This window comes from Anomalospiza imberbis, chromosome 5, assembly GCF_031753505.1.
Source record: "Anomalospiza imberbis isolate Cuckoo-Finch-1a 21T00152 chromosome 5, ASM3175350v1, whole genome shotgun sequence".
NCBI classification, from domain to species: Eukaryota; Metazoa; Chordata; class Aves; order Passeriformes; family Viduidae; genus Anomalospiza; species Anomalospiza imberbis.
This window is the reverse complement of record NC_089685.1, coordinates 9,554,143-10,130,858: the sequence shown is the minus strand read 5'-3', so window position 1 is coordinate 10,130,858 and position 576,716 is coordinate 9,554,143. Positions and strand designations below refer to the sequence as shown.

General features: G+C 36.1%; 2 protein-coding genes across 9 annotated transcripts; both read right to left on the bottom strand.

Moving 5' to 3' along the window:
- Positions 1–63,348: 63,348 nt before the first annotated feature.
- On the bottom strand, positions 63,349–117,546 carry HGF (hepatocyte growth factor). 3 transcript variants are annotated; one of them, XM_068189577.1, is made up of 18 exons: positions 117,219–117,546; positions 105,433–105,598; positions 100,611–100,723; positions 99,911–100,025; positions 96,428–96,570; positions 94,547–94,667; positions 89,645–89,763; positions 80,845–81,019; positions 79,272–79,399; positions 77,789–77,891; positions 75,865–76,004; positions 73,812–73,850; positions 73,244–73,340; positions 70,429–70,503; positions 69,688–69,834; positions 68,908–69,014; positions 66,899–67,044; positions 63,349–64,801 (listed from the first exon to the last, which is right to left on the bottom strand). In XM_068189577.1, the coding sequence occupies exons 1-18, from the start codon at positions 117,292–117,294 to the stop codon at positions 64,631–64,633; spliced, it is 2,181 nt and encodes a 726-aa protein (XP_068045678.1). In that variant the 5' UTR covers positions 117,295–117,546; the 3' UTR covers positions 63,349–64,630. The 3 variants fall into 3 exon arrangements, with proteins under 3 accessions (XP_068045678.1, XP_068045679.1, XP_068045680.1); XM_068189578.1 differs by having other exon boundaries at positions 96,428–96,555; XM_068189579.1 differs by lacking the exon at positions 63,349–64,801 and having other exon boundaries at positions 66,909–67,044; positions 68,844–69,014.
- Positions 117,547–168,321: 50,775 nt separating this feature from the next.
- Positions 168,322–530,853, bottom strand: CACNA2D1 (calcium voltage-gated channel auxiliary subunit alpha2delta 1). Of its 6 annotated transcripts, XM_068189573.1 has the most exons (39): positions 529,920–530,844; positions 479,791–479,872; positions 462,625–462,741; positions 358,918–358,977; positions 337,492–337,536; positions 318,603–318,732; positions 279,458–279,589; positions 266,755–266,824; positions 265,850–265,900; positions 264,687–264,786; positions 248,844–249,002; positions 243,981–244,085; positions 224,364–224,442; positions 222,250–222,299; positions 220,516–220,605; positions 217,171–217,239; positions 215,522–215,596; positions 214,151–214,225; positions 210,959–211,015; positions 207,141–207,212; positions 206,003–206,074; positions 202,217–202,278; positions 200,499–200,575; positions 198,548–198,608; positions 196,766–196,863; positions 194,733–194,817; positions 194,460–194,522; positions 193,391–193,494; positions 192,028–192,114; positions 191,607–191,674; positions 190,301–190,339; positions 189,066–189,137; positions 188,474–188,626; positions 188,328–188,380; positions 185,389–185,444; positions 185,110–185,239; positions 183,686–183,798; positions 180,643–180,725; positions 168,322–172,870 (listed from the first exon to the last, which is right to left on the bottom strand). In XM_068189573.1, exons 1-39 carry the CDS (start codon positions 530,012–530,014, stop codon positions 172,754–172,756), a joined length of 3,306 nt encoding a protein of 1,101 aa, XP_068045674.1. In that variant the 5' UTR covers positions 530,015–530,844; the 3' UTR covers positions 168,322–172,753. The 6 variants fall into 6 exon arrangements, 3 of the variants coding, with proteins under 3 accessions (XP_068045674.1, XP_068045676.1, XP_068045675.1); XM_068189575.1 differs by lacking the exon at positions 210,959–211,015 and having other exon boundaries at positions 207,141–207,197; positions 529,920–530,843; XM_068189574.1 differs by lacking the exon at positions 210,959–211,015 and having other exon boundaries at positions 529,920–530,840.
- Positions 530,854–576,716: the final 45,863 nt, after the last annotated feature.

Here is a 576,716-nt window from a genome sequence, read left to right as displayed (position 1 = left end):
CCTATGGGCCCTCATGGTCTACTCTTTGCAGCTGATAAACCATTGTCTTGTCTTTAGCATCCTTCACAGTTGCAAATCAAACCAAATCAAGGTTTGGACTTCCCAATTCCATCCCTATGTGATCCTTCTACATTCCTTATGGGCAGACTCTCCCTGATTCTACCCTCTCCACATTTTCTTTTTGCCTTTCCTCTGTCATTCTCCATTCAGCTAAGCTGGCATCCTGCTGTTCTTCACAGGGAGCTTCTCGTAAATAAACAGTTCTATATTACAATAGACTGTTTTTCACAGCTTTCAGTCACAGGGGCAGATACTGACATCAGTTAAGCTGCTTAAATCCACTGAGTTCAGCGAAGGTACTCAGTTTGTGCCAGCTCCAAATCTGGGTCATTCACAGAGTTTTAATCTATTATTATTTACAATGTGAAATTATGTTGTTCATGAAGTACTTTGCAAAATGTATGTAAAATGTTTTTTATGTAGCACTATGGTATAAGAGTTCATACACTTAAGCACTTAAGTAAGAATACCTAATTCTGTGAAATACATGACTGCATTTTGCAATATATTCCCTAGGCTGGATTTTTGTATGTGTGTGTGTTAGAACAATTTTAGAATTATTTATTAGCATAAAAATTATAATTAATTATTAGAATCCTTATTTCTATTTTAGTTTGAAAATGAATTTTTAATTCATTTTATAGTCATGGTATACAAGTAAATCTATCCTTAACATGTATAGATGTGCTGCATCCTTCTTAGTAGTATGGGTCTGCATATATCTGCAGGCACAGATATGAAATTTTCTACTCTGAATCCTCAGAAAATGGAAGATACTTACATATCCTCCAAAATTTTTTTTCAGTCTATGGCATAATATCATATTACTGCAATTGTGGTTTTCACACGCATAATTCTCCATTTGAGCAAAACAATAATGGTCTGCAGAATTTTGCAATTGTAAAATTAAGTATTCAATGTCATATAATGGGTCTTTATATGTGAGAAAAAAGTCAGTGTCTCACCCTATTATGTTGTTCTATAGCTAAAAATTTGTTTCTGTTCCTTACAAAACTGTGGAAATACAGAACTTGAGGAGATCATATTCATACTCACCATGTCTAATTGCAATGTTGCATCATACTAATTTTACTTCTGTAAAAGGTTTAGAATTATTATTATTATTATTTGTTATTATTATCCACCTCTTAGTTGACATCAGGAGGTTGATTGTGTTGGCAGCAAAGATAGCCTTGTGTCTGATGGAATCAAATTTACTAAAAATACTCCAACCTACACCTTTAGCTGTGAGAGACGATTGAGAATCATTTTTGCTTTTCAGTGTAATTATTATTATTTTTATATAACTGGCAGCATAAACAACCAGTATATTTTTTACTGATTTTAATTATAGAGTAGGATTTTTTAAAAAGGCTAATTTAACTTTAAAAATAACTATAATGTGCAACTTTGAATAAGCTTATTTTAACAGAATTATAAGCCACCATTTATTGTTATAATTAGATAATACATTTACACTATCAAATGAAGCTGTACAGATTTTTAAAAATGGATATTGTCTGTATATCTGGTTCTATAAAATTTACAGTTTTCTCAATTTCTACCAGTAGCAGTTCAGCTTACAAAATCTGGTCACTTCTAATATCCAAATATGAGTCTCCCAAACAGGGAGTCTGTGCAGCTATTGTCAAAACCACGTAAACACTGGCAGACTCTTCATTAACACAAATCTCTTACAAATAACTATGTCAGTACCTGTGGAAAACCAAGTTAATTTATGACATTAGGATTATACATATTGGGAGACAGGTCAATGCAAAACATGGAAAAAATCTGACAAAAAATTGATAGATCGGCAATTAAAGGAGTAGTAACAAGAAAAAGAATAATGATAATAATCATTTTTAAAATTGCCTTTGCACCTTCTCAGCAGCCCTGAAAGGAGAGCAGTTGTTTATCTCCTGCCTGGTTTGCTCCCAGGTGTACTTTTATGCATTTCTCTGAACACATCACATCTCCTGCCCTGACAGTGGTGAGCAGCACCTCCGCAGGCAGCCGGAGCCTGTGGGGCTCCCCAGGGAGGGATTCTGCAGGACAGCTGTGGAGCCTGCTCAGCCTCAGCCCGGGGCTGAACAGAGCTCTCCCTGACACACTATTCCAAGGAGACTAATGCTGCCAGAGTTTTGGCAGCTCGACCTTAACACTGCAACCTCTCAGCCTGCACTCCTCATCAAAAAAAGACCCCAAAGTGCCCTAAATTCTTTAACAATTGCCCTGTGTCCAGATCCATTTAGCTTGTTTAAATCAAAGCAATCCCCACATAGAAATATGCCACATTAAACTAACTAATGGATGCTTTGCTCCTTATTAAAATTAAAACTACGTTCCCAGTATTAATAATCTGCAAAAAATATATCAGCAATTTCCATGTTCCCTAGCAAGCAGTACTATAAAAATACATTAATAATTGTATTATTATGAACCTCTCATATTTGTCTTTTGCTGTTTGCAGTATTTACCTCAAGTGTCACAAATTGTCTTCTATGGCTTGGGGAAGTGTGGGCAGTGGTGGAGAATAACGCCCTTACACATAAGGCACTGTTGTGAAGAAGATGGGAGCACAGTGTATTATTCTTGGACAAATACCTGTAGGAAGAATGCAAAACAATTCAGGTAATGACTTGACTCTAAGACAATTAATTTAAAGGACGTAATAGGACAAATTTAATGTTTTTTTTAGATGCACATGAGAATATTGCGCTTCATTTATAAGTTATCTTTTCTTCTTGCTTCCCCACAAGCACAAAAAGTATTTGGGGTTTCTGAAGTTGTCAATGGCTGCCACTGTTTAGTTTTACATAAAGGTGTAATGACTGAACCTATTTTCACCTACATTTTTGGAATCAACCTGCTTGGCTTCAGTGATGTTTGAAATTCCAGCCAAGATGCAAACTTTGTTTTCCTCTTGGAAGTAAGTGGAGTTAAATACAATTTTACTATTTAAAAGCCTTGTTTTGTAATCACCTGGTACAGCTCATCTGTGAGTAGATGGCACATGGAATGTGTCTGTATCAGGGAAATTGAACTTTCTACTTTAGTGACAGGCTTTAAAGAAAAGTACATTTTGTCAAGGCAAACAAGAGGCTCTGGTATGAACTATCGAAGGCTTTTTTGGTGGGGAGGATAAGTTGGTTTTCTTGATTTTTTTTTTAGTAATTTTTTTTTTCCATAATTAATTCATAATTTTCACAGTGGGAAAACTTTGCATGACCATTTCCACTTTGCACATACATGTATTTCAGCTGCAAGGTGGGAGAATTTGTATCCTCTAATAATTTCCAAGGGTTGATAATAACTTATTTGTTTGTAATAGGATCCTTCCATCAGATACATAAATCATCAGTATATGCTTAAACTGCATCCTAGCAAAAGTGTCTGAATTGCAATTTAAATCTTTAGACTATATTTACAAGTCTTTAGACTATGTCAATAATTTAATCATATTAAATTATTTTTCAGGCATTTAGATCTAGCAGATTATTGATAGGATTTGTACTGGACATTGAGTTGGGCTAAATATTGATATTTGAAAAACATATGGAATACTCTGCTCCTTGCATCTAAGTTTTATCAGCCATGATTATAGCATGATCCTGCTCCTATTTGAACTTCTTTTCTATGAAACTGAAATGTTTTCAACACTAATACACACAGTAAGGTCCTTTCTTCTACAAAGACAGATATAGATATGCTTTATTTTGCACAAATGTGCTTAAATGTGCATCATTAGAATCATCTGGACTATTTAGACACCATAACTTTACAAAAACACATAATTCTTTGCTGGGCTGTGGCTTAACCATATACACAAGTCTGTGATTCATCACAGCTTTATAAAGTTCCACTTTAACTGAGATGCTTGCAATACTTAAAATATAAAAAGAGACAGAAAGCAAAGAAAGGAAAATCCTTCAGACTTAAGCAGATGCTTGGCAGGGGCAAGTTGCAGCAAACTCTTGAAGTCTGGCAAAATTATGATAGGATGACAAAAGTTCCCAAACTTTCAAGTATTAGCCAATGTTAAATGGATTTTCCTGATGCCATAATGCTAATTAGTAGGTAGAATAGGTTATCAAAATTAGTAAGATTTATATTATATTATTATTCCCCCGCTTCCACAGTTACTGAAATACATTTTTTATTAATGATAATACTTTAAATTTATTTGACTACTTTAGAGTCAGTGCAAAAGTTATGGACACTTAGGAAATAATCAGTTTGTAATTCCATATGTTTAATATTAAAATAAAGTGCCTCCACTGGTACTCTGGTAGATGTCACTTCACAGTGAATTAAAATTGCTTCAGACCTCAAGAATCAAAGAAGAATTGAAAATTATTCAGCTATATAGTCACACTCACGGATATAATTAAAGGTCTGTCAGCACTTTCATTACATAAAGCCATTTTTAAGAAGTTGGCCATGACATTTTGCTTAAAGTTGGAAATGGGCTGTGAATTTCCTGGCTGGAAGTGAAGTTTTGTTTCTTATGAATGTAATTGGAATCAGATTATTTTCCTGTGTTTCCTACCCATGGTGAAGGGGTTAAAGAAGATTGTTTTTTACGTTCCTCACACACATTCAAAATAGCTCTGCACTTCAATTAAGCACCTTGCAGATAATTAGACTACATCAATACACAGGCAAATAAAACTCATCTAGGGCACAGGCTAGATCACTGACCCACTGACACGTACTGTTTAATGTACAGCCCTGAAACAGGCTTTTCCCACCTCAGCTTGGGCTTTCCCAATGTTCAGAAGCCCTTTGGGGAATCCCACAGTTAAGGCAGTTTTGATGTAGCCGTGCAGTTTTGGAGGTTCGGGGGAAAGAGTTTAGTCATGCCTCTGATGTAAACTATGACAAGACGTTTGGCCTTAGGACCAGAGAAGAACCATTTTGTTTGCATTTTTGTAGATGGCAAGAAAATAAGCCTGTTTTATTCACCAGTATGGACATATCCTTAAAATACTTTGCAGAGACACACTGGGCCAAGGTGTTTCCAGTTTGGCATGTTTGGCATCACCATGCTGGCTGGTACCGGCAAGTCTGGGACCAATTTAAGATATCCGTTTGGTCTGATCTTAATAAAGAATCAATTTTTGTGGAAGGTTTAAAACACAGAATAAAATTGCTCAGCTATTAATACCAGGATATATCCAAAATGCATGACTATTCAGGCAGAGTTTTAAGAAAATCAAAGTCTGACATTATGACAGGATTATTTAAAGTAGGACAGTTCACAGATATGCTGCTTAATTGACTGCTGTGAGCTTTGGAGGTCAAAGTCAAGATGGATATATGCACAGTCACTGCCAAGGAATCCATTGAAAGGAAAGTGCTTGCTCATTCCCAAGAGAACTCACAAGATTATTGAAGAGGTTAAAAGAGCTCAGCATGCCCATCCTCCATCCAGACAAATCTTTCTCAGTGTGTGGAGTATTTCCATCATTTCTCTCATCACCTTGAATTGCATCCCAAGTGGATCACAAGCTGTTCTCATGACTGAAAGATAAGCAGTACAGACTTTATTTATTTATGTGAAAGTGTCATCACAAATCAGGAAGTATGACTGAAACATTTTAATTTCATTAGAAGTCAGAGCAATTTTTTAATCATAAAACTCACAAAGAATTAAATCTTTGGTGAGAAGGTTACCATAGCCTGTTTCATCTCTGAAGCTAGATGAGAAGGCAACCAGGAGTTCTCGGAGAGAAACTGTGTTGAGAAAATCAACAAAAAAATCTTAAATAAGACATTCCAAAATCTATCAACAGCATAAGATTTGTCAGTCTTGTAAACATATGCACAGTAATCCAACTTTTAGAATTTCTACCAAGAAAATAATATCAATATGGCGTTACCAGTTCTTCTAAGATGGAAGGAAATCTGCTTGCATTGAGAATGAATTTCTGTAAATAAATTCAGTTTCTCAAGAAGGTAGAGCCCAGATATAAAAGTATCACTGTTACTAACAAAAAAAAAAAAAAAGAAAAAAACAAAATCAAAAACCAAAAGACCCCAAACAAACCAAAAACCCCCAAAACAAACAACACCAATGACAACGACAACAACAACAACAACAACAACAACAACAAAGCGCAAACAAACAAAAACAAATCAAAGAAAAATGATAGAACATTCTCTTTCAGAAGAAAATAGTGATGGACATTTGCTTATAATATTGGGACCATCATAACAAAAAAACCGCTAACATCAAAATGCCAAACAAACTAAAATTAAGGACAAAAAAAGAAAGAAAAAAACACATGATCAAAGATCCCAGGAAATGTAGTCCTTTCCAGAGATGCTTTACACCCAAGGCTTATAATAGGTATTAGGACTGAGGAGGACTGAGTAAGAACTAGCTGGATAACAACATGTTTTGCCTTCAAAAAGACCACATCAAGCTGTACCTACCCTTTCTGAGCAGTGGTGATGGCCTGGAGGAGAAAGCAGCAGGGCTCAGAAGTAAAATTCTCCATTGCGGGTTGCTTTGCCAGTGACACTAACAAGCCAATTAAAGAAATATGAAGATTTGGCTTAAGACTGTCACTTCAAGTTACTGGAAACCCCAGATCAAGTGAATTATGAGTTCCATCTGCTGTGATTGATTTGCAGTGAGTTGCAAGGAAATAAAATCTCTCAGTTTTATGCAGATAAACCCTGTGGTTTTCTTGCTGTTTTCTCAACGTTCACAAAAATACTTAATGCAAAATGTGGTGATCATGTTTGACTGACATTTCAACTGGTTGTGCAGTGACACAACAGAGGAGATTTCTGAAATGGAAAGGGAAGATTATTGTCTACATCTTTTGAAATAACAGGAACTTCTGCAGTGAGAAGATATATTCTGTGACTCTCACTGCCTCAGATGGCTGAAGCCCTCTGGTAAGGAGCAGCAAGGTCATCATAGTTCAAGGAGATTGTGGCCTAATGGTACCTCAGTGAAAGGTATTTTTAAAATATAAATAAATAATTAGATAAACCAGAAGGGACATTATGAAAAGTTTATGTAAGGTATCTTGTACAGAGACAAAAAAGAAAGTAGACCACTAGACTCAAGGAAAAATTGAAATGGGAAAAGAGGTATCTTGCCATTATTGAATTCCTTGAAATGCATTTCTGGAAATAGAAAAATAGAATAATTAGGTGTGAAGGATCTATGCAAACTGGCCTTTAGACTATGGAAGAAAACTGACATTGGAGGAAGCTTAGGCATAGCATGGCTTTACCCTCACATGGCCCAACACTCCCAGAAAACTTACCAACTGAGAGAGACCAAGTGAGGAACAAGCTCATGGCTGATGCTGCTGGAAACAATTTCATTTCTTCCTTTTTTCAAATAAGGAGTTAGTAAAGAGCTGTTCTGCACATGGGCAGCTATTTTGAGTTCACATCCTTGTGCTCATTGAAAACGAGAAGAGAAAAGAAAAAAAGAACACGAAAATCATCATAATGTTAGTTGAATTTTATATTTAATCTTTCTGTCTAAATACATGTATTTTGAAGAAAAATAATATTATTGACTCCAGGAATTGCTTTAGATTTTTGCAAATCTGTCCTTTGGGGATTGTAAAGCACAGTCTCAGCCAGCATGTACTAAAGTCAATAGAGGTAACTAATGGACTAAGGAATCATTTATTTCTCCATTTAGTTTATTATTAGGCTAACACTTTCATGAATTTATGATGGGATTTTAGGCACCATCCAAGATGACTTGGAGGGTCATATGTGCACTGTCACTGTACTGTGAAAGAAGATATTTCAAAATGTGCAGATTTTGATTCTGAAACAAATGGATTTGAATCCTTCCGTTGGGGATATATATTTTTATTACTTCATCAGTTTTAATATTCTAAGAATATTAAACAGTACTTAAATAATTTATTTTAAAACAGTTTATAGATAATAAACTTTCAGGCTCTTGGAAATATCTATCACATGAAATAGCTTAGCAAAATGAAAAGGCATGTTTTGACTCTGTCACATATCCCCCCTGTGACTCAGAGATTGCACAATGTTTTACTTTTAAGTCTCTGTAAAATTATCCCAGGTATGGTATAATGAATACTACCATCTTAAAGAAAATGAAACCTCACCTTAAGCTTCATGATGGTGTATTCCAAAATAAATGTTGTATTGTATATTCTTTCTTCAAATAAAGTAGGTCAAGTTACTATAAAAGTAATACCCCTTTATTACTGGTGATAACCAGTGATTGTCTTCCCCAGTCCTTAGCCAGTTTAAAGCTATTTTCTTATTTTTAGGCCAACTGGCTGATTGGCAAGAAAACCACACAGCTGCAAGGCCTGCTGTCTTCAGCTTAAACTCTGAGATTTCAGCTCTTCTAAAAATCAGGTCAGATAGCTGAGGTAAGATTCTGGGCTGCTCTTAGCTCCCTATCTTCCTGGTTTGCACTGTGGTAAAGAAAAACTCAGACTGGCTGACTGAAGAAGTCTCCTCTGGTTTTAAAACTTGTACAATTATTGCTAGCAGGTAGTTTTGTTTTGGTTTAGATTTTTTTTTTTCAAAACACAAAGACTCAATTGACTTTTTTCAAGGTGGAAGTAAGTGTAAATAAAACCAGCATTTTGACCTAATATTCTGATTTATATTTTCCAGGTTCACGTAAATTATATTGATGTAAGACATCATCCTGAGGTCATTATTATTGTAAACGACTGGTCAGAATTACTTTGCCAGAACACCTCTGAGTAAGTTCTGTTTGAACTGAAAATTCTTCATTTTCGTTAAATTTTTTTTGCAAAAAAGATATTTCTGAAATAAAGTGTTTTCACTTGGAAAATGGGAAATTTGAATTTCTTTTGTTTCTTGGATTGCTTCACTTGATTAGACAGACACAAGTACAGGAGAAAAAATATTTAGAAGTATAAACATGAAAAGTTTCTCACAGTCTGCAAATTTATCCAAAAGCAAAAAGCTGTGATTCTTTGCTGAACAAACCATGAAGAATTTTCAGTCAGAAAACCTAATATTTTTCAGGAAACACAAAATTTTTGCAAAGCAGAAAGTATAAATTCAAGCTGTTCTGCTCAAGTTCCAAACTTTTCTCAGCTCATGAGCTAAGTGTTTTATTGAGTTACTATCCAGTTTTCTGCCCCTCTAGTTCTTATTTCAAAATCTTGCTTTCATTTAAAACACAACATTATTGTGCAGATGCACAGCATTACAGGAGACACCTTGATGTGTTTATCGTCAAAGTATGCTAAGAGGGTGGATTTATATTAGAAAAGCTCTGCATAATTTCTTTTTGAAACCTGTCTACTTTTTGAAAACTGGATACTTGTCTAGCTAAGTTGGAAAAGTTGCTCAAAAACTTGAAGGCATAACAGACTGGTTAACTCCAAGTATGGGGCTATTCTATTTAGTTTGAAGAAATATAATAAGTAAGGTCTTTATAGTGAACTATCTACCAAAAAAAAGCTACAGTCATTATGATTAAATTGAGGGTCACATTACATATTCAGTTTTGGGTTTGCAATGAATGAGTTAATTCTTTTAGTCCAGGTTTTCCTTATCCTAAAAATAAATTGGTATAAGTAGAACATTATGTACTTGAGAGCCACTCTTCTGTTTTTGTGTTGTAAACAACAGTATTTAACCAAAATGCAGCACAATATATTAGTTCTGATTAGGTAATTCATTTTTTCTTCTGAAATTGCTCTCCATCTTAAAGGTATACACATACAATCTTTACAACATTTTCACAAAACCATTTTTTATATGGGATTTTAATCTCTGTTACGTAAGTGAAATTACAGATTTAGATCTACATCTGCATGTTTGCCTGAGCTAATCAGAAGAGAAAATAATTCTATTTTTTTTAGTCTTAACAGCCTAAAAACCACCCCTTTAAAACCAGATAGCATCTTACAACATGAAACAAAAGAAGTGGCTGTTGAAGGCAAAATAATATGTTAAAAAGAGTGGTTTTGAAGCAGTCACTGAAAATAACATTGAGATTATATTTCATCTGTCTATTAGAAAGAACTCCTCAGGCACTAGGAAAACCAGACTTGATTATTTGATTTTCACTCCTGAACTCCAGAATCATGATCATCACCTAAAATGTCACCTTTAATAATCTTTTACTTTCATATTAGTGTTTAATTGTAAATAAATCTTCATATTTTTAAATATTCTTGGCCTATGTAGTGATAGGTTGAACTTGACTGACCTGTTTCTTATTGATTAATTTTTGTTGCCTGTCCCAGTCCTGACCATCTGATCTGCTTTATTCACTCCTGAGATTGGCCTTATTAGCACTGCTTGCAGCTCTGCTATGCATATCACTGGCCAGCATATTTGAATTAATTATGTTTTTCTGAAGAAGAAATGGGACAAGAAACTAGGCCAATTATTCACTGTTAACCAACAGAAAACATTCACACTAGTGGTCCCAAATGTTCCCAGCGCCTCTGTTTAAAATTAATCCATCAGAAAATCACAGGGAGGATGCTCAAGACCCCCCTCCAATTATTTAAAATCATGTCATTAAATCAGACAAATGCTGGCACTGCAACTCAGCAGGCGTTAATTTAACCCATATGCTTTGGGTCTGTTCCTACATCCTTTTGTCTTAGCCAGAATTTATGCAAGAGTTTGTTTTTTTTCCTATAAAATAAAATTGTATTATAAGATCACCAAATAATTTTAAGCCCAATGGGTTCTAAATAGAAGCTGGATAAATATGAAAAAAACTTTAGCTCAGCAAAACATATAATGACTTCTTGGAGACTAATATTGTAGAAAGGAAGATCCAAAAAGTGCCAAAAATCTGAAGACTGTAACCCAAGCATGGAAATCCAGCCACCATGGAATTGTGTTCCATAATGAAAATAATCAAGATATATTCCTACACATATATGACAATATTCTGAAATATCCTAGTAAAAATTTTAAATTTGTGCTTCCATCTCAAGCTCATAATCACCTTACTTGTTTCCCTGCACTTCTTTCTTTCCTTTTTTCATTCTATTTTTTCTTTGTTTTTTCATGCTTTGCCACTTTTCTAATATCTTCACATATTTCTCTTCTGTTTTATCTCTCAGATTATTTCTCATTCTATCCTATATTTAGTACACCTTCCTTTAAAATCTGTGTGTGGAAAAAAAAGGACAAAACAAAGCTTAACATCATTTGGGTTTGTCTAAAATGATATTGTCATTACACACTATAGATAGCCTATACATCAGCTTTTCATACTGTGCTCATTACAAAAGAAATGGTGATTAAATTATCATATTTATTTGTACGTGATTTATAAGGCAAACTGTGATTTTTTTGGTATTTGAAAAGTCATAATAATGGTTAAAAAGCACTGTATTTACTACAATAATTAGGAGAAGAAGAAGAAATTAGTTTTCCAGTGTAGTCATGGCAGTGACACCACTCCGTTGGCCGTTTATGATGTGGTTAAATTTGCTTCAATGCAGTCATTCCAAAAGATTATGAGGGAAGCACTTACCTGAATTAAAAAAAAATCCTCGTTATTTATTTCTTTCATTCATGTTGTGATTGTGCCAATGTATGATATAAGAATTTTATATGTGTATTTTTTTGTTTATTTTTTTTTGTGTCTGTCGCAGCAGCTTACCATCTGAAAATGCTAAAAGTGCATAAAAGAAATAGGATTTATATGCAGAAACAATAACTCCTTCAAATTTTCTTCAATCTGGGCTATGCTTTTGAATACAAGTTGCCCTTTTCAACTGTCATTTGATTTTTGTTTTTGTAACTGGTCATCACCATGAAACTAGTCTATAAATCCCTGAACACTTCAGTGTAGAAAAGAGTGCTTCAATTGATTAAAGAATGGGCCTCTTTACAGAAAACTCAAGGGATGCATGCAGTTCAGACTGAAATACTTTCTTTCATTTTTGTAAGCAAATTGGGATTTGCTAAGAACTTTTATTCAAGAAAAATCAAAATGCAATGTTACCAAAGAAACCTCATGCCTTGGACTATGCAATTTTCTATGAATTTGACATTCTTATCAGCATCGTACCACTGAAAATGACCGTGAACTTGATAAAACTTGGTTACAAAATATCATGCTTTTGTCCATTTTTCCTGCCTCAAGGGAGAAGTTCCTTCAGGCACAGACTTTGGAATCTCATCTTAGGATAGCCTATCCTTTGGCTAAAAGAGTTTTGAAGCTCTTGCAGCCTATTTGCCACCAGAGTTCTTGAAGTTCTTGAACTGTCAAAATCTTCCCCTGCTGCCTTTTCAAAGTATGAGGTGACCATTAATCTTCTCTTACGCTGATCAGTCATGTCCTTACTGGTTGACATAAAGGCACAAAAAGCAATGACAGAGGAAACTGCACTTAAATGAAGTAATTGATCTGAATTTAAAGCCATTTACATAGGAAATTCCCAAAGGTGAATTGGCTGAACCAACGGCATAAAAAGCTGAGGGATGGAGACTTTGCAGAAGTGGCAGGGGGAGCAGGGGAAACAGTTCATAGGAGTGGAACCTTGGAGGCTAAAAGGGCACAGACTCTAAGTGACACATTGTTGATGGATAGATGGATGGATTTTCAGAGTTCCCAAGAAACATCAGATGGAACAGAGAACACCTTTAACTGAAGATCTGCTGGAATGTTTGTTTAATGATTCTTTTTTCCTCCACTTTGACTCACAGATGAACAGGATGTTTGGTGTGGTCTTTCCAGGGTATTGGCTCTACAAGGAGTGCTCCTGCTCAGTTTTTCTCCTCGATTATCAAAGCGTGGTATGACTAAGAGAACCGTGCAATCAGGAGTCTGTGCATACAGACCAGCACTGAAATTGTCCATAAACCAGCCCTGCTGTGATACCTTGAAAGTTACAGATTGCTTTCAAGAGAGGAAACTAGAAAAGCAAATAATCCAGGTCTCAGTCAGGACAACTCTAAACTTCTATCAGATGCCCATTTTCCTTCACAAACTCAGGGAACATGTATGTCTAAAGAATTCCCCTGCATAACTGATTTCCCAGGGTAGAAATGAAAAATAAAAAAGGCACTGAACATTTTATTTTTGTTAGTCAAATCATGACTGAATTGTGCCTATCCACCAGAGTAATTAATGTTGAACTCAGAAGAACCCATACAAGCCAGAATAGCAAAGCCATATGATAATTTATACAGTTTTTCTGAAAATATTTACATTTTCCCCCTCACTTTTCCCCCCTCTCCTCAGAGCAGCTGTAAACCATTCTTTCATTCCCTTCCTGTGCCTAGTAAGATCCACGAGGTAAAGCATCCTCGGCTTTGCCTCAGGGGACACATGGCAAGACACACTTGTATGACATGCATATGCTGGCATGCATGCCTCCATGAAGATTTGTATATATTATCTAGTCACAAAAAGCTCCCTTTAGAGCTAGTAAAAAGAATTAAGCACTAAAAATGAGATTCATGTAATAAATAGATTATACACCTCACAGTTGTCTATTTTACTCCATTGAATATAAATAAGGATTACTAAGCTTAAAACTAAATACCTTTTTATCATAAATTCAGTTACATGTTTCCAAGCATGTGGTTTTTTTCTCCATGTCTGTGTTACATTCCCCATGATACTTTGGGTTATTTTGTACTTACCACAGTGAGGAGCTTCTGGTAGACAATAAATAATCATTCTAGTGCTTCAGGTTCTTGACAGAATCTGATTAGAGGCGGTGTTAAATGTCTTGTGACTCAGTTTGAATCCCAATGAAATCAACCGAAATTCTCCCAAGTATACGTACTGGAACTGTATTTTAAATTTGTTATTCTAAGCCGTGATTTTTCCAAAAAATCTCTTCTCAATTTCAGTTTTAAGGAGCTGGTAGTGAAAATGCATTTTGCTGTATAATTTTGGACTGAGAACATGCTTCTATAAATATCAAATTATCTTACTTGTTAACAGCTTAGCTGCAAAGTAAATTTCATATATAAGAAGAAGCTGTGGTAATTGTAGAAGTAAATTCTTTCTGAAGACTTGCCACTCCTATTGTCTAATCCTCTTCCCCTCTCCACAGGACTTTTATTGCTCAAAATACCTTAAAGCAAAATCAATCTTTAAAATCAATAGAAAGTAGTAGGAAGAGTTTAACAAAGAGACCATCTTTTTGGAATAAACATTGTTTACAGATCATTTTTTAGTCTTACTTTATGGTCGGTTTCATAACTCAAAGCTGGTTCAGAGGTTTTATAAATCATTCACTATCTGGATTCACTAAAAAGAATGTAGTTGTTTTAGCTAAAGAATGCATCAGAGAAAAATTAAAAACAAAATAGTTAATAGTTAAGTGAGCTAATATTAATCATATGAGGAGGGATCACGTAAATAAAGCCTATCTAATCATCTAGTTCCAAACTTCAGAAGGACTGTGAATCCTGTTAAATTTTCATTTTTATACATCCAAACCATTCTTATAATGTAACATTTATTTTTGATAATTCTTAGAACTATAAATCAGTTCACTTTACAGCCCTCTAGTCTTAGGATTTACGAATACAGCACAAAATCTGTTTCCTATTTGTATGCTCCACTGTTTGGAATTACATGTTAGCTGAAGAAAATCTACTCTTATACAAATGTGATAACACAAAAATCTATGAAAGTGTCCTTGCTTAGGTATGACTAGTCAGGCTCACTTGGGCAGATCTGGTGTGTTATGTTACTTGAACTATATAATGATAAATAAAGTTCTTGGCTTACAAGAAGAGGAGTGTTATAACAAAATACATGAGCCATATACTTTATTCTGTTTTGGTTTTGTGCCTGTAATTCATTGTAAGACACAAAGGTTGAGGATCAAGTGTTCCAAATTTAACATAAATTTATATCACCTTAATTCCCAGCGAGTTCCCAGTCTGGGCACAATTTGTCTTAGAGTGTAAATTCCTTTCTTTGGTTCAAATCAAAATTCTACTGTGCACCTAAACTACTGTTTTCCAAAGGGAGCTCCTATGCATTAATCAAGGATTTCTCATATCAAAAAATAAAAGCATTAATCAAAAAATTCTCAGCAACCTGTAGTTGAATGTAAAGAAGGTTTCTGCTTTTTAAATACAGCACAGAAACTGTGTACTTTTTGCATCAGTACAAAAATGCCTCCAAATAGCAATGGGCCTATATTATTAAAGAGGTTTATTTTTATCCTAATAATCTTTAAAAATATATAATTTGGAAGAAAATGTGTGTAATCTATGTAGACTTTGACAGAACTAGATATTTAGAGCTTTATACACAATCAACATGCTTCTGTAACCATTGAGCTCCTTTACAAATACATGAGATCTTTTACACGCTGAAAATTTAAGTCCATGGACAAGGAAGCTGCCAAATAACATCAACAGTCTCTTAGGTATCTGGCCAAGCTAATGTAGGGAAGACAAATTAATCTCTGAAGAAAGTGACATACAAGAGAATGCAAGTCTCTTCATTTTACAGTCTCTTTTCCTATGGGAGTTCGTAGGAAAAAATCCAACGTGGTTACTTGATATTTCTTTCAATAACATTTCAAGAACATACCTTTAGACTTAGACATATCAACCATCCTCCTGCTGTGAGCCAAAGCAATTTCACAAGAGCACTGTGAGCTTTGCAGCTCAGCCCTGATCAACTAGGCCAAGGAAAGAAAGATGGGAACACATAACATCAAAAAGAAAACCCTCCTGGGTCAGGATTGTTTTCCTGTTTTGATGTCATGAGAACACTAATACCAGCTAGGAATGCTAGCAGAATTTCCCAGGTGTTGACTGTACAGTGACTTCTGTTGGACAGTTTCATGTACCTACAGAAGTCCTACTGAAGTCCAAGAATTGCAACGAAACACAAATTGTTCCAATTGAAACATCTTAATAGCAAAGAAAATATAAACAAAAACATGCTTATTTTTCAGAAGAATAGTTAAAATAATTGACATTTTAATTAATCTAATTACATGTACAATAACTTAAAAATTCATTCTCAAAGCACTCTTTATCTCTTGAAATATATGTGTATTATTGTGTTCTGTGCTAAATGAATGCCCTAATACTTACATTTAAATGCCATTCCTCTTCAATAATCCATCTGCTCAAATAAGGCTTTGATCAGTGGATCTCAAGTTCAGTCTGACAGATCAAAACAGCTCTATCATCTTTCCAGGGATACTCCCCTTGCTGTTTTCCTCAAGGATTTAGATGGACTTCTGTTTATCTTTGGCTTTCCTCAGGAAAAATGGTGAGAAAAGGTCATTCCTAGGCCATTCCTAGGCTATATAATGTGCCACATGTCCAGAAGTCCCTTCTAGAGAAGGTTCATCTCACATCAGTTTAATAATTTTTCCAGGAATTTTCAATGAGAAATCATAAAAAGGTGCATCTCTGTTGATTATGTAGGACATTGTATTCAGCAGGCTTTGTAATTTATTTCAAGAGTTTCTTCAGGATATGGATCTCTTGTAAGAACTGTATAGACAGCTACTGAAATAGTACACATTTCAGGAATTAACACTGATGTGTTCAGGCCATAAAATAAAAATAAAACAAATCACTTGGACAGAATAAAGTTTTCCCAATTTTTCAAATTGTCAGATTTTATTTAAATGAGTATGCATTACATTGAAGTTCTCAGCACTGACTAATTATAGTTCTTAGACAAAAAATAACATTAGTTGATTTCAACGAAATTAACTTTTTTTTATTAAAAGACATTGAATTTAATTAACTTCAAACATAAAAATTAATAATCATCCATGCATAGTTACATATCATTGTCTGACAAAGGCTATATGTTTTTTAAGATGCATCAAGAGCCACTTAAGAGTCTCAGGTCAAAAGCTGGTGTTGTACTGATTTGTATTCATTCCTGAAGTGCAGCATTTGACTGGAATTATTTCAACTTAATGTCTCTCAGAACACAAAGTCAAGAACAATAAAGAACTGAGGAGCTAGAATGGATCTTTCAGTTGCCTACTGTACATGAGGAAATTGTTATTTGCATGCCCTCTGGCTAGATAAAAGTGTATTCACTCTGAAAGCTCATCCTATTCCCATTTTTCCCAATTATCCTTTAGATATTAATTTCTGTAGAAATTTTCCTGCTGAATATCATGATAAACTTCTCTGTTATGGTTTTTTTTCTTGTGATTAACCATGTCCTTTTTTCTTGTCCTAGCCTGTACTCTATAGTTGAGACTTTTTTTTTTTGCCCTGGGACACCTTGCACACTATTATTCTGGCTCAAGTGCTGTTTAATATAAGGAGTCCATTCATTTCACATTATTAAATAAACCCTCTGCCTGCCTGGCTAGATACCCTGCATTCACAGCACTGAAAGAGTTAGCTGAAAGTGTGCATGAAAAATATCACATTTACCAAATGCCAAAGACAATGTGAATTGTGTAAATAAACCAGAAAGTGCCTATAGGAAGGGTTTGCACAGCATGCTTGTTTTTTGCACCCTAGAAATATTCTCCAAGCCAAATCTACATTGGCTGCTACAAAAGGTTGGCTTAATACCTAAAAAGAGTGTCCAGGGCACTTGTTCAAACATATCCAGTACCCCTGGCTCTCAGCACAGCCTGCAGGAGAGGGAGCCAGGCTGTGTTTTGAAAAGCAGCTGTGAACTGAGGGGTTATGCAAAAGGCATGTGCTCTGACTCTCCTCTTGGCAGGGGTGATTTCCAGATCCTCAGTTCCTTTGCACTCCACCTAAACAGATTCAAGCTACTGCAAATTTATGTGACTAGACCTAATTTTTCTCAAGGCACTGGCTGAGCAGTCATGATGAAAGAGAGTAGGCATAGTAGCATTAGCTTTCATTGTTTCTTTGCCATATAGCATGCTATAGGATCTGCTCTTGGCTTGCCATATCCACCATTGCTTGTGTCACTGCAACTTTACTGTCTATAACATAGGCAGCACAAGGTTTATTAAACGGCTATATTTTATAAATTTTATCATCCTTATACAGACACTTCTAATTTTGTCACATATTTTTTCTACCAAATATACTTTGAAGTTCAATGCTAACTCGCTTGCTTGCATAGAGAAGCTTGGTTTACATTCACATTATTCAGAAATATCATTAATTTGCAGAAGACATATTTCAATTCTTTCTCAGTTGTAGAGGTATGGGGTTGACTTTGGGCTTCTCAACACTGTTGAACAGGCTAAAGAATCATGGCTGGATATTTTGAGTGTCTTTGTTTGCCTGTTTGTTTCATGTTTTGCTCATTTTTTAAGAAAGGAAAATGAGCAAGATCTCATTGAAGCCCACCACTGATTGCAACAATCATGGCAACAATTTTAACTGTTTCAGATATTTGTAAAAGACAACCTAATGTTATTTATTCATTACCTATTTTTAAAATAAAATACTAATATTGGTTTAGAATACCTTATGGAAAATTACATCTCACAATATAACTCGTAAAGAGAAGATGCAAATACAGAAATCAAAGAATAGGTTTTTAGCAGTAGTCTAGATAAAATCTAACAAAACTGCTGAGACTAAAACTAAAATTTATCTATAATATTTTTATGGAAAGAGAAATTTCAAGGATTGATAATGAATATAGCAGATCCTTGTGTTGCACAACCCAGCTTGACAAATAAGGCTATTTCATGGTGGAGAAATTTGCAGGTAGTCTGTAGTCAGTGTTGCTGTTTTATATCATTTCCAGGCTCTATGCTGGAAACTTAGCTATTCTTCAAAGGTTCTAGTAAGGAAGTGTTTTTTGGTGGGAATAGCCAGGGGCTATCATCCATTAATGTGTTTTTTGAAATATTTGTGAGCATAAACCCCAAACATATTCACATTATTATTGCCAATATTCTCTTTGGTGAAATCTGTGTGAGCCTTGGTAGCAGTCAAGTACAAAAACAGGTGAGCAGATGAAAACAGTAGTATGAATTCTCCTTTCAGTATCAAATTTATTTTGGTACTGAAGAACTTAACTGAAATCTATTTTATTAAAGCATTAAATAATCCTCAGAACTGAAGAAATCCACATTTAAAACTGAGATTATGCTGAAAAATAATAATTTTATCCTTGATCCAAAAATCAAGACAATAATGAGCCAAAGTTTTAGGATCACAGATCTAAAAACTAAAACGCTACAGAATCTGGGATAAAAATCTCGTTTATTTTGAAGATACAAAAACACTGTAGTAAAATAAGATCTGAGCTGGCAGAAAATTTCCAGACTAAAAGGAACATGCGAGAAGTGACGTAAGAAGCGTGAATAGCTGGATTGAAAACATACAAGATGAACAGCAGCTTATAACACTGTTTCAGAAACAGTGGAACACATCTGGGTTTCAAAAAATCATGATGAAGAAGGGAGATAAATTTAAAATTTGATCAGAGGAGATGATATTTCAGCAACTTTCTAGGGTGGTTCCACAGCCAGAGCTCCTCCTCATATTGTTCTAATTCTGCTGATTTTCAGCAACAATAAACACCTGCCAAAATCAACCTGAAATCTATTTTGGATACAAAATATAAGATTCCCAACAGAGTTAAAAGAACAATCCCAAAAATATGCTTTTAAAATTTCAAGAACCATGATATTTTGGATTCTATCCATATGAAATGCTGGTCTTTTTCAAATATGTGAAAGCATTTACTGGTATTAAAAAGCTCTGGGAATTGTCACTGTCACGAAGGAGATTAGTGTCTTGTGCTCTCCTTATGGTATTTTCAACTTCTGAACCAGCCTGTGACTAAATTTCTATAATGAAAAACGTTTGCAGTACTAATGCTGACCTCATTTGTCTCTTAAATGCTAAATGAACTTTACCCTTATGAATCTAAAAATTTTTCTGTAGAAACAAAAATCTGATCATGAATATGTAGGAATGGAAAATATTGGACTTACCAGCATCCAAGTAAAACACTGTGGAAAAGAAAATGAACAGGTGATAATATTATTTGCATCTCTCTCTCCTTTCCTTTTAATCTTATTAGATTCCTTACAGCTGATTTGTTTTCAGTTACATTCATAGGACACAAAGGAACAGTCTTCCCCAAGTTTTATTTACTTAAGTTTTGTAAATAGATAACAGTGAATTTTATCAGGTAGGATGAGGTGGCTTTGAACTTTAAATAATCTCTAGTCTATGTAGTCTGCACTTCTTAGTCATCATTATCAAAAACTACAGTTCAAAATACAAGATAATGAGGAAGGAGCAATAAATTCCCTAGAAGAATAAATTTATTCTGAGTAACATGAGTGGGCACAGTGGGCACAAAAAAAAATGTTGCCTGAATTTCAGCAATCGCTTTTTTACTAGGTGGATATCTGAGCCCTGGCAGAGGCTCCCCAGGGCAGTTGTGGAGTCTTCCTTCTTAGAGATATTCAAAAGCCTCCTGGACTTGGCCCTGGGCAGCCACTGTTAGGAGGTCCTACTTAAACAGGGAGGTTGGACAAACTGACCTTCAACCATTCTGAGATTCAGTGTCATTCTGAGGATATTGTGTTTGTGGGTAGTCTTACTTCAAATTTCTACTTGATCCGTGTTTCCACAGTACTTCCAAAAGAGTGGATAACTAATTGCATACAACAATTCTCTTTCAGACATAATGCAAACTGAAGAGTTAAATTACTCCCTTCATCATTTATCTGTCACCGTTTTCAATATCATCAGCTGTACTCGAAAGCCTTTAAATTGAGTAAAAACTGGATAATTCTCATTAATATCTCTTTTGGCTAGAAACCAAAACTAAAACCTGGTTTAGTTTGGCTCGTTTTTCAAATTGTTCATAGGTAGTACAGTAAAATATGAGCTGTGCAGAAACATTTGTATCTGTCTCTTGTTTCAAATTCCTCTAAAGCTATGTTTTGAAAAATGTTTCAGAAGTTCATTCCAAGAGGAAAGTATTTTTCAATATTCTGGTACTTATTTTGGAAATCCTTTCAAAGTTGACCTGGACAGACTTTCCAAGTGACCAAGACCTAATTTTCAGGTTTTCCTACCTGTTTTTAGCATGACAACTTTGATTATTACCTTAGTCACTGGTGAATTTTGATTAATGCTAGCCAATCTCACTGTATTTTTAATTCTCAAAAAAAAAAAGGTTTTCATTTTATGCCAATCCAAATTTACCCATATCTAAACCTTAAAAAGTATGAACAAAAGGCTTCTTTTCCATTCAATTTAGTTTTAACTGGTTTTTGTTTATCAAATTCTTTCCTGAACTGTATCAATTATAATATAGTAGGGAGTTATTGACATGGTTTGCCACTGACTCATGGGCTATTTTAAAAATAAACTTAATCTATACAATAACATAAACTATCTGAAACTACTTTAACATAAATAAGTAATCCAGAAAAATAATTAATTTATCTTGGTTTCTAAGTGGTTTCTTCCAATTCTGATGTCAGTGGATGAGGATGTGCTTCATTACAACGAGCACTAATTGACAATATTTTCTGACCCTTCTCGAAGACAAGTCAAAATCTGGCTGCTCATGGAGTCTGAAGTTTTACCTGAGCAGGGAAAACGTTCCCCTGACTTAGGTTTGAGATGTGGTAGCAGAAAGTGGGTGGGATAGTTTAACACTAACTGTGTGTTAATACTTCATTAGAGTTACAGAAACTGCAGAATTGGCCTGAGTCAAGGCTGATGAACAGAATTTCACTTCTGTTCCTTACTCATCTCCAGTAGCACACTCCTGGCCAGTGTTTGTATGCCAAGGGAAACCCAGCTGTACTTGCTCCTAAATTTTAATACAATATTGTCCTGTGACTGACTTAAAGCATGACAAGATGCTTGCCTAGGAACATTCTCAGGGCCCTGTCCTAGGAGAGTCCCTTGAAAGGATGTGATATATGTCTCTGACAAAAGGCAGGCACAGTGACAAAAAGCAGGCAGGGTTTTTTCTTCTCTCAGAAAACCCTTGTCATTCATATTTCACCAGCTACAGAGAAAAGGGTTTGGGAGAAAAAGCATCACCAGTCACATGCTCCTTCAATAAATTTAGAATCAGTTATATCTGGGGTTTTCAGAAAACTAGAAAATATTTATTGTGAATTGTTCTCTTTGCCCATGAAGGAATAAATCTTTCAAGTCATTAGTTCATATCTTTTTAAGCCAGTTTCAGAAGTGAATGTGTTGTCATTTGCAATGACACTAGCACCTGAAAAAAAACATAGATAAACATGCTTACATCATTTGTATTCTTTCCTCAAGATATGAAACATGATTTTCCTTTAAAATAGTATTCTCAAGTATTATCCCATGCATGCCTGATATTTTGACAGTTCATATTTACAAATGCAACTTCTGTGGAATGTAATTAAACAAAAAAAGGCATAAGATCACTATATTAATGAAAGGAAGAATTTTGGGGCACAAATGGGAGGTAAGCTATCCCTTTTCTCTCAGTGAAAGAGTTACATGCTGTTATTTTTAATTAAGTGTTAATGACATAGTCTACCACGTCTTATGCTGGATCAGTTTTTAATTATGAATTGTCATTTTAACCTATCTCACATCCCCATGTTTTAAGAAAGTGAAAATTTATGAAGTCAACGGTTTATAGAACTATGGCTCATTAAAGGGACTTTTGTCTACTTCTGCTGTCAGTTCTGTTTCAATGCATATAAAAAGTTTCCTTTATTGAAGTACATTGTGGTGGAATAGGAACATGTTTTATTTGATCATGCTTGTGGAATGTCTTTTGTAAAAGAAATTATTTTGGACGCCACATCCATGGAATGAACACTGATTTCAAATCTATCTCTGTCCAGTGAAATGCTAATCAGAAATGTGCTTAAGTGATTGAGCAGAAAGAAAATTGGGAACTCACTCAAGTCAGTGATAAATTCTTGCAGGTTTCCAACAGCTTGGTAAGATTTTTTTACTGCCAGCAACAATAGGATCATAGGTTTGGCTTACTTCTGTGGCAACAGGTTTGATCTTACCAAGAGTCACTGAGTTAGTGATAAATACAAGTTCAGTTGTAACCTTAGAAGACAAGATAAACAAAGAGACTGGAGCAAGTAGGCACCTTTCTGAAAGCAGAGAAAATTAAGGATATCTTTGCAACCTGACAAGTGAACTAACACTGTTAGAAGTTCTTCCCTATAACATTACTTGAGTCTCTTTGCTGAACGTCTTATTTAGGCACAGACTCCCAAAGCAGACCAAACAGGTTCATCAGTTTAAGATATAAACCCCTCAACTTTCTGCTTGTTTTTTTTTTTTTTTTTCTGGCAGAAGTTATGCTGTGGACTAGGGTTATAGAAGTGAATATTCTTAAGCCTCAGTAGAGAGTGACTGGTGCAATTCTGCCCATTCTAGCCTCAAAGGTGCAAATACGCTTTGTCTCCCTTTTACACATTATCCAGCATGGTAGTAAGGGGAAAAACTGCCTCCAGCCACCAGAGCTAGACTTATCAAAGGTTTTGGTCTTGCTCTTCTTAGTGACTCTTCTAAATCCCCTTACTGTTAATCCCTTTTTAATGTTCTACTTTTTCTGTAGTTTCTCTTGGTACATAAGACATCAGTCCCTATTGCAATTTTCACCAAAAAGTTTCAGTTTTGACAGGACAGCACATGAGAAAGTATATTTCCAATTTGATTTATGCAGAGCTGTTCTGTCTGCTATTGCAATCAGAAAATTAATAAAGATGCAGTTTTTTAGCAAACTCATTAGGCATTTTTTGAGAACAAAGGAAAATGTTCTGATGTTCATGTCCTCTATTTTTTCCTCTTGTTCGGCTAAAAGAAATTAAATTCCAAAAGCGAATGACTACGTAGTCCCTGTCAGTAAAAGTGAAAACATACACCAGGAATTTGCAGCAGAAAGCGAACAAACTGAAGCTGGTGTGCTGATGTCTCCAAGACAAGTTTTTTTTATTCATTCTCAGAATATCTACACTTTCATAAACAAGATCAGTGATATATTCCGGGCCTTGTTGCCACAGATCTAAAGCACTTGGACAAAATGAAAAACATTGGGCCAGGTCCTTAGCAGAGTTTCAAGGAAACAAAACAACTTGGGCCAGCTCAACATGTACTATTTCTTTTGGATGTTTTAAAGCATAATTTACTTTTTTTTTTTTTTTGGACAGATAGAAACTCTCTGCCTTCAAAGTGCTGCTAAATGATCCTATTATTATCAGGAGCAGAGGAAAAAAAGTGTTTCAAAACTGCATTCAAACTTTTTCCTGCATGAGGAAAAACTCAATGAGAACTTATATTTTCTCCTGCTTCCTTTATGTGAAATTGCTTAGAAACAGAACATACTTGAAACAAACACTTCAGTAAGCTCCTTGAAATTACCCAAAGCCAGACTTTTTTTTTTTTTTTTTTGCTAAGGAGCTGCAAACACTTAGGTCATATTACAGTTGATAGCAGTTTGTTTTGTTTGTCTGCCATAGCTGCAGATGACAGAGATCCAAGAGCCATTGACTTGAATAGGCTTTGGATTGACTGTGGGGAAAGGATTTCCACTATAGATAGGAATGCTTTAAACATAATCATTTAAGGCTCCAGTTTCAGAAAAAATATTCCAGCCTCTGTCTTTCTTTCTCTCTTGCACATGTACGCATTTGCTTAGGATCAAATTCTCTCTCTTTTGTTCATATTAGATAACCATAAAACCACCAAGGCCATTCAAAGAGCAAGGTGTAATACAGTGTGAATAAAGCTTTAAATACTTGCCTAGAGGTGGGAATTTTCCCTTCAGGCCTTGTTGAAAAGCTATCAGGCATGCTCTCAAACGAGGTCAGTAGATTACTACTCGTTTTTACGTACAACATTGTCATCAAAAAACCCACTTGTATTAATATCATATTAATGATTGCAGTCAGTTATTCCATGGCTAGGGAGTGCCAGGGCTGGTGTTGCACTTTGTTCGCCAGAGAGAAACAGCTTAGCCTCAGGCTGGCTGTGCTTTTCCAGACTATAACTCACAGGTGCAGAGTGACTGGTCCAGACAGCACTCACCAACACATGCATGTCTCAGACTTCCTCGGAACAGCTGAAAACAGGATTAATTCAGTTACCAAGAAAAGAGGACCAAGGCATAGCAGCCAAGTCGCTTGCTTCTATCATTTATTTTAAACTTTCAAAAGAAAAGAAATAATTTAGGAGGGCCAGGGGTGCATGAGAGAAGGAGAGTGATGGGGAGGGAGAGAGGAAAAAATAGAAAGAAAAGGGAGCTCTGACTCAGTCAGTGAATCACATTTTTTCCCCCTCTGAACAAAAGTTCAGACTTATCATGAACAACTCAAGATCTTCTGAACTGATAACCAAAGTATACCAATGGGACAAACAGTATTTTTTAGTTTAATCTTTTTTTTTTTTTTCCTGTGATAATGCAAACAAGTAATAGTCATGGGTTTCATTAAATCCACAAATTTTTGTATTAACTAGAAAGTAATGTACCAAGATAGTACATAGATTAACTTGGAATGGGAAAAAAAAAAGGAAGACATTACATATTTTTTGCAAACAAAAATATGAAATTTCATGCTGAACATAAATTCTGTAATTTCTGAATTACCTTATGTAGCACAGAAATTGAAGACACATGAAGTAAATGAAATCCTTGCAAGGTGACCTGGTGCAGCCAACAGGACTTTCTGGGGATTCTGGACGCTTAGATGCTCTTCCAGGCTCTGTCACTTGCTTGTTGGATTAATATGGACTACCCACTTCTGTTTCTGTCAGATTCCTAATTCCCTTTACAACTGGTGGCATTACACAAGATAGGTTTCCTCCAATACTTTAAAATATCCATACCCTTAGAATCAATAGATTAAATGGATGTAGTTGTTGGTCTTTCCAAAACCCAGTGGAATTTAAACATAGGGCAGGTTTCCCTGAAGGGGCACGGAAACAGGCCTGTGAAACACAGCAGGGAAACATGTGGCACCTGCAGCTTTTGAAGACTGAAAATCAAAATATTGTGGAAATCACCAGTTTAAAAGTAATAGAATTTTAGTTTATAGAATTAAAATCATGCCTGGAAATTTTAGCTAGGACCTTAGCTCAGTATCAAACTAATTTTTAAAGTCTCATCTTAATTCACTCATCAACTAATGATAATTACTCTCTCATTAGGTCATGCTACCAATTTAAATAAAGTTTAGAGCAACTAAGGTGGGAACAGATCAACATTTCACAGCTTACATACTGCAGATCATAGACAATTTCCATCATTTTAGACATCTAATATTTATTTTTATTCAGAAATCTTTATGAAAACTTCTTCTGAAATATAAGTTCCCGCAGCCCTTCTTCTTAATTTTTAAATTTTTATAAAAATGTATGTCACAAGTATACTCCCATTCTTATCACTTCACTCAGTAAAATAAAGATAATTGATTGAGATAACTTTAAATAACTTTTGTTCTTATTCTAGACATTATTTTATGACATAGCACACAGTTTGAACTCAATGCTTCCTAATTAAAAAACAGTGTTCTATTGTATCCTGGTGATACTTATATTACAATGACACATAGTTTCAGTACTATGGACTACATATGAATTAAACATCTGTCTAGTATTTACTATAACATCAATGTAAAGAGACTATTAGAGCATCAAATTATCATGTTACAAAGCTGTGAGATTCATCCTGTCTCTGGGGATTTTCAGATATTAGACTGATGCAATACTTGCTCTTGGCCAAGTAAACTCTGTGCTCTTTCCTTTGTTTCATTATGTATAAATATGTACATGCATTGTTTATAGATCATGTATACTAAGCAAGACCAGGTCTGATGCACAGCTGTGAAATTAATCATGTTCTATGTACGGGGGATTTCAGGGAAAATTATTTTATATCACTACTCTGACTCTTAACAGTGTTTCTTTTTTATGTGGTAAATATTTAAGGCCAGGGAGAACAACTGGTAAATTAAATCTATGATTATATAATAGGCTCAAAGAACAGAAGATTAAAAAGCAAAAGAAAAAAAAAAAAAAAAACAAAGAGCACAGTAACTTAAAACATATTGAAACATAAACATAGAGCATTCACAGCATAAATCAACAGCTTAATGTATTAACTACTTGGCATAAGAAAGGCATTTACCCTTTTAACCATTTCCTCAGCAATTTCCTTCTATGATGCATGTAGCAGTGTATAACAATGTAAAGTTGGCAGTCTTGCCAGACATATGACATGAAACACATGACAGGAGTTCAAATGGAAAAAGATCAGTGAGTACCTCTCAAAGTGAGAAAGCAAATTTGTTTGTAAACAGTTTCCATGCATCATAACAGCAGAAAATGCTTTTTGCCTGAACTGAGATTTTTAAAGTCATGCTATTGCTGGATTTACTTTGACCATGAGCGAGCATGGTCACACAAAAAAATCAGTAAAGTAATATCTGTATCTTTAAAATGTAGAACAGGTTCTACTTCCAGATATGTCACGTGGCATTACTGAGAAGGAAACCAACAATCAGCATGAAGAGCTGTTCCAGGGGATTTATTGCCAGCATCTCATAACACCATAGAAAATGCAATGCCACCAGACCTGTGGGAGTGACATTCCCCTGGAAAAGAATTTATGGACTGAGCAGGTCCCCATCACACTGGAAATGACACAAGGCAATGAAGAAAACTGAGTCCTGCACATCAGCTCTTGATTTTTGCCAAAGAGGCATTGGGAGACTTTTCCAGAGACTTCTCCAGATGTAGAAGCAGTGGATTGCAGATCTTCTGTCATTTTGTACAAAACGTGTTCTTTCTTCACTCTGATTTTTTGCCTTTCTACTCAAGAAAGACTTCTTCAGATGTCCTCTGGGTCAGAGAGTGCTATGTGAAATGGAGCAAATTTCTCCACTGACAGCTAGGTTTAAAGAAAAAAAAAACAAAAACAAACTGACAAAAAACCACTTTGCATCTAAGCCTAGAAAAGAGTTTCAAGAACTAAACTGCAGTTTCATTGACTTTCTTGATTACCGTCTTGAGGTGTATACCTAAACATTCTTGTGAAAGAATTTCAAAGACAACTGCTGCTTTGACATCTCCTTTCAACTGCTGTAGTGCTGCTGAGGCAGTTTTCAGAGCCTATCTGGGAACACAGGACACAGAGCAGAGATCTCCCTATCCCCCACACTCATGGCACCCAAGTTTTAGGCTCTGCAGGGCTAAGTTGAACCAGCTCTAAGTCCTACCTAAAATCCTAGTACATCAAAGAGAAAAAAACCGACTCATTGAATATTGGTTTCAGAAACCCTAAACATTTTATTAGATACATTTTTTGTATTAGTCGTCTTCTTAACACTTTTTTTACAGGAAGATCTAGGTTCCTAGTTGCAAAGTAGAGTGGAAAGTATTTTAAGAAGAAGAGTAAATCATAAACTTTACTGAAATTTTTATAATACATTGTTCTTTCTGAAGGCATAGGCCCACATAGGCTCACGTAGGGTACAAGATATCATTAAAATTAATATATTTCCATTCCATTATCCATACTAGTTTCAGGATTTTACTGTTTCAGACTTTTGAATCCAATTTGTACTGAAATGATGATGTGCCATACAACATTTTAATTGAGACATGCTTATGTTTTTGGATCATGACAGTTAAGTAGGTGAAATCATCCTGTTTTAATTACAAAGCAACTCCCCCTCAACTGTGTTTCTTATGGTAAATGTTTTTCCCCTAATAAAATGTGAAGGATTATTATGAGAAAAACTTATGTCATTTCTTGACAAAGAAGAAATATATTTCCTGTCTACCATGTGTCTAAATACTGTTCACTTTTCTATTTCAACAATACCACTGAGTCAAAAGCAGCTTTTCATAAACTAGGATTTGACCTTTTTAGGTTTCTCCTGAAGAAGATATTTAGGGAAAATGAGTAATATACTAAGAACAGTTAGTCTGAAGCCACAGTAGAACAAAAGTGGCTTGTAGCAGTCACTTTATGATAAAACTATATTTTATTTTATTTAACAAAAAGTAAAATGAGCTACTTAGAATCAGGTTATGTTCCTCATTACACTGGAAATATCCTAATAAAAAGAACTGTCCCTCTTCCTACAAGTCAAGCATTCATTACATGTTCTTGATTCACACCGTTGAGTGCCAACTGATATAAAAGACATAATGTCAAGCATTTCTCATAAAAGTTGTAAATGCTTGTATCCTGAAAGTGCCATTTCTTGGGCTCAGAAAATACGAAATTCTGCTTAGAAGTGCTGATTTCTCAAGTGCCTGACTTCACAAATGCCATGGGCATTCATTCAGAAGGACATCTGTCAGAGAAGAAAGAGTTATGTTCTTTTCTTTATGTCTGTCTTTGTGCCAGAGCATATATTCAGAGGGAGGAAACTTGCTTTCAAAGCTTCTTAAAAGGGACCTCTACTAGATATTTCCTCTTTCAAGAAGACAGCCTCATCTACCAGCCTCTTGCCAGCTCCTCCTTATGGAGCTTTTGAATAGCCTCTGCCTAGTGTTTGAGCAAAGAAACTTCCTTCTACCCATTTGCTCTTCTTCCATGCTGTTCACCTCAGACTCTATTCCCAGTATTATTTCTGTGTTTTACATGGTTCTTCCTTGTAGAGTGAGCACAAACAACCCTGGATAAGAAAGTAAAATCTGTAAACCTTTGCTGATGTTCAGGATGGAAAATTATATTCCTTTGTTGACATTCAATAAATTATTAAAGATTTCCCTGAAAAATAGAATGATAACCCTTGTAGTAGTGAAAAAACACCAAAGTAACTTTTCGTATTATCTGAAACAACACATCGGATATTGTTTTATTAATGATTATTTAATCACAGAATCATGGAATCATTTAGATTGGAAAAGAATCTGAAGATCATAGAGTCCAACAATGAGTGTTTGTCTTAATTAATTTTGAAAGGCATATCGTAAAGAGTTTTTCAAGATGTGAATCCTAATCTCAAACACTGTCAGACTCATGAGCATCTATAACACAGAATCTTTTTCCCTCAAATAAGTTATTAACAGATGTCTGCCTCCTTGCACATCCCTCAAACTGCTCACAGGTGGCAAGGAAATTGTTTTAAAACACTGTAACAAAGGCTTTCAGTAAACTTGTGCCGCCTACCCAAAGAGACCCTAACAGATCCACAGAAAATCATCATGGAAGAATAACACAGGGTATTAGAACCGGGAGGGCTTTCTTCAAGAAATAGGAAATGCTTTCAAGCAGGAGAGGTGAAATTAAGCATAAAGTCTGGCAAGCATAGAATAATTTAGGCCAAAAATAACTTTCTTAAATAATTGCAGGAGGGATAAAAACTGTGACTAAACCGTTTTTGAACATACCAAAAACAGGAAGCATGCCAGTTTGTCTTCAGGGTTGATAGTTGATATAAAAGATGAAAAAAAGATAATTTTTCCAACAAGATGCAGTCTTAGCAGAAATAGTAAGTGAATTATTGGCATTGGTGCTCACTATAGAGTAGAACAGGTAAACTCTGATATTTTCCTTATGGCAGACAAATCCAAGGAAATAACTCAAACTGAAGTTTGCTTAGAATAGTTTTAGAGTTCTGGTGATATTTTTATAATTGAAAATTCTAAGAAAGCAAAAGAATTTTCTATTGAAAACTCAAAATCAGATTATATTTGAGATGGTCAGAATTTCTTGAGTTATCTTGGATGCTGGAAGTCTGAAGATGCTGAATGAAATGGTAGCGTTTCAAAGCATCTCACAGGAGATATCCAGGTAAGTACACATAAGAAAATATATTTTTTTTCTTGGACCGTGTAACTTAATTGTATAATGAACCATATGAATAAATATGATTTAATGGAGAATATTCAGTATGAATTTAGCTGGGGGAAATTGTGCTTCACTGTGGACTGGGAGAAAAAAAAAAAGAATTTTCAAAGAACTTTCGAAGTTCCTAATCAAAGTTCTTACTCTAAGAGGGAAGTTTTTCTCACAGACTAATGGTCAGTTAAAAACCAGGAAACAAATAATGAGAACAAAAAATCAGAAATGTCACTATTTTTAATCCATGAATATCTGCACTCCAATGCATATGGCTAAATATAAATGGCTTGGGATGAAAAGAAAAACAAAAACTGTTGATATTGATCTTTTCAAAACAGTAATATCAGAAACTGACTTTGGAGAGTTTAATATGCTAGATTATATTGGATGGTTAAAAGGTCAAATGAAAATTAAGTGTTGATAAATATAAAATAGCCAAAACCTAGTTACTCCTATGTCATTATGGACTTTAAATAAACTGCTCTCAGTGAGGAAAGGGATATCTGTAACTTTGTTACTTCTCTAGAATCATCAGTTTAGTGATCATCAACAATCAGAGAATAATAGAATGCTGTTAAAGACACAATAGGAAAACTACAAAACTCAAACACACCTGCTGTGCTGCTGAAAGTGCTCCTCAACACTCTCCTCTCCAAACAAGTATCGTAAAACTTGTAAAGATATAGAGAGCTGTGACAAGGATGATGAGCGGAGAGGAATATTTTCCACCTGAGAAGTTTTAAATAGTCTAGAACTCTTCTCAGGAAAGGAAGGGACCAAGAGTGATTTGACAGGCTGTAAAGTCATTAATAGGCTGAGAAGGTCACTGGAGTATAATAATTTCTGTATTATATAACACAAGGATGAGGAAGAACTAGGTAGAATTATCAGGCAGTAGGTTTGAAGGAAGCAACTGGAGTACTTTTTCACACAACACCTCATTATATTGTGGAACTCACTGCCACAGATAATTTCCCATGCCAAAAGTGTAAATGGATTCAAAAACACATTTAAAAAATTAAGCACTGGAAGATCCATCAAAAACTAATAAACCAGATGATGTGGTGTAATCTTCAGTTTGAGAAAGCCCCTCGAAGAGATGGCTGGAAGTTGCACAGCTGTGCAGTTACCAAAGCATTTGCTGACCACTATCAACAACATGATATTGGCACATAGGAGTTTTAAATCTGACTAAAACCAGATGGTTTTTTATTCTTAACTCTTGTCACAGTTTCTAGTGAGTTTCCCTCACCCTGAGCAAAATTCCTGAGGTATATTGTCCCTGTCTTCTGCCTTTAGTGACTGTTTCCATCTGGCAGTTTATTTGGGCCCATGTTTTGCACATGCATGCCTTCATTCATCTTTAATGCTTGGACTATACCCATGAAGAGAAACCAACATTCATTTTATGCCAAATCAGCCCAACCAAGACCACATTTCTCCCTCTGGAAAGACATGTCCCTTTCCATTGATCTTCTAAGTTTTTTAGTTAGGCATCTTAGTTCCATCATAACAGATAGACAGATGTGCATGGCAGAGTAGTTTAAAATTCCCTTGGGTATATTAACTAAAAAAAAGGAAAGGAAAGAAAAAGGAAAAAAAAAAAAGAAAGAGGGGAAAAAAGGACAAAAAAAAGAAGAAATAAGTAAGAGGAAAGATGAGAAGGTACCTAGAAACAGAGAAGAAATTATGGACACTTAGTTATAAAAGAAGCCAAAAAAATTTTTTTTATTGTTGAAACTTCAACTAGTCAACCATATCAAGATGTAGCACTTTTTAATTATGTAACATATTTCCATACATGAAAATTGCAGTCCTTAATGTTATATTTAACTAATTTTTTTCCTGCATCCTCTGTTTCAATATTACTAATTAAACACTGAAAATTATTTATTTATTAAACCTTTTCCTTGTCACTGGACTTCAGGGCAATGCCATAATAAGCTTTTTACCCCTTTTTTGGTATTTTTTAGAGAAGAGCAAACAATCTAATCAGTTTTGTATGTGATCAGCCCCAATTTTCCTTTTTGGTCCAGGCACACCACTGACCTCCTCGTGTACAAGAGCTCAGAAAAAATTATGATTTTCTCCATGTATGGATTTTTCAGTGAAAAAGAGATTGCCACTGCATGGAAAGTTAGTATTTTCAGGGGGACTCCTCTAATTTCAATTCCAATTCATAAGGGAACTGATGATTAGTGCTTTAGAAAATGTTAATTTTCTTCCTTAAGAGACCTATACTTATATCATGGTATTGCTGTCAAAGAATGCAAGAGAGGCATTATCTTTTCTAGAATGTACTTTTGTACTCACTTCGTAGCATCATCCAAAACAACTCACCAAGTTATTCAGTCACTCTTACAGGCTCCGAGTATTCCCAATTTACACATGGAGCCTACAGAAATCTCTTTTAGGTGCTTGAAGCCAGATTCCAAAATCTGTCACCCATAAACTAGGTAATACCTTCAATTACTTAACTGCTCTGATTTTAAACTGTGGTGAAAAACATTTATCTGCATAAAAATTATCATAGTCCTTGTATAATAAACTTAGATAAAAAATGAACCCAAAGAGGGGAAGATTCCTTAGGTGCTTCTAAACACATTCAAATCACTTATGTTTTAAAATATTAAAATGTTAACATACTTTTTTTGGAGGAGAGATTCTTTGAGAGATATTCTGTCTCCACTATGACAAAGTGAAAAAAAAAGATATGCTTTGATAATAGCCTGCCTGTCTTGTTCCTGAGATGCTATTACTTTGTGTTTCAAACAGCTGGAGTTTGAGAAAAGGTGTTCTCTTTCAGGACTCAAATTTCATGACACGCTGCTATTTTTTTCCCATCATATGGGAAATCCCACTCAAGGGAGAAGATATATATGACTACAACTTGCAGTTACTTCGAGATGACAAATACCATGATGAAACAGAAGAAATTTCCCATTAAAATAAACCACATGTCAGCTTTCAGCTCAGGTTCAGCCAGCTCCCAACTAAGGAAATATGCCTTAGCTGTAGATCATGGAGTAAATACATATCTGCTGTGCTCAGAGTGGCCCATAGAGAAACAAACAGAAATATGAGCTAACACTGACTATGAGAATAAGAAGAAAAGCTCTCCAAGAGCAGGCAATCCCATGCTTTTATCAGGGCAGCCCTGAAAGAATGAGATGCACACAACTCCCTGCCTTCGGCAATGCTTAATTATTTTATATCAAAATAAGTTTTGGAATTCAAGGCCAAAAATTCCCAGTGAATGCTGGACCTCATGCTGCTTAAGGTATTCCTTGTCCCTGGATACAAAGAGCCTGAAGAACTGAAATCTTACTACAAGATCCAGGAAAATATAATGTATTTCCTCTGCCATAGATAACAGCTTTCCGAAGGCATCTATTTATCCAATAAAAAAGTAGTAAAAAGTAAGACTGGGGAGTAAAGGAAAAACTGGAAATAAGGAAGAAAAAGTACTAGAAAAAATTCCAGTTACAAGTGATTAACTTTCTCTATTTTTTTATTAGGCAGAATGTGGAAAGAAATTTCATGCTTAGTTTTTAGTATAGCTCCCTCAAATTCCCACAAGAATACCCACAAAAAGCAATACTAAAGTGCTTCTGAATTTTTTGATAGATTTTTTCTCCTAGTTCTTAATTGCTTCAACAAAAGGCAAAGTTTTTCCAAAATGTATGTATTAACAAATTTTCTTTGGGCAGAATTTCATGTCTACGAGAAAGAAAGCTAAGAGCCTGAATGCTATAACTGCTCCTACCTCTCCTCTCTTTCTTTCACTCCCCCTTAATCATACTGCATCCTCAATTTCATAAAACTTGATTTTGTCTTGTCTCAGACAAAATGATTGCTCTCAGGTCATCCTGCTTTGGTGTAATTCCTTAGACACACACTGGGGAATAAAGTATTCCAGAAAAAACAGGTGAACTAACTTTCCTCATGTGAGGAAAAAAAAAGTCTTAAATGGCTGACAGTGCTTCAGCTCCAGTATTTGAAATGTCCTGGCTCTATGGTGCACCTTGTCCCTCTTGGATGAAAAGTCTAGATTAATATTTTTCTAAAATATTCATTTCATTGAGTTCAAGCCCTAGTCATGAGTAAATTATGCAAGACTTACTAGGTCATCAAATGTTCTTTCTCAGCTGAAGTGTTCAAACAGATTAAAGGGAGTTCTTCCATGAATGGGACCATCATTACACAAACACTTCATTGTAGAGAAATAGGAATGGGATGCTGAAGGGACTGTATTCCATATGTAGTGCTTCCATTCAGTTAAAACAAGCACAATATAGTAATAGAAGTAGCAGCAATTCTATTTGTGGTCTCCAGAAAAAGGACAAAAACAAGGAAAACAAAGATATGATTCCATACATAGTTGTATTTCACAGTAAAATTAAAAGCTAAAATAATTTTGGGTGAGGCTGAGTTTGAACAAATGTCAAAATGACTATTGCATATTTAATGGATATACAGTGGTTATTCAATACTCACTGTCCTAAGTGCAAGGCTATAGCTGTGAATAGTTTGATAATGGTGACAAGTGACTATTTTTATTATAATATCAATTTCACATTTCTTTCAGAGATTCACTTAATAACAATTTTACTATTTTGTCATTTTTTTACCACAAACATACACTTGCTAGCACTTGCATCTAGTTATCTTTGGTTTGAACATAAATGTATTCTTAATTTTTGAAACATTGTGTTTGTTGTGTTTTAAAAGCACACACATGCAATCACTGATCTTTTTCGGATCATGACCTGAGGAATAGAAGAGCCAGAGTAGATTTAAATACAAAATTGAAAATCAAGATGTTAAAGTCATGAGCAATAATGAAACACAGATTATTATTATGCATTTATTCCCTTGTAGAGATCAGCTTCAAAATAAATAGACCTTCTGAACCCTGAACAGAGCATGTGATGGCTCCTCTGCCCAGAGTGATTTTTCTTCTTGCACATTACTACTCTCTTGAAAAAAAAAAAAAACATTTAAGCTGACTCACAAACAAAAAAATACATATTTTTTATTCTTATAATCTTTGGGTATAGCCCATATTAGAAAGTGAAAATTTAAAAATTTCTTGCAGTTTAAGGGCAATAATTTTCCAGAACACTTTAACTGATATGCTGATTAAAACCTGCTGAACAATGAACATAAAAACGTCTTTTCTTCCACTTCTTTTGGCTTTTATTGCATCCCATGATTTCCTGTATTTGTCAAATTTTATGTTATGTTTGGGTTTACCTCTTCTAACTTTTTGAAAAATGAATATTTCACATGAATATCATACCATAATATTTATTTCTTTTCCATATCTCATAGACAGCAAGTCACCTGCCTCTCCTTATTTTCTCCCATATAATTTAGCTAGCTTGGTAGTTATGTAAATACCTCCTCCCTCCTCTTTGTTTCACAGTTCCAAACTACATTGTCTCCCCACAGGTCTAATTCATAACAAGTTTACTAAACCTTGGAGGGATCTCTCTCTGACTTTGAGAATTGCACCATTTCATACCTGAAGAAAGTCTCCTGTGCTGAATATCCTGTTTATTCAAACTATCTCAGCTGCTCTAGCAAAGACGTTCCCTGACAGGAAGCTGTCTGTCTCAGTGAGGACATGAATTCACTAATTAAAAGAATCTGAATTTGTTATTCATTAGTCTATCATTTATTTTAGCTCATTAATCAAAAGGAGATGTAATGAGTCTAGCAGCTAATATAGTGCTAATACAATGTGGTTAGCACAGTATGGCTGGCAACCAATCACATAGCACTAAGAGTAAATAATTAATGGTTTTGAGAATAACCACTGAACTTTAATATATTCACAGATATGATGATTACTGGTAATTATAAGTAAAACCAGAAGTATACAGAAGTTAGCAAAAATTATTTAGAAAAGACTAACTTTTCAATGAGACACGTAGCTGAGCTTGGGCTATATGGGAAAGTTGGAAGCACAATCATTAAAATTGGAGCTGTATGGTTTCACCTTTTTTGGTATTATATTTCAAAAACCCTTTGTTGAAAGAAATGGCGTGATGGAGACAGAAGTGATGAATACACTGAAAAATTGCTTCCTGTCATAAATGACTTTATAAACCTACTGGGAAATTTTTCATGTCTACATCTGCTAGATGGTGACTAATGCAGGATAATCAAATTAGAAATCATTCAGCCAGTAGAGACTAGTGACCACACGAAGGTCCAGTGACTAAAGCAAGATTAGAAGTTGATATGTGTAAATCACAACTGATTCTAATCAAAAGCAGATGCCTGATTTCAGACAGGTCTTCATGGACAAGATGTCAGAAAAGATTAGAAAAAATTGAGTAGATGGAGACAATGAAATGCAGACTCCAATATTGTACAAACAATTGGTAAAACTCTATGCAAGTAGGTAGGTATGCATAGCTTAAATTCAGTGTCCACAGAGAATATATATTAAAAGAATAATTACTTTCTACCTTATTTAAATTAATAATAACTAGTGTGTACATCTATGTAAACATGTAGTGAAAATGTGAAGTAGTTGATTAAATTTGACATATGAGATAATATTCTCCACCCTTAGATTTAACATATTGATATATAAACATAACATTTGTTATTAATATATAGGCTTTATGTATGCTTTTGAAAATAGCATGTTTATAGTTATCTTAAAACAAATCTAAACTGTGAGCTGCATTTTAAAATGTTCCTACAAATTAATCTCAATTAAAATCATGAAATAAGTGAAAAATAAATTTGCTATTATATTTACTAGCTCATTATTTTGTTTTGTACTGTAAATTTAACTGCAACTTAATGAAACCTTTAACTCATTACTGACATACATCTTTGTTTTTATTTCATATGTCCTGTGCAGAAAGTGTTTTAATGCCTGATAAAGAAAATAGGAGCTTCATAAAGAGAAAGTATGATTTTTTTCTACTTTAATAATTTTAACAATTTATTGCCTTTGTTTAGGAGTACTGGATATGAATGCGTGTCTCCACCAGTACTCTGAAGAATAAATGCTAAACATATATCACCTCCTCTTGCCATTACCTAATTCACATAGGCACAGAGAACTGAGTAGAGTGAGTTATATGTTGTATTATACTGGTTTGAATTCATGCAGTATATCTTGTATAAACATTGTTCTCAACTGTACCTGGAAGGAGATGTTTTGCAATAGAAGGAATTCTAGTGCTGGCAGAAGATAAAAATATACTCTCTATAAAACCATGACAATATTTTACCCATAATTAGCAGATCAGTGAACACTGGGAAAAGAAGTTTTACTTTCAAATAACTAATAGATTTTAGAAAAGCAATTGTGAAAAGCCAGGGCATAGGTTAATTTTACAAAATGAATTATTTTTATGATTCTTCAATTTTTAGTTCTTTGCTTGTTTTGCTTAGGTGACTTCTCAGACTCTGATCATTTACCAGCTTCTCAGTATGAATATTCATGTGACTCGTTACACATCATGCTTTTTTGATTGGCCAGCTAAGTCTCACATGACTCCATCTCCCATCTAGATGACTGTTTTACAACTTATATTTGCTGGTATTTAATCTTAATTTCTTACATAAATCCTCCTGTGACTGAGATTTAGACGAGCACATACACAAACACTTCACTGACATAAATGGTCTTCAAAGCCAAAGAACAATTTATGCAAAGTAAGAGCCAGAGGATGTTAACAAGATGTGTCAGAGGCTTTCCTGAAAACTGGGTGTGTGGGTAAGGTTACTGGGAAGGATTTACACTCTGAAGTGACAATAAAGTTACACCTTTACTATCACTGACTGAAAAGGGCCACCAAATCCACCAGTGTCTTTCAGCTGAATGTTCTTTATTGATTTTCATAGTAAGATTTTTAATATGGGTTTGGGAATAACACAGAAGTTTGTTTCCACTATCACATTTATAACATGCCTGGAGTCCTTGCAGGTAAAAGTGATAACACTTGAGTAACAGTTCTGCACAACTGAAAACAATGTCAGTAAGAGCAGACATTAGATGCTGGCTGCTGTTAGTGCACATATAGACATGTACATTAAACACAGTGTCACTAATCCAGAGATGAAATCATACTCCACTGCAGAAAAATAGGAACTTCAACTTACCAAGCCATGCACAATAGTTTCCTAAAGATCAAGACAAATGTTTGTATTCATTTGTACAATGACGGATAGAAAAAGAAAAAAGAAAGGAATTTGTCTAAGTGTATATAAGAAATATTTAGAAGGATAAATTCATGACTCAAAGTACATGTGCAATTAACATCTAAGTCCTTTTCAGCTTCTGAATGCAAACATCTAGAAGCAGGAGAAATTAGCAAAAGCAGCGAGTATATTGCACTCAACAGGCAGGATTTTCAAGCAGGAAAAAACCACTCTTTTGTTAATTCTTTGAATCAACAACATATGTTGTTTACTTATTGTTGCATCTTGCAGAAAAAATAAAGTTGGCTTCAGCAAATAATGAGCAGATGAATTTTGAAGAAAGGGGACTGTGTGGCTAGAATTACGAATACCAGACAGTAATGCCATTATACTGTGGGCTTAAGGTTTTTCCACAGCAAAATAAAAGCCTGCCAGGCAGACAAACAAATTAGCTGATGATGGACCTCCCTTCCACAACTAAGCTTTAATCCAAGACAGTCAGTTTAACTAATGAGGAATCCTCCTCTTGTCCTACAATCATAATTTGAAAGTGGTGTGGAACTGATAAACTGAAAAGTCAGTTAAGTTTTTGGCCTTTCTCAGGAGTGTCTTTGACATCAGCTAGATGAGAATGTGAGGACTCAGCCATTTGAGGAAATCTCCAGTGATCTAGCCTCTAGAAAGTCTCAAATAACTTCCTTAGTCATAACAGGCACTTTGGCCTGACTCACAGAACAGACTAACATATAAGTTCAACTCCCACTTCAAATTGTTAGTGGTTTGAGTTCATCTCACTTAGTTTTAACCAGCTTAAACGTAGGGGTCTAGTCTAAACTAGACACTTTCCAAGATCCCTTAAAACTCTTCCAGTATATGAATTTTCCATTTGAACTCTAGAATTCTGCTTTAAGACATGTGCCCAGTTTGAGAGAAAAATCATATATTAACTTGGTGGTTATCTCATATTTTGCTCCTTTTGGACTCACAAAACAGGAGTTTTCCAGCCTCTGACATCTGTTGACCATCAGTTTCAGAGTATACACAAATTCTCATGTAAGTACAGGGACAAAGTGCTGCCCTTTTTCAACACAAATATTTTGCTATTTGATCATTTGGATGATGGAACATTCAGCAATTTATTTCACTGTCACATGTTACAGCCTGAACTGACTTCCTTCACAATTACTATGACTAAGAACTAGTAATGTGCTGAATAGTAACCTCTTTGAAGAGAGAGCAAAAAAAGAGACAGATTTTCTCCTGTCTTCCAATTTTTACTCGAGCTAGCTTAATTTTCACAAAATGAAATGAGTAAGCCAAGAAGTAGGTGAGGGTGTTTTGCCCTGATTTCTGTAGAAACATGTGTGAAAATATGTTTTAAATGTAATGAAAGTCTAATCATAATTTGTATAGCAAAAACACACTACTATAATGGAACAGACTGTGTCACATTAGTTCTGACTGAAAAAAATGGACAGATTTGTGGATAGAAAGTACATGTTTTGGGGCAGATGTGCTTTTTACTTCAGTTGCCACTGAGTGACATGTTACTTCCCTTTGTAGAAGCTCTGTGACAAGCCTTATCGTGTCAAAAAAAAAAGAAATTAAAATATAAAGAAGTTTCTTTGCCTGCAATTTTTTATATCCACATTAGAAGACATTTGACAAATAACAAAAATAAAACCAAAAACACCCCAAAAAACAAACAAATAACAACCACAAAACACAAAACCCACCCAAAAAACCCCAACAGAGTGTTTTTTAAAATAAAGTCGGTGGAATCAGAATTTTCCTTCCAAATTAGCTTTTGTGTCTTTGGCATCTAGAATTAGTGACAAATGGCTCAGGGTCATTCATTTTTCTCCTGAAGACACGGTGGATCCTCCCCAAAGAAAGTTCATATCATGTTCTGATACTTAGGGATGAGCACTGGGATAGAGCAGTAATCGTTTGTTTGTACAGGAGATAAACTGCTGGGATGACTTTCCAATTCTGGTTTACATGACTTTGTTTCTAATTTCTGAAGATATGTTAGTCACCCAATCCAATACAGTTGTCCTTCTAACTATACTAAATCAAAGACTAAAGGGCTAGACAAGTGTATCATGAACAGGACAATGCTTTTGGTGTTTTTTTTCATATAATCAACAGAGCTGTAATGAAAAACTACTGCCATTATTGTCCTTGAGTCTTGTTTTGGACTGAAAACATCATGAATCATCAGAACAAAATTTATATGCTTCCCTCCTTTTAACAGTGTACCATCGGAAGTGATGTATTCTCCCTTGAATATGGAATTTCCATAATTCCTCTTATCCTGATGTTTCACACTCCTTCAGATATTAATTTGTGATTAATTGTGACCTGAATTGTTGTTTTCTAATCTATTATGCAAATTTCTTTTCTCTGCCTCAAGGTGATGTTTGGGTATCAAGACTGGTGAAGGCTTTGAGATGTACTGGCAATAAACTGTCCATGAGCAAGAGGTGATCTGGAGATTGTGCCTTATTATCAAAATGCAAGAAGAGAAAGTTAAGAAAATGGCAGGACACAGTAATAAGGGAGGAATGAGTTTTCGTTTGTTGTGTTGGTGGGCAGTCAGCACAACAGAGAAAACAATATTCCAGAGAGCCCATGTGGCCCCAGTGTGCCATCAGGATGTTAACAGATGTTCTTCTCTACTGGAAAGAGGGAGGATATTTTGGCTGATCACTGTAGTCTGCATCACAATCCAAAAGCCTTGTGATAGAACTAGGTGATATGTGCATTTCTCTTTCTACTTGTAGCACACTCACTTTTGATCCAGCCTTTCTTTTACACATTTTCCTATGAAAATATCAAGCATCAAACAATGTTTAACTGCAGTTGCAGCCACTGTTACTTCTGTACCACAAAAGCCTTCCCTTGAACCACTGAAGTTGGTTCATGGTGTCTAAATTTCTACAGAGCTGTGTTCTCTGAATCAGACCAGTGCAGAAATAGTTCTTTTCAATCCACTGCTCTGATTGCAGAAGGGTATTAATTCAGAGAACATGTCTCCCAAGCAAAGCAACCAATTAGAGTATTTTGATAGGATGCTTCAACAGAACAATTGTATTAACAATAAACCACGAAGCCAAACCTGACTTTGCTTATAAGTTTAAAAGCTCTTTAAGAGCTAAAAGGTGATCTCAGCATCTCATTGCACAGGTTAATCATAGAAACTGGACTTCCTGGTATGCAGCTTGTAAAACCCCAAAACTGCTCATCAGTTTCTCTGATGACAATTAGTAACACATTATTATAGTGAATGGCTACAATCTGTATCACGTTATCAGAGCAAATGGCCATAAGCAGTAACCACATAAATCTAGCCAAGCATTGCTACCTTTACACTTGGGTTTTTCGCCTCTAACCACTCCTATACTGAAATTCTACAGGATTTTATGAATAATCTTAATATACTATTAGGAGAAGACCAGGACCGTCTCCCCAAATAGAAAAATAGGTATCAACAAGGCATACTGAATATTTATTGTACAATCAGTTTTGTTACTAAATTAAGTAAAAATTAGTAAATAGTACAGGTTCAAAGAGAATTACATGGTGGGCTCATTATAAATTGAGAGAAGGTTATCATGTAAGATGCTATTTCGTAATTTTCAGGAAAGTTGCGTTCCCTTCCAGTAAGCTCCAGAGGCACTTCTTGCCCTTTACTACTCAATGAATTTCCAGGCAATATAAAGTGGATCAACTGTGACAATAAAACAAAATTGTAGTGCAGATCTATAATATTTTTTTAAGAAAGCACCTACCCCAATCAAAAATGATTTCAAATGTCAGAACAACATAGTTGTTGAAAAAAATTTCTTCAAGATATTTCAGACAAAGGCAATAGGATATAAAATATCTGATGATCCCAAAAGATAAAATTTTTCTCCAACAACTGCAGGGCTAAGTGTTTTGAATGACTGAAGGAGGAGAGGGTCTTAGGAGACTAAGCATAAAAGGTTGGTGCAGAGAGATCACAATAGTCAAAACCTGGGAAGAAGATTATTTTAGTCTAGAATTCTCTAAAGAGCACAAGATGAACTGCAAACAAAAGGTCTTGTACTAAAAAGCAGCAAAAATAATAAAAAATCCTCTTTTTCATATGCTTTTTCATAGCATATATGCTTTCTTTCAGCTTATCTGGTTTTATTCAGTAAAAAAAATATTTTTTTTTTTACTTTTTGATCCACTGGCCTCAGAGTTCTGAAGCTGCCTGTAGATGCTGTACCCTGCTGTGTACAAATTAAGTAAATACATAAACCCAGTCAGCTTAAATCTGTCAAAAATGCTTCTAGAAACAGGCTGTGCATGCAAGGACAGCAGATGGAAAAAGCTTTCAACTGTGATGAAATAATCTACTCCCAAATCATTCAATCCAGTCAGTTCTGCAGAATCATTTTTCATAAGACACTTCAAGATGGACTCGTTCTGCAAAGTAATTTAGAAATGAATTAATTATTGTGGGTTTAAATGACCCTTTATAAAATGCAGATTCTTCCTTTTGCATACACACACGACATCTACAGGCATTCTCTGTTCTGCTGAAATTCTGCCATTCTTATAGGCATCAGGAGGTGGCTGTTAATGGAGGACAGATATGAATGTTTTTGTCCTTGAGATGGATAGGACACGACAAATTTTGTTTTGATCTGCCTTTGGGCATAGAAAATTTCAGTTCTTATCTTAAAAGGGTGCAATGCAAAAGACTTGATGTGAAAAAAATTGGAATTATTACAATAACTGTCTAATTATACATGGCCTGAAATAAACCTCAATTTCAGTACAGTTCAGGAAAATCTAATGAGGTCTGATGTTTGCACCTATTTCCTGGCTCCAAGCCAAGTTAATGTTCTCATCAAATCTGATTGGCTCTGGCAGGATCAAAATATCTGGCATTATAATAATACAAACATTGAAAATAAAGTTTTGTAACTCAGTATTGTAACCCATAATTATGTTAAAAGTCTATCTTACTTTACTATCCTTTTTTACCCCTTATATTTTTTACCCATATTTTAGAAATTTGGTTTCAGTCCCTTGGCAATCTTGATATGCAAGTATGTCTTACTTCATTGGCAAATGGAGAACTGAGGAACAGGGTCAAATAAGCAATTTCATTGTGTTAGGGAAAGTATAAAATCCAGACAGCTCAGTTTTGCTCAATAAGATGGTTTGATTCCCTTCTACTCATCATTTGCACCTAACTAACAATAATTGCTCTATCAGCCAAAATTCTGATGAGAAAGGACAGATGAGGCAGTTCTCCCATTGATCACCAGTACTACTTCTGGTGAGATGACAGCCTTTTAAATACCACCTAAAGCTTAGTTTTAGCATTCAGTTTATGACCAACCGCACCACAGCTCCGTCAAAAGTGTTCTGGAGAAACCCAGATAGTTTTATGTTGTCATAATTGAAGCCAATTTTGACAGAGAACAGATACCTGCATGTAGATTAGGTACATTTCCTAAGCTCATTGACTGGTCCAGGCAGTGCCTGCACAGTGCCTCAGGTCAGCAGACCATGGTCTCAGGGAGGAAAACAATGTTGGGCTATTGGGTTATATCCTGAGCAGATCCTCGAGTCCTGCTCATATGAAGTCTTACTCATTTTGCAGATTGGGAGATTTCAATTTCTGCTGAGGAAAGCAGTAGAATGCATCCCAAGTGAATGGAGAAGATGAACATTTTGTGTTATTTTACTGTATTCTCAATAGAAAAAAGATAAGCATGTACCCTAGACTGGATTATTCTTGGGCGATACCTAGGTTACAGGTCACACAGCAGACAGTTGATTTCAGTAGCCTGAAATTCCATCTGCAGATCTTAGAAGTGTTTTTTTTCTTTTCAAAACTGATCAAGGAATGAAAGCAGTTACCTTAGTGAAACTCAAATAATCTTTCTTCCCTTTTCGGAGACCAGATATTTCAAACTAGAAAGGTACCAGGGCCTGAATAGATTAGACCCCTGCTATTTTATAGTATTACACATGAAATCCTGACAAAGGGAACTTGGGTCTTTAGTTCACAGGGGAGACTCAAGGTCCTTGTCTGGGAGGGAAGTTCACAATTGGGGATCAACCTGCCAAGTACTGGCATAAGCCACGTCATGTCAAAAATAAGCATATGCATATGAAAATGGGAAAATCTGTCTGGAAATCAACTAAATCTGAATTAATGCAAAAATCTGAAGGAAGGGGTAAAGCTAATTCTCAGCTTTTCATGGGCTGCCAATTCTCCTCTCTCTGTTAGAAACAAATATTTATTTAGGCTTCAATTTCAGAGTGTAATGCAGGGATTCAAACTTCATCTATGTATTGGTGCCTCCACAGAAATGAACCAGAAGGAAAATTGAGCTTCTACGTAGTTATGATGACCCACTGGCAGATGTGTAGGGATAAACTATGTGAAGATTACCTGCTATAACCCAAACCTTCTCCTTTGCCAGCCTAATCTTTCCCACTAGATGCTCACCCCTGTCTCATAGCCAATAGTGAATTAATACATAAATTCCAGAAAGGAGTCCTGACATTACCCTGTCATTGCAAAATCAAGTATCGATGTAGGCTGTTGACACTAGAGCCTGAACAAGGGATGAGTTTCATGACTATCTAAACTGATTTTAAAGGGGAAATATGCTGTAATTCCAGCAGAGTTGATTGAGAGTTGAGTATAGAAATTAGTTAATTAGAAGAGAATGGAAACCACAGAAAAATCAAACAGAACTGAAACTTTTGCAGACAGAAGGGAGGTTTTTAACTGGTGTAAGTATTTACCTCTTGGAAATCATATGTACTGTTGCCACTCTCAGTTGTAGTTGTTTGTCAGTTATAGCTTTGGTCTTGGAGATTTTGTTTTTCATACTATTAGGAGATTGGTTTGGGAAAAGAGATGCATAGTGTAGACATTTTAAGAGAACTGGGAGACATAATTAATGACTACAAGAGACATCAGTCTTGACTGAATAGGTCCACACAGAATTCTAAGACTGCAAGAGTGTTTTATAAAAGAAATGAGCACACTGAAGATATGCTACAAGTTTAATTAGTATTGTTTCCTGATGGCAGTATTAACTAAAACACAAGCTTAAATTTGCACCAGAAAACTTCATAGAAGCTTGGAAGAAACACAGTACAAAACCCAGAAGGAGGCAGAATCATTGTCTTATATAAAACAATGCAATACATTGGTAGTGATTCAAGAGACATGACAGAAGACTGCACTGTCCATTTAATTCCTATATACTTAAGAACAAATAAGAAGCAGACAGAAAAGGATTTCTCAGTGAGGATAATTTTACTGTTCCAGACATTAAATGGGAATAATAGATCTGTAGCGGCAACAATAACATTTTCATAACTGTGAGTGAAATCTCAGTGTTATACTGTTGGAACAAAACCATAATTTTCTGAACACAGTGATCTCCAGGGATTATTTCTTCCAAGCGACTACTGTGTGTTAGCCAAACAAGATTTCTTCAAACTCTACGTGTGTTATATCACTGCATGTGCGTGTTTGTGCATATAAGTGTCTGCATGTGTAACTTAGACTTTTTACAATAGTCTTGTCTGAAGAAAAATCTCATTAATAGTATCCCAACCACAGAACATATTATAAATGAATGGGTATTGTTCCTTTTTGACTAACAGCTGCTTTCAGTTTAAGCACTTTACTGTAGCTAAAAGCTCTGACAATCCAGATACTTTTTGCTATCGAGGTTTATCTCAACCTGCTAAAGTCTAGATAAGGGATTGCCAGTTTTCCTGCTTCAAAGGAGACAAGAATAATTGGAACTATAAACTGTCCCATTTATCATTAAAATGCACATTTTTATAGGACCACAGAAAGCATCTGTATCTTTACCCAGACAGGACATGCATTAGACAGGTTTAAAGTGAGACTGCTCAATACAGCAGATCACTTGTCTGACATTTACAGATGTTAATGTGCACACACTTATTTCAGGAGAGGAGAAAATAGCACATGCTTAATCAGAAGATTATTTCACCAAGTGAAGTACTCATTCTGAGTGGGTCTTTGCTTTAGCTGAAACCGAGGGCTCTTAGTCCTTCACCAGAGCAACTCAGTACCTTCCAGGCCCTTTAACATTTTTCCGTACTGTTTCTTTCACTTGTGCTTTGGCATGAAGACAGTTTTGTACAGTTTTGTACAGCTAGATCCAAGACCAGTGCAATCCTGAAAATTATTATAAACAGTATTCCTTGGCCAAGTGTACCAATTTTTCATTTCCACAGTTCATTAACAAAAAGTGGAAACTACCAAGCCACTAATAGCCCTGATTTGTATCAGATGTACATACTTCTTAATGGTCAATTTGGTGGAATCTCCATATCTTTTTTAATAGCTTGCAAATTCATCAGAGTGCCAAGTTAAAGTCAAGCTGCAATTGCCATTCAAATTTATAAATTCTACAGTTTTTGCAGAAGAAAAAGTTAAAAAAATGTTTGATTTTATACTTTTTTCTTGCATCCAGTTACTCTAAAATGGCTCCTTGCTGGTTTCCACTGGAGCACTGTTAAGAAGGTTTTCTGATTAGATGCCCATTAGTTTCTCAGTAAAAGATATTTTAGTGTCATCATAAAAAAGGAGTTTGGCTAACAAATCACTGTGAGAGAAACGTATGGAGCTTCTAACAAATTCAGAGATCTCTGTCAAGTTTTTTCCATTTAAATGCTCTCTCTTTCTACAAGAGATGGGGTTTGCACGATGTATGAGTTGCCTCCAGCAAGCAAAATTACTTGTTCAATGAGAATGAATAAACAAGAACCAACTGCACAGCTATTTTGATGATTTCATATATATGTGTTTAGATGAGTTTCCTAAGGAAACAGGAGTACAGAATCACATATGCACAGTCCCAGCTCCCGCAGCTTGTCTTCCTAGGTCAGATGCTCCAAGACCTGAAATGTGTTTATCTCTCCAGCATGGGAGGCTGCTGGCCTGCTTTACTGTCATGGTGCATTGCTGGCTCCTGGGCAACCCCTACCCTTCAGGTGGTCCCCAGGTGGACCCCAGGCCCATCTGCTGGTCTGTGTTTACCTAAAAACTTCTGAATCCTCTGATCAAACTCACTTTAATAAAGGGTAGGAGTCTCCAAAAAATTATTTTTCAGCACAAACAGAGCTCTGAACCACTCTCATAACTGCCCCATATTGTTCAGTGAGGCACATTTGGCGTTGCTACAGCACAAGATATTTAAGGGTGACACATCCATAGGAAACCATACTTCTTTATTTCTTCTATTAACAAAACATCTTCTTGTTTATTGTTATTGCATGGGCTACAGACATACTGTAGCTACCCTTGAAAAGAGGCTCAAGTCCACAATGCAATGACATATGAAAATAGACCTTAAAAATCAGTAGAGTCCTGAAGGACTTAAATAAGACCAGGAAAATGCTCCTAAGTTATTCTACAATTAATATTACAGTAAATAATCTTAATTAGCCCAAAACCCAAAAGAAAATTATTATTTTTTTTACCATAGGGTTCTGACAACCCGTTATGAAAATCTGCCTGCCTCTCTTTATGTTAGATGTCCTAGATAGCTTTCTGATTATTTTAAAAATATATCTTTTGTCAGCCTCTTAGCTTCTTTATTAGAGGAGTCTATTTGGTTTTCTTCCTATCATCTTGTATTTGCCTGTGTGAATGTGGTTTGACTGATTTCTATTCTAGACCCCAAATGTTTTAATTATTGATATAGTTTCAGACCAAGATTTGCAACAGTTTTTGATACTCTAACCTGAGCACTAAACTAGATTAATTTTTTGAAAAATAATGTAAAAAATGAGGCCCTTTCACAATTACTTGATACTTGTACAAGGCCCTGTGTTTGCCTGGCACTTCATACATCCAAGAGCTTGGGAGTGGTTTGTTCAAGGATACTAAAAAACTCAGTGCTGAATTTCCTTTTTTCAAAGAGCTGTTTCATGGTAGAGCTGAATGAATTTAAAAACTCATTTAAAGGCCTGGCAATATGAACAACATTGGCATATAGTTTTTCAGCAAGATGAAATATGCATGTGGAAGAATAAGGAAAAAAACCAAGATACTTGCAGTCTAATCCATTTAGCAATCTGTCTCTAATTTTAATGATGTATTTGTCATTTTATTACTCACGAAATGTCATTTATATGAAACTGTCACTATGATATTAGAGAGGAACAGCTTGTGTTAAACTGTGTAACATCTTTGCCAACTTTCAATGTTGGTTGCATTCTACCTCTTTAAAGTTTCCCTTACGCTTTCAATTCAGCTTGGATATATTACTTCACGCACCAAAGTTTTGTACACAATGGCTGTAAAAATTTGTGCATTTTGTCTTGGGGTGGATACAGCTACTATCATGTTTAGTTACTTCAATAATAAGGAATATACTATGAAAATGTAATGTGTAAAAATAGCCTGATGTGAAATTAAAATCTTACAGTGCATGGAAATATCTATCATGAACTTTAACATCAACATCAAACTAACATCAAATAGATGAGGTTATAGCCACTTTCAAAGTGAAAGAATAAAATAAGAATAAAATAAAACAGTGATAGTATATTTTCTTTTCTCTTAAAGAAGCTTAAAATTTTTTTCTTCATGTCTGATAATCTCCAATGTGGAAGAAAGGTAGGTTTATTTTTTTATATGTGTATGTATGTTTATATCAGCAACTGTGATATACAGTTTATTACATTCAAAAGTAAGAAATTCGAACCTAGTCAATAAATTCCAAATTTTTAAATTTTTCTTCAGAAAATACAAAGAAACACAAAGGTAGAGCTTATGTTTTTACACATGTAAGGGATTTAGGGGTCCTTATATTCAGATCTGATGCCTTTGAAAACTGCACTAGTTTTCTCTTGCTTCTCATATTCTATTCAAAATGTTTTGATGTAAGTATCTAGGAATAACAAAAAAATTATGAATCTTAGAATCACCTGTGTTTTCTATAGTGAAATGAAGGCAAACATCTGCCAATTACCTTTCTAACTCGTAAGGACTCAGGAGAAAGCAACAGCCTTTTGTAGAGTATTTTGAAGCATTAATTATAATAGAGCTGCAACAAAGTTGTGTCCTTGAACTCAACACTGTTGTTCAACTGTAAAGGATCAGACCTAAGCATGGTTTATCTAAAACTGAGTATTGCTACAGGAAATGTGCGATCAGAGGAGAGGGTCCCACAGAGGTGGAGCAGTGCTGTTCTGATCCAAATTCCTGCTCCTCCTGGAGACTGGTGGTCAGTCCACTTCCACCCACCTCACTCCTTGGAGAAGGGCTGGCTGTGAATGGAGGAAGAAAATGCGTGAGAAGTCTGATTTACATAAGAGGTGAGCATGAGGTTAACTATAAAAGGGAGTAGATCAGGCCCCTTCACTTTTTTCTCTCTCTCTTCCCTGGGTCTCTTTCTCTCTGTCTTTTTCTCTCTCTCTTTCTCTTTCTTTGCCCTTGCAATCCCTGCTACAGACCATCCACATGGTGCTGCCGGTGTAGGAGCTTAAGTACTGGTCATATTGTTTTCTTCCCTTGCTTTGCCTGGGCAAAGTGCAGCTACCCTACTCCCTAGTGGACTTTATTGTGGGAGTGGGGACATTGTGGCAGGGTGTTGTGGCTTGTGAGCCAGCAGCTTTTGAGGAGTTTATTGTGGGAGTTGAGAACTTACTGAAGTGTACTTAATTAAGGGCTTGTTTGCCTCCACTCTTGTGGAAGTGTATTGTAAGAATTTAAGGGCTTGTTAACCAATATCTTTTCAGTCTAAATAGTGGGCTGGTTGCTGAGGTTATGGCAACTATATAGTAAAACATAAGTGTTCCCTGACACATATCCAGTGTCTTTGTTCAGCCTGCTGAGAGTTCGTATGGAACATCTCAACCCCAACCTATGGGTCACACAACCAACAAAGGAAGTGTTTTTATTAGAATTAGTTAAAATTGTTCTGAATTAAGATTAAAGGTAATTGTGAAAGAAGAACATTTCTAAAATGAAACTTTCTATCTATAAGCAACATTTTTTTCCCATCACTTTCTAACGAGCAACCTTTAATTTCCATTTTGAAACAAAGTCTGTCCTTTAGAAGTTAAAAAATTTCAGTTTAGAAAGAGGAAAGTTTTGAAAAATGTACTGAGTGGGGGAAAGATGCGGAGGATCTGTCATATCAAACAAATTAGTTCAGGTTGGCTGATTCCTCTTCACAGACACAAAACTTTGACCACAGCAGAAAGGAGCTTCAGAAGTTTGGTTCTGGAAATCCTCTTAGTTTGGTAATAAGAAAAGGGTAAAAAAGGCATTGTAATTATTTAAAAATAAAGAATAAATGTTACTGTGGTGCTGGGAGGGCTGGTGGTTCCATGTGCCAGGGGCCAGGTGTGTCAGAGCAGCCAGGGCAAGGCAGGGCAGGCAATGGGACAGACAGGGCAGACCCAGCCCTGGACACCAGGAACCTCTATGGGAATGAGGGTCGGCTGAGACTGGGATGAGCCAGGACAGGTGAAGACAGAATCCTATAACCTCCCTGGGACAATCCCTGCCTCCCTGGCAGTTCCTGGACTGGAATGGGGTCCTGAGCTATGAGCAGGATGAGGGGAGTGGAGGAACAAGCAGGGATAGTAGAGCTCCAGAGTGCATTTAGACATTCAAAGATAAAATAAATCTTGAAAAGTCAGAGGCAAAGACAAAAAACTGAATACAACTCAAATAAATTCCATTTTAATCACTAAAATGAATAAAATTTTATTAGTAATAAAATCCATACATATATTGATTGCAAAGAACTATTTCAGAATTTATTCTTCCTCTAGAGAGCAACATGTCCTCAAGTTCTTCTATGTGAATCCTCAATTGTTATTAGCATTTGGTTTTAATCCTCAAATCTTCCATGTTAATCTCAAAGCAATTGCCTTGTTTGTAGAAATGTGGAATTGAGCTTTACTAAATGACGTAGAATAACTTTTTGAACATAATTCAGTTGGCTTTATCAAAAAATTCATGTGGCTTAGCTATTTTTAGTATTTAAAAATAATTTCTGAGTCTTTTTTAATCATCTTTCATGCCTTCTGAGGATAGACCTGAGTTTAATTTATGGAAAAACATTTGGAAAGTCAAGATGTGTGATTTACACATATACAGATATATTGTACTCTCTGATGTAATCATAAAGGGGTGTTGACCCTGCCATTATGAATGTTTTGGGCTTCATTCTGATCTTAGATGAAGCACATATCAGATAGAATTATCATCATATTATAAATATATCTCAATATTCAATCACATAAATGTCAGGCCTGGTATACAATCTGTCATTCGTAATTCAGAATCCTAAGAGATGTGTCTAGACAAGTAATATAGATGCTGAAGAGATATAAAATCTAAATTCAGCTCCGGAGCACAGGCCGGTTATAGGTGCTCCCCACAGATTCTGAAGTAATTGGATGGAATGTCATTAAAATGCAACCATATTAGTGTTCCCTGCATTGCCTTTCAACTGCACAAAGACATGAAATAAGGCATCTAATAAGAAGACTAAAGCATGGCATCACATGTATTTTCACAAGAGACACACCAACTGCGGTTAAATCAGAAGTAAATTTCTCTCTCCCATATAGTTGCTACTGTTGAGCCTTTGAATGTCATTTTAAGTTTTATTTTGAAAAGAGAAGAGGAATTAAAGGGAACCATTAACATTTTTAATGTCAGTTTTGGAAGTCTTTTTTTATATTGATGGTGTTCCTGTCTTAGGCACTGTATAAACAAGCCTCATCCCTAACTGGAGTCCTTGCCCACATTCAGCCAAAGTCACAATGCTTTATAAATTCACTGGATTATTTGCATCTTCAAAGGCAGGCATTTGTCACTGGGTCTTAAGTTTATACTTGAAGTTAAACATATGTTTAATTATGGTCCCAAATACGGACCTAAGTGCTTTGTTACAGCATAATCTGTTCATGTTCCTATTATGGTGGTAAATAAATCATAAGTTACAGTCTACCTGTTCTCACTGATTTTCCATAGCTATATTCAGTGTTTAGGAATAATGTCTATGCAAGAAATCCTTTCTCAGCACCTTGAACATTTTGACAGAATTTGAAAAGCGTACAGAACCACAGCAAAACTTGTTTATGTGATATGTGGTGGCAACATGCAGATTCATCTCTTGCTACAAATATGATGGTTCCTATTGTGGGTTTTTTAACTTGGGCAAAACCTAAAGTGTTATTTATCTGGTGGAACTATCTTGCATGCTATAAACTGATTGATTTCCCTCATGCAACTACCCTAAAAACAGTTATGCTAAGATTCGGTATTTACCGTATGGATATTTATCCATGGTTAGAAAAAAAAATCATTTGATTCTTGCCATCTTCCAGCTATTAAAGCTTTACCCAACTAGCGGTCTCTAGGAAAAATATCTTAATTTTTTATTTATCTTCATCGTTTGACAGACTGCACTGAATCTGCCCAGACAGAAGAATTAATCAAATGAAATATCTGTGACAAGATTTGCCATCTGGTTTTGACTGCTACGTGGCAGGAAAAGTTCTGCAAATACATTAATTGAAGACATTTATGGCAGCTCTGCATCATAAGAGCCATGAAACAATGATAAAATCCACTGCTGAGTCTGACCTTGGAATATTTAATGCTATTTTTATTCTTCACATAATCATGAAACTGTTTCTTACAGAGATTTAACTGTAGATATCACATTATTATCAGATTGGTAGTAGCCTCCATCCTATGATTCAATTGATTTATCATCCATTACAAGTCCAGAATTGTTTTGAGAGAAGACTTTTAAGATTATCAAGTCTTAACAAGGTGACAGAATCAGATCCATTATATTTCATGTTATTTACTTCAATGCAATAAAAATAAATTTTGGAGGGAAAACCAAATGTAGTGAGTCATATTCTAAATGTCTTGTCCTACTTTGCAGATGCAATTTTGTACCACATGGCAGGCATGAAATCCGTTTCCAAAAAAATTCTACAAAATTATGGTTCTCAATAATGTGTAGTGTTATACAAAGGCGATACCCTTTAGGCTATGAGGTGAAATGTTAGGTACCTAAAGATCCTTTTAGTTCCTATAACATGTGAAATGTTTTCTTTTCCTCAGAGCTCATATTTTATTTGTTTTGAATGTGAGACAAAACATTAGGAAAGGCCTGGAGGGAAGTCTAGCACACAAGTGACTAGTAACAGTCTAATCTCCTTTTACTATTGGAGGAAAATATGTTTTGGTTTCTTTCTTCTTAGTCAAGTAAACAGATAAATATATTTCCCCTGGCTTCCATTACAGCAAGTTGGCAGTCACAGAAGAATCCTTTCAGTTTTGATTTCCTGTCAGCTTTACTAACAAATGACCACAGAGTACAGTATTCTCTTGGTGTGGTTTTTATAGACTCTGTGCCTTAAAAGAAGCATTTTTGAATGAAATTGCTATATGTTCTCACTTGGAGGGCTTGTTTTGTTTTCTGCATGAGTACATTTCTTCTTTTAATGATTGTGTGAAATTAGGAAAATGATAGGAAGGATGTGGCCTGAAAAAGAACATTAAAAAAAGAAAACTTTTCTTCCCTTGATCTTCATCTTCTGAGCTGGATTCAAAAGACTGGCTAAATTCAGATACAGAAATAAACTGGTTCAGGCCACTTTTTCAGTTTGCCCATAGCAAACAGAAAAACCAAACCAAACCAGCTCCATGTGCAAAGAGCTGATCTCAGGGAAGTCTGGTGTGCTGCTGAGTTTTTTTCAGCAGAACTTGCTGACTTTTTTTTCCCTCAAAATTGAATTTCTTCTCTCAGATTTATCTTTCAAAGAAAGAGACCTGAAAACAATAGAGATCACCAGTTGTGGTCAGAAGTTATGTGGCTCCCAAGCTCCTCAGTGGCCACTCCTAAGGGCTGGGACCTAAAATTATTGAGTTACTTTCTCTCACCTCAAGTTCCCGGAGGGTAGCCCCTAACCTTTGCATTTGTCTCTGCAGAATGTCTCTGTTTCACACCAGGCATCTATTCACTATTCATGTGCAGGCAGACGTGCATCTTGAAGAGCAATCAAAAGCCTTCTTTATGAGCAACAGTCTTTTCTAACAATTCTTCTCTTTTCAAGAGTGAGTTTTCTTTGTCTACTCTCACACACCACGGTTGTCTTTACAGGCATGATCTCTGGAGAGAGTGAGGCAAATGTAGAAATGCCACTCTGCTCCATGACTTTGCTGTATTTTGCTCTCCAATACAAGTTTGCTCAAGTATCCCTGGGTCAGGATTTTGCAGAGGGAAAATGTCCTGCAGTGAGTGCTCTGTGCTGTCGCTGAATTGGCACCTAGGGACACAGATAGCAGCATGGGGCGGGGGAAAGAGGGGAGAGACACAAAGTGACTTCATCACTTCCACCCTTACAGAGAAGATAATGAGCAAAGCACTTTCCAAACAGAGAAAGTGAAGTGTATTCAGACAGCAAAGGAGGCCGAAAAAAACTGCCAAGAGAGGATTGAGGAGAACTTTCCAAAAAGCTGTCCTTAGCAGACCATAAATCTCACCCAGAAGACAGTTCAAACACAACACTTCCACCAGCCCTACTCTTCCCTGTTTATTTTCTTCCTGTCAGCGTTAGAATAGAATAATAAAGTACCAGACAAACAAACAAGACAAACAAGAAAATAAGCAAGGAAACCCAGTAGAGAAGAAAAAGAATCAGCGACCTTGTCTGTCAGCAGTGCTGAGAAGTCTCTTGGATCACTCTTTGCAGCAGCCTGTGCAAACATTCCTGCCTCACCATTTCCGATCTTAGAAAGGAATTCACAAACTCTTCTTAAGTATCTGAAATAACCATTCAGAGGAATATGGGAATCCCAAGACTATATTTAAATATTTAACAGGGAAGCGCATCCAGAGGTTTTGCTTTCTGCTCAAGTGAGGTGTTGGCCTGTAAGCTTTGGCTGTCCAAGATCACATCAGCTTCACCGATTCCTTCCTGTGTTCAGTTGAAAATTGCTTTAAAGGTAAGAAGTATTTTACTATCCTGAAGAATTTGACAGGGAAATGGGAAGAAAAGTCCACCCTCCACAGGGTAATTTGGGAAAGATAAGAAACTCTGCTGCCAATTTTGCAAGGCAATGTGCAATACATACCCAAACAGGCGGGGAAATACCTCTTTGGAGGAAGCCACACAGAGAGTGAGCCTGGGAAGGTGTAGCAAGCATGCTGGAGGGAAAACAAATGGATTTCATTGGAAACCAGCCTGGTCTCTGTCAAACGTACCAATAAAACTGACATGTTCCTGCAGACTGAGTTGGTAAGATCTGTATGTCGTGATGGGAAAAAGCACTGATAAGAAAATTTAGCAGCATTCACGCAAAGGCCAGTTACAAAAAACTGAAAAGCCTTTTCTTTTTCTCCTTTTTATGTCCAAGCATATGTATAAACCAGGCAGGAAGGTAGGACTTAAACAAACTTACAAAGAAAGCTAAAGGAATTAATGTTCAGGGATTAGTGTTAGGGAGTTATATGAATTAAAAAGTTGTTAACACTAAGTAACAACAAAGGGGATTAAAAAACAAAATTCTTGCAAATTCAGCCTGGTGTCTCTGTTAAAATAAAAAATAAAATAAAGTGAGAAGTCAGCCTGAGAAAACAGGACTTTAGAAGAGACTCCTAACCAAATTAATTAAGATAACAGCCCAGAAAGAGCTCTGGTAAGGAAGCAGGGTTCTACAGGAAGAATATTCGCTTTTAAGGCAGCTTTAAAATTAAGGCCAGCCTCTGGTAATACCTACCAAAAATTAAAGTGGAATAAAAGGAAAAAGAAACCATCTAGAAGGATCTCCAAAGGCCCATGCACTCTTTCAATTAGCAGTGTAGATAGAAGTGATTGATTAGCACTGATTCCCTAAAATGTTTGAGCATCTTAACGCCTAAGGCTGAACTTTTTTAAACTTCTAAATGTTGGGGCTTTCACATGCAGGTTATAGTTACACCAATGTGTAAAAACTAGAACACAGATGGCTGAAAATTAGCCAGGTCTACTTTGTCTGTTTCCAGAACAATAAAAAGCAATCCTAGAGCTTGTACATTGTGCCAGGAAGAATAGATACATGTGTCCCTGCACACGTGGGCACGCACACACACCCACAAAGACATATGCAAACATGCAATCACTACAGACCTAAGTGGATTGGTTTGGATCCAGCTAACCCAGAGCATGGCCAAAGGATAAGAGGTACATAAGATTTTATTCCAGCTCAGGCTTACACTGCAAATGTTGTCATCACAAATGTGTCAAATCAGGATATCAAAAATTCATATCTCTGGCTGGCACTATAAAACTTCCCCTTGTTATTCTTGGTGAGTTTGAAAGTGAGATAAGTTGTCCTGGTAGGACAACTTCTCTTTGACTGCTATCGATGTCCTGTACCAAGGCACTTGAGTTATCACAGCACTGGGACAAGGAAAATCCCAGGTTATAATCTTTTTCCTGAAGTATGGGTGTAGACTGAGAATTTGTTCATTAGTTGGCTAGATACTATTGTGAAGATATTTTTGTGCATTTGGGTGGGTGTGATGTGCACTTGTTTCTGCATCCATGTTTAATTTGTGTGCTTCTGGTGCTCAGACCTCTGGCAATGTATGGCTGGTTTGGTATGGATGGCTGTGGAGCACCTGCCCAGGCTTTGCTGATATGGGATGTGTAGAAGCCATCTAGCCCACTAGAATATTCCTTTCCATGAGTTAATGCACTTGATGGCAATCTGGGAACATCAGCGCAGATAGCTGAAGGTTGGGCAGCAATGAGTTTCCACCCCCTAAAGGTATTTTGAGGACTTTTTCTGAATATATGCAGCAGAAAAAAAAATATACAGGCTGTGTGGGGACTTTGCCAACAGAAACATAGGTTTCAAAGAATTGAAGGATCAGGCAATAATTTGGACTTATCTGCCTTGTGAGGATGCACAGAAATGGAGAGCAGAGGCTTTCAAGAATGCTTAATGTAAATCTTCCACAACTTACACTGCTGTGAACAGAAAATTTTCAGTGATTTCATTTAATTTTTTTTTAATTAATAAAGGAAATTAAAAAAATGGAGAAGGAGTTCTGTGATGGCAGTTTTGTAACTGCTCTGTGAAGTGAGAGCCCTGTTAAACACAAGGCTGAACAGCAGATGGCATATTTACGCCCAAGACATGAGACTGTTGTTGACACGGTTTGTAATAGCAATGTTGATGTAAATGCATATTTGCTCTTTGTGTGTATAATGCTGACATTAATCCTCAAGAAAAGAAAACCATCTGGATTTTTTTAGTCAGTATTATATGAACTGAACTAAATACCACAAACTCATATATTACTGAAGGCAAAACTTCTCTCAGTGGAAGAGAAGGACTAAATCCTTATTTGTGTTTTACACTAGCCTCATCTAATCCAGTGTATACCTCTAATATTGTGTTTCTTGCCTTATTTTTGATAAATTGCTATGAATTGCACTGTCCTCCATATAATTTTTCTTCCAGTAGAAGGCATTAAATAACATAATTGAGGTCAACAATTCAACAGATAAAACTTGAGATATCTCAAGAAAATGACATCTCTTAGACTCTGAAGTAGTACATTTATTTGCTCTGGTGGGGAGTTTTTCCCTAAAGAATTTATTATTTTGTGTATAAAAGATGCATTAATAGCAACTGCATTCATCGTGGGTTTTAAAACTGCTGTTCTTCTTCTTCTTCTTAATAATTTATAATGATAAAATTATTGTTATTTTTATTTAATGAACAATATCTGAATAGTAAGCAAATTAACCAATTCTCATCCTCAGTCAGACTCTGAGCAAATTTGATAGTCTGTAGTTGAACTTTGATGCCCATCTTTGAAATAAAATGTATACTTTCTCCCTCTGACACTCACTAACAGTCTGGAACATGTCCTGAGCACTTCTTCAATTCAGGATCTGAAACAATGTTAAGACAAGGTCTGAGGGGTTCAGAAAGAAGATTTGGGACATATCTATTAGCCCTAGATTGGGCTAAATAGTGTTTTAAAATAGTGTGTTGACAGTGATTTCAACGCAAGTAGGATCAGGACCTCAGACACAGAAGCATAACTTGTCCTATATCTTCTGTGACCACATGGAGAAGTCATTGCATCTTCCCAAGTGTTCTCAACAAAGTGAAGTAGATTGAGCTATTAAGCTATTCTATTGCAGCTTTTCACACCATATAGATTATGCTATAAATACTGAGACAACATGAAAAAAATCTTTTTATTTTAGGGCTTATTTTGTTATTAATCTTTTTATGGTCTGCCTTTTCCCTCCCAGATGTCTTCTTTCCTATTTATTGCACGTGGGTTTTATTGGAACATCGCTGTCCAGAAATCGGTGCTTTTGAAGGCAGAGTAGATACACAACTGAGCCCTACTAAATGGCCTGCTCTGTTTACATGAGGCTTGTTAAATAACACAGAGCAGAACACAAGCAGCGAGCATCAATGTGGGTTTCCATCATTTATCATCTGCAGATTACAGTGTTTCTGCAGCTACAAAAGATAAAGCTATGACAGAATGTAATATGAAGGCAATATCCCTTTAGAGATTTTTGCGGTGCAAATTGCCATACAAGCAGTTAATTCTCATGGCTCCCAGAAGACACACAGGTCACCTGAACATACTGAAAGCTGAATGTCAAACTATAGCAAAGTATTGTTTTGACATATGGACTATTTATGGATTTTTTTATAATTTTGAAAGCATTCCTGCATGGTTGAAGTTATTGCAAACTTCCCAGTGATTTCAGGAGTTCCTGATAAAATCCATTGATTTTATGGATTGATTAGAAAACCCCCTTTTTGAAAAAAAAAAAAAAAGTGATATTTGCCGTGGAAAACTCAGAATCAGACTTCAAACACTCTGCATATGAGTCCATTTGAAAAATTATTCACTGTGGATATAGCTGGAGCAAATATATATTTAAATCATCGAAAGCACAGTGTAACCAGAAATGCTTACAGCTTTGAAATTTCACCTGGATGATGACAAAGAAGTAGTGAGCTTACTGTCCCTTATTTGAACTCACCAGAATGCTCTGATGTTATAGGAGTTTGACAATACTTGGCACTGTTTTGGTGGGGTTAGTAAGGGTGTTACTTATTTCCTTTTCTGGTAGCTGCTGGCTGGTTCTGGTATTAAATGCAGCAGCAGCACCAAGGTTTGCTGCAAGTTATTGGTCTCCTCTGCATCATCTTTTGTACCACCAGTAGTATTAAGTGATACTGAGAGAGGATCCCTTTCCAGAAGTTTAAAGTGTATTTATACAAATAAGTAAAATTCCAAGCCTCTCATACTGAAATTGCAAGGAACTAAAAACTCTAGAAAAATATTTATGTTTAGCTTGAGAACATCCTTTCCACTGCAAATATACTCTCAATGTAATATGCTTAGACCATTATTAGTGCAGAAATAATTCAGAAAGGTCTTGGTAACTCTCAACAAGATCGCCATGTATTTGACTCTTTCTTTAATTTTATTTTGAATTCTGCAATTGGACACAAGAGGATCTTTACAGCACCAGTCCTCCTTACTTTGCACATTAAAATCCCTCACTGGAATTGGAACTGGGAAACTTGCAGTGCGGTTGTGGCCTTGTTCTTTCAATAAGAAATGTAATGCTAATTAAGTTGTTGTTTTTTATAAAATACTTTATTAAGAATAATAAGAGTAAACAAGGTTACAAAAATACCAACTTTATTAACTAATGAACATGTTAATTACAGAAGATTTGTATTACAAGTTATAACCAGAGTGTTCCCTTTTCATTAGGCATTCATCAAGTTGTACTTAATGGGAGCATTATTTTTCCCACTTAAATAAGAAAAAATACTTTTATCATACACTAAACTCCACAGGCAGCTCCCTGAAGTTAGATCCCATTCAAGAAAACGCCATACATAAATGCCTAAGGGTATGTTTAAAAAGGAACACTGGAAAATTTTAGGGTGAAAAGCCATGTCAGTTCCTGCCAGCAGCCCCAACATTCAAAAACAGTAATATACCAGTGCACGTGAGGGAGGAAGAAAATAATTGGTAAGGAGACAAGGCTAAATAACCAACCCAATAGGCTTCCTACAGTCTCCATGGGGGTCAACTGGTTTACAACCAGCTTTCCAGAAGGATGATAACAAAGCCTCAACTCCTGCTGAGGTTGCCTTGGAGCTCAGAATGTGTACAAGGATCCACGTGGAAAAGCAATGAACAACTCTTAGGCCCTGCTCTTTTGACAATCTCATTCACTGAATTCAAGGGGCATTTTGCCTGAGTAGATTTTGACCCCCAGAAATATATTTGGACCCTCATCTGAAAAGCTCTAACTCAAGTGAGTAGCTCTGTCAAGTACATTGGCATTACCTGCAGGAAGGGATTGCAGAATGCCTCAGAGATTTTTAATCTTAAACTAGAGAAGAAGATTTCAGCAGTAGCAGCAAAAATCTAGACCAGTACATTCTCAATGAGAGCTACATTTTTCTGAGGGTCATGAGGCTTATGAGAGAAAAAGAGATAGGGGAAAAATTTTTTAAGGGAAAAATGTTTTATTTAATAAAAGGAAGAAGCTTTAGCCATTTCCAATGCCCAAAGAAAATAGTAATTAAGTTAAACTAACTTCAGTTGCACAAAATCACCTCTTAGGTTTTCATTCCATAATTTTATATTCAAAAATTACACCTTTCAGAGATCAAGGATTAGTTACAGCAAGGAGAATGAGAATGAAATTCAATGGAGTTTAAGAATGTCCTTAGATAAGAATTTAAGTTCTGTAGCCTTTATTTTAATCTGATTAAAATCACAACTATGAAGTAAAATTCAGATCCCACTGAAGTTAGTAAGAGGCTTTTCAGCATTTAGATGGGCACTAGATCAGGTTCCCTTGTTATAACAGGGAGAAAAATATTAGAACAGTGAAAAAATATCTATAGAGTGTCCTTTCTTAAGAGAGTCCTGTAGTTATAACAGTTGCCTGGTACGGTACCATTGGTACCAACGAGAAATATTCACAGGAATAAATGCAGTACAGATTCATTACCACATATCATTATTCTTCTCTTCCCTTGCTCTTCAGGATCTCAGGTGCCCTCCATTCTGAGATAGGGAGAGCAAAAGTACCTGATAAGCAAGTGCATACAAACTTCTTAAGTTCTGGAGCATTAACTCTGAACAATTTATTTTACTGAGGCACTGCCCAGAACAAACAGGTAAAAATCCTTACACATTGTCTAAGAAAAAAACAGTATTTTTATCATATATATGTGTGTGTGTGTGTGTGTGTGTGTGTGTGTGTGTGAGTGTGTGTGTGTGTGTGTGTGTGTGTGTGTGATATATATATATAAATCACAGTCTTCTGCACAGCAGAAGCTTATAACTAAAATATTTTAGGATTCAATTTTTTTTAGATAGACATAACAAAATGCCTGCAAATATAATACAGTGAGCACATGACAATTCTTAGAATACAAAGAGTGAACATGGAATTGTATATTTTATCCACATTCTCCTTGTGACTGAGAACAAAACTCACTTGGAGTTTTTTAAAAGTCTTTCTTAAAAATGTAATCCTTTCAATAAGATATGGTCAGTTTACACTTAGTATGAATACACTCTTCACCTACATGGCAATAATTAAGTGTAAATACAACAGGCTAAATCCTGCCCTCTTTAGGTCTGGTAAGTAAGAGAGGCTAAAGGGAGCATGAAGCCTTCAGAGGTGGCCAGAATAGATCGAGACAGACTGTCTGCATAGCATCCACAACCTTGAATCTGCTGTACAGAGAAGTCACATCTTGTCCAAAGAGACTATTTACATCAGGAGGAATTTCAGAAGCTCTGCTTGCTGAAACACTTCTTCCTATGTGTCAGTAGAATCCGCTGGATATGTGACACAAATCTCAGCAAGCCAAGCCTCTTAAGCATGGCCTAAAACTCATCCCAGCTCACCAGATGTAAGCATACTGAGTCCTACTGAAGTCAAAGTGCACTACTGAAGAAAATTCGGTGAGTCAAGATGAGGCCTGTCTCCCAAGACATCTCCCCTGAAGTGGTTGCTTTCTGACAGGGAAATTCAACCCTGCATTTCTGCATGAAATGTCCTTTTGTATATCTACACCACGGTGTCAGCCTTGTGGCTGTGCAGTTACATATGATACACAGACCAAACACTACTGGAAACATTTACAATTTACACAGTCACAAGTGAAGCAACAGTGCCGTTATTTATGCAGTTACATGTACAGTAGTAAAACTAACAATTGGATATATGTCGTATCAATTATTCCAGAAATACCCATTACTGAATAAAGGGTAATCAGTGCCACCTATAACAACATATCTGTACAAAATTTCCAGACATAAAACTAGATGCCTACAGAAGAACAAGCACTTTTCATGGATGACGATTTTGTGTTCCCTGTCCCTATCAGCATAAAGGAAAATGATTGTCCCACATATAGGCAGGAAACAAGCAACTAAACTATTGGTCATGTTGTCCATATTAAATACAAAATCATATCAATCTCTGCAATCGTTTTATTATCTTGAAAGGAATTATACAAAAGATATAAATTTGTCAAAATCTAGTTAAGGTTTTATTAAACTTCTCAAGTCTCTGAAAAATGATTAATGTATAACTTACTTTTCCCAGTCTTATGTTTCTCAGCCAGGTTCTAGGTTCAACTGTTCTTTTTCTTGCTGTAAATGCAGAGTTTCATGAAATAACTAGAACCAGCTGAACTTTTAGTACTTGTTTATTTAGAAAGATTTGAGCATATTTGATTTAAATTTCTTTTAACGCCCAAAGTCTTCCAATAGCTAATCAGGATTACTTTTTCAAACTGTACGAGATGCTGTCTTTAGCATTGCAAATCCACAGTTATTTCTGGGTCAGATATTAAAGAAATGATCAATAGTTTGCTAACCAAAATGGGGTTTGAGATATCTGTTAGAGGACCATATATGCAGTGAAGGAACCAAGTGCAGAACTAGTCTGTAAGCATTTTGAAAAAGAAAGTGGTAGTGACTTCTATGAGAACTCTGCTGATGGCAGGCTTGTCAAAGTCCATCAATAATGAAAAGATTACTTACTAAAGATATGATTTTTTAAAAAGTACTGAAATCTTTGACCTCTTATAAGGGGGAAAGAGAAATATGATCATAAATGCTGACCTGGACAGATGCATACATTTCTCAGTAGGGCTTTTGTTATATATGGAGAGAAATATATGGCTCATAGAAAGAATAAGATGTGTTAAGTACAACTGCAATTTGTTTCTCCTAAGATAATCTGAAGAGCAGCATTAAGGAGGTCATATGATCTATTTCTACAAAACCATTTATCATCCAGTAATATCTTTGCAAAATTGTTTATCCATTCAAGTATCTTCAGGAGATATGTCACCATACTTGCATATACTGTAAGTCACTCCAACATTTATAAAACACTGATAGACAAAATCACCAAAAACACCCATAAATATTAAAAGAAGCTCAACAAACTTGACTATCAAGTACTTAAAAATTGTTGATCTTTACATTACACATTAATTACATGCTGTCCAGAATCTTTCAATGGGAATTGTTGACTTTTTCAGGGTTTTCTGTAGGTCATCATAATCTTGTGAATCCACCGGGAATAATATGAGACCCGAACAAAAATCCCAGGACGATTTCGAATGGCACATCCACGCCCAGGAACAATAACACCAATTACTATCTTCAGCCTGTTTTGTTCACAAACCAAAGGACCACCATAATCTCTCTAGGAAAAAAATAAATATGTGTCACTTCTCAGAATGCTTCAGGACATAGCTCCCACCAGTCTACTACTGAATGGTTTCTTTTGAAGATGACAGGATGCATCAGACAATAGTGTACTTGACATAGGACATAAACCAACTTGCAATATCTTTTTTTTCATAATCAACACTTTTGACAAACAGTGTCAGAGTTGCCCTCTGACCTTTTCTTCCTTTCTGTGCAAATTAAGCCCTGTGATCTGTCTTTACATGTCATTCTAATGACTTCAAACTACCAGATTTCATTCACCTCTTTCAGCTACCTGCAAGCCTATTATTTTTTATGTGAATAAAAACCAGATGAGCAGAATGTGAGTTGACAGATAAACATCTTTGTTATGATGGCAGGCTTTGCATCAAACACTACTGACAAAGTCAGGTTAGTATCTTTCTTTCAGTCAAGCATTTTGCAAGGCCCTAGGATGAGAATCTGTATGTACTAATAGGCAGGGGGAATAGCAAACATAATAAAAATGTAATACCTTTTTTAAAGCATTGTTTTGAGACATAACTTGTTTGAATGATATTTTTTGTTATTCTGAATGAATGAGACACCTATACACTAGTTTATGCATTCTATGAAAATTTGGAGTATGACCCACTGAAATAGATAGATACAATCACACAGATCTGGGACTTGAAGATAGATGCTGCAGTTTCTACCCAGGTTAAAGGTAGACTGGGCACTGCAAACTCACTGCAAAACTAGACAGTAAATTCTCATATCAGACCGTGAGTTACTGTCTCAAAAAATGAAAGCTGACAATTAGCATTGCATTCTCTCTGGATCACCAGAGTAACAACAATGCTTGACCTTTATTTGGTTTGGGATTTTTTTTGACTGACGGCAGACTAGTTCCCAAATGAACAATGAAGTATGTCAGAGCCATCAGAGCTGCCCATAAAACACTTTCAGGAGTGAAGTTTCACCTGCCAATCTGATTTTGTTCCTCTGCCTGTTCTCTGCTGAGGAAAGTAGCTTCAAAGGAAAACTTAGGGAACAGGAAACTGCTCAGTGATTAAGACTGATTGCTAATATTAATTCATTCCATTTCTTCTTGCAGGGGAAAACAAAGTGCAGGATCCCCAGCAGACTCCCATGCAGATGTTTCATTTATAAGCCTTGACAAGTCTAAGACCTCGATTACAATTAAACATTTTATTTTGAAGAAAATACTTTGCAACAAAAAGTGATCCCATAGATTATTAATAACAAATGGAAGAGGCCTCAGCTTTATGAAGATGACCTCTGTTCCCCATGGTTTCCCTGCCCTTGAGTAAGGAAAATTTTACTACACGGTTAATGTCAGTATTAGGAAATCAACAATCCTTTTCAGATAATAAATATTTAAAAATGTTCATGACTTCCCTCCTTCTAGATATCCTCAGTCAGATTTTCCATTAAAAAAAAAAATTGTATCTTCCTGTAATAAATTATTTACAGCTTTTCTCCTCAGATGTCTTTTCTCCATCATCAAAACTAGTGCTAAGCAAAACAACTGTACCAAACTATATGATCACTGAAGTAGTGCTTCTGTCCTCATCAATATGTTGCTCAGGCTCAGGAGACCAAAATACTCCAGCCTTCTGACTCATAAAAAAACCTCAGCACATTTTTGGATCTTTCTCCTTCCTTCATAACTTTATCACCTCTGTTGAGTACTGACTGCTATGTATTTTGCATGCAACACCTCATCTAAATATATGGAGGTGAATTTGCTCCAGCCTTTGATTTCTACTCAGTCAAAACACACAGCTATTGCCACCAGAGAGCTCACCTTTGCCCTTAGTATACAGAACACAATTTTGTCTAGTCTAGTGAAGTGTTTTAGTATATGAGTATATATAAGATTCCTGTAAGTCTTCCAATGGTGTGGTAGCACAGTGAAATCAAAGTAATTTTTGCACTCTGACATAAAACAGAAGACTTGTAACACAAATCATTTTCCAATGAAAAAGTTCAGTACAATGAGAATAATTATAAGAAACCCATAGTAACTTATTTTTTGGGAAAGAAATAGCCAGGGTCCTAAAAATGTATGAGGAAATGCAATATTTACCTCACAAGGCCCAGCACCTATGGTTTCAGCCACAGCACAGATTTCAGACTCATTCACAGTAATCTTCCCTTTGAGATACTGGTTGCATTTTTCATTTCCCAAAATAAACAGGTTTGCTACTTGGAGAAGGCCATCATAGTTGACTACTACAATTGAAAAGAAAATAAAAATTTTATTGTATTTTAGGGGGGAAAAAAGTGTTTCAAGATACAGTCTACATAAACTTATTCATGTAATTTCAGTTACTGTACTTTCTCTCTAAAACTCACGTTTTTTTTTCTATCCCCACTGTTATCATGCTTTTGTATTTTGGATTTCTCATATTTTCTGAAAATGGGATTTGCCAGACATTTGATTGGTTTTCATGTCTGTTAGTTATCTGGGAATATCTGGATAAGTTTTTTAGTACTAGAACAAAGGGCTGTGTAACTGAACTCACTCTACAGCTCACCACTAGATTGCCCAGTCATCAAAGAAATCAGAAGAGCCTGAAAACGTTATCACTCCCATCAGTGGAGAGAGGATTCTACTCCCTGCCTTAAACATGAGTTAATGTGTAACAGTGCCTGCCATGGCCTAGGGAAGGACGTGTGACTTGAAAAATACAGAGTGGAGTTTTTCTCAATCTGTGCTGGCTCAGCTACCCTGAATGACTTTGTGCCTGCAAGGGCAGAGCCACAGCCTTGTGCAATCTCCATTCATCAGTGTGAAGGTCAGGAAGCAGGAGCCCTGTGGAGCTTACTCTTGTTCTACATGTCGAAAGACAAGTCTGTACAAGCTGCAAAGATAAATAATAGGTCTGGACCTGCCCATTCTCTGCACAGCCATCAAAAGAAAATGCCAAGCTTGCCCTCCACTGACTTATTGTCCTGTTTTCTTTAAAAAAAATGGATGTAACACTTCTTTCTTCCCTGACCGGGATTCTGTGAGAATTATATAAAGTAGTGCAAAAAATATAGTACAAAGTCCTTGGATGACAGATGTTATGTATTTACTGTATTACATAACTCCACAACATTGCAAATTCCTTATCAGTTCTCTTAAGCTAAGCTTTCCTGTGATGCTGTGCTGTGCTCCAGCCTGATGTCCCTGTCCCCTAGACAGCAGATGCCCCCAGAGGATGGCTAATATGGACATGCTGGGAACATCAAAGGCAGTCATTTGGGAGAGAGCTGGTACAGATTAATTGCCACCCACAAAGAAATGGCAGAGTAGTGGCTATGAGGAAGACAGCCTCAGAATTCAAGCCTAGCTTCTGCTTTGCTTCCAGGACAGTGTGAGTATATTGCTGCTGCTTACTCAGGGTCTGTGGCAAAACAACATTTGAACACAGTAAATATTGGAGTAATTATTGTCAACTGGCAGCTATTAACTTTTTATCAACACATAATTAGCCAGATATAACATTTACTAGACTAAATAAATGTCTGTTCTCCCACATATTTGTATTTTCTTCACACAAAACTGTGTTTAATAAACATTAGAAAGGTTGCAAAGTGAAGTACTCAAAAGTTAGGAAATGCCAGACTTAGGGTTGCCTGTGCATCCCTAGTTCACTGTTATTGTCTATGCTAATAAAGTCTTTGATTACATGTTTCTGTATTAGTTTTCCCACAGGGTTCTGCTTTGGATAACAGAAAGAGACTGCTCAAGTAGATGAACAAAGATTTGTCAAAAAGCGCTGTTAACATTCTGCAGAGCAATTTTGCTTTTTTTTTTTTTTAACATGCAAAGTGGTATTTTTCTCTAATTCACTCCTTGAAATATTTGAATCATTTTGTCTGTCCCTGAAACAACAAAAAAAAAAGGAGAGTGGAAAATATTTCATATTAAATTAAGTTGGATAAAAGGCTCCGAGATTTACAGAATTAGAAAAAAAAAAACAACTCTATTTTTTAATAAGAAATGTTGGAACCGTGGCATCAGGCCATACCCGCAGCCTCACCTATAATGACAAGAGGAAGTAAGTTGTCAACGTATTCATTTAGTTTTTAAAAATAGTTTCTTACATCCAGTGTATCCCCATCCATAAACACTGCAGCTGGTCTTCTCTGGAATGGTACATCCAGAAATGGGCAATCGGATTATTTCTACAAAATTTGTCAATATAGCAGGTCTGAAAAGAAGAAAAAAAATATATAATGGATTTTACTTAAGCTTCTCAACTGTGTTTTTAAACTTACATTAAGTCTATTATAGACCACAGCAATTTAAAACTGTGCCAATTCTTTTCCTTTCATTTTCTGTTTCTGAAAAATATGATGGATTCTTCTACCTATTTTTTGTACTACAGCTGCCAACTGTCAAAAAATTCTTGAAATGCTGTCACCACTTTTATGCTATTTAACTTGGGTTTTAATCTTAAAAGTAAGTAGCGATGGTATTCCATTTGGATATATACATTTGTTCGTACAGAGAAATTTTGAAAGCTTGTATATACACAAGGATCTCAGCTACAATCTGGTGCTTATTCTACAAATTAAAACCATATACTAGTCCATGTGGGTACTTAGTGGGTTTTCGTTAAATCTCCTGACAAACCTAAACATGGTTAACAGGAAGAATAATGTAGGTATGATTTCACAGCAGTAACATCTGTTTTCTGAGTAACATCGATGGACCTGCATTTCTGCATATATCAAGTAAAATTTCTTTCAGTTGGAAGTTTACTCCACGGAGACAGCATCTGTAGTATTGGAAATAGTAGAGCAATGAACTTGCAAATCTCATTTAGGAAGAATCTCATCCAGCATATGAAAGTGCTGAAATTCACAACAACACCTACTAACCTGCTAAGTTTCAGTAAGACCAAATCTGACCCTGTGGGGCCATATACCAACTGGGAGATGTTCCGGACTTGTTTGCGCTTCTCCTCTCCCTTTCCTTTGATATTATGGACTCCAAGCCAGGCTTTGTAGTCTTTCAAATCTTTGTACCTAAATGAGGCAAAGTTGGTTATTTTTGCTGGCTGTGTAATAAAATAACTAAAAAAACTCTGCTTAATATGATTATGCTGGAAGATCTTAACTAATGCTCCTTAGCAGAAATGGCTTCATGCTGCCAACTGCTATTCCAAAATCAACATGCTTGGATGTAAGGTTTTGGCCCGAAGCCATTACTTAATTTTATCTTTAACCGATACTAAAATCTATTTGATTCTTCATAACAGTATCCAAACATTTAAATCCTTGGACAGTATGAACCTTTGAACTTTTTTACATTTACCCAAATTTTCTATTTTATTTTGTCCAGTTAAGCAGAAGCATGAGATTATTCTCATAAAGAGGCAATTGTCTTACTATGACACTTGGAAAACCTATTTATGCTTCTATGTAAAATAGCCAGGGCTATTTAGATTTACAGCAATAATAACAGAAAATAGCAAGGTCCCACAGGCCTTTTATATCAGAAAAGCAGTGTTAAAGCCAAACAGGAGGAAAATCTGCTGCATTCAAGTTGAAAAAGCATCGTGCTGATAAGTTCCCGAAAATAGATGGATTTTAATATTGCGAAGTTCCAGACTACTGTACCGAGAAGGGAAACACTGCCTTGCTGTGAGAACCCACTCTTCTTTTATCAAAGTACCACCACAGATATGCTTATTCCTGGAGGAAAAAAAGAAAAGGAAAAAAGATTAAAAAAAACTCCAAAACCACTAATATTAGTTTTTACATAGTCAAAAAGTTAAAGAGTGTTTTGCTCCCCACACGTTTTCTGGTGAAAAGTAGCAGACTGACAATATTCAAAAACTTGTGTCTGTCCCTTTGCTCTACAGTTTCAACACTTACAGTAACATAACTTTGCAGAGCTTTACTCCAATGTGCAAAAAAACCAGAAAGAAAGACAAATTCATCTACTCTGTTCATTTAGTGGTTTCAAAGCTGAATTTTTAATAAGACACCTAATTTAAAATTAAAAAAAAAAAAAAAACACAAAAACAAAAAAAGGGCCAATTCTTTGTAACAGGAACTTGATTGAAACTTTCAAGCAAGTCCCCAGACTGCCACCAGATGTAAACAACATTTGGTCATTATTCATGTAAGTATTATTCAAAGCATTGACCTCAAGGTGGAGAGTTCCTATTTGATTACAAGTCCTAGGAGATTTGTGTCCCCACATACTTCAGTTGGAAACAATCTGCAGTGTATGACATCCTACATGTGATTATAGAAAACCTGAAGCATAATATATCAAGTAAAATTAAAGCAATTAAGCATGACAGTTCTTTAAAAAAAATTACTGTGGAATGTAGATTAATTAGTTTCCTTCTTTGTGCCTCCAAAATCACATTTATTTTCTGCAGCTCTTTGGAAAGTGAATCAGAATTGTCAGCAATTTGGGAAAAGCTTAAAATCTCTAAATTTATAAATTCAAATCACACAAATGTTCAGAGCTTTGCAAAGAGCTACTGGATATATACCAGACAATATATGGAGTTCACAGACAGCAGGATAACACAGAGATTTGACTTTTTTTTTTTTTTAATCATATTTTGATTGAGGAGAAAAATACCTGGTCCAAAAGGCTGGAGTCTTCTAAAATGTAGCTTCTAGGTTTTCTTATTATAAAAATATCACAGTTAGGAGTATAGCTATGTTCCTCCATGTTAAGTTTGCATCACTTATTGTTTTATACAGAATTTCATCATCTATGTTAGAAAATTCATTAATATACATAGAAACGTCAATTCTTCAATTATATATGGGGCAAATTTAGAGCTGGTTCCATGAAGCAGATGAAATCCATTTAAATACACTTAAATACATTAGATTACAGAATCTGAATTGGATATACAAGAAAATTTCATTGATCAATTTAAGATTTAAAGGTGGGCTTTGGTTACCAAATATGAATAGTTTCTACGTTTTACTGGGCCTTCACCATTCAGACACAGCAATTCTATTTTTGAGAGTACAGTTAGGCTTTCTAGCAGAAAGATCAGCTGTTATTAAGATTTTTCTTCAGACAATATTCTATTTGCTTCCTTGGTAACAATACAAAATAAAACTGCATTTTTATGCCCACATGTAATATTTCAAAAAATATTTTGCTGCTGGAGTATTCCAGGGATCACTTATTCATAAAAGGATCTGCTATCATTTAAGCACTCATGTTTCATGGAATATTATTGCATAGCAGAAACTCCAGGTTCAACTACCCTAACAATAGCTATTTTAATTTTAGACACCCAGATGTAATTCACCTTACCTGCCTAAAAGTTCATCAAATATCAAGGCTACTTTTAAAACAGTGCAGAGATTAACCTTTCCAGGGAGTGGTTTAGCCCACCTATTTGGTTACTTAGTCTAGGAATATAGTGATCTTCCTCTAGGGATGTCTTTCTGAACCATCCGATGCACTTCCAAAAAGGTTGAGATCTGATGGACCTCATACGATGCAAAGGTTACAGGGATGGGAAGAACCCGCCCCCCTACATGAACTTCTGTAGCAATGAAAAGATGTAGAGAATGTATTTTTTTATCTTTTCCTTTATTTCCATTTTTCATTTAATACCTCTTTTACAACATAGTTTTAAATTAGATGATGAATCATAAGCAAATAGAATTGATCTTCCCTTTAGTCTGGCCCAGAAGACAAAAGATGTTTTTTTTAACGATTTTTTTTTCTCATGAGAGAAGAACCAGGGCTGATGCATGAGATATATCCTGTCATAAATTAATGATTCACACTTCCAGCTGATGAGTTATGAACCAGAGTAAAAGGCATAGGAAACAGCCATTCTGTGTTCTGGCTTTTACACAGAAGCAAAGATCTGCCATAACATAATACATGTGTTATACACAAGTTGTACATGTCAGGGTCTTGTTTTACAGAATGAAAAGGATTTCCTTATAGCTCATAATTTATTTTTTTTTAATACCAAATAAATTTTAATTGTATGTAATGACATAGGGGAAATCTTAATTTGACACAGGTATAAATCCTGAATCCTACACTTCAGAATTAAATGCTCTGCCATAAAAGTGAAAATATTGATCTGAAATTCAATTTTTTTCCAACAGTCTCTAAAAAAAACAGTTTAATGCTGAATGTGAAGCCAATGTTATGAAAAGGTCTGCAGTAGCTAACTGGAAGAGCAGAACACTCCGAATGCTTTGGAGGTTCATGTGTATAAGTTAGCTATAATGAACATATAAAGTATTTCACTAGCAGAGTGAATACTATGGCATCACCTGACATTAGAGGAATGCTGATTCTCTGCTTTTACAGAACTTAACTGCAATGTAGAAATATTCTTTTATTGTTATTAGGTCAACATTTTCTACAATTCTTAAACGAATATCCTAGTAGCTGTATTGCCCTTCTAATCAAAGTGATAGTTACCTGTACGTCAAACTAACCACCCATCCTTCGTTAGTTTGTGTTGGGATTCCATTTACAACTCTCAAATGTTTTGTTGAGGCACAAGGAATGGCAGTATCTGAAAGCAGGTCCAGAGATCACATTTTACTAAAAGCAGTGGTAGGAAACCTGCACAGTTGCACATAAGGACCACAAGAAGGTCAATATTTATTATGTATTAACTTTCCTGTGCTAATGAAATATATTTCTAGGCCATCAAAACTACTTCAGTGAAGCTGAGTAGGTCTATTTAAATATCCATAGGGAATATAAAATACATGAATTTAAATAGGTTTTTGAGATTTACATAGTTAAAAAGCAAACATTGAAGCTCATTACCAAATCTCACCACTGGCAAGACATGACAGTGAGAATAGATAAAGGAGCATAACAAAGATATTCCCCATTCTTCTCTTGTAAAATTAATTTTGCTCAGTCTGTATGGTGAGTTTTTTATAAATTTACTAATATTTATTTTGTTTCCCGATTGGGAAGAAATGTCTAGATTTAGAGGATAGTCATGCATTGCAGAGTTCATACACAAACTTACCATCCAAGCTGGTTGTAGTAGGAGTTGTATCACCTTCACCTAGACAGACACACAAGATAGCCATAATACAAAATTAAAATACATTTAAAAATGGAATACATTTCAACAGCAAATGACATGTTGTTAACTTTAATGGTTCACAAAGTTTTAAACTTCAAAGATTTCTTCAGTACATTGCAAAAGCAGTATTAAGTAAGGCTTAACAAGGGGGCAGAATTTTATTCCGATATAATAAAATAAGAAAGAAACATTTTGGAAAAGGGATGGCAAGCATTTTTCTTCTTGGCTGAATCCTGAAGACATCAGGCTGCCTATCATGTTAAATTTACATGTTTCATTCAAACAAGCAAATACTGAAAAATTAAGTTATGGCTTTTATATAAGCTTTCAGGAACTATAGAAGTCATGTGATTAAATCCAAAGAAGACTGAAAGAAGTTCTCAATTCCTCATAAAACTTTGAAAGACATTTTAGGTTCCCGTGAGCAAAAACTTATTCTTATCAAAACATGATTACCAAAATATAGTTCAGTACTTCCATATAGACCAATTAAAAAATAGTTACAACAAGTTTGCTTAAACTTGTTTCTAAATGTTTACCTTCAGTGACACGTACAGAGTGACCCAGCATTATGAGCTAGAAGTACAGGGGTAGCTGTTGAAAACTTTCACAAGGAAAATTTAAACAGTCTCATCCAACTAGATTTCCATCTTTAAGAAAATATGTGTGTATATATAGATACAGACACACACACACAGAGGTATAATCATATATATAGATACAGTTATATCCATAGTGAAAATTCAATGTGCATGTATACACACACATGCGTATTTGTATGTATATGTGTGCATACATACGTGTGTTTCTATGTATAACTGTATGAATGTGCATATATATTTATACAGTATTGTAATACTAGTCCATATGAGTTACAATTGTAAAACTGGTATATTCCCACTCTGGTGTTTGCTTGCAGAAATGTTCTACTCACTAGTTCTGGATACCCTACAAATGTTTGCTGAGAATACATCCATAGGAATTCACAGATCCAAATAATGAACTCAGAATAAGAGAACAAAAAGCATATTTCTTCAGCTATTCTTCATTTATATTGACACAAATAACCTTTTGCACAGTTTTGTTTACTCTTCACATAGATGCCAAAATATCACCTGAGACTTCAAATACCACTCTTCAGAGATGCTGGAGTTCAGGCTATGAGGAAATGCAGTAGATTGCCGCTAGGAATGAGTGTAACATTATCCTTAACCTCTAGAGATCACAGACATGCATTCAAAAGCCTGATTTACCATTTAAGTGTTCTCCCAGGACATACAGCAGAGTAACTTAGAAATAAGAATTGAAGAGAAAGATTTTGAACATAAATGTGGATTGCACATTTTTCAGCATAAAACTATCTTGTTCTACTTGTCATCAGTTTATTGCTGAATTCCCTAAGATTCTTAATTCTGTTTATTTAAGCTATTTAGATTTAAACAGTCAACTTTGGAGGCATGATTTTCTTAATTCTTGCCAGGAGTTAAATCATCCCATAAACATCCAAAAGCAGAATCTAATCTCTATAGCACATATATGCTTCAGCATATATATAGTGAGTTATCCTAACATTACAAAGACAGATCACACAAAGAGTCTCTGAAGCCTGTAGCCCAGAAGATAACTCTGCCTGGGTTTCTTGAGGCCACAGCCAGCATTCTGACCACTAGACAATTCTTTGTCTCCATCCAGCCCTCATTCAATAGCTAGATCTGCTGGAAAATGTTTGACCATCTGTAATAGCCCCTTTGTGCTCCTGCTGCATAAATAAGTCTTGAAATCTCCAAGCTGGTCAAGGAAAAGAACCCCTTGTTCAAATATTGCACAAGCAGCTTCTGTCTGCTCCTTCTCAGTCACGCACAATTGATTCTTGATAGAATCACACATTTTCTGCAGCCACAAGTGACAATAGGAAGGTGTGCACAGGCGTGTGACACCGTGACTTCACTGGGACTGCACAGCTGACAATGCCAGCAGCGTGCCAAGTACTCACATCGAGAAATAGGGCAGTAATCCCAGGGCACAAGAGGATCATCTGTGTAACACCAGGGACCATGAAAATCATCATCTGGATTGCGGCAATAGTTTTTCTTCAGTTTACTAACATCTGGTTCTCTGAATATTTGTATATGCCTACAGGGAAAAAAAAATCAGTGTTGAAAAGCTTTATACTATAGCCCAAATTTTCAAAGGTTAGATGTTGCTTTGCTCCACATTGCATTATTAGCTGATTGAGAAGCCTACAGGTCAGGGTTTAGGGCTGGTTAAAATCAAAGGAAAGATGAGACCCAAATATTTTCTGGATCTGGGTCCAACTTTCCGCTGGTTGGTATTTTAAGCACTGTGTCCACTGGACAGCTGGGAGGCTTCTAGATCTCCCACTCAAGCTAAAATCTCTAGATATCCTCAGGAGGGATCATTATACTGATTAGAAGAGTGCCTATGATGCTCACAGAAAACCCGCAGGCCCCTTTGGGGAGCACAGGTTCCTTCTCCTGCAGGTTAACAGCACAAGGGAACATTGAATCCACAAAGCTGAATCAAAGGCAAAAAGAAAGGCAAACTAAGAAAGTTAGCAAGGATGAGCAGCAGGCAAGGAGAAAGATGAATGGCTCAGCAAACTGCAATGATACCTAATGTCACCTAAGTTGGAAGCCTACATGAAGTAGGTGAAATTTTGAGGCCAAAATCGGAAGCTGAGGAAGAAGTTTATTTTTGGCTTGTCAGAGACAAGGATACAGGCTTCTTTAGTTACAGCTGTAGTGCTCCTTCAGTCCATAACCAATCACTCGTGCTGCCTGTAGAACACCCAAAACCAGAGAAACTATTGGAGTGAGACAGCTAATTCCCCAAAGAAGTTCCCAGATGGAAAATGTGTGGGCTGATCTGTGCTCTATTAGATGAATGCTATTGCATCAAGCATCCAGTAGGTTTATACTGCCTCGGCCACAGCAAACTAAGACTTATCATGCTTCTCAGACAGCATGAGCTTAAACCTCTGCTTCCCTTCTATGGGCAGCACACTGGAATATGTATCCTCTCTTCCACCATCTGTGGGAAGAAACACATGTAGTCCAGCTGATGATACCAGACAGGGCCACTGAAGTCTACCTTTTGCAACACAGCTTCCCCAAAGGCTGACTTCCTGACCTACACAGTCCTTTCAAAGGACAATGGCTTATATATTCAGCACTGTCACTCTACAACAAGTACCAAAGCTAATATTGACACATTTGCATCAGCTTCAGAAACAAAAGGAAAATGAAGGAGAAACTATTTTCATCATGGCTACTAGTGTGTGTGATATCTCATATACAGCAAAACATTTTATGAATCCCTTATGTGATATATAGTCCTGATAATTCCTTTTACTTCAACAAATAAATTACTTTGCCATTTCTACTACTTGAATATGAAGCCAAAGTAATGATAAACAACAAAAATTGCAGGTCTTTTTATTGGCATTTGTCGTCAGTGTCACTAGATTGTAGACTGAAGAGTCAGTTTCAAGCTGCAAGGGACATTAGGTGGTTTCAAGTCCAATCTCCTCCTTGAAGCAGTATGAACTATGAAATGAGGCTGAGGAGAAAACCATTTCCTCTCATTTCTGATATACTCTCATTTTACCAATCTTTCAAGGACAAGGATGGGGGTAAAATAGGTCAGTAAACTAAACACTAAGAAACATCCTAAAGCTTGCAATTACTGGTTAGCCTGGAAAAAGTCATGTTGTGGAATATATTTAAATTTAAAAAAAAAATCTAAGAAATAAAAAGGTTAGGAAAACAAAGATATTAAAAGCTCCAGACCATAAGGGGCTACTTTAGAATCAATGCAGATGAAAAAGAGTTGCCATCTGGAGGCAGTATTTATTCAGGACCCACTGAACCATCTCTTTCTGTTTAATATGTACACACCTACGTAAGTCTTCAATATTTTTGTCCCACGTGGAGCAAGTTAGCCCAAATCTTGTCTTGGATAGATTCCCCATGTAACTCTTGCCATTGCCTCGATAACAGTCTGAAGAAAGAATTATGAGACAAAAAAATGGAGAGTGATTGTGCAACATTAAGAAGAAAACTCTTCCTTTCCATCAGAAATCCAAAATATTAAAGATAAGTGTTCTTTTAAGCAAATTCTATACACTATTAATCAGACAATTGCATAAATCAGATCAGAAGAAAAACGGAAAATAGTTTTCAAATTTACATATATAAGATCCTGTTTGAGACCTTCATTCCCAACACAGCAGTATTTTAAATTTTTTCTTACTTGCATGGACTTGGAAAATTTCTTTCATAAATAGTTGGTTTATGATTAATTTAGAAGTGTCACACAGAATATCCTAAAAGTTGTCAGAATCTAGTTTATACAAAAACAAGAAAAAATGGTCCCCTATTCCTCCCTCCACAAAAAACAGGCATTTGGTTTAGCTTTGTGTCATTTTCAGATATTGGCACCAGTATATAGTCCTAGACTTAAGTACTTCAGCAAAATCAAAAAATTATCATGACTTTAATTTTAATATAATTCAAAGACTTGCCTGTTCGCTCCAGCAGAAGTTATGTTTAATTCATAAGCTTTTATCACAAGCCTTTTTGAGACTTTTCAAGAGAATTGTTTAAAATTATCAGTACTATAAAGACATTTTGCATAAAGCTCTTAATTTCATATTCATCAGTATTTTTACTTTTTGATAATTGATACTTTACAAGAAACACAGAATGAATGTAAAAGTTTAATGCTTTCTCTGACATAAGTCTTGCAACTGCAGCTTTTTAAAATTTACAATAACATTGGCTAAAAATTAAAGATGGAGACATTAATGCAGCCTTATGTAGGGTTATAGGTCTGAGGTCTTAGCCTCAGTTTATGCTGTGATTGACATCCATTCAGGATAGGATGCAACATTACTCCTTACAGTAATACCAAAACCTCACGGGAAAAACATTTGCATGGCGACTCAGAATGAACCTCACAGGCAGAGGTAGGTAAGATCAATCCTTTCTGGACGAGAAAATAAAAAGGGGGAAAAAATTACTTTTGGTAGCCTGATATGCAATTATTAAAAGATTGTGAACCAAGGAAATCATCTTAGGTGTGGAAAAAGGCCTTTCAAACTACGAAAGGTGACAATAGAGCAGATACATAGACAGGCCTTGTCTAAAAATCAGGTCCAATTAAATCTTTGCTGCAGCTTTCCCTGCTGGAATTACAAATTAAAGTGAGAAAGGAATCTCATTTACACCACAATGAACCCCAAGCATGCCAATAAAGCAAAAGCAGAATTACATAGGTGTAATACAGACAAAACTTCTCCAGTTTTCAAGGCTGTCTACTTGATATTTGGAACAGTATGGCATTCACTTAAAAGCATATTATCACCCTTTCCCCTGTTACCTTGTTCATTTGATACATCACACTTAGGAATCTGGGAGCAATAACCAATACGGATGTTTGGGTCAGTGGTAAAGCACCAGGGTGATTCAGATCCATCTGGGTTTCGGCAGTAGTTCTCCCTCAAATCCCTGTAAAAATAAATATGTTAGCTTGCAGCAGGGATAACCTAAACCCACCAATGTGGTCCATTGTTTTGTGTCATGGATTAACAAAAATACAGGCTCATTCATGTCTCTGTGTTACTGATCAGTGTCAAGTACAAGGAGATGAGGAGTAAAAACACAGTGTGCAGAAAAAAAAAATGTAATAGGAATATGTTTGTGGAAATTCATTTTCAGCAAACATAGGTTTTGTTGGGATATAAGATTTCATTTGAAGATTAACAATATTTTCATTCAGGATCCCCCTTCAAAATTTGCATGCAACTGACATTGGATACACCTGCAATATATTAGAAGTGCTTTTAAATACAAACATTACCAAAGTGCTTAAAACTCTCTGTACTTTGCATGGTTCTGCTGAGTTTGGAGAAACATAGTGCTTTAGACTACCAGTAAGTCATTTAAGAAGCTGAATTGTGGAAAATAAAAAAAAAAAAAAGTGTATGTCAAAATTCTATACAGCTGTTACCTTTAAAGTAAAAGTTAGTCACAAGGGAGCATCTTTAAATGTCTTTTACAGCTTGCATGAAATATTCAAACCTCTTAAATGTAAGTTTTAGTTCCCTGTCTCCTGACAGTTGTTGCCATGTTCTGTGCATCTCCATATTTCACTGTATTTTTTACATCTGCAGCACTTATTGATAACAGACTATGGAATGAATGGGCCTAATACTGTAGTTCTTACTGATATTTACCCATCAATAAAGATGTTTAGTGCAAACTGGGCTGTGACTCCAATCTGGTCAGCAAGGTTTCCTCTAGGCTTAGTTAAAAAAGGACTGAATGAACATTACAAAGGTAACTGCCTAAAATTAGTAGATTATTCACATGTTGGAAGTTTATGAACTGTACAGAAAGGTTTGATGACCAGTGGTCACTCAAGTAAAATCACTCCTATTGATGCATCTATATTTAGTAATGAAACAGAAAAAGGATTTTAAATATGAAAAAATTAAAGAAATGTTTTCAAATATGATAAGTGTTAATTATTACAAAGAAGATTATATTCTGGTAATAGTTAGGACATATTAAATTAAAGTCAGCAATCAAGTTCCAAAGAAGTTTTTAGGTCTATTAAAAAAACCCAGTGGCAATGTATCAGCACTGTTTGGATTCAGGTCCCAGCCTTGAACACATCCAGACTCTACAATCATATTGGTGAATACATGCTTAAAGGAAATGTTCACGAAAATCCTTAGGGTTTCACACAAGTTCATCTAGAACTATTGCTGTGAGATCTGAAAGACTGATTTTCCCAGGCTCAAATGATTTTGAGCCTCAGCAGGTGGATGCATCAGAACATGGGGCAGGGACAGAGCCCTGTGTTCTGCTCCAGTGGCATCAATTCTTAAACATTTTAAAACTCAGCTCTTTTCCCACTGCAGAAATAATACCCACATGTCTCGACTCACTTGCATTTGAAGTTCTCAGGAGTGATGTTGTGCTGGTGAGGAAACTGGGAGTCCCACCTCTGGCACTGGATTCCACTCCATATGGTGCTGACGGTGCCACGGTAACCCTCACCCTGTCCCCGAATGCACGTCGTGGTCTCGGCTGTCGCCTCTGTGCTGTTCACGACGCTTTCCTCTGCAGACCCAGACAAGAAGGGCTCTTTCATTCTCTTAAGAATGGCTCAGGATGCCTGGTTTGAACTCCACATTACTGACGGAGTCATGGATTACATGATGTTCAAATCATGGTAATTGCAGTTTTATTGGTGAAATTGCCAATGTGATTATAGAATATTTTTCTCCTCTTCACATTTACAACATCCACCAAAAATAAAAAAAACCAAAATAAGTGCCAGACTTTATGCTAGTTTATCTGCTTTCATGCAAAGAGTCTGCAATATTTTCTTGCATGAGACACCTGGCCTATGCTGTACCATTGGAGATTAGAAGATATTCCTGGTTACTTTTTCAAGTTCAGCAAATATCATTCCTTCAGTTTTAAAAAACTAAGTGGCCACCCACATGCACACTGTTAAACATGGTAACACATATTTGTAGGCTTAAAATACAATTGGGTTTCTCTAAAGAATTCCCAGAATATCAGGTCACAGGAAAAAAATATGCAGATAATAATAATAAAATCAATCCTATTATGAGTTAATATGCTAAATTCTCCTAGAAGGTTTTTTTTAATGCCTCATATGGTTAAAAGAGTGAAAAAAAAAAAAGCCCAGCTTTTGAAATCAAAGATCAGTATTCTCTACAGAGTGAAAAATGTTTTAAAGACTAACAAATTCATCAGACTCAAGATCTCTTACAGATGTTGATATACTCTGCACTCACCCTGGTGTGGGCTGTCTTGAACTAAATTCAGAAAAACAGTGGTTTTGAAATGACTCATTCACATAACTTAAAAGTCTCTTTTTATTTCTTATGCAATTTTCATAATTGCAAATTAATGGCACAGATATTGCATCAGATATATACAAAGTAGTACAAAACTACATGCACTACAGTTAGAGAAATTCTTCTTCAATATTCTCAAAAGTTTCCAATACAGTATTTTAAAAGAAACTGTATATCTGTTGGTATTTTAAAAGAAACTGTATATCTGTTGGTAATTGTTATGGTTCACAAGACTAATTTTATTAATTATCTTAAAATTATTGGTTGCCAGCAAAAAGAATGTCAACAAACTTCTTTATTTAGTTTTCTTCAAATGGTCCAGTGAATAGAACAGTATTTGTGTGTTACTCATATTCTAGTTCACTCCTGGTAACTTGAGCCAGTTCCATGAACTCAGAGAAAATATGGATCTTAAGGAAACCAAATGTCATAACAGATGGTTTTGGCTGATTTGACTGATCTTTGACGTTAAAGATCATTTCCCTGTCAGATGATAACATCAAGTTGTGCAGTTGAATTATACATGTATCCATGCATCCCTTTTGCTCTTCATCTGGTTGATGTTTTTAAATCAGTGTTTCATGGTCAAATTCATTTCCTGTCCCTCCTTCCCAAGGCAAATGTTGTCCTCTTTCAACAGGATTTTGAGTTCCAAGCTCATTCCAAAGTCAAAAGGATATGGCATTGCAAGTATCACAAGGAGGTTTCTGCAGGCTGACAAATGTACTCTTTCTAGGGGACTCATCAAAGTCTTGCAGATAGTAACTTTATATTTAGTCTTTACACATCACTTTTTAAATAATAAGACTAGAAAAAGATTAATTCATACAACTTATAGCAATAAATAGCTGCAATATTTCTGTTTTCCATTATAAATAATATGCAAAAACAAATGGAGTTATAGTCTAAAATAGCTTCTAAGCTGATTAGAGTGAACATTACTATGCAACATTCAAATGTATATTAGTCTTTTTCAAAAATACACACATTTCTTTTATATAAATGAAAGAGATCTGAGGAGAGACCTGAGGGGGCAGGAAAGAAGTGTTCCCTAAGATGATAAATTGCAGCATATGCCCTGGCTTCATAATATTTCCTAAACAAATTAATAAATTGAAACTACGTAAATCTAGCAAAAAGTCTTCTTAAATAATACTAATAATGTACAAAAAAATCAATCAAATATAAGCTGTTGCAAAGACCTTATCTATACACAAAAAGTTACTATTTCTACTGTAATGAACTGTATAGGGAACCTCCTCTCTACTCAGTCATGCTAAAGAAAAAGTAATTAGGTTGGTGTTTATATATCATTATGTGGGTTTGTTTTCTTTTTTTTTTAATCAGATGCCTGAAATGAAGTAAGTGATGCATCAATTGATTTAATCAAGGCCATAGTAATTTTGTAAAGCATTCCTTCTTTTACATCTGCAGATACACAGTTAATTGTTGAACCTTACATTATGTGTCTGGATAGTGACCTCTACCTGTGGATCAGATTTTACAACTTTGCCATGTCAAAATATACAATGTAAAGGCATCAGAAGAACTTAACTTTCACATTATCATTAATATTTGCACAGCCAAGCCACTTCTAGAAAGACTTGCACTATAATGACTAAGAGAGAAATTATTTCAAAATCTGTAACGTGATTATCTGCTATTACTTTGTGGCAGCTCTCAATAAGAATTCTAGTAATGAGAGGGATCATTAAAATATTCTTATTTTAAGTAATAAAGCAGTTTCATTGTTCCAAAAGGTTCACAGAACCCTCCCCAAATTCTTCTTGCTCTACCACCTGCATATACTACAAATGTCTCATTTTGAAACATGAAAAATGAGACTCCAAAATATTTCCAAAATTTAACTCTGAAATTCTGAGGACTTGTGCCCTCAGAACCAATTCCCATTCTAGCCATTGAGTCTCGCAGAAAGCTGAAAACTTACCAATAAATGCTTGAGAAATCCTTCATTCATCTGTCGATTCCACAAACAGGCATGATGGGAACAGTCTCCCTATTCCTGTTAATGAAAGTTGGGCTGGATGTGCACAGGAACAGGCAAGAGCTTGAGGAGCAGTGCCTGTCTCACCAGACACTGCAGATTATACAGCACTTGCCAAACTAAAAAAGTGCCCAGGCTGTCCAAGCCTACAACTTACATAGTCATCTCCATTCAGTACTGGTCTTGTTGTTTGGTCTAATTACTCATCACCCAATACCAAATTAACTAAATTTAATAACTCTAAGCATTAACATCAGATGTGCAGAGCATTGGTGAAAGAGCCCATAGACCACACTCACCAGTTCTCCTAAGGCAAAATCAAGATCAAGATCAAGATCAAAATCTATAAAATCAAATTCCCATCCCTATCCCAGTAAATCCTCTAAAATATAAATTAAGATCTAAAGAACCAAGGGATTGGGCCAATGTGGAAGACAATATGAATTTAGTTAAATTAATTTATAATCAATGAGCAATCCTTACTTTGCAGTACTTACAAATATTTCATAATGGAAGTTCCCAGGATTTTTTTGCTTCAGTTCAAATTTTTTAGTTCTGAACTGAGATTAAAAGTACTGTTAAAGAAAGATCACACAAAATTCCACCCTATAAAAGACTACTATTTATAATTTATGGATTAAGTGTCACTTCGTGCTCCTGCAGGAAAGTTCATTATGAACAGAAGAATTTGGTAGTTGTTAGCAGCATTTTGCTTTTGAACTTTGTGGGTTTTTGTTTTCTTTTTTTTTTTTTTAATTCTGGATGACTAAGATTAAGCATGTAACTCAGACAGCCACATGAGGGGATTTCCCATTAGTAATATTTCTACCTTCACATGTTCACTCTGAAGTCCCCAATCAAAGGTCAATAATGCAAAGATATCCTTTTTTTTCCATAAAATCCTCCTTTTTTTGATACTTCAGAATACATAACTTTATTAATATGGGCCAGCTCATGCATTCATAGAATCTTAAAAAGATGAAACATTATCCAGAGCCTTATGTGTAAAGCCACAGATAGTCTTCTTAGTTGTGGTTCTCACAGCAACTCCAGCATGCGGGAATCAGCAGGGGCCTTGAGTCATTCGACAGCTGAAGTAACCAGCTAGATACTATTTCACACTTTAATCCCAATGACCCTGAAGAAAATCCTGCACAAATTTTAGGTCAATGGTGAGAATCATACTGACTTAAAAGAAGGTAGAGATTTTGCTGGAGAATGCATGTTCTTTCATGGCAACAGTATTTGTGGAAAAAGACATTGTTGGAAAAGAAGCAGAGTCCTAAATTATATCATGAGGAAAATACCTGTTCTTGCTTATATTCATGCATTGCCTCTTCTACAATGTCAGTCAACAGAAGGAAAATGTGCCCTGATTTGTAACAAAACAATTTAAAAAGTTGATTCTAAACGTGATCCATGCAATTCTGCAAATGTTAGTAAGAAAGCTGAGTGGTGTTTTGAAGCTGCTCATGCGTGGTTGCACTGCTTTCAGGCATCCCTTCCCTTAGCAAAGGCATTTCCAGTTCTGGACACTAGTTTAGTGGCAGCTCCTTCCTTTCCACATTTTCTTCAATGTACCATGACACAGTACAAGAATGGAAGAAAAACCCAACTTACTTTCAGTGTTTTGCTTTTTATTCAGTAAAGATGTATGAGAAAGTGAAGAATCAATTATAGCCAAGCTCAAGAATCACAGAACTGACGAACTCTTTGTCACCTAAAACCTTCACACATACAATTCATTTGTCCGTGAGAACAGAGAGATCTTTACAGGCTGTTCCAGTGTCTACAACAAAGTTTTCATGCAAACCATTTCTATTTAAAATCTATTAGAAAAAATCTCCTCACATTCAGAGTTCCTAAATTTCACTTTCAAATTATCATAGAAATGATGAAAAGGATTTGAGAAGGATCCTTTTTGAGGCAATACGGATTAAGCTGTTGCATAAACAGTGGACACTGGACCTATTCTTTGTCTCTTTTTAAAGCAAGATAGAAGGTAAGATTTTATCAACTTCTAAATATCAGTCTCTTTCCCCTGCCTCCTTTCTATAAACATCTTTATCTTGCACAAATATTAACCTTAAATGAGTCTAACTTTTATTTGTTCACATACAATGATTCAACAAATAACACTTTAATCAGAACTGTGCATTCAAATGGACAGTTGAAATCTCTGTTTCTAAAGAATGAGTAATTTAGTGTTGGTGGGTTTTTGCCTTCCCAAAAGCTGTGGGCACATTACAACAGTTCATTTTAGATCTAGAGTCTCAATTTTGGTGTTTCATTACTTGTTCTTTCCCATCCAACCGAGGCCTTTATTGAATTTTCTCAAGGCTTTTTCAGGCTCTGGTCACCCCTGACTACTGTCAGTGACTACTGGTGGCAAATGCTATATCCATAGTACAGGCATCTGTGTTGGCTAGACATAGGTAGGCATCAATGAAACACTGTACTTAACACAGTATTTCCAAAAAAGCTCTGCAGTTCTCAAATGACTGATATCTGTAGCTTCCTTTATGGATCTCAGTACCTCTCTAAAGCTCAACCATAGAGGAACTGCTACCCGTTTGGGCTTTTAAAAAAGCAATATTAGTTCTCTACTCTTGCCTTCCCTGTAGTCAATGTTCTCATTTATGCCAAAATAACAGTCATCTTCTTTTTTCATGTTTGCTGGCACTGCTTCCATTTCTTCATTTCATCCTACACTTCTTCATTGCTGTTAGTTGTCCTTTAATCCTCTCTTCTAACTAAAAATTGTCTCAAGCCAAAACCACAGACACATATGTGAGCAACTTCAAACCAGTCCTGGGGTCCCCAAAGTCTTAATCCAAATCCAGTTTTTGCAGCTTGAGCCATCTCTAATTCCTAATTGCTCCTGTCATCTCTTTCTCACAGCCCTGGCTGTAAGCCACAATGTTTTATGCTGCATTCTGTGCTTGGAAGTAAAATTACAATGCCCTCTCTCTCTTCAGTCTTAAAACCATATTTTCTAAATGCTTCCTTCCACCGACTTCTTTGCAGAAATTTTTGTATATGAGCTGTTGTCAGCATTTTGGCTATAAAGCACACTAGCACTCATGACATGTAGCAAAAAGCCACAAGCAGCATGTTGCCTTGTGGTCACTCCCCAAAGAGAGGACACCTACATTTTTGTATATGGTCCAAGGACTTGGATTTGCAAAGCATTTTTCCTAATTAGTATTTCTTGTAAATTAAATAAACAGTCCTCAGCATAGGAATTAAAACCTGTGTGAGAATCCAAACCACAAAGCTATAAAGACCTCTAACTCATGATCTCTTTTTAGTGTTCTGAGATTGCAAACAGCCCCAGCATCAGAAACACAGAGCAGCCACCGAAACCCAGAATAGCCAAGTGTTTTGGGCTCCCTGCTAGGAAGTGGGAAAACAGTTTTTTTTATGAGCCTCCAGAAAGACAGAAATTTGAAATAATTTCTGTTAGTATTCTGGCCATCAAGATGGTGATTTAACAGTAGCATCAGCAATAAATTCCCTCAGTGGGTTATAAAGGAGAGCATTGAGCACCACTGCATCTTACATAGAGGGCGATGTCATATGCCTGTGAGAAAAACTCTTTGAAAATATCTGCTGGATTAAGCTTTCGTGACCCTTACTTTTAAATTTTTTTTCTCATAGAGGTTGCCTTATTAATTTCAAAAGAGATACAGTATTCTGCAGGGAAAATACAGTTTTACATGTGAAAATTCCACTGATTTTAATATAGTTTCTAACTGAAGGAATGACTTTCTAGTTCCTTCAGTGAACTTTTGCCTAGAAATGAGACAAAAGGCTTTCATCACAATATGAAAATCATTACACTGTGTTTTGAAGTTGGTTTTAATTTCATTTTGATCTTTACCTTTTCTTCAGGGCTCTGCTATGACTTGATAGACAAAGGTGATAATCCAGTAGTTTTCAGGAGATCTCCCACCCAAGCATTTTATAAGGCTGAGGCCAGACTGTAGATACTGGAAGTTGCATGAGGCGTAAGCTTATGTGACCAACAAAGCCAGATGTGAATCCTCAGAACACTGACACATCAGCTCAGGAAATGCCAAAGGATAAAGGTTTATAAAAGTTGCATTTGTGAAACAGTCAGCTGTAACTTAGGAATACTTTTTTCATAATAGTAACAGGGGAAAAGAACAGTTCTAGTATCTACACATGATTCATATGTTATCTAATAATCGGAGAAGTGTAGGAAGCACAGTTTAGTTATAAAAAACACAAACCACAAACCAAAACAAAACCCAAACCAACACAGGCCAAAATCCAAAGCAACAGCTCCTTACTTAATAGAGTAACTAAAAAATTGAAATATGATTCAGTTGCACAACTAAGTAATCTGTGTTCACAAAGGAGGTAATCTGAGATTTCCCCTTTATCAAAGATTAGCAGTAAGTCTAGATTCAAAAACATTAATTAGTCCTGTAGTTCACAGGTAAGACTTTCAACATGGGTGTGACTTAATGGGTGCCTGACCCAAAACAAGCAGTGATCCTGCCAAGTTTCTTCTGTCTTGGGACAGCCTGATTAGACATTGCCCAAAGTATCAAAATAACTTTGTCTTTTTTACAGTGGAATATTTTTGATAATTTAACTACCTTATACTGGAATTACAATGACATAAAATAGAGTAAGTTAAATTAATCTACATCCGGCGGTACAGAATATTCTTACTCAACCCTTGGATTTCAAAAATTGACACATTGATTAGAGCAGACTGAATCTCCAAGACACTAGAACTGGCCTAAGCTATGAAGAGCCAAGGAGAGAAAATTCTGAATTATTGGTGATTCAGGCAGAAAACATGGCATAATTTGTTTGAAAAGAATTCTAAGTGAAGGTGGAGAATCCCTCTTTAGGCAGCAATGGCTCACAAATAAAGTTTCACATCAGAGCTATTACCTCTTCCTTGCCACCCATCCCAATATTTAAAGCAAGTCTCAGTAAAACTGACTCTACCATCCACCTTAGCCCCAGTATTACCATGGAAGTATAGAAAAATTGCTTTGCTCAAGTTTTCAAGGAATAACCAAGAGTTCTACCTTCCTCGTTGTCCCTTTACTTCTCATTTAAGACACCTAATTATCAGTAAAATAGAGCTTTCAGAGCTGTCACCAAAGTTAAGATGATCTGAGCTTTGTAGACATAACATATTGCAGTAAGCTCTAAAATGATGAACAAGAGCATCTCATAGTGAGCATCCAACCGCTGTACACCTCAATGTCACTTTGATTCAATTCCTTGTCTCTAAAGTGTGGTTAACAAATGCCACCATCTTGTAACTGATGAATGAAAAGAAGTTCATTGCCTGTGGACTGCTTTGATATGGAGTGCTCAATATCACAGAGACCCATGTGGAAATTAATAATTCTATCTTCAGCACAAGAGTGAAGTATGTGGACCTAGAACTGCAAAGCAGTAAAGAGTTAGCAGAAGATACTGAGGAGGGATTGTGTATGTGCACCAAATGATATTTCATATTCTCAAATGATAATGCAAATGTCCAGCATGGCCAAACTAATACAGTACATGAGATCTTCATGATTTTGTTGCCTCACTATTTTAGTTCTTGATTTTCATATGTTTTAATGCAATTTACAGTACATAAGACATACACATATTCCTGTGGTAAGTAACGCACAACTCTTCTTTCCTGTCCAGATTAAATATAAGGTGTTTATAGGAGACTCTCTTTGAAAGCTATGTTTTAAAAGCCAGTGAAGGGCAATGAATGAACTAGCGGTGGTCCTACACTGCTCGAAATATCTATGTCCAGATTTTGGAAAGGAAAAGGAAGTAATAAATTTTGCTTGAACTCACCACACGTTTTAATTGCACAGAACTCCCAGGGGGTGTTAGGGTCAAGAGTGTAGCACCATGGTCTCAGCTTGCCATCAGGATTGCGGCAGTAATTATCATCAAAGCCCTTGTCAGGATATCTGCAAACCACAATGAGAAACGCGTCAGGGAAGTCTTCCTGGCAACACTGCACTGCCTTCTACAAGGTACTTAAAGGACAGATTTCAGCAGAGGCAAACAAGAACTGGTTCCAATTAACCTTGGGTCTGATCCTGTAGGATGGATGCAAATATGCTTTTAACGCTGTTAAAAAGTTAATAACATATAAACACTTTCCAAATCTGCAGCAGAATCAGACCTCCACTGAAGGGACTCCCTGCTGTGCTAATGCACAGGGTACCGGATAGGCTAACTCCACTAATTGCTAAACTCTTGCTCTTGTGTCTGTCAACTGATGACCAGACACTTAAGCCACTCATTTTTTTTTTTTAACAGACCAATTAAATGTGGATTATCTAAATACTGCCTGCCATGCCGGACTCATTAAGAAAACAGGTTCTTCAGTGCAACAGCCCTGGGTTCAAATTGGAAGCTTTTTTTGGGTAGCCTTGCTACTAATGATAGCTCCATTTTTGTAACAGAGCTCATTTTTGGTCATGCCCTCATTTCAAGCACTGGGAGAAAGAAGGAGAAAAATAAGTAAATAACTTTCATCTCACTTTATCTAATATTGTGCTATATTTAAATGTTTCCACAGTCCTACAGCCATCACTGACTATCAGACAGATATCCAAGATTTGTAGTTTTTTTTAATATAAGTACATGATACTAACATCTGTAAACTTGAAGGAGATAAATGCATCAGGTTGGGTTTTTTTTCTCTAGCGAATACAAATTGTCTTGGCCTTCCAGTTTTATTGAAATGTGTTTGCAAAAGAAACAAAAAGTAGATTTGCCTCTGAGGGAAACCTGAAAAGTATGTAAGAGAACAATAAAGTTAACTACTTGGGAACCTGAATCCATTTACAACTGCAAGCAGATGTGCTTCACAAAAGCAGATGAAAATATGATTTACAAGTGTATATTTTGGCTAGGATGCTTTGTCTGTCAAATGATCATGCTAATTTTGACTCATTTGCAACTTGATCTCCCATTCCTTAGGAAAAGTCAGGTTCCTTCAACTGTACAAGGGACAAGGATAAGATTTAAGTAGAATTCAAAGAAAACATAAAGAAAACCAAAATGACAACAAAACTACCAAGGAGAAACCTCACCAAACTGGGAATTCAATGGAAGTCAAGAACATGGTAATTTCAGATCTAGCAACAGTACCCTGTTTTCTGCTAGGTGTAAAACAAACTGTAAAGAACAAGTTGTGTCCAAGGATTTCCCAAAAAATAGTTAATGGGCTAATAATACAGCAGAAAATTATTTGGGTTTGGCCTATCAGTGGATCAGTGATGAGCCTTGATGCTGGTGGAGCATGTTTCATGTCAAATAGTGTGGAAGGTGCATGTTACCACCCAAGAGCCAAGGTGAGTCCAGGAATGGCAAAGTATATGCAGTCACAGCTTACAAAAAGCATTCAAAACAGCTCTTGATGTAAAGAATTCGTGTTCTAGAATAGAAATGTCTGTCTTTGCACTGATTGCTCCATTCTTCCTAATATTATATGGCATATTCCCACAGTATATTAAATATGGGTTATTTTAAACTTATTGGGTTATTTTATGTGTTATTAAAACTTAGGAAGAGATGTTCTTCCAGGATCAAGCTTTGTGTCATAATGGGATGGTGTAGTGGCTGTGAGCTGTGTCTTTTCACCAATGAGATCTACTTCTCCTTTTCTACAGCAAAACCACACTTCCCAGTCAATGATTCTTCCCCCAAGATTAAGGGAGGTTTCTGTCTTGCTTCATACCCAGCAAGCAACAATTGCTATAAAAAAGGCCAACTAATACCTTTAAGAAGCAAATATTAACAATAAATAACAGGGCTTCAAACTGTTCCACACAATTCAGCAGTGAGGCTATGCAGGATTCTCTGAGAGCTGTCTCTTTGTTGTACACACTCCTCCTTCCCCAGTACGTCTGGGCACAGACCCCTTTCTTAGACCTAAGAAAGAGCCTGAGGTGTCAAAGATGATCTAGAACTCTACATAGTTCTGTTTTTTCCCCCTTGAAACATCAGTAGCTGTACTTCACTGCCAGAACTGAAATGAAGCATGAAGATACATATCTGTTGTCAAAATCAAGACTTTATCTAAGTTTCTAGAGAAAATGGAGGAGAGTATTAGCCAAAGAGATAAAATTTAGTCTTTTTAAAGACACAGATGCTGATCTCCAGCTCTCCTGGAAATAAAATGAAACTTAGTATCTAAAGCTTTTCACCAATATTTCATTTCCCTTTTTTTTTTTTTTTTTAATGACATGTAGGACTGGAAATTTGATTTTTTTTATAAAATAAATTTTCATACAAGAGATATGAATTAGTATACATCATTAGTACCAGGGTACTAATAAAGCGATATCTGCAGTTATTCACTTCCTATGATACACTTCAGCACTACTTTCCCCCATGTAATAAATATTTTCATGGGATGTTTGAGTTTGAGCAGAAAAGGGCAAAAAACTTTTACCCCTTATGCTGCTCTATGCCCAAGACATTATCCTCAGTGGTCTTCCTTCCATCCTGAGGCATAATTGTGCCAGTGAGGAGAACATGGGAGAACATAAGAGAACTGGAGTTTCAGAATATATTTCTGCATCCACTAATAGCTGAAAGTGGGCCATGCAGGAGCTGTTTGGGGGAATTCCTTCTGCCTGCTTCAATCACATCTAAGCAGGCAGCAAGCATCTTCAGTAACTGACCTCTGAGGGGAGTAAATGTAGAATAATTCATTGAGGTGACAGAAAAGTGAGTTGTATTTACCCTGAGCCAAAAGCACTGTCCAACAGCACATAGACTGGTGCATTTGGAAAGATTACCGTCTTTATTCCTTTTCTTCATGAAGCCATAAATGAAAGTAGGTTTAAATCTGTCCAGATAATCCTTCCTGGTTTACAGGTTATTTATATTACACCTGGATGATATACTATAAGTGTCTCTAGAGACTGCTATATTTTAATGGGTCATTTGTACCAGACATTTTCTCTTATTTTCAACTTATATGACTATGGAAAAAAAAAAAAAAAACAGTTCAGCAAACCAAAACTTTCAACATTTTAAAAATGTGGTATAATTAAAGTATAATTGCTGCTACTTTTAGTGACTGTTCACAGAGCTAATTAGCATCAGTATATCAGAAATATGCTGGACTACATTATTCTTCTGAAAACCCACTCAAGTGAGTTCAATCTGGATGGGTTGCTTTTTGATTAAAAAAAAAAAGCATTTTATTACTGTCTGAAAACTCTCAAGAAGATGCTCTCAGAAGGAATTATTTCAAAGAAGAAGATGATTGTTCGTAAGACTGTGGTTAGTCTGAAAAGTTATTTTGCAAAACAATTAGAAATTAATGGAAAAAAAGAAATTTCCTCCTGACAGTAAAATTATTATTGTTTGTACCCATGAGTTCTATAAATGTTTCACTCCAAAGGAACAAAACTGTTTCTGTGACTTATTCTAGAATACACAGTAAGTGCACGGCAGAACTCAGAAACAGATTATCTTCAGTCCCACTCTGCTAATACAAAATATTTATTGTGGCAGAACAATGGGATAGACTGCTATTATTCATGAAACAGATTATCCAAGCCAAGGGAAAAAACAGATTATACCACATAAGCTCCAAAACTACAGATTCTCCATATTTTGCTGAATAATCAGGCTTTCTAAAATCTACCAGTAGCCATACCTCTATGAATAAAAATAATGCTTTATTTGGTGAAACACTTTAACATACAAAAAGATACTTTCAGTGGAAGGTCTTAATCATTCTGGTTTTGTTGATTCTTGCAGTCTTTTCCTGGAAGTTAGAATTTATTCAAAACAATATATAAATGGATTTAATCCAAAATAAAACTAAAATGAAACTGTAGTCCAGTTTAAGATGAACAGAAATCCCCTCCTGTGTGGCCTAACCCCTTCCTACCCCATCCCTCCCACAATACTTTCAGAAGTGTGTATTATAGATGACCCTTTGTAGCTGGATGAATTTGGCCCTGTAGGACAAACCCTAACAGGGATGAAATTTGTCTTACTATTTCTGACTCAGCTTTTGGCACTGTGAAACAGTGCCTAAATTAAAAAAGAAAAAAAAAAAAAAAGAAAACAAGTCTAATAAAGAAATCCATGTTCATAAAATGCTAAACAGAATGATTAAATCCTTTCCCAGGGTGAATAAACAGATGTAGTGGTCAAACAGTTCAGTCAAACAAATTGGATATTTAAATGTGATTATATGGAAGGTCACCTATGGCTTTAAAACTGTTCAATATTGCAAAAAAGGAGGATACTGTTATTTGACAATATCGGAAGTTTATATTCATCAATTCTGTTAAGAGATCTAACAAAAATTTATGACTTTAATTCATTATTTACTATGTGATTACTTTAAGGTATTTAAGCTGACTGCAGCTGCATACTAATATATAGAGAAATATTCAGAGGTTATTTATTTATTGTCAATGACCTAGTGTAGATAGGAAGGAATTTTTGATCAATTAAAGCAGTAGCAGCATTAGTACACCAGTCAGGCATGGGATGTAACCAGAACTACACAAAACAGCCTCCTTTGTCCATCCTGAATCTCCATTGTGTCAGTAGCCAGCCTACACCAGGGGCCAGGAGCCCAAGCATCTAAAACTGGTGAACTCCATAAATTTCAGTTGAGTTAATGCTAGATTTGCTCAGCTGGTTCTAGAATGTGTGTGATTTTCAAATTATGACCACATGGTCTTGCTTGGGGGTAGGAGCGGTTACCTCTCTGGACGAAATTTGTGCTTGTGTGGTCTCTGAAGATCCCAGCGCTGACACTCCTTGCCTGTCTCGGTATGATCCATTGGCCCTCTATAACTCTCTCCATTGCAGGTCATGCATTCAACTAGGAAAAAAAATAGACACTAGTAATTTATTACACTGATGACTTATACCACAAAAAAAAAACCCCAAACAAACACAAACCAAAATAAAACAAAACCAAACCCCAAAAAACCCCAAAACCAAAACCAAAACCAAAGAAATAAAAAAACCCAACGTGTCCCTGCTCTAATATAATGATGCCGACCTAAAGAGGTGTTAAACAATTATATATTTCTGTTGGATTGGTATGTGTCATGCCCATTGGAATATAATTGTATCTGTTAGTGCTAATCCAGATGCTTAAATTTTATATCATTTTATAGGACGCTTACAGTTTCGAAGCAGGTAGAGGGGAGCTACCAGAGGCATTCATGTTCCTATCAGTCTTTTACTAGTCTTACTTATGATTAGTACAAGAGAGAGAGCTAAGGAAGAAGTATTTTTTAAAGGTGATATTATCTAATCAGCACCATTTATTTTTCTAAATCACTCTAAGTCACAGTATAATTACAGGACAAGTTTAAGTGCAGAATATTGGCAAAATCCCAATTTCAGTGCAGTACGGTATGTTTCTTTATATACCCAGCACTTCCAGCTGTGTATGATACTGTATCTTTTTGATGATAATGGTTTTTGGCAGCTTAAACTAAAATACATTTTCAGTCCTGGTTTGGGAAAGTGGGTAGGGGGCATGGAGGAAGAATGGTCAAAAGTTATCAAAGGAATTTGAAAGCACTGTTAAACAGAATTTAGAATGAAAGGTCTGAAAATATAAAACAAATTCACCAGAATTAACTGTAGAAAAACTTCTTAAGTAATCCCTAATTACAGTAATTGTAAGGAAGGATCATTTAGAAAATACTATTTTAAGGAATTACAGCTATCACAAAGCATCAGCTACCGAAGTCTTCATCTTAAAGTGAGCTCCAGGTGAAATATCCCATTTGCAGTTCACATAAGTTTATCTTTAAATGATAGATTTTAACAAATTCTCAAGCTCCGTGCAAATTATTCTATTCCTACTTCTCTTCCTCTCTCCCTTCCAGTCTCCCTCCCTCCCTCCTTCCCTTTCCTTTTCCTTTCCTAAGGGCAGCATAGTTATTGCATGTAACACATTAGCAGGAAAATTAAAGGAATCCTATCTTGAAGATTTAAATAGGTTGATTGACTGGAACTGAATTGACTGATTAGCAAGATATAAGAGCTTAATTTGGAGGTTAACAGAACTTAAAAGTCAACAAATGCAATGGTGCATATAAAGTGTCTTTCAAATTCTGTGACTTGAAAGTCAAATGGGGTTGGATTTGCAAAGAGTTATGCTTATTTACAGTATTAATTCAAAAAGCAAAATGCCTGCTTATCTTAAGCTTTCATCTTGTAATCCAGTATCTATATTTTCATCGAAAAGAAGACGAAAAGCTGATTTTACTATGGAATGGCACTGGATGATTTTATCATCCAGTAATACTGAAATTGTAATGGATTCACTATGGACTAGACAAGCAAAGAAAAAGGATCACATTTGTGTGATCAGCACAACTTCATTGCTCAAGCTCCTCCATAACCTGAAAAAAGCTGCTGAGCCTGAAAGCTTCCAGCATACTGGAAGGTTACAAGATCTCCTCTTCCTCTAACAACTTCTTTTCTTGCTATATGAGTTACTCTCGTTGAGAAATCACCTATTCTTTCTCTAAAGGCCATGAGCAGGTGATTACTGGGAGCTCTGTGCAGCTGCTGTCAGCAGAGCAGAGGCAGCTTTCTGCAGGAGCTGTGCTGGGTTACCTTCTGAGCAGAGGGGGATGTCACAGACTTCGTGGCGCGTCTCTGGACTGGTGGTGAAGCACCACGGGCCTCCCTCTTCCCCTCGGGGATTTCGGCAGTAGTTTTCCCTCAGGTCTTTTCCCCGATAGCTCGAAGGCAAAAAGCTAGTTTTAAAATGACAATCATTACAGTATAAGAGCATGCAAAGTTTGGGGTTAATCATACTATTTTTACAAACAGTTAGAAACAATCACATTTCTGCTTCCTTCTCCCTCCACCCTGTCTAAGCAAATGCACACACCCAAATATCTGTCCGTACACAAATACACATCTTCAGTTGGGATTACTCAACCTAAATGGCCTAAATCTGGGACAATTTGTCTAGCCCATAGCGTGCTTGAGAGCATCTTACTCCCATCCCTCAGCTGTCCAGAGACAACTATCTAAGGCAGAGCCAGAGGCAGTCACACACTCCCTGTCAGCCTGCACTGTATTCTCCTTCAGGAGCTCTGGGTGCATAGGGGCTGATTGGGTCAGTAGCCAGGTGAGGCCTGTCTTTCCTGTGCATGTTGGTACATACAACAGGTCCAGCTGGGCTCAGAGCTCACCTACTATGTGAAACCCACAAGCAGAGAAACTTCTTTGCATCCCTGGTCAGGCAGCAGCAAGAACTGATCATCAGCAGCATGCGAGTGTGACCAACTCTTTGCTACAACTTGCTGAGTGGTTTTCACTGCCTGAAATCAGGTACTGCTTTGTATTTCAGCACGAGAGAATTCCCCAGATGCCATTTTAGCTGTTCTTAGCTAAAGAATGTCCATGTTCACTTAGCATGTTCCTTCATGTTCTGCCACAAGCCCCGCTGTTGTCGCCTTAGGGTCTGCTGCTTACAAACCCACTCATAATGGCATTGTATGTGTTCAGACATTTTACAGCACCCCAGCTCACTTATCATGTCCAGGGTCAAGGTGTTTTCTTCTCAAGCATCTGTAAAAGTATGTGTTTAGCCATGTCATGCACGGTGACACACACACACTTTATTTACTAGAGATATATAAATATTTACACATAAAAGCAATGCTAGCTGATTTACCCCACAAAATAAGGATCAACTAACCCAATAGTAAGGAACACAACCCCAGAGCTGGTCTGTTCAATGCCACCTCAACACCTCATGACTACATTCAGGCTACACATTGCAGACAAATCCAGGGCATTTCTCTAGCAGTTATATTGCAGTGATACTAAACAGTAGCTAAATCTCTGGAGGCTTCAACAGGTACTGAAGCAACATTCTTGAGAGAGGAAAAGATGAGTTGCAGTAAAGATCTTCCAGAAATGGAAGAAAGGGCCACTCCTAAAACTGATGATTTAGTTAATCTCCATTAGGTAAGGAAAGAAAGAAAAAAAAAGCCAAAAACTGATGCCAGTAAGAGTAATGATAAAAACAGATTCAACCACACAAAAGGTGTGGAAACTAGCCAAAAGTCTATGAAGCACTGGTCTGCTCTTTGACCATTTCTCTTTGAGACCTTTTTACTTTAGACTTTTTAATTTGAAACTCCATAAGAATCTTAAAATCTGTACTAGGATGGAGATGACAATAATAGAAAGCAGGGTTTTGCTGGGAATCTCTGTGTTCTGATGGAATGCAAATAAATAAAATTATGACTTGCTAGATTGAAGCAAAAATTTAAAGTTTCAAGATATTTCAATTCTTCCTAGAAGTATAATTAAAATCATTAAAATACATTTCTCCCTTAAATATGAAAAAGGCATTTATTTTCCAATGGCACATTGTGATAATCAGCTGTTGAGAAAAAGTGACTTACAAAGCTAAGCCTTTTGCACTAATAAGTTCCAAACACACCACTACTGTCTGTTTCTTCCCACCTCCCTCATGTCTCTGATGATGAAATCATATTTTCTGATGTTGAAAAACAAAATTAGCATGCAGCCACCTCATTTATCCGGTGACCTTTTAAAAATTAAACTTATTGCACAAGGCAGGAGAAGAGTCACTCTCATAAAATTCATCATAGAAGAGTGGCTGTCCAAGTGCATTGGATAAAACTGTGTATGCTTTGTATTAAAATGCAATTTAGTGATAATGTGTGCTATCCAGACACTTTCCTTTCTCTAATTATAAAAGTCACATGTATATTATGTAGAATAAATGTTCATTTTTGCTTAGGTTATAATGATTTAGAATTCTTTCACTTCTGAAAGATGAAGATATCTAATTCAAGGTGTTGAGTCTCAAGACGTCATTGCTTTGGGATCTGGTGGTATTTATGGTATGCTCCCAGTTAAGAACAGGTCTGGTCCCAAACTGAAGAGCAGACACTGCTGTCTATATTGTAAGAGCCAAGTCCAGTAAGTCCAAGCCTGAGGCTCAGCTTTGTAACACATCATAAGAGGACAGAACTCAACTATCCTTTGCCTTTTAATGTTGTTCCAAGATATCCTCTTGCACACTGGATTGATTTGGTCAGGACAGGACTGAGCAGTGCACAGCCCAGCTCCTCACCAGTGATCTCCAGTTTGGCTCCTCCCAAACAAATTGCTGACCCTGGGAGTCTGGAGCAAAAGGCAGCAATGTGGATAGCAAGCTGATGGGTGAAAGGACATTTTGGTTTTGTCTCTTAAAGTTTTATTATCTACATGGTTAATGCCAGTACAAAAAAGTTTAAAGAGAAGTGTTTAAAGAGTAGACCAGTACATTGTAGTGCTTTTTACTGGTTTCCGGGAACATTTGTTTGGGATGAATCTGTTTTTACCATTACTCTTACTGGCTTCAGGTTTTGGCTTTCTTCTCTTTTTCCTTAGCCAAAAGAGTTCAACTAGATTTCCTCTCAAGGTGCAGGTTTGGCCTCAGTTTCTCACAGTACCAGATCCTACTTTGAAAAGATAAGTCCTGTGCATGCTCCCTCAGTCTTTAGCTTGTATAATCTGAAGGGAAGGATTTCAAAAGCCCTTTCCATGGATTTGTTACCTGGCCAAAGTGCTCCATAGAGTTTAACATATTTCATAAATAACAGAGAATTGACAGTAACTATGCAAAATATGCTAACAATATTATACACTAAGCAAATAGGTGGTCTACTATCCCCTGCTTCCTAAAAATGTGGTTTTCAAAATTGCTCATTCCTTGGGAGCCAGCTAGAAAACAGTGATGAACTTTCAGACCCTGGGCTGAAATAATGCAGATGTTTTGTTTCTGCCAGTAGTTAAGAGATCAAAAGGATAGGTTCTTTTCAGCTGAAAAGAACCCCCAACACAGGAAAGAAAGAGATACAGACACACAGGCTGGCATTAGGAGAGAACTTTTTGCAGAAAGTCCAAGATAAGAATTTCTGGGATCTGGAGAATGGCATCTCTTGGAAAAAGGCAAGAATATACCTAAGAGATTTTGTTGTCTAAGGTTAGTTTTCCCATAAATTCTTATGCTTTATGGAAGTTGTCTGGGCACCATTCCCATTGTCTCTGCTCCTGAACTCTTACCTGTGCTCATGGGGGATCATTGAATTCCAGGCCTGACACTGGATACCACTTTTTGTAACAGATATTGTTCCTTTATAGTCTGCTCCTTTTCCAATGATACAATTTCTGACATAATCTATTGAAATAAAAGAGAAGAAAATGAGGTATTTGGTTAATGTATGAAAAATTAAAGCTCATCTTCTGCTTTCACATAAAATATTTATTACCATTTGCCTACTTAATTCTTCAAAATACTGTTTATTTGTTGACATATATGTCTGTATTTTTTTTTTCCAAATATTGAATACCATCTGACCCCAAAAGGATCCATTTCAATGTATCTGATTGAAAAAACTCCATGTCTGAGGACTTATGTATCTTACTCATTAACAAGGTAAATAAGAGCAATATTAAGTAATAAATGGTAACTCATACAACTGAGCTGCTCCGTAGTAAACTGAAGTACAAAACTGAAACTAGTATCTATGACAGTAGGCAAGTATGTAGATTGGAAAACTGACCAACAGCAAGTAAGTAGACAAATTTGCATGACAGCAAACTCAGGATATGTGTAAATAAAACTGTAGGATACAGCTTTTGAAATGCATAAAAGCATCCATGCCCAGGATGTTTCTACAGCCAAAAAAATCACTGACTGACCTCAGGGTTTTTTTTTCCCCTCCCTAGCTGGGAAAACAAAATCAGTAAATAAATCAGTTACCCTTCTTTTCATACAGATCAAACGCATGGTCTTGCTTCTTTCTCACACCATTTGTCAAGCTGTTGAAGGATAACCAATGGCACCGTTTTGTAACTCTGTCATAAGCAAAGGCCCTGCAAAGAAAATCTGGATGAGAAAAAAATCTCTGTGTGGTTTATAATAATGACACATGGCCTGCCAAGGAGCATGCAATGACATCAGATTTATTTTTACTGGGAAAGTCAGAGAAACAGTCCAAATTACTATTTAAACCCACAACTTTGCTGACAAGAGCAAAGAAACAAAGAAATTAAATTGATGTGGTCATTACATTAAATACCAGCTTGGTTGTTCACACTAATCTAAGAGTTCCCTTGTCATTAAAGATCTTTATTTTAAAACTTAGATAAATGTGACTGAGACAGCATTTGTGTCCTCAGTTATGCTTCTCTCTGGGAAAAAAAACCCATGAAGACTAAAACATCATCTTTGCTATCCGTACAATATGCCTCTGAAATAGTTAAGTATCTCACACTGATGGATCAATGAAAATTCAAGTACAAGGAATCTGTTTCTTGACTAGAACAACAGAAATGTTTAAAAACAAGATTAGTTTTAGTTTTAGTTTTATCAATAACATAAACTGTGATCGTGTACCTAGAATTTTTCCATGCTCACTTTTCTTTTCTTTTTTTTTTCTCCTATTTTTAACTGCTTTCTAGGAGTGAATACAATGACTGCTGAATTGACTAGATATGGAGGAGGGCAAGAAAGAAAAACAAAACCACAGAGTAAAAACACCTTCTTTCAATACTTGAAATGAAAAGCACAGACCTTTTCCTCCTATAACAGTTCTGAAAGGATAGCATTTAAATATAGTAAAATCACAATTGACCACCTTGGAGGGGGCAACAGTTATTCCAATAAGAAAATAACAAAAAAAAAAAAAAAAAAAAAAAAAAAAAAAAAAGAAAAGAAAAAGAAAAAGACTCCACAGGGTTTTTTTTTCTTATTTTTTTATTTTGAACTAAATAACAAATAACTATTATTTCCTCTAGCCTACCACAAAATCTTCATTTTTTCACTCATCCCATACCTTCTGAGATATTGTATTCTGATCTGAGAAGGCATTTTAACACTAGGTAATAATCAAGAATCACACAGACCTCTTACACTTCTTCCATACTTTAGCTATGCCATATTCTTCAGCACTGCATCCTTCAACAAAAAGTTCCTTGATCTTATTAATTCACCATACAAGCTTTCTGTGTGAGATCTTGCTGGCTTCAGTTAAAAATGCTACAAGATCCTATCCAATCTCCCCTGTCTTCTCTCTTTCAAACATCTTCTTCATTATCGTTTCCATCACCAAACAGATTTTTCATCCAACTGCTCTCTACTCTGTTGACTCCAAGTGTTTCCAACCTGCTAACCTTCATCCCTCTGCCCTTGTGCAGCCTTCTGTTCTCTTCTGGCTGATTCTCAAATTTGAGCATATCCAAGTGCCGCTAACTCCATCACTCGCAAAAATATCTTTGACCTTTCCTGCCTTTCCAATTACATTCTGGTTTCTGCTCCCCCCTCCTAAAGTGGGAATGCAGAATGCACTGTTTACAAACTATTTGTTCAGTTTTTGCCTTTCAGTTGCCTTTGGGTTTCTTTCCAGTTTGGCTTAAACTAGTTGTGCACATAAAAGTTTGTAACAATCTTTTCTTGGACCCAAATCTGGAGGGTTTTTATACCTCCAAAATCAACACACTTGAGCAAATTCTTGGACTTTCTTCTACTAATACTGCCGATCACAACAATTTTTTTGATTTCTCTTTGTACTGAGATAGTCTGTAGATTTTCTTACAGGTACTGAAATTCTGTTGTCTGTACCAAAATTCCTTCCTGGGTAAATACAGACACTCCAAGCAGATAGCAAAGGATAAGACAGTGACAACTTTGCAGCTAAGGAAGGACACACCTACAAAAGTCACCTGTATAGTAAATAAAAGAGTAACTGAATTGTTTTTTTTTTCATCCATAGGAATTGTTTTGGGAAAAACTCCAAGGATGACTGTAGGAAAAAGAGGGAGTAATGGACTGCTGAGGAGGGTGAAACAAAGGAATAGAACAGTTCAGCAGGAGCAGCAGCTTGATAAAACTGATAGGGGAGGAAGAAAAAGAGGCACAGAGATTTATGAAGTCAAAAACACAGTGTAAGTGAATCTCAGGAGTTCTTTGATGGACAGCATTTGTGGAATAATGTTATGAAAAAGAAACAAGTCTAGATAAAGATCTTGTAACTCAGCTGGAAATGAACAAGATCTGTGCAAGCATGACAGCAAAGGGAATAGAGGAAATATCAGTCCTGAAAAGTTACATATATTAGCTTCAACAAAAAAGTGTTAGAGTTAAAACCATCAAGGATTAATGATTAAACAAAAAAAGCCTCAAAATTTACTTTTATGTGACACAGAAACTTTTAATGAAGAAATAGAAAGTTGTCTTAATTTACCCCTCCCTCCAGAAAATAAGGAGTACCTGAACCTTTACAACTTCGTAGTGCCTGAAATCTGCTACTTTTACCACTTTCTGGCAAAAAAAGAAACCTAAAACTGTTCCTGCTTGTGTATCTCAGTGCACAGGCACAGATGTTGTTGCTCCCAGTACTATTTTCACAATTATGTTACAAAGCAATTCCATTTTTAATTCTTACATGAAGCTTACATACAGAAAATAAAATATCAGTGCTGTGACCCAAGTGATGGAGAACTCCTGCATGGATATGTAGTATAAGAATAAAGCCATGAAAATGTCAATAAACATAGGAAATTTCAAGTCTCATATTTCAAGCATTTAAAATGTCATTTTGTGTTACTTCTTATTTTAGAATGCTCCCACAGCAGGCAGGAAGCTAATTGGCTTTCATTTAAGTTGGCAACAAATTTCACCTTGTAGTAACCATGTGTTGGTATGAAGTTAAAGACTGGGATCCCAGGAATAAAAGGGAAACATTAGTAAACACTGGATCCTTTAAAAGGGAACACATGAAAAATGTGTGTTTACAGTAGCATCAAAGAACAGTTCACACTACAAAAGGATCCATATGGGGCCAAAAGGGAAACCACAAGAATGTTCCGAGACCCCCGTAAAGAGAATCCCACGTACTCTGTGCATAGTGGTAACACAGGCAAGATCTCTTCACCTATACCTCTACTGCTAAAGCAGGTTTTTAGCACCTTCCCTGCTGAAAGCCCACCAGGGAAAACAGAAATTCAGAGAGTAAGTCATCAGGATCTGTAATTCTGCTCCAGATCCAGTGCAACGTAATTGCATGACAGATTGCCATTCTGTTATCTGTGAGCAGGGCTTTTCCAAGCTGTACTCTCAACAGTCTCTCATGTCTCCTTTATATTGTTGTATTGATTCATTAAAGGAAAAATTGCCCCATAAGATATCCATCAGACACTGCCTCAAAAAAAAAAAATCTACAAAACATGAAAACATTTTAAAAATTCGGAGAGATTCTAGATTCATTTTATTATAAAACAGAATAGACACATATATTAACTTGCTTTTTATTTTCAGAACACAAAAGATAGCATCCAGAGCAACTACAAGTGGCTTGAGAAAGTTTTCCTAAATGATGCTAGAATATAGAATTTTTGTTTGCTTTGAGTTATCCAGAATTTGTTTTATACTGTGATACTTAGTTTTGCAATGCTCCTTGCTGCTGCTCATCAGAACTCAAGTATATCTTCTGTATTGAATACAACCTGATCCTTTTGGCAATGACATCAATGGAAGCCCTGCCAATAGGGAAAGGCGTGGCTTGTACCAGGTGAAAAATATTAGTGCCTGGAAAACATTTTCTATCTGAAAAAGTTAACTCTGCTCATTATTTACACATATAAATAGTCAGGGTACAGAACAATACAAATGAGAACTTGCAACAATGGAATTAAAGGCTTAAAGAAGAATTTAATCACAGTTGAGAATCTTCTCTGTCAAGGGAGAATTTTTGTTGTCACATTTCATCCAGCTTCCATTTGTACCAATTGTCAAAACTGTTTTATATTTCAAGTTCAGGCTCACATTTAGCCCCGTACTCACCAGTACAGAAGTCATGCACCTTCTCCAAGATCTTCTGCAATGCCTTTCATTGATTGCTAATGGTCTAGACTAAGAGAGGCCAGGGGAATCATGTAAGTCTAATACGTCAGAGCAATGATAGTGATTTGTTCCAAAAAATAGTAGAGAGTATGTACAAGGCAGACAAGTGATCAGCTGCATGATGTGTTTCTAAGAGACAGCAGATGCTGAAGGATAGCTATCCACAGCCCAGGTTTGATTCCATTGTATCAGATTCGCAGTACTTGCCAGTGAACTTCGGCAGGGCATGTATCTGTGCTCCATGTGTGAGGGTCTCATTGATTTCAGCAGGAGTCATGTGCAAAGAATGAAGACAGAATATGGTCTGAAGTGGTGCTGAAACACTGCAGCTGTGATGTGTGACAATAACAATTTTATAAGAGACATAAAATCTCAGAAATGTTCACCTAATGCTGTATTGCAGCCCAAGTCATCAGCATATTGACTACATTTCTTCCGCTATATTGTGGAAAAGATTACAGATTGGACAAGCTACCAAGACAGAAAACTCAGATAAAGCCTCAGAAAAGACTGACACTCTCTGGACAGGCAGAGCAAGGTCACTGAAATCAAAAATCAAAATCTTAAAGTTGTTTTTGGTACAAGCTACCATTGATGACAATTACAGAGAAACCTTTGATCAAAGGCTGTTATTGTGTTTCCTTAGGGAAAAAAAAACAAACAAAAGAGATACATAACTTACTTGCAAGTGAAGGAAAGGCCCTTGTTCCTGCTGCATCTCTTTGCACATTGCTCTGTGGTATTTAACAGCTTCGTTTTTACTTCCAGTGTTTTGTTTACTTTAATGAGCATCAACTCTCCTGTTTTTTTGAAGTCATGAAGAGGACTTCTCTTTTTGCCTTTACCCTCTAAAAAAGAAGTGAAGAAGAAGAAGAAAAAAACCACAACAAAATAAAATATTGTTAAGAAGAATGGTGAGATTAAGGATGGCATTAGATACAGATAACATTTTCTAGGAACTATAACATCTTCAGAACCTAAAGCATAGAGAATCTTACAAAAAAAGGGTATTAGCATATACTGCAGATTAATTGATTATTTTAGACAATGACTTCCTTTTTTAAGGCCAAAATAGTAAGAAGTATAGCAAAATCAGTTTCAAATAAAGACTTGGATAATGCTGTAAAAGGGTAAATGGAAAATTTCTCACCCTTTGTAAATTTTTTCAGAACCTGCAAAATATGCCCAATAATTATCTGAGATCTTGTAAATATTTCCATTAAAAGCTCAAGCAAAAAAGAGCATCACTTCATGAATGCAAAAAGCAGTTCTTAAAACAATATATTTATCACAAATTGTGAAAATAAATGGATTCTGGAAGTGACAAAAAATAATCATTTGTCCTCTCACTGCTCCAGAGAAGTCTCAGTGTGAGTGTTGTGTCCAGTTTAAGTGTGACTGAACTAGAGTTGTTAGCTCACAGAAAAGATTATAAGGTCAAACAGAGGCCATAGCATGGAAACAGTCTGCAGTGTTGCAAAGATTCCTGCAAAAATGAACACAGTGATTTTGTTTCCATGTTTCTATTGAAAAGCCCAGAGGAAGAGGTATTAAATGGAGGGAGGAAGATTGGCTATAGATGTTTGGCTAAAGTGCAAGTGGAAAGGTCTTTGATATCTACAAGAAAATTCCAGAATTTTCCCAATATTTATTTATATTTTTACTTTGCATTCCATGAAAACCAGTCTACCAGTGAAGGCTATTCCATTGTCTCTGAATGCAGATGAGCACATCTGGAGAGTAACATTCCCTATTCTGTCAGTTGAGTAACATAGGGAGAATAAATTGCCCTGTGGATCTATTTCTCCTATTTCACTCAGTGAACCCAGATGATCTTTCTGGATTAGATGGCTTATCCATGTAAGGTTAGGTGAATAAATTCCTCCTTAGTTTACAGAGTAGATAATAGTATTTTCCGTAACTTCTTTCCATGTAACTGTATTCACAGCTGTCCTTTAATTTTTCTCTACAGACTCTGCAACAATAATAGAGCACAAATGCTCAGGTTCAATTTATTAAATTTATTAAATTTTCCAATAGATAAAACCTCAGCCTGAACATATCCTCATGCATGTGCAGGGTGCACTTAGGCCAGTAAAGTTTTGCTTGGTGCACTCTGCAGCAGTTCAGAATAACTGTAAATTGCAATAGCTGAGGCTCTGGAGGAGTTACTGACAGCTCCACGCACTGGGAACCCAAAGAGGGCTCAGGGGTGTTCCCTTTGAAGAACCTCCATCCTGCTCACTGGGTTCACATTTTCACTGGATTCAGCTAAATCACACCTCTCAGTGGTGAGTTATCCCTAAAACACCTAGAAATAGCACAAAGACATCTACATTAGATCTCATCAATCTTCGGATTTTAAAAAAGAAGAAAAACAAAGGAGTAGAATATCTCTGCTATAAGATCCCTATAAAATAATCTTCACCCCATCCTCCTTTCTTTCTTTTTGAACTGATGAAACTAAACTATGCTACTCCCCAGCATCTAACAACTCACAACTTTAATCCCAATCACAAAAACATTAAGAAAATAAATTATTTACCTTTAAATATGCCTATTATTATTATTATTATTATTATTATTATTATTATTATTATATGAAGAAGCTTTGGATTAAAAAATCAAATGCTAATAATTTTGGTGTTGTGTTAGTGACCCATATCATCTTTCTTAAGCATTTTCAGCCCTCTATTTGTGAAGTGCACATGCACCCAAAATGAATCACTGCTTAAAGGAATGTTATGGTAATGTTCTCATCTTAAGGATCCATATCCTGTTACTGGAAACAGTTGTGTCTACATTGAAGCTGCTTTATTTTTTGTTATACCTGTGATAGAACCAAAGTGCTTCAAAAAGGATTGCATATGCCCCTTAAGTCAACCACAGAAAAACAAATCTTCCATAAAGCTTTTGTGGTGTATTTCTCAATCTATTAACTTCCAAGACATACTTGTTAGTTTTATGTTGTCTTAGCCAAGACTTTTATGTCAAGTGGTGGTAAGAATCTGTAGATAAATATCAAAGTGTTTTCTTTCAGTTCCTGATACTAACATTTCCCATCTACTGATAAGTGTCATTATCTTAATTCCCAAGATAACAGCTTCTTAAACTCACCAGCCAGCATGCAAGAATATGATTTAAAAAATCAAGAAATTCTGTTCTGACTAAAAAATATGGTACAGAGTTCTGCTTTTTCTTTTTGTCCTTCTTTTCCTAGCAGTTGTCCAAAGAGGATTATGGGTTTGATCTTGCATTTAGCAATTCATAACAGCCTGATTTAGTTTAGCTTTCGAACAACATTCTATGTCTTGCCTATAATCCAAGAGGCAAAGGGCCAAGTGCATCTGTGGTGTGACTGTTAGAAACATCAGAATAATGCAAAGCACTACTTGAACAATTCTCCCAACAAAATATATAATAATAATATTCTTTTTTGTCAAATTAGGTGCCTTTATTAATAAAATGTTAACTCAAACATTATCTTCTTAGCCATTCTCCACATTAAAGGTTAGTATGCAGTATGCTATAATAATGCAACTAATTTGTGATTGCCATTCATTTCAATTTTTTAAACTTTGAGTAATCAGGATTTCTGCTCATTTTGTGGGCCATGTCTTCTGATGTTTCCTGTAGTTTCATATCACATTACCAAGGAAGTCTGACATTCCACTTAAATTTGAAAATATTAGCAGCTGATTCAAACACAAAGGAATCCAGTCAAATATGAACCAACATTTTTTTCTTCAACAGAAACAACCACTAACTAAAAATATTTCTTCAATCAACTTTAAAAAAATCTTCAAAAAGTGAGTGTGGTGCCTTTTGCTGTTCCTTAACACGAAGCTGAATAGAAAAGAGAAGAGCTCAGTCAGTACCCAAGGAAATGGGAACTGACACATCTGCTCTAGTAGGGTGCAGCACTGGACAAGTGCTCCATATCTCATATGGGATTTCCATTGTCTCCCTGCTGGTGTTCCCATTTTCATGAAAGACTTTAAATATTTACTTAAGAAAAGAGGTACCTCACAGGGAAAGACATTTACCTTACAGCTACAAGGACTCACCTTTCAGTTCCCTAACTACCTTTTCAAATGAGGTTTCTGTACAATCTTATCAGAAAAGAATCATTGACTGAGAGTGATATAGGGCACCTGGAGGAAAATATTTCCAATAATACCTTTTTTTGGAGCAGTTCCAATCCATGAAAAATAATCTCAATAATCAGAGATAAAGAATACTGACATTCTACAGCATTTTTGTAAAAAACCTCACCAACGAGTTCCAGTGTCTGTATTGTAGAACCTGCTTAACTTTAATTTATTTATCTTTATACAAACCAGAACCAGTAATACAGAGAACTATGAGCAATGAAGGCCACAGTAAGCAATAACATAGAAAGACACTTTCTTGATTAACAAGAGAAACTGGTTTGAACTGGCAAAGGTGTTTGTATTTTGATCTCTCTTTCTCTCCAGGTATTCTGTAATCATTGGACTGATAGAAAAATTACAGCAGTATAGCTTCTTTTCTCCCTTCTGGCTTCGTGTCCCACACCAAAAAAAGGCTTTGGGCTCCCAAACCACTACATCTCTCAATTCTGTAACTTGATTATGCTACATATCTCAAATTAAAACTTTTACCTCACAGAATGCAATTGGTCTGATACTGAGCTATATAAGAATACAGAAATTCAGTAGTTTCAGGTTTTTTTGAGTTCAAACACCTAAGCAACTCACATTTTACACCCTAAGGTCTTAGTCTGATCACAAAAAGTATTTGGTTTTGCGTTATCAATTTAGTAGTAAAAAACCTAATACAGCAAATACAATACCATTTTTGTGGCAATCAAAGTAACATACAGGGTGTCATAGGGCCCGAAGATCACCTTTGCTCATTATAATGAGATCAAAACATTCCTTGTATTATCTACAGCAAAATTTTACAAGAAGATTACCTGAAATGATCTGATTCATTAGTAATCCCTTTCTCCTTCTTCCACCACTCCAGCTTTTTCTAATAAAGATGTACATTTTAGGCTGCAAAGCTATGGTCTTACAGAGCACAACTAGAGCTTACTTGCTGCCTCCCCTGGAAAAATTTCTACTTCTATGGACTTGTCACAGACTCTACAAATCTTTTATTAAATACCAGTAATGATGCACTCAGCATGTCAGCTTCCAGGGTTTCCAAATTTCACTCTAGTCTATGCAAAAGTTGGTACTTTCTTAAAGAAACACATCTTTCAGCTATGTGGGGACCTTTTATAACTTCCAGTTTTTAAAGAATATAAACACTCATCTAAAAGCATCACTGTTCTTTGTTTGTCAGATGTCAGAAGTAAACTAAATCTATGGGAAAATAAATGAAGAAAATGAAGATACCTGAATTCCTTAGACTAGCAGATGCCGTCAGAGAACTGCAGGAATCAACTACAGTCCTTCCAAATGGAGAATGAAATACAAAATAGCATGACATGAGGAGAAATAGTTAAAATAGGGAAATTGTCCACATGCTGTGCAGGAAGCACAGAGAAGCTGATGATTCAAAATATATTCCAGTGAAGAAAAATGGTCATATAAAGTGACACAAATATTTCAGAAATATAAAACAGACACAGGTGCTGTCATTTGTATCAACTGGCATATTAGATCTCTGTTTAATATTTTGCATCATATTTGTAATGAAATTAAGCCATTTGACCTTGAGCAGTTAACAGATGGACTAATTAGAGATTGACTTATTTGTGTTATAATTGATAACCAGGTCAGAATGCAAAAATGAGATTAGCTATTAATTTAATTTTGCAAACAATCACCACTGCAAGATAAAAAAACCTGGATTTTCCCACTAAGCTAAAAAAATTATGAGAGAGGAATATCATGTGATTTAATACTTGGGCACAGGGGGTGGGAAATCAGAAATCTACCATCATATGTAAGATCTTTAATTTAAAAAAATCCCCAACTTTAAACACACCTGAAATAAATGTAGGAAAGCACAGTTCAATTCAGTAAAAATATAAAACATTTTATCAGGGGACACCATACTTGACAAAAAATGCACAGTAACTTATATTCATAAGTTTCTGAATGGGAAAAAAAAGTACAAAGCAAAAATCTGCAAAACAGTGTATTATCATAGTGTCAGATATATCAAAGCAGAATGCTTATCTCAGTATAAACATTGACAATTTAATGAGAAAATAAAAACAAAGCATGTTTATGTGCATAAAATGGCATTTAGCAAAATGTGTAAAAAGGAAAAATTAGTGAGTGGGCTTTGAAAAAAAGCAACATTTATCATACATGGGTTGAAAACACAGTGAGGTGTTTAACTTGTCTATAAAATATGATAGAAGGGATAGTTTAATTATATTCAATAAAGTATTTCCAAGACAATACTTTTTAAAGGATGTAAAACATCCTTTAAATAGGGTAAACTCTATTCTGGTGTGTGCCTCAGTATAATAGCATAAATATACTGGCTTCATCAAGAAAAATAGAAAAAACAAACAAACCCAATCTTCACCAGATGGTGAAAGTAGATGTACTAAATGCTTTTGGATACAACATGCTTAAGTTAACAGTGTGGTCACAGAAAAAAAAGAAAGAATCTTAAAGGTGAATGTTGATACTAACATCATTAATAGGATCATCACAATATTGTTATCTGTGTGAACCATTGGAAAGCACTTTTTCAATAAATACATTAAACAATTTTGTCTCTTAAATCCTGTCATAACAGAGTCACTCTGACAAAAAGAATTAGTGCTCAACATTTCTAACTTACTTTCATTTACTTTGACTTTTCCTTCTGCCTATTTCAGTATCAGAAATATCCAGATTCCTGGCTAGAATGCAAAATGTGAACACCTTTTCCAAATGACTTCTCATTTGGAGGGGGAAAAGAAAAAAAAAATGAAGAAATGCAGATCAACAAAATGAGAAACTGGAACAATCTGAGTTGTGCCCAAGAAAACAACTTTGTAGATTGGATAGGCTTAAAATGCCAGATTAAGTTTAATGTGGTTATTTATGTAAAACAATAATTTGGCGTAAAAGAAGTTTACCAGCCATACCCATAAAATCTGCAGTCAGCTGTATAGATGGAAAGTCACCAAAAGAAAAGCAGCTGTCCAAGGAGGCATCTCTAGCTTGTCAAAACTAAACAGTTTCTCAAATGTACCTGGAGGATGATGTGAATATATTAACTTCTGACATTTATTTTCTTGGCACAAGAGCCTTATGGGGGAAAAAAACAGACAATTTTTAGAAAGTAGTTTGAAATACATATAATTATCCATACGATATCTATATATAATAGGTAATTATTTCCGTATTTCTACATTGGCTCTCAGTCTAGTTGTTGAGCAGATTCAGGAAATGCAAAAAGATTTTTTTTTTGGCTTTGCATTACCACTCACACCCCACACCCACATCCCCTTATTAGCAACTGCAAAGACTGCCATGTAACTGGGAACCCAACTTCATGTTTATGCTAAGTCCTGCCTTTGGAAACCACTCCTATGGTCAGCATGAAAACTCAAGGAGCTAAGGATAATGCTAACAACTGATAGTATATTCTAAAATTGGATGGTAGCTGCAAATGGACAGATCTTTTCCTTCCAAGAAAAGGTTATCTGCTCAGCAGGATGCTGGGACCCATTGGCAGAAACAAATGTGCTGCAGTTTGTACTCTGACTGTATCTAACCTCTGGCTAAATTACTGAGAGGATTTTCCCTTGTAAGATTTGTCCTCTTACACACTGTGCACAAGTACTAAATCCCTACCATTTTCCATGGCATTCCACAATCTTTACAAGGAGTTGGTGTCTCCTTCAAGGCACCCACCACGTTGTGCCCTTTCCTTTGTGATGGCATCCCAGTCAACTGGAATTACAGGCATGCAGCAAGGGGTAAAGAGAAAAGCACAAGTAGACAGGGCAAGGATTGGGCAAAACAAAGAATGACAGATGGCTGAGGGCAGCAAAACAGCCCCTGTGAGGAGCGATGAGAGCCTTGCTTCATGTTGTATACATAAAAATAGTGCTGCTGGCCAAGGCAGCGAGTCATTAGGAAAAGCTGGAGCTGAGGGGGAACAGAGGGAGCAGCCAGTCCCCAGCTGGGCCAGCAGCACTGAGGACTGCCAGGCATGGCTGGGCTCATCAGACAGCACATGGGTGGAGGCCCACAAGCCACTGAAAACTACAGCTAGATTTTGCCAACACGTTTGACTAATCTGGAGCATGTTCCCAGCTCTGCTTCACCACAGTGCTGCTTTGCATGTAGGTATTAACTACATGCAGGAACAGCTGTACAACCCTCTGGGCACTGCCACAAAAACTGACAGGAGAAGATGGGGTAACAGTGGGGATGTCCTCACCCCTCCTTCCCAGTTTTTTTAGCTGCCATACTTTCTCCACGGCAAGGTTCAAATTTTGCTTACATTTTGGCAGTTGTCGTACTATCCTTGCTTCCCAAGTAAGCATGGAGAACAATCCTTTCTCACTTCCATGATCAATCCATTCTCACCTCTGTGCTGCCTTCCAGTCCCTGCCATTCCACTCCCATCTTAATGCTGATGGGGAGAAAGTGAAATTCCAACACTCATCCAGTACAAGTAATTGTAAAACATTCAGGGCAATGCTTCTTTCCTCCACATCATGCTTTTACTCAAAAAGAGGCCCAGTTATCCTGGTTTTAAACCTCCTTGGAAAAGTTTGAAATACTTAAGTGGCAAACTAATGTTCAGCATAAAGATCCAAAAGGGAGATATTCTGCTCTCTGAGGGAGACTGCACATTTCCCTTCCAACCCTGGCCTCCGTTGAAGTATTACAATAATGACAGATGAGCTCCTCCAATAAGAGGCTTTCCTTTCCTTTACTTCAGTGGTCAATTTTCCAGAGTTTTATGCAACATTTTAATCTCATGTCTTTCAACTCTATATTCTCCTGCTATGTTGCTTATGAAAATGGCATTAATAGAAACAGAAAATCTGTTAAGCAGGGTAAGTGCTGTATTACATGTGAGAGCAAAACAAGCAGCCCCTGGCACTGAGCACCAAAAGGATTCCATTAAACAGAAGGAATACACTCTTCCAACTGGCACAGTATCATTTCACTTTGTTGACAGTATATAGTATAATGATTATCTACAGCTGGGATGGGAAAGTATAAATCACATTAATTTTTAAAAATATACTTAGCTATGCAGACCACAGGAATACACAACATTCAAAAATTGATTATGGCTATGGGATTTGATTTTTTTTCTTTAAGTGATAATTAGATATAGGAACTAAGAGCAACTCCCACATCTTCATTAGCAACTTCTTCAGATCATCCAAACTACAGAATGTGCTTTAAATAAATTTGAATAAACACACTTGTCTGACAGTCATCTCACAGAAAAATGTATCTTTAATTTAAATAAATCTTTAACATTCACTCTTTTGTGACATGTCAATCTACTTGTTGCTTTGATTAAAGAGTCATTTTTAGTTTCATTAGATGAACATTATTAAAGAGATTCTTCCCAAGAATACTGAATAATAAGAACATTTGATCAAGAAAGAAAACTCCTTGATAAAGTTATTAGCCCCAGATTAATTTCTTTGTGCAAGTGACAGAGACTTACAGGATATTGGTAATGACTAGGCAAGCAGTCTATAGGAACCATGCACATTTACCTTTCATCAACCACGGTCTTATCTTTTATATATTAAAAATAAACTCAGAAAGTGATAGCGTAGACAGCTTGCTGACATTTAAATTTCTTGTGTTTTCTTCACCCTCTTTTTTCTTTACCCCTTAATATACCCCAATTGTATTAGTCAGCAACTTCTGTTACACAGCACATTGTCTTTGCACAGAACTTAGGGCATGGGATTACAAACCCAGAATATTCATTCACAGGAGAAAGTAAATTCATCATTATGTACATTTGAAATCAGATTTGACAGAACGTACTAGAAGTATGGATGTGCAGTAGCAACAGACTTCTCATGTTTTAATTCTGTTTTCATCCTTTAGTTTTTTTTCATATCTGAAAATAATCATATGTAGGCAAATCCTAATCTTTCTTAAAAACATCCCAGTAAAAGGAATCCAACATCCCAAACAAAGACAACATATATATTTACCAAGCAATAATTTTCAGAAATGATCCAGAAATTTGGATTTTCATAAAGAAGCAGCACAACTTTCCCTTGCCTACAGTGTAAGTATGCAGACACTTTTTTTGAAGATCATGTATGTTCAAAAACAAGGTAAGCAAAATGGCAGCACGTGGTAAGAGTGATCTTTCTTGCCAAGAAGGCAAACAGGATTAATTAATATTAAGGAAGGTGTGGGAGGAAAATTAAGAAAGGCAGGGCTGTCAAGAAACTGTCACCATGAGACCTGGTCAGAAAACAAGTCCTACTCTGAAAAACTCAGAAGTTTTGGAAATCTAATTTTTTTCCTCATCAAGGTGAACCATCCACCCCTAAACTGGAGAGCCCATTGGTTAAGGCACAGCCCTATTCATCAGCCCAGTACTGATACAGGCAGTACAGAGGGTGTCTCTCAGTCTCCCTCTCAAAATGTTAGATAGATCCAATATTCATTGAAGTTGGTAACTAGAGACCAGCACTAAGAGCCAACAGCCAGGGACAACAAGGACTTTCTCTCACTCAGGAAAAGCACCCTGTCCTACCAGGAGACCAAAGCATGACCTGGCTTTTTATGAGCTTGGCTATAGACTTGTTGTGTACCTTTGGCCCATAGAATAAAGTGTGTGTGTGTGTGAGTGTGTCTGCAGTGTTTATTTTTGATTTTTTTTTTTCTAACTAGCCCATCATTTGATGAGCTTCTGTCACAGGTGAAGGTTTCTCAACAGCAGGTTACCACAAGCTATTAGCAGTGTCTCCTGCTGCATATTTCTCTGTCATTTGATTTGAGGGAAACAAACCAAGGAAAGTTTCTCTTTAACAGGAATTATTTTTGTGAAAAGTTTTGAAGTATCAGCATTTTCCAGTAAAAGAAACCCAAAACATTTTCTCAGAAAATTCCTAACCAGCTCTAGTCATCACTTTTCAGAGAAACTGCACGTCCAAAAAATGGAAATTCCAAAGTACGTGGAAAAGGAGTTCAGGAAAGTTTAGTTTCATGGTGTCTGTATCTCTGTGTCACCTGCTAAAGAATGCATGTGAAAACAGTATCTGCAGTGAGCAGACTGAGCACAGAAGCTGTAATGAGATTGTTGAGCATCCTACAGAACCACACTCTTCCTTGCAGGGGGAGGAAAACAACAGGTTTTACTGCATGTGATGCTGCCAGTCTGTTTTTGACTTGCCCACTCAGGTCACAAATATTCCACTTTGAAATTCCATTTCAAAATATTCATTTTTTTAACTAGAAAGCAGTTATATCTTGGAAGCCATCAGCATTCCTTGCCATACTGTGCCTGATGCCCTCAGATATTGCCCCAGAAGCCAGCTGCCACGGTTCCTTGCCCTTGCTTTGCCCACTCCTGGCAGATTCTTTCCCTGAATTGTGCCTGTCCTTTGTTTCTGTCTGTGCAAAGGTCTGACCCTAACAATGTTGCCGGAAGGAAGGAAAGGTTTGTAGAAACCTTTACAAACTTTTTTCCTTAAACGTCTTCCCAGAGGGCCAATAGAAAGCACAGAGTTGGCTCTTCAGATAACCAGTCCAGGGGGGACACTTCAGGAAAGAAATTCAGCTAAAGAGCATCCAGCACTTGATTACTTATTGTTTGTTCCTTGCCCCCCCTCCAACTCCCGGATTTCAGCGGGAACATCTAATGAAATTACAAGTATTTCAGTCTGGAAATAGCACGTTCATGCTGTTGAACTTCAGCAAGGACATTCCCGTTCAGCAATGCACTATCCCGTGCTTTGGGTATTCCTTGTCAACTTCTGTTATTTAACATTTATTCTACCACTGGAAATTAAGGACACACGGTCGCGTCCTGATAACGGCCGGGAGCACCTCTGGGCAATGATGAGCTTTTCTTTCCCCTCTCTCCCGGTTTCCAGCTCTGCCAGTCCTGAGCGAGCCCCGCGCCCGACTCACGCACGGAGCAGGCGGTGGGAGCGGCGGCCCCTCCGCAGCGCCCGGGACGGGACCCGCCTCCCGCGGGGCTGCGCGGCCGGAGCGCGGCTCGTCCCGACCGCCGCACGCTGCGCTGCGCTGCGCTGCGCTGCGCTGCGCTCGGCTCCGCGGGCGCTGCCCGCCCGCCCGGCCCCGCAGGGTGAGGCGCTGCCAGCCCCACCTGCGGGCAGAGACCTGCGGGCAGAGACCTGCGGGCAGAGTCCTGCGGGCAGAGACCTGCGGGCAGAGACCTGCGGGCTGCGCCCGGCGCGCCGCCCCAGCGCCCTCCCTGCCGCGGCGGAGCCGGGGAGAGGGGACGTGCTGCGGCTGCGAGGCGGACGGGGGTCGCTAGCGAAGTGATAGAAGAACTGACCTGCCGCGGGGATGGCGGTGGGCAGCAGCAGCAGCTGGTGGAGCAGCAAGGCTGGCAGGAGGTGGGTGGCCCGCATGGTGCTGGCGGCCCCCCCGGCGGCTGGCGGGGAGGAGAAGGGGAGATGGCTCCTCCGAGGGACCCCGTGCACCGCCGGTCACTCGAGGAGGCAGAGTGAGCCGAGCTTTTTATTGCGATGATCTAAGTTTGTTGTGTGATTAACTGGAAAGATCTGGGTCTCAACTCCCTCTTACGGTAAGAAACTGTTTAACAACATCCCCCCTCTGCCTCTTCTTCTCCTCCCCTCCTCAGGAGCTGCCTCCCTTCCCTCCCACCTCTCAACCAGCCCAGGAGAGGCTTTCTACCGCCTCATCCCTCCCTCCTTCCCTCCCTCCCTCTCTCCTTTCCCCCCGCCTCTCTCTCCATCCCTCAGAAGCTCGGGAGGAGCAGCCGGGCCGGGCCAGGTCCCTCAACTCTTGCCGCGGGGCTGGTGGCTCCTGCGGCACGATTCACTCACTGCCCCCATTGCCATCTCACCTGCAGCCAGGACAGACCTCTCCTTCCCTGTGAAGGGACATGTCCCTTCACAACGTCCCGCTTTCTGCACCTGCCCCTTGGCCTCATCGCCAGGCAGCACCTCCATCCATAGCCATTTCACTGGGATTCTCCCACCACACGGACAATTCCTTACAGTGAGTAAGGCATCACCTTTCCTCTGACCTGCCCATGGCTGCCCCCAGCCACCAGCCTGGCCTTTCCATCACCCTCTTTGGCCATCTGACAAATGTCACTTCCTCAAAATTGTGGCAGCTCTGGGGAATTTAAAGGTCAAGTATCAGCTGCTGGCGTTGCTTCCACGGAGACAATCTTCAGTCCAAAGCAATGCCTGACCTTCCTTCTGTTGCAGGCAAAGTCACGGTAATTTTTCTCTTGCACTTCATTTTAACCTCATGGAAGCAATGACATTGGGTTTTGTTTAAAGTCATGAGACCGGCCTTCGTGACACGCAAGTGTTCAAAAATAAACACTCGAGGAAAAGTTTTGCTGTAATTTAAACTGTTCCTTTCTCCCATGCATCCACCTACCATCTACGGCAGGAGTGTGTGACAACAGCGGAAACTGTTTCCATCCATTTTCCACGAAAAACCAGAGACCCACATGTGGCCCCATGCCATGTGAGTCAGAAAAATGTGTCTCCTTCCCAGCCTTGACTCCTTCGCCCATATTGATGATTAACACCTATGAGTGAAACAGGTATTCTTAAAAAAATATGTTGTTTCCCAGTCCACAAATAACTTTTAATCAAGTATTTCCAACACATATGAGTAGGACTTTTTATCCCGTTACTTTTGCCCAGTGACAAAAGTTAAAATTTCCATTTGGGAATTACTGCCTTACTAAATGAAAGTAAGGTGACAAAAGCAAAATGTTGAGAGACAGTCTGTTAAGAAAATATTTTGAACATTTGGTATTACAGGAAAAACACATTTGTGTGAAAATATACTTTCTGTTGCAGAATGAGCATTATTTCTACAGGTTTTAGTTGATTTTTTTTGCTGTACTCATTTTCTTCCAAGAGCAAAAGTTAATTTTCAGGAATTTCTTGGAGATGTATTACCTGAGAAACAGGGAACATATATTCCACTGGCCAACAACCTTGTGTGGAATCCTTGTCCACTGTAACTGATAAAACATGGATTTCTCAGGTTTTGTTTTCTGTTTTTCTCCCTGCCAAAGATAGACATAAGTATAAACAAAAAGCAACAAAAACAACCATATCACCCTTCTGAGCCCAAAATAGCCACATTCTGTTGACCAGATGTATTTGACTTGTTGTCCATGCATGTGCTGAGTGACTTTTTTGCAGAGGGCAGAATCATGCACCTATAAATTCAAGTAGAATTTTTTACCACTGACTTCTCTGAGGGGAATATTTGGCCTGTATTCAGATTCCTCCCAAATTTTAGGAAGATTGCTGTTGTGTCTCTTGAGGTCTGGAGTGCTCCTTAATGGAGGAAATATTCTGCTATATGGATTCCTATCATTAATACATAATCTTGTGGATTATTCATGATGTGTCTCAGTTCTGTAAGAGAGCTCAAGTCCTGGTCTTAAGCTACTTTAGCTTCATATAATGTGCTGGGCAGGTAGAACTCCATAGTCCTGCTTCTCCATTTGTCCAGTTTTGAGGAGCTTCTTGAGTATGCCTCTGTCTTTTACATAGCTCATTATATATTTCCCCTCAGAGGAAGTCAGGGTACATGGACTAGAGGGCCAGGGGCAGAAGGCACATTAGAAAGGGAACGATCCTACAGATTCTATATTCAGGTGTTCTATTTGCAGTCAAAACTAAGATTTGCATCTGGATCTGTGAAAGGAAAATGCTTTTTGGTGCCGCATCATATACTGCAAAATGTAGCATGAGTCATTTTCTGTGTCTTCTTGCCCTGTATATTTTGCAGTGGAGCCATAATATTTTATCAATTCAATCAAATTTTATCTTGAAACGGATTTTCAATATAAAGGAAAGCAGCAAACATTTCATTTTCATGAAATAAATTTTCAGAATGAATTCTGTGTTCAGTTTCAGCCTGCACATAGAGTAACTAAAAATTAAAATTCAAAAATTAAAAACTAAAAATTAAAATTCAAAAGTAGTAGGTTTTATGGAAGAATATTATGTTTTCTGACCCTTTGAGGGCATGTTTTTGGACCTATAAACCTCTTTTTCTATTTCTGTTTTTGGGGCTTATCTGAGAGTAGGGATTTTTGGGTTGTTGGGCTTTTTGATTGTATTTTTTTTTCTAATTTTTTTTGGCAGTTCTGCAATCTTGCTCTGATAACCTGGCTTTCAAATCAGTGTAGCTATGTATTAGGAAAGTAGCAAAACATCTCTGTAAAAGTTATCTACAAAGAAAAAAGTTACTTGCACACTTTACCAAAGATGTATTTGCTCTGGACTGCCTACATGAGGGAAAAATTCAAAAAAAATTATTTTGGTTGGAAAAGTAAGCAGACATGACAAAACACATGGAAACTGCTATTTTTATACTCTCTTTTCTGACCATAACCACAGCTGAATCTGTTTTTCAGATGTAACCTGCTGTTCAGAAATGCTAGATATTCACAGTTTGGGCAGGAATCCTTACATGCATATGAAATAATATTAAGTCACCATTAGCTTCAAAGAAAACTTTTCTAAATGCACCAGCATCTTTCACATGAAGTAACACTATTGCTCAAAATATTTGCTTTTTACTTCTTGATTTATCTGGTATAGATAGGTATCACTGTGATAAAGTCCTGCCAGAGAATAAGCCAAATAAAATAAAATAAGTAAGTGCTTGCAGTAATTGCTGTTAAACACAGAGCTAATCAATGAAGAAGTCCAAGGCTGCAAGAGTAGTTTATACTTTTAAACTGAGCAATTGTGCTTCACATTTCAAGTGCTAAATTTTATTGTTTTGTTTTTTTTTTATAACCTGACCTTGAGATTAGGAGCAGAAGAGGTTGTGGTATGGACCACAAGACTTGACACTGCTGGGAAAGGCAGAGTTTACGTAGAGTTACAGCACGTGACAGGTGTCAGTACTTGCTGAGGCACCTCAGCCAGAGCCCAAGCTGTGGGAACACGTGGTACTTTCCAAGATAATACCCATGCTTTCTTCCTGCAGAAAGAGAAAGGGAAATAAGGCGTGAAAACTGGGAGGAGGAGCAGGAAGAGGTGGATAACAGGATCCACACATGGGAATTAATGTCCCGTTGAAAGCAAAGGCTCAGAAACTTCACAGTCTACTATTCTGGATTCAGTCCAAAGGACTTTGCATGTTGCCAAATGTTACCAAATGTTACCAAAGGTTGCAGATCTGACCTACTAGTCCCAGAGGGCAGATTCACCACACCAGCCAAGTGCGCAGAGCCCCGGAGTGGGACAGCGTGGCACCTCGCATGAGGCTTGGTGATGATTCCCCACCAGGGAAACTCAAGAATGAAGACGAGCTCCAGAGTGACTTGGCTGGGCTTGGTTCCACCCATTTTAATTCACATATGTTCGTAATATTCAATAATACATAATTTACAATTTTTCCTGCACCCAGAGTCCCAGGTGTTCAGGCCTGGCTGCTAAACCTGAGCCAGGTAATCCAGCATTCGTCCCTGCAGTCAGTTAATAGCATAAATCCTTTATGGTTTTCCTGTGTGGGATGTAAGGTAATTGCTTTTCTCTTATTTGCTATATGCTAGCTAAGAGGAGTTCAGGTGGATAACAGAAAAAATTTTAAGATCTAGTGAGAAAGTCATTGAAGTCATTTATGGAATGGTACCCAGGGGCAGCAGATGATAATGCAGCCCATCAGAAAATACTATTTCTAATAATTGGGAAGAGGAAAAAAAAAAAGGAAGAAAAATGCAATAATATATACAGCACATTGTTATTAGTAGGAAATATCTGTTAAAATTTTATCTGATTAAAATTTAGATATTCCCACACCTAAATGTTTTATCTACATGGAGATGTACGTGCAAAATTATTATTTTCATTAAAATTTCCAGTAATATTCATTTGAAGTTTTGTGGGATGTGCGGCACTGTGATTATGTGAATTTTGAAACACCAAAAATCTCTCACTCAACTCAAAAGAATTTGTTCCTTTTATATAATCAAAGTTTAGGTATATTGATGAAGAATGTTGAACTTTTGGTTTATATTTGTATTTGTCCTCTGCTATTAATGTCTGCACTGCCAAGAAAGTCTGCAAAGAATAAACATCACTGGTAGTACTGGTAAATAAATTCTCTTACTCAAGGCCTAATTTGAACTGCAAACCCCTCACAATAGCTTTTTTTTTTTTTTTTTAATGCGAGAATGTAAGAAAAAATGAACCTCTCTGTGACCTCGGTCTGCTAGAATTAAGTTGTGGTACTGGCCTTTGGAAAAAAATCCAGAAGCTGAATATGTTTGATATGAAGCAACAGCCCTAGAAGGCCTTAATTTACATGCCATAGTTAAAGTTATTTCTCTGAGGATGTGATTTTTGGTTCAGAAAATCTTCATTATTTTGCATATTTAGGTAAAGTAAAAAGCTTGACCACAATCAAAGAAATCTAGAATTGTTTTTGTACTTTTTTTCTTTATGGTAGAAAAGCTTGAAAATACCCACCTAAAATAATTAACCACTAAGAAAATCTCCAAGTCACATTGTCTTTAGAATTATCTGTCTTTTAAATAAATTTAATGATTTTAGTGTCTGAGGTAAGGTGTGTATATATGTCATTTGGGCAGTATATTAAAGCTTTCTTTTATATGTACAAACAATTCACCCCTCCTCCTGCATTTTTTGAAGTCAGTGAAAACCAAGAGTGAGCCTAAGTAAAACCACTGAAAATCCCTGGCTGATTTTTTTTTTTTCATTTACCTGGCTTAACCATAAAACCTAGGATAGTTTTTCCAAGATCTTTTTATGTTAGATCCCAAACTGGAGAAAAACTTTTGCATTTCCTAGAGCATTTCCTATTATCAGTAATTGCTTTTATTTCAAAAAAGTAATAAAATTTTGATGGATTTCAAATCAGGTCATATTTTTTACTTTGAAGTTTAAAAAAATATATATAATGTACAATAAAAAAGTCCAAACAAACCACAATTATTCCAGGAAAATTAATTTTAACAAAAGTAATGCAGATATGTTAATGCAGACCCATGTATTGGTTTTTTCAACTTAAATGTGTTGTTTTAAATTAGGAAAAGTTTCCAACAGGTTCTCTATATCATACATTTTATCTCTAGAGGAGGTAAAATGGTGGCAACAAGCTAAGGCTCTTTATCTTCCAATATGATACTTCTGTAAAAAAAAGTTATTGTCAGATAACCTGACAAAACACTACCAAAACCAATGCTGAGAGTTCAGATACAATAAAAAAGGTAACATATAGTGGTTTAATAAAAATGAGATGTTGCTATAAAAATACTATTAATATATTTCAGACTGGTATAAATTTTAAGAAGTGTTTTCAATAAATCTAGAGTACCAAAGAATAAAATTAAACTGGTCTTTGACTGTAGATTGTACACTATGGAATAACTTCAGCAATTCAAAAATGCAGAGACAAAAGCCTTAGCTCTTTGAATTCCAGAGACTGAAGACTTCCAGAACTTGCTGTCAAAAGTAAATTCTCTAGGATTTCATATCAAAGAGGAGAATTTCTACCTAGGGTGCTGTTAAAGATTTTAGAAAGAAACCTTCATGGAGATTCATCAGTTTCCTAGCAGTCTCTCAGACATGAGGCCATATTAATAACAGCTCAGAAAAAAACCACAAACAAAAAAGAACTCATGGTTCATGGCCATAAAATGCTGATCTATCCTGGTTTAAGGTTTGTAAGCCCAGAGACAGAAAGATTGCCAAGATATCAGAAAAGATGTTATCAAAGGAGAAATCTTAGCATGACTTCTTTTAAATAACAAGCTTTGAGTACTTTATTGGAATCAAAGTCTCCTTGTTTGGGATACGAGCTTTGTAATGCAGCTACTGGAAAATAGGTAGGGAAAAGGGACATGTGGCTGCAAAATCAGGACAGGAACTCTCAAAGAAAGACTACGGCAAACTGTTAAATTTTTCTGCTGTGTAATTTCTTTACATATTAAAGAAAAACCTTTTGTCTGCCCAGTTTTGTCCTCTAGACTCTTACCCGAGGTATTGCAATTCTGGTAGTGAAATGATGCTGATAACATTGTGATTGCTCCACATCTGCTACGCCAATAAAACAAATTATTCACTTCTCCAGGCTACTTTTAGTATTCTATACCTCAACACTATGCACAGTGTTTTCTACAAAGTTTCCAATCCCCACATTTCATAAACTGTTGGCCAAGCTTTTTTGTTATAGGTGAAATTTGAACATGGATGATTAGGCTTCACTGCACATTAAACAATGACAGAGTATATTCTTGTCTTAGCATATTCTTCTGCTGAGGTTTTTGCTACCGATTTATGCAACAAAAATAAGACTGAAGCAGAATTTGGACATCTATGGGCTGAAGCTACATTTCTAAAGCTGCCTGAAGCTTTGCTGAACTTTGCTGTAGTTTTGATCTCATTCTTTACATGAAAAATTAAACTTACCAAATAAAAAGGTTTTGAATTTAGAACACTACTGCTAAGCAAGCTGGTATGATGGTCTATTTCAATGATTTTTGTCATATTATTAAAAAGGATTTTCTTATTCATAACATGAGATTTAAAGCAAAAATATACATTTGTGACAGTGGCATAGAAAAAAACTTTGAAAAAGTTGTTAGTTTTTTTCCTCTGCTGAATACAGTTGTGCTCTGCCCTAAACTGAAACCTATTATTTCTGACATTATGTTATTACTGGAAGTTTTTGGAAGTCTTTCTTACAGCAGTCATATACAGATTAATACTCACTGTATCTCTTAACTCCCCAGATCAGTAACACTGGGTTTAAATTTAAGAATCTGCAGATTGGGTTGAAGGGCAAGTTCAAATAGACAAGAAATTTTATCTGACAGTAATCAGTGAAGGTTGTCTAGGGAAAAGTATAAAACCAGAACAAGTTTTTAGAATGTTTTCCAACTTGCCAACATTTGATGGTCATCCAACTTTCAGTGCTATGAAATTAATTATCTTCCCAGTGATTTATGACTTTTTTCTCTCTCTGTGCAGAGATGTTTCCCATGTAAACAGCTAAGCAAAATATTAGCTAAATCAGATAAGCAAGGGATTTTCAAATTTAAAGTTTTGTTTCTTTTTTCTTATGGTAAAAAATAGCTTTTTTCATATACTATAGAAAAATGAATATTCAGAGGTGCAATATTATTACTTTTTCTTAAGAAGAAGTCAAACCAAACCAAACTCTAATAACCCTGTTGTACTTAACTTGCTTTTCATGTGAACCCTTGAATGAACAATTCATGTAAACCCTTGAATAAGCAATTTTTAAGAAGGAAGTAAAGCCATCAATACAGAAAATATGTAGATTTACATACCACATATCTGATTTTCAATTTTTTGCCATTCCTATGTATTTTTCATTTATTCCCAGGAGATAAACAAATGTGGTTTTAATTCATATATTCAAGAGCAATGGCAAAACTCTTTATTTTTGCCTGAGATTATTTTCTACACATGTCCTTCAATTATGGAAATACTTCAGATAAACCACTGATAATGTGCATTGAGCACCCACAGCAAATACAGGGATACTCAGCCTGAGATGAACAACTTTTAAACTATTTTTCTTATAACTGCTCCAAGGAAAAAAAATTCTGGTATATGTTTCCTACGATTAAAATAGCCAACACACTATTGACATTTAATCTGTATTTTATGACAAGAATCTTTGATAAAGTCCTATTAAAAAGATTGAATCGGTATAGAAACCTGTCTCTGTATCTGGAAATAATTTTCCAATTTTTAACAGGAAACATAGTTAACCAAAATATTGAACGCTGTGAATCATATTTTTAAATAATTTTGAATGCTAATTACTGTGGTAAACCACTTATATGCCTCATTGACAGTAGATACTAACAGTGGATATGGAATTTTTTATTTTCTCTCTCTTTTTATCTTTTCCTTTCTTTCTTTCTTTCTTTCTTTCTTTCTTTCTTTCTTTCTTTCTTTCTTTCTTTGTTTCTTTCTTTGTTTCTTTGTTTCTTTCTTTCCTTCTTTCTTTCTTTCTTTCCTTCTTTCTTTCTTTCCTTTCTTTTCTTTCTTTTCTTTCCTTTCTTTTCTTTCTTTCCTTTCTTTCCTTTCTTTCTTTTTCATTCTCCTTTTGTCTCACTTCTTAATCTTCCTCTTCCTCTCTTTCTTTCTTTTTTTCCTTTTCTCTTTCTCCATCACAATCTCCCTTTAACTTTCTCCCTACCTTTTTGTTTTTCTTTCTTTCTCTCTTTTTCACTTTCTCTCTTTTAAAACTTTTATTAAACCCCCACAGTCTTCCTGTGTATTGTCAATTTAAAAATACAGTTATGTGGGCTAGGATTTTTTGAATTTAATTTTGGCCTATGAAACAAACACTAGAAGAGAATTTTACAAGAAGAAAATCTAACAAGCAATCATGACTCTGAGGGCAAAATAATTATGAGACTTCTAATGTTTTCAGACACTTTCCCAAAAGAACTTTCTTTGGTCTAGGTATATTGGGAGTATTTTGATAAAAATAGAGAAGGTATTTCAAAAGGTGTCGACTCCAAAATAACTTACAAACTGTTGATAAAAAAACATATAGAGTTTTATCCTGAGTCACAACACTCACAAAAAAAAAAGATAAAATATAAATATCTGCCTTGTAAAATCAAGTCTGAATGAATGGCTAGGTTTTGTAATGGAATTCAAAGAAGAGAATGTCAAAATGGAAAAAATGAACATTCCAACTGAAAATCATAGGTTGTCTGGCCAGCAAAAATTCCAGTGAAGCATCATTCATGGTGAAACAAGTGTTCAGTCAAATATGACATGGCTGCAACAGGAAGGAAAATAATTTTTCAGCGTTGCATCACACTGTTGAAGCCAAGACTGATCATTTACTTTATGAGTAACAAGACAATGACACAACCTTCTAAGCAGGTTAAAATCTCTGCAGTCAAGCAGGAACAGCAACTGCAGCAAAGGGATAAATCTTTTTGCTTATTCATTTTATTAAATAGGTAATAGAGCACAAATATTCTGTTTTAAATAAAAGAGTCACTGTGTCATATGCAAATGGATTAAGTCAGTGAGAAAAAGGTATAATTGCAATAGTCTGTAAAAAAGTGTTCCACTTAGCATGTCTAAGTAATAAATGCAGATGTACCATCTGTGTTTGGAATGGAAGGTTGCCTACCCACAAATCCATTTTAAAAGACATTTTTATATATACACCAGGGAACCAAAAGTGAAAATAAGAAACATGAGAAATCTTTCAGATATATTCTAGAATCCAGGAAGCCTAAAAAATACTATTAGAAGAGAGGCAAATCATTACACTTATGATTGCCTCTTACATAGATGGGAAAATATGCATTTCTGCTTGTCACACTGTATTTATGCCATATTATGCCCCACAATTCCTACATATTTCTGCCTTTTAGTCCTCCAGCCTTACCAAAGGAAGCCCATTTTCCTGGGTGCACATCTCCTCCTGAGAACACTCCTGTTTGTCCCTGAGCTGTCTTCAGGTGTCTGTCACATCCTGCAGCAGCACACACATCATTTTGCCATGTACCATGGCATGCACACATTTACTGGTCACAAACAAGCAAAAAAATACATAATGACTCCCTACTAAAGGATATTTTTTCCAGTGGCAATGTTTATGTGGGCCTCTCACTTGTACCTAGTTATTAATTGTGGGTTGTATTTGTTTCATCTAATGCTACATGTCCAGGGTTTGGGCATTTAAATCTGAGGTAATCTCTTAGGTTTCTTTGTAGCATTGCTAGAAGTGAAGAAGCATTTGGTGTCACAATCAGTCAGCCTTCATAGAATAAATTTCAAGGCCACTTTCAGATTGCCCTCAAAGTATTCTGGAAGTATTTGCTTCCTCTTAGTCAAATGCCCACCTTTCTGAGTGTCTTCAACTTTAATATTTTTAGCTGAAGTTTGCCCATTGATTACAAGAAGATAAATAAGTTCACAGGAAAAATTTGTAAGAATTAAGGAAATATATCCCATGAAACAAAAAGAAAGTAAAAGACAGAAATTTTGTTGCTTTAATGCACCTGAAGTGAATTAGAAAGCCATTCTGAAGCCAGTGGAAACACAGGAAAACTCCATGTTCATATGTTTGTGAGGCAATACAGAATCAATAGGAATTTGTAAGAAATTAAGTAGAATTAATAAAAATCAATAGGAATTTGTAAAAAAAATCTACAAAATTAAAAAATAATAAAAATAATTCTTATGATGGTAAAAAGTCATGCCTTGTGTAGCTAAGGTTCTGATTAGATAAGTCATGAGTCAAGAACTCAAGAGGCCAATGAACCAGTGTTCTGTTCATGAGGACAGCATCCCAAATTTATACATAAATCCACAACTACACATTACCTAATTTTTAAGTATGTATTATCTCTGATGTTCTGTGAGTTGTGTTGTTAGTGCAGGAATTCATATGGGAACATGTGAACATAATATGTAAATCTGGATATGCATTATGTCCACGAATAAATTTCTTAATCCCATTCATTTTAGTTACTGGTTCCAACAATTCTAACCCATAATAACCAGAATGTGTTGTGAGGCACTGTTCATTCATTAAAAGCATGAAATCTGCTGTGACATATTTGCATGAGCAGTGCTAGAAGTCTATAACTAAAATTATTATAGGATTATAACCTGTACAAGGGGGTTTATTATTTCTATTTGCATAATACTGTTGCATAGATTAAACCAGAATTTGTTAATCTGGGAAATTCCTTGTCAACATTTTAAAGTATTAAAACTAATAATGCTTCCTGCACTATTATAACTGACCCTCATCATCTTCATATTCTGTGATTAAATTATCATATCTGTTGATAGTAATCCAATATTTAGAACACATAAAAAATACAGTGTTCCTTGCTTCCTTAGAGACAGAATTTAACTCAAAGAATTCGTCTTATTTTACTATGATTAAAACATATTTCTTGTCTCCTTTTGTACTACCTTTTGTTTTCCTCATATTACTTTGTAAGTTTTGTTTTTAAGACTTTGTGTTTTTCTGGGTTTGTAATCTCAGGTAGGAGAAGAACTTTCTAGGAAAAAGAAAAAAAAAGAAAACTGGGATATGAAATAAACACTTCTCAGCTGAACACCCTCAGCAGACCAGCAAACTCCTCCCATAAACAATGTATGACTGTACATGAAAATCAGATGGGCATGAGGAAGTGATTCCATTTGCCAAATGCAGTTTTGATCCATATGGCAAACAGCTGCTGCTCAGATGAACAAACTTCTGAGAAGCTAATTTGTTAAATCCAAACAGAGGATCTTGCAGTCAGAGGTAAATACATCATAGCACCTTGCAGCTTTTATTTGCTCCCATCACCACTGATAATGCATAGTCTCCTGTGACGTGCTCTTTCTTTTTTGAGAGTAACGTGCAAGGAAGGCAACAAATACTCAACACACAGGATCTGAGTGCGTGTCATGGCTGAAACATGCAGTAAATAGGGAAACAGTTCCTTGTAGTCAGCAAATTACCACAGACATTTTCGGGAATTGTGAGAATCCTGATCTTAGACAGAAGACCACTCAAGAAAGATATGTTTTGGGTTTGTGGTATTACAACTGCTACTCAGTGCTAACCTGTTTCTGCCTCAGTGTATCTAGGGGAAAACCTCCCAGTTGATTTTATTATGAATAGTTGCAAGGGCTATTAAAAATCCCACCTTCAACAACTGAGAGTACTTATGTGAGCTGAGGTCCATGCTGTTTCGCTGCCTGCAGCTTTTGTAGCAAACCCTAAATTGCTTTCTGAGTCTATAGCAAAGTTTGCAAACCTCTTAAGCAGTGCTTCCTTTCCTTGGAACAGCCATGTCATATTTCTTACCATTCACAGCTCTGCCTCATGGAGGGCCTGGCTGGACATGGCCAGAATCATATTAATTTGTGGGGAGTGCTGAGGCAGGAGGCTTTGAGTTCTGCACTGAGACACCTTCCAGACATCTGAAACAATGAATTCAAGCCAAAGAGTTTCGTATCTTGTCTCAAGACTTAAGCCTTGAGTGTCCTCAACAACACAGATTTATGCTATACCTTCCTTATGTAACTTATATAAGCATATGTAGAGAGATAGCTTTTGCAGAGATTGGATTTACATAGCAACAGGTTGTCAGGAATATGATTTGAAAACAACTACCCTGATTAGTATGTGTTTCTCTCACTTTTTTCTTGTGACAATATTTGATGTGCAATTTTTCTCATCAATTTAAGATCACTTAGAGGGTTCATCTCTTTCATTATAAAATTCAATAATGGCATATGCTTTTTTTTTTTTTTTCCACAGATGTGATGCAGATATCTGAATTTTAAGAAGTCATAGACTGGATAAAAAAGAAATAAGATATTTCCTGCCAAATTGTCTTTGGAATACATCCATAAAAACTAAAGGAGGGAGAAAATAGGAAGACTGAAGCCAAAAGGTTAGCTGTAAGGTTTTCCAGTTCTAGTTTGAGCCAGGCAATATCTGAGGAAATGGCTGTGGATACTTATATAGTTAAGTCAGTAATCACTGCTGTTCATTTTCCTTTTGGTAATTTTTATAAAAAAAGATAAGGTAAGAGGGTAAAATAAATTATGATTAATTTTCATGTATATATTTGTCAAGAATATTTAAAAGTCAAGTTAGATGCCTATTTAGTTTTGCATACACTTCTACTTCACAAACTTTTTTAGTATATTCCTTTATCTTTCATTCTTCAACCAGATATAAATCTGAAGATTTTTAACCTTACAATGCAATATCATTTTTAAGAGGCTTAATTTCAAGTGTTTGTAATTTTTGTCTTGTGTGAGAGAATATTGTTCCATGTCTTTTCCTATTATGACTTTCTTAATTATATTTTTGTTTCTTTCAGCCTTTTTATTTTTGCTTTGCAGATAATGAAACCCTTCTTCAGTTCAAATAAGATCCATTCCATGATAGGTACAGATCATATTCCCTTCTTTGCTTCACTCCTTTCCAGAAAATAACATCCAGGAAATTGGATCAGATCAGAGGCATTGTTCAGCCTTGCTTCCTTATCCGAATTACCAGGAATTGAAATTTTTATTCACATTACATTCACACCTACAATTCAGTTTAGACACAACCTGTAAGACTGCTGTATCTATTGTAAAGTCTTTGCATTCTTCCAAATATTAGTGCTCCCTTAGAGTTTCTAAGTTGGGGTCAATGACTCTAAATCAGTTTTTATTTTGCCAGCTTCCTGTTGCTAATAGAGATAGGCTACCAGAGAACAGCAATAGCTCTCTGTCCTTCACCAAAACAAAAGAATTGTGTTTTTTCAAGCAATGTTCCTAAAGTCTAAATTTAAGTACCTGATCTTTCATTGCTTCTGTATTTATGACTGTTGAACTATATGATATTTTTCTGAGATCCACATGTAAGTCTGGGCATGTTGTACTGTTGGATTTTGTTATATTCCTAACACTTCAGTGCTCTAAGCCATCATTCTTACATTGAAAATGTTTATATTTAACCTGCTTCATGTTAAGAGTTCTCCTGAGACTATCTCAGAGCAATATCCAGACACACAGCAGCCTTGTTTCTGCCAGACACTCAAATATCTGGGCTAGAAGGAACTGTGATATGCTCCAGGTAGGTCATCAATGCATGCAATTAAGGAATGAGGACTTGTGGTAGTTACAAAATATAAATTGAATCCCAGCCTAGCTACACACAACATATTCTAATTATCGAAAAGCTCTATGGAAACATATAACTTTGTATTCTGTAACCACTAATTAGAAATACTGAACAACATTAGTTCCAAGGGTTACAGTGTCCCTAGCTTTACAGTTGCCTTCATCACAAACTATTGTTATCTTACTTTCACAAATCCATAATTTTATTGCAGTAAAATAAAAGGCTTCCTATCTGACATGATATCACAATGCTCTTTGGATATGTGCACTGTCTGGAAAATTGAAAGTTTTCAGTTGGCATGCCATGATTAACTTTGATAAACTCATTGTGTATTATGTCATTTTCTGTTTATTATGAAATCTTCAATTACACTTTCTCCAGGTGTTCCATATTACAAAGATTAAACAATTGCTCCTCAGCCACCCAAGATCTCATTTTTCTTCCTTTAAATACAAATTTTGTGTTGTACAGCTTCTAGCTATAATGTAAAATCTTCAACCTGACAGAATCTTTATTATTTCTTGCTACATTCTGAGTCTATTTTCTTGAAGGTCTGAAGTGATGCTTTCCAGCCCTCTCAAATTCAGCATATCACTTCACAACACATGAACACAGAAACTGCCCAAAGACCTGTCGATGGAGAGACAAGAATTTTCAGAGGTGAATTAGAGAATTTGAGCTTTTGTTTATAGAGGATTTTTCCCCATTGATTTTAAAGGTGTGGGAAAACCAGGCTTCTGATTACTCTGATTAAATCTTAACACTCGGTAACAACTATTTGGAAACAAAAGACCTTCCCTGCCCCTGGCACTCCCCCTGCCATGATGCAGGATGACAGTCCAGCCCCTGGAGCTGTCAGTCCCTGCCCCAGAGAGGCCAGAGGACACATCCCCAGCACTGCTACAATCCTGTACATGGCCCCTGCCAAGCTGATGTCCCAGCCTGGCCTCACCACAGCCCTGTCCACAGCCCTGCTCAGCCATCCTGGTTACCTTGCTGGCCTGGATCTAAACCACTCCTGTTGGCCAAAGACCCAACATGGCCATGGCTTCTTCTTGTCTCCAAGGAGCTGCTGAAGCCTGAGGCTGGGAGTGCCTCAGCTGATCCCTGGCCCATCCATCTCCTTGTTCCAGCAGTTGCTCAGTTGAATGCTGGGGTATGGTGCCACATTAGGTTGTCTCTTATCTTGATCCCTCATTGAACAGGAGTCAGACTTCCACATTTTAGACATTTTTAGAAGAACTTCTGCTCACCTGTTTTATTTTCCTTTTTAAAGCCAAACCCAGCTTAGTTTTTCAAAATTTTCACTTTGTTCTTGCACTTTTTGACCTTTAAAGCAAAACTTCCCTAAATTATCTCTCGTTTTCCCATTCCAGATAAACTCATTGTTTACTGCTAATATCCTTTTTATGAGATGGCTGTTCATCCACTTAGGCCTTTAAAAAGCTTTCTTAAAAGTTATTTTCTCTCTGTACGAGATATGAATCCCAGATAATTTTTGTATGTTTGACTTAGATAAATTCCAGTTGTGTTCCTTGATGAAGTTTTTGAGCTGTTTGGTCCAGCTAACTTCATTAATTTTCTTAATTGTCAAAGTTTGTACTTTGGGAACAAAAACAAAAACAAATCCTTAGCTCCTGACCCATCCTGCTGAAGTCATTTAGAGGGGAATGAGCCTGGGATGGTAATACTTCCCTGTTTGCACAATGTATTTGCAAAGTGATTTATACTAGTCCAGTCAAAATGCAAGCACTTCTGTTGATATTGAGTTTAATTGGGCACAGTAATGACTAAAGGCTTTTAAAGGTCACCGCATCCAGATGTTCAGCTATTAGTCACCATCACCCAACAAACTTTCTAAATAAAGATAAATAAAGATAAAATAACGAAACACTGCAATCTTCAACAAAATTAGTGTCTGGGAATGGCAGGATTATATACTTCTGCTTTCTGGTCAGCTCTGTTCAGTTCCCTCAGAACACAAAACCTTACCAAAAATATTTTTTCCCTACAAGGAACAATCTTTGCTTTATTTAGGCAAGTAGGCGTTACTTTTGTGAGTAATGCAATTATAGTTTGAAACTTGCAGAGCTTACAATTCTGACAATTTAACCCTTTGAATAGTCAAAGTGTTCTGAACACTACAATGTGTGAAACCCCTTGACTTTTAGCAACTCCTTGCTGCTTCCACACTGCAATTTAGGTATTAATATTGAAAGCGGGGATTTTTAGGTTTCAAAAATTCATAATTCATCCTAATGGAATGAAGGTTCATGTTCTTTGCCTCTGGTTTATTAATAGCTAAAGTATTAATCTTTTAGAATAAATTTTTACAGAAGTTGACTAAATAATTTCTAACAAGAAATTTTTATAAACTGATAGTGCCTGATAAAATTCCATACTCTTACATCATATGTTCATATTTTAATCTAAAATAATTTTCTCAAATTTTCTACCCTCTCCCTAAAGATGCCCATGAACCTATTAGATTTCCATAACCTCTCTATATTTCAGCTTCTTGTATTAGTCAGTTTTTGAATGAACACAAAAATTTTAATCACTTAGAAAGTATTGCAGGGTTTCGTCTTTGGTGAACACAAAAAATCCATTGAAATTGTTTTAAGAGAGCTTAAAATTAAATTATTTAAAATGTTTGTTCTCAGCCTACTCTTATAGAGATAAGCTGATGAAAATTATTCATTTAGACTGAATGGAAACCTAAGTAGGAGCTGAACCTGCTGCTGAACAACCATTCATCATTGAATTCTGTACCAATGTTTTGCATATGTAATTAGAATTCACATAATCAAATATTATGAGAAGGCAATATTTAATAGATTTTTTTTTGCTTATCATCGCAGAACTTACAGAAACGCTATGAGAAGCCTGTAATTTAATCAGACATATAACATGGAACATTCCTCTGCTGAAGCAGGAAAGCAATGCTATTGAATCTTCCTTTCAATCCGTCTTTACTATGTTTCATCCAAAAGGCTGTGCTCCTTATTTATCAGCACTCTGCTTCCCCAGTGAGATAAACAGCATTCTTTAAAAGATATATTGCCAGAATTTACAGTAGAATTCATTTGCTGAAGTGATAAATTTAGAGCTAAGACAGAATACAGTCTCATTTAATCTGAGAACATTGTCACAATTTATGTAATGGGCTGCTCTAAAGGTTAACAAGAAAATATCCTATCTCTTTTTTCAAATGTCAGCCAAATATTTTATAGATTTCTTTCCATCCTCTCTTGTAGCCCCTTTTGTTAAATTAGCACAGCTGTCTGAGAGATCAGATTTAAGGCCTTTCAATATTCCCTTGATCTGAGAACAGACGCCTCAGGAGTATTGCCAGGCAAAAGGTAAAGTAGTCTAGTGAAGCACATTATTTCCTGAACATGTTTTCTAGGAATATTGTAAGAACAGGAACAGAATTGATAGGTGAGTAGGTAAGGATACACTCCCTATTAAGAGACTTTTAAAATCCTGGAAACAAGTTTATAGTGTCCAAAAGCAGATCCAGGTAAAATACACTGGGTGAATGCTCTCCTTTATTTATAGAAGTAGCCACTAGTATTTTGGTTGGTTAAAAATCCAGCAAAAAAAATTTAACAGGATGACTAAAATTTAGTATAGATATTGAATGGCAATGAGTATAATTTACAAAAGAAATGTTTGTGACTTTGGGGAGCTTAGATGAAAATATGACCTCTAGGCACACAGCAAGGAACCATTCTCTTGTTATTTTACCTTTGCTGGCTGTCGAGGGAAAACTTTCTAAAATTACTCTTGTGCTCTAAAATGGAATCCAGTGTTGTGCTTTGGGCATGATGATCAAAGGTTGTCTGTCTTCTGGTGGCTCCGCAAATGAGACCCTCCAGCCATAGACAGCTTCCCCAATTCATTGAAAACAACCAACCACTGAAATAAGGGAGGACAAATTTTCTTTCCTGGAGCTTGTTTCCCATAATGTCTAGCTGTACTCTAAATAGGCTGCGTGGCTCTGAGTGGGAAATAAGGCCTCTTGACTGTCTGCCCACTAGTGCTGATGCACCAAGTGAACTTAAATAAAGGTAATATAAGCACTGCTGACACCACCTTCTGCAAGTGGAAAGGAAATCTGTCCTCAAATCTCTGACCTTTAAATAGAAGAGGAGCAGCATAACTTTCAAATATTATCCTCATCCTACCCCACAAAGAAGAGATGTAGCATTTCTCAAAACTTTTTCCATGCAAAGACCTTCCATATGTGGACCAACAATGCTCTTGGTTCTGCTCTAGTCCTGAAAGGGAGTGGTCAGGAAGTCATCAGATAAAAACCTTTCTGTACCTAGTCTTCCTAGGAAAACAAGTCAACATAGATGGGACATGTACATATTCAAAATAAAGAGCTGTATTTTCTATGTTATCATGGCTAATCCTTGTTTTGTGAACACATGGAGAAACTGGCACATGGAAGGACTGGAATAGATAAATAAGTCATTCAGTCTTTGAACTGACAGACCATAACATTTTTTAATATGTCACAGATACAGAGATGAAGAATCTTTAAGATTTACAAAGGGTTTTGTAGGATCTAAGGCTAACTTGTCCATTTTCACTTGATCAGAGTAATTCAAGGACCAAGAGACTGTCAATATGTTAAACAATATACACTCTTTGTGTTTCAGTTTTTATTTTGTAATACTGGCCCTGTTGAATCATCTGTAAGGATTTCATCTTGAAGGATGACAACCAGTAAAAGTATTTTATAAATTATTGATATAGGCACAGAAATGTTTTATGTTTTATGTTTATACAACCATAAGAACTTTATGAATATGAGATTATCATACTTAAGTCAATGGGAAGAAATCAAAATCATAGAGTTGGAGGAGAAACACAGTGAATCTTAGCTGTACATTCTGAAGCATCTACTACAGATAAAGCAGTTAAAAATGTTATTCTACAGTATTCTACTGCTGTTGGCATGAGTCAAAATAAATGGAACCTATTTTACTAGGAATTGTCATCAGTTTCCCATTTGTGCTGTAAAATTAGCAACTCCAGCATTGTTGGGAATAGGGAGGAGAAGACACACTACAGTTTAAAGCTTTCTGAGTTTTAAAAATGTTTTTTCAAACACTTGGTGTTTTACTACATTAGTTCAAGCATTGTGAAACATCCCATCCACCCTTGTAATTAAGCTACTGTTTATTTGTTTTTATGGATTTTAAATTAAAACCATGATTTTTCCTACCTAAAGGGAAGCCAGGGTTGAGCAAACATCAAGAAAATCATAAAAGAGAAACTTCTGTATGATGTTGCTTGTTTTTTCCTATAAAATATAAAGGGTGAAATCCAAGCCTATTGAAGTCATTGGGAGATTTGTAATTGGCTTTGAAAGGCCAAGATTTCACCCCTAAGAAACAAGACTAAATTTTCCAAAAGCAGTCTCTGATTTGGAGTGCTTGTATGTGCCTGCTTGATCCTTTGGCTGTGCTGAGTTTTAATGCTCTAGAACTCAGACTTGCTGATGCTCAGCATTTCTAAAATAGGCTCTCACTTGTCTTAATTTAGATGCTTAAATCATCACTACACCAGGAATTAAAAGCTTTGGAAATCTTTAGCCTACTTTTTTAAAATGAGGTTCAAAAAAACATACTGTGCATATCAGAAACTTTTTCATTGCTATTAAAATCAGCTGTGTGGATAAATTGAGAGCAGAAGTGAAAATTGGCAAGAGATATGATCATGCAAATAGGAGTTTTTTAGTGTTGCCCTGCTTTTTGTAACCTTGTTTCATTGGACATGTTGAAAAAGGGGGAAGAGCTAGTGGGATATTTCCATCAAACTCTATTAAGAGATAAGAAGATTCTGAAACTAAAGAAAACAGAAGTGACATATTTACAGCAATTGCAAAAGAGAGGTAGAGAGGATGTATTTCTTTAAAGGGCACATTTAAATTTGGAAGTCTCATATTGTTTAAACAGTTTTCTCATCACAACTTGGTAGATTTTCTCCTTCCTGAACACGTGTGCTTACCACATTGCCATCAATCATTATCACCTATAAGAAGAATCATATGCAATTGGAAATTAAAAATGCTTAGACACTATGGGTTTAATTTTTTAAGGTGTTCCACAAGTGGTATATAATTATCTTTGCTTTGCTGTCTCCAGCAGGTATTATGAGTTTTTCTTATGCTTCCTCCTTTGCTATAAACACAGGGCATTGCAGATGGGAAAAATGGAGAATTTTTAAAGAAGGAGTAAAAGAGAAAGAAAAGTCACAGTGCAGCCGACTTCTTACTGGGATGGATTTAAATTAAAAAAATTTGGCAAATCTCCATATCACTGGAAGCAGAAAAGGTCCAGGGCTATTCAAGTGTGTTTTTCTTCTGCTGGAAATATGGAAGTATGGAAGTATGAAGTATCTTGGTTTGGGAAACCAAGAAATAGCCAATGTTGCTCTTTGTTATTTTGCACTGTATGAAACATCTACCCATGAGGATGAAACGTACCTGACTTAAAATCCAACTCCTTCCTTTTTGCTACATGAAAGAAGGCACAAGCCATATCCTGGGGTAGGTATATAATGACCAGGATAGATATAGGGCACCAGATCCGTGGGAAAACAAGAATTTATGTGGTTAGCATCACTTTTGATTCCTTCCCTCATACAACTAAGATGTAAGTGCAAGTCTAGAGAAAAGCTTACTGCAAACCCTGGATGAAAATAAAAATGAGAGTAAGAATAGAAAAATACATAAATAACAAAGTACTATGCAAAAATATCAGCAGCATTAGAGGCAAAATTATTTTGTTATAGAAGAGGAATTTTTAAAAGTAATTAAAATATGAGCCTGCAAGACAACTATTAAAGAAAATCTTTAATTTAATTGCATAGGATATTATCTATATACTGATTGCTGTGTATGTCTGTCTGTACCCTTATGTTTTATTATGGAATTTTCAAATAAGCAAAAAGAAAACAGGTAGCAATGTTCAAATAATGCTGACTTCTCTTTCAACTCCTTTGAAAACCCAAAGGAGTTGTGCAATCTGCTACCCTCATTAGCCTGCTAATTAGTTTTGTTGAAGACAGACAGGAATGTTGTACTGCTTTCCCATAAAGGTATGAGAAGATAACACATTTGTGACTATGTTCATGTCACCAGAAAGGGTTTTCCAACTCAGTTATCACACTGATTGGCCAAACAAAAAATGTGTCAGCAGTTCATGTCCCAAAAGAGACATATTTTTATGGTTGAATTTTTTTAACACCTTCATCCCAAAATTTGAGCAACTGGACCAAATTCCAGCCTTCATTATACTGTGGCATATTTAATAAAGGTAAGCTCTTTTTTCAATAAGACATTATCAAGCAGATCCTGGGCCATTCAAACATCTCTGCTTCAGAAATATATATATATATATAGTCACATGTTGGATCTTAAGGACAACTCTGATGATTTTGAGGAATAATAACTTTAGAAAATGGATAAACAAAATGGCATTAATATTTATACCAACATTGTGTAAGAGTGGAAGAAGTCAAAATTTATTTTTAATCTATATTTGGAGGTGGTTGGAGTTGGAAAGTGGTTATTATGAAGATAGACTGTGGACAGCATTTCACTGACATCTTATTCTCATATTTGTAAAAACATAGATAGGCAGATATTCTCTTGAGGCCACTACATATGTCATTAATCATATTTGTAACTACAATATTAAAAATAAAATGAAATAATTCACCATGTCAAGAATTATTGAATATGAAGATTTTTTTTTCCCTTTGATATCTGATTTCAATATTGGAATTGTAATTTATGTTCTTGCAGCATCACATAAACAGCACTAACAAAACCAACTGATTAGTATAGTAAAAGTACTTGAATTAAGCTTAAAATGGCACTAAAATACACATTCTTGCTTTGGGCTATGCAAATTGATTTTCTTATATCTGTTTAAAAAAATCAATTCTAGGACTACATTTGGAGTTAGAAATATAGACAAATAATGATGCCTCACTTTTAATAGCACAGTTTCACCATGTGTAAGGAAATAGGCTTTTTTTGTGCAGTAGGGTCAAAAAGATATCTACAGTTGAATAATATTAATTAATAGAGCTATTGGATGCATATTCTTAACAGCATAAAAGTTTAGACTTGCTTTGAAGGTCAGCTATTCTAATTAAATATTGTATTCTAGCCTCTCAGTAAATTTCCACTCTAAACTTTGTTTCTCAACCAAAAAATTCTTCTTAGGCAAGATATTTATTTGATAGATACTTATCTGTGTACTCTGAAATTAACCTCAGTTACAATAGCTGTGAAAAAGTATCAGCTGGTTGGTTGTACGTTGTTTATAGGCAATGTTGCTTGACTTTGGCATTTGTCTTCATTTTTCCAGGTAAGTCATGGTTGTGCTATATCTGAGTGAAACTGAAGTGGTATTTTGCTTTCTGATTATTTTTCCTTTTTCAGTGATTGTGCCACTATTTTATTGTAAGATCATAAAGACAAGCAGAAATCATAAAGGCAGATAGAGAGCCAGTAATGGCCACCCATTTAAAAGAAAAAAAACAAACCCAAATCAGCAGAGAAATAAAAGTAATGGGATTCGGGATGCCTTTTCATTTTCCCCATGAGTTGGTATGTCATAAATCATCTCTGTAAGGCACACAGCTGATGTCAGATGAGAATGTTCATTCACTTTTTTTTTTCATAGGGGACAACAAAAGAAGATGGTCACACATTTCATATTTAAATTTGGAAAGTACTGCAGAGCTGATCTAAATGAAACAATAAAGTGGTACAACAAAACATCAATTTTCTTCACAGGAAAAAGTACCACAGGAAAAGAAGTGAACTCATGTTCTAATTTCCCTTGGTGGCATTTTCCTCTCCTTTTTAAAGGAGAGGAAACTATGAGATTAATGTAATTGAATTTGGTTTAAAAAAGTTTTACACACAATTGGTGAATAGAAAAGTAATTAACCAGAGGCCTAACTTTGGCCTAATATTTAAGCATTTCAGCAGTTCCATAAAAATTCACTTTGAACCATGTGAATAAGTGGGATAGACAAGTCAGGTACTGAAGTCTTGGGGACAGAAGGGTTGAACTTCCTTTCCTGCAAATGTATCTGCTGCAAACATTATACAGTCCTACACAGATCTCTGACCTCATTTCCTGGCTTTGCTCCTGTTGAGTCCTGCTCTCCAAATGCTGCATGCATATTTTCACATAGTAGCATCATTGAACTTAATATATAAGAGTCTGGACATTAACTAAAAGTGTCTGCTAATACTATTTAGCCCTTCTGTCATGTTCCATGTTTTCCTATAAACTTTAGCTCTATAAAAAAAAACAATAACCTTTGTATTAACTGTAACAAGAACTCCATGAACTCCTTCACTAATCATGTACCTCTTCAGGACAATTAACAGTTGGTACTAATGCTTGTTGAAGATGAAAATAGAACCACTAAATTTATGTTGCTTTCCCCTGTTCTTTCTTTGTGTGCATTTTAAAATTCAATATTTTTGTTCCTGTTCCTTGCCATGAACTACATAGGGCATTTATATTTTTAGACTGAGTTGCCATTACAATAAATCATTTCAAGGATTTTCTAATCCAAAAGGAAGAGATATTTGAAATCTTTTAGGCCAAGGAGACACCTTCTACATAATTCATTATTAAATGTAGACCAAGTCAAGAGATGCAAAGACAAAAAGTCAAACAGCAAAGATACAGTTTTGTTTGTGAAAATATTGTCCTCCAAGACCTTCCGGTACATTTTCTTTCTGCCCAGAGTTCTTTGAGGTTCTAATATTACAGATGCAGTTACTTTCCTGGTAGTGAATGAATGCCAGAAACACCTAAATCTACATGTGCTAAAAATTAGCTCAGATGAAAACTTCTAAAGTTAGGTGAGGCCAAGCCCATCAATCAGTCTTTGAGATGAAAGGACCAGCAGATGAAACAGCAGTGGAAAAAAAAAAGAGGGGTCACTTTTAACTCTGTTCCTTTCAATCATGCAAGTATGATTGGTATAAGAGTTTTCTCTTTCCAGAAAAGTTGTTAATTTCTCCTTTAGCAGAAATCTCTTTGGCCTTTCTTATATATTTCTGGCTTTCTGTCAAAGGCAGCAAGGAAAATAAGATTTCTATACATCAAGTTCACATCTCCTTAATTCTCTCATTTTCACCTTCCCAGAGTGTTCTCTTAATGCTATTGTGTCTTTAAGAGATTCACAGAATCACCAGGAGTATGGTGCTCTCTCTTTTCCATCTGCTGAACCAGTGGCATTATACTTCCTTCTTCCTTATTCTGTTGTTTCTTCTTTCTCACCATCCTTGAGCAACTATTATTGTTTTGCCTCCTTAATATATTAATTCTTCACTTTTCACTTACCTCCCAGAACAAATAAATTTAGGTGATTTTGCAGAAGAATAGAGATAATGTGGAAAGGAACATATAGATTTCTGATTACGATCCAGCAGATCAGCTAAAAACTTAAAGCTCTTCCTTAAAATGCTGTGGTAAATTGGCCTGAGATTTCGATCATCTGTTTTCAAAAAAGAGGGAGAACAACTTGAAAGGACAGAGAAATGCTTGTAGCTTCCAACCACTGACCTATTGTCTTGTTGGTGGCATTATCCTGTAAAAAGATCCTGGTTCAAGGTCTGGTTTAGAATTTGAAAATTGCTGTTCTCTAACTAATTTAGGAGTCTCAAGCTTATCATTATTTGTAAATTTACAGCTGTTCCATCCATCATCAACTTGCTAATAGGCAGTTGTGCAAGTCTCAGGAGCCTACCATAAGAAATAGGAGCAGTAGGTACAGCTGGAATCCCTTTCCACTTCAGGAGCTTCTTAACAACATTCTCAGATGTGTAAATGATCCATTAGCAACCAGAGGGAATTGCTACAAGCATAAAAAGCTACCATTGCGGAATGAGATGAACCTTTCACATTGTGATGAGAAACTGCTGGAACAGAGAAACCCTGTTCACCAAATCAGTACTGCATAGGTCTGCAGAAGCATATTTGCAAACAATTATCAAAGACAATTATCAAAAACCACTGAACTTTGATGAAGGTCTGTTCTCTTGTATGAGAAGTTTCATGGGTTTTGTCTTATCTCTGTTTTTTCTTCTAAATCTTGGAGTCCTTATGACATCTCAGTTGTTGCTTTCACTGCAGAATAAACATTCAATCCAGCACATGAGCCGTGGTAGCTTCCCTCTGAATTTCTTTTTCTGGCCTGGCTCAAAGCCTATTTGATCTTCCTGTTGTCCTTAATGTATTCAGTCATTTCCCTTCTTCTTGGCAGCCAGCTTCTCCCTGGTCCCCACAATTGTTCTTCACTGCTCATTTCTCTAACTGCTCTCTCAGCAGCCCCACTGGCAGCTCTATTTCCTCATTATCAACCATTACATCAGGACTCTCCTTTTTCAATATTTAATTCTTTATTTATTTATATGGATTTTTGTCTGCCATGCCTAGACTAACTACTAAGAATTTACACGGCTGTGCTCCACATAGTTTAGAATTATGATCTCATTCATACTCTTCTCCTGTAGAAGATCTCATCTAGAATAATTTGTCCATGAAGCCCAGTATAATAAAAGTAAGTCATGTACACTTCTTCCTTTAATAATCACATCCCTCTAAACATTCTGCAATGACCATTTCCTTGAATGCATCAATAATATAATTCCAACATTTCTTCTTGCTTTCCAGTCATACATCACACAGCCATTGCCATCTTCTTTTTCAAAGTGTACATTCCTTGATAATTTCCTATAAGTTCTTACACTTTTTCCCCCGTGCTTTCTCCTTGAGTTCATAGATACATTTTTAGAAAATCAGACTTACCAAAGAAAAGAAGAGGAAAAAACAGGACTATTTAATAAGCTCTTCTCCTGAGTAATTGTATGACCTCATTGTCATGCTTTCCTCTCCCCTTGTGACTTTGTGGCTTGTGACACATCAAGCATGAATGACATTATCTTTAGTTTTTGGGGGTTTTTTTGGTTTTTTTTCGGGGAGAAATGCATAAAATCCCTGGCCACATAATCGATAAAAATGATAAAAACAATTTTTCTGGTTTTAGCATTAAAAGACAAAACTATTTTTAGAGACTCATATGAAAGCTGAGAATTAACTAGTGAAATTGTTGGCTGAGATTGCACCTGTGCTATGGAATTGGGATTCCTTTGCAGTGTCATCTTAAACAGTTATAAATTCTTAAGAACAGTTACAATAAAGAGAAAAAAAAATACCAAAAACTCACTATTTTTTTTAGAAGACACAGACATAGTCAGATCATATCACTTGATCTTGTGTGGTTGTTATTCTGACTAGTTGCAATATCCAAGACTGCACTTTCACTTCCTAAACATTCTTCCAGGGGCAGAATTCTGTTGATGACTCAACATCATCTCCAGAAACTACAACCATTGTTCTCTGAGGGGTTTAGTTCCTATTCTTTTTCTTTTGGTAAGAAAATAGTAATGAGTTTTTAATCTCTATGTCTAACTGATCCAAAAAGAATGCTAACAAATATTACTTTTCAAGCATGAAGTGCAAACATCTCTGATAATAGAATTTTTTTGGTGTCTAGACTGTTTCAAGTGCCATTGTCTTATAACTCTCCACATTTTTGGTTGCTCTTTTATTTATGGAGTAAATAAATTACAGAGCCAGCTTTAGCAGCAAGTAAATATACACAATGAGAAATTTAGGTGTGATTGACTTGACTAAATATTAGTGACTGCTTCCAAACTATGTAGCAAGGCCCCTGCCACAGTCAGTGCAAAGCATTCATGTCCCTATTAAGTTCATCATAAGTTAGGTGTCTAAAACAGATGAAATAAATGTGCCCCTTTCCCTCTGTTATAAAAGAGGTGTGGGGACATTATTTCTGATGTAGATAGCTGTGATATACACGCGCAACATTTACTGAGAAAAATCTTATCTTTGTAGTTTAACCCTTTATTGGCATTGTGGGCCTAAGTTTTGGCGAGCAATAATTCCACAGACACAGATAACTGTCACTTTCTCTGAGACCATATTTTCTGAATAAAGGCCTTTCAAGATGACTGATCAAATGAAAGAAGAGTAGTAACGGTTTAACTTCAGTTTATTTCAAATTCACTGTGTCATTATGACATAAAATGTAACCAAACCATGAAGGAGTGTCCAAAAGCCACTGTCAAGCAGCCATAGGACAGTTGTTTCCTGACTCAGAGGACAGAGGGAGAGCTATATGAACCTGTTTTCCTTTTCTGTTGCAAAACCTGTCTTTCTGCTGCAGAAACCAGTATCACTATTGACTCAGATTGCAGAAATATATGCTCTTCAGGCAGGAGGACTTATTTTAATCTCTCATCTGTAAGTAATTCCCAAAGATGAATTCACAATAGCCATGTAAGCATGAATCATAAGTGATTGTGTCATTCAGTGATGAGTTACATTCTATATGTTCAACCAAAACCCAAGTAAACCCTGAAATTGAATAGAATAATTGCTTTTAGAAGAATACAGACATATTTTTGTGGTAGGTCTTCCTAGAATGATGTCCAGGTTGCCTAGAAAAGCAGTATTGGCTGAAAGATAAGGCAAACTTTCTTCATCAATTATCATGGAAAGCCTACCTATTGTAGACTCTAAAAGCTGGAAACTACCAACAAAATTTCTAGAGGTGATTTGCCTTAGCACATGCTTAAATCCCTTATCTGTAAATCCCTAAAATATTTATATGTTCTGCTTTTCTTTCCATCTCTACATTCACCTTGACATCACATATAGTGATGATTTAATGTAGATGTAGTTTGAGTTGAAAATATAGTAAATCATGTTACTGTTCTGAAACTTGTTCAAAAAAGCATGTCTGTTCCACAGACTTAGGGGATTTTTAAAAGAATTTGAAAGGACCTTCTTCTTTGCCATGGTTTATTTCATTCATTTTACCACAATAGTAGGGTTAATGATGTCTTCTCGAAATGGGGAACAGATGGAGATAGGCTGTCCATGCCATGCGAGTTAAAAAAAAAAAAAAAAAAAAAAAAAAAAAAAAAAAAAAGAGAGAGAGAGAGAAATAAAGTAGGTGGTTCAGTTGTAAAAGTAAGCAGCCTAATTTGCCTCTTCTAGTTGCATGAGAACCATCCATACTCACAAATGATTCTTTCACTTAATGAAATTAAGTGTAAGAAAGCTAATCAATTCCATTGATGCAGTGGAAAAGAGAAGAGGATTTTGAGTGAAAATCCATGAAAAATATCATATAACAAAAACTGGAGGAATTCTGCCTATGTAGGAATTACTAGTAGCTTGCTCTTCAGAGTTCAGACACATAGGTAGTTCTGAATTCTCTCGTTTTCAAAGTCTGAATATCAGCTTTTTTTGTTGTTACTGAAGACTCAATTTTTAAAACATGCAGTTCTGAAAACTCAATGAAGTCCTAAATATGAATCTCAGAATCTAGTTCTAGACATCTGGTTTTGAAAATGTTGGTTCAAAACGTCATGTTTTTGATTGATATCTAGCTCACAGGGAGATTCATTTGACAACACAACACACATTCTCTGAAGGTCCTGTACAATTTTCAAACAGCAAAACATGTTTTCAAAATTAGCTTAGTAATTGGGCACATAATTTCCATTAAAATGAATATGAGTGGGATGTCCAAATGATGTGGCATAGAGTTGCAAGGCATTTATTTTCTTGGTCTCTTTTATTACAGGCAAGAATATCATACAGTTCTATCCATCAACATAATAAAAATAGGCACATTTCATGTCACCACCATCTCATTAAAGTTATCATAAAATCTCACTGTACTAGCAGATGAAAACTTATTTTTCATGCCTGACCTGGCCATTTCATATTCACCTATTCTGTGTTCTGTCCACCTTTCTTTATAGCATGATCCTGCTTTCATGGTATGCTTAAATAAGAACATCTATTTGGATATAATAAGAGAAATTATAAGCAAATTTAAAAAAAAATATTGCATCCAAACCACTGATTTTAGGAGCCTCCTTTGCTGGAAACACAGTGAAAGTGGCAGCTAAAAGATTAGGTTGCTTTCCAGAAAAAAGGAGAATATGAGTAGAGTTTTTAAAAAAAACTATTTCCATTGTTTTAATCAAAATCCAATTTATTCTTCCATCTAAAACACAGTGTCCTCGTGGAACAAAAAGCAAAGCCCTTCTTCAGGCATCACCTACACTACTAGCAATTTTTCAGATTAAGCAAGCTCTGTGTCATTGTTTGGGGCCATTTCGACATCCAGTTTTGTATTCCTAAAGGGAACAAGCAAACTTGATTCTTGAAAACACTCATTTCACTTGAGTTATAATCACTCAAGTCACACTTACGACCCTCCACAGTGAAATACTTTATACTCTATGTGGGTATTCAAGAGGGAGAGGGAGAGATGAAGAAATTCAGTATTGTATGGCACATTTTGTATTAAATTTGGGAAATGCTTGAACTACTTTTTTTTATACTTAGCATTATGACTCCTCTAAGGTGATTTTTTTAGTAATTCTGATTACTTTAAGCACGGATACTTTTGAAATCAGGTAAGCTATTAAAAGTTCTGTCTGGTAAGTACTAAACACCATCCTAATTTCAGTCTTTAAAAAGGGTAGAAAATTCAAAAGTAGTTACATTTCTGTAAGTTTTGTGAAAATGTGTGTGCATTTGGATGGAGGAAAAGGAGAGAAGTCTTGCGAAAGAAAGGCAGACAGAATTTAGCTGTTCCCCAATCTTTTTGGAAGCAGCTGTAGGTCTGGGTATGCAGAGTATCATCAAGCAGGGCTGGCCAGATGTGCATGTCTGTGGGTCAGAACTTACCCCTTTGTGGATGTAAGTCTAGAACAGGCTGTGCTGGGGGTGGAATAAACCCCTACATGTGCCTCTTGGCTGATTGGGACATTCATATTCCATATAAATACCATCATTCCTGTCCTGGGGACAATGTAAATCCTTCTACTGCTTATGAGCAACAAAAGAACACTGCTATGAGGTCTGAAATATACTAATCACTCCTCCTAATGATCAAGAGCAGGTCCCTAGATAGAAGAGATGACCTGATGGTATTTCCCATACTAAAATAATAAAATTAACATGAAGCAAATGTATGGGCCTGGGTTAGCCACCGGAGCTATCATTAACTAGACAGACAAAATAAAAGTCTCAAAGATTCAGGAGATACCTAATTTCCAAATTACTTAGTATCAGAGAGGGACTAGTCTGGTTCAAAATACATTCAAGAACCCAAAATACCTCAAGAATTTGCCACACATAGGTATTTTAAAATTCCACTTGAGTTTTCCACTTTCAATAGTTTTGCTCATTATTGTATAGTTAGGTGAAAGACCCCTTATATGTAGATACTGAACTGTCACTGCTAGTCCCAGAAAATTTGCTTCCCTATGGTCTTATAGGCTGACACCCTGTAAACACACTGTAAAAAAATCACCCTATTTCCTAATGAATCCTTTTCAAACAAGAAATCCTGGAGGGATGTCTCACAAATATGGAATCCAGGGAAATAATCTACATGTTAATGATAATATCAGTAGCTGCAATAAGTTATTCTCTCAGTGTGTGTTTCATACTATGATAAAGACTGAAAACTGCATATTTAAGTCATTACAAGAAATCTTTTCAGAAAATATTGCCTTAAAGAAATTCAATAGCTACTGTCACCAGTTTACCTTTTGAAAAATAAAGGAAAATTTGAAAGCATAGCTCTACTTGTTCACTCTCCAGTTCACAAGTGATCCCAGCCTTCAAGGTTTCATCTTCTACAGCAAAAATAAATTTCTCAGAAGTGTCTATCACATCTGTATCTGTCCAAAAAAAGAAGACCCTCATGATATAAAGATAGTTATGCTGACCAACTTTGAATTTGGTTCACATAAATAGGGCATTTTTAAAATTCACTCTTTCACACCATTGTGTAGCATGAAAAAAAGAAAGCAGATTTCACTATATTGAGCTGAGTTATCATTCAGATAAAAACGCTAAGGAAACTCACCGGAAACATTCTTCTGTGTGGTTACATCACTGACGTCAGTCCAGAAGTTCTGGGTATTTCAAGAACAGATGTCAGTTTTCAAATGTTTTGTATTATAAATAAATTGGCTTTTGACCTGAGTAATGTGATAGCTGTACTTTGGTGGTAAATACAATTACTTATGACTAAACAACTGCAAATTTCCAGCTCTGAGATGTGCTGACTTATGGAAATGCATGACAAAAAAAAGGCATACACCAAAATTGTTTTTTTAATAATTCTTTTTAATCAACATGGTGAGAAGTATGACTGGATATGCTGGGATACAATGAATGAAATCTTCGGGATTTCTTATTTTACCTTATATATTTTAGTTCTCAGAAATGTGATCAATATGCCAAACAAAAAAATCAAACCAAAAAACTCAGCAAAACTCCAAAACTTCAAACTTTAAATGAAGTGGTCCAGTCTAAAAAAGTCATTCTCTAACCAAACACTGTGTCTTGGAGAGCTGAAGCAATTCTGCTTTCCTATCATTTTCCGGTAAATTGTCCTTTTCCAAAGATGTTAATGGAGTATTTAGTTGGAATAGAAAGTTGCCACAGCAGAAGGATCTGTGATCAGTCAAGGTCTCTGGATCAGATTCACAAAGACATACTGATATATATCAGTCCATTTTGTAGACTTACAAGACAAAATACGGATTAAAGTGAGGGACAAAGTTCAAAACTGATGTAAAGGTATTCAACTCTCATCAGTGCCAAACTGAATGGATGAAAATTGGCCTAACTGCATGCCTGCCATTTCAAAATCAAGTGGTTCTGAAAATTTACTGGCATCATTTTAGGTTAAGGTCTAAGTGATGCTGACACCACTCTACCAGCTGTCAGTCTATCAAAATGGAATTGGTCAGTGCTTTCTTCTATTTTGTGCCTTGGACCCTTATTGGGGTAGATTATCTGTTCTTAGATTTGATGCTGCAGATGAGAAAACTGCCTCCTGAGTTCATTTGCCTTACAGTCATTATACCAGTTCTGAAGATTTGTATGGATGGGAACAAAACAGTGAGTGAATTTGCACCCTCCTGCTGAGATATTGCTTTTCCACAGTAGACTTGGCTCTTACAAAAATTTTATCCTGGAAGATGATGAATCTGTTGGTTTTGGAAGTCCTTTGATGTCCTCCGTTTTTGTTTCTTCAGTGACTTCACAAGGGACTATCAGAGAAATGAACCAAATTTTTGTTGAGAAAATACATGATTCTTAAAGCAATTACATATCTAGATTAAATAAAATTAGTAGATCTACTACAAATATTTCACTAAAAATGTTTTCCTTTGAAAATATCTGCTTCAAGAAGATATGCCCACAGACCTATGTTTTACAATTATTTTTTTATTTTTCTTTTTCTTTTTTAGTGGGTGGGTATTTTGTTTCCTATTGAAAGAAAAAAAAGCAGAAAGGCACAAAATCTGAAACCAGATAAATCAATAGGAAATTAATAGGAAAATCTTTGTACATCTGGCTTAAATGTGTTAGCCCATAGTTTGAGAGATTTTCTTTCTTTTTCTTGTCCCAGAGACAATTCTCTTTGTGTCAGTTCCGCTTTTGGAAGAAAAGTGAAAGAGTAGATATTCCTAAACTCAAGTAGTTATTGATAGGACTGACAGCTTGAGGATTGCACCAGGCTAAGGAATAATATAATCTGCTAAGAACATCAGCTCACTGGTAGTGGATATCTCAGTTCAAACCTTAAATGCAAACCCACCATCCACTGAAGATTATTTACTCTGACTAATTCTGCAGGACCTGAAACTTTTAAGAAGGCTGAGGACCCAGGTTAATTCCAAAGTATCCTGAACACCTTGCACTCTCTCCTTATTGTGTTAAATGCCTGAACCACTGCATGACAGACTAACATTTGATGGAGGCACAGAGACTACACATACACCAGCCCATGCATAGGCAGAGGGCAGTTTAAAATATGTTGCAAATTCAGGCTTTATACTAAAAATAAGCTATTTCACAATAAAACTGATTGTGAAAGGTATTATAGAAGTGGAATGTAGGAGTTGTTTGCTGGAATTTTGTCCTTGGTCCACAACAGGTTGTGAACTTTCCTTAACTGTGGATCCACAAGGTCTGCCTCTCATAGAAAAGAGGCATCTATAAATTATGAGGTATATATCAGCAGCTCCATTAGTGAAACTCTTTATAACAGAATTCATAGAAAACAATAAGGGGAAAGTTCAGTGTTGTTTTGTTTTGTTTGGAAGTTTTTGGTTGCTTTTGGAAGATCCAGCTGGTCTTCAGTAAAGGTCCTAGGAAGTCTTAAAGGTAAAAAAGAATTAGAGATCTATAAGCTTGGAGTGGCATTTGGACCTTACTTCAGTAGAAATGTTATTTTATTTATATGGAGAAGAAATCAAGAATGACAATACATAATATATATTAACTCTTGGAAAATCCCTTTACAGGGTATATGGAACTGACATTGATTAAAGGAGAAATCCCACATGTGTTTTTGTCCTGTTCTAAATTATTCAGGTCCTGGCAAGACAGTGTTTCATGCACATCCAAAAATAAATAAATCTTTGAAAAACCAACCAATTTTTGAATGCTGGATTTTGAAAGAGGAAAAGAGAAATTGTATGTCCATCCACAAAAATTAGGAAAATTAATTTATTGTTGGTTTGGAGAAGATTTGTTCCTTTCTGGAAAACAGAAGGATTTGCCTTGTTATCTTAATAAATTCCAAACCTTTAGAAATGTCAGAATCACAGAGGGCTGCACTCTTCTGTTTAAATCAGTTTTAGCTTTCCTGCCTGTACTACCTTTACAGAATTCAATAATTCATATTTTTAAGAATCCAGTCATTTCCACTGAGGAAGTATAAAGACTCTTAGGAGTCAGACACTAGGTAGACCTAAAGCTATTTACCATAAAGCTGGAATAAAAGTTACACTTTTTTGTTTACAGAACTGCACAAGTCCTGACCTACACTTCCCCAAGAGAGTTCTCTCACTGTCTTCTGGTTAACTCATAGCTATGCTTTTTTTCTCATTATTTTAACTTTAAATCATTCTCAGTACTCTACCTCTTAAAGGTGGTTTAAAGAATATTAATGAGAAAGTATCATGGCATTAAAAATGACTTAAATCAGTGTAACACTTCATAGCTCCAAGTAGGATTGTGATTCTTCTTAATAGAAGATGATCACCTGCCCTGGCCAACCCAGTCTAACAGTCTAACAGGGCATCAGACAGAGGTCAGATAACCTTTCACTATTGTGTGATCCGTGAAAGGTTTATATATGGGTAATGGGCATGAAATTATGAGATGTTTTGTCAAAGATCCTACAGGATATCTGTGGCTGTACCGGGCATACTGCACAGGATAATTCTGAGCATGGAGTGTAGCCTGTGCTACTGTGAGAGTGTACAGCTGTCTCTTATACAGAAGACAGAAGCAGGCATTTTTGGGGAGAATGTCCTCTCATCCTAAAATGAGACATTAAATGTTGCAACCCGGGTTTGGGTTCAGATTAGGGGTTCTGATATATGTTAGTTAGGTGGTTCTGTGTACCCCTGCGTACCCCCATGTTCCCCTCGTGGTGGCCCGCTCTGGGTCACTTACCATTGGAGCACCACCAGGCCAGTCCTGTAACCACCCCGCCCCATCCACTCCTGAGAGTTCTATGTCTGTTACCCCGTCCCTGCATTCCCATTTGTCCCGGAACCCAGCACACACCCCTGTCGTGTTCCCATCGGTTACCATAGTCCATGTCACTCCCCCGCTGTCTGTCCCCTCTGGGAGAGGGGGGCTCCCTATAAAACCCCACGTGCTCCTTTGTTCAGGACCATTTTGTCCATGCGGTGCTAGGGAGCGGCCGCGGCTCTCCATCACAGCTCCACGTGACAATAAACCCTCTCCAGCCAACCGCAAGGACAAGGTGTGCCTCCTTCGCCTCTTTGCCTTGCCCGAGCGATGGCCATGAAGCGCAGCCAGCCCCCACTGGTGCGCTGAACGCCACAGCGCCTGGGCCACGTGGCACCCCGGTGCCACCGAGAAACAGCGCCTTTAGCCAGGCTCTCTGGAGCTGCCTGGGACCAGGGAAAAGAATGCAAAGGCGCAAATAAAGATACGGTGGAAAATGTCTAAACCCATTGCTTTGAACCAGGCAGAAAGCCAAGTATTAACTCAACAGCAAACATCTAGAATAGAGACAAAAAATTAGGGAAAACTAATCCCACGTCCTGCTTTTATATTACAAAACTGCTCGGCTTTTCATTGGCCGATCTTTAAAATTCCCATTTTAAAGATTAGAAATGGGAAAGGCAAAGATAAGGAAAGCAAAAAAAAAAGGACTACAAAAGAAATAATATGAATGCTGTTGCAATTTCTTTGTAGACAAGAAATTATTTGAATGAGATCCAGAACCCTGATGGAGCAGTGAAAAGGCACAATTAGATTTCTCAGAAATTATTTAAATCAGCTATATGGCATTGGGGTCTTTTGCATGGCATGTCTTTTCTTTTTCTAGAAGGAGACCCCTATATTCTGAGTGCCTCAGTCCTCTACACAAGGCTTTGGCTTTCTCAGCTGCCATCTCCTTCCACTTTCCTTGGACAGTAAGTCTTATATTTGTAATGGCATCAGTGGTCAACCATGGTCCAAATATTTTTCAGAATTCAGAGATCTCTGCAGTGGTAAAATGTGGGCCTTTAAATAACAAGTCCCTTCAGGGAAAAAAGCACTCAGTTTCTACAAGATATCTGTCACCTCCATCACCCTTAACCCTTCCTGGCTCCACAGTTCCCTGCTAAAACCACAATCTCATTCTGCCTCATAAAGCTGCTATTTATCTTGCTATTTGCCATCTCTTTCTTTCTCTGTCTTTCAAAAGCTTTAGGTAAAGTTGGCATCTTTGGACTGCAGGCTGCTGAGAACATGGCATCCAATTAAAGAATTATATTACACAAACTATGACATTCCAGAATGCCCCTTTATGACTGATTTCACAGAGCAGAAAATTACCTGGAACATCTTCATTTTCTTTTTTCAGTCATGAAGGAATAGATTGAGATTGCAGCTGATAGCACAAAAACAAAGGAGGAATTTACCTACCTACTTCACACAAACTGTGCCTCTTGCTGTGTAGAATTGTTCTGACACAAGTGTTGTCAGGCTGCTGGCAGGAAGGTTCTGCAAAACATCTCCCAGGACTTCTTCTCTGACAACCTGACACTGTGTAGTGCTTTACTCTACTCAGATAAGCTTTGGACTGTGTATATGGCTATGGAATATGGGCCTTTGAGTAAAAAAGGAGCTGTAAGCAAGTTCCAGACATTTGGGCACTGCAGCTACATGTCCTAATGTCTAAATATTCAGGATTCTCAATATTTCCTTCACTTAGTTTTGAATTAAGTAATTAATTTGAAGAATAAACATGAGAAAGTATTAATTGCAATGGATGCTAAATTTTAGAAGACTCTTGAACAAATGCTTTTCTTAAAGAAAAAAAAATCACTAAGGAATTCAGTAGAAACCTGCATGGTTTCTGGCACAGAAATAAACTCCAGAGCTAAGCTTTACTCACAACTCAAATAAAACCAAATGCTCAGCCTTTCTAACTTTGAGAAACTTTGGCTAAGTTTCTGTTATGTACCTCAGTTTTGCCAAAGATATAGAATACCTGTTTTTTTTAAAGTAAAGATGTTTTTTCCAAGACAACAGAAGCTAAACTTCTGTCCATATGTCATGGCTGAACATCACGCAATTTTCCTTTCTCATATTCATGCTATTTACAGCATAAATGGTTAACATTAGAATGGTTAACAGCTGCAAACAAAAGTGTGTGTATCTAAGCACTAGTTTATTGAATTTGCATTTTAAAAGCCCACAGTCAATTTGAATTCAAAATATGCAGCAAAGCAATCAAATTATCCTTTTAGCTTTCTTCTCCTCAGTCAAAAAACTGCACACATAGAAAACCAATGGCCTAGTGTTAAACATTGACCTTTTTTTTTGGTTTTGTTTTTGTTTTTTTTTCCCAGAGCTTATGGGAAGTTTCAATGCCTTTGCAGCCTGGTAATCTGAAATGAGAAAGCCAAAGGACTGCTGAGCTGTTATTTCAAAATCAAAATCATGAGTAAGAGTCATGAGTGCTGGTGCAGCCAAGCGTAGACTTCAACAAAGTTGTAAAGATTTTTACTGAGAGAGGCTGTCTTCATGTTAAACTGGATCATTGTCAGATAAACTGTCAAGCCGTTTTTTTCTTTCCCTATCCATCTTTCCTTTTATACCCTCTGGCATAAACACTGAATTCTCAGAGTCACCAGGGCACTGTTTTGGATGAGGGATGTTTCCACTTTTAATGACTGACTCGTCTTCTCTTGATACCGGTACCATGCTGACATGTTGGAGGATTAGTGTGGATTTCACTTATTAATGGCTTTTTGGCTTTTTGGCTTTCATATCAAGACTAAAGTACTTGGAGCAAATGACATGCCAGTCAAAATTTTGTGACTTGCATTTTCTTCAAGGAGTGCTGCCTCCAGAAGCTAAATTGCTGAGATGCTGCTTTCCAAATCCTGCCTTGTGGCAACCCAAGTCAGTGATTTGCAACAAGAAAAACTTGCCTGTGAGCCTGCACACACTCTGGGATGTGGCTGGTCTGCTCATGTGGAGTACCAGCCTGTACCAGGCTCAGAGCAGCTCACAGCTCTCATAAACTTGCACTGCAGTTTGCTTGAAGCCAGCAACTCTTCAGTGTGGGTGTCACACTGCAAATATTTATTCCTGCCATACACATCTGAAGTGACTTAGCTGAGCTGCCTGCTTAACCTTTTCTATTCACAATACCTGGGGGAGGTGAATGGACTTAGTCTGTGCCACAATGGTTTAACATCAACTCTCAGCTCTTGCTGTCCTTTTAGGCAGACTCTAACTTCAGCCTCAGGCCCAAACAGAGCTGTTAGGGAGATTCCTGCAAGTGTAGTTCACAATTGCTGTACATATTTTCAGCACAAAGATAAAGCAGCCCTGAGCATCCCACTTGTGGATGAAAGTAGGCAAGCCCTGTGGGCAGGGAGTGCATTGTGTCAGCACTGAGTGTGAAATCGAAGAGAAACTACAGTCCTATGCAAAACACAAAAAAAATACAAAAAAAACCCAGTAATTGGCTGTGTAGAAATGCCAACAAATTCTCAGAGAGATGCATTTTATCCCAGATGAGTTATGAATATGAACTGGGAGTGTGACCCATACATTTAAGGCCAGAGAGCATATTATAAACTTTTGAGTCAGTCACCTGCATTACCTAGGTTGCACTTGTGCAACATGGTCACACATATTCACATAGTTGGGTTTGGGCCCACTTTTGTTAAGGCTTCTCTTGTTTCTTCCCTTAGGCTGATTGTAATTAGAAATGGGATCAAGGCTCTGAAGTACAGAGTTGAAGTGCATCTAATGTATCTCACATCCACAGAGATTTGAAATTAGCATTTACAGCTGGATCCATCCACCAGCCTCATATTTAAATTCATTCCAGCTTCACAGAATAACTAGAGAATTGTCCCACATTAGGAATTTGGCTGGTGCTACATGCCTGGTGAAACAGCTTTATCTATGCAGTCTCACTGTGAAGGTGTACATTCAGCCAAGACTGTAGCCTGTGGTGAGTCTTAGATAATGGCTTAGAGAAATTTGCCTCTAATCTAAGAATTTTAAATTATTTGTTTTAGTGTGGAAGCTTTTGCCTGAACTAGTCTCACCAATTCTACTTCCAATTCACTGCAATTAAAAGAGCAAAATGTCTGTGGTTGTGAGGCCTAGACAAACTGCTTCTGACCTACAGAAACCCTGCAGTGCCTTGGGTTGTTAGGAGGATGCTGAATGGAGTGGGACTTCCTCTGCTGCTCTACACAGATGGCATTTTGGTTACAGACAGGATGTGACCATGTTGGAAAATTTTCCTCCTTTCTAATCTGCATGAAGCATTTGTATTCTGATACATCCAGTAGCAACCACTCCAGCCCAAACTGCAATGATAAAAGTTCGTTTTATGAAACTGCAGAAGTTACTGACATTATGGACAAAGCAACATCCAATAAACACTGGCTTTTTTTTTTGGTAATGGCTCTTGATAGCTTAGCCATTCACAAATCTCACACTTGTCATTTCTAAGTCCTACACAGGTACTTTTTCACTGCTAGGAAAAGTTGTCTATACTGTTATGGTTGGGAAAAGAGAGCAGCGATATCATAAATCTGTCAGCATAGATGTAAACCAGAAAGGAGATAAAGGTCTCATCCAAAAGAGAAGAGAAAAATAAAATTTCAAATCTGCACAGTATAGATTAATCAATATTATTTTTTAAAAGCAGTCAAAATCACTAAACTTGTGCAAGGAAAATAAATATGTTTTTATTACATACATACATGTGACTTTTTTTTCTTTCTCCCTGTCAACAGGAGAAATTACCAGGACAGGACTGGAAATGAGAATGAAAGTTGACCCTACACAACAGTTCCCTAAGTAATCTAATGGGAGTAAGGTCTTAACAAGACAGGCAGTATAGACAGCGTGGGTCTCCAGGACGGTTTGGATGGATGAGAGATCTCTGAAGTCAGGTCTTAGAAGAGGTGGTTTATTAAAAGGGGGGAAAGGCCCTGCTTGGAGTTGCCAGGCACAACTCGTGGCAGGCCCAGGGAGAGAGGGAGAGGGAGAGAGAGAGAGAGCGAGGGTTCCAGGTGAGGGTCCCAGGGGAAGGTCCAGGAGACCGTCCGGTCCCTCGGGCACACCTTATCAGGGGGCTTCAAGGTGGGCTGGAACAGGACTTGGGCCAATGGGGTCACAGATACCTGATACTTCAGGGGAGGGTCACAGGTGTGGGATGAACCATACACTGGGGGGTGAGACAGAGCATTCCATTTGTCCCTTGGACCTATCTGCAGGTAAAGGGCATTGTTTAATCAGAAAGGGGGATTGCTTTCAGCCTGGCTATACTATTGTTTTCTAGTTATTCAGTAGTCAAGGTTTGTTATTTCAAATCTAGTTCTCATCTCAATGTATTTTCCAAATCTTTTGCCAGGCAATCATATTTATAAGGTTTTCCTATTTCATCTTCCCCAACAAGGCAGAATTTACAGCCAGGCCTGGGAAGACAACAAGGGAGGAGAAGGTATCAACACAACCCCCAAAAGGTAGGTTCCTACTATTATGTACTACCATTATGTAACAAATTAGCAGTGACTATCCTTCTGAAGAGGCATCCAGGGAAGTTGGAGAACTCTTGACTGTTACCACAGTCCTTTTTGGCTTTAATACAATATAATGTTGGAGTTTTGGGTTTGTTTTTTTTTTAGTCTTTGATGTTTTTTTTTTTTTTTTTTTTAGTTCTTAAGAATGGTCCTTTTCTAAGGTGTGTGTTGGAAACAGGGAGCAGCAGAGTATTTGGTAAGTTCTGCCAGAAGAGAAGAAACTCACTGAGGTTCCCATGTTGACTATTAACTCTTTTCTTTGTTATTTTACCATAAGCAGAATATTAGCAAACTGATATTTTAAACACTGCATGTCCAAATTGATGAGATACTTGATGCCACATTTGACAAAGCTCTGGCATTTTCAAGGGAATGCAAAGCAATAACTACAAAAGGAATGATAAAATGCTGAACTTAAAGCAATGATCTCAAAAGTGTATAAAAGAAATAAGAGTTTAATTTATTTAAATTATTATTATAATTATTATTATTATCTCCATGAATGAACCTTTAAGAAGCGGGAGTGCTCTGACCTCAATGTCACTTATGCAAGAACATGCAGTCCTCAAAGAGAAAGAAGAAAATTATGTACTTTAAAGCCATTCCTGTGTCTAATGCAAACATTTTTGTTTGGATAGTTCAACAAATCACGTGAGTTTTCCACTGAAGTCAGCAGGACAGCTCACATGAGGTGCTCACATGCCCTAAGTTTGCAAGATACTGATCTCATATATTCATTATTTATTTATGTATTGTTATGATGCTCTTGCTTCCGTCTCATATTTGTGTCTTCCTTGCACTTTAAACAAAGCCTCTCTCCACTTTACATGATTTTGCATGGATAGCCAGAAGAGTATTTGGGCACAGGTATGAGCAAGAAAAATGCATCATTAATCCATTTTCACAGATCTCGGTAAAAAAAAAAAAGAGATACCAATAGAAAAGAAAATCACATATGTCTCACATTACTCCACATTCGTCTTCCTCAAACAGATTGGAAATGCTGCCCTGTGGTTATGAATTATATTAATTTATTTGCTGAAAAAGTGTTCTGAGAAGCTTCCTGAGTCACCAAACAACATACAGTTTCTGGTGATCACTGGGGCATTTGTTTTTGTGACAAGAAACACTTAAACTATCAAACACAGCTATTTAAAAAAAAGTGTAAATTGTGCAGGTGCATGGAGGGAAAAAAGAAAAAAAGAAAAAAGAAGCCCCCTCTCCACCCCAAAAACTTTTATTTTCATAGAAAAATAAGAAGAAAATGGATTTTCAAAGCTAAGAAACCATGTTAATGAACAAAAGAGAATCTCAAATTTAGCTAATAATTTTATTATAAATAAAACCCACTTTGTTTTTCTTGGACTAAAGTACTGAACCAGCACTCAATGTGAGAATGAATTTAGTCTAGATAACCGCACCTATCAATCTGCATAGAAAATAGACTACAAATGTTCAAATAAAATCTATGTTTTCAATTTTTTATATGGGGGTTATTTTCAGCTGATTAACTTTCGTTACAAGAGTTGTTCCTGGTATTTATCTTTAGTGATTCTGTTCAACAGAGGTTTAACACTACAAATCTCCTATTTATGAAAGTGATAACTTACATTTCCAAACTGGAACTGTCTTCTCTGTTAAGGTGATGGGGATCAGGCAGACACTTTAGGTTATGACATGGAATAATTTTCTGATACCTGGACAAGTTAGCAACTGCAAGAAGGTGCTGATGCTCTTAAAAAGCATAACCATATCCATCCTTTCACCTTCCACTGGATCAGGGGCTCAGAGCCCCACCCAACCTGCCTTTGAACACTTCCAGGAATGGGGCACCTACAACCTCTCTGGAAAACTTGTTCTAGTATCTCCTCACCCTCACAGCAAGGAATTTTACTGTACAGTTTTATTAAGTCCCTTTTCTAAAAACAAACAAGTAAGAAAACTGGAAGAGTTATTTCATAGCCTTTACCTCGCAAGTCACCAACGTGACAGCAGAGTTGCTTGATATGTCATCAGCTTTTCTTACACTGCCCTCTAATTCCACTTATTGTTTATCATCTTGCATTTGTGGATTACATCAGACCTCTGCACCTCATGCAAAGGAAAATACATTTACTTCTTCAGCTATTATAGAGAAAAGTGATGGAAGTGCTTTGGAAAGTGATAGGAAGATGACTGGAGTATTTTCTTTACAATCTTTGCAATTGGAATATGGAATTTTTACAAAGAACAGAGCTCACAGTTTTTCATCACAATTTGAGCCATTATTTCATTTCCCTATGAAGGTTTGATGTGTTACCAAGTGTCACATAATTCTTGAGATGTGGTGTGATGATGATTCAAATAGGTTATTATTGATAATGTTGCCATTTGTTAAAATAACTTCAAAATTCTTGTAGAGAACACACTTTGTCCTTTTTATTTTTTTTTTTTGGCATTAGGAAAATTGCACATGAGACATTAAGGTGCCATTCTTAAAACCAGTATTTTTAAACTTTGTTTTTTAAAGAATAAATATATGTAGCACTAAAAAAAGTTGTAAAGACAAAATTAGCAGACATCTCAAACAATAAGTAACTTAAAAAAAGGAGAATAACAGAATTCATACTGTAGACAGAAATTTATAATTTTATCAAAAAACTTTATTTAGTGAAAGTATTCAAACACATACTTGGCTTCATGCTAGTGCAGTGTTGCCCCCAGCAATATAGTGAAACAAGTGCTAAATGGTTTTCAGATAATTGCCTGCAACTTTTGTTTGCTGGAGCAACCAGACAGCCTTACTAGAAACCTCAGAAAGCTTTTCTATAAATACTATTTTCTTTCAGGATCAATATTTCTTGAATTTCTGACACCAAAAAGAAGATCAGAACTTTGTCCTTTAATTGTTATAACCTACTATTAGTAATACAAAATGGGGAAAGAGACAACCTACTACATATATTCTACCTCTACCTATCACAGCTGTTGGGTCAAAAGTTGTTAATCTATTTGGTATAGTTTTACCATCCACAGCAGGATATTAAAAGGACAAAAATTCCCCTGCTTTACCCTGCTTGTGAGAAAAAAAAAAAAAAAACAAAACAGATTTTCTTTTAATGTCTATAATTTATAACTCTACAGACTTTAATTCATGTTTTACTAATTGAAATATATTTTAAAAATACATTCAGCAAGGGATCTTCCTTCTCAAGCTCTATCAAGCCTTCTTAAGGTTAAGTCAACAATAGTGGAACCCAAGATGAAAGATAAATAACCTTTAAAAATATTAATCATAAATTGTAAGAAAATATGAGACAAAATATCAGTAAAGTCATTTAAAAAATATTCAGATCATTTTATAGTCTGCATCTGGTCCTATTTCATATAAATGCAAGTTGGACATCTAGTGATCTTTGGGTTAGTAACAGATGCTGTCATGAAGTTGATCATTTTTACATAAGCAAAAACAAAATAGAATAATTTCAGGCCACCCAATGTTTCCAAAAGGCAGTTGCCTAGCAAAGCCAAAGATTGCACTGGTCCATGCAAAACTGTATCCAGACACTCTAAACATACTTTTCAAGTTTTATCATCTGTGGCTTTAATTATGAACTTCATATGCCAGATTTTCTTCTGACCAATGGTGAGAAATGCCCTCAGAGGCAGAGGTTGAGGGTAACGCTCTGTGTGCAGAAATGGTTGAAAGGGGCCTGTAGGTGCTGCAAGCAGCACTGAGGGGCACAGGGCATGAGGTCTGGGAGCAGTCTGCATGAGCCAGAGAGGAGGAGAAACAAGGCAGGCATGCAGGTGACAGAACAATTGTCACAATCCTAAATGATGCAGTGAAGCTTATAGATACCAACTTCACTGATATCAGCATGAACCTCAAAGAGTTCCTGCTTGTGCAGGAACAGTTCCACACTGTGCATCACCCACTCAGAGTCTGGCATTTGTATTCTTAAGTGACTCTTGCTGACATTAGCCCAGAGAAAGAGCAGCTACCTTCTCTAGTCCAGTTAAGATTCTCCCCAAGAATGGTTAACTATCCTTAATTATGTCTGCTTTTTAGAAATGGTTAATCCTTCAATCTGCTCTTTAAGTTTCTGGTCTTGAGAGGGAAATGCTGGGCAGTCTTGAAAATAAAAACCCTTCCTTAAGTGCATCATGATGCACAACAGTGTCAGAAAAAAAATCCAAAACCCAAACCCAAATCAAAACAAACAAACCAACAAAAAAGCCCCAAACATGAAAACTAACAAACAAGCAAGTCAAAAAGTATTTAAGTTTGGACAAGTTGACCTTTAAGTTTTAAATAGACAGTTCATCTATCACAAGCAGCATTAGAAGTAGAAATTGAGTCTCTACCTACAATGTAAATACAACCTCCCTGGTACAGAATCATAGAATTTTTCAGGTTGGAAAAGACCTCTAAGATCATCAAGTCCAACTGTTAACCCAGCATCTTCATGTTCACCACTAAGCCATGGCCTCAAGTGCCACTCCCACACATCTTACCTCCAGGGAACGTGACCTAACCACTTTTCTCAGCAGCCTGTTCCTATGGCTGACAACCCTTTTGGTGTAGAAAATTTTTCCATTATCCATCTAAACCTCTTCTGGTGAAACTTGAGGCCATTTCCCTTCCTTTTGTCACTTGCTACTAGATAGAAAAGACTGAACCCCTCCTTACTTCAACCTCCTTTCAGGTAGTTGTAGAATCTGAAATATATATAGAGAGCAATATACTGCTGATTGAACCACTTTGTTTTTCTGATTCGATCAGATTTTAAAGTAGCTATTTGGTTCAGCAAATCTGACTTTAATTCTACCAAGAATTAAAACTGTGTCTGATAGCCTATAAAGCTATAGCTCTTAAATTCCCTATAACAGGAATTTCAGTAAAAGATTCTGTAACTATTAGAGAAAGCTTATATCCTGTATAGTACTCATTTCATGTTGCACTTCAAAATGGAAGAGCTGGGCTTTGTTTTAATACAGGTTCATTACACACATGTTATAAATTTTGGGAAAAAAACACCAAAACAGTGCAGAAAGGTACTAATATAAAACAATGACAAACTTTGTGTTTCCTAATAGTAATCAGTTCAATCATACATATTTTTTGCTACCTTTTGAAGGATTTATAATCTGGGTGCTCAGGGTGAGTGGATAGGTTTAAGTGGGGAAAAAAAACAACCTACCAAACACAACGATTACTCTGTTACTGCGGTCATCCTCATCTACATTGTTTTGGAACTTGATTTTGAGATCCATTGGATTGTGTAAATCAACTGAATTGCAGGCAAAAGCCTCAGATATGGTAAAGGCAGTCCAGGGTTACTTACAGCTGGGTGCATACACCTAAGCTATAAAATAGAGCATTCCACACTATTCTCTTTTTTTAAAATGTCTACTCAAGCTATTAAAAAAAAAAAAAAAAAAAAAAAAAGCTCTCTAGTAACAGAATATCCATTTACATGAGATGAGTTCTTCTGGAAGCAATAAAGGTGCCTATCTGCTCAGTGCCCAGGACAGGTTTTCATTCAGAACAGGCCTATTTTCTGTTTAAGGCATTTCACTCAACTAGAGAGTTTAAAAGATCAAATATCACACTGTATGTTCTCCTTCATGCTTTGCAAAGGAGGCCTTACATGCAAGCTGCTTTAAAGCACAGTTTTTACTTATGTCATCTGATAGAATAAAGCACAATGGGTTCTTTGACCATGGAAAGGAAAGCACACTGGCAGGTTGCTAGAAGCCCATGGGTAGCATCTAAAAGGCATGAAAATATTTATGTCTGCATTCATACTTCCCCCCCAAATCTTAATACCTCAAAATCTTAGTTTAACACCTATATTCCCCATATTCCCCAAGAGGTGTGGAAGCATTTGAAAGCTATTGTATCTGACTTACAATTTTTCTCACTGAAATTTTAGGCAGCTGACAGGTCAAATATTATGTAGTTTGTTGAATTTGTTGCTGCTAATAAATGGAGACAAGGAAACAGATACACAAGTTTGCTCCTCTTAGGTGCAAAGCTTTTCCCAACACTCCCAGAGCAGTCATCAGGCAGTCCTGGCATGGCTCAGCAATCTCCTCAGCCTGGTGGGAGGGAGCACCTTGGGGAGAGCAGGAAGCACTACTGTGGTGCCATACATGGATGGCAGGATGTCCTAGTAACAATTTACTTTCCTCTTGGCCATATTACTCTCACAGTTCTGGTCACACAGCAAGACAGGTTTGAGAAAAGGAAACTTAATGAACTGTACCAGAATCCAAGAGTTAAAGCAATGTACAACTGAAATACATGCAATCTGTCACCACTGTCCTTCCATGCTACTGCCTTGGCTACAGGGCTATGCAAAGTTGGATACCGTCACAAGTGGTAAGAAAAATTTTAGATGAATCAATGAGGAACATATTTTCCAAGCCATAAAATAGTCTACTAAAACCAAATCTGGGGTCAATAATACTTCCTATTCGTAATCCTAAATGCTTAGATTTCAGAACAGCTGCTTTCCTTGTGGATTGTGAGACCTTCCACTCACTAAAAATTAAGGATTGATTTTAAAGCTTGACACTGTATGACTTGATAGATTAGAACTGGACATAAATATTAAAAATCAGAAAGTTCAAGTGATTCATGACATAAACACCCTTCTCAGAAATGTCCTAAAAACACTGCCAAGTTTCAGAATCCCAAATCACAGCATTTATGAACCAAAATGTGACTTAGTCAATCTTTGGGGCTCCAAACACACAAAACTGTGATATCTTGCATATAGTTACAGGTATTTAACCTCTCCAGAACTCTCTATATCTTCAAGTTCTACCTATCTCTAAATTTCTTCTCATTACATTATGAAATAATAATTTCTATAAACTATAATAAAATTCCATTAAAATACCAGAAAACAGATGCTTAGAGGTGATTAGTCATTTTCTTATTGCGGACATGTCTTCAACAGCCTGATGGCAAGACCATTCAAGGTAGCCATCCAACCTATAGGCTAGAGGTCATTGCTGCCTCTAAATAAGAGTGCTCAGATACTCTCTCCTCTCTGAGAACAGATATTATAAGACTAAAGAAAGACCAGAACCAGATTTTACACTTTTGAGACAAGTATTATACGTGGCAGCACATGATGCAAAAGATGAGTAAAAGATGAGAAGGGATTCAGTGTTGGCTCAGACTGCTCCAACCACAGGCACCAAAGCTCCTCTCAGAGCCTGGAGTTTGGCATCTCCTCCACTATGTCTGCATAGCAATGGCCTTTAAAGCAGATGTAGGTCTGAATCATTCCTAGCCTAGATTCACATCTTCTTCTTCTTCCTAAATTCCTTCCTGAGCCTAGATTTCACATCTGCCTTGCCTTAGGGGGAATTTACTGAGCCCAGACATTGATCCTTGGAACTAGGTTGATCCAGCAAAACAGAAGAGTCAAGTTTTGAATGCATATATCTCCACTGTTTGGTTATTCTCTGCATCTAGCACCCTCATGCCTCAATTTCAACAGATAAGTGTGCATGTAAAATGCAATAAGACTCCCAGTGGCTGGTCATTGGGTTAGTTCTCCCTATTCAATGTCTAGATATCATGGATCTCCACTCTCCAGCCCAGGAACACAGGCATCTAGTGCTCACTTAGTGAATCCCACTGCATAAAACTTAGCCCCATGTTCTCAAAGTTTCCCTGTCTCTCATTTCCCAGCCTGGTATTCCCAAAAGATGTCAAAAGCAAGTCCTACCATTATATGGAGTCTTTTATCTTTTGTGCGGACTACAGATAAACAGGACAGGAGAATGCTCCTAATTTCCAACCCACTTGCAATTAGGTATTACAGTATCTTTTTAGGCAGAGGGGACCCTAAGTGTCTGCAATTTTCTCTTAGAGCTAATTAATTCCTGTAGATTGATTAATTCCTGAAGATCCCAGAACTTGGATGGCAAACTAACTCATATAATAATGTGCACTACTTGGATTCTCAAAATAGCTAACAAGAATAATACATGCTAACCACACATACCAAAACATTGTGCTGTTAGTCAGTGTTCCAGGCATGCTAATTAACATTTCCATAGTGTGTGTATTACAATACTCAAAAAATTTATTTTTTAATAATCAAGCCACAGAACGGAGGCTGAGATCACAAGAGTCTGGGTCACAAGAAGAGTCTGGGTTAAAGCCACAAAAGTTAAAATGGAAATTCTGAGCGAAATTTCATTTCCAACTCCACATGTTTTATTTTGTTTATGAAATAACTAACTCAGTGGCTGAAAAAAATAATTGAAAGATACTCTTGAAAAGGAAAAGTGAATAGCGCTGAACTCCTATATTTCATATTTCCTTCTTAAAACAGATGTCAGAAACTAGCAGTGCTAAGAGCCCATTAAAAAAAAAACAAAGCAAAGAAAGCAATAAATGAAGTAGAAGATGCAGATTTTGCTTAATATGTTAACTCCTCTCTTTGAAAAAGCATGCAATTAAATAGCAGTAGAAAAGTCTTCTTAAAGAATTCACCTTCCAGTCATTAAGGCAGATGGTTAAATCCTGGCTAGGCCTTGCACCATTTGTAACCAGCTTCTAAACTCTGTTCACTGTACATTAACTCACAGGCAATTAATGACTACAGCTAGGTGAGACAAATCACAAACATGTTTATCATTTCCCCAAAGAAAACACTTACTACCAAGTTCAAACACTTGTTCTACACAATATGGGATGTACACTCAGAGATCTAGTCAAGGAAAGATTTGTAACACCCAGAGGAGAAACAAGGTTAAAATCCCCAAAAGGAAGAGAGAGGCAGATGCTCTATTAAAAAGGAAGACTCCACAAAAAGGTGTCTGGGTTTCTGAACAAGGTTTGAAAAGGAAAGGTCAGCTCCTGAGAATGTGATATTCTCAATCTGACAAAGAGAGAAATTATTAAATATTTAAAACAAGTAGAAGAAATGCAGTTAGAATTTAGATTAAACCATTCTCCTGAAAGTCTTATTTTTCTTTCCTCTTCTCCCATATACATTTTGTGAACAAAAGCTCCTAAGAGATTTTTGGAAAGAGAGACATTGTTCTCGATGTATTTTGCAATAGACAGAGAAAATGTTGTACCATTTAGGGTGGGCATATTTTTCAGTCAATCATTACAAGGAGCACTGGACTAATAGATGTGACAACGAAGGCGTTTTGTAATATTTGTGTTATATAATGCCTTGATTTCTGTAGATAGTTTGCAGCAATAGAGCTGCATTGGACAATGTGAAGTCATCTCTGAAAATAATACAATATGACAGGCAAAGTGCATTCTGGGTTGATTTGCACAAGGGATGAATATAGAGTATCTCACTGCAGTGCAGCCATTCCCATATCAAACTGATGAGGTCAAAGATGTTTATAAGTTCCAGAAGTGTGGGGGAAAAACCCTGTGTAGTCCAAGACTATCTTCTCCTTTACTTAATGACTAGTGCATTGTAATACAGCAACTAAACATGTATAAGAAAGGGATTTTGGGGATTTATTTATTTCTACATCTCAATGGCAGTCAGTTTACAGAAAATGTGGTAGAGCAAGTTCAGCATGTGAGGATAATCATGTAGTTAGGAAGCAATGTTTAATCTAGTTGAGGCTGGTAATCTCTGGATGTTGATGCACAGTGTCATGCACTGCCTTGTAGCATTTCCACATGGGTGATCTATTACTTTGCAGCACTAGAATCTGCATTTGATTTCTTATTCTCTTATCTACTCCTCAGGGATCCAGTAAATCCATCAGAATTTTACAACTGCCATTCTCTCTGGGCTGTGTCACATTTGCAGTCAAGGATTAAATTCAGGCTTCTAAAGCAGTTGCTACTTGCAGCCTTCTGCCCTGCACTTCAAACAGAGATTGCCAGCGCCCCTGCAGAAAATCTGAAACCCAGAAAAGCACCTTCTGAGCACCCCAAGCCTGTTTATTGAGATACATATATCCATTTTAATTATAGTCCTTAGCTAAGAACCGCAGCAGTACAGAAGCTGACTGAATCATGGCTCAGTTTTGGTCAGACATGGGGACAACAAGTTGGGCAGGGCCCATCTGAGCCATCTGATTTTACTCTGCTTCTCCATGTGAATGAACCCTTGGACTTCATCAGTGTTTACAAGTTCACAAATGGCAACCCTTCCAAAAGCAATTGTTTATGGGCAACAGGAAACTTCAGCTGTCTCAGACTCTTATTTTGCCAAGAGCTTTACAGACCCCCACTTGTCATTGGTTATATTTTTTTCACTTTTTTTTTTTTTTTTTTTAATTTTCACAGTCACAAATGAAACAGAAATGAAGGTTGCTGTGCATCCTTCTCTGACCTCCATCAATACCTGCGTTAAGTCACTGTCTTCACTCTCTACAAACACTTGGGTAAAATTATATGAAACTCAGAAGTATTATATATCAAATAATATAGTCATATTTACATGTTTTTATTATACAGAATAAACAATAAAATAGTTGTTGATTTTAAATGATAAACTTTTATTCTGAATATACTGTTTTTGCACAATAATTAACACAACAGTTCTAGGATTATAAACTTTTTATAACATTATTGTACAAATTTTTACAAAAAAATTTTTTTTCCAGGCTTGTCAAGTTCCACAAAAGTGTCAAGAGAACACAAGAAAAGGGAGAAAGACCTGCTTGCCTTGTAAAAGCAACCAAGTCTTTTTTTGCAGAAACGCACACTGAGCATTTCAATAAAAATATCCCAGAAAGCATGATCCAGACATTTCATACAACACAAGAAGAGAAGACAGCTTTGTCAGATCACAATCGCAATTTCATGGCATCTGAACAAGACAGTATCCCTTTAGCCTCAGTGAAATATTTCTTCAAGATGATGTTTTTCTTTTAAACCATAAACAGGACAGATACAAGTAGCTGGGAACAGGGTGAGGCTAACTTTTCAAAAGTCTTGAATTGTATTCAGATGCTTTGTTTTAATCTTTTTACAATAGTGTACAATGAGTATTAACAATATTAACATTGTGGTATGAACAAAATAATAATAAATGTGGCCTTTGTTAAAGGCTTGGATGTCTGATGAAGTTAGGGTAAAATTTATCCTAAGAAAGGAGTTATTAAGATTTCACCTTATGTTGACATTCCAAAAACACTTAAATGCATTGCAATGCCTTGTAGGCATGATATATTTCTTAATAACCAGTGTACTAACATCTGAATTTTTGGATCAGTGGTACTGGGGTTGTGTTTTGGAATTAAGTCATACTAAGCATGTTTGTTATGTGTTAATGGGAAAAAAGGTCTTAATGTCTCTTCAGTGACAGCGAAAAGCTCTCAACCACAGCAAGTAACACTTGGGTTGCAAAGGTCACTTAAAAGGGATACTGCCTATTTGAAACCAGTAAGGCCAGGTTTTAAGTTAATAAAAGGAATATTGTAGGAAAACTTACAAATGGCAGCAACACTGTTGTTTCTGTCAAGTTAAGCAGTAAAGCCTCAAGCATTAGAAACATGAAAAAGATTATACTAAAGTCTTAAAGGTACAGGACCTAAAAATCTTGTCAATCAGACCTGCTATGTCATGTTAAAAACCTGTTACAAATATGGACCACGGTCAGTGTTTCGGCAGTAATGCTGGTTGTTTAAAAGAAAAAACTAGAAAGAAACCTTTCATGTTAAGCTCTCAGATCATGTTTTGCACAGTACCATGCTTTACCAACTTTTTGTCAGATGTAAAATACATTGCATGATTTCTGTGTGAACTGAACCAATCACAACAGTTCCCTTTGCGCTATTTAAAGGAGTTGAGCAACCATCAACAGAGCCTTTTATCTGACTTTTAAAACCACAACTTTTTACAGTATATTGTATTCTAAAATACCTTAATTTTAGGACCAAGCTTCTTCTTTCAAAGACAAGAGAAGATGACTATGATACACTGCGAGATACTCTTCTGCATGAGAATTTGTATTTATTCATGTGAGTTGTTTCTATCAGACTGGTATTCACATTTTGAGATAGCTAAAGTTCAGATTGCACTTTCAGTCTGTTTTTTCATTTTGCAGATATTGGGGTATTTTAAAAAAAGTCTTGACAATCACTTGAATATATTCTAATATATAATTTCAAATTAATTAAAATACTCAGTAGTTTCTAAAGTATTAATAAGATGGATATCATGTTTGCTAAATGTTTATATAGAATGTTATAATGTCAGCTGGAAGGCTAAATGTTTATATAGAAACACATTTCTTCATGTCATATAGAGGGGTGAAGGAGAGGAACAACGGACATTTCTCTCTTTGGAACACACAGGAGGGCTGTGTGTCTGCATGGCATGAGCTTCTCCCTCCTTTTGCATTTGAGCACTCTAAGGGAAGTGGGATGAGAGCAGAAGCCACAGATGTTTCCTGTGGCAGCATGAATTTGTGCCATCTTTCTTTCTTCCAACAAACTCTAATCAAATGCTTATTGAGTACCTCTGAATATGGCCTACCAGCACAAGCAAAGTGTTTTAAACAATGCAACTTGTCCATGAAGGGTTTCTTTTGGGAAGCTAAGTGAAAACTATAGAGAACTTATTATACTAACATGAAAATAAAAGAGCACAACAAAAAAAAATGGATATTTAAAGTAACCTCAGAGTAAAAGCAGTGAGTGCAGTAATTATTGGCCTAATCCTAGAAAACTTGCTCCTCCCATAAAATGTCAATTGACCACATTAAGGAAAATTACTGGATTCAGTCTTGGCATTAGAAACACTCAAACCAATTTTTTTATCAGGTGGTAATTGGTGCTAGAATGAACACTGCAATACTATGACTGGAAGGAAGAGCTCCAAGTTTATCTTCACCCTTCTCATAAGCATTAGCTCACCTTCCCTGAGGAGGACCTGAAGTCATCCAAAACAGTTAATTGTACTTTCAACTCCATGACATTGCTAGGTGTATTTTCTTTTTAAATCTAGATTTTATCACTGAACAAAAGGTCAGAATTTCTGTTTTTCACTCACTGTATTCTCAAACATAAGAAAATACATAGCTGGAGCCAAGGTACATGAAAAACAATGAACCAGCCATGAGAATACAACTACAGTAGATCGTTCAAGCCATGCCATGGCTTTGAGTAGCTTCTTCAGTTTTCATAGGATATTAATGCATGACCAATCATTTTTTAAGCTTTTGTCATGATCAAAATTATTTCAATCAATTGCCAGCATATACATACTGATGATTTGCATTTATTTTATTTTTTAAAGAGCTAGTGTATTGTGCCATATTAATATTTGCATATTGCAGTAGTTAGCAGAACTGTACAATACCAGCAGAGTTGCACATTCATTGGTTTAGCTGTCTTGCAATACTGTTTAGTTCTGAAAACTAGAAAAAAAAGCGCAAATCATATTTTGCATCAACACTATGCTACACTGTAATATTGTAATTTACTGCACCAACCTGTATCACCAATGAGGTTGTATAAAAACAACTTCTATAGTTATTATTCACAATCAAGTATCAATGTGCATACATATAGATTCAAGGCTCCCCATTTGTTTATATTTTTTCTAATCGCAGCAACCAGGTCATTTTGCTGTTAGATATGCTATTTTCAATAATAAATAGCAACAGCATAAGTTTTAATATTATGGGTGGGTTTATATGAAGGAAACAAAGGGGGAACCTGATATGAACCTTAGAGAACATATACTTCCAAAAATAAATGTGTTAAATCTGATTTTTATATTCTTAAAATATCTGTACACAGGTTTTCATGTGAGATCGCTATTCTGTAAAAAATCCACCTCAACCCTTTTGTTACAATAGCTATATTTACCCTATTTTCTCAGCTTTTTCATTGCACAGTATATTCAGAGCTCTGTTTCATAATATAATGTAATATGATTTGATTGCAACACATTGCAATGTTCAATTTCTCACACAATACAAGAATCACTCTGTTATCTTTTCAATGAACTATACTCTACCATCAAAGAAAACAAACTGAAAAACAATAACTTAGCATCATCATCATGCAAAATACCCCTGGAAACCAACATTCAAATATCACAAAGACATTTTTTATTCACAAGCATTTTTGTTTCAGCCTTTGAAGAATTTCTACTAGCTTTATATGTAACTGCATTGTGAAAAGGAGGTGAATATTACATTGAAATTAACAATTTTTTCTGACAGAAGATTACACCAAGTTTAAGATGAAAAGCACTTTTTTAGTTACACTCTCTTGTACCTTTGTATTTTGAAAGATAATACTTTTCCTTCCTTCCCTCCTTTCTACATACAACATCAACCTACCAAAGCTTAGCTGGCTGTAGGATTCGTTTTGGAAAATTAACCACTCCTCATAAAGCATTCCAATCATGATGCACTTCTGGTGAAGACTGGCCAATATTTTCATTTTACTCAACAAGTTTGGACAAAAGTGATGTTAAAAGCAGCCATTGCGGTGCTAGTAATGTATATTGGGGAGAATGTTTTCCTTGTCATTTTTCTTTTTGGTTTTTAAACAACTTTTCATGTAAAAGAATATAAATCTTCAAGATATCCAAAGCTTAAAAGAAATGAAAATCATCTACATAAGCTATTGTTAGGGGAGCCCTTTTACATGAAGTCATCAAGATTACAACAACAAACAAATGAATAAACAAAAGGTTTTAGATTTCCCCAATGGGGCAGGTACAGAAATCTGTTTGGATGGCATAGATGATGCAGCATTCACACACAATTAAGGATCTGACACTCCAACATGCAGGCATCGTGGTGCCCCGATGAGTCTCACAACGCGTGATAACCAGACAGGAGCACTGCTGTTCTGCTGCTGTCTCAGTAGCTGACCCTTTCGAAAATGAAACTGAGGCTATTGTTTTGGCCAGGTCTTGATTAAGTTATGCAGGTTTTGGTTTAGCAAGGTCATAACTGGCAGTGTCTGATGCCAGATAACAGCCAAAGCAGGACCAACTGAATTGCTACCATAGACCACAGTGATGGACTCAGACCAGAGGCCCCACCGCAGTCAGCCGAATCTTCCTGTCGACAAGAAGAGAAGAAATCTTTTAATATTAATTAAAGCTGCTTGAGAAGCAAACTAAAAAAGCTTAGTTTTCAACATTTTGAACTATCATTGAGGCATCCTTTTTGGTCTTATATATGTTATTTTGCTAAAATAACAGTAAAATTATTCCTGGAAATCCCTCTGATTTTTGATACAAAGAGTGAGGTTATTGCTTTGACTATAAACATGGGAAGATTAAATACTTTCAAAGTTTACAGCACAAACTTATGAATTAGATGCGATACTTACACAATCAATCAAGAAATACCATGGAATATACCTGGGGGCCTAAGTAAACACCATCTATATTCCTTAAAATTACATTCATTTTAAGATTCTGAGTACGAATTTATTGTGAGAAAAGACAGAAGAACAGATAACTTTTCAAGTTTAGAAAACAAATACCAAAATATGTTTATGTCCATTTCATCAAATGATTGCACAATAAAATGAATATGGTCTGCAGGTGAAGATATGACCAAAGAGAATGAAAATCCTTTCTCTGCCTCTGGTGCTCTACTTAAGTATGAGAAGGAAATTTTCTATTGCACTAATTGTACATGCTTGATGCAGTTTTAAGCTCTTGCTGAGCTGCACTGCTGTCATGCATCAGATACTATTCCTTATGCCACACAGTAATCACATCACTCTTTCTCATTCCTCTCCACCATTAATTGCTGTGATTTGGTCTCACTTTGCTTATAATGTTTAATACATTTCACATGATGCACCTATTCATTAGTCTGGCTGAAATATATTTAATACCTGTTCTGGAGCCTGTAACACCTTAGATCTTGTTTCTCAAGACTGATAAAAACTCTGATTAGTACCTAAAATACCAGGAAATTTTTCCCCTTACCACTTTGTCTGAGAAGTCTGAGATTCATGGGTAGCTCTGAAGGCTGAAAATATCTGGTCTTTTGTTTTCACAGTATTCTGTACCCATGGTATAAAAAGACACTTTCCATTTTCCAAAATATTCCAAGCCTCCAAGGGCAAGAAAACAGTGTAGGTGGAAAGGAATTTAGGTATATTAGAAACTGGGGAAACTTCTTGAACAGGAGCAATATGTGACGGGAAGGACAGACAACTGAATCTGAACAGTAACAGAGACTGGCTGCTGGCACAGAACTTAAAAAAAAATATGTATAACAGAAAGTAGAGGAAAGCCAACAGACAGGGAAAAGCTCCTGGTTCAGACTTAAACGCCACTGAAGCATATGCAATTAATATACCCTGGAAAAGGCTGGGGTGTGGGGGTTCATGTGTGAGTGTCTATAAAATGTACAATCAGGATAAATAAGAAAGAGACATTTAACAGCCTTTAATTTATTAGCAAATTTCCTTAAGCAAATTTTGCTTTCCTTAAGCAAAACTTCCCAGCTTTGTAAGAATAGCAGTGCAGGACATCAAGTTTACTCAAATGGGCAAGAAAAAGAAAGTACATAAAAATGGCAGATCAGATATAAACAGGAAATGAGCGATTTGGAGTGGGATAAAATGTTTTTTGTAACCTCCCTGCAGAATACACTGAAATGATAATAGGAATTTTTCATTAAATTAAAATCACAAAGTCAAATATGATGTTAGGGCAACTCCTTCATAACAGAGGCGTAAAGACAGAATTTGGAAATTACAGGGCAGAGCAAAGGTCTTCAATGAGTTCTTTATGCCAGCTTTAGTTGATGAGAATTTTAATGTTGTTTATTCTGCACACAATGCATTCTTTAAAGCTGGTAGGTTTCCAAAACAGTTTGGGAAAAAATATGGAAAATCAGATAAAGCAGACAAAATAGACTCAGTACATTAGCAGGAATTATAGCATTCACCAAGAGTCTCCTTTAGAAACTTGGATGTGAAAAAAAACCCAACAATCCGAAGCCCCAAAAAACCCCAAAAAAATCAGCATTCAATTTCCTTAAAAAGAAACAAAAATTAATTTTGGCCTAAAGCAAATACCTCATGTTGGCTGCCATACTGTATTAACCATAGCTTTTTCCAGACAAATCTATGTCATGTGTCAGCTTTATAATTTAATTGTATAGTTTTGGCTTAGACTTTTTGCTTTGTTTAGGTTTTTTATTTTGTTTGGGTTTTTTGTTGTTGTTATTGGTTTGGTCTGGTTTGGTTTGGTTTTTTGGCCTTGTTTTTTTTTGGTTGATTGAACTCTACAAGTTCAAAATTCCTAATGTTTCTGTTCAACAAGAAGTCCTCAGTGAACTTTGCTGCACCAGATTTGTACTAGGATGCTAAGATTTAAAGATGCACTGAACATTCTGGTTTATTTAGTTTGGCTCTGTCACTATTTGCATCTGCATTGTGTCTTGTCATGCAGCTTTATTTCTATTTAATGCACTTAAAAATAACCCTGTTGCTTCTTCCTCACAGTGACTACGATTAAAACCAGAATTACCAGTAAAGGTTTCCTCTCACATGAATTCAGTGAATGGTACTCAGTGTTACCTCTTGGTATTTATTATTCTTATCACTGAAATTACTTAGAAGAGTCATCTTTGAAGAAAGAGTTGAAAGCAAAGCAGGAGACTTAAAATTTCCAACAGACAGGAGATGTCTGGAGACTATAAGTAGTAAACTGAAGGCCTTAAACAAAATTGTGCATAACATGAAGGGAAAATATGTTTGTAGTCAAAATGGCATCCAGTATAGATAGAAAGCAAGAAGGCCTCCACATATAGAGTTATACAGGACTCAACATATGTCATCTTGCATTAGACTAAATATTGCAAATTATGTTGATAAATTAATCCTACCACGATATCTTTTTGAAAACACCCTCCATTCTGTTGTCCATTTCTATTTACTCTATGAGATTTTTTTTTTTAACCGCACCACAATTTCTCAACCGCTCTTACATGCATCAGTCATACAATGTAATATTCCTGTTGGGTTGAAATGAAGTATCTTAGTACCTTTTTCCCTCTCCCTAAGACTACACAGAGAAGTTTTTAAAGGATTCACAATTCACAACAGTAGCGAATATCTTGGAAGCCTCATGCAGGACAGGCATTGTCTTATCGTGAATGGCAGCATTAAACTGCACTGCACATAAGCATACAAGGTTTATACACATATTTCAAGTTTAGTAAGATTTTAACCTCATATTGATCAAAGCCACATTAAATTTCTGAGGTTTGTAGACCAATTTGCAGTGGTTAACCAGCAGTTCTGCCAAGAACAATTTCTAAATATTGTCTCTGGAATCAGTTAATTCTTTTGTGTCCTAAGCTAAAACAAAAATAGTAGTGGCAAACAAGGTACAGTAAATCCCATCTAAATTAATTTTTTTCCCCACAGAATTTCACACTGTAATTTTCTTCTGTGCTCTCACTGTTATCAAAACTACAGGAAATGTGAAAATATAAAATAAAAGAGTAGAAAATCTTATTATGTGTTTATTTACGTGAATTAAAACAATCAACAATCCTCTTGAAATAAGTTGGATTCCATCCCCAATTTAAAACCAGATTGAGAAAAATGTGAGTTTTGAATGGTCTTCAAAATGTCCTTTTTAAAAACACTTCCCCTCTTCTTGAGCTTCAAGAAAACTTTTCAGCTGTTTCATGTTAATGTTATTTTTGAGATTTCTTCTAAAGCATCTTGTAACAAAGATATACAGCATTGTTTTATCTTCTCTTTACATTATCTTATCTTTACCTCTTCCAGTGCAATTAGACACTGAACTATTTTTAAGCAGTTTCACTGAAATTTTCCAGCCCATGACATTAATCACACAAATCCTGAATAACAGATCAACTGGGGATGTCCTCTCTCTGTTGTCTTCAAAATTATGTCTGTGTATAAATTCTCTTTGAAGAGAGACAGAATTGTAAAAGAAATTGGAAAGAATTGTTGTAAGTCACTTTCATTTCACCAGAAGTGTTTGAGAAATTCCTTGCATTAATTACATTAAATTTCCTTGCATGCTTGAGGTAGAGAAGTGTCAAATCCAAATGTCATCTTCTTCATTTCATGCCTTACTATAACAACTTTAGATAAGGCTGTTTTACAACATCATATGCTATGAAAATTATTCAGCACTTTCAGCATGGAAATGATTGCTTTTATAAAACCATGCCTTTATTTTTATGTATCAAAACAACATACTCATTGCTATATATCAGCATTTCCTTGAAGACACTGCCAGTCCAAATTTTTAAAAATACACTTGGAGCTATAAATATAAATATACACATATATACTAAGGCTATAAACATACTTGTTACTCCTTTAGAAGTGCACTATATCTATTTAATGTATTAAAATTTGTTTTTAAATGATAATAAATTCATCAGAACCCACAGTGCTACTCTGACTTATAAAAAGGTAAAACAACATCTGCCCAAAGAGCTTCTGATGTGGCCTTTGACACCAATGGATTACCACAGTTATACCTTTTATAAGCATGTATTTAAATGTTTCATATTACATGGTGAACACCTTTGCTTTTACTCAAGAGTAATTTCCAGTTTCAGTCATGGTCATTCACAAATTTTGGGTCATCCTCCTTAGTCTGGACTACCAGACAAAGCTGTCAAAGGTATCCCCATGCACAGACTGGGGACACAGGCAATTCCATCAAGATGTCTCCAGTTGCCTGGACTGCTAATCACCCTCAAAGCTCCCACTGACATACTTGGAAACTGATGGAAGTAAGACATTCCCAGTGGGGGCTAAAAACTTGCACAGTTCTTTTCTTTATTTTCAGGTATGGAAGAAAAAAACAGTGTGCATGTACAAAGTAAGAGCAAGGCATTTGAGGCAGTGATAATGACTATTTTGTTATCCTTGATGAAAAGTAAAAAAATTCTGTCAGGTTAGTGAACCTGATCAGGTGGATTGTATCTGTGTTGGCTTCAGTGATTTTAATATAACTACACAGATTAATGTCCAGAGAGAACCCATTTCCAAAATCACAAAGTTATTAAAAACAAGATGGATGAACAAAATTACCTTTATAACTTTCTGCTGCCAAAAGCTTATCAGCTAAAATTATATTCTGGGTGTTTCCCACCTTAAGTAGAAAGCACATTTTGGGCATAAAGAATTCAGCTCAAGGTGAATCTCTGCTGCTTTATGTACTTTGGACAATAGCTTTTTAATTAAAAAAGCTATGTGCAGAGCAAATTTAATGAGCAAGAACATGAGATGTTAATCTAGATTTTAATGTGAAATACTATTGGCTTAAAGAAAGGCCTTTCACCTTTTCCTACAACCTTTTACCATGGCTGTGCAAGTTCCTAGGTGTGCAAGAAACTACATCATTTAAATACACAATAAGAAACTTCAAAATTACTCAAAAAATAAACTGTTAAACAGAATATAAAGATTTATTTCATTTATGTTCAAGATATATTAATTGAAACTTCCCTTAAGTATAGAGAGAATATAAATTATAGTGAAAATGACTGTTCTAAGTTTCAGTTCATTTCATTATTTCATGAATTTTCAATATTTCATTACACTAACTCTGAAAAATGCCCTGTAAGCTTTCGGTTCTGCCTCAGTTTGCTTTACTTTGAAAGACAAGTGAGTATCTCCCTCTAGTGGTTTTCAGAGCAATGTTGATTAGAACCCCCTTCAGACACACATTTTTTGCTCTTTAGCTCAGCAGTTGTCTTGCAGACATGTCACTCGCACAGTAACTCATGATGCAGTCCCCCACCATCAAATGCAACAGCCTAACTGCCGAGGCTTTAGTTGGAAACCCCAGAGTCTACACTTGATTAATACACAGGAACTTACTTATGTAGTTAATTAGAAGCAAAACCTCACCTTCTGCTGTAATCAGGCAATTAATATGTTTAGGTCACCAAAAAATTAAGAAGTAAAAAATATTTTTTTACTGAATTCCTGGTTTAACCAAATTGATGCACACCGTTATCTTCCATCATTACCTGCTGTGCTCATTTGAATGCAGTGAAAACTCCTTACTCTTCTCAACAGCAACACTCACATATAACACTCATCCCTGCCACCCCTAAGTAAAGCTTTACTTTCACAGGTATGCTGTATCTTCTATATGCTTTGTATCTTCTTTTTATCCGTGAAAAAACTTTCTTCTTCTGTTCATTTTAACAAGGACAAGGGAAAAATGCTTAGAAGTGAAGGATGCGGACTCAGCTGGTATATGTGCAATCTCAAAGAGCCAACTGTATAAATCCAACAGGTTGCCTTGTCTTTGTATGCTCTATGGGAGAGGCCCTTATGTTTAGTAATTGTGATTTATAAGGCTCCAGACAGGTTTTTTTTCATATTTAATTTCCCTTAATATTGCAACAGTAATTTAGTCCAGATTGTTGCTTTTGGGACTCTCTTCATTCTGTTTTCTTTTGTATGTTCAGTAACTAAAAAGTCTGCTAATTTTTTATGCCAAGAACAAAACAAAAAATTAGAGAAAGTAACTGACCATCCACACCACATGAAAACTTGCAGAAAAATGAAGATAGGAGCGGACATCATGGCAGAGGCACGACTCGTTGTGCATATAGGCTGATCCTATTAATAACGGGCAAAGTAGCAAGTAGAGGAAAGGAAAGAAAACACAGAAAAAAAGACATACAAGATGAGATATCATGCAGATTGCTGGCAGTTAGCAGAGGTAATGTGAAAGCATCCACCCAAGAGCAAGAGATTTACAGCAAATTTTGCAAATAAACTTAATCAAAACAATCCACTGTTACAAAACACATGACTTACACACTGATCAGCACATCAAGCTAGTGAGCAAGAGTTGTACTTTCACACACAATCATATCAGGATGGTTTGGATTATTTACAATGGCTGGATGGCTTTTGGATGAGTTTTCAACTTTGTTTAATCTTTGTTGGCCAGTAAGAAGACTTCCTTTTTAAAATAAAATTTGGTTACTAGAAAAATGCATTGAATACTAATTCTCTAAACTTTTTAAATACTACTGACATCTCAGTAATTGTGCCTCATTACAAGAAAAGCAGAGAACTTACTGGAACCAATTTTGGTATACAGCTACAGACAGCTAAGTGCACTGGTTTAGGACAATCTTTCCACTGCAGAAATTGCAGAATTGCGTGAGGCATTGGAAATGAATTTTTAAATTATTTATTGTATTTAATGCCAGGCATTTCTTTGTTCAGTACTATTTGTCTTGAGATTTATTCTTAACAACTTGAATTCAGCATAATCACTTTTGTATCTTTGAAAGGAAACATAGAAATAATATTTTATATATATATTTTAACAGAGTCGTTTTAGTGATTTCAGTAAAGCAATGCAATTTTAAACCTGCTGAGAACATGACTTAAAGGCAGTACAATTTGCCGAATTAGAAACAACATCCTAAAACATATATAAAATTTTAATAATTTGACAATACTTTAAATAATATTTAGAAACATTATTATAAAAATACTACTTCTAAGCCAAGATTATCATATAGTTGTGCAAGCCACTGAAGAACTGAATTTCACAGCACCATACAGAGACCAACAGTTTTACAATCACTGATGATACTTTAGTGGGAATCATGTGTGAAAGTGCAATGGTTGTAGGACAGGCAGATAAGAAAGCAGCTGTTAAGTCTATGTTAATTGAAACAAAGTGGCTATGGTCTAGAGTGAACAGTATGTTTAGTGATAAAAAGGTTACCAGGCACCAACGAACATTTAAACACAGTTTTCACTGATCATCTAAAGCTGCTCTACAATTGTTTTTAAAGATAGTCCTAAAGTCTTACAACTTCAATTTTACCTGTTTGGCTTCATCAAAACAGATTTCGGGACCCTTTCTGTATCTAGGTTGTTTGACCATTTCACATGGATTTGGCCCTTCATCTGTTTCTCTGGTTAAGGAGTGTCACTGTTTTTCAAGCTTTTTACATAAGCAGGATCAACATTCTGTTTTTATTCTTATGGCAGGAGAGAAGATTTACACTAATTCAGATAGTGCTGGAATAAACATCAGTATTCACTGCTTCTTGTTTAAATTCATGAAACCCAACCCAACCATTTGGATAAATCAAAACTAAATACGTTTTTTTTATACTGCTATAATCAAGAAAATAAACCTCATGCAGAAGTTTTTGGAATATTTTCAGAACCATAAACAGAAATAAAATCAGAGTTTTTTTAACATTTTCTGTGTTGCTTTTTTTATCATTGCATAATTAGTTCAGAAAATATTTCATAAAACAGCAAACTTTTAATGGTGTTGATTAGTTATAGTTTATGTTACCACCGAGTTACTCAGCTATAATAAAGATACACAGTAAAAGCAATGAAACTTTTTTGGAAAAGTAATGTCATATACAGGTTGAACATAGCAGTGAAAGCCTATAAAAACTACTGGTTCTATAATGGGTACACTTATATTACCCCAAATATCATAGAAAAGATCGTGCCACAGTAGGCTTTGTAGTAAATGACAGGAGAACTACTGAGATCCCATTAGCATGTCAGGGATGAAGGCAGACAGAGACAATGCTATCCATACTACCAGCAGAACAGCCGGAGAAAAAGAGGAGCAGTGACATGCTATTATTTAGCTAACTGAATATATGAGGTACTGCTTAGCTCACATATCTGAAATCTGTAATTGCTGGTGTTAAAGTGCACTTCACTCTGTACTTCACACGTGCCACTGGCTAATGAGGCATTGCAACAGACTTGAAAGGCATGGATATGGGCAACTGCAAAACAGCCTTCTTGTGAAACCTGCTTATATTACCATTCAGTATGTTAAGCATTTTTTAATTCCACTCTAGGTAGTACACATATTAAATCTATTAAAAGAATAGAGAGCCAGAATTTATCTTAGTAGCTCTAATTTACAATTGAAGCAATCCTGTTCATGCACTACCATGGAGCAGTACAGCAGCTTCAGTGCAACAAGCTGAGAGGCCAAAGGGAAGAGAAGGCAAGATGATGGGGAATTTATTTCTGCAGATCTGCATCTGCCTTCATTCAGATGTTATCAGAGTCATCTCCCCTTTTCTCAGCTGTGGCTCAGCTGAAAGGGAAGTTGAAACACAAAAATGTTCCAAGAAACTGTGCATGAGCAAAGTTGTACCAGCCAAAAGAAAGCAAAGTGTAATAATAATCATCTAAATAGCACCCAAAGGTCATTTTGTCTGCTTGGGTGATGTTATGCTACATCTGTATTTCACTATGTACCTTAGTTACAGAAAAGAATTGAATAGCTTAGTACTGCACAGTTGGACAAAAATAAAGTAGTTTCCTTAGTCTATATAAGCCTCCCCAGCTGTTCTGACTGCCATTTTAGGTAATTTACTCCTTTCTAGTAGTTTTGGGCTCCACAGGGAAATGCAAGTCATGTGCCCTTTCCCATCAATCATGCTTCATTTTCTATAGTGAGTGCTGTCCACAAATTCAGGCAGTGGAAACAGTTGATCAAACTGTCATGGACTGAAGCCAATTAGAATATTAGGCTACGTTTACATAGTTCTGTGATGACACCCAAATGTAACTTCCTTTTCAGCCCAAGCGTAGATGGAATTCCAGTTTTATTAATGTGGCAATGAATGCATTGCTTGTGCCAAAGAAACACAGTCATCTGCACCACCATCTGCTTTTCTTTCAGGAGTGGGAGAGGCTGTCTCAACTAACTTCCTGACGTGGATGGAGGTATTACTAATTGTTTTCCTTGTTCTGTCACAGTAATCCAAATTATGGTTTGATTTACCACTTCTGGCACACTGTCCTCAAGCCTAAGTAAAAGAGAATGGCTGAGGTGCATTTCTCCTGATCTAGAATATGTATATTGGTTTTATGTATTTCCATCACCATCACCTACAGCTGTCTACTGCAGTGAACAGGCTAAAGCAGAGAGATTGGCATGAAGGTGGTTGTAAATTAAAACAGTCTTTCACAAGCTTTTATCTTCAATGCTTGTGTTGCAAGAACTCTGCCTAGCATGTAAGCCACCTATGTCTCCAGCCAGCTCTGAAGAAATTCTATGCAGCTGGATGAACTCTAGCCTTTGATGGCTTAATGCAATTACCACAAGAAATAAGCTTGTCTTTGACACTGGCATACACTAAAGTGCCTTCACCAACATGCAGCATCGCAACTTTTCATGACCAAACACTCTTATCCTGGCCTTTTTTTTTTTGTTATTTCTCTAGACAGACATACCCATGCATTTTCGAAAGGTTGAACAAACCCAGGGCACTCAGACTTTCCTTGCTTGTGCTCTCAGATGCCAACCTTGTTGGTGGCCCTACACTAGACTCCCTCCTGTATGCCAGTGTGGTCCTGGGAAGCAAACAGAACTCCAGATGTGGTCTCCCCAGTGCTGAAGAGTTGGGATGGATCAGTTCTCCCAGTCTGCTGATTACACTCTTGCTGTCATAGCCTGGGATGTGACCAGCCCACTTCTCTGCAAGGCACAGTGCCAACTCACAGTCAACTTCTTGCCCACCATGAACCTCCAGCTTTTTTCTGCAAATCTTTCTGTCACTCTGTCCCTAGCCTGTCCAGCAGGGCAATTATTCTGTTCTGGGCCCAAGATTTTGTATCTGCTTTATTTGAAACTTAAGTTCCTGTGAGCCCATTTCTGTCTAAATTCTCACAAATAATAACTTGGCTCTCTACCTCAATGACTGCTGCTTCACATGATTTGTGATATCACCCACAAATACCTGCTACTTCAAGTATTCCAGTGGCAACCATGGTAATAACGTAGATAAGTGGGTTGTTTCTCCCCAAATAGATTCCAGTATCCCATAGCCAAAAATCAATCCACACTATTAAATAACATGATTTTTAAAGGATACCCGGCTTCTCTGCTTGCATCAGTGGCTTTGGGTCACAGGAACGACACAGCAGTTGGCTGTCACTAATAATAAACACTAGATTGGTGTTTGAAATCTTCTCTGCATGATAAAGTCTGGAAAAAAAGCCAACAAATACCTATGTTTCAATGAAGTAAGGAAAATCGTATTTGAGAAGGACATACAGTATTGGAATAAAACAATCCAGCTTCACAGATTTAGTCTGCGTGCTACTGTTTACTTTTTTTTAACAAACAGCAAGAAAGATTTATAATACATTTTGTAATCTTTTTGACATTTCCATCGTACCCTTTTTCAACTAGACTTGTTAGTGGAAAAAATGGAAAAGAGCATAAAATTACTTTAATTGAGTTAATAGCTAGCTCTGTACTGCTTCTGCAGTAGCTGTACTGAGAAATAACATCAGTTCTACATCAATTAACAGAAAAAAAAAAAAACCCAACCACAAAAACAAACAAACAAAGCCCCAAAACATAAACCTGTCTGTAAGAAGGGCAAGAGACAAGCATGGGGTATGCATGTCATGTATTGGATGTGTATTTGTTGTATTTTTATATTCACATAATTCTGCAAAAGGTATTTAAGACAGTAGGGTCATTTTCAGTTTATAAATAAAAACATATACTAGCAACATGGAGGAGGAAGTATGGAAGTTGAAAAAATGTATTTTGGCTGTCTTCACATTCTCCAAAGCTCTCTCTCTTACTTTCCTGGCTTGAAATATTGACTTTCTTTTTTTGAAATCTGGCTATTAATTCTAATTTCTAAGATTTTTTCAGAAGCTCAAAATGTGTGCAAAAACCCAGCAGGCTCTTGTATGAAACAGAAATCTAGGTCCAAGGTGCTATGTTTCTGAAGTATACAATTTTTTCACTTATTATTAAATATCATCTTCAATAGGCCTCCTTATGGTGACTGGAGGGTAATTCTTTTAATAAAAAGTATAATACCTTGCTTTATTACACTCAGGGCTCTTAAAACATGAACACTATCAACTAGAAGATAAATTAGAAGATAAATTGCATAATCTTCTTGACTGCCAAAACTTCTGATACATAACCAGATTAGAGAAGATCATATCCCTTGGGATATTGCAGAATGCTTTTAAGTTGACATAATAAATTAAAAGAAAACAAATTGGGACAGAGATAAAAATATAAGTTTCATGGAGCACAGATTATAAAACAAAACACTGACTAAAGCATTTCTACAATTCTTTAACAATTAAAAAATTCTAAACAAACAAAAAGAGAATGCAATTTGCCTGCCTCTATTCTTCTCTTTCCTGCTTATGTATATTTGGTGAAATTAATCCAAAATATATTTTTGCCTCTTATAATAGTGTCCCTATCTTTTGTAAAATAAACACAATCCCAAAGTTACTACTTATATTGAAGAAATTTTACCTGGAGCAGTTTATACAGTCTACAATCCCACCAAAGGATTTATCATTGTTTTCAAAGAAATATTGAGTTTGCTCAGTGATACAGCTTGTTTTAGGCAGGGCAGCTCCAAAATCATCATCTTCCATATCAGCTGATATAAAATAAATAAATAAATGAATAAACAAACAAATGACATTTTTAACGCACAGGCATAATGGGGAGACCCAAATATGTCCTCTGGCCCAGATTCTTACCTTCTACTTCACTCAAAGTTGACTCTTTTACATTCTTTTGACTTACCTGCTTCAAGGAACCGTGGAAAAGTCAAGCTCAAAAACAGCTGCTGTAAGATAGACCTGAACACAGAAAGACAATATATTTATTTTCAAAGACTCTTTTTCTTTGTATTTTAATGGATACTTAAAAACCACTCAAATATAAGTTATTAACAATATTTTTTTATGTTTTTGCCAGTTATCAAAGCTGTGTTTCTTTAAACCTTCTGGTGTGACTCTGGTTTTCTTTTTCCACATTTTCACAGGTCTTTCACACTAATCTTTTATTCTACTGGTCAGATTTGCTGTAATGTGTGCCCACAAGTCACATAATGGAATGTTAACACACCATCCCTGCCCCCCTTTTATACTTCTGTTGGAGGTGAAAGAGACATGTTGGCGTTTCTCTACAACTTAAACCAAATGGAACTCCTTTCTAACACACTCAGGGAACATACTCCTGAATTAGATACTTTACACTGATTAAGGTTCATTAAATCTCTGAGAAGGAGATCAACACTGCTATAATATATTTTAAAAAGCATTACTGTAACAGCTGAGTTTTAAAATCATCTCTATTCTCACTCTTGAGGTATGCACTACATTTTCTTCCTATATATGCTGCCAAAATGCTTAAGCTTAAAGAACTCTATTTAATATTCTTTTTTCTTCACTGATGATGGCATTTTTTACAATCTTATTTACTTAAAGAAGGTACAAGCTTGCCACACATACAGACCCTTTCTCCTCTACCAGCCTGCCAAAACAGGCAGTGCAACAGGTATATTCTTCTCCTTAACCTTCCTAAGTTGTATTTTCCATTTGTCAAGATTTAGGCTTGCTTCTACCCACAAATATGACCCAATCTCATCTCATGCTGCTCTAATACGTGTTCTACAGAGAGAAGAGACTGTATAACTTCATTCAGCCTGAAAATTTTTCTCTTTTTCTAGTGTGATTCCTGTGTAAAGAAGCTGAATACACCTGCCACCTTGCCCATGGAGGCATTCCCTGAAGGAGTTCTGGATTCACATCCACGGCTCTGTGCTTTGAATCATCAGAGGGACAGCACAGAGTAGTTATGGATCAGAAGAGACCTGATTCTATTCAACAGTGATGCAATTTGCTGACAGAAAATAGTATTCCTTTGTAACGTCTTACCTCAGAATTTACAGGGAACAGAACAAAAAAGGCAGCCTGGGAAAAATCCTAAATCTCCTGACTTAAAGGAGCATGAAGGAGAAATGACACGTACTCTCTTAACCAAACGCTCATGTATCCCATATAAATTTTGAAAATGATAGCTCACACCTTTATCCCACATTTTTTGCCTGAAACACTATAGCTTTCTTTAATAACCTGGTTTCTCTTATTTCCCTGTACTTGCTTTTGCCAGGTGCCTCACTGAATCCATTTCTTGGTCATCTCTTTTCACTTTGCTTGCTTAATGGCCTTCTCTGCCTGCTTCTGACCTAGATTCCATTAAAAACATGGCCATAGTAAAGTACTTTAATGTTGTGCTTTCAAGTTAAACATCACACAAAATAAACCTCAGGTCTAAATTGAGACCAGACCGCTGAGTCTGATTTGAACACTGATAAAGTGAAGTTTCTCTGTTTGAAAAGAACTCAAGTTTCTCTTCTGGATTATTGCCCATCTCCAATCTTTGAGGCTTGCTGTTGTCCAAGAAAACCAAGATTATTTATCTTCCTGGTCACTAAATGTAACCAACAATAAAAAATGACATAGAGTCATCATAGTGCTTCTGTGAGAAAATTACTATACAGCTTTTCAGCTGCTACATATTTTTACTCTTAGCTTCATAAAGGAAGTAATTTATTCCAGTTTGGTAATTAATATTAAAAAAAAAGAAAAAAGTATCATGAAGCTTCAGAAAAAGGACCAGTCTCCAAGGGTGCAATTCACACCACAGCAAAAGCACCACATCAATGCCAAATGCTTATTCCCATGTGGTGCTGAGGGAAGTAGCTGATATGAGTGTCAATCACCATGGCTCTGAAAAAGGTAAAACACCCCACCTGAGCACTGTGTCAGCTCTGCAGTCCTCAGCACAGAAAAAACATGGGCCTGTAAGTGGTTGCAGATGAAGGCCACAAAAATGATCAGAGCAATGGAATACTTTTGCCACAAGGAAAGGCTGAGAGCTGGGGTTCACTGAATAAAAGGAGACTCCCAGGAAAGCCTTCTTTGTGGCCTTTCAGTATTTAAAGGGGGCTTAAGTACTAAAAGATGAGGACAAACTATAGCAGGAGCTGTTTCAGTAGGATGAGGGGTGATGGTTTTAAACTAAAAGAGGAAAGATGCAGACTAGGTGCAAGGAAGATATTTTTTACAATGAGGATGTTGAAACACTGGCACGGGTTGCACATAGAGATGGAGATGTCTCTTCCCTGGGAACATTCAAGGTCAGATGCGATGGGGCTCTGAGCAACCTTATCTAGTTGAAGATGTGCCTACGCATTGTAGAGGAAGTGGGACTGGATGACCTTTAAAGATCCCTTCCAACCCAAATGATTCTATGATTCATGTATTTTGTAAAATGATTCACTGAAAAGCAAACATTGATGTTTTTAGAATTTCTTGCTAGAAAAAGGCAAGGATGATATTCTGAAATAGGCAACAAAGTGATCAATAATTCAAAATGTGATAATTCAGTCTTCACAATTGCCCATTATACTAAGACCATTAATCCAAATTTTGCTTCCTGAAGCTGATTTTGTAGTCACAACACACAATCACAAAACCTGTCAAGAGCAGTTTTTAATTGAACTGTTGACAAAACAGTCATGTTTGAGACATAGCTAAGAATTTTTATGATGAGAAACTGCAGAAACAAAGGGTCTAGAAATCTTTTATGGAGGAAAAAATCCAAGTCAAATAAAGTTTCAACCCACTGAATAATTAGAGTTTGGATATAGAGATTTCCTACACACTCATACTTACCAGGCTGCTGCAGAAGCCCACCATCCAAGCTGCAAAATATCTGTTATCGTAGGCTGGGAGAAATAAAAAACAAGAGGTTATTTTATTTGTATAAACATGTGCAGACTTTCAATGGATATTCAGCCACTGCACATGGGACTACTGACCACATAAGCAGAACGAAGTCCAGCTCCTTGCTTTGGTTCTTCTTCGGGATCACAGACGGACTGATAGTCATAAGACTTGTTAAAGGCATACAGGGACATGTTAATCAGGTTTCGCATCAGGCCAGGATCAATTTCACCAAAGAATCTTCCAATCTGATGGGGGGCAATACAGAGAGATAAGGTAAAACATTTCCAATTGTTTTTATCATAACAAAGTGCACAGTTGTAAATTCCCCAGTTAGACAGCAACTGTTGTATGTAGTATCAATGAGACCCTGCCTGGGGAAGAGCAAGAAGAATATGAGAAAGAAGGTGTGCGGATAACATATTACTTGTCCTCACCATCTTAAGTCCATTGGCAGCTGACCAGCCTAATGGCAAAGCACAAAGAATGCAACTTGGTAGCAAGTTTGGCGTCTTCATCTATAAAGAAAACTGTAAAAAACACTAACAAACCCCCTAGTATTTCTGATCCAGCAATATTTTTGCGATTAAGAAATCTTTAGAGTAAGTTGAAAGTTAAATGTTTTATTTTTCTCTTTAAACTTCTTCCTGTCAGTTTTCATGTTCTGTTCTTAAAGAATATACATACCTGTTGTGTATATTCATCTCGATTGGACATCAAAAGAAATCCACCATCATCAAGGATAACACAGTCCACATGCTATTGTAAGAAAGTGAAATATGTTTACAGGAAAGATTTGTCAATAGAGCACTGTAAGAAGCTACTTTTTTTTTTTCCCAAGACATCAGAGTATCTTCAAATCACAAACCAATAGCCAAGGGCCAATTTTAAGTTATAATAATTAGCATTATCAGTATAATAAAAGTTTGAACAGATCAAAGGCTTATTTGTGGCTTAATTTCATAAAAGTTGTTTTGCAAATTCTTATTTGCTCAATACTTTGTTAGTTCCAAGAGTGCTATATCCTTATTAAATCTGATTATAATTGGAACTCAGTTCATAATAAGGGGCTACAACTTCTCATGTACTTCAGCCATGTTTAAAGTACTTTTCCATTTGCAGCTTTCAATGGTAAAAATCTTAAGGGCAGGCTCCCAGCTTGCTCGGTGTGATTATTTTCACTTGCCAGGGACTGTAGTGGGATTATTCCAGGTGTCAGGTGCAGGAATGGGAAACCCACTGATTCCACATGCTTTGCACTTTGTAAAAGATCCTTGCAGCCAGAGACTGGAGAGATAGCAGTGAGGTCAAATAGATAACACCCCACAGTACCCTTTCTGCTGTAATTCTTGCATTTAATGATCTTCACATTCCTCAAAAGAACTCAGAAGCCCTGAGCACAGAAAAGCTTATAAGCACATGGCAGAACCTGATATGGTGACAGTCCCTGGATCTGGGCTCTCCTGAGTGCCAGTAGAGCTAAGGGGTCCCCTGATCCTGAATGTGCTAGGACTGTGGAAAGGCACATTATGGACTTTGGTGCTTCTAAGTTTGCACTTAACCTTCTCTGAGTTACTTTTTTTTTAGAATTTTAATTTTTTTTCCTCAGGTTTTGTCTCTTGTTCTGCAAATTACTGCTATATTTTTATCACATTTTTCTTAACATCATTCTCTATTGTTTTTCCTGAATATTTTTCTTTACACTTGTTCTCATAACTTCATCACCATAACCACTTCACCTGATATTATGCCCTCTTTCCCCCCTTCCCCTCCTAACCTTCATCTTTCTCAAGACACAAACAACTAAGCCCTGTTTTCTGTGAAATTAACACTTAAATAATAGTGATAGAATCTGTCATAGATCTAGAGAAGAGTGAATTTCAATACTCTGTCAGATATTAATAAACTGAACATTTTCTTACCATGCTATTTCTTTCACAGCCACAGATTTCACTGTTGCACTAAAAAACAGAAGTATGGTAATCTTCACAAAAATGTTACAAAATAAACTGCATTTTGAAGCTATATTAATCATTCAAGAAAAGAAAAAATCATTCTATTTTCAATATCTGTATATAAACCTAAATTAATTTTGAGTTTGTGCCATTTATGAGAAATATCTCTCTCTATTCAGTAATTATCAATATCACAATCTTGACTGCCTTTCCCCAAGGACTCTGATACAGCTCCCTTTTCAAGTATCTCAATATACATAAATAGTTTGGAGGACTTCTCACAATGTCAGTGATGTGAGCAAAAAGTAAACCAGAAGGAATAGGAGCATTCCCACGTGTTTGGAGTTTGGAAGGAAAGGCTTCAAAAGTATCTTTTTTGACCAAGAAAAACTTCAAAGCATGGGAATCCTATGTGGTAAAGGAAGCCCAATTAACCCATCTGGCTTTTTCATGTTCTTGCAGTACGTGTACACATACACACACAAGTGTGTCCTTGCATTATGTCCTCAGCAAAACAACTACCAAGTGATGCTGGAGTCATCAGCATTCTTTCTCAAATATCCATCCTACTTTCCATTTTTTACTTATGTATTGTTGTCCTTAACTGCTCTGACACTTAGGCAATGCATTTGCCTCCCCACTGAACTACAGCTCCAGTACCTAAACCAGCCAGACTCTCTTATTGATTCCCTAAATATACAACCAACCAAGCAGCATTGCCTCACCCAGTAAGAAGCTTATGATAAGTTTCTTCATTTTGTGCCTTTACTTCCACAATTCACTATCAATTCCATATTTTCTTTTCATTTAACCTTTCCTCCTTCCCATATACCTCAGATGTATTACACATTAGATGTGTGGAATGAAATGGTTAAGCCCCTATTTCATTAAATTCTGTTAAAATGCTGTGATGTTGGTAGTAATATAAATCCTTACTGTTCACTGCTTACCCATCCGGGATATTAAATTAAAAAAGATTCACCTACTGTTTTGCAGATCTTATTCACTGCTGCAGCATAGTCTTACTACTAGCTAGAATATGTCATTTTTCTTTGTCTCTATCCATGTTTTATAATTATGAAAGCAAGACACGTACAAAATATGGCCTATTTCAACATAGATTTATTTTGTGCATTTGGATGATTTAAATACCACAACTACTTGGCAGCTATGCATCAGTGTGACTCTGGCACAAAGAGACAGTAAACCTATTTGCATCGGAATCTTTGAGAAATGCAAATAAAGTTCAAAAAAGACTTGGTCAATTGCTTACCAGGCTCTTGATTGTGGTTTTTGTGAAATTTTCCATCCAGCTGGTTGCATCAATTTTTATTCCAACAACTAACAAGAAATACATGAAAGTTCTCTTTAGTTAAATGAAGGATAAAAAAGGTAACTGTATAATCCTAAAAAAGGGGGGGGGAAATTATAAAGACATCTAAATCACTGAACTGGAGAAGGATAAAATATGATTTTTGTTCAGTTGTCCAATCACCAACATAATTCATGAGACTAAAAATAAACACTCTTACTCAAATCAAACAGATTTCCACTAGAAAGATTAAATCTGTCTCAGAGAAAATAATGTTATTATAAAGTGAAGGTCCTTTGAAATCTCAATTAAATTTCCAATTTGCTGTTGAGCAACAACTGAAAACAAAAGTATTTCAAGTTTCAGTAGCATGCTATCCTACCTGCTGGCTTCAGAAGCTTCCCATCAACTTGTATTTCCACAGCCTTGCTTACCATAATACCTGATTCATAGCTATTGGCACCACTTTCTGACAGTATAGAAGAGAAAAAAAAAAAAAAAAACAAACAGAAAAAGAAGTTAGGGTGACATGAAGGCTTCTTCCTCTGAAACTTAAATCTATTGTTATTGAAATACCAGAACGATTTAAAAAAAAATCTTTGTTCAAAAGCACTGACCCAGCTGCAGTACACATTTATCACCTGTGATAGCTTATATCACTAACACTGGCATGACTAAGAAATATATGTTTGCTTTTTCTTCTTTTTGTTTACTTTTCTTCTTTTTGTTCTTTTTGACTACTTCATAAAGTTACTATAGTCTTTTCTTCTGCAAACAGAGCCATGAATACTCGTACATACGTGAGCAGCTCTGTTAAAACCAGGATCAGAACCAAAGATTTTATCCTGATGTTATCTGCCTATTTTTCAATGCAGGGTATACTGACACCACTCAGTAAAGCACAATTTCTGCTCTGATAGACTTGACACTGTTTTCAACACTGCTTAATATGAACAGGTAAGTTAAAAGTAGATTCCCTGGAACTGTTTGAGGAGCAAAAAAGGTTTCAGGGAATTTTATTAATTAACATTTTTATATTTTACTGAGAAAAGAATGCAATAAATAATTATGAAATAAGAGCAGTGAAGGCTCCCATATGTTTAAGAGAGGAGTATGTGATCTGTCGTAGCATCTGTTTTTTGACAAACTTGAGAAGGTTAATGCTGCTTAAATCAATAAGGAGCACTTGCTATTGTGTTTATATAGGTTTTAAATGTCACAACATCTCCGACCAACCGGTCTTGGTGAATAAGTGCAATTGTAAATAGAATTAAAAAGTGAAGTTTTTACTAAGTAGTGGTGCAGTGGATGGAGCCTCTGGACCCTTATGCCTGGTCCCCCAAGTCAGTGCTGAGGGTGCTGAGACAGTATACAGAACCCCGCTCTATTAAGATTTTAGGTAATGTTATTGTCTGTGAGTGCAATTTTATTTCACTTTCTGTTAAAATAATTCTGCCAATGTATCTCTGTAAAGCAGTGTTTGGATACACTGAATGAACACCAGTCCTCTGTATGTTTGCACTTAGGTTAATACTGAGCACACAGGGCCACCAGAGTAGTTGACAAATTATGATGACCTTGTTTAGTGCCTCCTAGCTTTTCCTTAATAATGGATATTATCCCAAGATTTATTTCCTTATGAAGTGTCACACTTGAATCTTTTGCCAGTGACCTCATCTGGTATGGGAAACTTCCACTGACATTGAACTAGCTAGCTCTGATATTTCTAAACTGTGATGACTTACTGTTGTAGTATGGAGCTGTGAAAATATAGTTGTCATTATCTAAACTCCTCTTATAGAAGCTGACTTCATAAGTTTCAGCATTTTCCAACCAATCTTCTCCTGCCCTAAATTAAAAAAAAAAAAAAAGGATCAAAAAAAGACAGTTTAGTGTCTCATTAAATCTGTGCTGTAGCTTGTTTTCTTTCAGTGTTTCGCAGCTGGAAAATGTGAGATTCATTCTTATAGTCCTCAGGATCTGTCAGTTTTCACTGGTTAAAAGACAGGTGTAATCATTAGAAAAACCCCAAACAAACACACTTTGAGAAAAAAAGAATTATTGGTATTCTTGGAAAACCACTAACTTAGTCTCATCACTTTTAGATTTGTTGTTACAAACACAACTGCAATGCTACTTACAACAAAATCTAAAGAAGCCTTTACAGCACGTGCCATACTTTGAGCTTCATCCAAAAAGATTTAATATCATGAATAATCCCAAAACAGGAAATAAATTCACTTGGGAAGTAAAATTCATTGCCTTTTTCACATTTTGGGGAAACACAGATTAACCTAAGAAAGTAGATAAATTTGCCATTTACCAGTAGATCTGTACTGGTGCCCTCACTATTCCCAGTCGCTCGTGGGGGTGTGTCTAGTTTATTGTATGTCAAATTTCACATTCCCTTTTTGTCCTCTGATAATGATACATTTTTCTCTCTTGAAGTCCCTGGACCTTTAGGTCTGATCTTAGTCTAAAAAAAAAAAAAAAATCACCCACTACTTTCCAGTATTTGCATCCTGTCAAACAACTGAGTGCTTGGGAGTAATTAGGAATTAGCATGATCCCACTGCTACTACAAAGGCATTACATTTGCTGCTACTCTACACTGATTAGAAACTTGGATTACAAGGGCCTGTCATGAAAATATTGGGACAGATTAGTTTCAAGCAGTGACACAGGTAAAATCAAAAAAAACAAGACATTAGACCCTAGGAGACCGTAGCTTTTCATTCAATAAAGCCACTCTTCAACATTCCACCCTTTCAGGCTTCAAAATATCACATTATACTATTTTGTAATAATTCTTACCTTTTGGGGAACACTCTAGTAATTCCACCATCTGTAACCACAAATTGTGCAACAACTCCATCGCTGTAAATAAAAATAAGATTAAAATGAAAACTGACTGAAATTCTCACAAATTTATATGTCAAAGGTTGCCATTAAAGTGCATAACTGTGAATAAATACCTATTCTCTGTAACATTAACTGCATATCTGTATATACACACAGATGTATAAGATTCTCTTTTCAAACTCTGAAATGCATTAAAAAAACACAGCCAGTAAAAATAATACTTACAATGACAATTTACTCCAATAATTTTGGACAAGTTCATTTGTTAATCCTGCATCCAGCAAAACTCGAATTATCATGTCAGTATTACCTGTCAAAAGAGTTAAAAAGTAAGTCATCTGTAACAATATGAGATGGAGTTCCAAAAAAAGCCTAAACTGAAATTCTGAATTGTCAAGATTCTCCAGCCACAAAAATTGTGGCTGTTGTATTAGATAATCTGCCTAACTTCAAATTATGTCAGGCAATTACAGTTAGATAGATGCTCTCACACTGTTGAGTTCACTTAAACATTTTCTTTGTGTCCTAAAAATGTGTCTTTGTGTAACAGGAATAAGGAAGGTGATAAGGGTATAGGGCGCAGCTTTGCAAAGCCCCTAAAACTGCAAATTAACCCATTTTTAAGCACGTGTTCATTAAAACACTTTTTATCTCAGTTGATACAAGGAAACAACAAGTTCTAATGAAATTCAACTACATTATAAATATATTTAGATCAATTAAGTCCCAGGCTCTCAAATAAAACACATTTGTCATCTGAAAATGGATACAGGGAAATAAACTCATTTTGAATCAATAGCTTATATTGAGATACCATGGTTAAATTTCCTTTAAAAGTCAGTGCTTTCTTTTTGAAGTCAGTGCTTCTCGACCATCTTTTTCAGTAATACTTTAGCAGAAGATTATTTCAATGTGGGGATTTTATTTGTTATTTCTTATGAAAAGCATTTTTAGCTGACACAATTTCTATGGCCACTCAGTCCTCTAATACTGTTAACACTTTAGTTATTAAGGAGATTATTTTTAAAGTAACTAAATTATTAGGGGAAAAAAGAAGAAAAAAAAATTGCTACACATTCCAAACTGAAATACAGCAATAAATGGATAACATTGTGGAACAAATACTTACTAAGCACTACTATATACGACAACATCACTAAATATGTCCTCAATATTTGCTTATAGTAAATACACAGGAATTTTCACTTTTTATTCAATTTTATTAAATTATCAGTAATTTCTTTAATCTTTGGAGGTGAATGTTTTCATTTCCAAGACTGAGTCAAGGTATTCAAATAAAATTTCAGTGAGTCAGCAATGTGTCAGTGAATAAGATTATTCTATTACAGATCACCAAACACCCATAAATGCACACAGAAATATCCATTGGTGAGAAGGTATCGTATCTAAGTGGACATTCCTTCAGTTACATGGTGTAGCACAGAGATTCTTTCTGAATTGATCAGTTATCCCTGACAGCAACATGTCAAAAAGACTTCAGGAAAGCAAGGAAAAAAACCCCAAAAAGTTATTCCAAGTATTTATAAATTACTAATAATTATAAACAGATATGTATGTACCAAACCAAATCCAAACACTGATATTTTCTTGAGAATGAGGCATTAGCATCTTGCTGATGGTAATAACTCTTCATTTATTCTAAACAGAGGTTAAGGCTCAACCTCAAAATATTAATTAATCCCTTCCCAAAGCCCAGTGCTCACCACTGCAGCAATTACATGGATCTGTGGTCTTAAGCTATTCAAGCCCAAGTCAGATCTCCTTAACCAATTTGTGAACCAGCAAAATAACTTCCTTATATTTTATTCTGGTTATTGGGTATTTCAGTCCTGGACTTCTTTATTTATTTTGGAATAAAATGACAACAAAGCAGGTTGAAGATTTCATTACAAGATTTTGAGTCTGAGCCTTTGGCTGCTACACTCAAGCAAGAAATTATAAACTCAAAAATATTTGGAGTGTATTAGAATGAACCTGTATTATTTGATGCTTGAGTAAAATTCTGAGAGGAAATATGGAAAACACAGGATGCATAATGCCCTAGAAACTTTCTTAAATAAAGCCAAAACTTGAAAACTTGAAAACTAATTTTACACTCTCTACCTTGGATAGAAAATCCCAACACTAGATACATTTCTACTTAAAAAAACAAACCCACAAAATTTGAGCACGAACTCTCATCAATGAGAAAGTATTTTCCTAAGGAAATATTTCAGTGAGGTGAGAAGTGTACTTACATGATGAACTGGTGGGAGTATTTCTGTCAATAAATTCATTGAAATTTAATAGAAATTCAGTGTTGTTTTCTGACTTTTTTACATCGTTACAGTATTCCCTGAAAAACAACAAAACATCAGATTTCCTATATTTTTTTCTTGTGCTACTAAAGCAGACAATTTAAAAGTCCAAGCAGGTTTGTACAACTACTATGAAGTAGCTGGTACTGTTGTGTCAATTGGCTACCATGAGCAGCACTTAACAGTTACCACATCCATTATTCAGACATCTACAGGAAATAAGGTGTTCAAATGCCTGCCTAAGCTTTTGTTAAGATTTGGATTGTAAGAAAATTGCTTGCATGAAATAGTGAATAAATTTCCAGAAAAAAACTGAGAAGTAGTGTAGGAGATATTAGGACCTCATTGTCTGTCCACTAAAAATATGGTCAATGAATTTAAATTGCTCCTGGGTTAAACTGTGCTGGAAAGTACCTGGACTGCTGGTGAAACACAGACACCCCATGCTCAGCTAAGGTCAGATTTATAGGTTAAGGTCCTATCCTCTGAGAAGTTTAAATGCAATTTTATTAGGGTGCAAATCACATGAACGTATCAACACTCTTTGTTTTGACATATGCAAAACAGATAAACAGTAAACTCCTGTCCCTAATGAAATGAAATAAAGCAATATATCATTGGGCAATTCACTGAATGCAAGCAAGCAAAATAGAAGTCACTGGGCATTTTGGAGGCAAATATTATATGATGAGGGGCATTAAACAACTTTAATTAAAATGTAAAGAGTGTTTAGCAAGAAAGCAGGGGGCTCTCTTCTTAAAATGAGCTTTTATATTAAGTTAATTTTGCACACAAAAGAAGTGTGGTCAAGTATTTTATGTGACGAAAATATCTTGTTACCCTTTATTTACTTTATCATAATCCAGAGATACCACAGGTAAAATTTACCTTACTATACCAGTATTCATATTTAAGCAGAGCTACATATCAAACAGACTTTGTTCTGTAGGACAGTAGGGACTTACTGGAAGCTGTAATTGGTACAATTAATTCTCAATAAAATCAATCTTTCAGAAAAATTAAGTTAAAGAGATAAGTTGGGATACATTTTAAGATAGAAGACTTCATATAAATCAATCAATTGAAATTTAAAAATATATAGAAATTTATCAGATAAAAAAAGAATGCAACAATTCTCAATTATCTTAACTGTACAGCATTTCCTTTATTTATCATAACTATATTTCAGAGGAACTCAATTTTTAGGAAGTCTTTATCATACCAGGTTTCCCTTGCAAACATAATTTTAAAAGGGAAATAAGAACTGCAGAATTTCAAATGAAAAAAATACAAAACCTCAGGGAACTAATGAAGTTAATAAATTTTCAATAACTTAATAGTTTTTATGTTCAATTAATTGAAAATTAACTAACACTTTAGTAATAGAGAGCTTTGAAACCCTTTGTCTTAAAGTTGGGAAACACGTTGTGGTAAGTATTATGAAACCTATTTTAAAAATAGTTGTAAAATCTTAGAAGTCAGAACCACAAGAGATGCCCAGATGTGAATAAGTTTTCCATTAAAATATCAATACCAGTTTTTACAGCTCTCTGACTAATATGAGCCAAAATCAGAGCTGAAGATGCTATTTACATTCCAGCATGATAAATGATTGATAATTTGTTACCAAATGAAGATTTTATTGGTTAAATCTGTATTCTCCGTGTGCCAATAATCAGATCAGATGCAGAAATAACACTTATTATTGGGAAATCAACCAACCTTGGTGCTAAAAATGTATAGCCAGCTTCATCAAAATTATCATGCTTCAGTGATTCTGTAACTAAAAAGATGAAGAGTAAATACCAAGTAAGTAAACTGCAATTTTTGCTATTGTTTTTCTTATCAAAATATTTAGCTAACTTTTTTTTGCATGCATCCATGAATTTAGAAAGAAATGTTTGAGACACTTTCCCCCTAATGAATTCTATGCTTCTCAGTATTTTGCAACATAGAAGAAATTATTTGATTATTATATACAGCATACAACTGGAAACAGTAAGAAACTATCTAACAATTTATTTAAGGAAGACATTTAATTAGCACAGCAACACAAAAATAACTGAGAACTTTTCACTAGATGTAAACTCTGATACAAATAAATATTTGTGATGCTGAGTTGTTAGAACATGAAGAAAAATACTCCTAATATTTTCTGCAATGAAGTGTAAAAATCTCAATCGTAGTAGCAACACTATAAATCCTACTGAAAAAAAATGGCTTTAATTGATGATATCACTGAACACTGATAGGACCAGACAAAGAAACATTAGAGATTAGCAACATATTAAAATGTGCATGAAAACAGAAAAATACTTCACTTTTGTTTTTCCCTTTTTATTGCTATGGTACCCAGTGATCATGAAGAAAATCCTGAGATGAGGAATACAGAGGAGAATATCCAGTAGGAATAGAAATATAAGTGAAAAATATCAACTGCAGTAAACAGAAGGAAATTGAGCAACAAGAATATACTTGCCCTTTTTGGATGTCACTATCCATCAGAAAGAGAAAGCAGGGAAACAGAAAAAAACAGGGTAAAGCACAAGGGGTCACAAACCAATATTTTATTCAAACAGCCCCTTGAATAAAAATATTGCACATAGATTCAAAGGTTCAATTTACATACAACTGTAGTCTGGAAAAAAAAAGACAAACATCTCTGGAGGCTGAAGAATAGCTTAGTTATTTCTCAGTACCTTCTATACACTGTGGCTATTTCAAGGGTCTGTTTTGCAGGCAAAACCAGATGATGCAATTCATCAAGAGAATGATACTCTCTGCTTAAAAATTTAATTTAAAGTACTCAGTACTGGAAAATTTACAAAATAAATTACTGATTATTAAAAGTTGCTCTATTCTTTATATGTGAGAGCAATGGTAGAGGAGAGTGATGTAGTGCTAACCAAGTTTTCCCTAAACTAACAGTATCTATGCCTCTCTGAGCTTTTTTGTGTTTTTCAAACTTTCTATTTAACTACAAACTTGTTCTAAATTTATCATAACACCTGGATAAAGTTAAAAGGTCTTGATGGTTTCTATACTGTGTACTACCTAGACTATAATTAAGCTACATCTAACAAAAAAAAAAACCTTTGAATACTGACATGTATAATTTTCAGCTATCACTTCAGAATCTGTAAATGATTTGAAATCAGTCTAATATAAAACTACAATGCAAACATCCACTAAAACTATTTGTAAAAAGCAAAATAAGACCTAATTGCAACCCAAACCAAACAGGGCTTTCACATCATTCTAGCAAAGAAAATTTGCTAAATATTATACTGTAACTAAAATACAAAAAAAAAAAAAAAGTTATACTCTTATAGTCTATATCACTATATTTTGCTAATAAAATGAAAAAAAATAATAGTATCCAGACCCTTAAAATGACAGCAATAGAGGATACACAAAGCAATGATTCTATAGGCACAGAGCAAGGGGTAGGGATTGTCAGTGGAACTGACATGTTCTGCACATATTCTATTTTTATAGAATATTTCTTGCATCTCAGATGTTACAACATGTTAGAATCATTGCTGAAGATTTTGGGTACATCATGGTAACATCACTGAATTTCACAAAATTTATGAATTTCAAACACTGCTTTTTAAGAGAATCTGAGACTTCGCAATACCAGACAAAACCAGGGAATCTTTACAGTACTTACATCTGGCTAGAATTATAGGTTCATCTATTTTGGCTTTAATATAATAAAAGCTGTATGATGGTAACACCAGGGCCAAACTGCAACAGAAATGAGATGAGTAAAGCAATTAGGTTATTTGCAGCAGTTTCCCAGTTTCAACTTCTTTGTGCTTTGAAAGTAATTCACAATTTTGGAATTTGGACTGTCACGAGATGAGGCAGACACACAGCCATACCAGCCTCACACTTAGTAATAGACACAAGTATGTTTATGCCAAACCTGTGTTTATTTTGATTCTTATTTACACTTTTAAACACAAATGCACATTTTAGCAGATAAGCAAGGAATTTCCAAATAATTGCAAATAAAAGAATACATGATTTTTGTATCTTCCTCCAACACACTTAACATCCCAATGTAATATGTCATGCTAATCACTGACTGCAAAAATATCACTTAGTACTGTGCTGATTTGCACACATTATATAACCAGAGACTCTCACTAATAACACAACAATCAATATTCTCCAGGAAATGCATCTGGCAATACTTTCATTTACATCCATTGCATTCAGGATCCAAAAAAATACTTTATTTAATCATGCATTCACCACCACCAAGTATTGAACATAATTACACAATAATATTTTAAGATTTGCAGAGCATTTGCAAAGTTTTTTTTTTATATTAAACTTATTTTTGTTCAAAATGTGTAGGAATTATTTTTGCATCTAAATTCTACACACATGTATAAGAGTTCAGTTCTAAAAATATGTGTAAAGGACAGGAGATATGAGTAATCAATAAATAGGTATCATCAACTCCCAAGTAGCATCCTTAATTTTTACACTTGGATTTCATCTATGCAGAACTGCAACAGTTCTTAATGAAGAGCTGCAGAAATTAACATTAAAAATCTTGCACTACTGACCCATAAATGAGCTGACCTTTAGTGACACATTTGCAATTTATACAGAATATAAGCAAGATTACTGAGTATTTAGTGATAGCCTTCCACCAATTCTCCTCTAGGGAAATCAGTGGCAGTGTACCTGTCATTAACAGTTACTGCTAGCAGAAATTGCTAATTAAAGCTATAATTTTATGTTTAATAAGTTTTCTGCAAGGATACTCTGAGGATTTATTGCTATATTTCATGCCAGGAAGCTCAGGCAGAATTAAGAAGTCATGTAAATCAAATGTATTTCTCTAGTGATTGCTAGATGGCAGTCTGATAAAAACTTCCTTTTCTTACAGAGTACAAAGATAGAGGCAGTTCAACAGAAAAACCTAGAAGATCCTAGGTTTATGTTCTGTTTTAAAAACTGATTTGTTTGGTTTTATACTCAAATTAATGTTTGCATTCTCAGTGGTTGTACACCTGTGCAGAAGACAACAGAAATTGTGATCTAACTTGTCCAAGGATTACTGTAATTCACCATAACAGAAATAGCATTTTGGTCAAAATTTGACTCAAGATTTATACCATGTAGTTTTGAACTAGATTGATCTAACTTTCCTGAGACTTGGAAAACCTTTACTTGTTTTGGGTAATGTTGAGGAATGTTTCAACATTCCTTCTAATGTTGCAATGTTATGTGCAGGAATGAATTTGAAATAATATACACACCAGTGTCACCTTAGCTAGTATAGAAATTATAATGCCAAAAATATTAACCAAAATTAACCAAAAGGACACTTAAATAAACAAAGGAAGTCAGTGAACAGAAATGAGTTACCTGTAATCAGTGCCATTCACAGCAGTCCATGTATACGTTCTGTTTCCTTTATCAATATACCTCTACAAAGAGATACAGTTGAAAAATGAAATTATTAAACTAAGGAGCTTCAATAATTGTGACCTTTCTTTGAGAAATACTGTGTAAAATCAAGTACAAATCTGATGTATTTCTATTTATTATTTTGCTAAAATAATGGGTTGAGCTGCAACTCCTTTCCTTAAATATATTCCAAACTTACGTTTTGCAAAAGAATCAACCATATAATTTTAATTGAACATTAGCAAAATTTAAATTTAAATAAAATCCAACAAACCTGACCTGTAATGTTCACATTAGTCAGACCTATGCAAACCATTATCTGTGTGATTTAAATTTGATAAAAAATGCTTTCTTTTTTATGGATAATTTTGCAGTTAAACTAAAAAAAGGTAAAATAAAAAAGCCCTCAGTTACAAAAAGACTTTGTAGGTAAGTCTTTAAAAACAAAAACACCCAGAGCCTGTCCTTTCAGGTCACAGCACCACTGGCCAAATGCATTTAAATTTGAATCATAACTACAGGCACAGTCTGGTAATTCTGAGTGTATAGACACCCCCTGCTAAACTTAACATGTATTTCTAATATAATTAGGAAGGTCTTGAATTTGGGGAAAAAATTTAACATTGCAATAAATGTTTATTTTTAAATAAATTAATACATTAGGATAATTTTTACCATTTGCTTTCTTGTGGTATGAAAAATAGCATGATAAGCACAGTCCTACAGTTCCCCATAGATTTAATCATGAATCCACATGGCTGACATTGTTTTACTCAGTTTTCCACTTTGAAAGCTGTAAGATTATGCCAGCTGCAACATATTATTACTTTAACAATCAAATTTTTGTAAGTATGTCAGCATTGAAGACTGTACAGCTGTTTCACTGCAACATTGCAAACACTGGGGAAAGGTACCACAGGTATAACTCTAGGTTCTTTCTTTCCCAGTGGTAAAAGGATAGTGGGAAAATGACCATGGCTTTGGAAAAGAGGTGACTTATATGACATTAATAAACTGAAACCATCTCATTACCTGGCTGCTGTTTTTCAGTAAAGCATGACAGGATAAATAATGTAATAGTCATTTTTGAATGAAAATTTAAAAAAAGATAAAAGAAAATCAGAAAGATGCATATAATGCGTCTTGCACCCTGATACATTTTATATTTAAGGTAAAAAGATAGCTGAAGAGATTCCTATCGAAGCTTATTTGTACTTAATGTGTACTTCAGGCTAAAATCAGACACTTGAACCTAGTGCTGGCAGTCCCTCTAAATCAGGCGTAGTGACATGGGTACCCCCAGAAGAAAAACAGTGCCCGAGGTGGGAGAGGAGGGAAGAGAAGAACTGGGCTGTAAATAAATCCTGTTGCCACCAGCAATGCTATAGTGCTTGAAAGCAAATTGGCTGAAAGCTCCCTTCAAAGAAAACCCAGCAGCTAACACATCCTCAGCTCCCATTTACCTTTGCCTACTTCCTTAGTGGGCAGTCTGAGCCCATCCCCAGCTGATCACTGCCAAGGAACTCACACATGTTATTGCAGCTTTTGTGACCCTTCAGTTTTCACTACTGCCCATCCCTGCTGCCAAATGTGGCAATGCTTTTGTTCCTATGGCATCTTCTCTGTTACTTGGAAAGCCCCTGAGGCCTTGGGAGACTCCAGAGCACCCCACCCACATTTGCTACAAGTCCAGTCTCTATGCTGTAGTATGAAGTCATCTCCCAAGACACGGCTGGGGCCAGCTGCAACACAAAAGGAAAGCGATGCAAACTTAAACCAAAAAGCAAAACAAAAAGAACATAAATTTTAAGCCCGAAGACTGCAACTGTCAGTTCAGAGCAACCGACCACATCAGCCCTTTTTATAAGAAAATATATGAAGCTATCAAGTGCTTAGTGATGCATGGCTCATGCGTGGCCCGTGGTTTAAAGCAGCTTTTTTCTGGTTCTAGCAGCCTGGAGCTGGGAGGGTGCAATGGCTGGAAGCAGTCATCATAGCCAGCCAGCTCTGGCTGCTCCTTTCTTCTCTCAGAGAGGTCTGGGTAGAGGAAGAAATCTTGGGTCATGGTGAAAGGGAAGGTGAGGATAATTAATTTCATTGGCATTGAGACATCTGGGATCAAAGGCTTGGGATATTTTATTCCAACACAGATTGTGGTCTGGGCAGTGTGTAACTGGCACATTCTCATGCACCCAGGGGTGTTACATCCTCCCTCCTGCCCAGATACTGTAACTGACTTCAGCATTCGCAATACTTCCCTCCCTCTTTCTTTGAGCAAATAGTTGCAGGACCAACTGTTTCAGGTCTTTTGTAGAACAGAGCCTGAGAAATGTACAAACAGCCTGAAATCTCTTCAAAATGTTTGTCATTAATGCAATTTCTTGTACAACCCTAATCGTGTTATTGTATTTTTGTGACCTTCTAACCCTTCCTCTTCTAACCACCTACACAGAGCCTTTTTCACCCATAGATCTGGAAAGGTACTCCTTAAACCAAACAACATAAATCTGAAAATATCCCAGCATGGAGTCTCTTCCTTCAATAGCAGTTTATCCTCATCTCAGATGCCAGCAGGACTCTGAGAGTGGGTCAGGAACAACCCAGTTTCCCTTAAGGGAACACACTGGTGGCATCCTAAACAGCATGGGCTCTTGACACAGGTGAGGGGGCAGAGCTGGCATCCACTGGGGCTTAGCCTCTCTGCCCCAGAAAACACTTATCCGTGCACCTTTCTCCAACACTGGAACCATTCAGGAAAAAACACAATTTTTTACACAGCAGGATTTACCAGAGATTGTAAAGCGGTATTGTAAAGCTTGGTTTTAGCATTTTACTGTGAGAAAGCACGAAACAGTAAAGGAGGCAAGGGCACTACTGATACAGATGTCTAGAAGAATATGGGAAGAGGGGAAAGCCCGTATGAATTAACTGCAAGCAATTCTTCTAGGTATTGTTAGAGTGAGCTTATATCCATGGGTTGTGCAGTGTCTGCTAAGTCATCAAATTAGATATCTTCAAACTGACCTATGGTCAGAGCAAAAGAGTTCCAAAAAGCTGTTGTGGAACTGTATACTGTGGGGCACACTCTGGCCAGAACTGCTCCTTCAGCACACCAGTCATGATTTCTTCTCACTGAGGTCCCCAGGAAGTAGAGCACCCATGTAATGACCCACATCAAATTTGAGTATTTCCTATTTCTAGGAAACATGTCTGCTAATTAGAGAAAACAGTAGCAAAGTTTTTCTGGAATAAGTATTTTGGACAGGAAAATAAAGAACTCAACAAGCTGTTCAGAAAGTACACGATATAACTGTAAGATGAATTTGCTTATCCCAAAGAGTCTTCATTTATGGCATAAAAACATTACTTTATTATTTTTTCTCACAACTTTCTTCCCATTAAACCACAATATAAACTACACATCTCTGCAAGCAAATTAAGCACTTTGTTTTGGAATTCATGCACAGATGTAGGCTGGGTCCATTTCCTGTTGAACAGAGTGTAAGACCTCATCAACAGCTGCCTGATTAATGATGCTCCAAAGAAACCAAGAAACAAAACAATTCTTCTTTTCCTAAGTACATTTTTTTTTTTTTTTACTATAAGCCAGTAAAACTAGCAAAACTGGAGGGAAATGGTACAAATTGTCATTACAAAATGAATATCCCAGCATTTCACCATTTCACATTATTTTTCTGGTTTGGTTTATTCCTGTAAATGTAACTCTTTGGGCTCCTATCTTACCTCATCTTGGGACTTGACCAGTGTTTCAAATGTTTTTTCTCCACTTTCTCCATCTATCATCTTTTTCCGAATCTATTGGCAAGGAAGAAAAGGAAAAAGTGAAATAAAAAAGAGAAAAAGTGTAGGTGTTGCATGTAACATGAATAATCATTCAAGTGATTAAAATATTTCTTAAAAACACAGTAAATGCTAATGCAAATGGAAGTCACAACTCTTAAAAAAAGTTTTGTTTACAATTTTCAGATTTTTCCAATTAGAAGTGGTTTTATTCAAATATATACTCAATCATAGAGTTATGAAGCAACAACTCTGGTATACTTTGCATTGCTGGACCATGCCAGCTCCTTGATGTTGGGCACTGACAGAGAGAGAATGAATTCTGTGTGCATGACAAGGAGTTCTGGCTAGCATTTCTTGTGCCTCCCAGCACAGCTGTGTAATTCAGGTAGTAGCACTGATTCACAGAAACACTTTAGCACCAGCTCAAGAGTAACTCCTCTCTGTAGCAGCCATTTCAAAGAAACTTAAGGCAGAATTAAACAGATACCAAGGCAGGCTGATTACTGTCAGTATAAAAGAACAACTTCAGTGAAAAATATGTTAAAAATGTAAAATGTTTAAAAGTTTTTCATTTGATTTCAAAAAACTAATTATTTTTAAAAGTTATCATTTCTGAATATATTACAAAATCAATAACTTAAAAATATACAGAGGAATTAATTTGTTGTCTACATTTGTTTCTCAGTTCTCTTTCTTGCCACAGGAACAAATTTGCATTAATAGGGGAATACTTTTAAAATATTTCAGTTATTTTTTTAATATTCTATCAAAAAGTGTTATGTTTTTAAAATTTTTTTCTAGCTTTCTTCCCAGGAATTGGTACTTCATGAAGAAAAATTAAGTAGCAATCATGGTATCTTTCAAAATGAGAGGAATATAATGCATTGCCCTTGCCTATAAATAATGCTGGGATTTAATTTGTCTAAATATAACTTCATGTCAATAAAGTTATCATCTTAACAAATTTAAAATTCAGATTTATATTGAAATAGATATTCAAAATCTAGAACATTCATTGTTTGCAGTTATGACGTGAAATATGAGCAGAAACAAGTGCTAAGAAACCAGATAATCTCACCTCAACTTTAATATCATTTTCCAATTCAGCATCTAGAAAATCCAGTGTAACAGGTTCCTGGGATTTAGGATTCTGAAGCAGAAGACATTAAATGATCAAATAATAAAGACAGAATATTTTAATAATACAAACCACTCTAATCCCTTCATTTCAAATTAGCCTGCTTTACTGGGTTTACTTACCCATCTATTATAATCTCTTGTAGCATTACTAGTGGCCCTTTCTCATTTATTTTATTTTGTTGAATAGAGAGGTTAATTGGATAAGTGAAAATCAAATTAATACTAATTGCCAGTGTCTGTCCACAGCCTGTCATGTATGGGGCTCATGCTGAGGTGCTGCTTCCCCTTCTCCTGGTATGTCACAGACTGTACTGGTTTGGGAGGAATCAGAGGAAGCAGAGGGTATGAATCTCTCACTTGATGTCCTGCCTCCTAGAAAGGAGAGAGAAATTTGGGAGAGTTTTCCACCCAATCAGTAAGCCAGGCAACTGCACTCTTGGTAATTTTGCCAAGAGCAGACAACACAGACTTGCTTATGTGAGGAGGGAACAGACTACAATTCAAGATTCAAAAAGGCAGCAATTAAAGACAATTATTTGGGATTTATAAAGAATAAACCCCACTTTTATTGTCAGCATTACAGGACTTCTCTGAATACTTTGGAGTTTCAAAAGAATTTCTCTTGACATCAGTACTGTTATCTCAGTTCAGAAGACACAAAGCTGTAGCACAGAAATACTGAAAGCAAAGCTTCCAGACCTAAGGAACATTGATGATGTCAACCCTCAACCATGGAGCACAGAGAACTTTGGTGACCTACATCTGTAAACATCCTGGCCCCACAGGAGTGCTGGAAGACCACTGCACCTCTGCTGAACTAGATCAGACTACCCTCCAGCCTCTGCTCCTTTCTCCGTTGCAGTCTGCATTTACTTGGCCAGAGCCATCTTCCATATGAGTTGGGAATCCAACTTTTTTTTCTGGCAATTTTGCCTAAGCTCCATTGACTTTATATTGTGTGTGGTGTAAAAATCATCCATCCTCATTACCCAGTAGTTATTTAATGCACCCCCTAAAAGCAAATGCATTTCTCTAGAAATAGGAGTATGGGGATATATTACTTAGCCATTAAATCTGACAGTTCAGAGTAGAAAATGAAAAAAAAAAGGGATTTCAGCAATTCTCCTATACTGACATATACAGGGTAGACTAAACTCCCTTCCTTCAAAATTATGATTATATTCCTCCTATCTTAGCATTCTCTGGCAAAGTTACATGACAAATGTACATGTTCTACCAAGGAATGCAAGCATGTTTCATCACAATACACTGGAAGAAAGTAATATCCTGAACAAAGGGTAAAAGATGCCTTCATGTAACAGTCTGGAGTATTAAGAGCTTAACAGTAGCCCTTATTTTCAAGATTGTAATACAGAATAGTTCCAGAAGACATAAGATTATTTCTTCCTTTTCTTGAGAACACAATGTATGTGTTTCTGGTTATATGGAATCATTCTTAACAAGACTTACTGTCTGCTAAGAGAAAAAACAATACATTTATTCTCAGGAAGAGAATATGTACTGAAAAGATTGCAGACAAATATTCTGGGTATATCTTTAAAATATTTACTGAAAATTTCAAGAATTTTTTTTTCATTTCTATTTATATATGATTGATACAACTAGCAACTTCAATATAACAGCATTAAGGTATGCTCCCTATTAATTCAAAAATTTTCAATTATTTCTATGCAGTTGCTTTTCCCTCCCAACAAATCCACACTCTCAAAATGAATAACAAAAGGCTAAAATGTAAAAATAAATAAAAAATTTATATATCTTACATGCAATGGATAATGAATAGCATGGTCAAACCCAAACAGCATGCATGAAGGCATTGGCATGGCAGAGGAGGCATTTATGAAGTTCACATTCCATTCCAACACAAAGGAACAGAGAAGAAAATAAATGGTAAAAAAAAAAAAGCAAAGAAAAAGCCATCACATCATATTAAGGTCAATACTTATTTCAAATGATAACCTGGGCTAGTCATAGTCAAGGAGTCCCAAAGACAAGATAGCGAACTTTAATTCTGTGAAAATTCAAGTATGCATTAACTCTTCTTCTTTTTAAGACTTATATTATATCACTTCACATTTCTTATATGATACTTATTAATCACTTCTAATAGGCAAAAAACCTAACCATGTATAAATACATTCTTAGATGTGCCTGAGGCACAAAGACAACCACTAAAGGCTAGAACAGAAAATTCCTACACTGCTACTTTAAAAGGGAAGACTAATGTCTTTAGACTTATGAGACTTTGTCTCTTTCCCGCAGTAATGTTTTCGCCAGTATTTGGGCTCCATAATTTTTATTTCCAAGGTTGCCATTTACTGGGTTGCCATTTCCAAGCCACGAAGAAACAAACTTACTGTTCAGTTTGTTCTTCTCTTTATCCAGTCATGCATGTAACATGACTGGAATAAGCACACCACCACCACATTCAGCAGCCAACTTAACAAAACAGAACAGAAGTAAATCACTAGGAATGAAGCATGCAAACAAAAGGATTGCAATTCATTTTCAGCAGGACAAATAAAGGCAAGGATCTATAATTTCAATGACAACTCATGAAGGAAACAAAGAAAGAAAGAACTGGTGCAGCAACATAAAAGAAAGTTAACTAAAATGTTGTTGTGTGTTTTGGGAGGTCAGTTCTCACAAATTCTAAGGATGACCTTCTTTGCTGTGTTGCAGGAGCCTAATTCTTACTCACACCTGCAGTGCTAATGAAGACAAAGGCTATTAGGCTTTTAAAAGAAGTAAAGAAGTCAGCAAAATTCTGGGCCACAGAGGCAAACCCAGGAGCAGCCAGACCACACCATGGCAAGGTGAGGAGCCAGGTGTGCTGAGAAAACCAAGATTTTCTTATGATTCAGTGCTGATTTCTCCAGTGCAGAAACAAAAATCCCAGCCTGGAGGTGGCCTTCTATATGTGTTATAAACACAGCCACCCAACACTTGGTGAAATCGCTGACTTGGATCAGGATTTTATACCATGTTTCACTGGTGTTGCTATGCAGGCCACGAGTTTTGCATTATAGATTTCCATATGTGTAAGAAATTAAACTTGATATACTCTGTTTGAGTTTACTATTTTTCTAGGGTCATAGTTAACCTATTCCTTTAATGGCTTTTCAGTTATCAATGTGTTTACTGCTTAGGAATAGCATTACATAAACATGACTAGTCACCCTGTTCAGGTGAATGACAGTTAATTCTGTACAGTTGGGTCTGCTAAACTGAGAAAACCCCACATAAATAGCAGATAAAATATATTCCCTACTCTGAATTCACCAGGAGAAAAAAAAAAAATAACCTGAACAACTCATATTCTGTAATTTTATGCAGCATACACTGCACAATAAAACTTGGCAATAAAGTCACGAGAATTATCTTCTGATCTTCTCTTGACTTTGGGTTTATGCAAGCAAAGCCAGCACAAGTAGTCTCTTTTTATTTCCAGTCTTCAAATTAATTTCAACATCTGAAGAAGAATTTTTACAACATGACTCTAATTAGCACCTATTAGTAAAGCATCATAATTTAATGGAATGTCCTTCACTACAGCCAATAGCATGTTTTCTATTATTTAAACAGGAAAGGATGCAAGCTTCATGCTTTGGAAGCTGTTTGTCACAATGAACAGTTCTCTAGTTAGATTTTTCCTAGTAAGCAGGGCAGAAGCTTTCTAATTATATTTCCAGGTCTATGCATTCTAATGCACTAATCACCTCCATTCAAAGTTACCTGTACATGGGGTCTCCTTTTTCTCAATTTAACTTTTGGTATGCCCACACCAATTTGCTGAAGTAACAAAAAAGCAGTAATTTATATTTTTGCACTGTTAGTAAACAGTCTACTTATAGAATGGAAGTGTTTTCTCAACATCTGTGCTGTCCAGTGTATGTTTACTACTGCAAGCAGAGACTACCCCTCACCCTGATCATGTGTTCTGAGCTCTCTTCCAGAATTACATACAGTTTTAGGGTAGGGTAACAAAAATTAGACATCTGTTAATGTGAATAAAATTAACAGAGAGCTCTGCCTTTTGCATACTCTGATGGAATAACATATAGAATGAGAATAGCTCACTTTTGGTTTACTTTTATATTTGATCCTAAAACCCAGCTCCTCTTAAATTTCTTAAATAATCCTAAACAGTAAGAAAGAATATTGGACCTCACTGAAGGTGTATGGAGTTTTAGGATTGTCATTAAATGGGTTTTGATCAGAACCACAGTAAAAATGAAGAGAAGGATTCTAATCTTTAGAATAGATTGAGAAATATAATAATTTACTGTTTTCAAAACGTAATTAAGATTAAGTTTGTAAATACATGCTTAATGGACTCACTTCAGTGACTATGTTTGTTTTGTGGTGCATCCACCTGTTCTGTATCATAACAGTGGGAAAAATATATCCATATATGCAGACACACACAAAGAAAATTTACAATAAAACATATTAAGTACTATTAAAAAAGTAGCTAATTTCACAAACATAAAAATGGTTTGAGCTGTTTAAAACTATATTAAGCTGCATATTAAAACATTCTTGTTATGCTTTGGCATAATTTTCATATATTTCAGCAAATAAGAACACGATGGGAAAGTTTTATATTATTTTAATATGCTTTTGTATTTGTTGTTTGTTGACTTTTATCAGTTGTGCAAACAACTTTGCAAACTTCAAGACAATTTCTCAAAATATTGTGTTGAACCAGTTGTGATTTGAGGAAGCAGATTTTCAGAAGGAAAGGAGAAGACATTCAAAAGAAGGAAGTATTGGAAGTGTAAGAAACCCTCGCCTTTTCAAAGGTAAAGATGTAGTTGTGTTTTATTTTACAATTATTGAAAAATTGCTGCCAAAGAGTGTTAAGATGTTGTTTGTTAATAAGTTAACAGCTACTGGGAGGTTCAACTAAAATTAATATGACATGTTAAAGAAAGTCCATGAATTCTAAATATATCTATCTTTATCAAGTACCTTAGTTTTAAACTGTAGTTCTGGTATCAGTCTGAATAGCATGCACCACCCCACACAAACTGGGAGTGGAAAAGTCTAGTCTGTAACTGTTAACAATAACAATAATAATGCAAATGCTTAATGTTACATTTAGACATTATTCTACAGCATAACAATTATTACTTATAAAACATCCTGTTTTAAACATACTCTAAATCAAAGTTTTGAGCATTAAGGGAAAGCATCTCTGGACTTCCATATTCTTTTAAGAGGAAAACTACACAGAGAAACCATGGCAATTAGTATCCTAATAATCCACCTCAGTTTGCCTAGATTTAGCTGGGACGAGCTGAGTTTTAAATAGAGGTTTTTATTCTTTAATGTTGTGAGGCAACAGTGCAGGATAACAGCACATCTGAGATGAACAGAGTCCATATCCATCAGTTTCTCACAAGATTAGGTCTAAAATAAGACTATTGCATTGCTTCTTTTTACATTACTCCTGTGAATGAAAAGAGTTTAATTTGCTTATAAGGGAAATAAATAGGCTGATCACCACCATCTAATTACTAAAAACCTCTAATTAAGAAAAGATTGGGTCAATAATGATGCAGATATTTGCTTATGAAGAATTCACCAAGAAAGGTCATCAAATCAAAATTTCCATTTTTCAAGACATGAAAATCGAATGCAAATATCCAGAAACTCAAGTCTTGCTCAGTTATGGGGACTATATAAAAACTTTATTTTCCACAGTTTTCCTTTATATTTTTGAAGTGTCTTTTAAAATAAATTAAAAGGGATATCTCATTAATAGTTACAGTCAAGTTATTCTTTCTCTTCTTCAGAAGCACTTTTTTCTTTCTTGTGTTACACACTTGGCAAAAGATTTCAAATGTATTAATTACTTCACCAGGAAATTAATTCAAATATTCACAAAGCTGACTTCTCCCAGATTAAGAAATAAATTAATCACTAAAATATGTAGATGCATTCTCAAATTCTTCTTCTGTCTTTGACAATTAAAAAAGTTATTTTAACTTTGTCATTTATATAATATAATCTTAAGAATTCAAGAGAAAAAATTCACTAAAAATATGCAATTAAAATATAATTTTCAAGAAGTCCACTAAACAGAAGATTGTTTCACATGGATAAACTTTTCATTAAAACCAAGATCAAAGTTCTGATTTCAGAAAAATAAACCTATCCATTCACGTTGAAATTTTTCATCAACGTCAGGGAGGCAAGTTATTTACGAAGATAGACACAATTAAGGATTCTCCACAAGGTAAGGACTACATTTAATGGATAAAGAGCCAAACTGAAATATTTGGTTTCTATTTTCCTGAAATTTGATGAAAATTGTGTCCTAATCATATTTAGAAAAAAGTTTTGTGTTTAAACATGAAAGATCTTTCTCAAGTTAAACTACTAAAAAATCTAGTGTTCTGGGAAGGAGTGCTCAGCTTAATCCATCCCGACTCTGAGATCAGGTTTCAGCTCTGGTAAACAAAAAATAAGCAAATAAATAAATACAACAATTCAAGCAAAATACATTGTGTTTTCCTCTGATTTCTTTCATTTTGCAAGTATGAAAATTTAAATCTTTTAAATGGAAAGTATCACCAAAAAAAATGCACAAAAACTCCTCAGTTTGCTTCAAGATTCTTCACGATTATACTGTTTTCACAATGATATTACAACTGCCACTAATTGTTTTTATACTAATATGTATATTAAAACATTTCACATGTATAAATATGCATTCAAAATATACAAAGTTTTTATTTTATTAATAAACAAATTCAGTACAAGCCAAAGCTGGTGGATTTGGATGAAGCCATATATGCACCACAGATTTTCCTAACACCCACAAAACTGAGAATTTTCACTATTGCTGTCTTGTTCCTTCTGATTTTTTCTGACAATATCCCCTTATTACAGAGAAGTAAATGAGAAGGTGTTTCATACCTTTGGTTGGAGATTTGGATGTAGTAGCACATACCCATTAGGATCTATTGCAAAATAGTATCCATTTGGACAAAGCTGAAAGAAAGAAATTAAGTCTAGCACTGTATGGTTTTTAGTAATGAAGAAAGAGTAATTAATGGTTTTCAAGAAATGCTCACATTGTGGAAAACACACGCCTCAGGCATCATGAAGTATAAGATTACTAACACAGACAAGATAATTTCTTAATATTTACTCTTTTAGGATCATAAACTTGGAGAATGATTTAGTCTGATGAAACCCCTGAAGGTTAGCTGGTATAACCTCTCACTGAAAGCAAAGCTAACTTAAAAAACAAAGTCCAACTTCGAAGTTGGACTGGGTTTCAATTATTTTAATACCTCCAGTGGAAATTCCACAACCTCTCTGGGCGGCCTGCTCTCCTTCTTCCTTAATTTCAGTTGGAATTTCCATTGCAACACCTATGCTGGTAGCCTCTTTTTGAGGCAATGTTAAGGTCCATTTTCTCCAGAATTCTCATTAGCTAACCCTTAGGTTCCTTCTTCAGCCCAAGTGCATCTCTCTCATCTTCTTCCTGTGTACCACGTACTGCAGACCCTTAGCCAACTTTGTGGCTCTGCACTGGGCCTCAGAGTACTTATTATACTGAGGAGATCAAATCTGGTCAGTGTACTGATGCAGATGTTTACTGCACAGCTGGTTTGTACTGCCAGGGCACACTGCTAACTTATGTGCTGTGTGTCCTCCACCATGACTCACAAGTCCTTTCCTGCTCTTAGAGGCAGCCTGTCCCAGCCTGAGCTGTGGTGTGGGATCATTCCGTTCTAAATGTCGGACTTTGCATCTGCCTTCAGTCAAACTTGTGATGTTCTTTTTCTTCCTCAGCTTTTGTTTTCCACAGCACCAGTTATTTTCATAGAAATTCCACAGTAGATGTGTAAATAAATAAATCACTCATACTGAGTAGGGTACAGACAGACACCTATATTAAAGAAATTTTCAATAAAGAGCTGTCCTACATAAACGGCAAATATTATCACCTGAAAGGATTGTGTACTCTAAGAACCAAACACTTCACTATAGAGCAGTGCCTTAAGATACAGGAAGATAATTACTTGTAATATATCCCCCAATGTAAAAGCTGAATTTTACACAGTGCACCCTGACGGACAAATCACACAGAAACACATATATGGCTGGAGAGAAAACCACCAGAAAATGAACAATAGAAAAGAATATAAGAAAAGAAGCCTGCTGGTATTTGGACTCAAATCCAGTCATTGCAGCATGACTAATGAGAGAGCATGCACAGAAATCACACATTACATATTAAACATACATTATGAGAAACCATCAATGCAAGTGGCTTACCGTAAATCGGGGCGTCAGTTTTTTTATGTCCTCCAAAGAGACATCGACCCCCATTACTCCAAGAATCAGCTGATTCTGGTAAAATTCCATAATATTAGTATGTATTAGACATATTTACAATGCAGAATAACTGGAACAGTCAGTAAATTTGTATTTTTGCCTTCATGTCTTTTTTACAGGTACATTTGAGAAGTTGCCTAATTAGTTTTGTGTCTATTCTAAATATAATAATGACAGAGTAATCCAAAAGAAAATTTAATAAATTTAGAATGGTGAAAATTATTTTTTATGACGGATATTTTCCTGGATGAATAAACAATATATGTAAGAACAAAAGAGCTGAAAGCAAAAATGATGCAATATTGCCACTTATGCAGATAATAAACTACTACCACTGACACCTAGCTACTTTTCATGCTTAGGTTGGGCAGTTGGTAAGTGAGACCTCAAGGCAATTAACTCTTTGGGCCATAGTCTAATGATGAATGAAAAATATTCCAACACAACAAAAAAACCCAGTGAGTAAAAAGAATCATCAGCATTTGAAATCAGGGACTCAGGCACTACAACTATTTCACTTATAATTTATTTTCCTACTACAGAAAAGGAAGGCAGTCATTTACATTGTGCGACCTGAATCCTTTCTCCATATTAAATAAATTTGTAAAATTTGTTGGAGGAGGTATCTTGCAGCCTATAAATATATTCAGGTAGAGATACAAATTGAGCAGATTCAAGTTCTCATCTTGCTCCTGCGTATTGGATCATGTCTGTTTTGCTTCTCAGAAAGACATCCTTTGATAATCAGTAGTCTGTCACTTTGAACAAGGCTTGGACAATTCCAGGCATTGTCTTGTAGATAAGATTAAGCAACTTTTTTTGATTTGTTGTGCTATTTTTAAAAGGAAATAAAGAGAACGCTTCTGAAAATAAACTAAAGAAATGGCAGTGATCAAACCCTCATTGATTCATTCTATGTAATAGCTGAGAAACTGAATCAAATAATATCTTGTCTAAATTTCTGTATATTTTGACTTCAATGGAGTACACCAAAAGAAAATTTTGTACCACACATTGTTCAAGCATATTCCAGGTCTTTTTTTTTTTTTTTTGTTTTGTGGAAGAGGACACATCTTCCATGTCAGACAGTAATAGGGATGGCCAATTTTATTTATTCAACAGTTAGAATTTAATCTAAATATACAGTGCTCTTTTCCATTATCGTTACTAATTATATACTGATTTATAGTCTCTACATCACTGCCTTTGACCCTGAAATGTCATAGCCTCAGAGATTTGCTAGAAATTTATCTGAACATTATTTCTTAGAAAGGTCTAAATAATATTGTTATCTACTTCCCATTTATTAAGCACTTAAATGCATTCCCACTGCCACTCAGGCACAGGGAGAGATAGTGGAATGTCACACCCTGAAACTCAGAATAACAAAAAGGGTAAAAGAATGCACTACATTTTCTTGTTCCCCAGAGGTTTTCAGGTACATAGATATGACCCCTTTGTTTCTGATATACAAAACAATTACACTGCAAAATACTCTATGGAAATACATACACTTCAAGGCATTTAACATTAAATTTAATTTATATAACTGTTGCTTTTTTTTTTTTATCTTTGAAGGAAAAGCTTACAATTTTCCCATTTTGTTCCCTTGTTAGATTGAAGACAGGCAGAGTTCCTGTAATCACAAGGCCCAGCTCCTAAAAAATAACAAGTAAAGAAGGGAGAAAAAGACTTTTTAGTTAAAAAGCAAATGTTAAGCCATAATAAATTAGAACAATAGAAGAATGTGTGTAGCTAAGTAATTACTTTCAGTTTTTGTAAAAAACAATTACTTTCAATTTTGTAAAAAAAAAAAAAGAATAATACTTTACTGACTTGATGAATAGAAAGTTAAAATTATGGTTTTTTTCTGTCCACATATTAGTGGGAACAATATATTATATTTTTTAAAAATAGATGACAGTCAACAACTCAGGATATATAAGTTTCAAAAAACCTAAATGCTATGAAAATATATTTGCAGCTACAGTACCCACTATGCATTAAACCATGAATAATAGAGGCAAATGAAAGACAAAGATAAGAGAAAGGGAAGAAAAGATTGAAAGGGGCAGGGGTGAAAAGGAAAAGGAAAAGGAAAAGGAAAAGGAAAAGGAAAAGGAAAAGGAAAAGGAAAAGGAAAAGGAAAAGGAAAAGGAAAGGAAAGGAAAGGAAAGGAAAGGACTAAAGTCACCCTTAGTGCGATGGAGCCCTGGTCTCCTAGAGATGGCTGACTTGTTTTGCTTTGTGTGCACAGCTTTTGTTTTCCTATTAAACTCTTTGTCTCAACCCACAAATTTTCCCTTCAATTGTCTCCCCAGTCCCACTAGTGGGGGTGTGAGTGAGGGGCTGCTTTGGGTTTTGTTGATGGCTGGGGTTAGACCACAACAGGTGGGTAACACATACAGGAAAAAACAGCCAAAAATACAACAGGAAATTCCTCTACTTTTTCTTTCATCACTACTTTTGAGTGGTGTGCAATAATGTCCATCATGGGCTTGGCAAAATCAAAGTCTCCTCTGGTACTGAGGCAGCTGAGGCAAGGAATTTGCATTTATTTGGGAGGATATACAAAATCTGGTTTTCCTTTAGTAACCTTCACAAATCATACTGAAAATAGGATCCAGAACACCATATGTTCGGATAGCCAGGAAAGTTTTGTTTTCTATTCCAAACTGTCCATAGGGAGATTTCTACCTTTTTTTATGTGATTGTTTGGGTTTAATTTCAAACTTTTCCCCTTCTATCTAGTTTATTGAGGAGACATCCTTTTTCTCCCTTTGTTTCATTAAAAGAAAAAAAGGCTAGAACACTATATGAATCCACTCTGGTGTAATCTGGTCTCTATTTTCCCAGTCTAGTAGCACCTTTTTCAGTTTTAAAATATCCTTCATGAACTTACATTTGTGTATCAAATGAAAGGTTATGACGTCAGAGTTAGTGAAGTTACAAGCAAAGTGAAGTGGATTTTGTAGGAAAGCAAGAGAAATAGGGATGAATCAGTAGAGAAGACATTATTTTGAAGAAATATTGAAAAGATACATAATGAAACAGGAGGGGGATGTATGGGGGATAACACAATCTCCCAACTACACACACTCAAAAAAAAAAAAAAAGTAAAGTTAAAAAGGCTAACAGTTATAAATAAATTTTGCCTAACTGGTAAACCTAAAAGTATCTGAAAATTCTGGGATTATCTTGAAAATGAAGACAGAGAAACACAGAAATAGAATCTGAAGGAACAGGGCTAGAAAAGAGGTGTGAATTGCTACAAATACATCAAATTATTAAAGGCTGTCTTTAAAGCCAGACTGAAAATTCTGAAATGAAAGTTCCTCTTCAGAATTTTATAACCTGAATTTATGCACTAATGTGGTCTCATTACTTTGCATTACTTAGGTCTTTGCCACAAAACAGCCACGGAACATTAAGAAACAAATTATAGGAAAAAGTCTTGTAAGCCACAAGCAGGAGAACTGTAAGCCCTACATGAGGGAATTCTTTTAGGGAATTTCAGATAACAAACAACTGTGACAACTTAGACACAATCCTTTATACAACCAAGAATCAGGAAAAGGCTTCATAGGGGGTTAGATACACCTGTGCCTTTATGGTCTCAACTGTGATGAGAAAGTCCACAAATTTGAGCCTTTACCTCAGTACTTTACCTTCTTTTGTTCTACTTTATTTACACATAATTATGTATATATATATATGTCGGGGGGTGTATATACATACACAAATATATGTATATATAATTATATACTCACAAACACACATATGTAACACATGAAGCCAGAAAACCTTGAAGGAATGACTGAATGAACCCACTGAGTATATAAAGTAACTCAAGAGATGCTTGCAGGTGTCACTTATTTTACTTGACTAAACAGATCTCTATTCCTACTTACAAATTTATCTCTGACTTTAGAACAGGATATGTACAGCAGATGTATTGTACAGAAGATAGTATGTACATAAGAACTTTTGCCATCACATCCTTTATGTTTCCAGTAAGTACTTCAACAATAACAAACAAAACATAGTTAATAAACTTCTGGGCATTGAAATTTCAACGAAAAACTAGTTCCTTTGTGTCATTCTCAGTTATATTGATAGCAAAAATTATATGTTGATAAAAAATGTACAGAAATGCTGACTGACGGGAAGATGTGCATTTTGACATGACTTTGACGTGAGCTTGGATGAATACGTGAGGCCAAATGACAATTTTGCAGTAATTTTTGCCCAGTTGCTCAGAAGTGGGTTATTCAGAGCAAGAGATTAGATTTCTGCTAACAATACTTTTCCTCCTGTAGTTTCCTGAGTATGTTTGTTTCACAAGGCCAAAGTGATAAATTCAGCAGTAAGAAAGTTTTTCATATATCTTTTTGTTTATATCCCCATTATTTACACCATCCAGTTAAAGGCTAAAGAAATCATTACCTTGAGCAAGCAAGCAATTACAACAACCCCCATTCAAAATTTGTGCAAATACTTAGTAATATTGATAGATTTCATTCTTCCTGGAATGTTCTTTGAAAGGAAAAAAAAAGACGAAAAACTAAGAATTCTAAGAATTCTTCACCAGAAACGTAACAAATGACCTTTACTGCAGTAGGTACAACAATGGAAAGCTATTTGCTTCTTTCTTTTTTTTTTTTTTTTTTCCTTAAACTGAGAAGAGCAGTGGCCTGCACTGCAGAGAATGAACTGGTTTTCTCTGTTAAATTTCAGGACACTTAGAAGGATACTAGTTGCAAGTAAGACCAGCACATTATAAATAGATCTCTTCCTAGAGGCTGTTGTATAGATGTTAGAAACACAAGAATATCATGTTTGGAACTGTAAGAAACTGGATTCTTGGGAAAGCAGAACCATAGTAACTGATTTTCTAAAATTCTTACTTTAGTAGAGATAAATACAGATCATACCAGAGCATCCAGATAGACATTTGTCCATTGGACTTGTTTGGCTTGCTCTCCAGCTAAAACCATTGGTCTTCCCAAAACATCCAGATATTCCTGTTAAGAAGTGTAATGAACTCATCAAAAGGCAATTATTAGATCAAAGAGCACAAACAATACTAAAATAAACAATAATTAAATTATAAAAATTTAAATATCAGCAGAAAAAAGGAAATCAAAATCATCATTGCTACAGGAGGAGCATTTATTTACTTCTTAAAAATTGTACCACAAAATAACTGAGTCTTCAGTTTGCAGTATTCAAAGAAAAGGTAATTCCTGTATTTCACTCCTAGTCACACAGACCTTACACACTCATATCCACCACTCTTTTTTCCAAAATACGAGAATTATAACTATTTTTATTCCAAAAATATTTTTTCCAAAAATATTAAAAATATTTTTTTATCCCAAATATAATTGCTAAAGACATAAAGAAATTACAAGCAGATTACAGAACTGTCAACCCAGAAGAAAGAGTGGACAATGGAGGGTGAGTGGTGTAACATCTGGGTATATTAAGCTTCGACAGCAACAATTTGCATAACTTCTATTGGAATAACAAAAAACAGAATTATAAAACCTCTTTTTCCTGCCTTCCTTCATTTTGTGAGTATGGCTAAAGCTGGTGATCTTATGAGACGTCAGATTTCTGGACTTATTTGGGAGTGGATGCCATCAAACCTTTTTCAGTCATCAACTTTTTCTACTTGTCTGATCTTATTAGAGATATGTCTTGCCAGACACTGTCTGGAAGAGTTTAACAGAATCAAAGGGTTCTTATTCAAGCCAAAAAAAGGATTCTTATTTTCTGCCAAAAAATGTCATGCCTGACCTTGGAAGGACAAAGAACTGCTATGATATTTCTCTGCTGTTCTGAACATGTGACTACCTGGACTTTCAGACAACTGAAAAGTGTAATTGTTCTTCTACACTGTCCATCTTCAGTTTGGATCTCATCACATTATCTCAGATGCAAGTCTGAGATTTATTTATCTACATGCAAGTCTGTTAACATGTTCCTGCATCCTTTTTGAAGGAATGAAGTGCAGTCTCTTCCAAAAGGGTTGGATCCATCCAGATACCTCTCGTATAAAGCAGGATTACAGTGTAGCACCCACAGGAGTTCAGATGCTCCAGCAGGGCTATCCCCTCACATACATCCACAGCCTCCTCCACTTAGTACAAACCCTTTGCATCATGCAGAAAGTATGGCAGAAGGTGAACTTTGAATGCCTAGACACATTATAAAAAATTATTGGTTTTATAGAACTTCATCACAAAATTGCTGTCATGTCTCAGCATCAAAGTCTGAGGGACCACGTAAGGCCTGGAGGAAAGCTGAGCCAAAAGCACAGTCTTTGTTCAGAGGCCTGCAGGATACAGAGCACTTCAGACACTCCACGGTGTGCCCGTGGTCAGCCTGGTCTGGAGGAGCTGAACGTGACCAGTGTTGGTTGAACGTGATAGGGTGACATTTTAAACTGTTTCACTGCAACAGCTTAAAAGAAAAATTAGAACATTTTAAGAGAATAATCCCTTAAATGTAGAAGAAAGCCTTAAATTTTTTCTTTTCTTAATGTACGGTATCTTAAAACTTAATTGATTTTTGCAGAGGTGAAGAACAAACATATCCAAGAACATATATTACTCCACTTTCTGTGTGTTAAAACTGCATCTGGATTTGGCCAACTCACTTACCTGGGTGTTTATTCTTATGGCTCCAATTGATGGGATTTCATAATAATAACCTAAAATTTGAAACAGAAATAATGTCATTTTACTATAATAGATTTCTGGCCTCTTACTCTTGAGGAGTTTCATTTAGCTTACAGTTTCTAGTCTAAATTTTATTAGAATTATTGTTTATGAATGAAATACTTTTCAGTAGATGTCACCACAATGCATGGCCATATGATGGGTCACCATGTCATTCAGACCAGGGTAGTTACTCTTAAGTAATGACAGTTATAATTTGTTTCCTTCGGCTGTTTTTGTTTTAAGGCTGTATCATATACTGAGTTTGTACTCATGAAATCCCAGTTACTATGATGTGCAAGTATATTTAATGTGTATTTTAATATGCTGTGACAGCAAGATAATTATATGCTGAATGCATATTGGAATGTAAAAATAGCTATGGTCTGCCACAAGAGTGAATTCATAGTATAAAAATATAAGGCACTCTGTGGAATGAAAAAAAGCTAATGGGTATTTCTCCTACACAGAGAACTTCCATCAGAAATGTCTTTATTTAGCACTGATTTTATTGCTCATTTGTTTGAATTAAAAATATTTAAAATATTGCCCATGTAATAAGACTGAAGCCAGGCAGTAAGATCCATCTTCAGTCCAAGAAAATTTTAAGTCAGATTGGAAGAGGCAGAGAATTAGAGAGGTAAAAGTATTGATATAAGTAATTTCCTTTGCTGTATGAAAAATCTTTTAATTTAGGAAAAATTAAATAAAACTGCTTCTTTAGATGTGCAAACAAATAATCACAGGAATTTTGGACAGAAAATTATGATTATTTTACTTCAATAATAACATGACATAGGTGGCTATGCTTTAAACCAGCTGGTCCTCATTTGTTTTAAAACAATGGAGGTCACACACACACAGTATTTTGAGATACAAAGATGTTAGTAAAAAAAAAAACGCTGTTCAAAACACAAATGTCAATTTTCTGTTATTATCTGACAATACAATCTGCTCTTCATGGAGTTGTAGTATCTTCTGCATGACTTGCCAGCATGCTGAGGCTTTCCTGAGGTTATGACACATATGTATGCTATTCACCCAGGCTATGGATTCTTCTAGTTTGTTTTACATTTTTTTTCTGTATCTATCCCTTTCTCTTATCTTTGATTTATGTTACTCTTCTTACTCTTCTGCCTGAGCATATCTTTATCTCCTTCCTAATTTTCGAGAGCCGTTGTAATCCAGGTCACCTCTCACCTCTCGCTTCTCACCAATTTGTAAAATGGTTTAAAATTTTCAGTCAGGCCTGGAAACTGGTCTATTTAAAACATAAGCAAATGTTTGATAAATTATATATTTTCTACTTATCTCTATTTTTTTCAATTATTTATTTTCTATTTTCTGCTATATCTCTATATCTTATGCCTTGTTGTACAGTTATATTCTAAGATATTTGAGACTCATTTTTCTCTCTTAAAATGTTTCTGAGTACATTTTTCATGTAAAAATTTCATCTAGAAAACATTTTATTTCCTTGCTTTCACCTTTTTTACTTATTCTTTTTGTCTTACATAAAGAAAACAGAATAAAAATAGAAAATATAAGAAGCTTTCAGAATCTAAGAAATTATAGCAAGAATAATATTGATATTTTTATTTAAAAAGGGAAAAAATTCTAAGTATCTTATCCCTTGTAAGTTTTGGAGAAAAACAGAAAGAAATGTAATCAGCCAACTAACCAAACAAAAATCCCTTTGTCCAGACCACTTAATTTAAACCAGCTTTGCCTAATTTCTTATCTGTCATCAGTTCCAACTTTACATAGACGGCTATTACAACAAATATTCTCAAAACTGAATCATAATGGCTTATTATTATAAAAACTACTGTGGTAGTTTTCATACAATATGAAGTTTTAAATAAAGTAATAAAGAAATAAATATACCAATTTCTCATTTACATGTGATTTTTTGACTTATATATTATGGAATAAATTAACTTTTGGAACTTTTAATACCAGATACAATAAAGCTGAAAAATCTGCCATTTTTAGAGAAAGACAAAGACATCACCAATCCAAAACTCTAGTGAAGATCAATTTAAAAGACACAGTACCTTTATTTTCACAGGCCATCCACTGTATGGGTCCTTTGTCATAATTATGTTGGCCCACAGAAAATGTGAACACACGTACCTGTGCAAGTTAAAAACCATGCATATAACAACTATATATCATTTATTAATTGTGACCCTCAAGTCAATGATACCTAGATTTTTCATAAATTTGAATAGAAAAATGAAACTATGAATTCTTCAGGTTTTGTAACCATAATATATATGAGAGATGTAAAAAATAATAGATTATGGCATTTTGTGTATTCTTATTATATCTTCCATGAAGTAGAATCAAGAAGAATGCTCTTTTACACAGCCTTCATACTTTAAATGTCTTACATTGGTGATTATACATGAAGTAGTTTAATTTTTAGGTTCCTTATTCTAGGGTGGTAATTATTATTCTTCAGGTTTTGTTAAATTAGTTGAAAAAACATATCAATATTAGATGCTTACCAATGACTGAAAAAGAATATATGTGTGGCAGTAGAATTCAAAGCAATGCAAAACAAGATTTTTAGGATTTAAAATATGAAATTTTCAGATACTACACAGAACAATTTCTAATTTTGCTCAGATTCAGTCTTCTTTCTGTAAAACCACTAAATTAGTTCAACAGACTTCAACTTTCATACAATGGTTAAGCTTCTGACTTTTCACCTTAAGCTCTTGATATTCATTTAAGTTGTGGAGTTTTTCATCATAATTCTATTATTTTTATACAATGCTACTCTAATCTATCTCAGCAACTGCAAGGAGTTATGGCTTCCGAAGAATTCACCAAAATCTCTCCAAGTTTTGAACTGAAAACAGAATTTTCAGCTGAAATGGTTTTCCATGCAAATTTTCTGGTTTGAATGAGAAAAATTTAAACCCAAAACTTAATATTGCTTTAAAAATATTAAAAATCCTACCAGACAGACAGAAACATTACAAATACTATTTTTCAGCTTCTAGATGAATATTTTGCTCTAAATTTGAGTGTATCTGTTAAAAACTGGGAAAATTGTTTTCCCAACAGTTTTAATGAGCTGCTCACTATATTCATGTCCCTCTGTTCAAGGGCCAAACACCTTTTCCTTTTTAGGCATCTCTTTCTTATGGATCTTTAACTTTAGCACTTAAATGTATAAATCATAGATCACAATATGAAATCAGAATGACAATCCCTTTCTATGGATTTGATGCTTCAAATTAAAATATACTACAATGAATTTGCATACAGACTGTGAGTAAGTAATAAGGTAACGTTTTCGTTAAATAATACACTCCAAAATTGCAGAGACCCCTTGTAAATTACTGATAAATGCTAAGTTTGTTAATGACTATTTAAAAAATTTTTCACCACATTATTTAGCATGTGCAATTAGTACCCAAATCTTCACTTCCCAAATAGGCAAAAAAAAAAAATAAAATTGTGTGACATAATCAGAGCTCAAGTATTAACCTAGAGCTGTAGGAATGGCTTCACATCATCCATCAGCAGGTAGTAAATGGTGAAACTTTATTAGTGCTGACCCCTATATGCAAGAAGGGCAAACAAAGCTTTGTGCTGGATGCCATTTTTAATTAGCAATATGTTTTGATTTCTTTATCCATACAACCCCTTTGTTTCTGCAGTTAAAAGGAGAATTAAAGCAACTATTCTGCTGCACTGAACACTGATTGAAGTGCTTGTTTTGTAGTTTAAGACTACTCCATATAGGGTCATTCCCCACTAATAAGTCAGGCCAATTACATTTCTGGTTACACAGACAGTATAGGAATGACTATGCCTGCATGATGGTAATTTTTTTCCTCATAATTCATCTAGATAAAGATAGATGAAAAATACTTTCTATCACCCTGAAAACATCAGTATTGACAATGCAAAAATGACTTCACCTGGCATGTTAACATCTCATTTATTAATACTGTACCACATTTGCCATCCCTCTTTTATTCTTGACATCTTTTAAAAAATTACAGCTATACTTCTTCTAATAGATCTTTCTTCTTCTACTTAATTAACATCTATTTTTTTTCTTATCTGATTATCACCATTTTATTTTATATTGGCACCTCTCAGCTCACAAGGTCCCTTCCTACTATATTCCTGTTCTTTTTGAATTCACACTGCTCCCAGTTCATTGTCCACTAAACACTTGATTCAGAATAGATTCTTCTCAAAAACTATGGAAAAACCCCACTGATGGTTACTAATTAGATACTTGAGAGACCTGATGTTCCTTTTGGATTAAGAGCTACCAAGTCATGTGGGCTCTCTTGTGTGTGTAGAAAACATATGAGTCAATTAGACTGGACGGTCTAGCATTTGATCTCAAACGTAAAAATGAAACACTGAATTGGATTCAAGTTGCGAAATGCTGTGTAATTTAGGGAAAAACAGCAGTGTGTTAAATCTGCAACAAATCTATAAAGAATTTAGAATTTAAATTATTGACAACAAGCAGGAGACAATATATCTGATTTACTGTTCCTTGGATAATTAACAGAGATAAAGAACTGCAATGAAAATTGGAGATTTTAATTGTTACTTGGTTTGGCAAGAGGGTGGGATATTCAAAAGAGTATTCTTTTTCCTATTGCCTCATCTGGAATTGAGTAGGATGACAGACCAGCTGGAAAAATGAGTCAGCAAGTCAAATTAAACAAGCCAATTTTAGAAGAAAAAAAAAAAAAAAATCTGTGCTAAATTTTTTGTGACAGGACCCAGAGTCAGTCAAAGTAAGTAATGAGATGTATTTGTCTATATGTTTTCCTTATAGACATCTCTCCAAAAAAGAAAATAGGTATTGAATTAAAAAAAAAAAAAAAGAAAAAAGCCCACTAAACATTTAATTACTTTTAATAGGGAATTTACGACTAAGAATACTTTAAGTAACTAGATCAGACACAATGGGTATGAGCACCTCTCCCTTTGCCTGTCCTTTAAGCTTGGTTTCAACCAGCTAAGTGGGTTTCTGAGTTGAAGCAAACTGCCAAGAAGTCTTTGATCTCCAGAAATTGCTTTCCATCACCACTGAGGCCTGGTTATTGCTTCTCTCTGCCTCTCTGCAGCCTCTTGGATTCTGTGTAAACTGCAGCTCCTGGGTGGCTTTGCCATGACAGTTCCTCTCCACCACCCTCACTAGGGGATGGACATATGTGCTTCCCAACCCATTTCCTAGGGAAAGGGCAACCTTGCCCCAAGGCAGATCTATTTATTCTCTTCATAAAGGAACATAACTTCCAAAGCAGTAAAAACTAATGGAAAAATAAGATAAACAAATAGGAGCTGTCATGCTTTCTGATTTGCAATGGAACTATTCAAATTAAAGCTCTTCTAGAAAACTTCAACCCTTAGAATTGAGAACTACAGATGGGCACCAGCCTGCCCTGACAGCCTATCCAGGCACTGTCTTGAAATTGTTTTGAAATATAAAAGTCCCAACTTTTAGCAAGGGAATTAAAAATGAATTCTCTGCATTTTCCTCAGTGAGATTAACCTTAGGGAGAAAAAAAAATTCTTTGCTATAATAATTTACAGTATATAGTAGAGGAATATACTAATTAGCAACAAAATTGAATGGCACAGGCTGCCCAGTGAGGTTGTAAATCTGCCTCCTTGGAGGTTTTAAACACCAGACTGGATATGGCCCTGAGCAACCTGGTCTGATCTTAGACCTGATATTGAGCTAGAGAACTCTGCAAGTCACTTGCAACCTGGCTTATCCTAGGAACCTATGAACAATATCAAAGGAATACATGCAAAAATCCAAATCCTAAACAGAGCAAGTGATATATAGAAAAAATTTACAAAAAATAGAGGAAGAAGTACTTTATTGAAGAAAATATAATTGTATGATTATAAAATTAATTTGCTATTTATTTGTATTTCTTTCTGGTGAAATAAGATCATAAGCCCCAAGGTGAGTAAAAAAGATTTTGACTGTTACAGAATTTTTGGGACAATGGCACTCAAGAGAGTTGTGGTGAAGACAGAAATGAAGAGGTACCTATGAAAAGGCTGCTTTCCCTACAGATCCCATTTGCTTTTTATGTATTTTATTTCTTCATTTTGCTATTGGAATGAAATTAAGAAAGATTAAATTAGATGTTTCCTTTGGGTATATCATGTCATAAGTATTACAAAAAAAAAAGACTTGACTGAAGTTAATACAAAGGGGTAATTAATCACAAAGCACTTGTTGTTTAGGCTACTGTCTATATGTGTAGACAGTGTAGAATCCTTGACTCACTGAATGTTTTGGTTGGAAGAGAAATTAAGGATCATGTCATTCTAACTCCCCTGTTAGGCCTGAAAGCAATGCAATCATTCTGCATGCCCCTCAGAAGAAATGGAAGAAATGCACATTTTTGGCAGATAAATTATTTGTCTTGAATTCTGTGCTACTGGAATGAGAGAGATCTCAATAACAATTTTGGTGCATCTCTTCATTTCTCTGGTTAAGAAAAGATTAACTGACTTTTGGAGATATATATGTCTATTTTACCAGATACCAAGAGAGCTATACAATTAATCCACTCAACTGGATGCAGGCAAGATGAATCCTGTCATTTTATGTCTAGCATATAAATAGTGCATCTTTCTGTACCACTAAATAAACAAACTGACTATGACCAAAAACTGAGCTCATCAAATCATTCAACTTTGGTTTTCATGATGACAGTAAGATTTCAGAACATTTTACTCTGGCCTTTATAGCTGCAGGTAAAGATTCACAGATAATCCTTTTTACAATACAACAAGAAAAGCTGTAAGAAAGGGCAATAAATAATTCAGTAATTCCAGCATGACCCAGGAAATTATCTTTCCCAGTAATGGGTTTACAGATTATCAGATATGAGAAAAAATCATTAGCAGTTTATATGTAATAGGTACACTTCTGAAATAAAAGGACAACATAAGAAGCCCATCGTTCAGAATAAAATCATAAAACTGCTCTTCTATTTTCCATTATGCATTCTGTCTTCTAAATCCCTTGTAAGTATAGCTTGTAAATCACTTAGTCATTTTTGTGTTTTGTGCCGTAGGCCAAGGAGATGTTATGTGGTTTTCAAGCTGCCCCAGCTAAAACTGTGAATGCATTTTTTCCTTACATTTTTTCATCTGTGGACAAAAATATAAAGATGATTTTGGATTCTGATGTGAGTTAACTGAGAACAGAAGTCATTTATGACTGATTTGAACTAAGAACAGAACTTCAGAGGACAATCTGAAAACACAATCTACTAATTAAGAAATGACCTAGGATTAGCCAATAGGATACACCAAATAGAGAGAGTCCCCTAAATTCTGGCTAATAATCTGTCATACTGAACTTCTCAGTTCAGGATGCCCAGGGACACAGTCCTGAACTGTTGCCATTTAGGTCAGAGCTGTAAATGTAAAGTAATTTTTCTTTATTTTTTTCCATTTTTTATCGTACAAGATAAATAGAAGTTTCTGAGTTTAACAGCAGGGGCAAGACTCACAACTGTGCTAGAGCACAGTTTTGGGATCTCTTAAGCCATCTTTTATGCATTACATAAAATGAGACATAACCCATTTTCCTTCTCAGGCCATGAGGGAAGTGGCACAGTATGGCTCACATCTCAAGGGCTACACCATGGTGCCGTGCTCCCTCCCTGCCTGCCCCCCATCTCAGGTCATCTCACTAGAGAATTTTTTGGGAATAAGCCCTAGCTCATGCTATCACTGAACTGAACACCGATATTGCCAGAAGAATTGACTGCCACAGGCCAGGAACCATTCTGTTGGGTCTGTTAACAACTGCAATTATGGATAAGTGGACATTTCTGCAGCCTGCACCTTGGCCCTGCATTGTTTATTAGCACGGACAGAGCTGTCTGGTTCACTCCTGCAGGTAAGGCTGGTTTTCTCGTGACCAGAGCCCTAAGGTCCAGCTTTTCAAAATTACTGGGACAGTGGTGCCACTAAACTTATACATATGAGTTCAGTACTCGCACAAAAGAGGGATGAGTTCATGATTCTCAGTTTGAGCACATTCATAACTTCCCTGGCTTTGAATGCCAGGCTCAAGAAAGTTCAGAAGTTGAAGAGTCAGGATTCTGTATGTAACTGTCAGGCTGCTGATGCATTTTGCCATTAATAGCAGTCAGGAAAAAGAAACACAGATGACCTAAGCAGCAGGATGACACCTAGTCAGTCAGGTGCCAAAGTTCTGAAGTTTGAAAGGTCTAGAACTCCAAAAGTGGGATTCAAAATTTAATGTCAAATGAGGAAATAAAAATAATGGCACCATACACCAGCAGATATATATCAAGGTATATTTTTGACATTTATGACTAAATTAAGATCTTTCCCTTGCTGTGGGTACTCTCCAAAAATATGTGTAGACTTGGGGTAACTGGGAAGAAAAACCCTCATGATAAACAATGAGAAGAATAATTTAGCTCTCAAATATTTAAATGCAAAGATATTTAAATGCAGGCTGGACATCTTTAAATTTATAGACATGAAGAAAGTATAAGTCCATAGAATTTGAAAATCCATTTGACACTACTCGAGTGTTTCCATTAGTGACCCTCTATACTCTGATTCAGCAAGGCATATAACTATGCAAGTGTCCCCTTGAAACCAAAGGAAAAATCTTTTAACTGAGGCATGCATTTAAAGAAAAATAGAGCAGGTCCTTGGAAATACTATTTTAGACATTCATCCACAACAAATTATTTCTTCCAAACTTTCCATGCATATTTGCAGTCTTCCCTATCATTAATATCTTTCATTCACTACAATTAAACCTCAAACTTTAAACTGCAATGCTAGCTTATTAATTCATAGTCTAATTATAGTCTGTGTAATTATAGCCTAATAACAAAAAGAAATAATGACACTCTAAAAATCAGCTCACATTACAATCTAATGCTAACCCTCCTATCTTAAAATAAAAATTACACTTATATTGTATATCAGGAGATTATTGGAGAATCTCACTTTCTCTGGATATATTTGCATATATATCTATCTAAATATATCTACATCTATATATAGCATATATATATAGCATATACATATATATATCAGCATATATCTATACTGATAATATTGTCTCTGAACCATTTAATGTGTTAATATATTGAGAAAATAGGATTAAGAACATTGAGGCATGGTTTAGTTGTAAGCAATTATTCTAGGAAAGGAATTAAAAACTGAGCATTGTACCTGAACATGTAACACATGCATAAAATGAAAGGTGAATGTTCATGGAAGTTGTGACTGCCATGAATCCATTAAATATGTTTTGCTAGCTGCAAAGTGTTTCAAAAATGACAGAAGGGGTTTTTTTCGTTTTGGTTGGGTTGTTTGTTTTTTTTTTTTTTTTCCAGCTTGTTCCATTCCCTCACAAAGAAAATATATCTACATGAAAACGGGGATATTTTCTACTGCAGACTAACAGTCAAAACACCACTGTAGTTATATTGAAAAAATTCAGAACTAACGTTCTCACAGAACTAAAACCAATATACTAATTCAGTCCAACTCTTCTACAACTTCTTAGTGCCACCTTGTGGAACCATAGCACCTCATTCCTTACTCACAGAAAGGCTACCATGTGGTGCCCCTTCCTCTGCTGCCACACAGCTGCAAGAATGAAACTGTAAATTCCCTACTGACACCTGCTATACTGCCCCTGCTAAACTGATCCTAATTAGATAGAATGGACCACTGATAACGTCATTCTTTAATTCTTTACCTAGTTTAGACATTATCTTTGATGGGCCTTAAGTATCACAGGAGTACAAGCACAGTTTCATATTCTCACAGCAACTCAATGTTGGACTATTACATAATGACAAGGAGACAGTGTCCTCTGTACTGCACAGTCTCCTCAAGTAAAATGAGGGTTTTGATCTCAACATTTTCTGCATGTGTATAAATCGGCTCTGTTTTATTAGCTTCGTGTAACATACTACTTGAGAACAGCAATAAGAAAGAGAAAGGCTGTACTCCCAAAACCACCAGCAGGACTTCATGCCGATGTGCTTGAATTTCATATTTGAGAGGCTATTGCCTATGTCAGCCTTACCAAAAAGTGGGCTTTGGTCCACTCTCCAGAGCAGCTCTGTCAGCAGAGCCCACATGCAAGTACAGAAGTTCAAGCATTGCTCCTTCCCTCTTCCTGTTTCTTTGCTCCCACAGGTGCAGTCCCAGCACTGGATCTGGGAGTGTGCCAGCTGGCACAGGCCAAAAACCTCTCAGCTTTAACTCAGTTAAACCTATGAATTATTGAATAATTGTGGCTTTAGATCTAGCTCAGAGTCTGTGGACACACTGGTTGCTTCTCCCAGGATTTCCACCAGAAGGGCTGTCTTCATCACCCCACGCCACCCCAACTCAGAAATGCATGAAAAACACTCAGGTGCATCAGGTGATTTTCTAGCTCTTCATCTTGCCTCCCAAATTTCAGATAAAGAACATATTGGCATTTTTTAAACAATTCATCTGTTTAATGTTTTACTTGGACTACCCTTGTTCTATTTACTCAGTTGATCTATTTGCTTCTTTGGGGAAATTTTCCCTGTTGAAATGAAAAACAATTAAATTCCTCCTTTCCCTAAGCAGCTTCTCCCTGACACTCATCATTTAGCTTTCTCTGAAGAAAACAGTTTTTTTTTCTGAGAATTCCTTGTAAATTTGGTGGTCCATATCAGGAATCAGACAAGGGAGTTGACAAAGTAATTCCCACTGTACTCTGGATTAAAAGAATTTTAGGCATTTCTTTGATAGTCAAAACAACATTTGGAGGCAGCTGAGCAGCTGGAAAGGACTGGATTAATTAGAGAGATATTTACAGTTCATATTGTGACACTAAGCCCTCTTTTCTTTTTTTTTCATTGTCCTTGTAAATCCCAGGGAAGAAGTATTACAAATATCATCCAAGTATTTAAAGGAATATTTCAATATGCCATTTCAAGTACTAATTTTAATCATGTACTCTGCCTTTTTCTTTCCCACGCAAACAGTCTTGTGTATTTTCTTCCTCAATTTTTTGCTTTCATTTACTGCATTTCTTGTAAGCATGGAAAAGTGACTGAATCTTCACAGTTGCAAATGCCACACAGTTGTACTAGAGGAGGGAAAAGAGTAGGTGGGAAAAGGAAGGACCCTCAGAAACCCTTATTTTCAGCAGAATCCATTTACAGGAAGTCTCCCTCTCTGGAATTATCAATTACACAAATTTCATGTCTAATTTTATAATTGGCTGATGCTCACAGGAACAGTAACTTAATGTTGGACTATTACATAATGATGAGGAGACAGTGTCCTCTGTACTACACAGTCTCCTCAAGTAAAATGATGTTTTTGATCTCAACATTTTCATTTTTAGAATGAAAATTCTAAACAAAAATTATTCAGTGAGCTTTAGAAAGGGTGTGCCACCCAAAGAGGTGAGGGCACTTTGTCCGTGCTCACATAGTGCTTCTTGAAGACTCACCTGGGAACAGAATGGTATCTTAGAAGAGGCAGATTAAGGGATGAAAATGCTGCAAGTTTTCCTTTCCTAGGTGGAAAAAAACTAACAGCTACTGTATACTGATGGGAACTGAGCAGTGCCACACAGGGCTGTGCTGAGGACAGCCTGACCTTGCCTCTGCTTGCAGGTCGGTGCCATTACTGACACAAGCAGGCGGTGACGACGACGCCTGTCAGCAGCTGGCAAGTGCCCGAGCAGGGCTGAGAGAGAGAGGCTTCTGTGCACCCATGGAATAGAGAATGTCCTTCACAGCTAATGATTAATTCAAGCAGTTCATGCCATCCACTCGTTGTACTTCTTGCCAAACTGCACCTGAAATCTCGGGACTGTCTATGCGGAGCATTGAATATGTACAGACAGCTGCCACCTATCCCGTGGGCTCTTAATGATACAGATAAATTTAATCATGACACAGTTCACTCATCTGCTGAATGATATGCATTTTTGTTTCTTTTCTAATCAGCTAAATAAATTAAATTTTCAGAAATAAAATACAAGTGATTTTCTCCTGCAATCCACAGGTAAAACAACCTTGAGGGGTGGGATGTCTATAGCCTTGATATATTGAACAGCTTGTACCAGAATGTTCTTAGTAAATTTAGATCTAAATTTTGCATTCCTAATGGCTGAAAGAGAAGAGCAGAGAAAATGTACTCTAATAAATCATACTTTATGTGACAAGGTGTAAGCCATTTCTCTATAATGTGATATAAATGGATTTTGATGATTTTTGAGTCTTTTTATTTTTTTTAAAAAGAAACAAGGAAAAAAGAGGTCTTCAGACCTAATTATAAATATGCTTCTTACAGAGAAATTTATTATAGGCAAAATTTGCCTTAGAGAGTTTGTTTTTTCTTTTCAGATGAAATAGCATCCACAGATTAATTTTGCAACAAAAAAGCATTGAGGTTATTTTTTTTTCCTGTCTACACATAGGATTGAGAGTACAGTATTGTCAAAATGCATTATACAATTCAGAGTGATGGCTTAAAAAGGATTTACAAATAAAATAAATACTTCCTTGTAAAAAAATCCATATAAATAAATTCAGAATTATTAAAAAAATAAATTTGCAACTGGCACTCCAGGTTCTGTGGTCACTGTGGTTTAGATGTTTTTGTTTGCACGTGATTTAGGATGAGATTATGAAGGACAGAATTCTCATCTAAGCCTCAGTAAACACTGAAAATATTACTTTGAATTTGATACAAGGCTAACATGCATTTGAGTTCAACTGAAATTACTGGCTTCAAACAGAAGTTGAATATAGAAACAGCAAAAAGGAGATACATAATAGGATAAGAATTCAAAGACTGCATATAGGAACTGATTCTCTTCTGAAAAAAAAGATAATTTTTTAGTTTTTTTCCTCTATTTTTCAGGACTACGACCTACAAAAATGTTTGTGAAAACCTCAAAATAATTAGAAGCTCATACTTCCCTCACCATGCAAATACAAGATCACAAAGTCAGTTTCTCATTCTTCTATTAAAGACAATCAGTTCTTATAGCACATTCAATTCTCCATATTAAATTCTGTCCTGTACCATGAAAAAGTTTTGATAATGTTACTGTGACTTCCTGGAGGTATGACAGAGCAGATTTTAACCTTTTCTTTGAGACTAATCAAGATTCTGAATCCAAGTGAGTTTCTAAGCAGAGATCAGGGTATTTTCTATTTACCAGCATATTCACTCCCTACTTTTAAGATGACCTTTTACCTGGCTTTTTTTTCATAATAAAGGGTGCTTTAGAAAAAGACCTTCTCAGTGACATTTAGTAGTTCTTACTCTAGATAAGTCTTCTCAAACAGAGCTCCTCCATCCCATGAGCTGATGTTCTCTCCTAAAAAGCAACCCCTCCTTACAACATCTGCATCAATCTTTAATACTCTACACTGAAGTTGCACAAGGTTTCTACTTGCCTGGGTGGAATGTACAGTTCACCTACACTTGCACTCTAACGTCTCATTTCACATCCCTTTCCTCTGTTATGCTTCATGCATATATAAGCAAATATTTCTTGGTACCCAAATGGATTGTAAATATTTTTTTTTTTTTGAATCTTCATTTCCTTCTTAACCTGTCATCTATTTAGGCTGCTGCATGCATTCAGCTTGTGCTTGTTACAGCTGTTCCCTTATTCTCTTGCCCCCTAAAGAAATTCCTGTTCTGTACTTTCCCTCTTGGAGCCCAGCTATAAACTCTTCTTTCTGTTCATTTTTTCCACCCGTGCATTGGCAAACCTTTCCATCTACTAACAGACAAATCCTCAACATCCACCTACGACGTGGCCTAAGAAGCATTTAGAAACTAAGATTTCTATCAAGTTTTAGAGTCACTAAATAACAGTTAATTGTTTTTAAAATGCTATTCAGTTGTGCCACCTCAGTTATACTGCGTATTCTATTAAGTGGACAACTTCTGCAGTTTCTTCCCAGGAAGTTGCATTTTCAAACCAATGTTGTAAAGTTAACCTTTGGAAAACTCTAGACTCAGTGATAATACAAATGTCAGAATCGTATCAGAATGGGCAATTTTACATAAAAGCATCTCTAAATCTTCATAATCATATTTATGGATTTTTTTTCTTCCATCATTTTTGGCTTCTCTATCTGCAGAAAACAATTCTTAATTTTTAAATTTTCTTCACTCTTTGTATTTTTAAATTAAGGGGAAACGTGAGCCTCTCTAATGTGGCCTCTACAGTAACACAACTTAGAACTTCTCTGTCTCTGTTCTCTGTAACTGGCTCATCACAGTCAGTTTTTATTTATTGAACTTCCCCTAATAAACACCAGAAGCATAGAAAAATTATTTATAACTTTAAATATATAAGGTCATGCAGACAAAACTTATAATGTGAGACATAATTACTGAATATTTTCTAGCAGGTTAGGAAAATTTCTTATTCTAGAAGATGCCAAGAACAGTTAATTTATATATTAATTTTAAGGCAGAATTATCTGTAAATCTAGGAGAAAGAAAATACTTTGAGTGAAAGATCAAGAAGTTATTTTTATTGCAAGGAAAGGAAGGTTTCATAGCAGTAAAAAAAGGATAAGAGACCAACTCCAACAAACACAGAGAATTAGCTAGCTGAATGAGTAATGTAGGAAGATAATCTAAAGAATGAAGGATTAAAGAAAAATGGCAATTGACGAAGAAGAAAACATTAAGTATACAAGAAAAAACAGCTGAATATAATGTAGGATTAAAAAGATTTGGAAAATTGAGCACAGATACTGAGAACGAAGATGAACAGTTAAAAAAAAAAAAAAAGAAAAACAGCAACAAAACATACAACCAAAAAACCCGAAACATCTAGGGAAAAAAGATTCAGAATAAAGCAAAAAACAAAATATGGTTCAATAATATAACACAGTTCCAAAATGGTAAGTTATGATCTCTGCATACTTATGGTATGCTCTATGCATACAAATGGTAAATTATGCTGACATGCATTAAAAAAATAAATATATATATATATACATATACATATACATATATATATATATATATACACATACACACATATATATATATATATATAAAATGCTCTGTTGTCTTGATACCATCAAAGTTTCTCTCACTGTTCAAGAGTAACATTGTGCCTTTATACACAAAAAGGGTGTAAAGAATAAAGAATGAATATAATCTAAGATACACGTTTGGTGAATCTGAAAGAAATGAGTTTGTTTACTTGAAAAGACAAAAGCTGGATAACAAACTTGGATGAAAGTTTCAACATAGAAATTTTTTCCTAAAATGGAAGGGATATTATTATAAGAATTAGTTGTTCTTATTAAAGAATGTAAAATGAAAGGAAAAAAGAAACCCTAAATCCTCTAATCCTACTTTGTCTTAAGGAAATCTAAGAAAGCTTTCTAAACAGGTAGCTGTTGAAAGAGAAGAATGTAAATACCCAAGGAAGCTGTGGAACAGGATACTTTAAAGAAGAGGTTATATAAACATCATTAGGAGAGTTATTAAAAGGCTCATTGCAGAAAGTCCCAGCTCTCCAATTCTTGAATTACAGAAGAACAGAATCAAATCACAAGGCATTTCACAGCAATTGCAAATTCACAATTTTGAATGCACAGTTAATATATGGGGAGGCTGAGACAGGACAGACCCTCTGACGTCTAGCCTCAACCAGCTATGCCATATGTAGCATTTTGTTTGCATAAATAAGCAAAATGCAGTCTGACTCTCTTGCATTTGTCCCAAAACAAACATAATGTGCTTTCTATATTAACTGATATTCTATCCTTGTTCCCTTGATTAATCATTTTATGCCATCTGCAGCATCCTCAATGTGATGCACTGAATCAATTGCTACTACTACAGTGTTTGGAATTGAAGATCAACAAAAATAGAAGTATCAAATAGCCTCCTCCATGCCAAATTTGAAGGAAACAAGCTGCCAGTTGGGTTTTATGTAACAGATACATATGACTTTAATAAAACTGATAAGGTTACTTTTCAACAAAGCGATATTAAAACTTTCATTAGTCTTCTGCAGTTCTCAACACCTCCACATGGATTTTTATCTTCCAAGGGAGACAAAAATGCCACGTGGCAACCTAGAATCATGCTCATAATGAAACAGCAGCATAAAGAAGCTTACACCAACAAGGAGATGTGTGTGCAGACACATGCATGAAAAGGTTCTGCAAGCAGATCTTCCTAAGAGAGCCCCCCTCAGCCCCACTGCACTTTCTGCTGCACCTCTTAAAGTCTGCAGCGACCTCACCCAGGTGTCCTCACACAGAACAGCACAGGGGATGCAATGGCTGAATGGAAAAGTGAAAAAAGTAGAAATAATATAATGGATATTACTTCATTATTGAAGTCTCCAGGAAAGGCTTGGTGATGTTTGGTGATGTCTAAGCATAAAGGGGTTAGTGAAAGATAGTGTAGGATAGATGGGCAGACTGTTGTAATCCAAGAGCATTGCCAGGGCATGGACACATGGCAGCCTAGCAGGTTAGCTGAGAAGATGACTGCTGAAAGAACAATGTATAGGTATTTTTGAAAAAGAGTATCTTAAAAATCACTGAATTCAGACTCCTAGTAGGGAAACAAAGCTTCACAACCGTCAGGTAATTGTGGTTCAAAATCTAAGTTTATGGGGAAAAAAATGTGTGCCTAATATCATACTGAAAAAGACAAAAACCCCTACTAACCTCCCCCTCCCCCTCAAACTGCTATTGCATGGGTTTATAAACTGAAGACTTACAAAGCTTAGTATTGTGCAGCTTGACTATTACCAAAGCTTATTTGGGTAATGACAGTCAAAGGAGGGAGACTAAGATATGGTACATTTAAATTCATTGTTTTAGTGGAATTAATTTATGTTAGGAATCCAAAAACTGGGACAGTAGGTATATTGCAAGCCCTTAATTAATAAGTGGAGCTAAGAGGTAAAAAAAAAGGCAATTTGCCTTTAGAATAAGATGCTTATTCTGTGAATATTCTAATAACAGTTTCCACTTTTTACTTTGACAGAAAAAGTAATGGATTATGGAATTTTTGAGTACTGACCCAAGTTTCACCCAGAATATTTTAGGTTTACCATTTGTGCACATCATGGAACATACAATAAAGTAAAATTAACAGCTGGAAGGTGATACATTCTTAAGGCAGAAGTGATTATTAAAAGGACTGGGGAGCAAGTTTAACCAGCTAGCTCAAGCTTTGTTCAACCATTAATTTAATTACTTTGCATTATATCCAGTGTCACAAGCCTACCACACACATAGAAATGCCAAACCTGTTGGGGTGCATTCTGACAGCTGTTCAGTTCTATTCAAAGCTGACACTAGTGTTGTGAAAGATGCCATTTCAATGTTAAGCTCTGTAAGTGACCATATAAAGTTACATTTGGTCAGTCTGATCCCTGATGAGAATTCCATGGCTACCCAAAGTGGAAATGTCATGGGCTTGTTTGAATGTCCTTTGTAGTCATCTAGAACAATACATACACCACTGCCTAAATTAACATAGTTTTGATTTTAGTTTTATTGACTTGCAGCTATGCACTAATGGATTGAAGCCAAAAAAGAAAATGGTTCACTCCACCGGTAATGAGAGTAGAAGGCTTGTTTTGGCTTTTTTTTTTTTTTAATGAAAGTTTTACAAGTTCTCTCTCATAAATATTTCATTTTATCACTCTATTGACATGCTGAATGTGTCCCATTTGGAAGAAGTCAGTGGCAGCTCTAAGCTTCCCAGGGGAGTTCCAGCAAGCTGGAGCCTTCTCCTGTGGGAAGTCTACCACAGTAGCAATTCTGTGCCTATCACATACAGATATTCTTAATGGAACTGAGTTATTGGAAAACTTCTCTTCACATAATTTCCTCTCAAATGATACTGTCAGAAAAATCTACAAAAAAATGAAGTTGCATTAATTATGGAAGATAATTCTGTGAGAATGGGACATAAGACCCAATTTATAGTTCTGCTCCTACCTGAGGGGTCAGACTAATCCTGCCTCTGTGTGTCAGGTCAGTTCATCCAACCCACACAAACCTCTGCCATTCTACGAAACTTCAAAGAATTAAAAGTGCACAAGGCATGTTTAAGGTCTTTTTCTGCTCACATAAGTTGAGCAATCTTTCTAAACACAGTTTCCAAGGGGAAATTTGCCCCAAAGATCTCTGGTTTTCTATTTTCAACCTGAATTCAAAATTCTCATGATAAACGCCTACAGGGCATACATTTCAATTAAATTTATATTGCCATCTTCAGTGAAGCCATCTGTAGGAGGAGTGCAAATAAAATGAAATTTAGCACCCTCATTCCTGAAATTTAGAGCATGTGTGGTATTTTACACATTTAATGTGAGTGCTCCAAATGTCACCATAAAGGTAAACATGCCAGTTTTTAAATATCAGGCTCAGCATGTAGCTGCGATGTGTGACAATAGAATCTGACTTTATAAAGGGAAAAAGGCATGCAAAGGTGAAACACAACTGTGATTTTCCTCTTTACACAGATAAGTGTTTCTCCCCAAATCTGTGTTACATAACTTTTATAATAACCCTCCTATTCACACTGTAAATTATTTATACAGACAGAAAACTGTTTTAAATATATCTGTATGCTATTTCAAACAGATTAAAAGTTCGAATTTAAAAGGACTATTTTTCAGCTTCTAGATTCTAGACTCTCTTTTAGTAGTTTTAAAGTGTTTATTGCATTATTTAACCTAACTTGAAGGTTGCATAAAGGATACTGTAAACAAGTGTACTAAATCATGTTACTTGATGGGTTGAAACTCAAGCTTCTTTCATGGCATGGATTTAAAAATTAACTGACATGAAAAAGAAAATACTTATAGAGCTGAAGCAATTTTACATCAGGGTGATGGGAACAAGGATTAATAGATTTGAATAAATGGTCTTTTGCTAGGATAAGAAAAAGAAAGCAAGTTTACAACTCAGTGGTGCCTTAGTGATTGACTGTGACATAAGACAATAAAGATTCATCTTTTAAATGCTTTATGCAACAACACAAAGACAAGTGGTCAAATAAGTGCAGAGCAGGCAAGAAGATGCATATGCTGATACATATTTATACCATGAACTGCTGCTACTGTAAAACACAGAAAAACTTTTAACACCTTTTATTAAATTGTCCCTCTACAAATTATAAATATCAGCATAGTCTGAAATTCACTGGATATTTATGAACTAAATTATAAATTAACTGCAATAAAGACAACAGAAACAACACCCACATCTCCTTCCAATCTCAGCATTTAATATATAAAGCAGCCTAATCTTCAATCTAAGAAGGTAACACAATACTTGTGATTATGACTTAGCAAGATTAAAAGTGTATGTGCATTTTTCATGCTGGAATGTGTCTACCAATTATGCTATTCTCTAATGATAATGAACTAACATTAAGTTACATACAGAGGCAACAACAAAAGAGCACACATCTCATCATTCTGGAATCAAGTGTAGCCTTCCTAAGGAGATCATTATCACAAGCATCGTTTGTATAAGGCTTATTTTTAAAAATATTAGAATGTTATGAAAGATGTTGGGAGATTTCATTGTGACTTCTCAAAAAGAATTTACTGGCGCAGTCTCATTAGATGTTCTCCAACCATAAATTTCCCTTCAACACTACAAGGATTATTACTGATTGAAAGAGAAAAGGGGAAAGCAAATAGCTCTTTAAATTACACCTACATAAACTTGCTACTGCAATTCCAATGTCACCTTGGAAAAAACCAGTAAGGACTGATATCTAGCAACCCAGTGCTTCATTAGACAAGTGACAAAATGGAAGTGTTTACTAAGATTTGAACTTTTAGATGCATAGATCATAAAAAAGTGTAGAAAACATGCCTTGCATTGCATTGATAATGCATTCAATGATGTATGATAATATACTGGCACACAGTGACCATTATTACCATTATACATTTGCTGTATGCAGTAAAACTCCCAAACTTCCTTCACAAGAGGTAACAAGAAAGTGACTGTGTATACTGTTTTATATAAAGCCACCCCAACCCTTGGCAGTGAAAATTTACAGTATTAAATGATGCAATGAAATAATGATTTAAAATTAGTAAATCCTACGTTTCATTTATTATACTTCACAGAATAATCACCTATCAGGACTGACATAATTAAGATCACAAATCTCAGCACTTACAATCTGTTTTGTTGTTTGGACTGAATATTTTACTATACCTTCCTCCTAATACAGCAAATTAAATGCAAAAAAAAAGAAATTAATCGTACATCTTCCCCCTTATGGGGGCATTTCCAAACGCTGATGGCTGCTGTTGTAACGTGATAAAAGCTACCACTATCTATCTACTACTATCCAAATTTGAAGAGGAGTCTCTGCATTTATTTTCAGAGTACAGCCATGTGAATCACACATGGCTGCAACTTTCATTCTCTCTTCTAATTGCCAGTTTAAAAAGTACTTTCAACTCAGACACAAAGATTAACTAAACCCCACCATATCATTCAGTGTGAAGCACTACTGTAAAACAGCCAAAAAATGATTATTCAAGGTCAGTGATTCAATCTCTGGTCAAGATACAAATTGAGCACTGCATTTCCAGCTCTACTTTTGAAAGGATTAATTCAAACATATGAGGATTGCCAATTAAATGCTTCCACTGCTTCATGCATATACATCCATGGCAATTGTTGAAGTGCCTTCATGAATCATATTCTAACTTTTAGCTGCTTTTCTCAAAAGAAAACAAAAAACAACTCTCAAAACTCCACATATGTAGGCACAAGCCCAGGCTCTAGAAAAAGTAAATGCTTAGTTGCAGTGTGAATCCAGCTCATATTCCATTCTATTTAGAATGTGATTAATCTTATAATAATTATAAATAATATTTTGCACTGAAATTTAATAGGAAACAACTTTAAAAGCTGCTATATTTCATGTACAAACTCCTGCATTTTAAAATCTTTAAGTATGCAAAAGCCAGACCAGAAATTTGATTTGATTCAAAAATTAAACCCAAAACCAGCACAGCTAATAATCCAATTTTATCTAAGCAAGATAACTCATCCAGGGATTCTCATGTCAAACCCATAATTCTGCTTTAACCACAGATCAAATTTCATCAGCAGAAAGCCATCCCACTCCTTGCTAAGACATTCAAAGGTATAATTAGCCTCACTGGGAAAAATGTGGGTTTGTTCCAGCCCAAATCTATTCAAATTCAGATTCTAACCTTGAATTCTCCTTTTGCCTTTGCCTGGCAAACAATAAAAGCACATAGAAGATATTTGCAGTGAGGAGACAGAGATACACATATATATCCTATCATTTAACTACCTATGTTTTTGCTGGATAATTCAGGGATTACACTAATGCAAGAAAAGTGTCAACAGAAAGTTGGGTTCTTTATGGTTTACAGTATACTTCTGCATCACTTGAGATCAATGAGTCACAAAGTGTAAAACCTTAAATATATTTTATGATTTTTCAAATAAATATTATAGATTGAAAAAAGATTTTTGTATCCTAAGGAGCAATACTTATAAGTTTTTTTAAGTACTTTATACATTTATGCTGTTGTATTTCATACAGTAATATTTTTATATATCACCTACTTTTTTGTCTTCATTATATTTGTGGAAAATTTCTTGTGCTCTTTCTTCACCACCATCTGTAAACAGCATAATAATCTTATTGCAGTTAGCTCTGGAGACACTGTGCTGTAGGAGATAGAAACAGAAGAGTTTTTATATTTCAGGCCATAAGGAATAACAACTATTCTATCTGATGGCTTTTATAGCTACACACTTACTCCTTTAACATGTTAATGTCAAAACATAAATATTTTAGAATTTCATTCAATACCCCCCTCTAAACAAAAAATAAAATAAAATAAACCAAGCCACTTCGCTGTTCCATGATACTTAAATATGAGTCACTTCAGATCTGGCCCAACAGAATGGAACAGGGATTTGGTAGTTCCTTTCACCTCCACAAACACAAGGAGAGCTCTTTAGCTCATACTCATCACATCAACCCCACAGTGCTCCTCAACAGATGTTCTTCATGAGACTCGCACTGTGGGGATTTCAAAATAATTTTACTCTTTTCTCATCCTTACTTTTTTTCCCTTATCATTACTTTCCTTGTGGAAATTGGGGAACAATGGACATGTAATGAATTACTGAATATGTTAGTTTTTTTTTCTGTTGGACTCCTACTCACATAAACTTTCCAGCTCACTGACTGTTTGAATAAAAACTCTGTTAATTTAAGTATCCTATAGGATATTCACCTTATAAGCTTCAAAATATTTTTGTCATATTTCCTTTAATTGAGCTCCATGCTTTAAATCTTTAATTCTTTCATGTTGTTCTTAAAATTATTAATACTCTCAAGTTAATTACTAATCTTTAGAAAAATATTTTAGAATAAGGTTTACATAATATATTGCAGCCAAGATATGACCACCTAGATTATTAAAATCTCTCCGTCACCCACTTTTCCAATTATGTTGCATCTCAGAGCTGAAAAATGTAGCATGTTCCATTACTTGTGGAGAGCAAGCCTGAAACAGAATTAAGAAACCCCTCTGACTCCTAATTCATCAAAGTAACTAGTAAAGCCCCTGAGAAAAAGGCAGCGTGTTTTGCAAAGAAATAATAACATTGTTCCAAAGCCAGATCAATAGAGGTGAGCATGAATTTTGGCTCCTTTTTATTCTCTAAAAGTTAAGACTCTAGTCTAAGCAAATTGCTTATTACTTCTGCAGCCATTCCTTGTCTTCCTTGTCCTTTGTGTTGCATACAAATGGTCCCAGTAAGACCCACCTTGGTACTTCTGAGTAGCTGGTGTTGACCAAGTAAAACCCTTAGAGATCCAGTGAAACAAATTCAACTTCTCCTTCCTTGAGCCTGAATTTTGCTATATGAATTTACTTTAGAGTCAGGAAGATAAATAGGAGAGTTGTCCTTGCAAAGTTCCCAGTTCCCTCCTGCTTTACTCTTTGTGACTGTCACCAGGCTAGTCAGGTGTGATGATCCCACTCTCCTCTGCCACTTTTCATTCTACTCACTGCTCTAACTCCTGTCCAATATTCAGTGAAGTATTACTTCTTTTCTTACTATTTTTACTTTCAAATTTAATAATTTGGGGAAAAAAAAAGAAATCAAGCCCAAAGATTCCCTCACATGTAACAACATATAAAACCTGGCTGAAATCAATACCTTCTCTCCAACCTCATCAGCACACGGTGTTTCAGTTGTGATTAAATAATTTATGACCATTTTTCACTTGTGAAATGTAACTTGCAAGATACTGCTTTGGGCTGCAATTCTCTCGATATTAAAAAAGTAATAAAAGTAGGGTTGGGTACCTCATAAATAAAGAAATTCACCTACATCTACAGTGATTTGATATATAGACCAAAATAAGAGCAGAGGGACAAGGAAGGGGATCAAAATTTGCTCATATTATGGAACTTTTCTATGGATTTTAAAAGAAGCACTACTATGGGCAATGGGAAATTGAGCTAGGCTTTGCTTTCACTGCCTAAAGCAGGACTTTTCTGTGACTTACTTAGCATATGCTTAGCATATCAGAAAAAATCAGTTTTCTCTCATCTCCTTATACTTACAGAAGTGCATTTACTTACACTATATTGTTTAGACACTAAAGACACTAATGCCACAGAATAAAATATCCAAGATTTTGGCCCCCAAACATTATTGGAAACCTGAACATTAATAAATTCAAACCATATCATATTACCCCATCCCTGGAAATGTTTAAGGCTAGGCTGAATAGAGCTCTGAGCAGCCTGGTCTAGTGAAAGATGCCCCTGTCCATGGCAGGAGTGTTGGAACCAGATGATATCTAAGGAATTTAAAAAACACATCTTCCTCCCCACACCCCAACCCCCCAACAGCCTGTTTTGGTCTAAATTGGAGAGATACTGGCTTAGGGAGTGAATCCATAACAAATTGTGAAAATCTGATGTAATTTCATCATTTTTCCGAACAGTTGGCCTTAGCATTCCAATGGGCCACAGCTGAATGGGAATGGGTTGTCTGTACAGGAGCTTTCCCAGGGCAAGAAGCAGCTTAGCTTAAATTAAAAAAAGATTACAAGAGGAATTGAGCTGTGTATTAGTTTTTAGCTCTCTCTTCTATTTGATACAGGCATTATTGTTTTATTTCAAACAGGCAAGCGAGACATGATGCATTTTGTACTGCATTTAACATTGCTTTTGTTTTATACAAGTTTCACATCTTTAAAATTAACTCTATTAGTGGCAGGTTACAATTATATCTTGTGACATGACACTTTAGGAATGCATTTTTCACTGATTTTTCTTTAAGAAACCATAAATATGAGGGAAAAAACGCTCCTCAACTGCTGAAGCTGAAGTATTATGATTTTCAAAGAAGCAAGTTAAGGTAGCAATAAATAATAGGAAAATGCTGTATAAAACTTATGGAATCCAGATTATTGTTAATCACATGAATTATTCTGCTGAAAAACTTAAGTGTCTGTTTTTATTTAGGAACACATAATACAGCCTTTTTTCATGGTACCAAACATTAATTTGGTATACTGGAAAATTCTTTGAAATAATTGTTATCCAGAAACAGTATCCAGAAAATTATTTTGAAAATTTGAGCAATACTGCATTTATCTGGACCTTAAAGCAAATGTACTATTTGAATGAATAAATATACAACTGGCAACTATCTCAAAGCATATTCTTTTATTATTTATTTTAGCCTGCATTATACCACCATATTATATAGTCTTGTCACCAGAGCCTTGGCCTAAACCCATCACCAGCCCTTTACTCTTCCTGCTAGATTTGGCAATATTTGGAGAGGATGAGTATATATCCAGAACCTTTTGCAATCCACAGCATCTAGCCATAATTTCTAGGCTTGCAGACATCATGTGAGGCTAATCACACTTCTGCCTCCAGCTACAAAAGAGATGGTCCCACTTTAACACTTATCTCCAATTATTTTTGGAGTAATACTTTAGTCCTACAAAAAGTCCAGTTTGAGGCTTCCTCTGTGTTCAGCTGTTGTTAATGTTGCCTGTACGCAAAGTATGTATCTGGTGCTGCACCAAATGTAATCCATAACTTTAAGCAAATATCAATATTATGTGGAACATATTTGGCAAAATTTCTTTTCTTACTGGTTCCCTCTACATAAGATGTCAACAGGTGTAGAACGGGGGAAATGCCATCCAGCCTGAGCCAAAATTTCCAACAGACTTCAAAATATTGTTTGTGATTTTATATAGCCATCAGCAGAGGACACCGTCTCATTTCCCCCCCCAACTCCTGAACAGTAGTATACTGAGAAAATTCCCATAAAAACATTGCATTTTCTTTTTCTCCATCAACATTTTACAAGGTTATATTTTTTTTTTTTTACAGCAGATCTAGCCTTAAACTGCAAAAACAGTATCAGGGAAGTTTCCTGAATTTCGAATGTGGCAGAATGGGGAAAAAGAATATAAAAAAATCAAAACCACAACCACCAAAAAAAAAACCACAACAAACCAAGAAAACCACAAAAAACAAACAAAAAAAATCCCCAACACAAAAAAACCACACACAAAAACCAAACCAAAACAAAACCAAAAGAAAACCAAAACCAGTAAGGATAAAAATACTTAACCTATACCTTACCTGCTGTCAAGTGATACAGCTTTATTTAAGCTAAGATTTAAGATACAATATGCCTACTTCAGGAAGGTAAGAAGTAGACCTATTTTTTAAGCAACTACATGAACCATTCAAATTTTTCTAATAAACCTCAAACATTTGCTATAAACAGGAAACATTGCTATTCAAAAAGCTAGTGCCTGGTTAGAAAGTGCAATGTATTTAAAAAATGGACACAATGCATTTAATTTTTGAGGAAATTATTTTTTTTATACATGAGAAAAAGAAAGGAATTAGAATAGTCTCAGTGAGTGAATACTACACTTTAGGCATCATCAGGTGCATAACATTCCTCTATTAACCAACTAATTTCCCATCTTCTATCTTGTTCAAACCATAGTAAAGCATTTATGACTTTTAATAAATGTGAAATTGTAGGTTAATTAAGCATTGCTAGGAGATGATGTGGTAAAAGTGAAACAACAACACAGTAAAACAGATCTTTCCATTCTAAAATTAACTGAACAACTACCACAAGTATGTGTCAACTGTGAATCACATGTTAAATGAATAAACAGCTGAATGAATGAATTAAAACAGTACAAAAGATTGAAAATCAAATTAATTGCAAAGTCTTAGCAACCTGCTGGGAAACCTGCAATGAAAAAAACATTGTTGGGATACATTTACTTGCTAAATATAGGTTTGCACTTCTACCACTTAGTTACACAATGAAGGAGCATGCAGTGGCCTGGTGAATATTCCAGTTCTCCTTCTTCACTTGACAGAAGAGAGATCTTACTTAAATACTTACATTTAGCAGCTGTTCAAAAGCATAGCTAAAGCCTTTTTTGTAATCCGTAATTCCTTTAGCAGAGATTTTATAGACAGCTTCTTTCAGTTTCTTCTTGTTCCTCACATTAGCTTGGACAAGATGATTAAAGCAGCTGACATTCTGAGCATTATTATTAAACTGCAAAATAAATAGAAATAGTATTAAAGACAGTTAATTTTCTTTTCTGTGTACTGTAGCAGTAAAGATTTATGTTTTCTCGATCTTTGTGAGATGAAGAATGTCAAACCTAGATTTTCATTTCCACCATGTTGAGAGCAACCAGTAGTGACAGGGGATTCCAAAATGAGTCTAAATATTTTAAAAAACAAGTATTTGATGCTTCACTCTGTGTCAACCCAGAAAATCTACTATAGTGGAAAAATTCACACGAATTTTGTTTCAAGTTTACATAAAGAAATAAAACTTAGAAATGCAGAGTGGAGGAAATTAAAAAAAAAAACATAGCTAAAGCTATATTTTACCTTTTTTAACCCCCTGAAAAATATTGGTTGAATTATCAGGTGATTTCCATATTGCATGAATTAGTTTGGTGTTTTACAGTGTAACTTACAGATCAGACTCAATTGGTATATATAAATTATGGAATAAAAAATACACTCCTGGAAGCATAGGAGAGTACAGCTGCAAATATGACAATACTGATGATAGGAATAGAAATTTGTGTCTTGAGAAAACACATACTTCTACTGTCTTACTCACATATCCATAAAGACTACCCCATGAAAAGTAATTTATATGATATTCTGACATTATGTAAAAACATACAGAGAAATTTTTTAAAGTGCAAAATATTGTCTGCACAAGTGGAAATTGGTTTAGGATTGCTTTTAAATTTGTCTCTGTAAAAATATACATATATATACATGTATACTAAAATACAGACCTCACAATTTATATTTCAACTGAAAGCAGATTATAATGCTTCTTCCTGATTATGAATGTTCAGTGAAAGCAAACATAAATATAATTTTATGCTGTCAACCTGGTGCAAAGCCTTAAAATAGCTTAAAAATCAAGCCTCATTGGCTTAAGTCTCACTACTGCTAACTAGTCCAATAGTGCTCTGTAGATAAAAGGTAAATAAGATCACAGATTTCAATAAATGCTCAACTACTTACATGTCTAAAAAAAATCACCACGTACCAGGCACAAAGCACAGAGAGAGAGCTGCTTTCAGCAGCAAATACCAACCTGTAACTGTACGACACTTATAACAAACAAAACTTTAAAGCATAAAAGGATTGATAGTATTAAACCATTTTTAATAATGCCTAGTATTTCAAATCATGTTATTAGGGGATTACACTGTATGTTCTTAATGTATTCCATAATGCCCAAAAAAGAATATTTTTGGGACCAAAAACCCAGTATGTTTTGCTGCTTAAGCAAAACCATGAGATAATCACACAACTGTAACCAGTTCACTTTGATGCAAAACTCTTACATACTCAATGGTGCTTCCAATAAAAATTTCTTATAGAAGTAACCAGTAAATCACCTAATGATTATTGGATACATAAACCATGTGGGAATGAAAATAGTTAGTATGCTGTGGAATAATTTCAGTTTGCCTCAACCTAAATTTATAGCCATGATAGGAAAATTACAGACATAAAGTAATTTTATAAAGACAAGGTCTGAAAACCAATTCAAATTGTGAGTTGGGGTAAAAGTACAGAAATTTTATATGGAAAGTAAAAAAAAAAAAACAAAAACAAAAACAAAAAAACATTACCTAGTAGGCAGCTCTGCCCTACAAAAGTCAATTTCATCTGAATAAATAAAGTGAAAACACTCCACTGCTTCACCAGTGATATAATATAGAAATTATTTAAGGACCTAATGTAAAAGAAATCCTAAATTCCATCCTATAGCACATGCATGCCTTGTTTTGGCCATAGCAAACAGCAATTTAGACATTCAAATGAAAATATAGTGATAAGAGAAAATTTCTCCGTGCAATGTCACTAACATTAAACTGCCAATCTAAGTAACTTGCTAGCAGTCCTGCAAATATGTCAGGATAATTATTTCTAAGAAGGTCAGGTATCCAGCACATGGATTGGTAATTCATGCTCTAGAAATGATTTTTAAAATATTTTAAGGAATACTGGTTCAAACTGTGCAGGCAGCTGACAAGGAAACTGCTATACTATACTTACACGTTAAACTGCATTGCACTGTACTCACACACTCTGTACAGTGAACAAAGGGTCAAACCAAAGCCTCTGCATCTATAGATGCACAAATGCTGATGCAAAATGAAGGAAAGAAATGACACATTTGTAGCATGGAGAGTTACATCAACCAAAGTCTGCAAATGCTCTAATTTAATTAAGCAAATGTATGAGCCAGCTGTTTGCAGAGACATCAGTCAACATTAATGTTAATGCCAGTCAGAAAGGCAGATGAGCAGAGTTTTTGATTCGATGAAGGAATCAGTAGATGGAACAGCAATCCTCCAGAATGAACATTTCAGTTTGCTAGGAGATGAAGGCAAAGTTCAAACCTGACTGATGAAATGCTGATGAAAAGGGAAAGAAAACTCAGGGGTGAATTTAATTAATGTGAACTCCAGTAAAGTACTGAAGTAATGGAAGGATTTCAACTGTAAAAGCCATCAGAAAATCCTTAAAACTGACTTTCCATATATGACAAACACCAGGACCATTCAAAACTTACAGTTAGCCAAACTGAGCCAGCTTTTACTTATGCTCATCTGAAATATAATAGCAATAGTGGCACTATAACTTTTTACACATTAAGATGTGTAAAAATTTACACATCTTAATTTACAAGCCAAAAAAACTGCTCTAAGCCTTTTTTGATTACTGGTCACATTGTCTGACCCCTAAGTACCATAATAATGCTTATTTCAGACCATAAGATTTCTTGAAAACACAATCACTTCGTATTTAACTGAACAAAGAACGCGTAAGCTTTCAAAAACCAGTTGCCATTTCAGAAATTCCATGTTCTTACAAAATCAAATCCTATCAAAGGTGTAAAATTAAGGTAATTACAACCCATACTTTATTGAACAAAGTACTCTCAGTGAAACGTGTCAGTTGGGTCTTTATCAGCCAAGCATTCCCCCTAATTATTGCAGTAAATGTAAACATATGCAACAAAAGTGCTATTGGAAAAAATGAAATAAAAGGAATTTTTTTATGATGCCATGGGCTCAGTGAAAACAATGTATGACATTTAGGGGCAAACCTTTCAATTTTTAAAATGTAAAGCCACCCTATATAGTCTGTTACCACCAATGACAGCTTCTATTTTTTCAAATATATGAAAAGCTTATTCCTTATCTAAGCTAAAATAAGAGAAGCTTGCAGCAAAACAGCTGTAAATCATGGAAAACAGGATAACCTTGAGCTTTTTATTTTAAATCATCATGAAGTATTAATATAATTAAACCTGTCTTGTAATTATACCTGCAAGGTATAGGATCTAGATGCAGTTTCCACTGGATTATTTCGCACTACCCCATTTATTTATATCCTTTTTGCAGTCTTCACCTCTGGGATGTCCCAGAACAATCCTCTGCTCTGAGGAAATAAAGACCTTCTCCTCACAGGTTTGGGCAGGAATAACTAAGCCTGCTACTGGGGCACAAAAAGTCTCAATAGAACTCATCCTCATCGACCTCAGACCACCAGTACAATCTTTGGCCTTATATGGGGCAACTCAGTAACCTGAAAGATAAGAAAACCAATTCAACTTAAGACAAAAATCCAAATGAAGGGCTTTGAGCCTAATGCTGCTTGAGCTTTGTCATTCTGGAGAAGGTCTGAAACAGAAATACTAATCTGACAGTCTTACAAGAACCTTATCTTCTTATTCAGAAAATGATCAACTTATGAAAACCAAGTGAAAAAAAAAAAAAAAACAGTGAAAAATTATACAGAACTGCAGCAAAAGATTTAAATGCTTGAGACCTCTCCCCTCCCTTGGGGAGTTCCATTGAGCTGTGGGCTCCTCCAGCCACATGGACCTCTGCAATCCAAGTGCCCCTAGAGCTGGACTTACAGAAAATAGGAGGCTGTCATTCTGAAAACCTCTTCTAATTCCAGAATAGTTACTTATGCATTGCTAAAAGCCTCCTCTTTTCCACAATCTCAACCTGGAAATCCTTCTAATAAAATTACTAATATTGCTACCACAACATGAGGTTATTAGGGAATTCAAGGGAAGTAAAACAGAAATATTATTTCCTATATCTGTTCCACTTTGTGGATATGCAGATCAAAGAATGAATATCAAGACCCTACAGATACGTGTTTTCATTAAGAGGGGAGTATAAGGCAAAAAAAGGGGAGGTTAAAAAAAAAAAAAAAAACGGAGAAAATGTCTGAAACTAAGAAAGAAAGTATCAAAATTCAGGATAAACTCTGTGATTCAGTTTGAAAAGGACAAAATCTTCTGTAATCATCTCAGTACTGCAAAATGCAAAACCAAACGCCAATAAAATGAAAACTTCAAAAAAGTTTTTTAAGTTTTAGTCACTAGGTGGCACTAAAACAAAAAGAGTTGAACTGGTCTTAGCAGTACCATGAAACGTGGAATTTTACATTTCTGGAGGAGGACATTAGTGCTTTCTGTAGCTAGCAAAAAATTTTCATTTCAACTAAACCAATAAAAAATATTCGTGTTCTAAATTATTGAAAAACTACAAATATTAAAATCTAAACTTCCTCCTTAAAGAAAAATTTCCACATATTGAACACAAGAGGTCCCGACTCCAGAAGGATGAAAATTATGGAAAAGCTGTATGTAAACCAGCCTACTTTCTAAATGTCCTTCTGAGCCTCCAAAATCTGTAGAAGTGATAACATAAAGTATGCAGGACCAGGTCGTTGTAAAAATTCAGATTTTCCCAATCATCCTTATCTACTGCCACCCTTTTCTGTTAGTTTGTTTATTGACATCTATTGATTCAACATATCATGTTTAATTAGAATCTTCTGGAATTGCATTTGAAAGTTAGTAATAAAAAAAACCCCAAACCAAATCAAACCCCAGAACAAGCAAATAAACAAACAAACAACCCAAAACAAAACCCAAACCAAATAAAAATAACATAAACCAAACAATCAAATAAACAAAATAAACAAAAACAAAACCCAAAAAACAACAAAACCCTAGGAAAATCTCCCTTTCCAAAAATTTCTGACATGAAATGAGAACCTGACTTAAACTGCATGAAAGTGGTGCATTTTTAAACATGCATAAATGTTTATCTTTTATAGAAAATAATATAAACTTGAACCAGAGAGTAATTTCTACATTTAAACTTGCTATAGAAACAAAACACATTTAAAATACCAAAATCCCAATAGATTAATAAATCAATACCATCATTCTAGGAAAACTGGAAGTAGAGGAAAATATAGTGACTTTGCTAAAGGCTTACTCAGATAGTACTGCTGTTGACTTTCAGCCTGCTGAGGTTTGTTGTTATGCTACTTCTACCTCGTGGCTAAATCAGCTTGGTGACCCAGTTGTATCTATATGTATTAAATGAGCAATAGTGAAATAGATCTCATTTCACCCGGCTTTCATTTTGTAGCTAAATCCGGCTTTGTCATTTTCTTTTTTTTTTTTCCTTCCCTGCTGCTTTAGGCTTGGTAATAGGATTTCAGGGTTAATCCCAGGAATAACTGAATCTTGAATAAGGCCAGTTAGAACCTGTATTTGAGTAGTGAGAAGACATTATAAATATTTATCAGAACTCATTTAGAGAATAATATGAAGGCAATTTTCCAAGTTTTATTCCCATGTAAATTCTCAGTACACAGAAAATCTGAGGTAGTTCAAGCAATAAAGGCTTGTAATTTGACATGAGAGAAAATAATATTTGATATCAAAGTTTACCATTCATTTCTTACTATAAAATAACTTATTTCTCTTATTCTATGACTTATGTACAGACAGTCTTCAGTACAATCCTACAGATACACAGTAGAGAAGATATAAGAAACTTATTCCAGGACTGAGAAGAAGAACACCTGCATTTCTTAAATTGTATTTCAAGTATCAAGGAAACAAAATTAGGATTATATGCCAATTTGCACTATTGGCATTTCCTGAGATTTAAAATGTAACACATTTCTTTTCACTGTTAAACGTATATATGTCTGCCATACACCAGAATTAGCAGAATTCAAAAACAATAAAACTGTTTAGATCAATAAAAAGCTGTGGAAAAATATTGCAGAATAATATAAGATAAATATTAGGGAAAAGACCAAATATAAGACCAAAGTCTGCTCTCAGTCAGCTCTTTTAACCTTTATAACCAATATTATTATCTGCACATAAATCAATGCAAAGCTCCCACTAAGTACCCCAGGATTAATGTTAAGACCATAAAGTATGATGCTGCACTGCCAATCTCAGTTACAACACAGAATGTCAGTATAGGCTCAAAGATGAATTTGCTTAGCAAGATGAAATTTATGGTCTTTTGTGCTGCTGTGGCTACGTTAGCATGTATTATTTACTTAAAATCATGTGTTTCTGACTTCCACTGAAAAATTCAGTACTGTAAACTTCAGCATCTCCCAGGGAAAGCTGGGTGATCTGAACTACAGCACTGCTGCACTGCTGCAGCCCTGCAGCCTGCCCTCCATGGCACTGCTCCCCAGATCCACTGGAGAAGAGAGCTATAACAAGAAGAAACTTCCTAGAAAATTATTTTGTAGACAATTTCTTGTTATCACTTGACAGGGAGAATCTTCATTCAGTCAAGTTCAAGTTGTTTAAAACATGAAGCATTCTTGCCAAAAAGATGAATCATGAGAATATATCAAGTTGGAAGGGATTAATGAGGATCATCAAGACTAAATCCCTGTTCCATGCAGGACTACAAAAAACTAAACCACAAAGAGCATTGTCCAGAAACTCCTTGAACTCTGACAGGCTTGGAGTAATGACCAGTTCCCAGGGGAGCCTGTTCCAGTGCCAGACCATCCTCTCAGTGAAGAACCTTTTCCCAATGTCCACACTGAACTTCCCTGACATTCCTCATGTGCCCTCACTGGCCATCAGAGAGAAAGTTTTAAGTATTAAATTGTAACCTATAGATTCTCCTGATATGTGAGGTTGCTCCTCAGGGTATGAAGATGAATGTTTAATGGGTGTAAGAAGTTACAAGACAGACACACATTTTAGCATCAGCTCACATGGCAGAGGAACAGCAGGGGGCCACAGCATCACCTCTGCATTCTCACATCTTGACTCCCATGTGCCTGTTCCCCTTTTGTGGCAGAGCACTGTGCCTGGCTGGGCAGGTGCCTGGAGTTCCAGAGCAGTGAGGAGGCTGCAGCAGCACAGTGCTGACATAGGAGATGCTGCTGCTAAGGCAGGAAGTGAGAGACAGGAGGGAAAAGTGTGAGCCTTGACAGTGTGAGTCTTGAGAACTCTATCAGTATTTCATTCATGCTTTGCCTAAGTTAGGAGATCCTTTAGATTCACTCCAAACTAAGATACTGCCACACATAATTATTACCTAACAAATAGATGACTGTTATAGAAAGTATATTTTTAAAAGATGGATCACAGAACAAATAGCCTCCACCTTTGTCTCAAAACTTCAGGACAGCCTGCATTTTCTTATTTTTTTCACTAACATGTGAGTTATCTTTCTCCAGAAGAATCATTAAAGCCAGCCCAGCCCAGCCTCTTCTGAACTGGTAAGAAATTAGTTTATATTTAAAGAAATCATTCTTCCATACAAATTTTTAATGATATTGTCACAATGCTTCCTGATAAGTCTCCTATTTGGAAAGCTGACTCAGCAATGCATTTTTGATCCAGCATCTGACATGTCATAAAACATTCCAAGATCAATGATATGTCTAACAAAGCAGGGGCCTCTTTAGTAAGATTTGTCGTTAGCTAAAAATTAAGAAACTGGAAGGATGCAACAGATTTATTAGCCAGGGGAACCATGAGGTAGAGCTATAAAATCATTTTATATACCACTAAACTACACATTTTAAATACTACTTTTTATATACTACTTTTTATACACTACTCATTTTAAATACTACTAATATACTAGAGAGCTCAGATTTAGTCTGGAAATCACAGACCCCCTTGCCATGTGTTGTTAGAAGTCTGACTCCCTGACATTTGACAGCTATAAGAGGAGACAATAAAAACGTGTATTGATGCCCAAAGCAATCCCTCAAAATAGGGATGGAGGTGACTTTTCTAGTCATCTGGAGCTGTCATCTATATTGTACAGTAATAAATGTACAGTTTCCAGCAACATTCCTGCTTCTGACATCCTAATGTACAATTTGAGCTTCTAATTTCTACTCCCTTTGGATCTTCATTCACTCAAGCATAGTATTCCCTAGAATTAATGCTTCGTGACAGATACAAAATGAAACAGATCTTGTTTTTAAATTTGTACTATTCCTTTTCCAAATCTTTCCATGTCTCTTTTCCTATCTTACACATATTTTAAACATTTTCCTTCCACAGCAAGCTTAAGTTACAATTAATACTATAAAGTGCATTTCAGGTTTGCTCAGGACTTAGTATGGAATATGTAAGAGATGAACCCTTAAATAAGAGTAAGGAGATTCATTTAGTTGGTTTGGAGATGAAAAAGTTGTGTAAAAAAAGTTGTGTGAAACAGAGGTGCTGGTCCTAGAGGTCTCTAATAGTGAAACTCATATGTGGGCTAACATGAATGTTCTGCCTTTGTTCGTGTTATCTGTGTGGATGGCCTGATTTAAATATACATGTGTGCGTGTGTGAGTGTGCCTATGTAGACATATATCTATATATATGTTATGTATGTATGTGTATATATGTGCTCCATGTATGTTGTGCCAGTTGGGAAGACATTTGGTAGGATACATGTCACAGAGCTGCAGCAGCCTCACCTCTCTTGGGGCGTTGAATTTGGCATGATATGCTTTCCCCTAGCAGGTAAAATAATAGATGTATAAACAAATAAATTCCAGAGTTCAGATGGCTTGGTTACTAATTTGTAATTCTAAAAGAAAAATAAAGCTTCAAAAAGTTTGTCATGTTTATTTGTAGCTATCTAAGGCTCAGTTTAAATGAGAAATTGAGAAAAAAAACTGTTGAAACACATTATTTCTTTCTAAATCCTGTAGCAATATATCAGGTATGTCCAGATGGCCTCTGAATAAAAACATGAGTGGCTTCTGTGTGGGATCTGCCTGCCAGTAGTGTTACAAAGGCTTAGTAGCTTATGCACAGTTCAGAGGTGAACATGGCAACTTGGCTTCTGGAGATGGTCCTGGCCCAAACTGTAATTTTCAGAGAGAGAAAAGAATTGACATGATTTTTATGCTATATTGGTTTTTAAACACTGACATTATTAATTTAAGCCAGATATTCCAGAAGAAATGTAAGCAAGTACCACAAGGAATATTATCACTGGGATGGAAAAGTAACACTTCATTTTCACCTCTCTATCACGGACGATTCTGTATTTGTTTGTTTCATATAAGTATTTGACATTTGGTCTTATTGCAGAGACAGTATTGTAGGGCTTGTTAAAATGAAGTTAAAAAGAAATTTTTACTTACACTAAGGATAAGAGAAAGCTTAACTATTGAATGTGTCTTTTGCTAGACAAACATGGAAAACTGTTAAGTAGACGGAGAAAAGAAAAAAGGAATTGGTATGTATTTCCTCTTTGCAATAATGAAAGCTTTGCAATATTTACTATTTTGAATATTTTTATCACACAAGGATAATGAAGTACTTTCCAGTCCATTAATAAATAAGGTGGATGATGAACAACTAATTGGGACAAACATTTAAGTTGGCAGGACAAAACAAAGAGAAAAAAAAAAAAACAATCAACCAAAATCTTTACATATTCTTGATTTCAGGCTAAAAGGGTCAATGAGACACTCTAATCTGACCTCTTGTATGCTGTCTCACCACCCACCTATCACTGGTCATTAAAATTCCCTTTTAAAATTGCTACTTTTGCAATAAACCGTAACAAGTACATTTAGTGGTAGATGTTTGCTTAAAGTGCATCTTCCAGAAAGGCATTAAATATTGATATGAAGACAGCAACAACCTTTTCTTGGAATTTTTAAAGGCATTTTAACTAGTTATATGCCATTCAAATTTGTCTTCAACTAGTGCTTCTTGCAGTGCTTTTACCTGACAGGTTTGAGAACCTATGGATACAAGAGTTTCCCAACAACAGCATTTCTCATCTGTGATGACATCAGTCATTAGATTCTGTACCCCAGAACAACCAAAAAAAAAGCTCAAATTCTGTGAGTTTGAGAGCATGCCTCTAACTCACCTTCTCAGATGATGCACTCAGGCGTGTGAGAAGATGCTTTCTAGAGCCAAGCAATCACCAGCAATCACATTTTCAGTCCTCAGAGAAGACACAATATTTTTCGTAATATCTGAGCCAATCATTTTTGTGTTAAATTACTGATATGTCCACATATATGTAACAGTATTCAGCCACAACAAAGGAGTCATACAGTCAAAATCTGAGTTCAAACACTTATAATTTGCCTTCCAGGAGCAAGTGAACCATCAATCCATACCCTATTTAGACAAAACGTTGTCTCTAACCATGTCACTGAAACTGTACAGGCATTTCTAGTTCATCATCTCGGATGAAGATTGCAAGAAGCTTGAGTCCTTGTGGTCCCTCACTTTTTCTTTTTCTTGACAACAAACTGTGTAATTTGCTTTCCTGAGGATCAGGGTCCCACTGAAGTCAATCTCATTTCAAAAAAGTCAGCTAATATAACATTCTCTCTACCCTAATCTTCCTCTCAACTCTATTCCCACATGAATGACTTTTAAGAGATCTTCACTGATTCCTTTTTTGACTTTCCTTTCAGAGAGAAGGTAAAAAGAAACATAATTCTACAAGCGGATAAACATCCCATAACACTGTTCATACTACTGTAATTCCTGCTGCGAAAATAAGTTTCTTTCCAACTTCTTAATAATCCCTTGGTTTCCATAATTTCCAAATTTTCTCCATTGTTGTTTGCAGAATATTAATCTTCATTACATTTGCTAAACGTGTCCTCCAGATATATTTCCCCTGCATTTATTTCCATAGATGCATGGCCTTGCTCTACCTGAAATTATTAGTAATGTAGAAATTGAATACTAGATTTTGATCATAACTTCTCTAAGCTTTTTTAACCCTGCACCTACAATGCTTATTAAATATACCTGTCTGAAAAAAAACTACATTTAATTCACTTGCTCCTTGAATATGGAAGATGCAAGATAATGACTTACCATTAAGGAATGCTAATGATTTTCCACTAAGGAACATTGCTACCAAGATGTGTTTATCTGCATCTCTCATTGCTCTCCTTTTCTTGAAAATGAACCATTCAATTTAAGACAAACTGAAAGGTCAGTTAGATGGATTGCTGTTAAGAGAATCAGGAAGCTCAACAGTCAGACCTAAACTTGCCTTTCCATCACTTTTCAGTGACTAGGACAAAACACCAAACCATGTCCCCTGCCAAAAAAAGAAATTACATGTATTTGTTTACTGTCTCACACAGCTATGATGCTGATGAACCTGCACACTTAATTGCAGCTACTGTCATTCATTACCTGAAATGCTTCAGGATTAAATCACTTCAGGATTAACTCACAGACATACTTATTGTAGAGGGAACCTGATTCTCTATCTAGTTTTTTATTTGACAAATAATGAAAAATATGGCAGGCACCTTCATATTTTCTCCTTAGTATTGTCCATTAAGGAAAATGAGAAAGTAAGAAACAAAGTACATTGGCAAACCCCTTTATACATCTCATTTCCTCTAGATCCACCAACAGAAATACTTCAGTTCCACTGATACCATGATCATGTTTGATTTCTCCCTCAAGTAATGATGTTGTTTGGAAAAACTAAGCACCACTGAACTTTTCTGTTTCAAAATTCAAAAACAGTAAAAAATCCTGTCATACCATTTGAGTATGCAATTTAATTTCAGGTCCACTAAAAACATTACATTGAAATAATAAAGGAAAAAATTATTTTTAAATAAAATTCTTCACGTTTTTGCCAACTGAAGTACATTCCTACAAAGCTAAAATTTCCAGCAAAGGTAGTATAAGCATGACATACAACCTGGTTCTAGAATCTAGCATTCTCCTACCTCCACTAGGACTTCAGGCTAAGGTTTCCACCTGTGGCATGTTATTTAACTTTTAAAATAAACTTAAGAACGTAGTTCCCAGAAGGAAGGAACATGTCCCTGAATTTAAGATCAAATAGGTGCAATATGAACTGCAGAATACAGGATGGATCACGTAGCAGAAGGGGAAAGGAGCCCTTTGATATATTGAAAAGACTTTTAAAAAACTTTCTTTTCCCTCTGTTAGCATATTTAAATATTTTAATTAAGAAGGAGTAAAGATTTTACGATCTCGGGAGTAACAGAGACAAAGTAAACAGGTTTGCAAACACTGAGCTGTGGAATTATCTGAAAAACTGCTATTAAAAATCAGTGGGAAAAGAGGTTAATCATCCACAGATTTTTTTTTATCTCTAACAATAATTTCATAGGCTGGATGCACAGTTTTTTCTTTGAAATCAACTCATGTAGAAATCACCTTCCCTCTGAGTTTACTCAATGTGCAGAACTCAGAACTGCACAAGAGCAGGAGATGAGCTTTCAATTTTCCCAGAATATGATTCTGTTCTATCTCGTATGCTCTTGACATTTAATTTCCAGTTCCTAAGCAGTAAATACTAGTTTGGATTTTTACAAAAGCTAAGTGAATTTTAAAAGTACAGCAGCTCCTGACCTTTAACACATCTGTTGCTGTAAGGGAGGCTCCTCCTTTGTGTGGTTTTCTGCACCTCTGCAGATTTGAAATACATTTCTCCTGCACACTACCCACAATCACAAACAAATTACACTCTCTGTGTCAACATCTGAAGCCAAGCCACTAAATCACGACATGCTGGGATGGAATTGCTGCCCCTATCATCTACTGCTCACTGCTATCAAAGCCTCTAACCGGATTAGTGGGAAAACAGCTGTATTACTCATACATTTAAGCCCTTGCAAACAGCAGGTTTTCTCCCTGCAACAAAGCACAGCACTTCAGATAAGGAACATGCAAATCCCAAAGGAAACCATGATATATTAACCCCTGGCTATCTTTTTACAACGTAACAGTGCATTCAACCTTTCTTTCCCTGGACATAAATGCAGGAACTATGTTTATTCAGTAGAACTAATGTTTTTAGCACATCTACTTTTAAGGTTTCTTTTCCCTAGGATTTTCTCATATACAAGGCACAGTTCATTAAATCCTCCTGTCACTTTTAAGAAGTGATTGACATGAGTTTAAATCCATGTCTTTCAGCTGTGGGCATGAATCATCGTGCATATGGGCTTTGTGGGACAACTTCTTGGCAGAGGTTAGCAGTGAAACAGCTCTCTAGTTAACTCAAAACCCCAGACCAAAAACTCTGTGGTTATTAAAGCTAACAAGCCATAAAACAACTGTCACATTTTAGGCCAAAAGATCCATGAGGGAAAGAAAAATTGTGGATAACTTCTAGTTAGTGTTAGTGTTCATGGATCCATATGCTAATGCTGTATTAACTTAACATTTTCACCTAGCTTTTTGGACTTTTTGATTAGCCTATCATGTCTAATACTGGGATGCTTCAGAGAAAATGTTCTTAAGCAAAAGCATGCAATATGTTGATTAAAAAAAAAAGAATAAATCTGCATTTATTTAATCTAGAACAAAATGTTTAAGTTGTTATTTTTGCCTGTTGAGTTTATTAAGGAAGCACTGGAGTTGGACTTTAGATAGACCTACTCCATTATGGAATATTTTGTGAATCAAGATGATAGAATCGTAGAATCGTTTATGTTGAAAAAGACTTGAAATATTATCTAGTCCAACTGTTAAACTGATTCTGCAAAATCTTTAAAAACCAAAAAAAAATCTTAAAATCTTCGAAGAGCAAACTTCTGTGTTCACTTCTCTCACGTACAGAATGCCTTATTGTAGTACAACCATTTGTTTCCTATCTGTAGCATACAATTTCCTGTCTATTGGAGAAATAAAATATATGTTGTAACTCCTCCACCTCAATTCCATTCATAAATCACCTGAATACATGAAAACATAGGTTATACCAAAGTAATTTTAATTATAATTATAATACTGGAAAGTTTTAATGAAGACAAATTTAAATTATAAGGGAACAACACCAAATAGCACTTTATGAAAGATTTAGAGATGCCATGCTCTATTATGCACATTTCTGTGATTGCTGCCCTTCAATGATGATGAGAACAACACGACCAAAACTTTCTCTTCAGTTCTGCAATCAAATTTCTGATGTGAATCTCTAAAGTTCATCCAAAGGGAAAAAATGGCTGTTTTATATTGTAAGCAACAAACCCCTGGGGAAATACACTGTAGAAAATATTTAAGGGTTTCTGGTCCTTTTTTGACACGAATCCTGACCTTGAGGCCTCATTAAGATAATAATGACCCATAGCTTATAGAACACAGCCTAAGGAAGGCTTAGCATTGATACACTACTTCTGGTCATCATGGACCAAATGTAAAAAAAGAGTTTGGAAATATGTGTAAATCAAGAGGTAGTAGGGGTCTAGATTTTCCAGCAGGGAAAGCTGGCACAGCTCCACTGAACATACAAATCAATTTCCATCAGTTTAGATTACAAGTTTTTTTTGTTTTGTTTTGTTTTTTTTTGTTTTTTTTTTGTAACTTGGTGAAACTACGAAGACTTTAACTGCCCAGTACCTTTACAGAGAAGCTTGTTTCCTTTAATAACAATAATAAAAAACATCAGTTTTTTTCTTCCCCACTGCAATTTAAATGAAGGAAAATGGTCTTTTCCACTACTAAAAACTTTAACAAGCAAAAAAGCATTGTGAGTAAGCACTTGTCTGCTCCTTGCAGAAAGTTCTAGCTAGACTGTCAGCAAACCATGAAGCAATAAGTGGTTTTAAAAAATAAATTTCAGTTATATTTCAGGTCTTTTTCCCTCAGGCTGGCTACAACATGACGCTAAAAATTGAAAATTATCTCCAAAATCATTCCAGTTACACATCATTGAGGCTTTGTTTTTAAGAATATGCCAGTTTTCTCATCCGAAATACATAGAATCAAAACTCTACAGTTGAACAGCTTAATAAAAAAAATCAAACAAAAATTAAAAAGCTATTCCTAAGGCTAGAACATGACATCCAGGGTATTCTCCTGAAAATGGAAAATTTCCCATATCTTCTTCATACATTCTTCCCTCTATGTTATTATTTATTATGAGAAAAATTCTTTTGCCACCCATCAAGTGGTGAAGAACTGTAGAACTTCTCAGAAACATTTCTTGGTCAGGTCAGCTATATGGCTCCACATCTATTGTCATTATGCATCAAACAACATGAGCAATCCAAACATCTTCTGTGTAGAAATTCTGTGAACTAGTAATTATTTCAAGAGAATTTGCATATACCAATTTAATGGGAGAGGATTTATACAGACAATAGAATTATATTGGAAAGGAGAATTTGGCTCTGCAAGAGTTTATTTAAATTACTTTTGCCCTTCACTCAAATGTATATGTAATATCAAATCTAGGACATTCATTTTATTTTATAAGAAAACAAATACAATATATTTTAAGTCTCTTTGCAGCTTAACATCCAAGTATCTCACATCTAGTATTAAAAATAGTTTGCTTTTGGCTTTGTTGACAATGCAAATTCTGTGGAAAGAACAGATACTCACTGAAACTACATTCACAAAGTCATCGTCAGACAAGGTCTCCAACATCTCAATGACTGACGTGCGGATCAGCTTCAATGTCAACCCACTGACACTCCCACTCCTAAAAAAATTTACAATAGAAAAGTTCATTTCAGCAAATATTATGTAAAAAATAAAAAAAAAAAAAAAACATGCAGAGCACCCACATTAATGTTAAAATTTTCAATTTAATTCCTGAATTTTCCAACTCATAATTATTAAGCTATTTATCATTATTAAAGTAAGTCCAAAACTGGCATACAAAGTCCCAGTCCTGTACCTCAGATGGTGTCATAATGCTGCATTCTTTACTCATTTCCTTTTCAAGAAATCTGAGTTTAACACCTTCAACCAATGCATTATCTAAACATTTTATACTCCTACACTCAGATTTACAGCTCTGGATTTCCAGAGATGCAAATGACAGCTTCTTTGATTCAAGGCAAAACCTAAGCTGAAGTGAAGAAATAACAAATGTTGGTAAAACTCACTGCTGATATGAAAGCACTTTGCCACATGTAAAAGCATTAAATGCAAATTCTATGCCTGAGAAGCTTTTTAGCATAAAACAATCTGAAACATCAGATTCAATGCTCCCTTCAGTCCCTCAACATTGCCTACACCACAGAAGCCTTGCTGAAGCAGCGAGCAAGCTTTTATTCATTTCTTTGCTTGCTTTCTAGCAATTTTTTATAGTAACCGAACTTGGCAATTTTTAAATCTGTACTGTAAACCACACAAAGTCCACATACGTTCTTATCTTTCATGTGCATTAAATCATTGTCAAATCTATTGTAATGTTTTTAGTAATTTGTTTTTAGACTTGTGCTTTACAACAAATCTTGGCACGCACATGAGAAACATGTACTTGATTTCTGCAGTAATTAATAAGTTGAAAACAGAAAAATATTGAAGTGATTTAAATAAACATCTCCTTGCCTCCAGTTTAAATAACTTTCATGTTTGGTTTGGGCTTTTTGGAACTCTTTTCTATTATGTATTTATTTTGCTCATACCAAGATTTTTGAACCTTGCATACAGGGACCCCTTAAATGCCTCTCTATTTTTCAGCATACAGAGATTTGTTCAATGTACCAAAATACTTTTACCCCACTAATGTCAATATTCAGACATTAAACACTTACGCATCCACTAAAATAAGCATGTCTTTGGGAGATGCTGCTCCTTGGATATACCTGAAATAAATAAATGGTATGAATTACACAAATTTGCATACACATTTTTTGTGTGTGATGGAAGACACTCTGTGATCTCTAAACTCAAAGTAGGTGAACCAACGAAATCTTCCTGTTGTAGCTAGTACAAAACCCATGTGCTGTTATTTCCTCTCTTGCTGTGTCTCCTAGGTATATCTCAGTCTAAACCACATTAGGGTAGTCTGGACATAGGAGATACTAATCAAAATTCACTGTTTTCACACAACTGAAAAACAGGAATGCTATATCATAGCTACAGATCTTGATGACAGATGAATTATTACTCAGCCCAGCTTAGGCAGAAATACTTAGTCCTTTGGAAAAAATATGTCCAACTATATCCAAGTATCAATATGCTTTATGTCTTGAGAGGGTTACATTAAAAAAATCATGAGAAGTAATACCACTGCTCTCCCATCTTTTATATATCTAGTGATTTTATTGCTGGTCTAAATCACTGAGGCATGTTTTTAAATATTTGCAAAAATCTGGAAGAATGGTTCAGTCTAATACTCAGGATTATAATTGATTTTGGCACAAAATCATTTTTTAACTATTTTACACCAATTTGATAGTTATCCTCCTATGAAAAGTCTATGTAATCCAATAATATAACAACTATAGTGGATATTGAATAACAAGGAGTATAACTTGAAATTTTTTTATTTAGAAAAACTAACAAGTTTTTAAAAGAAAATTACAATATCTTAAATAAGTACCATTACAATAATGCAGAAAAAAAGATTTTTACAGTAATATCTAGAAATTATATTATATATATATAGAGAGAGATCTTTACATATATATTTTAAACCTTTAAAAAGAAAGCTTACCACGGTCTTCTGCGTACATCATACAGATCTATTTTGTTAGGAGTTCGACTTTTATCTACCCATGGGGAAGCTAAAAAAATAAACAAGTATGGAATAAAATAAAACTTTATCTCAAGTATTTTAATTACAACAATGTAATGAATCAACATCACAGACTTTGCACTATATAAATATCAAAATTTCATATGGATAAAAAAAGAGTCTGTATTTGTGTAATATGTTGTTGAAATACCTAGATACCCTTATACATATTACCACATAATACAATGCAAAAAAACTATATATATGTATGTGTGTATGTATATGCATATGTGTACATGTGTTGAAGAAACAGGTACTGACTATAGCTGACCACTGATTTCAATGGAACCAAAAATTCAACCAAAACACTTCAGATAATGAAACAACTTTTTTAACAACAACTTAATTTTATAAAAAGTTAATTATTGATGCATATAATAATGGCACCTCAGTTATGAGCCTAAATAATTGTTCACTGACTCAAAAGCTTAATCTAAAAATGCATATTAGAAAAGTAACATGAAAGTAGCATAGTCTCTGAAAAAAAAGATATGTAAATATCTATGTCTCTGTAAAGAAAATGCTAAGAATGATGACCTTTTTCAAGTGTTTAATCTAGGCTTTACCATAATTTTCATCAAGGGTGGGAATTATTTCTGTACTGGAAAATAAAATGACCCTTTCAAAACCATGTGACAGCTTAAGGAACACAAATAAAAATGTGAAAAGCTACAGGGAATGAGGTAATGTCCCACAATTTCTTCTCCCACTGTATGCCAAAAGCCTTGGGGTTGCTATTTCCTGACATCAATCATTTTTCTGTCTAGGAAATAAAGAAAGATATAGGCAGCTACAGGATTTTTCCTGAAAAATCATATACCTAAGATAAAATGGAAGATTTATATCTTCACCCATGAATATAAAAGAAGCCATCAGCTTTGAGCAGCTGCCTATTTTTGATTTTACAAAATGAACCCTTTCCTAAGAGACCAAACCATGATCTGGCCTATCACTTACTGGAACCTTTAAGCTGAGTGTAACCCACATTTAGCAGTACACATTCAGCAGCCAGAGGGAACACTGTGTATTGTTGCACACCAAGAAAACCTCAAAATCTCTACCAGTATTGTCCATGATTTTAGACTGGACCACCTAAGAGGTCCTTTGGGACCTGACAGGATAAAAGTATTTGAAATTTTCAGAAAGGAAAGAATCTAATTATTTGAGATGGATATATGTTAAAATTCTATCTTATGTATCATTACTTAGACATGCACAGGTTAAATTCACCAGTACTTTATGAGTCTACAAGGTTAGCATATGTTCAATGATGGATATTTTTGTTTCTGTCCAGGCTATCCTTTCCAGAGAAATTCCACCTGAAAATCCATCTTTCAGATACATTCCCTGAAACTTGCAAAACCTTCATGGAATGTGTTCATTTCGGTTTGTATTATGAGTTCTTTAGGTAAAATAGCAAATATAAATCAAGATACTGACCAAGGCTGCCATATCTTTGCCAAAACTTCCAGTCATTTCAGTGACATCCAGTAAAAAGCCTATGCCCTACAAAATGCGTCCCTCTTAATTGACACATACCTTGGACAGCCTTCATAAACTGAGAATTATCTCAAGTTACGATCCAGATTTATTTCAAAACAACAGAGAAAATTCAATTTACACTGGTAATTTTACTTTATTTCGCGTGAAAGATAAGTTCAACTCCTTAAGTTCATTCTGTAAAGCAAAAGGATAGTGGTTCAAAGATAATTTGAAGCCAGGAGCTGAAGGAGGGCCCTTCTAACATCATCTTCATATAATACTGTGACAGTGAATGCTGACAGAGGTAATACTTTAAAACTGAACAAATGTTCTACAGGCAGAATGACAGAATGGCCCTTTAGCTAACATAAATTATCTACTGAAAACCATCATAGGAACATTTAGCTAGATATCACAATCTTCACATCCTACTTTAAACTACAGGATAATTTTTCTAGATTCTAAACTAAGATTTACAGAAATATGGGTTAAGATTTTACTTTAGCTGTGCCACAGAAGACCATGAGAAATAATTCAGCTACGTTTTTCTGCAAAATTTGAGAGCTACAAATACATGTTAATGCAACACCACCTGACAGGTAAGCACATCACATCCTTAAGGCCAACATCAGTTCTCCCAACAGAAACTTCTTCAGAACCAGGGTCTTTAGACCAAAGAGCATGTGGCAAACCTTTCAGAAATATGAAGAGGCAAAATTATATTGACTTAAACACCTAATAGCAAAATTTGAAATGCCTGAAACTTTCCCTAGTATTTCTAAAAGCACCAAACGATTGTATAACAACGCTTGAGGGGTTTTTAGCTGGAATAAAAATCTCAACACAATTAGAAATTCCTTTTCTTTGGTTGTGTTTTTAAATATGGAGAGGATGCTCGAAAATTCTGGTTGAGACAGTAAAATCAAGGATGTAAAGACAATTTTTTCCAAAGTGATCTAGAGCAGAATTCCTTTGGTTTAACCTTGAGCTGCTAATCCTGGAGTCAGTTCTACCATAACTTTTAAGTAGTAGCCTGGATTGCAGTGAGGCCCAAACTGTCTCTTTTTGTCTACATCTATATTAGCAGGTTAAAAAGAACAATGGAAGGGAAGCCATTCATGAGAACTAGGCAAAAAACTATAACAGTGCAATTACACACAAAATAAACTGAGTAGAAGCCACTCAGCAAGCTATTTAAAGCCTATCTGGACCTTCTGAAGATTATAAATGAGATTGTGAATGGTGATTTTGTTTTGGGTAGATAGACACAGTGGTGAACAACTAAATTCTACTTTTTGCTCATTAGCATGGTTCTTTCAGTACACACAGTCCTGGAATGACTGTCAGCAGCTTCAGGGTTATCTGGAGAAGGTCTTTAAAAACATTATTTATTACCATGCAGTGAAACCACTATTTCCTGTCCTACATGTCAATAAGTTTTGTTTTCCTAATAGATATATTATTTTCTTTCCAGAAAAATATAACAAGCTTCTACATGCTTAAGTTTCCATGACTGCATGATTTATCACAGGATATTAATGGCTGCTGAATCATACACTAATTAAGATATATAATGAGAAAACTTGTTCTATTGATCTTTCTGATGGTTTCTACAACAGTTTACATAGTTTAGTAGAAAGTCTCTGTGAGGCTCTGCATAACATAAATAAGGACTCAGACCTTAGTATCTGAAATTTCATTCACACCAAAGTGCTTCAACCTCAAGAATTAACATGCCTAATATTAATTACCTATTCATTCTAGTCTCTATCTGGAATAACACTTTTAATTTTTGAAGGTTTTGAATGGCCTGAAATGTATTCATTGCTTTTACTAACATTCTGAGCATTTATGGATTTATAGATACTATTGAAACTGTTTTTAACAGGAAACTGAAATTCCCTTATGATATTTGATCTCCAGTGATCAATTTTAACTTATCCTGATTTAATATTTTTAAAACAACCTTTTAAAAAATGATAAATACTTTTTATGCAAAAAAAAAAAAAAGTAAGTATGCATTCATAATTATGCAGGAAATAATAAGGGATGGAGACCAATGAAAGAGATGTGTTGCTTTTTTGGTCCATATACAGAAAACACTATAAAGCCATTTGGGGAAACTGGCTTATATCTTACTGACAAAAGCTATAAAGTGGTCTAAAATAAAAGCAAAATGAAAACCACAAAATATTAATACACTTTTCCCTCAAAAACTTAAATTGATCAAGGATTTTGAGATTTACAGTTTTGTCTATATAATCTATTGTTGAATACATTTTTATAAGGTGGCTTTGAACCTGCTTCACCAGTATCTTCAAGAAATCAGCCCCACCAGAGTTCATTGTTGCACATGAGTATCTTTGAACTATGTCAAAACTACGCAGTTCTCTGGTGCATTCATTAGGCTTTACTCATGTTCCCTTTTGATGATTTTCCAGTTTGGCATGTGGATAGATTTGATAATTTATAAATTATTCATTGAGTTTGATATCTCTCCCACTTCTGTTTGCATTATTGAGATACAAGGACTGGATATAATTCAAGCAAGAGTAAGCCATGTTTTTCTGTTATTTCTGTTATTTAGAGTAGAAATCCTCAGGTTTTTTGATAACAAGCAGAACCAATTAATGCACTATAGAGGCTCACAGGGTAGAGCCTAAATGAAAATATTTGTTAGGAAAGGCAGACCTTGGCTACAACTAACCATACTGAATTCATGAGATGATTCCAGAGGCATAGGTGAGTGTCATGAGGGAAACTCCTGAGCGTTCTGCCCTGTTCTACTGGTTAGGTATGCATGTGCAAAGAACAGAGAGGCAGAGATGAACTATTAACAGCTTTACATCCCTTTACATTATTAACACATTTGAAAAAAGAGGCTAAAAGCTGATATTAAAATAGGTAACAAATCCTAATTATCAAATCCCAGACTACATCATTTAATTTTGACACAAATGCCAAATTTTATCTTGTGATCTCTCAAATCACCATTCATGTGGATATTCAAAACAATCAATACCACAGACTATTCAATTCCTTGAGCCAGATTCAGCAAAGTCTTTCTCAGATGTAAGGTATAAGAGCAAAGGTATAAGTTGCAGGATATACTTTGCTGATATTTCATAATTCTTTTAGTGAATTTATGTGAAAAAACCTGATTTCAGATATGTGATAATCCAGACTATTTGAGAAATGTGATACTCCTCAATTTTCTACTCAGAAAGAAGTCAGCTGAATTTCATTGTAGCAGCAGCACTTTTGTAGAATTCCCTAGCTGTTTTTTTCAGTAAAAGGTGAGACATGGTAACTAAAAATAAGAAACAGCCATAACTTTAAAAGTCCCTGACTTTAATAATCATAAAGTGTTTCCAACTGCTATAATTAGTATTCAGGATATCTGTACCATAATGATGCCTTGGATTAATTCTGGTTAGTACCATCCTTCCAAGACAGAGATTGTTACAGACCAGCTCCACACAAGATGTTCAGTCAGAACTGAATGCAGCCATTCCCTTGTGATTTTCTTATCCTAGTGACTGAAATTGCCAAGATTTTAAAATGTGTTCGGGTAAAATCTATCTAAGTTAGACAGGTCTGTGCAATATCTTCTGTAACTTTCACGGCACCATCACAATACAGAAAAGAGAGGATAATAATAGTGAGGTTTTTAGAATGCATTACCCATGTGGCAATGGGTAATTATGTTATGGGCAATACTGCACTCAGTTTTATCACAAATCAGTTAAGCAAAGATTTGATATGGGAATAGTCCATACACAAACAAATGTATTGATTTTTGGTCCCTATGTACCAAAACACCCAAAAGCGATTAGAATGTGCAATACATACTTCAGTCTGCCACTTCAAATGAACCTCTTTCTGTTATCTTATTTCAGAGGCAAACATTTCTCTTTCTGCATGTATAAACTGAATTTCATCCTAAATGTGTTGCTTGCATTAGTTTCACCTGGACTAGGGACCATGTCCCAAAGAGGGCTGGAGTATCAGAGCTTGAGAAGAAGAAGCAACAAGCTGTTTTGTTGGGTCTGTTGTGGTTTTCCTTTTTCTCCTATAAAAGCAAATTCTGGAGATTTAAATCTGTATCATAAAGACACAAAGATGGAATGAATTTCAGCACAAAGGCATGGTGAGCTGCAGTATGTAATTTCATTAACTCACTAGAAATAACAGGTTATCCTGTAACTCGATGGATCTGCCTATGTAACTGCAAAATTCAGCACATCATTTTGAAAAATGAGCCATAACTGAAGTTACTGTAAGATTTTTCATATCATGAAATGAGGTTGTAGTGGGATGGGTGTCAATCTCTTCTCTCAAGTAACAAGGGACCAGGATGAGAGGAAACAGCCTCAAAGTTGTGTCAGGGGAGATTTAGATGGGATATTAGTAAAAAATTCTTGCCAGAAAGGGCTGTGAAGCACTGATACACACAGTGCAGTGAAGTGGCAGTCCCCATCCCTGGAAGTTAAAAAAATGTCTGGATGTGGCATTTGAGGACATGGTGCGGTGGTAAACGTGGTGGTGGTGCTGGGTTGATGGCTACACTGGATGATCTTAAAGGTATTTTCCACCAAGAATTCTATGATGAGTATGGTTAGATCCAAATCACGTCAGTTCCTGTTCCTCCCTCCCAGATTTCAAAGGAAAAAAGAAAAAAAAAAAGTGAACAACACTCAAAGAGGCTTATTTCTATGAAAAAGTAGAAGTATCTGCCTCACACACACTAATTGCACTAATTGATAATTTATAAGCTGCATTAGTAGGAAAGAGTTTGTGGTTTTACTTTGTTTGTCTACTTTAAAGGCGCCTTTAAATGTTGAGCTGTTAACAGGAACTAACAGCTATAAAATATAAAACCTTTTGCAAAAAAAAAAAAAAAAAGTGACATTCTCAGTTTTTCAAGGCTTTTGATTCATTTTGTATGGATTTTTTTAGGCTTCCCAGTCTCTTAGTATCTGCTTCAGTAATTACTTTCTCTGGAGAGTTCAATATCATGGCCACAACACTATTGCTTGCCATTTATTGCTAACACAAGAGCAGCTGTGCACAGCAAGTTCTTCAATTTGAGAGATACTCTTTTATTTTATTAGAAATTGATTTTTAAAGCTCTTCTATTATTAATTTGTCTAAGCAGGGAATGCTCTAGTAGCTAAGTGAAACTTAATTCACTAATATCTGGAAATAGGTTAAGGGTTGTTTTTTTGGGTTATGTTTTTTGGTTGGTTGGTTGGTTGGTTGTTTTTTTTTATGAAAAATAAGAGATAATCCTTATTCAGAAAGCCCCGTTCTATCTATATTTTTAATCCAAAATTTTGAAGACTTTAGGGACAAGATGATTTTTCTGGAAAATCATCACTGAAATGCTGCTTTCTTTATGTGTGAATTTTTCTATTTAATACCTCGTAAGCTTAAATTCCATAGGAATACCCTAGTAAAATACTGGCATGAGATTTTTTTTCTAATTAATTAAAAATTCCATCATATCATACCTACTTATTATATAGTTAAACAAAGGAAGTTTAAGTAGAAGGCAAGTCTACAGTAAAGAAAGGGAAGAATGCAACAGTTCTTTTCACTGTCCTCTTCAGTACTGATATTACAAACATCCAGAGGAGATTACCAGATCTGCTGATATTTCAACTGAATTTAAGTATGAGTTAACATAAATGCACACTCAATACCAAAAGAATTGTTGCTATTCATACCCCTGGCTTGAATACCTAACCTTCAGAGGATCACTGAAGAAGTCATTTTATCTCTCTATAGCTGTTTCTTTTATCTGCAAAATGAGGACAAAATGATGTTTTTATTAGTTTTTTAACCAGAAGTGTTTTGCAGATGAAAACTTGTGTTTTATATGCCATGCAGCATATATATGATATGCAGTATAGCACAAAATAATCCAGATGTCTCAGAGAACATAAAGTCTCCTGGAACTGGAGAACTTAGCAGTATTTAAGAAAGAAAACAGCATTCAGTGCTGTCCATTGGGAAAAGCTCCTGGCACATGTTGTCCCTTCAGTCACACCATGGGGCTGTCTAAAGGATTTCAACAAAACTCTGACTTATCCTGTTTACCAACACAGATACATCTTCAAGCTCAGGGAGCAGATGAATTTATGAAACATGTGTATACACGATTAGGGCATGATCAGATACATTTAAAGTAAGAATTCTCTAATACAGGTAATACAGGTAAGGTCAAATGAAGAGGACAAGTATGTGTGTCTAGGTGATGTGATGAGAGAAGGGTGTGGAGATGCAGGTCGGACTCTGCTTTCTCCTCTATAAAAGACCCCCAACAAAAAGACTCCACAAAGACAACACAGAGAAGTCACAGATCTGTGCAGAAGCTTGGTAGACTGGAAGACATATCTTTTGCCAGAAATACCATATTGTGAACACAAGCTTTCAGCTGAACTTCCCATAGGCCCTTGTTAAATTTCCAGGTAGAATTGGGAAGATTTGGAACTGCTGGGGACAGGATAGTATTTCTTTCTCAGTTGTATTGTAGTTTTGAATTGACTCAACTTTTCGGATCTTGACCAAGTGTGGCACATTCCCACCTTCAGACCTCTGGTCACTGCAGACCAAATACTGCCCCACTGAGCCTCGGTTCAGCATTTCCTCATAAAAGATGCTGAATCTACTCATGCATCATCATGCCACAATTATGAATATTTGTAACTCACTTACTGAAATCTGAAACTATCAGTACTATCAGTCTCCCTATCAGTAATACCCTTTCTAGTACAAATTGTTATTTAGTGTACTTTCCGAGAGACCTGAGTCAGTGTCGCTGATCAAACAGTTTTTTTACTAAACATTCATCTAAATCAGGACTGTATTTTCATTTCAGTAATCCTATGAAACCCATTTTTCTTAAGTAGATTTATTACTGTAACTAGAAGGCCTCCTGTACAATATTTAACTACAAATAAATGTCTGTTGTCTGCAGTCCAAAAAAACAAAACAAAACAAAGAAACCCAAACAAACAAACAAACAAAACCAAACAAAAAGACCCAAACAATGAACAAAGAGAGAGATGGTATCTGGTAAAAGGGACCTAAATACAAAGTTGTTTTAAAGTTTGTTTCATTAGTAGTTGCTACACTGAAAATAATATGCCTCCCATTGCAGTATTTTAATGAAACATTGAGTAACAATTACAATCCTAATTATGTCTATAATTAAAAAGAATTTCATGATTAAAAGAGGAACTGGTTATTTTATAGCTACACTTCCAAGTAGTCCACCAAAAAAAATTATATTAAATTGTTCTTTTAGATAGCTTCTTTCTAAAACCTAGCATTCAAATTACCTGGATAGATGCCTCACAAAATTTAAGTAACTTAATATCTGTCAAATCATATTAAATTAATTTAATTAAATTAATTTATTTTTGAGCAACAGATTTGTTCAGTGCTCTGTGGTTAATTATAAATTAAATCTGAAACCTGATCTATATTAAAATACCTTTCTGTCTACACAACACTAACAAAACCCTACGTGTGCAAGCCCACAGGCAACAGATTCAATATTTGTAAAAAAAACAGAAAAAAGATTCAATTGGTTTGGAATGAATTGCTAATTTCAAAGATCTTGATAAATCACTGCCAGATTACTGCTTTTATTTTGAATCAAAAACTACCAAAACCCTCTGTCTGGACTAGAATTAGTCAAGTATCATCCTAAAATGACATCTTAAAAGCCAATACAGGGTTCAGGAATTAGACTTATGAAGTCAAATAATTAGGCAGGTATATGTACATATACTACTACTAAGGAGAAAGCGATTCAAAATTTATAATAGTTTGTGCTCTCTTGCCCTATCACAGAGAATCCAAGTTTTGAACTTAGTGACTCACAGTTTTACCTAAGAAACTCCTCTGGTTTTGTTTACTGTTTTCATAACACTGAATTTCAGTAGTGTTTTCATGAAAGAGTCCCGCAAATACATTTCAGCTTCCTTTCACAGCACTTTTGAAAACTGGCTCTTACTCTTGAGTTATACATTGGAAAACTGTATGCCTGAAGTAATAAGGCTGGAAATTTCTAGTATTTTAAAATAATACTAAATTAATTTAAATATAAAGTGATCTAAATATATTAAACTTATTATATCTTTATTTTTTTATTTCAATGACATGACAATTCATAACTATAGTTAAGAATCATTAAATGTAAAAAAAAAACAAAACCCATAAAATATCCAAATTTTGTGCAACTGTTTAACCTATATTAAAATGGCCTCTCTGCCTTTGAGGGAGTCGACAGCTCCTCCCAGTTTAGTGTTTCTGGAAAACTTGACATTCCTTTGAGTCCAGTTGTTTAAACATTCCCTAACGCAACCCTCCCCCACTGGTAAAAAGGTGTCCTTATTCCAGAATTTCCTTTTGATTGTAGAGGCCTGTGATTACTGAGAGCTAGTCTTACAATGGATGAAAATCTAATTTGTGATTTGTGCCTTTAAACATATGAATGAGCATATATTACATCCTCTTAAAAGCTTCATGCACTTCATATCCTTTTTCTTTTTGAGCTCTTTTATTAAATTGCTGTTTATTTTTGAGTTCTTCAGAACTCATAGAGTAGCTAATAGAAATCTCAAAATTGCTCTTGGCATCTTCATATCAAAATGGATGATTGCCAGTAGAGTAACAGACCTTGGCATTTCTCTTTGAAAATATGCTGCCATTGAAACTAATGAGAATATTGATAGCAACGTGAGAGAATGAAATGGTTAATGGCTTAAAAATTGCTAAAATCATCCAAGAACCTTTGCGCAGCTGCAAAGGTTCTCCATCCACACCCACCAAAGCCCATCCCTCCCCAAATATGGCTGCTCACTGGAACTGGGATTGCAGCGGGATTTTGGGATAAGATAAAGGTGATACTATGGTCTCATCACTCCAGGTCTAGGGAGAAGAATGTATCCACAAGTGATAGGGGAAGACTGGGGTGCTGGTGGCTCAAACATTCATATTTTACACATACTTCCTTCTCACAGGGCTGCTCATAGAAAGATCCCTTCATGCTGTTGGTTACGATGGTGAAAAGGACAGCCCAAGAGCCTCCTTAGAACAGAAGTGATGTACCCTTTGCCCATGACTCAAAGCAGTAGGACAATATCAGATAAAAAAACATCAATACACAAAAATTCTGTTTGAAAACACCCTTTGTAGCTTAGAGGTACTGAACTTCTTTTTTTTTTTAATATGGGAAGAAAGACTGGGTGAATATCTTCAAGATAATAATAAGCTGACTTCTCCATGCATTTTAATTTTGGGTTTTGATATTTCCAAATTCTTTCACAAATATCATCACTATGGAAAAATTCATCACTTTGAAACAGGCTTACCAAAGGCCAATATAATGGAGCAATGTTTTACAATTTATAATATAATTTTTAAAATGCAAATGTGATAAGCATCTACTTCAGCATATGAAACCTGAATTAATTTTCAAATCACCTGCTGTGTCAGAAAACGGAGTTTACAACAAGGGAGAGATGCAGAACCTTGCACAAAGACCTGTTATACAAACCTAAAAGGTAAAAGGCTTTCCAGTTTGAGTCACAATGGGAAGGAGATGCACAAAACAACAGATATAATTTACAGAGTATCAGACTGCTCCACACTGTGGATGCATGTCCAGCATTTAAGAATTGGGTAATCAGGAATTTATGAAGTTATGCTCTGACAGAATTGGACAGCTGTTAAATACTTAGCTATGGAATAAATAGCAGGTGTGAGTATCTGGGCTTTACACTAAATTTAAAATTGTGTTTGATGCAGTATATACAAGTAACATTTGCACCTGCAAAACAGAGAAAAGCTTCTCCCATTTTATACAGGTGTTCTAAGCAAGAATGCATGAGATTTTGACGCTCCTATGTTGTGCTGGTGAACAACTGGAGTAGACAGGTTAGTTAGATATAAGAATCTATTTTTAAATATATGGGATTAATTTTCAAGTGAAATATTTCCTAGAGATTGTCAGACTGATATATTTAAGAAACATTTTTTTTCAGTACTAGAAAAACATCAGATAGTAAGCCATGAAAAATGCTGACCCCACACATGATGACAGATCCCAAAAGCATTGGAAGAGTTGGAAAAAATAATGTTAAATTAGCATTTTTGATATTGTTTTCTTTTTGCAACATCTTCCCGTATTTATTTCATGATCATCCAGCATGACAAAACAAACAAGGATTCAAGTGCTATGAAATATTCTTCCTGTAAACTAGCCGGAGGCAGTTTTTCTGCCTGTGCTAGCACTCGTGCTAATGATACAATAACAGCTTTAGAATAATCCCCTTCGCCCTCAGAAACACAAACAATCTTGTATAAACAGAAGAGAAAGGTTCTCAGAATTCTTCCTCAGGCAGTTGTAGACATGAGTAAAAAAGCTTCACACAGCTCTCATGTGTGTAGTGGACACATTATTCAGGCATTGATAGGAGCCTCATTTAACAACAGCAGCAGCAGCAGTACAGGTCTTGCCGTAAAACAAGGCTTTCCCTTACATAGCAAACAACAAAAATCAAATTCAGGCTACTCATTATCTAAATTCAGTAAAATATACATCTATTTAAATTAGTGTGATCAACTGATGAGATTCTTTGGTGAAACAGATGCTGGTTGAAGTAACCTGTCAGAGGTTGTGGATTCTGAGAGACATGAACATAGCATGGTGCACTAAAATTTTCACTGACATTAAACATGATTATATGTCTACTTTCCAGGTCACTATCTTTAAAACTAGACAAGTGCAAAAATCTCACTTTCAACTATTCAAGTGATTATTTACACAAGATAGAGAAAATATTATAAAAAATAAAATTAAACTCTTCTGCTTTTTAAAGGACAGAATCTTCTTTTCTTCTTTCTTAAAAAATACTAATTACATATTTCACTCCCAGTTCCTTCCCTCTCATGTTAGCTTTATATCAGAATAATTTCACAATCCTTGAGTGTGTAATTCTGATATAATGAAATAGTGCCTATGTAAAAAAGCAAGTTTTAGTTATATTTCATTGCTCGTAGATAATTCAGATTATTTTTAATGCAATACATGGCATAGGACAATTGTCTAGGACAGGTCAGTTACCTGGGTAATACCTTGCGAGGCCAGTGGCACTGCCAAAAATCTGCCATAATAAAGTGGGGTCCTCTTCCCTGTTGCGCTTGAACACATCATCCAGCGCTGCAGTCCAGTTGAGTTCATTTAACACGATCGTAGCTGTCCAAGACAAAACAAATCTGTTTTTAGAAAATCACATCCTAACATGGGAAGCAACAGTACAGAAAGCAAGCTGGAATATTGAGAAAGCGATAAGTTTTAATTTAACTAATCCAGAAATTAAATTTTAAGAAACACACTTTTTTTCCTTTGGGCATTTTCTTTAAATTCCTGACACTCTCTTCTTCTCGTTGCATTATTTGCATGCCATGACCCTTGGTTTATTTGCACAGACAATATCTTCTAAAAAGACTTTCTTCCTGAGATGTCACTCTAATTGCACTTCCCAACCACATAGAAGACTGTTTACAGAAAAATAAATGCTGGCTAACTACAGTGTACTGCAATAAGAATGAGTACAATGACATCAACAAAAGGAGGTATAATATAAACTTAACAGAGATGTCCCTTTCAAAATGGATTATATGGGAAAAAGCATTGATGAGGTATTGCTACAATAAAGCTGGGGCTTCATGAACAGCAGTCCTCATTAGCACACACTAAAAAGATCTTAATGTTCAGAGATCTGGCCTCTGACAGTAAGGACAGCAATGTGAATGTTAACATTTATGAGTTGAGTCAATCAAATTAAAACACAAGAAAATTCACATTTCAGCTAAACACTATGTTGCCAGTTACACAGAAACTTACATTCATAAAATTGTCCTGTACCAATACTTGTTTTAATCAATCAAATAATTTATATGATGAAAACAATATGGAATGTTTCAACATGTTCTATACCTTCTTGAGAAAGACCTATACTGAGAAACTTTAAAATTGAACATTAAATGATCAACACCGCTACACTAAAGAGTCAATGGAGTAGACTCAGTAATCAATGAAATCGTATTGTGAAACAAAACACCTTATAATAAATCATGCTTTTCACTTCAATCAGTTGTAAGTATTTCATTAATTCTCCCCCTTCCCCCCCTCCAATTTTAGGCAATTTAAAATGCATAGTTATTTTTGAAAAGCAAGGGGGTTTTGATGGCTTTGTCACTAATTCTTTCTTTTGTGGGATTGTAAGCAATATTTCTTAAATTGAAGCACCTAGATCTGCAAGCCAATAATGGAAAGGAACCTAGAGGAAAAAAAACCTTTGAAAACAGCTAATGATGTAGGTATAAATCCAACAAAAAGTGCCACTTGTCATAGAGATCCTGCTCACGTTATGTTATTGCATACACAGGAAAGAAAATTAATCTTCTATTGCAAATGGGCAAGTCAAGCTGAAATAAAAACAATTCACATTGAAGGGACCTGAGTGGCATTACAGAGCAAAATTTGTTACGTAGGTCCACATTCTAGCCCCCTGCTACAATGAAAAAAAAAAAACAAAACTATAAAAATGAGGATGGATTGAAAGTTAACAGTTTACAATCCATTTCCAAAGTAAGGCTCTTAAAAGGTACTACAGAAATGAGATCATAACATTAAATTTTATAAGTTTGTTTTTAAAGGTTAAGGATAAAATTGCTACACCATGTATTTTACAGAAAGGTTTATCTGGTTTATTTAGAGAAGTTTTAAGATATTACTCTCTCAAGAGATATCTTTCTGAAGAAATATCAAATTAAATTTCCAACTCTTGAGATTTTCTGTAAGCAATAAGCTTGTACTATATACATCTCTTTTTGTCAAGTAGATAATTATAAATAAATACATGTTTATGTAAAGAAGAAAAATTCCCTGAGGCACCATGAGATGTTAATTATAATTTTTAAATGGTTACTGTTCAATTATGTCTTCGATCCTGTTTGACCCGCTGTGCAAATAAAGATTATGTATGGACTCTCTAAACTTGACTTTGTGTCATATCATTCTTCCAGAAGTGGCTCCATTAAGTCATTAAGAAGCTCTGTCACTTAGGTAGACAAGATATTTTCAGCTTGATTTTATTTCTTTTCATGTTATTGTTTCCTGTTTGGAGGGACAGGTACCAGTCTCTTCACTCTTGTGACCAGTAAGGGGACTCAAGAAGAAAACAGGGAACTGTGTCAGGGAAGGTTTAGGTTGGGTATCAGGGAAAGGTTCTTCATCCAGAGGGTGGCTGAGCACTGGAACAGGCTCCCCAGGGATGTGATTACAGCACCAAGCCTGACAGTGTTCAAGAAGCATCTGGACAATGCTCTAGAGGCACACAGGTCCTGGAGCCAGGAGCTGGACTTAGTGATCCTGATGGGTCCCTTCCCACTTACCATATTTTATGATTCTATGATTGTAATAGCACCCAAATATGTATTGCAAAGAGTTACATCTGTATGCTCACAGCTCCGCACATACACAGTCATATATATGCAAATATGCATCTCAAATAAACATATACCAAAAGAAAAGAGACAATCTACAGATAGTAAAATAACTAAACACTGAAGTGCCGAATCCAAAAACTAGAACTCGTAATTTTAGCACTCTATTAGACTTGTTGAGATTAGACTATAAAGTAAGAGATAAGGATTACTAGATCTTGTGTGTAATATTTGTGGGGAAGGGATGTTTTACAGCAAGATTTAAGAGTTTCATGGTATTATTTATGTCCCACTTTTCCCTTCCTCCTCCTCCTCTGTAACTTTCTCCAGGAGACAAATACAACAGCCTAAAAAAAATCCAAGAATCTGCAGCAAGGGGAAAAAACAAAACCCTCAAATGGCCCAAGATATGAAGCTGGAATTAAAAAAAAAAAAAAAAATAATGTGGAATTCAAGAAAAGCAACAAGAACAGAGCATCTTAACAGAAGGAAATTGTAATAAATCTGGGAAAAGGCTACTAACAGTTTGCAATATATTCCTATTCTACAATATTGCAGATATTCCTGCACCCCAGAAATTCACAGTTAAATGCCCAAGTCTCATTTCTGTAATAACCCATAACACATGACAGGCTTAACACATATCACTTTCTTTTTAATTCACTTTCTCATTATGACAAAAAAAATTGTGTTTTGAATAGAAACGCATTTTATTTGGTGGGACTGATACTCAAATAAATGATTTTATGATCATTAAAATAATAATTCCTGGAGTGGTTTGCTAATTTTTTTTTGTTTTGTTTTGTTTTTGGTTTTTTTTTTTTTTTTTTTTTCATTCTATCTAAAAGTATACTTGATATAGAATGCATCCATATCTGTGTTAACTTGTTAACTAATCCAGTAGTCAGTAAATGAGGAAAATGATGCTGGGAATTTTAGTTTGAATAGTTTATTTTTCTAAGTGTTTTTCCACAGCTTCTATTAACATTTTCCTTCTGCTAAAGCATACACCCTGGACTTAAAAAAAAAAGCTGCAAATCAAGCCCTCTTTGGTTTTTTGGGATGCAATATCACTGGTAATAGGCAACTTCAAAGCAATACCTCTGAGTTCTGGTTTAAAGCCTATAGCAATGGATTTGAAACTTTCCAAAGAAAAGCAAGCAAACCTAGTCCTAATCAGTAAAAAACTATTCTCTGAATGGTTCCTTATAAAATATCCCGATTCTGAACTGGCACAAAAAAATCAAAGCTGTGATACTTTCACTAGCTCATAGTAGAGAACATAGCATCTGTCAGAATACTCTAATATGAGAGATAGTTTATATTAACCTCATTTATGTCATGAAAATTCATTTTTTGTTTGATAAAAAAAAAGCATTTTACTAAAATAAAATGTTTAGAGGTGTTACAGTCACACTTCTCTATATCTATTTGTCTTTCTTTGTGTTAACATACATACAGGGAAGAGCTTTTGACTGATAATTGGCAGAAAATTTGGTTGGAGAAAACTGTTCAATAAGGTTATTTTCAATTATTCTAAAAAAAATATTTGAAGATTACTACTTCAGAGTACATCAGCTGTTACCTTTCACACGATACAAGCAAGATGAAAAAATAAAATTCATCATCACACAATATAAAAGATCATTTTTTGTGGCTAATTTCACTGAACTCCATCCATCTTTTCATTTTTTCCTTCTTCTTTTTGAAATGAGGTTTAGGGGCCTTGACAAGGAATGGATTCAATTTTCCCCTGCAAATGCAATCAATAAAAAATAGGGAGCACTGCTGTACATTCTTTAAAAGAACTGGAATATGCGTCTGATGATTTATTCAGTGTAGAGGCTCTGGCCTGCATTCAAGACAGGGAACAACTTTATTTGAAAAGTCTGAGAGCTATTTCCTATATCTGAAAATATGTGAGCTGCTGTTCCCTGATGTAGCAGCTACACAGACACTGGGGAGAAGAGAAGGGAGCTCCTCAGCAGTACATTAATCTTGTTTTAATATCTGGAATGTATTACCTTTCCATACCACGCTTAATTAAGTTGACCCATTGATTTCTTTAAAGATAACAGTAGTAATTGTTATAATTTAAATATATATTTTCAATCAAATATTATGGTATTCAAAAGTGGGCAAAGAAAGACAACACTTTTGCAAGTGCATATTTTTGCATATATGTGTGCAGACCCAGATGCTTCCATCAGTACCCATGCTCATCAGATAATAGAGAAACTCTACTGAAGGTATAAACTAGCTTTCCTTATGACTTGTGTGTTTCACTTATTTTTTTAAAGATTACATTCCTTCATGTTTATGTTAAATTACACAGAATTTTATTCACTCTCCACTGCACCTGGAAAGTTGCACTTCTGTCTTCTTCTTCCATAGGAATGGACATTTCGTTTGAAGGCACTTTTAAATTGGATTTTTGCACTGGCTTATCCATATGTGTGTCTTAATTAGTATATGCATATACATGAATATACACACAAACACATGCATTTTCTACATAACTCCCAAATATAATTTGAAGAACTGTTCTAGTAGTAACTTGAACTTCAACCCTTTGAATTTAGATGTGTGTTATAAGGCACCTTCTTCTCTCTTGCAATATCAAAAAGGCCAAAGCAAGGAAAAGATTTATAGTGGCTTCAAAATGAACATTTTCTTCAAGGTAAATCGTCCTTTGAGTGGCATTAGAAACCTGAATTTAGATATTTATGCTTTTTATACAAAACCATAGGAAAGTGTCCAACTCAAAACAATAATCCAAAAAAACTTTACAGCTGATTAGAAAATAGGTAAAGGAGAGCAATAGTAAAATTTTTAGACAAAGGGGAACTGGGTAGTATCAACCCTCTCTTTTAGACTCTCCAATTTTATCAGAATAAGTATATATAATTGCCAAGGCAATGTATCCTTTTCAATCAAAGCAAGGGAGGAAAAGCAAAAATAGGTCTTTGAATTTAACAAACAACAGTTATTACATAGTGGAATTTCCAACTGGAGAGGTCATTATGCGATGCTCTTCTAGATCTTGTACATATTACATTTCTTCAAATTTGTTACAAAATCTTGCTTTGAAAGATGCATTTCCATATCCCAACATATCATCATTTAACATTACTGGATAATCAGAACTGTTTGGGTAATATGCATTTAATGGTGAATAAAACCAAAGTATTAAAATAAAATTTTTAATATATGGAGCAGTTACTGAATCAAATCTTTTCAAGTTCTACAGAGTAGATATTTTATGCTCGCAATTAAAAGCATAAATGATAAAATGTCATGTACTTTTTTTTAAATAAACTTCTCCATGTCTCATTAGATATTTGACATTATGTCCCAGAAATTCTATAAATAATTCCATGAAGTCACTGAAGTCTAGAATACTGTTGTGTCTGTGCCAAATCAAGTAAGTTAATTGGCAATGCTATATGTTCTCTGCTGCCTGGCTTTGCTGCCATATACTGATAGCCAGAGAAGAACAGTAAATTCTTATTAAAATAAGTAATGCCCAGAAGAGGAAATGAGAATAAAAATGTCAAGAACAAAAGATAGGATTAAGCTTCTATTAAAATTCAACAAAAAAGAGTTAATGCAATGCAGAGACAGAGACCCTTTAGTACACACTAATAATTTTTAACAAGTTGTTTATCTCTACATAGCACAAAAGACACCCATATTCTAAACTGGAACCCATTGCTGAAAACAGCATTTGTGCATCTTACATGTTGGTGCCCTGCTTCCTCTTATCTCAAAATATGCTAGGATACATTTCAGAATGGAATAATACCCAATGTCAACCACATATTGCTGTAAGGTTATTTTCTGAAAAGATGGCAAGAAGACAAAATGAGTGAAAGATACTGTTCATTACAGTGGTTCTGGAGGACTTTTCAGGTTTTCTAGAGATATGCACAGTTTAAGAACCTGATAAACCCTTATATTATTTCATCATTATCAAAATAATAATGATAATATTCACTATTAGTTTTACAGATTACTTGAAAGAGTCACTATTTGGAAATAATTCCTTCTTAAAAAAAAAAATCCCTCAAAAAAACCCAACAGAAAAAATACAAACAGATGAATATGTTGTATTTTTATGGGACTATAAGGGATTAATTATCAAAAAATACACACATATTTCATGTATTAACTCTCTCTTCCTTCATTTGCTCTAATTTTTTGTTAGCATTTCAAAGGATATGCGAGTGACATTCAAATTAAAGTAACTACAGAGATATGCTTGATCTTTAATGAAGACTTCTCTCTCTAAAAAAAATTAATTAGGTGTTAACAAAACCAAATAAAACCAATCAAAAGACTGTCTGAAAATGCTGTTCTAGAATAATTTATTAAATTCTGTCATCATTCTGCCACAGTACCACCACTTCAATAACTTTCTAATCACTAGAGCACCTTAAAAGATCAGTAAATCCCAAGCAATAGATGGCTTAAGTGAGAAGGAAAAGGACTAGGAATAGACAAATTCATGCAAAAATGCTCTCTTACTTCATGCTTTCTGCTTTGTTTAAACTATTTTGCTGTTTTCCATCATATTTTGTTTTAATTGTAGTCTGGAAACAGTTAATTCAGAGCTGGATGCTATCCTGTTTGGTTTTATGTAGAACACCTCTTTAAAAGTTCTTACAGTTTTTCTTACTGCATGCATAACATCCAGCAACATTTCTTTCTATGCTCTTCCCAGCCATGGCAAACTGGAAATCACACACATCCCCAGCAAAGGCAGAGATGTGATAGTACAATAAAGACCACTCATCATATTGCTTCAGATTCTGTAAGTTTGTTTTGTCCATCACGACAAGGAGATGAACTGCATCTGGACAAAATGCCGAAAATGGCCACTGAGATGGGCTGTGAAGAACAGAAAATCTGTCCTGTGAAAGGAGGCAGAGGTTCAGTGACGCAACCAAAACTGAGTCAGAAAGCAAGCCCACCCTCAAAAACGGTATGTAAGAGTAAGGATGGCACTGGCACAACAAATGGGTAGAAAGTACTTGAGAATAAATTAGAAAAGACAGTTAGAAGGTTTCTTTTAGAGCAGAATGTCCTAAAATGGTCTTTTGCTATGAGATACCAGCAAGCAGCCCAGATCTTTTAAGATTGAGCTTGATTATTTTATTAAAGCAATGACATGGGCTAGCTAAATTAAGAATTGGATTTGTCAAGCAAAAAGCTGCCCTAATCTGATATGTCACTCTTTGTTACAAATAAAGAAAATGTCTGTTTAAAAGCTTAAATTTAGTAACCACAAAAATGCACTTTTATACAGCGTTACTGGCAGGGCAAGAATTGGAATTAAAACCACTTATTCATCTGCAATTAATGAATATTAAATGCTTGCAAATAAACTGGGGATATCTATAATGACTTCATATATATTTCTAAATAGAGTACATACATGTGTATGTTGTCTATATTATAAAATATTAAAATAATTTTTAATAATTTTTGTACTGTAAACATTCTTTTCTTATATAGGAAATACATGGAGAACACATATTTTAAGAAATATTGAAGTAATACAGAGGATTTGGTTAATGGATTCTAATCTAATCCCCACATATATGAAATATTAAGGAATAGCAGGCTGCTTTCTTTTATTTAAATATACCTCTGGCAACAGAAATCTAAGACACACCAAGTGTGAGGGGAATATAGTGCACAAGCAGGAATGTGAGAAAAATGATGATGAGACAAAGTCTGTTTCATCACCTGAGCTGGTAAAGATGTGACAGCTCCTGTTCCTCATCAATATTCCAATCAGTTCATGGATAAGTCTTGTGAATTAAAAATAATGAAATTTCCACAAACATTCTTTTTTGCTGTTTTTCTTCTTGTTATTGATCACAGGCTGGTCCGAAAACAAAGTGGACTGATATTTTCTGAAATTCAACTACCCCTCTCTCCAACAGATGAAAATCTTTTCCATATGCAATTGCATTATGAGTTCTCATAATATAAAAACAGAACAGAAATTGTTATCCTTGGCCCTAGCATCATCAAAGGTATTCTACCTTGCCTGCTAAGTAAGTGTGGCTTGGTGTTTTCTCCCGATGATATAGAGGGAGCATGAATAAAACTCCTCTCTTTTAATGATCATGGGGCTATGGAGAGCCAGAAAGTTGAAAGCTTACTGCCTGTATAAACAGAGGTGCTTCTTGCTCTGAAGACACTTCTATTTCTTGCTGTAAAGGCTTTCCCTGTCCCTTTACAAAAGGAAAAACAGATTTTTTTTCTTCTATAGTGTTTACACTATGCAGAAGGATACACAGACTCCCAGTCCTCTTCTGAGATGCCAAGATGTGTTCCAGTGAATCCTGGCCTCCCTGAAGTTAATGACAAAATTTATACTGCCCAGGGAACTGATTTCATCCCTCATCTTCAGAACACTGTAACCCTGCAGTGTTCAGCCACTCTCTCTGTACATAGTATTTTGTCAGTCTGATCCAATAAGCAGATGACAATATTAGGAGTTGGGGCTTGTTGCTTTAGATGCTTTAAGAAAATTTAAAAAAAAATCCTTATAAATGACTTCATAAGAATCTGAATGCCTTTGAAATAATAAAAAACTAAAAAAGGATCTTTGAAAACACAGTAAAATTAAGCTTCTTTGTAGTTGTTTTTGTCTGGTCCATGTCATGGGTACTCTCATGAGTATATATTCATATGAATTTTCTCTATTCACTGCTTTTATCACTCAGTATAGAAATTCTTTGTTCGACAATGTCCAGATAAAAATAAATTTTAAAAATGTGCTTGCTGAAGGTCTCCTTGTTTTTAATTTACATTGTGAATACAAAACCACAGGACGAGGCAGTAATATTGCAGAAAACTGGAATGGGATGAAGAAAGACATCTTATCTTACATCTACTTTACTGTTTAAGAAGAATTTTTATCTTGTTATAAATACCTACCTTAATGGCCTAGAGTGTACTAAATTTTAATCACTTTAGCCTCCCATACTTAACTAAGGCACATAATCCTTCCTGAATGAGTAAATACTTCATAAACAGAGCTTTTAAAATGAGAGAAGCTGCTGAGTTAGAGGTTTCTAAAGGCTTCTGTATGGATTGTTTCCAATACTAGGGAGCGAACAATGTGTTAAGGAAATACAAACACAGCTGGAGCAATGGTTATGGAGTGAAAAAATGCATATGTAAACAAATTAGTTACGAATATATTATACAAAACCCTGAAGTCATACAGTATTTTAAGCAGCTATTTTCAACTGAAGTCAGGGAATAAGGATACAGAATGCCATATCTCCCAGGATAAAGGAGGAGGATATAAAAGTATGAATCTGGATTTAAAATAAAGTGTAGGATTCATATGACATAGTGAAATAAACCAAACTTCAGACTTATTCTTACAGGCATTTCTTCACATGTTTAACTTTCATATTTGATGAATGAAAGAAGCAAAACTGAATGCCAGCAGCTCAGCACCTGCTAAATCCCACTGCTCTGACATTCTGCATCAATTCAGGATGTACTCTAGGGAAATAATGGCCCAATCTGCTAACAACCCATTGCAGCAATTGTTTCAAAAATGAAGAAGAAATATCTATTATCTTTTTCATATAACTTTCAGGAAAACAAACAAACAAACAAACAAAAAAAAAAAAAAAAAAAAAAAAAGAAAAGAACCAATGAAGCAACAGAAAGCTTCTTGTAAGAAACTCATTCTTTTGCTTTTCTAGCAGCACCCTGGTTTCAGAGGCTTCACCTGTATCAGCCCTAAGTGCAGGGCAATGGAATCAGCTATGTACATTGAAAAAGTTGCTGCTGGGATTACAATATTCATATACAGCATTTGGCGATTTTCTTTTCCGCTACATCTGCCCTGTGCTGTAACTAATGTTACAGAATGTCCACTAACAGCAGATGTGGGCCAGGGGAACTGCGAGAGTGCATCTTCTGCTCAGGCTGCATCTCTGAAATCCAGCTGCCACTCTCTGCGTAGCTCAGCAGTGTCAGCTGCAGTAACTCGGGCCAAACTGCTTTCTTCCAAAGGGCATTTCTGATCTGAACTACAATCCCACCATAGACAGATCCAGCTCTCATAAAGCAATAGTGGTCAAATAAATTAAGTAGCTGAGAGTAAAAACAACTTGCTTTCCAATGGCAAAGAAGTTCACAGTCAACCAGCAACACTTTATACTCTAGAGTGTTATTCTGTCTCATGCACGCCGTCATATCACAATTCTCATTTTTTTGTAGCACCAGATGTATTTGGAACACAGCAATATCTTCTATTATAACTGCAAGGAGAGGACACTCAACTTACTTAACAAGAGGGGCCTGAGCATGATAAAAACCAAACAAAATACGTATTTTTATAGACATACAAATAAACTGTAACACATTTAACAACAAACTTATTTGAAAACCAACTATTCTGTCAGACTAATGGCCAGCTTCCCACCTGTTGCAAGTGGACATATTTTCACTAAATCCACTGCTATGTTATTCCAGTGTATAAAATGAAAATGAGATAGTTTTTATTTCTGATCTTCTGGCTTCCTGTCATTGGCAGAATGTAAAAAAAAAAACTAACAACAACAACAACAACAACCAAAAAAAAAAAAAACCAACAAAACAACGCCCAAATGATTCTTTTGAGGTCAGGAAATAAAAAAAAAAAAATTACATGTCAAAAATACTTATTTTTATTAAAATAGGACATGCATATTTTTCAGAAACAAACAAAAAATTATTTTATTACTTCAGTTATCTACAAGAAAGAGACAAAAAACTGGCAAGATACAAATGCTCTGAATAACAGTCCTACAAGCTTGCTTCAGCTTGTAGGAGACAAGCTGAAGCTGTAACCAAAGACAATCTTTCTTGCAAAATGAGATTTCAGGTGCATGACCTAGTGAGTAGTGGTCAGGTATCTATCCCTTGTCTCCCTTCTTGACAGCTTATGCCACAGCAAAGCATAAAATACTGTCAAAGACATCCAGTTCACACTTTGTGACAACATCCAACAAGCTGAAAAAGCAGACAAGTTATCCATCATCTGCTGAGGAGAGTATAACCCCTAAGGCAAGGCAATGGAAGAGACAAATGCTGCAGCTCAGCAATTTGTCACAATTAATTAGTTCATTATTAATGTATAATGATTCAATTTTGTTAAGTATGATCTAATCAAATAAGTAGAAATCTTTCATGTCTTGAAAAATTTAAAATGAGAATTAAGACCCGATGCATTAAGATGAACATGAGCTGGAGATTGAGGGAAGAACTCTATCAGCAGCAAAACAAGTTCCTGCAGAGTTCTGCCAAACTCTTCAATTCCCTACTGCCCTTCCAGTTTTGCAAAAGTAAAAACAACTACTCAACATCTCTCGGCCTCTGACCTCTCTTTCCCTGTTATCTGTGACAGTCAGATCAAATGAAGGACTAGTTTTGAAAACTGAAGGAAACTTCAGTGACTACAAATGGAAGAGCTCATGGAAAAGTGGTGCAGGAATGAACCTGGTGCAGAAATGAAGGGATATTCATGAAAAATTAGCTGAACAGGTGTGTTCTATGCACATATGTACTGGGATACCAAAAAATTAATAGAAAATTTTTGGGAGATCTATAATTGGAAGGAAAAAAATGCAGTGTTTTGAGAAAGTAAATCCAGAATAACATTTGTAAGACAACCAGAAAGTGTTTCATAAAATTGCTTAAAAAAATTAGCTTTGATTATTCTGAAAGAAAATGGGAAATAAAACAGTAACCCCATAAAATCAACAAAAACTGAGCTACTTGCAGAGGTGCACAAAAAGAGGCTTTAAAAAATTATTAATTTTGTACTATTTTCCATCATCAATCAAGCAAAGACATATAAAATTTTATTTTAAAGGCATAGATATATAATTTGCAGCTAAATAAATTTTAAATGTTCAATGTCATCTGGATTTTATATGAAATAATTTTGTAAATACATAGTAAAGATATGTGTACATATACATATAACAAATGTTTTCAAAATCAGTGAGTAAGCAGTTCAATCTATGGATGAGACAAAAAACCAGATCTCACCCTGAAGTGGGAAGAAGCTGAGGTAAACAGCTACTCAGTTTTGCCTCAGGTTGTGTTCAGCCCTACTCTAGGCTTTCATTAGCCATTCCAGCAATTTATATTTTGCTCTTGATCTTGCTTCATCTGCCTAGAGCTTTCAGTATTTGCATCTAGCAAGACTGTGTTAAGGATAAAATAAAAATAAAAATTAAAAAAACAAACCAAACCAAAACACCTTAAAACATAAAACTGTAATGTTTGCCTGTTGTCTCTGAAAAAATGCAAAAAACCAGGCGAACCATTTTACTTTTTAGTATTTTTTGGGCTTGAAATTAGGACATAATTCATCATTCCATCCAGTGGCTATATTTGCTGATTTAATTATCATTGTTAGCCTAAATATTGCAAACAATGCATTCTTCGGTGGGATCTCCTAGTTAAAACTGAATCAGAAGATACAACAGCAACATAAAAATACAGATTTAGTGATGTGAATAGTCTTCCTGATATTAATGCATATTGGAATGCTAGGTGGGAGGGTTTTCTCCCCAATGTGAGTAGCAAAACTGAATACTAACACTGTCAGCCACTATGTCAGCATTGCTACCCTTTAATTATTAGGTGTTCAGAGTGTATTTAACAGAAAAACAGGCCAAAGTTCTAATGCAGGAACTCTGGTTTGCTCTTCTTTAGTCTGCTACGTAATCATGGAATCATGGAATGGTTTGGGTTGGATGGGGTCCTTGAAGATCCTCTGGTTCCAACCCCCTGCCATGGGCAGGGACACCTTCCACTAGACCAGGCTGCTCAAAGCCCCATCCAACCTGACCTTGGACACTTCCAGGGATGGGATATGACAATTCTCATCTGCCTCATGGTTCAGTCTAGTGACTTCATGGTGACCCCTGGCTCTAAAACACTTAGGCAATATTTCTGTCTTTTGAAAGTTTAACTACCACAGTGCATGAAAAATGCGAATGTATCATTCATGAGAGACCATGAATCAAATAACTTATCTGAGCAAGTAGCAAAGAAATCTCAGCACTACTACAATTCCAATCTTCAGAAATAAAAGATGAATTTAGCTCAGTGACAATCAGTCCCTTATTGAGAGTTCAACAGACTTTACTATATTACCTTTTTTTTTTCCTTCTCTGTACCTCTATCTGCACACATATTGGTGATATTTGAATTATTTTCAGTAATCAATACTAGTGAAAAGAAGTCAAACCAACTTTCAGAGAAGTGAGCTAGAAACATGAACAGTAAATAAATTATTTATCCATGCCATGAAGAACTGACACATATCTCTGGAAACTAATTGTCATTACTGTTATTGCTCCAAAAACCCCAAATAACAGCCCCTCTCCAAATACAGAGAGTGATGATGTATTTTCTGACAGAAAATTTCTAGAGCATCCTTACAAAAGCCTCTGGAGCAGCAGATAGTGTGGTAGAAGAAAGGCAGATATTCATTTTAGTCAATATTGCCTTGTGACTTTAATAACATGGAACATCTTAATTTTCTTAAACTCTACTGAAAGAAAAGGTCCAGAAAGCTTTCTCTTGTGCTTCCCACTCTCTAGTCAGTATTATCAAACAGTATATTCTTGCAAGACAAAAGACTCAATTATTTATAAACAACACAACTGAAAGAATTGTCTAAGATTTTTAACTCTCAAGCTGTGCCTTCATCTTTGAAAACACTGAAAACCCATCTTGGCTTGAAGTTTAATCCAGAATTTCTTGAACACAGCAGAAGTGACTTTCTGCAATAATGTCATTAAAAAAAAAAAAAAAAAAAAAGTATAAAGCACCGAAAAGAGATGATGTAGAGAATAAGAATGTGGATCTTCCCCTTCCAAGGTTGTATACAATATTATTTAAAACTCTATACCAAAATATTTCCTTCACTTCCCTAGCACCTTCCAGTGACTGGCAATAATTTACAAAAGCTATTCAAGAAAGAAGGAAGAGCTAAACATTTGCCACAAGGTGACCAAATAACAGCATATTTCAATGAGTAACTTAAATTAAAATCCTAATAAAAGAAACAAGTAGAGTAACATAGCATTATTCCTATTTATGTTATGACATGCCCTAATCTTTCCAATGCTATGATCTCTATTTCACTTATTTTGCATATTCCTATATTAATCTTATTCTTGCAAGAACCCTATTTTTAATTGTTTGAATTTTTTTGTGTCATTGCATTGCATTTTTTTACATATTGATATTTGTTTACATATTGATCGTATGCATTCAGCAATCTTTTATTTATGGGTCAGATTTTATTTGTCTCTGATTTATATTCATCTTATTCTAGCAAAAAAGCTTTCACTTTTCTTGTCAGCTTCTATTGAATGTTCTTGTATTGATCTTCTCAAAGTAACAGCTTTCCAATTCTGTATCATTTTCACGGGTATCATGTTCATTTTTACACTGAAGTTATCATTTTGACTTTCCACTGTTTTTTTCCACCTTATAGGCTTTCTGCTGCTAAAAGCATTTTAAACAATTATTTTTGACATTATTGTTATAATCTCTCAGAGATCCAAAAACCTGGTGATGACTTAGTTCAGTGTCTCTTACAGCACTAAATTCAGAGTGCTCTTGGATGATACCTTTCTACCTTTACACCAAACAGTCTTTCCTCTTCCAGATAACCCACTGATTTTTAGAAGAGGAAAAATAAACTAAAATTTCATAGTGGTGTAACCTTGTCACACAGACACACACACATCTGTCACACAGAGCTGCACATCTGTTTTATGGTACAAGTAGGCTAACTGGCTTTTTTTACTTATTTATGAAGCCTTTAGGCAAGCAAAACTTTCCACAATGGTCAGGAAATATGTCTCCAGAAATAATTCATGCTTCTTCCCTAGGACTTCATCTCCACACCTCTTCACTTCCATCTGCCTCAGTGAAACACATTCTTCTTGTGGCCTGAAAATGCTGATTCTGACTGGTTTCCAGATCAGAGCCTTAAAACACTGCCCCCAGAAATCTTCTGTTTTACTTCAGACTAAAACAATTAAAAAACTGTAGCAGTGTGCAGCACATGTGCAAGCAGCACTGCAGGTGTAAGAAGGATGGAACAGATGCCACCCTCTCTGGGTTATGACCATTGTGGTGACACCTTTGAGGGATAGTAAAAAATCTCAGCCTGGCTAGATATTACTATTGTGAAACTCACTTTTAGCCATATAATATTGGTAAACAACAAAAAATAACACCTGGCAGTTAGAGTTTGCTACAGTGGAGAAGCTCTAGCCTAAGTCTTAACTCCTTGTTTCACCACTGTTTTCTCAATAAAGTAAATACATCACCAAATTTTCTGCAAGTGAATATTGAAAGACCACATCACGATTTCATAATAACTGTATCACAGAGTCCAACATTTTAAAGCAAGTCAAATACAAAACTCTATCTATGTATTTACTGAAGGACAAATAAGTTATTTTTAATTGTAAAATCCACAACAGGACATACATTTTCTAACATCAACAAATTTGACCCCAAATTGTATAATTCTCACAGTATGACTCTTAGTAGCACACAGCATCTTGAGATCAGCCCATTGGATTCTTGAGTAACAATCAGAATAACAGATCAGAAACAGCAAATGAGCAGAAGTAAATGAAAACAAGTAAAGAATTTGATAAAATTGGAATACAAAAGGAGAAAGCAGGCAACTCTTCCAGGTCATGTGAGATCTCAGAACAGCAGAACATTAGGGAGCAATTAATTCTCTAGAACAACACATTTCAGTCTTGCTGGTAGTCAAAAATGCCTTCCTTCAGCCAGAAGTTATCTATATAAACAGTCAATCCCACAAGCAATCTTATCAATTAGTGCAATCAGTATTTCTCCTAGCAAAAGTATTAAAAAACTGTAGAAAGTAATTATTCACACCGAAAAAAAATCAGTAATTACTGATTACTGGGCTACATTAGGAACATATTTAAAAGAGAAAAAAAAAAAAAAAGGCACAGAGAGAGATACCCTGATTTAAGAGTTAAATAGCTCCATTCATCATGATTGGTGGCATATATACAAAATTTTGAAATTATTTTATTTCATATACTATGAAATGACATAATAAAGCAAATTTTCTTTATTTCTCATCAAAATTAACCTCAGTGTAAAGTTACTGGGACAATTAGTCCTGATCCCTCAAAGCAGCCAACCATTTGTACTTCTCTGGCTACATGCTGCACCTTAAGTTGACATTATACATTAACTTAAGGCTTAGGTGCAGGAATGTAGTTTCTAAATTCTGCATCTGCACAGGCACATCAGGAGCAGAGTTTTTCATGGGAAACATAATAATGCAGCTACTTCAATCACCATTCTTTCAGAATATAATCAGAAATTTATCAAAATGAGAAAAACTAATCAAAGACCAACAAAAAAAGAAAAGAAAAAAAGGGACATGGTCTAATGGAATCTAGAAGATACTTTTCTATTTTATTTCTTCTTCTAAAAAAGGTGATAAATAGACTAGTGTACAAAATTTAAGCTGCTTTTAATCCTAATGGAGCACTGTTTTCGTGTTTGAAGGTACATTGCACTGATTTGACATATTAGTAAGCACTCTGTATGGTTCAAATGATCCATTTATAGTGGAACCTGAAAACATTCATTTCCTTGCTGAAGCTAGCACCAGAAGACCATTTGACCCAATTTTCAGCTTACTTGCAGTGAACATGCTATCTATTGCAATGTGGCTGTCATTACTGTTACATACACATTAAAGAACAAAAGGTAGTTTCTATTCTTTCATAAATTTCAATCGCTGGTGCTTCTGAGCCACAGCATTTGCAGTAACTTTAAGTGGAGTTTTCTTTATAAACAATCTGTGCCCATCTCTTTCAAGAAAATAAAACAAGGAATCACCTCTTGTAACAACTATTCTACATTTGCAGAATTTCAATTACTGAAAATCCAAGTGGTTTTCTTCTGAATTTGTTTCTGATTGAAGCTACCTACATATGTGTAACCTATATTAGGTGTATATATGTATATATATGTATATATATATATATGCATAATGTGTGCAGAAAGTATAAATCAATAAATCATGGCCGGGAAAACCAATCTTTAGATTGGAAATGTCAGTGAGAGAAACGATTAACATCAGGCTAGAATCAGAGGTGTGATGGAAGAAAGATAGAACGGGACTGGACATAAAGCTGCTTGTACTGGAGCACCTAAATCAAAAAAACGTGTGGTGCATTGGCAATCAGCAGAAGAAATGAATTACAAAAACAAGCAGAGAAAAACCAGCAAGTGAAAAAGCAACAGTGTAGATGTGATGTCTTCGAAGATACAAAGAAAAAACACGCAGCGGCAAATGAAGGAAACTGGAGAAAAATGGACAGCTGATTCAAAATGGATGGATGGTAGTGTAATTCCTCTGATACTGCCCAAGACAGTATTCTTTCAGTATTTGAGAGAGATGTCAGGATGATATATGTACACATTTAGTTGAAATGGGAAAGGGAGTTCTGGAAAATCACACTAACATCACTAAAAGTCTTTGGAAAACTGTACTAAGGAAAACAGGCTTATTGTAAGTACCACAAATCAGACAGGCTTCCTGTCTCCTGAGAACTATAATATATAAAATTGGAGAAGACCCCAGTAACAGCAAGACAGAGATTGCTGACAATTTTTCATGCTGGAATAAATAATGAAACTTAAACATCCTTCACATTCATCTAAAGCAAGTGTCACAAAAGATATTCAGAGAAGTGTAGGCTCAGGTAATCCTCAGAAAGGAACCTTGCCCACAAAGGAAAAAAAAACAATGGCCCAGATAACTGAGTCATGAGTTTGGTGATGTTTGACCACAATAAGCACAAAAGCCATGTGAGGATCAAGTAAAGATCTTAATAGTTTCCAAAAAATCAGTGAGAAAAGTAGGGTCAAAGTTTATACAATTTTTCATCTAAAAGATAAGAGAAATGAGACATTTGTGCACCACACTTCATGCCAAAGCACAGAGAAGGAATTATATAAGGAATTATGTATTTTATTATATTATCAATAGAGGATAAGTAATTGAATATGGAGAACATGAAACATAACTAAAATTATGACTAGTGCAAAAGAACATAAAGTTATAATGCAGCAGCATTAAGTAACAAAACATTAAAATCTTTATTGATTTTTGCAATACTAATCCTATTCTGAAGAGACAGAGTTAATATGGCTCCAAAAACATATTGACCCTGGGGAAAAAAAAAAAAAGAAAGGAATATGAAATATAAAAACATTAACCCTCATCAGGAAGCACCTGTAATTCCAGCAAACTGGAGGTATATTAAGGTATATGCTAGCTTTGCTTTGAACTCTTTCCTGGGAGTCTTCCAGTAGCTATGGTTATGAAACATTTTTCTAAATAAATGGGTGATACTTTCCATTTCATATTTTGAATTCGTAAATGTACTGCTAGTATGGGAATAAAAGGCTCTTAATCTCTCCTGCATTTTTTCCTGAGACAGACTTTAATGGTGGCATTGATTTTCTACTTAGCTCTTAAGTTTACTACAAGTGGAAGGAAGTGGAATATAGTTTGTGACCTGTATCTCACAGTATCAAAAGTGTAGATAATTTTTAGGATGTGTAAAATTGAACTGGACAACTGCTCCCCTTGGTGACATCAGCATGGGTGACAGAGAGCTAAGGCTGCAGAAAACTGGCCTTGATTGTGCATTCTGTCCCTTCCAGCAAAGCACATAAATTATTTGTACATACATCCATAATTTTTTTAATAGAAGTTTTAAGTATTTGGGTTTTGAAACAAGAAATCTAAGTTGCCACCTCACAGTTAAAATAAGGTATCACATTTTTAAGTATCAAAATCCCTTAACCATCAGAAATGATTGTGTGCTTTCTTCTACCTTCCTAGAAAAATTATTAAAAAGGAATGAAATTATTTTCCATTATCAATCTGTACCTTCATTCATAGTAGCAATAGTGACTTAATCTGAATGACAAGTGATCAATAATTATTGACCTAGTAGCAATGAAAATAGTAGATTGGCTGTGATGTAGAAATAGTAGGAAAAAATTATCAGCATAAAGTGTCTGACATGTAAAGCTGTTAAAACAGTACGTGAAGAGGAGGACACTACAATGTAATTAAGCATTTTATCAACCATCCCAGTAACAATTATTTTTAGTAGGCAGTGAAATATATTGTCTTCATGAAAATTCAAGCAGTTTTTCTCATTTTTAAATTGTAGGAAAATGCACTTTCTCCTAGTAGAACATATAAAATAATAAACAATGCTCTTGTTAAAGAAAATCTGTAATACCAAACACTGCACTTTATGCAGTGTAGTGTTTGGTACAGCAATACTGTGCTTGATCAAAATTACATCCCAGAGCAAGCACTAAGTGTTTTCAATAATCCACTTAATGAAAGATAACTCACCTCTGTTTACTGAGAATGTATTCTACCTCCTAAAGAGAGGTACAGTTGTCCTTTAATGGCCATAAGTCTTTTCATTAACATCTTCCAGAAAGCTGTTCAAAGCTCGGGTTGATGTATTGCTTTATTCTGTGAAACTTCCTATTATGTGTGTCATCTTGTCAATGCCAACTGAAAAACTGCTGGTTTTCTGGCTATTTTTAAACAAACACCAAAACCAACCAACCAACTGACCAACCAACCAAAAACCCAAACCAAAAATAAACAAAAATCAATGGAGATAATTAAAAAAAAAAAAAAAAAAACAAAACCCAGATTTCAAAATTATGATGTGCCCTATTGGGTACTAAAGCATAGAAAGGAGAAAGAACAAAGTCATTGATATGTTAAGTATACATGCAGTTTTATATGATATTAAATAATACACTGCCTGAGAAATGAACACTACTAAATTGCTTCTCTGTGTATAAATTGATGCTTTAACACAATGCTTAGTTAGCACTCTGGCAGAGACAAGCTATCAGAAAGTAACTCTCCATATATACCTAGCTAAATATCCTACACACATTATTCCCTACAGCAAATGCAGTGGTGTTTAGTGCTCCCTGCAAAAGGTAGATTATGTTATTTCTAGAGTGGAGAGCGTGTGTTCAGACAGCTCCATTCAGTAGATGCATTACTTTAGTTTTATAGTGCAGAGTATGCATTCAGACAACTCAATTCAATAGATGGATTTGATATTCTGACCAGAGCTTGCCTTCTTTCAAATATGTTTCAAAGGTGTTATCCTTATTTGCAAGCCCTCTCAGGACTCCCTAAAGCGAGATCAAACAGTGCAGTTGCTTGGCATAAGGAAGAAAATATTAGGGTGTGATCATTGTGCCAAATGCTATTAAGTCAAGATAAAAATAAGAGCTGGAAAATGCATTACAACTGAAGTTTTCCTTTCTACTAGTAGCTCTATTTCCTACAGCAACTTCTTTTTTTTGTTTTTCCTTTTCAGAAACACATTCTCAACCACTGTAAATGAGGATGCAGAAACAGAAAACACAACACTGAGGGAAGTAAAAGTGTACTGCATAACAATCAAGAGAATAGTTAATCTTTATCAGTAAATTCTGAAAGAAAGGGATTGCGAATTTACAGGAAGGATTTCTAACAATAGTACCATAGTGCTATTCAAATACAGGGCTTACACTTCGGAAGAAACAGGAGGAAGTAGTGACATATATCAAGAGACCTATAATGAATGCTGTTAGAATGAACAGTGAAGAAGGGGAAAAAGAAAGATGAAGGGAAAATATATTAATTCTAAATATGCATTTATTTGATGTTTTGGGGGATGGGGAGGAAGAAGGCAATTCAAATAATCTATCAGGTTGTCAGCAAAACACTCAAAGTTATGTCCATAGAACAACCATCAGTTAAAGTAAAGTGTGAAGGTGGATTCAATAATTGTAGACTGGATAATGACTAACCAGGATACTACACTGGTAAAGTGAATATGGGGTTAAGAAGACATTACAACTGAAGCTTGTAAATAATGCATTTTAAGCACCATTTCAGTATTTTATACTAATGGCAAATAATCTAAAAAGCCCTATCAATGAGGAATCATGGTCTGAAAGATCTGTGGAGAGAATAACATCAAAGACATGAGTAGTAGAAACAAGATTATATTTAACTGAATATTCTCTTAGAAGGTGCACCTTCTGAAAGCTCAAAAACTCAGAAACAGAAAGGGCCAGAGGTACTTCAGCAGTAGTGTCATTGCACAATTACTGATGTTGAAAGATGATGCTTGTACCACAGGTAGAGCTGGTGAGTACATCTATAGGGATTATACAAAAAACCCCGAACAAACAAGCAAACAGAGTGGAAAAAAAGAGTTCAACGTACATCAAATCAGCAGTGGGCAATCATACAGCCAGAAATACAAGTGGTATGGAAGCAGGCAGAGCCTGACCCCAGAAGCTGAGACACAGCTTTGGGCAACTGCAGCTCACTGCAGCTCATCTTGCACCTCATCATTTCACTGACCCAGTCTGATGACCTGGAAACTGAGCAGTCAAACAGCTCATCTTAACCAAAGCATCGGCCTTGAACTAATAGGAAAACACTCCAAATACCCTGAAATCCATTCCAGTACTCTAAACTCCAGAAGATGTAAAAATAAGGTTTCTACAACTAAACCCACCCTCATTAAGGGATTTGAGGCAGGAAAAAGGGATCAGTTAGAGTTGCTGTTTCTTTTTTTCCCCTGGGATTAACAACATTGTAAAATGGTGTCTGAATTTTGATTTTATTTTAATTTTTCATTTGCATTTGAAAAGGTTTGTTGCAACAATATGTAAGACATTATAATTCACAAGGTTTTAGAAATCTTCCCTATTGTGGCAGAGAATCATCCTTACTTTTACCCTTATTTGTATCATGAGCAGGTGGTGTATTTTGTCTGTTGTCGGACTCTTGATATAGTCACCCCAAGCATCATTTCCAGAGGCCTGAATATGAAATCATTGAGACCAATCATCCTCTCTATTATATCTATATTCACATTAATTTCCTGGCAATGGATCTGTGATACAACTTTTTTGTTCAAAATTATGATATTTTTTTTTAATATGCTGAAATGGCGTAATTTAAAAGCAACCTTTTTCTTCCTTTTTAGAAACTAAACATCCCTATTCCTAAGGAGCACTTACTAGAAATTGTTTTTTTCAAACACATGATGCTAATGTCCAGTAATCAATAATAGACTGCAAGTGAATTAATGGACACAGTGTAATCATGAAAGAAGAAACAGCCTCTGGAACTGGAAAACTGAATTTTCTCTGAAATATATAAACACAGAGATTTTTAGATGTGGTGTTTCTGTATATCCCGAATATACAGGAAGTTTTCCTTTGAGGGATTTATTTAAATATCAACAGAAACCTTCATGACCTACAATATTTTTCAACTGATCTATAAAAGCATGCATAGAGTATTAGCATATGAGGGTCAGGTACAGGTAAAGTGATAAATCTTCTTAAAGCACTACTGCATCATGTCAGATTTAAAGCTGCCCTGGATCAGGGTGAAACTTTTTCTAAAATATGAATATTGCTGGAGGGAAGTTCTAACTCTATGCTGCCTTAGAAAGATTGCTCAAGTTTTGTTTCAATATTTAATGAGTTCTCTATGATATTTCAAAAGAATTACTAGAAAGAGACCATTACAGAAGTACTCTTTTATGCGTGACATGAAAGGAATATGGATAGCTAAATTAGTTAATCAGGGCTTCTGAGACAACGCAACTAATGCATTTATCATTAACATTACAAACATGTTCTTGCAAATCAAGGAGTTTTTTTTCTTTTCTCTTTTAAAGTAGGATTTTAGTACATTTTTTCATTCATCAAAGGAAAAGGTTCTTGATACTTCTCAAGAACTCTTATGCAGTGAAAAAAGGAACTAGTACTTGATTTTTTTTCTTTTTCTGATAGAAATCTTCCTATTATTGTTTATTTATTATTATGTAATTTAAAAAAATATTTTCTGGCAGCTAAATAAAAAAAAAATCTTCCTAGATATTTACTAGGACTCCATTTGGAGGTACTGAGAAATGACAGCATAGAAGTAGCTAATGCAGGAATTAATCATCTTTTAATGGATTGTGTATATTAGCTAAAACCAGATTCTGTCTCTTCCTCTGTTCTTCTTGGGGAAATCTGAGATCAAAAGAGGTTCTGACAGACCAGGTCTCTTAAAAAAAAAAAAAAAAATAAAACAACCCACACTAGGAGAGAAGTCCTTCAAAACCTGCCACATGATGAAAACAGACTTCTGATACTTCAAATCCCATTTACAAAGAGGAGACAAATCCATTCTCTTGAAGTGCACTTCAGGAATGCTTTCTAATGCATTGCTACGGGTCTGGGAGATTAAGTGTACACTTTTTATTTTGAAGGCTGTAATTTCCCCACCCATTTTGTGGGTGCATAAAATTTCTTATACTGTTAGTCACAAACATTCTTTTTAAAACAGAAAAGGCATGCTTTGTTTCCAAATAAAGAACTCAGTCATATTAAAAAAAACCAAGGTTTTATATTTCTCTTCTTTTAAACACCACGCAAAAATATAACTAACATATAAAAATGCACACAACTGTGCTTTCTATAAACCTGAATAAATTTATGTAAACTAGCTATTTAAAAAGAGCACCAAGAAGTTTGACTTGTGTACTGTATGGAATTTTAATTCTCTGATTATCATTAATTTATGTAGTTCTAAAGAAGTTCATGGTGTTTCAGAAAAATGCATTATGAAAATGTATTCAAGGAAAGGTAACAGGAAATGATTAGAATAGAAAATTCTAAAAGTTAAATATTTCTAAACTATCCGTGACATAGAAAACCAACATCCAGCATAGAAGGTAAATGCTCCAAAAAGTTTTCTTCTCTATAGAAGATATATAAATATGTATTTGGAGAATCCCCCATACAGCATTTTTCACCATAGAAAGTCTCTCTGTCATTGCTATAAGGAGTAGGTGAATCTTCAGCCTTTCAGAGCTTTAAGTTACCCTAAAGGGATCTACATGGAGGACTTTGTGTATCACTTTGACTAGATATAAAAAAAGGTTTTTCCCAGTTTTCAAATCTAGAAAAATCAAAAAGTTAATGAAAACATGTTATATTCTACATCAAGAATCTACATTTGTTTAGAAATTAGGCAAACAAACAAACCACCCAGAACTCATCTGCCCAACTCCCCTTTCCTCCCCTCTATTTTCTTATTTTATGTAAAAATTCTGCTTTTAATTTGAACTGTATCTGACAAAGGCTGATAACCAGCACACAGAAGTTAAGGTTTATATGATATAGAACATGCCTTTATTGTCCCTGATTTATTTTCTCTCTGCTTCCAAAATGTGCAAAAAAAGTTGTCATAGATTGAACTAAAGAAGTTACTTGCTGGATTACATACAACCAATATACAATGTACTATATTAATTATATAATATTATTATATGCATTCAATATATACTGGGATACTTTTCATATATTCCTTAGAATTTTGAATCAATTTATTATATATTTATGTATATTTATGCATTATGTATTTTACCACACTTCAGTACTGTTGTTTCAAACAATCCAAGAAAGTCCAGGAAGTTACCAGTCCCATTTTAACATTGTTCTCCCCCTTTCTCAGCTTCAACACAATAATCTCATTCTACAGGGAAAGACTAGTTGAAAACACCTTAAAATAAACATTGTAAGAAGCATAAACAATTATTTTATCATATCTAAAATGAAGGAACAAAGGTTTGCTAAACGTGCAACAAAATTCTTGATAAAGTAAACAATAATAACAAGAGATGAGATACTGGAAAATCATAAGGAAACAGATCTGTTTTCTTACCATTTCCAAAGTGCATGTTCCCCGCATATCATAGAAAAGAAAAAGGGGAGGGGGGAAGATGGGAAAGAAAGAAGCACACTCTTCCACAATAATAATTGTGATTTTATATTCCCTGTAAGTGTGGTCCATATTTTAGATAAAAAAGCCTGTTATTGGAGTCAAACAGCTTTTAGCTGCTGGAGCGTGTAACTCATTCTGAGCACACCAGGCTGCTGCAAACAGGGGGAAATGCTAACTTCTATATCAGTAATTTGCAGTAATAGAAAGCTGTTACTAAGTCAATGTCTCATCTGGAAAATAAACGTTTCCATTTCACCTTTCACTTAAGCTAGTGGCAAGAGGCTATTATAGTGTGACTTCCTATTAGACCAGCACGATCTCAGACACCCATGTGCATCAAACTGTCTAAAAGACTAGACATTATTTGCTAAGCTTGCCCTAAAAAAAACCCAATAAAGTAAAACAAAAAGAAAGAAAGAAAGAAACAAGACCCCACAAACCAACAAAAAACAGTGCAGAGTTTTTTTTGCTGGTGACTAAGATTTTTACTATAGTCAGTCTTGCAACCTGTCAGCCTGGTAATGCCCAGGTAACTCCATATCCAGTTTGTTGAAGACAATCTGGATGCCTTCTGCATTAACGAAATTCTTAACCAAGTAAGTAATTCCTGTAGTACAAATATTAATCTAAGGAAAGATGCTACATAATGCTAGATAACTGCTTGATTTCATGGCAGGCTTTCACAAGATAAGGGACAACCACTATTACTTTAAAGACAAAACAAAGAACAAAGATGGGCAGTGACTCCTCAGCATCATGGAGCTTGTTGAGGGTGACCGTAATTGAGACTTAATTTCTCAAGGACTACTAGAAACAGTTAAGCTTAAAAAAAAAATCAGAGGAACAACTCCTAAAACTGTGAAAAACTTTCTCATTCTTGTAATCAACCATTCATTTTTCCATTTTTTCCTTTTCTCAAAACAATTTTTCAGAACACTGAGAACAAGCTAAAATCAGCAAAAGTACAAACGGAGAGTGGATAAGAGGACAAAAAACCATAGAGTGGGTGAAATTATAAATATGCCACAAATAAGCACTCTTACATAAAATTTCATCAAATGCCTTGTCTTTAAGTTAAGAATTACAATATTTTTTTGGAAGTTATTATCTAAAGAACAAAAGCATGACAGATCCCAGCAAGAGCTTCAATTCATTACACTTGACAACATTGTAAAAGCAAAGTGATATATACCACATCTTTGTTCACTGGCAAACACATTTATGCAAGTATCTGGGCAAATTATTTCATTCTCAAACATCATACCATTTTCTCTGCATGTGAGTAAAAAATATTTTATCATTTCACATACAAACCCTATGATTAAAATCAAGTCAGCATTTGTTGACCTAACAGTACATGTTGCAACTATCCAGACTGTATGCCAAAATATGGTTTTCACGTTGCAGTAAGATTTGCAAAGCAGAAAGATTTTTCTGATTAAGTAATATACATTTCTAATGCTGGTGACAACTGCAAAAAATGAAATTTAAGGTCAGTAAAGAAGTAATTAAGCAGGGACACTATTTCTAGGCTGATTTTTTCTAGGTATAGAGCAGGTATGAAATCTCATTTATTCACTGTCCATGCTATTACATTCAAGTTAGAATCAATGAAATATCCAGGACAAAATTCCGTCTCACATGTAAGTTGAGAATAGAAAATCACTTGATTTCCCTAATATTTTACTATCACAAGGCATCCAGAACTTATCACAGTGCACAATTTTAACAGTAATTTAGGATGTTTAGGTTTATTTTTCCTAGAATTTTACCTACTAATGTGACTATCTTAGTTTTCATAATATTCATATTCCTGTATATTCATAGGAAAAGTGGTGAATATATAAAAATAGTATAACAATATTAGCATCCTTTTTTATTATTTAGATGCTTCAAGTGAAATACTAGTCCAAATAAAATCAGTATACAGATTCCAAAAACCTAAAGGGAATTTGAGGTAATTAGTAACCTCGTTGTATCTACATCTTTAGGTTTCCTTAAAAAATCAGATTTAGTTGTATATCCACGTTGAAAACATGTTACGATCAATAATTACCTTGACCTGCAGTTACTTCTGAACAAAATCCTGTCAATATGCAAACTCAGATCAAGCAAGATACTATGTAAGAAGGCAAAAAAAACATGTCAGTTGACTAGAAAGCTGAAAAATCAGTAAAGATATATTAGATATCTTGCAAGATATGCAACTATCTGAAAGATTTAGAGAGCCTTTGGAAATTAGGAACGAAACCAACGGTATTTGATATTTATGATGCTGTCCAAGGTGTTGAGCACTTCTATTTGGATTCAACTAAATGACCCTGAAGCAATTTACAAAGTATATATTTGGTATGTCCAGGCTGACTGTGCTGAAACTCCAGTCAGATGCATAGTCAGATGCTAATTCCTGAGATTTTTCTTTCAAGTAAAGCAAAATAACATTCCAAACAACTAAGCCTCTTCTCATCCCCAGAAGAAAAGTTACTAGGAAATACTAAATAAAACATCTCTTGGAACCACACAGCCTGTTTAGTAATTCCTGTGTTACATCCTTTTTAGATCATTTAGTTTCTACTGCCTCACAAAGGCATTTTAACTGCGTACGAGGTTCACATAATCCCATTTGGTCATTTCTAACAAGGAATGTAAGCACTGTTCTTTCATAAAGAACCATAGCAATATAGCAGTATCACAGAATCATACAGCCACAGAATGGTTTGGGTTGGAAGGGACATTACAGACTGTTTACTTCCAACCCCCACGGCTGGGCAGGGACACCTTTTCTGCAAACATCTGTAACAGCAGTGTTGCTACCAAAACCTCCCTCCATCCTGCTGAACACGTGCAAAGCAGAACATAGCAATTGGAATTGCCACCTCTTTCGACCTCCAGAGCTAACCAGGAAAACCTCAAGCATCTCTGGAAATGAGTTCACATGGTAAAACTATGAGTGCTTGGATTGAAAGGCTCTAGAGATGTAATCGCCTTTTGGCATTCCCAATCTCTATTTCTTCTTCTTTGTCTTCGCCAAGCCCTATGTGTCTTTTTTTTTTTTTTTTTTTCAATTTGTTTTGAGCAGTGTTGTCAGCTTGTGGAAAATTTTCTAATTTAAGAATTCGTTATCGTCTTTCCTTCAGCTCTGAACAGTCTGTCACTTGCCATACCCATCATGCTGAGCTACCCCAGTGTGCTTTTGATTTTCAGCTTCCAACTGAGAAGGCCAAAGTCTAGATTAGTTTTTATCCCCTCTTTCCTACTCTCTTACTAGTCAGCAATTATTAATTGGTTTTCAACAACATAAAGTAAGGTGTTGACCTAAATGGGCCTGAGTGACTTCAAATGCTACTGAAAATAAATGGATACCAAGGACATAGAGCCTTTCACAGGAACAGACTGAAAGGTTAAAAATGTAAATAGTTTACCATGAAACACTTCTATAGACTGAACAGTTTTACAGATAACTGTTTTGAAGAGTGATATGTCTAACTGCAGAAACCAAAATAATTTAAATAAACAACTTGTAAGCTGAAAGTTGACTTGCAGTGACATGTGTGACCTTTTTAGAAGTATCTTATCATGTTGATTAATGAAAAGGTTCTAGTCTGATTTTATAACAGATGCTTAAGCTAAATGTTTTTGTTGAAAATTTGAACATTTACTTGAAGGAGGCCTGACAGGCTCCAATGGCAAAGGCAGATAATGGTCTCAATGAAATGTCCTGTACGAACTTGGAAGTGCTTTTGAGAAATAGGTCCTTCAAGCACAAAAGTACTTTAACACATACATAGCTTATTCAATTTCATTCAACTAACCCAGAATTCAGTGCAAATCCATGTAAATGTATCCACCGGGTAATGTTCAGGGTTTTGTGCCAGTACATTTTTTCCACTGAAAATTATCAATATTTTTTCCACTGAATATTATCAATACAAAAGAAAGCAGAAATTAATACTATTTTTAAATTGTTGGTATTTATTTTCAAATTCCTATTTTATGTAAAATAACCAACTACTATAGACATTTGAAAAGACAGATGAAGCAAGAGGGGACTCCAGGGGGAAAGGACACACCGAAGATGACAGGATCCCAAAGCTGCAAGATGCCTTTTAAGCAGAATTATGGCGAAGGTTCTTTATTATTCAACAGGAATATGAAAAATCTCTACAGATGCAATTTGAGAAAATAATAGAAAAATCCAGTATGCAATAAAGTGAGTCTGCAGTAGCAAATAAGCAGTAGTCAAATCCTTAAATTATATTCTGTATGTTGTTACAACCTTTCAAGGCTCAAATTTTGGACATATCTACAAAAAGCCACTAAGTGTATTCAAAGCCACATATGACTACATAATCTTTTTTCTAGTCGTTCTTCTTTGTTATCTGTCTTCCTCACTTCAAAACTAAAACTGAACACAATGTTTGTGAAGGTGATACTACTTTAAAAATAGTAATGACTACAGTGCTGGTTAATATGATAATGCACATGCAAAAATTGTAGTATAGAAGATATAATTCATTATATTAAAATACTCATTATTTTACATGTCATTTCTTGGTAATCAACCATGATAAATTTATTGATATGGATATCCCAGGAGTATCCAGATTTATTACCTTTCTTTTTAATATACAATCTATCATGGTTATTATTTTTCCAGAATAAAGTACTTTGAACCTTAACTTTTATGTCTTGTCCATCTAAAACTTAAAAACTTTATTTCACTTTCTTCTGAAAGAATCAAATCAATGAAGTATTTTTACAGAAAAAATTTATAAGGATTCATCATGTAAGTCTTGTAAAGGGCAATAGCACAGGGATATAATTTTTAACCAGTAGAGATTTAAAAAAATCATAAGTAAGAGCTTGGTTGCCTCAAACTCAGCAAAATTCACAGCTGTAGTATTAAAGGCTGGAAATACAAGACATTCAGAAATATGAGGACCAATTATTAAAAAAAATTAGTTTTACAAAAACCAAATTTCTTTTGTAACATTGAAAAGCTGAAAACTACATTTCTTTCCAGGGGGAAATCTTTCATAACTCTGTTGATAATAAGCATATTAAACCTCTTAGATATTAAAACCAAGACAAAACAACAAGACAGTTATAAAAATGTAATGAGTAGAGGGATGGTTCCATACAAAATATTTCACACTGCCCAAGAGAAAAAAAACTGACAGGCATTGACAGATATTCCTCATAATTTGTCTGGGTCAAGTAAAGAACAAACAAACTCTTGTTATTGAAACACATTATTTTTGAGTCATAGAAGATATCTCTGTATGCATCAGGTACTTGCTCTTGGCAATACATGTTAGTTATTTTCTGCAGTTTATATTACATTACTGGCTTTAAATTACCTTGCCCTCATCTTTAAGGACTTGTACAAGTCTTTGCTCAGCTCATCCCCTTTCAGCCCAGACAACCCCACCAGATGCCACTGGGGCAGAGGTGGAGGCAGAAGTTGCCTGCACAGTTAATGTGCTCTTCTACAGCTTTGCACAGGGTGACAGAGGGTGTCACCTGCACAGCCCAGAGCAGAGCTGGCAGCTTGTGCCAGACCAGAGAAAGAAGGAAAAAGGGGAAGGCCAGGGTTTCCCATTCCTTCTCCTCTCTTTCCTCGTTTAGATCTCAACACACTGAACTGAAAAGAACAACTGAGAAAAAAAAAAGGCAAACTTGTTTGAGGAGAGGAGAAAAAAAGAATTGACAGGCTATCAGGGCAATCAAGGCATATTCCAAAGCTCTTGAACTCCCATTTAAAGTATGATTTAAGGTCCTTAAGAAAGAACATCTTTAATAGTATCCACAAAAAATTGGTATTTTCTTGTTAGATATAAATAATTTCAAGCAATTTAGCACTTTTTTTTCCTAGCAGTCAACTTAAATCATCATATCTACTTGTTTAACAAACTGAAATACAGCTAAACATTTATTGGTGGTTGTTTAAATTGTCTTATATTTTTAATAAGTTGAATAATGAACATGATATTTGGTGTTCTGCTTAGCAGTCTGTATTGCAAAAATACAAAGGCCACCATTAGCTATTTTTACCATAAGAACATTGCCAATCCTACTGCAGAGCCAACTTTTCCCTCTTGGTACAAGAGGGTTCAACATTAATTGCTATTTCAAGCTCTGCATAAGAGAGAATACACTGCAAAAGAAATGGAAAGGGATCTGAGGAGTAGCAGCAATCATCTGTTCTCCAAAATAGATTTTGGCAGTACGTACAGCTTGAACAACTCAGTCAAGCAGCCTAACAGACACTGGAATCTCAGGACCTGCTATGAAGTCCAAGATAATTCTTGATGCACACCATATCGCTGGTGAAGAAACCTGCAGAGAGAGGCAGCTACTCTGAATGCTAATGCTAATCACCATTCCATTATTAGAAAAGTGTTTTTCGCACTTTTGTTTTTTTACAAACTGTACAAATTAATGTTATACATTTCGGGAAAAGAAATTAAATAGGAACACAAAGTTGTTTTGGCATCTTTCTGTTTAAACTCCAGAGTTTTCAAAATCAATGGGAAGAAAAATCTCTTCATTGTATGGTATTCTAATTTGTTGAAGACACATCACAAGGACCAGCTTAAGTAGGTAACAGAACTTTGGCTTCTGGTATGGCTTTTCACAACTCACTGTGATATTAAAAATTCTGAACATGTAGGAGATCATATCCTCTGAGTATTTAAGAAGACTGTGTCATGTGAGTGGTCCATGCAGATGAATTTCTGGTTATAAAAACAGGAAAGACATGATATAGAAATGTTGGCAGCTGATGGTGCAGAGAGGGGTCAATGTGAAAAAAGCCCACAGCCATGGGTAAGGCCCAAGCCTAAGGCCTGTTTTGTTTTATTGAAAACTCAATATTTTTTAGTTTGCCTCTTTTTTAAAAATAGCATGAACAACAACAACAGCAAAAAGGAAATAAATTAATCATTTCCACAACTTAAATAGGAAAAATATTTTTTATATATTTTATTCCATTTAAAAAGAAATAAGTGTTAACATACTAAAATGTGATTTGTTGCTGTGGAATGTGGTTTTCATGAGGAATTGTGTGTCAGTACAATACCCTGACATATTTATATTTTAGCAATATAGGAGTTCTTTTGTAATGAAATATTTTTTAAAATATTTATGAAATAAAGGTGAAGTATGCTGGAAAAGAGATTTTTTTTTTAAGATATTAATTAGAAGGTAAATTTCTGTCCCTGACAAATAGGAACTTAGAAGATTAGAAGACAACTATTCAGTGCATTTTTTTAATGAAGTACAGATGGTAACCATGAAGTTTGGGATTCTCTGGAAGCATGCTGAACACAGAAACAGAGAAAACTAGGATGTCTGCATGGGTGCAGATATGCTGTCTTAATATGCTTACTCATAAAGGAAAGTTGGCAGTGGAAATGAAAATATTATTTCTGCCAAAATTAGATCTATAGAAAAAAACTATATGGAAGTAAAAATAGCACCTGGCAAGAGAAGATCACCACAACAATATGAAGATTTTTTTTTTTCCAAAGAATCATGAAGTAAACCACGTAACTTCTTTTCATCCCTGTAACAAATTACTGTAGAGGACAAAAGGCTTCACCATGATAAAGAGAAAATTCCCATCATGAATTGCTAGTGAGTTGTGACTGTTTTCTTGAATACAGTATTTAATTTCCCCAGGTTAAATTATTAGAATAGATGTAAAATACATAAAATACAGCTCTAAGCTGTAAAAGTACTTAAACTGATAGCTTAGAAAACTCTTCAACACAAAACAACAGATAGAAAAAAATAGTATCTATTGTTTCCAACTCAAGACAAATAAAAAAGCATAGTACAGTTCAAACACTAGCCCAATTATTTTTGGGCACAATAATTCTGTTATATAGCTTCCTTCAAATGTTTCTAAATATAAACTTATTTTTTGAAAATATTAAAAAACAAAAATTACCATTCCAGGAAAGTTTCTGAGTGTTAAGTATCAAGACTCTCATCACGCTCTCTTTTAGTCAGCTCTCACACTAATACATACAAATAAATAAAATCAATCATATTGATTATAAATAGCTAACCCTTGATTCATTTAAAATAATGATTTTTCAGTTCAGGGGTAGAATATTTCATAATATCTACTTTCAGAAGAAACTTGTGTTTAGAAAACTGTGTCTCTATGAAAGCCTAAGGTATTTACTTCTGAAAAAAAATCTGTTTTTATTTTGCAGGAACATCTGAAATTTTTTAACAAACAACTTAAGACAATGCAAGTTTAGAAGAGTACCTGGAATTATAACAGAAGTATGTTCTATTTCAGATTTGCCACTATTTCTTTTCCCATTAAAAACTGTATGTCACATTAACAAAGAGTTAGTCTTGGAAAAACTTTCCAGGACAAAATGGATTCTCAAATATTCAGTTTGAGAGTATGCTATTATATAATTTTTTGGATGCATTATTTTTAGGCAGATTGCTTTAAATCAACACTGAGAATTTCTTACAACATCTGTATTTTCAAAATAGCATGTACCTAACTAATTTAGTCATTCAAAGTGGAAAAAATTACTTTGGCTACAAAAAAGTCTTTCCTTATTCTACCTTATTATCTTAAATTTTGATAACTTTAGACAGAAGTCATGGTCAGATTGATGTCAAGTGATTATGCTAGACCATCCATCCAATTAAACTAATGGTACTAATCCCAGTACCAAAATAAAAATACCTATTTGCAGTGGAACATACTCAACTTGTTTGGCCTTCTGGATTGTGACAGAAACAAGCTTTTTCATCAAGTTAGAAAATCTATTTCTTTTTGATGATTATTCAAATAAGAATTTAATTCAGGGAGCTTTAGCAATCTACTTGGGGGAGGAAAAAACCCAACTGTAATTGTCAGAGCATAAAAAGCAATACTGACCCTAGAGTTCTTTACTTAAGCTTCTGCATCGGTATTTTCCTTCCAGGTTTAATACTGAACCAACCAGGCAGTACTTAGGGACTTAGCTGCAACTAACATTTGCTTTATAGTTACCCCAAGCCATAGTCCTTGGTATTTAAAACAGGCTGACACTGAAATTCATTTAAAGGTCTACTTCACTCATTACATGTTTTCACAAATAACTCCCTGATTAAAATAATGGAGAATACCAAAAAAAAAAAAAAAGTAATCTCACATGTTATATGCACAAGACATACATAATAATTATTTCCAAATTTAAAGGTGTGAACACACACAAAATCAGAGACTCAAAACAATTGTTTTTCAATCTCTGATGTAAGCAAACCTGCACTATTCATTTACCCCTCACAATAAACCAGAATACCTTCAGTTTGTCAGCTATCACAAAAAATAAATCAAAAGCATTAATCTTAAAATATGCTGAACTAATTAATTTAAATAATAAAAGTGTCTTGGCTGTCTGTAACTGGTATTTAAATTAAATAGGAAAAATAAGCCCACAAATGTTTTATTGTCTTTAAATATTTAAAGAATGTGGATGTAGCATGTTAAAATATTTACACAACACTTTATCCATCTCAGATTCCTTAATAAATCTGATTTGTTATCCACACATAAGACCTTCAATGAATAAATGATAACACACTTTTTCCTAGTTTATTTAAATTGGGGGTTTCTTTTGGAGGGGTAATAGTGTCACACTCATGGTTTCACTTCCCAGTATTTTTAAGGTTTTTGTTCACAGAATCACAGAATGGATTGAGTTAGAAGTGACCTTAAAGATCATCTACTTCCAACATTCCTGCCATGTGCTCGAACGCCTTCCACTAGACTGCTGTTCCCAAATGGTATTTTTTTTCTTTTCAAGCTCTTAGCCTGATTTACACAAGATAAGCCAAAACTGTACAACATTTTAAAAATTTACCAAGGAAATAATATTCTGGCCAAGATAAAAATCACTTTAGCGACTAACTCAAATTTTTAAAATTATTTCTAAAATTTTTTATTGCTCTTGAGTGATACACTGGAGTACTAGAATGTCAAAATACTTTATCCATAACTAATTATTTACAGATATGATGCACCACTAGAAAGGCAAAATATATGTCCACTGCCAAACTTGATATCAAATAATATATAATAAATACAAGACTTCAGACAACAGAAAAAATTTGCCATGAAAGGGGAATACGAAGCAACAGTATTTATATTTTATTATTACTAAGGTATATGAACCATCAGTTATTTGTACCTCAATATTATTGAAGGGAAGAAGGGAAGCCCTTTTTCCTTGCTGGTTGCTGTTGAAATATATTCAAAGTCATGTTGTCATGTTCATGACACATTACTTTCAACCTGACACTTTAATCAGCTCTTCCATGCTAATCAAGTAGTAAGTGACATGTGGAAGCAGTATTTCTGATTTAAAGGGAGTAAAGTAGGAATAACCGCACAGAAAAAAGCAAACCTGGATTGTGTGCTTTGCCTAACACCTCACCTCAAACCATAACACCAGCGCAGACACAGACTAGAGGAATCACTGCAGCAGATGGGGAGAGTGGATCCCAGACAGTGAGGGCATGTGGCGTATCCACTGGGAAGATGAACCTTGCTTCCTTGTGCCAGGGATTTCCTCTTACTTCTACCTGCAGTTCCTATATTCTGCTTATGGATGAGGAGGGTACAGTTTTAATGAGGATTTAGAAACAAGACTTCAGCTATTACTAATAGGAGATGCATGACTAATTCCCAATGCATGTGGTACAAAGAAGACCTGAGAGTCTGTTCTGTTTTCAGCTGAAGATTGATTTTATTTCAAAACCTAAATGGGCCTCTGGAAAAATACTGAATTAAAAGTCTGATCTGGTTCTATTTTATTAGGATTGCCACTTTTCTTTAATCCTCAGAAACAGGCAAATAAGTTAACTCCTTAGACTTTCTCCTGTCTCTGCAATGGTTTTGGCACAAGATCCAGGAAAAGAAAAAAGCAAAAACAAACACACAAACAAAAAAAAAAACAATAAAACAAAACAAAACAAAACAAAAAAAAAAAACAAAAACAACTTTCATAATACTTTTTTCTACAATCAAATAACTCACAAAGTAATAACCTGGATGTAGTAAATGGATATTTTGCTATGATGTATCTCATATTTTTATGGTGAAGTACAAGGAACTAATTCACAAGAAGCTCATCTCTGTATTCCAAACAAAGCAAATCACTATATATGTAGGAAGAAAATTATATTTCTTGATAGACCACACTAGATTTTAAGTAGGTTGTGCACCATTAACGAATTATTAGACAAACCAGTTTCTCAATTTCAAAAATATAAGTGGACCGAAATTGATTATTTGATTCAATTTAAAAAAGACTTAATAATCATAAGTAAGAACTACAATAGAAATGAAACATAAATAGAAAGCATTTTAATAGGTAGCATATTGATCATCTTAAAGGTCTCTTCCAACCCTAACGATTCTATGATTCTACGGTTAAGAGTCAAATTCCTGGTTTCATACACAAAATAATTAATTACATGAGAAAGCGTGATTGACAGGCCCACGTGAAAATCCAGATCCTATGTGGCTCTAACAGTAATTGTCCTTTTCCCCTAGAGACAACAATGTGCTGCTGTAAGAGGCAAGAGAAATGAAAACCAATCTCAAGGAGGAATAGGCAAGTCAAATATCTAGTCATTGAAAACCGTTCTGTGAGATTCAAAGAGCAATTTTTGTTTCTTTTGGCCACCTGCAAAGCACATACAATAAAGGATAAAAAATGAAATCTTCTAGCCAAGGCATAATTCAGTCAAAAGAAATTGGCTTCCAAGCTGTATAACCTGTGGACTATGTCTCTTCCACTGCTTCTCAGAAGGATTCGTTGTAATGCCTGTGTTACGAATGCTTCCAAGCAGATTGGGATTTATACAGGGAATTGCAGATACTATTTTCAAATGTACAGCTGCTCCCTGTTATAGTGGACACTGAAACCTCCCAAGAAATGACAGATTAGCTCCCATGAACAGGCAGAAAAATGACAACAGTGTTCAAGATGCATTATTTGTCTTTCTAGATTTATAAAAATTGATTGTAGATCATAATGTGAAAAGAACAACACTAAATTCTACTTTTGGAAATCTGTTGGTGAATGACTACCTCGCAATTGCTCACTTGTGTTTCAGAGGACACATGAACTTTGTAACTATTAAACTGAACTTGGTGAACATTTTGTGTTTATTGACATGAAATCTGTCACTTTTAGGTATTCTCAAGCTGTTATCTCTGAAAATTCCATTTGTAACTAAAAGTTACCCAGACATCCAACAACATGATTTTTCTGACACAGAATTACGGACCTCCTGGCAATTTTCTAGGCTTCCACTTCTCTGGTAATTCATATAAAAACCAGACCCAAAGAATCATGAACCATATATGTTGCACATACAATTACCTTTATCCAGAAATGCACATTTCTTTCTGTTATTATACTTTTATTAGATACTAAAGTTGTACCTTTCCTGTGGAAATCGTAACCTGTCTTCCTTTTCAGGTTTATGGGCTGTGCTGTAACGTCACATAGTATACACTTTTAAGGGATATGTGTCCTCAGGAAATCCATTTAAAATGTTAAATTCAACACAAGAAGAAAACATTTTATGTACTGTTACGATGCCAATTTTATACCAAAGTTCACACGGCATTTACAAATACCCTAATAACTGGAGATGAGTATTTTCAACATTTTAACAGTGAAGTATCAATTCTCTTCCAAAAAATAAAAAAAAAGGAAATGGCCTGTCACTTCTCTGTAATCCTGCAATTAAGGTGCACTTTAGCACTTATTAAAGCTAGAATCCCAGAATAATCCTTTAGGTCTGTCAGTCAAGCTCACCATATAAGAATACAAGCTACTATGATTCTTTCCCCCATCATACTGACATTTCCATTTTCATCCCGGTGCCATTTATGGAAGCTGCACGCAACTGTGGCCATGAATTTTAAAAAGCTCAGGTCACACTAGGGTCTCCTTCCTCCTGATGAGACTTTAAAAGAGGAAAAAGACTGCATGCTTGAAATTAGGACCTTAAATAAAAAAAATCAAAACTTAAAAATACAAATTCTATTTTATTTTCTTCCCATTTAAAAAAAAATATTCAGCTCCTTTGAATGCTGAAATGTCTTTTGGTTGTACAAAGATTTTTGCTTGATGATGAGCACAGGGATTATTTCCATCTTGAAAGATAAATAGTTTTGAAATACAGTTAAAGAATCCTCATCTGTATACACACACACATATATATATTATTTTTTGCATAGTTTAGAAAGACTTTATGTAAATTTTCTGCCAGTCTGTTACTGCATTTCTAAAAATGCACTGGATGAAATATTGGTACTAAGAGCTCACAATGCATGCTACTTCCCTAAACTGTACCACCTTATGAGATACTTTAAAATGTTTTCAGGACTCATCTCTGCCTGAGGCCAAACAGAGTGTAAAGAAGAGCTGTCAAGAATTGTTTGTATTAAATGTGAATAGCACGGAGAAAGAATGGATCAGAAAATCAGAATATGCAAGAGGATTTTTTCACCTCCAGTTACATTTGTGAAAATCAGATCCAATCCTAATGGATCTGTTTAACTGCAGCATCTACCAATTCATAAAATTAACCATATCCCTAATACAACACATCTATGAAGTAGCACTGAAAGAAGTAAAGGTGACAATAACAGCAAACTTGTACTAAAAATTGAGACAAACATTGTTTTAAGAATGGGACACAAATAATGAGTTTAGAATTAAAATATAAAATCACTTTTTCACATGCCACTTACAGCCTTCATAAATATCTGTTGGTATGTGGACTGCTGCATGTTGGTAAGATGTTTGCCGTCGGAAAACAGGATCGTCTTCAAATACTGGTCTGATTCTCTGGCTGCCAGATTCAGTTTCATTCTTTTCAGGCTTTTTAAAGAAAAAATATGTAAAGGGAAAAATATTAAAAAATATGCTCAAAAAATGCCTCTTACATTTTCTTTTTTACGTAAAAAAAACCATAGCTTTTCTTTCATTGCTAACATTTTGCATTTGCATATAAACACAATTAGATTCTCCGGGTCAAGGAAGATTTATTATAGCTTGCTTTCAGTTTTGATTTACCCAATGCTTTCAGTGAAATGAAGATCTGCAAAAGAAACGTATGAGCCTAACACCTTGCACACTTAGATTTCATAACTGCATGGAATTTTTACACCCATAACACAAGTCAGATTAATTACCTTTTATTACATGTAATGATTTGCACCAAGTCTTAAATATTACTCTTTTTTTTTTCCTTCTGCAGATTATATCACAAATTACAACTCTAAAAATGATACCACCCATATACATTGTAAAAACAGATTTTTCAGAAACAGTGGTGTACATCTGGACAAAACAAGGAAATTAAGCCTTCTCAGAATTTCTGATTAAATCAAGTTTTTTTCATTGATTTATTCTAAGCACATCTCAGTGAAATCCCATGTACTGGCTACATCTGTCTGAGGGGAAAGGTTCCTAAACACTCAGGTGCTCACCATCACCTGTGTACCTTGGGTTCCAATCTTTTCTCAGCTGTCTGCACCCTGATACACATTTCTTGATTCCTTCCAATTCACTCAGTCAGTTTGTACTAGTTCTTAAACATTTTGAAAAGCAGAGAATTTTTCTAACCCAGCTACAAAAACTGCATGAAGTGTGGAAGCAAGGAGGTAGGGAAGGCCAAAGAGGAGGTGGCAGTGTCTTCACCTGTCTCAGCTGCAGCTACAACAGGAGGCCCCACGCCGTGGGCTGACTGCCACTTAAAGCAATAATATAGCAACCATGATACTGAATGATTACTCAGGCCAGCTATTGGAGGCAATTAAAAAGATATTTTTAATACTATAGAGTCAGTCTTTGAAAATGTGCTATGCTTGATAAATAGTGCTGACAGTGAAGCACCTGATGGTCAGTCGGGCATGTGTGTGCTGAGGTCATTCTGTTTATTATCCTCTATCAAAGTACAGACAGATAAATTTTAGCTTATCCACAAGGCCATGTAATGAAACTGCCCATGTTTTCTCATCTGCTTCATCTCAACTTTACAGAACAATGCCATTCTAAGTATGGATTCAAAAGCTGACTGAAGTAAGCAGCAAAAGCCTGGGTGGATTTTAAAGAACTGGTTTCCTTCGGCAATACAAAGGGCAGAACTCATCTAACCAGTGACAACCACCAATTTCGAAAATCCAGCAATGTTGTGCTCATCACTGCAGGCTGCCTTCATAAAGAATGAAGAGAAATGGGAAAGTTTAGAGTGCAATTCATCTTATCCTAATTAGATACCTATTTCCCATGACATGAATCATGCTTTAGAAGTGCCTCCTACTCTTGATCGATTGTAGAAGTAGCTCTTGTGCAAATCACCTAGATGTAGAAGTCAGCAATACAGCTGCCTAGAATTAGGTGAGATGAATCTCACAAGTCTACTAAACTTCCAGAAGAAAAGAAGCTGGGTACTCATTTTGACTATTTTTATGCAGCACAGCTACTATATCTTATGCTGAGAAGGTAAATTTGTTGCTTAGTATTTAACCTCATTCTGGGAATGGGCAAGATTTTGGGAGGGGACATAGCACAGCTGACCTCTGCTGATCAAAGAGATACTCCTTTCTAAGGATGTTATGTTCAGTATTACAAGCTCAGAGAAATGAGGAGAAAGGTGACATTCATTATTAAGGTGGAGCATTTGTGGAGCAGCTGCTGTGTGTCCTAAGATCCTACTTCTCACAAGGTATTTGTACATTTCCTGCTGTTGGGAAGTAAAGAATAAATGTTTTTTTATTTCCATTGCTTCAATTTTTGGACTTTGCTTTTCTTTATTAAACTGGCTTTATCTCAATCCATGAGTCTTTTATTGTCTTGTTTTCTCACCCCTCCACTGCTGGAGGGAGGTGGTGGTACAGTAGAATGTGATAGATAGTCATGTTGTGGGCAACATGCTTTAAGGGCAACTGGCAGCCAGACAAGGCTCACAACCATTACAACTTACTTCAAAGGGTGCAGACTAAAGCCAGGATCAGTAACACTTGATGCATTATATGATTTGAAATGACACAGCATTATGACACCTTCAGACCTAATTTGGTTCAATTTTTCATAGGTTTTTGTTGTGATGTTTGGTTGGTTTTTTTTTGCTTCTGTATTATCCCACATGCTTTTTTTTTCCTGCCCCAAAACTGGCGTGCCAAACATTACACAAATTCTGGAATTCTTTCCACAAGTTATCTTTTAGCTTAAAATTGCTCAAAGTAATGACTTTTTCTAATTATGCAAATGCAATCCCAATAATCAATCATTCATGTGGCAAAATCTCCCTTCTGTTGGAAAGTAATTTGATTTAAAAAAATATTCTAACACTCTTTATTTCTAAAAATTAGTAGCAGTGACTACAAACCCTCAAGGCTTTCACAGTACACTTCAGAAAAGAATTGGGGATCATGAGGCCGCAGAACCACACTAAAATACCAGAATGAGTGAATGTCAAAAGATTTCTTTCAACTAAATTTCCACAAGAAATATTTGGGAGGGAATGGGTATGGTAAAAGAGAAATGGCAAGAACATAGAATCAAAGAATATCCTGAGCTGGAACGGACTGACTAGTCAAAGCTCATCAAAGTTTAGCTTCTGGCCCTACAAAAAACAATCCCAAGAATCACACATTGTTCCATACAGTCCATCTTAGCAGGTCTTGAGCATAAGTTTTTGTATTACAATATATTTCAATTTTTGCTTGAAATTCCTGAAGCATTGCAACATAAAATGATCATGTTTCTTCTACTTGATATTGCAATTTCATTCCAATTAATAAATACAACCTTTCAGTCCTTCCATTCACTCATATGCTATGAAAGAAGCTTCATGTCTACTGCCAAAATCTGATTAAACTTTGTTGACATTGAAACTATTTAATTAATTAAGACCTGAATGCCTTAAAATAAAAAAGAAAAATAAAAATCTACTTCTCATATTTCTAATAACACACACTCACTGATCCCCCTGAAAAAGACTGTGACTGAATCTGTTGTTATTCCTACTGATATGCCATGATACTCAACAAAAAATCTAAATCTAAAAACTAAATCTTAATCTAAAAACTCTTCTCAAATTCATTAATGCAGGCAATGGATTTAAAACTACATAAAGTAATGTAGATGCTTTCACACTGCTCTTGTTGACCTTGGTGTGAGCATTTTGTGATGTACAGCTCTGATACTGAAACAACACATCAATCTGCCCAAAAACAAAAGACAACAAGTAACAAAATCCTTTAAAAATTTTGAAGTTACCCTCACACAGGAACAATTTGTTCAGTAAATCTAAAGGTGTCTGAACTGGTTCTGTACATAACAGGTAAGTATCAGAACCGTTATTGGCAAATTAGTGCTGAACTCACGTGGGCCACTCCCTCCTGACAAGAAAGACCAATAAATGCTGTACCAAGCCTCACACATCCAGATTTATACTATAGTAGATCCTACTACAGAAAATAAATCTATTTGGTTTTAATTTGCAAATTATTGAATTTCAAGCAGCTTAAATCTAAAAAAAAAAAATAAAATAAAAAAAAAGAATGATTAATAAGAAAAACCTCTATATTGTTAATTATTAGTCTTGCATTGCAATGAAAAGCCTGCCAGACTGTGGTGTCAGTTGGTACAGTTTTATACCCAGTTAAACTTTGTTCTCATAAAAGTAGAAAAACACCTATTTTGATGGAAAATGATCCTGCATGTGAATATAATTAAAACCCAACTCCAACCAATTTCTCTCTCAAGTCAGAAGCTGAGATGCAATCAATACTGGCACAGAAAAATCCCACAGGAGACAGTGGCTGAAGATTAATTTTCTATCTATTCAAACCTGGCCTTCACTTATTGCATTACATTGTTACCTACCACTGACAGTCAGCAAAATAACTCACTCATTTCGCTGCAATGAATTTCCAGACCAGTTTTCTTCCTCCCTTGAGAGGTAGATAAAATTCATTTCTCTTTTCAGTTCACATTTGTGCCATTTTTAGGCTTTTGGGGGCTTTTTTGGTTAATAAATAAAGTTGGGTTTTTTCCTATGTCTATCATTCACCGTCAGGATAAAAAGGAAATTTATATAGCTGCTAAAACACAAGAAAAGAGGTTTTTTGCAGCTATTCTTTGTGATTATTTCTAAATCTTTCTTGGCATGATGTACAATAAACTGGAGGGTACCTTCTGCATCTTTTTTATAAGCCAAGTACATAGCAGAAATAATGCAGCTTCTCTCTAGAGGGCTTTCTGAACAAAAATTAATGTATTTACATGAGTTAAGTGGAAGCTTTATGCCAAAAAGTTCTACTAAACGATTAGTCTAGAAAAGAAAACATCCATTAAAACAAAATTTTTAAAGATCATTTCAAGAAAGAAATTGTGACATAGTCTAGGTGTCCATTTTACCGCAGCCAAACTTATCCTGATTCCTTTCCACAGCATTCAGTTACTTTCCATCATCACAGGTGTAAGAAGATGAGTGGATTTTTTATCTCTACTAATAAATTTTCATTTAGTTGAAAAATACTGGTCATTGTGGAAATGAAAATACTTTCCCATTTGTATAAATTTTTTTCTTTGTTTTTTGCAGATGTTGAAAATTCACAACCAGAAAACTATTTACAAAAAAAAAAAAAAAAAAAAAAAAAAAAAAAAAAAATCCGCAAAACATAAAACCTCATCACCAAAGTGAAGCAATCTTCAGTTGTTTTCTGAAAGCAGATTCTTTTCAGGAACAACTTGCTCAAAGCATCATAAAGATTTAGCATGATGAAGGAATAAAAGTAGATTTCTTTCAATTCCTGAACTGATATCCAGCCAGGAACAATGACACCTGCCTGCTTTCATATTTATGTACAACAGAAATTAATTGTTTGCTAGTATTTTCCATTGCCTTCATATCCAGGGACTGTGTTCTGCACAAAACCTCACTGTCCCTACCACCACCATTCTAAAGAATGAATGTAGAGATGGAATTATAATCGTTGTAAATAATAAATATGCAAATTTCTTCCTCAGTGATTACTTCCTGTCTTACCTTGCAGAACTCCGAAAGTTTTATATTTTCATCTCAATACTGGTTTTTCATGTCAGACTGGTTTTTATTTCTGGATATCTACTGAAATTTCTAAATGCAAATTTTTAAACAATTGAGGTTCACTTCTTTTAATTACCTCCCATATCTACTCTGTACAAATGAAACTGTCATATACAAAATAAGCACATATTTCTCCTGTGCTCAGTTCTGTACTCTTATTCTTTTTCTGTTTTAGTTAGTTTTGCTGTTTTCCTGGGTTTTTTTTTTTCCTCCCTGAGGAAAATAATTTGGTAGAGCAACATACAGAGCCCCTCTGAAAATGCTTGTGGCCCCATTAAAAAGTTAGAGCTGGACCTAACAGGGGGAGTAAAATGGGATGTTGCTTGAAGCACACAGCTCAGTAAATGCCTGCAGCAAGCAAGGACTGAGGACAGCTCTTCTAAGGATTATGAGTTAATTTTGAAGAGCAGCTAGAATGCATTTCTAATAGCCACAGCACTTTACTGCATTTTAGATAATGTAATGAGTGCATTGCCTTCTGATAACATTTTTTATCTCCTTTTCACTAGCTGTGATTTTCCAGCTGTGGGAAGACTGCTGAGTGCATTCAGGAGGTTGTGACGGAACTATGAAGAGATTATTTTGTTTTCACTCTGTGTCAGCAGGGGACTCTGGGCTTCCCTTTGCAACATGATGATTTTAAGTGACATCCTTCTGCCTACTCTTAGGGAAAAAACAGTTTATTTTACAAATAAAACAAGAAAACAGTTGGCTCAGAAGAACCAAAATATTTTTCTGTTATATAACAGGGAGGTATTAAACATAAGAATATATACATATGCACATATAAACATAAGAATTTTTTTTTCAAATGTAAGCAAGGTGTGGATAGCTTCAGAAAGGGAACTAGGAGGGAATTTAGTAAGGAAATAATTTATATTTTTGTTTGTCAGTGTGTCATTCTCAAGTGTCATTATATTTAATACAGATAAGAGTTGCTTTCAGTGTTTTCAATGTTTCCATATCTTCTAATGGATCAGTTGGTAACTGTAAGTCAATGATAAAACAAATGGAACTCTGGATTGAGTACTGATATTGAAAAAAAGATAAATTCCCTTATAGAAATTATTTAATTTCCAGCATTCTGTCAACTGAGTAATGTCAGTATGTAGAAATATAAAGTCAAAATAATTTAGAAGTATTTGTTTGCCTCTTAGGCTAATTTTATAAAGCAGCTATCTTTTGTCTATGATAATTTCTATACAGCTACTTACAGGCTTGTCCCTATCTACTGTATACAAGACTATAAGATATTTTTTGGATGGTGCAAAACCATGTGGGGAGTTTATGCATTCATTTAACTAACCTTTATGGTTCACAGCTTCTGATGAGAACTTTTAGATATACACACAATTATTATCTATCACATACATAATAGTGTTTTCTTTTTATTTATATTTTGACCTGTTCACAGAATTCAATGCATCATGAATTTGGTTTCATCAATAAATGAATCCTTTAAATTAACTGATCAAATGTAGAGACCTGGAAATTTGGGGACAGACTTTTTTAGCAGGGTCTCTTGATACCAGACAAAGGGTAATAGCTTACAACTAAAAGAGGGTAGATTCAGACATGATATAAGGAAGAAATATTGAGAGATGAAGGTAGTAAAACACTGGGAAAAGTTGCCCAGAGAAGTGGTAGATGCCTCCATCTATGGAAACATTAAAGGTCAGGTTGGTTTGGTCTCTGAGCAACCTAATCTAGCTGATGATGTCCCTGCTTATTTCACAGGCTTGGAGTAGATGAACTGTAAACATTCCTTCCAATCAAAACTATTTTATGATCCTGTTAAAATATTGTAGCATTTCAATTAATTGTATTCTAGATAAACAAGTGGGAACATCTGGGTTTTCCCAATTTCTTCAGGTGGAAAGATTTTAAAAATAGAAATCCAAGCTTCTGGAAGTCTTTTGTTTAAAATAGTTGACATTACATCTATGAGGGTGCCTTATATAACATAATTCAGGTAATCATATATTTCTATAAATTTCTTAATTTTTGACAAAAAGGAACATTTATAAGGTATTACTTTTCAATAAGCTAAAAAACCCCTTTCAGAGTTGTCATGGTTTGACACTGGCGCAATGCCAGTGACCCCATGAAAATACACCTTTCCAAATAATTGCTGTGAGATGTGATCAGGAACAGAGCAGAGCAGGCCCAAGCTTAATAACAAAGAAAAGAACTTTATTAATCTACTACTACTATAAAACTACAAACACTAAATTCTGGATGAAGACCTTCCAAAACACCTCTCCTCCTCCCACCTAATTTCCAAACAAACCCACAGTGAGACACCACCCAGGATCCTGATCAAGTTGCCACCCTTCAGATAATCAAATACTCAGTCCATCAAGGGAGACAGGAGTCTCTCTGGTGCCACAGACCCCCCAGGAAACACAATTGCCACCCTTGTGTTTCTATGTCACACATGGTAATCACCCGGAGAAAATCTGCCATGGTGACACTCTCCTTTCCATGTCACAGTGCTCTCACCACCGTGCATGGACAGACTGCTCACAGGGCTCCTTTAAGGATGCTTTGCCAAGGACCAAAAGAGACAACAGTTCAGTTTCTCATCTCGGGACTACAGTCCCCCCCATTTTCCCCTGGGGCCGAGGGTTCAAGAACAGAGGTCTTCTTCTCCTCTTCTTCTTTCTCGAAGACAGAGGGCCTCTCCCCGCCTTCTTCAACTCTCCTCTGTTCTCTCCATTCCTCTGCTGATAATCACTGAAACAGGTCTCTTGGCCCACCAACACATCCCCCTAAGTGCAGCTTCTGTCGGGAGAATTTGGTTCAGTCTATGGCTAACAAGAAAAGTCCAGCCACAAGCCACTCCATCATCTCCTCCCAACTCAACAATTTCCTCTTCTATCATCTCGGATCCCAGACTGTCTCTCTTCTACTTCAAATCAAGGAGGAGTAATATTTTACAAAGCCTTCATTTCCCAGGAAAGGGTTAAAAGTTCAGACTCCCTGGACAGCTGATATCTCTGCCCAGCAGCTGATTCCCAAGGCCAAGGCTGGGCACCTTCCCCCTCCTCCTTCTCCTCTGCCGGTAAAGTTACAGGTGCCGTCCGGACTCTCTGTCTCTTCCCTCTGGGGGGGGACAACAAAGGCATCTCCGCTTCTCTCCACCCTTCCATCCACAGGAGCTGGCTCGGTTCCAGTCCTTCTACCCCTCGGCTCACCTCGACCAGGCCTCATGGCTTCCCCTCCCCACCCAGCCCCATGGCTGGGCAGGGGAGGTCTGCACAGCACCCTGACCGGAACCAAAGAGAGCGAGCTCTTGGGAGTTCCTGCTTTTAACCCCCTGTGTTCTCAGAGGTGTATCCATACCTTCAGTGGTCACTTTAGGTGCCAATATCCAAACTTGACCACTTGGGTTTGACCCAACTTCCTGAAAGAATTCACTTCCATGTCAAACCACGACAAGAGTAAAAGATAGTAATAAAGGAATTTGTGAGTTTTTTAACTTTTACAGATTATATGTAACCTTCACTACAAATCTACACAGAGTCCGCTGTAGTAATATCAGTATGCAAAAATTCATTTCTGTCCTGTCCTATTTTCTCTTGAGCTACATTGACAGGTAAAATGAAATGGGTATTTAAATATTTAAGCACATAAGAAATGTAAGACTTATTTATCTTCCTAAAGATAATTGTGACTTCCCCACTCCGAGGTCATTGAAAACCTCACCAATCCCCACAGTGTTTCAGGGATGATGGAGAGCTGCCTCATAATGACATCAGCACCCCTGGATCCATGGACACATATATGTCTGACTAGCCTCAGTGGTCCCTAACTCCATCCCTTCCATTCCTGAAGGTTCAGGCAACATCTCCATATCCCTCCTGGGATATATATCCTGGTCATGAGATTGGGGATCATGACATGTAATCCCATTTGAATGTCCCACCTTAGTCCTCTTCTATATGGGGTGATGGTCTGGGGAAACTCAGGGGTTTGTGACCAAAGTGTTCACTAAGAGTGATCTTCCTGCCTGCCCTTAAATAGTCAGGTCTGCCTACTTCAGCACGGATTGTAACAGTGGCTTGACTAGATAAGATAATATCATTAGACAACTGTGGGAATACAGGATCATATTAAAAGAAAAGCAAATCTCCCTTTAACTGATTGAAATACTACTAAGAAATCAGAAAAAAACCCCAGTTAATTATTAAACAAACAAACAAAAAAATACTTTAAATTTCATGGCCTCCTTCACTGATCTTCCACATCCCATGAGTGTACTCAAACATATGTAATAAAATAAAATAAAAATATCCATTGTTGACCCAGGTCCAGTAAAATACTTAGTCATCTAAATTTCAAGACCAAAACACGCTCTAGAGAATTTAGATTTTTCATAAATCACCCAATTAAATTTCAAACTAGGAACTGTTCTTCTCCTATTGGAATAAATTACCCTGCCTACCATTTACTACCCCCACATCTGATTAAAGATCATATCCCTGGAGAATGAGAACTGTTAAATCATCTTAATGCTTCATTGGGAATTACTTATAATACCAACTGAATGTAAACATTTAATTAATTAGATTTTTTCATCTAATGCAGTTGTCTTTGCCATGTTTGCTAAGCCATCAAATGATCCTGTTTCACAGTTCATTCGTAACTTCAGTCATACTGACTAGGTCTAGATTTTGTACATCCTGCAGCATACTAATTTGTTATTGCTCATTCTTCTTAATTTTTACCTTCTTCTATGTCAATAACAACATAAATAACAGCAAAAACCTGCTTTGAGAAGAAGGTTGGACTACATGACCTCCAGAAAGCCTCTTAATCTATTTTTTCCTCCACTAATGGGGCTTAAAACACTATATAAACATCACAGGCTAATTCACGGTCACAAAAATTTAATTCAGCTTTTCACTAAATAAATGAAAGCTGTATCTAGGTAGACAAAGGCAGTAGGTAACACTAAACCATACACTAACCTATAGACCACAAACTTTCCCTGCAGACTAAATACCATAGCATAATATAAGTAAAATGCCATAACACTGTGTAAGACTATTTATATGACTTTTAAAAATGCTAGTATGGTGAAATCCTACACAGTGCAATAATGTAGAAGAATATAATTCAAAGGAATTTAGGGAAGTTTAAGAAAGATAATCTGCCCAAGTAAAGAAGCATGTCGGAAGAAAGCAAACAAAAAAACAAAGAAAAACAAAATACAGCCAAAAGGAAGAAGACACATGTCAATCTGTAGATTTTGAAAGAGTTTTTAAAAAGTCCGTAAATGAAAACACTTATGTCAAAGGTCAGCTGAAGTTGCAATTCCAAAGTTTTTTGATCTGAAAAACGTGATTTCCCACTGGATTAAAATTTATTTTCAATACACAACCATAAAGAGAGCTGCAATAATACCTTTAACACACCATTTTACAGACCAACACTAAAACCTCGGGAAGATTTTAACTCTGTTGATGATAAAAGATATTATTTTCTTCCTCAACCTGTTTTTTTCCCCACCTATTCTCCAAAAAAAAAAAAAAAAAAAAAAAAAGAGACAGAACATGTTGAGAATGGCTATGTGGGAAGGCCAAGGAATGTGATCTGGCTCTTTGCAGATTGCATCAGCTGGTTCAGAAATGCTCCTATTTGCAATTTGCAGTCAGGAGTAGGGCAGGAACAGGACCTGCATTTCATCACCTACACTACACCACACACCACACCACCACAGAGAACTCCCTTTTGAATACTAAAATATTGTAAGTGGTCCTTTCCAGGACTCTTGATCTGACTTGCAATTTTCAAAGCCTACCTCCTTCTTCAGTCAGTCATACAAAAACATCCGATTGAGTAATTTGTTTTCTTTTGTAACACTTAAAAGTCCCAACGTGGCCCACACGTTTCAAAGCACTCATACAACATTGGGATCTGTAATCAGGTAACAAAGTGTTAAAAATCACTGCCTCAAATTCTATAAATATCCTATGACAAGTTCAGCTTTTGGTCCTGCTTTTATTTACCAAGAAACAATTATGCTGCATTCGCTACAATTGTTATCAGTCGCGCATTTGATATCAGTAGGAAATATCCTGAAGCAAGAAATCTTCCATTAAACTGATGAATCACCAGCTTTAGGGCTGAATTCTGATCTTTGATGTGGCACAAACTCAGCCTCCATGGGGAGACTTCAAGCACTGCTCTTTTGTGCAAATTTGCCTTCCAGGTAGGACTCTCCACATTAAGAACAGTCTCATCTTTTTAGGACACGGGCAACTACAGTTATCACTCTTGCCATTATTATTTCATAACTCTGTTTCACATATAGGTAAGAGATAGCTTTGGGGCAGTCATTTATTTCATTATCATGTATTTTTAATTTCAACCTTGAACATATATTCATGTGAGAGAAGGGAAGACTTGCGCGAATTTGAATAAAGGAATATAAACCTGACACCTATTTTTTTAATCATAATACTAGTAAAAAAAAGAAGAAAAGAAAAAAAAAGTAAGAACCCCTGCTTCCTGTGGCAATAGATCACTATAATTGAAACAGGAAGCTCAAAGGAATGCCTTTTTTCCCCTGTTGCCTGTACTCAAGCTTACCTGTAAGACCTTGAAATTGAAAGACCTGAACGTTTCCCACTGATACTTGGTAAAAGGAACATGTTCCCCTTTAAACAATGCAAAAAAGTCTTGGTACTAAAGGAGACAAAGTCAATCATGCCCTCACTATCAGTTCCAATGATTTCCAAAGAATTAATGGCATCCAAATCATTCTGTCTGAAAACACAGGATTCCTGATGTGAGAGAGAAATGAGTTCAGCAAGAACACTCAAATTTTCCTAAAAAATCTGGAGGTCAAAATACCATGAAATTACTAGAAATTAGTAATTCCACTTGTACATAAAGAATGATGAAGAAAAGATGAAATATAAAAACATAAATGTATGGTTTTGCTGTTTACTCACTCCTTCCCATATATGAAAGATAAAATCCTATGCATTGTCTTGTAACAGAATTCATTTCTATAACAGAACCTTCACTACAGAAAGAAGTGTGTATTTTTGTCATAAATATTATTTTTATTACACACCACAGTGCACAAGAAACAACACTCTGTAGTTCAAGTAAATTGATACATTAAAAAAAGATAAAATATGGATGAACCTTTTCATGACAGTTAATTTTAAAACATGTTCATTCAAATTAAACTATTTCAACATATGTAGCAAAGTATGTTCTATGTTACCTAGAAAACAGTAAGTTATAAAATCTATTAATATGTTGCATATTTGAGAAGCACAGGAAAGAGGCTTGGAATAATCTCTGTAACCAAAAAGTACAACAACTAGGAAGTACTTTTGGAAAATGGAATGAGTAAAGGAATATGTGAATATTTCAAATTTTCTGTCCTCATTTCATAAAAAGTTAGGTTTATTACAGACTTTAAGTACAAATTCCAAGCAATACATTCCAGTACCAAAAGATATAGGTTTGTTTTCCAGATATATATATATATATATATATAATTAAAATGAAAATATAGTTGAAAAATATGACATTTACTACTGATTAGAAATTTGAGTTCTAATGAAAATTCTCTAAGGTTACCAGAATGTTACTTACATGGGTCTATCAACAGTCCTTCTCTCACAGTCTTTGTTATGAAAGATATAATTTATACTAGCACAAATTTCTTTCCCTCTCATGGTCGAGGTCAGTTTAAGAGCAAACTACCCTGTGAAAATGTGTCCTCTGTCTATATTTTAAAAAGGCTATAATAAGGCATTTGTCTGTGCAGCTACTACCCATTACAATGAGGAACCAAAACAAACAAAAACTCAATAGAATCCATGCCATATTGCTAAGTATCAGAGTACCTAGTACAAATGCAGCCCAAGGTCTCAAAAAATTCAAATTCAAAATATCTCCATCAAACACCACCCAATTAATATTTCAATCTATTTACAAATTTAGTCACATAGCCCATTTTAATATCATCACACTTCAAGAACATAAAAAAATTTGTCTGGAACAAGCAGAAAATTATGTTTTCCAGCGGAATTTTCACATGCCTAATTCTACCACATACCATCAAGAGATATGACAAACAGAAAATATGAGAACTAGGTATGTAAATATGAATAAGTATTAATATGACATATGCAATATCTTGGCCTGGTTAAAAACATTCGTAGGTTCAGACAGGGAAGAAATTAAATCTAGAAATTGCTGCAACTTACACACATAATGAATAGCAATCATAAAAATAAACTCTAAAGAGATATGCTCTATGTACAACACCTACTTGTTTGAACCTTCTTGCAGGGCTGTGCAAATCACAGTTTAGTGTTATCTGACTTGATTTTCCACTCTCTATGACATAGACTTTGCCCATTTACTCATCATAAATGAGAATAGCAGAAATTCTTAATGACTAATTTTAAAAATTTCTTCGGTATCAAAGCAGTAAAGGACAAAGAGAAGATGAAAACAAATACAACGCATCATAGCTGTGACAGTAATGTCAAACCATATTCGTTGTCATACAATGAAAGCAGAGGGAATAAGAGACCTAAGGGAGCTAAGGAATTTAGCTGCTTACTCTTGCTGTGCTGCCCTATTGCAAAAGGAAACTGGATGCTCCACAGCTTAGCACTTAAGCTCATCCTAAATGATTTGAGACAAATTTCTTATTGGAAATGCCTATTCTTCACAGTCCATAAAATATTGTAAAGTTTATAGCTTCAGCTCAGAAAAAAACTGATGATATGAAGTCCACTGTTAGCTAAATCCAGATGGTAGGATATTGATTTGGTTATTTGAAGGCTGGCATCAAGACAGTGAAAGCACGAAGACAGAGCTACTCTTACATATGCAGATAAAAGAGAGCTTTCTAAAGCTTTTATCTTATCAGAATCAGGTTTAAAAACCTTGAAAAGCCAGAGAAAATCTGTATCTCTTGGATGAGATGCAAAAGCAGTCCCTGTCCCAGCTTTCTCTGTAGTGTCAGGGCCAGTCACGCTTTTCAATCCAGCAACAGGCAGCTGCTGGACTCGCAGAAGTCTGGCATCACCCTTTCAGTCTCTAGAAGCCTTTTTATAGCTGTCACCTGGATCACTGGAGTCCCCCATCTGCCCCACCTCAGCTCCTGATCCTCCTCCAAACTGATCATATTCAGGTGCCATCTCCCCCTCAGGTGCCATCTCCCCCTCAAGGGCTCCACCTGACCCAACACGGAGCTCCTGAAACACTGGTGTACAGAGGACACTTTCATTTTCTGACGTCCAGCTATAAAATACATAAAACATGATACCTGTATAAATTAAATTATTCTGCCATTTTTAATGCATTTTATAAGGAGAAAAGTTAGAAAACTCCTGAATTCTTGTGGCTGGAGGGAAACAAAAAAACAAACCAGCATTTCTCTGATCAAATCCATGGTAGGTTCAGACTTGTTTACAAGTAAACCTGGGATATTTCATTAACATATTTCTTTTTACTAAATTAATCATAGGTGCACATATAAGCAGATTTTTCAACCTTGATACCCTAAAGCAGTAGAAAAGGCAAGGCTTGTGGAAGGCTATAAGCAGAGACTCAATAAACTTTCAAAGCCACTGTCAATGCCTTTTAAATCTCTAAGTGTCTTCTTGGGAAGAAGCAGACCCACAAGGAGCATGCCTCTTAGATAACCAGTCTGGTTTCTGATTACTTCTGCCCAAGATTTATTCTTCACTTCATATTTAAAAAGAAAAAAAAAAGGGTTGAGTGGTGGAAATTATTTTGTTTTCTAAAATGTTTGTTAAAACAAACCATTATTTTGCTGAAGAATTTACATTCAAAACTAATTATCCTTTCATATTTTTACAATAGTTTTCAATTGGATATATGCATAATTTTTTTACCAATATTTATAAAGACCCAACTTGATAGATGCATTTATGTTGCAGTTTAAGCTCAAAGAGAGCTAATGTTTCACAAATTATTCCAAAATAACAAGGCACCACTGAATTAGGAAAAAAGTCCTTAACCGTACGAGACGGACAGCTTATTGGTTATAAAGATTTATTTCTTTGGTTTAAAGTAATAAAAATGTATTTGTTTTAATATCAACCATAGGCATGTTCCAGATTTTTGCCTATAGTAGAACCCACACACTGACTCCTAGTCACATTCTGAATTTACACTTTGTGCAGATACTTATTTTCCAAAGGAACCCGTAATTTTACAGCCTCCATGTTAGTTCAGTAAAAGAAAAAAAAATATAAGTGCCACTATCACTTAATACGTGATCAATAATTGCCAAGGAGCACAGCTCTGTTAGTCATGACTGCATGAAGGCAATGTCTAATAAATCACTTGTTCTAATTCGGGACACAACTCTTGCCAGGAGATACAACTGGCTGCTCCCAATTGAAGCCCAGGGATTACAGGGAAACTGGGGACTTCCAATGATGTGTGCCTGGTTTTATGTTAGAGACATTTCTTTATTTGTTTTACTTAGTTCTTCCCATGAAATCATGGAAAAATCATTTCCTTAGGCTGTTGTAGCTTGTCCAGAAACAAGTTTATAAAACCACTACAAGAAATTATACTAAAAAAAGAAAAGGAGCAAGATGCAAAGAGGAGATGAGAGAAACATTAGGAGAGGAATTCAGGATATATGAAAATTAAGCAATTGAGCAATTCAGTGTACAGTCGAGTTGTGGATTACTTGAATACAAGGAAATAGAAAAAAAAAATAGTTATAGGAATAAACTTGACATGGAAATAAAATGGAGACCAAAATAAAGAAGAGGAAAGAATTGAGCAGTGAAGCAAAATTACTATCAATAAGGTGGGAATACAAAGGACAAGATGGGAAAGCAGGCGAAACAATATGAAAACTAATGGGAAAGAACAGCTTAATGTGGGACTACTCAGTTGTCCAATAAAAGCGCTGCAGCATTTGTCCAAATACAACAAGCTGTTGACACCTGCAAATTAAAGTGCACAAACAGGCTGCAATATATCAAACTGAAAGGGTTCTTGGGAAAAGGACGGTGAATGAAAACCTGAGATACCTATACTAAATTACAAGTTTGGCCATTATCTTCCTATAAGATATAAAAAATGGAAATATAATACCTCCTACCTTGTTGTGAGGATAAAACTCATTAATTATCATCAAGTGCTCACACGTTACATAGAGTGCTGGGGCGGGGTGGAAATAAGCAAGCAGAATATAATTGCTGTTGTAAGATAAAGAGTACAAAAGGTCTATTACTGATTGATGGACTACAGGGTTACAAATTGATCATTTTATCTGAGAGACTGAGAAATCCAAAGGCCAGAGAATGATTGGCCTTCCTGTGCTTCTTTATTTTTTTAAGTACAAACGAGCCCAGTCATTAGATTGGAAAAGGCCAATATAGACAGCAGATGAAAAATGAGTGAAAGATCTCCTGAATGTGGTATGGGAATGGGAAGAAGGAAAGAAAACTGTCCTGCGGCATAGAAACATATACAGGATTTAAGAAGCCTTTTCTTCTGAAAAGGCTGCAATATTCAAAGGATGAGTGGAGACAAATAAAATCCAGCAGGCAAGACCTGTGAGAATAATTTCTTCTAATTCTTCAGCATCCAAAAGTTGAGATCTAAAAGGATCTGTTACAGGGATCTGTACACAGAGAAACACACACCTAGAATTGATTCAGTTGAGATAATCTTAGACATCTGTCTCAAAACAAACTGAACAGCTCTCTAGAGATACCCAAAGTGATTAGTTTAGATGTCTAATTTTAATATATTAATTTCTGGTACTAATTATTCTTGATTGTGCTCAAAGATAAATATAATTTCCTGTGAATAAATGAAGGCTCACAGCATGGAAGATGAAAAAAGTGTGGACTTGTTAGAGACAGAAAGGAATGGATTGCAAACACAGTTTTACTAACCAGTGCTACAGAGCTGATTCTGTTAAAATTTCTAAATATTTAAAGAAAAAAAAGCTGTCTCAAGCATTTTTTTCAGGCAGGAGAAGGGAAGAATCTGGTGTGTTTACATACATAGTTGAGATAGGTGCAGGTCTTCTCAAAAAAAATTATTATCAGATCACTGACCATTATATCCTTATCACTTCTCAACAATAAACATTATTATAAACTTCATTCTAATGGATGTTCCAAAAAGATATAAAAAAGAAATAAAACTGAAACAGAAATAAAACAATATAACTGGTCTAACAAACATTGTTTTGGTGTGTGTGTGTACTTTTTTCTTGAAGGGAAATAAATGTCCTAAAAAACAAAGACTAAACTCTGAAATAGTATTTCTGCTTTCCCTAACACATTTGTATTTTGGTTGTAGAAGTAGTAATCTGAAGACCTTTCCCCGTATTACTAATCATAACATATACACCACAGTTTTTACTTCACACCACAATCTACCATTACTATCTGGTATATTTAAATTAAAAATCCAATATTTAAGCTTTGTAATTCTGTTTCCAGAGAAGATTAACACCTGCCATCCAGTGAATTTAATGAGAACAGAATAATATATTCCAAAATTAGGTTACTTCTAATGAATTTTACTTAAATCATGCAAACTTTAAAACTCAGGACAGTAGTTTGTGGTATCTGAAACAAAGTGCTCATAACTCTATATAACCATATAAAATAGTTCTGCTTGACATGATCTATGTACCTTCTTTAATTGCCTTACAGCAGAAGCATCCATTAAATTGTGATGCCATCAATCTCTAAAGTATACTTGATTAAAAATTGTAAATGAAGCATGCTGGCAATTCTGATTAATACATTTACAACATTTTTCTGTGGTCTTATAAATTAAATCTATAATGAAGACAAGCAGTTGTATTATCTCCAGTGAAAGTGAGGATAACTTGTATTGTCTCCAGAACATATTAAGATTTTTAACAGTTAATGAAAGATAGGAGATTTCAACTCTTAGTAAACCAGGAACTGAAGTATCATACATATAGGCTAAACCTTGAGATTGGATTTTCAATTTTCCCAAATCTTATTACAGTCACATAAATGATCACAAAGTGAATGAAAATAATTATTCAATAACTTTTCACATCTTCTTTCTCCTCATGTAAAAATTTTTATTACAAAGAATACAGAACAACATCATATGACCTTGGAAAATAAGGGCAGAAAATGGTTCCTTCAGTGTGAACTGAATTATTTACATTTATCACTTTGATTCTCCAATCCCATAATTATGATTTGATTAAGTTTCAAAAAGTGAATTATTTTGCTGTCAGGATCTTCATTGTCCCAGCCCATTTTCTGCCTGACCAGTGAATCAAACAGCATGAAAGGAGACAGACTTTGAGAATTAAAACAAAAATAAATGTCCGGCTCCGGAGGAAACTTTTAAAGACATTTTCAAGTTTCTTGCTTTTTTGCTTCTGCCCAATCTTTAAATGATAGTCTCAGAGTTTCATTAGTATTTTCATTCCCCTAATTTTCTGAGATTACAGGCAAAGAAATTAAATGGAACATACTACTTACATCATTCTGATCGTCTTTTGCATTGTAATAGATTATATCATTATTCTGAAAGAGAAAGAAAAGTAATTCTGTTAGTTTGAAAGTAGAGAATAAATCTATATAGCAATAATCTCTACTATTGCAAGATACATTTTGAAATAAATCACCAGTTCTTTATGTATTCTCTTTGAAAGATGACAGACTCTGATCTTTGCTTTCTCTCTGTTGCATGCACAATTTCCCATGATCGTGTTTAACTTCATTCATTCAATGCTTCTTCCGTGGGAGGCTGCTTAAGTCACTCAAAACACAGCTAGAGAAGTACAGATAACTTTGGACAAACTCCAGAGCTCATAAAAGGCTCCCATAAGCTGCTTCTGTCACAGACATGTGACTTTCACTGTACAATTAGGGGCTTTATTCAATATAACATTCAGCAGGCAGCAGATAGAGCGAGGCACGGGCTTTGAGAAGTGGGATAAGTATTTGCTGTACACATGTTTATTGTTTCATTCACCTCCCATTGCAACAATAAAATCTGTGAAAATTCATCACAGGAGAGTCTGGCTGTTGGAGTGTACAGCAGATCCTGGCAGCTCTCTGGAAACACTGTACCATGTAATTCAAGCAAAGCATAGAAGGACAAGATTCCTCAGTCTCATTTTAAAATAAGTCAGAATTCCATTCACTATAGCTTGCTGAAAATTGTGGTATGTTCTATGGAATACAGGTTATTGGGTTTTTTTCCTAGTTTAAATATTACTGAATCATTTAAAAGCCTTGAAGATTTAGGTTCACTGGAGTAACTTTCCACCAAATAAATTGCTGCAATGTGCCCGAAGATTTTCGAATAAAATCAATTTTAAGTGCATTTCTGTATGAAATAGAGACATGTATAAACACAGCCTTTTTAAGTACTTTTACTGATTCTGAATAACTAAAGAAAAGGTGAAGTTATATTTCTAGAAATCCAGCAATGTGTTTAAAATAGGTGACTACTGTTGACCTCCAAAAATCATCTCAATTTATTTTTTTCAGTTCTGTTTATGGTAATACCTTTAATGTATCGAAATAAAATTTGAACACAATAAGATGTTTTCTTTTATAAATACCAAACAGAAAGTGCTTTTAGTAATCATTTTTCAAGTGGATAAGCCAACAATAATTTTTACTTTCACTAAAAAAGTATGACATGTATTGAAAGGTTATGCAGTTCATCTTTAAAAATCATCATTTTACTCACTCCATAAATAATTACATAATTCATTCTTCTTTGTGACCTTTTAGTGAGTCAAACATGAAATATATTACAGATGAGCTAAATGCCATTTTGAGGTAAGTGCTATTAACATGAATTCATCCTTTTTCCCTCAAAATGAACTTTTCCACTTTTCCATCAAAACACTCTTCTATCCATAGATCAGTTGGTTGTGTATCTCTATCTGGATATCAAAGCCAGACCTCAAGGCATTACAGGCACAGAGGAAATTCTTTCCATCATTAAAGACTGATGCTAATTGCTTATTCACTTGATTGCTGCAAGGAAAAGACCATATAATGCTTGTAGAAGCCTTTGAGTAAGTCAGAAGAGGCAAAGGTTCCATTTTCTTTGGTTCCTCTTCACTTTGTAAATAGCTATGGTCAAAATACCTGTTCTGTAAATAATGCGATTGGTTCAAAAGCCCCTCTGATTCTTTAGCAAGCAACATTTGAAATTGCAAAGGGTGCAGCTCTGAGTGGTATTAGCCAGAAATGTTAACACAAATGTTTTCATCACAAGGCGATCTGTTTACTAAATAAATAAATAAATAAACAAAATTGGACACTTTGTTCACTGCAACTCTTTATGTCAAGTTGTATTAGAGCAGTTTCCTTGTAATCTCATCCTTAGAAGGTTTCTTTCAGGAAAAATGAGAGCAGGAAAAGCAATACAGACATTATTAACTGACTATATTGGTTTTCTTTACTGCTTTTGTTCTTAAAAGAAATATTTTCATAAAACACAATTTCTATTAGGCCCTCTCCTGTACTAACTCTCATCTAGATATGAGTTAATTTCCTGAGCCCCTCCCCACTGCTCTTGTTTATCCTGCTATCAAATCATTATTGTATAGGACTTTTAACACTGTCATCAACTGACACAACTCTGTTTATCTACATAAACAAAATGAATCTTTATTTTCACAATTATATTTTCCTTGTCTTTTATATTTTTATTTATTTGTTTAAATTTTTCGAAGCTGCCATAGCTTTACTATTTATCTCTACTGGACTGAACAGTATTTTTTAAATCACCTTTTAGAATAACATTTCAGGAACATGATATATTTATAAGCTAATGAAAATAAACACTCTCTGCCTAAATTACTTAGATATTTTTTGCAAGGTTATTCATATCTTGTTGTCCATTACCCTGCCTACAGATATTACCTATATAATGAATAAACTGACACTGACATTGGACATATCTCACTACTCTTAATATAGAAAACATGAGATACCCAGTGCTACAACACACTGAATCCTATATGGTTCACAAATTAGATTCATGGATCACTCAAATCTTTAGAGGACAATTTTTCATCATTTAACCACTTCTAGTTGGCTAGAACAAATTGCTTTGTTGCTGGCTCTCAAGCGAGTAGTTTAGTTATTTATTAACTTCTTGACTCAAACAATTTGAATCTTCCCACCGCTGTAAACTTTTGCCACCAAGTAATGCTGCAAACTTGGTCAGCAAACTGAAGGTACAGTGTAAATATCCCAGATATTTTTGTTCTTTATGCAGTAATTCTGTGCAAAAGACGGTGTGAAGAATCAGTATCACTTCTGTACACCAATGAAGGGATTTGGTAAGGCAGTCCTGAAGCTGAACTTAGAATGACTTTGGAAGGCCATATGCATAAAAGAAAAAAGTGTAGTGCAGTATCAATACATGATTTTATGGTTTTCACCATCTTTAGTTACCCTTTCAAAGCAAAAACTTTTAGTATCTGCAAAAGACATCAGGAAAGCCATAAAAAAATTACTTTAGGGACCAGGTCATAAATGTTTTATTTTTAACTCTTATTATTTTTTTCCCTAATCCTAATTTTTCTTCCACACTTTCATTGATAGTATTATCTCATGAAGTGAGTTTATTCTACTGTCTTTACATTGCTTTTCATTTCAATAGTTCTCTGTTTTCCATGCTCAGGGTATAAAAGAATTCCAATGGGAAACATTACATATTGGGTACTATTAATAAATTCTTAAATTTCACCACACAAGATCTGAAGTTGATGGTCTCAGTAATCTCTGTGTCTAGAAGAGAAAAGCATGGGAAAACATTGGCTTTCAGAAAATCTGCAAATGAAATTTGAGCTCACACCAACACTGACTTACACACATATTTTGTTTCTCTACAGAGCAAGTTCACATACACAGTTTATTGATTCAACACATAAATGCCTAAACTCAGCTCAGGATTACATGAATGAAGCTGTAGTTGGCTTTTCATCTCAGGAAACAACACTTTTTTCAATCAAGCTCTTTCAAGAACAACAAGGGATACGGACAAGACATAAGGACACTATAGATAATTAAGTGTAGCAAAATTGTCATAGTATATCTATGTCATTTTGCTGGTAGTAAATCTACATCCTCCTTTACAAAGTGCCAAAATGAAAGCTCCTGGTCGCTGCTGCCATGTAGTGGTGTCTACAGGAACACCTCCTCTCCAAATACCATGCTAGAATTCCAAGAACTTTTCATGCAGTATGTGCTCCACCAACTAGTCTCAAGATTAATTTTTGAAGTCTTTTTCAACAGAAATCCAATGCAGTCTATTCAGAAATGCTGCTTTCACTGAAGCTGTGTTTAAAATTATATAAAACCTCAGATCTATCTGTGGGCTTCCTAGAGACCCTATGGGACCCAGATCCTGTGATGCAGCCTAAAATGGTGTTAGGCCTACAGGGGAGATTGGCCTGAAATTAATTACAGAACCTTATGAGACTCTGAAATGAACAACAAGAAAATAAATAGATTTTATATATATAAATATATATATATATATATAAATATATATAAAAGGGTGGGGGGGAGATGAAAAAGCTTTTCTGCAGATTTTCATATTGTAAGGAATTAATATAATGTATTAATTTTGACAGATACTGCAGCTATCTTTTTTTTCTTAAAAGCTGTGTTTCCACAATTGTAGGAAAAATGTTACAGTAAAAAAAAAAAATACACTTTTAGCCATTACAGAGACACTAGAAAACAATTAAGTCCCTCGGAAAATAGAAGATCATCAGTTAAAGGTTTACACAACTCAAAGTTTTTCTTCAGTAAACCCCTCAAAGCAAAATTATTGTAGTAGATTATATTGTAAATATATATTACTGCATAATTATAAGTACATGTTTTAAAATCTGAAATTACAGCCAAATATGGTTTTTTTAGGATTTTGTTTTAAAACAGGATACCTCCTATGACTTCTACATATTTTACTGAAGAAGTTCTTAAGCACTCAAAGTGAGTCAGTGTAAAAAAGCTGCTCTCTATTGCAGATAATCTGCAAGTAGTGAGGATTCTTTTAGTTTGTAGGTAAGAGGTAGAGAAAGAAATCAAAATCAGGGAGAAACCAAACCATACAGCAAATAAAAGTCTGATCTTGACTCTTCAATTTAAAAAAAAAAAGAAAGGCCTTAGAGTTACAGATAGAAATTTGGTCAACATTTTAAAGTAATATTAGTCCCACACACTTGGAAAATATATCCATATTAATGAAAAAACTGGGAGTCCTTTTGCTTAGTATGAAGCAATAAAAAATAATAATCCTGGTCCATTTCACTCTTTAGGCAGACCAAAGGAAATTAATGTAAATGCCTACAAGTGTGAAAAAAGTATTTCATTAAGTTTTGGTAAAACAGCCATTTTAATAAAAAATAAATATTCCTTGTATCCCCTTGGATAAAGAACTGTATTAAAAAAGTTCACTCTAATACCTTTGGGTAATCAAGGAAACCCATCTTAACACATTCTATGACAAATAATCCAGGCAGTTTTAGTTTAATCCTTTATACAGTCTGACATGCAGTTTAAGGCACAATCGACTCCTCAGAAAAGAAAGGAAAATATGACCTACCACAAATTAAAAATTACATCTGTTATTAAAGAGGATAACAAAGAAAGAATGTCAACTACTACCATCTCTGTTGTTAAAGCTTTGTGATTTTACATAAGGGAAATGACACATATAAAATAAGGGGCTTAGCTGCTAATAACTTCTTTCCTCCCTTCAGTATCCATGTGTAAAAATACTGATTTATCACTTGTTTTTAAAGTGAACAAAATTTCAGGCAATATAGTAAACCAGTTGCAATTACAGTGCCTAAACATGGGCTGGAAGAAATTGGTTAGAATGCACATCTGAAACATGAAAACTGGACATAGAATCAAGATTTTTAAAAATCAAATTTTTAAATTAAAAAAATAAAACATTGAAATAATAGTCTATCAAGAAATATGTCACTATATTACCCAAATTATGGACAAATCAGTCACTCAGGTTACACATTTTCCCCCCAAACTTAATTTGATTAAATAACTGCTTTGTCTGAGAATATTGAATTTCATACACTAATTAAAACCTTCCAGGTCTGCACTATAATTTATGATAAGCCTTTTTCATCAGATTTGTGTAAAGGGCTTTTCTCAAGATTCCACTGAGACTAATAATTGAAATGAAAAGATGAAGGTGAAGATTACAGGAAATAACATAAAGGAACATTAAAAGTGATGCACACTCTTTGTCATAGAATATTGTTTCTTTTAAATGGTGAGAAAGATCGAATTTTTCAGCATTCATTTACAGGTAACTCCTTCACTGAAATTATCAATCCAGAAACCTTCAAAATTTGCCAACAATTTTCATGAGGGGGTCACTTGACCATTCAGAGATGCATCAGAGTGATAAATAAAATGAGTAATTTATCAATCACCTGCATGCTCAACAGCAGGACTAAAACATACAAGCCTCAATTAAAAAGATATTAGGTAAGTGTAATAAACACATATAGAATCCAGAAAAAACTACACTATAGGAAAGATATTCTTTCAAGCCCTTGACATAGATTGTGAGGAATTTTGATATGAGATTGGATCCACAGATTGCAGCATTGATGGTGGTCAGATTTTAGGCATCCGAGTTAAAAACTGAGATCTTGAAAGAGTTTATTGAAGTCTAAACTTGGAAGAAGCAAAAACTATGGAAATATCTGAGATTACACCATAAATATTCTTTAGGTATCTCACATCCCACATACCCTAGGCTGGGCTCTGTCAACCCAGCAGCATTGTCCCTCTGTAAGCAACGGTGGAGATGTCACCCATCTGCTCCTTGGTCCACTCAATGGCCTGACCTTCACAGTGACACATTTCCTTGTGCCCTTCTGCTCACTGGGACAATATCTGATTACATGCTGAATTTAACCACACTTGATTTAATTTGTCTTGTGCAAATTATAATTAGTAAAGCTGAGTAAGAAGTTTTTTATATCACATTCAAATCTCAGGAGGAAACCCTCCTAGTTTTCATAGGACACAAGAAGTAGTTGTTTTTTTTCTTTGCCTCAGTGTCCATATTATGCTACATTATACATTTACTTTGGAAAAAGGGAAGCAGTGAAAAGTATTAAGGTTACCTGCATAGCCTCAAAAAGAAGGATAACAAACATTAGGAAGAGTACTTATGTCTTCAGCTCTCTAGAATTCATCATATAAACTGTAAAAATTAGGCAAAACTTCCCCATGTCAAAAAAAAATCCCCAATTTCAAGGTATTTTTCACTGTAAAAATAACTGTTAGAAACTGCCATTGGACTACTTAAGCTGCCAGGACGATACTTAACTTCATGTAAAAAAGCTAAGAATATATTTCAAGTACTAATTGCACTTTGACATAGAATTAAAAGTCAAAAGTAGTTGAATGTGTGAGGTTAAATGTAATAGAGCCCAAAAGATTAGAAATATAAATCAGAGAAACACAAACCCAAATCAAAATCTACAGAGATTTCTGTTCTTCTGAAAGAATACAACATACTCCACAAATACCTTCTGCATAAAGACATCCTCTGGCTCAATGGCCTGCAGTCAAACACCAATCTCTGTTGGACATGCAGATAATTGTTAATATAACAATGGAATTTTGGCAATGTGCTTACTGGTAAGTATTAGTGTATTTTTTTAATGAATTGTTTTTCATTTTGGGGATTTTTGCAACATACGTCAATTTTTTAGTGCAACTGGTAAACTAAGCAAATTAAATGTGGCAAATAATTCAGCATTTTTTTGGTTGCAAAGCATCAAAGGCCAAACTTCATGCAGGAATGAAAAATTAGTGACTGAAAATTTAAAGTTGCAAAACGACATTGATGTTATTCTCTGGTATAGTTGCCTATATCACAGACTGACTTTTTAGTCAAGCTGAAAAATTATTCTCAAAAATGGTATTTTAGGCCATAGTAAAACCTAGGATTTTATGTACTTGCATGTATGACAAATGACCAGAAAAGAAAACCATAAGGAGACTCTACTGGAGTTACCAAACTTAAAGAACCAGCTTTAAATTTAATTTAAAGAACCAGCTACATATATAAAGAGATTGGAATAACCATCCTCTCTATTCTTCCTCCAGTGCTCTAAGGCAAAAACAAGGAAGACAGAGATAACCCTGAGAAACAAAAATATTTTAAATCCATTTTAATTTTGGCAAATAAATTATTCCAAAAGGTTCAGGAAACTGCTAATTTTTTCATCACAATAGCTTCCTCAAAGTATAAGCAAATTCTTTTTATAAGGCAAAATGCAAGAGATTACAAAGCAGATTTCCAGGTGGGAAAATGAAATTAATTTGTTAGCAGCTAATTAACCTCTATATCACACTGTCTGATCAGTTTAATTAAAGCAGCAAAGTATGTTTATTATAATTTACTCAGCATTACTTTCTTTAGTTGATAAAAGAATATAAAAATAAAATATCTGTTTTTAATTGTCTAAACTTATCACATATTATTTAGATTGCAAATAGTGCAAAAAGTAGAGTATAGGAGTCTAGTTGAACAATTTGGACATAAATTTCCTTTGGATTTACAAGAAATTAGCATTCTGAATTCATACCTATGTAGATGCTGGGATTAAATGAACAACTTGTACTATCATAACTGAATATAGAAAATATGCCAGTCCTTCAACTCCAACAAATCTTCAAAATCCCTTGAGAAAATTATTTTCTACAAAGCAAGAGGCAAACATTTAGTAGGATTTGTCCCCAAAAATATGTGTGTGCATTTGTTACATTTCTTTGGTGTTCTATCAATTACAAACAACAAATAAAACCTTGTTTAGCAATGCTGCAATCAGTTGTTACAAAAAGGAATGAAATTTTAGGCATATGACACTACAATGGAGTAAAAACTAGGGAGGGTAGCTTCTTGGTGATCTCTGAGAGTGGCTGAAGTGTTTATACTTCAAGGCTAAAGTGCATCACAAGAAATACACCACACAAAGTCATCCTAACTAAATTTTAAGCAGTAACAAATTCCCAAATAATATTAATGTATTTTAAGAATCTTACTGGAATAGAAAAATGCCAACATTTTGCTTAACTTTCCTTAAAATGCAACAGCAGAGAGCCGTACACAGTTTTTTATTTACACTTTTATCCACATGTAAAAACTAAAATATAAGAAGATTTAGGATACTTCTATGGGGTATTAAAATACTGTGTAACACAAGAAAAATGAATTTTCTTATATAAATTATATAAATTATGAAAGTATGATCCAAAATTTGGATCATTTACAATGCTAACACTGATCGGTAATTTTAATGATGTCTAATATTTTTAAAATCACTGATTTATTTTCTTGTCTGAATCAATTCTTCACTGAGTTTATTCAATCCCTTAAAATGTGTGCTTAAACCCAGGGAATTAAAACATACCAAAAAAAAAAAAAAAAAAAAAACCAAAAAAAAACCAAAAAAAAAAACCAAACTCAAAACAATTGCTATAACTCACCTTACACAATTTTCATGGAAATTAGGAAAGAACCTAAACAAATCTCTCTATTGCCTCCTAAATGTGAAAAGTCCCATTTACAAAACGTGAAAAAGTTCAAAACATGTCAGGCTATGTTTTCTTTTCAGATTGCTTTGGCTTATCCATGTAACAAATGTCTGGCATATTGACTGTTAATTGCTTTAATGGGCCTCTTATAAAGACAAATCTTTCTTAAGACTTTAATCTAAATTATTTTTTCTCTATCTCTGATGTCTCAAAAAGAAAGCAACTCTGGACAGCAGTTACCAGGTTCTAAGAATTATCCCAAGCTCACCTAATTAATAAAGAACAGAAGGAACCATAATTTAATTATTTATTAGTAAACCATGGGTTCCTGCACAGAGTGAGCACTGGCCAACTGTAAAAATTGACCCTAAGGGCCAGGACTTCTTTTCTGCAGTAAGCCACAAAGACATTGTTCACACTGAATCTGAAATATTCCTGCAGTTTAAAACATGAAAGAAGTAAAATGTCAAAAGTATGGGCACATACTAGTTTAAAAATTTGAGATACTCAAAGTATCTGAGCCCACCAGAGTTAGCCCTTTGTAGACCTCCAAAACAAGAGACTCAGCTAAAAATGTGTTTCTGTTCATAGACATGAATACACAAACACTATTAGATGATCTCTTTGAGCATATATGCATGTAGATACAAATATAAATACATCTGTAAGTATAAACACAGAGGAAAATTTATGCAATTGATATCTACATATAAATAACTCCCACCCATTTAAGTAGGCCCAGCACAATCTTAAAATTTGTCTGATTGTCTAAATATCACCTAAATGTTGTTTGTGAACACTGAGCAATAGGGAAAATCATATCTAGTATCTCAAAAATCTGTAAGATTTAATTCATTATCTTCAAGCAATAAAGAAGACAGTTTCCTCTGTTTCATATTAAAACATTTAAAGCTCTTGAAAATATAGTATTGTAGATCTCATGCAGACATAAAAGAATTTGATGAATTCAGTTGTATTTATCTTAATATTTTCTTATCAGTATAGAGATGACATTAAGAGCTGAATGAATTAAGTGCATCCTATTCTTGACAAATATACACAAGTTCAATCAGAAAAAAGGATTTGCACTGCTCTTCTCTTACTAGTACATGTAAACACTGCAGTGAATTATTATAATTTCAGTAAAACCTACTGATGTTAAAGGAAGTCCCGTCCTGTCCATGTCATAGTTACTTTTCATAAAAGCGTCATTCATAGTTCACAATCATCGCATAGTACATAATACTGTAAATATTTTCACAGAAATTATGGGATATTTTCCCTACTACTGTTAGTTCAATTCTGAAGAACTTACTAAACTTATGGATTTTACCTTCCAATTTTCAAGGTTAATTTATTTGTAACTGTTATGTATCTATTGCTATAAATAAAGTTTATTTTCTCTAGAATAATATTTCCTCTTGGTGCTTATTCTTGACACAGGATGCTTACTGATGTGTAACCATGGGACTTTTAGGATAGAGCATGCTTTATTCTTCACAGAGAGTATGATGTACATGTTTCAAAATTAAACACAGATCAATCCTGAACACACTCTGCTTTCATCCACGTTGTGCTTGTTACAGCTGTCCCCAAGACACCTAAGCAATGTCCAGACACATTCTGTGGCACAGCATGCACCAAGAACCATTCTCAACTCAGCTGGCAGGGCTCTAGGAGGTAATACCCTGCCTGGCTTTCTGCATGCCTCCAATATCATCTCAGCAGGTTTTATACGCTCACATACTCGTACATGCCCTGATGGAATTAAGAGCCAAAACATTAGAGATCGAGGGAGACTGGAAGTGTTTGGAATTAAATCACCCATTTGGTGTGATTCCCTATAATAAGGAAAGTAAGTCAACCATCAGCAGAGGAAATGGCAGCCATCACTTGGGATTAATAAATATATTAATGACATGGTTTTGAAAAGAAAACTTCAGTCTTAATCCAGCTTTTGGGATTTTTCGCTGGTATCTCTCACCAGAAATGAAAAGAAACCAAACTACCCTTTTTCGCAGCAACACGGCTTTAGGAGAAAATATCTGGAAATATGGGTAAAATAAAAAGGAAATGTTCTATCTGAAAGGTGGGGAAAAGCTATGGCAAAACTTCCTCTATGAGCATCTTAGAATACTTAAAAGTCTAAAGGTCATTTGAACTATGATGCCTATAGCAAAATAAATGGAACTTGCCTATATGGAGAATATTCAGTCTGGTAGAAAACTTTTGCTGGAAGTTTTCTTTAAATTTTTATGTAGGGAAAAAAAACCTCACAAGAAGTTTTATGAGGTGAAAACATCAGAATTTTGTGCAAGCACAGAAAAAATACCAACTGAGCTGATCTTAGTTTTACTGTGCTCCTGTGTAACTTAAGAAATGCAAAACTGAAGTTACCCTCCTGAGAGGTGGTAATGCCTAAAGGAATAAGACAATTCTACTTGAATTAATAATTCATCAGGGATTATTCACCCATTTTTAAATGCGAGGATCTGGTCTGATCATTTTTATATTTATTCTCACATTTTCAAGAAAGTTACAATTCACAGTATTTTAGCCCAATATAATTTGTGACTAACGAATGGGAAAATTAAAACAGAATGATAGTGTGTTCTATAAATTCATCAATCACAGTCATGGAGCTGGCCCAGACTTCTTGAGACTTGCTAAATCTTAATGCCCCTTCAATGAGACCTAGAGTTTGTGTATTTATTTAAAGAGTTCTTATGTGCTCATAGCAAGAATTAACTGGGAAAAAACCAAAGCAAATGCCTAAAAGCTACACTTCTGGTCAAATCAGGTAGAATTTTTAAGCATTTCTTTGCATGATGTTAGCACTTGTTAGGATATTGCTAATTTTGAAGAATTTCTCTGCTCTATGTTATGTACATCTCTTGCTTTGTGGCCAAGTCTACAGAAATATCTGACACTACTTCAATCACACATCAGCATTTGCAGGACATAAAAGAGACACACTTTCAACTTTTGTTTAAATTCTAATGAGAATTACACTATACTCAGGAGATGGAAAGCTAAGAATTCCCAAATCCCTCGAGCAAAATGCAGCTCTTAATAATAAGACTGTCCTGCACTCCCAGAGCATTTGAAAGTCTATGTAAAATGAAAGACCTATTAAAATTTCTACAGTATTGCAACTGCAAAAGGGTGCAGACATCAAATATTTTCTGTTCACATCTACTGCACAAGCCTGTTCTCAAGGGACAGGGCTTCTTGAGAGTGTAGAGGTCTACAAAGTTTTAAATATGGAAACTTTCAAATTCCCCTCTTAGGTCCTTTTCTAAAGGTAATGAGCTTTGACAAAGATAAGCTGCATTTTCATCTGGCATCTTACAGGAATCCTGGGACAAAAGAAGAAGGTAAAATTTCAGGCCTGCATGACACCACTGCTTTTGTCATTTAAAAAATAAAAGAAGTAAGTGGAGTAAAGAAACCCACAAATATCTCCACCTCCAAAAATCCAAACTATTCAGCTCAGACTTTCAGAAAATTTCTATTTTTAGTATGAAATAACACATGTAGAATTCCATATACACATAAGTATTTATACACATAAAGTATTCATATACACATACAGTATTTGCTCTTTCTGGCAGGAACAATTTCAAAAATATTTGGGTCTAATTTCCTTTAAAAAAAACTTCTCAGGTTTGCTATTATGAATGGAATTCCTTCTCTGAAGTAAGAACCAAATCTCTATAATATTTTCTGAATTTCTCAAACTTAGAAGTCTGACTCCATTATGAAAAATCATATTTGAGTCTTATACTATTGATTAACTTCCTATGCATATTCAATCAGGGTTTTTTAATTTAAATTTATTAAAAAAAAAAAAAAAAAAAAAAAAGGAAAAAAAATCCCTCTCGCTATTTGTAAATATTGACAGCAAAGTTTCCTTGGTTAATACTTTTTCCAAAACATTGGCACATTTCCTATATTCAGTATAAAATGGGTCAAAATAAAATGTGACAACTCATGGGAAAATGAGTTTTCCTGGTAAAGTGAGGAAACTAGTCAGATCCTAGTTATACTGACAAGGATAAATCACAGAAAAAATATATTGTTAGTTTTGAAATGAAAATATTTGACAAAAAATCTTACAGACAAACTAAACAGCACCCTTGAAGTCCATTTCTAATTGATTTTACTTATTCACCAAAGGCAGTAAAGCAGTGCTATGAATTACTTATCCCAGACTGACATGAGAAACTGAATTTGAGGGTGAAAGGTAACATAAAAAAAACTAGTTAGCTTCATCTGTGCCACAAATTCAATGAACTCTTAGAAAACCTGCACAATAGCAGCCTGCAAAAGCTTTTCATAGCATATTGTACTTCTCAGTTTTAAACTGAAGGACCTACAGGATGTTAATAAATTGAGTACAATAGTATATCTTGCTTTTAATAAGATTTTGTTCTGAAAGCACATTAAAGCCTCATTCAAAACGAAGGTGATAATGCATACGTATGGCAGCTTAATAATAGAAATCACACCTTTCTTTCTTTTCTTCTTACCTAGATCCTTCCCTCCACCTCTTTCAGAAGCTGCACATTTTTTAAATTAGTTGCCTGGTCAATAAATACAAAAAAGTGTATTAGATGTCTTTAACATATTTGATTTTTCAGATAAAATGGAATGCTTGAAAGCCCTCAACAGTGATTGAAGGTGTTTCTTTGCTTTACTCTAAAAGCTTTTTTGGCAAATTTCCAACCAGTGAAGCACTTCACTGCACGGATGAGATCCGTGTAATGACTTTATTATAAAGTTACACTCCTTTACTGCAGGTAAGCATAGTAAGAGGTGGTAAATAACCAGCATCTAAAGACCAAAAACTAGATCCTCTACAGCTACACATTTTATATCCCTGCTTCTATATAATCTGAATTCTGATTGTACTGCTACCACTGTCTTCCTCATCAATTTTCTAATTGGTTTAAAATTCCTAAGGTGCGAAAAAGAAAAAAAAAATCAAGGATTTCTAGTACAATTAATCACACTAACATTTATTGTGTAATTGTCATACAGGATCATATCAGATATATAATGGAACAGAAGCATGGAAGAGCTGTCCTATGGCAGCCCATATTTTAGAGGAAAATCAATGATTTCTAGAGTGAAAGACTCACCTGAGAGACTCTAGGAAGTTATAAAACCCCAGGCAAGGTAGCAAGCAACACCAATCTTAAAAAGATTCTAATGACTTGATTTTTGTTGTTTTTGTTTCATTTTTTTTTAATTGCCTATAAGCTGTTTTTCTTTAATCTAACTAATGCCTGCTAGATATTTGTAAACCAGAAGGCACACTGAGACTTTTTGAAATAAGAATCCAAACATTAGGGGTCAGGATGCTGGGGACAGACAGGGAATGCCTGGTGAGGCTTATGTCATGTCTCCAAAGAGGCTTCATCATGGACATGTTCACAGGGGATTTCTACACTTAGATGAAACTCTCCTTAATAATGATGGAGATCCTGGGAAGCTGAAGTCAGTGTGTTCCAAAGGCTGTAGCTATTGTGTCTCCTGTCTCACACTGACAAATATTATAAAGAACTGCAGAAATGCTTGTTCCTGGAACGTTCACAGTAGACTTCCATGACTCAAAAAGGCATAAATGATTTGATAAACATTAGCTAAACATCAGAACAACCCTTAAACCCACCCAATTTCACCTTATTTCCTCTTTACCTCACCTTATTACTACTCCCATTGTACACACACAGAAATTCATGCCCTGGGTGGAAAGATGTTCAAGTGCAATCACTGGCAGAAAAATGATATTTCATTTCTTTCAGTTAGATAGGAGACATTTAATTCAAATTATACACAAATGAAGACTACAGGTCACAGAAGAGGTGGTGCACAGCCCTTCAGAGAATAAAATGTTACCCTCCCTAGAACCTGTCAATTTAAATTTACCATTTGGATGGGATTTTTTTCTTTTAAGTCACAGAGGCTTTAGAAATGTGAGGCATTATCCAAAATGAATCAAAATTAATGGAAAATTTATTTCACTGAGTTTTGGATCAAAGCACTGTATGAAGATACAGACAGCTCTGACACTTTGCCTCTGATTAGTGTTATTATAACTTTCACAAAATTATAAAGTATACATGACTTACTAAGAAAGGATCCCACACCTTCTTTGAACCTGTGAGGACTGGTTCCCTGTACTGCAGGTCTGGTGCCAAATCTCAACTGCATCATTTCCCACAGATGCTCTTTGCACAAAAGAGAATTATCAGAGGTGCAAACCATGAGAGAACTGTATCATATCTCTGAAGAGATGAGAGAAAAAATATTCTAGTTTGTTCTCTTCACAGAGTTTTCCTCCTTCCAAGAGTCAAAGTATGTTTAGTAAACTGCTTCTTTATAATGAAACCGTGCCAAAGCTGAAAGTTTCATGGTTTGTTTGTTTTTTTTCCAGCTGAGGCTTTTAAGATACAATGTTTTAGCATTGTTGTAACATCCACAACAAATTACAGACCTGAAAATTAATTTACAGTCCTGAAAATCTTAAAACTGCAAGATATAACAAAGACATCTACTACAGCTCTGCTCTTGCAGGTCACCACTTGGATCATCTCTGGTGATAGGAAACCTATTTTATCTTAGCTATCCTTTTCATCTTCTGTTTCTTTGGTGAGCAGCTTTTCACTACATTTTTATGCAGCCAAAATTTATACTAGAAAAAGATAAACAAACAAACTATAATTCCAAAGTAATATTCCTGTGACCTTTTGTCATTGTTTTTAAGCTCAGTTCATACATGAACACCAGGCTACATATTATCATTAGAGAAAATGTTGTCTCAAAATTACCAAGAGGTAGAAAAGCATCATTTACATGGAAGAAAATAAAATTACACTACTGGCTAAAAGATAAAGCATATTGAAAGAATTTTTCATGTGGCACTTTTATATGATAATTAGTTCTTAAAAGTCTGAGTTTCAGTCTCTATATAACTAAGTGGATGTTAATAGGCCATCCATAGACTCCCCTTTTAAAATACCAATGAGATATCCCTTATGTTTATACATGTGTAAGTACAATTAATATAGCAACCCAAATGGAAACAAAATTGCTTTAGTTAACCAACCATTGCAAGGCAATCAAGTGTGCTATCAAACGTAATTGTAGAAGAATCATTTGGGGAATAACAGCAATTACTTCATACAGAATTCTCCCTTTCATTCTTTCAGTTTGCAATTTTTTTTTTTCATGAGTCTCTATGTCACAAAAATAATTGGACGATCACAACTGTCAAAACCATCCCCCTTTCAATCTGTAGTGTACAAGAAATTTCAAACTGACAAGGCTGTTTCATTTAGATATATTGGTTTGTATCTCTGAGTTGTAACTGTTTTAATCTAAAATATTCAAGCAGGCTTAATTCCTCCAGCTGTACAGGCAGCTGGGGAATTGGGCAGTACCAATGGAGAAGGAAAGAGAGAATGAGATTTCTTCATTTGCCTGAAGCTAAGCACTTTTGATTTGCCTACATAAACTTCACAAATGTTCTCTTAGGACATAATAGCTTTCTAACAGGTAAGAATTATTTTTGGGCCATACAAGTAAACTGCAGTTCAATTATTTTAACCAACGTTGTGCTTCATCAGGAAATAACACATCACAATCCAGTATTTCTTTCTTTCCCTTTTTTACGTAGAAGATATTTGATATTCTTAGTTCCTGTTCTTATTTAATATTGCTTTGAATAACTTTGTACCTTTAGTAAATTAATTAGTCATTTCCAAAAGTATTTTGATAATTAACTATCAGTGAAAAATACCCATATCATAATGATTTTTTTTCTGTCACTTAGTTAAAACTAATGGTAAATATGTAAGATGCATGCTCTTAACTCATTTTAAATTTCCAAAATGTCCAGCTGGATAACTGAGTTACACAGTGGACGAGCAATGGGGTCACAGGCCACGCACAAAGGTTACAGTGAATAGGGGGACATCAGGCTGGGGACCTGTCACTGCTGGGGTCCCACTGGGCTCCATCCGCAGCCTGGTTCTCTTCAACACCTTCATTAATGGCTTGGATGCAGGGCTCAAAGGAATACTAAGTTAATTTGCTGATGACATTGAACTGGGAAGGAGCTGTCTACTCCCTCAGAGGCAGAGAGGTCCCGCAGAGACACCTCGATACACTGGAGTGATGGGCAGCCACCAACCTGATCAAGTTTAACTAGGGCAAGTGCCAGATTCTGCACCTGGGATGGGACAACCTGGATGTGTTATAGACTGGGGAATGAGAGGCTGGAGAGAAGCTTAGAAACGGCCATGGGGGTCCTGGTTGACGGCAAGTTGAACGCGAGCCAGCAGTGCCCTGGCAGCCAGGAAGGCCAACTCTGTCTTGGGGGGCATCAGGCCCAGCATCGGCAGCCGGGCATTGGGGCAGTCTTACCTCGAGTGCTGGGGGCAGTTTTGGGCACCACAATGTTAAAAAGACATTGAGATATTAGAGAATGTCCAAATAAAAGCCAGGGAAATCCTCAGGAGGAGTATCTGAGGTCACAGGGTTTGTTCAGCCTGGAGAAAAGGAGACTGAGGGACACCTCAGAGTGGCCTTCAATAACCTCACAAGGGGCATCAGAGGGGCAGACGCTGATCTCTTCACTCTCATGACCAGTGACAAGACCCAAAGAAGCAGCCTGAATCTGAGTTGGGGAGGTTTAGGTTGGATGTTAGGAACAGGTTTTCCCCAAGAGAGTAGTTGGGCATTGGAACAGGCCCCCCAGGGAAGTGGTCACCTAACCAACCCTGTTATGTGACCAGTTCAAGAAGTGTTTGGACAACACTCTCAGGCACAGGGTGGGATTCTCGGGATGTCCTGTGCAGACCCAGGAGTTGGACGTGATAATCCTAATGGGTCCCTTCAAACTCAGCATAATCTATGATTCTATGAAACTGAAAGAAGGCAGGTTTAGATTAGGCATTAGGAAGAAATTCTTTCCTTTGAAAGTGGTGAGGTACTGCCACAAATTTCCCAGAGAAGTTCCCTGGATGTATTCAAGGCCAGGCTGGATGAGGCTCTGAGTAATCTGGTCTAGTGGAAGGTGTCCCATGGTAGAGGGGTCAGAACAAGATAATCTTTAATGTCTCTTATAATCCAAGCCATGCTGTGATTCTGTGATTTATAAAAGACTCCAAATTGAATTTTTTTGTTTTGTTTTTCATTGTTTGGTCTGCTTGAAAGAGCTGGAATTTAATACAGTATTGTACCTAAAATATTGGAAGAAATTATACTCCTATTCAGTTAGAAATAGTATGGAAAAAGGAATTTTAGTAGATGTGGATCTCTATGTCTGTAAATAGCTTGGTCTCCTAACTATTTTTCTAAAGGACAAGCAAATTTTGTTCTTTAGCCAATTTGGACAGTCTTTACACTAGAAAAAAATTAAGAAAAAAAATTAAATTAAAAAAAAAAAAAAAGAAGTCTGTGGGAGTAAATCTGTTTTTTTTTTTTCCTGTAGTAGCTTATTTCAAAAGACTGCATCTAAGATGCTGAATTTTGATTATACTGTGACATTAACCTGAAAATAAAATTTTTAATGCTTGCATGTTTCTTTTGCTGTGAAATGTGAAAAAAAATCACTCATATTTAAAGTAAAGTGTTGGGACAGGCACCCTGGTGGTCTTTTGACTGCCACATCCCTTGTAGCTCCATACAGACCTTGGTCTCACAGTCAGCCTTCTTTGCCCTTTGGTTTTTGCATCTGTTCCACTCAAGTCAGCCAATATACACTTCCACAGAAGGAATACTTGTGATATTTTCCCCTGAAAACTCCATAGGCTAGTATTTGGCTGCAATCTGACTGTCAAGGACATTGCTGATCACAAGCTCATTAGAAGCAGAAATAGATTGTCCCATGAGTTTCATTCTACAGTGACTCATGTGCAATGCTGCTGGAAGGACTTTCTTCACCCAAAACTAAATCCTGGATGAGAAATTAACCTCATGAAACATGATATAGACCATTCATAATGTTATCAGAAGAACTTTAAGAACCTTCAACTGCAGAAAGTTTTATGGTCTATCTTCTATTTTCTATCACAGCCATTAGGAGAATGAGTCTTCCAGTGAAAATTAAGTTTATCAGAAAGATCTGTGTGCAAACTAATTTGAGCAGGCATTTTCTAAAAAGTAGGCCAGAAGAAAAGAAAGATTACTTCTGGCAAAAATGGAACAAATTAAATTATAGGAGGCTTAATACATTTATTTGAAATTTAATTGCATAAGCTGATGTCAAGGTTATTATATGGTGCACACTATTTTGGTCCAAATTCAAAACAGTAAAGTACAAGCTAAGTTTGCAGTTACTTTATTATAAATCCAATTGCATTTCTTTTTTTTTCAGTACTGACCATAGTCTTTGCCTGAACTACAACATTAATATAAAATCACATTTCCAAGTTATTTTGAGATGTCTCCTTGGCAATGAACTCAGATAAAAACTAAAGCCTCTTTTGTATGGCTGACTTCTACTGTGAAAAAAAAGGGTAAAAAGAAAAACAAAAGCTGAGGCGGTGTTGACATGATGCCAGATTACAGTGCAGAAGCAAAATGATTAAAATGCGATTCTGACTGTATTCACACAGTTCTGCACTGAGTCCATCAAGCCTGCAGGTTTTGTTTTTCAGTCACTAGAGAGACAGATTAGCAGAAAAGGTCGCTGCAGCATTCTTGTAATAGCATCTCCGTGGAATATGCATTGTGTGTTTTACCGTGTGTTGGAAGCTGTGCCTGTGCAGAGAGCACACTTAAAAGCATTCAGGCTGTGTCCAGAGTCTCTGTTCTCCTGAAGTCAGTCACTCCTACCTGAATTGCACGGCCTGACCTTAGAAGCTCTTCCATCTGTTTTCAGATCTTCAAGTGCCTGAGTAACACCGGATCAGAATAAACATTTCTGCTGGTTTTGACTGGGTTAGAACTAATTTTCTTCATAGTAGCTAGCATGGGCTATATTTTGGATTCGTTCTGGGAACAGTGTTGCTAATTCTGGTGTGGGTTTTTTTACTGCTGAGTAGAGTTTTTGTGTAGCTGAGGCCTTTTCTGCTTTCCCCACTGCCCCACCAGTGAGGAGGCTGGGGGTACACAGCTGACCCCAAATGACCCAAGGGATATCCCATGCCATACAGCACCATGCTCAGTGTATAACACCGGAGGAAGGGAAGGGGTCTTTTGGAGTAATGGTGTTTGTCTACACAAGTTATCATTAAGGGCAAAGGAGCCCCATTTTCCTGGGGATGGATGAACACCTGCCTGCCCATGGGAAGTGGTGAAGGAATTCCTTTTTTTGCTTTGCCACTGCATGCAACTTTTGCGTTGCTTATGAAACTGTCTTTATATTAACCCACGAGTTTTTTGAGTTTTACTCTTGCAATTGTCTCCCCCATCCTGACTGGCAGTGAGCAGATGCCTGTGCAGTGCTTATTTGTCAGCTGGGGTTAAACCACAACAACATTCTTAGAAAATCACTGCGCATGTAGCTGTGTGCCACAGTGATTCTCCTGGAGGTACAAACACAGTCCAGGTTTGTAGAGGCATCATGTAAACCTACCATCTGCTTTTATTTCTGAATGAACATGGAATAAAGGCATAATAAATAATGTTGACACTTAGCCAGGAACTATAGCCTAAAATTAAGAGGCTTATAATCATGCAGCACAATATTACTTTGGCCAAATTGGTAATAAAAAAAATCAAGGTTGTACATTTTAAAATCATGTCACTTATTTTTCAGTAAAGCCTGAAATGAATAAAGAAAATAATTTAATGTTTGACCAGGTTGGGTCCTCTTTCAGCAGTATTAGAATCTTGAAAGAAGAGATGCAGTTATTAAAATATGGATGTATTTTTGTCTGTGATTCCCAAGTCATGCAGATAACCAAATCCTTCTGCATTCAATTTTTTTTTTCTTTACACAAGGAAAAGACAACTTGTAAGAATCTTTTCTATGATTCTGTTTCAGTGTTTGGAATAAGCACACTTTTAACTGATAGCAACCATCACTCAAATGTCTTCTCTGCAATCATTCCTTGTCTGTCAAAACAAACAAAGTTGTCTTGTGTACAACTCAGAGCTACATCCCCATCTGTGAAGCTCCCTATGAGCTTCTAAAGGGAAAAGTTCATTTTATTCTCTAGACACCCTGACTGAGACTCTGTTTACTGAATTAAATAAACTGTCTATTCATAGTCAGCAACCCCTTCTGTAGGAGATATGTAAACAACGTATTTGTAAGACTACAGTTAAGATTTCAAATAAGAAAAATCCAAGAAGGTTAAAAGGAGAAAAACAGAAACTTACCCCAAACTCATCCCTCCACTGATGCGATGCTTGGTACTTCTCTGCTTCTTTAGCAAGGCGCTGAAGAACAAAGAGAGAGAGAACACAAATTTTAGGCTTTACTGATTCTTCACATAGAAAAGTCTTTCTCTTTTACTATTTTCCTATGCATATTTTCTCTCTATAGATTTTATATCTATGCTTTTTGCATTTACTTGAAAATTATGTGCATTTGAGTCAAGGTGAGCCATCAAATGTTTTTTCTGTATTATTTTATATTTATGTAGCACATTGCATTCGGAAATTTAACCCTCACTCCAATATAATTTAAAAAGTTCTAGTCAAGTTCAAAATCCATCAACATTCTGCTGAAAATACTCTCTTTATGCACACTACCTTGTCTTATGTGCATTAATTTCATCTACTATCTAATGACAAGTACATATTAAATTATTAAAATTCCATGTTATGGACATTTATTTCTCTGTTATATCATTTAGCTTCAATTATAGAAACTCTTGACAGCCCTGTGATTATAAGGGATGCATAAAAAGTCAGTAATTTGGGACTAGCTGGAGTCTGATCTCATGGATTGAATTAGCAGCTGCAGAGTAACAGGCCTGTTCCTAGAGGGCATTTCCCCCATATTTAATACTTTGAATAAAATCGGTTTTTTTCACTTAGCCCCACAAGAAGCAAAGCACAGTGTACAGGAATTTGCTCTTTCAAATCAATCTTTTGTACAGATATATCCATTAGATTGGATTATGTGTTCCTCCTCATACAAAATTTGAAATCTTTGAAAAAAAACCTGTTTGGACACAATTCTCAGGACTTTACTACAATTTTCCATATAGAATTTGCCAAGGTAATGCATGTTCTCCAGCATATCTGCACACTGATCCCCCATCCCACAGATCCACCCATCCCTAAAGCAAGCCAGCTCATTCTGAAGAAGCAGCTACCTGATGTGAATGTAGTTCATGTGGACTCAGCCATGTCCTAATTGTTGACCGACTTGCTTTTAGAACTCAATTATTTTACAGCCCAATACAAATTTTAGCAACTGTTTTTTGGGAGCCGTGGTCCCTTTCTAGGAGACACAGCCTATGTCCACCAGATAAGTAGGAATGAAAATGCTTACTGTAGAACAGTAAGTCTGATGACCCTTGTAATATTCAGACCAATCCCTACACCAAATGAACTGGTGTCTAAGTCACACTTCCAGTCGAGTCACCTCGTCAGTTCTTGCTAACAGCAAAAAGGAATATGACCAGAAAGACCAGGAAACCTGGAGTTCCAACATGGTTCTGTCAGAACCTCACCTCAGACCTTTGCAACTGCCTGTGCTACCTCATCTCCTGAGGGCAACCCCTCTCCCTGCTCTAACAGCCACCAGGATTGATACGTTTCAAAAATCAGAACTTAAGACATTTTCCTTGTTTTTAGGTTTGAAATAATTTTTTAAAATGAGAAAAAACATAAACAAACCTATGTCCTCTATGGCCACAAAGTATGTCCCCACTCAATTATTTTATTGTCAGTTCAAATGATTCTTAGCTAACAAAAAGCTACCAGCACTTTACAAGCACTGCTCACTGGAGGTACATCCACAGTAACCAAGTACCACATTAACCAAAGAAAAACTATGATTTCATTTCATACATTATACATTATTTTGAAAAAAAAGCACAGTCCAACTCTCTCTTGACTGCACTGGACAAACATCTACAGCATTTCATTTTTTTGGTAATACACTAGAACAACTTTTTCCATCGAATTTATTCACTTAATCTAGTCCATTCTGCATCTAAATTTGTAGATCCTCTTATAAATTCAAGACATATTTCAACAGATTGTAGCAAAGCAAGATATAACACTTACTACATGTGTAAATAGCTGCAGTTAACACTGCCCTCAGATTTCCTTCACACTCTGCTCCATTGCCTTAAGGTACTCTGAGAACCACAAAAGACAGCAGAACCCAAATGCACAAAATGACAGATGGATTATGGAGAGAAATATATACTCATCATAAACACTATGAAGAATTTCCCATGGAAAGAACTGAGGTTCCTCAGTTCAAATGGTAGATTTCTTAGCTAATCTGCACTATAAAGTGAAAATGCTTAAAGCAAATTTTTTTTTAAAAAGTTGGTTTGTGTTGCTTTCTCTTTTCTCAAAGGAGGGGGAAAAAAAGAATATCCCTCACAAAATTGTATTCTTATTCTCCTTTTAAGTTTTTCAGTCAAGTTTCAATTAGAACCCATCCTAACTGCCCAAGCAACCTTCTAAAATAACCTCACATGCAATATCTACAATGCTTTACACCTTAAAATAGCCTCCAAATGAGAGGCTGGCATTCGGGGCATGCGTACAGAGCTTTGTTAAGGGTACTCAAGCTCATGCAAAAGTCAGAGCAAACTGTTTAAGAAATAGTAATAACCTATGAGAAAACAGTTGTTAACTGATTCTCAGAACCCCAAACCCAACACCATAATTGAGGTACATATGACAACAAGACAGGACCATGCATACAGGTTCCAGCAACTGGTTGAGATACCTTTTTGATTTCTTTATCACTGCTTACCTGAAGAATCTCTGCATTTTGCCCTACTGTCCAAAAATCAGTATATATTTTGTTGCTGTTCCAGTTATTTGATCAATTTTTGAAAAATTTAATGTGAAGTGTATCCTATACTTTAGATGGAATGTATATTTAGAATGTACTTCATATTACTCTGTGTCAACACTCCTTGGCCAAAAATAGCTGGGCAGTCAAGCAAACTCAAGTTACTTGTGCCTTTTATTGTGACACAAAGAGACTAATTTTTCATCTCTCAAAGAAATCATGCCTGCTTCCTTTTGAGGTATGCAAATGTCAGCTCTGGCCTTCCCTGTTTTGATGGAAGAGTCTCTGGAGAATGCTGACAGAGAAGCTGCACAACAGCCGGCTGGCACCTGGCGCTTCCCATTTTCCCTCTCATTACAATGAGGGTTTAATAAGGCAACAGCTTCTTTAACACCATGACCCACTGCAGCTCCCTACAGGTTTCTCCAGCAAATACTAAAATCCTGAGATAGAAATTTTTATGTGTAAGAAAATAAGAAGAAATGGTTTAAAGCAATATTCTTGTATATTAGCTTTTAATAGTTTCTTCCTCCATGCCCTCTGTATTGCTTGCTGTGTAGATGAAAGCTGTGAGATATTTTCATGCCTTGAACAAAGCTCTATTTTTTTATTTGGATACAGAGTAGGAAAAGCAGAACAAAACTAAAAATGGAAAAAAGAAACAAAACTAACATGTAACAGAAGTGTTCTGGCTTACTTCATTATATTTAAAGAGCCCTACTCCGTGCAGTCTGCTGGAGAACACAGATTTACTCTGAATTAGTAAATAAGTTAAGAAGCCATGACCAGGGAGAGAGGGCTACAAAGGCTAACAGAATGCTGTGCCATCTATTCATGTCCTTTGGAGGATGCCTGACAGCTGTGTGATGGTGCTTTTCAAGTAAGGGATCAGAGGAGCTGATGCCAGATTTAGCCAGTGGATTGACACAGTAGCTGATGTCAAATTTAAGGTGCTTGGAAACACTTTGATTAAACATGCAATTTGTTTAATAAAATTTCCTAGATTAAACAATTACTTCTATGTATTTTTTTCATTTATTTTAAACTTTTTTTTTAATTATTAATGAGAACAGATTTCTCTTTTTTTTTCCTTAGTAGGGTGCAGTGTGCATTATTTTCAGGAATTTCCAGAATGCTTAGCTTATCAATAAAAAAAAAAAATTATCTCTTAGAAATCAGTCACTGGTCACAAATACGTATTTTTAATCAAACTCAGAAAGGAGTCAAGAGGTACCCTCCACTAGATCTCCTTATATTTCAAAGAAAAGGGTTATCTTCAAAGGAAAACAGCAATTGAAAAGCTAGATAAGGTGCAAGTGTTAATTCACTCCACCAGCCTATGAATCTTTCTTTAACTTTTGAAGGGATTATAAAAGATTATACACACACAAACATATACACAAATAATAGAAAAGGACAACAACTAAAATAGGTCCAAAGCCCAGCTGCTTGTCAATCTCAAAACACTATTTTCGAAGGTCTTGTCCCCAGCTTCCAAGTTCATGTTACCATCTCCGAAAGGCAGGCTTTGATGCAGCCTTGACAGCAAGAATCTTTATCTGATCTGTAAAGATCAACTCCCAAGAAGGCTCTATTCATCTTCCAGCTTTCATTTCTTTCACGTATATGTCATATTTTTATCTCCTCCTTGCCAGCTCAGGTTTCTGTCAGCAAATGGCCCAATTAAATTTATATTCAGTAAAATGAAGTAATGGTTTTTTTGTGCCTCCCACTCTCCTTTAAGTGTTTTATTTGAAAATAATATTCAACTACTTCTTGATATATTAAGCTATTATAACATGTGTAATCTCAGGAGTTAATAGATATCAGAAGCCTCACAAACTTTCTATAACACAAAATTCAAGGATTTTTTAGGTTATTTTAAGAAAACAAGTACCATGGGAAAATATGTCAATATGAAGCTTATAAAGAACAACATAGAATAAACAATGACCTTCAAGGCCTGATTGCAAAATATTAACCAAATTCTCAAAACTGTTCTTGCATGAACAGCACAAAAGCCACAAGTATGTATAAAAGTGGTTTAATACATAGTTTTCATATATGTGTCTGAAATACAAATAGTTTTCTTCCATAGTTGCTTATGAACTGGGTATGAATTACAAGATTAAGAGATTTTGTAAGACTCATATATTGGTGTCTGAAGTGTCAATGCAAGACTGATAGTGTTATTTCACTACAGCTTTAATACAGACTGACAAAGCCTAAAGGATTACATTCTCAGCTCAGTAAGCTGTTACATTCTGTATTTAAACAAATTAGGACTATTCTCTTCTACCTTGATTCTGTTTTCTTTACACGCATAGCATATGTTATATTTTCACAGGAATTCTTGGTAATGAGTTATCCAAATACTCATGAGTTACCCTATTCAATAATTGTACCCAATTGTATAAAAAGACCTCTCAGGTTGTCACACAGAGAGTGTGAGCTCAACAAACAACTGTCAACTGGAAGGTCAGTAACCCAGACGTGAGCATAGATGTGCTAAAGACAGCAAGACCATAACTCTCATAAAAATACATCTGGATTTATTTTCTTTTGTCTTATTTCCTAACTTCCAGTGGGGCACAGGAAAAGTTTGTAGGGGCTGACTACCCATTTACATGTTATTTATAATGATATTTCCTACATGATCTTTCTAACAAGTGGGCACTGATAATAATTATCCCCACAAAAGCTTATCTAGATTTGATGAAGCTGAGGCATGTCAGTTTGGATAAGACAGTTCCAACCATAAAACAGTGTCTTAGACTGAACCAAAGACATGCCCAATTTTGATGATTGAAATTATAACCACAATTTTTAATGTTTCCTCTTTCAAATAAATTTGTTTACTTTTAAAAATATTGTGATCACTAACACCGAAGCACAAAAGTTTCCATGATAATTCATCTTTTCCAATGTCAAATAAGGACTTTTTTGCTAAGTTTTGATGTATTCCATTATATAAAGGCCATAATCTTCAGCCAGAATTTTAAACATATTTTTAAGACTTTTTTTTTAATATAGTGACCAAATATAAGTTTTTATGTTTTGGTTTGGTTTTTTTTTTTTTTTTTTTTTTTGTTGATCTTCAGCTTGGTTGTATTTTAGGTGTTAACACTGCAAAGTCACAGCTTCTCTTTATTCTGACATCTGCTGTGCCACATGATGGTAATGTGATCTGTGCTCTGTTAATGAGGATATCTGAAGCATATAAGGTCACAGAAAGACTGTGTTTATAATTGGTCTCCTATATTCTATACAGAATTTGTATGTTGTACTCCTCAGCTACTCTCTGGGGACAGTTTCACTTTTGTCATCTAAGCCAGCAGTTGAGTCATTTTCATATGGAAAAACAGTATACCAGGGGTCTGCTGACATTGTAATACAAAAAGCAGTCTTCATATAAAATTACTGGCCTAAATGTATATAGAATTTAAGACAGTTGGGAATTAGCACAATTTTTTGAAAAGCTTATGTTGAAGCTAATGTTAACAACTCCAGACAACATTTCAAAGTAACACCTCAATCCTTGTCTTCCACTTTATAAACAATTAACAGCAACCTAAAATGCTACATTTATTTTTTTCTAATTCAGCTGTAGATTACAGAACTCAACTTTAATTAAAAAATAAACAGAAAAATTATTTTCCACAGTTTTTCTACTTTTCTAATGCATTTCAAGACATTTCTGCTTTATTCATATGAAAAGTAATTATATTTCAGACCTTCTTAATCAGTTTTTCTAACTGGATAACCTCATATCCAAAGAAAGGCTGTCATGTTGGTTACCAAGTAAATTAATGGCAAAAAAAAATATTATCACCTTCCATGTATTTAGAAGGCAGAGTTTTAAAGGTTTTCAGTATCTTTAGTATCTATAATGAAAATAATTCTTTGTCATTCAACACAACCTTTATTCCTCTTGTTTACTTCAATGAAAGAAGGAAAAATAAGGCTGATTCTCTAGAGAACTTTTACTCTTCTCATGGTCTTCTAGTTCCAAAGCAAATCAAGGCGCTGGACGAAATAAGATCAGAAGTCAATAGGAAATAAAATCTGAAATAAAGTACTTGAGATTACAATATTTTAGCTAGAGTTAACAGTTTCTGACATAACCAGTCACATCTATTTCAACAGGAAAAAACTGAAATTGGGACGCCCTAAATAAATGCATCCCACACGTGCTTTTGATGCCTAAACTGTCACGTGCAATCACCTGTCACTTACAAAAGTGTCATATAAGAAAAGTAAGAAAGGATAAAGCCCAAAGAATATTTGTCACAGTCACACTTCTCCATAACATAAAAGCAGCCCATCCCTAAAACATGAACTAGAAATAGCTCTTCTCTTGTATTTGTTCCTCGCAAATTAAAAAAAAAGAGATGGGAAAAGTGGCATAGTGGCAGTACTTCAAGGCCTAAAAGTGAGCTGAAAGACTCTTTCAAATATACTATATAAGGATTTTCAGTTAAGTTTTAGAAAGAATCTAAAATCCTTCAGAAGTAGTCAAATGTACAGATATTGTCACTTTTTGTTTCTGTCCTGAAAACAAACCACAGAGGAGTTGGAGCTATATATACTACTGAAAGTCATCTCTGGAGAATAAATAACCAAATAAGAAATAAATTAATAAGCTAGACCCCATACATTTAAACTTGTAGAAAAGTGGTACAGCTTGATATGCACTTAGATGAGTGCACAGCCTGCAGAAGTTGCAGGGAGATGATGTCAATACTAGTTTGTAGCTGTCTGAAAACTTACTGGTGTCACCTCAGCTTTGTATCTAGTGTCCATAATCCTTACTAGAACTAGCAAGACCATTGGTACCAGATGAAAAGAAACCTTACATGAGCAGTCAAAGGTGAAAATGAACTACAGGTCCAAAGGCATCGCTGGAGAAGTACCTGAGTACCAGAGAACAGATCAAACACAGCCACAATGAAGAATGTAGGGGGCATAAAACTGTCTTCTCTGACTGGAGCACTGAGTTCCATCCATGAGGCATGAAATATTGTTTGTGTGAAATACTTGACGCACTTAATATGGTGCAGTAGGAGTGTACAAATTAATTATATTCAACTATTATTAAACAGCAAAAAGGAGTGTAGTAGATTCACATCAGAAGGTAGAGAAGCAGAATTTCCGCATTTATGGAGAGAGGGAAGGAGGAAGGAAGTTCAGTTCCCAAGCCAGAGTATATTTCTAGGATATGTGCAATCAGGAGATTTGAGAAGCTGGGCAATGTTATGACAGCTTGATGCTGCCAACAATGTTTGAGTAGACAAGAGAGTATGATAGAGACAACTGTAGATAAAGGCATGAAGAAAAACTATTAGAAGAGTAAGATAGTCTGTCAAATGCATCTTGACATCTAGCAGTGAAATTTCACTAGAGTGATGTACAAAAATAGCATAAGACCCCTTCTTTTAAGACATCATTCATCCTTCTCATTTGCAGAGACTTAAACCCCTTAGAGCTTATTACATTTTCCCTCTAATAATTCAAATGGCTTAAATGTAAGTCACATTAGTGTTATATTTTTAAACAGGCTCAAAGTGAAGGACACGCTGAAACCATTAGACTGAAATTGCCAACTGCTCCAACAAATCTCAAATTGCATAACATCACCAGCTCCAGCTCACTGCCTGCCTTGGGAAATTCTTTTAAGCTTCACAGCTGAGCTAGTAACTTCAGAGGCATGATTAGAAAATGACATGTATATTGAGTAGGCATGACTGGTTACCCTGTTTTTTTCACATACTTCCTAGGAGCTCAAGGAGAAATCATAACTATATATATTTTTTTAGAAATATCAAAATTAACTCACTTCAGAAAGAGCTATCTAAAATGTTGAAAAGGTAATTTTCATCTGACTTAAAAAAAAATTAACTTGACACAGTTCAGATTGCTTTACCACTGCTTTAATACCTCCTCAGTAATTATGCACTTAAAACAATCATAAAGGGAAAAAAAAAGACACAAAATATAACCTACCAATTTATACATGTTAGCAGATTCACTGAAATCTGACTAATACCCGAATAGGAACAGACATAACTGAAACACATACAACTCCATTATTTTAAAGGGAAAAGAAGGAAAAAAAAAAACCAAATCAAGTAAATATCTCCCTGCAAGGTACTAGGAGAAGAAAACATTGATACAGACTAGCATCACATGCAAGAAAAACACTAAAGAAGTTATTTACCTTCAATTAAATAGGGGATGCAAGAGCAGTTGCATTTTGTCTCATCAAATAATCAAACAAGCAACAAATTTCACAGAATGCTAAAATTTCATGTGAGTTTAGTAACAATATATCAAATAATATAATTTTACTGTCAATACAACTCAACAACAATATTAAATATATACTGAATATTCAAAACACTACAATATTTTGGTTTAAAATTACAGAAGCTGTAATTTTAGAAATTAGAAAAGTAGAGTTCAGCTAGGTAGGAAACACTAAATATAGAGAAGTGTAGTGAGTTCTAGATTTACTCACTTTTTGTGTGCTACAAAAGATATTTAGATGCAATGCTGTTGTAATCCCAAGAGAAGATTATAAAGCTGGAGATTTAAAATTTCTGCTGAACTGAAAAGCAAATATCTCTTTTGGCCATGTCACCAGAATTAAGCTCTCAGAGTTTGATGGGTATTTATAGAAAGAAGAGAAAAATCCAGATTTTCCAGAAATAACAGGAGTGAACAGAAATCATTTATCATCTATTCCTCTGCAGAACATGACAGAAATGTTTTATTTCAATACGACACATTCATAACCTACACTATAATGATAAATTCCCAAGAAGTTAATGATTTATAATGAAATCAAGACACCACTGAAGTCTGCAGCAGCATTTCCAGAAACAGGTCTATGAACAATGCAACTGTATTAATAATTAAACTAGTAGTGGAATCAAATTTTGAGTTTTAGAAAAAAAATCAGCATGTTCACCTCAGCTCTCCAATGTATAAAACAGAAAAATGAAATTGGCTTATTACAAGTCTGTTCAAAAATGAATCCACTTCTTAAATACATATACATACATATACATATTTGCCTAAAACTACAGCTGAATACCAAATGTAGCTTTAACAAGGCAAGACAGTCTCAAAAGCTTTGTATGTCAGGGAAAAAAAATAGAGCAGGTGGTGGGCTATAGCTGCTGAATAATCAACTTGATCTTTTCAGCAGTCAGGGGTGAGAGCCAAGGAAACATGTTACTGTTGGCAACAGCAGAAACAAAGGATACATTAATACTGCATGCTATTTTCAGGCAACATTGCCCTAACGGAAGTAATTCTAGTCAAAAGAAATAGAAAGTATTTCACTGTGAGTCCTGGAGAAAACTGAGTATAAAGGGAAACGACCTTCCCCTGGCAAAGTGTAAGAGTGATTTTCATTTTCCCAGAGTCCCTGTGTGAGCCATGCCAGCAATGCTGGGAACACACTCCTGGTTATGCCTGGCTTTGACCCGGGGTAACAGGACACCCAAAGCCTCTGCATTTCCTTCTTATCACATGGAGTGCGATAAACCATGCTGCTTCTAAACTTTCTCAAATATACTTTAAAAGAAGTGTTGAACTCCCAACATTCTCTCTCTATTGGACAGGCTCAAGTTTTAATGTTCAAGTGTAGATATGTCAAGTTTTTAAGAGCAATTCAGGTTCTTTGTTAGTTAAACTTTTTCTATAAGGGACTAAATGGGATTTACTTGTTCTTACCCTCCAACTGAACATTCTTCCAGACTGTAATGTAAAAACACCTTAAAATTAAAAGTAGACAAAAATGTAAAGAGAGACTGCTGAAAATGGTATATTTTACATTTCCATGCATTGTGTTGGTCATGATTTCTCTTCAGCATCTTTTGTCATGCACATGTCATATACTGGACAATTTATGACCTCTTTATTCCAGGCAGAACAGTCTCTTTCAGAGCATCCTTGTAGTTATACAGAAAATACAACCTGTTTAAGAGATACCATTAACCATTAATCACATTTCTGCACTGTAACACCTTTAAAATGGAATTATAAACTGTTATAATTCTGAAAAACCTGTAAAACCTTTAAAACCTCCAGCTGTAAAACTAATTCATATTGTCAGAAGTATTTAATAGCTTTTGCCGTCCATTGTGAAGTAAATAATGCTAATTGTATTTAACACATAAAGGAAAGTAAAAAAGAAGGGTGACATAATGTGACCAAAGTCACACAAAACATTAGTGTAACATTAGGTGCTTAGTAATACCATAGTCCATAAGATTTATCCATTGGGTGGATCCACTGTATTTTATTTTCAGTTATTTTCCTCTTTTTTCTATGATTATGTACATGACCTATAGCTACAATTAAGAAATGCATTTCATTGGTTGTCTTAATGACAAATGTACAGATCTGAATTGACATTCAAACAATAATTTTCTCATGATTTTTACCAAAAAAAAATACCCCAAACAAACAATTAAGATTGTCTTTAGTATTACCCTCACAGGTGACACATTTGAAAACTACTACAAGAGGTTTGGGTTTATGTATGATGACTTCCACCAAAAGGTGTTTAATTAAGATGTCTCACACTTTTCTCTGTATGAAAATCTAATTGCCACCTTCTAGCTCAAAGAACACAATCAAGAAGCATTATCCCATCTCAAAACTGTCTAAGCATCTTCCTCATATTACTTTCACATCTGGTGTTATTTTATTTTATTTTATTTTTCAGTCTTTTCTAAACAGGTAATATACTGAACCATGCCAACAAACTTGGCACCCTCCAAAAAGTGTGTTTTCTTTTATTCTGATTACAGCTACTTACTGAAAATCATCACCAGTATCAAACTGTGAATGCCAGAAAGAAATAAGAAGCAGCTAACACTTATTATTAAAAAAAAAGATAAACTAAACATGCATCAGGAATGCCACAGTACAAGTAAAGCAAAATCTGGCAGTACTTTGCCAGACTGGATATTGATGCATCTAACTCAGTATGATGCAGTTGACTGCAGTTGATCTGAGTTGCACTTAAAAACTCTGCCCAGGAAGAATTTCTTCCACATTCCTGTTAAACTGGCACGTTAGATATCAGAGATGATTTTCAGAAATCAGTTTGAATCTTACATTAAGACACCTGAGCTGATACTTAAGGGACTGGCAGACTGCTAAAGGTGCACTGCAGGATGTTCTTGCAGGATTTCATGGAATTACTTTTGGACTATATTCTCAAGGAATACTGGAAAACAGATAAGTTTTATAAGTGGAAAGGCTGATTCTTCTGGGCACTTCCCTGTCACATGAAACATTAAGATTTGGGAAGTTAGATGCTTTGTGCCCTCATTTAGGTCACTGGCCGCACTGAAATGCTGAATCTCTACTATCTGAGCTGAAAAGTGACTCAATGCCAAGGGAAGAAAGCATCTTGCACTTCCATATGAAAACAACTATAGATTTCAATATATCTTTCCAATCTATAGATTTTGATGGGTACACTGCATTAGTAAGGACTAAAAATGCAGCTTCATGTTACATCAGACAATGACTTTGACTCACTATTGATCAGTATGGTAAATGACATAAATGACAGTAAAACACATTCCCTTGCATAGATAAAAGAGGTTTCAAGCATATAAACCCAGAACTTAAAGCCTTATTAAATTAAACTACACCTAAATTCAACCATACGGTGAACACTTCACCTGTATCCTGTGGTCAGGTGGTTTTAGCAAAGTTGAACGAAAGGTGTAAGGAATGGTTACAGTGCTGAAACTTGGAGACCCAGGTGAGATTACAATATTTTGTATGTAATCAGGAATTCCTTCCACCATGCTGCCCCATGATAATCTCACTACTTAGAGCTCTGGTTTATAAAACCAGACAGCTGGACACTCCTTGTCAGCTGAACAGTTACATGGATCATTCTCTCAGAATAAAGAGAGGATGAAAAGTAAGGAAAATTAATTTTATTTAGTAAATTAAAACTGCAAACTGCATTTTCAAGATTTTTGTGTATCTATCATTAGTCACTTGCCAAGTAATACCTCTAGCAACACCATACTCCAAACTGTAGATCTTGGACTTATTTTTATCTGTGTTACCCATCTTCTTACTCCACAAAAAAAAAAAAAAAAAAAAAAAAAAAAAAGCACAAAAATCCTGAAAAAAAACCCTCAGATATCTCAGATATATAATCCAGCTGTGTGGAGTATATAAAAAAATTCCAACAAAACTTCAGATTTTCTAAAATCCCAAACTTACCGCAATCATAGGATAATTTTGACAGCATATGGCTCTTTACTTAAAAAAAAAAAAAAAATTAAAAAAATTTAAAATTCTATTTGGAACTGGAAATATTAGCAGGCACAGGCAGATCTGTGGTGATGGCCTATAAGAAGCCACGGGCCATACAGCAAACACTCTGCCTGGCTTCTGGATTCCCACCCATCCCATCTTTGTCCACTCAGATGGGGTGGCAGCAGCAAAGTCACTGCTGCTCTGTCACAAACTCCATGGGAAAGCTGGCAGCCAACCTCAGGAGAGCCCAGAAAGGTAAAAAAAGAAGAAAGTGGCAAAGCTGCTGTGGCTCTCAATCCATCAAGTATGTTGTGATCCAACAAAACCTAAAGGGGTTGTTCACATAAGCACTCAGTTGCTGGAAAGATCACAACTTTGATTAGGAATTTAACTGGAAACAAAGTCACTGCTGTTCTGTGCAGTGTAAAAATAGTGTGGAAGAGAGATTTACTTACACACTCCGTGCTGAATTTTACAGGTACTGTATGCCCCATAAACTGCAGAACCTAGCACTGAATTATACTACATATGTTCCACTGAGCTTGTAGAAAACATTCTTATATTGTATTTACATAATAGAGCAAGAAATGCATCATAAAACATATGCTCATTTTCTGAAATGTATATGTGAGTACAAATATCTTCCTCCAAGTGCTTCTTCACTTAAATGTATATAGTAAGTAATGAAAAAAACAAAAACAAAAGCAAAAACATTTACAGTAGAAATAGTTTGATGTATCATTTTGAGCCAGAGTATATAATCCAGACAGATTATGCTTTTTTTTTACAGTAGCATAATGGGATTTAGAGGTTTCTTGGCTGTTGAACTGTTCAACTGATTAAATAATTTATTTGTCTTAACCATTTTTAGTTCTTGTGGTTTTAGCCTCAGCAAAACATAAAGGAAAGACACAAAAAAGACAATAAAAACTTCAAAAGTAAAATAGGCAAACAAAAAAACAAAACCAAAAAACCACACATTTTCTAATGTAAAGAAATTGAAAGACTACTTAAATTGATCCTAGTGAATCCCTACCTTCAAAAGATCATGATATTCTAAGAGTAATATCTCTTTACACCGTGAATCATTAGTCATTGTCTTTTGTTATTTTCTTGCACAGGTAATTTTGTGCATAGTTTTTAGCCTGCTATTACCAGATAGGTTTATGTATATTTGTGTATAGGGTGATGGAGCATTCCAAGGTGAGTTTGCTGTCATTACAGCTATCTATGGTTGCTAAAATGATAAAACTGTTCATTCTAGTTATAGCAAACTTTTTTATCCCTTATGTACAGATTGAAAAAAAAAAACCAAAACAACAAAAAACAAAACCAATAACCTTCACCTGGATTTAAAATTCCTTTTCACTTTGAACAATAAAAAGGATGAGACGTTTTATGAGAAAGCTGAGAAAATGGGGTAATATTGTTGAATAAAAATCTCTTTTTAAATCTCTCCTTGCCTCTTCTATGATTTGTACCAGTGTTTCCCAGACATAGTTGTGCCTATTTTTTTTTTTTTTTTTGTCAAGTATGAGCAAAGCTAGTTAAGCAGAAGTTAAAGAAAGACTTTCCTCCTACTTTGGGCAATACCTTGCAATATTTGCAGAAGGCTTCCTAACAGTTCCAGTCAATCCAGAATAGTGAATATTACCAAACAAGGATTTTACTTCACCGCATGTAAATAAATAAAAAGCCTTGTAAAACCAAATGTTTTCCAAGGTTGATATAAAGTTTCACAATAATCAAGCTTATTTCAGTGCAAGGATTTCTGGCTAATCACCTCATACATAAGTATTTCATGTTACCAGAAAGGAATTTGTATTGGATTGATATTTATGTGCTTGGTTTTACATACAAAGCACTATTTATGCTTTCCTTGAGCAGCAGCATTTGTAGAGGGCTAAGAGCTGAATCTTCAATATACACTTGAATTTTCAATACCTGTTTTAGTATCACCCTCCCTCTCTTACTATAAACCTAGTCAAAAGTCTCAGAAAGAAAACATGTTCTACTTTGGAATAGGAGGTAACATATCCTAAAAATACTTGAAATGTTTGTTTTTCAAATATGCAGTTTCTAGTTGTAGCACATTTGGCAATGTCATAAAAATACTATTCTTCCTTATTTTTGAACAATGAAATAGTCAGATTTGTTTTAAGTGGAATCCACAGCATTGTACCAAAATCATCTCAGTCAGTAGCAGCTTATTAAACAGATCTAAGTGTGTTTGGGTTTTGCTGTTGTTGTTTGTCAGTTGTTTTCTTTGTTTGGGTTTTCAAGTTATGGAAATAGCACTGCTCAGATACTGTGAATCCTAAACAAAGTGTGTTACTGCTGCAATTCCTAGGTAATCTGAGTGGGATGAAAGGCAAATCTGAGAACCCGTAGCACAAGACAGTCATGACTTCCCTAGAGATCCAGATAGCTTTCAAAAATCACTGGGATTTATTAGAGCTATGTGGCATCTACAGACAGATTAATTCTGGTCCAAACATACTCCTTCACAAAAATCTGGCCTAAGCAGAATCTCCATGGTTTTAATTAGGGATGTAAACATTTCTTTCTACCTTAAAATAGATAGGTGAGCCCAGATCCAATGTTCACTGAAACATCATTTAAAAGCCTGACCTAAGGAGGTGTGTGGCAGAAGAGACCCCAAAAATTTATCCCCTAAAGAACTATTCCTCTATATAATTGTGATGAAAATTAACTGCTCTGCATTATCCCCCTGCAAGGCAGTCTTCTCTTTTGCCTGAGACAAAGCAGCCCAATTTTCGTCCAGGAAAAAAGGATCAGATTTTTAAATAGTATGATTTTACTGATGTTCTATGCAAAATACTGAATTAGTCTTTTATGGGTAAATCCCAAACATCTAGCAACTGACAGTGAAAGACTAGGTACATGGAGGTCTCAGTGCCATCTCATTTACACTGTTATTATTCAGTTTTACTCCCCTGTCAACTGTAACTTCATATTCTGCACTTAGAACTCTATCATCCCTCAACATACAAGGATTTAATGTCTGTCACAAAGACTCAATAAACCATATGTGTTCATGTGTATACAGTATCATTTCTATCTCAGACAATATATGAATGCTAATATATCTGGGTTTGAGAGCTCAACAGCTCTCCAAAGTACCCAGATTCAGTACTTAAGCAGCTTTATGAAATCCAGTATTGCTTTACAAAAATGTAAGTACTTTTATGTTCTTTATTAGTGTATGTTAACAAAACCATTCTGTGCTATAAAGAAACCTACTATTTGTTTCTACAGCATGTGTGCTCAGCCTCATTATCAGTCAGGGGACCCATTTCTGTGCAGGCACCACAGCAATCACTGCAGAATTGGCATGTGACTACATAAAGCAAACTTTTTATGTAGCCAGCCTTTGGATACCAGAACAGAATAGGAATCCCTAAAGAACAAGTGTTCAAACACAATATTAGAGCCCATCGTGAAGTGTAGCTTGGCTAATAGCAGCGACTGAGCTGAATTGATTTTCTTCAGCTATTTAAATCTCATTATATATGCTCTATTTAATTCCTTCTCCACCTAAATTGATACAAAATATAAAACAACCTCTAAATAATTTAGTGTGAAAAAACATACAAGCTAATTAAAAGCTAAAACTTGAAGCCCAAACACATTCTAAACCTCTCTTTTTTTTAAGGCATCATCTTTTCTTGTCTTGGAGCTGCCTTTTGGTTTCTTTGTTTTGGAGAGACAATGAGTGTCTGTAAGGCTTTTTTTTCTACAGTGAAAAGTGCTTACAAAGAGGGCCCTAGGCTTCTGTTGCTTTGATTTTATGCCACTAATAAAATAAAGGTTTGTGATCATTGCATTTCTGCTGAAATTGCAATTAAATTAATAAAACCTAAATTATGTACTCTTTAACCATATAATGTTACTTTCCCAAACTGCAAATTAAAATAAATCTCATTATGATTATTAATCACTCTCTTTTAATTATAAAGTGAAGGCTTAAATGCCACCTTACAATACAACAGTAAGGTCAGACTTTGCTCAGATGTCAAAGGGAAGACTGGAGGGGGCAGCAGAAAAGGGTACATTAATGCAGCAGTGACTCCGTGAGCAGATAACAGACGTGTGCCTCAGACATGTAGAAGGCAAAGAATAAAAATTAAAAATCAGCTCCTGTAATTCATGAATTGCACTATTTTATACTTCCTTCTTGTGTCAAATAGGTCTTACAATGGATTTTCAAAAATTGAGAGCTGAAGTTCTTTTTGGTCTTACCTGAACTGTTTTCAGGTAAAGCTCTTCCTGAGAACATAATAAATGTAAGTAACACCTAATTAGTATTTTGAAGTAATTTCTATTATCTAGTTTCACATTTAAAATAGTAACCACAGAAAGATTTCTGATCTTGTGTTAGTCTGACTGAAACCATATAATCCTCAATTTGTTTTCTTTGTACTTTTGCCTGTAATTTTTAAAGTAGTGTTTGATCCTTCAAAAGACCAATTAAAAAATGCACATTAAGATCCATGTTTTCACATTTTTGCACAGTGCCATGCACAAGGTTCCACAAATAGTACACTGTCCCAAAACTTTTCAGTTCTATTTCTAGTCTCCAATTTCTCAAATCTATTAATGAAAAGTAATCTATTAATCTATTACTTATCTAGTAATGAAAATCCCTTTCTGAAATATGAGCCACATTTTTAAATGAGTCACAGTTTCTGATAAAATAAATCTAATTATTATTTCAAAGAAATAAAGGAATGCTTCAGTTACATTATTCCCAATATCACTACTCTTACTTAGCTTCCTAATTAAGAGCATCCTGAAAACAAAGCTCTTCTTGAAACCATTCTCATTTATTACTCTAACTATTCTCTGACTCTTTCTGTCATGTGTACACACAAAAATTGTCACCTGCAATTGTCTAACCTACAAAGCCAAATCATGCAGAACCTGGCATCATTCCTGCTTTATGCTGACAATTTAAACCTTAGACCTCAAATGGGAGAGGAGCCATCTAAGATGTTTTTATTGGAGAAGAGTTGCTTTGTAGCCTAATTAAAGCACTGTCTGACAGAATATGGGAGTTTGCTTCTTCTGCAAGGTTTGACAACATCCTCAGTTAAAATGTGATAATATTGTAAAATATGACATTAATCCTTAGCCTCCAGCTTTGAAAAAATCAGCTTTAATAATTTTATCTTTCATTTATTTCCACTAATTTGCTTAACAGAAATAAAACTGCCTGCTTAGCAAGTATATGTATCTAGAATATTTTAATTGAAATTTAAATATACTTTACAAGAGTGCCCACATTGAGTTTTATAACTTAGCAAACACCAAGAGAATTATTTTCATATAGTAATACTATATATGCTATATATATATACTTTGGGTGTATTTTACACATTTACACAATTAAATATCAACTATAATCCAAGGGGCTCAGAAGTTTTCTCAACAATTCTTTGTGGGAGTTTTTGTTTGTGGTTCTGGTTTTTTGGTTGGTGTTTATTGTTTGTTCATTTTGTTGTTATAGTTTTAATTTAAAACAAGTAATTTTGCTGAATGAGAAACTTTTATTGAAAATGGCAACAAGTGTTGTTAAAAAAATACTTCCTTACATCCCTAGTAAAGTCATTGGCCCGGTTAGGCATTATAGCAAGGAAAAGGAAAAAAGTGGCAAGTGTGGATCTGATAGCAGGAGTCACCTACCTCTGAAAGCTATTTTGTGTGTTGGCCAGATTAAGCAATAGAATGCATTTCACATGGATGCTTCCACACCCTTCAGTGTAATACAGCCAAATCAGAGCTTTCTTCCCTCTGGCATGTGTGACAAAAATAAATATGAACTTCCATTCACCCCAGTTTATATGAAATGAGCAGAGACATTCTTTACCAGTTTCCTCAGGAAGAACATGGTGTGTCTAAACTTTTAGTCCTTTCAGGTGTGGCTGAGAATAGCTTAAGGATATACTCTGGTAGCAAAAATGGCATTTGCTTCCAATTGACTTCAAAGGATGATCTGAAGTAACTATCCTACAGAACATACAATTAATTATATTCTTTTTTTTTTTTTCCTTCTTTCAGCTACCTGCCACACTGGAACATTGGAGGGGAAAAAATAGAAAAAGAAAAAGAAAAAAAGGAAACAAATCCTCCTGTTATATCTGCTCTCAAAACAGTTTTGATATTTTACCTATATAGGCTTTCCAAATCCTTCCATTTTCTAGACTAAGATTGTGCTCCCTTTCAGGCTTCCAGCTATTGAGGGATGACTCCTGAATGTCCAGCAACACAAGGCACACAGCTCTCTTTTCCAGAAACAGCAAATGGAAAAAATTCTGCAGCCAAATCCCCTGAGTTACCCACCAGCCTTATAACTCGGAGACCCACCAGGCCAGACCCGTGGTTCTTGTCAAGTCTCAGTAGTCATCTCAGGGCTATAGCAAGTGTAAAAAAACACCTGACAAACTCCAGTTGAAGTGTAAAAGGTGGAAATATCACCAAGACTGCATTTTATCACCCCTCTAATGCTGCCTGGCAGAGGACAGACATAGTGAATAAGGCTTTGACTCTGCTCATTCCAGTCCTTTCCACAAGAAAAAGATTGGCAGCAAGTTGTCAGCTCCCTACATGCTGCAATTCCAGCCAGGCCAATGTTATCAGTACAAGAAAGCAAAGAGTTCATCACCTGCTTTATGCTCCACCCCTGCACAGTTTGATGAGCAGCAGGAATTTGCCTTGCTTTAAATTCCAGGCAGAACACAGGCACATGTGGCTGTCACTGGAAATGCACATTTAAATGCTACTGGGTTTTCTGAAACAAAGTTCACTTTTCTTAACATGCATGGATGGAGAAAGAGGCCAGATTTAATGTGAGATTAAATTATAATAAATTTCCCATTAATGTTTTTGTTAATGAAACATTTTGTTTATCAGTAAAACAACTAAGGATAAAAATCATAATTAATCTCCCTCCCCCCCTGCATGCAATCTCTTGGTAGAAAAGCATCCAATGAAAATTAAAATGAGAGATGGAAGCTGCTCAAGACTGCTGAAGGCACGCTCTCTTATTTCTTTTTATTCAGCAAAACCTGTCAAAAATCCACATCCTCTGATGTGCTTACATTTAGCATAGGGACTTGTCAATTATTTATCGCAGAGAGTTCTGTCAGACTGGGATTAAGATGTCCAAAAACTCCCAACAGGGTAATTCATCATAGCACAATATAGTGTGTGAATAATGGACATCCACAAAAGGCTCAGCTGACATGATGGAAGTGAATGATAGGTGAATTGAGGTCACAGGCTTGACGAGAGGACATCGGACAATGTACAGCCAGGCTGTCAGTCAGGCCATTGAAAAGGAGAAACTCCATAAATATGAAATAGCAAACAAACAGATTGGCTTTTGTTTCCTTGTTCCTAACAGCTCAAAGGAATGATGCTGGAGCTAATGAACACATCCATGCTGTGAGCCAGTACACTCTACAGTGGCTGTTACAGCTCCAACCCAAAGAGAAATATCCTGTAAAAGTTCCAGGTACAGATTAATAAGGCCAAGTGCTGGGTTTTCCTTTGCTTGTTAAAAAGTATTTTATTTCTGTGTTTTTCCACTCCCAACATACTTATGAGAACTGTTTCAGTAAAAAAGAGGATCTTAAAGCAAATTTACATAACATAAGCTTTACTACTTATCTTACTACCACAAACCTATAAATCTAGAAATACAATTGACCCTGAAATATTTCTCAAAAAAAGAAATAGCAAAGAGATATAAGCAAATAGCACCTGTCTAAGAAACAGAAGTGAAATGAAAATTTTGTCTCATTTCAACCAAGGTGACAAAATCCCTGGTGTTCCAGTGAGAAGTGTCACTTCACATAGGAAGACAATTAATATTATTCCACTCGTAACTGTAATACACTACTGGTGCACTACTACTACTACTACTGTTATACATTACATTCAGTGCACTCCTCCCCTGCAGGTGCTTTTGCCCAATATCAAAGTTCTTTTTCTAGCTTGCTCTTTCCCACTAACAAAATCAGGAATAAAGAACCCATTGAAACACTAAGTACAAACATTCGCAGGATCCATCTGTTGTTTTGTCCCTGTCATCTCACTCCGTTCACTCATGTATTTCAGTGTTTTAATCTTTGGAATTAATAACACATTTCACAGAATGATAGAATGGTTTGGATTCGAAGGCAACTTAAAGATCATCCAGTCCCAGCCCTGCTGCCATGGGTTTGGACACCCTCCAGCAGCCCAGCTTGCTCAGGGCTCCATCCAAACTGGGCCTGAACACTTCCAGAGACTGGGCATCCCCAGCTTCTCTGGGCCTGTTCCATGGCCTCACCGCCCTGTCAGTAAAGGATTTTTTTTCTAATATCCAATCCATACCTATCCTCTTTCAATTTGAAGCCATTCCCTTCTGTCCTATCTTACATGCGTAAGAAGTCCCTCTCCAGCTCTCTTGTAGCCCCTTCTGAAACTGGGAGGTGCTCTGAGGTCTCCTTGGAGCCTTCTGTTTTCCAGGATGAACATATCCAACTGTCTCAGATTTTCCTCATGGGAGAGACGACACAGCCCACTGACTATCTTTATGGCCTCCTCTGGACTCACTCCAGTAGGTCTTTTGTTGGGGGCCCCAGAGCTGGATGAAGTGCTCCAGGTGGGGTCATTTACAGACAGAGAAAATGCACATAAAAAATAAGCTTGTGTGTTGTAGGTTGGGTTGGTTTAGTCAGAAGCTCAATTAATGTTTGTTAGGCTTGTTCCTTGTACACCCCTATCTTTCCCTCACAGTGGTTTGCTCCAGGTTGTTTACCCCAAGATTTTCCGCCACTCAGACCCACAGTTACCTGTCAATCTTCTCACTCCTCCTGGGTTTTCTCCTTATTTGGTTCCGTCAGTCAAGGTTTGTTCACTCCCTGTTGAGTGCCAATCCTGTAACCACCCCCAGAAAGTTCTGTGTCCATCACCCCACCTTAGCCTTTCTATTAGTCCCAAAACGCTGTACCCACCTCTGTTATGCTAACATTGGTTGTCATAATCCATGTCATTCCTCTAACGCTTGTCCCCACAGGGCAAGGCAGGTTTCCACCCCTGTCCGCCCACCCCCTATTTAATCTGCTGTAACCTTTTGTCCGTTGCCATTTTGCCTTGCATTGCACTGAGGGCGATTCGCTCCGACCACGCATGGGGGAATAAAAGTTCTCAGTTTCGCAGGCAGAGTGTCCTACTCTTGTCCCTTCGCTTCCTCTCAGCGTGAAGCTACCAAAGCTGCTTACCCACACCGGGGCACTCTGCAACCCTGGAGTGCCCGTAAACGTGGCGGCTACGGCCTCACCAGGCAGCGCTAGCCGGCGCTTTTACTGCTTGAGGTCATAGCGGGCAACCGCTGCACTTGTGTTATTACAGTAAGTATAGTATAGTAACAGCATAGTATCGTCTACTCTAGTCTAGTCTTAAATTGTATTCTCAAAATGTCTTATTTTTCTTGCTCTTGTGTAAGTTAGTGGATCAACCAGCCCAGTAGGTGTGATAGTGTGTTATTCCTGTCTTCAAAGTTACTCCAAACTAAAAATAATTCAGTATCAATCAAAGCTGGTGAAACAGCTTCCAGCGGTATCTTCTGCAGATAACTTGCTTTCAAATATCCCTATATATCAGTCTCATACCAGAGCCCACCACCTCAATCTGCTTTGTATCTGAAGATCCCTTTCAGCAGACTGCAGAGCTTCCAGTCCTTCCTACTTCAAGCTGTACCTGAGCCAACCTGCTCCTTTTCACAAACGCATTGTTTTCAGCTTTTCAATCACTCACAATTCTCACTTTCAGACATAAGAACTCTAATCTATCCTGAGTAATCAGCAGTCATTATGCTTTATGCCCAGTGTTCAGTTATATAAATTATACCTTGATATCTTTTTCTCAATGGGCTTAATTTAGGATTCCAAATTTCCCCCTTTGACTGCACACTTGAAAGACCCTAGTTCTCAGAGATCATAAAAATTTCAATAAAGCTTTGCCTTTCTGAGAAAACTAAATTGTAATTGGTCTTTTCACTTTTCTTATTGAATTCTTATTGTTTATAAGTGCAACATTTACCTTTCTAGGACTCTCTTTTTCATGTGCATTGATGTTAACAAGGGAGGCAAGAGAAATATGAACAAACCTGGATTAGAGTAGTGGAAGTTGGTTTATGCTTCACCCCAACCTAGGGGAATGGTAATGAAAGACTGCAGATATTTCTGATCTATGGCAGCCTGATGTAATGACCTGATCACACGTAATGGTTATGAAATACTCCAGCATGGACTTTGACAAAATGCTCATGGATAACTTAAAAATCCCACTTATATTCCATATGCAGATCCCTAGTTTTGTTCTGGAGAGTGATCAATGTCAGATGGCAAAGATGCTTGCTATGAAGTTGGAATGAGTAAGAACATGAACTCTATTGGGGAGGTTTCAGTTTGGTTTGGTTTGGATTTTTTAAGATTATAGCTCAAGGGGAAAATTACAATATTTTTGTCTTCTTTTGTGAATTGTCCTTGTTCTGAGAGATTTGGGTTCCTCTGACAGTTAAACTTTGATTCTGTATTTTCTGCTTTGTGAGTCTTAAAGGTAATATTGATTTGAGACTTCAGAATTTACTTTCCCTAACAATGTTTAATATTAATCGTTAAGCTGAGACAATTTGTCACTTTCCTTCACTAAAGTGAGTCATCCTCTGAACATATCCTTTGTTGTTCCTATGGTCTAATATAACTATTGATTTATTGCCAACATGTTAATGGAATCTATAGACTTTATCCTTCCTCACTCTTGTCTTCAACTGCCATCTAAGAAAATTGCAGTCTACCCCGTGCTTAATTCTGAAAAGCTAATGCCTATTGTGATAATCAGGACATTTATTTACTTTCTTACTCCTGTCTGTTTTGACATCTTCTCCACCCACATACTGGATACTGGAATGGTTCCTTTTCAGGTTTTAGAAAAATTCCTTCTAAATGTGCTATTTTGTTTGTTTTAATATAACAATATTTTTGGTAAGCAGAGAGGCACATTACACTCAGCCAATTTCAGACTGGTTTCAGGAATCACAAAATAAGAGTGCTCACTCAAAGCAGGGTCACTTCAGAGTTAGATCAGGTGTCTTGGGCTTATATCCAGCTGTTTTTTGCTTTATCTCCAGACTGGTGATTTGAAAATATGTCTGGAAAACCTATTCCTGTTGATCATCCTTCATCTTAAAATTATTTTTCCCAATTTCTAACCACAGTTTCTCCTACTGGAAATTTTATTCATTGCTCCTTTTCCTTTTTCTGAGAAAATTTTTGAATAGTGAAAATGAAAAAATTTGAATTTCAATAAACCCCACGAATTTTTTCAAAATTCAAATTAACAAGAAGCCTCAAGTAAAGCAAGCTGGCCACTTCGTGTGTATGTACCTTCATAACAGCATTTTAGGAGATCACTTCCTTCTTACCCTCATTCTCAAAATATCCTGCTTTATTGAATTAATATTTTTTGATTCTGGACCTTTTAAGGAAACAGTTTAAATACACTATCAAAAAACTAGCACTGTAGAAGGAAGAAATGCAGATTTACTAGTAAGTTTCAATAAAGACAATCCTCTTAAACAAAACAACAAAATTAAGATAAGCCTGATACAGGAAAATTTGAATAATCAAAAGAAAAATTGGAAAGTTTTCAGATAGAGGTTTTCAGAGTATGTCTGTAACCACCTCTCCAGAGGAACAGACATATGACAGCTGTTTATTCCAATAAATTTTTATGGACAAGTTCCTTGGATTTTGTGTAGAATTTGCATTTATAATTTATTTGAGGTAACTTTATCAATTAATTTCAAACTCACAATATATAGACACGTTTAGTTTGCATACCCAAGTATGGCTCCAAATACATACCAAAGGGAAACAGGCACTGTAGCATTTTAAAAGATACACAGCTTTTAACAAACTTGCTTCTTTTAAGGCAAGGATTTTTAAAAAGCAATGAGGAAATCTTCCTGGCAAATGATTCTGAGTACATACCTCTTCTGATTAATAGAACCTTTCCATTATGCAATACAGTTTGGTGATATATCAGTATATATCAATATAATAGTAAAATACTAAGCAAAAAAAAAAAATCTTTATCTTTCAGGTATATGGAGGGTTTTTTTATATGAGCTCAGACAAATCTTACTGGCAATGATAGCTAAAAAGTCTTTTTAGCTGTTCCATTTCTTTTTCCATGTGAGAAAATGAATGCCAAAGTTGTTCTTGTCTTACAGGTAGGTTTCTTGTAAAGCCCTAACAAATGAAGGTCAGGAGTAGAGCTGGGGGAAAACTGCTCTCTTGATGCATCCAAACTTTGTGGTACTTCAAAAGAAAACCACTTTCCCATATTGCTCATCAAAGAATCCTCTCTTCTATGTCCCTAGGCTTACATTTACCTAGGCTTTTGAAAATTTAGTAGTCTGCAAAATGTTTTCTGGGAGACAGGATGATATCATACTATGAGGAAAGAGGGATTCAATAGCTCAAGTCCCCAGCCTGCATGAGAGTTCAAGCATTTTACTCTCAATTCATAAGAGAACTGGCAATGAGGCAGTATAAGAAGCCAATGCTTCTTCCAAAGGCGACTTATTACATAATTACCCATGACAGGATTCACATTCTAAATCATTACATTAAAACACCTTATTAAAAGAAAAAAAAAAAAAACCTCTAGAAAATAAATGAAGAAATTAAAAATTCCAATCCATATTTCATACTGTGAAAACAGGAACTCACCAGATGCATATTTTATGAATATAGCAATAAAAGTACAGCCAGTTTTCCATATTCATGAAAAGTGTTGGTGAAAATATTCATCGTATTCATCTCCAGGAGAATGCAAATTAACTGTATCACATAGTGCAACTTCTATGAAGGGAGACAGTAAAGGCTTTTCTTTACATGACAGTTATCTCATCTAGTTTTTCTGGGCAATCCAGCTTTTTCCTCTTCATCTGACTGTATTAGGCTATTTCACCCTTCCAGTCTGTTCTCAGCTTTGTGCATGCAACCACTGACTGGCAGCAGTGGCCTTTCAAACAGAGTCTGTAGAGTTATTTGAAATATTTAATGACAGTAAACTCTTCAGAAGTTTTACCTAATAATTGACCTCAACAGTACAGTTAAGCATTCTTTTTTTTACTTTGCCTTAGGACTTCTAGCTGCTCAGGATATTCAATCATTGCCTCTAATCAGTGCTTAACTATTAATATGTTAAAGTATTTGACACTTTAACAGGAAAGTGATTGAAGAAATTGCTGCTTTTAATGTGGCATGTCTCACAGCCACCCAGGGCACCTCCACTGTGTGGCTGTTCAGCTGGTGAGCAGCCATCATCTACATGAGGGGAGCCAAAGGCATTACTCTGAGGAGGCAAATCCTCATTTCTGCTTACAGGCTGAACTGACACAGTGTCCCCTTCATGCCAGGTCATGCCAGTCAAATGTATGAAGAGAGATATTCCTGTGAATCTTCTCCCTCTGTGGATTTCAAGCCTTTCCTCTTTACCAGATGATCTCTGAGATCTCTTTCCAACCTGGTATTCTGTGATTCTTTTGAACCATCAACCATGATAAAAAGTGATTTCCAAAGAAAGGCATTACTTCAGATGATCTCTGAGATCTCTTTCCAACCTGGTATTCTGTGATTCTTTTGAACCATCAACCATGATAAAAAGTGATTTCCAAAGAAAGGCATTACTTCAGAAAAAAAGTCTGCTTTTAAGGAGACCAGTCCATTATACAGTAGATTTGATAGATATGTTCAAGTCTTCTAAGAATTCAGCTTTTAAAACATTCTCCCGCTCATGGTACAAGTCAGCAACAAAAATTACCTTATCCTCTGACTATTCCATAACTGCCTATGAAAAAAATTGGTATCAATCACAGTCAGAGACAGGATTCTGTAGAGAACAACCACTGACTCACCCAAGATTGGCCACTGCTGCATTATGGTTCAGACATGTCTTAGTTTGCCACTCAGAGTTTTCCACTACAGATCCTATATTAGGACAAATGTCCCAATTCATCATAGCAAAGGAATATTCCTTTCCTTGATGAAAAACTAAATGCTGACTTTCCCTCAAGGTTTGCACACACTGTCAGTGGAATCTTACTTCTATAACATGGTTTGCTTATTTCAAAAAGCTTGGTATAATTTTTTGTTGCTTTGTTTTATTTTGGTGTAGCTGTAACAGGCAGCACTGCTGCTGAAGCTGCTAGTCAGAGCCCAAATTAATTGTGCTTCTCTGTCCCTCACTTGATTCACAGTAATAACATGCAAAATGGAAACACCAAAGCATTGGTCAGAACTCTTGTGACCCAATCACCAGCCTGTCTGATTTAGACATGTGAGGCTCCTGTTCAAGTTTTCCATTTCTAATTCCTCTAAAAGAACCTCAGTGGCACTGTCAGCTTCCATCCACACAAATTCAACCTTTAAAGACAGAAAAGTCTCAAGTCAAAGCAAACCAGGAAAAGACTCTTGGTACCTGTGAAAACTGCTGTATTTCACAATCCTCTTCACTCATGGCATTGTCAAATTATGCAAATTAGCTCACACTGAAATACATCTAAAAATAAGTTTCCCCTTTCTAAATCTTCACAAACTTTATAGAGGAGAAATACTAAGATTGCACTAAGATTACTATTTGCATTAGTAATACTGCTGATTAATTGCACTACTAATTCTTCAGGTAAAGGAAGCTGTTCCTCCTTTGAACTTCAGAAAAGGTACCAAGTCAATCTGACTCCTGCCAAATCCTCATTGTGTTAAAAATCTTCCTAGTAGGAATCAAAGCAGAAGAGATTGCAAAAACTAGATTTGGCCACTGAAAAAATATTTCCATTTTAAAGGGCAATGTAGTCAAAAAAGACCCAGTTGCATGAGTTTGCTGTAATTATTTGGAAGGCAAAAAAATACTATAGCATTACTATAGTCCCAGAGAAATAGCAGAAAAAAAAAAAAAGAATGGAGTTACCTGCCACTTGAGAGTGCATGCAACAAATTTCAGCTGAGGGAAGCTGAGTTCATCTTTGTTTGGAAGCAAAGAATATCTATCATAGCTATACATGTTATTTTTTATCAATATTATAATTATGATACTTCACACATCTTTTTTATTATTGTTTTCTTTCCTCAAGTTTTCTTTTTCACTGAAAAATTTAATTTTCAAGTCCATCTGGTACAGCAGGGTGTTGTGCACATAAAATGAGCCTTAGATGTAACAACAACAATGCCTTTATGTGTCTTCTATGTACTAATCTTTGCTTTAACATAGTCAGGCTCTCTAACACAGCCTATTCTTATCCTGTCATTGTTTATTCATCTAACAGTTCTGCTGTAGAAGCATCTGATTTGGAAGTGAGAAAAAAAAGTACTGTTTCACAAGTAAAGCACAAGTTGAAGGCTGATTTATTAGAAACAGCAAATAAAACATGACATGACTACAGTTGACTGAATTGGCAAGTACGGTCTGGACCCTGCATTTAACCTATTCTCAATCTTCTTTACAATGCACAGACATAGAATAAATATTTAATTAAATTAATCATTATCACAATGCATCAAACAGAGCAGTTTCTACAAGCTTCTACATACAAACCAGCATCAATCCCTATTACAGAAATGGATTCAGTTCTGTTTACTATATATTTCACAAGGTTCAAAAGAACCATGCTCAATTTTCACCTGAATTTATACATGGGCCTAATTCCAAGCTTTTATTTTGTTGGAACATATTGATTCCATAACTTCCGGCAGCAAATTGTAAGTCCCGCTAGAAATAGCCATTAGGCTGGATAATAAATCAGTGTCTTGACAATGGTATTGTATACTCATCACAGTAAAAAGCAGCTGAAAATGACTTTCAGAGTCTGCCAACGTGGCCACAAGTTATTTAGATTGTGCAGTGATATTAACTCATACAACTGAGAGGGACCACCCTCTGCCAGACCAGCCCAACCATCTCAACTTTGACACGAAGGATGCTTTATTCAATAATAGGGAAATTCACAGAACTAAGTCTCTTTCTAACTCAGGCAATAAATAAAAAGAGATGGCAAAATACATTGGAAGAGAGAGGTGGAGAGGACACATTCCCTGCAAGTTCTTAATGACTGAAGTGCTTTGTTTTTTCACTTTTCTTTCAGACATGCCACTATTTAGCAAAGTACATATTTCTGACTTTCTAGAGGTCACACTCAGGCACACACTTAAGCACAATCCCTTTGCTTCCTAGGAAACAGATATTGAAGTCAGGATGAGGTACCACATTTCCTACTATAATGTCAGCTCTTTTGAGATAGAAAGGTATGTTTGTTCTGTATTTATTGCACATGCTGAACCTCCAGTCCCCTGGATATTCAACAGTGGAGCTTTATTTCACTCTTCCATTGGCTGCATGATAGTCTACTGTCTTATTTTATTCCAAATACTGCACACAATATTTACTATAAACATGACTGGTTCAATCCACTCTGTTGTGCTGCTCACATCTTGTTTGGCCCTGCCACATTCCTCCTGGCACTACAGACACTTTCTGTTTCTTTGAATTAAGGACATGATTTAGCTGGAAATTTCTATCAGTCTAATGAATTAAATGCACTGAACGTGCTAAATACTGTAATCCTGGTAAGCCATTGCTGTATGTTGCACATCTCAAGAAAAATAAGTTCAAAAACCACCACTGAGACAGACAGCGGAAAATCACATCACAGATCTCCCATTACAAGACGTTAAGAAAATCAGCATTATTTGTGCCTAAAGAATGTCCCACCAGCCCGTAGTCATTTTCCATTCACAGCAGGTACCACGTATTACGCATCCAGTTGGAAGCATCTGTCGATACCTCGGGCTGCGTCAGAGCGGCTGCAGTTTATTGGCGAACCCTGGCTGGAAGGGCTCTCCAGGGAGGCTCGGATATTGCAGGCTCCTGTTAAAAATGCTACTGGAACAAATACATTTCTGCTTGGCTGCAATATTAAAAAGTGATGCCTGACCAGTAATTAAAGAAGCTGCCAGATAACACAAAATGTGTTGGGCTAGTTAATGTATGCAGATGTCACTACAGAGAGTGATCTCATAAACAAAATGGGAAACAAAGCACTAGCGTGAGAAATTGACCTTTATGGGTTAAGCAGCCTGTGAGCAATGAACAGGGATAGGATGTGCGTGTGTTGTTTGGGTTTTTTAATTAAGCCACAAAAAGATCTTAATACTTTTGACAAACAGGATGAACATGAGCCTGTCATTAGAGCTTGTGACCCCTGATTGCTCCACAGCCACTGTACAGCAGCCATTATTCTAATTTCTGCAGATTAAGACTGGACATTCTTACTGAAAAACTGTTTCTTATGCTTAGTGCTGTACAATGAAGTTGTTTTTGCTTTTTTCTTTTTTTTTGTCAGCATTTTCATCAGATGCCAGGTAATGCAAAAACTGCTGATAATACAGACTACCAGTTCTGCTTTTGCATAACACACATCAGGATGTTCCCTGCTTAGTTAGGCACTGCCTAACTGATATGAAGGAACTTTTGTTTTCCCAGAGATAAAACCAAGACCTGGCACCCCAAAGAGTGTGGATTAACACTACAATTTTTAGCTGGAAAGTTTACAAGTGTTACTGCATATGTACTAACATTAGGGCTCTTTTGAAATTTTGCTAGGCTACTTGCCTTCCATAACCTTCGGCTATTAATTATTTCTGTTAATTACAGACTGTATCTATGAATATTCTTCTAACAGTCATATGAAATAAACAGAAAGTCTGATGTGAATCATTTCTAGGTGCTTTCTGAGGTGAGAGACTCTTGAACCAATATATCATTACCGTTTGCCTTGTCAACTCTTCTTAGCTCATGCATTATTTACCTGCTAAACCATGGTGACAGTGGTGAAGCAATAATGCTCTGTTTTGAACCTCCAGCTGCCATCTATGCAAAACAGGTTGAATGCCAAAGAGATATTAAATATTCATGCTTTCACTTCTTTTTGTAACTGACAACATCCTAATGCATAGGTGACTTTAAAGGCTCAGAATTTTGGTAATTCATTTACCTCTTCCACTCAAAATAGCAAAAAGAAGTGTGAAGGGCAAGATGGGTACATTATCTTTCTGATACGATCCCTTTATATAGAGGTTAGTCTTTATGGATTATTCTTATTTTTGTTATTAATTTAACTAGTCTTTAATTCATGGATTTCTCTGAACAAGTCATGCTTTGACTTTTCAAAAAAACCTGTAACTTTTGCTTGTAACCTCTTCTGTGTATCAAATTCAAACAATTCTGAGATGTACATATTTCATCTAGATGAAAAGGAGTTTCTTTAGGTTTAGTATTTGCCTTATCAGTCATATCTTATGGCATACAGAGAAATCAAAACCTAACTTCCCTCAGACATTGTTAGCATCATTCCCATTTGCTCCTCTAACATGTCCAGTCTTTCTTCCTGGTAAGATGTTGAAATTGTGAAATTGTGAAATTGTGAAATATTGTACCACAGAGAGCTTCAGCAAAACAGCAGAGGATGACAGATGTCAATGAAGTTGCATATGTTTGTATATTTATACAATGAAAGCAGCTTTATTTTTGAGCATATTCCCCTTCTCTCGAAATAAATATTTTAAATATTTCAAATAATGGCTTACAACTTTTTGTCCATATGAAAAAAATAAATGCAACTTTTAGTTGCAATTAAAACATGCTTTATTTTACTCTACTGTCAGTAAAAGCACTCTAGTGGATTCAAACAAAAGAGTTCTTTGGCACTGATGGCATTACAGACTTGTAATGTTCTCATGTTTGTTTCTTGTACTGAATTGGAAAAACTTAGAACAGGTACCATGCTCTACTCTGAATTCAGTAAAGTATTTTGAGTTCATTGCTACAGTGATTATAAAAAAGGTTTCACCTTCTAGGGAAGTCACAGTTCCTATCTGAACGCAGATGTAATAAAGTGAAATGCTAAACAAAAATATATCTTGTGTAAAGTGAGTTTAAATTTATAAGTGCATTAGCTGTTATTTTTATAGAAACACTTAAAGAATTCTTTTACTATTTCATAAGCAGAAAACGATGCCATAATTATAACTCACTACCAACTTCAATGTCAGACGTGTCAGACAGATTTACTGGAACGTTCTGACTGCATTTAGCCCCAAATGCCTCATTTCAAACTCTCATAAAAATTTCCCCAAGTCACTCCCACAGTGTTGATACAAAATACTCTTAAAGGAGTTTTCAAGGTTTAAGAATGTCACACACAGGACTATAAAGAACAATTCTGATTGGAGATACTTTGTAAACCATACCTTCTTTTTTTCTCCTCAAAGTTAGTGACATTTTTGAAAGATCTGTAAAGATCTATGATCTGATAAGAATATATTTTAGCATATTTACCTTAATTGCTAAAGTTCATTATTCTGTGAATAGTCTCCCTCTTAGGCTCATGTTATTTTTTTACTCGATCAAGAAACTAATTTATTGAAACTCTTTTTTAGCAAAGTATTCCTTTGCTGTTGTTCTAACTAAGCTCTGCAGTTGGTCACATTTGAAAGGGACTATGGAGTCACGACAAGCCTTCTTTCCCTTTTTCTGTTCTAGTAATAAAATAGCACCAGAACTTTGAGCAACCAAGGAGAGGATTTTATACTTCCTTGTACCCCAGACTGACAAAAGTACTTCTGTTAGAGAGAAGAAAAGCAAAGTGAATGATGGAGGAAGTTCAAAAGCGAGCAAGGCCAAACAAGAGCAAGAACAACATTTCAGCAATAAACAATTGAAGTATTAAGGTAGCAAGAAAAAGTTCAGGAAGGTTGGATGGATAGATATAATTCAACACTGCAGACAAAAAAGCAGGAAAAATTTAAAAAAGCTGAGTGACCAAACTGAAGAAGAGGAGGAGGAAGTTTCTCAAATAATATACTGGTAATTTTCAGTAATCACTAATTTTATATGTGGGGCAAAATCGGTACCACGGGAAATGAGGAAAGGAAATAAATAGAATTTAATTATTCTAGAGCCGATTTCAGTCAAAAAAATGACTGCATTTTCTACAGAAATGTAATACTGCATATCCAATAATCACATAGCAGTTAGCATGCACCAGAAAATAAACTCCATTTCTGCACTAACCTCACTGCATCCTCATTTGTATCAGTAAGCGTTTTAAAAAAATGTGTGAGGCAGGAGTCTGATAACAAATTCACACAGGAGGTTTAAACATTCAGCAGTAAAAGGGCACTGAGTACATTTAAACTTGCTGAGTAAATTCTCCTGTGTAAAACCAACTACGGCTGCATTGATTTCACTTAGGAGTTTATGGACTGATATTCACTGAAGTCAACAGAGCAAAACCATTTGGTATCATCTACAGGTCTTGGCCTGGATGCCTAAAAAGAGGAGTTAGAGTTTGCCTACTTGGGTTCTGCACTGATGAAAATATTAGCTTTCTTTGGACACCTTTAATGTACACTGGTGGACCTAAAATCACAATTATCTTCAAGAAGGCATGGGAGAGAAAAAGGGAAAGAAAATGGAGAATAGCTGTATCTCTGAACCTTCTGCAGTCCCCAGAGCAAGTCCTGCCATCCCCAAATCCAACATCTCATCATTCCATCTGCCATAACCAACTCCAGGATCACTCCAATATAACACCTTAATCTGTCAGGGAATTCTTGGGTTTGTGCCCTAACCTCCTCTGACAACATTTGGTGGGATGCAACTTCCAGAGAGGAAGGTCTGCATCTCTTACAGATCAGCTGAGCAGGCTTTATGGGGAGAGATGCTCAAAGTGAGCACTCTTCAATGGCAAACCACCAGAGAAGCAGGCAAGAGAGAAACAGCATTAAGCAATGGTCATGAAGACTCCAGACAAGAAAGACAAACTTCACTGAGAAGTTGCAGACAAAACATACTTCCTAGGAACCAGAATGGACTAACAGAGCATCAACAAACCAAAGAGATGCCAAGGGAATTGAAACTAAGCATGGAAGCAAGGACTTGCCTGTGGAGCACAAACGCCAGGGCAGGAGATGTTTGGCTACCTTTTTAGTCCTACTAAAAAAATAATTATTTTTTCATTATTTACACATATGAAGTGGGACTTTTTCAAATGTAGAAGTTATTTGGATTTTTTTGGAGGGAGTATACAGAAGGAATTAAAGATTAACATTGTAGATAACAAGGGAATCTTCCATTAGGCAATTGCAAACAATTTTAACTATAAATGGCATTGGTAGAAAAACCCTCAACAAACTTATACTGCTTCCATCCTTTTACACTTTTTTCCTTTAGAAAAGCAGTAGGCAAGGAATCCTGCATGAGCAGAATCCTTGAAAGTACATCACAGTTTTGTCTGAAAATTTCCACCTATGATTCAAATCCTAAAAAGGCAAAGATTATGGCATTAGGGAAATGTTTGGAACCACTGACTGGCTTTAAATACTTTTTTTTTTTTTTTTTTTTATTCCTAGTGCATGGAGGAACTTATAATCCAATTTGGGAGAAACAGAACCATAAAACTGGACCTACGTGGCCCCATGTCCCCAGACAATACTTTATGTAGATCTGAAACTGTATCCTTCTCAGAGCAACTTGCTATCCATCATGTTGTTACTATTATTTATCATAAGGCCATCTGCTCTTCTCACTGCTCCACATCCTCAATGTGACAAAATTATCCAAGATTTACAATGACAAATGGGATCCACTTCCACTCCAGAAAATTCAGAAGTCCTAGGGGACACAGCAGAAATTAAAAGCTTTGTGATTGCACTGGTATTGCATTCAATGGAAGGTTTTTACAAAATGTAGGTGCAAGTTAGGGTAAACTGGGAGATGGACACTGTTGCCATACTGGTCACGACCAGCATTAAACAGAAAAATTTAATTGTCTAATATGTCTGTTGATAGGAGTAGCATTACTCATATGCTTAAATAACTTCATTTTTCTGGACTACCACTAAACATTCAAACACTGTCCTGATCACGAAAGAAACAGCTCAGCTAACACAAGATACTAACCAGTTGCATGCTCACATACAAATTTCTGTATCTTCCACTCATATTTTTTACCTTATATTCATTTATTTTCCATTATATTAGATTTGTGTGTCAAGTGTTTTTTTGGGGAAAGAGGGGAGCACACTTCTACTGTACAATATTGTAGATTAACTAATAAGAGGAAAGCAACCAATAGATATAATCTTATTATTCCCTTCTGGAAGCTTCTTTCTGTCTCACTAAAACAGTAACAGGTGTAAACTGATTTCAATCTGAAACTGAAATTGTTTCTATCACAAGATTCTGTCACAACTTTGGCTTTTTTCATACTGTTTTTTTACCTGTTCCTAGACAGGGAGATACTGATACTAAAGAAAAAAACCAACAGGTTGGTAGTGAAGTAAACATAGTACAAGTATACTAATATATAAAAATGTTAGGAATAGAAGTTCTTTTCAAAAATGTATGTCTCCATGTATTTTGGAATGGAATAACAAATGCATTATAAAAGATAATAAAATAAGCTCTTGTGTACAACATTAACTTCAAAACATGTCACTTCACATTGCCCTTGGACTTGATATTCTGGTGCATTACTTAGGCAATTAGATTTTCCCAGTCATTCTAAAAGTTATTAATACATTACTTTATTATTTAATAATTTCCCATTTCAAAATTCATAATATGTCTCATTATATAACAATCAGAAGAACAACTGATTAAAAAAAAAGGAAAACTAAATTTAAAATCAAAGCTTTGTTGATTTTCTTAATTGCTAGTAATGTAGATCTTGTGCAGCAGAAATCCAAACAATAAAATATTCAAATATTAATATGAAAGTTATTGATATAATATTATTTTAAATTAAGATGTCTGCACAAATTTGAAAGAAACCTTAAAATACTTTTAAGTGCTGCAATTATACTGGAATTAGACTATTCCATGCCAAATACTCTAATTTGATACAATAACACAGGACTCAGGGAGAGCAAATAAACAGAGAATAACACACAGGAAAATAAAGACTTACAACTCCTCCCATTTTAACAAGCCACTGCCTCCTTTACATCTCCTTTCAATCTGTAGATCTGAAAATATGCATGGGGCTCACTGGGAATGAAATAAATTTATCTAACTGTTAAGTGATTAACACTTCATTATTCATCCATTATCACCTGATGATGGACTGGGAATCTGACTGACAGGAGAAACCAAAAGTTAAATTATTTATTTAGCCTTATCTCTATTTCATATTCATAATCTCTAGGTTAGGCAAGACTGAAACAGATATCTTCATGAATGCCATGCATCCTAAATTATTCCATATTCTTAGAAAGGTATTTGACTAAAATAACTTTAAATGTCTAAAGCTTTTGAGTACAATCAAAGCAGAAAACTATTCAATTGGCAAAGATATTGCCTATTAGATATATATAGAGGGAGATCTCCATATGCCATTCACTGAATTTCTATCTTAACTATGTGTCATATGAAATCGATGAAGTATTCTCTGTGGGATATATAAAATATTAATATTTATCAAATTTACATAAACACATGTAACATTAGAGCCAAGAAATCCTTCTTCAATCTGACTTCCAGGAAGATCACCAGTCCTAATAAATATTGGTGCTTCACATTAAAAATAAAAGCAATAAAAAACATAGAAAAACACAGAGGAAACTATTTTCAGGTTTTCATATTCTTTATAGTGAACATTCCTTTTTTCTGCTAAAATTGATGTTAAGGAAAGCAGCTTTAAAAACAGAGGAAAAATACATGAGTAAAGAAAGTCAGAATAAATTGTACAAACTATCTTCAAATCTATATCTCATTTATATAAAATCAAAAGGAGTTTTTTTAACATACACTTTTTAGAGGCAAAATCATTTTGGATTTTACAACCGATTTTCATCTGATGGTTAAATGAAAATGATGCAGCATTAGGAAAAATGTTACTTTCAATTTTATCACAACTGTTATTTTATTCAGTATCATTTATTTCAGGTAAGTGTAATAACCTTATTCTCTGGTAGTCCAGATTAAACCCACGTAAGAGTATGCCCTGTTCCTCAGATTTATGAATCCTTCCTTTCCAGCAGTGTCACAGTGTAGTGCATCAAGCCATGACAGCAATATCTTCTGACTTGCCCATAAGCATCTATTCTCCCATTTTCATGTGTCACAACTGACACCAAAATACTGTGTTAAGTATTCCATTTCCTTATTTTTGATACAAGTTAGACCAGGAGAGGATCAGGATCAAAAAATACAAATACAAAATACAAATGTTACGCATGCAGATGGTTTAACAGGCAAATATTTTAATTAGGCAGCCACTCATGGCCAGACTTTGGTAATGCATAGGAGAATAACTCTGAATGTGAAATTAATTAAATGTGGACAGTGTGTATGTACTACAGGAACATTCAGCATGGTTTACAATGCACAAAATACCAAGCTGAAAGACTAGGGGAGGAAATTACCCAAGGTAATTAACAACATTGTTCCAGGACTCAAGAAGCATGGAGGTGAAGTGGGTTTCAGGTTAAGTGGGTTTCAGCAAAACCTGTTTTATCCACTATACAGCTGCCATGTGCATGTTTTGGCAGCATGTCAGCTTTGGGAGGTGTAAATAAAATTGTTGCTTTAACAGCAATTTTTATGATAGAATTATTCTTTTGAATAATTGTTTCCCAGCAGCACTGAATAGTAAAAAAATTGGCAATACTGTGTGAGTATGGAAGATGTTTTATTCTACAAGAGAGCCCCATGTATTCTGTTGATTTTTTAAGTATCTAGGTAGCAAACCTTATGGCAGAGGAAGCTGTTAAAAGGTAAGCCAACCAAGGTTTTCTTCCTGTAATTTATTTTTATGTCTTGAAACAAATGATAATGAATATTCCATCTCTGAGCCCAGTTGTCAGCAAAAGAGCAGCTCCCCTGTTTCAAACCCTGCCCTTGATAGGATACTACTAAGGATGATATTGTTCAGCCTTTAGGCTACATGATCAAATAAAGAGGACCAGGGTGAGCCCCTGTACCTGCCAAGTCACCATAACATAGCATCCCACTACTTCCATAGTTTTATTGTCTAGTTTACTTTTATTTTTCCATCAATACAAGACAAGAACAGAATGAAAAGCTTCTCTCTGAACAATCAATTTTCCCAAAGGTGTAAAATGGAGACTTCAGTTTGTGTTAACTGTGGAGCAGCTGCTGTGAAGCAACTCTGTTGAAGGATCAGGTTTGAAGATTTCTGTGTATCTCTTTATTCAACTTTTATGGACTTTGACTAGAAAGGGAGTCTTTAATACTGACTTTTTCCCATACAAAGAGCTGGAGTAAGATTAAAATCACCTTGTAAAAAAAACCAAATGTTTTTTGAGTATCTAGGACCATTTATTTATGCAGTTTAAATATACATGTATTTGTCTGCCAACATTACATATCAAATGAAATTAATCGCATGAAAATGAGGATAGCTGCTGTGACAGCCTCAATTCAGAGGCAGAACCTACTGCGGATGTATTAAGCCTCATGAAATAGGCTTAATAAAGGCTTAATCAGACACTCATAAAATATTATGTAAACAGAACAAAGCACAAATTGACATTGTGGCTTAGGAACTAAAGCACTCTTTATAAATAAAATTTCCCCCTCACCACAGGATTTTTATTCAGAAATGATAAAACCAGGTGTACTGTTTATCTGTGATAATTAAAAACTAAAAGAAATATCCTTAATTTTCTGAAAAATCAAATTTCTTTTCCAGACTTTGTCTCAAAGCTATTCCTTTCTATTTCTTTACTACCTATTAAAAATTCCAGTTTCTCTTTAATTTATTACTAACTAAAGTAACAAATTAAATTTGATACTCTTTACAGCCTGTTATAATAGGATACATTGTTCATTCACTTTCTTTATAGAAGACAAGATTTTCCACGTTGTTACCTTTATGACCAAGGCCAAAATTTACCTAGTATTAATTATATTTCTTGCTGATTAAAAACACAACAAAAACCCAAGTGCTGACTTTTAATTAGCCTTTCCTAATAAATTTGGTAGAGAAATCTCAGCTAAGCAGGTAGAACTTAAATTTAGGGGTTTTTTTTAGTAAGGTCAGGTGATGTAAGGCTGATAAAACACTGAAAACATAAACCCAGAAAATAACATACACTCATAGTGACAAGAAAATGCCTATTAAGCTTAACTCTAAATGAAATATTGTCCCAATTAAATTATTTTTCCCATTCTCCTTGACAATGACAAAAAGCTTAGAATTGCCAAGTCATTAAATGTTTCTTAGGAGTTCTGTAATGCTCACACAGTGATTTTTTGCTGACAGAAACATCTTATTTTCACTGCAAACTTCCTTCTTCTTCCAAGGGGCAGACAAGGAAACTGTATACAACAAATCCAACTCCATGAGAGCATTATGGGCAACCTTACATTCCAAAATCATCAGGGAGCATTCTCCCATAGCACGGACAGAATACTGAACTTGTAGCAAGGCTTATTACCACTTCCAGAGGTTTTTCTACCTTTGGGCTATCATATATTAAAATGAAAAATAACCCCAAAACTTAGGAAATTTAGCTCGTGGCATGTATTGTGGTGATCAGCTTGAGTATTCAGCCATAATCAGGGACACGGGTAGCACAAATACCCAGTGTGTTTTTAGAACTGTTCATGTTCAGTGCATCCTTTAGAAAGGCTGTGCTACAAGGTTTTAAATAATGAAAAGACCATATTGAACCTATTGATAAAAGTGGTAAACAACTGCAGAGAAATCAACACCATTGATAAGCTTTGGGTCTTTACATCAGGCTGTGTCCTAAAGCATAATACAGAAGCCCGGAGAAGCTTCATTTTTCACATGATTGTGATGAGATCTGAGTACATGCTTTAACTGTAACCCTTATCCTCAATAAACCAAATTCTGTAATTAGTCTGGAGATTAGTTTTCAAAATCCTGAATCATGGTTTTTAGTTTCAGCTGCCTTTCATCCAAATCTTATACCAGTATTTTTCCCTAACTTATGCATTTTCAGAGGTAATCATTATTAGTACAGTTATCCAAAGATACATTCAAACAGATGAGCATCACTTTCCAGCAGATGAAGAATCCTGGGCTGTTAATTACAACTCAGCCAATGAATTAGTGGCCATGTTGAATGAGAACAAGTCCCCTGTTAGTGACTTGTCTTGTTAAACAAGTTTCATTTTCACATCTGCCTATTTCCCCTGAAACCCACTCTATCATTAAGCATCTCCCAAATAACCTCCCAGATCTAATTCTAAATAGATATTTATTATTGAAATATCTTGTTTATTTTAATATGGATTGCACAGCTCATGCTATATTTAATTTTAAAGTGATTTACTACATTGTTTACAGACAAAATGACACATTTCATAAAGACACACATACAAGCCTAGTTTCAAACTAAAACTGGGCATCACAGGACACTTCAGTGAGCTTTTCTATTCATGTGCTTATGAACTGAAATCAAGGAAAGTCCAATCAACAACAGTAAACTATCACCTTGCAGAAGATAACTGTGTATGTGTTACAAACCTGTAAAAGACAATTAATTAAAAATATTATTGAAGGCTATAAAAATATGGCTGGGACAGAGAAGATGGCCACAGACTGTTTGACCTCTCATTTTTCCACTACAAGCTTAAAATGGGGATGATTTGAAAGAAAGAGAAGGAAGGAACCCTTCTTCACACACCAGACTGGCTGCAGAACTTGCACAGATTACTGAGAGAATGAAAAGTTTACATCTGTTTAGAACACACCAGACATGGGAGGAAAATCTACTGAGGGTTATTAATACAATTAAAACCATCTGTGATCAGAGAAATTCCTGGACTGCAAATGGCTGGAGGTGAGAAGAGCATTTTGAGGAAGTACTACTGCGTCTCTCCTGGTTCTATATCCTTTCTGGCATATCTCCTTTCGGTCCTTGGAGAGAAGCTATTGAGGGATGGGCTGTGGGACTGATCCAAGATGCCTTTTGGACTGAGAGAATCAAACAGGCCTACCCTGTATACCCATCCTTCAGTGGGATAAAATGTAGTAAAAAGATACTAAAAAGATGGTAACAATTATGTGAGCCAAAAAGCATGTGTCTCCATGTCCTCAAAATCTTTTCCATGCACAAAATTCTAAAAGCATTAAAAAAACCCAGATGAAACAAATGTCTTTTCTGAAGACCTTAGTTAGGAAGACATGAGGCAATTCTGTCTTACAATTAAGAATTTAAGCTCTGGTCAGCTCTATTTCAGGAGGAATTAGTTGTATCTTCTGTGCACCTAGGTAGGAAGGAACAGGCAAAAAAAATACAGTGACAGGAAAGCAAGACACATATTATGTCTCCTTGCCTCATTCCTACACAAACTAGAACAACTAGTAATAGTTGTTAACTAGCAATATATAAACATGATAAATAAATTCAGGCCTCAGCATTCCTAAATCATTGCCACAAGCCTGAAGACTTGCAAGTTTGAGAAAAATATGAGAAAAAGCAAAACAATAAATGCCTCCTGCTTTATTGACTGAAGATTTTTGACACAGATCAAAAGAGATGAATTCAAAGTCAAGACCAATGGGAGAAATTCAGGACAACAAAAAGCTGTCAGACCCTTCCCATAAAGCACTGCTAAGTCCACATTCCAAATGTAACTCTTTGGTCATTGCTTTGGCTTCCTCTTGCTTTTATGCAGCATTGTATCAGAGATTCTAAAAATAATTGACTAGTAAAGCTGTAGTGGGAACACAATGCTAAACTATACAATGCTGTTTAGTTTGTGACCAATGAAATCCTGTAATTAGCATATCACTAGTTTTCCTAAAATATGGATCCCTTAGTTTTTTATGCAGTAAGTTGACTATTCTCACCCCAACCCTTTATGCTCTTCTCAAGTGCAAGCTCTTTTGAAATAAAATATAGATACCTGTTGCTTTGGTTCTCAGAAACCTATAGATAGGGCAGCAAATGTGCAAAGAAGCATTTCTCCAGCAAGTATGGACTCATGGAGCTCAAAAAAGGTGCAGTAAGGAAGAGCGAGGAGTCAATGACCCGAGCCTGCACTGTGGCAATGGCATGTGCAGGAGAATCCATTGGCCTCTCCAATGCCCATGGCTTAAATTGCCTTTATTAGTCAGATCTCTGTGGTGAAGCAAGAAAATGGTTATTTCAGAACTGCACTGACATCCTCAGTCACCTCAGAGTCACGGCACTACAGAGCAGGAAGGAAATGTAAATATACATACAAGACAATAATTAGTATTTCAGCCAGCCTATATGCATTTTCCATTAATTCTCAGCATGCTCAATATTGTGCATAACGAACCTGGTAGCCTCTGGATAACATTCTGTCTGTTAGCTCCTATTTGAGGAGCTCTTATTTTCTTATGGTTTAAGGCTCTCTGCTAGGGCTGATTTTGATTATATACATTATTTCCCACCAACAGAGAGACTGCTCTGCTCTATCAGGTTCTCACACAGTATGCTAACAATGATAGAAATTCGCCTCAAACCACAATGTGTCTCTGTTAATTAACAGGGGTTTATACATTTTATTGAAGACTTAACTAGCTGTTTGTTTTACAAATCATGAGATTAGCTAACAGATAACAGATGCTGATTTTGCCAACTTTATCCTTGCTGCCATTTGTTACATTGCATCTTTTAAGACCAGTCATTGATTTAGCAGCAGAACACTGAGTCCAATTGTTAATATTACATTTGCATGATATCAAGTATAGAAAAATCCCAAATGCAAAGTGAAATCTGTTTATATTATTTAGGCAATTTCCTATCCAAAACATGCTTTACAAGAGATTCCTAATGAAATGTTTCTGACTCATCTCATTAAAATATAAAAACATTCCACTACAAGCTCTCCATGAATTTCCCAGGAAAAGGCTTATTTTTGAGACACACTGAGTCCCTGCTTTTCAATTTATGCGAGAATTTACACTGCGAGTTGAAAGAGGACTCAGAGTGAAGGCCAAACACCTCTTATTACATGAACCAGCAAAATTAATTCAAGAGCTGAACAACCATTCCATGGCTGTAGCACATAGTCAGTGAAATGCATGTGCATCATAAATATGTAGATGAAAACAAAATTTAGAATATCATGGTAATTTATGAAATGCTAACAGTGTTTTGGAACACATGCCCAGCACATGTTTAATAGCCCTATTCCTCAGATGAAAGGACATAATATGTTTAGTATTATTCTGTCCTTATTTTCAAGATGCGAGCAAATAAAAATATGAAATTATAGTTTCTGAAGCATTTCTTCATCATGGCTTTTTCTCCAAGTTATACTTTTGCATCGAAACACTGCTTTCAGAATTGTCTTTGCTACATCAGCTCACACCTAGAAATACATATTTGAACCTAAAGGATGAAAACAAAGCCAAGACAAAGAAATTACTCTCATTCTGGAGGACAAAGCTAAAGGGAGAGAGGCCTGACCTCAAACCAGGGTAACTCCCAACCTGGCTGTTCCATCACATTATCATATGCCAATCTATTCAAGGTCTATGACTGGCAATAACAGCCTAACAATTGTCTAGTTTCCTAACTGTCTCTGACACTTATGAATAAATATTTTCTTGTCTAACCTTGCCACATTTATGAAGGGTGTAGACTGAAGGAGAGTGCTTTAAAGGTTCTGGACACTGAGTTTTGAACATTAAAAAAAAACCTACATCATGAGAGCTAAGTGCAGTTCATTAATGAGGTGACCACACAGATGTAATCAGATTTGCTCTTTGCAATATGCTCACCATAACCTCTTTAATTCTTCTAATAATTTCTTAAGAGACAGTCTCAAGAATCCATCTTCAGACTTCATCTTTCAAATGCATCACTTGCAGCACAAAGGGTCTCCTTCGAGTATTATTTACCAGTTTCTCCGATATCATCCTTTCCTAGTTTTCCCCCCACTACACAGATCTTTGCTACATCAAGATGTCATTTCTTCTGCAGTACTTTTGCAGGAGTTTTGTAGAGCTTTGACTGCAGTATTTTTATTATTCCCCTCTACATTATATCTCCTGGTTATATTATTCAATAGCTGCACATTCCACTGTGATTCACCAGCTACTACTGATTATGCACAATCTTATGTGTTAGTCACAAACCTGTAACTTGTCCAAATTTTCTGTGGATGACTGACAACTGTCACAATTTCAGTGCCTAAAATCAAATTCAAACTTCCTGCTTCCCAGTAAAACAAAAGAGAAAAGCCCAAACCCTGACTAAAGCCAGATTCGGGCAGTATCCTGAGGCAACTTCCCACTGACCCCGGTGACACTGGTTTATTCATCCTTCATACATCTGCTCTCTCCATTTATGCAGCTGGGCAAATCCCTTCATTTGAGCCGTGTGCGCAGCTCCTGCACCACCACGGTTGTGTGATGTGGAGATGGGGGGCCGAGCAAAGGATGCGGAGCAGGAGGAGCCGAGGAGGGGATGTGGAGCCGGGGAAGGGATGCGGAGCCGGCGGGGATGAGGAACTGGCGAGGATGTGGATGGAGCCGGCGGGGATACGGAGCAGGGGGGGATGAGGAGCCGGCGGGGATGTGGAGCCGGGCAAGGGATGTGGATGGAGCCGGCGGGGATGAGGAGCCAGCGGGGATGTGGAGCCGGGCAAGGGATGTGGATGGAGCCGGCGGGGATGAGGAGCCAGCGGGGATGTGGAGCCGGGCAAGGGATGTGGATGGAGCCGGCGGGGATGAGGAGCCAGCGGGGATGCGGGGCCGGCGGGGATGCCAAGGAGCCGGCGGCGATGCGGACGGAGCCGGCGGGGATGCAAGGCCGGACAGGGATGCGAGGCCGGACAGGGATGCGAGGCCGGGCAGAGATGCGGAGCCGGGCAGAGATTCGGAGCCGGGCAGAGATGCGGAGCCGGGCAGAGATGCGAGGCCGGGCAGAGATGCGGAGCCGGGCAGAGATGCGAGGCCGGCGGGGATGCGGGGCCGGGCAGAGATGCGAGGCCGGCGGGGATGCGGGGCCGGGCAGAGATGCGGGGCCGGGCAGAGATGCGGGGCCGGGCAGAGATGCGGGGCCGGGCAGAGATGCGAGGCCGGCGGGGATGCGAGGCCGGCGGGGATGCGGGGCCGGGCGGCGCGGGGGCCGCGCTTCGCCAGCACCACCTGCCGGCAGCGCCCACGGGACGCGCCCCGCGGAGCCCCCGCGACAACACAAGAATTGCCGCAGACATTGGAAAATATAATAATAATAATAATAAATAATAATAATTAATAATTAATAATTATAATTATTATTTTAACTTGCAATAAGTATAATTATATTTTAAAATGTTAATAATAATAGAAATACCACGAGCCAGACCACAGCAAGAACTGAATGTCCATAGTCCCGTGCCCTGCCCTGGCCCCTGCGTGCCCTTATTCCCCGGAATGGCACGGCAACGAGCTACCCCTACTTTTTCTCTCACTGATGGAACCAGAATAAATCACAAAGTCTCTTACTGTCCCCTCAAACCAAAATTTCTGCATTAAGCAGTTCTTAAAGGTAAAATAACACCTCTGGTCCTGGGTGTTTCAGCAAAACCTCAGGCTGATGAAGCACTGAAACAGATTGCTCAGAGACGTGGGTGCTCCATACCTGGAAGTGTTCAAGTCCATCTTGGATGAGGCTCTGAGCAACCAGGTCTAGTGGAAGGTGTCAGATGTTTCAAGTCCCTCCCAACCCAAACCATTCTAAGTTTGTATGAAAATCTGTGGCCAAACCGCCCCATCCCCCACTGTCACAGCTAGCAGAGGGCCAGTTGCCTCTCCTGGTGCTGGAGGGAGATGGAAAAGCAGAATGGACACTGCTACTGGAGAGGGAGAATTAAAGAACAAAAATAGATCATTTCAAATGGCTAAGAAAATCACAAATAAATAAACAAATCACTAGATTTAAAAAAAAAAAATCACTAATAAATAAAACAATGCAATACATAAACAAACAAGCAGTTTTAACTTGGTGATGAAAAACATTAAGGGATTAATACTTAACTGCAAAATAACATTAGCAAAGTATCATGTATACACACAATCATTCTGTAAGTAGTGGAATCAACCCAAATCATTGCTATGTATTTGATTTTTTAAAGTCCATTTTAAGTATGCTTACCAATGTGCTCTAATTGAAATATGGCCTTACAATTTGTTCAAATGCATGGTTTCAGTCACAAGTTTTCACTGAAACAGAACAATTCAGCTGTAATGCCTTTATCTTGAAAAGTAAAATGTACTTATAATTTAAAATTGCAATTTAATGTCTAAAATTGAAAATACAATTCATTATATGAATTATGCCAAAAATGAATATATAATCTAGAATTATTTTATATATATATATACAAATTAAAATATTTTCATTCCCGTTGTGTTACGAAACACCAGAAGCAAATTCAAATTTTATTTTACAATTTTATTTTCAATTTTATTATTTTTATATTTCATTAATTTTTCTCTTCTCTAGGTGGTTTTATTATTACCAGAGTCTCAGTACAGATTGTATTTGACAGCAATTTTTAGGTAAGCATTCCAACATTTCTGCCTGATTTCTCTGCATCTGGTAGGAAAAGAAAATTCTGATTTTTGCATCATGAAGAAGCAGCAGTAGGACTTCTCTGAGTTTATCCTTCATATATCAAGCATATACCAGTGAAAGAGCAAAATTCATCCAGCTATCCCTTCTTTACCCAGCAGTATTTATTTTAGCACTTCAAACTCAACAACCACTACATCACCTAGATACACTATTCCCATTGGGCTTTAGGACCATAATAAGAATTCCGAACTGCATAAATGTATTATGATTTGAATTATACTTTCACTGCTATTTAGTATAAAGTTTTTTTCATAATCACTGCAAGCAATAAAGGATATGCACATTTTAAGGAGCAGCACTGAGAACACTGAGTTTAATGCTGCACACAGGGATGCTTTTTCCCCCTGTGCATAAGCCTACAACAGGACAGCATCCTGGGCAGCACAGTCTGAATACATTACTTCATTTCTTTCATAGGCTGGACATTTTGACTTGGCCATCCTCCAGGGTAGCCTGGCAGAGCTCTTTGCCCTCAACACACAGAGCCACTAGCTGAGGACAGACCCTTTTGCTTGCTTCTGCTGTGAAGAGCGTTGGAAAAACAGGATACACTTTACCTATCCAGTAAATAAACCAATATAAATCACCATCTACACTGAAGACAATAATGTTAGCTCAATGAACTCTAACTGAAAATTTGGTCCTGGATATGTTCCTGGGGATGGGGTTAGTGGGATGTTTTTTATAATTCTCTTTTTAAGTCAAATTTGCTTTGCAGCACTACTTCAATGAGTACAATACTGCAGCACACCTGTAACATCAGGATAAATTTATGACACATACCTAAATAAGCTCTTTTACTAAATGGAATGTACACTTAAAAATAAAATAAAATTTTAAAAAACAGTAGTAAGAGCTACTAGGCCACTCGCGGCATCACAAAAACCACAAAAACATCTCTATCAGCTAACACAGTTAATTTCAAATGCTTGACTGTGAGCTAGAAAATCTTAATTTGTGCAAGCACAACTCTCAGAATTTGGGGGGAAGCACAGTAGCCATTTTACATACCAGATTACATTACTGGCAGATTATACTGGTACTTGTTTTTACTTGGTGATGAAAACTGTTAAGGGATTAATACTCTACCTGTAGCCCAGGGAGACACTTTGCACACCACCACATGATTTTTTTTTTCTCAGTTTTCATTACAGTGTGAAAAATTTGTTCAAAATTATTCATTTAATATCCTAAAAATTCTTTATCATCACTATGATCTAGGTATGGGTTATAAAATATAAAAGTACAGTCAACTTAATGGAAAGAAAGTGTTCAAGAATTCAAATAAAGCAATGAATGTTTTATCCAGAGAACATTTTTAAAACAAAAGTATAGGTTAATTATATTATAAAAATCCTCTTAATTAATAGCTAAATCAACACACATTAAAAAGCACTTCACAACAACTGGTCCTACATCAGCCAAAATTAGCTGATTGTGAAGCTTTAAACAGTAGTGAGGCTGCTCCACTGATCTAAATCTGAATGCTGAACTGCTGAACCCATTTTCTAGGATAAATTTAGCTGGTTTTTTTCGTGTTCCACTTTTCCTTGGTACTTGGATCAGTTATGCAGTGTATAATTATGCCAGTTCAGTTAGACAGTGCTTTCCATCTGAATGTCTCAACACGCTTTTCAGACTTAATTACTTTGGGCTTGGAAATCCTTCATGACGTAGATACTAACAGTCAGATTCAACAGGGAAGGAAACAGTCAAGGAAGATGGGAGTACCTAGAAAAGGACTGAAATGAAGCCTTGGTCTCCTGGAATTTGTTGCCACCTTGCTTTTACAGACATATGAAATCAAGATGATCTTCAAATTTAGCTTCTGGACATATCAGGAAATACCTTGCTTTTGGCAATGGTAAGTAGCTTGGCACTGACCTTGCATATAGGCCCAAGTAAAATCCAGATACTAAATATTTCTTCAGCATCCCCAGAAGTACTTTCACCCATCTGCATTCCCAAAGGGAGCCTAAGAACTACCTAGAAGTCCAGGGCAAGGCACAGGGGTATCCTTTCCACTCTTCTTAAACACACAGCATCACTTAGTACTAGGAATTAAGCACTTACACAGAACATGAAGCCAAGCTCCATCTTTTCTCAGCATGAGAGAAAACTCATACCTTACCTTACACCTCTGTGAAGAGTGTCCTATGATTATTTTATATGAAAGACACCTTTCTCTCTCAAGCTATTTTTCTTAGCAGAAAATAAACAAAAATATTTTCTTTTCTTCTGAAAGAAATCTAGAAAACCCCCTTCAGCAGAATCTCTTGGCTGTAGATGGCTTTACTTGAATAATAAAGAGAAAAAGGTTTTAGATATACCAATGTTGTCAAAAAAATTCACCAAGTAAATGAACTTAACACACTTGAGAGACTGTGAATATACTTGAGGAGTGAATTTCCTTATCAGCTGGCTACTTTTAGGGCTTGAATAGAAGGGAAAATAAATTCCACATGCTCATTTTTACACATTTTATCACTTTCTGCATGTTCTCTGCTCAGCCCTAACCTCTCACTGTTTTAGCACCTTGGTTTATTAGGGAGACTTAAAATTACATCTCTGGCACCTAGAACCTTGACACTGGTTTGCCAAAATTAGGGAGCTGGTTTTATTTCCAAATCTATTTTCCTGGGCTGTGGGACTTGCATTCAAAGGACATGGCTCAAACTCAGAATAGATGCTGTCCGTAACAGCCGTGTCCAAGCAAGGGGATGAACTGAACACAGGAACAGCTATTAATGCTGCATACTGCTTGTTCTAGCAAGACTAGCTGAAAGGCAGGGCTCCTTTGGTAGAATCCAGGATCACAAAAAGAAAGGATATCTGCACAGCAATGTGCTGTATTAAATGATAAATCAGCCATGCAGAAAGAGAGCAGAGAGGTAAAATGCTTATTAACTTTTCCCAGACATATCTTGCTTATCTAGGTCACTATAAAGCAAGTACTCACTACTTTGTCTGCCATAGCTTTAATTCTTTTCTAATGTCTAGAAACACATAATGAAGTAAAATAATTAACTGATTGTCAACATATGAGTGGCATCATGTGTCATTCACATGCACTTATGTAGTTTTGTGGTACTACTTACAAAGAAGGATGTGGTACAATGCAAGAAAAGTGAATCCAGAACACAGCCTTCTTCTCACACAATGCACTTGCCTCCTTAAACCATCTTGTATTTTGCTTTTGGCAATGTATGCCTAAAGTATGGGCTGTCACCAAATCAGAACTCCAGAGGTCAAAATACTGGCAGGATTCAGCAACACAGAAAAATAGAGTTGCAAAGAGAAGGTCTCCATGGGGGCTGCAGGATACTCCTCCAGCACATATTTCCACAACACAGGAACACCAGCTCCTCCTCCTTGAGTACAGCCATACAAGGGTGTGAATGTCTGCAGGATCCACCACATATTGTCGGGCAAGCCCAGCCAGCTATTCCTCTAACTCACAGTTCCAGTTAAGAGTTACCTCAGGAGAGAAAGCATTAGAAAGCATTGACTCCTCTAGGATGTACGAAGAAAGTCCTCTAAGTGCCAATTATACAGACATCACTCTCATTGCTTTTATTGTTTATTTTAAGTGCTGATAGCTAACTACAATTCTTTTGATCCCTGCATTTAAATTGTTGAATATAGCAGCATTGCAGGAATACATGAAGAGGTATGAGAAAACTGAGTGTAGTGATGGATGCCCTTAATTCAGTAGTGCTCAGCTTATCCTTTGATTCCTGTGGTGCATGTGCACATATAATGTTCCTCCCTTATAGCTATGCAAGTAATTCTTAGTGACAAAGAGTAATCTTATTACTGGCTTCCTCCATGTTAGGATGGAGAAGATTGGGAGATACACAGAATGTTTAATGATGCATGTGGCATGCAAGAGAAACTATGTAATTTACTGGGAAAGAAAGTGGAGGGAAGAGTGCTCAAGTGACACATCACTGCTCCTCTTTCAAGAATAAAAAGAAGAACAAAATGTTAATTTCCTTGGCCACACTTCTTCCACTGACTAAGAATTCTACAACAGAAAAAAATGCACTACTCTAAAATATTTGCTTGAATAGTAAGGGTCATATAAACCAACATAAACTTGCATTCTTTTGGCACTGTGATATCCAATATTTGAGACAGAGGTGTAGTTTGCTACAAGCATAGCTCGTGGATCAAACATTGTTAGCTGCAGTTTGTGCAAATGTGCATGTTTCAGGACTACTGAACATTATCTATAAAAATGATTTAAGGTAGATGCTTCTGTGTTCCAAATCATTCACACACTTCTGAGCACTAAAGATAACTTGTGAGTGCAAAGAGCACATTCAATATTTAAGAATACGGTGGTAGAAACAAAACCAGTCTGAACCATGTGTGAAGTCTGGAATGGAATTTGGTACAGAGACCATGGTGGAAGGCAAATTATATCCCAGCTGTCCTGCAGAACTCTGCCCACAGATTCTGCAAAATGAGCTGCAGGACCCAGGGAAACTTCCTGAACATCCCTCCAGTCTGACCAATTAAAGCAGTCTGTGTAGGCTTTAACCAAGTGTTTCGTTTTTAAAGAAGGGAACAGAACCTCAGATAATATAAATTACTCCTGTCACTTCAATTCCAGCACCTATTTAAATCAATTTACACCATTTGCCTTAGTGAGCAAAGCAGAAATTGACCCAGGAGTAGGTATTATGCTGTATTTGCAGGTTAAAATCTCTTCTTCTCATGAAAGAATTGATCCTGTAATATGTAACCCATTTTGTCTCTTATCTAGCTTAGACAGCCCATGACAGATGTATTTTTAAACATGTAATAGCACTATTCACTATGAAAACAGTATCTATATAAGCAACAATAACAGAACTAGGAGACATAAGATCACATCCTAAATAACACTTTTTTTTTGAACACACTACTTCCTTGGCCAAATGAAAATCTTCTGGTTTAATCTTCAATTAAAAGTAATTAATAGCAGAGTTAACTATTTAGAAATTAAGTAAATGGAAATTTCCATTGCAGAGAAGTCATGGCTTCTAATACCCACTCAATAGTATTTCTGAAAATACACATTACAGATCTACAGAACCTGACTTATTCAAGCATTAAATCTTGCTTGCCAGGATAGGTGCAGTGAAGTGTTATCATAAACATATAATCTACTTTCAGGATTATTCACTTCCCAAAGCTCAAGTTACTTGTTTTAAAAGAAAAGAACAGCAAATGAACACAAATGAAAAAGGCAGAGAAGATATTTCCAAATGTTTTGAATTTAGAGTGAAAACTATGACTGCTATTTCATCATAAAATTATAGCATCAAACCTAAAACACAGGCTAATTATATTATGGACATATCATAATGTGATTTGTTTGGAATGCTTCTTTTCTTCTTATTTTATTATTGAGATACAGGTTTTCCTTTCCTAATAGACTCAAAAAACTTTTTGTAGACACATTTTTCTCCCTGTGCCTGCACTCAGCATTGCTATCACTTCACAGCAGGCATATGAAATAACTGATAGTGTGACTATTGTAAAGGGTTCGTTGTCATCTTAGATTTCATTTCAGAGTTGACCTAAAGCAGTTTCTGTGCTGAAATGCTTTGTGCTCCCACAGTTACAGCTAGACACAACTATTTAGAAATGCTGATAAAGAGGCACCTTGTATAAAACAAAGACAAAGCACTTTGTACACACCAGTAGATTGATAATAATCCTTTCCACAAATCTTCCTACAGAGTTTGAAGCCAGAAGAGACCACCTGAAGTGGAGCAAAGGGCTTAAAAGAGATGCAGGAGTGTCAAGAGGATGGATCCAGATGCTTCAGTGGTGCCCAGCGCAGGACAAGGGGCAACAGGCACAAACTGAAACACAGAAGTTTCACCTGAACATAGGGAAAGCCTTCTTTACTCTAAGGGTGGCAGAGCACTAAAGCAGGATACCCTGAGAGGTAGTGGAGTCTCCTCCTCTGCAGATATTAAAAACCTACTCGGACACAACCCTGTGGAATCTGCTCTAGGTGAACCTGATTTAGCAGGGGGTTGGTTGGACTGGAGGATCTCCACATGCTCTTCTCAGCCCCAAATATCCTGTGACTCTGTGATTAAGTGAAAGTGATTAATTCAATTACAGAGTTGAATACATGACAGTATCTCAGAAATTATCCTTCTACTGGTGCTACACATTGCTTACACTCAGTTATTAAGTGCCTATACAAATAAAGGTCTCCAGACTTCTCATTTCTGATACAGTGATTACAGCTTAAAGAGGTTAGAAAACAATTTATAGTCTTTAAAGAGCATGTGATAGTAAAAAAAAAAAAAAAAAAAAAAAAAAAAATTATTTAAAAAAACTTAAAGACAGTGAGTAATAGCTGCTGTTTTAATTTGTTAATGTATTCAAGCTGGGTATCTAAAGCAGGAATTTATCCTTAACTTCCATCAAACCTTCCTAGATACTGAAGTTTTCATCACTGAAAACTTAACAAGAAAATTAATTGAACTGAAACACGCAGACCAATTAAAAGGACTCACTAAATACACTATAGCAGCTGATGAGGCCATCACCAAACAGAAGACACTAATGAAGAAATACTTCTTGCAATAATATCCATCATCCTGAAATTGCTCTGGAATAAAAGAAACACTGGTAGTTTTCTTCTGAAGCATTTACTCATAATTTCAACAAGATTAAAAAAATATTTTCCTGCTTCTTCCCAATAAAAGTGATTATTCAAAAGACAAAGCAAAATTGTACACTATAAGGGCATACTTGAGGCAAAGCAGTCCTTTAAAACATCTGGTACTTTGAGATACCTGCCTCACTCAGGGTAAAATGAAGTAAAGTCACCAGATCATCAATCCTAGAAATGAAGATTAAAAAAAAACAAAAATTACAGCACTTCCATTTTGAGACTGATGCAATAAATACAAATAGTTTTAATTTGAGGCTTCATATTGGAAAAAAAAAAAAAACAGCAAAAAACCAAAAATAATATCCAAGCTGAAGCTGAAGGCACATTTGCTTTCTTTCCTCTCTTGCAGGGAAATGTTCCCATACCCATCCTTGCCAGCTGCAACATCCCATGACAGCTCAGTCCCTGGTAACAGTGTCCAGAAGCATCCTTAATACCCCAGGTATTAAGGATCCTTAATATCCCCATCAGGTAAAGGGAATAATAAATAGCCTTTGCCTATCTCACAGCACTTTGGAAAGAAAGATATAAAGAGAGGCTAAAATGCACAGAAATGTTAAATCCCAATCATCATTGAGGAAACTGTTTTTTAGGTGAACATATTTTACTTCCAAGATATTTTCCTGACACTTGAATTGAATTGTTGGTGCTGTGATTCCATTCCCCTTGCTCCAGTGGTGTTACCCTGAACACAGCCATTTTCACATGTGCACCACAGTCTTTCCAACACCTTAACTCCTGGCTGAAAATATATCTTACCTCTGCTAATTTGTACACATTTTTCAAACCTCTGCTCCGAAAAAAACCCCTTTTAACTTAATGTTATTGAAGTATTTGTAAGTGTTCTTTTGATTTCCTTAAAATGTCTCAATATTTTAACATTTCCACAAGCCTACAAAGTATATCTCCCTGTTTTAAAAAATCTGAGGTTTGATCCCACTAATAAGAGTGTAAATATTATTTTTAATCTGTATATTATTATTTTTGGTAGACAAGAAATCTTTGTCTCCTTCTGCCTTTGCCTTCCTATTCTGACTATTAATCATTACATTTATCAACCTACATTTTTCCTGAGCTGAATCTCTCTAGTTTTTTTGGGGAAGGTTAGGGAGTTTTTGGTTGGTTGGTTGGTTTCTTTTTTGTTTCGTTGGTTGGTTTTTAATTTATTTGGGTTGTTCAGTGAAGTCTCTTTCAGCCCCATAGTGGTTTTGTACCTTCAATAGCATTTTAAACCAACCTTTATATCACATGCAAATTTTATGGACATGCTGCCTGCCTCCTTCTTCCAAATCATTAAAGATGATGTTAATCCAGGTCAAAATTAAAATCTGTCCCTGGTACTTCATTAGACACTTATTCACAGTTTAACAAACCTGGTCAAATTTATTCTTATTATAAACAAAGGCTAATTTCAATGAATAAGAAAACTTGCACCAATGTATGCAAGCAATGACTCATGCCCATTTCCTTTTGTCATTAGCCTTTATTTGTAGGCAAGTGCTCAATTTACAGCATTTATTGAAACTGTCAATAATTTGCCGTTCAGTCATAGCCTGAGCCCCATGTGGTGCTCTCCTCTTTAAGAGCCTTGATGGGTTTTGCTTTATAAACTGGCTGAGCACCTTCAGCTGCAACCTAAAGGTCCTTCTAAGACCTGCAGCCATGAGAGCCAGCACAGCTGTGTGATGGGTCCTGTCTCCTTCCCCCAGCTCAGCCTGTGTCTGATAGTTTCAGATGATGCCTCCTGCTTCTCCCAGGGAAACAAACAGGCTGGTCTTCTCACCTCTGCACAGTTTGCACAGATACTAGATGGATGTGATCCCTCAAGCAAGCAGTTGGAAGGGATCTGCTATCTTGGAATCAGCATGTACTGCAAAGGTCAAGAGAGGTGCAAAACATAGTTGGAGAAGATGCCAACATATTTTAAATCCAGAAAAAAAAAAAAACACTAAACCAAAACAATATACAAAATAACCCCAAACCAACAAAAACTATTTTATCCAATTATCAGTATAATTATTATGAAAACAAATGACTCTGCAGACCAAATAACTAGTAAGTTTGGAAATCCCTTTAAAGTACAGGATAGGACTCTGAGCAACGTGGTGTAGTGAAAGATATCCTTGCCATAGCAGAGGAGTTGGAATTAGATGAACTTTGAGGTCACTTCCAACCCAAACCATTCTATGATTCACAATCTTTCTCCTCACTTCTGCCCATGAGTACATGGGCTTTTTACTTTACTTCTTCAAGGACTCTAAAATATGTACTGTAGGCCAAATAGTAAAGACCAGTAGTGTCCAGAGAATAAAAGACAACTAAATAGTCATCCTTTTCCTTTAGGAAAAGCATTTTGTCCCTTGTCAACATGGAAATGCACAAAGCTTGCCAGGAGCAGTAAACTGAGCTTTCACAGAAACAATTAATAATTTTTTTCATGTTGATGATAAGAAGGGAAAATGGTTACTCAGTGTAAAGTGAAACACAGAATAGATTTGCAGATAGAAGAACCAGCTGTAGTTCTGAGCAGTCATAGTATCTGTTTCAATTAAAAGAGGTGATGCTCTAAAGCGCAGAGGCTTTCACTAACCACCAATTAAATAGTTCTGCCAGAGGAAAAAGGAAAATGAGGAATGAAACACAAAACATCACCCATGCCCTTTGCTACAGAGACATTCATTTCTTATAAAATGAAAGGAGATCTATCTCAGTGCAAAGCCACTGTCCAACCCAATTGCAATTATTTTGTGGCTTCTTTTGCTAAATACAAAAAGGAATGGATTTCTTGAAGGAGGGGAAAAAATGGTATTTCTTATCCCCTCTCCACAAAGTCTATTATTTTCCTGTACACACCATGGGAACTGCTTCTCTTTTTGAAGAGTTCACAAGCTGTATCACTAAAGGACACTTTAAGTGCCAAATAAAGTAAATTCCTTTTGTTAAGCCATTTCCAAGGAATTTCCCACATAGCTTCAGTGCTCAATGTCTTCAAGTTCCTGCACATCAATTTTTGGCCTGGTCTGTTAGTAGTACAGTAACCCTTATTTCACCCCATCAGATCCACCCACAACCAATTGCTTGGAGCCAATATATTGTATTATATTACTCGCCTGTCTCATTTCTAGTATTTTTATTATTTTTGTCCTCTGTCAAAAAGTGTAGGGTTGACCCCTAAATACTTAGTCTTGTATTTCCCTGTCAGATTAACAGCCAATTAGTGATAATTAGACCTAGCAAATTTTTTGTTGATGGACATGTGTCTGCTCTGAGACTGAATGAGAGTGCCAACTAATCTCAGATACGTCACTTCTGGCTATCAGATTTTCACTGAACTCTGGATGTGTCCACGTAATGCTTTCCTCAAATTAAAGTGGTTGGAAGCTATTCATTCTCACATGTAAAACTGGATGGTGTAGTTAAATCTGAAAAACACTGACTTTCTGTGTGTGGATGGGTCCAGTTGCCAGGTGGGATATTTTTTTTTTTTCTGTTAATCTACTCTGGAAGTCAGTGCTCAGGGATGAAACTCCCTGAGTCTGTTTGCAGGTCCTTTCATTTCTCAGTTCCTCTGCAGGCTGCTGCAGCATTTGAACTGCAAAGACTTCAAGGCTTAAATCAAATAATGTAGTGAGAAGGAAAAAGGCTTTAATTTCTAGTTTGACAGACTCTATACAAATATTTCTACTAGTACTGGGCTTTCAAAGGCTAAACATAACTGTAAAATTTAAACACCTTTAACAGTTACTGCACTTAGGCCTCATACAAGTGAAAGAATGAACATGCCAGACCTTGGAGACCCCACAGTACTTTTAAATAAGCCTAAAATGTAGCCAGCCATCCTTCACTGAGAAATTTTAAAAGCTGTTCCAAGAGGAGACACCTCTAGTTCTGCCAAGCTCTTACATTTCAGATGTGTTTCTCCAATGTGAAATTGTTCCTCTCTAGTTAAATTCTAAATCAGAGGCATTTTAGCTCTTGCTGTAGTTTTTTCTTTCAGTGAAATATTAGTCTTTCCTAGGACAGAAGAGTATTTCAAACCTTCTCAGTAATAAAATTTAAGGTAATTTCATCTTTTATATCAGGCTTTCAAGAAAAGTCATAAAAGTATCCTAGCAAAAAGTAAAATAAAATTAAATTAAATATAATAAAAGACATAATAATTCCATAAAATGGTTTTACCTGATTACTGGGTTTTGTCCCTCATGTGCTGAAATCTAGAAAATGTACTACATACCCAAAAAGGCTCCACTTGTTAATTTATTTTTAGCCTCCAATTATTAATTTATTTTCAAAAACGAGTAGTGACACTGTTAGCTGCAAGAGAAGTTGCCATAAACACAATAAATTCCAATAGAAATGTTATTACTATATGACAATTTATTAGATGTCATACCTTTTTCCCTTCAGCCACTTCAGTAAGTATTTTGAATTCTTTTCAGAAGTAAAAATGCTACATATTGGAAGGCTGGCAACCAACATCAAACTTAAATGCTCCCTAGAATGAAAGAATAAAATCTCAAGCTTTTAAGTCAAATAACAGGTCTGCGAAATCACAATTCAATATAAAACTTGAGATTTTTTTAAATTATTTTGAATTTTGAGACTCTATTTCAATTTTAATTTTATACGTGGTAGAAGAAAAGTGCAAGTCCTTAATTTCCTCTGCAGAGAATTTCACTTTGCCGCTTCAGTGGCCTTGAGTGAATGGTGAGGATGGGGAAAACTTTGACCAAGATACTTCCCAGTGGAAAAAAAATACATAGTTGATAAAAAACAATTGGGTTTTGGGCTTTTTTATTTGTTGGTTGGTTTTTTGTTTCTAGAGTTTTTTTTTTCTGGGGGTTTGGGTTTTTTTTTTTGTAAGTGGTGATTTTGTTCTAGTGAAAATAGGGAAATATGAAAGTGATTCACTTCCCTTGTCCTGCCTTCCTTTACTGCTTTATAAAAGTTTAATTCTATTTATTTTGACTTTTAACATCAAATATACAAAATACATTTGAGGTTCTGAAACTTTCTTCAACTTTCATTCACAGAAACTTAAAGGTTTGGAAAATTTGTGACTTAAATATACAAATAAACATCTTGATTTCTTATCAACTTTATCAAGGACATAGGACATAAGCCATAGGTGTAGAGTTAGGTGACAGTCAACTTTATGGTTTCTTCTCTCTCCTCCTCCAGGAAAAATGGATCTATATTTTGCTGCTCCTTCAGTGACTATACCAAGCTGACAATGTAGTTTGATTTGTTTAAGAACATGTATCAACAGAGATGATGGAGTCACACACCCCACAGAATTTATGATGTAAACTGATGTGCATGCATCACAGAAGATACGAAGTGCTGCAAAACAATTGTTGAGGGATGAAAATGTAATCTATGTTTCACTTTGATCCATTTAAAGCTGTTTATGTCATGTCATTCATCCTTTCCCTGACAAATTAAAATAAAAATCAAAGAGCACAAATCTTCTTTCTCTGTTTTCTTTTTTGCTTAGGAAAGAAGCTTTTCCTGATATATGGTTTATTATTTATGTGTTATAGCTAAATTGGCCTACACTCAGCAAAAAAGTAGTGTAAGAAAGAAGAAATTGGGGATTTTTTTAGTTTATTTCTTTATTTTAAACTTGGAAGATTTTAGTTCTAAACATATATCTATAAATCTGTATAAAACTTCTAGATGAAACCCAATCCACCCACAATTCAGGTTCTGCTTCATTGTAAGTTTGTCAACCTGAACAATGAGGACGGGACAGGAGATCTGGCCTAACTTACATTTCTTCCAGAAGTCATTTCACACACAGACAAAAAGAGATGGGCAATCAAAGAACTCTTGAAGGAAATCCACCTTATGCAACAAAATTTCCTTGTTATGTTGGCTGCACTGTCATCTCTAGAGAGCTGAACACTTCCCCTGGATGAACTGTGCTTGCCCGCACTGAGAGTTTGCCTCCCTGCTCATTTGGGATCCAGCTTGCTCAGCAGCCCTTAGAAGGACAAACCCACACATCCCATGACTGCTCCATCCTGCTAAGGTCTACTACAGATGAAGGCACTTTCTAGTCCTCCTCTTGTGGATGGGAACAGACACAGGCACACATCCAGGAGACTTGGGGCCCAAGCAGCAAAACTGGAACCCATTTTTAACCTAAGAACTACATTAAACATAAAGGTGAAAAGACAGCTTTGGACTAGAAAGCATCCCACAGTTCTTTGGTTTGTTATCCAGCTGAACAAGAGACAGGGAACCTTAGGGAAGCCTTTCACAACTTGCTTTTGTTTGATTGTTGAAAATAACCATCCCTGCCAGGAAAGGTGGTGGAGTCTCCATTGTTGGAAATATTCAGAAAACATCTAGCCATGGTTCCAGTCAACTGGCTCTAGGTGGTTTTGCTGGATCAGGGAAGTGGACCAGACAATCTCCAGAGGTCACTTCCAATCTCAACCATTCTGTTTGAATTCCCTCTGATGCCCATGTCCATGGCACTAATGGATGCTGACTACATTGAAGGAGACGAAACTAGCTCATGAATGCCAAACTCCTTAGCAAAGTCATGGTGAATTCTCTATATACAAGGTTCAGATACCTTCAGGTAGTGTGGGAAAACCTTGGGGAACAAAAAAAAAAAATTCCTGGAAAAAAAGATCTCAATAAAAAAATGAAATTCTTAGTGAGAGGCAATAGCATGTCACTTTCCTCTTTTCATTCTGAAAAATCACAAGGCTTCAAAAAAATATTAAATAATCTGAAAACAAAACACAGCAAAGCAGATGTCACTGCAAAACTAAGGCTCCACAGGCAAATATACAGAAGCCCAAAAATGCAAACCTAAGTGTGCCATTTCATAGCCTCCCTCAGTGGATACCTCTGATGCATAATACATTTTCACTCAACACATAATTAGCTGTTGGAACTCATTGCACCAAATTAAAATGGAATTAAGACCTTGGCCTAATTCCAAACGATATTGGGCATTCCTGTATAAGTATTGACATGGACTATGCAGCAGCAGTGCTCCAATAACCTGTCCCAGAAGGCAGGAAAATAATATAATTCTTCAAGCTTATGCAAGTCCAAACATAGAGCAAATGAAAAGGGCTTGCCCAAAGTCAAATAGGAAACCTCTTGGAAGAGTGAGGAGTTCTCAAATCATGTGAGGGGCAACAAATAAACACAAAGTTTTCTGTCACTGTGAATGAGCAACATTTTTTTAACCTTTGACAGTGCTGACACTGAGGGTGCAGGGACACTGATTACTTGAATCTTCTGAGCACTGACTACCGTGTGGGAAGTACTGAGCACCCAGATAGGCAAAAGCAGGGAGAGATGTTTGCAACTGGGCTTCATAACCTCATGGCCACTCCTTCTCTTCTCCTACAGAACCACCCTGCTGTTCCCATCATCCTGAAGTAGCCCACTTTCATGAAACCCTTCTTTGGCAGCCCAATTAGAAGGGCCACCTCTGACTCCAACCTTGCTTTCAGCTCTGCAGCCACCCATGTCCACCCATGCACAGACTCAAAGACCACATGGAAAATGCCTTCCCTGAAGGACATCATCCCACCAGCACTCAGCATGAGTGCTGCAATGGTGCAGTGGAATAGCTTGTGATGAGTTCAACATTTTCTCCTAAAAACAACTTTTTTTTTTTTTTTTTTAGATAAATATAAATTAAATTAAGGATGAACCAAAGCAGTAAAGCTGCTGAGTCTGGAGAAAAGAGCTGCTATGGGGCAGCCCAATAAAATCTGCATCAACAAACAACAGGCATGTCCCCAAAGAGACACTTGTGCTATCTTCTTTGAGTTGTGTGAAGCTTCAGTCTAGAACCGAAAACTGAGCTTACTGAGTTACATGCAATTTTGTACTAAAATATTTTTTTTCTATTCATAACATAAGAAAACATTTATTTCAATTTCAACTTGTAAATTAAAACTAACCTATGAAATCTGTTAAGCTTTATTTGTAGCAGTTTCAGAGATTATTTTTGTGATAAGTTCTCCCTGGTCACCAGAGAGTCTATGGTCATTTTGCAGTGATTACTAATGAAAGTTCTAATGCCATTAGACAGTAGCTGACACTCAGCCTTGCACACTTCAACTGTGACAGGTACAGAATTTTTAGTATCTACATCTCTTTTCAATTTTCCAGAATAAATGTCCAACATAACCTCAGAAAAAATATTATTATTTTTATAGAGACGGAAAAAAAACCCCAAAAATCACACCAAAAACTAACAAAACGAACCCCACAAGCAACATAGTCTAATTTACAATTGAAAAACAATCATTATTAAAACTGGTAACAGCATAAAATATACAGGAATATTTTTGGGTTCCTTAAGCAAATCATATGATAAAGGCAACCTATAATTAAAAAGAGTTATTAAGAAATAACCAACAAAGCAAATAAATTTTATTTATGCAAACTAGCAATTATTCTTTTTATTTTCTATCTGCTCTAATCTTGGGGTCTGACAAAAATAATTCTACAGAAACAGAAGGAGATAGGGATAATAATTTGTCTGTAGAGTGAATTAATGTAAGTACTCCTATCTGACAAATAAAATTGGGTTTTTATTCCTGTATTATTAGGTATTATTCCAACAAGATCACCCCTCCCTGCAGTCCTATTTCCCATCTGTACTCACCTGTAACATCACTCAGACTTTAACTTGCTACTAAAGTGTTTTTTCCCTTTCTTTGGCTTATACTAGATTATGTAAATTTTCTTGATTTCTCTAATATTTTCATTCAGTGATTCAAATTACTAAAGTAAACCATCCTACAAAAATATTTTGTTCTTTCACTCATTTTTTTCTTGTTAAATCCTTGCCTCTGTGAACAAAATTTTCATTCTTTCTTGCTACATACCACTCTTTTATCTTACATCATGACTGCCGTGAAAACACAACTCATAAAATGCATTCAAATAAAAAGATTAGCTCACTTTTATAGTATTTTTTATTTATATCTAATTACAGAGCACTCAAAAAAGTGAGAGTTAATAATGAAAAATATTTCATGAAACAGAATAAGGAAAGTCAGAGAAAATGGTATATTTAGTATACATAACATCCCCTATTAGTTTCTTTTACTGAGGCTAAACAGACCAAACTGTCTCATCTCTGCCTGCGTGCAATGTGTTTCTGATTAATTTTAGATTACTTTCTCTTTAATTTTGTTTAATTTGGTTTATAGCAGCCATAAATACATGTGTGTGCATGTGTGAATACATATATATATATATATCTGTGTGTGTGTATATGTGTATATATATATATATATGTCTCTGTGTGTGTGTGTATTTACATATATAAACACATACAGTTTTAGTTACATACAAGTTTAGGTTCCAGGAATGGCAGAATGCTCCAATATCAAAAACCAAAGGGCATTATGGAACTGCGAGCTGTCACTACATGCATCACTACATGCTCACGTGTGGAAACAATATTCAAGTTTTCAGTCTTCTACTTCAGGGTAGACTGGTAGTCTAGAAAGAGGCAGGTTGTAACCTCACCCATAGTAAGAGACAGCATGGAGCTGTCCCACAAAATGGGAAGAAAAATGGAAATGAACCACTATTTAATCCCATTTTCTAAGTCCTACCATTAAGGGAAAAAATTATGCCAATACTTTTCATAAAATAGCTTTTCTTTGCATCTGGTTACACATCATCTGCAGCAAAGGTGGGAAGAGCACTCAGTGATCTCCCTTATCCTGTACATTTGTCAGAGCTGGATGGAGCAGCAAGGTGGACAAGCAACACAGAGCAAAGTGATAGAGACTTTGCTATCCCCTCATCTCATAGGAAATGCCCTACATCAGGAGATACCAGTGGCATAACTTTCCTCACTGCCCTGTATTCCCATAGCATAATTCTGCTGTGATTGTGGGAAGTAACTGTCAAGAAGACACCACACACAGTCACAATCAGCAACGACCTGAGAAAAATACTCTGGCATGATTTTACTCTCATTTATTCACTCAGGATGGGTAAGAACAAATGAAAACAAAAGGAAAATAAAAAAAAAAAGGGCCCAAAATGAGACTAGTTTCCATGTCACAATGGAATACAGCATTTCCATGGTTCAGAAGTTATTTTGTGTCACTACATTTGGTATCTCTTTTCTGCAGCTACAACTGAGAAAATATGCAACTGAACTAGAGAACATGGTAGGTTCCCAGCAAGGCTTGGCATTGCACACAAGAGTGCTCTGGCAGCGAGCCGACAGCAGACTATGTTTAACAACTAATGATATACATTACCATAGCCTTGACACTAAAAACACATATCTAGTGACAGTCATTCTGGTGCCATTTAAATTCATATACGTCTTGGGATGGTTTCCATCCATGCTGGCAGACAAACTGTAATGAATAAGGAGGCTGCACTTTGCAGATAAATAAAAGCAAATGTGGGATGTACCTAAATGGATTTGACAGATTGCAGGAATAATTTAAAAATAGGCGTATAACACAGAAATGTTGGCATTATCTCTACTGAGGACAAGAATTCTTGAATTATATACTATTGCTAGACCAGAAAAACAGGAGTAAGTCCCACAGATGTTCGAGTCCTTCCATTTACACAGCAGTAAAGTAACAAATTCCTCTTGTTTTGTATTCAGTAAGTGAATTTTCATTTGTAAACCCCTAAGTTTTCTATTAAAAAAAAAAAAAGATTCTGAGCATGAAACACAGGGCAAAGAAGCAGCTGGTTTTGTCTCACATGGAAAACCAGTACATAACTAGGAGAGATATGGCAATATACATTGTAGGCCATATCCCAATCTCTGAAAGAGCAATGCAATTCATGCTGGGGCTGCCCCTGAGGACTCCAGGGACTGCATCTCATTAAGCAGCACTATGCAACCTTCCTAATATCCACTGCTTGTCATCCACTTGTTAAAGGTACAGTTCTGGCACAAAGCCTGGAAAGGATGAACTAGCTCATAAACAAAAGCTAGAAAGCCTTTTCTAACATATATAAATTTATTACTTTGCTTGCAAGCAGAAGTGACATATTTAAAGGCTTGCTCGGTTGGACAAGATACTTTACACAGCTCAGTACCAAAACCAGAAAGGTACTAGAATAAAGACACAATAAATATTCTAAATAGATATAATTTTTTTTTCAAAAAAAAAACCCACAAAACACCTTTAACAGCCATCCCCAAATTACCAACCAATTCTTAAAATATCCTACTGGTTTTCCCTGTACTTTTTTCCTTCTTTTTTTTCCTTATATCCTTTCCTTCTGTAACAATGTCTTTTCATCTTTTATCATTATTAAACTAGAAAAAGGGACTGCAATTTTTTGACTAGCTTTTTCTAGAAAAAAGTACCATACAATATGCCATTTCAGGAATATAAATGTAAAATCTTGGGGGGAAAAAAAAAGCTATCAAGAAAGGTGTAAAACAAACACCCTGCCTACTTGTAACATGTGAGAGTTTGCGGGCCCCATGTCGGGCAGCTCCCTGAGGGCTCCCCTGGCAGGGGGAAACCCCCTTGAAGCAATTCTTTGTTAGGAAAAGCAGACGCACAGGACTTTTTTGGTCTTCAGGTTCTTGTTTTATTGTTATCTTATCATGACTTCAGCACACTGTCTGCACTCAGACCTTACATGCATGAAAATAGCACAAAATAGCTAATAAACTCACGCCACAAGGTCTTTTTAAGTCTAATCAAAAACTGAACTACCCAATTAAGGAGTGACACCTAGATTATTTCCCTTTCTAACCCAATAACTGACCCCTAAAGGCCTGCAATGTGGATTTTTCTGCGCAATTACAAGATACCACCCAAACGCAAGAAGAAGAAGGAAGAAGACGAAAAAAGAAAGGAACTCAAGACAACAACCTGCATCTTCCATATTGCATCTATCTACAATATGCTAAAAAATCCTAAAACCCAAATTTCTCACCCATGTGACATACAAAACTACTCTCTACAATCTCTACAACCTATTTCAGACTTTTGTGGTCTCTGGTTTACTTTGAGGCTTAGGAGGCCTTCTCCATGAATGGGGGTCAAAATCAGTGTTTTCCTGGGAGTCAGAGCACCCCAGGGCAGACAGGAGGCTATCCCCCTTGCCCTGGGTTTCCACAGCCCAATATCTTTACAGACAGAAATAACATTACTATATTTACACAACATTAATACATTGGATGGATATTAGTGACCCCAGAAGATAACTGAGCTGAGCTGTGGTAGCAAAATAACATGTAAATAGAAGAGGCTCTAGTTAGTTTATTTAGTTTTGCATTTTAAAGTGGTTATTCACAGAACCCTGGTTTAGGGATAATCAAATTGGCACACCTTGTGCAGGTATGTGGCTGTCAATTGGATTCTTCTACTCTTTTTGAAAATCAAGTTCCTTTAACGCTGTTGCACGTGAGACACCCAAAGATCATAAAGACTCCAAAGCAAAAGCCTTTCTTGAAGATGTTGATTAGCTGCAAATAGTCACAGCTTGTGAATACTATGGGAACATCTCACTGATGAAAATGAGCACTACGCCACCTGAGCAGGAAGTGACCTCTTAGTTCATTGTGGCAATTATTCATTAATATAGACTAAAACATGAATTACCATGTCAGCATTCACTGTAAATCACTGCAAATCATGAGCATGCAAGAAAAGACTATCAAAAATTATTTCACTTGTGCATTCTAATCTTGAATTTAAACAATTTGTACTAATATGGTGATGTATCTATATTCTTATTGTACAAAATAATACTACCTTTTAGCTAGCATGGGCTTAAAGCCCCACGCTGGAGTTTCTTCATGTACATTTACATGTACATCATACATTTCTGCCCATATAGTGACAGAAATACATTTGAAATGGATTTTGGAGGTTTACAGCTTGTATCAATCATGGCTCAACGAGGAATTTAAACACTGATTAAAGAAGTAGGGCAGTTGTGTACCTTCTGGCCAGCCTACACAAACATATGGATCCATGCACATTCAAAGAGGAATGAAGGAAGCCTGAATTACAAGCATTAAAGCAAGCTATTCAATGAATTACATCCCTTCTACATGATATCATGTATGGTCCTTCATGCTGACTCCAAACACCAACATACCAGGTATATTTGTTTCCATAGAGGATGGACTGTAATTATTTGCCAGGATGACCAAACTTACTATGTACAAACTGAGCAGGAGGGAGAACCTCATGGAAAGGACCTCAGCTCCCTATGTCTGTTTATGTTTGTTGGTTTTATTGTTGTTGTTGTTATTATTGCTGTTGTTATTATTAACCCTCCCTCAGCAGGCTCAGAGCATGAAAATGCGCAAAAAATTTAAACAAAAAAAAAAAGCATGGAAAGCTATTTACTCCAGAAATTAGGAGAAAAAGTTTATTCTTGCTCTCTTTTCATCTTTTCACCATATACCCAAATCTAGTAAAGCTATGACTAAGGCCACAAGCACCTTTAATAATAGGTAGGGACCACTTAGCTTAATTAATTTAAATGACCTGAATTTACCAGCAATTGTGGCAAAAACTCCATGATTTCTTACAATAATCTTCGGAAGGACTAACAGCAACAGCCAAATTGCACCCAGAAACAAGCAGGAAGCCAGCATTAAACAGACTATTCCAAAGTCATCAAGGTGTACTTCTCAGAACACCTTCAGATAAGTAACTTTTATAGATAGTAGAATAGGAGGGCAGTTAAAAGACTCACCATGGTTTGCCTTGAATCACAATTATTAGAGGGATAGATTTTATCTACTCAGAGATATGCCCTCAGTATTACAGCAGGAAATAAATAAAGGCCTCCTCCTATGTTATTTTTAGACAGACTCCTCATAACATTAGTAGAAGACTATATGTCTTACTGCTATTCAATGAGCTCCCACTGATTTTAAATTTCATAAAGCTCATAAACTCCTATGTTTGGCAGAGAAATGACATTTTCTGGTTTCCAAAGCTGAGTCATGACCTATCCCTTCCCTTTGTTGCCTCAAAATACTCTTTTCTTGGCTAATCTCCCCTGTATTTTCAATTTTCCCCCAACAGTCAGATGGATATTTACAAACACACAAGGTAATATTGCAGAGTATTCATTTTTTTGTTACAGAACTAGGAATGCCTTTATATAGGCTTCCCTGCAGCCACTATGAGTGAAAGTAGCAGAGGAAAAGGCAGTTTCATATCATATGCCTCCTGTCTTTGATTAATGTGCAAGCCACCCATTTTAATGAGACCTCATAAATAATTCAATTTCTAATTATGCTATAAGCCCCCTAACCTGGAGAAGAAAAAAGAAGGGTAAAAAGGTAGGGAAAAGGGAGGGGGAAAGTGTGCATGTTGGATCAAACAATGCCTGCAGCAACTGAGCTACTCTTACTTATTCTGGCCCTACGAAATGCACCTCCTGCCTAAACCTTGAAGTGATTCTCTAATAAAATTACAAGATTACATAAAAAAGTTGGGAGTTTAAGACAATAGTTGTGAAATCTACTTCTTTTCCCCTAACTTTCCCTGTTCCAAAAGGTACACACGTGCTTGAGACATGCTCCTACTCTGGGTAAATTGGGCATGCTCCTCCTATTCTGGTGGGACCAGCTCCCTGCCCTTGCACATGGCCCTGACCACACTGGAAGAGAGTAAACCAGCCACAGAAAACCCTCTACTCTTGATTCTTGATCCTTATTTCTCCTCTTTGAACTCTTTGAGGGGAATAGGAAATCCAGTATTGGCTACTCTGTTTTCCCCCACAACTCATTGTTGGAACTGCCCCTCTGCCTCCTCCAGGAAGTATTCATCTTCCCCTAGGCACAGACAGGCCAGGACTTTGGGAGGAAACCATTAGCAGCACAGGAATGACACCTGCCTTCTCCTCACAGAAAAGTTCTGGAGTTCCCTTTGCACCCCGGTCTCACTTTCTCAGTGCAGAAAACATTGCTGCTAAAACTCTTTTCTTGCTTCAATCAAAATGCATTTGGCATACAAAAAGCTGGTCAAGATACAACTGACAGCACACAGACAACTGAATGATTTCCTCCTACCTACAACTATTTTTTAATTGCAAGGAGGTCTCTCAATACACAGCAGAGCATCTGCTCATTAGCACTACAGCACTATTTCTCCTACTGACACTTCCTACCCCTCCTCCTCTCCCATCTTTAACAACTATTCCTAAAACACATGCAAATTGCAAACTTTCTGTGACCTGTGGGGTTGGATTTATATTGTGCATATTAATGCATTTTTCTAAAACTTCCTTAAAAAAATAACGAGCAATCCAAACTCACTGTGGCTTTTGCCCAAAATCAACAAGATTTACTTTGAATGGCAGCTATTTGATTTGCCTTGATTCCTTCCCGGAACAGTATTGTACATTGTTACCATATACAGAACTCCTGGACTTCCACAATTCTACTTTTAGTATTCAGGTTAGAGAATTCAACCAAAGCTGTTACACAGGCCAGAGTTCATTGTGTCAAAGCTGCTGCAATGGTATTTTATAGAAGATAATGATAAGTTGCTGCAATTTTATCAGTGATTTAGTAATCAGAAGGTCATGGGAATGGCCTGCTTTACAGAGGGCAGTGCATTTTATTTAGAAAACACAGTTCATCTGAGACCACATATTTTGACTTCTCCAGTTTGTTTTACAGCCAAGCACTGTAGTAATAAATAAAAGCCATAAAAACATACAGGTTGGTCATCTTTAGTTTTCATGAATCTTGTAATACATAAGGCAAATCATCATAGTAATTAAAGTGGCAGATAAACTGCTGACAAGGAACTCTTACAAATGCTTTGGTCTATGTCCCAACCTGTCCTGGAGCCAGATCTACACCTATGTTGCCATTTCATCACCTGCAGACTCCTAGGAAAGGAGCGGGATACAACTGGAGAGGATTGTCACATCATGCATCCATATCCAGGCAAGGTGTGTGCCACGGGGCAATGTTAAATGCACTAATCTTCACCAAATCTTTGCAAAGTAACACAGAAGAGTATTTACTCTTCAGAGGACAATTAATGCAGAATTAAAATCTCTAGACACACTTGACCTGGCTTGTCCCAGAAACATTTTTCAGACAGAAAGAAAGTCAGCCTGAGATCAACATTTGTATCACATCTCCCTGGGATTTCTGTGCAAGCAACATGATACTGCTGCATCCCATGGCTTCAGTGAGAAGGTGAGGAGAAGCCAGATAAGGCTCAGTGCATTGGAGTTACATGTGCACCATTCAGGTTGTCCTGGCATCTCACCTGTGAACACTTCTGAAAACAAAGAATGTGAGAGGCTGTGATCTAAGACTTCATTTGTCTACACATCCTGCATAGCTAGAATCAATGACGCAGAAGATATCATGATGAGGTATCTAACTCCACCGATTAAAATATTAGATATCTTGCCTGAACTAGTTATCCATGTTTCCTCTACAAAAATACCTGGCAATAGCTACCTCTCTTCTGAAGAGGGACGTACGTGTGACTAACTTAGAAAAACGGCTGCTTAGACAATCCTGAAAATAGTTGGATTGAAACCACACAAGAAATCTTCAGCAAAGCAAAATCTTCAAGCAGAATTACTTATGTCTGAGACTAAAGCTCTAAATATGGGGCCGTTGTTCCATTTTCTCACACAGGTCCCCATCCAATACAAGTTCATGTATTAACACATGCTTCCATTTTTTGTATGTTTTACAGTTTCGCATAGAATTTGTTAGGACTGTTCATAAGCATAAAATTAGCATAAAGCACACTTGGTTCCTTTCAAGTCCAGGACCCAAGTGAAAGCCAACAGAAAGCAAAAAGCTGTAAAGTTTTTAAATAAATATTTCTTTTAAAAATTCAATAGACTATGTTAAAGTCATGGCTATAAATACTATGTGTGTCAGATGGTTTCTCCTGGGCTAGATTCTTCACAGATGCACATACTAAATAATCCTAACCACTCAGTGCTGTATTCTTGAAGAATTAACTAAAAACGAGAGCATTCCCACAAGCTCGATTAGTATTTTGCATGTTTTGTGCACTGGTAATGCCCCAAACCAAGGAATATATATAATTCCAAGTTTGCACAAATCTCATGATATTTTAAGTCTTTGCAAAACCTCTCCTTTCAAAAAAACACAGTTTCTTAATTCTAAATTTCAGTCAGGACGGCATGCCACCGGAGGCAGCTCATTTTTCTAATATTGTTCTTCCACCACATGGTATCTTCTACCCAAGATTGCTCTTATCGCTGAGAAAGATCTGTTCTGAACAGCAAAGGAGCTAATATGTTCTGCATAAACTTCAAATCGTCAATGCCTCCATTTCTTTTGATTAAAAAAAATCACAACAACAAAATAAATAAATACAAAAAAACCCAAACAAACAAAAAACAATTAAACAGAAAAAGGCTCCACCAAAAAAAAAAAAACCCTGAAACCAAACCATAAAAAACCCAAACAAAACAACAAAAATACCACCAAAACTCACAAAAAATCCTCACAGAGGAGAATAGATGCTTTTTAATCTGCATTTGTAGATTTCACTTGACACAATACTTTTTTTTTTCCAATAAATGCCAGCAAATAAACACTCTGTGTTTTTGTGAGCTGTCTCAGTGAGTCAGTCCTGAAAGTTCATTACAAACATTAAACCTTTATTGCACCAAAGGTAAATATAAAATTTGCACTCTGGAAGAGCTTGCTACAAAGCTCAGTGGCTAAACCAGAATATAAATACCAGGTGGCTGGAAGATCATGGTCCTGAAAAAGTTCCCCTCATCTTATTATTAAAATAGGAGAACACCTAAGACTGTTGTATAAGTCATATAATGGCTTATGGTGAACTCCATGTGTGTCCTCCTTTGTGTATGCAAACTTTCCCAGCAAGCTTCAGATCCAGCATTTGAATTTTTGATTTTCCACATGGGTCAGGTTTACCCAGGGCTGAAGTCTCACCATCTGGTCAGAAAATATCAACTTTAAATAGCAAAAACTTTACATTTTCAACTTTTCAGATGGTGAGGGAGAGTACAGCACCCTGGAGGCATTTATCTAAATCAAGTCCTCTCTCTCCCCAAAAAAATCTTTTTTACTTCACAAGAAAGCAAAATCTGTAAAGACAGATCTAGAGCTTGTTTACACAGACACAGAAAGGAAACTTGACTCCAGGGTACTTTTAAAGTGCCTAAGTTACATTATGCTTAACATCTGTCCAGAGAAAATTAAAGTAGGCATGGTTAACATGGCTCTTTGATTTTTTTTAATATTTGATTTATTTATTACTTTGTGAGTCTTTTAAGGCAATTACCCTTATACAACATAAGCCTGGGAGAGAGTATATTCCTCCCACTAGTGAGAACACATTGATTCCTGGTGATAACTTCCTCAGTCTCTCTGGGTTTACCCACCACAGAATGACACTGAAAACCACAGCAAGACAAGAAATCACCTGCCACAAACTCACTTAGCTACTGCTACCTCTCATCAAGGCTCCCTGGTATCAAAAAAGCTAAAAGGCAAAAATGTAACTCAGATCATATCTCACTGTAATGTGAGCATTTTAAATTATGTCAGTATTTACCTAGAATGTTTGCCTCAAAAAATAATTGAGGATTTTGCTAATAAGCATTTTGAAAAAAATGGAAGTAAGATAAAGTACATCAAAATCAGAGAAAAAAGGCAGAATTAAGCAGATGATTTAACTTTTTTCTAATGAATTTTCAATGTAAAATATGCAGAACGTATAACAAAAGCATTTAAATAAGAACCTCCTTTAAATGGTTATTTGAATTTCTTGGCCCTCCCAAAATGATAACAATCCCAGAAGCAGGGAAAAACACAGCCACAACACAAAGATCAAATATTTTGGTCCCCATTCAATACTGAATATTACATGTAGAGTGGCAAGATGATTATGAGGGCAAAACATACTATAATGTATACAAATTTATATAGGAAAGGGAGTCTTGTGGCTATAGCAGAGCTTTCTCTGAGCTACAAGGCTCAGAGGTGGGGCTTGTACCAGAGCAGATGTTCTTGCAGGACTCACATTTCAGAGGGATTTCACCTCTGCAAACTCTGCTCACAGGTTACTGGCTGTGAATTCTGGGAAGATCCAGCACAGGTTGTCAGAGTGGTCTGTGTTGAAACAGGGATAGCTGCCAAGTAACTGGTGCATCAACTCCGGTTTTAGGTAACATGCAAACTGAAGAAAAAGGAAAAAAGGTATGTGTGCTCACTAAGAAGTTATTATAATTTAGTGGAAAGAAGATAATTCTTTACAACTTTTCATGTGCCTAAGCCAAAAAATCTATTTGGAATTGTAAACACATCTTCTAAAACAAGCAAATACGGAATGACTTCATCTGAAATCCACAACTGCATTCCCCATCTGTGTGAATCCTGTGCCATCAGTCAGAGCCCTGTCTGACAAGTTCACCAGGCATTAGCACTTAGAAGAAAAATAAGTCTCCTTTTCCTCCATTATCTAATTGGTGTCTAAACAGCTCAGACGACAACAAGAAGGGTTGAGTATAACAAGTGCACAGCTGCCTGCCTTTGCTTGCACGTTTTCTGACATTTCAGATCTCACACAGTGACCAGAGCCTCATAAAACTGTCTCCTGCTTTCTGCTCTCACCCATCTTCCCAGGGCAGTGCAGTCACTTGCCTCACAACAGCAATTTGGGAACATTAATCCCCCAGCAAATGAATCCTTCTACTGCTGTCTCTGGCATCGCCGGCTGCGGCGCTGCACAGGGTGCTGACACACAGTGCATCGTCCTTGCCATGTCTCACACTGGGAGAGAATGTTCTTGAAAGATCTGCATGAACAGATCTGTGAGTTCACCTGCAAGGCTAATGGTCTCTGTGTATGTTAGAAACAATAATGTAATTTTTACAGATTTCTACCATCCTTCTCTTTTCCTTGATCTATTGCTTCAGTAAACAAGCACCTTGCAAGACCTTATTCTCATGAGCTCACACAGTCCCCATTTAGACTAGCAATGGTAAATTTACATATTCTGAAGTTAATACAGACCACATACAAAAAAGTGCCAAATATGAAAATTATTTCACTGGAACTACTTCCTGTAAAATATCTGTATTAATGACATTTGAATTTTTAGCAAAAACAAATTCAGTTTCGTTATTTCTCATTCATTTTAATTCAGTTCCAGAAGCTCTAGCTTGAGACTCAGGTCTATTCTTTCTGCATAATTCTGCAGCATAGCCTGCAGCTAGGACATATTCCAGGATACTCATGGCCTCTGGCTGTGAACTTCATTTGAAAAATGTTAAGGGAGACCCTAAAGCTTCTGCTGTGAGCTGGGCTGGGACCATGCCATCATAAAAGACTGATTTAAACTCAAAACCAGCGAGTTATGCCTTTTCAGGGTGAAATCAAATGTAAAATTTATTCTTATTTGCTGTTTGGCAGCAATGATAAGTTCAATTCTGCACTGAAACAAAAAAGGACTATTTAGGCTGCATTTACAAAGTAGAGTTTATAAGATGTTATATTTTTCATCTTGAAAATTGTAATTGCTCTTTCTGCAGCATGGCTAGCTGTCATAAACCATGGACAGAAAAGCTTTTGAGAAAGGTGCAAAACAAAAGCTTCCGTTAACTTAATATTTAATGATCTCATTCATTAATAATTTTTTGCAAAGCTGAAGTAAAAGCAATTGTATTTTGTGACTAAGTTCCAAGCTACACAGTCACAGCAACACCTTGGGAATGAGCACCAGGTATTCTCTTACCTTTGCAATTCAAAACTAAGTTTGCATCCCTACATGGAACAAAATGCTTTATCAATAATTCAAGTAACAAAGTCTGCTGAGTATTAGCTTACAACTGAAGAGTAAACAAGCATTGAAGCTTAGCAAAATTGATTGACACTACATTAGCAAGAAGATCCCATTCTACTGTATTACTGTGGCTTTCTTTTAGGTGTGAGATAATAGCTCATGCAATGGGATCCTATAAATATAGTGGTTCCAAAGAATACAGCTCACCTTCTCTGTGGAAGGTTGTCAGATCACAATCCTGTGAAATCAGAGACCACTATGAAACAAGAACAATTCTCCTTGCATCAAACCCTTCATGAGCGAGACACAAAAATCAAGCAGTTTGACCTAATGTGCTCTCCAGAATAAGCAGCCTTGCACAGCAGCACAATCTCATTACACCTGAAGAATGTGGCATAATGAGAGACTCAACTTTGTGAAAGGACTTAAAAGGCATTAAAAATCCACAACACATGCATCCCAGAAAAAAGTCAAGGACTGAAAGTTTCATTAATCGCAAGAAAAAAGGTGGACTGTGAACAAGAAAATTACATTCTTGGTGAATGCACTAGAGAGAGGGTTTGGAACCTAAAGCTTAAGAAAACCAAAAGTGGAGGCATAAAAAATTAATACTAGTCTAGTCTGCTTTTCCAGAGACAGGAAAAGAAGACAGTCATTTTCTTACAAACATTGTTACTTGACTCAGTGATATAACCAAAAACTATAAATTAGTGATCATGAATGAAGAAGGCCAAATAATTAATATTGAGTTCTCTGTGAATTCCAACGTACCTATTGAAACCTAAGGCATGGCTCTTTGAGGGTTTTATTTACTTTATTATTCTGTCAAAAAAAAACAGTTGATACTGAGCAAGATTTTTGCAGTGCTTTGGGCTAAAACCAGCTTGATCTGCTGTGGAAATGAAGCCTATACTACCTTGAAAAATGTCTCTAGATCAATAAAAAAACAAAAAAACCTTGTAGTTACAAGCTTCTTGGGGGAAAAAAAGAATTGTCCACTCTTTGCACTTATTATAGGTTGAAAGACAAGATTTGGGACTCTGCTTTCTGTCTCCACAACTTCTCTTCAAAACTTCTTTGCATTTCCCATTTCCATGGGAATTTTGCACCTTTTCCTTCCTAAAAACAAAAAACGAGCATGTAGAACAGAAACACAGTTGTATTGTATTGCTGGGCAGAAAAGACATGGGCTGCCATGCTGAAAGGCAAGAATTAATGCTTGCCATCTAACTGAAGGCCGGTAACAAGCAGAGTGCATAAGTGGTTAATAGTGAGCCCAATGTTGTTCAATACCTTCACTGACAGACTGGGTGATGAGATAGAGTATATTCTCAGCAAATCCAAAGTGACACAAAATTTGGTAAAATGGCTGACGTGCTAAATGACAGAGCTTTAAACCAAAGAAATTTGAGAACTGAATTAAAAGAAACTTCCTCTGGATCAACAAGGAGAAGGTCTGCACCTAAAATGGGATGATGCCATGCAGCAGCACCAGGTCAGAAGCTACTGGCTATGAGCACCCTGAAGGAAAGGGCTTGGGGCAGGGGACACACCAAAAACGCACCATCACTTGTCTCTCATTGCATGGAAAGCAGCCTGGCTGTCATCTGCACCAGGAGCAATGTGGATAGTAGATGAAAGGAAACTTTTATTCTCCTCTGCTCAGCAAAGGTGAGGCAGCATTTGAAATGCTGTGTCCACCCACACACTTCCCAGGCCAATAGGGATGTAATTTGTAATTAGTAAGTGTTCAAGAGAGGGCTACAGGGCTACCAGGATGGTCACAGGCCCAGAGCACATGACCTAGAAGGAGAGAGTGAGTTTCAGTCCAGCAAAAGAGAGTCTGAGTGGTCTAGTCAAATCCTACAACCATTTGCCATACTGGCAAACAATACAACAGAGGCCAGTGAACACAAACTGCAGCTTGCTGAATTCAAGATAAACACTAGGAGGAGGCAGGTCATAAAGAGTAGTGCAGCTCTGAATCTAGCCACTCAAAGAAGCTACTGCATCTCCATCCTTGGAGGGTTTTGAGACACGGCTGCTCTGTTTGTAATACTGGCAACAGTCCTACTTTGAGCCAGAGCTTGGATTAGATGACTTCCAGAGGTCCCTTCCTACTAACATTTCTGTGATTCGATAGTCACTGCAACATAGATATGCTGGCATATGGCAGAAATATTTAATCTATGAATTATTCAACTCCAGGGAAAAGAGCCAATGAAGTCTATATTTCAAAGCAGCATTCACAGAAATACGTAGCATTCTCTCTCTTGAGCTGCCACCTGGGAGTGAGCAGAGAAAAAAGTAGGACTGAAGGGGCAACAGTGCCATGGGAGTACTGATTCAGACTGTGTGAGTACAGAGGATGGAAATCTCCAGGAGAAGAAATAGGAGAACAGAAGTCTAGGAAAAAAAGGGAACAGATAAGAAGATAAGCCAGACGGAATATTTGGAACTGTTGATGGAGGCAGATGGAGGGAAACCTCTGGAGATTCCTTCTGATCATGAGGACTCAGGCTAGGATAAGCAGCATAAAAGAGAAAGGCAGGATTTTCTATACTGGGAAACAAAAATTTAATGAGGAGGCAGGTTAAGGGGGAGAGAGGAAAAAATAAATAAGGACAAGCAGAGCATGGCAAGTGCCAATTATATCTGGCAGTAATTAGGCAGAAGACATTCTACCTAAAGTAAAACATTTCCCTACAGAGCCCTAAGGAGAGTCCAGGATTCACAAGTTTCGCTAATCTGCTGTGAGCAAGGATTTGTGTGAAGTAAAGTAGGTAACTTGGAGAGTGAAATCTGTGAGTGATTTCCAGAGAACTGGTTTAAAAGAGTGCCTGGGATAAAGAAAAAAATTATATGGCAAGACACAGATGGAAGCTGATGCTTAAAGACAAGATTTGTTTGTTCACCTTAAATGCTACTGTGGTCATGATCAATGAATCAATAGCTTTCAAAAAAGCTCAAAGCACACAAACAAAAACCCAGAAGAAGCCAACACATAATTAATGTGTCAAAGCAGATACTGAGGAAAAAAATTTTTTTTTTTTTTTTTGGTAATATAAATCAACAGACACTGATGCAGAATTAATTAAGAACTACTGCGGACTGCGAAATTACTTCCTAAACTCCTAAATGATCAGTCAGAATTTCTAAGCAAGTTAATCAAAGAGAAAGAATTTATTTTGACTTTTAAACTCATGCCTGTAGGAAAAGCCACAGGATCAAATCTTTCCCGACGAATGCTTTGCTTATGAGACAGCCCAATTTTACTCAGCAACAGAGAGTTTAGAGTGCATATTTAATCTATAAATCTATGTATGGAACAGATTTTTTTTTTAAATTCTAAAAGAAGAATGGCTTAATCAATATGGCAAAAGACTGGCTTTTTAGTGTGATTTTACTAAGTAAATTTTTTTTTTTCAAGACAGAATAAGATTTGCAGAAACTCTGCATTTATTTTTTTTTTTAACTAGAGTCTGAAGTCATGTAGCCAGTTGACAAGCTTCTCAAACTGCTTTTGACATACAATATTTGAGTACTGTTGAGAAATTTAACAACGAATGTCCCCAGAAGTGCCTTTGCTATTTTCAGGGGCACAGTGTCATGTGCTAATGTGTTGTGAAATTCTTTGAGAATATGGTGTTGGAGACCTTTTTCTCATTTCCTTTTTTTTTTTTTTTTTTTCATTCTTCTGCTGTGATGAAATAAACCCTACAGATTTAGCTTCTATTTTCCCTTTTGTTGGATTCCTTGAGCCTTATAGGAATTACAGTAGCAGAGCATTGTGTCTTCAACCTTTCAATCATCTTTTCTATCCACCTCCTGTGTCCTTGAGCTGATGTGACAGTCTGAAGTCTAGAGAAGCTACACAAGAGGCAAGAGATGCAAAGGCATCAGATGACCTGTCATATGTCCAGTGATTTCCAATGAATTTTATTCTTCAATTCTGAAAGATTCTTTTCCACATTGCTTGCAGCAGCGCTTTGGTGCCTCTTCATCTTTTTTGAAAAGAAGCTTAAGCTAGTACCAAATTAAGGAATTTTAAACTTTTTTCTAATTTAAGAACTCATTTAATATTAACATTTCAGCCCCCAAAAACAATTACTGCATAGAAACACATCTTTACACCGAAGTTTTGAACACCTGAGATGTGCATCTTGCAAAAGAGCTGCCCTTGGGAGGTGCAGCATGCATCCAGATGAGAGCCAGGACCATTATTCCGTTATTTCGGCACCAATCAAAACACAGATCTACAGTAATAGATCCTAATGGTTGAGAAACCATATGAATTCAACCAAAAATATTCTAATATAATTAGATTCAAGGGTCAAGTTGAAGTAGCATTGATTATTTACTGAATACAAATATTCCATTGCCATTTCAAGCCAATTAGCCCTGTCTGACTCTAAATGCTGCCTGTTCTTTCCCCTTCTCTTGTCATATGCACTTTTGTTATTTTGGTTGACCTGACATCTTGTCAGTTGAAAAACCTTGCTAAATAATTCATGAGATTAGGGTAGAGATTGTTCCTACTGCCCAGTCTTCTTCTCCTGACACATAATCCCATATAGTTGTCCATAATGAATATTTTTATCACACTTCCTTCAAAATAAGCATTAGCAAGACAGGTAAGATCACAAAATAAACAAGAGGAGCCAAGGTTTCTGTAGCACAAACACAGATACATAGCACAAAGGCCTTTGCAACTGTTATTAGATTCCCCTTTCTTGTGCCTTCCCACTTCTGGTACAAATGAACCAGTAGCAACACATTATTATCTCTCTGGATTTGCTCAAATGCAGATTGGCAAGACAAGGAACTTTTATTATCTTGTGTACAGACTATAAATAGAACATCTGTCTTCCACACACAAAACCCATCAATGCTCTCTGCTTGAAGAGAGAATCTGTGAAAATTGACAACTTGTCAAACTAATAAGATTGTTTCTGATTTTGCTGCCATCTCATGTATTCTCACAAAGGGAACTTCTGGTCTGTCTCTCCAGAACTCTCCTTTGCCAGCATTCATACCAGAAATGTGCAACCAACTTATCCAGGCAGTAATTATTTTGATTTCATTTCTCAGGTTTTTTTTTTTTTTCCCTTTCCTTCCTGCATTATAACAAATTTTAAAAAAAAATACTAATCATTGGCTCTCAAAGTTTCTATTTGTGTACTTGTAATTTCTGTACTGATTCATTCCCCTTTCATATTAAATTCATGTATCCATTCTGAAAGCAAACAGAGCTGGTAAATTATTGATATATAATAATCTGTAGACAAACGCTCAATCCTAAAGAGAATTTTACAGAATGAAAGCTGTGCACTTGCAGCCTGACAATTTTTCTACATCTCTGCATTTGTGGCAACAACAGATTTTCAACACTATTCTGTATTCTCTACTCAAAATATTGTAAGAAATACTGAAAACATAAAATTAAGTTTACTCTTAAATTGAAAAAAAAATAGTATTTGCAGCTTTTTTTCGATTTGAGGATCCAATTCCTAATGCAATAATAATAAATACAGAAAGACTTTCATGCAACTTTGGAAGTAATAAGTCCTCTGCACATGGACTTTAATATACCCTGCAATTTATGGGTCAAGTTCAAAAAGTTCCACTAATTTAATTTGAACTTATCCTGATATTTATCAGCTGAAGATTTGGCTCAGTAATCATATCCCTGCAGTGATCATGCTAACAATAACAAATCAGGCTTTAACAAAGTCATACACTCAGACACAAGCACTACACACTGTTCTAGCCACCAAGCAGACAGCTCTCAATGGCAAGACCAATTAAGCGGCAATGTAAACCTTACCACGTTAATTAAACATGAGAATTTACAAAGGACCTCTGTCAAGAGACATGTATCTCTCAGAGCAGCTTTCTGAAAGAGTAGTGGAGGATGTAACACTTTTGGATACTTCCTAGAATATCTCCAAGCCAACAAATCCCTTTTCATCAGCGTTTTTTGGAATGCAAACCTCCCGCCCCGTCCCAAAAAATGAGGAGCTGGTACAGGCTGCCTGTTGTTCAGTATTTCCTTTTCAATCCTGTAGCTTCCTGGAAAGGCTCACACAGCCAGTCACATATGGTAAAACTGCAGATCCCACACCAGGTTCCTAACCAGGTCCATCATTCCTACACAGAGCTCTATCATTATCCCAGGAAGGGGCCCTTGTGCAGAGAATACTACGGCCTCTGTGTGGTTTTTGTGCTCTCTCCAGCAAGACAAGTACCATCTAGCAGGCTTTAACTCTGCCATTTTTGTTGAGAACCTGTAATTATCTTTCAAAGGCAACACTTCAGTCTATTTAACAGATGAAAGGACAAAGACTCTCAATGGCACAAAGTGACAAGTCACAGACAGCAAAGGGAATATCTCATCAGGGCTGACTCACATAAACACACAGCATTTAATGACATTTGCTCAGGACTGAAGTTTAATGCTCTTCTGTGACTCTGGCTCTGCCCTATGATGGGAAATTAACTGCATCAGGTTTACAGGTCTTCTACTTTGAGAACAGAAATACTGATTTAGAGACTACTGAAAAAGAGCTACTTCCTGAAACAGAAAATGTTTTGAACCCTACTGCCATACCATGGTACACTATGATGGAAATTTTTAGAGTAGAATAAGAGAAGGTAAAAGCAATGTGGCCAGCATTCAAAGGAGGTAATTCCTCCCCTCTACTCCACTCTGGAGACACTCCACCCAGAGTGCTGTGTCCAGCTGTGCAGCCCACAACATAAGAATTATGTGGACCAGTTGGGGTGGGTCCAGAGGAGGGCCACAAAAATGATCAGAGGGCTGAAAGACTTCTCCTTATGAGGAAAGGCTGTGAGGGTTGTGGTTGTTCAGCCTGGAGAACAGAAAACTCTGGGAACATCATACTGTGATCTTTCAGTACTTAAACATGGAAAAAACATCAATTAAAGATGGAGGGAATATTGATAGCAGGACATGTTGCATTAAGATAAAAAGGTAATGGTCTAAAACTAAAAGGATTTAGACTAGATATAAGACAGAAAACTTTTACAATAATGGCAGTTAAATACTAGCACAGGGTGCCCAGACATGTGGAAGATGGCCTAACCCTGGGACCTTCAAGGTCAAGTTGGACAGGGCTCTGAGCAACCTGATCTACTTGAAGATGTCTCTGCCCATTGCAGAGGGCTTGGACTGGATGACCTTTAAAGGTCCCTTCCAACCTAAATTATTCTATGGTTCTATGCTCCTATGATAAAATAGGCTTTGCCCTAAAAATAAAAAAAAAAAGCAATCTGGAATTTCTTCAGATGGCATCTAATCAGACTGCACATGTGGACCAAACCAATACAGCGGGTTTAGAACATGAGCACATGACCAACACAGCACAGTTTGATCAAGTCATTCATATTTTTGCCAGTGTTCCTTTGCCAGGACTCCAATTCTAACACCTCATATTTCACCCTTGATAAAGCAGTATCCATAGTGATAAAAAACAGTACCAAACAAGTTCCCATAGTCACAAAATAATAAAATATAACTTTCAGTGCCTGGTAATAATCTCTTTCCCCATAAACTCTCATGAAGAGTTTTAGTATGGAAAGACACTGGGGCTTACCTGCTGAGTCATCTATTGTTCTTATTACCTCTCCTCTATGTGGACAAGGAAAAAGAGAAGAAACTAGTCAGTTTCTAAACTTTTGAGCTGTAGTAGTGTCCCATCAACACCTCCCCATCTTCCTGATTTACAGTCTACTAGTAGAGGAAAGAATGGACAAAGGGGGGAGACAAAAAGAGAAGGTGATATTACTCTCATCACAGATCTACACTTGAGGCAGTCCTGACTTTCCCTATCTCTTCTGTAAGTAAAGACCTAAACTGGACCAAATGCATCATGTTCTAGAAAAGGCTGTCTCTCTCTGCTGCTTGCAAATTCTCTGTATGCAACTAGCTCACAAGTGGACAGCTATACAGCAGAAACCAGAATTTCTTCACAAGAAATTGTAAGCAAACAGACCTAATCTCTCTAACAAATGAGGCTCTGGATTGGCATATGCATTGTAAATCCTGGAGCACATCAAGAATGAATGACCACTGAATGACCATTCAGTTGACCATAAGAAAAACAATGAAGCACAAATCCCATAAGTGGGCATTAAATTGACATTGAAACAGGATATATATAAACTCCTTGCTGGAATTTCCATTAACAACCTTTGATGGTTTGTGTCTCCATAATATTGCTAACATATTTCTGTGATTCTGTATTTTAAATTTTCTGACAGATTTTTAACTTCAGCTCTGAACTGAGCAGGACTTTTTGTTTCCCTGAATTCAGAAACTAAATAAAAAAAAGTGAATGCAATAAATGAGCTAGAGTAATTATGTTTCCTTACAATACATTCTCCCTTGAGGGACCAATATGCCCACTTTTATGAAATATCAAATCACAGTAACATTTACTGTAGGAACTGAAGTCTTAAGGCATCAGTCCTTGCTTCAGAAATCAATAAGAAACTATGATGTTTAATATTTTATTGCTTTTTCTAGTAGTGACTTTCTGGGGTTTGAATGAGTTACTAGCTTTTAGTAAATCACAAAATCCAGAAAAAGCCAAGAAAGGATTTAAAACACTATTTTGGTCTCTGGTACGACAGCCTTCATCTAAGCTGCAGTAGAGAAGACTCTATCAAAGTCCTGCCTAATAGATAATGTCCTGCCTAACAATAAGACTTCCAGTTATTACCAGTTCTTACCTCTTCAATATATCCTTCCTCTTCAAAATATGTTTACTGAAACAAAGAGCTTGCTGGGTGTTTGATGTCTGTTGTTTAAAAGATCAAAAACTCAGTAACATGCTAAAGGCTCACTCACTGTTAATGAGATTTACAGTTCCATCAACTAAGTACTGCTGTGCCATTTATTCTGCATAACAGATTAAGATTTTGGTCTGTATTCAGAATATACTCAGATTTAGTGTTAGTCTTATCAAATTATCATGAACTAAATAAAAATCCTTAACCTGTAGGTTATAAAACTGAGTTTATTCCTCAGTTTCTAACTGAGAAACACCAATACAGAGTGTATACACTCAATGCCAACAGAAACCATGTAATTCCCTGATCCATCATCTATCTTCCTCCATGAAGACTACATCAGTCAAGTCAACCAGCATGTCATGGGGCACCCTGTCTTTCTGGTGTGCAAAGCATAGTTTATTCAGGCACTAGTTTGTCAATGCCAGATTTTCAACTCTTTGCTGCTCTGCATTCTCTGATGCTCAGTCTTCAGAAACCCCTGGTTGCTCATCTGCCGGCAAACCACCACCAACCCTTCCCTATGCCACACAGAAACTACTTTATGCTTTATTACTTTATTTTTGTTCTCACCCATCTCAAGCCCATCTCACTAAGGATTACGTACACAGCCCCAAGTCTGCTTTCTTTCCAAGTTCAAGATTCAAACCTAATCATAATATCATTAAGCCTGCAATCAAAAGTTAATAAAGAATCATTTAGTTATCAGTTATAAAAGACAGAACATGAGGATCAAGACAACTATGAACATGGACAAAATAATCAATTTCTGTGTATTTTCTTCTTTTTCTTTCATCTCTTAGGATTGATCTTTCCTTTTTCAAGTCTCATCTTGCTCTTCTTGCACACCAATTAACTGGCTTTTCTACCCAAAAACACCACTGCCATCTCCCTTCTTTTGTAGTTTCCTCTTTGCTTTCAGTCCATGTTTCTGGCTTCTTTTCTGCTTATTTTCTCTACCTTTCTTTTTCTTGAGATAAATTTTAATAATATTTAATTTGAGATTGATATATAACGCCACTGTTGTGTAAGAGTCAGGTTTCTGCCATTTTGCCACAGGATTGTCTATTTACTTGACTCCTATGCTAATAAAATAAATTTCTTATGCGACTTTTACTTAAAAAAAAAAGACTACAGGTTGAATTCCTCTGTAAAACAAAAGACTACAGCATGATACTTTTCTGTAATTTATTTAATTAGCATCTTACTAATTTTTATTTCAGTTGTCTGAACGCACTTCATCCTTTTAATGATAATGCTGCTCCTTGACTTCCATGAACAGAAGGTAAACCAATTACCTGAAAGTCTCTGGTGTTGTCATAAAGGTCTGTTTTATTCCCAGAAATCAGACCTTTGTTTCAATTAAACAGCATTCAAGGTTTTTACCTTTATATAAAGATTGCTGCGGTGCTAACAACTTTGACTTTCTTTTTTTTTTAATCAGTTGGTATTAGGGGCTTTCAGAAACCAAAGAATAATTTAGAAGAGTGAAAAGTATTACTCCTTTTACCAATAGCTTATTATATATGCTCAGACTAGACAAAAAAAATTATAATTCCTGTGTGAATTTAGGGAACATGCCATTTCTCCTTTCCATTCCCTAAAATAAAAAGAAACATCCAAATGACAATATTAGCTCATTTTTCCCATATCCACTCTGTAAAGTTATTTTGAGCAATTTGAAAAATACAAATGTTGTAGGACAGAAATATAGTCCTCAGGCTGGATAATATCCATTTGAGTGTTGTCAGAGCCAGCAGAATAGAAAAAAACAACCAAAAGCCCCCTCCAAAGTAGAGGAGAAAAAGAAATACATAGAGAAGAACAAGGGGAAATAATGGCTAGAAATACTTGCTGTACTCTGGTTTTGAACATGGAGATCAATCCTTCCTCCCCTCCCTCCAAACAAGAAAGGCATGATATCCCCCCTTAGGCTAATTTGGGGTATGTGACCAACCTACAGGTTCGCACAGCACACCCAGCTCGTGGGCCAGCACAGGGACATGGCAGGGACAGCCTGGCTAGCTAGGAGGAAGAAGGGCAAAAACATCAAAATGTCAACTAATTTACAACTCATTTGCTACTTACTAAGCCTGTCCTTTACACACTGGTTTTTTTCTCTTTCACTAAAATACCACCTTCATCCGAGGACACCAACAATAAGCATGGATACATGTTTCAGCTTCCAGAACATGGCCTCAAGAGCAAGTCCCCAGGGTCTGACATGCACATCAATTAGTATATGGCTGTGCAGCCTTCTCTGATTTCCTGCATCCCTGCCATAGCTAGATTGTTCATTTAAAGAGACTAATTTGCTATTAGCTAAGTTCCTATAAATCAGGCAGATCCAGACAAAATTTTCTTTTTTTTTTGTTTTGTTTTGTTCAATACAAAGCAGTTGTTACTGGGCTTTCCCCCTGGATGTTTTCATCCATTCTAGTTCAAACAGCTGAATCCCTGCTGAACACTCCTTGTTTGTGTTTCTGTGTGCATTTGCTGCCTTTTCAGACCAGATCATCTGTGCAAGATACTTCCCTGCTCTATCCACATTGTGGATTGCATGCTTCAGAACAGACTGAAAACCAAAATCCTCATCAGGAGGTAACCCTGCCTCTCAAATAGTAACACATGCCACAGGTAATACCAGTGGATTACAATACATCCAATGGTTCCATGCACTTAACTAACATGCAATTGCAAATTGCAGCAAATCGTATATTATTTTTGAAATGGGAATAAGCTCTGCTTGTTTTGTGACAACACCTTCTTCCTGAAAAGTAGCTTGGATCATATTTCCAAGATTTTTGATTCTGAAGATTAACATCTGGTGATATACACAAGTGTAAGAAGAGTTTGGATGCCATCCTCCAAATGAAAAGGAGGACATTTGAGGCCAAATTGTCTTCAGTGCTTTAAAAATCCTAGTCTGTAACTTGCATATGTGACTGCTTCATCTTGGTAAAAGGCTTTTGGCCCTTCTTTATAACCTATGCAAGTGAACTCTCTTCCATGAAAATCTCTTGAAAAAATGCATAAGGAATTACCAAATAAAATCCTTATTACTTGACCTAGAACAACGTGTCTCTATCCATGGCAGGAGGTTTTGAACTAGATGATCTTTAAGGTTCTTTCCAATCCAAACCATTCCATAACATATGATTTTGGCAACTTACAAAGAAGATATCTGAGCAGTCTTCTAAATTAGCTTCAAACAGTTAATGTCCCATAAGTACATAGCAAGAAACCTCCCAAGAAGTCCAAAGATGTTGTCATAAAAGTGCCTCGACCCAGACCTACACATAAGAAGCACATTCAGGTTTAGCCAATAACAGATGAAAAAACTGTTGGCTCCATCTTTATTAGTCAATAGGGGAGAACAAAATACAATGCTCCATTTGGTTCTGCTAGTGACAGAATTGTCTCTGATGGGCAGGACTTTATAGCTTCCATTCTCTATTAACAGGGGAAAATATAATTCTGGAAAACCTACTGAGCATAGGGAGGTTATACAGATGTTAATGATGCCCACCACCTATCAAGATGCAAATGAAATGAATGCTGGGTTGCAGATATTTAACAATTTGGATAATCCATCAAATACATAAACGAATTTGTATTTATACTTGAACATGTGAGCTTGCACTTTTCAAAGGGAGTAAGGGCTTGCAAGGGGTGAAAAAGGGTTGCAGATCACAGCTGGCATTAAAAAAAAATCACAAGGTAGATGAGCAAAAAGGAGCTAAGCTGTGAAGAAATTTTAAAGGATCTTACATTTTGCTTTGCTGCAAAAGAGGAAATAGCACCAAAGGGACTGAAAGAAAGTGAAATGAATCCTCCACTCCATTGTGGCAGATCCTATTTTCCAACAGGCACAGAGGAAGCCTAGCTTAGACTCCTAGCTTAAACTACACAACTTTCTCTTTTGAAGCATAATGTAAGCAAAATTAATCATGTTTTTTAATAACTTTGTATTTAGCATTTCAGAGACAGCAAAAGCATAGTGAACGGATAGCCTATGGGCAGTGCTGTGAAAAAGAACCTGTTACTGTCATGTCCTGTGTCAGGGATTTATACTTGCCTGCTGCTCTAAAATGTATTGCAGAGGCAATAGATACACCACATTTGGACTGCACAACATAGCAATGGTTCAGCAGGAGTACAAGTACTGACACAAATGGCATATCAGGATCCATTTTGAAAAATGTGAGAAATTGAAAAGCATCTGTTATCTTCCTCTCTGTCAGGTTATCTGAGTCCCCTACCTTTAATATGCTGTGGGCTGCTGTGAAATGCTTCCAAGCAAAACTGCTCATGGGGCTGAGAAAGCAGATACAGACAGTTTCTAAGCAGTTGCCAATCCCTTGTCAATAGAATTTATTTCCTGATCACAAAAGTTTTCCAATGTCTTTTACTGTAGTGCTCCATTTTTATTGTGGCTATTAAAACTGCAGATAAAAAAATAGGTTGGGAAAATATCAGAGTCAGACTTTTATGTAGATGTTGTAATGATTCGCAATGCAGATCAAAAAAAGTTTAATTTCAACACTACTTACTCTTTGCATTTCTATGTATATTGATTTTACTAGCATTTTCCCCCACATTAAGTGCCTTGCAAAGTTAGAGAGATTGCTATCAATTTTTTTTTTTAATTTATAACATAGGAGACTTGCACAGATGCAGAAATCCCTCTAGCATAGGGTGATATATATCATTATTCCATGCAAACACTCTGCTTATAGGAAATAAATGAAAACTTGCTTCCATTAACATCTCTTACCTTCTCCACTCACCTGCCTGACCCTTACTGAAATACATCAAAAATGTACCAGAAAACTTTCCCGAGACTAGAGGCAATTTGAAAGGACAGGAATTTACCCTGACATGGTAAAAGAGATCCTAATTATGCAATTATTTACTATCACTAATCTAATTCTATACAATAGGGTGGAATTGTGTAGCTTTCAAGGTGACCAATAGTTGTCAGTAAAGAAAATATCAGCAGCTTAATGTTTGTGTGAACATACCAGGTATCAGAGAGCATAGAAACAAATGTAGAACAGTCTTTTCTAGGCATTGAGGACACTGCAAATACATTGTTGAAGCAGCAGCAGCATATAAGTAGGAGCAATGTCCAAGTCACTGCACAAGAGTAACTTGACACACAGAGATCTCAATGGAACTGTGGGAAGAAGAGCTCCCCTGCTGAACTGAACATTGCTCACAGCTAAATAATAAATCAGAGCATGTAGTCAAGCATTCTGCAAAAGCACATCTTGTTCCCACATATCTGCCCCCTTTCTGTCCTTCCTGGAAATTCTAATCCATGGCCATTAGTTGATGCAGATGTAGTTACAGCTGAGACCACAATGAGGATGTCTTAACAGAAGTATTTCAGTTAAACAGCATAACCAAGACTTTTAACGGTAATTCATGAAACTATGCACAGTGTTACTAAACACTAAGACAAAAACAAAACAAAACAAAAAAAAAAACCCAACAAAAACAAAACAAAACAAAAAAAAAAAAAAAAACCAACCAGGAAAAAACAAGTACAGTATTACAGTATTATGTTGTGATGAAGCTAAGAGAAGCACATAACTGATGAGCTGCTTTATAGCAAATTTTGCAAGTCTCCAAAGATCAAACCTGCTCTAAAGAATGGGAGTGTGTTACAGCACCAGTTCTGGAAGAGTACAAGAAGCATTTGAATACTTTAAGGCACATGGTGTGACTCTTGGGAATAGGCCTGTGCAGGGCTGGGAGCTGGACTCTATAATACTCATTGGTCCCTTCCAACTCAGCTGGTTCTGTGATTCTGTGATATATATATATATAAAAATTCTGAACCACTTGTTCAGTTTAGATGCGGACAATCTGAGAAGATTGTTCCATTCCATATAAACTCCTTTGCTATCACATTAGAAAGCCTGACTGCATCAAGGACATACAACACACTATTCCCTTATCCTGAGAGTGAAATTTTACACTAATAGGGAAGGCAATTCTGAATAGGACCAATAATTATGTACAAAACATCCTTACCTGCTTTCAAGCTCACCAAGTTGAAAAATACCAAACCCTAAACACTAAAACTGAAGGGGTCTCCTACATGAAGGGATTTTGCAGAAGCTTAAAGTAAATTTCTTAACAGTAGGCAAAAAAGGTGAATAAGTATAAAGTATTCTCAAGCAGGAAATACTCAAACTGTTTGCAGACATACATGTTTAGAAATATTGTGCCCATTTCACAGAAAATTTCAGTGAGAAACTAATAGAAGCTAAGTCTAGAATAAACCACAGATGGACTGAATAAACAGACGGACTGTTTCCTTGTACCATGAGAACATAATTGTATTTTGCTTCCATTACACTTATTATTATATTCACTATTACAACTTTTTTTTTCAATTCCAAGTCATACTGTAAACTTGGATTCAAGGAAAAAAAGTTATTAATACTATTACATGCTTAAAACAGTCCTTACTTTATTCAGAACACAATCCAGAACACAGCCTGCAGCCATAAACTTTGCCTACAATACAGCAACAATTACCTATGCAAATATGTATCTTATGTGAATCTACTGCAAATACAGAAAGCTCTTTTATGAAATATTAGAACAGTACAACAGCAGTTAAAAGTAAAATGTGCTTCATTTAAAGGTTAAAAGCATGAAATAAAAAAACTAAAGCACCTTGTAATACTACCTATGCTCCATTCTCCCAGTTACATGGTTATAGTTATGCTACACCACAGTTTGTACTTCATAGTGTTAATTTTTTCCTCATTTTTATCCTCTGTAGTCACCTGTTTACGATATTCTTAGCAGATGAAAAGACTGGCTGTAGCAAGCACTGGCTTTAGAAAATGAAAGTCTAAAAATAAGATGTATTTTGAAAATGAAGAGTCAAGGTTGTAATATACAGAGTACAGGGAAAATATGCAGAAAAACCAGAAGATACAGAAAATAATAACTGAGGATAAAATTACACAATCTGGATTTCTACTGTGGGAGGAAAAAATAGCAATAAATTCTTAATGAAAACTTTTTCAGTATATAACCTTAAAATTGAACTTATTTTACTTTCATTATATGCACATATTTTTACCTAAAAACATTACATTATATTTGGATATGATGTCATCTTTTTCACAGAACTGAAGCCCAAAAAATGTGTCATGAGATTAAATACTGTCCCTAGAATTGCAAAATGCCATGCACTAGTCCTTTGACTTCCATTGTCATCCATTGGTTATGAAAGGAATACCCTTAAGATGCATGCAGGTTTTCGGCAGGGAAGAAGGGGGAAGAAGGATAATTGAGGGGCCAGAAGGGAAGGACAGCTCTGTTGGCCCAGTGGGAAGTCTGGCATGTCATCAATGCTGTGAAAGAGAAGAGAGATTGGAAATGCTGAGGAAATGCCTGGTGGGGCCACATGGTTTACACACGTCAGTATATTCTATGTTGCTAAAGGCTGATTCTATTTGAAATTGACCTGAAAATACTCACCCCCAGGATTTCAACTCAATCTGCTTTTATCACCTTGGGAACAGGTAAACATGCTCCTCTAGCACTTTCTGTTCATTCACATTAATTTTTTTAAAGACCTTATAAAACACAAATACATCCTGACAACTTCAGAAGACATGTAAACCTTTACAATAAAAAAAAAAAAAAAAAGGTGGGGGGTGTGGGAAGGAAGTGGCACAGCAAACATCAAGGGGGATTGCTCACTGCCTGCTCAGCAATGAGAGCGTTACCGCCGCCCACTCCCGCACCATCCGCCCAAACACATCCAGAAAAACAAAATCACTGCTCACTGCTCTGACTCAGGGAAGGCACTCAGGGAATAGCCGCTGAATTTAGCAGCAGAGCCTGTCTGGTTAGTGCTTTCCAGTGGACTGAGCATCAGTGAGTCACTGCAGCTGTAACACAAACCAACTTGGAGATGGCATAACGAGCCAAGGAGCAGGAGCACGACCATTGCCAGCGTGCAAGCAGCAATTGAAGCTGAAGGATTGATTATGTAAGGGGTTTCTGCACAAGAGGGCAAGACCTAAAGGATCTTCGTGACCTTTTCAGTTTTGGCAAGCATTCCCTGCTAGCTTCTTGGTGGGGGAAAAGTCCCCTTCACAACAAAGTGCAACCTGCTGACATCTGCAGCAGGTTGCACCATAAAAATAGAGAAATACCCTTGAAACATAGCCACTGATCAATTTCAGTTTTGTTAATTAAATGTTAAGAAAGATATATATTTTTTTCTTAGAAATATCAGAGCTGGATGTAATTAAGATGTTAGTGGAAGAATCCAGAGGGGAACACCACTGTCCCATCCTCATTAGACCTGCCAAACTCCAGGACTGAACCCAGATGCCCTCACTCTTCTTCACACTGTTCTTGTAAGCCCACTATTGCACAGAAACATTTTTCCTGTACTAATTCAAGAGGACACAAACCAAGAACTTCCTACCTTTGGTCTTAAGATAATTTCAGGATTCACAGAATCAGGAATGTGTATTATGGACCTAGGCTCAAGGAAAAGTACAAATTCTGTTGTTCTTTTTTGTTCGGATATTTGAAGGAAAAAAATCTAATTACTTCATCACTTATTTTAACACCAAATGAAAAGGAGTAATATATGAACAAGTAGACTTTTCCATAATTATACCTGTCATATTTGTATAGAACAAAATTTATTGCCTAGGGGCAGTTTTAATTACAATCAAGTGGAGGGTTATTGAAGTTGTAATGAGTAATAGTGAATTGAAGATAAATTAAATCCCCAAACAATTCTATAAAAAAGGAGAATATTGGCAGAACTTCTCTTGTTATTAAGAAAGGCAGGCTTGAAACAGGTTAATGATGTCACTGTTAACTAAACATAGGCAAAGTAATAAAACCTCTAACAATGTATTTATTTCAGCTTGGAAGGAATGAAATGGACTCCAGAAAGACAAGAAAAAGGAAAAAGAAAAAAAAGCAAACAAACCAACAAAACCACCTAAAACCTCAGTAGAAATTCAAAATGGTTTTTTTATGCAAGATACAGACCACAAAAGAACTATTAAACAAAATTACAAAAAATTTTATTTTCTCTGACCTAAAGTACATATTATCACACTTTTTTTTGTTATATTTCGTAATCACCTAACAGCAGCGGATTTTAAATTATTTCTGTTTGTGAGACTAGTTTCAAATCAATATTAATTTTTAGGCAATTAAAAAATTAATATTAAATAAAAGTTAATTTATTTGACAGCCACAATCAAATGCAAACCTTTGAAACATACTTGGGGATTCATTCCCCCCCTCTTGAGAACTAGTGCTCTATACCTTCTACTGACAGGGGTTTTGTTTGGCAAAGATCACATCCATCAACTTCAAATAAGAAATTGACTGGCTTTGTGTTTGCAAAATATTAGGACAATTTTGTAAATACAGCATGAAAAGTATAAAAAAATAAATTATAAAGGGAAAGAATAAAATAATATTTCTTAAAATATATAAATTATGATACCAGAACAAAACTAAGGAGAAGGTAGCCTAAAAAAAAAAAAAAAAAAAACAAACCACATTACAAAGAGAAAACCTAACATCAAAGGTTGAAGGAAGCTGAATAGAGGCTTCCCTAGGTTAACTGTGTGCTGACTTTTGGGCTTTAGGAGAAGTGCAAGAACAGTTCCTTATGCTCCAAATACCCTAACGTTGAGGTGCTCTGCCTCACATGCTTCCTGAGCCATTGCCTTGCTTTTTTGAACCATCCTGCAATATAAAGAAGATGGTGGTGATGTTTGAAACAACACAAGACTAATGGGAAAATATTTTACTCTTAAAACTGAGGGCTTTAAAAACTAAGATCCAAGCCCTCCTGTGCTACCCAGCCTCCTTGTTCTGTGAATCCTCCCTTCCTCACACTGGCTCAGCACTGGAAGGATGAAGGAATAACCAAGGACAAGCAGGGCATTTTCATTCCATCTAGCTTGTAATTAAGTCATCATAGAAGTCTTTTAGGAGGTAGGAGACAAACAAACTTTCTTAGACTGAAGATAAATGTCATCTCAGATTCCTGGTGTCTTAAACCACCATTTGAGTTATAGAATCCTCTTTCAAACATGTAAAAAACCTCTGACCAAAACAACAACAAAACAAAACAAAGCAAAACACACACGAGATCTCTGCAACTACCAGTCCTAAGCAGAAGATTTCAGTCTCTGATCCTTAAGAAATTAAAGTGTCATCTTGCAACACTGACCCAAATGCAATGCTCCAGACAGAGGATTTCAGTTTCACCTATGTAAGATATCTTGTGCTTAGCACATATATATCTGTCCTTCAGCTGTGCTCCTCATATGTCCAAATGCCAAAGGTGGAATTTGGACCTAGATGACTCCAAGAGGTCAGCTGTGTTACAATCAAGCATACATGGGAGACTTTTCAGTCTTTGGAGCTCATGCAAAGAGTCTTCTATCCAACTGTGCTGCAGGAAGAGACAAGTGAACACATTTATAGAGAGTCCACTGAGGATCCCTTCCATCTCCATGTGAATTCATAAATCAAATCCCAATATATAATAAATCTGATTCTTTTAGGAATTAAGTTGAAGAGGATCCATTCGTATCTGTCAAACAACTTAATAAAAGGGGGTAAAAAATATTCCTGGATAGTCCTTGGACTTTGAAGAAACCATATCTTCATTATATTGACGCATGATAAAATGTGTCATCACCTTGTTTCTTGAAGCTTCCCCATCAAAGGGAATCTTTTAATCCAACAAAAGGATTAACATAAAACACATATGGAGTACCTCAGCTTCTACTGATTAATAAAGCTTTTTGAAGTTGAACATTTGTTTATCAGCAAATTCACAGTTGGATCACAGAAAATTAGACTTTGAGAAAATAGCAAAAAACAGTTTATGGTTTTCCCTCTTTCCCATATTCTGCTTTCTAAGTTTTACCACAGAGACTTCTGGTACAAAGAACTTGCTAGGTTCCTGTGGAATTTTGCCTTTTGTACTAACAAGTACATCAAAAGACAGCGCTGCAAAGAAAGCTGACAGGAGCTCTCTTTAAGAAAAGTTTTAACATGGAAATTTCACTACAAAGCCCAAAAGGTGCAACATAGGTGACAGGTGGACACCTTAAACTGATAAGGAAGAAAAACATGAAAGAAAGATGCCAGGTGAACACACTCCATGAAACAACTTCATACTTTCATGAAGTTCAGTATTTCTTAACTAACTCTGCAGCAAGCTGTGTCCAAGGATTGGAAACAGCTGATCTGATCCCTTTAAAGCTTACTAGGATTTACCTGCATTATTTCCTGAGGGGTCCAATTAACTGCGCTCCTGAAATACTGGCACAAAATGTGCTACCAAAATGCTTGAAGAAAAATTCAAATATTCCAGAAAATGTGTTACACTACTGAACACACTGTTATCCAGACCTAATAGTGCATTTAAGGACACTGCAGCTATAGAATAAGCATTATGACCATGCTGTAGATAGGTACCATAACACTCAGAAAACACTACCATTTACAGAAAGGAAAAAAAAAATTAGGAAACCTGTTTGAAAGAACATACTGTTTAACTACTCATTCTTGAATGCCACTTTATTAAATTATATGACCAGAAACCAATCCAAAAGCAGGTGTTTATCTTTTTTTTGTGCAAAGGACAGATTATGATATTCATTATGCAATTCAGTAGTTTTTTATTGCAGCAAAAGTTCTACTCAAGTTGAAAGTCTGATGCTTTTACATACTTCATCAGTCAAAACTGGCATTTCTAAATTCAATCTTACTCTGGCACCACAGTAACAATTATTGCACTCAGCTCAATCTCGCTAAAAATTTGACCTAGAAATGGTGGGAAAAAACATTTGAGCATATTATCATGACATGTACATAACAATTAGGAAGGGATCCATTTTAAATAGCATAGCTTTAATTTTGCATTTGTGCTTTAATTCTGCTCTCTGAAGTGAAAATTGAACAGAATTACAATTCAAATGTTTTGACAACTTACTAAAACCCAAGAATGTACAGATTTCATAGAATATTTAAGAAACATTGACTCAGGTACACTGGAAAGTACTTAAGTTGAATGTGGTCAACAATTCAACATGAGTTACTGTGATGTTACAGCAATGCAAACTAATCTGAACTGTTAATATGGAGAATGTGGAAAGAAAAGAAAAGGGTACAAAGAGTTCCACTGAGACAAATACTGGAACCATGCATACAGTCAGGTATCAATGCTTTTAAAGCAAAGATTTTGAAATACAACAGAAGTTAGAGTCACGAATTTAACCCACTCTTGGGGCAAAAAAAAAGGCCTCACAAAGGCAGAATGCAGGCTTGGGGTTGTGTAAAACACATAACTATTGTACCACAGTTTATGAATAATGTGTGTGTAAGTTTGAATCTCTTAAAACAACACTTGCACTTCTCCATAATGTTTAACAGAGCTTTCAGCAAGTAGGTGGAATTTTCATTTCACAGAGGATTTAATTTTTTTTTTAAATTTGATTTTATTGTGGTTGAAAATGTAAATGTAATGACTGAAGACAAAATAAGGAGTCTTGAGAGGGTTGACTAGACAGCACAATGGTATGGAAGCCAACACTTGCAAATTAAACTACTTCTATGTAATATTATAAGTTGAAAAATGTGGTTTACCATGGAAAAATCATTCTTCTGTAAAATTTTCAACTAAGCATAGAGAAAAACTATCAGTGTGGTTTTTGGGCATGATCTGAATGGAAGGCATCAGACCAAGAAATAAGGAAGAAAACACATCTCTTCACCTATCAGTCAAAAGGTCATACAAGGAAAACAAAAATAACTTCAGGCAAAGAAGTTGCCTGAGGGAAAGAAGGCTAGCAAAGTCCTGGAGACAAAAACTGGAACTAATTCAAGAAAAAGAACTACAGAGGTTTGGGTTACATTGTCTTATTTTCAATATTGAGCTTCCAAAGCTGAAAAAGAAATTTTAAAACCAAAAGAAATCAAGATTTGTTTGAGCAGTATTTCACCTTTCACATTCAAACCCCCAGCTCAGGATGATGCTGGCATTAATGAGGCCATGAGCCTGCAGAACATCTTTCACAAATGAAAGATTTAGTTTGTAAGTGAATTTGCACAAGTGAATATATAAAGGGATCTAAATGGGAAAGAACTGCTAAAGCTATCAATGCCTCGTATTTTTTCTTCATATGAAATGTGAATGCAACAAAACTATGCTAACAGTGGCAATTTACTATGTGAGGAGAAAGAAATGTCACATTGTGAAGCTGGTCATCAAATAATATTATTTGCCACAAGCACTTTTTAGCTTTCTTTGTCTCAGTCACAGTTAAAGCTCCAAGTGCAATACACTGTGCTGCAGGATGGAGATTCAGCAGGTGTCTCTCTAAGCTCACAGACTTGATGCCATTGCAGCACTATGTAGAGTTCAGGGCCACAGAAATCAAAATTATGACTGTGGCTATCTAGGAGAAAGGTGGGGGGATGACTTCCTCTTTATCTGTCAACAAGAATACAAGATTTGAAGAAGGCAAATCAAGTCAACTGTGAAAAGAAAATCATGGAAACAGGCAATATTCATAAGAACCTTCACTGCAAGCCCTCTAATTTATTTTTCCAGACTTTTATGATGCCTTGCACGGTATTTGAGGTTTGTGAATCTATCCTCTGAGGCATAATGTTGCATCCACACAAAATGGATTTCAGTTAAAAAAAATAAGACTCTAGGCAAGACAAGCAAAAACAAATTCAAACATCTGACATGTGGACAAGTTGACAAATGTTTGACTTCACAAGTGTTGCGTCTCACTAGCTGTCATTCCAAAACACATTTGCTTCAGCAACCACAGCTGACTTTTAAAATAGACCACATTTACATCTGGAGATTTAAACAATGTTCATACAGGCTAATAAATTCAGTATTGTGGTCTAAAAGAGCATAAGCAAAACTTTTCCTGCTAGTGTGCAAAATTCCAGTGAGGGTAGTTTCAAAAATAGTAGAGCATTAGTCTTAAACTCACCTGTGAAGGTCCTGCCATATCTGAAGGAGTTATTTAGACCAACTCTAGCCATGGACTGAAATCTAAGTCTAATGTTGCAACAAGGAGATGACAATGTATATTTTAAATACTCACAGGAAGCATCCAGAAATAAAATTTAAAAATTTTCCACCTCAGTGAGCTACTTAGTATGTAGAGAATTGATGGAGATATAAAAAGTAAACATGTGAATAGACCTGAATTCCTAACACTGTAAAATTCTACCCTATATGTAACAGAAAAGAGTTAAAGAACCAAGACATATTGCAATGTAAAAATACATAGCATGCATGCATGATCTTACAGTCCTTAGACAGAGGGAAGTGTATTTTAGTTGTATTTTTCCAAAGTATATGCATTTTTCTGGGAGTGTCACTGTAATTAAAGCTATTTGTTTTATGATGCTGGTACACACTTTGTGTAATCTTTTCCTATAGCTAAAGAGAGACGCCCAGCTTGAAATTAAAAGTTAGCAAAATAAAATATTTTGAAATATTAAAGCAAAGAAACAGGCACAGCCAAACAATTTCAAGGCAAAAATTAAAATGCTAGAGTGAAAAATAACATAAAACCTCTGTGCATGACAAAAAAACATGCATAGACAAAACTTTGTTCATCTTTTGAACTGGTAATTTACTCCAGTATGTTCAGCATTTCATAGAACTAACAAAAAAAATTTAACAAAATTTGGAAAATAGTCTTTGCTGAGAGACTAAGCACAGTTCATGATATTTGCCTTCTCTGAATTTCTTCAACTTCAGCCCTTAGCAATAAAATTGTCTAACCTTGCCTGTAACTGACAGAGTCAAAGGAAGAGAAACACCCAAAAAATGCAAACTGAATAGTAGTATATCTACCAAGACATAGGAGATTCTTTGTTTTGTACTGATATCAGTTTTCAAATCAATTCTCAAGAAGGCGTACATTCTTAAAATCATCTAGGAGAGAGAGGAAGGCAATGACATTTTATCTTGATTAACCTCTGATACAACCACGACTCAAGGGTAAAACTCTGTGGATTATATGTGATATCACACACATGTAATAACCAACAGGAAACATCTGAATCCTCCATCAACTCAAGACCTAGTCCATCAGTGTCTCCTGATGACAAAATCACAGTGTTTGCTGTGTCACTGTTTGCAAAGTAATGAGGGAAGCCAGAAGCCCAGATTGCCATCAACTTTAGGAAAATACAAACTACACCACTGAGAATGACCTTACTTTCAGGCAAGGACTTCAGTCCTCACAGGCTGAGAACAAAAGTAAATGGATTTACTATTTGAAATTGAAGGGACACCAGAATATAGTTAGGAAGCAATTTCAATGAACCTGTTGAAGTGTGTCCATACCCAGATACATATCCACATGTACTCACTAATATTTGCAGTTTAGAGACCTGGTCCAAGGCATCACAGAGTGATCAGCTCTAAACTTTAGATTAGCTTGCAGGAATGCTGGACTCAGCTATGAGATGTGACTATTTAGGCCTCTTGGAATTCTTAGTGGAGCTCAGGAGATTGAGTTGTAACACAGCCCAAAAGCAACAGATGATGTCCAGTCAAAGTTCTGCTAAATGAGTGGAGAACTCAAATTTATCTACCGAGTATTTTTAAAGAATGGAAAGCTATCTTGTTACTGCAGGCAATTTAAGATTAGCAGACCAGAAGGTAAGAGTCCCAGAGAGGTTTTGAGAATGCTATGCTGGTTTTAGATATCAAAACAAAATTCAAGCTAGAGTAAGGATACCTTTCAAGAAACAGTAGCATTAAGCATGCCTACAAAATTTATTTTACTTTTTTAGGTCTTTCAGTCTACAAAAAAATTCCCAACCCTCTTTAAAGTGCATAGGATCTCTGCCTGGGAACCTCAAAATATGATATAACACATTTAAGCTTCCCAGTTTTATTGTGAGACAGTGAAGCCTTATTTCAGGCAGGCAGGGAAATACTGAGAGATTTGGACACACTCGCACAGCTGTGTTGAAATTGCATCTAAACCAGCAGATAAACATTCTGAGCTCCTCATTCAGAGACACAGTTGTACACCTTGGACATTTCCCAACAGCACGTAGAAGGAACCTGTCTCCTAGCACACAATCTGTGCCTCAGTTTCCATGGAAACCCAGCTTCCTCAGTTTTCTTAGGAAATCTAGGCAAGGAGGCTAGAGTGAAGATACTATGCCTCTGGTTGAGATGTCTGAAGAAATCTAGACAATAAGGTGCAAATGTGCATGTAATTCATCTTTATCTACACACAGCTCAAGAAGCCAAGGGGACTGACTAGAGCCGTCCCTTGAGCAACCGTAACATGAGTTAAAAGCAGACAAAATGACCCCAAAGTAAAACAAATAAATCATAGGCAGGAATTTGGCAGTGAAAATATGACTGATTCTCATTCTCCAGTGAAAGGCATTTTAGTGGCGCTTAAGTGTTTGCTTTACACTAATGGCTATGCTGTTTCCTTACAATGTGAGCAGTAATGGAAGAAAAGTGTACTAATAAATGCACTGTGAGTGTACAACATAGTGTTGACAATAATATCCTGAGACTGAATCTTTCCAGAAGGAGGTATTTTATTGTGGAAAAGACTTGCAGGGGAATATGCATAAATTTTACTTTTGGATAAGAGGATAATTAATATTAATTTCAAACTATTGCACAAACAGTAAAACATTAAATGATTTTCGAGTACAGAAAGTGGTCTTAGCTAAGCAAAAAATAGGATGTTTTGATCCTTTTCCCTAAAACTTCTGCAGTCTGGACTTGAAAAGACTGTTACTAGGTATCTGTTATTCTTAATTTCCTTTCTTTAATTTTCTTCTACCTGAAAGGTACAAATTGCTTACTATATTCAATTCAAATATCTGAGCAAAAAGGAGAAGGGGTAAAACGGCAGATTTGACTGCTGTAGAAGATTCAGGATGCTCCCCAAAATGTACTGATCAACGGGGAGAGGAAAGCCAAGGGCTGCAAAGCTATCAACATCATACCGCACAGGAGTGAAGCTGCTGTTTAAATTAGTCTGCAGCACTGGACCAAATACTACTTTTTACACATTGACTATGTTATATAAACAAAATTATACTTCATTCCCTCATGATACAATGCAAAAACAGAAAACAGAAGTATTTAAAATATATCTTTCTAATTTTGAAGTATGACAAAAAAATAGGATTTTTGCAAATCTTATAGTATAGTATTTTACATGAGCAATAAAAAAGTATTAGTAATCCATCTTTTATATTAATAACTTAAAATGGTTTAATTTTGTATAGTCAATGAGGAAATACCTGTAATTCCCCAAACCATGTTTTATAAATTTTGTACATCAGATACTCTATTTAGTATTTCTAATGATACTCATCAAATAAATATTAATATCTTCCAAATCTTCCATTTGAATGAAAATATTGTGATCCAATAGCATGATCTACATAGCTCCAGAAATCTATTGCACTCATGAATGAGGTAGGAATGCTAAAACTGAAGCTAAGTCCAGCAAAAACGGACAGCCAGACAGCTCAATGGGCTAGGCATACTATTTGTTGGTATGCTAGGAAAGGCTTTGTGAGTTTTGCCAATAGTTATTGCAGGGTACATTTTCAGTGAAACCTCCACCCATCTGCCAGTACACACCTGAGGATGCAGGTTGCAATGTAGCACTGCTCATCTGTACCCACCATTTAGTAAGGTACACAGAGACAGAACATTAACTTCTCTGTAGTATCATGAAACTGTAGAATTCTAGAATATCTTGAGTTTGAAGGGACCCATAAGAATAATCGAGCCCAACTCCTTGTTCCTTGCAGGACCATTTGCACAAGGGAGTACATTACACTGAAATAGGGGGTGGTCAGTTAGGCTAGGCCAGACAAATACACAATAGTAAACAGCAGAAAGCTCTAAAATAAATGCTCACTATTTCAACAGCAGGCTCCACTGCAAGACAGTCTGACATCCTTCACTATAGGAGGAGGCTGTTGCCTGTCTCCCTCCTTACTACTCATACTACTCTCTTTCTCCACTTTGCTAGAAAATTTTCCATTTTTTTTTCATACTAATTTCTTCTTCTATGCATTACATTTCCTAGTAAGAGTAATCTAGGAAAGCCCTGTGAGTTCAGATCAGGGCTTTTCCTTATTTCAACCACCAGTTTTAAGCTTCTGTCAAACAGAAACTCATACTCATTCACCTGGTAATTCTTCTCTCATTGCTAGAGATTTTTCTAGCCCACAGTTACATGAAAACACAAATAATTCAGAATACAGGAGATATTTCTCATTTAAAGGTGATCTTATGGCTCAAGGGAATGCAACTTATTATTAGAAAAGTCATCACTAATATTTGTTTATTATAACCTTGCCCAAAGTTTGTTTGTGTTTCATGCCTAGAGGAAACCATGACATCCCTGAGGTATGCTGGTCCCTGAACAATAACACTGTTGATGTAATTCACTGGCACCTGCCTCATGGCATCACTGGAGGATGTCTGATGCCCTTGCATCATACTCTTTTCAGGATTCAGGTCTTAATTAACACTTTGACTCATGTTAGCCCCAATGGTAAAACCCTCAGTGCAGTCATTAGTAATAGTTCCATTCGACTCCACTCCTGATTTCAGAGAAAATGTCAGAACTTAGGTCAGACTTAAGAAGACTGAAACTTCATGTAAATAACTCAGCCTCATTACATGAAGTTTATAAACTGACAGTATAAAGGTAGTCTTTGAAAAAAGCAGAAAGACAAATATATATGGAAGGTGAAGAAATCATCTTAATAGAATCAGTAGATCAGGTGCAGGAGATAATAAATGTCTCCTGTGTATAAAAAAATGTACAGGAAGGTTTAAAATCAGAAGTCATTGAAAGTTCTGGCATACATCTGGGATAATTGCAAATAGAAAATTCAGTATAAATATATGAGCTGTTAGGAGCTACTGGAGCAAAGGACCATCCTTCTCCTAATTTAGTCTTCTTTTACCTCAGAAACTGAATCATACAACCCTTTTCAAAATGTGACCGTGTGCTTGCCTGAAGTGAGGTAGCACCTTTCTCCCATATTCACAGAAAAACTGTTCTGGAATATTTCTTAAAGTAAGCATGAGATAACTATTTCATTTTCTTAAAATTTTAAGTTCAAACTACCACAGACGCATATAAAACATTACATTAATCTACATTAATCTTGAGTCTTGAGAAAATATAAGATTTTGCTGTGATAATTTAAAAACCTCAAACTTATATGGGTTGAAGGGAAAATGGTGGGGAAAATTATGTATTCACAAAGGTCTGCAAATGACTTGCAGTATTTAGTAACAGTAATATAAAGTCCATAGAATGCCATATAAACACATGCACACTGAGAAAAAAAGAGGAAAACAAGAAAAATGTCAGACCAATTTTCAAGTAATTTGAATGAATTAAAGAATCTCTGGCCCAGATAACACTGATGCACATTGTGTATCAGGTAAACAGTGGCAACTGGAAGAATGAAATCCTGCTAAGAACCAAAGGCAGGACAATGGGTACCTCTTGTGGTACCTATGCACAGACAACAGACTGTGCAAAATTTCATTGCCTACAAAAAGGCGAGTGCTCAGGGCAGCAGCAGCAGTTTCACTCACTCTGATTTTTCAGCTGCATAAAACTGCACTGATAAAAGGACTCTTTGGGTGGGACTCATCTCCCCCAGCTTTACACACTTACAATATAGACATTTAGATTTGAGGCTTCTCCAGCTGAGAAAGAGAGAAGTTCTTCTCGGCTATAGTTCATCCCATTTTAAAGTCTTAGTCAGAAAATGTCAGGTCAGTCCGACTGAGGAGTGCCTGTTTTATTCCATTGAATAAAAAAAATGAGCTTAGGACAACCAGCTGAGGAGACATCTACAGTTAGCTGAATTAATCTCTCTTTCTCCTCTCTTTCACTTTAAATGATACATTCAAACTCATCTGCAAGCCTATGTAAATACGTAATCGCCCAAGGAAATCCAGACTGCTTTTCCATCCTTTAAACCTATTTCTAATAGTTCTACTCTGAATGAAGTATGTTTAATAATTCCTCCAGATCCTTCCATGTGTGTTTGGTCATTATCTTCTGAAAAACACTTTAAATTCTTATACTGGTGAGAGTGATGTGAGTAGGAATCATACAAAGCAATTACCCAGGTCTGGTGTCTTACAGGATAGAAGAGAAAGGGACTGCTGGCAAAAGCACCTTAAAGAAACAGATACTTTTTATTTAAAGCATAAAGAATTGTGAGGCCACAATGAAGCATCGCCTTTGCACAAAATATGATTGAAATACAGGTTAAATAAGCAAATCAGAAAAAAAAAAATCAAATAAACCCCTGTTTTTTGTTTCCCAAAGCGCATTACTGACTATAGAGTACAGTGATCTTCAAGTCATAAAAATTCATGTGCGTCACCTAGAGGAATATTTTCCAACCTATTTATAACTTAATTTCTTACTTGGCCATGGCTTCTATGTGTCGGTCAATATTATAAACATCTGCCCTATGCCAAGAAACGAGTTCATTTTTACCATAAAGTCAGGAGCCATCTTTCTACATGTCATGTCTTATACACATCACACTGACACTGCCCCTATGTGTATAGGCAGTAAAAATAACCATGAAAGCATGTTTCAATAGTAAATAAAGGTATTTTAAAATACTAAATAGAAAACTTAACCCATTAGTACTCACCACCAAGGCTTTAGACCTGTTACTTAGAAGTTTTTCAATGTCTCTGGCTGCAATTTCCACTAGCTGACGAGGGTTGTTTGCTTCTACAGTATACATTGCTGCGTTTTTCAAATAAATCTGCAAAAGAAAAAAATGGAAATAAATCAAAATGACAGTGCACATTCAAAATAAGCCAAGTGACTTGACAAAAGAGGCATCAAGATGTCATCTGTTCTTACTGGAGCTTCATAATGACTACTGCTAGGAAAATCCAAATGGGCTCTGTGAAGGAAGTACTTCACCTTTTTGTCTGAGAGGTAGAAGCTGACACTAAAAATCATTTAATAAGTCTTCAAAGTTGACCACTTTTAGTGACAAACTAACCAACTGCAAAATGCTCAAGGAATCTGATTCCCACAGAGTGCTAAAAAAGCAGTAAAATGGAGAACCTTTAAAATTACTAAATTTCACATAGTTATTGCTGAATTGAATTCTTCCTTGAAAGATGGTATACAAACATACCAATTGAAATAATTCATTTCAGTTATGCTAATTTAATCAGTTTAGTCCCTTTTCTATTTATTCATATGATAGTATTAGTATTCACAAGGAAAGAGAAGGAGGAACTAGCAAAAGGAAAAGAGGGAAAAGCAGAAATACAAAAGGGGAAATGGGGAAAAAAGATGGGGAAGAGGGGAAATACAAATATGTTTCTCCTCTATCATGAATAAAGGTTATCTCTGAGGAGCCATTAACTGTTTCCAAAGCAGAACATCTATATGAAGGAGATAATTTTATTTGTTAATCAAAGACACTACAGTAAAAAGCATGTAACCATAAGGAGGAAGGAAGAAAAAAGATGCAAAAAGTGCATTTGCCTTTCCCTGTCCTACTAGAACTGCATAAAGAAAAAATACAATATTTGGAGGGGGAAAAAAAAATGAAGAAAAAAAAAGGTGGATACCTTACAGCAAATAGGGAAAACTAATTTATGCAGCCAACAGATGGCCTGAGTTTACTCAAGCACTTTGCCTCTGTAGCACTGCCTGGTGGGGGCTGTGCTGTCTCCCAGGGAGTCATTCCAGGCTCAGGCAGGAACGGGTCCAGCACTAATGCACTGGCTGCCGTCCAGCACGAGAGCCAAAAAACTGCCGAGCAGACTGAGCCTGCCAACCCTGGCAGCTTTCTGGGGTTAAAGCTTGGGACACCTTAAAGAAACGCACCACATTATATCTCTGGTGCTTGTAGCTGATAAGTACCACAAAAACTTTTCTGACAACTACAGTTATAGATGCAAATTGACATCAGGCATGTCCCATAAGCTGCCACATCTTTTCAGCACTTACGAATTTTATGAAATTTATGTTGGGTCTTGGTTTGTTGTTTATTTTCCTTCAGCAGTCATTCCTTTCCACCAGTAACTGAACAATTGGAATAAGCTTTATTCCTCATATAGTAATGATTATTTTTAAAAAATCAGTGCACCATGAGCAGAAAATTACTACAACAGATGACAGATCCTAATCAACTCAGATTGTAGTCTGGATACTTTTGAGGTTTTCAATTTTCAAAACAACCACACAAAAAGTTTATCTCTGGATAAACCCAGAAATCTCTCTTAGAGGGTTTTCTGGGATTTTTGGGTTAGTTTAATTTTTGAGGTTGGAGGCGGGGCTGGTGGGGGGATTTTTTAGGACATATCTTAATAGTAAAAATGGCCTATAAGCCAATTATTAATCAAATAAATTTGGAAATAAACACATTTTATTCTACAATTGATCACTTCAGAATGTCATTCCTTTTTCTCTGAAACACATTGAATTTGCAGTCAGCAAACTATTTTGGAGATAAATTGTCGTGACCAGTCCTACAGACAAGGCAAGAGTAAAAATCAGTTTTAGAGATCCAGATGGTTTGAATCAAGACTAGAAATTTTAGAGGAACCTCTAAATTTGAATGACCATCAAATCTTGTAAAACTTTTAGGTTTTCACATTGTCAACAAACATTCACCCTCACACAAAGAACAGACACTGCAATATACCAGGTGTTGATGGTCTTTGAAGAGAAAATGTAATGGCAAATTATTTAAACTTCATTTTTGACTGCGTGTAATACACCTTAATCAAAAGTTACTAAATCTACAGACGAATGGAAAGAAGATTTTTTAAATGGGCTAAAAAATGTAACATAACTTTCACAGAAGTTTTAAAATAATAATTTTAAAAATCATTTTAAAGCATTCATATATTTAACTTGTGAAAATGTTTGATTGTTTGGTTTCCTTTGTTCAATTATTTCTGGTCTTTTTTTTTCCAGGTTTTTTTACACAGTTGCTCTTTATTTCCTACTCAATGGTGAAAGCAATAGGAAAAAATTAGCATAAACCCTTTTCACTTGGAGTTTCAATTAAGCAAAAAATCTAAACTTTGGGGACAGCAGTAGTTCATTCCAAAAATGCCATTTCATAGTAATTAATCTTTTCACTCATCATGATAAACAAACACTACGAGAGCCACAAGAAAATTCACATAGAGGCGGAGTGAAAGATGTATTCAATTAATGCAGGTTTGAAGCAGATGGATGACAGGGATGACACGGAGATTGCACTGACCAAATCTATAAGGGCAAGTGCTGTTATGCTGATTCTCTGATATTTTTAGTGAAATTTGGTTTCTAACAGGCTGTGACTGAACAGCCTCAGTAGAAGTTAAGGGGGATGTCATACTGCATTCACACAACCACCAACCAGAAAGACAGTATCTTATTTGACTTAATCACAGAATGACCTGAGTCGGAAGGGACCGTAATGATCATGGAGTACCAACCTCACAGCCATGGGCAGGGACACCTTGCACTAGACCAGATTGCTCAGAGCCCCATCCAAGCTTTTCTTGAACACTTTCAGGAATCCACAGTTTCCCTGAGCACCCTTTGCAAATGTCTCACCACATTTACAGTAAAAAATTTCTTCTTATCACCCAATCTAAACCTTCTGATTTTCAGTTTAAAGCCATGTTCACTACATGCCCTTGCAAAAAGTCTCTTTCCAACTCTCTTGTAGCCATTTTTTGGTACTGGAACGCCACCATAAGGTCTCCCCAAAGTCCTCCAGGATGAACAACCTTAATTGTCTCAGTCTTTCCTCAAAGGAGAGATGTTCCATCTCTCTAATCACCTCTGTGTCCTGCTGGACTCACTCCAATAGGTCTGTCCTTCTTGTGCTATGCCCAATGTAGAGAAAAGTTACAGTAAGCCATACTGGTAATGCATTGAGAAACTGGGTGGAAAAATTGCACTTTTATCCCTGTATCTAACTGGTTCTTCCAGCAAATGTTTGACCCTATAAACTCCAATTTGAAAGCACTCACATTTTTCACACACCCAATTCCTATAGGGAAGTTATTCCCATATCCCCAAGTTGAATGGTTTGAAAGCTGCAGTCTATCAAAGCGTTGGACAGTGGGACATTTTCAGGAAAAAAAAAATTTCATCTTCCTTCTCCAGCACCAGCTATCAGAAAAATTCAAAAGTCTGTATGACATAACAAGCAGAGCATCACTACAAGAGATAGGAGCATCATTAAAACCTGGCTTCACAACTTTTATTTGTCAGTGATTTCAAAAGAATAAAATTCAGAACAACTCTCACCCAAAATAAAACCCTTTGAGATTTACACAAGATTCTACGCACACCTGAGTCAGTGACTTTCTTTCTCTCCTTCTTTGTTTTACCCCATGGCAGGGCTGGGAGCACCAATCTACCCGGCTTCAACTGCTGGTGAAAGATTTATCCTGCAAGCTCCTAAACAAACAGCATCAGAAATTACTCGGAACTTCACACACTTCTTTATTTTCCTGGAGTGTGAGACCTGTCTCAACTACCAAGGAACAGTCTAATATTCATTAATTATTTAGGAGGTGTGTACATAATTTATTTGTTGCCTACTACCCTTTTCTTTAATTCACTGTAGCACTGCAGCAGTTCAGCACAACACTACACAGGGAAATGATACCCAGAATTTCAAAAGTTAACCAAAATCACTGTAATTTTTCCAGCTTTGGAAAAGAGAAATGAAATGGCTCAATGACTCCATTAATACCTATCTCTACAAGGTAAATCTATGAATGTTTTTATTATTTCAATACTCCTTTAATGACCACTTAGCTAGGCTGAGATATCTCTGTCAACAATCACTGCCTTATCACCAAATGGATTTGGCACCCTGGGACAAACTTTTCCTTCTCCAAGCCTCCCACCTAGCAGTCTAACAAAATTAGCAAATGCTCATCTCAAATAGCCATAAAGGATGTTATTGGCAAAGGTGTGCTTATTTGTCTTACAAAATACAATTTGGCAGGCTCTGTAGCTTGTTAAAAGGAGTTAATTTGAATACAATTTATTAAATTGCTTTAACTAAATGAATGCAAGTTTCTATTGGTTTTTACACCTAAATATTTTTTAGTATTTTTATCACTAATATTTTGCTAAAAGATCTCCAAATTGCCAGTAAAACCCTCTCACTTCTCAAGGAATAAAGCCTCATTTCATGACTAAGCAAAACCTGTAAGGTCACAGCACAAAAATACTTTAATTATTTTCTGAAGTCAATAGTCATGCACTTCTTTATTCAGGAAAGACTGTATTAAAATTGCACATAATGATCTGCAAGGTTTTAGGGGAGAGAACATGATGGAGAGAGTCACATTAAGGTGAAACAACACAACAATAGTTGAATGTGACAAAGATTAGAAAAACTGCCAGCTCCTCAGCGGAACGTGCCCCTCTCTGTTCAGTCTTCAAGGACATGTTTATAAATCTCTCACAAAGAGACATTCTCCTTGCTTCCTACAAAGCTTGCCAGGGCAAGTCAAACACTTCTGCATAAATTGAGAGAGAATGAAAGACATTATTACATGGCTCTTGCTATATTGTGGCAGTCATTTGGGCTGGCCCTAGCACTGAAAATTTATTTAAATGGCCCTCATGCTGTATCGCACTCAAGAAAAGAATTATTTTCAACTGCAGTAGAACTCCTTTGCCTCTTTGTTTGTTTGTTTGCTCTGAACATGTGAGTCACCCAGTTTGAAAAATAAGAGCCTTTCCCTCAGGCAGTGATAATTTGGCTGAGGGCCCAAACATGGGACATGAACATGCCAATCTCATTTCCATCACCAAATACTTCCATGGACATAGAAATCATACCAGCCAATGTCTTCAGAAGTTCAAACCCAGAATTTCAAAAGTTAACCAAAATCACTGTAATTTTTCCAGCTTTGGAAAAGAGAAATGAAATGGCTCAATGACTCCAGTAATACTTATCTGTACAAGGTAAATTATGAATATTTTTTATTATTTCAATACTCCTTTAATGACCACTTACCTCAGCTAGGCTGAGACATCTCTGTCAACAAACACTGCCATATCAGCAAATGCTTTATTGTCAGTCTAGACCAGCTGGAGACTACCATGATGGCAAAATCTACTGCTCAAAGATAGTGCTGAGCTTGCAGTAAAATCAACCAACATTTTGTGGTGGCTTTTCCTCCATTTTTTTCTGAAATCAATCACACCAAACTACTAAGCGTACTTGTGAAATCTTGATTTAGGTTTTACAAGCTTGTGCACTAAATAATTAACTTATTTAACAAATTTTAAAAATCCTTCTGAACTGAGTGAAACTTAAAGGCTCAGTAAAGTATTCTCTTTCTGCCCACTCCTCACTTTTGGAAAGGTCCTTCCATTACCAATTCCCCCTGGTCCTTCCAATCTCTTGCTTTCTATCACTTTGTGGCACTACGAGGCCTCAGTGATCAAGACCTGCCTCACCAGGAACGAGGAATGGGGCCATCAGCTCCATTTCAGCCCAGTCCTCAGCTGAAAAAAAATGTTCATTTCTTACTGAAATTTTGGGTAATGATAAAATAAAAATAAATAAATTAATAAATTATTATAGTTTTATTAATAATACTCAGTGTTTTAAAGAATAAAAGTTTCTGTTTTAATAACTTTTTTAGCTAACAAAATATAAATTAATAATACACATCTATTTAGTAATTTTAGTTTCTGTTTTTAATAATGCTATGAAGTTACATCATGATCTCATTTCTGAGAGAAAAGCAGAGAGGAGAGGTCATGTGACATCAAAAAATATGATGAGATCTTGGGAGCAGGAAAAGTCAAAAATAACCACTTTCTAATTTTATATTACATAACATTATATCATTATTACATTAAATCATTATTATATTATATAATATCTAACTTTTTATTATTGTAGGTATTCTCCTTTAACTGAAATGTTTGTAGCCAAAATCAATAAGATCTGCCCAGCATAAGAAAATTCTATCTTCTTAGTAGAGTATCTTATTCCCAAGCTATATTTCTATATATTCTATATTTCTATATACTTTCTATTTCTATACACATGCCAGACTATTCTTCTTTCTCACAAGACACTTCTTTTAATCAGAAGCAATTCACTGTGGAACTCACTGAAAAATGCTCGTTTCTAAGAAGGATTCTGTGTGTTCAAAGGAATCAGTCTGAGTATTTTATAGGTCTTACTCTCTGCTCCATATAGTGTATAAATAAGATCACAGCTGCTCCCTAGAAACTCACAGATGCCTTCATTCCTGAAATTCATGGCAACAACACAAAGGAGGAAACCACCCCAGTAGTTAACTGTAGCTGCTGCTTTTCAGAATCACTTGCCTGATCGCTGACTGCTCTAAAGGTCTGGGATGACAAGTGCCAGGGCAGCTGATGTGCTGAAAACCATGACTTATCATAGTAGTGACGTGCACATTAGGGAAAAAAAAATATCAGAGCAAGTTCATTCTTAAGTAAAACACTCAGACTGAATTCTGCAAGATGCTGGGACCACTTATGCCTCAGTTAACATCAGAGAGAGGATAAGCAGTGCCAGAGTCAATGGGCTCACTCAGGTGCCTACTCAAAGGGAAGCATATAATCAGGCACACTTTGTAGGAATAATCAGCCCCTTTTGACTGTTGATAATTAATAGAGTAGTCCAGAGGACTTTCAAATTAAGAAGCAATTTTTGTAATTGCCACTTTGTATTTAAACCCTGAAAAAAACCTGAAAGTACAGCTTTGTACTTCTGCTACTTTATTTACACAGGAAAAGCAGACTTTACATCCCCCTTTGTTAAGAAAAACATTTTTGAATGTATTCAATTTTACATCCTAGTGATAAAAAATACAGTATTAAGTAACAAGAAGACATCATTTATTGGTTTCATGGCAGTTTAGGCTTTTAGCTAAGACTGAGTAAGAACTCAAAAATCCCAATTCATGAGTACAAGTGGATCTTTCTTGTAACAGAAGAATAATAGGAAGAAAATGTTTCACATTTATTCTGTACCTCTGGTATATCTGGAGATGGGCACTTAGACAATTTCTCAAACTCACTTATTAATAAGAAATTGTGGTCTACCTTAGCTGTTCTTAATGAAATTTGTCATCTACTGACTCTCTCCCCAGAGTAATTTTAAATCTCAGGGAACTTGAGCAAGGTTTTTTTTTTTTTGCTTTTTATTAACTACAGGACTTGGGAAATGATTAGCTCTAATGTTTGGGGGTTTGTTTGGTTTAGTGTATGAAGTTTTTTTAAAGAAAATGTTTAATTTTATTCTCAGCTTCTACGAAGGCCATCTGAATGTAAGTACCAATAGGACAGAATGTATTACTGTTGAAGCCAACAGAACATTATAAATTAATCAAGAATAGTGCTTTGATCAAAGATTATCCAGATCATCAAATAGTAATTAAAGCTACGGTAATATTAGGTCATCTCTTCCCTTGAGCTTGAGCAAGCTTTGTTAATGCAGCCACCTATTCTTAGTGACTTACAGCTGCCTCTGTTTGCTGGAAGAAGGAAATCTTCAAAATGTCAGTTTATTGCTAAGGGAGTAGAGAGAGAGTGGATTTGCAAATAGTAAATGAAGCTCCATGTGTTTTGACAATCTTAATTTCCATTTGGATTACAAAGAAAACTTGCAAATATGTATTCAAATTTCCCAGCTTGCATTTTTAAAATTATTTCATTTTCCTGACATCTCATGGCTGGTCAGCCATGTGTAAATTCAATAAAATTCAGTTTGGAGAATTCTACTTTTAATGCCTGCAGCTTCGGTATTTAGTTGCATGCAGAACATAGCAGTGATATACCTCAAATGGGACATTGTTAAAAAACAGTTAAAAACTTTGGGAGTCCCTAACCAGGTTAAACTATCTCACACATTATTATAATTCTGGTACATGGACTCTGACTCCTCAATAAATATCTAAAATGGCCACGTTTCACTGCACCAAACCCTTCATAATTCTATTCTAAAAGTAATCCTGACCTCCCTTTCCTTCACCACACCCCTCTCAGAGACAGCAGACTGGTGTCCTCACCTGAGGAATGAGGGAGAAGACAAATGTGAATAGTGTGCAATAGCCTATTTCTGCTTAGAAAGAATGCAAGTGTTTCAGAGGCTGGCTTCATACACTCTCACTCAGCCAAACTTTCCAATATCTATTTTAATACATATTACTAAGTTAATTTAAAAAGTTAAATAGAGTTGCTGTCTTTTTATCAATTTTTTTCCTTAGAAAAATAACATAACAAAGCTGCACTTTAGCAAAAAACTTCAGTTGTATATGACCAGCACACCCATAAATATGGCCTGAACTCAAGGACGTTTCAGCAAATATAAAACTGGTGACCCAATGAGGATAAAAATTCTTCAACAACTTCAAAATAGTTGACTTGTTTGAATTTTCATTTCAAGATTATATAAAAATGTAGTTTTGCTTTATATGGGTAAAAAGTCTTCCCTATGTTTTAAAAAAAGTTGCTTAGTATTTTGTTTCATTGAGGACAAAAAAGACAAAAGGAGAAAAGAAAGAATATAACACTTTTCTGATTTTTGAGATCAGCCATTGTGAACCTCACTGAGTGGCACCATTTGAATTAATAGAAAATTTTCTGTATTTCCCAAATTTAACTCATTTAAACACTTGCCTTCCTTTCTCAGAGCACTGGAGAGTACACCCAGGATATACAGGAAACAGCTTCATAGTTACACCAGTTGTGTCTACATTTGTTGTGGTATCAGTTACATTTCACATTTTCAGGGATGAAGAAGGATGGACAGCACAATACATTATTATTTTATATCTCCAAAGTATTTTGAAATCCAAGGTCAAAATACTGATAAACTCCTCAGAACCTATGGCATTCACAACATTTCAATCAAAAATTTCATTTTCTAATGAAATTCAAACTTACAAAGTCCACAACCAGAACCTCCAGAGAAATGTTCACCAAATAGATTAATTTGGGTTGTTATTCTTAAAATCAACTATCTTAAAAAAAAATCCAGTTCTTGCATTTCTTCTTTTTACTTTTCTTAATCATAAAACTCTCCATGACTTCAACCTTAACAAGGGTGAGCGCAGCATATTTTGGAATGTGTCCATATATCACCTAGGTCCATCTGCTAGCTCATCAGAGAATAGCATGAGGTACAAAATTCTTTGCATATGGCTAAAGCATATACAAATCAAATCCAACCTGATACATACATTAGTTAAAAATAAATAAATACATAAATAAATAAATACTAGAGCTGGTAAAAATAAATAGACATTTCAGCTCCATGTATCTGTTTAATGCTTTCAAAATATAAATAAAATTTTTATAAAGCTTTTGTTAATTCATTCAATTTACTTTACAAATGTAAGAAAGAACCACATAAATATCATGCCAATCATTGAGAAAAATAGTAGGAATTAAATTGTTTACTGCTACGTTACCTGCCAAATCACCTTCTTAAGCAGGAATTGCAGGCTCCTATGACAATAGGGAAGATCATCCAGATACAAGTCGTACATTAATTTTAAGTAAGCTGCTAAAATCTCCCCTTGCACGGACCTCTACACAGACAATGAATGAAGAAGGCAAGCACTATATGACAGCCTCTCTAGGTCTAAGCCAGTGGTGTGTCTGTAGGGCTTCTAGAACAGAGCTTCTAAGACTAATTTAGCTAAAATCTGTAGAATCCAACAGAAAGTTACTCTGGGTTATAATTCCTTCTGGCAGACGGAAGTTTTCCTGAACATCCCTGCTCCAGGGCAGTTGAAATCAGAGATCAGTCTCTCGTACAAGTCATTCATCTCAGTTAAACTCCAGAGACTGATCCAAGACCTGGAAAGCTGAAAGTGTGGCCTGGGAAGCTGCTGCCAATGTGAGTGCCTGAGCAGACTCGCACCATCTGTGCATTAGGCACACAGACCTCACACTGAGCAAGGGATGAAATGTGCTCCTGCAGGATCTCGGCTGGGCTGTTCACTAAAGGAGAGCTAATTATTATAAAACAGCATTCAAAAGACAAAATAAATAAAAATCTTCTAACAATTGCTGGTGGACTCATTTTGTAAATGAAATTCATCACCACATATCATATACCCATACCTAGCTGGCTCTTTTTTCTTTTGTAGGATGAAACAGTATTTTTATCTCAGTAGGAATGTCATTTACCGGCCAAGTCAACCTATATGGATTCACTCTACAGCTCCTGGAACTGTAATAACAGCATGCCTTATGAACATCATGCATGGATTGTTTTTGCAGAGATGTATCAAAAGGGAAACAGATTCAGGGAGTAGAGTTCCTTGGAACTGCCTCTCTATCTGATGCTTCATTCATTTATGCCATTGCCTGAAAAGGTTACACTACACAAGATGGCATTTTTTTGCTGTAACAGCCATAGTGAAGCTCCAGTGTGTTTGTCACATCAAAGCTCTTTACACAGACCCACATTTTTTAATTCAGTGTTTCTGTAAAAGAGGATTCTCTTCAATCAGTTTGGAACAGACAAGTTCATGCATTGCTATAAGGCATATTCTCTAATCCAAGGCTTTCCTTTCTGGGTACTGCAGGGTTCCCCTCCTTCTCTCTCTTCTGTGCCTAGAGGTATTTTAGGAGTTGAAGTCCAGAAGCATACTTGTAGTAGTTTATTAGATTAAATGAGCTGTCAATTAGCTTAGTCATGAGTCTTTGCTGTGAACAGTCTATATAAAAATGGAAGTTGTGCATACTTTCATGAAAATGGAACAGTGTACTTACTTAATTCTGTAGTTCAGTAGGTTCTTCACCTTTTCTTTTCCTGTACACTGAGGTATCTAGCTTTAGATTAGAATGTGACTTTGAACTTTGTACATATTTTTGTCTTTTCAAAGACAAAATACCTACTGAGAAATGCAGCTAGTGAGATCAGCCTCAATATTTATTTTGTTACATGGATTTTAAAATTATAATAAGCTGCTGTCTATTCCTTCTTATTTTTTCCTAACAGTCTATTTGCTCTGCTGTAGAAGCCACATATCATCAGAGCAGCTTCATAATGCCTAAATGCATGGAGAGTTTATGGGTAAGACAAAGTTACATTCACCTTCTTAAGCTGAAATGACAATTACATGACTATCTGTTGCTGGGGTTTTTTTTGGGGTTTTTTTTGTTTGTTTTATTTTTTTTAAACATAATACTTTAAAAACTAACAGGAATATACTAAGTTGTGCTTTGTTGAGAGACAGTTACAGAAGCACACAGGGCAAGATTTTCCTGTGTATCCTGTATTCCTGCTTTCAAGTCTCAAGTTGTACATACAAAACCTCCTCATAAACATTCCCTTTGCTCTTCTAGGGAAAAAAAATTCCTTAGGGAGGACTAAAGAGTACCTTCTTCAGCTGGGCAACTACAGCAGCAATAGCCTCTGCTTTTTGTGTAAAAATCTGTTGGATTTTTTTTAATACTTTTTACCTGCTTGGCTTGTAAATTAAATGTTGTTAGTCACGATTCTTAGCAAATGTAAATTAGTGTAATCCACTGCAGTCAGTGGAGCTCTGCCAGTTTTCAACCAGCTGAGTATTTTGGCATCTTGAGTCCCGACTTCCTGCCTTGTTCAAGCAATCATTGCATTACTGTAATGGGGATATTACACTGGTATTACATCCAAGTTGGAGTTCTCCCAATCTCACCTAAACTCATAGTAATGTCCAAAAAAGCAGGATTTAAATATGTGCTTTAAATCTATTTTTGGAAGACTATTTTGAGACTATTTCCAGAGAGTATCACAGAACTGGAGAACATGCTGACTTGGAAGAGGCCATCAGGGATCATGGAGCGCAACTCCTGGACCTGTGCAGGACACCCCAATCCCACCGTGCCTCCTTTGGGCATCACAATAAACAGCTCTCACCTGCCTCTCCAGCTCCTTGTTTCTTCTCCCCCTGTTATGCTACTTTGCCTGGTTCAGGCTATGGATAAGAGTAGCCTCAATGTAAAACTCCTAATTTTAAGGGCATCCAAACTTTCTTTTGCAGTTCTTCTTACTACAGGCATTATACCGCTGGCATCATTGCTAACAAGAGAAAACATGTATAAAATGTGCATCAGCACAACCATATTCATATTTTTCAGAGGCAGAATCACTAATGAACTAATAAACTCCCAAAAATTTTGTCTTTTTATACACTATGTGGAATATTAATATATTGTTGTGCATCCTCACTACACAGGTATTTTCAAAAGTTGTGATTAGTGAGAGCTACAATGGCTACAATTATATATGCAAAAGCAAGAGAAAGAGTGGTTAGCCACTAGGACAAGATTGTGACTCCAAATCACTGTAAGAAAATTGTCAATGAAAAAAGAAAAGGGAATCCTCTTCTGAGAAGATTTTTCTCTTTAAACATGATTCCATGAAATTTCATACATGCTGAACTCAAACACCTTAAATACAAAAAAATACTTCCCTTGGTTATCTATGTCCACACTGCAGAATAAATTAGACTCTCACCAAAGTACTGATCTCAACAGGACAGCTATCCACCTTCCACATACCTCACCTGACTTTAATGGTCATCCACACTTTTTTTTCTTCCTTTTTAAGTACATATTACACTCTGAGTTTTACATCCCTTCTGTTGCAGCACATCACAGTTGAGACAGCCACAACACACAGAGTATCACCACACAATTTCAGAAGGCTTTAAGCATCTGCCCATACAGAGTAACATCACACCATTCAGTAGGCTGCAAGCATCTGCCCTTCTTGTTCTTTAGCCCAGACTTTTATGCCCTCATGTTCATGCAGTGCACCTGTGTGCCCTCTGCTCCCTTTGGTGGTTGCTCAGTGCACCTGGGCACTCCATGGCTCATTGCTGTCAGTGCTGCTCACCTGCTTCTCACAGCTGTGCCCACTGGGAATGAGGCTCAGCCACAGCCCCACTCCCAATTACCACCGTGTGCCTACATCCTTCTGGTCAAAAGTTCTCCCAGTCTTAAACCAAAATATTTGAGAATTAAGATAGTACTGCTATCCCTCTCCCTCATGGTCATGGAAAAAAAAAATTATAGTTCTGCAGAAGAGACCATTTTACAGTGTATTTACCTGCAGCACAAAGACCCCCACACATCCAAGGCACATCCAAGCACAAATAGTACTGATGAACCCTGAGATATTTTCAGCAAATTATGGGAGCACCATTAGCACTACAGCTAATTGAAAAAGCTCTGGTTAATTGTGCTACTGTGAGAGCTATCTTGGTCACTTTAGAGATCTTCATAGGAGACTTAATTGCACAAAGCAGACACAGATCATAACTTCAGCTGAATCACTGGGAATTCTTCCCATGAGTCCAGGGAAAGATTGACCAGGCTGTGAAATGTTTATAATCTGTTACATGTTCTTGCTAAGAGCTTTAACTTCACATTTGGCAAAATTAAAACCAATTTTCCCTAGAACAAGGGAAGACATTTCTCCTACCAATCTGATTATTACAGCTTTTGACAGAAAATCATGTTTACTATTTTATAATAGGAGCAATCTGCTCCTTCTTTTTATATTATTCATTCTGCTTTCAGAGAGAGAAGAGGCAGAAAACCCAAACAAATTCTTTCTTTTTTCAAGTTTACATGAAGACTACTGGTTTGGTCCAAACAATTCTGGAGTTGGAAGAAGAAATAAATCAGAAAAAAAGCTGAAAACTCAATCTGACTCTAAACATTTTTAAAGCTTGATCATCTGAAGGCAAATTCTGTGAATAAAAGTGACAAGCATGCAGGCATGCAGTTTTTCATGTCTTGTAGTCTCCATTTTTCCAAGATTGTGGTTCATTTCAGAAGAGATCTAACTAAATGTTAATAAGCAGTGAGCAGGAAAAAAAAAAAAAAAAGAATGTCATTCAGAAATGGGAAAGTGACAATATTCTGTAAAAAAGAAGAGAGTGGGAGAGTGCATGGCTTACACCTTGCAGGGCTTTGTGTTTTCCCTGGCAGCCAAGAGAGCTAATTAAAACCTCATGTCTAGAAAAGACATCGTGCCACGTAGGTCAAATACATGCCTTTGATATAGTGGGATATTTTACATGGAAACATCCCCCTTTCATGCTTTTAATCCTAGGATTACAAGCACATATCGAACATTTTGTGAATATCATCTGAGATAGCACTATTTCCTTGAAGTCTATTGTAAATTCTGGCTTTTCAAAAGAAACTTTCCTGTAGTATTCACACACTCATGTTTTTGTTTTTATCCACATGAATGTCACTGTGGCAAAGTTGGTAGCACTACAGCTTATTAGGCTTGCCCAGTAGTTTTCATTATAAGACTGTTTATCAGCTTGTAAATTTGCCAAACATTAACAACATAAACTAACATTTTCCTCAGGGGAAAAAAAAGAATGAAACATCAATCTCTTAGCTACTCATTACCTATTTTACTATGTGGTCCTTACACAAGAAGACGTAGAAAAATTGTTGAGACATTAACTCAGTGTTTTGGTCCAGTTAGAAATCCTGTGTAACTCATTTTCCTATTGCCTATTCATTGTAGATTAAAACCTCAATGTATTTAAAGATATTTTAGTCTTCAGTGTTAAAAAATTTTAGCCTGAAAAGGACCTGCAGATCACTGCAGAGATTTAATCAGCTGAATTGCTGAGAACACAGGTGTATTCTAACTCAGAGACATCACTCCAAGAGAATGTCCCACCTGGTCTGCAGATCAAGATCAGACTTTTTTTGGTCTCTCATGTCTACACAGTGGCAGAAGGAGGAGAGGAAAACTGAATTAAGGACAAAGGGCCAGAGACTGAGATATGGAAACCCAAGAAAATAGACTGGAAAATGGCAAGCAAAGAGTAAGGAGAAAATGAGACTGGAAGGAAAGGTGAAATAGAAAAATCATACAGGAGAAAATTACAGGTCTTTGACTGAGAATTAGTGATGGAGGGAAATGTGAGAAAGGGGAAAAGAAATTCCTGTGGAAGAGAAGAGAATATTGTGACAGGCTGGCCACACACACCTGGACAGAATGTTTTTTGAAATGCTAAGAAAAATGAAAGAGTTAAGAGAGAGGTGCTGATCTGGAAAAAGCTGAGCAGAAAGATCCTAAAATAGAGACAAGAAACTAGTGTAAAATAGGAAAGCAGACTGGCGAAGCAGCAAAGGCAGGAACTGAGACAGAAACATAGCATAGGCTGAGGAGAAATGAAAGACAGCCAAGCAACACAGCAGGAAAGGAATGGAAAGTTGAATGGTGAATCAGTGGTAAGATGCTGAATGGTAGGGAAAAAAGAGACACAGCAAGTGCAGAACAGACCAGATTACTCCTAAATTAGATAAGCGAAAAGGGACATGTAGCAGAAACTCCCCACCAGAACCTGGAGACTGACAATTTGCAAGCCTTGTTCTCTGTCAGCAGATACATGTGAAATCCACCTACAAAAACTCCAGTGACAGTTCCATGCTTCCAAACCTTACATTTCCTCAGGAAGCTCAAGTGCTAGACATTTTTGTGTTGGAAACCCATGCTTGTACTAATCTGATGATTTGTGTTAGGATTCCAAGATTTTGTTTTCAGTTTGTTTATGGTTTTGAAAGATTAAAACATGCATCTAAAGCACCTGCCTTAAATTGTGTTGCAATACAATGCAGTCAAATATTAGGAAAGGCCAGAAGTAAAATCAACCCTGCAATCTTCATTTATGTTCATCATGCATGCAGTGACACAGCCCTTCCTTTTATACGACAGTGGTGATCTCATCTGAGCTAATGGACATCTGAGCTAATCATCCAACCTCCTCCTATAGCCAGTAACGATAAAATGTCCTTGTGGGACGGGATACACACAAGACATGAATGTCTGGGCAAAAGGTCATTAAGGTCAAAGGAATACATTAATACACCATGCTAAATCTGACAACTTCACACATTATTTTTTCTGTGTGTTTCTTAACGGCTTCAAAAATCATTCAAAGCTATCTGCTCAAACCTCTGATATCCATTCCATGGATCATTTGGAATTATTTTCTGAAAACCAAATCTCAAGGCTTCACGTTCAGTTCCCCAGCACCAGGGGCTTTTGCTGGCAAACAATAGCTCAGTTTCCTCATGCAGCAGCAAAATATCCTTCACTTCAAATCAGACATCCATCAGTTCAAAGAAAGAGCCATAGCTCTTGTGCAGGGATAGGGAGAGGTATGATCATATGGTTGTATACTGGATTGTGATGTATAGATACAAAATTGTATAGGCAGTGTAACTCTGACATGTTCTTAATTTTGCCTTCATTTTTCTGCAATGGCACATGTTTTATCACCATCTATGAACAGAATAATAACAAAAAAAATCTCAATGAGAGATTTGTAAATTCTTCTCTAAAACAAACTCGGTGTTAAATTTGAATAAAAGTAGTTTTCATTCTCATCTGTTGTTTCTGCTAACCAAAAGCTGCCTCATTTCATGAAATATGTGTCAGAAAGCAAGGTTCCCTTGTTAATAGGGAGCAGAATTCTCCACCACTGTGAATGGTTGCTTCCTGGATACCGTATTTGACAACCAGAACATAAAAGTGCTTGCTTCAGTGGAAGTGTTGCAACAATGGCAAGCTTTATGTCTGATACTGCAAAGCTGATTAAATATTATCAATGAGGAAGTGCTGCAACATGAGAGTGAATGGATAGATGTCTGTTCCTCATTTTTCTCTCAGTAAGCACTGCAGAGTTTAATCCCCCAAAACCATTTTTGTATGTTGGGATGAAATGCTTGTAAAGCCTGGAAGATGCAAGCCCTTCACTTTCTAGTTACAGCAGCCTAGGACACCTCTTCTTACTTCAGCAAGCCGGTCCACTCCACTTGCAGTTCGTGCGAGCGTCACGAGGTCGTCTTGCATCTTATCCACCCAAGCTTTTATCCTGCAGAAAACAAAAAAGAAAGCAGAAGCATCCAATCAGATCACTGGCAAATGAAACTGGCATACAAGCATATAGCACAGAAAAAGGGAAAAAATAAAAGTTGAATACAAAACATAAAAGACTTGTCTTTGAGGTTTTTCTTCTACTCAGCCTTGTTGACTTGAATCTGCTCATACAGTTGTCTGTGGTGGCCACCATGTTATGCCACCTGTAAACCCAAGAGTGCCATCATATCTCTGCAGCCAAGCTGCAGCAAAGATCCCCACAACAGAGTTGGCACACTACCTGCCTGCCCTGCAGCTCACTCCCAGAAATGCCTCTCCTGAGTGCCCCAAGGTCCTTCTCCCAACAGATAGTGCAAAGAAAAACAGCAGCTGGAAGCAGGCTTACAAACCACACTAGATTCTCTGACCTGTAGCCTCTCTTCAAGGAAGCAACAGCAGGACAGGCAGCAGTGGCCATGAGCTGTTTTGGAAAGGCACGTTTGCTCCTGGCTGCTGTCACCAGGGAACAAGTGATCTGCTGCTGTGCCTGCTCTGCTCCCTGTGCCCAGTAAACCTGACTCTCTGGAAAAGCATTGGATCCAACACAGTTTCTGTGCCGTGTCACGTTCTCTAGCAGGAAAGGAGCTATGGTGAAAGTTTATTCCAGTAAGATCCATGTTCAGAAGGTTGTCTTGCTTGCCTAGCCAGAAAGTTTCATATCCAACTCAACTCTCACATTATCCCTGCCATTATGCCAGCTTTCTGCTCAAACCTAGAACAGATAGACATATTTATCTTAGCCATTTCCCAGCCTTAATCTCATACCCCAGGGATAACAACTTAGATTGATTCATTAATAAAGACAGAAAAAAGGAAGATTCCATTTTTGCTTCAAAATGGAAAATTTGCAAGACTAAGAAAGAAGATGGAAGACTGATTTTAATTATTTTTTCCATGGCTTTAATGAATATATTTTCTGCTAATCCACAACCAATATCTTCAAACAGTATCTCTATTATGGTCTCAAGTTGACTATTTTTAATAAAGGACCCTTCATTATGGTTTCTTCACACATGAAAATCACATTTGCATTGGCTATAGCAATTAATTCCATTGTTGGTGTAGTGCTCCCAAACCTTCTCTTCTATACTTTGCATTCCAAAAACTGAAATAAAATAATTTCCTGGTTCAAGTCCCCCCAAAGCCCTATATTATATAAACATTTAGTTCTATATAGAAATCAGTTTGTTTAAAACCATAGTGCATTACATTTACCATGGCTTTAAGACTATCATCTGCATCTGTGAGAAGCATATTGACTCAAAAGCACAAGTACAAGCACAAACAAGAAAATGTTATCATTTTCCATTTTTGAATGGTTTCCGTTTTTCTGTGTGGAAGAATGAGGTATATGAAAGGTGAAAAAATAAAACCCATTACCCAAAAGTGTTTTTAAAAGCATAAAATAAATAACTGAACACCTTGAGATTTTTTACTATCCATTTCAGTTATAAAAATTGTGGGTGTTATTTCTAACAGTAGTCAATAGAAAAAATCAGGGGGATTGATTTTTAAATTTACTTTTTCCATTTCCTACTGCTTTTTTTTTTACTAGAGGTAATCCTCTCTGTCTTCAAACAAAACTGGAATGGTGAAGACACATATTAGTTAACTAGTTACTTAGTTAGCTAGTTTGTTACTTAAATATGAAATTTTGGAAGAAGCTACACTTAAAACTAGTAATTACTTACTATTACTGGTAAATGAAATAGGAAACATATTTTCTCTTTAACATGAAAAAAATATTGATTTTCAATAAATATTTCTTTTATATTGTCTAGAACTCCTTCCTCCACACAATTAGCCCACACCTTGCCTTTCGAAATTAATCACCATGAGTAGTTTTTGTTTTTGTTTTAGTTTGGGTTTGGTTTGATTTAGTTTTAATTTGTGTTTGAGCTAGGCTTCTGCTTCCATGTCAGTGGAAAAAGGCATGTCCAGATCTGACTCACTCTTTCCTCAGCCAGGGGAGCTGAACCTATCTTCTACATATCTTCTAGTGGAGTTCTGGACAATTTTGATTCCTAGTCCAAGTTCTCCAGCTTGACTTTTAGTCAGGTAAGGGTAGAGAGCATCAGTCTGTAAACTGGAATAGGAGGAAGTACACCTTTTTCCTAACTTTACGGCAATCTTCCTCCCCAGCTGTAATTATAATGTAAATAATAAGGTTTCTTCCAATATATTCACTAAATATTTACCCTAAGATGATTTTATTGCATATTGGAGTTAGCCTGTTAGACTCTCTGTAATGAAAACTGTCTTTTTTTTTTTTTTTTTTTTTTTTGCTTTCCTGTACATCAGGTGCAGCATTATGACAGAATTATGGAATCATAGAACAGTTTGGGTAGGAAGGGACCTTTAAAGGTCATCCAGTCCATCCCCCTGCAATGAGCAAGGACGTCTTCAACCAGCTCAAATTGTTCAGATGGCAAAAAGCAGTAACATCAGAAGTGTTGGGCTGGATTACTGTCAAAAGTAGAAATGATAAAATTACATTCTATGACTTTGAGGAAGCTCAGTATAATTCCTCTTGTTTTCCCACAAGAATTTGAATATGATTAGTAGTATTTATAAAGTCTAATGTCAGGATTTCTGCATCTCAATTTCCTACCTCGCCACCAGACAAAAGTGTACATTTAAGACATCTTGTGCTCCACATAGGCTTTTTCTCAGAAATGGACATACTCACATTCTATAACTTTCACAAGAAAACTGAATAGAGTATATAAAATAAAGTTTTATATTTTTTTAAGTGAAGGACTCACATTATCTCATTGTGGTTAGTTTTTTTTTTGTTTTTTCTTTTTAAGTGTGACTTTAAAAAAAATAATTAAGGTCCTTTAGCACTGAAATGCTTGTCTGGTGCTCCTTTTAACTGAAGCCTGCAGTGCAATATCTGTCTGACAGCTGCTCATGGTCAGAGTTTATTTAACAATTGGAAAGCTGTCACAGCAAACAGGAGTCCCCATGACTTAAAGAAGAAGCAGTAATTTTTTTCTGCAAAGGGCACCAACAGAAAGCCTCTACAAAAGGCTGGTTTGTTCCTATCATTATTAGTTTAGCACAAACATTGCAATGGATGTCCTATTGTAAGGTGATTATGTTCTGCAGGACAATTGACTGTAACCCCCTTCTCCCACACACAGGTTGTCCCTGTATGAAGCAGTGACAAGACAAAAGGAGTGTGCACATGCCTTCCCACAGCAACTTCCAAGTGATCTGAGTGATGGAGGGAGCCAACTGATTAAAGATAAGACAGACATGGGTCATTTACTGGGGGATTAGAAGATATAAGCCTGCTCCTATCGCCTGGGCTGTGATCAGATTGATGATAAAATAGCCATAACACTAAAGAGCCATGCATCCACATTACGTGATTAGCCAAGTTAGTGAAACAGCTATTTTGACAGCACAGGAAGATTTTGTTTCCTTCCTTTTCTTATTGTATTTTTTTTCTAATTTTTTTAAAGCAGGACAATTATATTTGCTTAAGTCAAAGGATTTTCACAGGTATACATCTAGCCACACTCCAGGCAGAACTAAATATGGCAGATGCTAGACTAAAAAAATCTTTCTTTTAATTTCATTAAAACCTATTTTTATATTAAACCTGTACTTGCAGAACAGAGCACTGCTCAATTACAAGGGTAAAAGAAACCAAGATGTCTCGATGCAGAGTAAACTGGCTATAACCCTTTTTTTCTCTACTGAAACTGATGCAGTATTTTTCTGCTGACTTCAAGGAAGGTAGATTCACGTAATGATATGCCATATCTTTGTAGACCACTCACACTAATTTAAGGTCTATTAGCTGACTTCTGCTTGGATAATATATTATAATCTAAAGAGTCAAGGTTAAACCTAAACTCTGACAATCGAAGTCACGTGGCATGTTAGCGATCCACATCCAGTGCTCTACAGTTAAAATTACATTCAGCTCAAGTTCCTTTATAGGTCTTTTATATAAAAATAGCAACAATTGAAGTAATGAAAACTGTCAGTAGTGAGAGGAAGAAGTGTTTTCAAAAGAGGTCAATATTTCTGTGATTATCAGAAAGGGAAAAAAAAACATAACACACTGCTCCTGATTCAATTGGAAAGTGATGTTCGGAAAATGAAGATAAATGAGATTAGTTTCGGAAACTGGGAGAGAAAGCCTTGCTATATTTTTTCAGGCTAACCCCACTTTATTTTCTTGCTCAGAAAAAAGCCTTCACTTTCAGATTTAAATGTTTTTTAGAAGATTTGCTGTTAGTGAAGAGGGAGAAAAGGCTACAAAATTATCATAGCAGCAGGCTTCACAGCCATTCTTTGTCACTGCTAGGCAACACCAAAGGGCAAATAGAAATTCTTATAGTAATTTATAGAAGGCATGTGAATGGAAGTTACAATAGAATTACTAACATTCTACCTCAGAAATTACCCATGTTCTGCATGTTACCCATGTTCTCAATGCAGTGATTTTAAACAGCACTATATACTTTTCATGACCTAAGCTGACAGCACTCATCTTTCAGGTATAGGGACAAATGGATAGATTTACAGACAACCAGACTTTTGAAGAAGAAATAAAGGCAAGTTTTGTGAAATACTGAAGAAATTTTCATAATGTACCAAAATTATGAATTCTGATTCTAGGAGAATGAAAGGTGAGGATATGAAGAATCTGATGCAAAGATCATTAAAATCCTATTGTTATCACATCAACCTCTCAAATGCCTGCTGTCTCCATAGCCAGAAAATTAATAAAAGAGGGTTATATAATTTATATGTGGCATTAGAACACAAGAAGGCAAAATAGTCCATCTAAGGTTTTGTGAATTTTCCAGATCTTACTACAGTGTTTGTAATAGTCCAGTTAGATTCCAGAGAGGGGATTCAATTTCATCATCCAGAGACAGGCTCACCTCATTCTATGACTTCTATGGTTATGAACACCTCAGGGTGATGTACAGTCCTCCAATACTCCTTTTTCTGTTGTTTGAAAATTTGCTAATGTGCTATTTCAAGGTATTTATAACTATAAAATAAAAGTACTATACATAGTTAATAACAGTTTGATATGAACGTAAGGATTCAGAAACTTAAGTGAAAAGAGGTGTGTTCTGCAAGTGTTGAAGACCCTCTTTTAATTCCAATGCAATAATGATACAGGAATATATATCAAGTGCTAACTGTCTGTTAAAAATATATCACACAATTTTGTATAAATGTCTCAAAGAATGTTTGTGTAATGAAAGCAAAGATTAATTAATGACATTTGGCTGTACTGAGTGAGGCAAATATAGAAGCTATGTGATCTCTGTGCATAAGAATGGATGCACAAAATCTTCTGCATCTTCTGCTCCACTGGAAAAGATATTTCCTTTGTTGGCAAGAAGAAAAATTAGTACTTTGTTTCTCTGCCTTCTTTGACCATCTCATCTCCCCAAATGGGACAAGCTGCTGGCCATGTAGTCCGCAAGGACCTTCCAGAGATAAGATAGCCCCAATGGTCAAGGCCAGATGGCCCCTTTTATTCTTTCTTGTTTTCAAAGTGTAAAACCCTTGCTTGAAATAGTTATTTTACATTTCTCAAATGGAAACATTTGGGATGCAAGACATAATTTCTCTGTCATATCTGTTTTTCTGTAGACAGAAGTTGTCAATGTAGATGGAAATCTCTTCAGGATACATTTGATTCTTAGTAGCAGACATTCTAATGTTCAGACTTGGGGGTTTTAAGCTTTTAATTTATGTGGTTAGGCCATTCAGTGACAGAAGGTATAATATTTTTCCATTTTTTTACCCCCAACACTCTTTCTCTATATGAACATAGTTAATCTCCATCAGAACATAGTTAATCTCCATCATGGTCTTCAGAGAACAAGTTCTCAGGAGCATTCACAAATGACTGCTCTACCAACTGTTCTTTCAAGGACTCCCCCTGTACCACAAATAAATTGGGAACAAGGAATCCAGAGATGCAGCATTGGTACAGACAGAACAAGAAGGAATAGCCATTTGACTGGCCCAGCAGCTCAGGGTCTTCAAGTTTCACCACAGACTTCCATGAGAAAGTCAGTGGCAAGTCAATTGTTCATGGCATGCGAAGGACAGATCCTTTTCTGTGTAATTTTTTTTTTTTTTTTTTTTTTTTTTTTTTTTTAGAAAATACTGCTTTGAGAAGAATCCTGAGTCCCAGTGGCAGGTTTCAAGATGGAAGTGGTCAACAGTGAATGGCACCATGAGCTTCTTAGCCTTTGCCCCATTGCCCACAGAAGCAGAAACCTTTCTCCACTCTCAGCCAGGACTTCTAGGCCAAACTAACTCCTTCACCCCAACGTCTCTTTTGGACCACAGTCTGAAGGGCTGTTTTGCTCTCACCTTCCAGCAAACCTTGCCTTAATACCTCCATCAGAAGGCTTCACAGATGGATCTGGGAAGAGCCCCCTCTGACCCACAGGTTGGACCCACTGACTGCTGCTCATTCTCACTGAAATAACCTCTCCTCATATTTCAACTCTTAATCTGCAACTTCACTTTATATTTTAACAAGTGTGTAGCAGATTCTTCAAAGGACTCAGATGTTAAGCAAAAGTGATGAAGTAATTCCTTCAATACGGTGTCTACTTTCAAGAACATGGTCCTATTATTTTATAACCTTGTTCAATATGAGCCAAGTGCCTAAGAGGTGTTTAACTACACATGTTCATAATTATAGTTTCTGCTTCACAAATATTTCCCTTTACTTTGCCAAAAGTGTTCTTTTAGCAGTCTAAAGCTTCCTAGCAAATAACATGAAAAATATCCTCTCATGGAAATTACAGTTGCACAAGATATCATTTAATAATTTAAGATGAATCTTTAATGCAAGCCTGACAGAGTCAGCAGCAAAATTGCTACAAACTGTAAAAAAGACTCCTTAAAAATGATTATGTTTTAATTACAAAAGATTATACTGCTGAAACAGTTCAACAGAGAAGACAACAAATTTTCAGTTCAAATGACTGCCAATAGAGCTCAGATATGTTTCATTAAAGGCTTTTACAATAAGATATACATGTAGTACCATTTATTGTTTACCACTGAAAAAGCAGTCAAACTTTCCAAATGTTACTGTTTTTGTTACTGAGAAATATAAATTCAGAATGAAGACTCCCTAATTTGGTTCTAATCTGTACCAGATTAAAAGCAGTCATTTAATTTTAAATTGAAATGGTCTAACATATGGCCAAGGATATAGACCTCACAGAGGAACAGGCATTGCTGGAGAGACCTGGATGTACTTGCACCCACCAGAGATCCCCTAAAAGAGCAGGCAATATCCCTCTCATCATCTCTGTGCTTCACCTCTGATAACTAGTATTTAAAGAGTGTCCAATGCAACTGGACACTCTTTAATGCAATCTGGTCTCAGTAAAAATTCTCCAGTAAAAATACAGATATTCCACTGAAATTATACATGCAATGGGGTAAGAAGGAGACTGAAATTGAATCGCACATACATCACTGCAGTTACTCCAGTACTTCGACAATGGAATGTGGATTAGAAGCTAGTGCTTATGCAAATTAAGATGTAAACGCTGCTATTTTTGATGGTTCTGTATTATATGGCAAATCTGTTAATAGCATAATGCCTTTGGAGAATAAAAAAGCATGTCTTAAAAAATGATTGAAAAATAAATCTCAGTTGTAATGGAATTTTACAAAGTGCTTAACAGCACAATTTTGCTAAGACATTTCAGGCAAACAATTACTTTATCAGTAGTGTTTAACATATCACACTCATACTTTAACCATAATTTATATTGAAATTACTTCTTCCCCACACTAATAAGCATTACATTTTAACACCAGGAAAAAAAAGGATATTAAAGTATGATATATTGGATACCAATAAAGAAAAGATTAAAGGAAAAAAAATGAGATTCATACAAACCAGGAACATATTCATAACTACGTATGTGCACCGATTCAACTGAGTGAGTATTTCATCTAATCCACCCAGTTTGTGCCCTAACCACTTCAGAATCTTGTTTTCACTCATATTTAAGGCAGAAGCTGTACATATGGGCTGGACTTGTCTGTTCTTCATACTGAATAAATTGTAAAGGCCACCAAAATAAGACAAATACATTTATCTCCTTAAAGCCTCCAGTTAGTTTGATCTGCTGCTTTGGTTTAAGTTATGCTTACAGGAATGCCAAGATAAGCTTTGAGAGAAATGACCCCATGTTTACCCCATTATGTCATCACCTACACTTCTGAGGAACTGAACAGCAAAGCTTCCCTTGAGCTTAGCAACACGTGGATGCCATCTTCAATCAGTGCTTCTCACTGACTTGCAGGGAATTGAGGTATAAATCAACACCCTTATTAAAAATCAAGTTTGTTTGTTTGTTTGTTTTTAAATTTGGGGGGGAGGGAGGTTTAGTGGGAAAAAATAGTATTAAAGTACTTTGCCTCTCTTACAATATATCAGGAAAGTGCAACTAAGGCAATGACAGCATCATCAGAGAGCTGAGTTACTCATTCCTCTATTTTTATCTGATTGTCTGATGTAGGTTTTGGCTATAGCAGAAGAAGTCCAGCACCCAGGACTGACACTGGCACTAGCAAAACCCTGAAGTACCCAGCCTGTGCTTTGCTGCAGAGAGGTAGAGGAGCAGGTGAGTAATTTCCCCTATGCAAGTCACACTAATCACAGAATTGAAGTACACAGCAGAATTGGGAGGCTGCATTCAGATCCTGGACACCCAGTTTATTTTTTCTGAGTTTGCCACTTGCCTAAATGTAAAAGCTAAAAGTAAAAATTGAGAAATTCATTAAACAAGCAGGGGTTTATGTGCTCTTAAAGATAGGCCGTGATTGTATATGGAGAATCTTCCTTATAAGTATGTATGAAATTGTTAAAATTATCTAAAAGACACATTATTTAAAACAGTTGTTTAATATGAAATTCACACTGAGATTATTCTATGATCATTTAGGCACTAAAAAAAAGAAATAAAGGTTGGTAAAAAATTCTAGGGGTTTTTTACACAACTATGAGCTGTTTGCCCCCAAGATTCAAATTTTATAACCTCCTTTCAAATGCATTTTTCTGTGGTGTTCATCCCCCTTGTTTAATAATGTCAAGGCTTCATAAATAAAACATCTATTACATCAGATATCAGAATGTCACCTTCTGATAAACCTATGCAGTCTAAGAAAAAAACCCCACCTGACTCCAAATATACACCATCAATGTACAGCTACTCTTCTTCTAATTTATTATATTATTTTGAATTAAATACTTCAAATTTTTTGTTGTATAGTGTACTCCAAAGCATATAACTTGAAAGCTGCATATCCAAATTAATCAGCTGCGAAAATATTTCCCCTGCAAATATATTCTTTCTTTCAAAGCCTGACTGCCAATGTGCAAAGTTGTCACCATCCTAATGTGCCACTGCTGTGGCATGTGTAGTAATAGCATTTAGAATAATGAAGAGACTTTTTTTGGAAAGACCTGAACTGACTCTATATTCTGAAAGATATGCACAATCTGCATTCAGTGCTGCCATTTAAAACAAGAAGTAAAATATCACGCCAGAAGATGCAAAGCAGAGATTATTGCACAGGCAAAAGAATGACACAGAATATTAAGTTCCTACAGAAATTAACATCAAAATTAGCATAGCCACGCTGTCTTTAAATTCTCTCCATTTCACAAAGTCACGCTGAATTACATGGAGTTTTTGCTGAAGGCGCAGCTGGCGCATCGTTGTTCCTGGGATGCAGATGCATATTAATGGCTGTGTGAAAAGAATAATAGTATATGAGAAATAAGCAATGCATTCTTTTCCTCCTGGTTCAAGAGATTGTCAGTGTGTTCCCCACACACACACTGCAGTTTTCTGTCTTGAAAACATAAGGTCAGGACTCCTGATCACAGAATCAAGATGATGCCTGCACAGGCTGGTGCAGAAGAACCTTAGATGAATTAAACCCACGGCTGTTTCTCCAGGGTGTTCGAAAGAGCAGCTGTGTATCAGAAGTGCTAGCATACTGTAAACTACCAGAAAATTTCAATGCAATTACCCCGTAAAGAACCAGCAGAAATCAAAACCATATTGCAATCTTCCGCTTTAGAAAATTAACCTTTAGAAATGGCTGGTGTCAGGTGTTGCAGACCAGTTCAGTCATAAACAACTGTGTAGGTCTTATATTTCTGTTGCAATCCTCCATTTGTAATTTATAACACTTTTCTTAAATCTGAAGAAACTGGAGATTAAAGGATAGTATTTAATGTCATTATTTGAGCAATACAAAAGCCTTGGCTTCATTCTTTTTCTTTTAAAGAACTCTTATAGATAGCTCACAGATTACTTACATAAACCCTAGAAAAATAAGAGTTCATGTTCATGATGTTTGGGTTTCACTTTTGAAGGGCTGTTTGAAGAGACTGCAAGTGTTTGATTCAGAAAACTCAGGCACAGAAATGGTTTCCAACTGTGCACACGGGGCTAAAGGGCTGTAAGGGTCACTTCACAGTAAAGCTGAACAAGAATGACACTAAATGTAATTCAGCTCTAAAACAATTCCTTCTCAAAGCGGCTTCGCTCTCCTTTCTCAGGCAGGGGTAAATGCTTGAAGGTCAGAAGGCCACAGTGCTTGTCAGTGCATTCAATGCACATTAAAAAGACAGGCTATTAAGGAAAGGTCTCTGACATTTCCTTGGGAGACAACTCTCCCCTCTTCCAGTTGTCCCCTTCCCCAGTTTCAACACATTCTCTAATTAAACATCAATACAATGCAATATAATTGATGTAGTAGTCATTACTGGGAATTGCCCATTCTCCTATCAAATCAGAGTGTACAGAAAAGGCCGTGTTTGAAATGGGTGAACTTAATTGCCCAATGGTCCCCAAGAGGGTTGTACAAACAGATCAAGACATCACACACACACAACTGATCTCAGCTGTGACACAAGCTTTTTGTCACTCCCTCATCCATCTTTGCTTGCTAGGGATAATGGTGGCTGGATTCAACACTGGACAATTTAATAAATAAGAACACTGGATGTGTTTCAAATGAAGCATCCCAGAAAGCAGGATTTAGTGACATTTTGATTAAAGGTCCATACATAACAAAGGCTTTTTATGAGGCAGCTGCTTATAAGACAATCTATTTGAGCAAAACCAGAGCAGAGTAGCTGGTATCCCTTGGCAATTTACTGTGAAACATTTGTTTGCTTCACAACGATCTGGTTCACAATCATTGCGCTTGCATGGTTGGCTGATTAAATCAGTCTCTCTAGCACTCATTACACAGAGCAAAGGAAAAAAATGTCAACTGCTAAAGTAATGCCCTTTTATGTTACATAAAACAGACATGTCAGGAAGGTGCTTTCCTTTTTCTTTTCCAGCACCTTGTGCTCTTTTTCCAATTCCCAGTAAAAAGCACTGGGGTTCAAGTTTCAGTCATAGACAATATTTGATTAAGAAAAGTGTTAATCCAGAACAGTGGTGTTAGCTGTTCTGAAGGAAGTGCACTATCAACAATTTAGTAATCAATTGCAGATTCGCTGATACTGAGTTAGGAAAGTACTGAATTCATTTTAAAAAAGGGAGGGAGGGAGGGAGGGAGGGAGGGAGGGAAGGAAGGAAGGAAGGAAGGAAGGAAGGAAGGAAGGAAGGAAGGAAGGAAGGAAGGAAGGAAGGAAGGAAGGAAGGAAGGAAGGAAGGAAGGAAGGAAGGAAGGAAGGAAGGAAGGAAGGAAGGAAGGAAGGAAGGAAGGAAGGAAGGAAGGAAGGAAGGAAGGAAGGAAGGAAGGAAGGAAGGAAGGAAGGAAGGAAGGAAGGAAGGAAGGAAGGAAGGAAGGAAGGAAGGAAGGAAGGAAGGAAGGAAGGAAGGAAGGAAGGAAGGAAGGAAGGAAGGAAGGAAGGAAGGAAGGAAGGAAGGAAGGAAGGAAGATAGAAGGGTTTACAAATAGAAACAACAGTATTTTGAATGTGATCATGCAAAGAACACAAGCCTCCACCACAGGTTGCCTCTCCCATGCTGCAATTGCACTGTGACAAGTAAAGAGATGCCTTGGTTCCAACCTGGGTTATCAGAAGTAGCTACAGAATATTTAAAAGACACAGATGGGAAGTATTCAGGCAGCAGAAAATAAGAAAATAAGAAATAGCTTGGTAAGCAGGGAAAATTTCAACTCTGGAGGGGTTATGCTGCATTTCTTTAGGCCTGGCTGGGTGTCGGTAAGAAGACAATAATGGATGGCAGGGACAGAAGGTGGGAATGAAGGGAATGAAGGGACAGCTCACATATTACAAAAGCACAAACTAAAATACTGAATTGCCTAATTTAGATAGACTTCTGTGAATGAGTGCATTTTAACTTTTTTTAAAATTTATTTATAAAATGCTACCCTTGGCAGTTTCCAAATTGCTTAGTGCAAAAGCTGTTGGTAGCATTAGAGGAAGATGAAGGAATCTTTGAAGCTAGGTACAGTTTCTGTATTTCTCTTCGTTGTCAGGACTGTAATACAATTTTGCTGTGACAACATACAAGATTCCAAGGATACACTGAATGCCTCAAGAGCTCTGAATATGTAACATTCTCCAGATGGGAGGGAAGGCAAAAAATTTTGTACAACTGTGCTCACCATGAAGATAGCTCTGAAACAGCAGAGCCAGCCATATCTTTGCCAGACACCCATTCACAGTGTCACAATTTGTACAGTTACCTTCTCCATAAGCATATTTCTCTTTTTTTTTTTTTTTTACTTTTCTCTCCATCTAACATGTTAGGTTAGTATTTTCTATATCATAGTTCTTTCTTACCTCTTCCATTACATGCATGTTTAAATAAAATTCACAGCATGGTAAGGTGTGTGCTTCTTGCTTATTTCAAAATACTCTCTCACACAGAAGTATTTTTCATTAATTCATAGTACCTCAACACCTTACACAACATGTGTAACTCAAATAAAACTGCCTGAAACCAAGCACTAACCCAATTGGCTGAATTTTGTCAGACATTCTAGTTAGATTGCACAAAAATCATCAATCAGGCCTCAGATTCAAGGGGTTTGAATTGTATTTATATGACATGTAATATTCAGAATATTTTTTATTATACCTTGACTTTTACTGGGTTATTTGAGAGAGCTGACAACAGCACTTGAAGTATTGGCCCAGCTTCAGGAAGTACTAAAGGCAATCAACCCCCTCAATGATTTTACTGTGTGAAAGTTAGGCAGCAGTAACACACAGGTGCTTTGTGCAGACAAGGTAAGTTAATCTGGCAAGAACTGAGCGGTTTGTTTGATTGATACATGTTTAGTTCTCTGTTACATGATTATAGATAGAGGCTGCATCTGTACTGTAACTTTACACAGTGCTTAGTGCTACAGAGCACAGATGACATCTCTGAATGTTTTCCTAGTACAAGGTTGAGATACTTTTCAGTATCTAAGGAATCTATGTACCCAACTGCCATTACATTAACAACAATTGAAGGGACAGTTGTGTCATTTACTTTAGATTCTTGCTGTAGGTTTTCTGAATTTCCTATTTAGAAGTTTCTGCGTCTTGCCATTGTGTGGGTAAGTCGAGTGCCTGAACTGGGCTTTCTGAGCTGTGCCTCAGGATTATGGGGTACACAGTACCCCAGAAGCTTTCACGAGAGTCTAAATCCTCGTAGTTGTTTTGCACAAAAACCCATTCCTACACTAAATTGTCAATCTGCCTCTCTTAACAAAATCCCCCTCTCAAATTCAAGTGAAACTTTGAGAATGGGCCACTCTGCCACATCCACAACCACCCGATCTGTGTGGCTACAGGAGAAGGTAAACAGAGACATCTGATCAGCTTCCATTTGCAGAATTAGCACGTCCTTTCTGTGTACTAGCAATCATGATTGCAGAAGGCTATCCTGAAAGCATTCTGAGATCAGCTGATGTTTAAAAGGCCCTTAGCACAAAACAAAGTAGCACAATCAAAATTTTATCAATTTATTCCCCTTTCTAAGCATGTTGCTGAAACACAACCTCTTTTCATTTAGAATAGAGAGTGCTGTGCTATGTGAGATCTGTTGCCTGCAGTACAACTGATGATACTTTAGATAAGAAGGATGAGATAGCTTTCAGTTTTACAAAAGTAACAGACCACTTTAATGAAAGTTTAGAATTTGTGTTTAATATTTCATCAACTTAATACTTTGATTTATGTAGGCTACTGTATGTCCTCAAAGGGAAAGAGGAGAGTACTTTCATAGAATAGCATTTGGGGAGAAAAATGTTGACATTTCTAGTCAAGTTAAACTCCTGATTGTGTATAAATCTTTTATAGTTCTCCTGTTTCTCTGAATAAATTACTTTCACATTGCAACAACAAAACCAGACATTTATAAACCATGGTTTATGATAAAAACTCATCATAAAACACCAGCTTCTCATCATTTCCAGTACAGAAACAGCACTAGAATCAGACATTGAGAGAAACATTACTGCACACACAATACAGGTCGTCTTATCCTGTTCTTCAACACTGTAGAAGTCCTTTATTGAGACACTTAATAGCAGTTCTTGATAAAATAAATGGAGGCAAAACATGAAAAGGCCAAAGAACAGAGTAATAGATTTCAGCACAAAAGTAATGAAATTCTTAGAGATGGTGTCATATTTGGATATCTGCACCCTAAGTAGTGTTAGCTGAGAAGAAAGGTCTGTGTATGCAAACTTTAATATCACAATAAAAGGGGTTTCTGCATAAATACTCTCTTTTTATAGTGTACAACAATGAGATATTGAAAATGTGCTGTAAAAGTATCTGATGGCTATCAGCTTTCCTATGCAAGCAAGGTATTGGCAGCTCAGTTACCATACCCTTGCCAATGCTAGATACAAAAAATCAAGTAGCATGTTCTGGACTAGCAAACTGTGTACCCTGATTCACTGTTATAATGAGATTGCAGTATTCTCTCTTCTCCACTTCTGAAGTTGTCTCTTGCTCGACCTAAAATGATTTAACATTTAGCAAATGCACATTTACGCCTTTGACTGATGACTTTTGCCATGCCCATTCAAATGCCAATCCAAAAAGCATGTCAGCACAAGGAGTCACATTATTCACACAGTCCATTGGTAGTGGTCTCAAGGAGGGAAAGTGGGCAGATTGACTTTGTTCCCACAAGAAAAAAGTAAGTGACCTATGAAATGTGAAGTTGACCTTTTATTTGTTATCAGTCATCTGGACAAGTGAAAGGGACCTCCCTCTTTGTTATGCTTATTGGCCTTTTGTCAACACTACAAGCTCCAAATAGGTATTTCCTGAAAGGCTAAACAAATTACAACTAACCTGCCAAATCATAAAGGAAATCAAAGCACAACCATGAAAAGAATCACTATCCTGGTCATGGATTCACTAGACCGTTGGGTAAATAAGTGGGAGCAGAAATATCTTAGTTCTGCAAACCTCTAAACTCTCCAGTCCCCTGATACTCAGAGCAAAGCAGCAAGCAAAGCCATTCAGAGCAGTTGTATCTCTCCACATCCACTCAAATCAGCATTCAGTTGATGCAGTAAAAGAAGTATCTTATGCTACATTATTTTGCATATGTTTACTCTGGTATAAGTTGATTGGGTTTAACAACTTCCACAGCAAGCATGACATGGCAATACCAAAAGTCAAGTCCTATTATTCCACTGTGAAAAACTGACATTAACTAACAAGCCATTTAAAATTTCAAAAGAAAAGCCAACAAATAGATTTGTATGGGGCTATATTTAAATGATAAGCCATTATTTCTTTCTAAAGCTATTTGATTATGGATAAATAAGATGGATCCTTCTCTTTTCCAAGCTTGCCTCTCCCACAACACAGTACAACTCAGAGACAAACAGTTCTCTGATTTCCCCATGCCATCTTCAGGCACTCCAGGCCACAGGATCTCATGGAGTGGTCCCAGCTAATTCTTCCAGAGCTGTGTCTACTCACACCTCCTCTAGGGAAATACCGCTCCTTACACAGTCAGAAAATTTAACACTTGATTTCTCATATTTTTTTTATTCATGGCACCATGCCAGAAAGCCTAAAAATTGGAGGAGTGCTGAGGTTAGCTGTTTTGTAGCCTGATCTGAATAACTCAAACTATAGCTCTGTTTTACACAATTTATTAAGTTCCTCATGCACTGGCTCAAGGCTTCTTCCAATAGTTCTCAGCTTCTATCATATGGATAACACTGGCTTCATTGTTTTAGCCAAATGCTAAACACACTCCCAAGCTCCAATTACTAGGAAAAAGCATGAGTTTCATTTGTGCGGTGTGCTTTTGTACTCCTACTGAGAAGTCGCTTGGTCTGCACATCTCCTGCTAAAGGTGGTTCGTGTTGTGTGGACTTCTGTTAATCCTGTGATAGTCATTTCTGTGACTATGCACAGTCTACTCAATGGTTTAACTGCTTAATCAGCCACATACTCAAGTTCCCACTACCTAGGAGACACGTGTATGGTAGACTTTGTATTTTTAAGGCTCACATAATACTGTCTTAGCCTTAAGCAAAGAAAAAATGGATGATATGACAGGTTCCTTGCAGCCAAACTCTACTGATCCAGTAAAAATCTTACTGCAAATAATTCCACCATTTAAGGGCTTGAATTAGAGGATTCTTTCACTGCACTCACTGTGTTAGGCACTGAAGCCTAACTAAAGAGAGAAAAAAGGAATTACCAGTAGGCATTTCAGTAAGTTCTTCTTATTTTTTAAAAACCAATTCTGAAAATTATAAAGTGAACTTACACATGTGCTCCAGGCAAAACCCAACCATTTTCATTCTTCTTAAAAATTCTTTAAACAAGTGAAAGAAGGAAGATAAAAAAACCCCTCAAACCTGGTAACAGAGAAACACAAAAATGTTGTTGAAAGCAAACATATAATTTCTCTGTTGTTTGTATTTTTTTTAATAGCCCTATTTCCAAAAGATGGAAAGCTATAAAATACTTTCAACAACTGTCCACTTTTATTGGTTATTACTGCCTTCACAATCATGATTACTTCCATGATTCTATATAATCAATTACTTTAAGTAAAAAGCCACTCTAACTAATGATGCACATTAAAATTGCATCACTAAATAAGGAAGCACCTCAAGGAAAATCACAGCACATACCCAAAATATTCAACATAGTCTTTGAGTTAGTAGTAAACAACCAGAATTCCTTGCAACAGAATGAAACAACTGCAACTTCCTTGCAACTGCATGAAGTAAAGGCATTCATGATATGGAGCTTGACATGCTGGAAGCAACAAAACAACAGTAATTGCAGCTTCTGTTTGAAATTCTTTTGGGGAATTTGATGAGCTCCTGCTTCAATACTGTGTGCTTTAAGATAAATTATAGTGATGGATATTTGTACTCAAGAGCTCATGTAGGACAGTGGCCACTGGATGGATATAAGAGTTCAGCAGACAGTGTTCATTACAAAATCATAAAACAGTTCTTACAGTTGTTTTGCAAAGGTTTTTTAAATGTGATGCAATTATATGCAGAAAAGTAATAAAATATTTCTAACTTTCAGTAGCAAAAAGAAACTACATATGAAATGTTAGTATTTTCACAGTAGTTTTAAACAAATCTCCAAGTTCTTTAAATGGCTGCATGTGTCTGTGTATGTGTCTGTATATACACACATAACTTTACATACAAACACAACTTTACAGAGAGGTCTTTTGCAATGATTCATGAATATATCAAAGGATTCATTCCCAAAATATTTTAGCAGTAACAGGATTTAGTGTAATATTTACACATCTCAAAATTATTCTGGAAATTGTTTAGAAATAAATACGAGTAGTTAATAGATATAGTTCCACTCTTTCTCACTCTCTGTTTTAATAGAAGAGTTTTTCTCTATTTTCATAAAAGGTACTTAGCAAACTCGTGTCTTTATTACTTTTTAATGTGTGTCAAACCACTGATGTAAATAAACCCACATGAATTTCTACAGGAGGAGGGAGATTTAGAGAGACATACCTTTCAATACATCATTCTATCAAGAGAAAAAGGATCTAATATTTTTGTATGAGACTATTAAAATCCATTTTAATATTTCCCTGTCCTTAACTTAGTCCTTAATCTTGTGAACTGTTCTGTATAAGAAGCCTCATGTATCTGCATGGAAACCACAAAAGGAAATGAGAAAAAGTAACTTACACCTTCCCTCATGGAACTCAATAAAGAACTACAGACCAAATCTATAATTAATAGAGCAAAGAGACAGTGGCAGCATCAGCTTTCCCTGCACTAACTAATAAAAATGGCTAAATCTGTACACTGCAGTGCATGTACCTACTCATCATCACATTATGTATTTCCTATTCATCCCATACACAAGTTCTACTCCAGGCATTAGAAATCCAATTCAAAGAAGAGCTCCATGGCGAGAACTAGAGCTGCAGTGCTGACTGGTGACTGGAGTTTTGCTGCTGTTTCAGCCTGCATTTGCTCATGCAGATACAGATTATTCTGATAAGCAAAAGAGTCATGTAGGGGCAAAGTTTGAGCTGTGATATACCAGCTTAATGAAGAAAAGGGAAGAGCTCTTACATTCTCCAAAAGAAGTAGCTTTACAAAGGTGTTAAAGTACACATAAAATTACCTATAAAAATATTGCTAAGACAATCTCTAATACACTATTATAAGCATAGATACACTATTTGTATCTATGTAAGAAATCAGAGCAGTGCTCCAAAAAGCCAGAATAGGTTGCATTTGTATTACAGCTGATAAAGCTTTGCCATATAGGGAAGAACCTAAAAATTTAATGTATTATTATTTTTTTTAATTTGCCTCCTGAAAAGAACAATGATATTCCACGGCCAGGAGGGTCCTTTAAATCAATGCAAGGATTTTAAGCATTATTATCTTCCACATCTAGTACTGAAGAGAACCCATAGCTGATTTTCATGTGGAGAACTTTAAAGGATGAGGAACTTAATCTCCATGTCAGTAAAGTACTGATAAAAAGATTGTCATCTTACAAGATTATCAAATTAAGATAATGAAGCAGATAAGGTGTCCTACAGGAAGGTTGACTACTTATATGAATGAGGACACAAGTATTACACAGGGTTTGAAGATAAGCCACAGAAATAAATGAGAGACGAGCTGGAAGGAGGAGGCTTGGAGGAACCTGGCACACAGTGGTAGGAAAAAGCAGCTTGCTGACTTGGACAGATATTGTTCTGGGTTTCTACAACATGCTACAGCAGCAAATACTGAATTTTATTGAAAATAATCACTTCTACTGCAGTAACATGAGAAGCCATAAACCATGCTATCTGACAACAAAACTAGGGAGTACAAAGATCATCTCTGTGGCAACAAGTCATCAGTAAGTGTGAATCTTACTGGAGAAGATTCCAGCTGGCTGGAGAAGAGCCATTTCCACCCTAAAACGTGTGTCAGTCCTGCCTGGTGGCCACTGTCCCAGCCTGCCTCCCCACATGTCCGATGAGCCAGCCCAGCACTGCTGCTGCCTGGGCTCTGGCTGCCAGGGAGCTCGCTGATCCAGCAAAGTGAGCTTGTGTTTGCCCACACACACAGTCACAGCCTAAGGAACACCTCGGTCATATGCAAAACTCTCATGTTTCTGTCAGCTTTTCACACCTCAGGTGCAAAACAGAAGTGCATGTGTCGAGCATGTGACACAAAATCCCTGCTGACAGACCGTGTCCTTCCAGGGAAAACCTGAACTGCTCTGGCAATACAATTGTCTCACATCATTCCACCCTCTCAGCAGAGGACTTTGGACAGCTATCAAAACAAAAAGAATCAAACTGATATCAGTAACAATGCAGATGTTAAGCAGGTAGGAAAAAAATTTAAAACCACACCAAACTTAATTCTTGCAAAGGGTTAGATCAGATCAGAGTTTGGCCTGCAGGCTCACAGCTTTGTTAATTATTACAAACATTATCAACCTTGAGAAGTGATGCCTGGGCTTACTGAGGATATTTTATCCATTCTTTATGTTAAATAGAAACCCAGTATTTTTTTTTCTTGGTGAGTATAATAGAGTTCAAAGTGAGAAAAAAGAGAAAAGAATGAAAAAAGAAAAAAGAAAAAAAACTATCCTGCCAGAAATCTGCACCTCAAGCCAGATAACTACTCTGCTAACAAATTACTCCACTGGAACCTCACCATATGTTACTTGCACAGTGCCTGTTGATATTTAGGCTTCAGGCAGCCACAGAGAGATTTAGAGAATCCTGATGCTGCAGCAGAGGTGTTAAACTTTTATTAAATACCATATTTAAGAAGATGACCTTCAAGCAAATTGCCTGGCACACACGCTCACTCTCATGCAGTGTGGTAAAGTGTCTTGGCAAGCCAGAGCCCTGGGACTGAAATACTACTGAGTGCAGAATAAAACTTCAAGAGCAATATGATTTTTTTCTGTCTTTCTAGAACCTGTGCCAATGTTTTACCTGTCACAGGAGAGTAAGTGTGAACATCACCTCTACCCATTTGATTTTGTTTATCTGGCATCAATTCCAAAGGGCCTGTAGTTCAACCAGCTCAGAAACCAGCAGCTCCTTTATCAGTGAAGACATGACACTGCGACTCTCTATTATTGGCCCTGTCAATATGCCATCACCTGTGGCCTGAGAAACCATCTCTAGAAGCAAAGAGACATTCAGATCACAGTGCTGTTCACTCCTTAGTCTGTTTATTGAGAGAATCATTCTATGCCCTCCAGGTCTAGTGCCATCCATTCTGGTATGGGACTGCTGGGGTTAATGCAGACCTCCCAGTTACCTCTGCTGCTGGGTGGAACCAGCAGGGATTTAGCTCAAGGACTAACAGGGTTGTGGTTCCTGGGGAGAATGTATCTCCATGTCATATGAAATAGCCAAACCTTCCATCTCCATCACTTTCAGAAGAGCAATGTTCTTTCTATTCATATAAGCAATCACTCTTTACATTTCTGCCTTCAAACAGGAATTCTTCTAGAAGTGATAAATCAGGTTTGCTTGGAAAAATGTCACAAAAATTCATTAGTACACTATTAAAAATATGCAATATCTGGACATTAATTTCATGAAAACCTTTGCATAGAGACATTTCTGACATTTATTTAGTTTTAAAAATGTATTCTTTCTTTTACAAATAATATTTATTCAATAAAGATAACAAAGATTTATGAAAAATAGAATGTCTTAGCTATAAACAACATTTTTAAAAAATCAGATATGTTTTTAAATCTTGAAAATTCTTGTCAAAGTTTCTGTCTATTTATTTCCAGACTCACTGGTTTTCTGTCTGTTCCAGTTATGGTCTATAATAAGCAATGTAAAGCAAAACATATCAATCTAAAGAGCAGTTTAATACTTTTGAAAAGTTTGATAAAAATTATCTTAACCCTATTTATTATTATTAAACAAGTATCTATTCACCTTCAAGGGTCAGCTTGAACTGGCAATTTTAATTTAGTTAGGGCTTTTTTTCACTAAAGATGGAAACCTGAAAATGGAATTGTGAGGGATAGCTGAAGATAAAGAAATTCTTACCAAAATTCTTTGGACAACAAAGTAATTCTTTTCAACTTACTATTACACAGCACTTAAACTCCCATGCCAGTTGATACAAAAGATACCAATTTCATAATTTGTCACAAAATAAAAGACAAATCGCTTCTGCTTATTTCTGTCCAAGAATGCACAAAATGACGTGGAGCTTATCATGGTTAATGACGGTTTTCTGTGGAGAAAAGTTTTGATCTCTACTGTTAAGGCCCAGTAATTTCTAATTCCCAGAATTAACTTTTGTTTCTTAGAGAGTCTAACACATAAAGCTTTATGTCTTACACATTTAATGCTTTTCTTGTGTAAAGCCTTGTGACACATTTACAAGTTAGATCCTTCTCATTCTGAGGACACTGCAAACTTGTATCATCATTCTGAAAAGGACATATATAAGCAGCTTCTGTAAGCTATAAGCTCAGTGACAGATAAATAAAAACCTGTTAATAAAGTAGAGGCAGAAATAAAAAAGAAGGGATAAGCAGGGGCATTGTGGTGCTCAGGCTCCAACAGCCAGAAGAACAATCAGGACAGATTATTGGCCTCTTCTCTTTCAGCCTCTTCAACACAAGACTGGCTTGAAAACCTGATCCTTATTTAAAGAGGTTGAATGGAAATAAAATGTCTACTCCGTGTGGGTAATGACTGCTCTCTTCATCCTTTCAGTCTGAGTCCTTACTGAATTATGTCCTTCAGCTAGTCAGGAAATTCTCTAATGAAACATAGCCCCAGAGCTGGAGGAGGGGACATGTGCTGACTATAGAAACTCCTGTGCAAGGTGTCACATGAACCAGAAAGTGAAATCAGGCAGCCACACTAATCTGTGCTCTAGGTCATCATACTGCCTGCTGTGAGTCTTGAAAGCCTGCCGGTACAAGTATTTTAAGCTCTTTATAATTTTTCTAGGAAAGGAGAAAATTCAGGTCATATGATTATGAACTTCACCATCACACCATAAATACATGAGAGTGAATTTCATCCCATCCTTCAAGAAAATTATTATAGGGTCAATGTGATGGTAGGACAGATTCTGTTATGAAATACCTGCAACACAAATCTCCACCTACAACTGGCTCTTGAACTCACATGGAAGACACAGCCCAAGGAGAAAAATAATCATCTGCCAGTTAATTCTGTTACTTTTATCTTTATCATTACTGATGTTTTGTGACAAAGTGGCACTCATGAGCCATGAGCCTTATTGCTGCTCCCTGCCTGCAGTTCTGTCATCTTTGTGGCACCAAAGCACCTTGTTTCACAGCACCCACAGATGGCAAGGAACTATTTTGATCTTGCAGATAGGGGATAAGTAAAATTCAATATTGCAATAATAAAGATGATGATGATTGCTGGAATTTATTTTGCATATAGGTCTTCAGAAATTACTCTTGCCAGTGGTTGTCTATTCCACTCTCTATTCTCACTTATGATCTTAAACCTTTTTGTAAATATATTTCTCCTCCCTCCCTGCTCCTTATTTTAAGAATATAATTTTACTACTTCTGGGAATCTGTAAACCCTTTTTCTGTGTTTATATCACTATCTTGAAGGTGTTTATATAAAGAGCATGACTACAGTCTTCCCTCTTCTGAACTACATACGCTTTGCTTTTTTAATCTTTTCCAAAGACCTACACTCTAATTTTTAGATCTCTAAAGATCTTTTAGATCCTTGTCTTTTCTCCAGTTCCTTCATACTCACATCCTTCCTAACAAGCTGCAGAGAGAAATCAAATGTACTATAAAAGTTGTCTACAAGTCTACATTAAGAGCATAATTATTCTGCACTAGTATGTAAAATATGGTGAAATAGACTGATTTCCAAATTGGCTGAATTGTTACTTATACAAAAGTCTAACCTCAAACATAGAAGCCCAGAGGTGCTTTGGGAAATGCATAGATGCTTATCTAAATACTTTGTCTCATTTCTGAAACTTTTTCTTTCTTTCTGAGAGAATGTTTGTTTCCTGTAACGTGGCTACTTATCCACCTCATATCAGCTTCCCCCTCTTTTTCCTGTCAGTAGTTTCCAAATAGCTCTTCTCCCAAAAAAGTTTTATATATATTCGTCTATCTTCTTCTCTCAAAATCATTATTTTTAATGAATTAGCAATGAGAACATTGCACAGATCTTTTTCTAGACCTTCCAAGACACTGTGCAGCAAGGTCAGCTTTGTTCATTTGGTACAGTCTGAATGCTCACAGTACCTAAACATTGTTTAAATGGATGATTTCAAACTTTTATTATGCATCTTCATATCAACTCCTTCTTCTATTTTCTTTTGCTAAAAATAACTAAATTTAATTCAAAATATTTGTTTAAACAGTATTTCTGTTTACTCCCATAATGCTAATTGAAATATTCTGTAAGAACTCCTGACACCATTTACACATTTTTCCAGAACAGAGCAATGATTTGGTATCTCCCTAGGTCAGCCTCTGTTCTATTTTTTGGTTTTGGTTTTTTGTTTTAGTTTGTTTGTTTGTTTTTCCCCTTCCCTTAAAATATCAAATATTTCTTCTGATACTTGTGCTGGTTTTGGGTGGACTAGAGTTAATTTTTTTCACAGTAGCTGGTCGGGGGCTGTGTTTTGGGTTTGTGCTGGAAACAGTGTTGTAACTCAGGGATATTTTATTTCTTACTGAGCAGTGCTTGCACAGCATCAAGGCTCTCTCAGCTTCTCCCCCCACCAGCAGAGAGGATGCTGGAGGTGCACAGGTATTTGGGAGGGGACAGGGCTGGGACAGCTGAATCTGATGGACCCATGGGGTATCCCAAAACAAAATGCCTCATGCACAGCACAAAAAGAAGGGGGAAGAAGAAAAAACAGAGGAGACCTTTGAAGTCATGACATTTGTTGCCAAGTGACCACTGAACATGATGGAGCTCTGCCTTCCTGGGGATGGCTGAACACCTGCCTGCCCAGGGGAAGTGGGGAATTAATTCCTTCTTTTGCTTGGCTTGAGTGCACAGCTTTTGCTTTCCCCATTAAACTGTCTTTATCTCAACCCATGAATTTTCTCACTTTTACTCCTCAGATTCTCTCCCCCACCCCAGCAAGGGGCGGTGTGAGGCTCAGTTGCTGCTTGGGGTTAAACCATAACAATCATTTCCACAGATTCAGAGGCTATCGCTTTAGAACTCTAAAACATCCACTGTCTGGACCTGCACATTTACAGCCCATGTAAGTCTAACTAACCAACGCTCTGTTTATGCTTCCTGGGGGATATGCAAAGGGGACAGTTTGACAACTGCTCAGGGATAATGAGGTTCAAAGGTTCTGACAGTAGGGACATGGTTGACTGACGAAAACTGAGTAGTCATCTTTTCTATTAACCCACAGTCTTATAGACATACATTAAAATCAAAGGAGTTGGAATTTGCCTTGTTTGACAAAGTCTTTTTGAAATTTTGCTGCTGTAGGCCCTATACTCTTTGAGGCTTTTTTTATATATATTATTTTACAATTATTTGAAATTTTCCAAGTATGGAATCTGAATCCTTTTGTATTCCTTGACTGCTGTGATAGTGTGCCATCTCCTTCCTTTACTTTCCCTCTTTTCTTTTCTCCACCTCTTGTAAATTTTTCTGTATAGTCTTTTGAGACACAACTGTCAGATGTGCAGCTATAATCTATACTGTTTTTAAACTCCTACTGATTAACTCTTACTAAAATCTGTGTGATAAATGTGCCCCTTGGGTAAGTTTACAAATTCAGACAAAGAAAATGCATCCTAAAGAAACAAAAAAGCTGAGTTGCATTTATGGTTCAATCATTCAAGAGATATTATCTTTATAGTCTTTACCATAGCAGGACATTAGTATAAAAACATTTCTGAATTCTATATTACAAGAAATCTGAATGCTTCTGTGTAATGGTAAAGTCTTCATTGAGTCTATTGATCTGTTCAGACTGAGCTGGCATTTTAGTTTGACAAAGCTCCTGGCAAGTTTTTTGAATTGGATTTTATTTCCTAAGGAAATCTGTTTATATGTAAATTAATTACTTGATCCAGGCTCAAATTGCAAGCAGACCAGATGTGTTGCTTCCTTAACAGTTTGACAATAATTTCATTATATTTACAGTATTTTGCTAAAAAATGTTCTCATTCTTTTGACTGGACTCCACAGCCACCTATCAGTCTTGATCCATGAGGAACTGTCATGAATTTAGCAGCAACAGCATAGTACAAGAAGAATTACCAGGACCACTCCATGCCTGAGGAAGATGACAAGCTGAGAGTGAATAAATCCAGAACTAGGTACCAGAACACTAGTTTTATGATCAACTGCCTTCCAGTGTAAATGGAACAGAGTGCTTCTTCTCATTTTTATTTATCTGTGGAGAAAAGGTGCTTAATCTTTCAGCTGCTGAAAGACAAGGAGAGATTTCAGAGAAAAAAGTGGCAGTTTGTACAGGAATCTCTATGTTTAGTAACACCTGAATCACACTGTGACTAATTTTCCCCACTGCTAAGGAAAGCTTGTGTCATATAAATATATTTTATGTTGGAGTTTTTTAATGTTGGTCATAATGGAATTGAAGACAAATATTTACATATATATACAGGCACTTAAATAGTGCTCACTACTTTGAAATCTTTGTGCTTTACAATCTGAAATTAATTTAGCATCCCTGTATTTTTTAGTCTTTGCAGTTCAGAAGAGGGACTCAAGGAAACCAAGTTCCAGTCTAAGGCTACAGAGGAAGCACTTGGATCTCTGAAGATTCAGGCAGTTGTCATTACTCCTTCCTTGCAGAGATAGAACAAATATGTCCTTACAGCACAGAAGAAGTGCATGACTCTTTTTTCATGATGCTAGATGTCAGAACTCGGCAAGAGCAGTTGCTGTGAAATTCAACTTGGTATGTCACATGCTCGTTCAGGACTGAATCTCATCTGCCAGCTCCCTTTACTGGCGAAGTTGCATAATAAATGCACTGAGCATGCAGCCGATGTTCATCCCCTCTCCCCTGCACTGGTTTATGTTCCTTGTGCAGGAGAAGGGAGCAGCATCAAGAGGAACAGCAAGTGCACTGCAGAAACAGAGTCCCAGTCTGGCTGGCTGGAGTCAGCTCACATCTACAAGAGGTGACAGAGCCCATTAAAAAGGACAGAAAAGATCGAGAGAGACAGCTAGTGACACCTCCAGCAAGTATTTAGGAATGCCTCCAGCCATCCTTCAGAGGTGGCCACGTGCACGTCAGACATTGCAGTTGACTCTCACAGCTGCCCTGGCATTGCTCTCCACCAACATCAACAACACTTGCACCCTGTCCAGAACTGACACTTTGCTCTTGAAAGACTTAAGAATTACAATGGAACTGGGGGCCACTAAAGTTAATACTTTTGTCAATGCTAGAAAGCATGGATGGAAACAGCTGACGGAGCCCTGCCTGTGCTGCTGTGTGCATTTCAGTCCTTCTAGATGTCAGACTGGCACTTTGACAAGCAGCAAATGTCTCCTGATGAAAACCATCAAAAACACGGTGACTGTTTATGAAGTGCTACGTTTTGGCATGTCACCCTAAGCCATGCACTGTATCAACAGCTCCAGAAGAGATCCTCTTTGGGGCTCTTGCTGGAACTAGGAATAGAAAAATCTTTTACACCTCTTTAAAAAGTTGAATGTGCAATACCAAAAGCTAACACATAAAGTGCAGTTAACACAAAGCTGTGCTGTCTTGCCACCCTTTTTCGGCTGTCCTTTGAGAGCTACACAGTTCTGGAGTGCCAGGGCTGCACTCCCAGGCAGTCCTCACATGGCCTGTAAGCCTGGGAGAAATAAATTTACTGTCTGTTGCCTGCTGTAACATCATGACGTATGAACAAATAAATCTTCCACAAAGGACATATATAAGAAGCATTTGTGCTGCTGTGTGATTAGTTTTAAGAATCTGACTTCTTAATGTGAATTCTTAAGTTGAATTACAGAAGTTACTTATATTTTGATCATTAGGTTCTCATCAATTTCAGAAATTCAGATTAAATTCCTTAATCAAACAACCCAAGATTAATTTGAGCACAATTGATTCCTAAGATCTTACAAACCTGTCCTTAGAAAGACTAATTGCAAACTTGGGATGCTCAAGCTGTTGCACTGCCAGGTGGCAACTCCCCTGCCAAGTGTCCCTTTAATCCTCCCCTTCCTATCCCTAGAGTTATAAGGCATGTAATAAAACCATATTTGTTTAGATGAGCCACAGGTGAGAGTCTCTGTAAGTGTCCCACTAAGCACTCTGCAGAGACACAGCTCTGGCATATGCACTCTTCTCTTAAGAAGATCATGCTACTAGAAGATTTGCCACTCCTGTGCTTCAGCCATCAAGGGATTATTCTTGAACTGGAAATGGGATGTTGTGGTCAGAGAAGTTTGCAAACAAGGCAATAAGAATGAAGGCTATAAATGGTTTAAGGTGAGTGGCTATTCAGGACAAAGAGTACTTTTCTGTGTGGTTCTCAATTTCCCTTCCCTGACGGAAGCAGGGCCAAAAAGGTTTATAGTGTGTATTTCAGTTGTTCTGCACGTGTGTCTATAGCTGATGGGTTTACAGCTGTGCTGATGTGGACACCTCAGTTTAACATCATACACTGCACTGAGTAGTTTCCCCAGGACAGAGGCACACAGGTGTCAATTACAACTGATGCCTGCATTTATAGTTAAGTCTTCCTGGAAAAACAGACAGGGTAGTTCTTCCTGTAAAGTTTTGCTGGGGAGAGCATAGTGCATTTGAGATGTCCTGGCCTATATGAATGTATACTCACAGGAGAAAGCTGTGAACCTACACCAGACCTGCTCTGCCTTTTGCAACCTATGCCTTCCACACTACCAACACACTGGTACAGCTGTTGGATCAGCGCCGGCTCTCCAGCACCTGAGAGCAGGATGGCAGAGCTGTAGCCAGCCACTCTTTGCCACATTCAGAAACACTTGGATAGATCCTGCCCTCTGACCATCATCTGGTGAAAAATGCTGTGCACGTGTACATCACTGTCATAGGATTGAGATAAATGTTCTAAATAAATTTGCACTTAAATACTCAAGACTCTGGATCTATAAATTGTTTTTGAAAAGCGCACATAATTACATTATATGCACACAGTTGTTTGCTGCTTTCTTGTAATAGGGATTATAATTTCAACTTGAAAGACCTGTTTTCTTGGAGTACCGACTCTTTCATTTTCTTAGGAGAGGTATCTGAGTTTTAGCCTGGAATGGAAAAATTTCTGTGTATGAATGGTAACTTTACAAAAAGTACAAAGGGAGGTGTCAGAGGGGAGGGTTTTTTCACCAAAGAGTAATGTGCATAACAGCTAAACTAGTTCTTCTAAACTTTTTTCTTCTACACTAAACTAAACTAAACTAGTTTCTTCAACACAAAGAAAAACATGAGTTTTAAAAAATTCTATTTTTCCTGAAGGAAAGGAAAACTGGAGGCATATGTCTGACCTACAGGTTCTGATAGCCTAAAATCCTAAGCCAGAAATTACAGAAAAAATGATACTATGTAATTGCCACAGCGTAGGTTTGCACTCAGACATGAGGATCACAGTTCTCCCTTGCTTCTTAAAACCGCCATCAAGCCCATCTGTTTTGTGAACCTTTTACTTTGGCAGCACTGGATTTGGCCTCTTCCATGGAGCTCTTGCCATGAAGAATTCTATTTCATGGGATACAAACCCAAAATACTGCTGCACTAAAAGTATGGGAATAGCACCACAAAGAGGATGATTTTTTTCACCATTACCACTAAAAGCAGTGACTAGAATTCAGCAATGAAGACAACTATTACATGCATGCTAATAAATAAAATACTTGATATTCCCCCAGTCTGAAGGTGTGAAATTCAAGTAATACGAGTACTATTAAATGAGAATAGAGAAAACCTTTTAAAAACTATCCAGTTTTTGAAAAACAAACACTCTGTTTGCCTATGGAACTGCCATGTAGCTTGGGAGGATAATTCTTATGTATCACAGAAGATACAAGATCTCCATTATTTATACAGCTAGCTGTTAGTCACAGGTCTGTTTTGAAAACAGGGAAGGGCTCCTTCTCTCTGTGGGAAAATCATAACTGACTGTGCTTTTGTAAAGATTTATACTTCCAGTCTTTAACTCTGCTGTCTGAAAAAGCCTGAGGCTTGCACATAATCCCCCCAACTGCTCTGGCCAGGTTCTAGTGACCAGCATACAAAGCGGGGAGAAAACCTTCCTTGTACCCAAATTGTATACACAAAACTGAGTGGCACTTCAGAAAGCAGCTCAGCATAACAGATTATTCACTCTGCTTCTAGAGTTCCTCCTCTCTTCATTTTGACAAACATATTTGTGTCACTATCAGCACTGCAAACCATCCCTACCTAATGTTACAGAATGCCGGTGATTCTTTTTGTTCCATGGATTTGCACTTCAAGCACAATATTACCAAGCATGTAAAATGACCAGTTGGTCTATTTTTACCAACGATCTTAGTCATTCTGCTCACAAAGTACCCTTACATCCTCTTTGTAACCCTCTTAGAACCTTAATCCAGTTATAGGCACTGTTTCTTATCCCCAACTTCATCCCAGTAAATAGATATATGGATAGAAATACCAAAAGGTAGGTAGGTAGGTAGGTAGACAGACAGAGGTAGATAATTTTTTTTCTCTTTTATAGAAAGACAAATTCCTAACTCATACAAAATAAATTGTTTGGTTTGGGTTTTTTTTTCCTTATCTTTTGCTAGGACTTGTTTTAGTATGAGTTTTCCTGAACAAGCATTATTTTTTTGCTTTTTATGATATACGGTACAAAATGGAAATATTTTCATGTAATTCTGATACAGACCTGACTTAATGTTCTTGGGGGATAATGGAAAATTCAGTTCAATTTTTTACTCTATTTATAAAATGTATCTAGAGTATGAAAACACAAAGGTGAAAGTAGAGTATGTGGATTCTGCTTTGGATAAAGGGCAAAGAAGAACCATTTGGACATACAGCCACAGCACACCCCTGTATGTTGTGACAATGCTCATGAGAGGAGACTACCACCTTTTCTGTCTAGTAAACACCAGGCTGGTAAAATGAAATGTAACAGAAAAAGTTCTTCTCACTGTATTCTTTAAATGATGTGCCAAAGGCAGAAAGAATCTAGCCAGGTCACTAGCAAGCTATAAAAAACATCATCCTACAGTGAAAATAAATTTGGAGGACTGAGGAGAGAATAAACTCCTAGCTAAAAAAAACATAGTGCTACAGTGAAAAATAAATTTGGAAGACTAAGAGACTAAACTTCTGGGTATTAGATGCACAAGGATTTTTAAAGAAGCAGTTCTGCCTTCCAGCCTGGTGGCTCATACCACAGCAAAGACATGTTTGCCTACACATGTAACTGCTGGTTACAGCTAGAACTGTAACAGCTCTGGTGGCTAAAAGATCAGTTTATGGCAACTCTGGTTTGCTCATTTGAGAAGTCACAATCAGATTACATAAATTCACACTGGACAGCTTTTCTTAAATGCAAAAACTAAAGCTCATAAACAAAACTACTAGGCTTCAATGGCTTCAATTTCTGATCTGTGAAATGTGAAAGAGCTTCCACCCAGAAGGTGCATTATATGCAGTTTGGATTTTCAGGTATAAAGCTTGAGACTATCTGTATTAAAAGTGTTAGACTTAGCCCAGAATCCCTTGTGCCAAATCTGAAAAAGTATCCTTTTATTGGAAACATGTTCTATCTTAAACCATTTTGCATTTCTCAGGGCCAGTCCTGCTATTTCACCTAGCAGCCCTCTTACTTCTTTCTGGGGTTTGAATCAGGCTCCACCAACCACTGAAGCAGATGTCCCAGACATGGCAGAAACTTCCAATAAACCATACCAATTTATAGAACAGTAAAAAAAGAAATAGAGAAACAGGTGGTTTCTCATGGCTGGGTATAGGGAGCACTGGTTGCCAAAAATAAAACCTTACATAAGCATAACACATGCTATATTTTGCTACAGAATTTCTCACAACCAGACAGACCACATGTAACCACTACAACTATCACAAAAAAGTACTACTGCCTTTCTGAGCTACATAAAGGCGCTGACTTCTCTTGTGTCTGTGTTTAACACAATGTTTAATACACTAGAATATTAGAACTGTATTAAATAATAGAAGTGTACCACAATCATAAAACATACAAAATCAAAGCACATCAGTATCAAAAAGGGTCTTCATCACATGCAACTCACTTGTCACAATTAGATACTGAATTAGTATCTCCTCTGTAGGCTGGGAACAATTTCTATGAATATTAATAGCAACTGGTCACAAGGAAGAGAAAGAATTTGAGATGCCTTCCTACAAACTAACAGAAAACGTTTAAGTTGTATTTAATGTAGTGTTGCAGATTTTTCCCCCAAATATTCTACTTAGAACTTTTCGCCGTAGTAATATATTAAATTTGGCCAGTTAATTTTTGAGAATCAGTATTTTTGTGCTGATCTCAACTGCAGGACAAAGAAATTAAAATAAATAAAAATATCTCTTTGTGTTTAAAATACTTTTTAACTCTATGTTGAAAATACTTTTAGTGAGCACTATAAATATTCAGTACTAGAACACCTCAATTTCTCACCTCATGCCTAATTTCTGTGTATAGCAAAGTAAAGCCCAGCTAATCAGTACATTTGCATTAAAGTTTCTTCTGATAAGGAAAAATTTATAGGAAAGCATGCAGCTACTTATGTCTGAAAGTGTGTTCATTTCAAAATTGAAGATATTACTTACACCTAGTCTCAGTGTTTTTCCCAATGAGGTACTGCACCATTAACTAAACTGCTAAAACAAGGGAGTTCTTTAAAAAGCTTTTTTTTTCCTTCTTTCCATTGCAAGAGCCACTCTTGACACCCATAATTTCTGAAATATGACTGCTAATAGTATTCTTCATGCTGTAAGATAATCAGGTTTTTTAATCATTATAGAGAAAGCTTGCAGTGGAATAAATTGATAAATGTTTAAAAGAAACACCTTTCTGGAGCTCAGCTGGTTAAGAGAAATACTAAATCAGTGCTTGCTGATTGCTGAAGCCAACTGACGGGTGGCTTCTATATTTAGGATCCTCCTTACACCTGTCAAGAGACAGAAAGAGGCAGCCAGTGAAAAAGAAAGTGTGTGCACCAGAGCAAGCAATCCAGAGACCCATCTCTTGCAGCAAGCAGCTAAAAATATAAGAAACAAAGAGCAATAAAGAAAACAGAGCAAAATCTTGTTATTTTTATTACACCACTGCTCTGTGACATGCTGTCAGCAAGCACTCTGAACAGAGTACAGACCTCATTAGCTATCAGCAACTCCAGCTTCCACAGAAAGGCAGTGATACTCCAAGCTGGATGCAATCCAACTGTGTCAAACCTGGGCTCCTCAGGTGGATCCCTTTCCCTGCTGCTCCCTAGCCAAAACCCTGAAGCCTTTGCAGCAACATTTGCATTCCAAAGTGAGCTCCAGCAAGTATCCATCCCTGTGCTTAGCAATGTCACTGGAAATGGGCATTCCAGCTTTGATTGGCATCTGCCTGAATCCTGCTCTTCCTCAGCTAATCTGACTGCACATCTTTCCAAATTGATGAATCATAGGTACATACGTGAACGTAACAGAAGAAAAATCAAGTAGGTTTCTTTAAATAACGCTATGCAACCAATTCATAAAACAATTCTATTGCAAAGGCTTCAGATCCCTTTCTTTGTTTTAACAGAGCAACAGTACTGCATTTCAAATGGAAGAGCATCCTTCCAGCTGTAGCAGGAACTTGCTTTAAACACATAGATGCTACTTTCCTCCCACCTGAGATGCACCGCTACTTTCAAATTTTTGGTCTTCCAGTAAACAGAAATATTTGGGTTTATACAGATTAGGGATAAAGAAATAGCATTGCTGGGAAGTAGAGAAAATTGTGCTATTTTTACACATATATACCTTTCTAAATGCTACATGGCAATTCCTAAACAAAGAAACCAAACATCACTCCACCTTCCCTGACTCATAACAAGCCAGGTAACCTTTTAAAAAATATCTGATTCAGCCTGCATTCTTCTTTGGAAAAAGGAAGCCAAATAGCTTTAAGTATTCCCCAGTGCTCAACAAACTATATCTATTGCTGGCCAAACTTAATTTATGCTTCAGTAACTATTATTTTCTCAGAAGATAAATGGAAAAGCCTTTTTTTTCCTGTCAGTAGCAGATTAAATCCATATTTATTTGTTAAAAATTAATGATGTGGGTGTATGAGTGTGCAAAAATGCTCAGACCTCATGAAAAATATTAAATACTTCTAAATGTGGATGTTTCAGTTTTGACACACAGCATAGGAAGCAATTACAGAAATACCTCTGAATCTTCTCATAAGTAACCCCAATTATTTGCCTACCACTAGTAGTACTTTTAACCACTATTCAGTAGTTACACTTATCTGCTAAGTGTACTTAACTAATCTTTATGTAGGTAATATCTTCAATTACACAGAGGCAAGAGGCAAATGAATTTAAAAACACATGGAAGATAATGAACTTGCATTCAGCTCAATAAAGAGCTAAAGGCTCGCAGAGGAAATCTGTGTATGATCCACACACACATACAGTAGTTCTGTGTACCTTAATGTCACATCACAGGAATAATTTCAAACTGTATAGGGTAAAAATTATGGTTTTGCTGGTATCAACATGAGTTTTGCTATCTACATCCAAGCATTTTCCCCAAAGTTTACAAAACAGAGGATTAAATTATTCAATACTTGGGGGGAAAACAGAATTCAGAGCAAGGGCACATCATGGTGCCTTGGCATGGTACAGAGTGGCAATGACATGTGAGGCAGACCAATTAGCTGAGGCACAGACAACCATGCCATACAGCTAAGGTCACACAGTCACTAGCTTCTTATAAAAGGACTTTATAAATTTAGGTTTGAAGTACATTTTATATTTTTTAAATACTTTTCTTTTTGCTTTTTGTTTTTTTTCCTTGGAGGTCATGCAGATTAATATTTAATCTTTTTTAATTTCGCAGTTAAGAATATTCTACTAGTTATCCCATACTTCATAATGGGGAAGTATGATACTGCTGTATAGTCTCAATACTGCTGCCAGCACAGAGAAATACAGCAAAACATGTATCAGCAATTACAACATATCGCACGCTACTCCCACCCAAAGCAATGGATCTCAGTGTACTCATACACAGGATGTGAGCCTGAACATTTATCCACTTTTTGTTGAAACTGAGATACAGAAATGTAAGCTTCTTCCACTGATCACAGTCTGAAGACAAAATGGGTCCATACTAGATGCACTGTAAAAAATAATGTAGCTCCTTTAAGAAATTAGCTGTGCCCAGTCCTACAAATATTTTCTTCCTATCTGTTGCATGGCCTGACTGTTCAGAAATATTCACATGCAAAAACAATGCTATGAGAGAGATCTATGAAGTTTTATGAAGTCCTAAAGGGTGGCAATGTACATTCACAAAGCTCTAAGAGGATTGTAGTAAATACTGGGCAAACTACTGCTCTTTCCTACCTGTCACTAATGGAGTCATCTATGACAGACATTATACCATTCCCCTGGGTACTAAGCCATGTCTCTCCTATATTGATAACTGCAATGAACACAAAGGAGAAAAAAAAATTAGAGAAGGACTTGGCTGCCTTGCATAATGTTAGAGGTGCACACACATTAGCACACATAACATTACCCCTGCCATTACTTATTCCCCTACAGGTATTATTAGGGAAAACCCTCAGGAGGCATAAAATATATTGCTTTATCATTACTAGGAATGCTGTTTCCCCAAAAAACCTTCTGTATAAAGATGTCTGCCTCATAAGTTTCTCTCACACAGAATCTTGCTACATTGTATCAAGTAGTGATACAGGGACAGTTTGTTTTGTTTGGAGGTTTCAAGCATTGTGTTAATTAGAACAGAGACACATGCAAGGTGTGTGCAGTGCTGCTGTTTGAGATGTGTACATAGGAACACTCAGTCACCTAGCCTGACACACTTCATTCACACATGTCAAACTGAATCGTACACAACAGATTCAGCCATATTAGAGAACAGATCCAGAAATGCACCAGAGATATAAAAAATGATGCAGCAGATTCTGTTCGGTACTTAATTTCTATGATTTTTTGATATTTTTTACAACCACTCGTAAAACAGGGGGTCCATACCATTTCCATGGAGCTTTAGCACCATTTTGTTCCATGGCATAAGAATGGAAAAGGTCAAGTTTAATATCATTAAAAGGTATTAACTAAGACAAAAGTGAAAGTTAGTCAGCCTCACCGTGCTTCTCTGGAGTAGACTGGCAACAAAGATAACATCTATAGAAGCCTTTAAATTAATCCACAAATCTTCTATTAAAAGAAGAATTCAGAAATAAAGTAAAAAAAAATAAAAGAATAGTCTGGGTCAGGAGGAACTTTTATGGTCATCTAATCCAACTCCCTAGAATGAGCAGGGACATCTTTAAGTACATCATGTTGCACAGAGCCCTGTCCCAGCTGACCTGAAATGTTTCCAGGGAATATGTTTTGTCAGCATCATTTAGTAATACTTTATTCAGATCAAGAAGCTAATTCAGTACTTGATCAAAAAATCTGAAAGACTTCAGTAGAAGTATTTTATTTCATCTCATATTATGACACCATTCCATACTTACACATTTTAAGTGAACTTTAAAATGAAAAGTTTTTTAGTTTCTTCCTTTTTAAAAATACACTAGTTGAAAATAGAAAAAGTTGGGAAATGGAAAAAGTACTGTCCAGCTCCTAAGTAATACAGAAGAGAGCTTTTGCTCTTTCAGATTTCTCTTCAGTACAAATTTAGAAGCTTAGCATTTCAGAAGCACCACGACAGCTTTTAGAGAATGGATCCACAAAATACTTAGTTGTAATGTCAAGGCATTTTGTATATTTAATCTGAATTTTCCTTACCTTAACTTGGAGGCTAAAGTCTGTGAAGTAGCTGATAGCATGAATATACTTTCATAATTTTAATAGCAATAAGAATTCAGCCCTATATTCTGCTTTGATATGTAATAGCAAAAAATGTAACAGCACTTACACAGCATATTACAAACAATTGTACAAGCAATTCTCTATGCCCCTTTGAAGAATTCACTGATGAAGGAGAAAAATGGGTATGAATAAAAAAGAAACAGACCTCAAAACTGCCATATTATTGTATAAAAATGGTTTGGAAGCTTTAATCCAGTCCAATGTACAACTTTGAAACCATGTAAATTCAAAACAAGTCTAGATTTGAGATGCATAGAATTAAGCTTTTCTTCTAAAAAGAAAAGGTAAGCAGCAATGATAAGTATTGCATTTGTACAGAGGCGGACAATTAGTGGTGAATTACTTGAGCTGAGAGAAAAAAACTAAATGGTCTTTAGATTGCTGGCTTTAAAGCTTCTGAGATTTTTTTTTCTTTACTGTATCATTTCAATATAATTTCAGACTCTCAGAGAACTACCCAAACAATGTCAAATAATGATACTTCACTGTAAATAGCCCTTATTTTTATATTGATTGTGTTTAGATAGACATTGAGTGCTAAAAAGATTGTGTAATTGCTACGCTCTGAAAACAGACAGCATTATCAGCCAAGAAAACCTTCATTAGTTCATTATCCAGTTTTCCCAGGTGAAAGAAATGTTGCATGGAGAGTGTTTGTCTGTGTCAAATCACATAGTAACAAACCACAAAGTGAATCTATCTAAATTACTGTTGAAATAGAAGCTCTATTTCACAGCAACAAACAAAACTGTGTACCTCATGCAGCCTAGATTTGCCTACCAAAGATTTGTTTAACAACATTGGAGTAAAACACATTTAAAATACTTCAAGTTTAGTGGGGTTTCTTGTTGGGTTTTATCTTTGTTTTTTGGAGGGGTTTCTATTAAGAAAAGAAATGGTTTAATTTATTACTTTGCAGACACTGTAGGAAGGTTTCATTATAAGTAAGGAATAACTGCTCTATTTTAAGCAGTGTTTGAGTGATACTGCAGATGATTCTGGTTTGAAGGTGAACTTCTGGCCATTAAGAAAGCCTTGAGTAAGTTCTATCCAAATACACATCCCTTAGTATCAGTGTAGGAAATCTGGATGTGGTACACAAGTCTAACATGTGAAATACTGAAATTGGTTAAATTTGGATATGGTTGCTCGAAAAATCACTGCACAATTAAAATACAGAGCCAGACACAGAAGAAGTTTGATTTTTTTCAACAATGTAGGTAACCAGAACACTAAGAATTTCTCTAGCATCTTGCTATTTTTTCCTGTTTGCTAATTTTCAGGAAATATTCCAGGTACAAAATAATTCCTGCCCAGTGAGAGTCTGTACCAATTACTGAAGTCACACATCATAAAAAACATGGCAGCAACCAGCACACTCTCTTTCAGCAGTGAAACAAGGTCCTAGCGATACAAAAAATCCAAACATCTCAAAATATCTCTTTGAATGGGATATCTCTGTCATAGCTTTTGGGTTCAGAGAATAGCTTTGGCTAATAGTTTACTTCCAATTCCCAAAGGCAGATGCTCCTACACTCTCTCCATGTAGTGGCAACTATGACTAGTTTTACATTACAAAAGACAAGGTATGTCCTTTGCAGCTTTACCAAAGTTATCTACAAAATCCACCACTCTTACAGAGGGCTTGCATTTTGAGTAATATTCTCAATGAAAGGTGTTTCCAGAAGAAAAAAAATACAGTTGGCTTTGTAACTGAAGACAGGATCACAATGAAGATATTATAAGGAAAACAAGGCTTAAGGCAGTTTCTTATCTTGCTATTCCCAGTTTTCAAGTGTTTAAGCTTTATAACTGAATAACTTACTTTAAACTTTTTTTAAAATTTTTGTAAAGAATTTTTTTAAATAGTAATCATCATTTTATTCTATAAGCACATTATTCCCATAGAGAGTAATGGGACAATTATTGAGTAGTACACTCTTCACTAAAAAGAAATAAAGCCTCAGTTAATGAGATGTGTAGAACAAAACATTCAATCATCAATGTTTAACCTGTATTTGCAATGTGGAAAGTATCATTAATGAATACATAAAGTGTTTGTAGAAGCATGGATACCTACAAGAATAACTGAGCATGTTTATCCAAGACTACCTTGCAGGCCATAAAAGTACTTTATTCTATCAATAAATGGATTTATGAAAGGAAAAAAAATCCTATCAGCAAAATACCTGCAAGCAAATTTTTGTTCCATCCACTACAATATTCTTTATGGTCATTTGTTAATCAAAACTCTCATCATCCATGCAAGGAAGTGATGGGTGCTTTCAATCCTAATTTTGAGAGAGTGTATCTATACAAGGAGCATATATAGAAGTTAAGACACTGGCCAAGTGCTCCTAATAGCAAAGCAGCTATCATATCAGAATTTCACCTCGTGTCCCCAGAAAGCATCAGTATCATCTTTCAGAGGAAATCCAGCTTCAATGGAAACAAAGTTGGTCTGTACATTTCTTGCTGGTTTTAACTCGAATTACCCAAAAACTCAAGACATCATACCCAAAGATGAATGGATTACTCAGTTGTGTATAATGAGAGGTTAAATTAAATTACTTCTATAGTTTCTACCATTCCAAATTAAGCTCTAGAACTAATTGCTTAAGAAGTAAAAAAAAAAAAACAAAAACAAAACTACAAAAAAAGTACATTTATGAAAGCCACTTAAAGCAAACCTGCACATTACTAGACTATGCAGTACTTTGAAAAAGAAAGTATTTTGCCTTACAATTCCACATTTTCATTTAATAAAATCATGTGTCTTCCTAATCTGGGGTAACATTTTTCAGTGCCTTCCAGCACATTAGGAACTTCTTTTTCACATGGACAGTTGCTCAGTGGGGCAGAGACAATGAATGGGTGTCAGAGCTTATCATTTAAAAGGAAGACAAATGACCACATCCGATATCACACATGGTTACCCTGGGATATCTTAATATTCCCCTCTGCAAAGCCTAATAAAACCATGTATTACATTTTATTTTATGTAATTTTCACAATCAGGCCTTGACAGTGATGACTCATTCTGTTGCAATGAAACCTATATGTGTTTAATCAGAAATTATTTTATGTGGATTCATCCTTGCACTCAGGATTTAAATGATACAGGACTGATACTCATTATGCTGAAATTACACTGGTGGAAAGAAGGATGAAATTGGGTACCCAAGCATTTCCAAAGGCATTTAGAGTATATCCTAGACATATTCTTAGTCATGCACAGATCCCTCATGTATTTCTAATCAGTCAAAAGAGACCAGATTCTGCCTTCAATTACCACAAACCTGTTCCCTGTGTGTATATTACAGTGAAATCTCCTTAAGATATGTTCCTGCACATATTAGTGATTCTCTTCCAGCTCATATGCCTACCACATAATCTAAAATATGTTGACAACAGATAAAAAAATCTAATCAAGAAGATGCTAAGGCAACAAAAGTGTCTTGGTAAATAACAAAAAAAATGGTAAGAACTACACTTCTATTGCTACTGGCTGTAGCAAACAAAAGTAATTGCATTGAAAACTATGTTACTCCTGCTTGAAATCTTAAGAGTCTTGGTGATTGTCAGGTAATTAGTAATTACTGATGATCATCTTACTGCTACTAGTCTTTATGCTAGAAAAAAGTGTGTACTTTTCTTACCATCTTTCTTAGAGAAACAGAATGTCTTTATTAAACACATTGACTCAAGCAGAATGACAATTTGGGTGTCATTTCCATTTCAGAAATGGAATAAAACCAGCAGCAGCCTTATGCTGCGAAAGAAGCAACAGATCACCTTAACGAGCTCGTGCCACAAGCCCTTGTTGTATTGTTTCTATTGTCTCTTTTTCAACTATGAAATATTCACAATATAAATTTGAGAAAATCCCAGGATCCACAGCTCCCAGTGATCTCCACAGTGGAAAGGAATTGGCACGACTGGCAAAGGAGCGCAACGAGCGTGCGGTGCAGGCATGAGTCACATGCTGGCTTCTCTTCATGATACTGTCTGCAGATTTTTGCTGACTCCTGTTAGTTTCTAAAAATGCTGTTAAGCTTATGTTTTGCAATCTGTGTAAATCCAAGAAGCACAGATCGTGGGGATTAACTTCTTCCAGATCTCCAGATCACAAGTTACCAAAAGAAGCAGATATTATGGTAACTTTTCTACAAAGATTCTATTAAAAAATCATTTTGAGAACCTGGTAAACCAGAGGTATCATCCATCCAGGAAAGGATTGGCCATGCAAGTTTCTGAAGTAAAGTGGGAATATAGCAAACACACATCTTAATACATTAGGGTTAACAGCTTAACAACACTTTTCAACTGCAGAAGGCTTTAGAGGCATTAGCTAACAAATTAATCTTGACAATAAACCCTTGTCTGACTAAATGGTAAGATACTGAAGTTTCCTACTTTACTGAGAGAAATTAATATTGAAATCTAAGATACAAAATCTGAGAAATAGGTAAGGCAGATAAAGCGAGGCAGATAATACTAAAGAGAGGCATTTAGTGATAAAAAGCTTAGCCATGGTACACACAATTCAGGATGTACATCATAGAAAAAAATAACAATATTTGTGATTAAACAGTGTATCCTGACTCTTTTTTTTTCTTTTTTTCCAAAATTGGTGCCACTGAATTCATCTCTGAGAAAAGTCTCAGATCAAGAAATACTTCCTGTATTAAGAAACACACACACAGATAACCAACCTACACACACACACAGCTAACCAACCTAACACGGGATTCTTTCAACAGAAGATGAGGATGCAAGAAGGTTCATTGCTCAATACATTTAGTTTCCATCCCTACATGCATTATTCTTCACTTCGACCAGTCTTTGAAAAGAAATCTAAAGAACTTGTTACACCCATACATAAAAATACTAAAATTACAAGTGAGGCTAACAGAAAAAATGGATGTTCAAGCTCTGCAGAAACAAGTCTACTTACCAACCAATGGTATATTAAGTGTTATATTTTACTCTACTTAAATCAACTGCAAGAAAACTGCCATATACTGCAAAAAAAAAAAAAAAAAAAGGAACCTCTGCATTCACATCTGCATGAGAAACCTCCACATTTCTGGATTAAACTCACAAGACAGAGTTTTAAGGGCAGAACATTCCCCAAGTAAAGAGCATTGCTTCTCAGTATAGGGCTGTATTTAGGATCCACAAGACTTCTTCCAAAAAGACTACTTCAATTCACACTGGGAAAAATTATTTCTGTGAGGCTTTAGCCATTTACAAAATAAACCATTTTCCTCAACACTAGTCCACATCAGAATATCATTAATTAAAAGTTGCCTTTTAGTGGACTGTTGTACTTATCCCCCACCATTCTGACAGGTCTCTTGGGACATTGGATTTACATGCGCAGGAGTGACCTGTAAGACTCAGGGAAGGAATAATAAGAACCTAATATTGTAATTCATGCTTCCTGTCATATCTTTTTCATTACTTTTTACCTTCCTGCAGTGTTGATTACACAATTCATCCATTTCAGACTGCAAAATGTTTCACTTCAATAATCTTTGACAGAACAGCTCCCATGACTCAGTTCCCTCCTATAAAAATGTTGGAATTTCTAATCAAGTGTCAACACACACCTAGTGTGGCAAATTTCTGCTCATTTCAAGAATGAAGAAAATTTCCCTTTTACTGGTTTGTTTAAGACTACCTTAGTGTATAAAGAAAAATGCAGCACGGTATTAAAAGTGACAATTTGGAACAGTGGCATGACTTGATTTAGGTTTTAATATTGCCACCATCCTTAGCCACAGATCTTTTGTAACCTTATTTTTATACCTACCTGGAAGAATATTGAGTCCATGCTATTAAAATATAATAAAAATCTAAGTAAAAATAAGGAGAGATATCACTGGGGAACATTTTAAGCTTCAAGATCATCGACACCAGTCTAGTGGGGACATGCACTGGGAAAATAGGAACATTTCAGTTCAAATATTGTTTGGATGAATCAAGTCTAGCTTTTCTCTTTTAAATAATTCACATATCATTTGTCATCTGATTGCTACAAAAACTAGACTGTGGACTCAGCAACTCCTTTGTGTTCTTACTTCTCAAATCAGGCCAAAAATTAATCAGATTTTATTATAATGAATACAGTTGAGAGACTTTGCTCACAGATTTCAACTGAAGCATTTTATGCAGAGAAAAATCTAATCTAATATGTACCTCCGTGTTACATCTAATAAAGGCTGTGCAAAAATTATTTGCAGTTCATATGATCAATAGGACACATTTAAAAAAATAATCTTCTTTCTGCATTTCTAGATGAACATTCATGGTCCTGGAGAAACAAAGGAAATTTCAAAAAAGGAAAATTCTTAAATCAGTATGTCAAATATCTGTTACAAAAATCAAACTATAGTTCTTATCCTACCCAGCTCTCAAATGAGAGAGACTGAGAATTTAATTTAAAGAGGGTGAAAATCCAATACATCACTTTTTATAATAGTCAGCAATACTCCAACTTCACATTCACATTCTATGGTTATTTCAGGCCTGCCTCAGATTTAAAAAAAAGTCTGATTTTGAATTACTGTAATTAACTGCAAAAGCTTGCTGATTTGTTGATGCAAAATAATGTCAATCATTTTCATAAACTTGTTAGAAACTTTGTAAATAAATAGGAAAAAATGATACAAGGAACAGAAATTCACTCTTTATCATCAGTTTGCTGTTGGCATGCAGAGAAAGGTGCTGTAAGGATGGACATAAGCAAAAACCATGGTCCTCTCCCAGCCATCATTAGTGTAACATTCTTAAACAGTGAGCTATATCTTGTCCCAGGGTGGCTGTGAAACAGAGTCTATTTTACATTTCACCCTGAAAACTTATTAAGTCTGGAAGGAAGGAGGAAAAGAAGGAAGGTATGAAACACTGAGTTTGCTTAGAAGCCGTGTAGGTCAAAAAATTAGTTTGGAAAGCCGTTGAGAAGGAAAAGTAAAATCCCTCTTGAGCTGAATAGCTGCAGGCACATGCCATTAATTTTAGCTATTAAAAAGTGCTGAAGTGTATTTTGAAAATCTTCACTTTTGCACAGATTTCTCTGAGAGTATCTATGGGACTTCTTCATTCCAGGGTACAAGGAGCACAGTCTGGCCCTAAATTGAGAATATACAACCCATGAACATTGCTGAAGTAGAAGTGCAGTTGACAGTAATTTCACTATCAGTGTTATGTATTTTCACAGCACTACGAGGTACGGCGTAACATAAAAATCATATCCTGCAAACAATATTCAGTCCACTTCACCTTACTACTGGAAATCACGAGGAAAAGAAGAACCATAACTCCCCCTGAAAGCCATAAGCAATTTGCTACAGTAGGCAATGGCACAACTGATACAAAACTCAGCTCTTGGTCTGATCCTACAGAACAGAGAACTGCCCTACGCATGTTTGAGGGAAGTTGAGTGGGATCAGGCTCTTCAATAGAATCTGCAAGAGAGATAAATCAGAACTGCAATCTCAAATGTAAATCATTTAAATATTTATTGATACCTGTCTTGCAGCAGCTGTAGGGGGAATGAAAAAGCTGATGCAGGAATGGGCCAAGAGACAGAACACACAGGCGCTGACCAGGGCTGGGGGCACAAATGCAGTTATTGTTTTGTACTTCTTGTTTTATGTGAATTTTCAAGGTGCTAGCTCTGTTTTGTGGATTGTTTTTTTTTGTTGGTTTTTTTTTTTTTTTTGTTTGTTTTGTTTTGTTTTTTTTTTACCAGAACACTAAGGACACTGAGCTGTCATTCTTTCTATCAAGAAGTCTGATTCAGCATCTGTAAAATATGTAAATTAATTATAGTGTCTGCCTTTACCAAATTGTAGCTATGGTCCACTAATTTTATTCCAGGGTTTTTTTCTGGTAATTTTTTTCTTCTATTAAAGTAAGCTTGTTAACAAGGCACAAGAAAACAAAATTTTCTGCCATCGAAAATATCACCTTTTGTCACAAAGGTCTCCATGAGCACTCTAAACACAACATGCAGCTTGAGCATAGGGGATCAAAAGCCCAGGTACTGCTTCAAAGAAGCACAAAAAAGTCTGGGGCTCAATTCTACTTCTACTGTGGTCAGCAACACAGAGAATGAGTCATTTTTCTCTACAAAAATGCTTCTAAACTGCAATCCCTATCTCACAGAGGTTTAAGTCAAATATTGGTCTAGAAGATAACACTACCTTGGATACGGGATTCTCGCAGAAGGCAAGAAAGGATCAGGGCACAACCATGTCAGTTACCAGTGGGCAACCAGAGTCTGGGTTGTTTCTTTGTTACAAAACATAAAAGCAGTAAGAACTTGACCATGCTTCCATCAATTTAAAGTGTTCTGTTAGATAAATATTTTTAAGATCTGTACAACAGGCCTTCTATTTAACAATGAATACATTTCAGGCTTATGTGCTGCCAAGCTCCAGCTCTCTTTCTAGCAGCTGAATTCTTGGATAAAATAATTTTGCAGGGTATGAGCAATGCAGCTCTGAAAATAGCATCACTGCAAAATGAAAGATGGCAAGAATCTCTATAATGCTGATTTATTTCAATGAAATTTCATCTTTTATTATTAGTATCTATTTTGATGTTTTCAGCTGAATTTTCATACTTAGTAAAACGTAAATCTATAGAATTTGTTCATTCTGAGGCTCCAGCATAAATACCTAGGAGAGAAATAAACAAAGAAATTGCCCATTCAAAATTTACATCATAAAATATGTAAAACAGAAAAATGCTTTGTGGATCCAAATAATTTGCATTTATCATCACCACATTTACAAGGACATTAAAAAATGAAAAAAAAAATAAAAAACAAAAAAAACCCAACACACAATCAAAAAAATCCCACCAAAACATCAAAATAAACACCACCAATCAACAAGTTGTTTAACACTTATTCTAAGTATGTTTCCACTAGAAGAATGGATTGGAACAACTCTCTTTAAAATATCAGTGGGTTTAAGCATCTTGCATAATGCTCAGCATTTAGACATGTGCTGAGAAAACATTAAGAGGTGATATTGCGCTTCCCTGACTCTTAGTAGATTACACCTTTTGGCTCTCCTTCCAATTCACTGATATGAAGGTATACTTCAGGACGTTATTTTTTTTCCTAATATTGAATATTTTTACATAGGTTGAGAAAAAAAAACAATTTTGAAATGAGAAAGAGCCTCATATTTTATAATCCATTAATACAGCAGTCTTTTCTAATTAACATCAGCAGCTAAACTGGCATTCTTCTATCACAGACTATAAGCTATAAATGGGATTTTATGCATATGAGAGGTCTCAAAATCCCTAAGTCTGACAGTCGAAACAGATGAAAAGAAAACATCATAAATGTCATCTATCTACCTTTGGTCACTGATGCCATACAGAAAATGATGCTTAGACCAAGCCCAACCATACTCACAGCAGGACCTACACTTGTTAGGTCCATGTGAGGAAGCCAAAAATATCAATGTCCCAGCTGTGCAAGCCCTAATTCATATGACTCATACAGACTTCCCTGAGTCGTCCTAATGACACCAAAACAGTAAAGATGATTCATGCAAGTAAAAAATGAGAATATACAACTTCTTTTCTAAAAATGTCCTGTCTGCATACATATAGATATATGTTCATATGTATACTATTTTTATCGGTATATTATCTTTCTCCACCAATGTATGTAAGTGGCAGATCTGTCTTGAATTTTATATTTAATGTAATACATACAGAACAAGTGACTGAGGAGGAAAAAATGTTAAAAGCTAAAGGAAAGAGAGAAAAGGAGTAGAAGAGAAACATTAGAGAGGAGATAAAAAGAAAAGACATTAAGATATATCCACAATGATGCAGTAATTACGGAAATAGTCCCATTGATTTTGAAACATTTCATCCACAGCTTTATAAAAATTAAAATATGCTTCATTTTTTTTTTATTTTTTAATCAGTACAAACAGGTTTCCTATCAGAAAGGAGAATGTGTATCTTTATGTAGTACATTACTCACTATCAGTAACAATATCAACACATGCTGTGCCAAAAGGATACTTAGGAATTACAAGATATACTTAAGACTTAAGACTATCTGTCTTGATTCAGTGTAGAGAAAAGAACAGAAATAAACTGAGTCCTCTGCTATCCTTTTCAGGCAACATACAAGCCTCATATATTTAACAATATGTTTTTTCTGAAGTCTGTACCGATAATAAATATATAAATATATATGGCTACAACAAAGAAGTGCTTTGCATACTGTGATAGCAGTAGTGGTTATAGTGCCAGGAGTACTATACACAATATTCTCATCTAAGTGCAAAATATCTGCTGTGCTGCAGGTGTAATTAAAGGCCTTGGAGTTGCTGTGTTAAAAGTAAGAAACGGTATCTTGTACCAACAAACAGATCCCTAACACATGACACAATTAATATGATACATTTAAATGGAATGCAAAATGCATCAATTAGCAGCTAAGCCTTATGGCTCAATTCAAGACACAATTACTACTATACTTCAATAGTTTATTAAAGGACAGTCTTCAATATTTGCAGGGAAGTATTTCAACAGTGGAAGCAAAGAATGCAATACCACCTGCTCAGATTTTCAATGAATAATTAATGCTACCATTTCATACAACACAAACCTGCACCTAAAATTCTCTATATTTTACTTTGTAAATTTATCAAGGCCTTTTTACCTTATCAGAAAATTAAAATTAATCAAATTACTGAGATTCTATCACACAGGCATTGCATAAACCTTCAGCATTTCTTGCTAAGAATACTACATACTTCTATATTGTTATATTTGTGATAGGGACTTCTGAATGTTTTAGTAACAGCACATGTTAAAATATTTATTAATGTAGAAGAAACAGATGAATGAAGGAAAAGTGATTGTACACTAATGAGTTGTTAAAGAAACCATATACTCTATATCCCTGAATATGCACATTTTTCACACAGCACAGCTAAGAAATCCTACTTCCTCAGACCAACTTTTTCACTAGGAGAAAATAAAGAGACTGAAAATAATGGGGAGAAAGGAGATAGCTAAGCACATAATATCAGCAAACCTCCAGTTCTTCAATTATTCCTATCCTTTCTTTCATTTATTCTCCTCTCCTGTGTTTTTTTATTCCTCTTTTTAATATCCTTAATATATAATATATTTTACATTAAGAGCATTTGCATCACTTCTCTTTGTTCTTCCCCGTTTGTAATTTTAGTAAGAAATAAAACACTGCTGTCAGGTCTTAAAAAAGATTAGAAAAATTGTTTTCTCCTTCACCTGTTACATCTTTACTTTTTGCTAAGCAGCTCTCCCTGCATCAACCTGTTGTGTGCTGCCTTCTAAACAAACTAAGCCTTGCTTGCACTTTGATGCCATTTCAAAGGGGAAACCGTACTGTGAGGGATGCACAGTCACTATAGATTGTTTCTGCAATATTTCAATGGAATAACAATGAGAAAAAAAAGAGAGCAAACAGCAAGTAGATTGTGCAGAACATGGAAATGTTGATGACTAACAACATTCTGAATTACTTTATCACAGGTATATTTATAATTAAAGTTATATGTTTCACTCTTGTCAATTTCTATTATCATGATTGTCAATAAAGGTAAATTCAGAAGGAAATTAGCAAAAATAGATGGGGAGACAAAGCCAGTTTTAAAAGAATATCACATATTCTTATGTTAAAAAGCAATCTGGACTTCTATTTGGAAAAAAAAATATAGTCTTTTTATATTCTTTTAATTTCACTGGGTTCCATTTGTCTTTCTCTTTTAAACCCAGAAAAATGCACATAGAAGATAAATTGTAATTAGTTGTGCATGATAACCTTATCAGCTCAGTGAGAAACTGTAAATATCAGAGCTCAAAAAAACGTAAATATGGGAGAAACACAAGAAAACAATGAATTAAAAAGCCCTGCGTTTGTATTTTGTTACACTTGCTTCTACATGGCACATCTTTATAAACTGCAACACGAGGATGTTTTAAAAGATAATTTTCCCTACAATGGAAGACTGTATTTATTCAACTTAGAAAATACTATGTGGTTATTCCACACTTTGGGTTCCTTTCATTTAACAGTGCGAGCATCTCTTTGAGTCTTTCATAATGGAACCAATACTCAGAACTGAATCCAATTATAACAACCTACCAGCAGTACTAATTGGTGAAAATGCATTGCTGGTAATTACTGCAAGGCATCCTTCTACCCAGGATGAACGACACCAATAAATTCTACCCAGTGTTAAACAATAAGGAAAGACTACCATTAGCACTCTTTTTCTTATGTAAAATGCATTAAAATGAGTCATCCACTTAAAAGTTACCTACTGGTAGCTGTAACCCAGATTCGAGAACTAAGGTAAGTGCTTCAAAAAACCAACCAAACAAAAAGAATATAAATATAATGAGGTGAGAGAGAAGAAAAAGGAAGAAAACACGATCACGTAGTGCTTTGTCGTGGATTTTTTTTTCCTATCTGTAAGCGAATCTTCAATATGTATTGCCTTTCCTTTTGCCTTTCTTTTATTGCATCATTATTATTTGATCTCTGCACTGCTCTGGGCAACACTTTCATGCTAATAATTCTGCAGCGCTTTAAAGATTTCTATCTCAGGGCCAGGCAAGGCACCGAGCTGAGTGCACCGCGAGCATCCTTCAGCTCTCGCGAAGATATTTCTGAGAAGTAACGATGTGCAAGGCCAAGGCTGAAGAAAACACTTCTTCAGCTGCGTGGCTTTAAGCGTGCGAAAGCCCCTCGGCGGGAGCCACGCGTGCCGCCCGCGGACCCACCGCAGCCCCGAGCCCCCGCGGGTGCGCTGGAGCCCGGCCGGGCAGGAGGGAGCCGGAGCTCGGGCTCGGAACCCCCAGCCATGCCCGCCCGCCCCGCTTCCCATGCCGGCCGCGGAAAGGCAACGAAATCCGCCTTCCGTGCGGATTTCGATAAAATTGCCAAAGTTTTCAGGTTTTTTTATAAACGATGTTGTAACTCCATCCAGGCTGGAATAACCTCTGTGGGAGGAAGGGGCGGACTCTGTGTAACTCGAAACTTTCTTCTCGACAGGGATGACCTGACGGGGTATATTTGGGAGCCGCTCCGGAGCGGCATTCCTAGGCGAAGCCTTTTCCTCAAAAGTCCCGCCGCCGGCCGTCACCGGAGCTTCCCCCTCCCGGCGACCGCCCCGGCGGGACCTTCAGCTACCCTGACTCTTCTAAGCAAAAGCTGCTGAAAACCTACAATCTCCCCCGATCTTCACTTTCCGCCCGGTCTAACTTGATTTTCCTTTGTATTGTCGTTATCCCTGGCGCCGAGGAGCGCCCCCGCCCCGGCCGTGCCCCCGCCCCGGACCCCCGGACCCCGCTGGGACTTACGTGGTGGCCGAGGGGAAGGGTCCCTCCGAGGAGTGGTTCATCACCACGGACTGGAAAAGTGTCAGGCTAAAGACCAGAAGCCAGCCAGCAGCCATCTTCCTGATCGAAGATCGATCCCCCTTCCCCAAGTCGGCGAGACGGCAATAATAATAAATTCAATTATCGTGTGTGGCGGTGCGGGGGGGGCCGTGGTTCTTTAAAGCCTCCTCCGCTCCCCCCACCCGCCCCCTCGCAGGAGGCGCAGCCCAGAGATGCGCGGAAAAGCGGGAGCGCGGCCGAGGGTGGGGAGGAGGAGGAGAAACGATGGAGATCTGTGGGTGGAGTGGGGGAAGAGGCGAAACACAGAAAAGAGAGAGAGCGAGAGATACTCCACTCTCTGCTACTCCAGCAGCAGCTCCAGCTTCATCTGATCCGCCGCCATCAGCGCTACTTTTGTAACAGATCCTACTCTGCGTGTGTGTGCGCGCGTCCTTCCCCGATTTATTCCACTGATTGCAGAGCGGAAAGAGGAGGAGAGAGGCAAGCGGGGTGGCGGCTCCTGAAAGAAGAGGAGGGAAGCAGGCGATGGAGTTGGAGACGGGCAGATCGCTGCCGGCTCCTGCCTTCCCTGCCGGCAGCGGGGAAAGTCGGGGCGAGCAGCGGGGGCGGGCGCCGGGCCCTGCGGCGGCCGCGCTCCATACAAGGAGCCCAGGAACTCCCGGCCGGGCCGCCCCGGGGCCGCGCCGCCGCCGCCCCGCCCCGCCCCGCGCAGCCCGCACGCTATTTTTAAAACCCCTTCGTGCCTTATTTTAATTCCAGCCCCCTCCTCCCTTCTCGGCGGCAGCAGCAGCAGCCGCACACGGCCCGTGTGCCACCAGTCTGGGCTGCGATTTCAATAGGTATTTCATGGATGTAGCTATAAATGCCGCTCTCCCCGCGGCCCGCCGGAGCAGCGCCGCTCAGCCCCGCGGAGCCCGCCCGGCCCCCGCGCCGCCGCCGCCGCCCTTCGCAGCGTCCCGGGCCCGCAGCGCCCCTGAGCGCCGCCGAGGAGCCGCCCCCGGCACGGCCGGGGGGCCTCGGGCTTCACCCCCGCCCCGCCGCATCGCCAACACAGTTGTTCATTTCAGATCCCTCTGGGAATTCAGAGGACGAGCTCCCTCTCGCCTCCTTTCGTTTGCCCATGTACACGCACACCAGTCTCTGTGGCAACTATACACTCTCGGTATAAATGTAGAAAGTAATTCAGGGAAATATTTCTTAGCTTATTTGTTAAAGCAGTTAAAAGTTCAGTGACAAATTTGGTTTCTTTTTGATCTGTGTGTTGGTTTTGTTTGGTTTTTTTCCTTGTATGTGCTTACATATTTATATTTTAATATATTTACTTAGTTCAACAGGTGAAAATCAAAGAGCAGACCCAGTATTCATTTTGTTTCCACATCCTTTGTATTTAAGGATCACATCTTGAATGTATTAACTCACAACAATTTCTATAAAACAGAAAAGTTCTCATCTCTATTTTAAAGGTGACAAAGGGATCAAAACTGAGATACACAAATGAAGAACTGAGTGCTCATATTGCCTGGGCTCAAAGCCAGCACGATATTTCAGTTGCTATCTGTAAATCATGCAGTCACTCATCTACATTGTTTCTGGATTGGAGCTGGCACTTGGGAGCTCGTGGGAAGAACTCCCAGTTGTCTTCACCTATCCACCTACCTATAGGTACGTAGGATTCATCAGGGTTTGGATGCAAGTTTGAAATAGCATTTTCTAAAATGATTCTGCAGCCTTTAGACTGAAACAGTCTGAAGAGTATCTATAGCTCAGTTTTTGTGGGTCTCCATAGGCCTGACAGTTTTGCCACATGAAGTGGCACCTCTTTTGGGTACTTACCTGTAGCTGCTCAGCTGAGTACCTCTGCTTCCCCACGGGGATGTCAAGGGTACCAGCACAGTCATGGCCCTGTGGCACAAAAGTCCTCCTTCACATGAGATGTATTGTGAGGAGATCTTGGGTAGAAAGATGGTAGGGAATGGATTAAAGTCTTGGAGAAAGGCACAGAGGAAAAGGGGCTGGAGATGTGAACTAGTACAGGCTGCACAAGACTATGACAAATTTACTTAGATAAAGTAATTTATTTAGATAAAGCTCCTCATTTTTGGGCTCTCATATTAACAGTAGCATTAAATATTGAACAAAAATACTGATTCTGCTCCTTGACAGGACTCTGAAGTTTGGCTCAAGTTCATGCCTAAACTCTGCTGAGTTACCAGGCACCAGATGTTCTTCAGTTATTTGTGCCCCAAAACACCTACAGTTTTGCAGTGGGCAGCACAGTAATGGATTAACACTGGCAACACCCCTCCAGAAGAAATGAGAATGCCCCACCTGGCTCCTTCCCTACCTGAATGAATGCCCATTTCTTCTCAGCAGGACAGTGTGTTAAATTCCCAGCAGAGCTGCCCCCAAGGGCCTGTTGAGCAACCTGTGGGCACTAAGCTGGGAAAGAGGTGCTCTCCCAGGGGAGAGCCCACTGGAGTGGCAAACAGAAAAGTACAGACATGTTTTTGTGGGAAAGAGAGGGTGCAAGTAACTGTGCAAGTGTACAGAGGAAGTGGCTTCAGTCGGTGAGAATAAACAAGACCACCCTTACTCACAAGTACCATTTCAATATAATGTAAAGGAGACCAGAAGATCAGGGAGTGATAACGTCAAATAATAAATAGATAACTAAAGGGCTACACAGGAATGTTTCTTTCATCATTAATATAATTTTCTGTAAGCCTCACTTCTGATGCTTATAGAGCTTCTTAGGGCAATAATTATAGCTGCCAATAGTTCCAACAACAGTAACACGTGGCCAGCAGTGGAACTGTGCAATGCATGGGTTGCTTAACACCCCACCTAGTACTGTAGGGTTTGGATTAATCAGCACTAATACACTGAACAACAGCTGAAAAAAGAGAAAGATTCTAGAGAAAATACTGCTATGATTTATCAAAGAAGTATTCAAAGCTTGCAATCTACTGTGCTATTTACAACTATATAACAAGGTCCTCTGCAAGTTAATCCTACTGTGAACAGTGTGAGTGCCTGTGGAGCTCACTGAAACTCAGGGATGAAAGAGAGAAGTTGTCTGTATGTGGCTCCAGCATGGAGGAGCATGGAGCTCAGGTTAGCTCCCAACAAGCTGATTGAGGTGTGGAGGAGCAGCCAGGGCTGGAAAATGGAGCTTGACAAGGGAAGTGGCATTCTGGGAAGGTCTGTGATCAACCTGCAAGCTTTTCAGGATTTACAAGTAAGTTTGAACTGAAGCCCAGTTTTGAGAAAAGGTGAAATCAAATAACAGGTTTCCTGTAAAATTAAGTAAGGCTGGAAGTCAGGTTTTAAAGTTTTGCCTTTTTTTGAATCTGAAACTCAGGAATCCAATGCTAGCCTAAAGCATGGGAAAGAAAAAAAAAGCAGGACTTATTCCATGAACAATTTGTTATTTACTAATCACACAGTCTTTGTTTCATCTAGTTACTTGTGGCCTAAAAATCCATCAATTTTTCAAGTATTTAATAAAGATGCAGAACATTTAGAAATACTGACCTCATCCTACAGCTGTGTATGAAAATGAGTAATAGGGCATCAAAGTTCCCACTACCTTCAACAAGAAAGTTTGACATAAAACATAAAATTAGCAGAGCTAAGTTTCTTGGTATGTCTTCACCCTCCCATAATGCAAAAAAAAAAGAAGCACAAATGTAGTTTCATCATGAAGTTTTAAAAAGTCATTCAAGCCTCCTAAACAATCAATTTCTTTACATTTGCCAATTAAACTATTTTCTTATATGGTCACTCTTTTAAATGCGGCTTGTATTTCACAGTAACATTGCACTGGAGAAATTCTTATAATTTATCTGCATTGAGATTCATAGAGATCTATTACAGCTGACAAATCTTTTTCTTTAAGCACTTGAATGACAAACAACAAAAGTAAAACTTTCTTCATTCTTACTTCATTCTAAATTTATTGCCTGTCATATCTGACTGAGACCTTTAAGTGAAGGAGCACAGGAGCAGGTGTTGATATAATGAGGCATATTTCAGAAAGTTTACTGTGTAGCTATTTGGTGGACTTGGCAGGGTTAGGCTTGTGGTTGGACTCTTACCATAAAGGTCCTTTCCAGCCTAAACGATTCTGTGATTCTATTCTATGATTCTACTGAAAGTACTAGAAATCTTTCAACTGACCATGGTAGTCCATATGTCAGAAAAAAATTCCTATTGCAAAACTACAAAATTTAATTTACACCAAAGGCTGCTTCATAGTTCTGTTCATCCATAGCAAGTATTAATTCATGATCAAGCTTTTTTATTTCAATTTCTGGATATATTATTTATGTTATCATATCTTATTTACACCATTGCAAATCTAGTATAAAAGACAAAGGAGCCGGGCCCTCTGTCTGTTAACCATTTTTTAAAAATACAAATTTATTACGTTAGCACCAGAATCAAAGTTGTATTAATCTAGTTTTATGTTTGTATATAAACTTTTTCTTCAGTAATCAGCATTTTCAGAAAAATTCTTGAAGCCAGTGACAGGTTAAGACCACACGTGCAGTGACTGCAGCAGTTGTGTGATTAGATGGGACACAGTTACCAAGTGCCTTAAGTGTCTTTTGTGGGGGCGTTATAGGCAATAAATCTGTACTGACGTTATTCTTGCCAGCCCTTTGCTGTAAGAAGCATTTTGCTGAGCACATTCCACCTTTGTGCTTGGTGTAACACATACTCCACTAGATGGAACCCCCAGATGTTTCTGGATTCAGCCAAAATGTGCCTGCTGAAAGATGGCAAAAAGTTTGTGCATGACCCTGGAGAAAGGTGTAAAGCACAAGTCTGATGAGGAGTAGCTGAGGGAGCTGGAGTTGTTTATCCTGGATAAAAGGAGGCTTGGGGGGACCTTATCACTCTGTACAACTGTCTGAAAAGAGGTTGTAGAAAAGTGGGAGTCAGTCTCTTCTCATGAGTAACAAGTAATAGAACAAGTGGAAATGGCCTCTAATTGCACCAGGGAAGGTTTAAATGGGATATTAAAAAAATGTTCCTCATGGAAAGGGTTGTCAAGCACTGGAACAGACAGCCCAGTGAAATGATTGAGTCACCATACCTGGAGGTATTTAAAAGACATGTAGATGTGGCACTTAGGGACATGGTTTAGTAGTGGATTTGGCAGTGCTGGGTTAGCAGTTGAGCTATATAATATTAAAAGTCTTTTCCAACCTAGATGATTCTGTGGTTCTGTAGTTCTATGATAATCAATTCCACATACCAAAATACTATTTTCTTCCTGGCATGCAATATCTTCTTTATGTCTGTGTTTTGCATGGGGAAGGAGGGGGTAATCTTGCTGAATAGTTCTCATTCCATTTGCTGGTGCAGGACTGACTAGAGACAGCTTGATCTCAATTTCTAATTTCAGGGGTAAAAATTCTCTTATTGAAGTCTGCACCAGATGGAAATGCAAGATCCAGCCCATTGCAAGTGAGATGAATTGTTTAACATATTTGAATTCGATAACATTTATATTGCGAAAACTTTGTGACCTACATCCAACAGCAAGATAATCAACACTGTATTGTTCTCACCTTTTCATTTGTTCATATTTCAATAAGCATGCTAGATCTGGTAGCAAAACCATCACTAACTGATATGACTGTTTATGCTTTTCTTATTATTGTCAGATTTGAGGAAAGCATTCATTCTAATTCTAGTCATTAGAGCAGGGCTGTATGCATTTTCACACTTGGGTTTTTTGATACTGCAGTTAAACCAACAATAATTTTAGGATAACTTAATATTGAAACTTGGAGTCCGGAACAATAAAAATTCTCAGTGAATATGACGAAAAATATTTTATAACAAAGTGGCAGTCTAAAACTTCATCCGTGGTGCTGATTTTGCTTGGTGTAGTGTTGATTTTCTCCAGAGTAGCTAGTATGGGGCTTTGCTCTGGGCTATGTTGAAAACAGTGTCGATAACACAGGGATATTTTAGTTGTTGGTAAGCAGAGCTTACACTGTAGCACAATATGGAGACAGTAGTTTGGTTCAGAAACACTCTGTGTTCATTCTAATATTTTCATTAATATGTTTCTGAGTTTCAAAATAATTTTTTTTGTTCGTTAATCACTGTGTTATATTTCACAGTGTAATGTAAAAGTGCTCATTGTAAATCTCATATTGTTGGTATGACACTAGTCCTAGAAAACCATAAATGTCATCTTGCTGGAGAACACCCTCAATTATAAATGTTAAACTGTGTTATGTTCTGATCTTGTAAAGAAATATAACTTCTAAGAGCAGTCTTATACATATAACATATGTTTTATAAGGTTGAAATTGATACAGTATTTTTGTACAACCTTGTCTATTTTCTACCAAGTCCCCAATCTATTTTAACTTAGTTTATACCATCCCTTCCACTGACTTGAAGCATATACAGTTCTTTCTTGAAACCAAATATATATGTATATAAATTTCTTATTTAACCTCATAAATCAGACAATTTTCCCAATCTTTTCACCCTGTGAGATGCATTCTTATGCCAATAAATGTTTTTCTAAATGTACGGATGGGCCTCTCCTGAAATCTGGTCTCTTGCAACTTTATAGGACTATAAAAAAAGGTGTATTGACCCACGAAGAGGCACTCGCTGTGAAGGTAACACAATAATCATAGCAAACCACTATCAGCCAAATGGAGTTAAGCCATTTCAGCATCTCATACTTACTTAATCCATCTAACCTAATTAACCAGGTGGTTATGAAAGGTACATTCCAAAGTTATTGCTGAGACTTTACTGCAATATTCCTGCAAAAGAATGGGTGCTGTCATGCCATCCAGCCACAAATGCTACTTTTGGAAGTTCAACAGGACAGGCTGAATTTTAGTAGGAAGGTGGTATTTGTCTCCCTTTTTTGGAACACAGTTGTTTCTGCTCCCATTCTGCATTTGGTGAGATACTCAGAGTCTGCCTATGAGAAAAGGGTTTCCTTTTTTCTTACCCAGTCATAGTCAATGGGCATAGTTCTCCACAGAATGGTTCATCCTATCCTAAAATATGGCTTGTTGAAATGGCATTAGTATCCTGTTTGATTTGCTTTGTAAACTAGTAGTAAATACAAAAATAACTTAGAAGGAATACTGGGCAGGGGGATGGATAAAAAGTAAGAATAAAAGATTATAGAGCAAAAATAAGAAAAGAACAGGAAAGTAAATATCAATAAGAAAGGTTATGCATGTGGAAATAAAGACATGCACATTGTCTTTATTACATATTGTACAAGGAAAATAAAATTTTTAAAAGGAAATAGGTGAGGAAAAATAAAGTGAATTGGGAAAACAGGAATATGAAGAGGAAAAAATCATTAGGAAGATGAGACAGTAAAGAGAAGAAAAACTGTGTGCTGATAAGGAAGGCATGCCAGTAAGAAAGAGAGGTAATGAAGAGGAAAAAGAGGAATGAGCTCATCAAGAGAGGTATGGTCTACACGTGTGCACTTGTCCACTTAGTTTTAAAAGATGGCAAAAAGAATGGCAAAAAGAAGTCAAGTCTATTATGCCAGGGGAGCAGAGCAGAGGCTGCCACGGCTTGGCCATGTGCTGGTGGCCAGGTGGCCCCCTTGGCTGGGGTCAGGCCCATCTGCTGTGCTCTGCCCCTAAGCAGCGATGATTAGGTCAGGTAACAAAGGCCACAGAGCTCCTGGCATAGGAGCACAAGACCCAAGCTTTGTGTTCAGGGAGAAGGAAGAGCTCCCTCCTGTATAACACAGTATGCCTCAATCTGGTAAAACAGATTATGCTACACATTTTACACCAGCTGCTAAAATGATGTAAGGAAAACTTGAATCTTTTGTATGTTAATAGTTTCTAATGAGAGAAGCTAGTGGGATAGATGGTAGACTTTTTGCCGTGTAGCCTTAAGAAATAATAAAATAACAAATAAATATTTATAATATTCCTTCTTCAATAAAGCCTGAAGTCATATAAGTTCTCTCATCTCTTTCATGATTTATTAAAAATCTTTAATTGGCTGTTCTTAAAAAATTCCATTTTGACTTTTAAAGTAAAAAGTCAAAAGATAAAAGCATCTGTAGGTGAACTTCCACATCTGATCTGCCCATGTCTCTATAATTCAAATGAAGGAATGGATTTAAAAAGTTACATTTCAAGCTTCTGCTCTAATTTCAGCAGCAAGAGAGATTTTTATGTTGTTGTATTTGAAAGGATAAAGTAAAATGTTTGCATTTGCCCATAGTATCTATATAATTAGATAGGGTATAATTCTTTCTGGAATCATGTGCCATTAAGCTATATAATAATGATGTAATTTATTTATATGGTTTAATAAACAGTAGAAACTGTTTCACAAGCCATAATATATCACTATGGTAATGTTAGCCCCCTTGTTATAATTGGGTCTGTGCCGTCTGCCATTCCATTCAAAGCAACAAAGGGCAGCTCTGCACAAACTACTCCAAATGTTGGAATTAATTGTGTTGTAGACTTCATATTGCACTTGCAGATGTTATTAATTACTGCTACTCTCTGTTTAATAGCTGTTTCTATAGTAACTATGATTTTTTTTTTATGAGCGTGTAAAGGGAAGTAAGTTGAGTAGTTGTTTTGTTTATTGGGTTTTTTTCTCCCTACAAGGAGGACAAAGGCAATCTGACTAGACATACACCTATATAAATATATATATGTATATATACCCAAACCCTAAGAAGTGCAAGATAAAGTAATGACACAGAGGAGCATGAATGTTCTCAGAAGATATCAAGCTACTTAAATGATCAATTACTTAAGTTAACAATCTGCTCTCACTTGATCCTTTTAAGTTAGTGATTTTTGGCACAATCTAGAAAGTCCAGTGAAGTGAGAGTGCATGCAGTACAAGCAAACACAGAGCTATGTCTGTGTCCAGCATCTCAGGTTTTCTAGATACAAACACACTACTGATGATGCTGGCTTAGGACTAAAAAGCTTAAAACATACATTTCTATGAAGACTTAATAATAAATTTATTATTTTATGTGAATTATAAACTAACCATGGCTGTGTAACCTGCATTTGAAATACAGATTTTTGCATCCACTGCCCAGCATATTTACGAGAACAGAGCAAAGTATGTAGTTTATCGGCTAACACACCAAGTATCTGTTAACTTTAAGTCATCTCTAAATTCTGTCTTCATTCAACACATCCTTTTGGTTACCAAGTATTCTAAAAACAGGTATAATGTCCTGGTAACTGGAGATGTGGATAGCTTAATATTTACTCCCTACACATATCAGAAAATAAAGTGAAAATAAAGATTCATAAATAAAATTACTGATTAAAAATGATTGTTTCTTGATACTGCCAGGGGTGAAAAAAAAGTATGATTTATTTTGATATTTCAAGATGATACGCTTAAATAACAGAAATATTTCCTTTTAAAGTGTAGCATTTATCATATTCTAACTCTTAAAATATCATATGAAAACTATAACAACCTGAGCTTATTTCCATCAGTAGCTATGATAGAAAACATGACTTGAAGTGTCCAGTTCTTCCTCCCTTGAGTACAGTAAACCTTTCATCCGTTTTGAAGTGCAGATAACTGACTCCAGGAGTGCCACAAGAACTTTTCATTTCTGTGGAAGCTCACTGCCACGTGCCACGTGCACCCGTCTGTCCCGTGGGAGCGAAATACAACCTTTTGAAGCAGATAAGCGTTTGTCCCATGCACTGATGAAATCCTGGGTTTACAGCTTGAGCAGGTCAGAGTGATGCCCATTTTGTGAGTGATCTTCAGAAGGGTACACAGCACCTCAGCTGGTGTAGCATTAGTAGCCCAGTGTTTGAAATTGTCATCAAAACATCTACATAAAGCACACAGTACACAAAAATAAGTCGGTATCACAAATTAATTAAATATTAAAATAGAGTAGTAAAAAAGAGAGGGATCTCAATGTCTAAGAGGATAAATCGGGACTGAGAGCTTTCCTGTTATAACACAAATCAAGGTTTTCCCTGTGAGCTGGGAAATTCCCGTAGGACCTAAGCGTGTTCTGCCTCCCACTCGACGTTTTGCAGCAGAAATCCTCTCTGAGGAGAGGTTGCTCTGCTACTCTGTTTCCTCATCTGCTGCCTTGGACTGGCTGCCCAGGCACATTGTCCTTGAGGCCAGCTGAGCCACAGCCCGCGTGGTGTCCTGCAGAGGAGTCACCACCACCCCTCCAGAGACTGACTGAGACCAGACTGAGGTGCCTGCTAAGAAAAAGCAGCAGCTGTGCTAGATTTGATCAGTAGTCCCTGGAAATAGAGATCCTTTGTTTCTTTTTCACTTTGGAAACTTTCTTTGCCCTTGACTAGGCCTTTCTTCTGGCCAGTCTCCTGAGGTCTGTTTTCTAGGTGTGAAAAGAGATGAGAGGAAGATCATTTTTGGAAAACATGAGAAGTCTATGGGAGACATCGAGTTGAGGACATAACCTTGAGAGTACAGGGGTAAAGGAGGCAGAAAACCTAATTCAGGGTCAGAAAATGGAAAGGAAAAGGATTAATTAAAATATACTAAAGGAGTTTTGAAGATGAAAAGGGAATATAAGTGCTAAGTATTTTCCTTTGTAACAGAAGCTGTGCTAAAAATCAACAGGGAAAGCGTGGCTTTTATTTGAGAGGCAATTTGCATATTAATATTGTGATAGCATTATGCAATAGTATATAAGACAGATTGGGTAAATAGAGGCTGTGACCAAACATTTCAGCTTCTTCCCCATGTCTATTGAAAATAAAAACTGGCAGAATGTCACACTGTAGGATTGTCCTTGATTTGTTTCCAGTAGAACATTAATTGATGTATTCCCATGTTTTGATATGTGATTTACAAGCTCAATAACTCGAAGGGTGATTAAAGCCAGGCAGGCAATCTGGATGCCAAGCCTCATTTCAGTGAACTGTCCTGGATATTTCACTCTGAAAATCAAGGCTTTCTAAATGTGTGAGAAACAATATTAAGCAGTGGCAATCAACAGTGCAGTTTTCTGTTAGTGTAGCAGGAGGGATTATTTTGAAATAGCTAGTGCATCTGTTTGGTAGCTATTTTTCTCTTTTGAACTGGAAAAATCTACAATGTTTCAAACAAAATGCTTACAAAATACCCAGAAATGTAGAAATTTTTGCAAAGAACATTTTGTATTAAAAAAAAAATTCTGCTTTTTTATTTTTCAAAGCAACCAAAAGGAATGAAGAAGAATATGTACAAGCAGTAAAAAATAAATTAAAAAAAAATTCTTCCCATAGCTTTCATTGCAAAACTTTTGGCAACCCAAAAATTCTAAGATATAGTTTAATTCCAAAACAATCTACAGTTACTCAGTTGTGACCCCTAAATACCAAGACTGTAATGGTAAAGGTGAAAAATGAAAACTCATTCTTGTAATACTCTGTGTTGTTAAAATATCATCAATCTATTTCATGTTTCATCTTATTTTCTAATATGGTTTCATTTGGTGAAATCTGCTTAGCAGAAAAAAAAAAAAAAGATCTTTTTTAAATAACTCTTGTTAAATGAGTAATAAGCGAAAGTTTCAAAGAGAAAGTAAAATGATTGTGTGATGCAAGTTTATTTGAATGAAAACTACTTCCAGTACAGCAGCTTTAAAGGTTATTATTTCAGCTCACACATCGAAACAAGCTAGGAGATGGCATAAGTATTGAGGAGCAGAGTACTAGAGGATGGATACAGCACAGTATAACTTTGCAGAGTGAAAGCTGGCACATGTTGCCCAAAAATCTGTGGAAGCAACCATCAGCAGTAAATTTGTGATATCAAAATGTTTACTATATTAAATCAACAAGTGATACTTTAATATATCTTACATTGAACCTTCTGTCTGAAAACTGTGGGTATGAAGATTATGCTTTATCCAGCATTTAGGTGAGTATCATTGCCCTCTTTCCACCTGGTGGATAAGTTGGCATTTCACTGGATCCTGTGCCAGTGCCTTTTGGCATCCTCTTTGGATTTGTTGCACAGTTGCTGTTTTAGGAGACTAATTTACTAACACCTTTTGCAACAAGTGAAACTGCCTCTGTGCAGGAGGGAGATCAAGCCTATTGTTCTTGTTATACAAACTCATTTAATTAATTCCTCATCCTAGTTCCTCATGACTGATTTCTCTAAATTTTGATGATATAAAGAATGCTTTCTTCTTTTTCATCTGTTGCTTCATCTGTTCCACTAGAAAGTGAAGCACACCTTACTCTGTGGTCAGGTGAGAAGAGTGGACTTGCCTCAGGTTTTCAGTCCAACAGGAAACATGTTTTGATGTAGAAACAAAGTGGCTTCTTAGCAGCTGAAAGAACTTTTGAGAGTATAAATAAGGAAAAGTAAATGGAAAGTAGGAATTAATTTTTTGTGTGACAAGAAGAAGAGGATAATTCAGAAGAGATCAAGTTTTGAAGAGATCAACTTTTGAAGAAAGGGTTTATAGGAAGAAGGTGAGCCTCTGCAGATGTCTGGGAAGGAGAAATGAGACAAAAGAGTTTGCAAGAGGGAACAGGAGATTTTATCTTTCTCTCATAATTATAGAAAGCATATTGTTGTGTCTAAGAAATGAAGTGGCCATCATTCCAGGTATTTAAGGGGTCACCAGATATCTTTGAACCTCTTTATCCAGAGATGAGAGCAGGTCTAGAAATATGGCTTTAGCCTTATGTACACTAGGGGTCCAGCTTCCCAAAACCAAAGTTTTCTTCTGTTTGTATCCAGCTCAGCAGATGAAGATGCAAATAATCCAGAAAATAATCCTGTGGTTTGGAGCTTCCTGCCAACTAGAGATAATTAATTAATTTCTTCTCAATTTTGCTATACAAAATGAGATGCTAGAAGTTAGCAAAACATGCTCAGAAAAAGTAGCGTTGCTGAGTTCAAAAAGCTGAAGGATAAAGTAACAATTGCCAAAAATATCACTATTTTAAAACAAGCACCAGAAGTTTCACTGCTTTCACAAAGGAGAGAAGCAGAGGTGTCACGTCATAAGGTTAAGGAAAAAGATTATAGAGGTATGATTATACCACAGTTATAGCATTGTCCTTAAGCAAAAAATTATTTTTGTTTATGTTTTTGGCCTTATTTCTATAGATTCTAGATTTTGAAGGTAATTTAAGACAGAAAAAAAAAGTGGTAAAATACAACATGGATTTACAAAGGCTTACTTGATGGTACTGGATTAAGATTCTATTTTACTTTGATTTTCTGGAAAAAGAAAATTAAATACATCTAATCTTGATGTGATCTGCATCTGATACAATTCCACAAGGAAAATTATTAGCTAATAAAGAAATCAGGCATTAACACAAGAATTTTAAAATTAATAAGAAATAGACTTTAAAAAAGTGAAATGTTGAGGTAAACTGTTGATTAGAAAATTGTCTTGAAAAGTAGATTAGAGACTTATTTCATCTAAAATTTACATTAGTAATTTTGGCTTATGGTTTGTGGTAATCTGTTAAAATGTAGTGATGACACAAAGGAATTGCCAATATAGGGGAGCGTCAAATGTCATATGGGATGAAAAAGATGAATGATGATGGCAATAACAGAGTAAGAAGAAAATTATGACTTTAGGGACTAATAGGAAAAAATTACTTGCTGCTCATGTAGGTTGTTTACACAATGACTATGACTCATTAATATTATGTAGATACAAAATAACCAAATAGGATCCTGTAATCTGGTTGTGTTCCCCTTTGTTGCTTTTATATTTTTATTGTTTTCTGTTCCTCTGTATTGTTTCCTTCAGGGGAGGTTTTGATTAAATATTAGGAAAAATTTCTTCACTGAAAGGATGGTCAAGGAGGGAGTGAAATTGCCATTCTTGGAAGTGTTCAAAAAATTGCAGATGTGGCATTCAGGGGCATGATTTAGAGGTGAATATAGTGGTGCTACATTGACAGTTGGACTCAATGATCTTAGAAGTATTTCCAATTTACATTATTCTGTGATCCTTTAAAGCACTTGGCTTTGGGCTGAGTGCAAAAAACTGTGATTTTGAACCCTGTTTCTTACATTCCCATGCCTATATAGCCTATGAGAGCCCATCCTGATTATGGAATACTTTTCTGGCCGTCCATGTGAAACAAATAAATTCAGACTGGAATAAGGCTAGCTAACTTAGCAGAGTTCCTGGGACTAAAACCACTTTGCTTTTACAAGCTGGGGGCAGATATGGCATATGCTCACCCTCTGAAATTGTAAGAGCAGATAGAAGAGAGAGGAGACACATTTTAGCTAATGACTAGTGCTGGTACAAGGATAAACAGGACCAAATTAGCCATGGTTATGTGTGAAGAGGAAAATGAAGACCATCAGAGCAGTGAGAGTCTATAAGGGCAGGAAGGGATCATTTTTTTCTAGCTCATGAAACAGAAATAGCAGTGCCCCTTTGCCCAGATCAGTTTCTAACTTAATTTTCATTTCCGCATTTCCCTTAACATCAGTAACACCATTCTTCACTAACAGATTACTTTGCTAAACCTGTCCAGGGCGCAGAAATTAAACATCATTTCTCTTTCAGATTTTGCATTTGCTGTTCCCTGACTACCCTGCAGTTTTTGTGTTTATGCTCTTTTTCACTGTGCTAGTTCACCCTTTTAGAGTTTGTCTGCTTCCTCACATGCCTTTCTCCTTTTGCTGCATGGTATTTTTAGGCAACTTAATATATAATTTTTTTTTTTTAAATTTTCTTCATTTTTAGCCAAACTTTGCACCAAAGAAGTTGAAACACCATTTCATGGTTTAAAAATGACTCTGTTGAAAGATTCTCTGTCATCATCATATATAGCACCCTTAAAATTTACAAACATAAGACTGGAACAGGCAGGCAGAATGCATATAACTTCTTGGACTGATACAAGCATAAATCTTTTAAATTTCTTTTTCTCTGTTATCCTAATTATCTAATTATAGCAGTGACTCAACATTCAATTTATTTGACAAAAAAAATGCTTTGAAACTTTCTTCTTCAAGTATGCAAGCCCATATTGATCCTACAAAACCCAAAAATCCCATCCCTCTTAGATCCAACAGAGCAACCAAACCTTGTTTGCTCTTTGCAACTTCTGATGCTTGCTTAAAAACAAGATAGATACTGTAAACCACCTCTTCAAACTGCCTCTTGACAGGACAAAATGTCTCCAAGATTAGTTTAGCCCCTTTATCCTGATTTCTTCTAGCAAATCATTTAAAAAATTTGACTTTCAAATAGTTAAATTACCATTACTGCTATTTTGGGACATGACAGTTTTTTGGTGCACTCAAAGGCTCAGTCAGCTCCTGGGCTGTGTAAGCAAAAGTTGCTTGAAAATCAGCCATAAGCTGTTCAGCTTTTCAGACTGAAGTAGGAATGTTAAACTCAGTGATATCAGATACCATCTCTATTTAAAGCTAATATAGAAATTTATGCAAACCCAGGTAAGGAAGATTTTTTTTTTCTTCTTCACAAGGACTGGATGGTCAGAGAGGAACTGTATGCTTGCTGTTAACACATCATGAGTTGAAAATTGTTAATAACTCAGCCCTTGTCAGAGCAAGGTCTCTGCTCAGAAAAACAATGAGGACAAATATCTATCTGGTTTTGTTCCAGGTAGGTATGAAATCCTAGTCCTTCTAAAAGTTCCATATAAATAAAGCACTAAGTTTGAGCCAGCTAAACAGTGGTTTGACTTTACATCTAAAATGTTAACACGGGTAGTAAATGCAAATGCAGTACTGAAGCAGTTATCACAACTGGATTAAATTTTCCAAGTGCTTTGAATATTTTGATGAAAAAAAATGGAGGAGTATCTTTTGGAGTATGTGTAACATTTAATTTCAATATTCCACTCCATGCTTTATTTCTACAAGAGCTGAAATAAAATCCGAATGAATTTGTACAAGACTTACATAACTACAAAATTAACTAAATATCTTTATTGAAATGAAACAATTTGAAAAATCCTATTTTGATCACATAGCTTGGACATTTTTGAGTTTTACCTCATCTAATTGGTTCTCTGTCAGTGAACTTCCCAAGTCCAATATTCCCTCAGCTCTTTCTCTGAAATGACCTTTCATGGCAATTTATGGAAGAAATGAAGCTACCTCTAGGCCTCTACAGGTGGAAGAACACACCCAATAAACTCAAGATCCTGAAGTCAAAGGAAGGAAAAATGAGCAGAGAAAATAGAAAAGGCACCACTACCATCAACAACAAAAAATACAGAGGGAGGTCAGTTTACCATCAAGCTGCAAAACCTGTACTACAGGTTTTCACCCAAATGAGATGTGTGCTATTGTTCAGGCTGGAACTTCTTTGTGATGTTAAGTCTTCAGAGCAGGATACCTATGAAAAGAACTGGGGGACGTCTGTGCATTGTGCTTTTTCTGCTGTAGATGGCAGCGTTGGAGGTGGTGGAGCAGCCCATCACGACCTGGAAGGAAGAAGACTTAGGAAATTTGTGGTTTTTGCCAAAGTCGACGCCAAAGGAGGAAAGTATACCAAGAAAGACTGAAATATATCCTGTAATTTACACAGCTTCAGTGCCATGAAAGCAAGTGTCTAATGTTTTGTTTTTCCTTGTTGCTTCCTCTTTTTTCCTACTTTATTTCTCTTATTTGCTTCTGCACTGGAATTATTATTTTTTTGACAGCTTGAGTCAATTTCCCAAAGGAAAAATAAAGAATAACATAGGGTAAAATTTGTAAACACGTAATAAAACAATCCTGAAAATGTTTTGTCTCACAAGCAAAAGGCATTTTATTTAGTGGAAATCCCATAAACATTCATCAGTTTTGGAGTTTATTGTATTTGACTTTTTTTTCCTTAAGTTTTAAAGTGGTAGGCCTTGTGGATCTCTGAACCCTAATCCTAGGGGTACTTGAAGGCTAAGTTGAGGTGCCCAGCATTGTGGGTGGCCCAGACTGGGAGGGAGGGAGCAATGGACACACTCCCCTTGACTTGATTCCTTCAGCCCCGGTGTCCCTGGAGCTGCAGGCCTGTGGAACTCTGAACCCTAACCCTAATGGCAACTGGGGGCCAAGACTGAGGTCCTAAAGACCATGGCTGGCCCAGATAGGAAAGGTTTGGAGGGAGCAGTGTTAATGCAATATTCCCCTTTGTGGTCACCACATAAATCTGAGAGGTACTAACTCATACAAAATAAATCCTAATAAAAGCTGAAATAAATAGTTGATGTATCTATGTATGATAAAATAGACAAAGGTTGTTACCTGTAAGAAAAAAGCTCACTAAGAAGACCACAGAGTGCTGTATTTACAGAGATAAAGATTTCATATGCTGAACAATGTAGTTATTATTAATAATCATAAAATAATTTGGGTTGGAAGGAACATTTAAAGATCATCTTGTCCAACATCCCTGCCATGTGCAGGGGCACCTCCCACTTGATCAGGTTGCTCAAAGGTCCATTCAGTCTGTCCTTAAACAATTCCAGAGTTGGGGCATCTACCACCTCTCTGGGAAACGTGACAGAGTATTGCTACCCTCATAGTAGATAATTCTTTCCTTATGTCCAGTATAAATCTACCCTCTTTCACTTTAAAACTATCACTTACAGGCCCTGCCAAATCTGTTCTCATTTTTTTATCTAAGCCCCTTTCAGGTACTGAAAGGCCATAGTAAGATCTGCCCAGACCTTTCTCTTCTCCAGGCTGAACAGTCCCAAGTCTGTCAGCCTGTTTTCATAGGAGGTGTTCCAGCCCTGTGACCACCTCCATGATCCCCTGTGGACATACTCTAACATGTCCATGTCTTTCTTGTACTGGTGACCCAGAGCTGGATGCAGCACTCCAGCTGGGGTCTCACCAGGGCGGAGCAGAGGAGCAGAATCCCCTCCCTCAACCTGCTGTCCACACTGCTTGTGATGCAGCCCAAGACAAGTTTGGCTTTCTGTGAGTGAGCACATGGCTGGCTCATGTCCAGCTCTTCCTCCCCCAGTGCCCAAGCCCTTCTCCCCAGGACTGTTCTCAATCCCTTCATCCCTCAGTGTGGGATTGCCCTGACCCTTGTGCAGCACCTTGCATTTGGCCTTGTTGAACTTCTTGAGGTTAATTATATGCTTTCATAGTGCTAAAAATAGGTGCCTAATTCCTGGAGCCTTTAGTTACACTGGAAGGAGGCAAAAGCTCCTTTAAATAAAGGTCCTAAGGCATAAGTTTCCAACCTCTGCTCTTCCAGAGGGATGATATCACAGTATTATAAATCAGAAGGAAAAAATGGCTTAAGTAGATACTAAGTTGGTAAAATCTTTTGACAAAGATGCTTTGATTTATAACCATTAACATGTCCTCTCTTTTGGCTTTTGGTTTTCCTGTGGTTTAGTTTTTTGTTGTGTTACAAAATTACTGTGACCAAATATTTCTGCCTACAAGTTATTCTCTGCTATTGTTTATTTGGGTTCATGGACTAAACAAAATTTAAGGCCCTTTTGGTTACCAGAGCTACCAGACTTGGTCCCAAACATACCATGAGGCCTGAGGTAAAAATTCAGCAGTGTTCAGCTAGCCACAGTTCAACCTTGGATTTTTTTTTTTTTATATAAGAGACAAATTTCACCCAAGGATGTGGTATAAAACCTCTAACAAAAATCCCAGTCAGAACTCAATCATATGTTGGAAAAATCCTGATTTAGTGAATGTTCATGGCTGCTTTCACCAGTACCTGTAGCTTTTGCCAATGGGTTTTCTGTTTAAATGCTGGTTGTGTTAAGAAAGGCTGAATCACAGAAATTTGTTAATTCTGTGACTTCAGAAAACCTGACCTGATGTCAGTTCCCTTCCCAGAGGATGCAATTAAGTTATAACTCTGGTAATGTCTAGCTTGTTTACTGGCTTATAATGGACTTTCCTGAAAGCCGTAAACATATGGCAACACTTATACTGGTGCTAGTTGTGGCAAAAATAAAGCTTAACGGGGAACGGAATATACCAGTGCCCATTTGAGTGGTAGTAGACTTACTTTCCCAGTGATTTCAGATTTTTTTAATTGAAGTTAAAGCAATTTTTTTTCCCTGTTTATGTATCTCTTTACAGAGGAGGCTTTCTGGGTTCAGAATTAAATGGCAAGTCACTACTTCTATCTCCCTGTAGCTGGAGTTACTCTTTTGATTGCCATGGAGAGCATAATCTCTGAATTTGGGTGCCTCACTGAGACACCTAAGGTACTCCTACACTAGTCTGAGTAAAAAAGACAGGCATTAAGTCTGAGCAGTTTGCAAATTGTTCAGCAAATATATCCTGGGACCACAAATTGAACAATGAAGATCAAACAAATGGTGAACAGATAGTTCCTGTATAAGATCTTCCATATTGTACATGTAATATTTTCTACAAGCTCTTGCACATTGTTGTGATAGAGTGAACAAAATTTACTATAAGGCAAATTTATGGTGCAGAAGTTTTAGGGAGAGTCATGGGAAGATGGGGAAAACACACAATGGGGACTGAATTAAGTCTGCACAAGTAGCTTTTGAAGGTTTTACTCTGTAACCTTTGTAACCTTAATAATGTTATTTTAATGCATACTATGTTTTATTTGTTTAATGCCTCAGAGTAGCTACATTTGGAATGAACTCCATCACCTCCGCTGAAGGAAGCAACTCAATAGGTCCCGACCCAGAATGGCTCGTTGTGATCAGCTTCTGTAAGGTCATAAGCATCTGCCTTAGCCCTGAGAGCTGATGACAGAGTGCAGAAAAATTCTGTCCTCAGTTCCATGAAAGCCTAATTGCTCACTTTGTCATGTTGATCTTGTAACATGTCTCCTGCTCCTACTGCTTCTCAGTAATTTTCTGCATAGAAATACCCTCTGTGCACTGTCACCATTCACTCTGTGACATGGTGAAACTACTGTACAGGCTATTTCTGTTAGATTTCATTAGAGAATGTTTTTTCTCCCTGGAGCTGCTCCCATCAGCTTCATGCTATTTCTATCTCCCCAGAAACAATTCTAAGCAGCACCCTTTCTACTGATATCAGTCCTTTCCCTCCTTCTTCTCAGAGCTGGCAGTCATAGTTGACTGTGTGCCAAATCAAAATTTGAGAGGATTACTATCCAAAGTGTTTGAAACAGTCTAATGCTTCAGGATCCTTTCACTGTAATGCCATCCTATACTTCAGCAATGCATTGCCCAGCTCCTGAGCTCCCCAAATCCAATATGCCCAGAATCCTGGAGAAATGCACTTGTGTTAGGGCAGCTCTGTCAATTACAATATCAATCTGCAGCATGCTGCTATGACTCTGTGATCTTGGGTGTCCTGGTGAGTACAGCAGTGGTTTAATGAGCTCTGTGGGCCATTTTTTTGTAGCCCTGTGGGCCATTTGCTTGGATACAGCAACCATTCGAGGGTGGGGTGATGGGGAGGACAGCACATTGACTTTCTCTGTGCCTTGGATTGTCCTGAACTCTAAGTCTGAATCTAAAGAGCAGCATTTGACTTTGTGATCTTCTCTCCATTGCTTTGAAGGGCATTTTACTTAATTAGAAAAGTACACCCAAATTACATCCACATCACTGCCATCATATGTTACCCTCGATTGCTCCATAGAAAAGCAACATCATTAAACATAAACTCAGCTCACAAATGCTATCCTGTCACCAGTTATTTCATGCAATGTTACCTTCCTTTCCTCCCTGTTTACCTAATGACTTGGTGTTGTTATTCATACTATTTCTGTGCTATTTGACTTACCACCATATGTTCACTCACTTTAGATCTTGTGATAATGATCTTTTGTGTTATATACACTTCCATGTATTAATTATTGCTGAGATTCAGATGTTTGGGCTTCAGAAATAAAAGGGTGTTTTCTTTGTATTTTTTAGCATTCAGAAATACAGGCTTCTTTTGCAAAAGCAAGTAAAAAAAAAAGGTTAAGTTTTAAATAATTAATCTGTAAATTAGCATTGAACAACAGCAGATATGAGGATGTTGAAAAAAATAATTTGACAATTTCTATTTCTAAAAGTTTTCTTTCATAATTATGACTGTTAAATGGGACTTGTATAATATTGAGGATATTCAAGTAGATAGACTGCAGAACCTGTAACAGGAGAAAAACAACTAGGCAGATGGAGGAGGATGTCTAGAGAGCTGTACATACTTAATGCTGAAAAGTAACTTCACTCCTCACTGATATCTGCTGCCATAATTCCTGTGTATGATGTACTCTGTTATGCTGGTATGTTAGGAATTGTAAGCCAACTGTCTGATAGAATAGTCACAGTGGCTTTTGTTGGCTGGAAATTCATAATTGATGATTTTCCTGGGTTTTTGCGTTCTGCATTTGGTCTATTTTGCAGGATGGAGTGACAAAAATGAAGATTTTGGCTGTACAGAAAATGAATTAATTAATTCACTTGTGGGCAACAAAGGAAAGCTTTGTTTTTTCACAATCCCATAAACCCTGGCCTTTAGTGGAACAAGACATCAGGGATGAAAGCCATAGGAAGCCACTCCCTTCCAAGCTTTCTTGTGGAGCAGGGATGTTGCTTTGGCTAATCATACATTTCTGAAGAATTTGATTTGTTGTTTTGGCTGATAACACATTTCTGAAGAATTTGATTTGTATTGATAATTTTGGTTCCTTCTGATATTACTTGGGAGTTTTGAACTACTCTGCAACAGTTATCAGAACTGCATAATCCCTGACGAGTCACTTTCCTTCACTGACCCAGTATTAAACAAGATGCTTTTGTATACAAGGCTACACCATAATATAGACAATATCTTGATGTTGAAAACAGTACCCTCAAAACATAAAATAATCCAAAACAAGGACCACAGGGAATGACCAGAAGTTTAGGCTGGATATCAGGAACAGGTTTTTCAACCAGCTGTTGTTTGGGCACTAGAACAGGCTCCCTGGGAATGTGTTCAGAGCACCAAGCCTGACAGAGTTAGAAGCATTTGGACAATGCTCTCAGGCACAGGATGGGAGTCTTGGGGATGGAGCTGTGCTGGCCCAGGAGCTGGACAAGATGATCCTAGTAGATGTCTTCCAACTCAGCTTCTTCTGTGATTCTGTGATTAATTGAGCAACCAAAACACCTTCTTCTGTTTTGTCTACAGAAAAAGTTTAGAGAAGAAATAATCTACTAGTCAAATGTACATTTAACCACAAAATGGTTTAGGTAATTTAGTTTTGATCCACTAGCTGTGCTAAAAAACATTGGGACATATTTTTATTTCACCCAGTTGAAATGAAAATATTTTCTTTATAAAAATATTCTATAAAACTATTAAACATTAAAATTGCAACTTTTGTTCTATTTCAAAGTAAAATTAAGCTTGGTAAAGGAAACCTATTATTTCTGTGCATGTTGAGTTGAAAATATATTAAAAATTAGAAGTGTAAATTTATATATCAAGGCTGAAGACATAAGTTCTGTGCAGGTACCTATCAATATTTGGCCTATCTGAAGCTGTAATTTTTAGAATTAGATATTTATTGATTTTTAAAATTCAAGTCTCCTATAGCATAAAATTTACATGGGCTGGAGGTTTGAGTACCTTTGAAAATGTGACAGTAACCAGAAGGAATTTTCTTTTTAGAGGAGTAAAAGATTGAATTTCTTTTTAATCTTCAAATGAGAAATGAAAATAAACTTTAGTTGATTTCTTGGTTTCTTGGTTTCTACTTGTAAGGATTCCATGGCCACCCAGTTTTCCAGTCATGACCTGTGAGTTGTTGCATTTATATTATTGTTACAGCTGAATCAATAAATTTCTGGGTGCAATATGACTACACCTAAGTGGCAAACCAAATATTTAAATGCTTAGAACTTTTGTGTTTCACCTTTCTGATTTTATAGTTTTCAGTTTGTCTCCTGGCAAGAGAGGGAAGCGCTGGCTTTTCCAGGAGATGAGAGAATGGAACTTTAGAGCCCAGACGACCCAGAATGGAACTTTCAGAGCCCAGTATCTCTGAAAGAGAAGGGGAGAACAGTCGATATTCTTGAGGTGTCTGACACCAATCCCCATCCAGCTCTTTGCAGAAGAACATTTTTTCAACAGTATCTGGAAAATTCTCCGTGTGCTGCATGTTTTACCACACAGAAAGACAGGTGTGAAAGTCTGCAGGAGAGCAATGCTTCCGTGTTGAACTGGACCCTGAGTTTTCTATTTTTATCAATAAAAACAATCTGTTGGAGAGATGGAGGGCTCTGTAGAGCTGTGTTTGTCCCTCCAAACCAGCTCACATGTGGTGTAGTCTTAGAGCCAGCAAAGCTTGGACTGGAATGACATGTACACACTAAATTGGCCTTGAGAAAATGGCTTTATCATTGAAATTTATGCATATCCAAGCACAGTCATTTTCAGAAAAAAATGAGACTGGAAGTTCTAGTATTTGTGGTGCTCCTTTTAATAATAGCTTTGGAACAAACTTCAGGATGAATGCTTTCTTCCATAAAACCTCAGGAGAATTTTCTTTCATAAAACCTACAGAAGAGTTTCCCAGTCTCCCAGTTTTCCCATATAGGGAATTAGAAGGAAAAAAACCTCCACTCAGTTATGATAACCAGAATAGCTTTAAACATGAAAGTTCCTAAAACAAGTATTAATGTGAGTAACATTTTATAGATATTTCAAATCAAGGTTGATATATTTTTTCTTTTGTGTTATTGATATAATTTTTCAGATTTTTTCACTTCTTCATTAACTAACTTAGAGAGGTGTTGAAAGCTTTTTATAAAAGAAATGTGCATCATATCACTTGGATGACAATGCTGAATTTCTTCCAGTATTTAATATAATGCTTGTGTTTAGCACTCTGTTCATTATCTGAATAGATAACAAGGTTGCCCTTCAGCCATCACAGCTCTTGCATATTTGAAAATGTGGATGCTTGAAAGATATCTCAGAATATCTATAATGAGTAAAAAGCCTGACTGAAGAAGTGGGTGGTATGCTATTCACTGAGGTGTTACAGGCACATAATCAATAGGCCATGGAGGAAGGAGATCATTTTTATTTCCTAAATTGTCTTGTTCATTTATATGTGAAACAGATATGCATAAGCATTTAAATATTTTTTTGGCATTTAAGATACTCCCCTCTTTTTATGAGATTTTGAGACATTTTCATTGAATATATTTTTATAACTTGATTTAGAAAATTATTTTAACAATTTCTACAGATTCTGTCAGCCGTGGGTGAACTGTCAAGAGGCTTGCTTTTATTTAAATTCTTAAATATACACATTTTCAAGGATCTTAAGCCCTAATTTGGGCCTAGACAAAGCATTTGCTGTCACATTTTTTGAAGTAGTTAAGAAACCCTTTGGAGAAGGTGGTCTAAAACTTTCCCTAATAGTGGCTGCTCCAAACAACATCCAAAACCAAGCAGGGAAGCAGGAAAAAAAAAAAAAAAAAAAAGGAAGCAACTATAACACTATGTCTGTCTTACAGGCTGGAAGCTGAAGGGAGGGTTTCAGCTCCCCAGAGGTCGGGAGGGGGAGCCCGCAGTAGGCTACTTGAATGTCAAAATTTTATTTCTAGATATTTCACTCTTTATGCAGATTTAAATTTTACTGAGAGACCTGTCACCAACAACAGAAAGGAAGTAAAATCATGGAAAGGAACATGACAAGCTGAATCTTTTAATCTAGATTGAATCTTATATTTTGGACCTGACCTCAAATTGAAAATAATGTTCTTCAAAGAAAAGAGCTTCTGTGGGTGTCAGACTAGTACCTGAGCAGAAGTATTGTTGTGCCAGGTCCAGTTTACATCTGGGTTTCTGAAGGAGTGAGAAATGTCCAACCATTTTAATGATGATCTGGTACTCCTTCATTTTATTTCAGCCTGCTAAATTACAAACTTCCTACCAGCACGAGTATCTACTTGAATCTCTATTTGCACACATCTGGAGGCTTCTGCCAGGGTGGGCCCAAGGCACCCAGTGCGTGGTTTACAAGGGTCTGTTATTGCTTCTCTGTGTTTAGGATCAGTCTTTTGTGCAGGGGGAGCAAAAATATGTAAGAGGAGCACAGTAATTTGTTTTATAAGGACAAAGGAAACAGCTATGGCATAACAGACCTTGAAATACATTGGCTGCAGCATCTCTTGAGAGAGACTTCAGCATGTTTCCTCTAATCAGCAAACCACTTCTCCCCCTCTGCCTCACTACAGCTGTATGAATAAAAGGATTCTTTTTTTCCTAGAAGTTCTGAAAACAAAAAGCACCTTTTGAGGCAAGCTAAGATTTATTTTAGCTTCTCAGTGATTTAAGAGGGTTTTTGTAAAAAAACACTCTAACTTAAACAAAATGGTTCTTTTGATGGGGAATAAAACTTTTTTTAAGAGGAGAATGCTTGAAAACAAAAGAATAATAATGAAAAGCATTTTGAATATTAAAAAAACATGAAAAGCCAATGACTAGATTTCTAATTTCATTACTTTTTTAAAGTATGTTTTAATGAAGTTAATTAGTGAAATCAGTTAACCTTTTTGAAATATTTTTATGCTCCCACAACTGTACTTTTCTTTAATCCATTTATCAGCCACAGGTTGCTTTTGCTCCTCCTCCACTCACTTGTACTTCCATAGACACCGTTTATGACTGATCTAGTAACTAAAAGTATCTGCTCAAGAAAGTCCCCTCTTCCCCCTCTTTTTTTTTTTTTTTTTTTTTTTTGTTTTGTTTTGTTTAAAGGAAAAAAAAAACCAACCCAAAGCCTTTTGTTTTCAATACTTCAAAAAAATCATGAAGTCACTGTTCTAGAATAGTAGAGAACTTCTGGTCCATCTTCTGACCTTTTGCCTCCAGTTAGTGAAAGTTTTTGATACTGAAGTTCCTGCAGTATCTTGGTGGATTTCTGCATATGACCCTCCCTTCTTCACAGCATTCCAGCACCAGCTGCCTACTGAGCCGAGTGGGATTATCAAAGTGGGCAGCTGAATTCTCTTAACTCATTTAAAATTCCCAGTTTAAGAACCCAAATATAATGTAGGACAGTGTAAAACAACATAAAACATTTATATTTTTATAGAATTTTAAGTTCAATTAAAAAAAAAAAATTAATCAGAGGACTGAATCATTCTTGATTCTCCATAAACGATGGCTACCCACCAATACTTACTTCCAAGCCCATTTACTAGGATTTGCTTCTTTCCTGAGGTTCAAATATAGCCTGCCTTGCCTATTTTCTTCAGGTGTGGATCTGTGAAAGCCAGCATAGGTTTTTCTATCATCCTTATTAGTCTTATATGAAGCAGCTGCTACCTCTTTCTGAGCAGCAAGCAGGTTGCCAGACAGCCTGAGGGGCTGCCATCTGACATCCATATTTTGTTCTCAATAGGTCTGTGACTCATGCTTTCAGGGGAATACAGTAGTAGGTAGGGTTTGTCTCCTTTTGTGCTGATGATAGATGCAGTTGCATTTCCTACTGCAACTGGACAACCAGTATAGTTATATTTCTTTTTTCAACAACTCACCCTCAAAAAAGCATTTAGTGGATCTGTTTCATTTATTGGTATTACATATTCATAAAACATTACAAGAATAACACTTCTCTTTAGTACCTTGAAATGAAAACAAATACAGCTAGATTAATTTGAGAATAAGAAAAAAAACTAATATGAATGGTCTTCCTGGTGAAGACCTTCAGTGGTTTTTAACATGATGTGACCTTGCTGGCTGGGGAGAAAGGGACATTACTATTTGTATTATAGTTGTTCCCATGTTCCCCAATGTGGATGTACTAAACCTGTGTTGGATGCTGTGAATTTGTTGGTCTCCCAGACAGCTTTCAGCTGTGGCAGGTCTCCCAGGCAGCTTTCAGCTGTGGCAGGAAAAGCATGGTGGGAAGCAGGTGAGAAGGGTGAAGAGATCTGCTAAGGGACAGTCAGCAAAGCCAAGGATAAGCACCCAGCTTTTGATTCCTCTGCCTCATATTCACTGCCTGGAAAAATTTTTCAACAAAAAGGATGGAAAATTAAAATGCTGACAAACCTAAGGAAAAGGCATTTGAATTCTGTAGAGAAACCACCAAAATCAAAGCTGTTAGAATTGTAAAGGATTTTTTAATCAGTTCCTAGCTTTTTGCAATCTCCTAAGTTCTTGTCATTTTTTCAGATCCATTTAATTTATTCTTCTCAGAAATAATTTTCAATTTTAAGAAAATAAAATTCACCTTTCTCTACTGAATTTTTCACCTCTGACTAAATCCTTTTGTTTGTTTTCATTTACTCTCCTGTGTACTTCATCTGTTCTTTGGCCTGGAACCTTTGTTGTCTGGATTATAGCATCTATGTATTGTTATAAATTAGCATCAGTAGTGTATGTAATGTAAATTTCACTGATTAATTGCTTCTAAACAGTCCTCTTTGGCTAATGAGATATGCACATTGAAAAAGAAACCAAGAACTAGTTTTGACTTTCAATATACCCAACTCTGTTCATGTGACTGAACTGCTGAGAATTGTACCCAGCTGTGGGATTGCACATTCAACACTGATATACTGAAAATGAAGCAATAAAGCAGCCTTGTCAGTGCATCCTTACTCTAAATTAGCTCAAGAGAAAAAAAGCATCATAAACAAATCACTGTGAATAATAAGGTACTTCAAAGCATTGACAGGTTCATTTGATTTTTTTTAGTTGTGTTAATTAGAAAACATGAGGAAAGCTTAATGATGGCTGCTATTTTAATACAAGTTCAGTCCCACGTCCACCTTGCTTCTGAATGTCTCCCACTCTCCCACTGCGTCAGAAGAATGAGTGGGTTTATTCAGTGTGTTAGTGTAGAAAAATACCCATTTTCTTCTTTTCTCCGCTTGCCAGCTGTACATTTGCACAAGTAGTTCTGCGCTTTGGTGAAGCAGACATTCAGAATACAGACACTTCACTCCCCATCTCATCATATTCCTTGAGCAGACAACAATTCTCAGCCCCTTTTTCAACTTATGATTAATAAAGATAATTAAAAATATTCAGTGCCTCTTTCTTCACCCTCTCAGCTGTAATTCCCAACATTCTGCTTCACTTCAGACAATGATTTTTAAGATGAAGTGGGTATAGCATTGTGTAAAGCATCAGAGTTTTAAAAGCTGAATGCATAGCTTTCTGCAAAGAAGAACTGAGTTCTTGGTATGTTCTGATTGAAGCTTTAAATTCTTTTTCAGTCCAGCCAAACATAACCTAATATCAATACTGGATAACTCTCTTTTGGATTCTCTAGAGAATACTTTTATGGTCAATGTTTAATGAATCCTGTCCAGTAGCTGCATAAATATTTAAATTATTAGGATCCTAGGTATGCTATATGCATATGGATAAGAAGTGCAATGAGATTTCTGATAGTCTCTGCTTAGGGAAAGAGGATTTAAGGTCCTCTACTGGGACTATTTCCTAAGACAATGAAGCTTTCTTAATGACAAGCTCAAAGAGCTAGTAAACCAAAAAATAGCTGTAGGCTATTAGCTAACAATTATGTTTCTTTGTCCACAAGTGAAGTATAAAATATCCCAATTCAAAGATAATGGAGAAATCCATTGATTTTAGTAAAATGTACATGCATCTCAGGATAGCTGGATCTGCAGAACACCAGTAAGCAGCACTGAAAGAAACTCTAAAACTGGGAGAAGGGAGAATCAAAGTTTTAAAGAGTGAAGTATAAGAGCAAGTATAAGCAGAAGTGCAAGTGGTGCAGGAATCAAAGGTTTGACCCCAAATTCCTCAATACTTAAGTGCTATTTACGATAGCCTATTGATGTGTCCTCAGCATCACAAGTCTGCTTACAGTACTGCATCTAGAAAGGGAAAAATAAATACATGTTATTATTTAGATCTCTGCCACAAATGGATTGCATAAAAATACATTAAAACTGCACTACACTCTTCAGGTATTCTTTCCCAATATTTACTTCCCCTCCATCTTTCAAACGATACCTGATGTGAATTTGCTGCAGCAAAAACTCAGGATATGATCTCGCATGAGGTTTTTTGAATGTCTTTCTTGCTATTTAATGTCTGAAATCAATCAGTCATAGTGCAGCACATACAGGAAGGTCCACTGAGTCCAGATTTTGTCATCCTGACCATTTTCTCTGTGCTATAGATGAAAACACTGGGAGTCTGTAATGTACAGTTCTTGGCTGGTGGTTTCTGAGAGAATGCTTCATACTTTATTAAACTCTTCATAACATTTACAGTAGTTCATCAGCTTAAAAAAAAAAATGAGTAAGTCTTGTAATGCCCTGAAAATGAGTAAAAATGAAAACTGAAAAGAAAAAAGCAGCAACTGTGAGCTGTGGTCACTGTGTTGCTTGAAGCATGACATGCAGACATGCCAGAAAATCTCCTTATCTTCTGGATAGTTGATGGGTAGTCTTCATCGGAAAAGAGTGAGGTAGGGATCTGAGCTGAGATTCATCTTGTTGTGTGTCCAACTAAAACGCGGTGTATGAACAGCTTCTGACTGAGCAGCAGGATTTTCCTTGGGACCATTCTGTAATTGTGAGAAGTATTTGATGCATGTCCTAGCAGCCACTTAATTTTACTTACATATAGTTTGCATAAGATGTCTCCCTCAACTCCCCATAGTAATCAGAAGAATGAAATTATGAGATGTAAGACTTTTAGTATTTTTCATCCATCTTAACTGTACATAAAGAGGGGCTTTAATAGGGTAAGGCTAAAAACATGCCACCTGGTAGGACTGTCACTGCTCAGCACAGTGCTTGGTGCTATAAACTGAGAGATTAACATATCAGAGGGAAAAAGAGAACAGTAAATGCAAATGTCCTTAGAGCTCAAGTGGCAGCAACTGCAGATTAGTGCCTTTTTCTTCAGAAGGAGAGGTAGCTTCTGAATATATACATTGGCATATAAATACATTCATTACATCGTTATAATGACATTCTGTGACAGTTTGTTTGTCTGGAAGTGCAGAACAGAGTATTTTAAATGCTCATTAAAGAGGAGATGTGACAGCTCTACCTCTAGCCTGGTAGTTAGAGCACTGTTCTTGCACTGAGAAGCCTTGTTTTGAGCAAAGTAGATGGACAATCATTACGAAATTCTGAGACAGGTTCCCTAACCACCCTTCATCAGGCTGTGCAGCAGAGCAAAACAGGTCTATTTGAAATACTCCTAGGTATAAATTCAATCAAAGGAAATATGTAACTTGTCAAAACTGTGGTTTTCCTTTTTTTTTTTTTAATTGAGAAGACTGTTCTCTTTCTCTCTCTCCCTGCAAAATCTCACGTCAGTCTGTACTTAAGTTCTTCTGATTTCTCTTAGTCAAATGGCATTTGGAGTAAAGTGATCTGTTTAACTGTTTCTCAAGACTGATCTCGGACCTTGTAATTTGGGAGAATGTGGTAGAGACTATTGTAAATTTGCCGTGACAATTATAATCAATAAAATCAACAAAATGACTGCAGCAATCCTCTGCAGTGGGAGAAACTTCAGTTTGATGAGAGCAGATCAGGAGGGATTGTTTTAACTCAGAAATGAGGGTGCTGTCAAGGTTCTGGCTAATGCATGCAGAAATCACAAGTTCCTGTTCATGAGACTTGACTGTCTGGGCGGAGCCACTCTTTGCTCTATTTTCTTCTGTCAATATTTGAAATTATCTGTTTATCCCTTCAATGTGTAATGGGGCTTTTGTGTTCTGTGTGCTTTGGTTTCCTTGATTGTAGGCAGAAAGGGTGCATGGACTCATACAGATTGTGGAACAAGTGTACTCATGCTCAGTAAGATCTCCACTTGATGAGTGGGCATCTTGATTGCTGGATTTATTGTTTCATGGCTGGATGCAATATTTTGTTTTGGGGGACTACCAATCCTAACTTCCCTTTGAAGGAAAAGAAAGCAGCAGCACTTGTAGCTACTCTGATTCTCCAGGGTGTCCGTGCTGTCAGATATAGTTTAAGGAAGTTCTTTATGTTCTCTTCATTTGTTCCCAGATACATAAAAAAAGATTAGGGAGTTCTAAATTTGTCATAGGATTAGGTCCAAATGAGAACTATTCAACATAAACACCAATATCAACCATCATAACTCTTCCTCTGAAGAGATTGATGTCTATAAAAGCACAACAGAAACATAAGTTCCCTCATTTTTGAGGGATCCCAGGGAGACACTGAGTTGATCTAATGGTAACCTGTGTCTCAATCTTTCTCCTGTAGCTGCAGAAGTTTTTTGCAGACAGAATTATTGAAAAAAAAATTATCCTTTATAAAAACTTAAAGTTTTGATTAAAATTTTTACCAAAAGCTCTTTTTAAAGCTTTCTTAAAAGGGGTTTGGGAAGTCTTCTTATTTTATTGGTTGGTTGGCTTGGAGTATTTTCAGGGTGTGTTTTTGTTGTCTGTGATAGAATTATATTCACTGTATGAACATACCTCTTTTTATCCAGTTGTAAAGAAGACAAAGTATTTACCTCCCAAGCCATGCTAGTTGAAATGGGAGGTCATTCTCACCAGAACACAGTAAATAAGTATTCAAAACAGAACTCTAAAGCCTCTAAAGTTGCAACTGAACACAAAGATTTTTTAGAGGAGGTGTTTCACCCACTCTAGATCTTACAGTAATTTTCTGCTTCTCTCTGACTTATATTCTGCAGGTAATTCATCTACAGCCACAGAACTAAAAGGTGAACAAAAGCCGATGCTTTCCTTTCTTACCACCCAGCTTGGCCAACACACAGAGATTTCCTTGTGCATGCAGAAAGGTCCACTTTCACAGATACATAGCTCTTATGCTAGTACTATTTCTAAGGTAATACTATTCCTGTGCTGAAGTGTAGGCTTCTTTGGGTATTATCATACTGAGAAAAAAAAAAAAAAGTTTAATTAAATGCAGAGAAATTTGCTGTCCTTCTGAACCAGGACCCATTTGGGCGACATGTTTTGAAATATCTGCTCATAGGTGCTCCCCTATCACCGCCATCTGTATATACCTTGCAAGCACTAATGAACACTGAAATTAGTCTCCCTAAGATATAGGCTCTCTGAGCTGTCTGCGACATTTTTGACACCTTCACCCTAATTTCATTTGCTGGTTATAAGTTTTGGAACCAATATTTTCTTTTCTTTCTCTACCCCAATAAGCGACCTTAAGTCCTTGTTCAAGATTTCTTTAATTAATCTGGGATTCAAAATACAATGTCTGCTCTAGTCTCCTCACAAACTGACCTCACAAAATGCTAAATCAGAAGTGGACTCATTAGCATTCAGAACCACCACAGATGAACAAAGGAGGAACATTACAGAAAATAAAAGGAAAGATATTAAAAGAAGGGCATTGCAGAGAGAAGAACATAATTTCTTAAGTGGACTGGATAGAAGGGATAGGTGAAGGAGGCCACTCTGTATCAGAACATCTTTTCAGTGATCTGTCATTTGGCAGGTAGAATGAGATTGCCTGTAAAATTTTTTCATTTTAGCTTGAATGCAAGGACATATTGAGAAGAATATTTAAACAGAATGAAAATAACACACAAAAGTGCACATAGCCAATGCCATCATCTAAATGGACACATGTTGAATTGGTAGATTTTTCTTCATGACATTGCCAATGTTTTGAATAATTTTCCCTAATGGTATATGTCTCCTTTCTCCTTAACTTAACAGTTTAGCAACCTTTCACTTCAGTAACTTGCTATAACAGTCTCCATCATTTAAACAGTTAGGTGGCTCTACTTATTATAGCACCTGTGGTGTTCCAAGAAGTGTCTGGGACCACAAAAGAAGCCTTGATTTTGGTTACTTGTGTGGTAGAGAAAGAAGTGTGAAAAGTGAATTGACGAAGTTCATACCTCATGATATTAAATGAGTAAATTGATTAGTGACTAAAGACTCATTACTGTTGTTTGGTCTGAAGAACATTGCAGGAGTACGTTGTACACAAAGTATTCTGCTCCAGCTAAGTCAGGGATTGGAATAATTTTAAAAATAAACCAGTCTAGTTGCTAAGATATTCATCAAGGAGGTGACAGGAAGCCTGAATTCCAGATTCCTTCTCTCAGAATTATTTTTACTTTTACCGATGACTGCCTAATATAAAATGTATAAACAGTGATGAGAACATTTACCAGAGTTCAGGACTCTCCTGCTGATCTCAAGGCTACTTTAGGCCATCTGTGCAGAGTGGGATTTTTCTTTCTTTTTCTTCTTCCTTTTTTTTGGTTGTTGTTTCCATTTGGTTCCCATGAATCCTTTGTTAGTCAGTAGGTCGAATTTCAGCAGGAGGGGTGGAAGGGGAGGCACTGAAGCCATATGGTACCTAAGGTATCTTGAGGGATGCAAATTACATGAATTTGAATCTCTTAAACTGAAGATAAATAGGATTGTAAGGCACTAACACATAGACATTGTTGGCAACACTGCTTCATCTTCCTCCAGTTAGAATGAAGGTGTCTCTGTCTGTTGCAACTTTTACTTCTTTAACATTTTAGTTAAAACAATTGTAATAAAGCAAACAGGCCAGATCCTATCCTGTCAACCTGTTAGAAAGTAAAACATGACGTGTGTCTACATGGCAGAATTCTCTTCCCCTCCTTGATCATGGCAATTTCTTCCATACTACTTTTTAGGAGCACTATAAGGTTATGCCATTGACTGCACCACTCCTCAACAACGTGGGGTTTTAGCAGTCAAAAGCTAAAAGCTCACTGCACACTTGTGGCCTCTTGCTATTGCTTTGCTAGTAAAGATGTCCTATCAAGGCTGGTTTTGATGGGACCTCCTTCCCTTGCTGTTCATGGTACAGCTCTGGTTATGTACTGCTGAGCATGAAGGAGCTAATGAAACCATTGAGGCCAATGCAAACTGCCAGATTAGTCTCTTTGTGTATAAGATTGTTCAAATCTCTACCTATAAATATTCCTGAAATTAATCATTGTGGCTATTTTTTTTTTTCCTTTATCTATTTCCAAAGTTTTCTAATTTTTTCAGAAAAATAAATTAGGAAAGATTTAGTCTGAGCTTGGATATACATATATATTTAATTTTAATGGTGTTTTACTATGGATAAACCTCTTAGGATGGATGTTTTCTTTAATCCCAGAGGAAGAGCCTCAAGCTGCATTTTGCAGTTAGTCTCATGGGGCCAATTATGTAAAGGCCATCAACCCTTTGTTTCAGAGGCTAAAACTACCAGTTGCCAAACTTGCTCACATGTTCAAAGGAGGCTCTACACATGTGTTTGTGTTAATTTTCAGGTCTCATAAGCACACTAATTCAAAGAAGGGCTAACTGAGTCACATTTAAAGCTATATTCCCTCACCCTTTGTATACAGAAGATTGGCTTTACAAATCTGTAGCAGTCATTTTAAGTCTCCTCAGTGAGCAAAGCACATGATATCCATTAATAATTGTCTGTGGTGGTCTGATGGACTCCAAAAGGGTGTAGGAAAAATGCAAGCATGAAAAGGGAGTTTGAGAGAAAAAGTCCCAGCAGAGTTCTGTACTTATTCAGTCTCCTTGGAGTGACTATAGCTGTCATTGTCTGTCCTGTATAAAATAAGCACTAAAAAACCAGCTGGCAATTATTTCTCAGGACCATATTTACAGCACAAGGGGATTTTCTTTCTAAAGCAGTGTTATTCTTTACTAAAACCATTTTGTATTATTTTTGTATTAGCTTCTGAAAAATCATAGGAAAGTGCAATAATTGCTAATTAAAAAGCAGTTAAAGAGACATTAATGAAGCCCCTACACTGGTCTTTTATGAAAAGAATTGATGAGATCCTGAGCAGACACAGTCCTCAGACAGTTTCATTAGCTGGTCTGTAACATGCACAATTCAGATAATGAGCAGAACATACCTGCCATTTATTCAGATATATCAAGTGATATTTATTCATTTGGGAAAAAGACTGAATATTAAATATAGTTATATGAATGGAAAAAGTTATAAATTTTCAATGGAGATGAAAGTTAAACATTCTGTTTGTCCCAGACTTAGTGCAGCACTGGAAAGACTATGCATGTGCCAGAGAAATTAAATTGTAGAAGAGTAGATATCATATCTAGAGGACTTTTTTTTCCTTGTACATTTTCCTTGTACCTTTTTTATCTTTTGCACTTTTGACCAAATGGAGATATAACACTTCATTTCAGAAAAACTCTTCCACTTTGCATAATATAATTATTTTTAGGGAAATAATTATTCATTGGAACAAAGACTGAGAATGTCAGGGTCATTACCTTGGAGGCCTCGATCCAGTGAGTAGATAATTATGCATATAAAGCCATATTCAAAGTAGTACACCTCCAGACCATAGGACTCATAGGATTCTTCAAGCAGATAGAATTCAAATAAACCAAGAATTTGCTCCTGATCTCCCTGGTATTACTTGTTTTCTAAACTGCTACTCAGAACAAATCTCATGCTGCTATAATTTTTTTATCTGTTGTACAAGATGAGATATGGATTGCTTGAGGTTTTTTTCTCATTGTGTGCTGACTGGGAGAGATCTAATTTATGAATTCTGCTATATTTTCAATACAGCTCTTTGGACTGTCAGTATGGATCAGTGCATGGCCAAATGCAGAAATATAGTTCCCTGAAAGGGTTTTTAATTTTCTTCAATGTACTGCTGAATATTTGGGGGTAAACCAAGGGTGGATATTACAACTCTCCCACCTCATATCAGCAATTATCTCATCATATGAGCTCATTGTCTTGTTCCATTGAGCTAGGCCCCCCTTTTTAAAATTTTGGTGGGACTGGGGGTACCCAAAGATGTTGGCACTGCAGTAAATAGCATTCGTAAATAAAAAACCTGAAGGCATTAAGTAAAATTCTGTCCAAAAGAGCAGCTATCCTGACATGGACACTGGTACCAGTTTCGTAGTGACCCCCAGCCATACCCAGGCAGAAAATATTAGAATATAAAATAAAGTCAGCTGAGATAGCTTTAAACATGTTTCTTCAGTTTCACCAGGTATCTAACTGATTCAGACAATGCCTTTCATTTAATGCTCCTACTGAGCATTAAATCTGAGATATTGTGCAGGAAGTCTCTATCATTGAGGCAAATGGAATAGTCTGTGTTTCTACTTGAAGTCACTGTAGCACACATATACAGTCTTTTTTGGTTTTTTTTTTTTTTTTTTTTTTTTTTAGTTTGATCAAATGGTGTCTGAGAAATTCAAAACTCAGCACAGATCAAGGGAAGCAGCATGGCTAAAAATATCACAAGTCCTGAAAACACATACATTTGACAAAGTAAGGTGTGACTTCAAAGTCCATCTGGTGAATCGGCTCTGGTTTAAGGGTAATTGAACTCTTTTAGCTCTTCTCCTTAATACTAACTAGAAGTTAGTAAAACCGGAAGTCAATAAAAAGTGCACAAAATTAATTGCCAGTATTTGGGGCTTAATGGATGCGTTCAAGGTTTTGCCCACAGATTTCTGCTGCTGACAGAAATGGGTAAGATTTTCAACAGCAACTGCTAATCAGAAATGCTTCAGATTTTGGTGTGACTGTTTAATATCACAGAATTATAGAGGGCTTTATATTGAAAGAGACTGTAAAGATGAATTCTAACTCCCCTGTCATGGGCAGGTGACGCTGTTGAGCCAGGGACGAGAGAAATGACTCGTACAATTTCAGAAGGCAAATTAATGATCTTTATTCAAAAGCATCTCTCTCTTTTATAGAGAACATAATGAACAATAATTTTTATTGGTCTTAAAGTGAAAACATTTCACCTGATTGGCACACTTGGACTTAGGTCAGTGTGGTAGAACATATCTATAAACAATATAAATGGAAAACAAGATAATAGATTGTTTACATTCCTCTTGGACTTTTTCCCAGGCTTAGCCTGGCAGAAATCTTTCTCTTTTTCTCTCTGACTGAATTGAGAATATCCACAGGCAGGGACACCGTTTACTAGACCCGGTTGCTCAAAGCCCCATGCAACCTGGCCCTGAATACTTCCAGGGAATGAGCATCCACAAGTCTGGGCAACCTATTTCATTGTCTCACCACTCTCATTGTGAATAATTTCTTCCTAATTTCTAATCTAAACTTGCTCTCTTTCCATTTCAAGCAATTACCCCTTGTCTTATCAGTCCATGACATTGTATAAAGTCGCTATCCATCTCTCTTGTAGCCACCTTTAGGTAACAGAAGGTGCTACGAACTCTCCTTGAACAACCCCAAGTCTCTCAGCCTGTCCTCATAGGAAATGTCCTCCAGCCCTCTGATCATCTTCATGACCCTCCTCTGGTGTCACTTCAACAGGTCCATGTCCCTCTTATATTGAGGAATGAGTACTCTTTATCAAAAGCCCTAACAGCTTGCTTTCTGGTGATTTGCCTTCTTTAAGAAATTATGTGACAGCAACACTCTTTCCTGTTGTTATTTTCTTTTCTGTTAGCAGCTTTTCCATATGAGATAAAGTTGCCATCACTTTTTTGGTTTGATCTGCACAGCTTTAGAGACGTGTGCTATTAGCTGTCTATCAGATGTTTGGATCTCTCTTTTAATACCAGCTAATGGTCAGATAATACCATTGATTGCTAAGCAGAGTTGTCCATTGATTTTGCTAGACTGCTGGAAAATCGATAAAATGATGTGGCCCAAATTTCACTGACAATGCCTACACACCATTTTTGGAATATAAGTGACTGTGTAGGGCAGACAGTATTTTATGTGCCTGCTCATTGTGAACTGAATAAATCTGAAAGCCATTAGCATTCAAATATGGAAAATAATATAACACACACAGGGGGTCTAATTTGCTTTCTCCTCTCTCATTTTTTCAGTCACACTTTTGTAAAGTGGGTACAAAATGTTATTTCTCTGGTCCATTTTTTCTTTCATTCTTATTAGTATAAATGACTTGGGGATTATGTAGAGCAAGGCTTAACTGAGAAATTCTATTTAAAGTTGTATGCTATTTCTATGTTAGTTTTATAAAGGAGGTAACATTTCCATAAAGTATACCTGCTATGTCATTCCTATTCTCCTTAAGTAGTGATGAGCTCAAAGTTCAGCTCCAAAGCATCTGTCTTTGTTATATGTCCTTGGCATAATTCAACACCTAAAAAGGAAGGATGGTCCAACACTGAGGGTATTGACTCTCTCATATTCATAGCCCCAGTTCAGTTCCCTATTTTTATGTAAACTTTGCAATGCCACTAAACCTGTGCAGAGCAAAACCCCACAGAAGTGCTAGGCTGGCTCCCTCTGAGCTGGTGTTTGGAGGCTGACAGAGATATGAATTTGAACCTGGGAAGTTTCATGACACTTTTTTAGGCCATGTGTCCTAATTACCCATGGATCTTGCCATGCTTGAATGTCAATGCACAGACAAACACCATCTCATCACTCTGAGCTTCAGTTTCCATATGTGGAATTAATATTACCTTGCTATTTGACAGCGCTACTGGGAAGAAAATACATTTAAGACTATGAGATACTCATATACCAAGTTAATAGGGGTGTTGGAAATCCTTGGAATATTTAGTTATGCTAATTATACATCACTTGAATTCAGAATAAGATATAGATAGTCTTATACCATCTTTTAGAAGTGGTGTTTTCAGGGCCTGAACTTCAAGCATTTGCCTTGTCTTTTTTTTTTTTTTTTAATTTGAGGCAGAGTTTTTTGTTTTAATAATTTAACTAAAAAAATGCGGTTCTCTTGCAACTAGAAGATGCTATGCCAGTGTGGAGTAGGGGTCATTTTAATGGTAGTCTTTTCTTTCCCTCCCAGTGATGCAAGAAAGAACTTCGTGAATTGAAGACCTTTAGATAAAGTCTGGAACACAGACTTTTGTATTGCCAAATAAATTCCAAAAAACGACAGTGTTGTCTGCCTCCTCTAGGCTTCTTCTGTCCCTGGTAGAAAGAATGAAAAAGGTTGAGAGGCACAGAGCAGGAAGGGAGATTCTCTTTTATGCTGTCTGTGTAGCACAGTAACACTGCAGATCGAACAGCAGCCTACTAGGAATTAAAAAATGAAGAGTCATTCCTATTTTTCAGACATGCTGAATCACTGACTATAAATTATTTCTTTTGCTTTGTTTGACCCTGACTTCTTAATGATTTATTTTTGCTTTAGCAGAAAGAGTTGGCAGATCAGAGAAGTTAAACACAGTCTTCCAAGAGAAAATCATTTATGACAAAAGTAAACGGAGGCAGGAAGAATAAAAATCCTAGAAAGGAGGTGAGATGAGGTGATGACAGAAGGTGTTTGGAGTAGAGAAGATGGTTCCAGAAATTGTGTATTCACCTCCTTTTCCTTAAGAGAATTTCCGTATGTTGCCAAGGACTCAGGTTGGAGCAGAATAACATTTTCTCATGCTAGCCTAGTGAAAGAAGACAATTATTTAATCACAGGGACTTGGGCAATCTGAAGACTACATCTGCTGCATCCTTTTACTCAGAATTTAAGCTTTGAAAACTGTCCTTTGCCTTCACTCAAATAATGATCAAGAGAGACTCAGCATTGAAGACACTGCCACAGCATATGAGCTTTATTTATGGCAGTAGGTAGATACCAAAGGTGATGCAGAGTTCCACACTTTGATGTCACTAATTAGTCACTCAGTTATTTAAAAATCAGCCTCTAGCAAAATATTTTAAATGTCTGTATCAATGTTGGAGACGTCTTCAGATTCAGTCTCAGACAATGAATAAGTAAACTTAGCCCGAGGCTCAAAAATGCAACATATTTTCTTAATTTAAAGTCATTACTGGATGATAATTACTTTGTGTACTCCTGTGTGGGTAAGCATTTTGATCCTTCCTTCTGGGCAGGCATATTTTAATCATCTTTACAGAATCACAGAGTCATCAAGATTGGAAGACACCTTCGAGATCATCTAATCAATGAAAAATCAGTGAAAAAACAACTATGAGACAGGTGGATGATATGAAAACAGGCATGGAAGCCCTGCTGCACTCCAGTAAGATGCTGGGTGAGAGAGATAAGTCTGAACAGAAAAAATGGTAAATTCAAGACTCCCCAGCAGTGACAAAAAATAAAACAGAGAATCACACAATCAGAGAATCATCAGGTTTGGAAGAGGCCTTCAAGATCATCTAGTGAAACCATCAACCCAGCACCACCATAATCACCCCTAAAACATATCCCCAGGTGCCACATTCAGACATCTCTTCAACCTCTCCAGAGACTGTGACTTCATCACCTCCCTGGGCAACCTATTCCACTGCCTAACCACTCTTTCAGTGATTTTTTTTCCCTAATATCTAATTTGAACCTCTGCTGGTGTAATTTAAAACCATTTCCACTTGTTCTTTCACTTCATATTTGGCAGAAGAGGTTGACCCCACCTCACTACAGCCTCCTTTCAGGTAGTTGTAGAGAGCAGTGTGGTCCCCCTGAGACTCCTCTCCAGACTAAACCCCAGTTCGCTCAACTGTTCCTCATAGGACATGTTTTCTAGACCCTTTTCCAGCTTTGTTGCCCTTGTCTAGACACACCTTTCAGTGTCCTTTTTGAAGTGAGGTACCCAAAACTGAGCACAGCACTCAAGATTCAAATCTTGTATACTTTCGTGTAAGGTGTTCCTAACGGCGCGCTAATGTCACACGTGGCCTTTGGTAAAATGCTTCTAATTTATGGGAAATGATTCTCCACTTAATTGGGATAAAGGCAGGTGAGCTCAGGGGGGATGTGGTACCTTTCTAAGCTGGACACCTGGGCTAAAGAGCTTTCCCATCTACAGAAAGTGCCTGCATAATGCCTTTCAAATTTAAAACTGGAAATTTTTAAAATCCTAAACTACTGTAAGGTTTCTTATAAGAGATTGTGCCATTTTCCCAGTGGGAAAGCCAACATCAGACATCACTGAGTTGCCTTCAGAAATGTCAATGCATTTGGTATAACCTGGAAGAAAAAAAATCAAAGTGAAAGCAAGAAAATTCCCATTCAAAAGCATTTCTTTCAGGGAGAGGTCAATATGAATGAAATAATTATTTTTCTGTCAATAATAAGTGATATTTCTTCAGCATAGGGATTACTGACAATCAAGAATACTTGGTTTTATTTGTCTGGTACCGTTCAGAAAGTGTATGATAGCACAGCTTTGCAGATAAATATGTGTGATATTTGCAGTGGTTGGTTCACCTTATATTTCCTTTTATTCATTTTAAGCTCATACTTACTGTTGGTTTTTAAGGCCGTTATATCCCTCTATCCTTCCTAACATTAAGACATACTAGGCATAAACCATAAATCTATTGCTTGCTTTATTATTAGTTGGCCTCAGAAAGGTAGATTTTTTTTTCTAAATAATGAATAAATCAAACTTCTGATCTGAACTTTGTTTTAAAATAGTTACTCAGTTAAATGACATCATAAGTGAGGACACTTCCTGAAGAAAAGAAATCAATAGTCATTATAAATGACATACTCTTTTTTTCTCTTTGCGGAAGGTCAGCCAACCTACAAAGTATATGGACAGCTTGTTGGAAATGTCCTGTGTGCCTCCTTTTCACTTTTCACCAAGTCAGTACAGAAGGAAGCTGCAAGCTCACAGAAGTGTGTTTTTTCTGCTGCTGTCATGGTTATTTTCAGATGCATTCTTAGATCATCCATTCCACAGGAAAGATCCTTTCCTCACCTAGCACAAAGCTGATCGCTTTGCTGCTGTCCTTTTGATTTAGAGAGAAAAATCCCACAACTGATGTACAACTTTTATTTCCTAGTAATTAAAATTTCAGTGTGGGAGCTCATCTCTCCTCCTCCAATCCACCCTGGAAAGATACAAGGCTTCCTTTGGAACATTTCCATCCCATGATTTGTTAATATCGAAGAGCTGTCCACGTTGGTGTTTTCATAGTTCCCCCAAATTTGCTAATGCTTTCCAAAAGCAGATGATACTTAAAAGCAGGAACCATGGCTAAATTGAACATGTATTTGTACTGTCTAGGTAATGGGTTTGTCAGTTCACCTTTACATGGAAAGTGACTGGTTTGACTTTTCTGTCTTTCAAGTACCTTTTGTTCTGTCTTTGAAAAGAACAGTGTCATGGGAACTTCTAGGATCAATAGAAAATTTCCAGCTATGTGTTAGTTTTGGAGAGGTGAACCACAGCAGTTAGTTTTTCTACAGTGTTATTGTCACTGAACTGGAATCAGTCCCCATCCAAGCAGCAGAAAATTTTCCTCTGTCAAAGACAGCTGTCTGTGCTGAACAGATATAAGAACTGAGATCAGTAATGAGCTTCTACAAAATCATTTAGGGGGCTTCAAACAAGATTTTTAAAATATATTTTTCCAAAGACAATGATAGAAGTCTACCATTTCACAAAATCTGAAATAAGTTTTTTCTTCCTGCATCTTCACCCAAAATCTTTTGGCAGTTTCACATTTGTACTTCAGGCCAGAAATAAAATTGACATTAGCTTAGAAATGGGCTGCCAAATAGTATTTGCCTCCACATCTTTCCTTTTCTCTCCCTGCAGGGTTACTGTCAGTGAGCCAGGGAAGGCTGTAGGTCAAACATGAAGCCAAAGCATTTGATTCACAACATTTATTTCCAGGGATAAGTACTAGAGAAGCAGGGACTTGTGATGCTTAGCTAGAAGTGTCCTCTTGAGATGGATACTTATTTTCAGTTTTCTACAATTTTCTACATGCATATAACTAAAAAGATCTATCCATGAAGGTTCCTTCCATGTCTTCAAAATATTACTGTAACAAAAAGTAAGGAGAAAACCCTCTGGAATACTCGTGTAAGTATGACTTATGAATCAAAATTCTTTCTTAAGCAGATGACTGTAAGTTTAACTTTAAATGAAATACTGATTTTGAAGATTTATATACTCTTGTCTGTGTTGTATGTGTACTTCTATGCTTCTCAGTCTGGAGCAGCTACATCACCATGCCTCAAGGAAGAAAATAAAAGCACAGAATTTTATTAAACACTCATTTTCTCCAGTGTACTAGCACTGAGTTATTTAGCACAGTCACTTTTCTTATTTTGACACATTTGGGAAAATTCACAGCATCTAACTGACTTTCAAACTCCCACTTCTGCCTATGTGGCTCGTTAATCTGTCATTAGTACACATGGGATGCAAAAGAAAACATGTAGCATCGGAATATTGACTGGCTCAAGAGCTGCTAAAAGGTTTCCTGTTGAACTCTGAGTGCCTTTTTTTGTCTTGGATTTGTCTTGTTCTTTGGTGGATTTTTTTTTTTTTTTTTTTTTGGTGTGTGTTTGCAAAGTAAAAAATCGGTCTTTGAGTCTTTATCTTGTTTTCCATTGACATCATTCTACTGAAGTACCATGGTTTGGCAACCTCTCTCCTTTATTACTGGGGGGAAAAACATTCTTTTTCCTGACTGCAACAACCATGTCCCTCTCTTTGATGTTGTTGGGTGATGTATTAAGGATGAGTTTGGATATTAAACTCACCGCAGATACTGAACCTGTCTATCATGAAACCAGGTTTCTGGTCCAGAGAGGCACAAAATTTTGTATATTCTGATTACTATGCAGAATCAGAGCAGAGACCCCAGAAGTTTGGAGTTGATTTTAAAGACTCATATTTTGTTAGCAGAATGTATTTCAATTTTTTTTTTTTTAGCAATTCTCTTTCCCAGCTCTGTTATTAACCACAAGAGGAATTTCTATGGAAGGCCTAATGCTTTAGTTGTGTGCAGAATGTTCTTTCAGTCTGACACTATTGAACCTAGCACAAAGCACAGAAGCAGCAGTCGTAACATTTTCTTGAGGTCTGAATATGAAGCTCCTTTTGTCAATTGATTAGAGCTCCCCACAGAGCTGTTGCCTTGCTTTCAATTTTCCTTACAAGGCATTTCAGCTTCAGCTCCCCATTAACAAGATGCAGTACTTGACAAGAAAGGGAGCTGAAGGAATACCTGCCCTGCTACCCAGCACCTTGTTTCAGGCCTTTTATATATTTCACATTAGTCAGTTATTGGATAAAAAATGTGAGGATGGCTCATGTTTCCTTTTCAAAAGTCAGTGATTTAATCAACAATCTGTAGAATCAGATGCACCCTTTTGTATGACTCTTGGAGTGAAGTATATTTCACAAACTATCTTTCATGACTCTAAGTGAAATTCTAGTTTGTTATTAGCAAAAGAGAAGTTATCACAGGGGTCTTTAGCATGTTAACTTGTACATTTCCTGAAGTGAGTGATAGGAATTTGATCATGTTAAAATTATGGAGATTATTGAATTAGCTGTCTTTCTCTTGTGTTTTTCATTCTTATGATACTGCTATGTAGTATTTCACAGTGGCTGAAATAACCAGAGATCTCAAAAGAATGATGTTGCATCATTTCTGTAAAGACTCACTGTCTGAAATGTCTGGTGGGCAGAAGTGATTAATCTGCAGCCTCAAGTGTGCCATGTATGTCAAAGTGCCACTGAAATTGCCAGGACAATACATTAGCCTGTTTGGGCACTGCTGTTCCTAAACTGCATGAGCAGATTTGGCAGAGAACACAGAAAACAGCTGTTCTATTCATTCACAGAGATCTTCTGCACTGCTTTGCACACTTTGAAGCTCTTTGTACTGCATTTAGTCCTTAGGGAGAAAAAAACTAAGGATCAGGCACTTTCACTGAGTCTGGTACTGAGGATTTTTTTTAAATGACCAATAGTGGATCCTCTTAGCAAGTTGAACTATCATATTTCAGTAATCAAGTGCTTTAAAAGCAGGAAATGCAACATTCTATTTAATTTGAACGTGGTTAATTTCTAAGAAAACATCACATAATTCCTTGTTCTATAAATATATCTAGAGACTGCATCTAGATCTTACTGCTTCAGTCAAAAATACATAAAATACCTTCTTGAGACATTGTAACGAAACCAAGAAAATGATTGCCTAAAATTAAACTTTAAAATCTTATGTTTGATATAGGAGACACAATGACCAATCAACATCTACAAGTTACTAAAGCTTCTTAGTCCACTAGCTTACAGTAAGGTTACTGACATATATAAAATTATCTCAATATTTTAGATTTATATAAATATAAATATGAATTAAAACATTCGAACAAGAGTAATAGTACATCAATTGTCACTATCACCAGTAACAAGACTTTACTTTACTTAAGTAAAAAAATACCAATACAGCCATGTAATCAATATCAAATTAGATAATTAGGAATTCCACCTTAGCAATTCAAATAATGCTTAAGCAAAAATAATTATACCAAAAATAATCTTTGAGTGCGGAAAAGTGATGTTTGTTTAATTATAAACCAAACTAAATTGATTTTCTCAAGTTAATTAGGCATTAATCCAAATTTTAAAAATTCTAATAATGCAGCTGTACTGTTGCTTTATGACTAAATTGCAGCTTAGAATCAATTATGATCTTTCTCTCTTAAATTTTTGGTTTTGTCTAGCAGCTATTCCCCTACTTCCATGACCCAAGATAGATGGATTAAAGGAAAAAAGTTCACTTGTTTTCTATCAAAATTTACAAATGATAATTTCAAGTATCTTATCTAGACTGTATTTGGGTTTCTATTTTATTGAAATTGTTGGAATTAGGCAACATTTCTTTCATAACCCTTTCCAGCAGTGGATCTTAAAGATGCACTTTACCAAGGTACCAAGGTACATAGCTGTATTTTCACACCTCAAAATAAGAAGTCTAAATGTCTCTCAGTTAACAAGAAAAAAAAGAGGAAAACCTGGAAGATAAAATACTTGGTATTTATTGTATTTTCAAAATGTTTTCAGCTGTTGCGATTTCATGGAATCATAGAACAGTTTGAATCAGAAGGGACCTTAAAAATCATCTAGCTCTAAACCCCCTGCCACAGGCAGGCACACCTTCCGCTAGACCAGGTTTCTAGAACAGTATCCCTGAACTTAGAAATCTCAGTGCAAACAGAAAACAGTGGGTTTTTTTCTCCACAGGTCCCTTTCAGGAACTACAAAAACTGGTGAATTTCTAGAATGTGCAGATAAACATCAAAATATAGAAGCAAGACCATCACAATTTGTGAACATACACAATATACATTTTTCAATTCAGTTTTATGAAGTTCATGAAAGTATAAAGAGCAAGACATTACAATTGTGTTATTCAAAATAAGACACAGTTTCAGTTGCATGTGGCTTAACTGAAAGTGTAGATTAGCAATATTTAGAAAAACATGTTTAAAAAGGTGTGTCATTTCAGCCAGATGATCAAAATTCAGACTGTCAGACATTGCCAATGGCCAAACTACTGCAGCATACAAGATGGCTGAAGTCATACATTACTTATGCTGGCTTATGGATATGAAATAAAAAAGATGATTATTAGCAAATATCCAAATAGCTGAGAGAGGCAAACTGGACAGCTTGTCATATTGACGGACCCTAATGAGTTTATAGTTGAATAGGATGAAGATTATAATGAGAAAAGAATGCAGAGTGCATAAAGTTCTGCAGTAACAAGATGACTGCTGTAACAACACATGGCCTTACACCCAATATTGTCCATCTTCCACTGTGCAGAACATCTGCTGACTAAGCAGTCTCTCCTTAAGAGAATAAACCTTTGCTCATTTTCTGAGCTTGGAGTAGAAACAGGTACAAACTATATCCTTTTCATCAGAGACACAATTTTCCCATTTCAAATCATTGAAATATAAGTGGTTACTGCAATTGAGTAAATTAAGGGATCTCAGTTGAGCTGCAATACCTGACTGGCTGAGCATTTACCCCACTAGGAATGAAATGTCAGACACTACCTTAAATCAACTTCTTTCAAGGCAGGAGACTGTGCAAGTAGCTGCTAC

What these genes read in the sequence shown, in the direction of transcription:
- HGF (XM_068189577.1), bottom strand. Translation starts at nt 117,294, where the DNA reads ATGCGGGCCACCCACCTCCTGCCAGCCTTGCTGCTCCACCAGCTGCTG. An exon ending in TACTACAACCAGCTTGGATG is followed by an intron (nt 73,341 to 73,811) that starts GTAAGTTTGTGT and finishes ACCTGCTTTCAG; the next exon opens with ATACTGCCATTCCTTGTGCC. An exon ending in GTCTTACTGAAACTTAGCAG is followed by an intron (nt 69,015 to 69,687) that starts GTTAGTAGGTGT and finishes TCTTCTTTTCAG; the next exon opens with ACCTGCTATATTGACAAATT.
- CACNA2D1 (XM_068189573.1), bottom strand. Translation starts at nt 530,014, where the DNA reads ATGGCTGCTGGCTGGCTTCTGGTCTTTAGCCTGACACTTTTCCAGTCC. An exon ending in ATGTCTATCTGGATGCTCTG is followed by an intron (nt 217,240 to 220,515) that starts GTATGATCTGTA and finishes GTTATTTTTTAG; the next exon opens with GAGCTGGGCCTTGTGATTAC. An exon ending in TGGTCAAGTCCCAAGATGAG is followed by an intron (nt 202,279 to 206,002) that starts GTAAGATAGGAG and finishes ATCTCTTTGTAG; the next exon opens with AGGTATATTGATAAAGGAAA.